General features: G+C 42.2%; 12 protein-coding genes and 1 non-coding gene across 16 annotated transcripts; 6 read left to right on the plus strand and 7 right to left on the minus strand.

Moving 5' to 3' along the window:
- Positions 1–67,218: 67,218 nt before the first annotated feature.
- On the plus strand, positions 67,219–117,321 carry LOC112567980 (nephrin-like). Its single transcript, XM_025244939.1, is given in 23 exon segments — positions 67,219–67,768; positions 88,701–88,948; positions 93,499–93,633; positions 95,694–95,873; positions 96,090–96,419; positions 97,259–97,549; positions 98,468–98,773; positions 99,465–99,590; positions 100,498–100,665; positions 101,381–101,683; positions 101,947–102,216; positions 102,729–103,007; positions 103,962–104,080; positions 104,395–104,578; positions 105,133–105,321; positions 105,542–105,640; positions 105,891–105,986; positions 105,989–106,051; positions 106,409–106,572; positions 107,050–107,200; positions 107,879–107,961; positions 108,107–108,278; positions 108,696–117,321. Coding segments are annotated over 22 exon segments (3,939 nt in total). The 5' UTR covers positions 67,219–67,768; positions 88,701–88,836; the 3' UTR covers positions 108,815–117,321.
- A 744-nt stretch (positions 117,322–118,065) lies between these two features.
- Positions 118,066–122,776, plus strand: LOC112567981. The gene is made up of 7 exons (XM_025244940.1): positions 118,066–118,218; positions 119,365–119,624; positions 120,028–120,197; positions 120,728–120,976; positions 121,409–121,523; positions 121,718–121,844; positions 122,301–122,776. Exons 2-7 carry the CDS (start codon positions 119,392–119,394, stop codon positions 122,433–122,435), a joined length of 1,029 nt encoding a protein of 342 aa, XP_025100725.1. The 5' UTR covers positions 118,066–118,218; positions 119,365–119,391; the 3' UTR covers positions 122,436–122,776.
- A 1,279-nt stretch (positions 122,777–124,055) lies between these two features.
- On the plus strand, positions 124,056–127,801 carry LOC112569469. Its single transcript, XM_025247260.1, has 7 exons — positions 124,056–124,246; positions 124,735–124,973; positions 125,258–125,428; positions 125,799–126,035; positions 126,389–126,503; positions 126,765–126,891; positions 127,578–127,801. Exons 2-7 carry the CDS (start codon positions 124,736–124,738, stop codon positions 127,671–127,673), a joined length of 984 nt encoding a protein of 327 aa, XP_025103045.1. The 5' UTR covers positions 124,056–124,246; position 124,735; the 3' UTR covers positions 127,674–127,801.
- Positions 127,802–129,840: 2,039 nt separating this feature from the next.
- LOC112567979 (DNA-directed RNA polymerases I, II, and III subunit RPABC3-like) lies at positions 129,841–180,113 on the plus strand. Its single transcript, XM_025244938.1, is given in 5 exon segments — positions 129,841–130,126; positions 147,392–147,409; positions 147,412–147,474; positions 147,788–147,962; positions 178,392–180,113. Coding segments are annotated over 5 exon segments (447 nt in total). The 5' UTR covers positions 129,841–130,053; the 3' UTR covers positions 178,510–180,113.
- A 151-nt stretch (positions 180,114–180,264) lies between these two features.
- Positions 180,265–190,370, minus strand: LOC112567557 (conserved oligomeric Golgi complex subunit 8-like). The gene is made up of 12 exons (XM_025244253.1): positions 190,285–190,370; positions 189,979–190,050; positions 189,561–189,588; positions 185,812–185,983; positions 185,141–185,302; positions 184,983–185,034; positions 184,638–184,801; positions 184,090–184,289; positions 183,810–183,885; positions 183,268–183,452; positions 182,626–182,794; positions 180,265–181,871 (listed from the first exon to the last, which is right to left on the minus strand). Exons 1-12 carry the CDS (start codon positions 190,346–190,348, stop codon positions 181,401–181,403), a joined length of 1,815 nt encoding a protein of 604 aa, XP_025100038.1. The 5' UTR covers positions 190,349–190,370; the 3' UTR covers positions 180,265–181,400.
- Positions 190,371–190,532: 162 nt separating this feature from the next.
- On the plus strand, positions 190,533–202,763 carry LOC112569047 (glutathione hydrolase 1 proenzyme-like). 2 transcript variants are annotated; one of them, XM_025246690.1, is made up of 12 exons: positions 190,533–190,700; positions 191,632–191,796; positions 192,701–192,823; positions 193,065–193,162; positions 195,543–195,735; positions 196,081–196,247; positions 196,627–196,776; positions 196,961–197,097; positions 197,456–197,643; positions 198,727–198,967; positions 200,771–200,884; positions 202,306–202,763. In XM_025246690.1, the coding sequence occupies exons 1-12, from the start codon at positions 190,600–190,602 to the stop codon at positions 202,450–202,452; spliced, it is 1,824 nt and encodes a 607-aa protein (XP_025102475.1). In that variant the 5' UTR covers positions 190,533–190,599; the 3' UTR covers positions 202,453–202,763. The 2 variants fall into 2 exon arrangements, with proteins under 2 accessions (XP_025102475.1, XP_025102476.1); XM_025246691.1 differs by lacking the exon at positions 190,533–190,700 and adding an exon at positions 191,135–191,267.
- Positions 202,764–206,283: 3,520 nt separating this feature from the next.
- On the minus strand, positions 206,284–206,356 carry Trnav-cac. Its single transcript has one exon. It is a non-coding gene; the product is annotated as a tRNA-Val (tRNA).
- A 2,146-nt stretch (positions 206,357–208,502) lies between these two features.
- Positions 208,503–217,031, minus strand: LOC112567689 (cell adhesion molecule-related/down-regulated by oncogenes-like). The gene is given in 10 exon segments (XM_025244435.1): positions 208,503–213,002; positions 213,289–213,533; positions 213,535–213,829; positions 214,151–214,265; positions 214,562–214,809; positions 215,014–215,223; positions 215,436–215,655; positions 215,869–216,059; positions 216,352–216,564; positions 216,900–217,031. Coding segments are annotated over 9 exon segments (1,791 nt in total). The 5' UTR covers positions 216,509–216,564; positions 216,900–217,031; the 3' UTR covers positions 208,503–212,892.
- On the minus strand, positions 216,989–423,053 carry LOC112567687 (cell adhesion molecule-related/down-regulated by oncogenes-like). 3 transcript variants are annotated; one of them, XM_025244431.1, is made up of 13 exons: positions 422,923–423,053; positions 396,852–396,932; positions 384,141–384,359; positions 361,992–362,070; positions 305,866–305,923; positions 257,122–257,319; positions 242,283–242,576; positions 239,688–239,837; positions 224,728–224,886; positions 218,612–218,779; positions 217,992–218,249; positions 217,576–217,722; positions 216,989–217,125 (listed from the first exon to the last, which is right to left on the minus strand). In XM_025244431.1, the coding sequence occupies exons 6-13, from the start codon at positions 257,243–257,245 to the stop codon at positions 217,052–217,054; spliced, it is 1,374 nt and encodes a 457-aa protein (XP_025100216.1). In that variant the 5' UTR covers positions 257,246–257,319; positions 305,866–305,923; positions 361,992–362,070; positions 384,141–384,359; positions 396,852–396,932; positions 422,923–423,053; the 3' UTR covers positions 216,989–217,051. The 3 variants fall into 3 exon arrangements, with proteins under 3 accessions (XP_025100216.1, XP_025100217.1, XP_025100215.1); XM_025244432.1 differs by lacking the exons at positions 305,866–305,923; positions 361,992–362,070; positions 384,141–384,359; positions 396,852–396,932; positions 422,923–423,053 and adding an exon at positions 304,997–305,472; XM_025244430.1 differs by lacking the exons at positions 305,866–305,923; positions 361,992–362,070; positions 384,141–384,359; positions 396,852–396,932; positions 422,923–423,053 and adding an exon at positions 268,156–269,752.
- Positions 338,353–340,511, minus strand: LOC112567688 (putative nuclease HARBI1). Its single transcript, XM_025244434.1, has 3 exons — positions 339,834–340,511; positions 338,906–339,434; positions 338,353–338,577 (listed from the first exon to the last, which is right to left on the minus strand). The coding sequence occupies exons 1-2, from the start codon at positions 340,359–340,361 to the stop codon at positions 338,907–338,909; spliced, it is 1,056 nt and encodes a 351-aa protein (XP_025100219.1). The 5' UTR covers positions 340,362–340,511; the 3' UTR covers positions 338,353–338,577; position 338,906.
- Positions 423,054–427,675: 4,622 nt separating the features above from the next.
- Positions 427,676–431,484, minus strand: LOC112568148 (cyclin-dependent kinases regulatory subunit 1-like). The gene is made up of 4 exons (XM_025245278.1): positions 431,357–431,484; positions 430,332–430,410; positions 429,529–429,656; positions 427,676–429,319 (listed from the first exon to the last, which is right to left on the minus strand). The coding sequence occupies exons 2-4, from the start codon at positions 430,388–430,390 to the stop codon at positions 429,213–429,215; spliced, it is 294 nt and encodes a 97-aa protein (XP_025101063.1). The 5' UTR covers positions 430,391–430,410; positions 431,357–431,484; the 3' UTR covers positions 427,676–429,212.
- Positions 431,485–431,591: 107 nt separating this feature from the next.
- LOC112568146 (succinate dehydrogenase cytochrome b560 subunit, mitochondrial-like) lies at positions 431,592–437,324 on the plus strand. Its single transcript, XM_025245275.1, has 6 exons — positions 431,592–431,673; positions 433,902–433,955; positions 434,390–434,488; positions 435,043–435,104; positions 435,988–436,151; positions 436,457–437,324. The coding sequence occupies exons 1-6, from the start codon at positions 431,657–431,659 to the stop codon at positions 436,562–436,564; spliced, it is 504 nt and encodes a 167-aa protein (XP_025101060.1). The 5' UTR covers positions 431,592–431,656; the 3' UTR covers positions 436,565–437,324.
- Positions 437,325–437,635: 311 nt separating this feature from the next.
- Positions 437,636–440,677, minus strand: LOC112568147 (UPF0686 protein C11orf1 homolog). Its single transcript, XM_025245276.1, is given in 3 exon segments — positions 437,636–439,665; positions 439,972–440,059; positions 440,306–440,677. Coding segments are annotated over 3 exon segments (468 nt in total). The 5' UTR covers positions 440,534–440,677; the 3' UTR covers positions 437,636–439,513.
- Between the last annotated feature and the right edge of the window lie 4,020 nt (positions 440,678–444,697).

Consider the following 444,697-nt stretch of genomic DNA (forward strand, 5'->3'; position numbering starts at 1 on the left):
CACATACTTTAAATATTGAGATTTTTCTCTATGTGGGGTTGGAGAAGGAAAGAAGTTTCACACTTTCTGTTTTCCCCACATATGATCTCGAGGCGTTTTCTTTTATCTCATACAGAAGCTTTGTCTTCAACCTGCGCTAGAATCCCTTGTGTCCGGAGAAACCATTGCCAGGTGTTCATATTCCCTGGTCTTCACGGGTCTTGTACTTTGACCTTTCTTTTCACTTGAACCTGGTGGTCATTACTGGCTCAATCTTCCAAAACATGCCTGGCAAAACAACACGGCCGAACAAAAATGGAAATATGGTCCGAAGAATTCGTTTTGTGGAGAATAAATTTATTTTTACAGGCAATTTTGACTGTTTTCCTGTTAATTTTTTTACCTGGAAGTTCCGTCCGGTAACCTCCCTTTTTCAGCGCAGATTATTCGTGCAAGGATATCACTTGTTAATTTATGCAAGATACTTTTTGTTTATGCTAATTTTTCTGTGTGGCAGAGTTTTGAATCATGAAATAATCTACAGAAATGTTAAAAAACGGGAAAAACGAGAGAAGGAAGAACAAGCATGATAAAAACTATGAAAGAAGGCGTAGTAAAAAAAGGAGAAAAGATCAAATGGGAAAGAAACAAAAAAGAAAATTGAAGAACTAAGAAATTGTATGAAGACAAAAGAAACGATTCAAAGAAACAAAAAATTCAGGAAGTGAAAAATTGTATGAAGACAAGAAAAAGCAAGTCAAAGAAGCAAAATGTTAAAGAAGAAATAAAGGATGAATAAAGATTGAGGAGCATCTGTCGTCTGCTGGATCGCATAACTCGACTATGAACAAAAAGTCAACGGAATGTAATCTTTAATTATTGACACTAAAAACATTGCCCGCCCAACTTCACCCTCAGGGACGCATATCGGCGAATGCATTGAGAATGCATGGAGCTCAGAATAATGGGGATGCATGAATGGGATTTGGTTTGAATCAGAATTTACGGTTCATGTCAGCTGCTGATTGACAACAAAAAGTGATGACAAACAAAAAAGAAGAAAAATATATCTTCCAGTAAAACCTTCCTTGAGATTCGCAGAATGTTTTATGTCTTCGGCAACTGTCTGTCTCATCATTTTGAATGAATGAAAGTAGAAAATCCTAAGGGGTTTTTTAAGGTTTAGAGAACTAGAATGAGAATCTCTAAATTAAAGAAACGAATAGGGAAAAGTATCTTTTTTGATAAAAGCACGAACACGTGATATATAATAGCTGTGAGCAATCTCTAGCTGTACGGAACCATCCTTGCTCCAACATAACATTGATAAAAGGATGTAAGCCCTCAGACCTATTTTTATGTCACTTTTGTTCCCTCATCTTCTACCTTTTTTTGTTTTGTTTTTGCTTTGTTCGTTTTTTGTGTTGTGTTTTGTTTTGTTTTGTTTTGTTTTGTTTTGTTTTGTTTGTTTTGTTTTGTCCATCGAAGCGTTCTCTGACGTACATCGGCATTCAATTCTTTTTTTCCTGACCGCCATGCGGATGATGAAAACTTGTTGCGAAATCATTGGCTGGAGCTATTTCTCCGTTTTGTTTGTTGTTGTTTTTTTTTTTCCTGTTTCGTGACGTCTTTTGAAGCTGCTTTGAAGCAATATGTAAAGCATTACATAAAAACACGAGATGAAACACTTAAAACATCTTCACATATTGCATGCTTGGCTAAAAGACGATGTGGCCACGCGCAGTCTCTATGGCTTTTGAAGTAAGAGAAGACAAGGTAAGGTGGTGGGTGGATGCGTGGGTGGATGCGTGGGTGGGGGGAGGGAACGGGACGTAATCTGGACGTGACTACTTTCCGCTTTTTTCATTCATATATTAAATAGATTAACTCTCTATACCTGTCCCGCCTACTCACACACATACTCACAAGAACACGCACTTACACAAACACATAAGAGCATGCGCAGCACACGCACATTGTGTGAATGGAATCATAAGTGAGAGAAAAGCGCTCAAAAAGTGAGGCCCACGTGTGATGCAGAGATCGGAATGACCTTTCCATCATACCCCGGGTGTACACCAGGGAGCGCATCAGGCATCTGGGTCTCCCACGTGCACCTGCACGTGTGTTCAGTTGCCTGCAAATTGGCTTTGAATGATACTAGGATCGTTTCTTGTAAGCGACCCTTTTATTTTTTGTCGTGCATCAAGGCTAAATAAACCTACTGTATTTTTTCTTATAAAAGGTTCTCGACTACATGTAAAAGCATCAATCACGCTGGGTCTTTAACCACTGGACTGTGTAAAAAAAAAAAAATTAATCTGAAATACAGCTGTGGATAGTTACTTTTTGTGGAATGAGTTGTCTGAAAGTATGACCTATACATAGAATATATGTGAATATAATAATTACCGGTGGGTGTGAAAAGATAAAGATATGGTAATGCTTCGAAATGATTTATTTGTGTTCATTATTCCGCATTGACATAATCGTAAATATAGGAAGTTGCACTGTGTGCAATAAATAAATACAAATACTCTACATGGGATGTAGAATAGGACTGAGAGAAGCAGGAGGCTGGGTGCATGGGTACTGACCAGGCTGAGCGATGCTGGAGCTACATCATAAACACCGCCCTCGGCATCGACATCCGACTCCATCCTATCAAACATGATGATTAATTGCACAGAACACTTGTTAATGTCACGAGGAGAAGAACAACCCTCTCGTCACACGACCTAGATGAGCAGTGATGATAAAGGATGATTGCTATGGAACCTGAAAAGGGAGAACTGCGGGAGGGCAGAGGGACGGGGTATTGTAAGGTATGGAGGAAGGAAGGGAGGTAATTGACCCATCTTATGAAAATGCGTGTGACCTGTGGTCATACTCACGTGATGTGCTGTCATCATCATCATGTGATGAAGAATATGAATGTGTGGGTGTGTGTGTGAGAGAGAGAGGAAAATACGTGTGTAAGAGCCAGTTTATATGTATGTGCATGTGTGTGTGGATGAGAGAGTGCTCGAGCCTCTATGTGAGAGAGAGAGAGGAAGAGAAAGAGATCGTTCATCGAGAAAGAAAACTCAGGGACAGCGCCTTTTTTCTTATCTTCATCCTGTAGTCTGCAACAATCTGTCATTTTCTGTCCGATACTCAAGTACAGCAAATCACTTTAAAACAAAATCCTTTTATCTTTTCTAGTCTCTATACGATCCCTGACAGTGACGTCCCTTTGTATTTTATATTTGATGTTGGTCTGCCGACTGTATAGGATAAACTTTGGGTCATTTGATAGGTTTGATTGGGTGTATACTAAATGAGTTTAATGAGATCGTATGTGTGTAGACATTTAAATATATATATCTGAAAGTGAGTGTGTTTGTTGGTGTGAACACTCGTGTATGTGTGTAAACATTTAAAGGTATATATTTATATGTGTGTGTGTTTGTAAGTAAATGTCACGATCTCTTCCAACATCTCTCGCTCATCATTGTTCGTGACCTTTTTTTATTTCTTTTTTATTATTGCTATATGATTTTTATTAAAGTTAGTTTATACAGTCTGTTGCTCGAGTTACCAGCCCTTGTCCTTTGATGCTAACGGTGAACACGGGAGGAGAGTGTAAGCGCCTTATCAATGTTCCAACGTGTCGTGTGACAGCACCAACGAAGACATCCTATGTTCTAAGATCAACATCCTAACGCTGGCTCGCACCTAAGACCGAACTTAATCCCGAATGACGCTGCTCGTGCGCACTGCCCCTCCCACCCGACTCTCCACGTGCCAGATAGAAACAGCGATGGGAAACGTTCAAAGAACTTTCTGATAGATCAAAGTTCAGTGGAGAGACATCAGGGAGTAACTGTTAACTCTGAACGACAAGGTGATATTTCCATCCTGGGAAATCCTGCAAAGAAACCCGGCCTGGAATTGTAAGAATTTTGCTGTAAAATCATTTTGGAAAAATTTTATGATCGACGATCTGCCATGAAAGCACGTAGCCTTGTGAACATTATTCTTTTGCTTGTTTGTATTCCTTATTTGTGTATCTTTGTGTTAAAGACAAGGGAATTACGTGTGTGTATGTGTGTGTGTGAAAGAGAGAGAAGAAGAACATTAGTATGAAAGTGCGTGCAGTTACATGACAAGGATACAAAGATGTAAAAGGTTTGGCAGTCCCTCTGTATGCATACAAATGCAGTAAATAAAAAAAATGCAAAAAGAATTGCTTCAAGTTAAAAAAAATAAATATCTAAAAGTTAAGTGCTGGGAGTTCTGTATCCTCCTTTTACAAAACAATACAAGATTGTTGTGAACCCACCCTCCAAAAAAAAAAAAAAAGCGCAACCGTAACAGGTGTAATTACAGGAGTCACACAATTCTCTGGTTTCAGTTTTAGTTTTAAAGGACTTTTAGGGTCGAAATTTTTTCAGATGATTTTGTAAAGATCAGTGCAAGATACTAAATATGGGTCAAAACCTTTCTTTAGTTCTCGAGATGCAAAATAAGGACAGAAAGAGTTCAACAACCAGGGTCACGATAGTGGGTGGCTAAATTCATGTTGTGAGGACTACAGCCAGTGCTCTGAGAACAGGGAACATATTTTAAACAAGGATCTCGTAAATTCCCGATTTTCTCCCATTTCTATGGACAGTGATGTTAGTGGGCTTGTAACTCGAGAACGAAAAATGGAAATTCACCCAAATTTGGGGAAATAATATCCTCTGTTGGGAGTTTAACCCGTCATTACAACGAAACTGTACACCCCAGTAGTTCTTTATTAGAAGGAAATTTTATACCCCAGTAGTCCTTTAAGATCCAAAGTCTTATTCGAGAAAGATACTGCCTGTCCGATGTTCCAGAAAAAAATCAGGGGGAAAAAAGAAACACTGAGAGTTTAGAGATGTCACGAGTCTTACCCGTGAAGATAATAAGCTACCCCCTCTTACTCTTCTCCAGCTTCTCCCATTTCCCTACTCACTCCTTATCCTCCCATACTTGTGTTACCACAGCAGTGATGCGAGCCCTCTGGAGCTGGCAGAAAGCAATTTACTCCTTGTAAAGAAAAAAAAGAAAAGGAAAAAAAAAATCTCCGAGCGGCCCATTCGGGAATCCTTTGTTGTGAAAACACCTACGACATTCCTTGCGTCTTGCTCTCTGGAGGCCAGGAGTTGGGGGAGTAGACTAAGGGAAGGGGATGCAGGGGAAAGGGATAGTGAACGCGCGTGCAGAGCGTGGCTAACCCCTCTACCCTTCCCCATGCTCATCCATCCTTCTACCCTTTACCTCCCTGGCGTTGGTCTTGTCGGAGGTAGGCCCTCGCCAATGTTAGGTATCTGTGTTGCTGCTGCCAGAAGCGTTGCTGCTGCATCCCGGGCAAGGGAGGATCCCTGAGAAGTCAAGGGAGGAGGTGGTGGCTGGGTGGGAAAGGGTTCGGAAAAGGGGGTTAGCTTGCTCATGTTGAGAACTGCGCCCTCGTACACTCCGGCATGACGGCTGACTGCCAGTCGGAATGGCACGCTGGGAACGATGACGTTTGTGGAAGGACATGCCGTCAAGGCAGGCACGTGGCTGCGTCACTAGAGACACGCACGAGACGCACGTCACTAGATTCCCACAGGATAGCACACACAGAGAGGAGGCAGAGATAGAGGCGGTTAAACGGGCTCTTGTTCAAAAGAAACTTTCTTATTATTTCTGCCCTCGTTTCCTTTGTCTGCCTTTTTTTTCTCTCCTTCTTCTTCTTACCTTTTCTTTCTCCTCCAAACGTGTTGGTTTTTTTTGAACTCTGATAAAAATAGCAGAGGTAAAAGTTATCTCAAAGTTGTCTATAAGCGTAGGTCTTCTACGTACATGTGTTTGTTAGTACGTAGAATAAGCATGACTCGATGCCCTTACTCTCGTATTTTCCGCGCCTGACAATGGAATTATTCTTGTTTCTACTAACTTATTCATTCTTTTTATCTTTTGGTTAGTTTTTGTCTTTTTTTTTTTTTTTTACTTTTTTCTCCTAGTCACATGGCAAAGTCTCTTTCTTTAATGCATTAACCATGTCTCTCTCTCTCTGCTCTTTGGAGAGCGTAAACACATACTTCATAAGGAATATTTACAGCTTCAAAAGTATCATATACAGCTGAAAAAAAAATCCATGTGATGGATGTGTTGTACTACCAAATATATCTTCTTTACCACTTTTCTGTTCTTTCCCCTTGCCCTCTGCAGCGTACCCTTCGTATTGTCGAGTCAGACAATGCGCAACTTAACTCCCCCTCGCCCCCCAACCGCCACTTCCGGTTCTTTTTGAGCCCCAACCAAAGTCAGCAGCACAGCTACCACCCTTCTCTCAACACATTCCCTGCGCATGACGCCCTCTAGGAAGGTTTCAGGGAAGATGAAAGGTTCCAACGTAGCCCAGAATTAGAATCAGGTGGCATGAAGGTGGCTTATGGGTTATGATTACCTTAGACACTCCCATTTCCCTAAAGCACGAGACTCGATGAAAGAGAAGGAATAGTCAGCAGGAGAAGACGGTGGGATGGAGCTGGGTTCTGTCACGGACTTTAAATTAAGGTGCCATGCTGGGCAGGTAAGAATAATATACTGTCATGTAGTCGAGCACTGCTGTAGTGATTTTCGTCTGACGGTCTTCTAATAGGGCCCTGTGCAAAGATGAGTAAGCATGGCTTGGTCACAGAAGGGACAAAAACAATGGCACCATCCCAATCGATGAGGAGAGCGTACTACAAGTCAATAATAGTCTTCCAGATCACTTGTTTCTCACCAGCGACTGATTTTAACGGGCTTTGGGTGCGTTGTTGGGATTCATTTCTTTGAGGTGATCAGCCACCAGGGACTCGAAGAGGTTTTCAAAGGCCATTTGGTACAAAGGGCTCGGATTTTTTTTTTTTTTTTTTTCTTTCTTTATTTTTGGACCTGATGTATTTAATAAGGTTTCAGCGATTCTTTAAAGGGATTCACCAATAAGGGTGCGGAGAGTGTAATCTTTGTCTAGATGATTCACTTCAAAGGATTTTGGCAGGGTTCTTGAAGGTGATTGTACAAGAATTTTTGTTTGTTTTAAAGTGATTTATCTTAACAGATTGTAAACGTTTCTCTAAGGTATTAATTACATAATGTAAAGCTGGTTTTTTGTTTTGTTTTGTTTTTTTGGAGAGGTCCACTCTGATGACTAATGCCTAATACTTGTGCTAAGTGCATTCCGAACTGTGTCCTCGAGCAAATAGGTCATGCTTGAAAGTTTATTATTTACAAATTGCACATTTACACATACAATGCATTAAAATTGCGCATCTTTTGTGGTTTGATATTGTAACAGCTATAAACTAAGCAGTAATTAAAGTGTGTGATACTGATACTATACACTCGGCGCTGCAAATATCACAAAGAATATTGTGTATTGTCTTGCTAATCAGCTCAATGTATCTTAAATTGAAGTGAATAACTACCCAAAGGTCTTTCTCAACATGCAATCCTACAGACATCCTTATGAACAGATAAGTAAAGCCTGCTAACTGATGCATATCATCGGATGTGCATATTAACTTACCGTCCTATCTCTCCCATTGGCTAAAAGCCTTGATATAAGTGCAGCCCTGTATGTTATTGATATCAGAGCTTTTAACCTTTTTTTTAATACATTGATCATGTTATTAGGTTGGTGTCTCAAGAACTAATGTAAGATTTTTACGCATGCTTTAAAATATTATAACTTATTAAGCTCACAAAAGTCACTCGAAAATCTTACTCTGTAGTAGGGCTTTAAACATCGCTCAAATTTAATTATTAATGTCATGTTAGACGACGGCTGTCATTGCAACACGCCGATTACACACGCATGCGCATCCACATGCATATTTACTCTCGCACCTGTGCACGCACACACGCACATAGATAGTGCCCTGCGATGCTCTTTCTGATTACCTAACATCTCCCGGGTATTGGTTAAAAATTTACCCTAGGAACATCCTGGATACCCGTCAGAGCCTGCGAGCCGAACCTTTGGTCTGATGCTTTGATGGTGGATTTTCTTTTCTTGGCTTCTGAGGATCAGAGCTCGTCTGAACCTGCACGAGCTGCTCACCGAGGGCGAAACAAAACGACCGCCAAGTGCTTGCATGGGCTCGACACGGAGACTGTAGGTTCCAGGCGTGGGAAAGGGCAATGCAACCTTGCCTCAGACAAGCCACAAGAGGGCGGGTCACGATCCCAGCGTGCCATCGGGTGGCTAGGAAAGGTAAGACTCGTTCATTCAGAGTACAACGACAGGTTAGAGAGTGTATGCCTTTATATCTATGCGTACCTGTGTTGGATTATTTTTTTTTTATTATTGTTGTGGGACTTATTTTGAATACGGAAAAAGCACGAACTTGTATTACTGGACTGCTGGCAGACGATTTTTTGCCACTTAACTACTAAAGCGAGGCTTCCGGTTTATTCACACCCTAAAGAACGAGCATGAACTTACAAAGTAAAAAAAAAGAAAATCTTGGACATATGCTAGTATAGGTCCAAATTCTTTGTCATTGTTTTAGAAAAGGCAACGTGAGTGACCTCAAACTTCGTGTTACGGAGAGAACTCATTGGTTTTGTGTCCTCTGTGTACGGAATAGCTTCCTCGGACACGTGTTCACGAATGCCTGGATTCTTCCTTCCGTTTCTGTAAGCAGGGTCTACATTTCACATCCGTGAAGCAGGATATTACGAGGGATGTTACAGATTGTACTTTATCGTAAACCTTATTGTCTGCGCCAGAATTTGTCCAACTTGTCCATCTCTGATGTTGCGATGCTGATGCGGATATATGTCTTGGATCTGATGTACTTGAAGAGCTTGGACCCCAAATACTTGAAGCTGCTTACCTTTTCAAGTCGTAGTATTTTCCTTAAATATCTGCTTTGCCAATAACTATGACTTTTCGTCTTGTTCGTGCTGGTCCCATTCCAAATACTTTTGAACTGTCAGTCTGTTGGTAAAGGTCTTGCATCTCTTTGTTAGCTTCCTCATATCAGATCGATGTCGTCTGCAAAGCGTATACTTCATTCCCACCGATGGGAATGGAAGTGTGGTGATCGTAAAGGGTTTCACGCATGATGTTATCCAAGAAGATGTTGAGCAGAAGCAGGACTAGGGGGCCCCTCGAGACGGACGCCTACTGTGGTGTGAAAGAAAACTCCCATTGGGTTAGCCAGCGGTACTGCGCTTGTTGAGCTCTTATACAACACTTGGATGATTTGGACGAGGCCCTCTTCGTTGTTAAGTTTTTATTTCATCGCATGCTCTAGAGTTAGAATCTGTCAAAAGCTTCTTCAGCGACTATGAAGTTGTGGTAGAGGACCTCGATAGCGATGAAGAGGTTTCTCTATCAGGGCACTTCTGTTCAACTATTGCAACGGATTTTATCGGCTTTTTTCCGTCCCCCGATGACAATATGACAATAATTAACACTACGCACAATATTAGGACAAAAACAAGATTGAGAAAACAGAACCTTTGTTCTTTGACCTCATGTTTCTTTTTTCCATTCTTGGATGTTTCAAAACTCGCTAAAATAATGACCCTAACTGATCTGTTTCTCGCAGGAGGCCGATGGATGTCATTGCTATGGAAACGTATCTTAAATGAGTTCAACATGGCAGCGGTCAGAGCTATTACCTCAGTGTCAGAGCAGCGTTCATAACCTTAATTATTCTAGATAATGCCACGATGAAAGCCTCTCTCTGGAAACCTGTGAACATTTTTGCCCCGCTTCAGGGTTGTGGGCACAAGGTCTTCTGGAGTTCATTATCAGAAAATTAACTTCGCTAATTACCAGTTTATCAGTGACTCCATCGGTCTAGGTCAGTCTCCTGGCAGGGACCATTGCCACGGAGCAGTCCTGCGAGAAGATGCATCGTCTCCCACTGGAGGGTGGCTTGGGGGGGCCGTGGAGAAAGTAGAGTACAGTTCCATCTAATGGACACAGCATTCTAGTACAGGCGTACTTGATATTAGATGTGTGATCGTTTAAGTCGGAGTCGAAATTTGGAAGTATGTTGCTGATGTTCTATTTTTTTTTTTTTTACTTCTTCATTCTCAGTGTGTATCTCTCGGTAATTGAAAATATATAAATATAATTCTATTATTATTATCAAATTATTTTAATGACTTCTGGGAATGAGGCATCATGCTAAGCGTGTGCTGTGCGCCAGGCCCCACGATGCTGCCGTCCTTCACCGGAAGGGAATCGCCGAGGAACGTCAGATAATTCACGCGCAGCTTGCACTGTGTGCGCATGTGCACGAGCCGTGCAAAGCGACTTCCGGAACGCCCACTGTGCACGACTCAGAGAACGAAGATCGCGCCAGAGGGAGGAGGCTTTGGGATCGGATTACTAGAATCGCTTGCCTCCCTTGGTGGCCTCCGCTGGTGCAGGAAGCTGGCTTGGAATCTGACATTGGATTGAAAGTGTAAAAAAAGGGGGGAAGGGGAAAAGAAAAGAACAAAGAAAAGGAAAGAAGGTCATTATTCCATGTCTCTCATTGTATTTTTGGGCTCCATTGAACCTTGGGACTTACGATTTTTATATTTTATTGAGCTTTGACCGCAATGTGGTCATCTGAAGTCAAAATACAAGATGCACCGTGGGTATGACAGCTTAGGTGATAAATCATTTACTCATTTCAGTAGAGGGATTCTTGGCTGGAGAGGGTAGGTCTTCCCAGCCGTAGGGAACCAACGATCTTCTTCCAGTGGAGCACCTTACTAGCCTCTTCATCCTAACAAAGGACTTATCAGAAAACTTAGCAGAACTTGACATTCCACTCTTTGACTTTAAATAGAGAGCAAACAAGCAGAAAACAAAATGAAACCTTAGTCGATCTGACAACAGTCGAAGAAGGTATCCGTCTCCTCGCACCAGTTCGTGAGGTAAAGGGATGCTAAAAAAAAGACCAATGGCTTTGAAGTTTGACGAGCTACCAGAAGAAAGACCCTCCCCTCATCACCGGCAGAGTAGGTCTGGATGGCATCAAGAAAGACCTCCACCATCTTGGTCACAACTCAGGTCTGACATCTCACAGCGTGGAACTCATTTCCTGATGATAATCCTTCGGTGACTTTCAAGCTACTGCTCGGCCATAGAGATGCCTGAGACAAGAAGATCGTCCAAGTCATCCGTTATCTCCACCCGTGGCTAGCCATCTGTGACGTGCGTGCCTGCTGGAGGACCGGCTTCCCCAAAAAAGAGACTAAATGCTCCATTCATCTCCAGGGTCGTGCTTGTAAACCTCGGAATTCAATCCGCCGCCGGTCTTTTTGATCTTTTATGCTGTACTCGACCCTTGCACACGAAAACTGGTCCTGGTGGTGAACCGCTGATATTTATATTCGGGTGCGAGATGTCGTCGATCCCACCTTCGGAACCAAGTCCAGGGAGTCATCAGAGTGCGTTTGGGGAGGATTCAAAATCGTTTATAAAGCTTACGAAACATCCATAGTTGTTTAATCCTTTTTACAATTTTCTTAAACTTTCTTTACATAATTAATTTTTTGAATATATTTCGTATTTAATGGATATTATTTATTTGATTAAGTGTTTTTGTTTATCTTTCTGTAAAGGTACAAGAAATCCAGCCATCTGTCTAGGTATTTACATTATCGATCTACTTATTAATATCTCTATCTACTACCTATCTGCTTTTGCTATCAATTTAGCTAATTAATAATCTAGTTATCCATCTATCTATCTAGCAGCCTGCCGTTTGATATAATCTAATTATTCATGTCCTGAAATGATTATTAGAAAAAAATGGTACGCGAGTGAAACATGTAATCCAGACTCCACGAAACATTTTTGTAAAAAAAAACTCACATCAAAACTAGAATATTTCAGAATATTGCAGGACCCTAATAGGTTTTTTAAAATGTATTTAACCCTTTAAATTCAGCCACACACCCTTCACTCTCGCCCTACAAGTTGCCCCTTCAGGAAAACATCCGCCTTGTACCTCTTAAAAATCTTCTCGAGCTCACACTTTTCAAGGGTATTATTCCTTTGAACTTTATTTTATCGCCCTTAATAAGCAGAGTCGTTGTAAGGAGCCAGGGTCTTTTTCAACCTGTTTTTTCTCTGTGCGATCTTTGCTCTGGGACCCACACGTGGCATCATGGACTGTCACGACCTTACAAGCCGATTGCATGATTAAAATTCCCTGGAAATCTGTTGCACGTTGAGTGAAGTCACGCTTGAATGTTTCCTTTTATTTTCATGCTCGAGAGGACGAGCTCCGAGTACGTGCAAAGCCTTCATCCTTGGAGCGTTGCGAGCTTTTTCACTTTCAAAACAGGTTTTAAGCCGCAGAGAACACTGGGAGCATTGGAGGTTCTTGGTGTGAGTGTCCCCGCGAGATCGCCGGTTCTTTCACGATGCCCATCCCTACATTTCAGTTACATCCACACTTGGCCCTGTCGTCTGCTTTCTCCGTTGCCCTCCACGGGATGAAGTCAGATACCCGAACTGCTCCTACGTGGGTATCCTCGCACTGAACCTGTTGACATAAGAAGTTTCCAGAACGCAAAATAGTTTCTCATGTCATGTTTACTTGATTGATTTCTTCGTACTTTTAACTTGAATTTTATTTTATAGTTTTGTTTACTGGTTTTTTATGTTTCTTTGTGGTTTTTTCGTTTGTTTGTGTGGGTTTTGTTTGTTTGTTTGTTTGTTTGTTGTTGTTTTGGATTGATTTCTTCGCCCTTTAAACGTGAATTTTATTTTAGAGCTTTGTTTACTGGTTTATTATGTTTCTTTGTGGTTTTTTTCGTTTGTTTGTTTGGGTTTTCTTTCTTTCTTTCTTTCTTTCTTTCTTTCTTTCTTTCTTTCTTTCTTTCTTTCTTTCTTTCTTTCTTTCTTTCTTTCTTTCTTTCTTTCTTTCTTTCTTTCTTTTGAAGGGGTGGGTACATGTCTCATACTTTTACATTCGAAGCAAAGTACTTCTTCTACTGAAAGAAAGTCGTGAAATATTTAACCTCGGCATCTACATCTGCAAGATGAAAATTATATAAAGAAAAAAATCGAATAAATAGCACAGTTAATAAATAGAAGAAGGCGAGATGAGTGAAATAGAGAATAAAAATGAAAATAAAAGAAAAGAGACGTCAATTTATTATGTGGTCACCTGCTGACGTCGTCGTTGTCATGGAGAACACGTCAGCCATGTTGGAATTCTTGAACTACAAAGCGACAAGAGGATGAAGAGGCAAGTCTGTGCTTCCATTGTCCTTTCACTCCACGTGATCTCATGTCTTCATGTTCAACTTTTATGTCGATCGTGTTGTACTCTTTTGTGAAGCGGATTAAAGCTCACTACCTAGTGGGAACTGTGCTAATAATTTAATAATCCAACATTAGGATGTGCAAGAGGTACAAATATAAAGCACAGTCATTATTAAACATGGATAAAAGCTGTCTTACTTACTGTCACAAATATCTTAAGACGTGTGCAATACGATGTCTGAAATTCTAAATCGAAATTGCACCAAGTGCATTTCTAGTGAATCTTTTATATTACAATGTAAAATTAGAATTACAGTATGAACATGTGTCTATAAAAGAAATCAAGATGAGGGGTAGGCTTTAGAGAGCTGAGGAAATGCCGGAGGAAATTCCCTAAAACACACAACATCAGGATTGCGGCCGGTGTCAGAGTCACGTGATAGACGAGGGGTGCAAGGGGTTGCAGCAGACGGTCTGAACGGTTCTGATGGGGGGACTAATGAAGTTTATGGCCCACGTAACGGGTGCCCCACGACTGGTGTTTGTTGCAGGTTATTGGTGGGTTTATCTTCGCCAGACTTAACAAAGCAGATCCTTGCCCACGAAGCTGGCATCCCTCTCTTAAGGAATCGTAAAGCATGAGTGTGGGACGAGCGAGGGCCTGTGCTTTGTGCAGAGTGAGTGTTCAGCTCTTTCTTTCTCTCACCTTCCCCAATTTTATCCTTTCAGCCGATCTGTTCGTCAGTGTGCGCGCTTGTACTCAATACCTCTCTAGTAGGTTTTGACTTCTCAGGCTTTCTCTCTTTATTTGCTTCTGTTTCTCTTTCTTACTCTCTTTTCTCGGTCTCTCTCATTTTCTCCTTTTTTTAATTGTATTTGTCTCTGTTTCTCAGTTATTTTTTCTATTTGTCGTTGCTCTTTCTGTCTCTCCTTTCTATGTGTCTTTCTTCTCTATCTCGGTTAACGTTTATAACCAGTGAAGATTTCCTGTCCTGGGATCAGATCTCATTTCGGGCAAGCTGTTTTTTCTTGGCATGTGGCATCTGTATAGAAGAGCGGCTGCTTTACTTTAGTTGCTGGTTCGGTGTAAAACACCTATTAGTCTCCAATTCTTTTCTTTTTCTTCTCTCAATCTCTATTTCTCTTCTGTCTACGCGTCTCTGTTTCTTATCTTCTCTCTTTTCTATCTCTGCGTCTGTTTCCCTCCTGTCTATCGATGTCTTTCTCTTCTCCTCTCTCCATCTCTCCTACCTCTTTGTCCTTTCTCTCAGTTTCGCTCTACCTCTCTCTCCTCTCTACCTGGCTCTCTACTATAAGTGCCAGCATTCTCCTCCTGCTATTAGACAATCTATTAACCTGTTAACCTACTATTACCACAGACAAAGGTTGATAAGACTGGAAGGAAAGGAATTCAACCTCGGCATTTGCCTCTGACCCAGTTTTATATATGTATATACTCTTGCCCTCATACAAGACCCTTGAGGTGGCGGGTATCTACAAGCTGTAGCACAGCCCTGCAGTTAATAATGTTTGTTCACTCTTTACAAATGAACGATTCTGAAACGAGGCCACCGGTACAGACTGCGCATGTCTGAAAGCGAGTGCTCCCCACCCCTTACCTTTCTCTTCCCCTCCTCCTGCTTCCCACCCTCCATCGCTCTGTCACCTTGGTTATGCCCCTTTTTTATTACAAGCTTTCGAGCTCACGCACGCACAAATAAACACATTATGTGCATATTCTACCAACACTTGCACACGTACACATCCTGTACACAATCTGCAAAACATACATCTCAAACATAATATACCAACATGTGTGCATGCCCACACACACACAAACTTTACCATCTACAGACACATACATATACACACCTTTCTGTATGCAATCTATAAACACAGACACACAATACACATAAACAACCTTTATACAATCTCTAAAACACATACACGTTTATACACACACTTGCATGCTTATGTATTTATATTTTATAAACATATATACATAATAAAACATCGACATTAAAGCACATATATATATATAGTATTATATTTCAATATATAATAAAGGTAGTAAAGGGTGATTAGAATTAAGGACGCTAGAATACTAGAAGATAGTGTCAAAGCCAATCCCTTCACGCATGACCTGCTTGAGGTCACGGTTCGTGATGTCAGCAGATGTCCACTTCTCCGATATGTGTGACAAACGTGTTTACAGCACTTTGTTTATTTAAATGAGGCAAAGAATTATTGCCCAAATTCAAGACAAACTACAACAAGTAATATCAGGATGCGAGTTACTTGTCATCGGCAACCAGTATTGCTGGCATCTGATTTTTTATTTATTTATTTATTTATTTATTTATTTATTGCTGCCTACAATATGTCGACGAACATACAAATAATAATAAGAACTGAAAATACTCTATCATTCTCTTGAGACCTCCTACCACACCTTCGAAAAAGTTGTCTACATTGTAAAATAAGAACCGTGCCCTGTCTATTCTTCTAATGCAGCCAGCCACAACTTAAATAGACATTTCTATAATAAACCTGTTGAGAGATAGAGCGACCAATCGCATATGGAGATGAAAGGAAGCCACCGTCTGAAACGTAAATGCAAAGGTAGTTTGTAGAGTGCTTTTTCACCTTAACAGAAGCCAGCTCACCTGTGAAATAATCCCCCGCTGGGAGGCGCGGACAGATTGGAGAATGGCTCCCCGCGCGATGAAAGAGCCGTTACTTGTGCCCGGGGTGGTGATGGCCCCTCGACACACAACCCTGCTTCCAAAACGCGATGCTGTCGGAAAATCACTGTGGTTATTACTGGGAGTGCTTGTCTGTGCATAACCCCTCGCTTTTTGTTTTTTTGTTTTTTTTTTATTTTCTTGTTTCAGTCATTGCTCTTCCATTTACTTCTTTTTTTTTAATCCATCTCACCCATTATTCTTATGTCGCTTCCTCAAGATGTTTCTAAAATCAACCACACAACCCTTCCCTACCTGAATAAAAAATTCTTAACTCAGAAGAATGCTCAGTTCTTTGAAAGTCATTTAAAAATAATGTTTATCATATTCGGTTCTATTTTGATTAAAAAACAAACTTGTTCAAAACTAACAGTTAAATTTTTCATTACAAATGTTTTCAATATGCAATGTCTTTTTTTAAAGCTTTTTGAAATAAGGCAAGATAAGTAATTTATTAGCACAAATGGACTCAGACAAACAAAACAAACAAACTGTTTATTCAGGAATTCTCTCAAACATTCAGGTAGTCAGGCAGCAGTCAAACATTCAGGCATGTATTCGGGAATACAGGTAGGCATTTAGGCAGACGCCCAGGGGACAGGAGGGTTTTCTTCCAGGATTTCAGAAATAAAAAAAATACAGTGTTTTCAGGAGAGCAAAGAGCAGAGTGCTCACCTCAGGGAATTAATCAGCCACGGTCCTAAAGGTAAACAGCAAACACAAAAAACGAAAAAAAAATGAGACATTTGTTGTCTCCACCCCCAGACTAGTGGCTGGCAAACAAATTCGCTTGGAAATACCTGGCTTCACCTGTGCCATCAGGAAGAAAAGCCATGGCGGGAGCTTGAAATCAAAGGATCTGTGAGATAACAGGGGAATGTGACGTCACTGCAGGGCGGACCGTTAATTTAATTTTCTTAGACAGGAGAGGCAGCCCGACTCTTACCTGACTAGTAGGATTCGGTAAAATGTTCGGATCAACACATTCCACTCTCCTCACACAGACACACAGACACACACTAACTCTGGACACACACACATACACACTAACCATCGCGAAAGAAGCGCACTCACCAACTCAAACTAAAATTACCCAGCCACCTTCATGCTGGTGGACTGATTCCAGCAGCGGATACACTTTGACAAAGAAATTACACTGAAGTCCGACCACAAAAAAGAGAGCTTCATTACTCTTCCAGCCTCTCCAGTTTCGCCCATTAATCATGGCGGACGTGCAAGAACCTCACCCTTCCCCTCCCCACCCATTTATTCCCTACGGTCTGACTCTCCTGGAAGTGGACAAGTGTGTCCGGTCCTGCATCCCCATCCCTCGCCCCCCACACGGAAAGAACACAAGTCCTTGCGTCTGGTACTCGACTACCTCGTGTCGCCAGGCGGCGCCCTTGTCAAAAGGAGTCCGGAAGAGAAGCTCGACGACAGGGGCGAGGTGGGGCGAGAGAAAGGAAGTCGGGGGCTGGGGACTGGGAGGCAGAAACAAGGTTTGAAAAGCGAGGGAGCCAGGTGGGTGTCTGCAAGGTAATGGACTCGATTTCCTATGTGTGTGTGTGTGCGAAGACCAGGAACTGATCAAAGGACACAAGCTATTATTACTTCAGCTCATTTAGTTGCGGGTGGGAGCTCGGGTGGCTGGTGGAACTCAGGGTCAACATGTTTTTGAAAGTCGCTATGGACAAGCTGCAAAGCGGAAACCTCACAACGAACATAAGAGATCAAGAGACGAAAATGTTTTGTCTCCACGGTGGTCGCAATGTTCGGACATTGAGTTCAAATGAAAGGAAGGAAAAAGAAATGAATCGTTTAAGCCAAAAGCTTTCCATACTTGTTTGTTTTCAAACCAATCGTCTAAATGTTTCGCAAAGTGTTGAAATATTCTTTTGATCTTCCACGATTCATCGTGTTTCAAAGTTATATATATTTATGCACGTGAATGTATGTAAATCTGTATCATGTCATCATTACGAGAATATCTTTCAACACTCGAGAACACCTGTAAAAGTTCCGTTTTTTATTTTTAAAAAAATTCAGAAATTAAGCACTTTATAGTGTAAGAAACCCAAAACAAAACAAAAATCCTCAGTTCACTGATATCTGTTTGTTGATTTGTTTGCATCCCCATGTGTGCGAAAGATATAAAGAAAAATCCCATATTCTTGCCTTCGAAAGGAAAAATAAAAGAGAAGAAAATCATCCAGAAAAAAATGTATTTGTTGTATTATGTTCTGGTGTTTTTGTTGCTGTCCGATGTACATCATGAGCAGATGGGTGTTTTATCTAAGCTGTCCGTCTGGCCCATCATCTCTGTCATGTTAAGAAGAGATTCTGTTCTGATGATGTATCTATGTTCGGAGGAAAACAGTTTTCACAGCGGGATGCTCAGCCTTGACAGACATCCAATAATACTTCGGTGTCTTTGTCACAGTGGTGTCCAGACAGTCACTTCGACTAAAATTCAGCATCAAAGACTTCAAAAAAAAAATAGAAACAGTGAAATGCATTAACACCTACTGTTACAAAAAGTATATTTTTCTTCAGATTCATGCAAGCATATGGCGTCCATCACCCAACTGTCAACATTTTCTGAGTAACAAAAAAAGAATATTTTCCCCTCGCCTTGGTACACCTGACAAAGATAATTAATTCTCAAATCCTGCTAGAAATTAATCTCGACACAAACGATTCACGTGGTAAAAATCTACTTCCACCGCACGAGCACTCGTTTGTCTGTCGGGTCACGTGGTGTTGGAGGCTTCGCGATAGCTCAGCTGAGGTTAGCGGTCAATACTTACTTAACCCTTTCTTTCTCGCCCGTCCTGTTTACTTATCCCCTCGGACGTCCAGGCCTAAAAAAGAGCTGAACGTGCCTTCTACTCGTCTATAAACCCATGTCGTCAATTTTTGTCCCCAGACCAGTCGATCAGGCTGTCTGATGGGGGTCGCATACCAGGGGTTCATAAAGTTAGTCTGTTAGGCGGATAGCGGCTCCAACCATCTCCCTCTCACGTGATCTCAGGTTGATATATCTGTCACTTTGTTTCTGTAATTAATACATCAGTGGCTGGTCGGAGCATGAGGCGATTTCATTGTTATTATTAGTGGTGGAGCGGTGCAATGGGTGTAAGAGAGATATTTGTGTTTATGCACACGTGTGTGTGTGTGTACGCGCGTCTGTATACATAAATATTTAAACGCCTGTGCGTGTATAACTATGCATGCGTGTGTAGATTTTTTTAAATCAGATGTAAGCCTAACAGCAAGATCGTTTCAAAAGCTTCATTACTTAAAGATTAAGAAAATCTCAAGATACTTCTAGAACCTTTCAAACCTCTAACGAGGGTTTAAAAAATCTTTTTCCTTCATATAAAAGCAATCAGAGCCGATTCAAAGCCAAGAAAGTTTTACCTGTTCATCCTAACCCCCATTTTTTTCATTTAAGGTCTAGTCCTTTTTTTTCTCTTCTCCCTTCACTCCTATTCCCTCTCTTCGTCCAGTTTTTCTTAAAGTAAGCACATTGATTGCCGCGCCAGCGACAGGCAGAAAAAGGCAAAGAAATTGCTTCCGACCTAAGAGGCGGAGATTTCCAGCTTATTAAGGACTCGGGTATTTCAGGGTAATCGTATTTTAGTCTGGCCTGTCAGATCCATTGCTGTGTAAAAAGCACGTGTGTTGCGCAGGCCCCGTGATGGAACTTAGCCGCTGGCGGCATGGCTACCCCGTTCTCCCCACCCCAATCACCTACCTCTGACGTCAAAGCCTCTCAACAGAATCTGGTGGTACACAGTGTCCCTCCACTGCCGCACAACTGCTGCTTTGTTTGAAACATAGACACTTTGTGTGATCGTGTTTCTAACAAAAGAAAGGAGGGATAGTTGCGTGAAATATATTGGCGAGCGGATGCTTCTTTTGTTTTTCAGTCGACTAATCTTTCTGGCGGAGATGTGGAGCTTTTAATGTCGTCAGCATTTCCAGAAACAGGACGGCGACATTCTGTTTGTGCCACTCTAAATAATGTTTTCTTGTTTTTGTTTTTTAAAACGCCATTTCAGGTGGTGTCGATGTTTATCCTGGCTGATAATCTTTCTTTTATTCATGTCAATCCGATCTTTCACCTTTACAGCAAGGGGTTCACCGTGACCAGGGCTTGGACTGATTTTTCACTTATTAAATCATGTGCAAATCACTGTTGGAAGAAACATGAAAGGTATTAAGTCACAGACCCTTGCGAGCATTTTGACGACCATTTTGGAATATGGAAAGCACAATTTTTCGGAAGTACGTCAAACCTTCTCTTCTTTTTTCAATCTTTCTCTTCTATTCTTCATCCTTCTCTTTATTCCTCTGTTTAGTCATTTTCCTCTTCCTCATCTAACTCATTTTTTCTTCTCTTCTAAAGCCTTCTCTTCTACATTCCTATCCTCTGTCTTCTGCTTCTTGTAATATCTCCTTTTCCTGTTTTCGCTGCTGCTTCAAAATAAACGGAGCATTGGCACGGTGGCTAAGCTTCTGTCGCCATTTAATGTGTGATTTCAGATCTTGTCTCAGACACTCTGTTCTGTTTATGCGATACCTGTTTACAGGCCATTTACCGGGCCTGTTGTTATGCTATGATTGCTGGTTCGATACAAAACATTAACTTCCCATCATACCTTCCGCCATCCACATCTTTAAACACTCGTTTTCAAATACATCTGCGGCAGAAGCCACCAGGGTACTTTGTGTATGTGTGTCCTTCTTGAACTTTCTAGTGTGTGAGTATGATGAGGATGATTGTTATTGTTACTCACGTCTCCCTTGAAATGGACTTACGTGTATTCATTTAAAATAAATTTTCTTTCTTTTTCTCTTTCTTAACATACGAGGTTCGTTTTAGTTTGATTAGTTTTAGTAGCGATTAGTTTGAACCCATTCTGGACAACCCTGAATGTGGATGTTTTGAAGATGTGACTGAGAGAGAACGGGACGCACGTGCCGATGACGTAGCACTGTGACCAGAAGATTGAGCATGACTGAGCACGACTCACGCCAGACCAACAACCTATCAAGGTCGGCTTTGTGTAACGCGCCATGAGCCCCTCCCCAGACTCATGTCTCCAGTCACTCTTGTCAGTCCCTAGCAGTCGCATCTGTGGGACAGTGGTCACGTGTTTTTGGTGGGGAGTGACGGTTGTAGGGAGGGGTGAAAGGGAAATCTTCCGGCTGAACCCTCGGGGCAGCCACGCGTGCTCCCCGCACATGCCCCTCGCATGCATGGGTTGACAACTACTGCTCTTCACTGACCATGATGGATACGCGAATGGGAGACCGGTGTGATTGGGGAGCGGAATATCTACTGAATGTCCTACCTCTACCAGTCCCAACCAGATAAAGTACTTAGCTAGCGGTACAAGATATATCAATTTGTGATGTGGGCATTCGTAATAGTAAATCTGCTTAAGTCGGTAGGATTGTAGAGTTAACAACTTATATATTTTTCAAAAGAAATGATATAGAGTGCTATTGTCGACCAAATGAGTATATTTAAATCTGACGTCAACGGACGATAAGAAGATAATGTGATAATAGTCTTGCGCATACAAAAGCGGAAGTGCGTGTTACCTCTCGTCCATAATGGAACATGTTGGTCTACAGTCGGCGATCCAGCAAGAACGTTTTCTGTGGTCTCGGTCTTGGAGAAGCTTAACTTACATTTAAAACAAAACACCTCCTCCCCCACACCTACCCTCTCACCAGTTTCATCTTGTGTCTTGTAATCGTTCTAATATCTCATCACGTGCAATTCTCTTCTTCGACTCTCGAGGTCTACCTCCATGGCAATCACCAACGACAGAGGTCAACATCACTGACATGATGATCGTACATAGATAACCTTGCATTGAAAAGAAATCAGCCAATGAATTGTTGAAACCGAATATTGATTAGGCGTATCAGTATACAAACATGACGTCACGAGTTTGACCTCTTCGTGGATGTAGTACCTCAACAACAGGGGTGAGGGTGGTGAATGCATTCACCCGAGTTTGAAAAAAGAATATATTGCACTGAGGTATATCCAAACATTAGAAACTGCAATCCAACAGCATCTCAAATTGGCAAACATCTTGGAAATGGATCCTGTCACAATTTACATCCACTGGGATAAGTGGAAGGTCTATCATGGCCACGACAACAAAAGCACTAACATTCTTGTGGAGGATCAGTTCTGGATGTTGCGGTCATCAAATCCTTGTTTATCTGTGCTGACTGCGCCTGTAATTACTTGGCACCGACAGAGCCTGGTGCCAGAGAACAGAAACACGATCCAGCCATTGCAGTGACCTTTATGTACCTGATCCTATTGTTACAAATGCTTTTATACGCACATTCCAGCCATTCAATATATATATATATGTGGTCATAATAGACCGAGTCCTTTTATGATGAGATTCAATCGTTTAATGTCTACATATATATATATATTTGACAAAGAGATATAAAGCAGCAATCATGATGCTCAGATGTGGATTTGTTGCGAGTTCGAGGCTGGCATGGTGTTATCAGGTTTTGCCATAAAAGACTAACAAGCGACACAGGCTCTTTATGTTCCCTCCGAGACCAGTAACATGACACGAATGATGCAGATTGGCCTAAAGAGAGGAGACACTAATTTACATCTGACCAAGAACATTAAAATGTAAGCTATTCTATCTCTTGTGCGTGTGTGTTTGTGTGTTCGAGCGTGCGTTCAACATCTATCATCCTTTTCTCATCAGATTTGACAAAGCGAGTAACTGTGTAATTTCTCCTTATTGCCGATATATAATAGTTCCTGAAGCTTCTTACCAATTAAATTCTTGTGTTTCATTATCCTTAATTTCATTACCTGTGGGCGGAGATCGTTGTAAACACTGAGAGACACAAAAAGAATCGTTGCTTGATTGCTTTCCTGTTGCTTCTTGGTACCGAGTCATCCTCATGGTCGTCGTCGGTCCATTACCTCTTTTGGACGTCAGGACACCCTAATGATCTTTAAACTTTTTCCAAGGATTTTGTATTGTCTGCATCTTTTCAAAGAAAAATATAGACTATTAGCTGTATTCATATACTCTCGCGATGTTCTACGTGCTTTCTGTCCATTTATAACTCGAACTTTCACCGTGTGGCAAGAAAGAAAGGATTCGATCCTGCGAAGGGAAGTGAGGGTACTTGTTGGACAGGATGGAAGTAGTTAGCAGGCAATGACCACCTGGGTAGCCGGCACCTCGTGTGGTCCTCGTCTCCCCCATCCTCGGGTCAAAATATTCTTTCCCGCCTTGTGGTGAAAGTTCGGTCTTCAAGAACATTGGTTACAAGTTTGCAGTTCTGGAACCGAAGGAAATCACTCGCCCAGATTTAGGGAATGACCGTCTAGTAACAGACCATTTATAGAGAAGAAAAATAAATAAACTCGGAGGTGTGTTTACGATCACTACAGGAGTCATGGCACGGTTTTCCAAGCCATAATGGTTTACGGCCGTCACAAGCCCTCGTAATGTGAAGCAAATGCCGGTCGGTCGGACCATATCTTCGCATGATTAGTTTTAATATTGACATTTCTGAGCCCCTCCAACATGCCAGAGAGGATTTTTTTTCTCACACTGCTGTGTGAAATCTGTCAACTTTTAGCTAGACGGATGGCGATTAATCCAGTAGAAGGAGATACGGTCATCGAACAGTTAAAAAAATAATCGGTGTGTACACATGTACTTGATTAGATTTATACTTATGTCTGCGTGTTTGTACGTACGTCTACGACTATACGTCTATGTATGTAGATGTGTGAGTATTTATGTGTAAAGAATGTGCATGTGTGTGTGAATGTGTATGAATGTTCGTATGGGTGTGTGTGTGGATGTTTGTCTGTACGCGCAAGTGTACGTAAATGCATGTATGCGTGTATATGTGTGTATAATGTGCTTATACGTGTATGTGCATGTGTATGTATATTTATGTCTGCATAATTATCTGTATGTATGCGTGTATGTCAGTATGTGTTATTTGCTAGTATGCATGCGCGTTTGTATGTTGGTGGATACAATGCCAGACTGTCTGTATGGATGAACACAACTTTTATTTTTAATTTTTATTTTTAATTGTTATTTTTAAACTATTATTCTTTACTTAACATAAAACTCTTTTCAAATAACCAAAACTTTGTGCACATCAAGCGGTTAAGTGGAAGCTGGTAAAAATCAAGCAATCATCCACAATAATCATTGAAATTTTAGTTTAGCTGACTGCTCCACTTCCTTCTCCTGTCGCCTAGCAGCATGCTTACCTCCGGTCACCTCCGTTCAAGTTCATCACCAGTGCTATTTCTGATGACTGCTGATGATCAATAGGTCGATGTTTATATGCATCCCCACCACGGAACGTGACAGTAATGGACGAGCAGCAAAGAAAGTGTTGCAGCTCGTGAACCCTAACCTCACCGTGTACTTGGCGGCCACTTCATTAACCTGTTTACTGTCGGGCGTGACAACAACCCTCGTCTCGCACTGCTTGACAGTCGTTCGTAAAACTTTGACAGTGCTGATGGTTCGACACTTGACTTGCGCTGTGCCACATCAATCAATCAATCAATCAATCAATCAATCAAAAAAATGTCCAGGACATATTCTCAGTTATTTTTTTTACTCATTGTGGTGAGACCTTTCATCACATCAATCATCTCTTTCCTCTTGATAACGCACTCTAACTTTTGGCAATATCATTTTATCCTAGTAACGACGATAATTTAAAAAAAAAAAAACAAGAAAGAAATGCTCACAGTTTGTTTTCGTAGCAGGGTCAAGCTGTTCTCTTCGTCCCTGTAGAGTCTGTAGAGTTGTATGTAGAATAAAAAAAAAAAATACGATGGTTAGTGATAACCTTTTTTGGCGAGGACCTCCTTCATAGCTGATTTTTGGCGGACACCAAGTCCCCACTGAGCACAAACAGCACCATCCTCTGTCAATCCCGTTTTCTGCACACGTGAAGGTGTAAACTGCATGACACTATACGAAAATGCTCCTCGACTTACGATCCGATTACGTCCCGATCGTAAGTCGAATGATCGTAACTCGAACCATCGTAAGTCGATGACCGTCTGTGTTTACTTCTGTTTTGTTAACCTCCACAAGCTGCAGGTTGTTTCTGCCTATCCGCCCACCCACTACCTATTTCATTTTCTTTTCAGGCTTATTATTTTAAACTTTAACGCCATTAATTTTTTTCTGTTACGATTTTGTAATTTCCTTGTGTTTCTTCACTTGGCAAACCTGACTGGTCTCATTCTGTGGGATCTGTTTATCTTTGCTCTCTGCTTTTTAATGAGGATGCTGTGTGTTTAAGCGTTCAGTGAGTTTTCGAAGTAATTATATTTTGGCTCCCACATTGCTTTCCTTTCATCTCTCTCCCTGTGTCTCTATTTTCACACACATGGACATATACGTAAATACGCATGTACAGGCGAACACTGATATACACACACACACACACGAAATGACTTACACATGAACACACACGTGCACACACATACGCACACACCCCACACACAGACCACACACGCATTTGAAGATAGCAGATGGCCTAATGCCCAAACTTAAAAGCGCAGGCTAGTCGGTTCGATACCTCGTCTAGCGCAACATAGTTCCCTCAAGCTGTGCCACCACTGGAATGACTAGTTGATTCCCTAGGGGGTAGGTAGGGTTATAAGGTGCTGGTCCTGACAGAGGGATCTCTGTCATTCTTCCGACGACTGTCAGGTCAAGGACTGACTTTATCCAGTTTTTTATAACTTTTCTCACATACAACACACACATACTCGCACGTACCCATATATTCAGGCACGTGCACATAATGTGCATACATGCATACATACTGTGCACACACACGTAGACATACAGAGGCACGCAAATACATATCCTCACATACACATAAATATACGTGCTCTTAAATATACTCACACACATATACACAAACACACTGGCATACATACACGCGTGCACACGTATAAAACACACGAACATCAGTGCGCATGTCCACACACAAACACACATCTTTAGCATGCAGCCACCCGTAACTTCATTAAAACCAAGCGCCCTCCACAGAGTTCAAGAAGATAAACACCGCGAATGCTCGTTAATACCCAGGGCATCATTAAATACCTGTAAATCGCGTGCACACTGCCTCGCTCTCATCTTCACCCGCTTCTCCAGGCCTCCCTCGTTCGTCTACCCGCTCCATCCCCGACTTTACTAAGCCTCGTTCCAACCTGACTCTTGTAAACATTTCGACTCGTGGCAGGCAAGCCACTGAGATGGTGGAAGGGAGGATGATGTGAGGATGGGGAGAGGGTAGATGGTGGTCCGATGAGACAGTGCCGGGGTGTGGAGGCGTCTGGTGTGTGTCTGGGTGGAACAGTTTGCGGATGCCGATGTAGGCTCAGGTAGCGGTGGGAATTCTTCCTCGCCCCTTCTCTCTCCTTTCTTTCTTTCTCTCTTGGCCTCTTTCCCCTGACCCCCTACCCAACCACTTAATGTGCACAAGGCATCTGTCGCGGGGTCTTTTCATCCTGTTGTGGACTGGTCTGTGTAAAATCAATTGCCGATAATGATGGTGATGATGATGGCGGGATCTGGCGGGCCTCACATCTAATTCTTCGGGGATTGCTTCGTGTAAAGGTCGAGATAGCAAGTGACTGAAGATATCGTCTGGTTCTTTCGAGACTCCCTCACACACTCTCCTTCTCTCCTTCGTGTGCCTGGTATCTGTATAGATGTTTTCGCTTTATTAAAGGACAAGAGGGGTACACATTTTGTTTCTAATATATAAGGCTTGAAAAAAAAAATCTCAATCGTGATATGCAAGAACGATAGCGGCCACTTTGAGAAAAGCAGGTTTTTTTTCCAGTAATTCCAAAAGTTTTTTTTTTTTATCCAATCTTTAGCAACAAATTTAACAGCCCACTAGTCCTTTAAGAAGGATGGATGCGACCATCCGTTATCTAACTGTATACAGTACACAGTTTCAGTACAGTCATGCATCACATAACAATATTTCAGTCAACAACTGAATATGATGGAACTGGACAATTCCTATCACGTGGGCGTTGTAACGGATTTTTCGTGAGTTTTTGATGTCCACAAACCTGCTGGACTGCCACGAAAGCATGGCAGATACAATTCTCGCACAGTTCCTAATATTTGAGAATGATAATAAACATCCTGTGATGTTCTCACGTGGACAAAATTGCTAAACGACGCATTTCTCAGAACGCTCCTGCAATCGTGAAGCAAGCTTTCCCTGTCTGATGGACTGCTGACTGAGGTCAACGTGATCCGCCACGCTCCTGTGCCAGCGCCAGATGCCAGCATCCCTGTCTTCCTTTGCGCATGCGCAGTAAGTCTGCATAACGTTGGAATCCGATTCACAGAGATTTGCAGGAATTGTATCTTTCCGCTGGGCTTCAACCTCTCATTATCTGTGTTCGTCTGGGTGTATCTTGAGAACTGAAGGGAGGTATTCGCTGATAGTATCTTGTACTTGAGCTTTAGCTTTAAAAGAAAAAAAAAAGTTGTACCCTACAAGATAAAAAACGAGGCTGTAAACAATCGTCCTCATTGTTGGTATTAACCCTGAGCTTTACTCGTCTTCGAAGTTTAATGCTTTAAAAAAAATTGTTTCCATGAGCGTTACTCACGATTTGACCCTAATTCTCGAGCTGTACCCGCTGTTGCACTCACGACCTCGTCGCCTTCTTCATTGTAACTCTACCCGTTCTGCACCTGTTTACCCTGTCACCCATGACCACCATTACCTGCCTCAACACTTCTCCAAACTTGTTCAATGTTTTCTGTCCTTCACAAGACCCCATTTCCGCTTGTTCGCATTGCTAGGGAGGGACTTCAACCTCCCCACCCACCTCCACCTCTTACACTTTGCAACGGGAGGAGGAGCCCCCGGAGGTGCACGTCACGCACCGTGACATTCCGTGGCTACCCGTGGCGGTGACGTTAATTAACGCTTAGACACCCGGTCGTTAATTGAGTACCTACCCACCTGTACTTGGTAGGCGGGCTCGCGTGCTCTTCGGGGTGGCAGTTCTTTTAGAGCTGCCATTGACAGGGGCGACTAGCGACAGGTGACTGCTGGGTGTGTCAGGGAGTGGTGTGCGATACTTGACCCTAAATTTTTATGTTCCTCTTAGAAATAATAATATTATTCTTAAATATATTATTTTCTTATTTATACCGGTCCACATCATGGAAGATCCCATTCTCTTGAAAAGCTCTGTAACAGCTAAAATCTTTATAAACTGCTTTTTTATTTCCTTCTGTGATGATCATTATGTGAAGGGCGAGAGGCGATATATGCCCTCATTATTTTTTCATTTATTTTACTTCTTTTCTTCATTGTTTCTTTTCTGTCCCTTCCTTCGTAGTAGGTGAATACGATGAATAAAACCATCAGCGACTGGAGGTATGGAAAGAAAATAATAAGCCAAACTTGAAAGCTTTAAAAGTGGTCACATACGAAGCAATGTGGCAATAATAAATAAGAATAATAACATGCAAAAAATCGTGATTTAACATTCTGAAAACTGTGACCGAGAGAAGGAACAGAAAAGAGGCTAATGTCACTCAGAAGCTGTAGAGCCACGCTAGCGGTGGACATCGACGTCTAGTAATGATGCCAGATAATAAATAAAAAAAATAAATAAACAGTTTATGTCACATATCAATGTGCACACAGCAGCAAGACTCATAAATCAGCAAGAAATGGGTTGTAGATGAAAGGGGCGGGCAAGCAGACCACCGTCCCTTGGAGCAAACCCCAAGATCCGATGAAGCAGACACAAAATATTTGATGACTCAGGATTTTTAATACACGAGGCGATAAGTCGTTTTTAGTTAAGTATGGCCTCTGCTAACGGCTTGTTAGAGAACGCCATTTTGAAAAATTATGACGACATCCGGGAAACCGTCAAAAAAGACTTTTATTATGGATCTTCGGAGGATGGCCGATAGGATAGGATCCACTTTCTGGACAGTTGTTACAGTTCCCCAGGCACACCGAATCAAAGTTTACTTTTCTCACCCCGCCGCCCATCAAAGCCGAAGCTTATGACAAGCAATCAATGTAAATTTTTCGCATTTCTTTTAACCCAGCTGCCACCAGTGAAATTATAGGAATAAGAATGGACGGGGCGAGAGAGAGACAGCCTCGGCAAATCTGGTGGCTTTTAGCAGACAGCTCCTGTCAGTTCTTGTAAAGGTTACTGGGTTCGTGTAGTCCTGGGTTCATGTAGTCCCTGGTCCTGTGGAACTTTCCACGCCACCGCCTGCGTGTAGAGGAGTGTCCCAGAAGACATTGCGCTCAAACGGTAAGACCAGCCGGGAGCTTTGATTAAGTGATCGTCGCCGACCTCAACCTGGTTCAAGCAGTCAAAAGTTCTTTCCTAATTAAAAGCCGATCAGCTGCAAATTGGTTTTCTGTTGACATGTCATCGAGGTTTGCCCCAAAATTGTAGCTGGACGCATCAAAGATGGTGGCATCTACAATGATGTACTCGACTGTGCATCTGCCTTAATGTTATAAATATATAGTATTTACTTTGCTCGATTTTCTTGTTGCTTAAATGGTAAAACAGTGAAAAGACAATGAAACGTGATATGGTGTTTGTTTCTTTCACTTCTTCTTCATTTCTATTGAATTATTATTATTATTATTATTATTATTATTATTATTATTATTATTATTATTATTATTATTATTCATTATTCATGCATGATATTTATATTAATTTGGATTTATACATTTCAAAATACGTATTTATTTTGTTACATACTAAATATCCACACTGTTACCCTTCCGCACTTACTCAATACGACTGTACTCTCAGGTGCCGCTCTTAATACTTAAAGAGAAAAATATTTCTAACAAGAGAAAAATATGGGAAAAAATTTAGAAAAGGAAAATTTATGTGTAACGTCTGAAATATGGCAGAAAAAGAAGCTCAGCAATAATAAATAAAGTTACATTCAACGATAATGCCTTCATCAAAAGGCATTCTTATATTCCTTCTGAAATCTCTTTCTTTTGTGTGGAGAAAAAAACTTTTTTGTCCTGAAGGCCATAGAATGTCGGTTGTAAACCCCTGCTTTACCTGGCTGCCAGTGTGTAATCTCGTAATAAACTTTCTTACAGATTTTGCGACGGTTGTCCGCAAAAGGAGAAAAAAGCTTTATTTAAAAGGCTGTAACCTTAGTCTCTGTCTCTGTTATGCCACTCTCCTCTTTCAACCCTGTTTGCAAGAAATGTTTGTCTGTCCATCCTGAAACAAAACTCATAAGCTGTTCCGGTGAAGGTTTATTTTCCTTTTCAAATAACAGAATAGTTTTTACAAATTTGCTTCGCTGTTATTTTCATAACGGTTTCAATCAATGCTTGACTGTCTTTCGGTCTGTCTTTTTTTCAACCTCCTTTACTTGAACAAGTAATTATTTGAAAATAGTATTGCATCTGTTAGTGTGATCGACTTCTGTACTACTTCAAATCATTTGTGGTCTCATGTAAAAAAATAATCTTCTGACGGATTTTTTTTATCACCACTTATCCACTTTCCAGCTCCTCTCAAAACCAGCCCTAGTCTCCTCCATTTTTTTCCGTTTTTTTTAAAAGAGAAGCAAATGAATTGTTTTTTAAAAGAAAAAAAAAACAGAAACGTATGGTTATTTCTCTCTCGGTTGAAATCCTGTGGCTTAAATTTAGTCGGAGTTTTTCTCCCTATTGTGCACTTTGCCTGACGAGTAAATCTCACGTTATTTCGCGAGATGTGATTCTGACGACGCGTGTTCCAAGCTCATCAGTAACTGAGGCCACTTCTCGCCAACTGGTGAGTGCCCTCGTCATCTCCAGCAGCTCATCTGGTGAGCACGAGCCTGGGTCTGGGATCACCAGCAAAGTGCAGTCGTAATTCTTAGCCTGTTAATGACAAACACGTTAGAGTTTGCTTCTGAAACTTCGGTCCTGAGGCGAGACATCTGATGTGTTCCTCTTTAATTTCAAACTACTTCGGTTCGTTTCTCATGAAAGAATTTTCTGCAGTTCTAAGTGCAATGTGGGTTTATGTTTCGTGAACATGGTTTACCCTTTTCAGTTTTTTTTTTCTCTCTGTCTCTCCCGTCCACCTTCCTACCCTCGTTTGCTCGCTCGTCAAAGTCTTCTGATGATCTCTCCCATCGGCTGAGGCCTTAACAATATATATATATCCATACACTATTCTGATATCAGTGTTGTTGACCTCCTTTCTGTGTAGAGAGGTGTTGGATGGCGTGCATCTCGAAAAACGGAAGTGGAGAGCATTCACCCGAACTGGAGGAAAACGATCTTGCACCAAACTTTACCCTGTCACTAGTCCCAGGTTGAACATATCGTAGAATCATGCTTCTTTATCTCTCCCGTTACTTTCCCGAGATCTTTCTTTATTCCTCCGTTCGTTTGTTTATTCCTTTCTCCGTTTGTTTTGCGTAAAAGCGTTCCTTCCACATTTTTTCTCCTCTTTCGTTGTCTTTCCTTTTCTTCACTCTCTTTCGCTGTCATTGCTTTTGCAGATCAAAGAAGTTTCTAAGTAAGTGTTTGAAAGCTAAAGAAACGTTTGCAAACCACGATTACCACCACACCACATCCCACACGACAACAACACTCACACCAGCAACCTATCACTGTCAGCTAACTTCAATGTTTAACAACTCGTCTTTGCAGTTGAAAAACAGACTCACCGCCAGACCAGGTAACAAGAAAGACAGCTGCCTTCATTTCACAGGGTTATTTTAACTTCTCTTTCATTCTGTCTTTGAGCAGTTACATTTTTTATAGTTCTTCCTTTCATCTTTCATTTTTCTAACACAACAACTTTCTACTTCTCATTGCATTACTTCAGATTATTCCCAAACGCGCATGTTCACCCTGTTTTCCTTTGTATTCCTGTCTTCTATTTTCACATTTCATTTATTTCTCATATTTTTGTCGCAAGCTTCGCTTTTCATCATCTTCTGACTATTATTATTTAATCTTTTTCTTTGTTTTCTTCGCCTTCTCCTCAACCTCCTCCGAAGACATTGAGAATTATGGGTTCGTCTGCGGAAAACGGTTTCACTCTGGATTCAATATGTTTACAAGGTTTAACTAGTTAAGGTAGCCTCGGTATAAAAGGGTTTCGCATCAGTCAAGGGAGGTAACTAAAACCTTTTTGTTTAAATGCCCTCGGCCAACGCTCGCAATTTTCTTGAGAGATCCAAATATGTTTTTGACGGGAGTAAAGGTCGCTCTCAGGTTACCCGCTACGGCGGTTATCTTAACAACCGGCACCACCGAGGTGTAGGAGAGGAGTGGGTCGAGCTGTTTTGTTTACACTTGACATTCACCCTGATTTCTTCCAGCGTGGTGGAGGGGACCTCACACAGAGGTCATTGAGCTCGTTTCACGAGACATCGACTATGGAGGAGGACAGGTCCCAACTTCCGGTCCTGGCGATCTAAGGAGAGTTGTCTGGCCGTGTCTGGGCCCTGAACGGGGGCCCAGCGTGGTCAATGGGCCGATAGGGTCCCCGGATGCACGCCCTTCCGTGCATTGACGTCACTTCCTGGACGTCTGACGATGTCGACCAGGAAGGAGGGGAGGCGGGAGCTAGCGGCGCAGTCTCCGGCGATCGGGTCACATCACACGCCCGAGAGACTCTGCCGCGGGGAGTGAGAGTGCGCGTGAGGTTACGCCGACTAAAGACTGTACAGGCGACGGATGCGTTTAATGGACACGTCTGTCCTGCTTGCACTTCCAGCCTTGTGTTTTTCTGCTGTGTTTCATCCTGTAATTGTCTGCCCTTTATCTTCTCATGACCATCATCTGTCATTATCTTTTATCTACTTTCTCGTATTCGTTCTCTAACGTGGCCTGTGATTATTGTTTTGACTTTTATGGGAGTCGTAGGTGTATCCCTTTCATACTTCTTTGCCTTGTCTTGCGATTGCTTGCATCACACACACATAACAACGCATGCATATAAACACATCACCACATCCACTAACACACCACCGCCATCACCACCACCAAAAGCCACGACTGCCCGCTGACATCAGCTCCTTGGCTCAGAGCTACTCAGTGCTTTGACCTAGTCGGGGGGATGGGAGGAGAAAAGGAGAAAGTTGAAGAGAAAGTTATTCCTGGAGACACTTTTTTCTCCTCCCGCACCCCTTGGTTCTGCGAGTCCTTCTGCGAAAAGCTGATGGTTCCTTTTCTCGTCTCCGACTGCCCATTTCCGCCCCATTTCGTCTTCTCATCCCAGCCTCACATCTTCCGTCTCGTCATGAAAGCCGACATCTCCATGCTTTTCCTGTCCATTTTAAAGCCACTTCCTCCGCTTTTCCTCGCCGTCCTAAGCGCGGGCCGTCAGCCGCCATTGTCTGCGGGCACGGTCGCTGCGTCCTGCTGCGCCTGGAGCTGTCCTTTCTTTTACTTCTGACGGCGCGTGCGCAGGACACCGACAGGCATGTCCTTGCATGAAGACTGCGTTTCGCTGAGTGCAGGACGGACTCCGGTGCCTCTCCAGCTACCTTCCCCCTTACCCTTTCCAGCATCTCTTCTCTCGTCTTTTCTTCTCTTTCCTCTCCATCTAGACCTCGTCTCTCTCTCTCTCTCAAGCCCGAGCACGTCGGGAAACCATTACAAGAGAATTAAATTTTCAGGCTTTGCAGGACTTGCCGTGAAGACGCGTTTCCGCCAAGAGTTCGTCCTCTTTTCAGGAATTTTTTTTTTCTCTTTCCATTGCCATTCCGACAATTTTTACCTCAGGTATGCAGCTTTTATTTCAACAGGCTGCGCCGCTGAGCAGTGCTCTGAAAGTTCTTTCCTGGCGGTATAGCCTTAACATCACAGCCGCCATCATACGCTTGGCTGGAGCCAAAGGAAAAACTTCGTCCAGCGAAGTAACTTTTTTTCAACGAAAAAAAAATGTCTTCCTGCGATGTCTGTCTGCTTTTCTCGGGCTGACAGATGCGTCAGAAGCCTGGCAGTAGACTGTAGTTGCACTAATGTGATGGCGAGGATTTTCTAAGAGAAAATAAGTGCTGTTAGTATTTTTTTTTTTTTTTTGCATTCTAGAAGTCAGAAACAATAGTGAACGCAGCCTTGCCGTTGTTGGTGTTCAAGATGAGATTAAAGAATGTCCTTCGAACATTGTCAGACTACTTTGGATCGACAATGCCTTCACGGGATGAATAATAGCATTTTTTCTGTCTTTGATTAAATGGATGGTTAACTGAGAAAGTGCTTCCACCTTACAGTTTCATACGCTGACATTTTTTCAACTTCAGGTGGTCCTCATACAATGGTATCTGTCTTCTCTTAAACAAGGTGGTCATTATACACCAATATATTTTTCTTTCCAGTAAGGTGGTGATCATTCTCTAGTGTTTTCTCAAACTGATAGAATGTTTGTTCCCGATACAGTGATTATGATCGAGTATGTTTTCCAACAATGGCCATACACTCTTCAGTTCATCTACATGTCCGATTTTTACATCCTGTCTCACCCAAAATCTCTTCATCACGTGGGCTCATCAACAACACAAGTAAAAACAAGGTTTGCCTTTCACAACAAGGTCGCAATCACATCACTTCTCCAACCATAATTATCTCCCCGCATCGAACAGCCAATGGGAAACTTTTTGCCATCTTGTTAATCGCTTTCCGCCATCTCAAGCACAGGTTGGGCGGGAAAGGATGTGGAGGTGGGCAATGGGAGGTGGGCAATGGGAGGTGGGCAATGGGAGGTGGTTTCCCTTCCCAAAATTTTCCGAAGAGAACATGATGAGATGAGTTCGACAGGCGGGAGTCGGTGTTGGTGATAATGGCGGGTTCTCGAACATTCTGCTGTGGAAGACGGATCATCCTCTGTCATCTGGCAACACGCAGTTCATCCGCTGATCGACTCCGCATTCGCTCGCGCACGTACTTAGTCGGCTGCGTGTGCAGGGCACGTGATGAGAAGGTCAGTGGAGCCAGAGTCGGAGGGACAGAGGGAGCAGGGAGGGGGATTTGAGAGGGTTGTAAAGGATTCCGATATAAACGCTCAGATTATATAGAGTTTAGAGGAATTTATTAGCCACAGCTGTTCAAGGTAGAGAAAGTAATCTGTTCCTGGGAATTTATTGACTCGGTGATACAATACCTGACGATAAATGTCCACATCCTCTTTCTCTTTCTTTCTATCACTCTCTTCTACTCTCTCTCTCCCTTTCTATCAGTCTCTCTCGTTGTCGCTTTTGTCTCTTTTGCTTCTAGCATTCTGTATCTCTCTTGCTGTCTTTCTGTCGCGCTCTCTTGCTCGCTAGTTCTTTCTGTCACTCTCTTGCTCGTTATCTTTTCTGTGTCGATGGGTGGCGTGGGTGCTCTCACAATTCTGTGCAAGCGGCCGTGGCAAGCAACAAGATTGAGATAATTCTAGATATAAACAGCAGCATATGTCCTCAGATTTTTCTCCCTTCTCTTCTTGCTTCTCTCTTTACATCCCCTTTCTCTCCCTTTCACCTTTCCTCTTATGACCATGACGACAGGCATTTTTTTTTTTTTTGTGGTAGTCTTTTTCGAGAGATAACTGATCAGAGTCTCGGTGCACTGTATGGAAGACAACAACACGATATTGTCTTGCTTCAGATAGCCTCGTCTTGGCGTGGGCTGATATTCGCAGACGACCTTTTAAAAAAATCTCATTGATTCACAAACTTTCGTTCTCAGGAATGAAGAAATGTCTCTTTGTCGACCGCCCACCAATTTCTCGAAACACGGATTGATTGCGAAAGAGTTTAGAGATGGAACTACAGTAGCTTCACTCAAAGACCGACATACAGTCAGACGAGTTCATGGGTTACCCGAGGACAGGTAGGTCACTCGACAGGTAGATGGACAGACAGCTGTAGACAAAGAAACATAATCTCCTTGTCTTGCACTTGAGCTGAACTGTCGTGGTCCTTGACCTACAGTCGCTGCCTGGAGTCCCACATCCCGTCACCCACAGCGCCATGCCGGTCGGCGTCATTTCCGGCGCGTGCGAGTGACACTGGGAGGAGGCTGCAGAGGCTGAACAGCTGGGCTCAGCAGGCACGGATGCTGGAACTGCAGTGGCTGATAAGCCTGCCGAGGCTATTCTGTAACCCGGAGGTCGTAAACCAATGTACGCCATTGGAAAAAGCGTAAGGATGACTTGGCGACAGGAGGGAGCAGCCATTACGCTTCTCATAAACCTTGGTAACGAGACTGGAGGCTTTGGGGACAAAAGATGGAGGAGGGTTGTAACGAGAGGCCGCTTGACGATCGTTTGTATCAGCGGATTGATTCTGTCCGAGGCTTTGTTTGTTTGTTTGTTTGTTTGTTTGTTTGTTTGTTTGTTTGTTTGTTTGTTTGTTTGTTTGTTACTTTCTGTGACTTTCCTTAGACTGTGTGTGACTGCACGTGTTTGTGTTTTTGTGTGAAAGAGACAGAAAGACGGATGGAAGCGATGTCCACTTCTTGAATCTCTCTGAAGAAAATATAACAAATAAGATGTAAATAATTTTAGATGGCCTGTTTCAAAGGGAGCAAGCAAGGTTGATGCGGTGCCAGAGGAGAACAAAAAAATTTATAGAGGACAATTCTACAGAAAAATAAAAATGGAGACAGATTAGCAAGTGAAGTTTTTTGACAATAGTCTTAGAAAAACAAGAAAGATATAGTCTGATAAGATAATACTTTATTCGTCCCAGAGAGAAAAACAGGAGCAGCTCGATTATTTAGGATAGAATAGGAAAGAAGGAGTGAGTATTTTTTCCCAAAAGAATAAAAACAAGTTGTTACAATTTAGTCTTACCCATCCCCCAGATCTCCCACTCCTCACCTCCTCCGCTCCCTCTTTCACGGTGTGAGATAGCGATTCGGATGATAATCGAACGAGCCGGTACACCCAGCACTACACATAATTTCAGCCTTTTACAAGTGTAAAAGACAGACATGCCAATGATGTAAACACCCAGCACTTGTCTGCAGACTCAGCCTGGCGTCCGCCCACAAAGCTGCAGACTGCAGCACGTGACAATAACACCGAATGCAAACCGTCATGCGCTTTACGTAAATCACGGAGGAGACGAGCTAAGCGAGGGGAACATGACGGCTTTGGGGGTGGATGGCGGAAGGATGAGGGGACATGTGGTGGGGAGGGATGAAGAAACATTTCATCCTCCAAACAGCAGACCGATGACCGCCCCTCCCTATCCCCCACCTTGTTTTGTTAACGGGTCCGCGGCTGTCGGGGCTGTCATCAACCCAACATGGGATGCCTGTAAGTCGGTAATAGTTGTGGCAGTAATGACCGCCAACAGCCGCCAGTGTCATCCAAGTCAGTAAACCAACATTAATCCGCCTTTTTCCCCTTCCAGAAAAAAAAAAAAATAATCAGAATTAATTCGATCGGAGACGAGCGTGAAGTGAAATGCAGGACCGCTTGCATCTGTCCCAAGTCCAGACTATGACAGGATTCATAGTCGTGTTCTTTAAAATAGTTTCTCGGCGCCGACATCCGTCGTAAAAGACAGAAAAGGGGATGGAGGCATGATGAGGGGATGAGGGAGAAGGGAGATCACTGATGATACTATTTCATGCTTCTCTCCCCCTTACTCCTTATTTCCCACCATCACCAGCTCCAGCCATTTGCCAATCTCCCTCCGCATTCATGTTAGGCTTAGCCTGGGGTTGTAGCCGGTTTGACAGCCTCGTAAAAACTGTGAGCGGCTGTTCACACTACATAACCTGCTTAATTCTTCTGCCGTCTGTGATGTTCATTACGTGGAGGGCTAACTGCAATACCAGCGAAGGGATTCTTTTTTTTCTCTCTCTCTCTTTCTCTCTCACAATCATTTACATTAATATATTTCCTGCAAACACACAGTCTGATAATATTTATACGCAAACATGGACTCACACACACACATTACGCAGTTGATTCACACGCACACTTAAAGAAATGAAATAACATTTAAACGCGAGATGCTGATCATGTCAGTTCCTGTATTTGTTCCTAAATGAGCTTCCTAGATTTGTGGCTGAGTTATTTTGTTGTTGTTGTTTCTGTTGTTCTTTATGTCTACAAATTTGGCTGGTGGTAGAGGAGGTACATTTGTACTCTTCCTTTCATCATCGACATTAACCTCCCTTTTGTGATTAATTGTTTAACACACGACCCACCTTCAAAGTGAATAGGTAGTTTAAGAGATGAAAGAGAATGGTGTAAATGAGTTTAGGAAAAAAAACTAACAATAACTTTAAAGAGACACTGGGTCATCTCATCATTCGGAGTGATCCGCAGCCATGCGAGACAGTGCTCCAGTTCCCATTACTGTTTTCTCTTTGCAAGGACTGATGTTCCAGCTTCCTTGATGAGATAATTGAAATTAGAACAGCAATAACTAGGTCTGCTAGCCCGACTGCACTAGAGCTGAGCTGTACTCGACCCCATTAATGTCTGTTCTTCTGCACAGTCGCCTTTTCTTCAATTTTTTTTTCGTATTTTATATCTCAATTTTTTACCTGGTGCAGCCAGAAACATTCGATGTGTAGCATGTTCGCATCCCATGTTTTCTGGAAGTTTGAAAGAAAGTGTTTATGGTCCTCCACTCTTTGCTGTAACCATACTTGACTGAAAACCATACATTCTAAGGCTGTGCCCACTTTTTGTTACCTGTCTTGCCTATATGTGTCAAGCTTGAATAATAACTGATCGACTATTTTTAGCTACACGATCTGTAGTTTTGTCAGTCTGAGCCAGAATTTGATAGTTCTTATATAGCAACCGACAAGGCGTGAGTATCGTTCAAGCTCCCAATACCGAAACCAAAGCCAAAGTCTTCCAACCACCGAGGACAATTCATCGCCATTATATATCGTTCAGGGAAATATAATAAACTTCCCTACACTCCCCCACACCTCCAACCACCTCTCTCTTGTCCTGCATGCGACCCACTCCCTCTCACCGTAGAGAAAGGCATGCGGCCCGTCCATATTTGTTCACAGAATGGCCTGTTCGCTGTGGGACCGGCACGCCATCACCAAAGAGAGAAGAAGATTCGGAGGGAGACAAGCTGCGCCTGCTGCCGTGTCATGGAATCAATATCGGCGGGGCATCAGCCAAGCTTGTAATTACATGTTACCGCGTCCACCGCTGCAAGCAAGGTCCCAAGTCAGTGTCTCTTGGCTCCAGGAAAAATACCACCTTGCTTCTTGGTGTGCGCTGGATGATGGGAGTCGGGGAGGTGAGAGTGGGGTTGGGGATCGGGGATCGGAAGGGAGGAGTTGTGACCGTGGTCGCTGTGTTCTCCACGATTGACGCTGAACGAATGGGTCAGGGCTGGAGGTCATCACACCCGACATCTGTTTGCTGAGGGGCCGCTTGCTCTGATGTAACAAAGGTCCAGCAACAAGACATCGGCTCTCGGATCGTCTTCCACTGCAAAATCACGATACCCTCAGTTATGGCTACCCGATTTTTTTTATTTTCTTTTTTTTTTTTTTGCATTTTTATACTCCTTTTTTATTATTCATCAGTACTCTTGTTTATTCTTCCGTCCTTCGTGTTTTGTCCATGTTTTGTTCCAGTTCCAAGCACTAAGACCACGCTCCTTACGAGTATGAATATGCGCTATATAAATCATGAGTTTTTTTATTATTACTATTACTTCAAATGCTACTGAAAATATTACAATTACCTACTGTTACTATTGTTACAAATTTTACTATTGCTGACATAACCTATTTATATTTCTTTATTCAATTATTCATCTTCCTATCACCTACTATTGCGATTACTGCTGCTAATACTGCTATTATTTAGTATTGTTCTATGACTACTACTATTACCTATCACTGCTCCTACTAGTACTTCTACTTCTGGTTTGGGCTGGAAAAACAATCGTCACCTAATCATGTGATGGTCATGATTCATATCGTACCTGAGCCGTATTTTTTTTAAATCTCTGATAGTCACGGTTCACATCTTACCTCTAGCGCGTTTTATCTCAGATGCTCATGGTTCACCTCTCACCTCAAAAAGTTCTTATCTCTGATGGTCACGGTTTATATCTCATCTTTTTATCACAGCTCTCCTTCTCTGCTTTCAGTAACTGGAATTTTTGTTAAGACATTTGATCTTTGACTACCCGTACATAGCTTTGGCATCTCTCCCCCTCAGAAGGGGCGGGATACATTGGTGCAGAGGTGATTGACTGGGAGGAGTGGAGAGAAGGAAGACGTGTATCGATGCATGAAGTTTGTAAGGTGAGCGATCGATCCCCTGTCGCAGGTAATTATAAGCGAAGCTCACGTTGATCAACGTTGAAACAGCGTCAGCATGAATTTTACACTCATCGATCTTCATTTCTTCCCACCTTCACCCCATCCCTTCCGCTTATGCGGCATGTTGCTGGTGGTGGCTGATGTTGCCGGTGGTGGCTGATGTCGGCGTTGGATGGGGTGAGGGCGGGAGTGTGGGGTAGGGCATAATTTGTTTTGAGATTATGTGTTGGATTTTTCTTGCTTTGTTTTATTTTCAGTCTCCTGTCGACGTTCAGGGGGTTGACGTTAGGCTGAACGGGAGACAGCTGCGTTTTTATGACGTTTGACCTGCGCAAACAGCTGCGTCACGTGACTGTGGCGGTTGTTTGGCTGTGTGTTGGCCGAGTGGTTGGCAGTCTGTCCCCACTGGTGTCGAATCCCGTGTTGCTCGAGGGCACAATAGTCCTCTGGCCACGGCGTCTCTCCCAGACCAGTTGTAACACAATAGCGGGTACGACGTGCCAACGGCTTGATAAAACAATTCACATTAACACAAGTATTTACTCTGTGCCCGGAGGGGACTACAAGTACACGATGCCGTGTGTAGGAGTGTTTGTGTATGTGCGTGCTCCAGCATCACAAGTGAAAAAAAAGTGTTCCTTGTCTAGAAATGGTCGTGATGTGTGTGTGGAGTCTACAATCTCAGCTCTCTCCTTCTCTCTCAACACACTCGGTCGAGCTCAGATGTTGGTGAGGGTGTAGACATATTGAGGGTATATGATCATAACTGAGTGGGCAACTTTGGGGAAAATCCGCTCTGCCAGAAAATGGAGTGAGAGGTTGGTTTGGCGAGACAATGAGATAACCAAAATAGAGAGATAGGAGATTGTAATTTGAACAGTTACTGAACGTGAGCGTGGAATTCCAGGTGAGCAATGTTCTTTTGAATCTGACCGTCTGTTTGTGTGTCTGCCTGCCTGCCTGCTTGTTGTCGTGTCTGTTTGATGCCTTCTTATTGCTTCTTTTTTACTTCTTGGAGTTTGGAAAGTGTGCATGTGTGAGAGAGACTATCGGAACGCAATGGAACCACGCCCTCGTCGTCTGTGATTGTCTACATTGTCATGGTTCGATCTTAGCCTGCAGTGGAGCCATCTTCATCAGATTTCGGTCCTTCCCGACAAGGGACACAATCTCGTTACAGCCGGGTCTGTGATGACAATGGAAGATAATCTTATCACCGGTCAACCCATTCCTAAACTGCTCATAATCCCTCTCTTGCTCCTCCACAAAAGTTCATTACACCCCCTTACCTCCGAGTCTTGTCGGAAGGAAAATCATTAAGTGCCAGTACCCTTGGGGTGGTGTTCCAGGCTGGAGGCAACAGAAGCTGGTATCAACAGGAGATGCCATGACTTGGACAGACGACAAGGGTACACATCTAGGACTTGGGTGGGTTCGGGTATGGGGGGTGGGGGAGGGATGCTGGTGAATGGAGGCGCCAAGCAGAAAAGGACCACGATTTTCCAGTGGCGCTGAAAGAATCTGTGCATGTGTGTGTGCGCACGCGCGTGGAGTAAAGATGATTTGAAGGAGGGAGCGTGGTGGAAAGGACTGGAGTCATCGGAGATTAGAAGACAAGATGTGGTGGGGGTGAGAGGACGAGGAAGGTACCGCTTGTTGAGATGATTCACCATGGGGGAGGGAGACAAGTGCACGTGCATCCCTCCTCCAACTTTCCTCCCCCTGCCCACAACCCCTCCAACATCCTTCTCTCCTCCATGACCTTGCGGGAGTGTTTGAAGGGAGCGGATGGTGGTGGTGGTGGTGGGGGGGGAGGGGAATCTGTCAGTTCTTCCTCTTCGACAAATGTTGCTGATGGCTGCGTTGACTGGAGCTAATACAAGCACGCACTCTCATCATACCCCCACCCTCATTCGTTCGTTTTCCCTCCACCCATCCCAGTCCTGCTGTCCTCTCGTAGACATCGTTGCCTGCTGACATTCATAGGCCATCGTCACACGCGCTGCAGCCAAGTGAAGCATAAGAGTGTTTAAAAAGAAAAATAAAATAGTTTGCGAGCAACAAAGATACCGAGAAAATAATCCCCATTCACTTCATTCCTTACATCTTCTTCCATGCTAAAAATATGTGCGTTTATACAGAAGGTCCTATCCAACTTCGTTCACATTTAAATCTTTCGCCTGACTTCAAAATGGCGGCAGTGTCGGACAGTGTGAGTGTAGCCTTAGCGTTGTGTTTCCGCCAGTAATGCACATATGCAAACTGTCTTTTCTCTTCCCCTCAGTCCATCGTGACTGCAGTAAACCTTTCCTCCTGATCAGCTAAAAGGAATTTAGTTAAAACGTTGCCAAATATAAATAAAGGAAAGAAAGAAAAGAAAAAAAAAACTACCGAAGAGCCATTGCCATCCATCTGCGATAAAAGTGAAATAACCCTTGGCCCTAATTCAAGGGCAGTTCACTCTGCGACGCTGTCACCACGTGCGCCTCTCCCCCGCGAGAGGTGAAATTATGTGAAGAGTTACGCACCCTGCGTTTGCTGCAGTTCTCTCCTCCTGTGTGTGGGTGATGCACTGGATGGTCCCGGTCTCCATCTTGCTTGAAGAACGACTTCGTCTCTACACTCAAAATTCACTTCGTTTAAAGGGACGCATAGCGAATTTCTGTGGAATTTTTTTTCACTTTGGTTTTCCGATTAGCTACTAAATGGTTTTCTGTAGACACATTTTTTTTCTCTGTCGAGATCGAAAAAAAAAACTCTTAGACGACTGACATTCTCCTTTTACACCATCTATTTCAGTTTTACTTTCTGTAAAAAAAAAAAAAATATTACTAAGAGATGCTTGAAGTCGCCTTTAATACTTCTGCGACTCACTTAACAGGAGACTTTTACGACTTTTGCTTTTCATGTACGACTTTTTTTTTATTTTTAAAAGGTTGTAACCTTTCGGTACTGAAAATCAAATTGAAGCTCTTTAATTGTCTACAACTCATTTTGCAGACAGCTCGACCACATTGCGTGCAGCGCTTTGAAGCTGGTTGAATCTTGTTTTGTTTTTTTTGGTTTTTTTTTTGTTGTTGGTTGTTTTTTTTTTTTTTGTTAGGGTTAGTCTGGGTTAGGGTTGTTCTTTCTGGAAATGTTTCGGTTTTAATTTGGTTTTGAGGCTCTTTAACTTCTTCCAAAAATATTATGATTGTTATTATTATTGAAAGTCTTTAATGTATTGGGGTGCTGTCGGCAAACAACACCTCGAGTCTGCAGGTTACTGTGAAATCTTCAAGTCATCGTCGTTGTAATCTTTATTTCATCATAATTAACATTGTCATCATCACAGGATTTTATATCGCCACTGTTCACATTGCTTTCCCATGCTGCGAGGCGTGTCTAATGTCTAAAGTTACATTTTTCATTCCTGACTCTTAATTGCCGATGGGTTTATTTTTCAAAGAGCTGACTTCCGTTGATTTGACAGCAGGTGGTGATTGACGCGCAAACAATGGACATGGCTACACCCTTCTCCCCTTTGATTCCCTTACAGCTCTTGCACTCTACCTGTCAGGTGCCAGACTGCGGAGTCTCAATTATCAGGTCAACGAAAACGTTGCAGCGGTCCTCGGCGCGTGGCTGCCCGACAGCAATCGCAAAAATAAACATCGTGACCCAGCCGGAAACGGAAATGGAGGAGGCGTGACCTCGAAGGTCAAACACACGACCAAAAAAAACATTTGCAGGCTGCAAGGGTGGAGCCGGTCCCGATCTGAAGGAACACAAGCGGCGTGACCTCTGATCACGTGTGCTAACAGGCAGACGAAGATAGCAGCTGATCCATGCCCCCGGCCAGAAACAGATCCTCGATGAAAGCTTGGAATCCATGTGGGGTGGCTTGCATGGGAGGTCTTAAGTCAGACTAGATGTTAAGCCCAATTTTGGAAGGGGGAGAGGCTTAATTTACAAAGATCGCCGTTAGCTGGTGAAATGCATGGGAGGTCTTGATCATGAGATAAGTCTCAAACTGCAAGTCGATTAATCAAATTAAGAAGCTAAGTCGACTTGTAGTTAATACCGTCGACTTCATCTACCTCGGGCTTAAAACTTTCTTCGGACATTATGTAGTGTGTGTTTGTGAATGATTTTGTGTGTGGCTTGTATTTATGTGTGTCTGTGTGTTTGTGTAAGTGCATACGTGATTACGTGTGTGTGTGTACAAATGTGTGCTTGAGTGAGAGAAACGGTCAGAGAATGTAAGAGCTTGCTGAAAGTAAGAAGAACAAAATGAAGTCTATTTTTAGTTTGTTCGTTTGTAATAAACACTGCATTCCTCCCCTTTGCCGGCTTGTTAATTTTACTGATTGGAGTGCCCCAACTTACTAATGTTCATCCCTGGTCCTGGTGCCCGGACGACCAGTCAAGGTGATTAAACTTGTTTCCTCCAACTGGATTTAATTCCTTTGTTTTTTCTTCCAGTTTTATGCTTTCTTTTTCATCTTTTGACCCATGCTTTCACTTTCAATTTTGGTTTCCCACTTTGTCATCCGTGTTTCATCACATTGTCGAGGGCGAGGTCGTGCTGGGTCGTAAATGTTCTGTTTTTGTACTTGAAAACCGAACTTTCACCGTCTAGCATGAAAGAATGGATTCAATCCGGGGGATGCTTGTCTGTCCAGATGGAAGCAATTAGTGAAAATGACCACCAGGGTACTCAACACTGTGTGTGCTCCTTACCTTCCTTCTTTGGGTCGCACAATTTTTCTCCGTCATAGCTAAATGGTCGGCCTCTGCGTATGTACTCGGCTAATATTGACATTATCCTTTCGTTTCCTTTAAAATTGTATTCTTTGACTTTTTCCTCCTTCATTAACCACTTGCTTCTAAAAAAATGTAGACTTCTTTAAAAAAAAAAAAGATATTCAGAGTGAGGTTCCGAACAGCTAACCCTAATCCAGACCCCGTTCATAGTAAAAATCTCAACAATACTAAAATATATTCCGAAAACAAATTCAGAAAATTATTTTAGACTTCAACATATCATAAAGTCCAGACTATCTTCAAATGGAGCACATGGAAAATGTAGGATTTTTGAAAGAAGTAAATAGCAAAGCCCAGACTGTCCTGGAATAAAATGTACGGTAAAGACCCGATCTTTGAAAGAAATGTGGTGGACTACATTGTCTACCAATAGGAAAAGTTCTGAGAACCCACATATGTCTTTGTCACGGACCTACATCACTGTAAACGAAGGTCTGTGGTCCTGATTAGTAAGTTAATTGTGCGGAAATTATATCCATGTAATCTTTCCTGCAGTCCTCTCAGCTATCCGTTCCTGGTCCCCCCTTTCTTTGAGTCTGGTGGTGGATTGTCAGGATGCCAACAGAGCTTTTCCTTTGCAGGCTAACCACTCACCGCCCTATCCCACCCTGTGGTATCATCAACCACTAGAGGGCAGTCGTGCACCGTGACACGGCCATCACCCCGAGAGGTCGTGACCTGCGCGGCAGTCACTCCGCTGGTGGCCTCGTCTTCGCGAGTGTCGTCAACGTCAGCAACAGCTCTTGGTCACGAATGGGAGCTAACCGTGCACGTGCAAGGAAGAAAAATGCTGCATGTTCTTAAGATCTGCTCGTCCTCGAAGACCTTTTCAACCTCCGGCCCGCTGCTTTGCATCCGGGGTTTGATGTCATCGCGGTCGGGGGTGGACGCTAGTGAAACAAAGAAGTCGATGGCAAGCGACGACGACGTTGGTTTTACGTTTGGGGCTCTAACAACCTCCCTATCCTACTCCCACACCCCATTCTCAATTCCCTACTGGTACTAGCGATCTGCATGCGTGAGATGAGTGGTGGTCAGAGGTTATGGCCGGTCACGAACCTGCCAAGGTGTAGAAGATATGTGTCAGAATCTATTGCCAAAGTGTAGCAAATGTGTAGAAGATATGTGTCAGAAATTATTTTAAAGTGTAGCAATGTTTGAAATTGTCAGAGCATCGCAGATGTTTGACAGAAAGTTTTCTAAAGTGTAGAATGTAGATGTCAGAATAATAGTTGTACAGTGTTCCTAGTTGGGTGTAGTTGTCGCCCGATGCTCCACTGGGATGATGATGGTGGTGATGGTAAACAACAGCACTAACAAGATTAATTGTTCCCAGTTGTATTTCGGTCATGTGGTACAGGTTCTTTGCTCTGTGTGCTGCACTGAAAGCTTGTCACTGAATACAGCTGCAAATCTGTAAGTTGTCCTTTATTGGGTAATAGGCTCCTGATGAGATTGTCTACCCTGTGTCTATAATGGTGATTGCATCTGTGGACATTCAAAATTCCTCCGACGAAAAAAACAATCAAATTTCTTTTGCCTTTGAAGTTTCATCAGCGAGTGTTTTCTACATCTGTATACTCTTCTGTTGTTGAAGTTTCATTACACAAACCATGGCATCGTTTCTTTTAAACTCCACTTCTCGAGCTGCTATTGCTAAGGGCAGACTACTCTTAACGAGTGCTCTGGACCGCCAGTGGCGTCCCCTATCAGCATGGCCTGTAATCTGTGGGATGCTCTGTCCACTGTCCTCCTGTCAGTTTGTCCAGGCCGTGGGTTCGTGCTTCGGTCACGGTGAATTGTTAGTTGGGGGGAATGAAAGATTGTTACATTGTTCCTAACGTCTGGTCAAGCGGACATCTTTGACCTTTACTCTTGAGAATTTCGCCTGCCGTTTGTTCTTCCACTCCTCTTACTTCCATCATCCTCGATTCTTGCCTTCTTTGTTTCTTTTGTTTGCCAACTCTCTCCTTATGAGTTCAAGTGAAGAAATTCTCTCTTTCCTATCTTATCTCTCCCCGTTTCTCTTTGTCTGTCGCTCTGTTTCTCTCTCACACTCATTATATCTCTTTGTCTATTTGTGTCCATCTCTTTGTATCTTTTTCTGTCTCTTTGTCTTCCCATCCTTGTCTCTCTTTTTCTGATTGTTTCTTCTCTTTGTCCGTTTCTTGTCTGGCTCTTTCCGTCTCTCTGTCTATCCTTGCCTGTTCGTTTGCCTTTTCTCTCTTTGTCTCCACTATATCTCTTTTCTGTCGATTTGTCTTTCTTTGTCTCTATTCTCTTAATTGTTGTCTCTCACTTTCTCTAGTTTTATTTCTCTTTGTCTATCCTTGTTTGTCCGTCTCTTTCTCTCATTTCTTCTGTCCCTGTTCTCCTTTTCTTTTGACAAATACATGTATATGTGCATCACACGTTTGTGTTAGTGGGTGTGTATGCGTGTTTGTTTACGTGAACTGTGACAGACAACTGCTCGTATATCAATCAGTTTTAACTTATTTCAGACAAACAGTCTGCGCCCACTGTCAAAACTCGCCCTGGTAATCTGACTTTCGACATCGCCGTCTGCTGGCGGAGACGAGAGGCTATCATGATACGCAGTAAACACACCCACATCCTTCTTCCCCACTCTTCTTTTCACAGAATGAGCTCTCTGTATAGCAAGTACAACAAGACTACTTCAGTATTATCTACAGAAACCAAGTCTCGACTCCATAATGTAACTCTTCGTAAACAGGTGGATCCTGTTACAATGACTTCATGGCGGCTGGTACCAAAGCTGAGATTGGTGAAACCAGAAAAGGTGTAGGTAGGCCAAAAGATGGATTACAAATGTGTTACCGAGTGTGTGGAATTTTTAAAGTAGGTATTGGTGATGAATACTAAGTATTGTTCCCTCTGGATTCGAAGTCAATAAGACCGCTAACACCAAATAGAATACAGCGGGTTGTCATCAATATTAGGTGGAAAACAAATATGTATGAAACACTCAGCCAATGTTAACTGGAAAGAATGGAATTTAGTTTCTGTTCCAGGAATAATAATGAGTAGAGAATTATACTAACTATAATATTACAACTTAAACACAAATAAAAAGATTGTCTTTCAGTTCTGAGTTAATTATAAATTTTAAAGAGATAATAGAATCATAGAATCTTGACTTTATGGTTAGTAAGCTCAGTTTTGTGAATCAGAGGTTCAATACTCGCCCCTGTCCAGTGCCTGCAACTCGACCTGGCAGTTTATCACCCTCCTGCTTCCCCAGATGTGTAAAGGGGAAAGTTCCCCTTTGTCATGACGTGCTCTAGCCACTGTGAACCACCTGCACTTTACCTGTTTATGTTAACCAGGACAGAAGACTTTTACCTTACCATTCTGGGCTATTTCTGAAAAGGTGGCACATACATTAGCCTCTTGTTTTGTCAGTCGAAAGGCGGGTGGATTGATCTGTTAGTTGGGTATTTAAAGCAGGGTCTGGTGGTGAGAAAGAAAATATGCGCGAAATGGTTGGTGGGGATGAGAGAAAGAGAAGAGGGTTGGTGGGTGGGGAAGAGATAGCACAACTGCAGACCAAGAAATTGTTCTATTTTTATGATGAGAAAAATCTCTTTTTCTTCTTATTCTTTCTTCCTCTCCTACTGACTGAATGGCTGACCTTTTTTTCAAACCTCAGTGATCAAGGAAATGGCGGTGGAGATCGAAGTCTGGAACACACAGAACAAGTCACGTCTCGCCTCGCTTGCCTTGAGATCAGTCGCCGTCCCCACCCCAAACCCTACCCACCCCTACCCCACCCCTGGCGTAACGATTGTTGCACGCTGGGCGTCGCCCTTCCGGGTGTGCGCAGGACCTTTGACTTTTCGGCGAGGTCACGTTCAAAGCTGCGCCTTCGACCAGATGGCTTGTCAGTGCTTCCAGACGAAAACGGGGTGGGTATCAGGGTCCGAAACGTGTGCATGCCAGTCTGATAGGATACACGAGAGATCAACAGAAGCTAACAGTAAGAAACATTTGCCAGAACCTTTTCTAAAGAACCCATCCTCCACCCGCGAGGCAGCCTGCTAAAGAACAGACAAACGGCGACGACATTAATACTACGGTTGATGTCTTAAAATAAGAGTGCAAACTGCTTAAGGATGGATATATCTTCGTTATATTGTATTGTAGGTATGTCGGTCAGTGCGGAAAGTACATGCTTCTCTCTCTTTAACTTCTTCTCCTTCTCTTCTCCCTCTTTCCATCCCTCCCCTCTTTTATTCATTACCTTCCTCTTCGTCTTCATCCTCCAGCTTACTCGTAAAAGATATTCTTAACCAAACCCAGAGTATCAAGGGAAAGTTTTCCGAACATAATCACACATTTGACAATATATGTCTGGTTAAATCCTTTTTTTTTTATTTGTCCCTTTACACATACAGACCACTTTTATCTTTGGTTTAAACCGTCTTCTCAAACCCCAGAATATCTCAATCTCGGTCAAGACAGAAGGCGCCGCTGGCAAAGTTCGGGATGCAGTGTATCTTGTTTGCTTGCGCCGCTAAAGATCTGCAGAAAAAAATAATAAAATAAATATTGCGGGTGTGCGAATGACGCAGTGCGCATGCTCAGAGCAGTCTGGCACTCGTCCCTGGCACATCGAGACTGTCGAGAGGAGAAACCCTATTACCATACATCATCTTACACCCCTGTTTCCTTCAGACGTACGCCATGTCGGTTGGCCTCGTGGGGAGATTGTAAGGAAGTTATTTATCGAGGGACCTACACCTTTCTACCTCCACTTCTCCCGTCCTCCTAATCCGATCCCTCCTGGTTCCTCTTTGTTGTGGTGGTGTAGCTCCTCCAAAGGTCGGTGTTGCCCTTGCGTGACAAGATAAATTGTGTTTCTACGGAAAAGAAACATTGTACATGACGACTGCTTGCCATAATGTATTATTAGATTATAAAGAATACAATTTATCGGTAAAGACTCTTAAAGGTGTAGTGGGGTACATGTTCTTGTAATACCTGGATAATGCTCAGTCCAAGATGCTGTTTCTGATTGTCAGGGTGAATGCCCTCCACCACTACCCCTCCCCCTTGTCCTTCTCGAGATAAACATCACCATGTGCAAAACGAGCTCAAAGTCATGATGTCACTTTTATCCCCAGACAGGTTTAATTAACATACGACCTCAGCCTCCCATTGGGTGAGGCTTTCCTGACATATCCATTTACGATCTTGATGCCTGTGTTATTGACCTCTGTTACATATATACGCGGATATAGATACTGCATGTTCTTCCTGTGTGTGTGTGATGGCTGCTTGGAAAAGTGGACGGTAAACTTGATATCCATAGCTACAGTTTTTGTTTTTCATTTGTTTGAGCATCCATTGTTTCGACTTCCTGAATAAAGTTCCTTGAAAGTTATTTTTAACCACAGGTGAAATTTCTTCAGAAAGAGGTCCTCCTCTGATTTCATCTCTGAATAGACACTGATTTACACATTACGATCTGAGCTTTCATTCTTGGACTGAGAAAATAATGGTATCAGGTAAACTGGGCAACAGACATTTTCTTGCCCGTGGAGATAGACTTCTACATCTCATATACATCTTGATGTTGTCCTGTCTTGTTATACCTTCTATACTTGTTTTTGTGTGTAAGCATGCATGGTATGGGGAGGGAGAGTTAAGACCTTTTGTCTGTTTTGTAAGCGCACAGAACCTTATTTAAAACAGAGATAAGTGGTCTTCATAACTCCTCTGTTATCATCAGGCTCACATCACGACACCAGAAATGGAGATTTTTGAGAAGACGATACTCTGAACTGAACTTTACCTAGTCATTGCAATATATCTTTGTAACCCAGTAGACCTTTAAAACCTAGGTTAGGCGCATGAATCTCCGTATATCATTTCCTTTATATAAAACTGTTCCTTGGTCCCGTTTACTTTAAAATCTTTTTAGTTTTTGTAAACATAAAACGAGCGTGCTCACCTGAGCCATCTTATTCCTGGTTAATGGCGTTTATCCGTAAAAAAAATGTTCGTCAGACGCTTTCGTCCCTTGACATTCAGAGGCAATATAACTTGTGGAAAATGTGATAGGAAAACTGAAGTTTACACTTAACCATGAATACATGAAGGAGAGGACCGACTGTCCACTAGAGGAATTCCTCAGGCGGGCCATCTACCGTCAGGGTTGGCGTGAGTTCACGAATAAGTCTCTCTCAGCTCTCCACTATGACTGGTACTTACAGCCAGCTCCACCTACAGGATAATTCCTCCCTTGCTTTCCCACCAACTACTGTTCATTCACAACATAGCATGTGTATGCTAATGATCTCTCTCTCTCTTTTTTTCATTGTAATTGGATTTTTCTGATACTCCTTGTGTTTTCCTGTGTTGACTCAACCTCTGCCACGTAAACAAGTCAACTTTGCTGTCTCGGAAACACTATTTCCTGTTCTTCTTGTATTCACGGAGACCTGTTTTACAGCATCTTATATTAATGAACACCCCAAGGTGCTTTCCCATAAAATGCTTTTACCAAAGATATTTACTTGACGTGGTTGTTTAATTATCTAAAGACTTCTTCATGAGGACTGCTATTACTCAGATTTTATTTATTTGTTTATTTATTTTTACTCCCTTGTCCCCGATAGAGAGATGTGTACTTATGACTACAGACTTGTGTGTTACAGGTGTTTTTAAAAATTATTTGGAAACTGTTTTGTCAGAATGTCTATTGTTTAACCTCTTTTTATTCGTTCTCGTTTAGATATGTGCTCTTCAACCTTTCTTCCTCGTGAAAATCATAGAAAATGGATACCTAGCTTACTAAGAGATCTGTGCTTCTCGAGGGTTTGACTCTTGAAGGACTTAATATTTATAAAATATTTATACTTGTTCATTTCTGTAAGCTGTGAGATCTGAGAGGTTTCCCGTAATTGCATTCCCTAAGACCCGGGGTGGGGGATGGCTATTTTATTACTGTTTTCTCTGAGAACAAGATCTTTGTGCGGTTTTTCTTACTGAACAGCAGTGTTCATATGAGCAGTAATTCTGTCTAGCCATGCAGACAGTGTCTCCAGTTGCACATAACCTGGAGAACAGAAACTCGTTACAGAAGGCTTTGGAGCAAGCATTTAGCGGAAATGATTGTGTATGGCCGCACGATGGATTGTCTGTCTTTGTGCCAACTGGTTTTATTCACCTTCCCCTCTACTTCCTTTCTTTATTTGTTTAGTTACTTGTTTCTTTGTTTCATTTACAAGTGTACTGTCATTGTGTCTGTCTGTGTTCATCCATTCCTCTATCTACTATTTTTCTTTTACTTTTAGGAGGAATTCTCTGTCCGCCTCGCTTTCGGTTTGTAAAGTCAGTTTCCGGTCGGTTCGTTGTTTGCCAAGAACTTTCTTTCTTCACATCGTTTATCACCAGTCCATTTTTTCTACTCGTTTTCTTACTATTTTGTCTTTGTCTACAGTATTATCTGTTGCTTCACTTTTCAACCCATTTTCCAAGCGCTTCACCTGTATACAGCCCCGGCTGCTTTTCCGAAAGGTAACACTCGCTGCTGGCTCATCTTAAAACACCATTTCCTTGCTTCCAGAACTTTCCCTCCACCATTTCTCACTTCTGACATCTGTCAGCCCACTAGTCACAAAGACAGGAATGCTGATGCCTTAAACTCTGTAAAGTAACTTTTTGCTTCTGAAACAGGATTTTGACCCGAACTCGATCGCTAATAACTTTAAACTTTCTTTTCAATAAAATTAAATAAATGAATTTCTCAGTGACTGAGGTGTTGTTAACGTTGTATGGATATTATTGTAGATATTTTCTACAAACCCCTGAAAAGTAATCCCTCTGTTGTGAAAAATCCCTCTTTGCTGGAATAATAATAAAAATACTTCGATTATGCTGTTGTTATCGTAAGGTGAGTTTTCAAAATGTTTGTTTTGGCATTGCCGTGGCAGAAACCGTTAGTCAACTAGTGTAGTATGTTTTACAGGCTAATACCAGTTTGGTAAAAACTCTCGGGTCGTGTAAGAAGCACGAGATAAATGTTTTCTTTGCGACGAGAGGAGGCTGTACACTCGACACTTTTTTCAACTAACCTCAGATGTAAAGCAAAACACAAAACATCTCTTTACTGCGCATGTGTGACCACCCTCTCTTTTAAAGTTCTATTCTGAGCTTAGTGAAAGTGCTTTTTTATCTGTGCTTTGTTTTTTCGGGTGTTTCTGGGTGGAGGAAGGAGGGATTGTAGGAAAAAGTACAAATAATCTTCTTAGAGGGGAGAAGAATGCAATCTTTTAAGGTAGGGCAGAAAAGATTTTAGAGGAAGGAAGAATCGGCGCAAATGGTTGAACTGGGCAAGAGTTCCACACTTCGGGTACTTGTCCAGCTGTTGTTCTTTGTGGAGGTAGCAACTTCCAACGACTCTGCGCATGCTCAAAATCACCTCTAAGTGGAAGAACATTCCAGCCAAACCAACCATCTAACTTTTCATTTCTTCCACTTTCCTTCCATCCCTCTTTTCCTCCTTTTCCCAGACTGAAACCAGACTAAGATGGAAAGAAAAAAATAGAAAAGCTTAACTCAAAGTTTGACAACTCTCAGTTTAGCTGTCGATGGATAGACAAACGACGGGTAGGAGAACATTCCAGTTGATGGCGACACAGCATTGACTACACGGAGACTTTATCAAAATCAAATCAAATCAAAAATCAAAACAGACTTTATTGTCTGCCCAGGAGACCCAGGGCAGAAATTTGTCTTTGCTCACATACCCATACAGACATTTAACACACAGTTAGAAGTAAAAGTGAGGAGTAAAATAGTGTTGATTGCACCAGTCCATCAAAGCAGTGTATGTTTATCCTAACAACAAACCTTGGGTGACCAAGGGCCTAAAAGCACTGCTTAACAAAAAGAAACATTTGTTCATCACGGGCAGAAGATTAGAACAGAGGACCATGATGCTATCCGTTGGGTGGGCAGAGGCTCTACGAGCATACTAGTTAGTCCGCTTTCAGTAGTTTGCCGGTGGACCAACGAGTGTCGACGAGATTGAAACAGAGGTCGAGTTAGCTCTCGCCATAAACCCGATGTGTCAGAATGCGGCTCGTGGTTACATCTTGAGCTCGCTGGAGGGACCTGCCAGACGTCGAGTTTTGATGCTTCCGCATGACGCAAGAGATACGCCGAGAAAGATCTTGGGTGTCCTAGTGGAGGCGTACGGCGAACGGAAAGATGTCGACATCAGTGCACAGCAACGTGATGAGGTGGTCGACGAATACGCCGCGAAGCTCCAGAATTTAAGCAGGCGAGGTAGAAGGCGGCGCAGAGCGTCGAAGTGGCGGCGATTGACACCATCTCGGAGGACTGCAGCCCGACCGGTCAGGGAAAGTGACTGCCCCCGTTTCCGTAACAGGATGACAGGGAAATAAAGTGTAGCTGGCCTGACTGGAAAGTGTCCGACGGCGGAGGTTGTCATTTATGGCAGTTGAGTGATGGCGTTGCTCGACACCGGCAGTGAGGTAACGACGGTCACTGACGAGTGGGCACGAGGCACATACAGGACTTACAGCTAAAACAAACTCAGGAGTGGCGGTGGTGGACATGTTTACGGCCAGCGTCTGAGAACGTTCCTATCCTGGTGGTCAAGGACTGGTCGATGTGGTCACAAGTGAGCGCAGGAGGCGCGTGTCGCTTCTACTAGGGAAGAACGTCCTTGATCGGATAATGACTCTACGCAGATGTGGCGCAGGCAGTACAGGCAGCCGTGCATGAAGCTCATCTTGAGAAGACATTGTCAACAAAAGGACTGGCTAGGGCCGCTGGCAACACGCCCGTTCCAGGATGCCAATGGGTCTGACGTCCACACCAGCCACTTTCCAGAGGTTAATGCAGACCACCATGCCGAACTTTTTAATTTCAGTCCTTCTTGTGTACCTAGACATCATTTGGTATACTCCAAGATAAAGGACATTCAACTGCGGAGGCGCCATACCTTCAGGATGACGACAGTGAAGAGGAAACGCCAGGGTGGTATGCTACTCTTCCAAACCATCACCACAGAACTCTTGTGACAATGCCTGTGGTGCCAGAAGTAACAGTGTCTGTGGTGTCAGATGACAGTACCAGAAATGACAGTCCCTATCGTGTCCGAACCGCGCAGATCGCAGTGACTTACCGCGAGACAGGCAACAAACTCGCACAAAGTGTAGGATGAAACAGTTCGTGCGACGCTATGCCATGGCAATATAAATACCATGGATATATTTTTTAGTTGCGGTGATCGGTGACACCGTAGATGACACGTACGCATTGATCAGTTGTTTATTTTGCTATTTGTTCATTTTTCTTCAACTTTACCGCGGCTGCGTCCAGAAAATGTCATTGACAAGAATGACACACGAGGTGATGGCTGACAATAGATGTCAGCACTCTCTCTTCTTCAGTCTCTGTTTGATTCCTCCTGAGTCCTTGAGCCTTTATTTAGGATGGTGATGGCTGCTGGCACGAAGGACCTCTGGTAGGCAGCTTTCCTTATGCGTGGTACCTTATAGCGCCTGCCTGAGGGCAACAGCTGGAAGCTGGTGTGGAGAGGGTGTTTCAGGTCAGAAATGATGTTATGTGCCATCCTTCTGACTGCATGAAGGTACAAGTCAGAAAGTGGCAGCTGTGCTTGACCAATAATTTTATTTGCCTGGTGGATGATTCTGGCCAGAATTGCCTTGTCTTTGACTAGTAGGTGACCATACCAGGCAGCGATGTTGAATGAGAGGATGCTCTCAACAAGAGACCTGTACACCGTCTCCAGCACCCCAGAGCTGACGTCGAAGCTGCGAAGTCTCCTCAGAAGGTACAGCCTCTGCTGGGCCTTTTTGTACACTTGGTTCACGTGAGCGCTAAAGGAGAGCCTCCCGTCGATCACTGTACCAAGGTACCTAAACACAGCAGCCCTCTGCACCTGCTGTCCCTTGATTTGGAGTGGTGGGGAGAGAGGGGTTGTGCCATCTCTTCCTTCGTAGGCTCTTCCAAAGGCCATCTCCTCCGTTTTTTTCAACGTTCAGATCCAGAAAGCTGCGGTCAAACCACTCCTCCAGCTCCCCCACACAGGCCAGGTACTGTGACAGGGACTGCTCGTCTTTCAGGCAGCCCACAAGGGCCATGTCATCTGCATATTTAACAAGTTTGAGAATAGCACTGTTAATAGTAATCCCATTTGTATATACAGAGAACAGGATGGGGGAAAGCACACATCCCTGAGGTACCCGTGTTGAGGATCTGCTCATCTGACAGAATCATTCCATCCACTGACAAATAAACTCCGTCAGACGAGCTGCTGGACCCTATAGTACCTGTCGGTGGAACTCTGAGACCCACCCTCTGTGGTCGGTCCTTCAGGAATGATCTGATCCATAGAACTAGGCCAGTGTTGACATCCAGGTCTAGTAGGCGCTGTACAAGAAGGTGTGGCTGGACCGTGTTGAAGGCGCTGGAAAAGTCCATGAACAGGACCCGAACATAGGTGCCAGAAGTGTCCAAGTGTTGTAGGATAGTATTTAAAAGCGTGAGAGTTGCATCAGACCCCTGCGTGGCTTGTAGGCAAACTGCAAAGGATCCAGGCGATCAGCCATGGTGGGGATTAACAATCTTCCCACAACTCTCTCCAAACATTTGGCCACAACAGACGTGAGAGCCACAGGTCGAAAGTCTTTCAAGTTGGTAGCATGAGGCTTCTTTGGCACTGGTATTATTGTGGATGTTCTCCACACGCATTACTCTCAAATGAATAAAGCTGTCGGTTGTGGAGGTATTTGGAATGGCTACATAACTGCACACAGGTGTGGATTTTTAGAGGACGACCAGAAACGGAAGCTGTGTCGTGATCCGAAGATCAGACATTTCGATTACTCTTTTTTTTTCTACGAGTAATTGAATAATTTCACAGGAAGACGCAACACAAGACCAGGGTGTGGCAAGAAGGGATAATGTTACAAGTCAGCAAAACTTTTGCAGCATGGGATGTTCTAGATTTTTTTTTCTTGTCACTCATGGAGAAGGTGAAGCAGATTTTTTTCTATCATTCGAAGGTTGGTTTGTTCGTTACTTTAATATGTGTGTCTTTCTTCTCAATCCAATCTTCCTTCCTTACGTATTGTTGTGTTTTTATCTCGACAGGATGGTATCATATTACACAGCTCATTAATTGTCGCTGCACAGTTCATGATAAGAGTGTTATTATCTACATTGCCTGACCCTCCCCCCTCAACAGCTAGTTCACTTTTTCTTTTCTTTTTTTTTTTTTTTTTGCTGTCCTCTTTTCAAGCAATCATAATATTCTTACTTGACTCATTACATCCTCTGTGTTTGCTTTCATAAAAGTTTAATGGAGCAATCATCGGCGGACAGTTCAGTTCCGAGTGTCAGATTTCCTAAATTCGATTGTTTTGTCGCCAGGGAGACCAGTACTCCATAAATTGTGTTGACCTCTGCGTCTGAATGTAGGTGTAGCTTGTTGACTTGAAATTTAATTTTATTTGGAAATGAAGTTCAAAGACCGACGAACCAGAGAACATCTTGAGTAAATTTGATAGCCCATCTCTTTCGTGTGTAAGTGTCTAAGTGTCTAAGTCTGTGTTTATGTAGACACCTTGACCTCTTATACAGTAGAAATGTGGTTCATTGTTGTATTATTATTATTATGTCTATTGTTTTTGTTTGTTTATGTGTGTGCGGAAGCTTGTGTGACAACGCCTCAGTGCAACCATTAGCTTTTCATTATGACCTCTAACCCTTCTAATTCCTAGTTTTTGTAAGTGGAAAAGAGTGTATATATTTATATTATCCTTATGTGACTAACCTCACTTCCCAAGACCACAGCGACTGGAACTCTTTGGAAGCACCCTTCCACCCGTGTTCGAGGCTGGTTTGCACCGGCGTTCGTTCGCACCCGCAGTGGAAGTAGCATTAATTATGGAAAAGCCCATCGCCGCTCCTGCGGTCACTAATTAACTGTGAGACAGATCGAGAGAAGAGGCTGGAGGTTTGAAACACGGATGTCATGCCCTTTGTCTCTCTCTGTGTCTCTTAGACACACAAAACAAAACACTTAACACAAAAACATTCGCACACACAAGTATACACAGAAATAGATTAACTCTTCACATACTCCTGATAACGAAGTAGCATAGAGCTCTTGTAAACCGCATCTTATCAAGATTAATGGAGATATTTAATGGAGGATAGTTTTGAAAGCAATGAGTAGCTTGTTGCTGTTTATTATTATTCTGTGCATTTTACATCCGTCACCACACGCGCAAGCGCACCTCCATCCTCTCCTCCCTCCTCCAGCACCATACACCTCACACACTCACACTACACACGCGCTAATTGCCAAAATTAATCGAAACAAAGCCAGGACCCGAGATGTGTGGCCCCACATCATGCCAGTGGGATGCGGGCCAAGGGAGGGCGCGGAGTTGTTCCCGCGGATAACATCTTCTAATGGCGCATCCCCTTCCCCATGTCGCTGTTTCAGCGATCCAGACATTCTCAATGGCGTTCCGCTTTGTCCTCCAATTTTTTGTCATCTTTTTTTTAAATTTATTTGTTCCACGGCGCTTTTCTTTCCCTTTAGCAACAACTGTCACAATAAATAAATGCCACAACTAGAACAGCAGTCAAGGGGTAGACTCGCCAATTGTCAGACTGGCTTGAAGCAAGCAGACTCGTTGGGTGTATTTGTATTCCTCCTAGGCTTTAAGTTTGTTTAAATTGTTATGGCTGTTTTTTAAACCTGTTGACGTTCGTGTTCGTATGCAGCAGTTCGAATCGTAAAAAAAGCTAATAGTTCCGACATGAGCAAGTGCCCTAAAGTTCAGATGGCCGGAGTTATTGGCGTCTGTCGCTAGTTCACCATGACCAGCTTGATCTTCCGCCTATAGTGGTGGTGAGATAAGTTGCTGGCAGGGTTTTAAAACTCAAATAACCAACCAACCTCTGTCTACAGTGAGGACTGGCTGTCCTACGGTTCAGATCTCGTCTCGCGCACGCTGCTCATTCTCTGCGTGTGGCATCTGTTCACAGGGCTTGATTCAATTCCTCTAAAGAACACACACACATGCAACTGATACAGATGACACTCTCATACTATTATTTGTACAGACCACACCTTCTCTCTCACTCTCACTCCCAGCAGACGACACTCTTGCAATCTATTATGCAGGCAGTCGCACAACGTCGTTCTCACGTTTGCGTCACGTAAGGCCGTTGCGTTGATTTGAGCGAATAATCTGTTCTACGCATGCGTGAATAGGAGAACGCGGATTGTCAGATTAGGAAATCTTGACCTGAATAATCTTGTCTCCTTCTTTGTATCCAAAATAAAATCCTACACCAAAACCCTAACTCAAACCCTAAACCCAACCTAAACCCGTGAAAATACAAAGCTGCCTTCTGAGATAAATAAAGTCTTATCTGATGTTACATACACACAGATATGCGCCAAATCACATGACCAGACACACAGAGACACCAGAACACAGAATTTAAGCACAGGATCACGTGATAGGAGGAAGATTCAGCAGTCAAGGCGAGGCGGAGAAGTGTTCGTCTTTTAAGAAGCGTGGCAGAAAACGAGGGTAGTACTTATCTGTTGCTTTTGATTTTTTTTTTATTATTATTTTTTTTTAGGCAATTCTGGGGACTAAAGATTAGAAATCTCAACACCCGACCTATTGGAGGAGAGAGAGAGGGGGTTGATGAATAAGGACGGATTCACAGCCGAGACACAAAATGTTCGTCCTTGCGTGTATACTTCTGTTGGTCGCGCTACCGCCATCGTCTTTTCATGATTTTTCTTGCTTCGCGGTTCGTATTCATCTCCACTGTGTGATTACAAGGCCAGCTAGCTCTTTGAACTAATTGTGAGTCTTTCTTGTCGTAATCGTGTCGCCTTTTGATCGCTGCCCAGTTCTTGTGTTGTGTCTCCATGCCAGCGGCTCTTTTGACTTGGCGTAATGATAACTGACTTTACCCCCGCACTCCTTCCTACCCGCGCATGTAGTCAAGCATAATATGGTTACGACGAGAGAGAGGGAGGGAGTGTATGTCCCATTATGGAAAACAAGCCCTTGCTACCATTCATTACTCTTCAGCTGGTAGTTAAGAACCAGGGAGCGTATTTACGAGGGTTAAATCATTGCCACATCCAGAAAAATATTCTGTAGTTACGACGCAGTTTCTAGACCCCTGTATGTTGTTTTATGCTATTTTACCCCAGGAAATTCTTGGTACAGCTCTGTAAATGTGGTCTCAGAGGTAATGTGAAATTCTTGCGGTCTGGATGACGCCTCACAAATATTTTCTCATTTTTCCGGAGGACAAGGACTTACCTTCAACTCGTGAATTGGTACGTCTGTACCTCCTACATCCATCGTTCATTACCTTTGTAAATACTTGTGGACGATACGCTTGTTTTGTTTGTTTGTTTGTTTGTTTGTTTGTTTGTTTGTTTTATGTTTTTGTCTGTTGGCTACTTCTCTACTCGTCTTCCTCTTCAGAATCACGATGTTCTCAGTTCTTGTTACCCAATTCCTCTTTGCGTTTTCTATATTTCTCTTTTATTAGTCATCGATTTATCCTTCTGTTCTTCGTGGCGTAAGAATGCTTTATATATATATATATCACTCGTTTATCATTATATCAGAGACTGTTTGAAGGAATACATTCATATCGTACTTCTAGGGCCTGTGAATCACGATATTCAATGAGTACTTGACGAGTTCATTGGACATTTCACCTGCATGGTCGCTATGTCCAAAACAAACTCTAAAATGATGCGATTTCTTCCTAAATAACTAAACATGTTAAGCGAAGATTAATCTGTTTATTTTTCCTTCAAGTCCTCCTGCTTTCCACCTCTCCCCTTCCCTCCACCCTCCAAAACGCATCAAGTAGATCGATAGTTGCCCGGATATTGCTCAACACTTTAATAAAATGGGATGTGGTTTGGCATTGATTGATTGACTGATTGAAGAAACACTCACATGGGCAATGCCGCTCGGTGTAACAACCTGACACTTGTCATTAAACACACCACAGGGACAAGCAGGTCATTTGGGTCAAAGGTCGTCGGTCTCTGAACGTTGAAACTGCTTTTTAAGCAAATATTCTTCTCAGCAGGAGTAACGTGCATAACACTGAAACACTAAACAGCGAGACGCCGAAGTTTTATTATTTTATTTTAATATTTTGAGAAATCCAACTCAATATTCTTTTGCGCATGCGCACAACCTTATTTCGCGAAAGAAACTCAATCAGCGCTTAAATCCGCTTTCGTCATCGATGAGAATTTTTTATTTGTTTTTTGTTTTTCTTTGTTTTTTTGTTTTTTTTTTTTTTTTTTTTTTTTTGTTTTTTTTTTGTTTGGTTTTTTTTTTTTGGTATGATGAAGACAACAACAGCAGCACACGCATCCGTAGACGCACGCATCAGTAACATCGATCCTCCTCTAACCTATCTTCAGACACTAAATGATGTTAAGCAGGCGGAGGATGGCGAGGACATATGGTGTCGAGGTAAGCTAATACGGTGTACACACCTCGCCTGTACGTTCGGGGGGAGCTAATGCTGCCAACATTTTGGGAAGTGGGGTAGGGATGAGAGGGCTGTCTCGTTTCTCGTCAACAATGTCATGTTTGATTTCAAAGCGGCGCCTTGCCACCCCTCCTCTCTCTCTCCTCACTTTCAATCATGCTGCAGAGCACCGGCTCTTTCCCTCTCTCCTTCTCTCATTCACACACACAAGGAACGCGTGCTGAAGAAGGGTCCTGCTGCAGGCGGCAGGCGTGCGTCTGGGTTTCTTGACGCGCGATGCTGCAGCGACAAGGCTCGCGTCTGTGTTTCACGAGGCGTGATGCAATTTCACCGCAGCTTCCTTTCCGGGCAGATAACTGGATTAGAACCTCTCCTCTGTTTCACTTCACACACGCCGTCTGCACCCTGGCAAAGGGCCGCAACCATGCTTGGTTCTGACCGGAAGTCGAGCTCGTCTCGGTTCCGTTTCTTGGCCGCGGGTCTGTCGAGTAACACTACTGTAAGTTTTTCTAGTGTTGAATCATAGGTTAGGTTAGGGTTAGGGTTAGGTAAAAATTGAGGACGGGAACAAGGAACACAGCAAGGTGCTCGATGGTGAAAAGCAGGACGGAAGCGTGACGTGGACTTCGAGATTCTGTTGAGAAATTAGAAACGACCAGCTTTAAAGGCTGAGGCTGACCTGGATTGTAGTAAACATATTTACTAATGAGTGTGCCTCCATCCATGTGCGTGCAAGAATGTGTGTGTGTGCACACATTTATAAGTATGTAGGCGTTTATTGAAAATCCAGACGTCCTTATTTGCAATGAACATCTGTGCCACCTGCTGGTTATAAAGGTCACATCATGTCTGCTCAATTGAACTCTTAGGAAAAAAATCTTACTAAATTTTTATGAAATCGACCTACTAACCAACATTTTCTGACCTGCCGATGCCAGCTGCGTGTGTCTTGGCAATATACATTTCTTTCTAACAGTCTTTTTTAAAAAAAAAAGTATCCAACAATCTAGCTTCTAACTGAACTTAGAATTTTGGATTTTTTTTCCATAAATTATACCAGTTATTTGAAATCTTAGAATAGAGTCATGCCTTGAATGTCTCCGAGTTGTATATGATTCTGTTATTCCATCGAAGTTACGCGTTTTTATTCTAGTATTGTTGCCAAAAGTTGTGTGGCTGTGCCTCAGGCGAACATTACTCTTCCGTGTCGTTATGGTTTTATCTGAATTGTTATCTTGCTGGAGAATTATTGCTGGCCGACATTTTTACTATTAGCGCGCGTGCAGGCTCATTCTTAAACCCTCCTCTGGGTATGTGAACGATTAACATTGACCTTCCTTCTGAACCTTTACTTTATTTTCTGTCGGGTGAGATGCACCCGTTTACTGTCGACATGTACAGTCGTTAGAACAAAAGGCGTCTTCAGCCACGTCAATGGCGAAAGATTTGCAGGCGTCTGGCCGCCAGAGCCTTGTTCTGACTAACAAAAACAAACAAACTCTAATTTGAGTCTGAAATTTGGTAAAGACTTCCCGCTTTCCTAAAAGCTCATGGGTGGTGCTGGCAATGAAGCTACGATGTGTGATTCTGCAAACGGTTTTGGAACAGTACGCCAAGTCATGTTGTTGGAATGCTCTGTCAGATCCTGATTCTGCTGTTATGTTATTTTATTTGTTTATTATTTGACCGCACCCGTACCCTGGGTGTTAGTGCGCTCGACTCTGGAGCGAAGCACTGTGGTTCGAGACTTCCTTGAGACAGTAGCAAAGGGAACGACTGCTTCTAATTAAATTTGTTTCTAAGCGCGAGAGCTTCCATTGCCCCTCCTTACATCTCTTTCCCCCGCACCTACAACACGTGCCCAACTTACGTTCACTTTTCCTGCAGCCACATGGCTATGGGGATCATACTTTTATTTATTTAAATAATTAATTAATAATCACTATCGATACTTTATTATGCATCATTAAAGCGAAGAGGATTTCCACGTGTACGAATCCTTGGACGAGAAGCTGAAGGAAAGGGAAGTGAAGGATGGAGGGTAAAGAAGGGGAGGACAGCGAGGTGCGGCATAAAGAGTCCCTCCATGAGCAGGTGGCGGAAGAGGATAGGAGGAGGGCCAGTGGAGGATGGCGTGATAAGATAATAATCAAAGCCGATCTTGAGGGCACCGCACACCTTGCTTGGCAGGTGTTATGATTGCCAGATGGGGCAAAAATTCTATTGAGAATGACTTTGAGAAAGTTTTGGACCACAAGGGAGGGGCATGGAAGGCGAGGAAGGTGATGGTTCAAAGATGTACGGTGTCCGAATCTTCCGGTACTCGTTTCATTAATTCCGAGATTTCGCGAGAACTGCGCTGCATCGGTCTTTTTAGCATCGCGAAAATAGATATATATATTGCTTTGGACTTTTTGCAAGGAAACGCGCAATAGCAAATATGGTTCGTCTTCTTGGGCGGTTGGCTGCTCAGTGACTAAAGCTCCTGTCATCACGACTGTGAGAATCAGATGTCGATGGTTCGTATCTCAGCTCAGACAAACTTCTCTTTGTTTACAGGACTGACTGTCGGTGGTTTTTCTCTACCCTCTGTGTGTGATGTGTGTGTGTGTGCAAAATGCCTCGAGTCTTGTTTCGGGGATAAAGCATTACTTTTTTCATTTCAGACAACTTTACGAAACAGTCCATAGCCTACCCAGTCATCCTTTGGTGTACAGATCGATTTATCTGTACTTCCATGGCCAAGTAATATTCAAAATTTTGCATAGACGGGCCAAAAAAAAAAAAAGGCTTGGATGAACTTATTCAATACTTTATCCTACTCTTCCCCTCCTCCCCAACCACACAATAAAGCGCCATTGCGATCCCTGCGGTACAGTCAGCGTACTGAGATACTGAGAGGCAGAGGAGAAGGATGAAGGCAGATAACTCCATGTTGTTCTACAACCTCCGGGCTCGTTCGGCGTTCCTGCTGTAATCGCTCAGCAATATCGTAATCGACTCCTTGATTAAAAGTATCAACTCTCTGACCTTCCTGTCAGTGCCGCGAGAGAATTTGCAAATGAATAGTTTTTCGGACATTTCGAACAGGCGTCGCGCCCAAGCACACAAAAGCAATCTTCCCTTGAATAACTCCACCCCTCCTCCCCCACTTTCAGCCCTTCCCCCTCCACCACTCTCCTCCCCTTCCTCTGCCCTCCCATCCCAGCTTTTCAGACCCACTCCTCCATCTCCGCCACCACCACCCCAACCCCAACCTTTTCCCAAGCTCGTTCCTTCGATCCCTGAAGAGTCCCGCTGCCATTACTGCACAATCTTACCATAAAGCATCTTGGTGGGGCAAAAAAAAAAAGAAAAAAAAGTTGCAAGTCGAGAGGACAGGACGGGTGAGCAACGGCCCAAAGTGTCAAGAGAAGTCGATTGTTAGTGAAGGCAAGAAAATTTTACGTGTTATATTTACATAGAAAATAAATAAAAATGAAGGTACAATACTTTTTTAAATCGGAAACAGAAAGAAGCCAGTGGTAGCAAAGACAAGTTCGAGAGATTGGCGTTCTGTGCAGGGTACTCGGGTGCTCGGAGAACCGAACTGCTTCTGCATAGCGCGGGGTTGGTTCAGTTTCGAGACTGGAGAGGAAGTGAGGTGGTGGGAGGGTCATGGGTGGGGAAGATGTCTGTAACCGCAGCACGCTTTCTGGCCTCTTGGAGATCTCTAAACATATCCGAGCACGAGCCCAAGGTGTGATTAATGTTTCCGAGTCTAAAGCGACCCCTGCGTGCGCGCACACTTTATAATTAATGAATCGTTAATTTTCTGCGACCCGGCCGATCCATCCTCCATAGGCCATTTCTGAAATGCCCGTATCTTCTGACACAGCAACGTCAGCCTCATAACTTCATTCATGAAAGTTTAAAAAATAAAAAGGAGAGGAAAAAAAACTTCTTCTTTCGAAGAGACTCAGAAGGTATTTATCTTCCTCCAAGTGACTTTTCTGTTTTCCGACTTTCCAGAATCTCTTCGAGTGTCCCCTCCCCTTTCGTTTAATATATAGAGCAGGGTTGGGTTGGGGTTTTTTTCTTCTTCTTCGGCTAATTCCAATCCCACTTCTTCTATGCCCATAGATCTTTCTCTCCTTTATGTGTTCTTTAATTATGACTGTGAATTCTGCCTGCGGTTGAGTAGCGTGGGGCTTGTAACTTGAAATTAATGTTCCATGCAACATTAAGTCCATCGTGCCAATGCATCGGTCCCCTTTCAGAAAACATTCTTTGCGTTTTGAGTTTGTAAATACCTATTTAGAAGTCCGAAAGACAACCAGAAACATTGCTAGGTAAATACGGGCAATCCTCCAGTGTTCTATTCACTCGTCGACTCAGTTCAGGCAGTTCAAATCATTTCTATGGTTTGTTATCAATCGGTGCCGCGTAAGCGTTCACATCTCCATATCCTTTCACATAAGTACCTGTTCATTATCTGAAATCTATGAACATTTCTATGTTTGGATAGGCAGTTCGAATGCTTATTTGCAACCTAACCCTAGTCACCAATGCGCGGCATATAATTATTATAGTTATAACTGTATTTCCCACCACTCACCCTCTCTCGCTCTTAAAAGGTAATAAAAGTAAAAAGAAAAAAATAGCAATTGCCAATCGACTTTTTCCCTCTTCTTCCTCCCCTTCACACACACGCACGGACGTACGCATACACACGCAGAGAGAAAGAGAGGCTGTTTGATTTGTGTTGCCCTCCTTTCTTCTCCACGCATCGTAATGGGGGCACACACACACAAAAGTCTTCGGATGCTTCTTTTCCTTCTCAGACTCTCCTGTTTTGAGTTTTCTTACCCCTCGAGCCTTCAGCTCTGCTCAAAATCTAGTCTCTTTAAGAATCAGTTTGCATAATTAAGCATACTGTTCCACTCACTCCTGAATTCTTCAACATTACTGGTGTTACCCGTTTGCTGGCCCTTTGTTGCTGTTGTATAGCTGACTGGCGTGTACAAGGCACTGAGTTCGCATCCACACGGGGAAAATACACTTTACGAATTCAGTTATTACTGTTCTATAATTTTACCTTCCCTTCCATGTACACCCACGATATATAATTACATGTATTACCTTTACACACACACATGAGACCGACACTCCTCTGTTCGCAGGGTATATAATTACTACCTTTACACACATACGATACTGACTCTCCTCACTTCTCTCACTCTATAACATCTTCTGTTCGCAGGGTATATAATTACTACCTTTACATACACATGAGACCGTCATTCTTCACTTCACTCACTCCATAACGTGTTCTATTCACACAGTATATAATTACTACCTTTACACACACACACGATGCTGACTCTCCTCATTTCTCTCACTCCATAACATCTTCTGTTCACACAGTATATAATTACTACCTTTACACACACACACGATGCTGACTGACTCTCCTCACTTCGCTCACTCCATCGCGCCTTCTGTTCACCGGTCTTTCCCTCTGCCAGGCATGTGACGGCACGCCAGGCTCCGCGCGCACAGGTCTGGCACGAGCGCGCAGCACGCTCCTCTTCTGATTGGCTGAAACGCGGCGGCTGAGACCTTGACGGGCCGTAGCGAGGCAGCGGGCGCATCCTGCGCGGACAGCCAGGCGCACTGAGTCTGCGCGAGGCAGCGGAGAAAATGGCGTGTCCGGGACGCTACTTGATGCTGCGAGCCACGACGGCCTGCGAGTTCCAGCCTGTGGATTATTTACTGTGATGCCAGCCCCTATTCTTGTATGGATTTACGAAAGGTCTGTGACTTTCAAGTGCCTTGAAAGGGCGTCGTTTCTGCTGTCGTGTGCTTGAGGAAAAGAGACAACGCGTTTGATTGGAAAGTTTGCAGACGACAGGGAAAAAAAGTTTCAGAAGTTTCCGCAGAACTCGAAAAGGAGCAAGAAGACTGTTGTGGGAAGGTTGTGCTGCCCCGACCCCCGGCAAAGGTAAGCGCATTCTTTTCCTCTGAGTGTTTTGAACGTCTGTGGCTAGACTCGATTGACTGGGAAACAAAGGAATGCGAATTTTACCAATTTTTAAATGGAAACGTGTGGATTCGTTACCGGTAACAATGCAACGTGATTTCCAGAGCCTGAAGCTCGCTTTTGAGAAAATGGAGCGTGGGCGTGTCTTCGAAGGTAAGGCTGTGCGAGTGAGTGAAGTCGCAGAGGAGTACAACTGTGTACGCTCATTACTGGCGTACTGCTGTGGTGCTTGCTGCACGGCTGTGGGGTACTGCACTGCTTCGTGGGGAAAGCGATCGTCTCAGCCGCCGCCGGCGGAACTTTCCTGCGATTAACATCACCTCTACAGTGTCCTAGATCTGACGAAGATGAAACTAAATCTTGAAATTTTTAACATTTCCATTTTGTCTTTGGTAAGCCACAAATTTAAAAGTTTCTGTTCCTTGGGGATAGAAAAACCGGAGAAACATTTTGCTTTAATGATTTCCATGGTTAGCTTGTCCCTCAGTCTAAATTTTCGGAAGCTGTGAACTTTCTTCACTACCGAAATGAATAATCATCCTTATCATACTGACACGACCCAAGTCTAATCATTAACACTGAATTTAATCAGAGACGCTTACTGAAAAAGAAAACAATTTGGTATCAATTTGAAGAGAGATTTTCATCAGAGTCAGTCTAAAGTTGTTACACTGTTCCCTTGAATAAAGAAGGATGAAGGCAGATAGCATCAGAAATAAGACCAGTAGAGGCCTGAGCAAGCGGCTTTTCCATCTAAAGAGTTAGGAAACAGATAACAAGTATTTAATGGAATACGTAGTCGCTGTGTTGAAACTCCACCACACGAAACAGATTTTGTGCTTGCGATGACGTTGGCTTCTGCGTCTTTCACTTTTCTCTCCAGTGAGTCATCAGTGTACCTAGGGAAGAAAGGGCTCTCTACCTGCACGATGAAGGCTTGCATAGACAGGGCTGTGTGCAGGCGTTGATGTACTTGCTTTGTTAAGGTATCGTTTGAATGGGTTGCGGGAGTTGCGAAAATATGACAGCAAACTGATGTTCGTGGTTTGAGTGAGAAAATGTAGGGTCGGATTTTAAAAACACACAAATATGACAGAACATGGGGAGGTTGCCGGCTAGCGCGATTCTGGCGACAAGACGATCCCACAGAAGTCTGATTACCTAGCACAACACAGTTATAACATAAACGCCAGTATGTCCGCACAACCCCGACCCTGTTCTCTACAGCATCTCTTTTATGCACTCACGTACAAATATACTTATCTCCCTTCTTGATCTCTTTCTCCCCTCTCCCACAAACACCACGTTCCCTCCCACTCTACCTCATGTAAGCGTATACCCTCTCCTCTTTCCACGAAATCTTTTCGTGTAAAGGGTGAGTAGGGGAGCAGAGTTGGGCGGGTGGGGGTGGTTCGTAAAAGGTTGGATGCATATATAGTACATTTATAGGTTTAGAGACTTGTCTTCTGGGGCTTTAACAAGTGACAGTCGTGAACGTTCATTAGGCTTGCGAAACACTTGCGAGGCATGTGTTCAGCTTCATTGTTCGCTTGATTTTTATGTGGGCGTTTTGCTAGGAGCAGATTTGACCCACACTGTTGTGGAAGCACCCGATGATCCGTGAAGAGAAACATTCTGCAAATTATACATTGATTGCGGATTGTTGTATTCAACTGTATTTCTACATCAGCGTGGGCACGCTGGCATCTTTATTTGTGTCAGTGTTTTGCCTGGATGAGATCAGTAGAAAGACCAGCATTGATAGTCTCATGCTAAAAGAAACACTACTCTCAGGTTATTTTGGTCACTTAAAGTCGTCTTAGAGCTGCAGCACCAGACATGCTATTAAATCGTTGGGGGTTTTTTTTAGCAGCTGGAAACAAAAGCACATCTCTGGCTCCCCTCCCCCTGTTTTCCCCACCCCCTTCTTCGCCGGCATCACTTTTTGTCTTTTTTTTTTTTTTTTTTTATCGTGCGCTTCAACGAAAATTTGCAGGAAATTCTGTCACAGAAGGAATTACCTGTAGCTCCGCCACAGCCTCTTGCGCGGCGAATGATTGTGACTTAGCGTTTGCTGTCACGCACCCAGTTCCAGGGGAGTAATCGTGCGATAAAGTGACAAGACGGCGCGAGTGAAAAGGGGCAAGTCACTCCGCAGAGCAGGAGCGGCTCACTGAGCCATACGACTCGCGCCAAGACTTGCTAGTCTGTGGGCCATTACTATGGAGGTTCAGCATACTACCTCCGCGATAGTCACCATATAATCTGACTTCAACCCTTGGGTCATTCCCATTGTCCCAGAAGTGAGGTTGGAGTCTGCCACTTCCGCCTACCTTTTTTTTCAAATTTTCATTTGGGCAAAGCATTTATCTGCATCTTCCATAAAATAGGAAAAAATATGGACCAAAAACCTGGTGGAAAGGGTTACACCAGTTTTGCCACAATAAATGGATAAATAAAATAAAAAATGTAGAAATCTAAAGGGATTGCGTGTAGATTAAAAAAACTTACTAAAACTACTTGAATGAATTAAAAGCTGTTGTTGTGGTTATTTTAAGAAGGCTATAATAAATATCGCTGTAACGGTTTGTTTCTACAAGTTCTTTGTTGCTTTTGTTATCCTAGTCCTTGTGTTGGATTATTTCTCTGCCTGTAGCCTATTTTCTCAAATCACATGTCTATTATTTCATTATTAGCTGTTTATCTTTTCTGACTGCCTCCATGACTGTCATGGGTGAGGAAAAGATGGAGAAAACAATGCTGCATTATTGCATATAAGCTGGCCTTAGTGTAAGATACTGTACCACCTTATACTATCCTGCAGGATTGTGACTGTTGTTAAAACAGATGAAAGAGGACTACATCACAGTGGTTTTTGGCAATGTCTTTATTAAAGTGTATATCTGTTTTTGGGACAGAAATTTATGCCATTAACAGGACCAGACAGCACAAGCATGTATTCACAGTTATGTATGTATACTTATGTTTTATGTTTTTATAAATATTGACGTATCTGTGTTTATGTGTGTTATCATTACCCTTATAACTCTCAAGTTTTCTTTCTTGTGGTTGCTTTGTGGGACACTTTGTTGTTGATTTTGTAAAAATGTTGACGGTTTTGTTTTGACTTTTTTTTTTTTCTTGGTAAGGCACAGTGAGCCTGGTTTGGCTCGAATACTGTGCTAAACAATCTCACTGATGATTAACATCATCATATCTGACACAGTCAATTGTGTGTAGCACTTTATATAATGTGTGTGTGTGCTTTAGACAGACAGGAGGGAGAGGGAAAGAGTCATCCTTTTTTACATTTATGTTTTACCATTTCTCCTCAAGCATATGAGATGTTGGTCTCATTTGCTAAGAGCCCACAAGCAACATTTAAAAAAGTATAAAGAAGTAAGAAAGGGGTGAATGTTTTCTTTTGCTGTTTACACTTTGGCAGTAATGATGTAATCTGGCAAAGTAGCCAAAAATGGAAATGGAGAAGGGGAAAAAATGGGAGCATCATGAAGCAGAAGCAGATTGGCTGTCACCTTCTTGTGGCAGTTGATGCAAGAAATTGGATTTGGTCTTCATATGACATTCTGGTGATGGATAGTTTCAGATTTCTGATTGAAGGGATTAAAAAAAAAAGTCACTGAAAACTTCGTTAGTAAATTTCTGTATCACAGGCCATCTCCAAGTAAAGTCACCAGCTTTCAGATCTCACCCCCTTTCCCCAAACTTAAAATGTGTAAGATTCATTTAGCCAACAAACTTCAGTGACTTTTAAAAGAAGAAATAAAACAGCTGGTCATGTCTTCTTGCTCTTCACTCTCTTTCATTTACTTTTACACCTTTCTGCCACAATCTTGCTATCATGCAAGTTTTTTTCTTCACTCGTGCACTTTTCCTCCATCCCCCTCTTTCTCTTGTGCAGTACTGACACTTGATTTGTGTGCACACAAGATTAGTGTCAATTTTTTTTTCCTTTGAAATGAGATGGGGGAATAAAAAGCATGATCGTCTGTAGAGTTCCATTGCCTTAGTTTGCTTCATCCATAGACATGACGCTGAGCATAATCAATGAAAGTAGCCACTAATGACTTCTCCAACACATGTTTTATTCAGAAGGAAGTTTTAGCAAGTATCTTTGCTGATGCCTAAATCCTGTTGCAATTTGCAACTTGAAAACTTTTTTAAAAATTGTAATGGGATTGTTGAAGATGTTTTATTCCCACTTTTGGGGTGATGGTGAAAGGGTTTAAAGAGAAAAGTCATTAGCAGTTTCTCCTTCTACCTTATAACTAAGGCTAATATTTGTTTTTGTGTGTTTGGTGAAGCGTTGTCAAATCCTTATAGTTTGTCCCATTTTCACCAAATTTGGCAGGAATATTTTTCAATTATGACTCAATCTTGGGCTATGTTTGATTGGTATAACTTGTACTAGCAAGTATTTATTTACCCTGATTTGTTACTGGTGGCAGAGAGAGGAAAATGAAAGGAGGGGAAAGCAAACAAGCAGAGAGAGAAAGAGATGAACCAGCTTTACTCAAAACATCATTAAACATTTTTTCATTATGAAATGGTGTTCTCATTGCTCGCAGTAATGTTCTGGGTTAGAAAAGTGCAGATAAATAGCTATAGTTAGAGTGGCGACAGCAGAAGCCCAAATAACTTTATCAGCAGGATTGCAAACAGAAGAAAAGTTTTAACCCTAGCACAAGCTTCGGTGAACATCATGTTTCCTCTTCCTACCGGTCGCAGTGAACCGTGCTCACGCTTAACACAAAGGGCAGCAGAGCCCAGTGCATGTACACGTAACGAATTCTAGAGCCGAAGCGACTGGTGATCAAAACAGCATGCAGCCGTTCTCCCTGAACTGTGCAACGAGCATAAATAACAACGACACGGCGCAAGTGATTTGTGATCCTGACAATCTGAGCTAAGTCCAGGAAGATTACGTAGGCCCGTCATTCCAATACACACGAAAAAAAAAAAAAATGAAATGTTCTGGTTGTAAGAGCTAATTGCGATTAAACGGGCTTCCCCCCCCCTTTTTTTTTTTTTTTTGCTGTTGTTCTGGGTTTTTTTGTTTTGTTTTTTTCTTTAATGTCGAGCTGTGGCTGGTCGTGACAACAGAGCCGCGACCCCAGCCATCCCTTCAAGTTCTCGCCGTTCAGTTGGAAAATCGTCAGGCGCAGTTTTGATGCAAATTGGCCAATCACTTTTGATTGCAGCGTAGACGAAGGAGTCCCCTCGCCGCCAATTAGATGCAGAAATCGTCTTGCGTGGGTGGATGGGATTGAAAAGTGGAGGGACCGGGTGGGGGGGGGGGATGGAGGCTAGAAGGCGCGATCACGAGAGCGGAAATGAGACTAGGAAAGAGACAGAAGGAAAGGGATTTATACCTTCTCTGCAAACCCTCACCCAGCCCCTTTTAATTTTCGACTTGACACTGAAAAAAATCTTTCACAAACACGCGCATTTATTTATTAGACCGTTAAACTCTCGTGGGCACCCGTGTTAAACTTCCATCTCAGCTGCCACTGAAGCTCAGGACTGCAGCTACTCCAGTTTTTATAAAATGAACCAATATTATATTTGAACAGTTTCATTTTCTTAGTGCTTCGCGGATGTTGCTATGTTATGCTTCTTATAATATTGTTTTTACCTCATAAAATCAAGGGCTAGATGAAAAATGCACATTGCTTGTTTGTTCTGTCACCCTCCTTAACAAAAAACTATCATTATCACTCAGATTGCAATGGGCAACAAGGAATGCCTTCATTCGGTGGTTTGTGTACGTGTGTCTGTGAGAGAGAGAGACCGATATACCAATGAGAGAACGCAAAAACCTTGCACCAGGCGGCTCAAGCGGCAGACGGTCGCCAAGTTCAGGTGCTTTTGCCTTGCCTTTCAGGAGGTTGCTAATGTCAAAACGAGTTGGCCATGGAAGGGATTTATTACGATTTGGTATGCGATTAATAATTCATGAGAATGAGACTTTGAGTTTAAAGAAAGAAGAGGAAAGAACGAAAGAAAAAGATTCGATTCCGGAGAAGTATCGAGAATTAATGGCCATTAAATGTTTCAGGGGAAAGCGAAATTCAACCGCTGAGCGACTGAGCAATATACGGTCAGCTTTGTAAGACGGATGACTTAGGTCAATGCTTATTATAAAAAAAACAGGAGAGATGGATCAAACTTCTTTTCTAATGAATGAAACTAGGTGAATAAAGTAGGTATGGACAAAGCCAATGCTTGAGGTTTAGTTGGAATTCTGGCCCTTGTCGTGAACTGCAAGAAATGGAGGACGGTAACTTTCGCTGAGCAGCTTCATCCCGAAAGATCGACGCAGAAGAGGTCCTAGTAACTTTTTTTTTTTTTTTTTGGAAGTACTGTTCGATTAATTTTTGTTGTCAGCTTGGGTCTGCCGGTGAGAGATTGCACTCGGAAATCGATGACTTGCGCAGCCAGGAATTATCGTTCGCCTCACTGACGCTTGCTTTGATTCTGCGTGAGATTGTTGTTGCGGCTACCTTGATGATCACACTGCCGCTCACTCATGACTGGCCGGGCCACAGCAGGTTGATGGTACAGACATGCGGAGATGATTCACCCATAACGCCCAGATTTTTTTTAACAGTTTGTTGGGTGGTGTTGGCGGTGGTATGTTCTGTGCGGTTTCATTCAAGTTTTTATAGTCTCTTGTTTCAGTCATTTAATCTTCATGTCGGCGCTTTGCTGTTTCCATTCTGGGTGCAGCACTATTTCCCATCTCTGCTGTGAGGCTTCTGAGGCTGGTGTCAAAGTGCGCTCAACTGTAAAGTAAGTTACTGGTTGAAGGGCTGTTTGGGCTTTTGTCTGGAAAATTTCTCTTTCCTACCCAGCATCTTTCCAGAAGAAATATGCACCTGAAAGGTAATAACAGCTGAAGGAAAGGATTCTGTGCCTTAGACCCCAGTTACAGGCTTAGGGACATTTACCTTTTACTTCGAGTCTCAGCAGAAGAGGATTTTGGCTGTAGTGTACTTTTGACAGTTGCAACATTGAACAGAAAGAGCAAACAACTGTGTGCAACTCTCGTGAGATACACTCACTGTAGCATTAACATTATTACTGCAATATGTAATACATACTCTCAAGTTGTATGATTTTTGCGTGTGGTAAAATATCACAGTCTGCACAGGTTAGTTACAAATAATGCAAACATATAAATAATCTTGAAAAGGGAAAGGCTTGTAAGAAAAGCTTGTATAAAAACTATTTAACATAATCGATTATAATGAGAGAAAAAAATCTATTAATAAAAGAACCATTGTAGGCAATCACTTGGGTGAAATTACTTAACTATCATTTGCTGAGTAGCTTCAGTTTTTATTTTTTATGATTAAAAATATCAGAGAAAACAAAATCCATTGGTTCTGCTGTTTAAATTTGTTCAAGGGCATGTATGTTCATTTATGTGTTTTGGGGACACTGGAAGGGTAGTCAGTGGCATAGGAAGATGCTTGACTTTGGGGGAGGGGAGGCAAGATCCATGCTGACAGTGAACGCCGTTCACATTCTTGTCCCCTCAGTTTTGTTTTTTGGGGTTTGTTTTTTTTTTTTTGGAGGGGAGGGGGTTGATGGGGCAGCTGCTCCCTTGACCCCGCAAACACACTGTCTGAGGGGCCAAAAGAGAAGCTTTAATTTCTCACCATGCTAACTTTCATTTCTTATTCTTGAAGAAAAGAAAAGAAGCAGTGCAAGAAAAGAGCACAAACTCCACACCAAGAAAGAAGAACCCTTTCTTTTGCCCTGTCTTTATTGCTTGGCTGACCTCCCTTTTCCCGCCAGACTACCAGGTCATAATGACTGGGCGGCAAATAATGAAATGTGTTTTCCAGTGTTGTGCTCTCCATTTAGGGTTTGTCTAGGAAATCTGTCACTTTTTATCCGATATTGATATCGCTTTGTCCATTGCTTGCCTTTCTAAAGATTGGCTCCCTTTTTTGTGTCCCATGAGGAGCAAAGCATTACAAATTGTTCAAAGGCTTTGCTGCTTAGATAAAACACTGAGGATGCAAAAACCAATTCATTTCACAGACAAATTCTGTATTCCCTTTAGACATCATCTTCAGCTCCTTCACGCCACTCCAACCCAAAATAACTTACAGAAGATTGCATGCTTAGTAAGTAATAACCAAATAAGTGAAGAAGGAAAAAAAAAACCTCCCAGAAAACTGATGGTGTAATGCAGCTAGAACCAAATGTTTCTTTAAAATTAAACTGGCTGCCATAAAATTAGTAATGGTACTACCAGCTTAGAGAATAATAATTTGATATATTGCTGCTTAATTTTGCATCTTAGAGCCAGAATTACCATTTTACCCATAATTTTTTATGCACACTAAAACCACAAATATATCACACCTGTCACAACTTACCTAAAAGATTGTTATAAATAAAGATAAATTTTATAATGGTCACCATTTCTCTCTCCCTTTTTTTCTGAAGCTTTCATTGGAAGGATGCACTTTTGGAGATTATAGTGTCACCATAGAAACAGCAACAAATTTATTTAATATTACATAGATCTTGACCTGATTATGAATGTTGTTAGTTTCTCACTGTCAGTTTTTGCTTTCTTTGAGATCCAGCTAAGACATTAAAAATACTTAAGTTGTTGCAGCAGTTGTTGCTATTGGTAGTCTAAAACAGGTACACTTTCATTGCTGCAGTGTCAACTGTCTTTGGCACTTGACAACCAGTCCAGTTGTGATTGTAGGAGACTGGTTTGGATTTCCTTTTGGAATACATATGTTTTTCTTTGGATTTGATCTGTTCAGATTGTTAGCGGTCTTTTCTCCCCATTTTTTGGGTTTCTGTCCATTATAGGTAAGTCCTGTGGGTCAATGGTTAGTGCCTGTCACCAATACAATGAGGGTTGACTCGCCTGGGTTCAGCTGTCATCTTGGGAACAATGTTCTTTCTCAGCATGTGGCATCTGTTTACAGGACTGTCTTGCCTTGCCATAGTGTAGCTCTAGTTTGCTGGCTCAAAGTGATACACCCATTCTCCCTATTCCTGTCCATTACCCCATTCCTAAATGGTTTAAAATAAATAATAATAAACATGTGATTTATATAGCGTGTGATCACGCTCATGAAGGAGCATGCTCTCAGCACTTGAGACAAGTATGAGAAATGAACAGTATACAAAGGATCGCAACAACTGTACAGACAAGTAATTAAAAGACAAACTTATAAGCGGAGGGGATTTTAGGCTTATGTCAGGCCTGGGCAGAGAAAGAATCGGTGGCCCCTTCACTCGCCAGTGTCAAGAAAACCAAGTGGCGGCCCATGATATTCTCAAAATGGCACAACGTTATAATACTACATACAGCTTACAGCTCCGACTCTAGCAACATTAGTAAATACAGCATACTATGTAACAAAGAAACAATGTTTTCTTGGCCACATTGCCGTAAGCTGCATCATTATTTTCTCTTTCTGTTTTATATTCAATATATATTGGCGTGGCAGCCCCTGGGATCTGGTGGCCCTGTGCAGGTGCACAGTTTGCTCATGCTTAACACCGCCCCTGATAGAAGACACTAAGAGGAATCACCGAACAAACAGTAAGGATTAGCTTCATGAACCTGCAAAGTAAAGGGAGCAGACAGACTAGTCAACAGACGAAAAAAAGTACAAGAAAGGATTAGAAGGTGGAATTGTAGCGTGTAGATATTTGGAATAATGCTTATGGATTAGATGTATTTTAGTGCACTTTTACAGGATTCGATGGTGGATAAGCGGAGGATAGGGAAGAGAGTTTGACTGTTTTGCAGCACAGTAACTAAATATATATATATGGTGACCATATGCGGTTCTGATGATAGGGATAGTTAGCATGTCGTCAGATGAAGAGCGGAGTTGTCTAGCTGGGATGTAGGGGAAAAGTTCAGAGAAGTAGTCAGGGAAGGAGTTTCAAAGAAATTAAAACTCAGCACAGACAGCTTGTACAGAATGCAAACGGATATAATTATAGCCAGTGCAGGAAAGAAGTGACATGGTCCTGTCTCCTACCTCTAAGCCCAAACATGCAGCAGAGTCCCATACTTTCAGGAGTTTATGAAGAAGGTATGCTGGGCAGCCTGCAAGAAAGGAGATACAGTAATCAAGCCTAGATAGAACAAACGTAAATCTGTCTCAGTGGAAGCCCTTATCTCTAAAAGCAATGGTGGACAGCTCAGAAACGTCCAGCAGCAGACACTGAATCACAAGAAACTATTGGAAAAAAGGGGTCGAAAAAAGTCAAAAGTGGAGGACTTCCCATTTCACTACTTCCCATTGGCTGCAGTGGACATCTTTAAACCAACTAACAACTAATAAAATTGGTATCAGTGGTTTTTATCAGTAGTGAGCAAAGTACCCTTTGTCGTTTTAAACCAGGATCGAGACTTGCCAAGCCCAACCCTCTTCATCCAACATACTTCACAGATATGGGTATTCATGTCTGCTGAGCAGCTGCTAGTTTTTTCAGGGATAGTTTTTGCCACAAGCATCAAACTGTCACCTGTGATAGTCGATGACAGTAGCAGGTTATGAGCCTCCCCTGTCAGTACATAAGTTATCTCCGTACTGTCACAATAGCTGGTAGTTTCACTTTCACACTGCTACTTTTTCTAATAATAAAATTTCATTCAAATTCAGCATCTGCCAGGATTCTGACTTGTAATACATTTCAAACAAGAACGTTACCGCCGTTTCTGTTTTAACTGTACTTTATTCACATCGTTGCGTTACATGAGCCTTTGCATCTCACATTTCCTAATTTAAAATGTCCTTTGAGCTTGTTTATCCTTTAATATTTTTAGACAGTTATATGTATGGAAAGGAGGTGCAAATGTTTATGCATATGGGCACTTTAATGAATGGAAAGGATGTGCAAATGCTTGTTAAATTTGGATTTGTGCGGTTGCGGGACATGTCCAGTGAAGTCTTCTGTAAAAAGGCGTAGTGGAGGTTATGTAGTCTATGTAACTCTTATTCCACCTCGCTTTTGAGGTAATTCTCCACTCTTACCTCTTTACGCTTCATTGCAATTTTAAATCTCCAAGCAGAACTAGTTTACATATTACGCACATTAAAGAAATTACTCCGAAGACTTTCACGGAAACATTCGTTCAGACTAACTTGACTTATCCATTTGTCAAAGCCATGACTGGCGCCCAAATAGCCAGTAACAACTGGTGAGGAGGAGAGAGCATGGGGTGGAGGGTCGTGTGTGTGTCGGGGAGGGATGGAGAGAGTGTCAGAGAGAAGATTGCAGATGTCGAACGCAAACTTTGAGAATTGCCAAGGGTTTAGAGAGCATCCGAAAGGTCGTTATTCACGACAGCTTGGCGAGGAAAGCAAACCATTCACAACGCCTCTCACAACAGTTACCATTCCTAAAAGGCAGCATCATTCATGGCCAGAGAACGATGTTGTTTTTTGTACCTCTGGGGTTCGTCATGCCAGCCATCACAATGAAGAGTTGTGTGCAGTTGGACAAACGTGAAACAAGGTTGGGGGTAGGAGGGAGGGGTGGGTGTCATAATTAGCTTTATCAACTAATTCGATTTGGTCCAATAGGAAATACAGTTCCGTGGTCAGACATGATTAATAGAACCCCCCCTCCTTTTTTATAAACCCTTTTTTGATGGGTCATCATCCGTGAACCCTTTCCATGCTACTGTTCTTTTGCCGCCTCACTGTTGCCCGTTAGAAAGAGACGGTTCTCCTTTCCTCCATTTTACATTTCCTTTTTTCTCCACTCCACCTTCTCCTTCTCCCCTCTATTTCCTCCCACAATTCCTCACCTCTTCGCACATGAGGATGGGTACACGCGCGCGCTATTCTAGTCTATCACAGGGAGAGTTGGGTTGGGATAAGGTGAACAGTCGGCCTAAAAGTGGCGAGGGCGTGGTCTAGAGTAGAGAGGAAGGAAAAGAGAAACGAAAGGGGAGAGATGGTAGGCATGCTCGATTCCCTTGAGTATTTCATCATTAATGTCCCTTTCTTTTTCATTTCTTGGAAGTTCTTCGCATCAGATATTTATTTGTTGTTTTTGCCTTCGTTTTAATCTTGCGAGCTTCTTTTGTTCGTATCTGCTAGCACGCGCTCCTTTGTGTGTAAGTAAATGCACTTATTTTACAAAGTGGGGGAGGTCTGGGGATGGGGTTGGAGTTGCTTTACGTTAGAGGCGGGTAGTATGGGGAGGTTGCATGAATGAAAAGGCTGGGTAGACCACAACTCCTATTTTACCTCCTTAGCATCAAGTTAAGTAAATCTTATCAAACACTTAAAAGATTTTGTTGGCTTGAGATAGCTGTCTCTGTGTAACCTGTATTTAACTTAAGTTTTTTAAACAAAAAAAAAATCATTTGACGGAAATACTGTTAGAGAGAGTTTAAATTATGTCTTTTGGCACTTGGACTGTCTGTTTCAGAGAAGAAAACATGTAATACTCTTTTTTACTTAGGGGGAAAGGATATTCAACTCGGACAGTAAAACCTGGAAACAATATTTTATTGAAAATACTGGTAGTTCGTTAAAAGCGCTTTATTTAGGTGGTGGTGTTTTGTTTGGTTTTTTTTTTCCTAAACCCGCTTTTAAAAAAAGGAAAGCCTTTACATTTGCGAAAGACGCACTGCTCAAAATTGGAAACTGCTGTTGACTGAGAGCTGCCGGGAAAACAGTCTAGCCTTTCTCCTTTGCGCATGTTCCAGGAAGAAAAAGCAGAAGCAACCATCAGGAGAGTAAGAAACAAAATTACTTTACCGACAAACACTGCACACCGTTGTAATTGTACCTGCTCTCTGCATTTAGATCGTTTTCACACTGAAAGCCTTTTAGAGACAATTAGCTGGCAAGAAGACAGGTGCCTCTGTAGAAGACAAGAAGACAGATGCTTCTGGAGTCCGTGGAAGGTGAACAGTCTTGGTATGTAGTGCTTTTCGCTTTGACAAGCGTCTAGGATTTAAGGGCGACAGTAATTATGTGAGGGCGAACCGGGTGTTATTGACTTTAATGCCATATTTCGGTGCTAGTAATATGCCATGAAGTGCATTACACCTTGGTCATTCGTGTGAGAAGATTTATTTCTAGATTGATTCGACTGTGTGGTCGTTAGAGTCATGATCATCTCCTTCATCATCATTGCCATCATTATTATCATCATCTTCGTGATCATCACCAGCAGCAGCCGTTAGCATGTCATCTTCACCATCTTCATCGCTAGCATCAACCGTCAGCATCAAAGCCACCGCACAATCTATTAGCGCTTCAAATCATCATCGTTTCTGGCAACATGCGATATGAGGCCGACGCAGAGGAATGACAAACAGGTTCACCCTCCCTCACCCCGCCACATCGCTAACCCCACCCCCACCTTTGGGCTCTGCACCTGTACTGGCACTCGTGCGTTCATGCACGCACGCGCTTTTGCATCACACTGCGCAGTATTTTCTTGTAAAGGACATGTGATGCGAGTTTCTGTGCTCAGAACTTGCAAACCTTTTTGGGGGGTTTGGTGGGGTAGGTGGGAATAGCGAATGTCATCGACGTCATTCACTTGCCTGCCTGGTCAGAAGAGTCCCGTGTTTTCAAGACCTGCTTGGAACCACAGCTGTGCGGAAACAGGGAAATGGAAAGTCGAGTGAACAGGCTGTCAGTGAGGCTTTCGGGGCTTAATGGCTTCCCATTTTCTCTTTTATTGGAAGGTCCGTCTTGCGCATTTTCTCTTTCACTATTGCCACCGCCCCCACCCCTTCCATTTCAAAGTGTCAGTTTCGTGCTTATTGGTCACAGGAATGTAACGCGAACATCTCAATATTTCCAACATTTCGAAAATATTTTATTTAAATGTAAAGTATAGCTTCATTTATTACAGGAGTAGAAAACTGTTTCAGCTTATCCCTTATCCAGATTTCCCTTTCTAGCTTGTAAAGTTAAGAGGGAGAGTTGCATACATCAATACGTTTTATTACAACGTTCACATAGTTCAGATACCTCTTTTGAGTTTCTGACCATTGTTCTTTAGGTCTTTGATGATTAAACCCATGGGTGTGACGATTACATATAGTATAGTCATGGAAGTGACTTCATGAAGCCTCTGTGAAGATCGAACAAGTCGAGTTTTATTTTGGCTTTGAAAGAGGATCTTGCTACATGTTCTCGTTATGCTGGCTGCCCCTGATATGGATGGTTACATGACACTTCCCAGCAGTGAGCCAAGTTCTTATAAAATATTATCATTTTTACTTACTGCTAGGCGTTGGCATCCAGCTAGAGCGACTATGCATCCGGTGGGCAGAACGCCAACCAGTTAAGATCGTTTATCATGTGAGCACACACAATGGCGATTCTGCCTCATGTAAAAATATCAGCGCTTACAAATTGTTTTCAGCATAACTATTAAAAAAACAGTTGAAGTTGAAAGAAAATGTTTGTAGCTAGAAATCGGGCAACCTTGGTAGAGTGGCTAGCATGTATACACCACAGAAATGAAGTGCTAGATTCCCCGCACTCATGCTGGAACCTGTTCTGAGCCATTAGCGCAGTAGATGTGTGGTAGCAGCTTTTTAGACACTGATTTTCGTTTTAATTGTGGTTTGAACGTTTTCCCGGTGAAATCTTAATGGTCGTTGCAGAGGACTTTATGATCTCTTGTCTTCAGCCATTTTTAACGCAGTTATGTTGTCGAGCGAAATGCTTGGGCGCGACCTTGGATGGTTTACTATAGTCTTATCAGACAGTAATACTATATAAGTAACAAAAATTGCTGTACAGGAGGCTTGGGGTACTCATGCATTCTTACAAAACAACTTCTTCAGCAAAAAAGCTTTATGAACAACCGCACAAGAAAGCCAGACCTCAGACGCTCAGGATTTGTATGGAGCACTGACAACAACTTATAGACTAGACGAAGATAATACGAGAAGACATCAGACAGCAATCCAATGCCAAATCACTGCATTGATTGGATGATGGATGGATCGTGAACGCAGCTCTGGCTTAGTCCTCTAAGACATTTGGCCTTCCACGTCTTCAGATATTCATTTCATTAATGCCATTGGCCAGGCGAAGTGAGAGAGAAGGTGTGGGGAGGGTGGGTCAAACTACATGAATACAAACATCAATCTCTCAAATAAAATAGGGGGTATTTCTATAATGTGAAAGAAGTGGCTTCGAGAAAAATCGAACTGTGTTTTCGCAGATTGGAGTGCGGAGGGCGTTGACACGTTTCTGGCGCTGGCTCGGTGCTGGGCCCCTTTCTCCCCGCGGGCCCAGTGTTTGTTCCGATGTCGTGCCACGAGAAATCTCCCGAGGCATTCTGCGGCCCCTCGTCGGCCCGCATGTCTGATGTGGTGAGGAGACAGTTTAGCCTTGGGATGCGCGGCCAGCGCAAGGAGTGGTTATTCTACGCTTTCTTGTAAGGGTTCAGAGTTGAATCCATTCTACAGTTCCGCCTTCTGGCGCCCACGGTACACAATGCCGTACCAGGCAGTACCCAGGGTTAGAGACACCCGCGCCAACAACTTCGATGCTGCGAGTCTTTCTCACGTTCAGTTATCGAATGTTTGCTCAAAACGGACTGAAGTTTCTAAGCGAAAGGAAATGGGATCGAAACCATTTAAGCAGGAGAATAAAACAACGTAAATAAAACAGGCTTCGTCACCAACGAAACAGACTCGTCGACTCTATAGCAGCCAGTTTCATTGTAATGTTAATGAAGTGGCTAAAAATACACACACTAAAGATACTATAAACTACTCACCGCGTTGGGTACAAGCTCTCATGCAAATGTACATTTAAAAACCAACCTGAATGGTTTGCGTTTTTGCAAGTATCGGTAGATATAGGCGATATAAACCTAACCTGTAAATTTCAGCTTCCAAAACGGATCCGTTTATTAATTATCCACTTGCAAAGTATACGATTCGCACCTGCAATCAACGAGCGCCAGCTTTGTTTTGGTTGTTTTTTTTTCTAAAATCCCAGTTGTCATCTCTATAAATCATTTTATATGCACCAAAGTTTTAACTATCTGCATTATTGAAAAAATCTTAGCATAGAAAAGAGGCTTGATATTGCTTGATATTATTTTGCTTTAATATGGAAGTAATTTTTTTTTACGAGAGTCGCCACAATCGAGGATTAAAGTTTACTGCGCGTAGATCAACTACACCTTTAGACACTGAAAGTTTTTTTCCCACTCTGAGAATCGTGATTATGGCATTTGGGAATGGTGAGTACCAGAAATGGGTGATGTTGGAACGGTGGAGGAAGAAGAGTGTGAAAGACCCATTAACTTAAGGACATTTTGCTGTACCAATCAGTCCAAGACGCCGAGCACTTCAGCGAACTAAAATGGATGGAATGAACTCGATACGCTAGCGGGACCTTCAGGCTGTGAAAGGACAGACCCGCGCACACACGTACACACACGCGTCGGGAAACTAGGGGTTAGGACAGCCGTTGAAGATCGAAATCGAAACAGAGGCGCAAAAAGCCCCGTCCCGTGTACGTCTCCTGGGTCGAATTAACGCCCAATACCCACCGGCCCGGTCGTCACTGGCTAGATGCAAGGAAGATTTCTTTTAATTCCAGTTTGATTGAATCTGCTCCTCTGTCAACTTCTGACATAAAAAGTGACTTAGAAGGCTTTACTTCAAGTCTTTACCCCAGACAGTTTCAACATTTTGTATCGGCACCTGTTTCGGTTTTGATTTTATTCTAATTTGAACAAACCCTCTCTCTTTCCACTAAAGACAAAAATAGCGACGTCATCTTCAAAGACTATGCACTACGGTGCATAACAGTCCACACTTCGAACTATGTGCTCATAAAATATGACGGTTTTAAGGTTTGGTGAGTTTAAATATTTGTACCTGTGCGCGTGTGTGTACAAACGTAATCTTTATATGTAAATGTACGTGCACAGGAACGCACACACAAAGAGAAAGCGAGGACAGCACGGCCTGTTTATGTAAGGTTTGTTCAGTCAGTCTTGATGTATATTCTTCTCTCCTCCTTCTATCCCACCTCCACCAAACTCCCGCTTCATATCTTTCTCTCCACACACCCACTCATTCTGTCTTGCTCGCTCACACGCGCACGCGCGCGCACACATATTGAGAGAGGGGGGGGACTACAGGGGGCAGGAATGAGGTCAGACGGCGAGACTGTACTGCTAGTGAGGCGTTGACTATCGAATGTATTTGATTTACTTGTCATACTAAGCAATGACAATCAGGGAAAGCGAAAACAGCATCGAGTAGGTAGGGTGGCGAGAAGGGAAGGATGGGAGGAAAATCTGAAGACGCTGGGGTAGGGGAGACTGGTTTCTAAGTTGCCTTTTTTTAAAATTCTTTTTTCCATACCAGTGATTCGAGACGCACGTATTAGGGTAAGTGTTAGAGCTCATAAGTAAGCGTAGTTTCCCAGCAGAATTTCGTGTAAAGTAGAAAGCTTTTTATTGAATCCTTCGCATGACCAGTCCTTTTTTTTTTTAACCTTCAGATTGTGAGTCTATCGATCTAGACGGTATGACTTATTGTAAGATTCGGCTAACCTAATGATTGAGATTTTCGATGGGAGAGCTGCCTGGTGCTACTAGACTGAAGATTGATTTCTGCCTGTGACAAATGATGGGAGCTGAAATGCCATGAGTCCTTGCTTTGCTCTTTGATGTATTCGTAACTGACATTTAATTGCTTCCTCTCTCAGTAACTTGGTATTAAATTGCTTTCTATCTCTTTCACACACACGCACCAAATGTGAGTCTTCTTCCTCCCAACCTTTTTTTCACTTAGCAGTTGATTACATGTGTACGTATGAGTGGTCCAGGTGAAATCGGACAACAAGGAGAATAATTGCATGAATTAATGACAGCTCTTTTTTTTCAAAATGTAGTGTTCTCTGTGGGAGCATGTTGTCCTGCAGATGGCTGTCTTGGGCATTGAGCAGAGTAGTCGTGTCTGCAATTCTTGAGGGCACTTCAGCGCTGCATGCTTGTCGATACCCATGAGCAAAGTTGGAAAAAATGGTGGCTGCTGCCAAGAAGAAGCTGTAAGGAGCAACTGAAGGAGTTCTTCTTTTTTCCGGGTGGGCGGCCCTGGAGATAGTGATTGTGGTTAGTGTAGACCTCACCGGGTAAAGTTCTCAGCCCTTTTGCTGCACCCTTCCGACGAAGTTCGATAAAACGCAAGACGGTCGACTAAACTGGTTATAAATTAAAAGCATCTGGGATAAGCTATTTAGTTGAGTGCTGGGTTTCAGCAATCCTTCTAGCAGCGTACTTTGTACTCGGCACCAGGCTACTCAGCCCTTTGTAGCCCTGTTTCTCATCATGCGCTTTGCATCTAGTGGTCACTTGAAAATAATGCTTTGTTTTGGAAATCAAATCTTTACTCAAGCTGACCACACGGCCGGTGCCATCGCTTTGACTACTGACTGACGCCAGTGCAAGAATTTGAAGACCAAGGGACCCAGGGTTTTCTTAACCCGACAAGTATCGACGAACATTTGACCATATTGGCCAAGTTCTGACATGACGGTGATGTAAAAGCTTTGCCAGAGAAGGGCCTTATTGCATTCAGTGCATCCTACTTTGCAGCATCTTACTCCGAGCAGAGAGCTTTCTGATCTTTACTGAGTGCGGCGCAGCCTTTCCGCTTGATCACCATTATTTTTATAGCGAAGAGTGAAGAAAAACAATCGAGCAATATTGCTGGCAAGGAACACATTTATTTGATTTAGTAATTATTGCCAACGATAGTGATACACTTCAGTTCGTATTCAGGCGGCAACAAAAAGAATTTTTTTTTGTGGGGGAGGGGGAGGGCAGTAGTTGGGGGATTCGCCTGAGCATCCGCTGACCGGCCACCCAATCTCTGAAGTAGCCGCGAGTTTCTGTACTTTGCAGCATCACGGTAACGGCGGAACGTGAGGGGCTGAAGTAGGCGTGTGCAGTGGGGGGATTTGGGTGAGCAGATGTTGCTGACGTTTTCTTCACGTTTTGGGAATGATTCGTCTCGTCCTGCTTATGCTGCGGGAGAAAGTGGGGGAGGAAGAGCGGAGAAATGGGGGACGGGGAGTGTTGGCAGGCCACGGAATTTGGAAGTACATCATATTGATGTCATTCGGGCCTGCGTGCCCCTTTGAACTTTGGGCTCTGCAGTCCTGCCTCCTGGCTGCAGCGGACCACTGAGCTGGGGTTTACACACTGTCAGCACTTGAGATCGACAGCGAAGTTTTCAACGACTGAAAAAGCCTGCCTGGCAGAAGAAACTCTCTTGCACATTCTCTCCCTCTCTCACGCTGAAAAAAAGATGGAGGTGGGGGTGTGAAATACCCAGTTTTAAATTGTCTAATTTCTAGCCAATCGCTCTGAATGCTGTAGATATATATTAGTGTATACTGGAACCTTACTTCTTATAGATTTAATTTGGGGCTTTTGTCACAGACAGCATTTTGTGAAAAATCAAGCTCTAACCAAGCCTGTAAATGCTGCTGAGATTGTTTTGCTGCACTGTGTATCCTAGGCAGCAAATCAGCCTCAGGTGGTTTGGCCTTCATTGTGCAGTCATTGCTTCAAAGGTGCTCTCAGAATTGTCCCGCAGCAAAGATGGTTTGACCTTCTTTGCGTAACCCATGCTGTCCTAATTGTCTTCAAACAATGATGAGCGCATGTTTTATTCATCGACGACCAGAGGATGTATTACCACCATTTCTCGAAAGACCAAGGTGTCATTGCCACTAGCTGAGGTTTTAGTACTAGGTGGCGCTGCATTATTGATGCAGGAACATTCTTTGTTGGATAGAACCGTGAATGCATTGCTCCATGGCATAGGAGGAAAAAGTGGTCTGTTTGAATCCACTTGCTCCCAAAGTGTATTCTGCTTGTTGGCCAGACAGTAAAAGTTGGCAAGCAAACTGAATCAGAACCCAAATCAGAATCAGCGAATCAATTACAAGTCCCAGTAGACTAAAGCTAGCACTTCTAGCTGAATGTGCTGTTTACTGTACTTGCCCTTTATTCCTACTGTGTTGAAATACTGATGATGAGATACACAAGATCAGCACAGAAATTACTGCTTTTGGTAAAACAAGCAAAGCAAAACTCATTTTTAGTCTGTTCCACTGCCCTCCCAGTATGGAAGCACACTGTCAGATGCTTTGACTCCATGACAAACAGCACCAGAGCCCCTGCAGAAGGTTTGCCCATGCATGAGTGAGTCTGTTGTCTGGGTTTGGCCTCACATTCTTGCTGCTTTTGTCTCACTGCTGGAGGAACACCAACACCTAGCGTTTGGAGGGCAGGGCATTCAAGAATCCAGAACCTGCTACCTGTGTGATGAATCTGCAACAGTTGCAAGAAAGACTCGGCTGTTTATCATCTAAATGTTCAACCCTCAGCTCCACCAGCATCACCCTTTCTTTCCATTTACCACCATGCCCCTTTCCACCCTTTGGCTGTCATTTTGGGTTTTTTTCTTTTATGTATAGTGAGCATTTTTGTGGATATGAATGTAAGACTACATGATTGTCTTCTGGAGCAAATTATAAGACTGCTAGATGTTAGCATGAAAACAGTATTTGATTAAACTGTTGAGTACCAGCTTAGTTGTGTTACTTTCTTCATTGAAATGATGGTGTACATACTTTGCAATGTCAGGTGTTTGATAGAGATATTAAAAGCAGATGGTAAAATATTTTAAACAGTAGACATGCCATGAAATATTTGTAGACAATTCAAAAAGATCTTCCGCAAGAAATCACTTCAGGCAACAATGAGCTTAACCACATTAAATGTGTGTCCATATTGCAACACCTCAGCACAGGTTAGAAAGTACATTCAGATTGTTCTTTTCCAGTGTTTCACACTTGACTGCTGCCAGAAATTGCCAAATGGGTGCAGCTGACATCATGATTCCAGGACATAAAATTTCAGGAGTGTGACTTGAAGTCTTGCGGGAAGACTTATGTGGGTTGTCATCTGCACAAAGGATAATGCAGAGAAAGACCAGTTTCAAGATGAGGCAGATAAGAGCTTCAATTTGCAGGCAACTGTTGCTGCAGGGATTCATTCTGTTCATTGCCAGCTTGCTTCTGGCTTCAGAAGGTGAGCATGTTTAATTTTATTTGCTGGCACTCTCTTTCAGTCCAAGTCAGTTCACTGTGAATGAACCATAGTGTGTGCTGATAGTGGCTTATCTTTTTGTATAGATCCTTGAGTAGTGTAGTGAGAGTTTTATTCCTTCTGATTTGGTAATACATAACCTTACAGTACTTTGCTTGTTATGTGACCTTGTATTCTAGTCTTTGTTGATGTATGTCATGGTTTTAGCATGTTTGTCAATATGATTATTGCTTTTGAATAAGTACTTGTGTATGTTTATTAAAGGTTCTGATAATGCTAAATTGCACACTAGTACACATTATCAATACAGGTTATCTTATCCATACAGTACAAAAAAAGGGAGGTTGGTATTAATTGGTTAGGGTTACTTGCTGGCTATGGCAGTTAAGTGATTTTAAGATATGTCTGTGGTGGTGGGGGACGGGTGTTCAAGTTATAATTTTTCAATGTTTAGTTATGGATTATGTTTGTGTAGTACCTCCTATACGTATACATTTTTTTTAAAAGAAGCCAGTTTCAATATGACATAAATTGGCTTACAGCTACAGAAAAAAAGTCTGTCATGTATTGTAATATGACCTTGATAAATTTTTTTAATGCCAGTGGCCTTGAGAATGTTTTCTTTTTTAAGATTTCCTTTTATATGTGTTTGAAATATATGATGATGGTGTACAAGTAGGAGTGTGTGTGTATGAGTGAATATATATGTACATCTAAGTGCTTTGTTGTGATATGTATGTATATTCATGTATAGAATTCTTTGTGCATGTGTTTATTGTAGTCAATTTTAAATTAAGGTTTATAATTGGATTATGTTCTAAGATGTGTAATTATAGTGACAGATGCTCACACCCTTGCTGTCATCCATACAGTGCAAGAGATTTTAGATTCCCACTAAAAATTATTGGTAGTTTTCAGACATACAGTTAAAATTAGTGGGGTTTTCTTATAGAAAGAAGAAAACACTTCGCTGCTATTGTAATCTTATCTCTGATGTTAATAAACAGCCTTAATAATTTAATTCATGTTTATGCATCACTGACATTGGAAAACAAATAATGATGAATCATTAGCTTTGATGTATGATTTATTGACAAATCTCTAATATGGGAAGACATCTCTTATTTTACAGTTTCAAACTCCAGGCACAGTACATTTACATTTGCAGATCCTCGAGGCAATAAGAAACACTAACAAAACACCATCTATTTCCTTTTCATTTTCGTCCCACCTGAACTCCTATAAAAGATTATTGTTTATAGCTGAGTGGCACTTGGAAATCTAATGCTGAACTCATCTTTGGCATGATTAGGTCTTGTGTATTTATTTTTCTTATTTATTGCATACCTGAGCATGCATGCATGCAGAGTGTTTGTGTGAGTGCCGACATGCACATCTATGTCCATTTGGATGCAGCTGTATTTGTGTACACTTCTTTGCACCTCAGCCTGTTTCTATGCACTTGGGATAGAGGGGATTTTTTTTGCTCCATGAGGTAATGCTTGTTTGATGTGGTGTCAATTCTGTGATTGGGTAGAAGTGCTTAACAGGCTTTCTTTTTGTTAGCAGAAAGGCCATTTGTCAGAAGAACCCCTAATGGGGGGATTGGTTGCACTGTTTCCAATATTGACTGCTTCTAGGCATGGCCTATTTCCAGCTGATAAATCAGCTGCAGGCAGAAAGAGCCTGACGGGTCAATGCTTCATCTAGATGTCTGGCCATCAGAGCTGGCTAACTCTTTTTCAGATCAGCGAGTTTCAAACCTGCCCAGCAGGTGCCAGGAGCTCTGTGGCATTCTAAGCGGGTGAACTGGAATGAAATTTAAGCGACTCATTGGGTGCGGGGAAGCTGCCAGAGCCAGACTGAGAAAGTACTGCACGATCTCCACAAGCTGGTTGCGATTGCCCAGTGTTCTTTGTTGCAAAGAACTGAAGGAGTACTAGAGGCCATATGACTACAACCCTCATTCTTTGGCTAAGGTTTCTCATGCCCTCATAAGAATTTAACTAGGCAGTGTGAAAGATTGTAGGATGACCTTAGTGATAGCTTCTCTTATAGTGGATCAACATTCTTTTCCATCAGAGTAGCAGAAAAGAAACTTGTGTGGGTGGGCAGGAGAAAGTTGTAGAGGTTTGTTTTCACTCTGAACACTTGCATATTTATGAATCATAATAGGAGCAGTCACAGCATTAGTTTTGCAAAAGATCTATAGAAAAATATTCTCATTAATAAAGTTTTAGTAAAGCCCAACCACATAATGGATTATCCAAAAATATGTCAGGATGATGAGCCATGACAAATTTTAATTACAGACTATTACCTGCTTCAGTCAACATGTGCAACACCTTTGTGTGTGCATGTGTGTAAAATTCATAGTAACTGACTCATGTCTCTTTCTTCACACACACACACAGACAGTAGGATAGGAAGATGCTCAGCTTTTGGAGGGCAGACTCCATGCTGTTCGCTTTTTTCAAAGTTAAGAATGTCATGCATTTCATTGTTTTATGTCATGTACATCCTGGAAAAGTATCAAAATATTTTCATGTTGATGACAGCAGAAAATCTTAAAAGTGAAATGTTAGGAGACAGAGAAATATGATTAAAGGATACCTCTCACTCAGTGCATATTGTATGGTTCACAAGGAAGTCTTGGTCCAGTTACTGTCATATCTTCTTTTTAGAGCTTCAGATGTGGATAGTGAAATGTAATATATCAAATACAGGCAAACAGCAGTTTGCATCATATCTACACAGCTACTAAAAGTACACCAACAGTTTCCTGAGCTGGGGTATTTGCCTGTACTCTGGAGAAGACATTCTGGTGTTATGTTCCTCCCCTTTCCTGGGCCTAGCATGGCGGCAGACGCCTCAACCCTCTCTCATGGAACTCAGCCCAAGTTGTCAGAATGCCATCTCCAGCCAAGTGATAAAGGGGTGCAACCAAGACAACATGCATTAAAGCCTGAGGCTAACTAAGGAGGGGAGGGAACTCACTCTGGAGCAAAGGTCATTCAGCCCAGACATACTGTTTTATTTTTGGCTGCTGGTTAGCAGCTCCATGTGGACTGCCTTATGTGTGTAAACGTGCTAACGAAGACTGGCTTTAGGCATGTACTTTCACACCTCCAGGTGGTATGTGTTTTGGCAAGGAATAGATGTCTGGAAGAGTGAAGGAGAGGAAGTGAGATACTAAAAATAAGTCTCATAGGGGATCCATGTTGCACATTTATGCTAAAGTAAATTATCTGGCAACAAGGTGTAATGAACATAGTTTTTGCATTGCATATAAATATATATCTGAATGTTGATAATTCATTTTGTCATTTTAATTTATCATTATTTTGAGAAAGCATGGTAACACAAGACAGCCAAACCACACAATAAACCATCTAGAATCCAGGCATGTATCAGAGAGGCAAAAAAACGTATATTGGGCAAAATAATACTTTTTCCACCAAATAAATTATTTTTGAAGCTTTGAAAAAAATATGCTAACTTAGAATACCAACCTAGACATACTGAGTACAAATCTCTTGGTTTGACACTTTTTAAATTCAAGACTTTGATCACATCTTGAAGCCATCCTAGAATTCCCAGGGCAGATGGCAGTGGGCTGGGCTTTGTCTTAGAAATGCTCATAAATCTACATTACCCAAGAAACTGAGTCAGCAGATGAGGTGTGGTTGATCAGCATTATATTGTTTCAGGTGTCAGACCCTCTGTAGTTGTGATCTAATAAATCTGATCATGAGCCATACAGACCTGGACTTCTGTTGACCAGCTGATAATATCTTGAAGTCCGTGGCCAAGAAGTGTGAAGAACTTTAGAAGAAATTAATTAGTTCTTGCATACAAAGGTGTACATTGCTGCAATCCTGAAACTGGCTTGCTTGCAACTTGTTTACTGTCTTTGATCTACTCCATTCCTAAACAAAAACAGCTTCATTCCTTTTTCTTTACGTTTTATTATTATTTTTTATTTTTTTTTGCCTTACCTGTTTTAACTTCAAAATCACATGGCTGGTCAGCTAGTATTCCTTTTACAATTTGTTTTAATTTTCTGTTTTAACACAAAACAGATCTAAAGGATGAGGGATTTGGAGGTGGGGGTTTTTGTTTTAGAAGGATGGAGGTTTGAAGGTGTCAGTTATGTTTGCTTGCACAGACTTCTGATTATTGAATATTCAGTGTTTATAGAAAACTAACTCTATATTTGCATGGTTAAAATTTTATGCCAGTTTAAGATTAGAGCAAATACCCAAAAATTCAGACAAAAGTCAGTAGCAACTGATAGGGCTAAAAGCGTTTGAAACTTTCACCCTGTTTTTCTGGATTCCAGTGTTTATCTGAGAGATAAATTTAAGAGAGAATAATCAGAACAATTCGTGCATATTGATGGGGAAACAAAGGCAGAGTATAGACCTGTTTTATCTCAAGAGAGTGCTACATCTGTGTGGCAGTTGAAAAAGGTTAAAAGCATGTGAAGTGTTGCTCACCATACATGACATAAATCTGGTTTTTTTTTTCAGTTGCCATGGGAGCACAGCATTTCCTGGAGAGGCCCCAGAACACCTCCGTTGTTCAGGGCAACCAGGTGTTGCTCAAGTGCATTGTACAGGACCGTGTAGGCCGCATTCAGTGGGTAAAGGATGGCTTTGCACTGGGTAGGTAATACTTCTTAAATGGCTACTGATTATAGGGCTGCCATCTATAGTGATTCTTCACACAGTTTGAAGTGCAAGCCTGTTTTATATATGTGTGTCTCTGTGTGTGTGTTTATAATCTGTTTTATACACATAGACACACAACAACTGCACACATGCAGTCTTGAAGAGCTCAGGAATTGCAGAACTCCATCTACTAGGTGTTGGCTGTTGATTTATTTCCTTCAGAAATCTGAAATAGCTAAAGGAGCTTTGGTACTTTAATCTGGCTTCTAATAAAAAAAACAGCCTCAAGCAAATAAAAACTAAAAAAAAAAAAATGGCAAATAATTTTTTCCAGATGCTGCAGTCTCATTGAAGCCTTTCACTCCCTAAATTCTACATAGACTGTATGTAAAATGGACTGCTGGTAGATGAATTTTTAAGAATAACTCCTTGAACGAGGTTTTTCCAAATTAACTTCGAATGTCATGATTAACCAGAAAAGGAAGAGCATATAATTTCAAGCTTTAAATTTTTTGGTTCTAAGCCATGAGATTGAAGGTTCCGAATATTTTACCAAAAAGAAATAATAAGCTAAACAACCAATTAAGCTTATGGTAAGTATGTATGCTGCTAACATCAAGAAATTTAATACAGTCATCGACTTGCTGTTTTTCTGGGTCTTAGCTTTCAAAGGGTTCATCAAGACCTAACAGCTTACTTCATTCTGAGAGGCTAAGCATCGATATTGTCAGACTGCCAGGAGTCCAGTTAATAATGGTCCCTGCTGTGATCATTTCTGAAAGTCTGCATCATTTACATATTCCTTGTTACACCACACTGAAAGGAGTGGGCTTTCCTGTGTTTGTTTTGTCCCAGCATCAACTTCTTACTAGTGATGCTTGTTAGATAAGAAAAAATAAGTTCTAGTCATGTGTTGGGAAAATGAGCATGTTGTTTATGATGAACAACATGGTGGACGTGATGAATTTGTTTCAGTTTTGTTTACTGGTGTAGCTTAATAGGTATTTTCATCTTCATTTAGGAATAATATCTTCAAATGGGGATTAGCTATTATTCGGCCATTGTTCATCTAAGAATATATCATTACCTTTCTTCTCCTTTTATTTCAAAATTTAGTCTGTGGCTGTTAGCATATCTTGCCATAGACAAACCAGGTGGCACTTACAATTATTGAGAATCAGTTTTTCTTCTGGTAACTGGGAAGAACATTGATGTCACATTAGATAGAACATCTCATTTAATATGGGTGTATTGAAGCAATTGAGCTATAGAGCTACAAAGATTTTCTTATTCGTGGGTGTGAACTGTAAGGGAAGAATTAAAAATACACAGAGAAAACCCCCAACAGTCAGCCCTGTGAACATGTGTTAATACTGTGGCACAGAGTGTCCTGAGATTAGACCTAAACCCGGGGCCTCTCACTGCAGTGTTGACAAGCAATGTGTTTTACCACTACACTACTGAGTACCCAAAAGATAGGGCATAAAGTGTTTATGAAATCCCTGACTCATGGGTAACATTGTTATTATAACTAGAAATAATGCATTTTTTAGACAATACTTTTTTCAATCCATTTTTTTACGCATCAGAGATTTTAAAAAACTATACAAACAGCAATAATAAAATTAAGCACAAAAATCCATTCAAGGGAGACAACACTATTCAATTAAACAATCTTTACCAAAAACTGATTCCCCTTCACCCATGGCAAACTCAACACATAACTCTGTTATGGTCATCATACCTGTTATAAAAATATTACTTTCCAGCCTCTTATGTAAGTCATAGTGAACAATTTCCAATATTCCTAGTTGTATGATTAGTACACCACATCTCATCAACACGTACTTCAGTCTACTCTAAACCAAACAACCTCCAATCTAGCATTATGCTAACCTTACTGCTAACCCAACCTCAAACTCAATACCAGAACTCCTAGCCCAAAACTCTAAACGGATCGTTGGTCAAGTGTGTCCTTAATTTTTCAGTATAGTGAGTGTGTATACACACAAAATTTACTACTATTAATCACCTCGGATATAATTTTATTTCAGGTTATGATCGTGATATTCCTGGTTATCCAACATACTCCATCATTGGCAATAACCCCCAGGAATACAATCTTATGATTGTTAATACTCAGCTGTCTGATGACTCAGAATTTCAGTGTCAGGTAACTCCTGGAGGCCCTACTGATCCCCGACTTACAGCATCAGCATACCTGACAGTTCTGGGTGAGACATGGCTTTCATTTTTTTCTTGATATGTGGTCATTTGTTTGCTTACAGGTAAAATAGCTCTGTTTTATATTATACATACTATATATATATACATTGCACATGCATGGATTGTTTTGTGTATCAAGAAGGATTATTGTTTCAGTCTTATAATTGTGATAATCATTATACCATCAATTTTTTTTTTACCTTCATGGTAATGATTGTTGACAGTGCCCTGTGATCCCCCCATTATACAAGGATATGCAAATGGGTCAGTAGTCGAGGTGCCCCATACGCATCGGTCACTGCAGCTTGTGTGCGAAGCCCGTAATGGACGTCCAGCCGCAGAAATCGAGTGGTATCGCAACAATCAAAAAGTGGTCCAGAATGTGGATTACCAAACTGAGCCAATCTTTGGTGACAAGCGAGTCAACGCCAGAAGTATCTTGACCCTCACACTGTATGGAAACAACGAAAATGATGCTGTATATCGATGTCAAGCAAGAAATGATGCAATGCGGGGAATGTCACTATCCACTGTAGTACAGATCAGCATTTTGTGTAAGTGTACTTCAGCTGCAGTATTTTTTTTTTTTTTTGGAAATAGGGGCGGGTGTCTTTTGTGTTTATTTTTACTGCTTATTGCTGCACTTGAACTAAGTTAGACTCTATTTCATATTTTCATCCTGGATAAGATAGAAAAAATAAAATGCACATGTGTCTTTTCTGGATCATATACTATTTTGAGAACTATAGGACCTATAGTCTTCTGACTACATGTGCACAGAACTGTAAGTGGTTCACTGCTTCTAGTAGATGGCATCAGGAAGGAATAACTCGGCAGAGTGGCATAGGAAGATGTTCAGCTTTTGGAGGACAAACTCCATGCTGACATTTCATGATGTTCACATTCTTGTCTCCTCAGAATATTTTTTGAAGAGCAACTGTCTCCCCTAGTTCCCACGCCACTGCATCACTCTTTTTTTTTTTTTAGCCACCTTTTATCTCCCCTTGATAAGTATGATATCTTTGCTACTGTGGGCAGAGGGGGTTTACCAGTCACTAGGCCAAGTTAACCTTAAAATGCTTTGAGCTAAACCAGTGAGCCTTATTCTAGGACTAAAATTAAGGCCTAATTATTTTTTTTCTTAAGTTTTTTTTATGCTATTTTAAACACATTTGCTGAAAATCAATCAGTTCAATACAATTATGCACATCTTATTTCAGATTTATTAGATTTTTTATTATTTTGATTTGATAAATTTAAAATATGGTAAAGAATGCTGATTTGTGTATGTATATCTCATGAACTTACTACAACCTGTACTCATGTTTTAGGATATAACACTCATTGAAATTATTTGGAGTTTGCCTTAACCTAAAAATGATGTATATTCCAGACCCACCTGGACCTCCATCCATTACTGGCTACACCAGTGGGCAGGTAGTTCGAACTAATGACACCCTTCATCTCACGTGTACATCTAGAGGGGGTAATCCTCTTGGTACAGTTGTCTGGTACCGGGACAATGAAAGAGTTGACTCCTCTTTTACAAGTGGAGGGAACCAAGCCGTCAACGAATACATTTTTACTGCCATGTCTGTGGACAACAGCATGGAGTACAGGTGTGAGGTCAATAACCTGGTGACAAGTGCCCCCCTGACTGCAAGTGTTACCTTGACAGTTCACTGTAAGTGTTTATCTAACATTGAGTTTTCTGATATCACATGACTTATAATAGGACTCACCTATGCCACTTATTCACTTTTATTAGGCAAACTCCCACCAGTGTGTCCCTGGTGCTGAAAAATGTTTGCTGTTGTACATGTTTTAATTACTTATCCTGGTCTCCTTGTTAGGTCCATCCCATTGGCATCTATTTTTTCATTTTTAAAGTGGGTAGGGCTTTATCCTCAGATTTAGTACTTTTGTGTTTGTTACATTTTTTTTACATTTTTGTGTTAATGGTGGCCCTTTAGACCACAATACCTCTTTTTCTTATTACTTACCATTTTATATTATCCTTTTCCTTTATATTGGCTTTTATTGATAAGAACTTTGTTACTCAATCACTGAGGGGTTTTGTTTTTTAACCTTTGAATGTATCACTACCCTTTTCTTGCTGTGATATAGCCTTAGTTGCTGGCACAGCGTAAAACACTAACAAATTCTGGTATCACATGCTTTGTTAGGTTCCTTTAACCCCTGTTATATATCATGTAAGACACCATTGTGCATTTCAGATCTACTTTGTATTGTGCTCTTTCAACTTCCTGGTCTCTAATTAATTAATCCCAATCCAATCCTTAATGAGACATGATGCTTCGTTTTTGGTTAAATCAAGTTCTCTCAAGTGATGCTCAGGGTTAACTGTTTAAAATAAAATTCTAAGCCCAAGTAATGATTGGTGGTAATACCAAGGAGGTTAATAGCTTTATTTTTACTGGTTTGTTGATATTATCAGGTGAGAGCAAGATACAAAAGAGTGTTTGTGTGACAAAGTTTAAGGGAGTGGCAGGTCAGCATCCTCATAAAATTGAACAGTATATCATGTTATTTCCTCAACACATCATTATTATTACTATTATTTTATCTTCCATACAAACAGTTCCCCCTCAGAGAGTCACTATCTCTGGAGGCGATGGACCACTTCGCGCTGGGGAGACAGTCACACTGACCTGTGTGTCTTCAAACAGCAATCCACGTTCAACTATCACATGGTTTGCACGTGGTCGTCAGATCCCTACTGGAGAAGTGTCACAAAGCTATGAGGTGTCTTCACTGGGAGGTTATGTGACTCGGTCAACTGTCAGTGTGACATTGTCACATCAGGAACACAATGTCATCTACACATGTCAGGCAACAAATGATGTTGGACAAACAGTAGCAGACACAGTAACATTAAGTGTCCTCTGTAAGTAATCATATTTTTAGAATTTAAGATTTTAACATCTTAACTGGCAGTTTTTCTTTTTCATGTTTTCATTGTTCCCGATGGCTGTTTATGTTGGGTGCAAGACCTGTGCAAATTAACAAAGGTTTTGATATAGATGATGTAGAGGTCCTGTTTTAAACTCGTAATAGACTGGATTCCATTTTTCTGGAGGTGTGAAGGAAGGCTGTTCCATAGAACTCTACCAAAATGTTTCAGGCTTGTCTTGAATAAGTCAACTCTTGGTATGGGAGTATTACGTTTAAGGGACCCTGTTATTATTTTGGTACCAAAACAGTGTAGAAAGTGTAGAGGACATTGTACCTGCTAATGTTTTATAGATGAGCATGCTTTTATCATATTTTAGTCTGCTTATTAGTGGCAGGACCCCTTGAAATGAGAAATCAGGAGGATTTTATTTTGGTTCGAGTTGTACATTTTTAATAGCTTTCCTCTGAAAGCAGAGTCCTACAAAGTGGAAGTGTTGTATGAGCCTGCAAACATGGAGGTACTTACATATCAAGCCTTAGGTTGCAGTCATTAGCAAAGCCCATAAAACTGTGTACTAGGAAAATGTGTTTCAGCACTTTTGTATTTCTCTATTGTTTTTAATACTAGTTTTGGGAACAAAGCTGTTAAAAGTTATCAACATATTTGTTGTTCTAATTTGCAGATCCTCCTAATCCACCAACGATATCTGGTTACACTGAAGGGGCATCCATTAGAGCTAATGAACTGGAACGACTGACATGCATTGCAGTAGGAGGAAACCCTGAGGCCACCCTCAAGTGGTACAAAAGTAAGGACTGTAGATTAATTCTGTTCATGAAACAAAATACTGATCATTGCTTCTGCCTATTTTACGGGCTAACAGTCATGTAGTCAGATGGGTTTGGTTTTTTTTACACTAAATGTTGACAGATCACTTTACACCAGTATGACAACAGTTTCCTCATTCTCATACACCATGCCTAAAGGAAGGGAACAAACTGCTGTCAGACCCTTTGATGACAGTAGTCTATATTTTCTCCCTTTAAATGCAATTTGTGGATGACTACAGTAAACAGGGAAAAGGAAGCAAAATAAATACAATTTAGATTTAAGACAAATATTTTTATGTGTATAGATTTTTCATAGTTTTTTTTCATTTTGATTTTAAAGCCTAGTGATTCTTTTTTTGTCCACATGCCTCTGACCTTTTTTAACTTTATTAATTGGGCATCCCTCTTATAGATTTACTACCAAGTGAACTCTTGAAATGTTTTATATTTTCATTCTTTAAAATCACTCTTTCTAAATTATTGAGAATCATACCTGTGGTCAAATTTAGAGAAGGTTCTTTTTATCAGTTATGTATGCTTGCACAAGTGGTATTGCATGTGTCAGTGATATGAAGATAAAAGACATAAAATATATTTATTTAATCTAGACCACCACTGGCATTGCTATCATTGCCTTGTTACCTGATAATTGTTTAATCCCTGTTATTTTCATTGTCATGATCAGTGGACTGAGGCAACATCATTTTGATAAGCATTAAGGTCTGGAAGAGAAAATACTATCTAGTCTGAAAAAAGTCTCCTTTGGGCACAATTATTAAAGGCACTTCTATTTGATAGCATATTCAGAAATTTTGTTTTTGTGTTGCTTCCTTCACGCAGAAAATTCAAAAGAAATTGCATTTTCTGTATTGATTTCTTTTCTAGATGATCAGCTGATCACAAACTCTGTATACAAAGTTATTGGAAACATTGCCCAGTCAGAAGTTGGCATTGTGGCTCATCCAGATGACAATGGGGCTGTATACAAATGCACAGCCACTAATGCTGCTACAACAACACCACTGCAAGACAGTGTCACATTGACTGTGCTTTGTAAGTATCTGTCACAAACCTAGGAGAAGAGGATCGTTTCATGTCACATTTTACTAGTTTCATTTGCAGCTTTTAGCTTTTCTTACCATCACCTATGTGTAGACAGTACACTTCTACTAAATTACTGATAACAAAACTTTTCACTTAGCATACAGTTCATGTTCCGATTTACACAATGTGCTTATACATGGCTGCCTGTAATCAGCCCAGGAAGCCTCTGCTGTTCAACGGCATTCTTGTGTGAACCAAGATTCTATCCATCAGAAAAATGTTACACTAGTACAAGAATTGCTCTCTACTCAGTTCTAATAATAGTTCATTTTGTTGTTAAAATCCAGATCCTTATGACTTCAGTTTGTGTGGGACTTTTATGGTTTTTTTAGTTGTTTATAAAGAGACAAGGTGGTTTTTGGAGATGAGTTCAAGTTTTTCGTTTATTTGATGTTTTCTTTAAGTTTTTATTTTATTGATCTGTTCTCGTACTTTCTGTCAGCTGCTCCATTACATAACTTTTTTCAAAATGTTCTACCTTATATTATTCTTAACCTCTAAAATCAAATTAGTATTTTCCAAAAGATTTGAACTATTCATCATAACTTAACATCAAACAATAATAATTTAAGATTTAAAAACACCATTATGAAGTGACAGATTTAGCTCATGACTTTCAAAAGTGACTTATTTTGTTTGTTTTGGGGTTGCTCTTTGCTTTCAGTTCCACCAACCTCTGTTGTGATCACGGCATCTACCAATGAGCCTCGAGCTGGATATGGCATGAATCTTACATGTGTGAGTTCCTCTAGCAATCCTGCGGCAGAGATTCTGTGGGTCAAGGCTGGTAAACGGATCCAGGGGGTCAACCGCGGAGTTGTTGATGCTGAGTATGGGGGAAAAAACACAACAAATGTGCTTCATTTCATTCCAACTTCTGCTGACCACAATGCTGTTTATGGCTGCCGAGCTACCAACACTCTGCTGGGATTGTCTGTAAATGATGCCATCACACTCAGTGTCTTGTGTAAGATAGCTTACTGTTCCTTTATTTGTATTTTTTCAGGCTTTTATTGTTTATCAACCAGTATATCTGACATTAATGAAGATGATGTATTCTTATTTACTATAAAGAACAAAACATTCTTGCAGACATTTTCTAGTGATTGTACCTGCATCTTGGATTTTTTTAATGCTTTTAACATAAAAGCTTGCCATTGTCAGTCAGCTTATATATAGCCATACTAAGTATCCTTAAAAAGTTCTTGAATTTTTGCTCCTACTGTGCAGTTTCACCAGAGTTTGTAAATGACATACCAACCCACATAGATATGACTGCTGGAGAAAGTCGTACTCTAAACCTCACAACCTATGCGAACCCCACAACCGTTACATATACTCTGCTGCGTGAGGGGGTTCCTAGCAGAATCTCCCGCTTTTCCATCAACAATGGAATACTGCAGATCAATAACATCAACAAGGCTGACCGCGGCAACTTTACCATGAAGGCTGAAAATTCACAAGGGTCTAACACGTTCAACTTCACTATTGATGTCCGTTGTAAGTATTAGAGAATGAATGCAAGGGCTGTTCAGCTTCTGTATCTTTTATTAGTACTGTTTGCATTTGACTCTCTTGCAGTTTATGAACAGCTGATTTTAAAAGTTTATCTATCACTTGCCTTTGAGTGCTGTGAAAAATTTTTGTATGTGTAATAAGTATTAAGAAAACCTTTAGTGGGATGTTTCTTGAACATTTCTTTACAAGATGAGATTGTTTTCACTGCCTGTTGTGGGAGGAGGGGGTAAGAAAAGCCATTGTTCAGAGGAGTTAAGTTCAGAGGAATGAGTTAAGGGGTGAACGAGTCCCTTTTTTTATATTTGAAGGATAGAAGTAGTTCATTATGACCAGTAAGGCCATGGATGGTTGAATCATTGTGTTTTCTTGCATTCATTGTGTCTATTATTCTAGATTCACTGATGGAAAAATTAAACATTACCTCTGGAAGCAAACATTAATAATAGCAAATCAGATTGATAACCATGATGACTTTTTTCCCTTCACACACAAAGATCCAGCCACCATTGTTGACATAACTAACAAAGTCATGGAGGATGAAGGAGGGACGGCATTTTTTGAGTGTGTTGTGGATGCGAAACCTGTTGTTCCGGACATGATCACCTGGACTCGACAAGATTTTGACATGAGCAAAACTAAACAACGCACAGAGGGCTCCAAATCCTATCTCACAGTGTATGAGCTTACAAGGCAAGACACTGGAAACTTTAAATGCGTTGCTGACAATGGCATTGGGCGACCAGATAGCAAGAATGCAAGGCTTATTGTTAAATGTGAGTAATGATTATTCTAAACAGGTCTTTTGCTAGATTTTTTATGCATTAAACATCTGGAAACCAGAAGTGTCTGGCCAGAGATTTATTTGCATGATTCAGTTTTACTTCTTGATTTTTATAGTTGTTGTTTTTAAGAAGGAAAAGTGCTTCTACTTAAGCAATTTTGCACTATGGAAGATGGAGATCTAGAAGGGAATATGGGGAGTGAAGGTTAGGGTGGAGCGAGGATGGGAGGGTCTTAGGAAGGTATGGGAGGAGGGTCACTGCTCCATGACGCTGCAGGTGTTGTTTACTGTTGCTGGTGCCCTCATTTTTCTTGTTGTTGTCACTTGCTCTTGGTGTCTAGGAGGCCTGCCAAATCCGCAGTGTGGTGTACTTGACTGGTTGCCAGATCCCTTATGTTGCCCTGTTCTAGACCTATTTAATTTTAGGTAGTATGTTAGTTTGTACTTTTTAAGAACCTTCAGTTTGTTTTAGTTTTCTTCAGTATAGTCTTTGTCTTTTTAAACCTGGTATTATGATTTTTTTACTTTCTTTACCTTTATGTAGGTGGGGTTTTTTTTTTCTATTTAGGTGTTAGACTTTTACTTTGTTTATTAAGTGACCCTACCTTTGGGTTCATTATAGTTCTGGTTGTGGGTGAGTGAAGGAACCCTGTATTTTCTATGGTTTCAAAGATATTTCAATTTTGTTGTATGATTATGCTACGTTAGTAGTCTTGTTAATTCACTGACCAAGTGGACATGAAGCTCACTGAACTGCATTGATCGTCAGGTCTGCAGGTTGACAAGGATTTATAGCCACCAAAACGAAGAGACACCACATTCCACATGCACAATGGCACAACAGAGCTCTGCCCCCTCCAGCCAGTTAGGCGAGAGGACCTCATTTTGACCATATATCCCAATTAAAAAATGTTTTCCTTAATGTTGTGTACTGTTTAATCTGTAGATGCCCCTATAATTGACAAGTCGCCAGAGAATGCCAAAGCTGCAGCAGAGACAGGTCGCATTGCCACCCTCGTGTGCAAGGCAGAAGGAGCTCCAGACATTACCTTTTCATGGCACAAGGTGAGCAAACAATGTTGTAACCTTATCTAAAGGAACATCATGTGCAATCAAAGGGAAGTGAGCAAAGTTGAAAAAAGTGGGAAAAACAAAAAGGCATTGAAGACAAGCTAAAAATAGAGTTAGTATGGTGAGTGGGAATCATGTTTATACTTGTGCATGTTAAACACAGATATGTGTACACAATTTTCTCAGGTCTGCAATGCACAGTTTTCTTCTCTTTTAAAGCAAAGTTAGCATTCTGCAAAGGGTGAGATGGATGATGAGTTTTAACAGAAGGCCCAAATACATTTGGAGAATTTTTGTGTTCTGTGTAGAATGGAGCTGCTCTTGATGCCTCCAACAGTAAATATGAATTGGCACTTGACAAGCTTCAAACGGTGTTCTTCACTAGCACCCTAAAAGTAAAAAACATTGCAAGAGATGATTATGGCAGCTACAACTGCACTGCAACCAACACCAAAGGCTCAGACAGCTTTGAAATTTCTTTGCATGGCACAAGTAAGTGGGTTTATGATGTTTCGATAGTAATGGCAATGTAAAATCTTGGCCTTGTTTTTAGAAGTTTTAGAAGTTCCTTGCAATGGTGAAAGAAGATATTTTACTTTGTTGGACAGCTGCTGCCGTAACATACATAAACATCTATTTATATAAATGTTTATTGAAAACATTCTTATGTAAATGCTATATAAAATGACTTATGTAGACTTTAGAATAAAAATGTTTTTACAAAAAGTTATTATATTATACAGGCATAATTGTTACTACTGGTCTTTTTAGCTATTTTTGAAGGGGAGAAAGTATGCCTTTTTTTGGAAAGGAGTTTATAGAAGCTTTCTGGGTCTTTTATTTTATCAAACACAGGAACACATTGCTGGTCCACTGTGTTTCTGTCTTTCAAACCACACTCACAAAGTCACAGTAATCCATTAATTCATACAGGTAGCATCACTCTCATTCAGAAATTATTAGGCACTCCTTTCCAGTCTTTCAGAGGAGTGGCAGTTGCAGAAATATTACAGATACAGATTTCATTTACTCTTTTTGTCTTTTAGGTAAACCAGACCCACCATATGATCTGCAGTTTGTGAATGCTACTCACAATAGCCTCACTATTCGTTGGAAACCAGGCTTCAATGGAGGTCTGGATCAGTCATTTCGTGTTCGGTTCAAACCAACAGAGGCCAGAGGTTATGTCTACGTAGATGTTAGTCCTCCATCAACAACACTTTTTACTGTTACAGGTAAAGATGAGTACAGTTCAGACTCCATTTCTTAAAATGCCATGGATTTTTACCATGTAATTTGTTATCAACATTTTTTTTAAATGGAGTGAGAGAGTGTGTGGGTTGGTGTGAGTATGTTCTTGTATAAACATGCATGTTTGCATAAAAGATTCATACTTATATCTGTTATTCCTATTACTATACAGTGTTGCATGCTTTTTTCATATTCTGTGTACAGGGTTGAAACTGGGAACAGAATATGAGATGACAGTGCTGGCATTTAATAACCTGGGAGAGAGTGCTTTCCAGGCACAGGGCATTGTTGCCAAGACTTCCAGTGAGACATTACTGTCTTGACAAAGCTACCTATTTATTTCAAAACACATACAAAGCACTATATTAAATTGTGTTCTGTAATTTCGGTCATGAATATAAGCAATTAGAGAGATGAATAAGAATCATCATATAGGAAATCATTCATTTCATTTAAAAGAGATTGAAACTTTATTTGTATGGCATTGTATTTATTATGTTGAGCTATTTGCAAGCAAAAGTGTTCAACCTTTTTCTTGCCTGACTGACTACAGGTGTGGTACCACCAGCAGATATTTCCACCTCTGAACTTCAAGGCTCAGATGAAGTTCCTGTCATCATCATCCTTGTTGTTTGCATTGTCGGGGTCTTCCTCTCACACTGAATGTTGGACTGATCCTTTTCTTTGTCAGGCGAAGAAGAAAGCGGCTGGAAAGTAAGATATAATTGCAGAAGTTGTTTGTCAAACTTTTCAGACTGTGGCTTTATGGTAATGGCATAATTAGTAGTTTAAAACAGACCAGATCATTAGCAATTATCAATACAAATCAGGTGGTAATATTACCTTTAATTGTATTTTGTAATGAATGCATTCAAACAGGTTGAGATCATTGTTAGAGGCTCTCTTCTCTTATCTATCGAATTTTTTAAACTAATGTTAGTTCTTCTTTTCTGTTTAAAATTAGTGTTTTGCTAGTCTTATCTAATTCCTAGAGACAGCTAGTGGTATGGTTTCCTTCCATGTTCTCACTTTTTTTCCCTTTTATTTTTTTTCTTTGTTTTAATGCTGCAGATGGCAGTGATACGACAAGCCATACCAACACATTTGAGCTTTATGGACCAACTAAAGCTGATGCAGCCCTTTATCCTGTAGCAGCTTCAGATGACAATCGCAGTTATGGAACTTATGATAAAAGCATGGATGATTTTTCTGATGACTACAACAGAGAATATGAGGTGGGCATGTGGTTCTGTTTTTGTTGTGTTTTGTAAAACGTCCTGGATTTCAGAGATTTTCTCATATGTAAAATGCTGTTGATTCTTTATACGATGGATAGTAGTGGAATATGATAGATTCTTATGTGGAAAATCAGAGGGTTTTAAAGTTTGCTTGCCTGTTGCTCTTTAAAAAGAAAAAGGAAACGAAACGAAACATTGCTTTCGAGGGTCAAACAGCACTCCTGCAAATATGCATGTCACTTTGCTTTTAATGAGTTTTCATTAAAAATCATTTCATTAAAAAAAAAAAAAGTAGACATTGTAGGTGACTTAAACTGCAACAGTTCCATTTAGTAACCGCAGTATTTTATACTTGCAGTTGTCTACACTTTTCCTGGCATTTGTTCATGTTCCTAGCAAGCACCCATTGCATATATACACATGCACATTCACACACTTAGTCTAAGGTTGTATCCTGCTATGCTTGCCCCCCAGATTGAAGATGATGTCAAGGTGGTATTTTTGCCTCAGCAGTCGGAGTATGTCAATCGACCATTTACACCAACCAAGATGGATTCTCCTCGGATTAACAGTCACAAAACCTACTTAGTGGATGATCATGGACACCAGCCTCCATGGCACGAAGGTAGGGATATTTTAATAAATATATATTGTCAAATATATCAAGTACTTTGGTGATGTTGTTGTAGATTTTACCCACTACCCCATCCAAAAAAATCCATTAAAAAAATGTAGAAAACCACAAAGCAAATATCCTGACCCTTACCTGACATTTCTGGTACATTTTCCAGCTAGTATAAATAAGGAATGATTACACTTAAAAATTAAAATTTTTAAAAATCCAAGCACATTTATTTTTCTCATGTATAATTTTCAAGCTTTAAACCTGAACTTACAATTCTATGCAATACTTTTCCTCTTACAATGGAAGTCATTAAGCAAACATTGTCTTAGCTAAACCATGAGTTTCCAAGTTACACATTTTCAAATTAACTACTTTTTAATACTTTGTATTTTTTATTTCCATTATGCAAACATTTGGCAAAAGTTGTTACAAGCAAGTTTCTAGATTTCAGTCAGAATTTCTATAAGAATTATGCACTACTCATAGGACCAGAAAAAATCTTAAGGAAGTATGCAAAAGACTTGACATATACATTGCTCGCTAAGGTTGTTGAGAATTCATTTGCATATATCATTTTCTGTTTCTTAGCTTCGAACAAGTTTGTGAAATTTCTTGAAGCAGACCTACCTATCTACTGTATCTGTTTTGTTGAAAAGAGTTATGTTTGCTTTGTTTCAGATCCTTATAGAGTGGCATCACCTAACAAAAAAGGAACATTTGATAATGGGGATTTGTTATATGACAACCACGCAAGGCCTAAGGTATTGATTATGTCACATGTTTGAGTCTGTGCACACAATATTTATATGCTTCTCTTTTGTGTAATATGTTTATTGGGTAGATGCTTTGTATGTGTACAAGCTTTTGTCAGTACTCTTTATAAGGACAGCCATTTATTTCATACAGAGCATCACTGAACTGTCGGAAAGACCACCCAGCCGGCCTGCTAGTCGAGCTGGTAAAACTCCACCCCCACCACCAGTTCGTACTACGTCAAGTCGTGGTGATGTGATGCCTCCACTGCCTGCCAGAAATTATGGGCCTCAGGAAGTGCAGCCTCGATATGCACCGCCTCCAGGTAAAATTCATCACAAAAGTAGCATGAAAGGATGATGTAGTGGAGCCAGATAACTGACATAAATACAGTCTCAAATTTAGACTTTTCTTTCTTTCAAAGAACATGTTAAGAGAGAGAATGTGAGGGAGCATACATATTATGCAGCTTCAGCACAAGACCATGACAGTAAAAATCGGGTATTGTGGGTTCATATCTTTGCTTTGACATACCTCTTTCCATATAGTGTTACAAGGCTGACCGTCAGTGGTTGGGTGTTGTATGCACGAGTGTTTGTGAAGATGCATTTCATACTTACCTTAAAAAGCTGTATGCTTGTGCATTTTTATGTATGTATAGTGCTTTGAGCCCAGTCATTGCTAAGTAAATGAGCTGTATTATTATTATTATTTAATGCTTTTAAATTGTGTGTGCGTTCAGGATCCTTGTCACCAAACATTGTGCCAAATCCCACGTACAACGGACCCACTTCACGTGTCAGCCCATCACCTCACAAGCAGTTGGCTCCAGGATCAGAGATGCGAGGGCATCTTGTGTAAAAATATCATCCAACTGTTTACTGTTGGAAGGAAGATAACTTATTCTTCACTCAGATTAGTGTGAGTTGCCTAGCATGCGGGATATCATTGAATGCACAACAGGCACTTAATGATGAAAACAAGTGCTAGTCTGCAGCCTCCAAGTGACTGTTGACCTGGGGTTGATTGGCAACCAGATACTGTGGCATTGCATTACACTATGAGGTTTAACTTGGACAGGCCAGGAGTGGTAATTCAATGGATGCAGAAGATGGTGGTAAGACACAAAACATGCAGAGATGGTCCTTCGATGTTGTCCCTCGTGAAATGACATTGAAGAAGGAGATTTCAAACAAGAACAGGATCAGTTTTTGTAGCTGTTGAATATATGAAAGGCTGTGGAATGATGCAGATTTCAGTGAGGCAAGGAATCTTTATGTATGATTTGGAAGCTTGCATCAGATTGTGTTTCCTGTGGAAAATTGGGTAAAGGCAGCAAGTGTGTCATTAAAAATTGGATGTCATCAGCTTTCTACGAGAAAACATGACTGCCTTGAGACCCATGTTCCTACCTAAATCAGATTATTAAAGAGAAGAGAGTGGGATGCGCTAATTAGGGATGTACTAATTAGGGCATGGGGGAGGCAAAGATACATGTACACCAAAGATGTCACCAAGTCCTTACTCTACCACTCCCTTTCCCAGAGATACACAAAATACTCATGCTCAAGGACAGTCATACACATACAGTAACACAAACACATATCTAGACATGTTGATCCCAGTATTGCAAGGATGTAAAGGAAGTGATGGGCCTCAGATCAGCTAACCCTCATTTCCTAGCACTATCTCCAATCCTGTTGAACTCTTCATTGGTGCTATTACAATTCAATCCAATGAGTGGATTTTAAAAAGAAACTGTTGATCAATATGAATGAGATGAAAAAAATTGTGCGTGAGCGTGTGTTATTTATTGTCGCATTCTTATTCGTGATAGTGTATCATACAATGAATAATTCAACGAATGGGGCATTTTGGAACAGAACTTGGACAATTGTGCAGTTGAAAGAAGAGACACACTTATTGCATAGCAGAAAACTGACTTTGCCAAAGCTTATAACTGCTTGATCTTGTGTACAAGAGGACTGTTAACAAGAGTTATAATGGGAGTGCTTTGGGAAAAAGTCATCAAAAATTTTCCTTGCTGCATCATGAATAAATACAAATTGCTTTGCTTGGTATCTTACAGTATTGAACTGACTAGGAAGAAGCTAGTGCCAGAAAGTTGGGAGAAGAAGCAAAAGACAATAGGAAATACTCACAATTTGAAGGAGATAAGAGTAAAATTAAGGCTTGGCAACTTTCACATTTTGTGAAATAAACTAGTGAAAGAGACATCGATAAAGACCTATCTCTGTTTCTCTGAGATGTATGCACCTTACTTTAAAGGTGGTGCTTAAAAATGGATGACACCAGCACCAGGATTCTTTCACTGGTCATCTGCAACACCCCAAGCATTGTACTTTCATGTTCATAACACCCTCCGCCCCATATGATTCAGGGTGATCATAGGTCAGTAGACAGTGCCTATGCTTTTCATGTCAGCATCAATTAAAGCCGTGAAGGAAGATGACAGTCATATTAGTGAAGGAAATCACATTCTGAATGAGTGAGTGCAAGTTGTGTGCTGCTGACTAGACTGCTTGTTGAGCTGAAATGCAAGGCGACTGAGGTATTATGCTGTTAAGAGTAATGGACTTTGATAGTTAACTGTGTCTTCTTGCAGCCTAAAATTATGATGTGCTATTAAGGCCAGCTCAATGTCCTTGCATAGAATACTGTGCATTGTAAACAGTGGTTGACCTTCATCCCTACAGTGGAACCTGCTCAAAAGACTTTGTCTGTGGGTCAGAAAACCTTTAATGGTTTTGTATTTATTATTGCTTCTTTAATTTGATTGACTTTTTTGAATTAATAGCTATTTTTTTTTTAATTTATTGAAACAAATGTTTTACTTTTCCCATGCTTAGATATGTCCACAAACGTTTTTCATTCATTGAATCTAGTAGGTACCTAAGTTTTACAATGTGTTTTGGAATTGTGTTTAAATTATTTCTTTTCTCAGTTTTACACTTGGTGAAAAAAGTGGTTGAAAGTATTTCTTTTAATGAGTGCTAACACAAAGATATGATGATGCGTACTTGCAAATGAAGAGGATGGAAACATGCATACATTTCTTTTCCAAAAACAATTCTTGCATCATAGGCATGAAAATTATGAGAATTATGAGTCTAAACTGTAATTAATGTGCAAAACAATGGTTACAAATAATTTTCATTATTGTATTGCATAATTTTATTCTCTTTGGTAGTAATTGAAGTGTCTGGAGTTAATGACATTAACGCTGCTTTCTAGGCAAAGGATTTTGCACATGTTTTATAATGTCCTTTAAGTTGAAATCTTTACATTAGTGATGCTATGGTGACTAACTGACACAAGATTAATTTATCATTTGAAAGCTGGACCACTTCACTTACTTTCCTTCTATACACAGTCTTTTGCTGCATGTTCCACTGATGTCAAAGTGCCTGCCATCAAAATTAATGAGAACTTTGAGCTCTACAAGTGGAACAGTTATTGTAATATACAATTCATATCATGCCTGACATATATGTTCCCCCCCCCCCCCTATCCTATACACACACCTTACTGTGCTCTCCACCTCATATCAGTTGTTCACAAACACCTCATTTTGCATGAAATAGGATTCATATGCCAGAATATTACCTGAACTCTCATGTCAGAATATTCCCATAACTTTCACATCAGAATAGTCTCATAATTCTTATGGCATAGTATTCGAATAACTCTCATGTCAGCCTCCCAGCCCTTCTTGTTCCATTCACAGATATTTATATAAATTGTCTCCTGTCTAATGCTGGTTTCTGTATATTTAGTCTAAGCTGAGTTTGATATTTTCCACTTCAAACAGTTTTATTGTTGAGTGAGTAGAAGAGTCAAAAGCAAATAAAGTACATTAAGACTCGAAGGAAGCATGTAAACAAAGGTGCATAAACAGATGTAGTTAGGGAAAGGCAACATGAAGGAAGTGAGAGTGGAATGGCAGAAAGGCAGAACAGAAGCTGGAGAAAGTGTTGGTTATGTCAGAGTGAAGCTGGAACTGTCCTTAATTAGTATTGCACTTTTAAAAGGAACTCGAGAATTTACACTTTTTGGTTCTTACTAAGGTCTTTTGCCCTTAAAAATAATACTGCTCATAAACAGGAGTAACAGAAATATGTATTTTGTGAGCACATGAAGCATACTAACAATATATACAGAAATACATTCATGCTGTTTTGTACTTGGATGCACAGAATGCATCCACACTTCAATGATTTTTCACTCTAAATAGTCATGAACTTTGTTACTGGATAACTGCATAATGAATCAATGAGTCAAGATCTTAATTTTTTTATCTTGTTCCCACAAAATAATGTAAACAAATTCATGATAAATAACTTAGGAGGAAACTTTATCTCTGCAGTTATAAAGAGTAATCAAGCTAAGACATTACCTCAGTCCTGACATAGTTGAATGCTCGAGCATTTGAAGCTAAACAACAATTGGAATAAACTCTCCTAGTCTTGAAGTTACCTTTTAAACTTATTTCCTATGTGAGGTCACAGTTGAGTTAATAATCAGATTAGTAATGGTCATGCTGCTTTGTTTTTTGTTTTGCTGACAGCATCTGCAATAAGAAAACAGTTTGAATTATTAAAGGGGTTGTTTCCTGTAGAAAGAAGAAACTGAAGTCTCAGACAAAGAGCTGCATTCTTAACTATTGTATGTGTCCTTTAGTTTTGCAGTAAGTTCTTTGCTTTCACAACAATTTTGTTCTGAAGACAATGCTGGAATAATGTCTTTAGACAGCTGACCTCAGGTCATGTGACCTTACTCAAGTAGTATATTGTATGACCTCACTTGCCTCTAAAGTAGCAGATGATACTATATCTTCAGAAAAGCAGAACTTTGGTTTTGGGGTTTGTTTTTTGTTTGTTTTTTTTTTGTTTTGTTTTGTTTTTTGTTCTTGTTTTGTGGATTGAAAGTAAGAACCCATTAATTTTTAGTATATTTACAGTCTTTACACTTATGTGCCCAGACTGCTTCTAAACATAGCCACCATGGAGAGTGTTTGGGTCATTGAAAACCTTGTTTCTAATCTATAATCCTGTAAAGCCAGTGAAAGATGGAGAAAGATATATTTTTGACCCTGTGCATTGGAAATGTTGATATCTGAACTCCCACCATTTGTGTAACTTGAATTATGTCCATTCAGTTTGTACCTTTTCTTACTGAAGGTCTCCCCCACCTCCACCTCAAAAAAAAAGTTAATAAAGGGTATAAATTTTAAGTTACATTAATTGACTTATTATTAAGCTTGTATATGTGACATATTTGTGTCGCAGCTGTTGCTGCTTTGATAATGCATTTTGTTACTTAGCAATAACATGTTAATATATTTCTCCTGACAGTGACAGCACTTTATTGGTTATCTGCACTCACAGTTGACTGAACGCACAGAGTTGGTTCTTTTAACCAGCACACATTTGTGTTTTCGTGAAGGTTAGAATGTTGAAAATTGAATTCCTTTGAGCACCATGCTTAGATGCTTGTGCAAAGAAGGTGATTTCAGAAGATACGTGCTTTCATTGCAGAACCTTACTCAAGGAACTGCATATTGATACCAGCTTTAACCATCTTTCTATATCACAAACAGGCTATACATCCTGAAATTGCATGACTTTTAAACAGTACCAGTTCTTTCAATAAAAACGTGTCACCCTTGACCCTGCACCCAAAATTTCATTGCTGTAGTTATGCTCTTCCCCTCCAACTCACCTATACTTTTGTTGCATTCATTAAATTATTCCTCCATTTTTGTTTTTAATTTATTCTCGTTTTGTTAAGGGAGCATAGAGATAACATCCTGTCTGAGTTTTCCCGTAAGTCGAATTCATTTGAATGCTTATATATGTAAGTGTTGACCATTGTAGAAACAACGCAAAAATATCCTTCTCTAGAATTGTAAATAAAACTGCCTCTGTAGCTTGATTGATAAATGTGTTGTTTACAGACAAAGACTAGGAAGCAGGGTACAGCATGAAATTCTCCCTATACAGAACTGCCACTGTTTTTATTTCCCATCAAAAATCAGTAAAATTGCTTTTTGTTTGCCATATGTTCCTGTTTACCCTTACTAGATGCTAAATCTCTTAACCCCATTCCACTTTTTCATAATTTTGCTGCATGTTTTATTGGCCATTATCCCAATCTAATAAGCACACTAGCGTTCTCCGGGACTTCCAGTATGTACACATGTTTACATTTCCGGTGGTAAGCAAGAAGCATAATTTAGCTAACTTTTGATATCAGTGTTTAATATCAGGGACATGTGTCTCTCTCTCGCTCTACACAATGACTGAGGAGAATGTTGTGAATAGGGAAAAACAAATATAAGTTGTGTACAAAATGTCCGTCCAACACACCCTAAACTTCCCCACACAGTACTTCATTTCGTACTCCATCTACGTTTGTGCTGGTGATGCTGGTATGTTTACATTTTTCATGCCCTTTTGAAGAAATCAGTAGAGGGGTTTTAACCCTTTTAACTCAACACATATCTTTTAGTGCACTAAAAATGTATAATCAACATGAAACTGCAAATGAAGTCATGATCAAAATTTTGATTTCTACATCTATTAAGCTTGTTGAAGCAAATATTGTATTTCATATATAAATTATATATATTATATACTTGCCATGTGAGAATAAAATGTACTACAGTTATGTGTTTGAAATTTAGATCAATAGATGGTCAAACACTTTAAATGTTAACATAATTTCTTTGGTTGTTTGCACCTTTTTTTATGTGTCTTCTGTATTGAAAAAGAAAAATGACTGCATGACAGAATGGAAGATAATGTCTGAAAAGTTGGTTTGTTTCAAGTCAGTTTCCATTGGCCACCCACATTCCCCTCTCCCAATTCTCCTATTGTTTCTGTGTTTTTGTTTTTTAACGTTGTACATCATTAAACTTGTTAAGTACCTCCGTTTGTACAGAAAGCCCACCTGGAAAGTAAGATCTTAGCCATGGGCTGTACTTTCACATCTTCAGAAAACATTTGATGAATTAAAAAGCAGTTATTATTTCTCAGGGTAAAAAAGTAGGTAGGGAAACATAATGATGGTTGTTGAAAGCAGTTGCCATCACATATGCTAAGCTGAGTAGAACTATAACATTTTTCTTTCTCATCCTGTGGAAAGCATTACAAAATAATAAGTAACATTTTTATTAGCAGTAACAATGTTCAGTAATGGGGAAATGACCAGCAGAGTGGTTAGAGCACTAGCGTTTGAACTAGAAGTGCAATACCTGTATGGTGCAGAAAATTTTGCCCAGTTGATCCAGCTGGTGGGAATGAGTACCTGACTCCAGAAGGTAAGGCAGCGAAGGAAAGATGGGCATGCCCTCGAAAGATGTAAAGCTGACCCTTGGAAAGCAAGGTTGCCAATTCCTCACACCATGGCAACCTTAAAAAGGTTAAGGAATGACCCTGGCTTTAATAAGATTCAGATTTTCACATACCCAATCTCTGTACCTTATTCAATAATAGAAATGAGCATGCGGAGTACACACAAAAAAGTGTGTTGTCTTAAAACAGTTTTACAAGATGCACAGATTTGTGCAAAAGGAATAACCAAATAAAGGAACCCCTATTGGCAACTCTCAACCTTAACCTTATGATTATAAATCATAACATTACAGAACAGAAGCAGTGACAAAAATTAAACTGTTTTTCTACCATAAGAAATTTTGTATGATGTGTGATCAAAAATCTATTTAAAAACTCATATATTCTGTTATTATTCTTGCAGAAAAGTAATACAAGCCGATATTGAATATTTTCTTCATATTGAGATGAAAACGGTTTCATGCCTTTTCACAGGAAAATAGTATTAAATTCATTGTAGATATGTTACATGTTGTTTGCACTTTCATTTTTTTTGAGATAGTAAATTCATACTGTGTTAATACCTCTATCTGTTTCTCATGTTCTTGAAAGTTATGTTTAAAGAACCATGTTTATGGCCAGGGATGTAATCCTGTTGTGTTTCAATTCATAATTTTTGAGAGTCACAACTGAGAAACATTACATTATATTTCTTTAGTGTGTACATTAGCACTTGGCACTGATTGAGTTCTTCTGTCTCAAATGTGCCACAGCAGCTGTTTTCCACATCACTGATAATTACTATTTCAAGACATCTTCACTGCTTTGATTGTGTTGCTTTTTGCATTATTTTCTGATCAAATTTGCCAAAACCTGAAACCATCTGTATTACAAAATAACTCAACTGCAGGAAAATGAAGGATATCCTTTGCTGAGACTGACCTGGCATTAAAATTCACTTGTTTCACTTTGTGTGATTAATGTGTGTGATTAATGACTACATGAAACAGAGTGACCGAGCTGTAATCAACAGCCAAAGTGAAGTGTAGATGTACATTTGTTTTTGGACTTATTGGCAGAAAAGCTGTCTAGCATTGCTTTTTGATGTTGGATGAAAATCACTGCTAAAAATAGCAACCACCAACACTTTCACAAACAGTCATAGATGATAACATTTGTACAGGGCTTTTATTCCACTGCTTTGCAGACAGCTGTTAATATTTACCCCTCTCCTCTAGTTAACCATTTTGTCGACATTTGCAGTATCAGCACTTCAGGGCTTGCCAAGAATATTTAGAGAGTGCTTCCACCTTTAAATACCTTTATGCTATTGCAGAATGGGGGAGAGTCTGGAACAGTTTATTTTGGGTATTTTAACAATCCTCTATCTATTTAAAAATTACTTAAGCTTCAATATTCATCATATCATTAAAACTAGAATGCTGCAACTGAGAGAAACGTCAATGACATGTCAGTTAATCTTACAATAGCTGTTACGTAAAACTTCAGGCATTCTCAAGGCTTATCAAGGGGAAAAGGAAAGAGACGTGGGGAAAGAAAGTGCATTCCTTCATCCAAAGAATAACATTTTTTTGTGTACTGATGCAGTCATTTGAAATACCATGCACAATCTTCACATCAATACATTTTTTTGTAGTACAAGCTGATTGATAAAATTCATCAAAGTCAAACACCAAGTAGAATTAACACTTTACAGATAAATCACAAGCGATGCCCATTGCTGTAGAGGAAAAACTGGTGTACATCATATAGAATAATATGGAAAAAACGGCAATCAGTTAAAAGGCATGGACTTTATGTGTTTTGGGTGTGTATGGAAAATTGCAAGAGAAGTCTTTTGAGTGGACTTTTTAGTTGGTTTTGTGTGAACATGCATCTGTTGATATGTACCCAGTAATTTGGAGGTAAATTCATTTTGGTTTTGTGTGAAATGCATATGTTGATGTATCCATTCATTTGGGCGTAATGATAATAAATGCACTATGCAATATATTTGTGTGATATGATTAAGGATTGTATGACTAACTTGCTTCATGATAGCTTAACTGTCGTGCTAAATGCCAACACAGATGTGGACTGATCATGTACCTTTAAGAAATTTTATGTCATGGACCATTTCCCACCTACCTCAAAATTAAAAATAGACACCTTTGCCTGTGTGTGTGAATAAAAACCCAAATATCCTGCAGTACAGACAGAGACCAAACAGTGCCTTCAACCTTGAAGAACACCTCACTAATCATTATTTTAAGGCCTAGTGCAGTCCAAAATATTTTGTTAAAAATAAATTGAATCGATTTTAAAATAGCTCAAGGAACTTTTTCTCGAAATGTGATGGAATAGCTCCTCTCTGGTCTTGAGGTACAATTCTACATCACACATAGGTCACACACAGGTTTGTCTACAGATGAACCTAATTAAGACATGAAGGGTAGATATAGTATGAATAATTAATACTGTACCTACATATCGCTCCACTGCGTCATTAACGGACACTAGAAATAGTTTTAAGACTTTCATGATGAATCATAACATATTGTGACCTTTCAGACTGACCTGCAAAGCTTTTAAGTAGAACAAACAAAATATTCTCACACTATGATGATGTCTTACTGCGACACTTGGGTATATGTTTTGTGTGAGTATAGTTCTGTGTGTTGAAGTCTTTCATCGGTGACTCAGTGCGAGCACCATTACCACCCTTACAGCTATACCGCTGTTAGTTTATCTGTAACCCACTTGATAAAAATAAGCATTGCGATCGTCATCAAGGGTTCAAAAAAAGATAAATCTCTGATGCAGCGCACACCTAACGGCCCAGCGCGTGACAAAAACGCACGACGCTTGCAACCAATGGGACATCTCTCACCACGACCATCTCTCTGACAGGTAAAGTCTTTCATCCTCTAAAAACATACAGGAAAGCCAGTTCGTTTCAATGTTAAGCAGTTTTTTTTTACTGCCAATGCTCATCTCACAGACTAAAAGATCGATACTCCATCGATCGAGCCTTAAGTTAGTAACTCGTTCAAAGTTGTGTTTTGGTGTCTACAAAATACCGTTCATCTGTTAGCAAATGCATTTTGATGTGTTATCTTACGGTTCTTACCTCACACACACATATATATAATATTGACCTACAAGCAAATGTGTGCACAGTCAGTGCGATATCATTCGTTTTTCTTAGATATGGCTGATTATCCAATTTAAATATTATATTAGTTTGAGCGTGGTTTTGATCATGTAGTTTTTTGTTTTTTTGGGGTTTTTTTTTTTTCATAGATGTGTGGGACTGAGTAAGTGTGTGGTAGTAGGGGAATGCTGAAGTATGTGTAGTATTTTATGCCCCTGATGTTGACAAATGTATTTCCGCTGTGGATTAATAATAAACTTGTCTTGTCTTGTCTAAACTATCAGCAATTACTACATGTACTATATTCCTTATTGTATGGGAAGATTTTCTGAGAACGCGTGTTAAAAGCCATCGAATGGTGTGTATAGTCTTCTGTTCCACTTCTTTGTTCACCTTTCATCGTTGTCTTCAACTCGTTCTTTCTCAATGCTAACTCTTGCAATGTTCATCAGAACAAGTCACAACTTTCTCATTTAATTTTACCATCAGTCTGGTAACCACGTGCAGAAGTTCGCGCATGCGCACAACAAATCAGTGAAAAAAAACCTGTCTGCGAAAAAGTAGTCGCGCCCCGGAGTGTTCCGACTCTAACCCTTGCATATATATATATTTTTACAAAATTAATTTTTTTTTAATATTATTTTATTCCTTGTCTGGAAATTAATACATACTGCATTGTGAGCAAAGTAACTGGTAAAAATTTCAGACCTCTACGACAATCGGAAGTTGTTAAATACCCGATTCCAAACATTCCACCAAACACACGAAAAGCGCTCACCGTGAAAGGGAATCCATCTATCTACTCTGACTAAGTCTTTAAACTGTGATGTGTAACAATCGCTTTAAATATCTTTCACCATGGCCATGGATGCCTGAGTTTGGTGGCTAATGATTATTTTCAGTGTGGTGTGTGGCCTGACAGTCATAGAATGCATCCTGCCACGCTCTTCGTCGTCTGCTTGACCGCGCTGACCTGTGTGACATCAACCCAAGGGCAGTGTGTTCCCGGGGACAACTGCAACCCACCCGATTGCAGGTGCTGGAATGACTTTTCAGTGCCCGGCGGGTTCGATCCCCTGGATGTCCCTCAGGTGGTGCTCATCACCTTTCAGTACGCTATCAGCACCGTCAACGAAGCCACCTACCTGAGGCTGTTTGAAGGTACCGACAGGTGAAAAAGAGTATGAACAACTCGTTTTCTGAAGTCCCCCATAAGTAGAAGATAAAATAGATGATTAGTGATGAAAACGACATCTACAAAAAAATTACTGCTGCCTTTTCTTTTCCTTCTATGTTTTCTACTGCTCTCTTTCTCTCTACTTCTGCTAGTTATTGTCTAGTCCACATTCTGCTACTTTTTAAAATCTTTTCTTTAAACCTTTTCTTCTTTTTTCTTATATTTTTTCTACTGCTTTCTCTACTACTTCTTATATATATACTTTTTCTACTTATAGTTTTAATTTTTTTTCTACTGCTTTTTTTTACATTTACTAATTCTAGTACACCTACTACACATTTTTCCTTCTACTTCTTCCTCTACGATTTTCTGGTTGGTCCTGACAGGTTTTCACAAACCCTAACAACTGCCCAGCCGTTGGCACGTTCTACGTCCAGTCCACCAACACGGACTTCACTATCGTCAAGGAACTGTCCGACCTCGGCTTCGAGATTGGGATCACCACAGCAGACGGCACCGTACCACAGAGTGAAGCGGACTGGAGGACTAGCCTGACTGGTATGACCATTCCTGTAACTCAACCCTAGCAGTACCAAATGCAATCCTTTTTCCTTCCCCCCCAAAAAATTCTTAATAATCATATTTGTTGTAAACCTTCTCCAACTTCTCCGTCCAGTGGTTGGTGAATATATATATTGCTCCTTGCAAAATAAATGTGCACGGACCACCGTCATCACCATTTAAAAAAAAATAGTGTTATTCTGGGGATTTGTTTTCAATTACTGTGCATTGCTTTTTGACTGGTCGTGTAAATTCATAAATCCTAGGAAAGAGATATTGTAGATAGGTCTGACAGAATTAGTATGCAGTTGACTTATCTGACACAAACTTGATGCACCATAGACTTGTCTGACACAAGTAAGTGATACCCTGTTGACTTGTCGGAGTTCATGTCTCGTCGACTTGACAGAACTAATAGATAACTCACACCGAAGGTTGTCTCACATAACGGGTGATTCACTTTGTGACACAACTAACCGAATTCCAACATGTTAAAATATCACGTGACTGACGTACTCTTTGTGCAGAGGTTCGCGACGCCGTGGTAGCGAGCGGGGTACCGGCGGAGCAGATAACCGGCTTCCGTGCCCCCAGCCTCCAGAGTGGCGGCGACCCGGAGTTCAGTGCCCTTGCCGTCAGCCAGCTCCAGTACGACGCCAGCTGCTCGACAACGACCTACGACCAGGAGGCTAACCTTCTGTGGCCCTACACCTACGACTTTCCGGCCGACGCACCACTGTGCAACGGCGGGTCCCCTCCCATCACAGAGTACCCAGGTAGAGGATGAGGTCTAAACACAGCTGTTGCTACTACTATCTGGTCACGTGATGTGCACGTGTATGCGTTTAGTTGCGCGTGTGGATATGTGTGTGAGAGAGATTGTTAGTGTGTGTTTAGCCTGCACGTCGCGTCCTCGTCTCGCACTAATTAGTGATACAGGATTATGAACGTGGGTTAATAACTTTCTCCACCCCTCCCCCACTCTTTATTTCTTTGTATATATTCTAAATTTTTAATGTTTTCGCTTTGTGTTTCATGTTTTTTTCCCCCTTAGATTATCGGGAGTTAATGTGAAAAAAAAAATAAAAGCATTAATTTTTTCTTATTCTGTTATCCTCGTAAATAAGATGTGTCCTTTGTCTACCGCTCTCTCACAAACTTACCTCCCTTTGAGTGCTATTACGTATTGCCTCCTTTGTGTCCCACAGGTATCTGGCAGTTCACGGTGCCCGACCTGCAGTTCAACGGGGTGAAGTGCGCCACACCTCCAGCCTGCACAGGTGTGTTGACTCAGCGGGATGTCTTTAATCTTTTTTATGACAGGTGAGTCGCTGACATCGATTCGTTTACTCTGAATTACAGAAGAGACTCTGTGAGACTGCTGCTGTGACGAAGAACGCAGATATTGGGGGAAGGGGAAGTTTAAGATTGGGGTGAGGGGGTCATTGTCCTCCCATCTTACTCATCATCGTCGCTGTGAACTGATTCTGTCTGTTGTGTGTCGTATCTGTGAACAGCTTCGTCAACCATTACCAAGGTCGCAGAACACCCTTTGTAATCATCATTACACCCGACTGGCTTCTGGAACAGTACAGGATGGACGGTACCCGACAGTTTCTCCAGTTCATAAGGGCAGCTTTCGAGGTGGGCATCATTTGTGCGAGTGAACGAATGAGTTAGTGCGTGCGTGTGTGTGTGTGTGTGAAAATGCGAGTGTTAATATGAACAACTGGGTAAGCAAAGATGTTTTTTTTTTCTGTCTTTAGACATCTACTTGTATCAGTGTCACTTTGTTCTGTTTGTCCCTACACAAAGATTCACAGAAAACTAAACATACAATCAACAACAAAAATCATACAAAATAATTGTCAATAGCAGCAAACAATTTTTATCCGTGCTTTGAGAAGAAAGTGAGCCTGCGGACACATGTTGGTCAAATAAAAGACTCAGGATCTTTCGTTTTTCTTTGAAGATGCTAAACCTGGAGAAGACTGAATATCTCCTTCTTACATTCACAGTTAGAGTCAATAAACTTGCTCTAACTTGATAAGTATGAAGACAGATCAGTCCTTTACTTGTTTGTTTGTTTGTTCTTTGCAGGACACGTGGATCCTGACAACCTCGCAATCTCTTGAGTGGATAAAAAATCCAGTCTCGAACGCTAACACCACAGATTATGCCCCTGGTCATGTTCTGGACCAGGTTTGGCGTAACGGCTTATTTACGTGTCGATGAGAATTATTTCCCTTCTCTTCTGTCTTGCCCTAAGTTCAGAAGGACTGGTTGAGTGAGAAAGTTTATTGATGAGGTTGAAAGTATTCTTCTACATCAAGTTCCTGGACCTTGTACTTTGCTATGTTTGGATCCACACAACTTTTAGGTAGGGAGTTGGGGAAACTTTGATACCAACTTTCTAAACGAAGAGCTGATACATCTAGGGATTCAACAGAAAGAAAATCTGTAATACTTTCAAAAGAAAAGTTACCGTTTACGACTGTGAATTTTGTGGAATACAATATATTTACTCCCTATGTATTAAGAAATGTGACAAAATAAATATAAAATTCAGAAAACTATTTTTATTCTTCTGAATTCATTTGCTTTTGTTTGGATTTTCGTGAGAGTGTTTTGTGCTTTGTTATTATTTTATTATTTTAAAAAATCTCCATTCATTTAATTATCTTTATTCAATCATCTCTTTCTCTCATGGCGTATAGAAATAAACACACAACAGCAGAACAAGAATAACTTCAATTTAACCATCGATCAAACAGAAAAAAAAAAAAAAACAAGACGCAACTTGCAATGAAAGTCTGCCGATGCTAGTTCATATGAATTATATTGAAGTTATCTCAGCCACACTGTGAATTTCCGATAGGAGATACAGAGAGACATGGAGACTGAGAAACATCTAGAATGTAAAAGCTTTAGTTTATGATGTAAAGAAGAACGCGTGATCACACCGACTGCTTATCACCAGGACTCGTGCGCTTATTACTTCAGCTGATAAAAGTGATGATTATCTCATCGGTCATGTTATCTGTTGCCCTTTAATCCCCTGACATGTATATGTTGATGACTGGCTCAAGGTGCATGAAAACAGAGACATCACAAGAGCCTAGTTGTATCAATTTATATAACGATTCCCATGACAGGTAATGGTATGCCTAAATGCGTGAAACTCATTTTTATATCTGTCAGTTCTTTTTCTTTCCCTTCCTCTCTCTCTCACACACACAGATTTAAAAAAAAAGAGAGGAGAAAAATTAAAAGAGATACGGAAGAAAGAAAAAATGAATAACTCAGAATAAGTTTCTTTTTCGGAAGTTTGTAGACATGATATATTTTAGTATATAATATGTGTAGGTAAAATATGTATTGTACCAAAGTAAACGCAGAGATTTTTTATTCAAAAGCAACTCTTCCAATCCATTTTTTGTAATCTGTGTGTATGTGGAAAATATACACAATGTACGTATACATACAACACACAGTACATATAATGTACCAAAACACACATGTGTACAACACACATAGAACACACCCACACAAAATATACATACAACACACAACACAACGAATAAAGAATGCACACAACAGACACATCCATGCATACACTTTATATATTCAGAGTACAAACACCCGACACACGTGCACACACAAAATATGTAAAATTCAACATGTGTTCCTTGTGCCTAACAATGTCCAAGTACGAGGTCAACTGTCAAGTGATTACCGTGAGAAGAAACTCATCTTTTATCTACAAGTCCCCGTAAACAGTTCAACCTTGCGATAATCAACAGAAACAGCTTGTCTGTAATTGTCATTTCTTTATCACAAGCACTTGATGATGTCATGTCCCTGAAGTTTCGGGTGTCTGCCTTGTCTGACAACACCTACCCGACCTGTCCAGCTATCTGTCTCGTTTAACGCCGATGTGATGTGAAAGAGAAAGAGAGAAAGAGCGGTAGAGTTCATGTTGTATTGAGGTGTCCCGCTCTTGACACGTTGCAAATCACCCGCAACCGTTTGCGACAGTACGACAGGTAAGTGAATTAACAATGTCGAGTTTATTTAATTTGTTATATTTCACTGTAATTGCTTTGCACCTCGCGAATCTCAAAATTTAAAGTATCACAGCTATGGTGTACACTTAAATAAATACTCAAATGTTATAAACACTCTTCTACGAAAATTAATTTTTAATTAGATACTGCTTTTGAAAAAAAAAGGAGGAAACAGATTTACAACTGTTTATTGGGTCCCGAATAGATTTTTTTTATCAAACGGAATATAGATGCGCCAAACTTTAAATATAAAAAAGAATATCAGTATCTGCTTTTATGATGTTTACCTGTCAGCATCATTTGGCTTCAGGTCATGGGGTTTCAAAATATTAGTGATTTTTTGATGTTTTTAACATCACCTGACCTCCTTGATCAATTTTTATTTTACACCACCTTACTTTATCAGTGAGCACAAAATGGTGCTCGATTGTTGACACTCCACAAGCCCATCTCGCTTTGTTTCCCAGAATGCTGTTCGCGAGGCTATCACTTCCGGTCATCGTCCTAGCAACCGTCGTTAGTCTGACGTCAGCGCAGGAGCAGTGCACTCCCGGGGGTAACTGTCAGCTGCCCAACTGTCGGTGTTGGTCCGACTTCAGTTCGCCTGGAGGCTTCGACATCGACGACGTTCCTCAGGCCATTCTGCTGACCTTTGAGTACGCCATCAATGATGCCAACTTCAACTACTACCTGAAGCTCTTTGAAGGTGAGAACGGCCTTAAAGAAAGTTGCTAGTGTTTGAAATATGAAGAAGGTAACATAAAGATCCTCGACGATAGGTTGGTCTTCATCGCCTGCTTCAAACCGACCCACACCGATCAGTACCTTCACTTCGAAAGCCAGCAACCCTGACGACAACAACGACCCCAATGACAAACACAATAACGCCAACGACGGCAGCAAAGACGAACACATCAAAGACGACAACAAGGCCAACAAACTCACAGAAGAACGAAAGCAGTAACGATCAATCCTGTGTGCTCTCCACAGGTTTCACCAACCCCAACAACTGTCCCGCCGCAGGTACGTTCTTCCCGCAGGTCAACTTCACGGACTTTGGCGATGTCAAGCAGCTCTACGACCTGGGTCACGAGATCGGGGTCACTTCCGTCGACGGCACGGTCCCGGCCACTCGCGAGGACTGGATCATTGGACTCGCAGGTATGATACCAAAGTATTCTAGCTGAGTCTTTATCCTTCACCAGTTATTCTCCGTCTTCTTGCGGTTCTTGTTCTTATTTCTGCTAATTGTTTCTTTTGCTTTTATTTTATATTTTTAATATTTTTGCTCTTTACATTTTCGGGTAATAAATAATAATAACTGAATTTATGAAATTTATAAATTTATGCCATATAGTGGCAAAGACTGCTCTGGTTCCTGCAAGAAGAAAAGTGTGGAAGCGATAAGTCACATACGACTTACCTAGCTCCGCGTGGGAAATGTAAAATATTTATTCCATGTTCTCCACTTTTATGAGATAGATAAATAGATTTATTACTATTTAATATATAACTGTTTGATGTGGAACAGCGGTTCGCGACCAAATTGAGATCAGCGGCGTCTCGAGGTGGGACGTTGTAGGAGTTCGCGCCCCTAACCTCAGGCCAGGGGGGACTGACGAGTTCACTGCCCTTGCGACCGATGGCTTTGAGTACGACGCCAGCTGCACGTCATCAGCCTACGGTCTGATGTGGCCTTACACTTACGACTTCCCAACGGGTACACCGCGCTGTGACAACGGGGCTACGCCAGACCAGGCGTTTCCAGGTGGAAATCCTATTCTTGTTGCTGCTGTGGCTGTTGTTGAGGTGGTGATGTTAGCAAGCACGTGTGCATGGCTATGTATTTATATATCAGTATGTATGTATTATATTGTATCTGTGAATATATGTTTCTGCATCTGTATCTTTTTATATACGAAGAAGGGGGAAGCTGGGCGGTTAGGGGGATAGCGTTTGAATTCGGAGGTGGCCCGGTTTGATACCAGTGTGGCGCAGAGAACTTCCGCTATGACAGTTCTTTGTTTTTGTCTTATCTGATAGGTCTTATATTATATATATACAGTACAAGATACCTTGTATCTGACATATATTATATAGCATCTGTGTTTTGTTGCACAGCCAAGTGGCAGTACATTGTATCAGACTTGGAGTTCAGAGGCAGCAAGTGCGCCACTCCGTCTGGTTGTCCAGGGGTGGCAACGCAGGAGGATGTCCTAGAACTCTTCAGTGGAAGGTTAGGCATAGACATGTGTCGGTGGGGGTCCATCTGTAGATGAGCGTGAATCAGTGCTTCTAAGAACAGTGAAGCATCTAAGGTCTATCTGCTTGTATTATACAAGTATATTGATCAAAAATCTTCATTGTATAAATATACCGAGTTTGATACTTTATTGTATATATTCATATTCAGTTATAAAATTTATGCATGTATGAATAAATATATGTAGTATGTTATGAAGTATTACAACTCTGTAAGTTTGGTGTTTCCGTGTAGTTTCCTGCAGCATTACGAGGATAGAAAGACGCCATTCATGGTTGTGATCAGCCCGGACTGGTTGGCTGTGCCTTATAGACTCGATGGCACAAGAGAGTTTCTTCAGTTTGTGAGGGACAACTTTGAGGTGAGAACCCCAGTGACAAAAGATACTTACATTAGGTCACAATGACTGGTGTCACAAAGGACACAATTCTGTCACATTTCAGTCCTGAACATCTCCTAGTCTCTACACTTTTATCCATTTTTGTCGTTATGTGACTTTAAAGAAATGTGTAAAAAAATTGTTTCTATTGGTTTTCTTATCAGCACTTTGCAGTTTCTTATTCAAGTATTCTCGAAAGCAGCAGCTTATATATTGTTGTTCAGCCATTAACTCTACTTGTAATAATTTCGTTTCATTTACAAAATATTTATTTATTCTTCTAGCAATGCTTTCACATTTTTCCTCCTTCCACGAAAGAGTATTTTTATGATTTTTGTTGTTATGTTATACCTGGATCTTTAATTTTCAAGATATCTTAGGTAAATCTGAGTTAATGTCGTCTGTTCTTTACAAATAATTCGTTTCTAAATGTACAATTTTTTCTGAATGTTAGTTCAATCTGAGACTAATTCAGATGGATTCTAAACCGGATAAAAGTCTACTGCCAAAAGTACGAGGTCAATTCCACCCCACCCCAACCACCCACCACCTAGTGACGAAATATATTAAAACAGACAAACTGACCCTGACATATATGGTCGATGTTCCTTAACCCTGACAACATTTATTATTCACGAGATTGCGTGCCCGTTGTTTCTCGTTTCCAGGACACATGGATCCTATCTGTCTCTCAGTCCCTGGAATGGGTGAAATATCCAGTGCCAAACAGCGAGACAGACAGCTTTGAACCATGGTCATGCTAAAGCCTCCGACTCTCTTCCACGACTTCTACCAAACGGTTCTTGTCCACTGGAAGCGATTCGTTTGAGACTGTGGAAAAAACTTGGCATACTTTCGAATCTTTTTCGCTAATAAAAACAGTTTTCGTTTATTTTGTGTGTGTGTGTTCAAGGGAATCAATTCAAGATCCATGCAGTGAGCCAAGCAGTTCCTATTTATGGTGTGTGAATGGGAGGGTGTGTGGGGTGCCACTGTTGCTCCAGCGCTGGGAATGGCGATGGATACCGTGGCGCTCAGTAACACAAGCTGATTGCCAATGTCGGGCATCCTGCTAAGTTTCCACCAATAATGTCACAAACGTGAGTTACTGATTTTTACATCCATCAGGACACGTGCGCCCTCTTTCAACGACTACAACAAAAAGATTGCCAGTTTGACTGTCTGAATCGTGATAAAATAGTTTTCTGGACGATGGACGGGGCACGAAACACATCCTTCTGACATTATTCTACTTCCGCCTATGTTCAAAAACACATTTGAAACACACCAAAAGTTATAGTCAACACCCAGTATATGTGTGTGTGTCATTCTGAAGAAAGCGTTAAGCCACGTGTCCCTCACACACCACAAAACGTAACTGCGCCAAACTTTTCTCGCCATCATCAATCATCCCTTGACAGATGCCGACTGACGACCAGTTATGTTAGCCTGTCAGTGCCAGTCGTAGGGTAGACCTGGATAAAGACAGCGACTGACCAATACACTCTTTTTGTTAGCCACCCAGTTCTTACTCTCCAACTCGGCGTCGACACTCTCCAAGGTGGCGTCGTCACAATGCTACTCACCACTTTGCAAAGGTCTTCCTCACTTTCTCCCTGCCTTACCTTCCCCGACCCTCTAAGGAATCAGTTTCAACAGAAAGATCAAATGGGGGGAAAACGTTCACGTCATTACACAAGTGTCTAACCTGATCACCTTAGAGGCGCCACTTTCCCCAACACAAACTTTAGAAGCGCTATTATTGGTAAACCTGTAGCAGTTTTTTGTGAACTGTTTACGTGTTACAAGTGAAAAACAAAGATCTAAACTCCTTGCATTGCTATGATAGATAGTTTAATATTTTCAAAGGAAATGTGCTCCTGCTATCTAGCTACACGATACAGACGTTACAACAGACTCGTAACTGTTGCACTACATTGACGAAGTTGACAGTTTCCATGGGCAGGGGTGAGGTACACGAATCGCGTGGGTCGAGGAATATGACAAAGTTAAACGATCATGGAATGCAAATATTCATACATGGCTTGCAGAACCATAATCATTATCAACAACAGTTATTATTATTTATTGTGTGGTCATACACCAGTAAAGACGAATGTATTCAAGGGAAGCAACGCGAGACCCATGATGTAAACCACATTGCAGTTCCCTCCCTTGGAACACACGCTTTACTGCATTAGTTTGCTGTGTTTTTTACTGGATACACGCCAGCTCACCCGTTAACTAGTTATCGAAGGCCAGATACTCGACTGTGATCAACTGGTAACTGCCAAACAGTTACAAGGTGGATTTTCTAGTGTGTTCGCGCGCACGCCACCCTGCAAAGACATCTTAGTTAAAATGAACGTCTTGAGGCTAGACGGTGCAAACAAAAAGAATGGAGAATAAAAAAAGTACTGCGTAAAAGTGCTTGAAAGTGCGTGGTTTCTCTTTTTTAATCTTTCCTTCTCTACTTTCTTGTTAAAATACTTTCTTATCTATCTTTGTCTTCGATATCTACAGCCCGTTCTCAACAGTAGAAACATATAGTCAGAGTGAAAGGAGCCAAGAGATACTTAATAATAACCTCTTCTGATACACACAAAGGTTGTAATAAAATAAAATTAAATTAAAAGTTTCTCCATATCATAATTAATGACGGGTTCTAATCAATAATATGAACCGCGTGTCATGTATGTATATCGTGTCGCGCTGGGATTGTTGGGTTTACCGCCCTTCCGGGTATCGTCATGTCAATCTCTGAAAACAAAAATCCAATAATTCCATTGTGTTAAAATTGTTTCTTTAGTTCATTCAAAGCTTGTGATAAACATTACAAAAATGATAATACTTATTCTTGAAACAAAACGCTGCACGTCTGTCGACACTTCGACCTACTTTCTCGCCCATCGGAGCGAGTGTTGGAGTAGCCTCCCATGTGCTGTCTTCTGTACTGAAGGTAAACTCGGTATTCAACATGTGCTAAATTAGCGAAGATATACAACGAAGTAAATAAAGTTTTACATCGTGTTCTGTATTCCTTATCGTGCAAGAAGCTTCAGATTAAAGAGTAAGGACATCAGCAGAATTATCTACATCGTATTCTCCTTATAAAAGAAAGACGTTAACGCACATCAAAGCAAAATGTCAGGCGTATTGTTTGAGGATATCTTTGACGTGAAAGATATCGACCCAGACGGAAAGAAATTTGACAGAGGTAAGGCTTTAAAATTTTATATAAATACTTTACGTTTATATCTACTGTTCCTAAGTGCTTACAGTAACAGATATGACTAAACGTGCCTTTCAACAGCGCGAAAATGCGATTGTACATGTAGTCTTCGTTCAGCCTACAACCTTGGCTTAGCTTTGGTCTTTTCGATGCGCAGTACACTTGTTTTTGGACCGTCGCCAGTGGTAGACGAAATAAGAAAACTTTTGTTTGGATTTTTGAAAAGATTACACCAAATTGTGCTGCGTGTTGCGTTGGAAGAAATGCCAGCCAACCCAGCACAGAGCGCACATTCGCCCTATGTTTCGTTTCGTGGAGGTCGCACTCGCAGTCCTAGCTAGTCATCTCAACCGGTTCTAGCGCTAGCAAGCTGCAGCATGTCCACAGTGGAGCAGACGATTGGGCCTCAGCCTGGAAAGGTCGTTAAAAAGGTGGTGTATCACGAACTAACCTTCATTCTCTGAGCCAGCGCTGTCTTGAATCCTTTCGTTCACTCTTACGCGACCCATTCGAACCTCGCGAGCGGGCAGAAATCCATTAAACACGACAGTTGCAACATCTACCCCGGTGACGGCAAATCAGTCAGAATGGAAACAAGAAAGGAGGTGCCTAGCGACACGACGACAACCAGTCCGTTCCACATCACTGAGATACGATTTGGTCTCTCGGGGCAACCAGTGCACAAACTGTCACCCATGATTAATGTAAGCGTTTGACTATTCTCTTTCTCTTCATCCCTAGCGCCGGTGTGATATTTCTTTTACTTAATGTCATTGTCGGTGCACATCTGGCACACATTTGTGAATGTCACCTTTATGAGAAAAAATATAGTAAAAGCAAGTCACCTAAAAGTAATAGGCTTATATGACTTACAGAACAAAGATTCTGACATACGTTTTATTTAACTACAGTTTGAAATGATCTGTGTAAAAGTACCTTTAACATGCAATTGAGATCAAGGCTAATTGTCGTTTGTGTAGAATAATTGTAAGCAGTAACTATAATGACCTATATGAACAAGGTTTTGATTTTGTGCCAAGATGGACATGTCCGGACATGTTGTGTGCCTCTCCAGTCATAGCTTGATATCACTCTGTCCTTTGCTGTGTGCAAAGAATTCACACAGCAAATACTGGAAACTCACTGCACCTACCTTTTCTGTTATCATGAAAGGAAGGGGGTCACTGTCACACTGGGTTTCTCCCATTCTGTGCAGTGTGTGTAAAACATACAGTACTGCCGACCTGGAATAACTTTGCTACATATCCCTTTCTTGTTTGATACTACAGCCATTATTTGAGACATTGACTGCTGACTAGTCCCTAGTCATACAGAAAAGTAGTGAAATATCACATGTTAATGTTTTTATTGATCCCCTTATTGTTCTTTTCTACTCCCCTAAATTTTTTAGATATGCCGTGAATTCCAAGATTTCATTTGTATTTTTTCAATTTTTGAAACAAATTGTAGTGAGTAGTTCATAACAATATCCTATTGTAATTCTGCTGAAAGATGTAGAAATTATGTGTGAATATATTTCAGATGATATGTAGAAGGAGAAAAAATTCTGTTGAATATTAAGTCTGCAGTTTAAGCATTATTTTTCACATTATTTCTTCATTTTTTTGTGAGAAGGTCTCTCATCCTTATTGGTGTCACTCTTCCTTCAGAATTCTTTCCGTTGCTAAACATCATTGTTTTATTTGCTGGGTTGTGCTAGATATGCTGTATGTACACTGCATGGTGCTAGAACACCTTTCTGCAACAATGGCTAAAGAATTCTATAGGATAATTATCCTGCTATCTAACCATTGATTTGTGGGTGGGTGTGGGTAGGTGTGTTTGAAGAGGAAACCTGGTTTGTCTACACAGTGCTGTATATGTATAGCATGCTCAGTCTTCGCCCGCTGCAAATTAGTCCAAGGTGTGTTAGTAGAGCGTGAAGACATTGACTTTCCTGGGACATCTGTTGCATCATAACCCCTGCACTTTTCCCAGATTATTTTTAAATTCAGCAATTGATTTTTTTCTCCTTAAGACTTAGTATGTGGTCTGGAATAGTCCTAATAACTCTAAAACAAACATCTAAAGAAAGCAGTGGAGCCTGCAGCCCAGTGGGGATTATTGGTTCATGGGAAGATCGAAAATGATATTTAATTTGTTGCGTTAGTACTGTGCTAGAAGGATATAATTGGCAGAGGAGATTTCACTAAAGCCAGTAAAATGTAATAGCCTTTCTTTTTTTTCTTTTTTTTTTTTAAGAAAAGTTGCGTTTCTTAAGAATGTTACTTGTATCTTTGCACCAGCCTTAAGCTTTTTGCTGACCACTTAAGTGCACATAAAATGTTTGCAGTTGATATCATCAGGTTGTGCAACAGCTCAGAAAATTGTGCAGACGTTGAGGTGTTATTTAATTAGAGGTAGTTCATTGAGTGCACCACATTGGCCATTAACTCCCTGCGTTGCTGTATCTAAAATGTAGCCTGTCATTCCGCGATGGCCAAAAAAAAAAAAAATGTACCGAGCGTACTGCCAGAGCAGAAGACAGTTCCAGGTACCAGCAATCATAGCTGTGTCTGCCTGTGAGCGTTGTGCTTGATCAGGTTGGTCACATGCCTCACAATGTCGATCTCTTGGGTGCTGACCTGCGATAGGCACAAAGGTCAGGGGTCAAACCCGGGCCCCTTGTATCAGAGAGCGCGTGGCAAGTCGAGTCTTGCGCAGGCGTGACCGAGACTCTCGGCGAGTGAGGGCGCGCGCGTGCGTGCATGTTCAGGCAGGGGTTGCTAAGAGAGGATAAACATAACCCGGGTGTTTGATGGCGGGTGACGGGGCGACAAAGGGGGCGGGTGTATGACGACAGACAGTGCTGTCAGTAGGCCACCAGGGTTGTTTGACGACCCTAGCTTTGAGAAACAGCAGTTCGGGAAATCGCTTTCAGATTTGCGGTAGTGATTCTGAGGTCTCGACCGTGAAATTTTATTGGACATTGATTAAGCCGATTGGGGAATAAAAATAAGAGTGCTTCCTCTCTTGTATTCTCCTTAGCGAGGAATATGAGATCATTTTAGCTTAGAGGGGGAAGGAATTGGTACTATCTATATTGATCATACCAGAGAAAAAGAGAGGTGAATTGGTACTGTCTGTATTGATCAGCCTAGTAAAATATTAATTTAAATAAAGAGGCACCCAATGTGCTTTTAGGTCAGAGTCAATGAGAACATTACATTTCAATCTTGATCCCCAGGTGGGATGGTACTTACAAAAAAAACTCTTTTAAGAAACTTAGTTTTTGAAATCTTGTTCATTCAGTTTTATTTGCACCTACATTTAAGAGACAGTTTCCTACATTTTCTTTCTCTCTAGATAAATAAATGTGTGAGCAAGCAACAATGTCAGTGTTAAATCTGCAACATGGAGTAAAAAGTTAGGGAATGGAATCCCATGATGCAAGTAATGAACCTCTGTATGGTCGCTCACTTTCCATATCAATTTATGTAGTATATACATCTAGGGTTAGATGAACACACAATGAAAATGTGTAGGTTACTAGAGCTGATGCTTATGCAAGTAAAATATTAGTGTAGTCACAGATGAGAGGTGAATATGATTGTGTAGTACAAGGTGATGTTAACAGCACAAAATAGGTGCTGGTGCTCCCTCTTGTATTAAGTGTGTTATTCTTTAATAATGCTGAAGACAACACAAAAGTAATACTAAAGATCACATCTATAAATAGCCTGTGTAACTGATCATGTGGCGACATGTCTGTGTTAACAGATTTCTTTTTCAGAAGTTGCCTTAATGATTTTATGTCAAGGGCTGCAATAGCAAAACATTTTCTAGACATAAACTTGTGACCTCAGGTTTTACAGGTTATGGAATGTAACCCGAGAGTGCTTTAAGTTGCACTTTGGCTGTTTATTTATCTAGGTATAGGTCCTGATGAAACCAAAGTTTTTTATGGTAAGAATATGAACTTAGGTAAACATGTAACATATTTTCCGTCATAAAGTTATTTTAAGACAATATATTAAATGTTAGCTTACTTCTCTTACCAATTGTTTACCAAGGTTTCAGATAAGAAGGGAATAAATCTAGAACTGTAGAAGCCCTATCCTGTTTACTTGTAAAGCATATATTTCAAAACCAAACATTGAGTAAAGAATTTTCAGAGCAGAAACTGTAGGCAGAATGACAGATTGACAACTGTTTACATACTGTCATATTTTTATTCAGTGTGTGCGAGAGAGTGTGCACTCACTCTTGTGCACATGTGTGTCAGGTAAGATAGGTATCTGCATATGCTTTAAACAAAGTGGTTAGGGTGGGCTTCAGTGCAAGTCTTGTCACCAGTTGTACCTGCATACCATATGTACACAGCACATATGTCTAAAAACACAAATGTTGAACATGCTGGCAGTGAGACGTTAATAAATCAAAGGCACTTCAATATTCATGTCAGGTTGATAAATTGTGTGTGTGTGTGTCTCATATGTAGGCACCAAAAGTTTGTCAGTAAGGGTGCCAAAAGCCATATTTGAAATCACATGCAGAATCACAAGTCACTAATAAAAAAAATAATAAAAGAATGAGCAAAAACAATAGCTATAGTGTCTCTAACTTTGTTAAAGGCTTGGACATTTTGGTTTCATCACGTTTCATGCCTTGTGTCTGTGCAATGCAAATTATCTTTGAGATTTTTGCTTAGCTATTCTTTGTGCCTGCTTTTCTGCAGTATTCCTGACATTTCACTGTGGTATGGGCTGTCTGATGAGCTATGGCAAGGATTATATGTCTTTGGTTTAGAGATTTTTATGTCTAGATGTGGCACTTGTGTACAGGGAAAATTAGTTCCTCATTAAATGACTCTGCTAATTTAGCAAAAAGCACCAGCAACCAAATTTTGGTGTACCTAATGGTTCAAAAGTTGACAACATTTCTGGCAGTCAAAATGACAAAAAAGTGACACAATTAATAGGTAGTGATATAGCACTTGTTGCTGACTAACCAGCCTTTATAGGGTGCAAACATAAATTTAACCTGCGCAGTGCTATGGAGTACCATAGTTGTATACAAACTGTATAATGATGTAGTTGTAGCCTTATCTGCTTGGCAGGGATTAGTGATGTTACAGCATGGTTGCATGGTTTTCTTATTATTGACTTCATATTTATTGATTCTGCAACAAATAATTTTTATTAGGCAGGCAGCTGTTGGTCCTTTTTTGTATCAGGGATGCAAATTGTGTGGGAGTGTTTAAAAGCAGATAATTAATAACGTAACCACTGGAGCCTAGATATAAGCTGATTTCTGTAAACATTCTTTAACAAAGGGATGGAGAGGTGGTGGCCGTAAAGTAGTGATGTATAACCAGCGCAAGTATGTTTTAAAAAAAATGAGTCAGCAGGTTTTCAAGGGAGTAGTGGATCGCCCTTACCAGTAGAGGTCATTGCTACATAAAGGAGTGTTATAGTACAATGTGACAAAACCCATCAAGGATTGTCAAAGGTTACTGTACTTTTGATACTATCATCTCAAGATACTGTTGGCAGGCATGGCTGTGCATTGGATGGGCACATCTCACTCCTATGTAAGTGGACAGAGCAGTGACCACGAGATTCAGTGGGCTAGTGGAGTAGGAGGGTGAATTAACTTTTTCAGTCTGGCATCTTAAAAACAAAAATTTTAAGGCTATTGTTGAAGAAAATATATCTCCTGGCTTTTGTCAGTTAATCTATTAGTTCTGTTTTAAGTGATAGAAGAGAGGTACGTGTATGTGCTTTTTTTTTTGTTAATTTGGCTGCTGCAAAGGAACTTGTTCTCCTCTCTACTTCATTCTTTGTCTTTGTATATCAAAGCTAATTGCTGTTTCCGAGAAAACTCTTTGTAGAAGCATAGTTATCAGTAGAAAGTGTTTGTTTCCCTGAAACTGGCTTCTGCAAAGAGGTCACTAAAGTGTCACATGTGACTTTGATAAAGCTGGAGATGTTATCTGGCCCCTCTGTTCTCAGATGTGACAGGTAACATTAGATGAATAGGTAACATGCATTACCATGGAGGTGACCTAGCATGAGCAAGGAAGGGTTAACTGGCAGTCATTGAAAGGTCTTGTATGTGGGGTAGAACATTTTCTATTGAGTGGGTGGAGATGGTACATAAGTAAGGCACCCGGTGTACCTCACTAAGCAGAATGTTGAATATTTTATGTTACCTTTTTTTTTCTTAGCTGTTCAGCTGTTTTTAAAGGAACCTTTTTGCAGTTAGTGGTTTGGTAAGCAAAAGGGAAGAGAGTGTTCTGGCATGAAGGCTTGTTACAACCCCATGTTGGAACTCCTGTTGCTTATTTTTTATTATAATTGTTATTGAAAGGAGAACATTTAGTTCTTTACTTTTCAAATATGCATAGTAAAAAACTGAATGTACTCAGCAGATGACCAGAAAACAACAGAAACTGTAAAAAAGTTACCACTTCTTGCCAGGTGCACATTATTATAGTTTTACCATTGAAATTTAAGAGAGGTTGGTGCAAAAAGATAGACTCTTCAATCCATCCATAACTTTAGGATACCTAGAAAAGTGCATTAATTTCCTCCCTCCCACCTTTTCTATCATCAGCTTTGGGCAGTGTGACTACATAATTTATGAGGCAGTGAGGGTGGATCTCCTGGGTGAGGTTGTAACTGTATACCTTATTCCACTTCCATAGTCCCTGTTGCTTTTAAAATGTTTCAGATACCAGCCTTTCGAAGGATGTGTTGCTTTTATTGTGCTGATTGGTTAAATGGTTGAGATATTGCATATGGAGGTTTGAGTTAATATATATGTGTTGGTATTCCACAACTGATTCTACCAGGATAGTTTTATTCATACAGAAAAAAATGGAGGGGATAAGGAAATTTTGGTTGTGGTGTAACAGAGTTTTGATTGTAGGGGAGGTGGTCATTGCAAGGAGGGGAAAAGATGTTAGGTAGATGTGTAATTTAATTTAGATATGTCACGTCATCTGCCTTCGGATGTTTCAAAGATATCTGATAAAACAATCTCTCTATCTCACACATCCGTGATCTCATTGCATTTGAATCCAAGCCTATAGGTATGATGGCCAATGATCTTTATGATAGAGAAGGATGGCGACTTGTTAACTGCTTCATTCTGAATGAAATGCAGACCAGGGTGAAAAAAAAACCAAACACTGCAGTTCTTCTATAGCAATGGCTTTTATGTGAAATTTGTTCCGAAGGGCAGTGTAGCGCATACTACCCTATACTGCTCCTCCCCTACACGCACCTCGTCCCCCCGCCAGCCGTTTGAGTTGTGGAACTGGTTCGGTCAGCGCAAGACGGTCGTCCAGTGAAAGCCAGAGAAAAACTAATGAAGCTCATCGCAGAGTGGCTCAGACTGGTTGTGAGGTAAGTAAAATCCAACCGGAGATTTCTCAGGTATTCATACTGTTTCTTTTCTCGGCCTCCCGCTCATTTCCAAACAAGTTCGCTTTCCGTTTGTCGTGACGGCTTGGCCCACGACAAGATTACGTCACTGGTCACGTGGTCAAACAGGTAGGGTAGAACCGGAAAGATCGTGGTCATAAGTTTTACCCAGACGTTTGGGAAGTGGAGATGGTATAGAAACTTTCATTAATAGTACTAATTAGGGTGCGATGGCGGGAGGAGGAAGCCGAGGAGCTTACATTTTTTTTTCCTCCTGTTTTTAATTATTAGCTTCACCTTCTGTCACGTGCCTGGCTCCGAGGAATCCCGGGTGGAGAGCGGGAGGGAAGAGATAGAGATGAATCCATATTTCTGTATATTGATCTTGCACAGCCCTTGACTGCTAGCAGTTGCCAGTCGAGTCTTGCATTCTCTGCGCATGTCTGAACAAGTGAGCGACGACTCATCGCGGTGTATTTTGAGAGCTAGAAACAAGACTTCCACAAATTAGCTGCATGCCAAGCGTATTACCGAGAAAAGTAGTCGATGAAAGAACGAAGAAAAGTAAGTGTGTGTGTGTGTGACGGTGGGAATTACAGAGAAGAAGCTGTGTTCACTTCCTGTGATGCTGCTGGCTCCTTCACCCATTTCTTCTCTCTCTCACACGCACGCACGAGCGAGAGAAAGTTTTAGTATACGACTAAGCAGTTTGTCTACTGAATAATTGCCAGGTGAGTCCAAAGGAGTATTTAACGATTCTGTTCCATCCCCCTCCCTGGCAACAAAAAGTAACCACGTTCTTTCAGTCGGCAAGTCCACCATGACAACGGCACAACAACCAGTAGGGAAGCCACTAATAAGAAAGTCCAATATACAAAGGACTTGTTGTGTCTAGTCATTGCAGGTGTTGTTCAGACAGAAGGTTTTACCTTCAGTTCTTGTTTCCGCTGACTGCTCTGAGATGTGTGCATTGTCCGTTGATCTGCAACTGCTGCTACTTTTTAGTGGGAACGGTCAACCATTCGAACAGTATGAAGTGGTTAGGCTAGGTTAGGTTGCCCGGAAGCGAGAGCAAATGTGTAGATGGGTTCGGGACATATATAAAACATGCTAACACCTCAGTTTTGTTTGTTTGTTTGTTGTTGTTGTTGTTTTTTTTTTCTTTAAAGAGGAGAAAGCTGGGTCGAAAGTCGTAGCTCAAGGCCTTTCTTAATCGGAACACTGGACCAAAGTTAGTAAAAAGTTAGTAAAGTTGCTTGTGAAGGAAACTAGTGGTTGGTTTGATGTGACCGGAATATTGGAACTTGGTTAACACGATAAGCAAATTTCTGACCAACACATTTCCAGTGGTACTATTCCCGATTTAGAATAGCCTTTTAAATATAGTTGTAAACGCATTGTCACACTGTAGACAAAATACATCTGTGTGTGTGTGTGAGAGAGAGAGGGGGGGGTTGGTGATGGAGGTCGCCATTGCGGTGTTAAATGGAAGTGACCTTTTGTGATCCGTTTCCAGCTCACCGACACTTTCTCTCCATTCGCTCGCTAGTTGGCAAACCGGTGTAACCTGGCTAATGGCTGGATGTTGGCTGGTCGACTACCGCACTGAAGTGCAATGTCGGAGGGTTAGCAGGAGCGAAGAGCCTAGAGCTACATGGCGCCGTCGTGAGGAAAAGATATGTTCAGATAATGTGGAAACCACGATGAACCTCTGTTCCAAGGCGAGGAAGCTGCGTTCTCGGAGGTGTGTGAGTTTGTGAGAAAGCGCGCGCGTGTGTGTGTGTGGTTTTTTTTTTTTTTTTGAAGTAGGGGGATTCTGGTCTACAGATGACCTTTTGCGGTTCGACGTTCATTAACACAGTCCAGAGCTCTCCCCCTCCTTTTTTTCTTATTTTTTTATTTTCCAAGCCGACATAGTGCGGACTCTTGATGATACTTCCTTACCCGATACTGTGATATCAGGCTTCCCGGGTGGGAGTTGGGGACGGGGAAGGAATAGTATTATCAGACGTACGCAGAGATGGTGCAGTGGCGATTTTTGCCTTCCACCTCCACCTGTCCCTTCGTCCCCAGCTCCTCCAACATTGTTTCGATGCTGCAAGAGAAGCGCAATTAAGAGTTGACGCAGGACGAGATCGTCAGACGGAACAGCCGTGGAGAGTTGGTCGATGGCCCTTCTGCGTCACGCCCCCTGCTTGGTAAATGTTGAGACGCTCCATGTTCTTGCGGTGCTTGATCATAAATTGCGGCTTTTAAACTCGAGAGCTACCACAGAAACTCTTATATTTGCTGCTATGTTTGATCCCCAATCTGTTTGCCAACACCTTTGAGCTAGAGTTTCATGAGTCTGGATTACGATATAAAGCTGGATATAACTAGTACAACTAGCTACCTCATCATTAATACACTTATTGGTTATAATAAAATTCTGAAACCTTTACTCACCTGTACTAGTAAAGGAACTCTCATAACCAGGCATTCATTGGCGAACGTAAGACTCTCCTTTCCACTTTTTTAATGACAGATTTTTTAAAAAAAAAGACAATGGACGAGGTTGTAATCACCTACTTACTGCTGGACAATATATTCCGGCTAAGAAGATCCATTGTTGAGTTTGATGTGCTAAAACAGGTTTGCTTTTGTAAGCAAGAGTTTGTACTAGAATGCTACCTTTGTTGTTGTTGTTGTTACTGTTGTTGATAAGGTAGTCTTTTTAGTTTGCGTTTTGCAGTATCCGTTTGAAACGTTCGAAGCAACGGCATAAAAATCACATGGACTCTGACAAGCTGGTGCATGTGGCAGCTAGCTCAAAACGTGTGTTTTATGCTCACCTGTTCGTCTTACCTGTAAATTCTTGCGTGACTATTGTTGAAAAAAAAAAACACTTATCTGAGCGGTCTTGCTTTTCGCGTCGACGTTCAATATCAAAGGTTTTTTTTTTTTTTTAGAAGTAAGGGTCAGGTCGGGGTGTTACTAACCGGGTGGGGACACTAATGCGTATACCGTCTTTGTTCCGTCGTTACCTATTGTAACTGGATTTTAGTCGAAAGCCTTACACAAACCCCAGTGCAGTAACCTTAGAAGACATAACTGTGATGAGAATCGAACCTTCGAATTCAGCATTATAGAAACAGCTTTGCGCTTGTCTATGCGCTACAGTTTAGGAGAGTTTACAATCTTCTTATTAGAGCTTTAGTATTCAACCCGAGGTCACGTGCACTAGCCGACTCGAAACGCGTGTGATGCGTGATGCACACACACACACATAGTATCGTGCATAAAAGATGCTCACCACCCTCGGAAATAATTGCCGCTAGATAACAGAGGGTTTGAACACTTCACTCCTCATAACCATAAGATAACGGACCTGTTTTTTTTTTCCCCCTAAGTTGTTTCATAACACCAAGGCAACAATTAAGCTAGATAATTGTGTAATTATCAATATGTCGCCCAAGAGCTGGAAAAAAGTAAAATCAGGCCGGAGTCGTTAAAGACCCACACGATCGCAAATGTCTGGAGTCGATTCGTTTAAGGGACCTACTCTCAAAATCTAAGCTTACAACCATTTACCTTTGCTTTTGTCCAGACTTCCACATTCGAGATGTCAGTTTGAAACACGGATGACCTGAAGTGGGGAAAGCTGCACCCAGCACAAGAGCTCGGTCCATTTGTGAATCGGGTGTATTTAAGGCCAACTGGGTGTCACTGGGATAACCTTTCTATTCTGTGCATTGCTGTTTTCGATGTTTGAATGATTTTACTCTACAGACATGCTGCATGCTCGGATTTTCGGGGAAAATTTAGTAGCTTGTAATAAACTTTTTTGTTTTGTTTTTTTTAAAAAAAAAAAGCATTTTGGTGGATCTGTCGGGCCACTCACTTGTGGCGCCAGCTAATGTTCTTGTCTGAGCTTGGTCGTGTCTTTGATGATGCAACTGCCTTATCGATACGTAGGTCAGGGTTAAGCTAGTTTCCTTGGTGTGCCTTTTATTGAAAAATCTAGTGTCTGTGGCATGAATATCGTTATACGGCGAAGATGCAATGGGAGAAACGTGTAAAAGTAAACAAACAAAATAGGACTTAAAACACGTCTCAAAGATATGAAGTGACAACAATTTAAAAGGTAAAATTATAAAACATAGATGATTAAGAAACAATTAAATTTGAGAGTGCCATAAAAGGTTAGCATAAGGTTTAAAAAAAAATGTTTCTCTTATCATTTTCGTTCCTCGGTAGCTTCATCAATTACTAGGAGTACCAAGGAGCTACTAAGGACACAAACAGTTCAAACGACGATAGCTCAGCAACGACCAGTGAATAAAGTGTCTTCCTGACCACCTGGAACCATTTCTCATGCATGCTTGTGCACGCCCTGTATGGCGCCTTATCGCGGGGTTCGTTTTAGCTACTACCTCGACTACTTTTTTTTTCCCCAGTCTTCGCCAAAACCACTTGTTCGAACGCCATTAAAGGCGCACCCCGAATGTCGTCGGACACGAGTGACTGATTCCATTCCCCTGAAGAGCGGTCACGATTCTGCATGCAGGGAACGGCTCGGGTCACGTGGTTGAGGTGGAGGACGTGAGGGTTGTCGTGTGAGTAGGGGGCTGGTTGATGCAGTCCTTTCTCCTTGCCGAGACTATTAACAAACAAAGCTAGTTAGAAACAATTAGCGTAATTGACTGTAGCAAGGTGCAAAGGTTCAGAGAACTGGTGGAGCAGGGCGGGTTTGAGCGGGGAGACATTTTCGGACATGTGTATGCACATGTGAACATGTCGCTGGGCAAGCACCTATGACTGTTAGTCAGGGAGGCGTTACCTAGTGACCCGTACTTGGGTCTGTGGTGTGTCACGTGAGGCGGGTTAGGTGTTCTGCTTGAGCGGCTCGGTTTTGTGGACAATGGTCACGATCCCTGACCCTTACTTCTTATCACGAGTCAACCTTACGTAAGTCCCCAGTCATTTTGACGACCTTAGACCCTCGGCTACCACCACGACCCGACATTTCTAACGGACTGCTGACTCAAGTCACGTGACTCAGCAGCTCGCGACCCTTGACGCTATGGCTTATATGCCCAGCGTTGATCGTACTACAGCTATTAATTGACACAAGGGCTTTCAACGACATATGTTTTATTTATTTATTTTGGTAAAATTTCTACTGGAAAGCTTGAATGCTCGTTATCTGGGACCATTGAGGTATCTTAGATTCGTTGTCGGGTATTGTCGCACCACAAACGGATGTGACACGCGCACTCGCCCCCCGAGAGGTCATCGGTGTGGACAACTGGTCCTCTTATGGACAATTGTTTCTACATTTGATTGTGGTTGTAGCCAGTCGCGAAACTATGGTGAATCATGTGACATTTTCAGCAACGAGTGAGTTCTTAAGTCTGGCGACGAGGATAACCAAACTATCTGTCGTGTCGTATAATTTTATTTTCAGTGCAGAGAATGTGTATGCACGCGCGCCCCTTCTGCAAGCCGTACTTCAGTTCTTGTACCGTCGTGTTCGAGTCTCAAGCTAAAACAGGTTTCCACCCACCCCTTTTTTTCTCACCCTTCGCCCGTTCTACCCCAGTGGAACCCGCGCTTTCCATGTCGCAGGGGCAGAACACATGCAGCATTATTGTGTTGCAGCAAGTCTTTGAACAGAGGATTAGACGGGGAAATGTCGATACATTTTTTTTTTCCTACCCGACTTTGTACTAAGGCGGAATGCCAGACCAAGAAGGGTGGGTGGAATGGGGTAGGCGAGCAAGGAGGGAGGCGTCATGGTTACAATAAACAGCGGGACCTGCCAGTGCCGGTCCAGTCATGTCTGCTGGCAGGAAGACAGCTGACGCCCGCACCGAGTACGTACCCGGCTGGCCCACCCGCTTCTGACGTGCACGCGCACAACGGGGCTTCGATTTTGTCGGGTGGCGGGTGGCCGAGCGCATTTGCACTCGACTCGCACTCGTTAGAGCGGTAGAAGCTACCTGACGACGGGGGGAGTTCAAAGGCCGTGTAGGCAAGAGAGCGAGTGCCGGGGACTTACAAGAGACAGACCTACCTTGCAGCAGATGAGTCTGCGGGAAGCAGCGGTGCGCAAACTTCGAGCTAACGATGCGGAGGAGATTGAAGAGGAGGACACAGGATGATAGCAGAGCGGATAGACAGTATCACGTGATCAGCGAATACTCTGCACGCAGACAGGAGACTTAGGTGCCACGTGGGATACTGCAAAGCAGCGGTGTAATGACTGGTAAACTTTTTTTAAACTTAAGAATATGTTATAATAGCAGTACATTTTGGATAAACTATGAAACAGGGTTACTTAAGAAAAATTTTACTGTAGAATGTGTTATAATAATAGATTATAACAAATAAATATTAAGTATTGCCATTTTGAAATTTTGCTGTCTCATATTGGAATATACTTTCTAACTTGACATTATTGTCCCTGAATGAGTGCTACCGGTGAAAAAAAAACAGAGCAATATTTATTTGCTTATGTTATATCCCTTGTTTCGTAATTCGTCTTTGTCTCTTATTTTTTTTGTCTCTGTCTTCTCGCATCGTCTCTTTCTCTCTAGACCGTTAAAAAAAAATCATTTCAGTAATGACGTAGGTGCACGATCGTAGGAAAGACGAGATAAGTCACCAGTAGGGCGAGACCTTTGTCACCCAGCAACTTTCAGGGTGGATTAAACCGTCTCTCCTGCCCTCGGGTCGCTGCACCGTGTAGGTAGGGTAGGTCCTTGGTGATGTCGTCTGCTGTGTTGCGCATCGACCTGTGCCGAGATGACGCGTGGGCGTTGTGGTTGCTGTCTCATTTCTTGTCATGATCGTCTTTCGTCGCGTTGAGACTGAAAATAGTAATGAACGGGTATGGGGTGGGGTGGAAACTTTGGTTACCGCTTGGCGCGTGGCGCGGTGTGAAGGACTGTTACGTAATTAATAGGTCCCCGGGTGTCTAATTACAATTAATGGACGGAACACGATACGCTTGGTTTCACCAGCGCGAAACATTGCGCGTTTGGTTTCGCTTTGTCTTGTCTCGCTCGTGACATCTCGGCGTGCTGCTGCACGTGCTCACGTGACTGCGGTCTGTTAACTGATAGCTCCGTTATCTTTCGACACTTTGTCGGCAAACCAGCCGCCGAGACGACTGGCGTTCCGAGTCCCAGCGGCTTTCCGTTCAATCGTTTTATTGAATCCAAAACTCTCTCTCTCTCCATTCTACGCCCCACCCGACAAACCCCACCCCACCCCACACCCAAAAAGAAAAAAAATCTTTGCCAGGCTCCATTCAGGTCTCCAGATGTCATTCGGTCGCCAGGTTCACGCGAACCTGAAAGTCAGCGACGTGAAGTCGCGTGAGATGGCGAGACGTTAGTTGATGGGGATGAGGTGGCTGCGCGTGCGTGTGTGTGTGCGTGCGCGTGTGTTTGTGATCGGCAGCACGTGTGTGCGTGTGTTTGTGATCGATCAGCCGGGTTGTCAGCATGTACTGCCGTGTCGCGCGTGGTCTGATTAAGGTTGACCTGTCGGTGCCGCGGGAGGTCGCATGCCGGGGCCCCGGGAGCTGCGTGTGTGTGTGTGGCAACACGCACGAGTCGTGTCCCTGCAGGCTCGCTTGGCCGACGCCGAGGGGGGCGTGTGTGTGTGTACGTGTGCGCGTGCGCGAGCGCGCCGGGAGGTGCTCGACACGTGATGACGTCGCGGAAAGCTGCCTGTGCGCCTTCGATCTCTTGGTGTGCACAGTGGGACAGTGCACGATGGTAACAGTTCGATGCCGTGTGATGAGTACACCGTGTGTGTGTGTACACTTGTGGTAGATAACAACACTTTGATGTCCCAGGTAGACTTTGGGCAGCTCAGGTCGTTTGTAATCAGCAGTAACTACCATGATTGGCAGATACACCTTTAATAGGTTAACCAAAAAAAGTTTTTAGTGTTTGTCAAACACCTCTTCCACAGCAGTTAAAAGTTGTTCCATGGTCACGATGTTTCTGAACATATATTTATGGGTGCATGTGTGTGTTACCTGTATGTATGCATGTCGTGAGAGAGTATTCAACTTCTAGTTTTGTTAAAAAAAAAAAAAAAAAAAAATATGTGTTACCTTAGTTTGGCATTGTAAAACATGGAGAGCCTGGCCCACATGTTTGCACTTCAGAGAAGTTCTATATCCATATACTTTCTATAATCATATGTTGTGAGAGAGATTGAGTCAGAGAATGAATACCTACACAATAGAAGAAGGAATGATCATATGGATATCAAAGCAGCTTTGCTGCTGCATCTCACCTACACAAGGGATCAGAGTTCTAGCTTTTCAGAAAAAGGTGGGTTTGACAAACAAATGATCCGAAAGGATATGAATGATTTTAATAATCAAGTAGATTTTTTCTTTTTCTAGTCAAGGTATACTGCAGTGAGAACCACTCAACATTTTTAAAATGTTCTCAGTAAGGACCATATAATAATAATTGAATCTATAGAGTGCATTTCCCTGTGTGAATTTCATCTCAAGTACATGAAAGAACACTGGCAGTTTAATGAAGAAACACAAGCAGTAACAAATGGATGACACCATAACATCTAAAGCTAATATCTTGTTTGCTCTCTCTTCTTTCTATCTTTTCAGTTCTCATTTTCAGCATAATAAGACATCCTGCAGTTAGTCAATACTGTTGAACTGCAGAAGACCAAATACCTTTTCGTGCAACAGTTGGTGTCTTTTTCAGCAAACACTTTTGCATTTTTGGTGCCGGTGGAGAGCAAGAAGGAAAAACGAAAAGCATTGTGAATGTGGAAGTGATGACTAGGGTGTGGCAGCAACTGTTGTCAATACTTTGATGTTCCGTCATTGACAAGGGTCAAATTTTTTTTTAATTTGGTGTTGCAACCTTTAGTTCTGCAGCATTAGCAGAAAGGGAGGGGGAATCACATTTTGAGCAGCTGGGGAGTTAAAAACGATTGCTTTCAGAGAGGGATTTCTATTGACCGTTTTGTTTCAAATTTATGCCAGATGCATTCCATGTAGTCATTATTTTGGGAAATGCAGTATAGTCTTGTGCACTCAACTTTGAAGCAGAAGGAGACTGGGCTGAGGCCTGCTTGTGCCTGTAACAGGAAATCTCCTACTCCCTCAGTAGAAATGAGTACTTGGTTTGCCTGGAAATGTAAAAGGTGAAAAGGAGAAGATTAGGTTTCTACTTCGACTTGCTGTTCTTTACACTGTGAACCACTTACTCTGACCCTGGGGAAATGAGATTATGGAAACTTTATCTTGACAATTTATTATTTGCTTGTGGACTTATTTTGGCTGAAAGATCAACCCTAGTACTATGTGGGGTGGGGTGGAATTGCTGTTTTCCACCCAACCCATCAGCTAAGGCTGTATTACTGCAAAGCAGCCATCCCTGTAAACAGATACCACTTGCAAAGAAAGAAAATAATACTTGTGCGAAAACCCAGAAATGTAAAATTAAGAATGCAATGCTTACATTTTTTGTTATAAGTGAAATCTACATTTATTATGTCTTTAAAAGCAAATATCTCAACTCAAAGAATCTTATTTTATTTGTCAATAAATATTTTGATTTAATGCGTTTCAGGAAATTTTGTGTAATGGCTAAAGTGCAGGAAACATTACCAATGGCTAACATTTAAATGAACTGTTGCCTCAAGAAAAACAGAAACAGCAATGTAATAGATTATTTTTTGTTGTTACAAATTAACTTGTAACTGATATGAGAAAGTGGAAGTGAGTTTATTTGTCTTGAGCAACATTTGTGTATACCGTATCCCATTTCTCTGTGTGTTGCAGTGTCCCGGCTGTTTTGTGAAGTGAATCCTTCAAGATGGATCTAATCTTGGATGTTAACACTATGTTGTATCCAGTGGATCTGGGTAAGAAGGACCATGAACCACCCCTCTTCTTTATCTTTTGAATGCTTTTCATGGCAGGAATGGTTGAGAGGCCCAGTGATGTGTATTGATGTGGGTTAAAGCAGTATTGTGCAGCCATTACTTGTTTTAATTCCTTAAACAGCAGTGTTACAAATGCTGTTACATGTTATGCCATGTGTATGTTTTTCTTTAAAACTTTGCTTAGGTAGGACTAGAGAAAATAATGTCGCTTAATCTGCATGGTAAACATTCTGGGGGAATGGGAAAAGTTTTATTACACTGTTTATTAATATGGTTCAATACCTGTATGCAGGTGACAAATTTCGCCTTGTGATTGCCCTTACCTTGAGAGAAGATGGTGTCCCAGATGATGGAGAATACAACCCACTTGGTTCAGGGCCAAGCAGGGCAGACCAGTTTGAGTATGTCATGTACGGAAAAGTCTACCGCATCGAAGGTGATGACGGAGGACAAGACTCCTCTCGACTGTAAGTTTGCATTTTTAAAAATTCCTGCGATACAACAGTTTTTTGAGTAAAATTTACGCCTAGTTTGTGAACATCTTTAAACAAAAAAAAATTGTAAAATTTACTCCTTTTGTTTTCTCTTTCAAGATAAAAAGTTTGTGCAGCATTTATTTTTAAATTGCACGAGAACTTATTATTTCTGAAAATTAGAATCAATGGAACAGAAATTTCAAATAATTTCTGCTTTGTATTATTTACTGAACAAGACTTTGCTGTTGATGAAGTTATCACCCCTACATGAAAGGGAAACTGACTTGGAGCATTTACAGACTTAAGCTGCTGACTACTTGTTGGTAAAGCTAGCAATAACTCTTTTTTACTTGCACTACACCACTGTACACACCATTCTTTACTATCTCATGCATGATGCATTAGGAACTACACAAAACTTCAGAAAGTCAAGGAACACAAGCTCTTACCTCAAGAAGTCTTAACACTTGTCAAATGGCTTGTTCTCTATTCCTTGGACCTTGTAGTGGATTTTAAGGGAAGACTGAAGGGGAGTTGGGTCTCAGGTCTGTTGCCAAGTATGCATGCATACAAGAGCAGCATGTGAAATATTGTCGTCTTGTGTGGTGTTCAAGCTGAGGCCGCTAAGCTGTTTTACTCAAATGTAACACAGGTGCTGGTTTTTCTGTTCCCGTCTTTCCTCTGTTCTGTCTTAATTGTGATGGTTGCATAGTTAAGTTTCTCTTTATTTTTAAAACCTTTACTTCTGTTTCAAAATTTTAGGTAGATTCTTTTTTATTGCCATTGCAGATTTTAAGAAAACTATGTTTTGCAAATAATAACTCACAGAAAGATGCGCTAAGGAGTCCATGAGGGTTATTTGTGCTCTGTGGCTAATGCTCGGCTTGCTTGAAACAAGTATTTTGTGATATATAAAACAATTTTTTCTTAAATACATGTACATTCTTTTTCTGCTTCTTAAATTTGAAATCAGCTTTAGAGCTTACATGTAATTTTGGTTTCCTGATCCTTTCTTTTTCTCTGGTTTTTTTTGGTTGTTTTTTTTTTTTTTAACGTTCCTGATCCTCTTGTGGCTAAGCTGCACCGAATGTTCTGGGGCACACACTTTTATAGTCTAAGTCAGGTGAGAAGTGAAGGCTGGCTCAAGGTACATCTTTAGCACCTGAGGCTCACACAACAGCTTAGGTGAGGAGTTGCTTCACATTGGGGGATAAGCCATCAGCTTCATCATTCCGCTCGTTCCTAGAGGGTGAGTCGTACAAGGGCCGCGTGTGGTTGATGCGTGACCATACTGCGTCCGCAAGGGAAGACGACCGAGGTGACGTGTTTGCAGAGTGTGGTCGGGGATGGTAGCGGGATGCGGACAAGCTCTTGCCCCCCAACAGGCGCACTCTGCAAGTCAACACTGGGAGCACGCATGGTGGTCGGCTAAGGGGAGGTAATGCAAACAGAGGCACGAGTGACCCTCGCCGCGCTGTCTGTCGACGATCATTTTTAGGCAGGGCTGCCCAGCAGTTGTAGGATACTTCAGCTTCAGCTGCCGTACCCTTTGGTTTGTGCTGCTGCATCAGCGGCTCTTTGCGAGGAGAGAATGATATCTTTGAGGCATTACTCTGTTCCGAGGTCACAGTTGCCATGGAGCTCTTGGTCACCATAGGCTGTTCATCATTGGAGGAAGTTGTTTAACTCTCCTATGGAAAGAAAAGGCAAAACCTTCAGCTTGACAGGTGTGGGTGAGAGTTGTAGGGTTGTGGTATTGTTCAGTTTAGTCTTAATAGCTGTTCCAGTTCTGTGTAGTCTGATTTAGGATGGAAAATGTGGATCTTTCTGGAACTGTGAGCAAATGATACACATTCTATTACTGGTTGTTGTGGTTTCACTAAATCTTCTATGACTGGACAAGTAACATAAGGTTTTAGAGGATTAAGGTGATGTATTAATAGTGTGTAGCATTTTGTACCATTATGAGGCCGCTTGTGTTGGTAGTCTGTATAAAAATGTATGATTAAAGAGTATAAGATGTTCCTTTAAAAACACATAAAGCAGATATACCACAAGGCTTCAGAAATTAACTTTGAAGTGCTTAGTACACTTAGCAGGAGATAATAGACAGGCCCTTTTTACATCTCAATGGTTGATCATAGCACTAGTGCCATGTAGCTTTTAAAAACGGTGAAGAGAACCAGATTATACCACATAAAACCAGCAGCTCTGTTCTGTCTGTAAAGTTAGTGTAAGCGGTTCATGACAACGCAGGTTGTCTTGAGAGGTAATATGTTTTTAGGTGTTATTTTTCTTGATTTATTAATAGGTAAGCAAATGTACCATTTGTTTTCAGTAAATCTGAGCTGCCAGAAACAATTCTGTGTTCAGATAGAGATTATTTTAACAAGGCATGTTGTGTAATTACAAAGACTGTTTTTATATTGTAAGGCTATGAAATATTCTGTGTTTATATCTGATATTAATTCCCTGTATTTCAGTTTGAAGACTGGTGGTTTGTAGAATCTGGAAATGAGGACATAACTGAACATGAGTAAATGTGGATAGATTGATGGTGTACAGTAACATGTGGATTGGTTGAGGATGCACAGTAACACATGGCTTGGTTGAGGGTGTTCAATAACATGCAAGGCAGCACTGACATTGTTTCTGACCTTTTCCTTCACTCCTTTTTTCCTGTCCTTGCACGTTTGTGCTGGTGACACAGATTTAGAGGTGTTTTGCTATCTTTGTTTTTATTTCCCCTTGTTTAATTTTTGTCCTCTTTCGCATGCTGCTCCTCAGACTCTTGACAATGACTTAAGCACACCATGGAACCCAAGTGCAAGGAGAAACCCCTCTATTGATGGAGCACAAGACGTGGACATATTTATTTTTCCGGTGTCGGTGTTTACACAGGCAGCTCGTGTAGACCTTTGGGGCCCCTTGAAATAATTACGGGACAATTTTCTCACTTTGAACTGCAAGCTCACTTGAGGCATTTGACTTTTACCTGGCAGGAGACATTTCTGAAACAGAGGTTTGGAAAATCATTATTTTGAAGACTATAAGTAAGCAAGCATCTTGTAGTAGCACTAGAGGTCTTCTGTATTTCTATTTATGGTTTAGGGCAACAATCTGGATATTTACCTTCCTTCAAGGGCAAAACACACCTCCCAAGTGAGAGTAGGTATTACAGTTTTGTCCTGTGGTAACTCCTTACACATGTTGTGTATAATGTCCAGAGTTATACAGTGTGCTATTGGTCTTTGTGTGAACTTGCTGAGAACTTCAACTCTTGTTTTAGTTCTCGGTGACAGAGAAGCGAAAAGACTGAAAGAATGACATTATGAAATTGACCAAAGCCAATTTTCTTATCTTCTGCCTGAAGCTTGGTGGTTTGCTGATTTTGTGTTTTTAAAATTTTGCTTGAAAACTTCATTTTAAGAAATGTTCACAGAACAAACAAACCCATGAACGAGAAGCGAAATATGTGCACTGTGGGAAGGATACCATTGCTTGTTCACAGTGAATTGGACATGTGAACACAGCTGGTGGTATCTTTTTTAATGTGAACATGACATCTGAAGAACATCAACATTGTACTTTTTAAAAAAGAAAAAGTAACAAAAGAGAGATAGAGAAAAAAAAAGAATGTACCTGTGAAAATTTATCCATGTTTGTTGAGATCTCATTGCAGAGCAACAGAGAGTTTTCGATGGGTTGAGTCTGGGTTTGCGTGTTTTGGCATGCTGGGTTTGCAGTTCCACTTAGCCTTGTCTTGGGGACACGATGCTCAAAATTTGTGAGTACAGTCGTGCCCTAGTTTTTCTTAATATTTTTTTTTTTCCTGTGTATGCTAGCTATAGACATACTTTCATATCTCGTGACCTATTTTCTGTGTGCCTGTATTGTGTAATGGTGTAACCTTTCTGACATCGTGCCCAGTTGTGCATGTGGGCAACAATGGCAGAACTTTTTCTTATGCTTACTTGTTCATTGACATTATTTGTTAGCTAAAAAGTAACAAATTTGAAACTTACATCTGTTGGTCACATAATATCCGTGCGGTGATCCTCAATGTGAATACTAATAATTGCTAGACTGTTAAAAAAAAAAATATGGGTGTTTAGTGTACTTGCGACTTTAGAAACATGTTGACACTGTTGTGTTGCATATATGCCAGGTTTTAACTTTTAAAACATTTCTTTCAAAGCAGTTTAATTACTAGATTCAGCATATTTCAATATGTGCATTTATGATGGTATTTACTCATTTTGTTGTTACAGTAAGGATTTCTCTTCAGACAAGTCTGAAATATGACTGATCGTGTAATTAGTAATAGTCATCAAACTTCTCGATCACAATGCAGTAGAGTCGACACTTGTCTTCTAAAAATCAGTGTAAAGGAGTTATCATAGTTTGGTGTATTCTACACGAACTACAATATTTGTTATCCCTCTGGCAATTCATTTTTTTGTCATCTTTGATGACCGCAGTTTTATAGGTAGCACGCTTTTCTATATCAAAATATTTAAAATGTGGTAGTATTCGTATTATTGACACAAATATTAAAATAATACAAGTTGACCATCAGTGTAGACTTATTCACTCATGAGCTCACACATGCACATTTAGTAAGAGTCACAGATGCTAACCCACTTGCATTCTGAATGAACATTATCTCTCTTACTGAAACACACCGTGCATGAAAAACTAGAGGAGGGGTAGCAGATTTTTGCGGACATTCTTAGTGACTTTCAGTACAGTCATACACTACAGACTTTCTTAAGTTCTTTCTTTTGTGCAAGAGAGAGAGGCTTCTCATTTCACCTTGAAGCGCAATAGACGAAGTCTAGTTAGTCCTTTGCTTACAAATGTTCGAGTTACTAACTTCAATGCATACAAAGAAAGTTATCCTCAAGTTTAACATTAGTTTGCATGTAATTATAAACTATTATAAACTTTAATTTATGCTGAAGTTTGTTCAGGCACAAACAACCAAAAATTGTTGTTTTAAATCAGTATGTCCGTAAGTAGAGCTGGTCGTACTTGTAAGTTGAGGATATACTGTACTGGCCTCTCCTTTTAGTAAGATTGCAAAAGCTGTTGTAAACTTTGCACCTGGAGTACAGGTAGGAAGACATTCATTTCTGTAATCTGTGAATGTAGAACATAGATATAAAATAAACTACATTCATTTCATGCAAAAGATAGTCTCCTATCGCTGTGTGTCACTATGGTGATTACTCCCGGGGTATACCAGTCCTCCCATAGGTCAGAGATAGGTATGAAAGATCATAGTTGTGAATGACACTGGATTGCAGCCTATATAAATTTTCATACAAGGAGTAGTCTGGGCGACAGAGATAACATTATTAGGCGCATAAGTATCACCTGTAACACGTTTGTGATATCGCGAGGACAGCGAACCTGTCTGTACTTGCCCGAGGAATGTGGCTCTTGGTGTTTAGCAGGGAGAGAATTCCGGGTATTGTGGTTATCGCTCTCAGGGTGGAGACGTAAAATCGTAAGAGTTGCTTCCCTTGCGCAAACCCTGGCTTGTAAACTAAATTATTAATTCAATGGGTGTTTTCTAGGAAGATCTGACAACTTTAAAAATTCGTTAAAATACCTGGAGTTAGGGGGAAGGTAGCGTGGTTAATCAAACTCGATTCCCTTAATCCAAGTTCCCAACTTTTCATTCGTATTCACAGTCTGTTACAGGCTATTCTTATTCAGAAACTACTTGGCAAGTAGTAGTTGTTGTTCATACATCTTCGCATATCTTAAGTGTTACGATACTCTTACACGGGAAAAAAAATCCTGGCTCTGCTACTGCCAAAGTTTCCAACGATTAGAACTGTTTCTAGGTTAGGGTAATGTTTTGTGCAGGAATGCGGTATTCTGGTCTCTATACTCGTGTAAATCATTACAGATTGTATTTTTTTCTCTCTCATCGTTACACTATTTTGTAAGTTTTTTTTTTTTAAAAAAACCCTCTAAATTACATATTGTGATTGTTTACATTATTGCACAGAGTTTGACAGGAGAAGGATTTGGACCCGTTTCACTTTTCTACTATCTCCCCTCCCTCCCTCTCTTGTCCCCAACCGTCTGTTTTGTCCGACTTTTGGCTTCGTGATGTACAAGGAGTGCAGTCACTGTCTTCACTGCATCGCCTCCCGCCAGCCCCCGATCATGTCGTCCCTGGCTGTGTCAGTCCCGGCTCTGATGTCTTCCTCCACCGCTCCCCCGCCCCCCACTAACCACCTTAGTTGACGCCCACCCCCACCCCACCCCTGTCCATCAACCACTTTCCCTCTGGCTGCCCCCACCCCCGCTCTCATTGTGCAGGTCATGTGAGGAAACATCCCCACATTCTTACTAGCGAGGCTTAGCCCAGTCTCGTGACTGCTATTAATAGCAATGACATCATTTGGCCAACTTTTTGATGCGCTTTTTTGAAAAAAAAACCCCAACAAACCTCGATGGAGTTTGTCTCTCATGACAGCAAAGGTTCGGATCTCCGATTCGATGATGTGGAAGGAGAGAGTGAAGGGAGGAAAAGGTGGAAGGGGAGGGTGAGCACATGAAACTTATGACAGTTCCCCCCGTGTGTTGGGAGGGCCTGTTGGAGGAATTTTGACACTACGGCGCAGGGAGACCAGTCAGGTCAATCTCTCCGGCCTGTACGCAATAGTGGGTGGCTTTCCAAGGAGCATGCGAGTGCTCGTCATGTGATTTCGGTTCATTGTACTGCGCAGCTCTCCCGGACAGCTCCCGATAAGCAGGTAATATACCACAGTGTGTGTGTATGTGTATATATACACAGACTGCGACCCCACCCGTCCGACGGATGATAAGTACAATCAGGGTTGTGAAACATCGCCTACCAGGTACGTCGCAACATCTCACTCTTCCCTCCCCTTATTCCTCCTTTATTTTCTCTCTGCTTCCTTCGATCACTTGCTTGCCTGATGGCTCATGTTCGCGTTACTCCCACTTCTACGTAGCACGGTGATATGCGTGTGTGTTTGAGTGTATGTGTGTGTGATTGAAGTGTGTTGTCTTCACACACCCACTCGTCTACTAATCTCGAGTCGCAATCGTGCAAACTGACGCCGAATCGAATTTACCTGATAGGTAAACTTACCTGTCAGATCGTGAGCGTGGACGAATCAAATAAAACCCTTAACAAGCGATGCTGTTATACAAACGCAGGTGGTGGTGGTGTTGATCATGGCGGCGGCCTTCTTTGTTCTTTTTGTTTGTTAGTTTTGCGATGTTTTGTGTCCCAAGTGTCCAGGTATCGATTCATTCGAGCGTATCAGGGTTATGTGAGTCCGTTTGCTTGCGCACCTGAACATTTTACTCAAGCCATCATCTAATGTTCCCTTTTTGAGAACCCCTGTGATTGGACACACCTACTTCGGGGGGTTTCCCCGCGATACCCTGTTCCAAAATTTGCTTCCGCCGTACCTTCACCCTAACAGAATATCCACCTTTATCCCACTTCGTAAGAAATATTTAGTGCTTTTGATTGGGTTTTGCTAGCATCTTGTACTCTAATTATTCTCAAAAAAAAACAACAACAACAACAACAACAAAGAAACAAAAAAAAACAGCAGTTGCTCAGCGTTTGATTGATGCTGTTCTTTTTGACAATTTCCAGGCAAAGCTAATTAACTTTTCTCAGACAGAATGAAAAGAGTTCGAGCACATTTCTGACAGGGACGAGGGCTTGAATGCTGAGACTGTCGAATTATTCAGTCTATTAAATGGCGAGGCAACTTTTCCTCATATTTTCTTCCTGTTAATGATTCACATCTCAAATTCTTCCGTCTTCTTGGAAAAAAAAATGTGACCTGGCTAGTGGAGGTGACGAAGGGTCTTGCTTGCCGGGGGACTCAGTTTAGCCCCGCCCTCCGCGTGATGACGCAAAAGAACGGGTACATGCTTACCTCAGCTATTCCGAGGCTGCTGCTGCTGCTGCTATTCTGGGGTATGCGCGTGCCTGAAGTATTGAATGCAGGAAAGTCTATATCATGGCTGCATTTTAATGATCTGACAGTGACTTGGCCGGGTAGCAAGTTCCCCACCACCACCACCACACCCCGGTACCGGCTTATTATTGCCAGTTTGTCATATTCACATCGCGTATGTTGTCATTAGAAATATGTAGCTCTGCGGGGTTAAAAGTAAAAAAATCGTTTGCTCAAGAGAAAGAGATTTATCAAAAAATTTCATATTTTTGCAAGTTAGTGGACTATTCAGCTTTGGGTTGACCATGTTCGAACACTAGCAGAGTGAATTTTCTAGGCCATCTGTACTCGGATCAAGCTGCTCTCAAAATAACCTGATATAGAGAATAAAACGTTAATAAAACGCATTTTAAGCACATTCACTGTCAGTGTAGATGTGGAGGTGGTGGCCGTCCTTGTCTACGGTGTCAGTCGCGCGTGCTTATGAATGGGGAAGGGAAAGATGCATAGAGGAAAGGACTGGTTAGCGTCGACTTCCTCCCGTAGTTTTTTTTTTTAAATACCGGAAGTGCATCGCAGCGCACCCTGGCGGAGAACTCTTGCCAGCAACACGCGCACCAAGGACAGTAAACAGCGGGCGCGCGCCGGTGTTGGTGCAGCAGTTGCGGCGTCTGCGGCCTCCGTCGTGCTGCAGCGCAGTGTTTGTGCCAACCGCCAAGTCTGTGACGCGTCCTGCTGCAGGCGCCGAGTCGCAAACGGTGTCTGGAAACGGGGGAGGTAATCTGCGTCCTTAGTGTAGGTGCCGATGCACTTACTTCCCTTGCAGGAAGACGTGGAAAGCATCACCTGAAGCATCCGGGCTCTGCTTTCGTGTCTCATGCTCGAGCCCGAAGCTTAATCTCATCGATGAATTATGTGTATTGATGTTTGTATCCATTGTTTAGTCTTATCGACTTTATTGCATGCACCCTGATTGGGAATGGCCTGAACGATCTTTCGAAGGGTGCGGTTGAGAGAAGAATGGTCCTCGTGTTTTGTACGGGTGGGAGGGATGTGTGGGAGGGCGTTGGCCGATTGAGTGATCAATGTGGTGTGTATATGTATGTATGTGTGCTGTTCCCTTCACGAAATCAATCTCGTTACCCGCCAGCTGCACGTGTGACCTGTGGTGAAGACCTCAGTCAGCAATCACCCTCGGGCTTGATCTTCGGGATCGATCGTCACTTCGCCGAGCGGCGACACGTTTGAGGAAAGAACTTTGTGCTTCTGTCTCTCCTTTCCCCCTTATTCCCCAATCCCCAAACTACCCACCCTCTCGTGACAACTACAGGTAAATTTTACCGCTGCTGCTGGTGGTGGTGAATGTCGATGTCGCTGGTTCGCCATTAAAGACGGTAGAAGTTGAAGGATGAGGGGTGGTGGTGGAAGTATGGGGGAGAGGGGAGAGAAGAGTACGGATGTGGGGAGGGTTTCGCTTGGTGCAAACGATCAGGAAGCTGTTGTCAAGTTGTTGACACGGATGTGCTCGAGACCCTGGAAATGCATCGCCAGCACGTGCGGTGCCGAGGACTGTTGTCGCGCACAGTGACCTCCCTTGACTTAACGATGACGTCGCTGGAGTCGTCGCCTGTCGGTCTGGTGTAGTCAGTCGCTGTGTCGTCGTATGTTCTGTGTTTGCCAAAGCAGCAGGTTTTTCATTCGGGTCGTCGTCCGTCCCGCCAGACACGTAAAGGGGGGAGGGAATTGCAAAACTTTTTATTTCTGGCCATGACAGTTTGCTTTGCCGTATTCCCACTCCACCAGGTTTGACCAATCCGTGGATAGGTGACACGAATAGACGCCATTATCCTGAGGAAAAAACTTGCCATATTCAGGTTCGTTTTTTTTTTCTTCCTTTTTTTATTTTTTATTATTGTTTACTTGTGTTGGTGGTGGAGGGAGAAGATGTCTGTAACCAAAACGGAAAGGAAGAAATGTCTGGCTTAGGTAGTTTTTCTCCAAAGCTGTGAATTTGTTTCTATTTTTAAGAAAGAGGTGTAGACTGTTGATAGACTACTTATAGTAGTAATAAACTTGAATGAATTAAAAATGAAATATAAATATAGTTTGTATAGATGGCTAACTTTGTTGTAAGCTTTCTTTCACACACACACACTCTCTCTCTGTGGTAGAAACTGTGTGGCACACTCGTGAATTCAATCATCCTTTATATTTTTAACTTGCACGGTTGAGTGAGGATATAAATTGTAACCAGGAATTCCCGATTCCCCGTTCTCGCGGTCCATTTGCCAACGATGTCGAGAACAATTGTCTAAGGTCGCAGGTCACACTGCTCGACGACCTCTCAAACAGCATCTGAAGATTTGACATCGCTCGTGAAGTTGGCGACTGAGAAGGCCCTTCAAATATGACCAACCTTTGACCAACTTCTACGAAGTTTGCATACATAATATATATACCCTAGTCATGCCAAGCGGTCTGAAAACTAGTCGCCACTTGTCCCACCCATCATAAAGATGACTCGAGCCAACCTTCTCTAAAGCTGTGCACTATCGTTCAACTAACATGCGAAATGGCAAGGTGGGCGCTTACTACCCAAGTGTGTATTTACACAGGCATTCTTGTCGTACATGTAGATAAGACCTGACAAAAGACGGATAAATATATCGGGGTTTGTAGATGAAGTAGGGGGTGAGTTGGAAGTGGAATGAAGGTTGGAGTGGCGAAGTGTGGGACGGGAGGAACAAAGACGAAAAGAACTTAACCTGCTTGAAGACTTTGTTCGGAAAGTCTGCCCTGCTTTTCTTGCCCAAAGGGGGGGATGACTCAGAGAAAACGAATTGAGCGCAGAAAGTGTACACACATCGGTACAAACTCCTCGTTTGTCGCTCGTGGTCACAACGACCTTCCTTTCAGATTTATTTAAATTGACGATACCACCTTTCTTCTTTCTTTGAAGCCCTTAGCTGCGCTTTTCGGTTGGTTCTGTTATTGGCATGATCGTGTTGATTTTGTGTTGACTGCGAAATCGAACTGTTAAAAAAAGAACTTAAAACTGAGTGTGAGAGGTTCGACTAGACGACGGACAGGAGGTCACCCCAGGTTCATAGGTTACGCTACTCGCAGATGGATAATTTTGCTTGAAATATGCGAGGGAGGGATTAGTAGGGGGGAGGAGTATCTTTGTGTGCACCTGTCTGGCCAGGTGAAAGTGTCCATATCTGTCGTACCCCACCTCTGTCAATGACGACCACAGGTGAGGTTTGAGTTGTCTGTCAGTCGAGCGCCATTTCACTCAACACCCACCCACATAAACTTTCAACATAATCCTTTCATTTTTGTAGTGCGTCACAGAATCGGTTGGAGGCAGGCGATTGAAACATTTGGTATGAAAGATAATCCTAAGGTCGATTTTTTTTTTCAAATGTCATTAATTTAGTCGAAGATGAAAGGACTCTTCTGTCAACACGCTCACTTTTCCAAAGGTTTCGAGGTTAAAAAGGAGAGGATGTGGGCAGATCTTTCAATCTTTGTTGCAGACGATCAACTTACTTTGTAGCCGCCGCTTTTTTTTTCCTTTATTCTCTCTTTCTTTTGTCCTTTCTTTCTTTTGTGTCCGTAGTCGTACCATTTGAGAATGGTTTTAGTGGCGCACATCATGATGGATACTTTTACTCCAATGACCTCCCATTCTCCAGTCTCTCGATTAGAAAAATTTCTGTTTTTCGGTTACGGATGAACTTTGTCAGTGTAGGTGTCAAGTGTCAGGAGGGGAAGTGCTGCTGCAACAGCCGTGTGGATGGCCGCAAGCTTCATGGTGGTTCGAATCCCGTCGTGGAGATTCGGGCACGACTAAGAGATATGATTTTTTTTTTTTTTTTTTTTTTTTTCGGGCAAAGAAAGTGTCCTTCTGCATTTTTAGTTTTTAAATTTTTTTTCTGTAATCTTACTTTTCGTGTTTCTTATTGTTATACACTTTTTATTGCCAAATTTCTGAACTATTTTGTAATGAGACTTTAAATAGACTCGGTTCTAAGTTTTCTCCGATTTTTTTTTTTTTTAATTCCTCTTTCGCACGAGGGATGATATGTAATGTCTTAACCGTGCGACTTGGACACGAGTAATGGAGACATTGGAGTTGTTGTTGTTGCTGCTGCTGCTGAGCCCGATGTTGCAAAGCTCCCTTCATTACTCGACAGCAGTCGTGCTCCCCTGGCGTCTGACCCCGACACACCGAACGTGCTGATGATCTATGACCCCTGGCTGCACGTAATCGGCATTCTCGCGAGACTGAGCAGACGACGATCGGTGTTGGCAGGGTGCGAGTGTTCTGGGCCGGGTCACGTGATACGATCAGATTACGTCCCCGGGAGTGGGTGGGACAACAGGTGAACAGGCTCAGCTGTGTCGGGTAGATAGATCATAGCGACGCGATCGCATACCTCAAGAAGGAAGGACAGGTGAAATGGGGAATGGGAGAAAAAAAAATGATGAGGACACGAAAAAAAAAAATGAAATTTAAAAAAAAAACAAAGAAACACAGTGACAGAGATAATCGTGTGATAGCTGGACAAATGAGTAATGCCTTCCTGGTGGCTTCATTGTCCGTCGGCGAACTTTGACCTAACAGGTAAATACTGAAAACTGTTTCATTTAAACTTAATCATTATTTTTATTTTAAAAAGCTGAATATAGATGCCATGAATTCGTTGCTGTGAAAGTAATCCTTTGGTCCGACAAATCTTGTACCGACTTTTATGTCCGGTGCTGTTTTTTTTTTGTTCTTTTTGGTAAAAAGTTAGTTCTTTTGTAATCCGCTCGCCATGGTTCGGTGGCCACAAAGACCCTATAATGATGTAGGGTCTATATAATATGGGATCTTTGGTTGTTAGCGGTTTCCTAGTCCTGCGCTGCTGACTCACTTGTGGTCAGTCGGTCAGTCAGTTCCCACTCTTCCAACTCTCTTGTGTTTTTTTTCTTCTTTTTTCCACTGGGTCGGTGTCTTTTGTGTCCATCTGTAGAGACACACGTTTTGTGTATGTGTTAATGAAATAGAGTTCAGGCATTTTTCACCTCTTTCCCGGTCGGTATCTTTCATGACCATGTGTAGGGCAGCACGTTCACACACGTACGTATGAATGAGTGAGAGAGTTTCATGTGTTTTTCGCCTCTTTTCCTTTTTTGCCAGCAGATGTCCAAATGGGATTGTTTCTCTCGGTGTGTGTGTGTTATTTTGTGTTATTGGGTGGTAGATAGTAGTAGAAAGCAGTAGGTTCTTGTATAACTATGTCAGCGGAGACAATGCTTGCTGTGGTGGGGGATTCGAACCGTTATTGGATAAAGTAAGAGGTGGGACTGGGGTGCGGGAAGCCCACTCCCCGTTTTCGTACCGCCGGAATAATAACCAGGAAAAAGGAAGAAACCATATATTCTGGTTTAAGGTCTCCCACTATACTCACACACATCTTGATTTTTTTTTTTTTTTTTTTTTTTTGGTAAAAAATAAAGTCCTTCGCAAGTTTGTACATGCTGGAAACAAAAATAACTGTAATTGAATACCCGACACCACTGCCTGTCTCCTTCCTCTAACAGCATCTTGCACATCCGATTCCTTTCTTCCACCTGTTCCGACTATCTCAATCTTCCTCGCATGGCCAGCGCTGTATCCTCAATCTTTATTATCGTTCACTTGCAGAATCCTGTCGCAGAAAGACCGAGTGGTGGTGGGGGACTCGTGGGCAGTTAGTGGTATGGGGTTGTGGTGGTTAAAAGGGAAAAAAAAGAGAGAAAGAGAGACAAGCCCCGACAAGCCATGGCTGCGAGGGGAAGTTGGTCTCGTTACCAGTGGCGACGGAAATCACACTTTGCATTCTTTCTGTGTCTGGCATGGCTGGAACAACCGGCTTTCATTGAATGTTGGCGGTGGTCAGACTTGAGAGGGAAGGTGGGTGGGTCGTTGCGCAAGCTTTGACGTGGGTACCTGACCGTCGGTTCAGTTTTTACATTCCCCTCGGCATCGACATGTTCCTCAGTGTGATTTGTTGTGTGGATTGGTGCGTTCTCACAACTCTTTCTTTCTTTTCTGCACGTGTGTGTTCACCTCACCACCCGATCCCACACCACACAACCCGATCCTACACGCACACTTGTCATGTAGTTCTGTGAACCATCATACACACTTTCCACAGTTTACGACTTTGAGGTTTCCAACTGAACTTGAAACAGAAGGCAACACGATCTTCTTATTCAACTTCTTAGCCGAGATTTGAACCCAAGGGCAGCAGACCTCAGTCATGTCGTGTAGCTGAAAATGTCCTCTTGGTCGTTCAGTCTCGACAGTGAGATATTCTTTAACGTTCAATCCCACCCTCTTCCCCTCAAATCGTTTATTACGAGCCTGGGTACAGCGGGTAGTGCATACCTTGGACTCTTTCTTTGCGCTGGTATTCTCGTCGTTCGTGAGTTTTTCGAGTTGCTTGGCATTGAATACTCTGTCAGGGGCACTGTGCTCGGATTTATAAATAATTTATGTGTATATTATATTCATATGTATACATTTGTGTCAAAGGGAACTGGGCGCGGGTGGGAAAGCTGTAAACGGGTGGTGGTTGGGTCACGAGCAGACGTAAAGAAATGGTGAATGTCTGGTTGGTTAGGAAAACAAGGTCTGTATAGCCAGACCCTTCATTTCTTGCTTGCCTTTCGCTGCTAAAGGCGGGGTGGGAGAGGGTGAGGTTAGCCGGGTGTAATGTAGGTTTGTAACATGTCTGAACGACGATCAGGACGGGTGGAGGTGGGTGGGTGGAGGAGGAAGGAAGGAAAGTAACAGTTGGGGCAGTGGGTGCATGTAGGTGCTCGTCATCATGCCGTGTGGTTCCCGCGGTCGTTCTAGTCGTGCGTGTCAGCATGGCGACCTGTCCTCCTCCCTGTACCCGGGCTTTGCGCGTGCTTGTGGACGTGGGTGCGCGCGCATGCGTGTTCATGCATGTTTGGGAGGCGGTGGACGAGAGGAAATTGAGGGCGGGGAGAAGTGTGTGGGTGCGCTAGACACTGAAGAGAGATAAGCGCAATATGTTTTTTGGACGGGTGGACGTGTTCTGGGTAGGTATGGGTAGAAAAAAAAAAAAAGATAGTAGCGTGCCTGCTCTCTCCTGCACTGGGGTGTATATAAGAGGACCGGCTTAGTCACGAGTGTTAAATGAGTACTCCACCCCTGTGTTGTGTCGTGCAGTTCCGTATTCTTCGATCCAACCCTAGCGGTGTCATCAGCACACCTTTGCGACAGGAAAAGACAGGTACCCGAGCGATCGCTGAAGCATGACCATGGATAGACAGAAGCTGGTGCCAGGAGAGCGGTCGGTGAGTCTGCTCAAAGGTGGGTTCGAAGATGAATTGCAAGACCCGGTCGGGTAAGCGCATCGGCGAACTTCAGGTGCGTCGGAAGTGCAGAATCTGGAAACGAGGTGGGGTGGGCAGGTAAGGGAGTGCCGGCAGTGTCACATCGAACTGGTGGATGCAACGACGGAAGGACGACGTGTGCTGCGACAGCTTGTGAGCAACCGAGGGTGTTTAGATTGGTCTGAAGCAACAGACCTGGATGTTCGAGCACGCTGGGGGACTTTGTTTGATGGGTGGTCCGGCAAGAGTTTGGAAGTGGGGGAGGGGCGTTCTTTCGTTCTACGCCGGCTGTTGTTGCTGCCGTTGCTGGTGGTAAGTGGGGGCGTAGAGATACAAGAGACAAATGTTGATATGTAACGTGTAAGTTCTATGTCCGGGTGTCTAGCCACACACTTCTCCCCGGTCCAGGTTCGGGTGGGTATTGTGACAGTGGCATTAATTCGTTCACACTGTTGGTGGGTATGCAGACATTGTCGCGATGCACAGAAGACGTGGACCATGTTACGGAGTGACGGACGGACGGACGGACGGTCGCATCACAGAGTTCGCTGCCTTTGGCATCCACCACACCGGAAGATGCTGCGCGTGCTTCTCGTGCCAGGCATGCTCGAGAGGCCCTCGTGGAGACGCGGAAGCTGCGGCGGATGTCATTGGAGCATTGTGCATCGATGCTGCTAGTGTCGGCGGCGATGATGTACCATGATGTACCATGACGAAGGCACAGTCGCCACCCACTGCCCTGAGTGGACAGACTATGTGGAGACAGTGAAGCAATCCTGCACCATGGTGTGCCAGCTGTGTGACAGTAGGCAGCTGCATGACACTGACAGTCTGTGTAACGGGTGGTTCTTTGGTGTACAGGTCAGTCATTTCTGGAACACAAGGACTGGACCTTTCCGCATAGACAGTAGGTTATTTCCGCAACGCCGGGTAGCTACATGGAGGTAGTGACATATTTCAGCAATGCTGAGCATCTGTGTAGATATAGGTAGTTAAATAACTTCACTGGGCGGGGTGTTGTACAACGGTGGAGTTATTAAGCAGAACGGGGTAGAGAGTGCTGAAATGAGGGCGACATGAGTGTCGTGTCGTCTCGTCCCAGAGCTAGGTGGGGGTAGGAGGAGGAGGAGGAGGAGGAAGGTAAGTATGATCCGAGAGGTTTTCGTGTTGTATCACTGCGGCGGGCGAAGTGGAAGCGGGTCGAGAGGGTGCTCTTCAAAGAACGCTTGGTGGCTGTGTCGGATGGTGCAGGAAAAGTACGTTTCGAGTGTCATGTCCCCCCGACTAGAGTCTGGTAGTAGGTCTGCGGACTGCTTCACCAGGACCACTTCGATTTGTCTGTGTGTTGAAGGTGGGTAGGTGTGTTAAGTGTGTTTAAACTCGGGTTCGTTGTCATGTATCCATAGGCTACTTGGTCTTGTTGCTTTGCAGAGGCGTGTTTGTGGAGACTGTCATTTTAGGATCCAACTTTGGAGCAATTTTGAGCGATTCAGTAAACTACTTTGTTCATACCTTTCTCTCTTTCTTTCATTTTTTTTTCTTTGCGGTTTGGTGTCAACAGATAAAGATTTATCAAGCATATGCCTGTTCCTTACCACTCCCTTCTACCTGAAAAAAAAAGCAGTGGTAATAATGGTGAGAGTGGGGTGGAATAACTATCGGGTATGCCGAAAGTCGTCACCCGTTATTTAATAATCACTCGCGCCGGGGACCTCTTGCCGCTGACGGCGCCATAAATTTGCAGGCGGCGCTGGTGTAGATATGTCTGGACTTGATCCCTAGGGATTCGAGTGCTGGTCTACAGGCACACGCACGCACAATCTCTCTCCGAGAGGGTACAAAAGACCGAAAGGAGTATGAGTTCTTTCTCCCTCTTCACATTGTCCACCCGTACCACCACCACCCTGCATGAACTGAGCCCCAGCAGGATATGGCGAACCCACCGAACGGCAAATCGCAGGTTGTACACAGGACAGTCGCTGGAACTCGCGTTACGAATGTTTGATAGTCTGGGAATATTTGATTGCAAAAAACAAACAAACAAGTACTTCCTTCCCTTGCCTCACCGTTTCTCTCCCCTCCCCCGCCATTCATTCTCTCCCCTTTTGTTTTCGCTTTTTCCAGCACGTGCTAGTGAGCGTGTGGTGTCCGACGAGAGAAGAAAAGAGTTGAATGTAAATAATGAAAGTTGATTGGGTTGCAAGTTTGGAATGGTGTGGGGGAAGGGGCGACATGGGTAGGGATATCCGGGAGAAGGAGAGTGTCCGACCATCAAGCGCTTGAGTGGGGTTTGCATCCGAGTGAGGCATAGTTCCTGGACAGTTTATTTATTTTTTATTTGTTTGTAAAAGTACTTCCCCTTTAGGTCTCAGTGTTGCGACCGAGGGGAAGTGTTGGGAAGGGCAGGGGTGAGGATGTCAGACTGTTGTGTCATCGCGTTCTTTTTCACCTCCACATCCTGACCCGCTCATACTTCCTCTTCCTCCTCACTGCGGGTGTCGTTCGTTCCCCGTCATTTTCATCTTCATCTTCTGCAACGGTCCGGTGTTTCTTGTTCCTAAGGAACTTCTCCGGATTAACCACCCCTACCCTCAAATCGTACCGGTATTATTTATGACTGGTACCCGATACTAAATATACATATATTTTTGCCGGTTCCCGTTTTTCGGTGTCCCTCGCTCGTATTGTGGTTTGTCCTTGTGCCAGCCAATGGCTAAAATAAAGTGATTTAAAGTATGTGTGAACTTTCGGTCTGATGCATGCGTGCTTGCTCGGCCGATGGGTAGAGGGAGAGGGATCAGTTGGGTGGAACAAAGGTTAACTCGTGGGTCAGTTCCTGTCCTCTCCCTCTGTTGCTTCCTGTCGTCAGTAGGGAAGGCGAAGGGGGAGTTTAGTGTAGACGAAAGAAATACTTCTATCATGTGTTTAGGGAGGTTGGGGTAGGTCTTGCAAGCTTCCTCCATGCACTGTCCTGTCCTGTTCTCCCCCGTCACCAACATCCCCACCCTCTCTGTGTCGATGCTCATTTGTCCGCTGGGAGCGTGTGTTGGTAAATTTAGTTCATGTTCATCAGACGAAATATATTTGTTTTGAACAACGGTTGGCTAAAGTTTTAAGAACAAAATCAAAAAATAAATAAATTGTCATTCGTGTGGTCACAGTGCCGAATATTTCATTTCAGGGTCGCGAGTGAACGTTGTCTTTGATGCATTACGGTTCGGGACACGGGCGGATCTCGTTTTTTTTTTTTTTGTTGTTTTTTTTTAAAGAGAAGTGAGAGTTGAACGAGAGAAAGTGCTTGGTGTTGTTATTCCGTATGATGTATGCGATTTGGATTTAGAAGTTACGTGAGTTTGTTTTTGTTTTGTTTTTGTATTTTTTTTTTATTTTTTTTTGCGTTGCGTGACACCCGTTGTTCGGGTGATCTTGAGAAAAAAGCCTGCTACCTTGACAACAGCATCGGCGAGAGGATTAGTCACACGGGGAGAAGGAACAGGAGGAGTGCGACTCGAACACACGCATCACACCCCACAACCTCTCACAAATGTTCTGTTGCCTTAACTCCGTACCAGACCTGCATTCTACAGATCTCGTTGTGTTGTTGTAAATGCATGATCTGGTATCTGAGGGAAGGTAGCATGTCGTCAGCGCCATCTACGGCAAGCAAGGCCGACCACCCTTCTTCTGTCTTCTCTCCCTTCGTCACTGCAAGTGTGGTTCTGCCCCCTTTCGATTAACATCTGTCAATGAATGTAGAAAATGTGTAGAATACTATTTGAGAGCTGTATTCTATTACAGGTTTTACTAAAAGGATTTTTTTCCTCAAGATTTCTGATATTGAAATTGAGTAACAGTAGATAAATGAGGAATCTGTGGTTTATCTTAGTGAGTTTGATAAAATGTTTAAAATCAGCTGCAAATTTAAAATATTTTTTACATGAGCTGAAAAAAAATGGAGAAGAATATGTGATAGTACCTTCCTTGTTTTTCTTTAACAAGCAGAGGTCTAAAATTAAGCTGTGAAATCGCAGCCTCGGCTTACCCTGTAGAGGTGATTAACACGAGGTAGAAAAGATAGACATGTGAAACATCCCCATTTTTTGTTAAAGGGAAAGGACAGGTCACTCAGTAATGCAGAAAGAGTAAGCTTGTCTTTCCATTCAAAATAAGCAAGAAATCCAAAATTTAGAAAACCTGTATTTAGACTACATCTTCAAATCAACTTAGTTTGTTATTGCATGATTGTTTCCTTAACATGTGCATGCTGTACATCCTCGACTGATTCAGAAGTCTTGAAAGTCTATTGGCATGTGACTTACCTGTACTAATAGCTTGCACCAAGTCTTGTACACCAGTGCATGAAGCGTAGAGCATGAATTTAATTATTTAGATAACAACGTGCTTCTTATCATCTGTACACTAGTAACTGATCTGCTTTGTGTGTGTATGTGATGATCTGTGTGAGTGTGTGGGGCGCTTGTGTTGTTTGCCAGATGACAGTTGATCTCACTCTGACGAGAGAATGATTTAATGAGATAACAGTTTTTGTTGGTTATTTTTAATGACTGCTTGTGATGTGTGGTGTGCGTGTGGTGTGCGTGTGTGTTGTACTGTGCTTTCTGCATTACCACCATTATATTGATGGCAAAGATATTTAATACAGTAATAAAACAAAACTAACCTTGGCAATGTGTTGTGTTTGACCTGACCTCTTTCCTGCATGCATTGAGATTGTGTTGATTGTCATCATTATGTGTGTGTGGAGGGTGGAGGCATGGTATTGTGAGTCGTTAAAGCGTTGTGATTTGATTCCGCTTCCTATATGTGTCACTACTTAACTGACTTTCCTCCGCTCCCCCCAAACACAACCTTCTACCCAACTATGGCACCAAACTGCACCCTTTCCTCCCTCTCTCTTGTAGCTTTCCCACGCATCGTGTTTGTAACCACACAGGATACTTTTCCACCTTTTATTTCTCCTGTCTTGTCCTTTATTCCTCCCTCCCCTTCTCCTACCCAGTGAGGTCCTTGGTGTGCTTTTTCTCTCTCTCACTCTATGCACACACCTTTTACCACATAACACACGCTTGCTCTCTCCCCCAATCTCCCTTTTCTCACATACATGCACACACAAGGAACACACCCAACCGAGAATAATATTTTCCGTAAGGACATGACCTCACATGCCGCTGCTACTTGCAAGTAAATGGTACCCGGGTTTGTCTAACCTCACCAGTCAACAAACACCCTGTCGGTTAACAAAGTTTCGCAAGTGGAAGGCACGAGGGTAGGCGGTACACATGTTTGCGGATAAAGTGTTACTTTGTAGAGGGCGTGTGTCTGTGATCAAAGTGTTACAGGCGGATAAGGTGTTACAAGTTACCTGTCGGTACATACGTCACTCGTAGTCACACCTGACATGTCGCTGGTCAGACGGAACAGATGGTTCTGATGACAGTCGGGGGTCTATTTTTTTTTGAGTCGCTTACAAGGGCGAACAGGGCGTGTTCAGTTTAGACAAATACATCCTATGCGATTACTGACCCCTGAATCAAGTAGAGTGGGTTAGAGATGAGTAAATTCCTGTTAAGTCGTGTTCGGCGGTTTTTATATGTATGTGTGAAATTCGGGCTATGCGGTATGACCAAAATAAAAAAAAAACTTTTAACAAAGAGACACGTGTACACAAGATCCTTTAGAAAAAGCGAAATAAATGTCTTTCTTTCTCCTTTTTGATAATCTTTTTTTTTTAGTCACATGACTAACGTGTTCATGTTGATGATATGGATATGTCTTATCATCAGATGCCCAATTTGTGACGTGGCCCTGGTAACCTTTGCACCCAGGGTCAGAGTTCACACTTGAGCATGCGTAACCGTGTATAGGTGTACATTGGTGTACGTGTCTGTTCGGAGATGCAGGCGTTGAAGGTAGTGCGTTGTGCATAGTCACTGGGCTCACCACCAGCTTCACATTGTAAATGTTTCAGACAGTACCCACTTTATTTTTTTTTTAAGGAGACAGGTGACAAGGGTGCCTGGCATCCGGTTTCCATTGAGCAAGTATCACCCTGCCTGATGTAGACAGAGAGAAGTTGAAAAGGGCGGGTAGTACTTATCGGGTGTCAGCCTCCCACACGAAGGTCAGAAGACTGTAGATCAGAAAGGAGAAAGACGAGTCGACTGTCGCGTGGTTTGGCAAGGTGGGCGAGGGCAGGTTAGGGTGAGGCAAAGTATCCGGAACTTTGTTGTAACTGAAGGATGTTTGGGGGGTCGGGGTGTGTGTAGAAGGAGGGCAAATTTTGTCATACCTAGTGCTGGTTACAGTATAACTTATCATCAGTAAACTCAAGTCACCGTGTAGGGGTAGGAAAGGAGCCGGAACCTAGTTGGAGACTAGCTTGACCGGAAGTCTTCTTCCCCACATTCCTTGAGAGATGCTCTTCCTTTGGACAGAGAAACTGTTTTAAAAATCAGAACGATGTGACGATGACAACAGTGTAAGGCCCGCTGTCTTTTCTTGCTTTCACTCAGCGACTGGAGTCACGCGTGAGCTACTACAAAGTTCAAAAACAGTTGTTGAATCAGTGTTAAATTCCTAAAAAGATTATGGCGAGCGAGCAGGTACGTTCCTTCAACGGAATACAAGCTTCAGAACTCGCATTTCTTACCTGGGGTTTTGGGAAAAGGTCATTCTCCTGTGACCTCAGGATAAGCTCGATGATAGGGTCAACACCTCATTAGTATAGGATCTGGGGCCTTGGTGGACGATGTTGTAATTTAGCTCAGTCTTGGCGGGCTTTTCTGTTAAAAATTAAATTTACATTTTATACAAATTAGTGACAGTAACACCGAGCTTAATTTCGCTGTTTGACTTGGCTAAGCCTCTAACGGTAGAAATCACAGGCCATTGTCATAGAAGCAATTGCTTTACCTCCGGGATTCTTTACCTCTCCTTATATCTATAGTTTCAGCAAACACTCTGTAACCACAGCTGTGGATCGTACACATAATGAAAACATTCAGACTTCCATCTAGCCTTTTAGAATTACCGGAATGTTTGAAGCTTTGGGGGCCACTTGCACAGCACATTTCTTAAAGACTTTTAAGCTTTGAAACTATTTTAATAACTGTATAAAGACACATAGCAGAACACTATTTTAAAACTAAAAATGTTTTAAATTAGATAAAAGTGGCCAGACTTGTCGCTCATTCTCTCTCTCTCTCGTGTTTGGTGTTGACTGGTGTACTAGCGTGACGTAGCACACTGTTAGCGACGCTCATTGATCGCAGGTGCGAATCGCGTACTTTGCTAGCGGAAAAGTAATTAATTTCTTGTGTTTGTATTCTTATATATTTATTGTATGTTTGTGTTCTTATATATTTATTGTGTTGAAACATAAGATTACACATGTTTGTCCTACGAGACACATCCTGCGTTTGGTTCTTCTGGTGCGTGCATTGCGTGTCTGTGCGTTTTCGCGCGCGTGTGCTTGTGTGTTTCATCGACGAAGAAGAAGAATATATTATACACTTCAATCTATCACTTCCGTGGACTAGAGAAAATTTATTTATGAGTGCCAACCTCCCACAGTCTAATTTAGTTCTTTATAGTTTAAAAAAAAAAAAGGGGGGTGTAAAATAACGACACCAACGGTTTTATTATCTTATAAATAAGCAGAGTGTGACGATATCTGTGTAGTCGTGTGTGTGTGTGTGTTTTATACTGTATATTGTGCTGATAATGTCTTCCCGCATGACAACTTAATTGAAATACTAAGAGACTGTGATCTTGGCCGCCACAAGGCCGGTATTTGTACGACTGGCTGAAGACGGGGAAACTGATTATTGTGAAGACTTAGCCTCTTTACAAACTGCTTACCACTCACCCACTCTATATACTGCTTACCATGTGGACATTCGTTACGGGAACTCGGGAATGTGCTGTCTACCCATAAATAACAGTTTTAGGGTGATTTCCTGGCATACTGTCAAAAGATTGAACCTTCCTGTTTCTATAATCCTTGTGAAAGGCAGTTTATCTGGGTTTTTTGATTATTGTATTTTTGCAGAAGGAAGTTCCAGAAAACTCTGTCAGTTCTATTGGTCAGCAGACAGCCAATAGCTCTTGCCTGCGTCCTCCACTCACACTCTCACTCTCTCCTCCCCTCGACCACCGCCGTCACTTCTTGTTTCGACATTTCGGGTAGTAAACAAAACTTACTGCTAGTAAATAGACTTACTGACTCGCAAGCTACAGGTGGGTCTCTCACTCCACACATACACTCTCCTTCCTCACACGCCTTTAGCCATATACATCGGCCCTAAGAATTGCGATCTTCCTAGAAACGACCCCGTCTCACCCTAGCCCCTTGGAATCTCGGGGCACCATCCATCTGCACCTCCTCCACAAACTCCCCATATTTTTTTCTTTCACCTGGACACAATTATACAGTGGCCACCCGTGAGATTTCATGTACAGTCGTGTCGTACAAAAGCGCGGCGCAGGTAAGTTGTTCAGGTGATGGGGTGACAGTGGGGGGGGTGGGGTGAGTAATGACGATAGGCTATTTTTAGCGCTTATACTGCTGTATGGTAGATAACGGGGTTCCCGGTGCGTAGACGAGATCGGAAGGTAGGAGGTGGGTCGTCTGTGCCAGGTGACGGCGAGCACACCTGTGAGCACCTGAGGCAAGTGCCAGTGGACTAGTTTACAAGAGGTGAACGGACCGACGTGCGTGTGCTGCTGGGGAGGAGTGTGGGCGGTCTGTGACACAGTGTGGTAGATATATCAAGTTTTGTTTGTTCATATCATGAATTGCTGTACTTTCTTGTTGTTTCTAGTGGAGGAGTTGTTGAGAAATGGTTGTCAAGGAAGTGTGTGGACCGAAAGACTTTTGTTATTTTATTTTAAACTCTTGGTAACTCTGGTAAACATGGTTTTTACACTTACCAGCTCTCGCATTCTCTCTCTCTCTCACCGCTTTTGCTTTCGTTACCGAACACACACCCATACAGAGTTTCTCTATTTTCCACACTGAATTGAATTTTAAGGGCAATGGCCCTTACATAAACGATTGAATTCTATCTTCCACACTAGCAAACGGTAACACATTTCTCTTAAGTATTTATTTACACGTTTACTTACTGAAAATGTTAATCGTTTAATGTGTTCATTTTAAAGTTCTTTATTCTAATATATTATCGTTCGTACATTTTCTTAGTTTAAATTGGCTTCTCTTGCTTTTCAGTTGCAGATTATTATATAAACTTACCTGAAGGCGCATCTTTCGTGCGGGTGCAACTGTTAAATGTTCTTTCTGTTTTGAAAAAGTCTTAACCGGACACGAATGAGACTAACTTCGGCAAATATTTATATGATTGTATAGTGGCCAAAAAAAAAAACAACAACAACAAAAAAAAAAAAAAAGAGTCAAAGACAATCGTTTCATTTCGTTTCCGTGCTAGCGCCTTCGCTCGAACAAATTCTCTTATTTCTGCGACATATTTTTACAGACCAGGTTTGTTTGCGGAACCTTGTCAAAAGATGTGTTCCTCAACCATGTTCTGCGAATGAAATTCTGTTAATAAGAGTTTTCTTACCTAAGTGACGTGTGCATATATATAGACAATACTCATGAAGTAATGAACAACGGATTTCGAAAAGAATGGAGTTTCGAATATCAGTAAAATAAAATAAGTGAACCATTAAAAGGGATTACTAAACAAAAGATAATTGATAATCTATAGCTTTCAGTATAAAGACAGTTGGAATGTAGTATAGTAATTTATATTTATATTATATTTAATAACAATAAATATTGTAATGTATATTTTATATGTGAACAAAATAAATTTGTTAGGAAAGATGATAACGTAAAATGCCACTCAAGCGTGAAGACTAATTGTCAGGAATAGCTTTTTTTAATCGATAGTAGGGCTTTAAATGGAAAACAAATGATAGGGGTGATTAGAGCACTTAAAGGAGAAGGAAAGGGAAGGGCGAAAGTAAAGCCAAACGATATCATTGCCATCCATTTATCCATCCATCCGTCCATCATGCGCCACTGCTCACGCCTGCACGTTAAGTCGTGTCCCCAGCCTCCATGGCCGCCACTAACGAGCGAGCGTGATCCCGTGGCAGTGTGGTTAGCTGGTTGTGGTCCGGCCGGTTGTGACAACCACTATCTGCAGTGCCGCGTGATTGGCCCAGCATTTCGGCCAGCATTCAAATGATTTCCACAAATCATCCAATCACAAAGCAACGTTTCATGAAGTTTTTTCTTTGTGGTTTTTTTTTTTTTTTTTTTTCATTTTTTTTTTTTTTTGATCAGGAGAAAAGGGATAAGTTCCCCTGTTTATATCCCCAGTTTTGTGTTTTGGCCTTTCTCGTTTGACCGTACCCCTTTTCTCAATGGAAATTTCATTCAGTTGGCTGTGGCCTTTATTGTACCCCGGACCCAATTGGTTGTAAAGGGAAAAACATCCAAAATGGATGTATGGATGAGTGTATGGTATATTTATATAAATTTAGAATGAAAACTAGATGTAAAATAGGAACTATGGGAGGAAAGGGATATGATAAATAAATAACTTATCTATAATATCGATGAAAACTTGAGATTTTTAGTTGTCCTTCCTCTGGCTAAAAGAAGGTTGGCAGAAATTTTCTTCTGATCAGAACAGAGTTCATGCTTAGAAAACAGACGTGAAATTTTTTTTTAAAATTGAGTAAATATGTATTCATAATACTAACTAAACGTTTGAAGGAAAAAATGGATCATGGGGAGAAAAGTCCAGGACAATAAATAAGTGTTGAGTAGTCTGTCGCCTTCAGGACCCCGGCACTTGTCCGCTGGCAGACACCACCACAGCGTCCTTGTTTCCATGGCGACCTGTCTTCGTAACCTGAGTCACGAGGGTCGAATGATGACGTCACAGACGCCGATCAAAGGTCACTTGTTGCAGACATCCATCATTACGACTCCGAGCAGTCACCCCCAGCTACTCCCGCTTCATCATCTCACTGTTATTGCTCACCTCGCAGTCGTCAAGGTCTTGTGCAGTTCATTCACAGGTCAAGGTCCCCACAGTTGTGATTCCATGGGCTCATGTTGTCATCTCAGACTCATGCTCATCGACAAAAATAATGAGATTAAGAATAATATTAATAATAATTACAGAGATATAAAATATTGCTTTAAAACTTATTGTCTTAAGTTTCTTTTCGGATGCAAGGAAAGGATTAACTGTAGGCTGACTACATCGAAATATTTTGTAGCGTTTATAAACTATTTGCACAGATTAATGTTTGGAATATTGTTTTAAAATGTAGGTGAAAGTAGGATATAATGAGAAGTATAAACTTAGTCTATCATGGGAATTTTTAGTTCTCGGTCCTGTTAAAGGTTGAGTAGGTAAAGTGGAACTACGACCACTGAGCACCTGTGAGGTACTCGTTTGACTCGAGTGTCATTCGCAAAGAGCATGAGCAACACATCTTTTGGAAGGTCAACAGGGGGGGGGCGCAAATGTGGATTGGAGAAAAAGAATGAAACTTTCATTCTTGTATATATGACTAAGCTTGGGCGCATTTTAAATATGACAGGTATACAAAAGATCCGCCAAAGCATACTGAATGTTCAACAGAGTGTATCCCGTTAACATGATCTGCTCCCCCACTTATCCACTACCGCAATTTCTCGCTCACCTGCTTTCACACATTATCCTCAGACGAATGCCCTTTATGATAGTCGAGTCGTTAGGTCACATGATGGGTCATCGGTTTTTTTTTTTTTATCACCCTTTCATTAGCATCCGTTACTTTCAATTTTGAGTTGAAGATCTATAGATAGGCTCGGTGCCGAGCTTTGCTGAGTTCAGAGAGAGAGAGGATCTACGTAATTTCTTCCTGGTTATTGAAAAGATTGGAACTGTAACACTCAAACCAGTGTTTGCGCGCGCGTGTTCGTGCGTGCTGACAGTAGCGACATGCACCATGCACATCAGATGTTTCTCAGTATCCTCAATATGGTAGATGTGGGGGATGTGGGTGATAGTTGATTGCAAGTTGATTTCCTGTTGAGGAAAAAAGAAAGCTCTTGAAGGCTTGTCCTTTTTTTTTTTTTTTTTAAAAAAAATGACATCGGGTAAATTGTGCCATCGTGCATGGCAAGTAGTTGGTTGAAAAGGTTATGTAATTCTAGCCTGGGTACCCTGCTTCGCTCGGGTGGATTTCTAAATCTTGACCTGCGACTTTCTTGTCAACTTTTGATCTATCGCCTTGTCGAGCTTATTCATGTCTGGCAGTGTAGCCAACACTTAGAGTTGATGTTTCTGCCCAACGCTGATCGGTACCCGGGTTGTTAGGCAACGAGCGGGTGGGGAGAGTACAGGGGTAAGAGAAGGAGGAGATAAAAACTTATTGTGGTGCCACCCACCACTAACCTCCATCACTCGCTCGCACTTTTCTTTCCTCATCCTCTTTTTCCCTCCCCTCTCTCTGTGTCACACATTAGTGTCGTTACGAGTTCGCCCTCGTTTGTTCTGATAGTAAAGGTACATCGCAGTTTTATCAGAGTAGTATCCCCCACCTCTGTTTGGAGCCACTAGTAATGGAGAAAAAAAGAATTTCCATCACCAGACATAACCTTCCGAGGAACGTACACCTACCAAACAGCCAACGGCGGAAAGGAAAATTTCTGTCAGACTTGGTGGGGTTTGGATAACCCGGGTAGATTTGCCAAGGTTTGAAATGCCACTCGCTACACACCCACGTTTGCACATGCATTTTTTTTCTTTCTCTTTCTATCTCTCACACACATAGCTTTATTTGTAAGATTACATATTAGCATTTAGCGGACTGCTTAGACGTTGGCTATACAGTAGCATATTGAATATTTGGCCCTTGGCGACCACCTTCTGTTGTCAGGCTGTGAGAGAGTGGGGAGGGGAAGGTAATATCGCAGCAATCAGCACCGTGGGTGACATAATCTCGATACCTTCGACCTCCGACCTTTGCTGCTGAGGCGTGCAGCCGCGTGGCATGACTCAAAACTTAGAAGACTTTGGTTTGTTTGTTTGGAGTATCGCAGATGAAGCATCAGGTTGCCAGTGTTGGGTTTCAATATTTCATCCACTTCGATCTCTCAATCACCCAGACTTTGTAGTCCACTCTTATTGCACACCTGCGCGACCTTTGGCTTTTTAAATTAGCATACAGAAACGCTTGTCATTCTCAGGGTACGAACATCTCTGTAATAAGATATAGATGATGGGACTGCTGAGTTGACAGCGGTATTGTGTCCACCTTGAGTGTTACGTATCTATCTACTTACTATCACGCGTCTCTATGGTGCGGCGTCCTGACGACACTGATGTGGGGGTGGCCGGGAAGTGGTTTGGTGGTTCTAATGGATCTACAGTTCTGACACGATCAGGAAGGCACGCACTTTGCATTCTGCTGCATGTGAGCAGCTACTGGCAGACATTGTCTTTGTGTCTGGACGAAAAAAAAAAAAAAAAAGAAAGGCATTCGTTTCTTTGAAAGCATGTCATAGCATCATTGTTGTCAACTTTCCTACTTTATACTAATGTCCTTTGTAGAGATTGTTTCCTCCGACCCTCAAAGAGCGCACATTTTTTAAAAGTTGTGTTAATTATGTAGAAGAAAATTCATTGATTGCAACCAAGAATTTATGATTCATCATCCAAGAAGATGGTATATATAAAATGTGTGTGGGTCTGTGAGGAGAATGGGAAAAGATGATCTGGAAAAGCTTGTGAGATGGAGGCTGTGCATAGCAAAAGGAACCTTGCTCCAAAGGGCAGATGTGGAATATTACTAACTGCATAACAGTTTTTGAAGCAGTGTTTCAATAAATACTTCCTTGCATAAAATGTGGAGTCATCTGCCTTCATCTCCATTCCACAATATTATTGATCAATTTTTGTGGCTGTTGAGAAAAAGTAAATAGGCTATGTGTGTAGGCACTTGACCATGTTTCAAAAAGTTTATTGTCTGATATTTTAAGTCACATCTTGGACAGGTGGGTGTTTTAGAACTGTCTAATGTATTATGTTTATTAAAAGGAATGTATTGAAGTTTAAAACCTGATTGTACAATCAAAATTACTCATTAACTATCTTTCTAAACTTATTGGAGTTTAAAAGTTTATGGGGAGTCATGATAAGGACTCCTGTTCATTACATTCACTTTCCACACAGACCCCCCCCCAAAAAAAACAAAAAAAAATAGTCACCTGTCAGGGGAAAGCATATTGGAGGAATGGGTATAGAACTGTATGAATAATAAATATTATTTGATACATGCCTATCTCTTACAACAATGGGTTTGCAGATATTTGCAAATGAAAGGGGGAAAAAACACATGGTACACAAATTAAATATTCTGGACACACAAATTTAGACAGTTCAGAGGTATTAATAGAAAAACGAATCTTTACACTTAATTTTTTTAACAAGCAGCAACCTTTTTCATACCTCAGTATAGGATTTAAGTTGTTCTTTTGTCCTCTGATAAACTCATCTTACCAGTCTGAAAAATGTACCTTTCAGGTACACCAGTGTATAAATAGGACAAAGTAGTGCTTGTGGAATGTTTAGTTACTACATCAGCTCAGCAGCTGTATCAGTTCTGATGTGACATGTCACCTCCATCATGCACAGAGGTCTCGCCTGATTTTAGCTGCTGGTTAGGGTTGTAAAAGTTGTTTGTTAACAGAATTTTAGACAATGCAAGAGATGGAGAAATCGGTTAACTCATAGCCTTTCTGTCAGCTGTCATCTGACAGGTTTGGTACTTTTAGTAAACAGCTGACAGTGAGGTTATTCACTTACACTTCATGGACCGCTACAGTGCAGGAAGTACTTCATTACAAATATGAATACGCTATGAGTGCATAACGCAGTACACTGAAGCATTATCACTGATGTGTAAATGAAATTCTTTCTGCTGAAGTTATAGATAGAAACTAAACCCCTTTGATCCTCAGTGAATGTTTTAACTGTAGTATGCATCATCTGTTTGATTTCAGAGCGGCGTATGTCTCGTTTGGTGGGCTGCTGATGCGCCTTAAAGGCGATCCTAACAACTTGCATGGCTTTGAAGTGGATTCTCACGTCTACCTCATGATGAAAAAGCTTGCATTCTGAAAGACTCATCAATCTGCCAAAGAGTCTTGTACAAAGCATATTATGTTCGGGATGTTTTGAGCACCAGAAAATTTGATATTTCAGTGTATGATTGAATTGTTTTGAGAAAAATGAAATAGTGTGCATGTGTGTGAGTGGGAAGGGTGGAGTGAGGAAGAAAAGAGAAAATAAAAGATGGGTTGGTTAGCAGATCACAGAAAAGAAAAAAAAGGATTTTTTATTGGTGCTTAATAAACTTGTAAGTTCTCATTTTTACCATCATCAAAGTAAATTTAAAGCCAGCAATAAACCAGATTAAATTCCTTTTATGACATCAATTAGAATGTAAAGAAATGCGTAGAGATAAAACAATACATATTTTCAACCCAGTTATGGTATAAACTCGATTAAGAATAGCATGTGCAACACGTCCTGAGTAACCTTCATGGTTTGGGGGACAAAATGTGTAGAATGGTAAACACTGTGGCAAGGAAAGAAGCCAAGTTTTGAGGACAGTACATAAATGTAGCACCAGCTGTACTAACACAGCTTGGCATGTTACTTCTTGTCTTTGCATAGTTGCATGACCTCATCTTAACCTACCTACTTGCTATGAAATAAAATGGTTTGTACTTCTTGTCCTTGATTTTCTGACCTATTTCCGACTTGCCCGTTCTCCAAAGAGACCTGAAGAAGAAGGGACTGTATGTTCAAAATTATAATGACTTCTTGGTGAGTGGTTAGTGAGCACTTAATCCCAGCTAGAGATTGATAAGCAAATGCTGCAAGGGGCATTTATAAGGGGTGGGGGTGGGGAAGATTGCTTGCTCCTGTACTAAAAAAGTGCATGGTGTATAAGTACAAGCCTTTTGAAGTCCTTTGTACAGGAGTGTTTGGCCTGGAGAGGGTCTGCGTGCTCACATATCTGTGTAGATCTTAGCTGTATTAACGTTGCAGGTAGAAAGACAGAAAACATGTCGTAGCAAGTTCACAGTAAAAAAAACTATTAATTTAATGGTGTACTCTTGACATTTGGCTATCTACAGTTTATAAAATGCTACAAAGTGTTGTTGATACCAACATAATTTGTAATGCAAATGTAATATATTGTATCCTACCCACCTACAGGAGTGGGGAAGGGGTTGGCTGGTAATACACTCTCCTTATTCTGCCCAGGTTTTATTCAGCTTTTCAACCAAGCTGCTAACAATCACCCACCTTGTCTATGAAAAGCTTTTGAAACGAAACAGAGCTTCTGCATTTGCTGTGTGCAGGTAAAAAAGTAGGATACATGCATAGGTAATTGGTACACAAGAATTCTCACTAGAGTACTCATTTCTTATCTTATGAGCGTCCAGCCTTAGTTTCAGAATTTTGGTGTGTCTGAGGAAAGTTGAAAGAAAAAAGAGAAGGGGAAAAAAAGAAAACCCATAGAAAATTGACGAAGTATTGATTCCATTATAAGTTGCATGAGTGACTGCGATTAAAAGTGCGCTTGCTTCGGGAGGAGGAGAATGCACTATGTTGATTGAAACTGTCCTGAGACGTGTATGTTATGTTGATATTTTTTGCATCTTTTACATATTAAAAACATTGTATTTTCTGAAATAAAATAAAACAGTTCATCATTGTTTGGGTTTGGTGTGATTTTATTAATGACAGTGAAAGACATATTGTGGCAGATCCACCTTATGACTGTTGCTTGTCAAGACCCGACATAATTAAGGCCATAAGGTGAATAACCTGGTTTCAGGCCAGGGGTTTTATTCATACAATGTCTGCATGATGTCATGACAACTCTGTCTAAATGTATCCAAAAAGCCAAACCAATTGCATACGCCTCCATAAGGTTCATCAAAATTCTTGCTGGGCACTTGTACAAGCCAGTACAGAGGTGTTTCTACAGGGTTGCCTACATATTGGTGATGTTGGCTATCCTGAACTGACGGAACCATGAGCAATGAATTTTTCTCAAAATGATCATCAAACCTGATGATAAATAATGCTTGAATTTGTCGAGTGCACTTCCACATGTAGTTGAGAGTATAGGAGGCTGTGTGCAATAAAAACAAAACAAACTGACAACCATGCTGGAAAGACCTTGGGCAACAACAAACAGATAATAATAACCATTGCAATCGTAAAAAAGTGCATGGACAAAGATGAGAAATTGATGAGTAAGCAAAAGATGAAATCAGGATTATTGAAGGTGGGTTTTGAAGCTGGACTTCAATGTTTCATAGGCAGACACAGTTTTATGGTTTGTTAGTGTTTTACACCATGCCAGAAACTAAGGCTATGTCAGTTTTAAGAGAAAGGCCAGATGGGACTATTGTGTTGATGTTTAAACTGAGGCTTTTACATGGCCATGCAACACAATTACTCTTTCAATGCAGAGACAAAACTGGGATAAACCTTTTTTGCCCATTTATCAATCATCATCTACATCTATATGAGTGTGGTCTTAATGAAAAACACTTTCTCCTTCAACTCCTGCTCTTTCCCCTCCCCCCCAAAAAAACCAATGCATTTGTGCAAACCAAGGAAAACAACTTTCTCCTGTGTCAATCTTCATGTTTCACACGTAACTGATGTTTAGCATTGCACAATAAAAGCAATTCTTAGTTGGAAAACAAAATGTCTGACACCTATATTGTATGCTTAACAGACAGGCAAGCATAAAATGCATGTTTCCCAAAAACTTCAAATTACATTGGATGCTGAATAAATCTAGCCGCTCGTCAGAAGTCATGCCTAGGCTTCAGTTTCATTACCACCATTTTCCCCATCAAGTCCTTGGTCCAACAGATCATTCTCCCCAGCATCTAACCAAGCATCAGGAATACTATCTAGATCTATTGTGTCAAACTGCAGGATACTGCTTCCTGGCACAGCTGCAGGGGTAGTGGAGGCTACAGTTTCTTGAATTTTTCTGGAAATTTCAGGGCTTGCAGTTTCATCTTGTAGGTCGGGAGTGGATGGGGTAAAACTTGCACCAATTTCAGATACAGTGTGGGCCTCTGTCTCCTGAAGACAAGCTTGTGGGGCTTCAGTTTCTGTGGAAGCTGATTCCAAAAGAGGGTCCTGTGCTGTTTGCTCTGATGAAGGGAAGTTTGGTGGTTGAGACAATGTGGCAGGCAGTTCAGGTGATTCATCTTGAGAGAGTGTGGCAGGCAGTTCAGGTGATTCATCTTGAGAGATTGTGGCTGGCAGTACAGGTGATTCTGGCTGAGAGAGTGTGGCTGGCAGTACAGGTGATTCAGGTTGAGATAGTGTGGTGGGCTGTGCAGATGATTCAGAAGAAGTGTCTCTTCTTCCACTTTGAGGATGAGGTGGTCTACTTGTGAAAGGATAAGTGGTAAATCCACCAGCCCAATGTTACCCTGCATGGTAAATAATAGCAATTCTTGAGAAATTATAATATTCAATACAAAATACAGACCAGACTTAAGCTGGTGAGAATTTTGCACTATAGTAGCTTAAGAAAAGTGAGGGGGAGAACCTCCTACCTTTGGGCCAGTGCCCAATAAATCCTTAATATAATTGTTTTAATGTAACAAAAGTTAAAGACAAGAAACACTTTTGTGTGAGTGGGGTGTTGGTGGTGGGAAATAACAGCCTGCAATAAAGTTATGAAGGGTTATCTCCTGTCGACCTACAGGCCCTCCAACCCTAGCACAGTTGCTTTCTAGGAAATCATCACTTGTTGACTCATAATAAACTAGAATAGACATGTAATTTGTATTAAATATGTAACAAATTATGTAAGGAAGCACTTTATAAATGTTATCCAGAAAAATTATAGGAAAGACTTAAGTTCACCAGCAACACATCTTGTAAGTTTTGAGACTGGGTTAGGCATGCACCTATAATCAGCAGCTTTGGTCACTCCATATTAATGCAACACATCATATTTATGCAGTAAATCGCCAGTGTCCAGTAAGTTAAGTAACAATATTTAACTAATGTGCTTTGCTTCCCACACTTTTTGTTTTAATATTTATTTTTTCATTTCTTAAAAGTTCTGCATAGTTTCTTCAGAAAATTTTGAATAAAATTTACAAGTTATGAAAATAACAACTACTCCTTGGAAAAAATTGTGATAAAGGAACTGCAGATAAACAGCAAATACTTTACCATTCTGCCAATTTCTGATGTTGATACTCCTAACATCAGGGACAGCTGTGATGTTGGAAACAAAGCCTGGAGACAGCGGTTCAGATAGGGAAGAAGATCAGCAGCATATGTAGCACAGAACTGTTCAAACTGCGCTTGCTCCTTCTGGTTGAAAGTTGTTTCTTCAGCTCTGTAAGTGTAGCATATAACAAGAGAACTTTTTTTTTAACACAAGAACAAAAGTTGTTAAAATCAAGTGATTTAACTGCCAAGTTTTAAGATACGTCTTACATCATCCTTTACAAAAAAATGACCCAACTACTGCCATCTTTATTTTTTTTAAAAACCCACAAGGCAACATCTCATCTTCTCACACTACTGAAACTTTAAAATTAAAAAAAAAAGTTTAATTACATGATCCTTATATACATATATAATCAAGCAGCCAGAAATTTTACAAGTACAAAAAAACCAAAATAAGAATCAACCATATACCCAATTATTTTGACTTTTAGCCCTCAATGGCTCCACTGTTTGTAACGGATTTTTGTGTGTAATTTAAACGTGAACATTCTGCTCTAATAAACCTGCTTCGTTTGGAGTTTCACCTCCTGTGTTTACAAAGTGGTGAAGGGCTCCATCAGACTCTTCTTCAAAACACACCTGTGGAAAGCAAGAATGATACGGTTGACCTCCTGTAGAGACCTGGTCAATGCCTCTGCCACCTGACATGCCAGATTGATAGGGGCACACAACCTGAGGTCATTGAAAGCTGTCAGAACATGGTTGCAGTATGCAGCCAATGGGTAAAAATCCAAGAGCACCGTTGGAGGGTACAGCTGGCCAGCCTGTCAGAAACATCCAGAGACCGGGTTAGGAATGCATTGTCCTAAATGAATGAGGATATTTTTTTCAAGTTTGGGTTAAAACAAAAACAAAAAACCCCTAAAGCAACACCAAACCACTAAGCTACTTCTTCCAGCTCTCATCTATTCCTCTGGTCCTAACAGGGAAGGGAGATAATGCATCACAACCATGAATGAGAAAATGTTAGAAGACCCAGGTAAAAAATTAAGCTTAATGATAATTTTTATAACTGCTGACAGTAAGGCCAAGAATTAACAAACTGAATAAATATTGCGACAATATTAAAAAAATTCATGACTTTACAAAAGCATATGTAGAATTTAAAGTATAAACTCTACCTGTGAGGCTCCATAGTTCAAACCACCAGATGTCGTAAGACCCAAAAGGTTGTATGACTGCATGTTCTCTTCAAACCTAAGGCAGGTTTCTTAATTCATTTCAAAATCATTTCTTAAAAATTTTTGTAGACAAAATTTCTTTTAAATTAAAGAAAGAAAAATCCACCAATCAAAGAAGACTATTTAAAAAAGTGGTTTAGTATTCTTGTTCACAATCATAAGTTCCTGATAGATAAATTTTCTCCTTTCTCTGTTCCTTCGATATTTACATGGAACTCACTTTTTGTTAGCCTCCTTCAATGCTTCTTCAAAATATCGTAGTGCAGCCCGCTGGAAGATGGGTGCCACTAGTCCACGGAAGTCTGCCCCAACTCGACTGAAGGACAAGCCAAAGTACATGCACTGGCCCAACAAGGAATCGAGCCGACCTCCAATGCCTCTTTCAAGATCCTGCTCCAGCGTGGTTAGAAACTGTGACACCTTTATAAGCAACAGATTAGAAAAAAAATCCACTCAACTGTTTATCACAGACAATAACAAAGGACAGAATAATGATGAAATTTCAGACTCTAAAAGTTCCAGCAGACTTGGAAAAGAACAACAGAAAGTGAGGCAAAGGACACTGGAACCACACGAGCCCAAATGAAGGGGGCTGCCCAAAACCGGGTCCACTGGCGAAGTGTTGTTACTCAAGGGAGCAGCAAGGACTAAACTAAACTAAAAGTTCCAGAGTCCGAAGCAAGCTATGAAAGAAATTGAGCCTATTTTTTCCCTTCCGTTCTTCTTTACGTGAAAACTGGGAGATGAGACAACAACAGGGTTTCTTACCTTTTGTACAACCCAGCTGTGAAAAAGTGATGACTCTGGCATGATATCTTCATGCATGGAAGATAAAATAGGATCTTCATCAGAAAAGATTGCACGGAACTGGGTCATGATGTCAAAAAGGTGCACACGGCTTGCTTCAATGGTTTTAGTGATGTGTGTGTAGGCTGCAAAATATCGTGCAAAGAGGTTACCAGCTCCTTAAGAAAAACTATTTTTTTTTAAATAGTAGATGAAATGACAGATTATATTATAAATGCTCAAAACGTCATTCACCTAAATGTGCAACAATGATTTCATTGCCCTAAAAGTTCAAGACCGGGACACAGAAAAAAATCCAGCACTTACGGTCATCTCTTGGGATTGCATCCAGGATGCTCTGGAACCATGAATCTCTAGCCTGAAAAGTAGAAAAAATAAAATAATTGGAGTTTTTATTACTTATTTCAGTGTTCCGTTTCCCCAGCTACACAGTTTAATGATGGAACGCTTTCGGGATAACTAACCTGTAGAAATTTGATCCGCAGTTCTGGCTCAGTGAAAACTTCCATGCGTCGAAGGTAACCAATGACACGCAAGCAAGCTGGCAGCTGGAGGTTTGTTCGGAGCTGCTGGATCAGCTGACTGAGCATGAGTTGTGTGGATGATTTAACTTCCTCAACAATGCTCTGTTTAAACAAGTGAAACAATACCTTAGCCAGTTGTTCTTTTGCAGCTGCTTTTGGGATGTGAAATGAAACCTTATGTATCTCACAGTTCAAATAAAACGAAAAAGCTAGCGTTTGGAAAAAGTTCTCAAACAGAATCCAAACATCAATATCAACACTTGATTTCTATAATCAAAGGAATATGTGTGTCCTTTATATAATGAAATATTAAAACATATGGTTAGTTTATTCCTTTTTCCTCACTTGAGGAACATAGGGCCACAACAACACCTCACCAGTGGACCCAGTTTTGGGCAGACCCCCTTAGTTGGGCCCATGCCTCCCTTTTTACTGTTCTTTTCCAAGTCTTAAAAACATATACTTAGTCTCTAATTGATTCTAGGTGGTTAGAGCTGTTTCTTGGGGGAAAAAATGTGGTAGGGGAGGCAAGGTAATGGAAATTTCTCAGTTCCGTCAACCACTAACAACCTAATATCATAAATAAGTCAAAGCAGATAAGAATAACTAACCATAAGGACAGGAATGGTGGAATGCTTTTTCTCCAGTCTGCGAACATGGGCAGCTAACTCTAGTGCCTCCTCATAGTATCCATTTCTCACACACGTGTCCATGAGCTGGGGCATTTCTAGCACTTCTAACAGCTGCGTATGTCTTTGTAATGTCAGCGTGTTCATACGCCGGCTGCAAAAAAAAAAACACCCTTAAATTACTTTTCTTTCTTCTTTTTTTTAGTAAAAAAAATAAATAGTTCACTATCAAATGCCATTGCAAATATCATGTGGTAACTTTAAGTGTGACATGAAAATCCCCCATTAAGGTTAGACACCGGTCGAAAAAAATTTTTTTTTGTTTCACGGGATAGCGCGGATTTTTTTGTATCAGCTATTTAGCCCTTGAATGAAGTTTCAAAAAAATGGTTTTACTGCACTCGTCGCGCTATCGGTTGCCATGGAAACAATCCAAAATGGCGCCAAAACAAACAATTTTAAAAGCTAAAAACTTCTTCAATTTTGTGAGTAGACTCAAAATTCTTTTTGAAATAGTTACCTAAAAGACAGATCTACATTTCTATGATAAAGAATTTGCGAATTCCTCTTAGTTTTTTTTTATAATTTTTTTGTAAAAAAGTGTGTTAAATTTTAAGAAATTTGATGTAAAACGGTATAACTACCAAACTACTAAGTAATTTTTAAAAATCTATCATAGAAATGTTTTAAATTTGTATGAAGAAAAGCTCAACCAAATTGCAGATCTATATCTCTTGTCAAAAAGAAGGAGTTAGCTTTTGAAGTAAACAGTCTCTAACCAAAACAAGAAACTGAGAAATCGCGGAAAGAAAAACTGAAAGCTTAGTAACTTCTAAACTACTCAATATTTTTTAAAAGCTCTCATAGAAATGTTTAAATATGAATAAAGAAAACTTCAACCCAATTTTAGGCCTGTATCACATGCCAATATAAAGTTATAAGCTTTTGAACTAAACAAGCTTACTAAAACAAGAAACTGAAAAGGCGAAGGAAAACAAAGTGAAAGCTTAGTAACTACTAAACCACTAAATATTTTTTAAAAAGCTCTCACTGAAATGTTTACATATGTATGAAGAAAACTTCATTCAAGTTTTAGGCCTGTATCACATGTCAATATAAAGTTATAGGGATTTTAAGTAAACAAACTGTAACAAAAACAATGAACGGAAAAAGCGCGAGCAGAAATATCAAGCATAGTAACTTTGTTTTATCTAAACCTTTCATGTAATTTACCTGCTGAATGAAAAATATAACCATCTTTCAATGTGTTACTACATATAACTTTAACATTACTAATAAAATTAATTATTTTATTCACTTTTAGAAAAGTCAACATGGTTGTGTTGTATACCCAACTGCTGACCAGGCTTCAGAGAAGTACACAGTAATAAAAACAATGGTGTGTGCAAACATTGAGCAACACAGTTATAGGTTTAGTTAGTTATATAAAAGTTCAGTGTCCACTAGCTTCATGGTTTTTGCCATCTTTGGTCTTTTGCTCTCTAACATTTAGTGATGATGTCGCATATGCTTCCAATTTTTGCGAGCATCTACTGAAGTAGCAGCATTAGTAGGAAACACTCTCATCTTTCTTAGCCTTCAGTTGCAGGGTGATGGGATGAACATCAATTAAAGAAATTATTTCAAAAGCTTATAGGGAGTATAACCAATTCTTGCAGCCCTATGCTCCACTGGGGCAAATAGGAATAAGAATAACCTATTCATGAAATCTAGAGATACATCACTGGTGCACCAGAATTTAAGCAGCTGCTCATGTTCTGTTCCTCTGTATGCTAGGATTATTTTATGAATTACCTCTGTAGTCACATGGATTAAAGATGGTTGATTTTGTGGCTAGGGGGGTATCTTATTTTCTGTCAAAGATTTCTGGGAAAAGCACTATAGCTGTCTGGCCTTTTAGGGGCTGACAATGATTGCTCTCTAGACACTGAATGGCTACAAACTTGACTAGATAGCAGTTTTCATTGTTTGTTGGAATGCTTTACATAATTGTCTTCACATTCTGTTTGTTACATTTGGTTGGAGTAAGACCATCAACCCCACCCAACCTTTGTTTTCTGTGCAAATGATGTAAGCTCTGTTTCCCTACATTCCTGACAAAGTACATAAATAACTAGCATTGCAAGTTGACTCAAATGTGTAAATGTTCGCATCTAGTCCTGATTACTACCGAGATTTGCAGCAGAAATGAAAACTTCGCTTTATTTTCAGCTCGCTTACCACATGACTGATGGGTGATTTCGACAGCCGCCGAATTCGGTTCACTAAGTTACTATTTTTAGCTGCTACGACGGTCTAAGAATGTCCACGTGGTTTTTATTTTTTGCACGTGTATTGTGAGAAGAAATGAGCGTCTGACAGTCACATAAACATTAATATCAACGTTAATGTCTTAGAAAAGAAAATATCCCAGAACTAGCTTTGACTTGCTGTCTCCATTTGTTTATATATCCGGAGACCATGACAGTTGCCTTGTGGGATACCCGAGCACAGCCGAAGCGGTTCGTGTGCCTATGACCCCGTCTAGGTCGGCATTAGTGAATTCTGATTGGCTATATGCAAAGTATGGTTACGCATGCGTCCATATAAGGAAGTTTCCGACCCTTTGTGTCGTCTAGAAAAGAGCTTGTATCATAGCTTGGGGCCTTCTAAGGGTTTTTGACTCAGCCTTTGTTTGAAAATTCTGTCATGACCTTTCGACCGATATACGATGTGACACAGTTGCCCACGTGCGAGGTGTGTTGCTATGTCTCAAACATTCTCTATCTCGCTAATTCTGCGCTAGGGAAAGTAAATAGGATAGAAGTAGATGTTTTATTGACTAAATAGACATATTTTAGATATTCTATGAAAAAACACTTGGCAGGAGTGGAATACAAAAAATATGACTTGACAGAAGAGAAGTTAATCTGAAATGGCCAAAATGAAAAATTTTTGACAATTTTTCGAGACGCGGTGTGGCCTTAAAACATAACAACAGCTACAAACAGCGAACGTTGCATATTTTCTCCAATTAGCTGCAGCACTAATTCCCTGGGCCATTCTGTAATCCTTACTAGTACTGGCTCTTCTGTAGAAGCTTGGCAGCTTTCTCAGCAGGTTGCCCACATGCTGTTCAATGATCTGAAACTGTGTATTTAGCAAGATCACAACTTTGTGCTTTGTAGCAGGTAAACATGAAACCCTGACACAAAGAAAAACATTTCTCTCCTCCCTATCAAATATTCCCTTTTTTAATAAACAAAACTTTTTTCTATTTTTCATCTTTTATACAATCTTCTATAAATCTTTGTCTTACGTTTCGTTTCAGTTAAACAGATTCTTAACTATTATAATTTTTTTTAAGTTTTGGGTAGGCACATATTATCACAGATAAATTTTGTTTTATTTGAGTCTATTTTTTCAGCTTTACAAGGTTGTGCTTCTTTTTCTGTTTGCTATTGCATGTAAAAATCCTTGTGCAGAGCCTAACTTGTTGATTAAACTCTCTCCTGAGAAAAAAAAAATCTGAGACAAGGAATAGAACATAATGACAATTGGAGTTGTAATAATATTCACATCCATACCCACCAAGAAGGCTTCTGATTTGAAGCTTTAGAACTTACATCTTGGAAGATCTCCTTGGAGCAGTTTGCAGTCTGAATTAATGAAGTGGTGTGTAATGTAGTGAAATGAGATCCTGTTTTCCTCCAAAATTTGATGCTTCTCTCTACATCCAGCCGTAATCTGGTTCCTGAGCTGGACAAATGATAAACCCAACCTTTTAAACATATAAATGAGCTCTCCAAGAAATGAAATTGAAACAAAGCTGCAAATAAGAAGGAAGAAATTGGTGTTTTACACCGAGCCAGCAACCCTTCCTGACCCCCTCTAAACTGTGTGGAGGAGGGAGAGGAGAAAAGATGGGGAAAGAAGTGGTGTGTAGGGAGTCGGAATATTGAGCAAGATGGGACAAACAAGTAAGATAATTCGACGCATGGCTTCTGCTACCCTTGTACATTCCTATATTTGTATGCATTTCTATCAACACATTTTCGAAAATGGCTTAAAAGTACTGTAACTACCACAGGAGTGAGGACATAAAGTAGCTTCCATTATAGTGTGATGACACGTCAATAAAATACTTACCCAGTTTCTGGACCCCATAAGAACTCAGTTCTACCAAATACCTCACAAAATCTGGATTGTCTATCCAACTCTCTGCACAGAAAGAAAACATCACTGTAATAATGTTTGCACCAAAATAATATACGTCCCTGCTTCGATACAAGACCGTGATCTAAGCAATCATTCATAGAATCAAAAATGGGATGTTTACATTGAAAAAGTATCAAAAAGTTATCTTAAATCCGATATATGTATTCCTCATTAAAGGATGATAATCATCTAAATGAAAGAGTTAATTAAACTGTCGATAAATGAACATTATTTAACCAGGAAACGCGTCTTTGAAAATAGACGTCAGAATGTTTTCATCTTCCACGTCTATGTCCGCCATGTTTGTTGTTTGGGAACAAAATCCTCTCGGAAATGTCACGAATAAATTTGGAATTGTTTGCAGAATCTTAAGTAATAATTTATTCTGTAATTTTGTCAAATTATTGTCTTCCTGAATCAATTATGATCTTCTTCAAAAAATTTTATTGTTCAATTCATCTTTTATATTCACCCTATCGCGCTGCAGCAGACGACAGCTTCAGTCTGCACTTCGTACATTTTAGGAGCGACTATGAATGTATACATCGAGCCATGGCAACAAGAAGAAATGATGAAGAAAGTCAACCCTTTCTTTGGGAGGAAAAGGGACAGGGTGATTACAGTCAAACTGAAAGAAATGAATATCGACGAAGGTAAAAGGTTTTGATAATAGGGTACTATAATTTTAACTAAGAGGCAGAATGACTATGAATATGATTTTGCTGTTTTTCTAACTTTTATGAAGACGTAGGCATGTTCACATGTTATTTGCATTTACTAAAATGACTAATATTCAATAAATAACAACTGTAACGGGAGGGGGGAACTTTTTTAAAAAATTGAGGCACGTATATGTGGCTGTGTGTGTATTTTTATTTCACGATTCAGTTCTATACATTGCTCCAATCCGTCGCGAGTTTTAAAATTGTTTTCTAAATTAACAAAAACTGTCGATAGTTGCAACATGGTCTGCAGACCCACATCAAACTACAACTGACACTGTTATGCATAAGCCTTGTGCAGGAAATGCTATGTCATGCTCTAAGATGAGTTACCTTAAATGTAGGTCGATTTATACAGCCTTGTGGAAACTTAATATTATCACCTGTGGCTGTGTATAGTACGGACTCAGAAATGTGGAAAAGGAGACTGAAATATGTAGCAATCAGTCTTTACAAAATATACAGATTTAATTTGGCATTGTGGAGATAAACGCTGAGGTCTACGTGTTCATACCTTTTCATTCTAAACTCTAAAGAAATATATAGTGGTTAAATTGTTGGTCCTGGCAATAATCCTTAACTTTTTATTTTTCATGTTTTCACTGTAAATTATATTTTTAAATACCTTGTGTCGCTTGTGCATCGTTAACAAGGATACGATTTTCACAGAAAGTTTGATAAATAAATCCAGTTTAGGTTGACGCAGTATATATATATATTGATCTACTGTAGTGAAATGAGCTAGAAACGAAGGTGAAACAAAAGTTATGCTGAATATTGCATGATTTTATTGTGATACATAAACCAAGCTACACTAAAGAAAATCAACTTTTTTGTTGTTGTTGTTTCATGTCTATAACAGGTATCGTTTGGCTCTACTGGTTGTGATCGTGGTTGTGTTTTTTGCTGCTCTCATTGTGGCATTTTATGTGTGGGGCGCTTCTACCAACAAGAGAACTTCTGATCCTTACGCATATAAACATGCAGCTGTAGCTTCTGATGTAGCACAATGTTCTACAGTGGGAAAGTAAGCACACTATGGATTTCATTTTAAATGTGTGAACATGGTCCCCTTTTAAGCCACGATATAAGAATTATAGATTGTTTGTATTTGTTTACTTAATAATGATAGAATTTGATGCTTATTATTTTATTCACAAACCAGAAAATATAGTGTTAAAGACACAGGCAGCATCAAAAAGTGTGGGGCGGGAGGGTGAGGTGTGTGTGAGAAAGAGATATTGGCTACAGATGTTGTACGCCACGTCAAACTCTAAAAGCAGTAATACTGCAGATACTTGCGAGGATGCTGTAACACCTGTGATGTGATTTGTAAGGCACACTCCTGGTTCCTGATTTTTTAGATTGATTTTTCTGTTGTCTGCTGCATTTGTTATCTTTTGTTTATATTCAACAGCTTTATAGACACTGTCTGCAAATGGAAAATCTCCATTCTAAAATTCATTTGTTCTAATGTGTTATTATAATCATTATTGTTTTTTCTTCCATTTGCATGCATATAGAAATGTCATTGGTTGAGATGAGATTTGCATCTTGCATTAATATGTTACACATGATATAGACTGTTTTGGTGATATCAGTGCACCAACAGAACACCCCAAGAGAAACCTAGAGAGTTTTAGAGTATGTTCATTGCGAAAGCATGACCGAAGACACCTACAATAAGAGAGTTTAATTACATAGTATAAGGAGTACAATTAAGCAACACTCTCTAAAGCTGTTGACATGTATCAACATGCTTTCTTCAGCAACTAAAAGTGACTGGTGCGTTCATTGCACAACACCCTGAGACTAAATCAGAGTTATGTGTTCTCTGTTTATAATTGCATATGCTTAAATGAATAACAATAATTATGTGATATTGCAGACACCCATAATACTTATTCTTTTGGAAATAATTTTTTTTCCAGAGATATATTACTTTTAGGAGGTAATGCTGTAGATTCGGCCATTGCAACCCTCCTGTGCATGGGTATTGCAGATGCCCAATCCATGGGTGTTGGGGGTGGATTCTTTATGACCATCTATAACAGGTATGCTGCTATCTAAAGTATGTTGATTTCCTGAGAATTGAGGATAGTTCTAGAAAAACTTGGAGTATGAGATGTAACATTGAAAACAGAAGCTCATCCCTTCATTTGAACATGCACCCACCCAGCCGTGCCAGCAAGCACATGTGCATGCGCACACACAAATTTGAAGACCAATTTTGTCACAAGGGATGATGTGATTCTTCTGAAAGACGTAGAATTCTTAGAGTCTCTCTGTCCGCAGGACAACCCAGAAGGCAATTGTTGTGGATGCTCGAGAAACTGCTCCAGGACTAGCTAATGAATCGATGTTCGAGGGAAATCCTGCTAGTTCCAGCATAGGTACTGAAGATAAGACAATGACCAGCACGTTATGTACAATAAGCTTCAAAAGCTACTAAATGTATATACAGTATATGCTTAGGAGCTACTACTGCTCTTTAACCAAACAAATTACTGCTTCTGGTCAGTGGGGATATCGGCTCTTGCCACCAGAGGCCCCACTGAACCCAGATGCGTATGCTTTAGGCCACTATAAGATCAGCAAAAGAGAGTTCAACACCCAGTGTTCAGTTTTCTCTGGATACTTCAGTTTATTCTTCCTCTCTCTCCTCATAGTGCAAATTCACCTATAGGTGGAAGCATATTCCAGCCAAAGTTACCAACCAACCACTTCAGCAGTCGACACAGGAAGCACTCGGTAGTGTGTGGATAAGAGACTCGATCGCTTGTCATTACGTACTGTATTGAAAAAGTCATGGGTTCAGATCTTGTCTCAGGATACCGTATGTGACATGTTTATTTCCTCGCCAGCTCCATCATTCTTCTTCCCCATAGTGCAAAGGTGGAATTAGCTCTTTCCTACAAAACCAACCAAACAAGTTCAGCAGCTGTCGCCACACTCTTTAGACTGCTTGCTTGCCAGCTGTTCTTATGGGCCACTCGATTTTATAAGACGAAAGAAAACGTATGACGACAACCACGTTAAAGAAGGATGGTTTTTGCTAGAGCCTTCGCCAAGCAAACCCTCAGCTAATTCTCACCCGCACTGCATGTTGTGCTGCTCCGATTGGTCGCTCATGGGTTCACGCTTGAGGGGACGCAATTAAGTGGGGTCCCAGCAAACACGCAAGATTCGGGCAAGCTTGGGCCATTTTGCTTATCCTGCGCGTTCCGGTCCTCCGTTGTGGTATCGCAGCCCCGCTTGTTTTTAAAAGACCTTCTAAGGACAGCTAGATATCTCTAATTCGTCATCCCTCTCTCATCAACTGTGTCCGAAGGAGTAATCCACCCCCCGCCTTTTCTGGGTAGGTAGTGGGGCACCTTCTTTACCTGGGCCCGTATATAGTTATGAAGCGAGAGAAAGTCGTTTCCCAAAGGCAAAATGAGGAACTCAAGGAAATGTCTTGTGTCCGAAATTATAAAGCTGCGTCGGGACTCAGTGGACTCTACTTTCTGTATCTTTACCCTAGGACAAGGGTGGGGAACGTTAGACCAACGTCAGGTGAAATTCCAGCTTCGTGTTAGTGCTTGCATACGAACCCATACGTCACGCTGTGGTCGATCCTTGTGTTCTTAACGTGGTCTAGGATGACTTTTCCTAAGTTTTACCAGCGGGCCGTCTTGCATCTAGGTGCTCTTATGAAAGATGACTCCCTTTTGCGCCAGCTGGGCATTCGCCTTGAAGCAGAAGGACAGTCCACATGGTCACCAGGCTTTTATTTCCACGTCTTGCTGGTAGGAAAGATATCAAAGCCTGCGGATAATGGCGACTGATTCTCGACTTTGACATGGATCCCCCAATATGACATAGTTCCACCAATTTTTTATGGAAACAGTATGGTTGGTCAAACGTTCGGGATAATGGCTTATGCCTATCCTCTGATGGCGTTTATACTACAAGCTCAAGAAAACTCAAGACCTTCTTCGCCAAGGTCCTCCTTGTGACTCCAGTTCGATGGGACAGGTCTTGGACGACCAACCTGTTGGTGTAGACATGCTGAGGAAGCTTCCTGTATCTCCGCACCTCTTGGAGCAGTTTCCCTTCCACCCAGCTCCAGAGAAACTAAATCTTCATGCTTCAGGCCCAATAATTTGTTTGGTTAAAGAGCATTTACCATCCCTAATAGCCAGGTCATCTGGTAAGTATTAAAGGAAGAAAATTTACTAGGGAAGCTTCATTTTCTCCTTTCCTTGCATTTACATACCCATAAATTGGGGAGTGTGAACCAACTTTATTAGAACTTTATTCTTGACAACCCTATGAGCTTATTGCCTTTTTTGTGTCTTATTTTTTATCCAATTTTTTCCTCTTAACACAGTGACAACATTAGCCTTATCCACATTAGCAACACAGAGCATCACACATTTTTAGATGCAAGTCCATCGACTAAGAAATTCACACAAAATATTTTCTTCACTTGTTTAGTATGGTCAGTATAGAGTAAGGTGACCAGACGTTTCGGGAGCGAAAGCGGGACACGTGCCGAAGATGGTGTCGTCAACGACAAAAAACGCCGTATCAGCGTACGGTATTCTGATTTTTAAAGACAACCGGGACATTTGATGGACTTCCAGAAAGCCAGAAAGCGGGACATTGGGCGTCCCGCCCGATATTCAGGCGGGACACGAGGTCAAAAGCGGGACTGTCCCGCCTAATGCGGGACGTCTGGTCACCTTAGTATAGAGTCAATCATTACATCATGTGCATTGTTTATCATAGGGCCTCTCAGTATTGCTGTTCCTGGAGAGATTCGGGGTTACTGGCTGGCACATCAGAATTTTGGTAGTATGCCATGGAAAGAGCTCTTTTCTCCAGCTATCAACATGGCCAGGAACGGTTTTCAAGTACCTGAGTCTCTAGCAAGTGCCCTCCAGACTGCATCAAGTTATATCATGAATGAAACATCTCTCAGGTGATGATGATTAAGCACTCTTCCATATTTGCCACAGAGTTGTTTGTGTTTCTGTTGGTTTTTTTTTTTTTTTCTCCACCTGAAATGCAGCCATTATCTTTATAGTACTGTTTGTTTTTATTTGCCATCTGCTGTGAAAATGCAAGGCTATGCACAGAGGAAGAAAAAAATGTCTGATACTTTTTAACTGTCAAGGTGTTTAGTTAATGTTTGCTAGTGTTAATAGATTCCACACCACATGGGTAGAGATATCACAACACCTAGACTGCTTTGTTTTAGTTTGTTTTCAAATTGACTAGCATCTCATGTGTTGGCGGTCTATAGATAAAGCAGCTTTTATTCCAGGGAAGTATTTGTGAATCCAAATACTCAGCAACTTTACAAGCAAGGGGAATCAATGCGACGCCCACAACTGGCAGACACCCTGGAAAAAATTTCAAATGGTGGTGCTGCAGCATTGTATGATGATGGCCAGTTGTTAGATGACCTTATTGCAGACTTACAAGACATAGGTAAGTGAAAATCATGTAAATGTGATGCAAAGTATAATTTTGGAAAGGGGTCGGGGAAGAAAATTTCTTTAATCCTTATGTTTATTAACAACATTGACATTCACTCAAAGATTTATACATATTTTTCAGCAATTTATATTATGGATATCCATAGCCTTGTGTTTAGCACACTTTCGCTTGCTAATTTAAAGTTTGATTGGACTGGTGGCTAGGAAACAACTTCTGCACACCCACCAGTGATCACTACCTGATTTATCAGGGAAGATAAAAGACACCTGTAACTTAAACATAGTGAAACACCATCTAACTGATATTTAATTAGCTGAAAATCATGCTTCTTCAAACTTCTCAGTTCATCTATCTGCTCTTACTTCTGCAGGTTCCATCATCACAAAAGAGGACCTAAAAAACTATACAGCTCTGCTGAAAATTCCAATCAATGCAACTCTGACTGATGGAGTGACAATGTTCTCCCCTCCACCTCCATCAAGTGGAGTTGTGCTGTCATTTATGCTTAATGTTTTAAAAGGTATCTCAGCCTTATTAGCTTTTAAAAATACACTTTGTTGCTAATCAGCATCTTTTTAAATAATTATTTTAATGTGTTAATATTTTATGAAAAATCTTTAGCATAGTTTTCATTGATTGTTTGCTCACACCATTATGTATCACTAACACCTTGTCTTAACAAAATTTGCTTTTTCGGGGGCCAGGTTACAAGTTCACACCAAAAAGTATTGAAGATGTCAGCAGCTCAGTTCTTACAATGCATCGGATCATTGAGACTTTTAAGTTTGCCTATGCCAAGCGTACTGATCTTGGTGATCCAGATTATGTTAATGTTACTGATGTAAGTACCATCATCTAGTATGCCTTTCACTAAGGCTAAATGTATTATTAATAGCAGTTCTTATTTTAGAATTCATTGATTTTTCTAAGGCATCTTAGATGCTGGCATTGGGTAATTTTAGAAATCATTTTCTCCACCCATTAAATAATTTATTGCTTGAGAAAATACCACCTTCTGATGATTGCAGAGTTTTCTTGCTTTTGGGTAGATTTGTGTGTGGTTTTTGTTTTGTTTTGCTTTTTTTTTTTAAAGTGCTGCTTAACCTTGTGCATGCTGGTTTGATGGCTGAAGTCAGATATTTGGTGAGTGATGTGATAACAAAGAAACTGCAATAGGAATCTTATTCTTGTTTCAACAGCTGATCGCAAACTTGACATCAAATGAATATGCAGATGCCATCAGACAGCTCATCACTGACAACACAACGCACAATATCTCTTACTATGGACCAACATTTTACGATCGTTTAACTACAGGTACTGCTCACCTGTCGGTGGTTGATGCCGAGGGAAATGCTGTGGCAGTGACAAGCACAGTTAATGCCAGGCAAGATTTTTAATCATTTTGTCAGCTTTATTGTATGTATTGTGGGGGTTAGGAAAAGTCTTGGTGCCTCCGTATCACCAAGCAAGCTAGCTAATAGGCTCTTCTTCTATTGTACTTGTAGCACAATAGTGCCACATTCACTCACTTTAAAACTGTGAATATGGGAGGGTCCATAAATTGGTGGTGAAATTGGCACTTGACCAAGGAGCAGGTCACCTGTTCTAGATCTGCTCGGGCCTTTAGAAAACTTTCTCTTTCTCTGCCCATTCAGCAACTTCTCCAGCAGAAATGAGCACCTAATTTGCCAGGGAAGGTAAAAGCACATGAGCTTTGCCACACACATCTTGCCGTAGAAACAATGACCCATTTATGTACACTACTTATGTGGCAATAAGGCTATGGAAATCTTTACCTTTTTGTACAAGGGTAAAGAAAGCACTTGTCAATAAGAATAATTTGTGCACTTGTATTGCGCAGCATCGTGACCAAGATAGGTTTCACTCTCTGCTCTGAACAGTAATAATATTATGGAAACATTTCAACATTAGGTAACAGACAGTTGAAGGTGAGATACTTATAAGCACACTAAAAAAAACATAAAGATGAAGCACAAGAGTAAAATTAATGCAATGTAGAAAGGAATATAGTGACTGTCAACTGTAGAAATAGAGTAGTTACATAATGGGCATATGCCAGACAGCATTGCAATAGGAATTCAGAATAGTAATAATTAGTAAGTGACGATCATGGTTTGTTCAGATCTATCCATCGACACAAGTAGTTTCTTTCTGAATTAAAAGGCTGAACTACATTGGTGGGATAAGGCCAAACACCAATAGCCAACCATCATCCCTTTTAACTGCCTTAACTAAATATTGTTTGGCAATAATGCTTATTTGTATTATCTTGGCACTTTACCTTTTATCATTTTGATTAAATGTATCATTGTTTAGCTGAAGTTAAGTTCCACTGACATTTTTACACCACTCTGAGGGTTGACTGTAAAGTTTTAATCATTACTTTCAGTCCATTGTTTCATGGTAAAGAGTGGCTAATGGAATCAATGCAACTGTTTGTTTGTAGGTTTGGATCCAAAAGAAGAGGATCTCGCACAGGAATCATATTTAATGATGAAATGGATGACTTTTCATCACCAAACATTACAAATATTTTTGGACTCCCACCCTCACCTGCAAATTTTATATTCAAAGGTAAACGACCATTATCCTCTATGTGTCCCTCCATCTTCACCAACCCAAATGGCAGCGTCAGACTTGTGGTAGGGGCAGCAGGTGGCACATACATCACTACTTCAACTGCTTATGTAAGTATTGATGATGATGATGATGTAGTTTTATAGCGCGCCAGTATCCGCATCACAAAGATGCGCTCAATGCGCGGTGATCCCAGCAAATATATACACAAGCGTGAAAAACAGCTGGGGGAATTCTCTCGGGAGGTAAAATGGGCGAAGCGAAATTGTGAGAAGTTCAAGGTCACAAGTACACATCTTTTCACGAAGAATAACCGTTGTACAGTACCTGTTGTTGACATAGAAACACACTCCGCCGCCACGCGCCTTGCCAGTAACTGCAGCAGATCTATCAGATCTAAACGGGCCAGAGAAGCCGGCGATGTCTAGATCAGCGTCACCGTCGTGTAGCCATGTTTCCGTAAACGCCAACAAACAAGTATCCCTGTGCAATCAAAAGTTGTGTATCCACACCTCAAGCTCATCAATCTTGCCACGAATCGACTGGACATTGGAGAGCAGGATAGAAGGAAGAGGTGGAGATCTGCGTCGATCGTCCAGACAAAACTTCTTGAGTCTCCGCTTCACACCGCCTCTGCGTCCTCTCCTTCTTGATCTGCGAAGTGGAGGGAGCCGTGCGATGTCGACTTGCAGCGCCCGAAAACTCCGGGTAACAGAGGGAGATGAACGAAGACGGAGCAAGAGCTCGCGGAGTAGAGAAGCCGTGGACCAGCATGAAATAAGCTGACCGCCATCTTAATAATGTCGGCTAGTGGTAACGGCCACAGCCATCCAAAATGATAAACGCATGCCTAACACAATGAACGTAAAAATCATCATCACTAGACACAGACGCAACACCCTAAGTCTATAACTTGACAACTAACCTACACAGGGTGAGACGAAAGCGATGAAAAATTGAAATAAATTTGAATCAGAAGTGAGAGCTGCAGACGTCGCACAGCTAGGAGCGGCCATCTTAGTTCATCACTATTGTATTGTGATTGTTATTCTCAACCTCCTCACTTACATCATAGTATCATCCTCATTCTCAACTTCCTCACTTTTATCATCATCAATCATCATCATCAAGGCTATTACCAACTGTCCAAATTAGACCAGGTGTAATTGTAATTATTGAAATAGCATGGTTTTAATTCCTTAGCTGGGGCGTTTGGTGTAATAGTGGCTGAAGTGCCTGTCAGGTGTCATGAGTTCATATCTCGGCTCCAACATACCTCTCTCTCTGGATGTGATATGTGTTTAAAAAGTAGTATAGAATATGCCAGGCATACACACACACAGGACAGATACAGGCTTGGCGGTTGGGGGGTAATTACTGGCCAGGTGACAGCACCGTGACGGAAGGAGAGCAGGAGATGATTGACTGGTGACAGATGGAGGTGTGGGGATGTTTTGGAGGCAAGTCAGGCTTAAAGGTTTTTTAAAGAGGGCAGGACGACAGAACGTGAGGGGACAGTGCAGAGGTGAGAGATACAACTCATCGAGAGAGGGAGTGTGTGATGTGGAGGTTTTGCTTTAGCCAGAACCATCGACTGGTGTTAAAGTAAAAAGACTTGGAACCCATGAGGGTGTTGTGTTTGTTCTTGTGGTGAGATCGGGAAAGCAACCCCATCTCCACTGTTACATTTAGATGGATGATTGTTGGTGGTTTTCTCCAAGTACTGAATGATGGCAAACGAATTTACCACTGACACATTTGATTCCATAAGTGTGTGCTTATGCAACCTCATTTTATGCAAGCACCATAAGTCCATCCTTTTTGGTGAGATCATAAAGATTTATTATTATTATTGCGGCCCTATGCTCCACTGGAGGTGATTATGAACAAAAAGATTATTATAATGCTTTCAGGTAGCAGTGCGACAGCTGTGGCTAGGAAATTCAATGGAGCAGGCTGTGGAAGCAAGACGCCTTCATCATCAGCTGCTGCCAGATTATATCACATACGAAGAGGACTTTGATATGGTATGAAGTTCAGCATGAACAAGTGTACAAGCTCACATACACACAAATTAATCATGTACATACACCCATCACCCTCACACACACATATTTCCATACCCTCCATATCACATCATCAGTCATCCCACAGCATACACATACTCTAATGGCCTTTTCCTCACCACATACCACATACCCTTCCTCTGCCAATTCATGCTGGCAGTCAAGTGTAAAGTCAGCTATCACCAGTTAGCTTTCCCTAGACAAGAGACATGGTACAGTGACTGCTACATCATAACTTGCCAAATAGTGTGTAGTCCACTCATAAAATTGAGTAACTATTACCCTACCCTTCTCCAGACAGCGGAACTCAATCTTTGGCGAGAAACTGCTTGTCATAACACTAGACACTGTTCTGTTCTTTAAACAGTAGACTCAGTCCTAGTGGTGATGAAAGGGGACACATGCTGGTATTAAGAGGTTATTTGTCTGTTGTCCTGATTCCCTACAGTACATGTGTTTGGTCATTGATAATGAAGAAGATTATCAGTCAGTGCACCACTAACTCTTCTACAGAGTATCAAGAGGATCCTACATGCAGCAAAGGTCCATTCTGTCCAATGCAGCAAAGGAAAATTCTGTTTTGTGCAATAAAGGACAATTCTATGTAAAACCTAAGTGGCGTATGAAAACATCAAGTCTAGCATAGAATGTGTTAAGATTGGGTAGTGTTGACTCACATGTTATTTGGATAAGTGGTAGGATATAAACTGGATACCTTATACAATAAGGCACACACATATACACACACACACACCCTTTCTTTAATTCTTCGTGTACATTATTTATGTCTAAATATATAAATTCTCGACTATATTAATAATTAGCCCTTCAATATACTAAACTGCTTAGTGTTGTTATTTGCGGGAAGTACACAGGGAACTCGAGTTAACTAGTATATTCTCTTTCAGTCAACAGTCTAGTGTAAGCTCATTGCATACTCTTTATCGTGGATGGCGAAATAGTCGAGAGTGCATTTAGCAATAAATGGTATGCTGTAACTATGACCCTCCGCATGCCTCTTCATCTAGGCTTATGACACCATCTTGTATACATGGTTGTGAATATATCTCAGTAGATTTATTTGCTGATATGTTTTCATAAGTGTCTGAATGTCTGCTATGTGCATTTGATTTCTTTATCTTTTGTGTATTTGTTTTGTTTTTGTAAAGGACATATAGGGCCTATAAAGTGAGAAGCCTATTATTATTTGGTCATGGTAATCAAATGATGCATTTTCTGAAAACCCTTTGTGCACTAAAAATAACTTCATGACAACACATTTTGTTCATGATTTTTTAACCATCCATAATATGGCTTCGTTCAGCTTTTGACAGCCCTGAAAATAGGAATATTCATAGCTCATGTGTACCACCCTTTTGCAGGCTATTGTGAAGGGCCTTCAAGCTCTTGGCCATGAAGTACAAAGTATAGCACTGGGAAAGTCCATCATACAGGCCATCTCGGGTGAGGGTGGCATGCTACATGCAGTCAGCGATTTCAGGAAGGGCGGACACCCAGATGGATATTAACAACTTGTTGCAAGGATACTAGTTGGAAGAAGACAAATAATGTATAATTCATTACTTTGAATTTTTTTTTAGCTGAAACCGGTTTCTTCTGAAGAAACATTTGCTCGCGAGTTAGTAACATTGCCTGCTATGACAAATGACCAACTTCATTAATCCTGCTGGTTAATTATATTCAAGAAGTGTGCTCAGTCAAGAAAGTTACAGAAATACAGACAGAACAAGTGCTATTTACAAAATAGCGATATTTTGTTTCCCTTAAGAACATTATAGCCTATTATGAAGATGAATAGCCAGAACATTAATTTGTGATCCGAAAAAAAAAGGTTCTTTGATGGTTTTTAAATTTCTATATAATATTCTGAATGTCCGGCTGCATCGTAGAGACACCAAGTCGGAGCACTGACTTGAAATGTTTGTCCATCGAAAAAAAGATTGAGAGACGCCTCTACGTGGGGATAAATACTTCTTCTTCCTGTTTTTCGTTTTTTTAAGGTCTTCTTTTATTACTAACATGCCGATTTCCTGCACTGTGGGCAGAAGTTTCGCGGGCCGGATGGCACCGCGTCGCGGGCCGTATATGGCCCGCGGGCCGTAGGTTGTGCATCCCTGCCCTAGAAAATAGAAAATATGTTATTGACACAATCATGATATTCTTCAATCCTATTACAATAGGGTGTACAGTATGTGATTGCTGGCTGGCTGGCTCACTGGCTGTTTGAAATTTGATAAAAAAAAGTGGAGATAAAAACCAAGCCTTTTTTTAAAATTTCTCATCAAATATGAGATTTAAACCCTTCTGAAGATTATATTTTAATGATTAAAATAGCAATAATTATATAATAAGATATTTCATAATAATGATTATATTTCATCTAAAAACAACCGTCTACCAGAAAGTGATTTTTTGCTGAGATGGGAAGTAAAGCATTCTTAGATGAAGTATGGTTCACAACATTTTTTACATTGGATATAGGAAAAAAATACAACATGCATTTAAGATCAGAACCATTTATAATGAAATTATGATTTAAAAGAGTTTTTATGATATTGCTTTTATAGTCATATTTGAACAAAAAATTGTAGTATCATTATTTAGGGGACAGTTTTGTCATCAGGTATGAAGTCGTGAGTTTGCAGAGTTTCTCAATATTCTATGAAGTTTGTGAGGGACAAATATACATAAGTGACTAAAGTGGAAGATTTTGTGATTTAATGGTCACTGTATGTGTGTATGTGTGTATGTGAGAGAGAGAATACATGTGCAAATATAGACGTACAGATTTTACTGTACAATGAGTACAAATTTTGTTATGTATGTTTTTGAACTATGTACGTATAATTTTTTGCCTGATCACTTCTATGTGTTAGTGTTGGTTTTTTTTCTCTAAAGCAAATTCAAGATCCATTTTTCACAAAGCTTCTAATGTTTAGTTGGTCGAAGTGGTTTTTCACTTCAGACCAAATGAAAATAAACATACCCGCACATTATAATTGGACATCATTGATGTGGAATGCTTGGAGATGTAGGGTACCATTTTTTTCCATGCTGTTACATATAAAGTGACTTGATGCTGCTTATGTACCATGTATACTTTATTTTCATAGACCTTGTGTGATGTATTTATTTATAACTACATATCATATTGCACCCGTACAAATGAGAAATGATCAACTTTATTAATATCAGTGGTTAATTCTTACTCGGGAAGTGTGTTCAGTTACAAAAAACCAATAGTGCTATAGTTACAAGACAAGGATAAAGCTATTGATGAACAATCACACATGATTTCTCTAATTTTGTGCTTTTTATAAACATATGCAGAATTCTGTGTAAAAAATATTTAAGTAATGCATATCAAACATTTTGACCAAATCTTGTATATTTTAACGAACAATGATTAGTAATCTTCCCTCCAAAACTAGTTTGTGTTTAGTCTAAAATATATACTTGCTGTATGAATTTAATCCCCGATCAAAGTCAAAACCCCAGTGCAAAATTATTTTCAAATGACTAGATTTATTTCACTATGAGATACAACCCATTTGACTGAATAGCAAAGCTCTGTCTCACCTAAAGGGGTTAAGACTGTCAATGTACTGTCACTCAAGTAGGTTCACTGCTGTGACAACACCTCATTAGCACATTTTGCTCAACCTTCTTCAATTGTGTACACTATTCAGTACTTCTAGAATAATGACTAAATTTTTAATGACTAAATTATGACATTGCTTAATTCTTTCAACTTGCTATTAACTTTGAAGTTTATATTTGACATTTTTTTTGCAAATGCAAATGTCTTCATAGCTATAACTCAATTGTGTTGGCATTGGGGTGTACCCTATCATATGAGGGGTAGTGGATAGCTGAGGGGTTAGAGTGCTGGCGTCTGAACTGAGAAGTGTGCCGATTTGATACCCATGTAGCACGGCTCACTTTCTCCAGTCCACCTAGCTGGCAGAAGTAGGTATCTGACTCCAAAGATGGTTGAGGAATGTAAGGCAGACAGTGAGAGGAGATGGACACCCCAGTTCCATAAAGCTGACCCCCAGAAAAGTGAGGTCTCTAACACCTCATTCCCTTACGACTTCGTCATGGGACGACCTTTACCTTATCATATTAGCGATAATTAGCCAATGGATTGATTCAGATTTCTGTATTGATTCACAGAATACCTGTATTTATTTTCAGGTAACTTTAGCTTTCTTTAACTTGCTCAAGGAAGCTGTCATCAACATTACACAGAGAGTATTTTCATATGTTGTTTAAATATCTTTGCCTGCCATTTAGTGGTAATAAGTTAACAGTGGAGGTTTGCTGTGATCATACCTTTGATATTTTAATTTTGGTCATCAAGCTTCATTGAACCAAAATACCCTTATTTTGAAGTTGTTTGAAGTTTAGTAACCAGACCTGTTCTGCCTTTATACTTCATGTTATTTTATTTACACTTTATTAAACATTGTATACAGTCACATCATTGTAAAATATTCTTCAGAAATAAACACATTTGGAGCTTTTTATGTGGGTATTTTCAACTGAGGAATGTATGTTTGTAATTCCATTTGCCTTTTGCTGTTATGTTGAACTGCACAGCCTTCAACACTTCATTAGGTTAAAGTTGTGAAAGACTTTCATCAGCTGCTGCGGTTTGAAGCCTGATCTTTCCTAACTTTTTTATTTATTTTTGTCTTTTAGGAATATTTCTTAAAATGAAAAATCCAAGAAAACTTCTGTTACGGTTTGTGATCGAAGGACCAGTTTTTTAGAACATCTTGAACACATTCTCCAACTAAAGTGTCAAAAAAGTAACTATATAGGCATATTCTCAATCTTTTTGTCGGGAAAATGTCTGCTTGGAAAAAAATAATAAATAACGGAGAGATTTGTTCATTTACAATGTCAAGGTGCTCTAGACTCCAAATAATGGGAGGCTATTTGAATTTGCGAAAAAACTTTTCCCCCCAAAAAAGTAAAGTTGTTTCCCTTAGATCGTATCACCAAAGCCAGACTCGCCATCGGTCTTGCTGAAGGTAAGGAATGATTCTCAAGTCGTACAAGTTACCTTTAAACAGTAGAAAATCTCGATATAATGAAAAGTGATCTTCAAGAAGACGCTGATTTAACAAAATACTATGCGTAACCACTATTGTGCCTACACGTTCTGGTAGATGTTACTAATGTGACCGAAAACGTAAGCAATTTTTTTTAAATAACTTGTCAAAAAGACCAGATAGAAGAAACAATTAAAAGGAGAAGAAGTAATTGTTTTAAATAAGTTGTCAAAAAAAAAAAAGATCAGAGATACAATCAAACGGAGAAAAAAATATAGTTGGTTCGGCTGGGGGTCGAACCCAGGACCTCTCGCGTGTGAGGCGAGCGTGATAACCACTACACTACCGAACCCATCTGATGAATGTGTGAATTTTATTTTATTTATAGCTATAATGCCAGTTTTTTTAGTCCTTTCAACGTTATTTTGCCAGTAGTTTGTGTTTATCATCGTGTATTTTGTGTATTATTTTGTTGCTGTAGTGTTCACATCCTAATATTTATAGTTGGCTGGCAAACACTTTGTTCCTTTGGTTTGTATGTGAACATCGCAACTCGATCTCTACTCGTTAAAAATTCTAAGTGAATATTTTGTGCTTTTAAGAGGTTGTTTAATTTATGGTTTTAGTTTTAGTTTAGTCATTGTTACAAGTTGAGAAAAGTGTGTGTATAGGGGAGGCCGGGGTGGGTGAGGAGGATGAATGGTTCACGCCGATCGAGCCATAATAGATGGTGTGAGCGTCAGCATGATATAGGACCAATAATGTGACCATGGTCTGGCTGCACGTGCATCAACGGAGGTAAAAGAGCGGGTGTCAAGTTTAAAAAATGTTCTAGAAGGGGTAGTGGGGGAATTATGAAATTATAACACCCAAAAGTTTTTCACTTCCTGTTGAGATACTGCACTCTCCTAGCCGAGTGGTGAGTGTACCTCCGTCTTCCCAGCAAACACCAGCCTTTTGTATACTGTATGTAGAATTTTCGTGAACTATCTTTAAAGAAAGAATTGTAATCTGTTCGAGAACGGGTCTTCGCGTAGAAAAAAAAAAAAAAACCCCATACTTGTTTATAGGTACAGTTTGTGTTAAAGCGAAACAAACAAAATTGAGCAACAGACTTCATGAGCTTATTTGAGGCAAGAGTCGACATTGCAGTGTCTAGACACCCAGAAGTAGCGCCAACATCTTTGTGATCTCGAAGGAGCAGCGTCGACACCTAGCGGCAGCGATATACTTGCATCGGTATTTGTGTAAGTTCACGAGATGAAGAGAACCTCGTCAGGACTTCGATGTAAGCGAACTTGTATTACTGGACTTGCTGACAAACGATTTTTTTTTCTTCAGATAACTACTAAAATGAGGCAGGAGTGTACAAAGCTTCCGGTTGTCACATTATTTATTTAGGCTCGCCAAGACTAGCAAGAGAGAACTAAGCCTTGGTCTTGGCAGAAAGCAATCCACCTATACACTTCCGTGCTATGTGGTGACATTTGTCTCGGGGAAGTTACATGATGTCTCTTGCCTTATCTCATTTCGTCTGGATGGTTTAGTTTTTTGTTTTGGTTTGGTTTTTTTTAGCGGGAGTTTGTCGTTTCATCCAGAAGGATTTATTTCGATGAAAATCTGTATGATAAAACAGTCGATAGTGGAACCTAACTAGCATGCAATACGTCAGAAACTATGTTTACAAATTAAACCACATCAAAATTTGGCAAGGCGGCAAGGGATATGATCGTCCATGAATGTCCACGAGTTCGATGCAAATTACAGACTTAAAGTAGATGGCCTCTGTCATGATAAAGCTTTGTCCTCCGTTTTGTCTGAAATCTTGATAGCGATTTGTATTAGTGATAGTGGACATTGCAGTGATAGTGGACTGCATGAACGGCATTCCAGACATTGTGGACAGAGGAGAAAACGAGCGGGCCCATATCTCGTCTGTTGCCAGAGGTCAGCAGGAGCAACTGTCACGTGTGACTGACTGTGACTTCCACGCAGATTCTGTTCTATGGTATTTAAGTGGAAATTTTTTTGTATGCCATCAGTATGTCATGTAGTTGTTGAGGAATCTGAATCTACACCTGGTGCAAGATGATACCACGGTCTCACTTTATATGTGAATGTGATTAAAACCTTTTCCTACCTCGATCCTCACCCGAGAACTAGCAGTGACAGCAGACATATGAAGGTGCGTATTATGTTTTCAGAATAATCAGTCTGTTTCATCCACTGTTGCTATCAACAACATACTTAGAAGTTCTTGCAGACAGAAATAGTTCCCAATAATTGAATGTTTCATTGAATGTTCTGTCAAGCATGAACTTCTGTCATGAAAATTTAGTGCAACGTTTCTACACAATAATTCAGTAAAAAAAAAAACGTGGCCGACTCTAAAACTCACAGGTGTAATTTGTTAGGTAGCTACAGTAGAAAAAATAACACAGCTCAACTCTCTCTCTCCCACACACCCGCAGATGCATGCTAGCTATTCACACAGAATGTGACTGTTCATTATGTTTATTCATTTATAATACATCATTGCAGTATTTACATATTATGGGGCAATATTCAAACATTTTTTTGAGTAAACCAACTCAAAAAGTCACAAGCAACCCTGGGTAGACAGACAAAAACATCACAAGAAAAAAATGCATAAAATTTCTTCAGAACAAAAGAAACCAATAACTTAAAACCTTTTACCCTCATTCCAAAGATACATTATGTTTGGTCTGAAAAGACGAATGTGGTTCAGACATGATCGGCTTGGATAACTTTTTAGTTTTATTCCCCAGACCTACCAATTGTGCATTACAAGTAACGTTTTTTTTTTAAATTTTAATAAGTAATAAATCATACGATATTTACAAACACATTCGTAACTGTGTTTGAGGGAATGGGGACTTAGGAAATATGAACATAGGTCAGATACTCAAAAATGCAAAACTGATTTTTAATGTACGTTTAAAAAAAAAATCAAAAATTATATTCTTCACAATATTCACTAAACGTTTTAACATGGTTGTCTTTTGTTAAGTCTGATAGTTCTCATAAAATCTGCACTTCACAAAATCCAACCCTTAATATTGTCAATGTGTAATGACAAATACTCATCTCAGAGTTTCATATTATCTTAATTTTACTTCATGTCCATTTCCTGATCTTAAACTAGCCTTAAGCCACTGCAATGTCCTTGCTTTGTTCTCCAAAAAGCATTTTTCACTTGGGTATGTCTTGTCAATGATTTAAGAGAGAAAAGAATGTGGATATATTGCACTTGCTACACCTATTTTAAACCCAGCAGTAAAACAATCTCCAATAACAGTACCGTGGATGTGATATTTTGAGTTGCTTCAAAACAACAGTTGAATGATTTCATAAGAAAACATTTAATAAACAATTTTGAAACAATAGTTCAATAAAACAGACACTGAGACATGAACAGAAAAACAATCTCTTCCCACTGTAACAGAAATACACTGTGCTTGATGACACTGCTGCAAGTAACTATGACTATGTAAGAAACAAATTTAATGCACATTTTCTTCTTTACAATTATATGAGAGCATCTTTGTGTCACCCACCTTAAATATGAAAAACTTGTTTCATAAATGATGTACCATGTCTATGCCATGATAGTTGTAACAAACTGTTGTAGACATTTGAAAGAAGTAACAAAAGATGCTCATTTCCATTAAAGATTTAAATCCTTTAAAATGAAACCATTGCTGGTGGTCCTGCTTCTCCAGCTTTATATCAGTTATCAAACAGCTTGGTCTTCCCTCTTTAAAATGCAATGTCTTTAGTGACAACTTAGAATATTGTTCCTGCATACCTAGAATATTCCTGAGTACAGCAAGTGCAAATGTAAAAGGGGAAGGAAATAATTATACAAATAGCAAAACAGGTCAACTGCATTCTATATCCAAAGAAACTCAAACAGGTGTTTGTATAAATATATGATTTCTCTTTATGTATATCTTTTAACAATGTAACAACATGAACCTAAGATAGGGCAAGAGTTTTACATTAAGGAGGTATGGGGTGGAGTGTGTATCTTGTACAGGTAAAACTACAGCCCGAAATCCATGTACCATCCTGATATCCCAATTAACAGAACTGGAGTAACAAAACTAGGCAGATGTAAAGTTAACCCATGAGTAGAATGTGTTAACAATAATGACGACAACTGAGAGTCCAGTGGATGCCACTTACCAAAGATTCTTCAACATTTAAAAAAAAAATGGACAAGGGTTACACAGACGATAAGGAGAGCATGTTATGGCCATGTTTATATGAACACCTGGACATGAATTATACATGGCAAATGATTTTGCCAGCACTGTGAGTATTTCCCTTTATTTTTTTAAAAAAAAGAAGTTAATACCAAACATGGAATCACATATAAAAGGTAAGAGCAGATTTGCACAGGTTTGCGCTATCAATTGCTAATAGGCATTTCACAGACAACGGAGCATGCATTTTTTTAAATTAACCCTTTATGGCATCTGATTTGTTCCAGGCTGCAAGAATGTCATGAGCAGGCATGCTTACAAGGAACATGCACACATACAGCATTTGGAAATAAATTTCCAAGACCCTCATGCTTAATAAACTTCCAGCAAACAAGCGTCTTTGTCTGCCTTGCCCTAAAACGTGCTGTACTTAAGAATAACTTTGCTGCTTGTTATACCTTTCATATGATCACAATTTTGATCGATAAATGTCTTAGGATACAACAGTGTACTGAAGACTAAGCATACTGCATAACAGAGAGAGAAGAATTAAAAAAAAAACTTGCACCTGTTTCATCAACAACACATATTACACATAATACTGTTCTGAGCAAATCTTATATACATACAAAACCAATGTCATAAGTTAATGCACAAAGTGTAGGCAAATTCTCGTTTTACAAGTTCTTTTCTTCCCTTTCCTGCCCCTCCCCTTCTTCCAAAAAGACCCCAGGGAGGACGTCACAAAAAAACAACAACAAACATTGAAGGTGTCTTTAATCTTTAAGCAACCAATGATGCAATAGAAGATATCTCAGATCCATACTTTCGGATGCAGCCATCATTTATACTGGTCTCTCAAATAATCATCAAAACAAGAACTTTTACACAACAGAAAATAAAATCATGCATTCTAGTTTAACTCACTGCTAGCATTTTCACATCTCCCATTACTCTCATCAGCAACTATTTCATCTACTCTGGCAGAAAGGATCGATTAGTATTTTTATTAACTCTGCTATTACTTTATATTGTACATTCCTATCAACATTTGCAACAATGCTATATCTGTTTTCTGATAATAGGGAGATATAATAAACAAAATTTTATCCAAAATCTCTAAACTGTTTTTCATCCAATATAGCTGCCAATTGAAGAAACTGCATTTTAAGTCCCAATAGTACAGTTTCTATCTTGGATTCACGAACTCAACACTGGTCCAAAAAAGAATTACCAAGAAATATTATAAAATGTTTTTTCAGTGTCAACTTGTTTAGTGTTAAGCTCAGCAGAATTGTATTGTGTGGCTGTGGCAATGAAGATCTTTCACCAAAATGATTAAATGCATAATCTAACTAGACTAACTTCAATCTTAATAGTAGTTATGACATTTTTCGAAGTTAGCTATCTGAAAACAAGTTTTTAGTGGTATTCAAGCAAAAGTTGAAAATAATCCAAGAAGAAATTTTTTATTTTTATTCGTAATACTGCATCTGACTTCCCCTCCTTATTTCCCACCCACAACCCCTCCCCTCACGTACAGAGCCACTCACCCTATATAGTACCTGCAAGCTCATTCACATGTACATTCAACTCTTTTTTTAAAAAACAAAAATGCTATTATCCAAGCAGAATGAGAAAACTCCCACGAAAAAAACAATGAAACATCCTACTCTCATACACTCCATACCATTAAAGATTTCCACCAAAGTGCTGGGGCAGGGTTAAAGGGGCCATCATCGAGATCACACCACAAACTTTCATATCTTGTAAACATCTTGGATATCACTAGAGGCATCTTTTATCACCCAAAAAGTCTTTCACTTGTCAGGAAACAGCACTGCTGGTCCGGCAATCCTTCTGCTTACAGTGATGCTCCTTGAGCACAATCCTTTACACGACAAATGTTCCCTTCAGAACACAAGAGGGCATGCCTTTATTTCTGCCTTCAACATGAACACAATAACATACCCACGACTAATTAAGCCTTTACGCTGAAGAGGTAGATGAAAAACGCACCTGAGAATGTGCTGTGACCCAGCATGCATAAGAACTCGTCCCACACTCCCCGTTTCCTGAGAAGTTCACCGTTTGACATTCCACAGTCCTGGGAAGGCAAGAGTTAATCCCTGATTGGTGCAATCTCCATGTCAAGTACTGAATCCTAGCAGAACACAGCGAGGAGAGGGAAAAATGAGTCTGGATCACCTGCCTTTTCCCCTTTTTATCATACTGTTCCTCAAAGCAGGTTTAAAAAAAAAAAAAATCTGCCAGAGATGATGGCATTTATGTACCGAAAATAGTATCTTGTCAGATACAGAAGAATGGCACCAGCTTTTCAGTCTTTACTCCTTTGTGTGGACTCCAACAATCGTATCACAAAGTGAGGTATAAAAGAGTTTGCAGTAGGGGCAGAGGGAGTGAGCTTGACTCACTTCATCACATTTTACCACAGTATTCTTGTGGCACTGAAGTGTCCAGATGCACATCAAAGGTTTTGCCATGGGGGATAAACACACCAGAAAAGCAAATGTTAAAAAAAAAAAGAAGAAAAATCTCGTTATCAGGGCTTTGAAGTTCCAAACATTTAATCAACAACTTTTTCTTAATTGTATGTATCACAATGGCACAGCAGTTTGAAGAGAAGTCGTAGGCAAAGTCACGATGCCCAGACATTGAGATCATGGGAAGACATAGGTTTGTCATCTGAAGAATTGGACACAGAGCTTGAAGGTGACTTGTTGAACATGGTGAACTCTATGGTGCCTTCTGTGAAGCAAAACAGGAAAAAAAAAACACCTTGTGAATTCTCAATTATTTAGAGTTTCAACAATATTTACAAATAAATTCTAGCAGTAAACTGGCACAATGATGACTATTTAGTGATCTGAAATACACACTAAAAGATGTTTAAAAGTGATGAAAATTTGCTATTGCCAATAGTGATTAATACTTTTGTTACTTGTTGATAAATTGCATTGTACTAACAGAACAGGAAAGAAAAATTAGGGGGGGGGAAAACCATCTGGCAGGGGAAAAAAATATGGCATCTTACCATTGCTACTAAGGTCTGTATTGGTGGCCTGGTCTTTTGTGCTGTGTTCTCGTCCACTTTGCGGTCGCCTCCTTCGCCTCTTGTGTTTGCTGCTGTGTGACGAAGAAGGTGAGGAAGATATCTGAGGCTCCCAGTGACGGAAGCCAGATCCTTCTATTGGGAACTCGGACACTATTTCACACTGAGCTGGCCCAAAACCCTCAAACCCAACACATGTCGTCCGTTCACAGGAAGGACAGCCCTTCCAGACTGTCTTTGCCATTCTCAGAATATCCCTGTCCCTGGCAGTGGCCAGTCACTTGTGATGACAAGTAGGTTTCAATGTCATCTGCTTTCATCTGGTCCTCCTCGTCCAACGAGTATTCAGTGTCTGAAGGCGAGCACGATCCAGATCCGGCACGTGGTCGTGGATAGGAGTTGGAACCGAAGGCAGAAACAGGTTTTGATTGATAGCTTATTGGGTGTCTCCTTGTGGTATGCCTGCCTGGAGTGTTGCCATTCCTAGGCAAACTTCGGACACCAACACCATTTGGTACCAATCCTAAATTTTGTTGATTAAATAAAAAAACAAACTCATTAAATTATGTCTAGAAATCAATCATTATTTCAATAAATTATGACACTGACATCTAAGTGTTAAAAATTTTAAAACTATATAGATTGGTCAGGGATTTTATTTGGGGGTGGGGTTATACTGATAATGGAGAAAAGTCTTTTTTGCCATCTTCATCCCATTTCTATACCCTTCTCTATTCCCTATGAAAAACAACCATTGGGTACACTTTCCCAAAACCTTTTTGCAGATATAAGCAGACAGAAAACTCAACACAAAGTGTCTGACTTCCAAAAGACTATACAATACCTGAGTAGCCATGCACATTGTCCACGCTCACGGTCTGTCGGATGTTGTTGAAATTGTTGTCGCTGCTATGACTGTGGCCAAAACCTGGGATTGTGCCATTGGGAATGCCATTTCCCTGTGTTCAATCATTTAAAAATTTATCACATTTGTATGTCTTTGCATTTCTTTTTTGAATCCTAAAAATGTTAATTAGATAAATACCAACTGTTTTTTTCTGTGGTTTAAGAGCTTGAATTTTGTGGAAGGTTATAACCCTTTAGTTTTTCACTCCCACTCCGGTTATTTTTGCATTCCCACCTCCCCCCACCAGCAGAAAAAAAATCCACTAAACCACATCTTTTCTCACACTAGTATATATATATGCTCAGCAATATAACAAATAAAAATTATATGCACAGTCTTGATTTTTACCTGATGGTAGGCTTTGCTGGAGTGTACACTGTGTGGGATAGACATGTGTGAAGGATGTGAATCCATCTCTGACAGTGGGTTGATGTCGATGTTCATTTTGTGATGACTGTGAGGGCCATGGCCATTGGCCAGCACCAACCCATTGAGGCCATTAAGAGGATACTGACCATTAGGATACTTCTTACGAAGACTGTCCGTGTAGATTCTCTGAGCCTGGTCTTGAAACTTGCTGCACTCACTGGTTAAATCTGTGTCAATGATTACAAAAGCATTGTTTAAGTGACCACTTATTTAAGCTAAGCGAGTAAAATATTACACAGTTAATCAAACTTAATCGTGAAGAGATGTGCCCGACAAATACATCATCACAATCATCCAATTTTAAAGGGGAAAAAGTGCATGGTGGGGTTGTCAGATTATTTGGACAAGTCCATCTTCAGGCAAGAACTCACTGCGTCGCTTTTGTTGCCGCTGTTTCCAGAGGCACATGACAATGAAGACCACCAGCAGCAGAAGCATGAAGCCCAGCACGCTGCCCAGAATGACAGGGTGGTCCATGTTGACTGTCTCACGGCGACTTGTTGTTTCTGGTCCCTCGTCTGCTGGCTTCTCTGGTGGAATCGGTGGTGGTGGTAAATTATCTGGAGGCTGGCCTTCTGTGGCTGCAAGCCAGCAAAGAAAAACTCAAAAATCTGAAAATCCGTGAAAAGATTGTACGCCAATCAGACACTGTATGGATATTACCTTATTTATGTCTACTATTGCATCTTAGCTTAGTTCAATAGTCACACAATTTACTACTTTACAAAATCATAAAAGTGTCCAGATGATGAAGAGGATTACTTTTCGTACGCACTCATAACTCAATGCTTACGCAGAGTTCGCTTGACCACAGTATTGCTGAAATCGGAGACACCAGCAGTGTTGAAGCACTGCATTTTAATGGTGTATTCAGTGTCAGGTTTAAGATCTGTCAGCAAGTGGTTGCGGATTCCTGCTCCGATCAGTGTGATGTTTTCAAAGTCTTCAGCCGAGTCAAAAGGCTTATAAAAAATGTGAAACCCTTCAATAGGTGATGGATCCACAGGCAGATACTGCAACACACAAGAAGTCTTTTCTTGGGTGTGCAATTACACAAAAAACCATAAATCTGGAATGGAAACAATTCATGTAAAACATATTTTAAAATTTTGCTCCCGAGACCACATTACAAACACTGCACACAACAAAAATGTCACATGTCACACTGAAATTGTGAAGGAACTAATGTCTAAAATACAAGTGGTGATGATATTTAAGATGATTACCTGCCACTTGATCCCAATGGCATATATGTTCTGGTATGTAATGGGCTTGGCCTCCACAACCTTGGGTTTGACTTTCGGAGGATGAAGCTCAGGGTTTGTCAAAAGAGCAAGATGAAAGTGTTTAGAGTTTGGGCCAATCTTGTTGTCATTGTTAGAGTAAACGGCTGCAATACGGAATTTGTAGGTGCCGCCTGCAACAGAAGTTAAAAGTTCATAGCAAAGTGATTTCCCAACTTGAGAACTATATCGAATACAATGAAATGCCAATTTTTCGAGCATAGCGATTTGCTCCTAAACAGGTAGACCTGCAGTTATTGTTAACCTTTTATTCAAGAGCGGTTTTAATGGAAAGAACTGCTGCATTCAAAAACAGAGAAAATCCCTTACATACTCATGAAATTTCTTATACGATGTCACGGTTGAATTCCTTCATAGCTCTCTTTTAAAAATCAAGAAAAATTCTGCATAAAGTAAGAGAATTACCTGCTCTCAACCTGGAAACTTCGTAACGTCGTGCTTTGGCATCAATATCACGGTCAAGAGTTTGCCAAGGTCCCTTGTTTGGTTTCACCTCTTTGTACTGGACCCTGAAGAAGGTGATTGGCAGTCCATCATTTTCTGGCACTGACCAGTTGACCATGACTGAGGTATCTGACAGTCTTGATACAGATGGTGGAGACGGTGGGACCAAAATAACTGGAGGAAAAAAACAACATTCAGTACTTTCAAATTGGTTTTGACTCCTATGATAGATAATACTGCTACTTGAAATTTCCAGAAGATTAAGAACTTTCTGAAAATTTATGATGATTAACAATTCATTCGACCACATTTTTCTAGCTGTAAAAATCCAGTGCAGACATTCATCAATGTAAAATATTGGTGGGTGGGGGAAATCCACAAGAAAATACTGCTTTACCTGCAAAGGTGATTAATAAAATACATAAACTCTCTATCTTCTAATAGCAAACCCCCCCCAAAAAAAAAAAAAAAAAGAGAGGTGAAGAGACGTTTAATAGCTTAAAAATTACCTTTTTCTGCGTTTCCTCGATTCTTCTTGTATTTTCTACGCTTATTTTTCCTCTTTCGTGTCCTCCTATCATTTTGTCTTTTTGTTGCAGGTCTTCTGCTTGTGCTGTCTTCATGTGGCACATCAGCCTTTGTTTCTTCCCCACTGACAAGGTCATCCAGAATATCCTAGCACTTCTCCTGCAGGAGAATCAGTTGATCTTCCATCAGCTGTTGTGAGACCATTGTCTGCAAGTGAAATACACATATCTATGATCTATTACATTCGTGCAAAAATGCTTGTATATAGGGTTAATCGTGTTAGATCAATACCATGCAGTCTAAGTTAAAATTTGGCGAGGCAAAGTTCTGGCTTCACTGGAATGATGTAAATGTTCTTTAGGAATCTGACAAAATAATTGAAAGTAACAGTAGATAATGTGAAATTATCCAATTAAACCCTTATTGTGATACATTAATCCTTTTGAATAAGTTAGTCAATATGAATGTGATTGTAATTTATTTCTTGCTGCTGGAGAGGAAATATATAAATATCTTTGATCTTTTATCAATACTGTGAACAACTTTTTTAAATTTCCTCTTTCCATTTCAGTTTCACTACAGTCTGCTCTATTTTTTGCTCTTTGCTCTCACAAAGAAATTCAATAAAATTTATCTGATGAAAATTTGATGCTTCACCTGAACCAGCAGACAAATAATCTTTGGTTTCTGCCACAATGAGATGCACTTGTGCTGACACGTGACCCAGGACATTGGCCAGATCACAGGTGTAAATACCTGAGTTTTCTACTTGCACATTTTCTAGTATCAAGATATGGTCACTACCTGCAATTTGACCAAACAGACATGTTCTTGTACTACATGTATATGACACAGATCTTAGTGCTTTTAATTTTTCAGAAACATCGTGATGAACTATAAATGCAATATAAAAATTTACGAAAGGCCTTTGAAAGATCAAATCATAAAATATTTAAATGGACAAGGAATAAAACTAAAGGAGGAAACCCTATTGTTTACACTTCTAGCCCCAAATTTTGTCTTCATAGCAGGACAAAGCAAGCGAACAGTAAGGGGACTATATCAATGCACACCTCGACTGTGAACCTTGCGACGCCCAATCACAGCTCCATTATGGAACCACATGACAGTCGGAGAAGGAAAGCCAGCACCAGTGCAGGTAATCTTGACTGTTTCTCCTGTTTCTACCCTCAGGCCACTGTCGTCTGGCATTGCCACAATAACTGGTGGTGTGTTTACCTCCAGAGACAGTTTTCGAGTTTTGCCATTTACTGTTTCACAGATGTAAGTGCCTTTGTCCAACACATTAACTGCATGTATTCTAAGGTTGCCTGCAAATAATAAATACATAATATCAGTACTTGTTCAGTCCAATAAATTTGCCAAACATTGCTTAAATTTACAGAGAAAGAGAAACGTAAAATTACTGAGGCTTTATAAGTCTGCTTTGTTTACTTTTGAATTTTTGGTTCCAAATAAAGTAAAACACAAGACTTCATAAATACAAAGTATATGGAAATTTTGCCATTACTATTATCACAATCAACTGAAAAATTATCCAATCATTTTTTTTCTTTTTTACACAATCCCTGGCAGATTCCCTGCATAGGGATGGTCAAATAACAAATGATTCCAGGCATGAAATCTGATGAGGAAAGAAAAACAAATAAATAGGCAAGGAATGTGAACGCACCAAATTCCACCTCTGTTCGTTTGCTGGGCAAGTCTCCTCCATACTTTGTCCAAGTGACATTTGGCTTGCCTTCACCTGCTGTTGGACACTCCAGTAAAACCGAATCTCCACTAGACACATGAAGAGTTGGAAAACTCTGATCGACTATCACAGTTGTCTGCTCAAGATCTGCAACAGTGAGATAAAATACATTTGTTTGAATGATAAAATGCATCCTTTTAATCTGCCCAGAGTGTTAACCATGCTGCTAATACAGTAAAACTGCAATTGTAATATTGTACCATCTATGCCACTGACTTTTACTTTTCATGCATTGATTTCTTTACAATGCATAAAGATGCTTTGGAAAGGCTTAAATATTGAAGTCATCACATCCAAGTAACAGATCACAATACCTTCAACTGTGGCTGTTACACAGTTCACCTTTTTTTTAAGTAAACCATGTCTTTAGCCATCCATCCCAGTTCCCAAGTGTGTGGGGGTGCATTGACCTATTTACCTCTCTAGCTAACCTGGCACGCATGCGCCTCGAGGTTCCCACCCTCCTCACCACACACACATACACCCTCCCCTCCCTCTCCGACGTTGTAAACTTGACGACACACTTCACACCTTGTTGAGGAACAGGAAGCTACAAAACTTCAACCGCAGCCTCCGTGTCCCACGCTGGTGGTTGGGTGGGTAGATGGGGATGGGAGCCAAGGCAGAACAAGTCTAGTGTTGAATTTCACGACTGTGAAGCCACCATTAAAGTCCTACTGCTTTTGTGTTTCCTACAGTTACCGGTGGAAATGGGTCAAACGTTCTGCGCACCCCTTCTCCCTTCAAACTTACTGGTGTGCAAAACGCGGATGAAAACTAACTCCTGTGCTGTACAAAACTCAGGAGGAAACCACAGACAGAATAAGTCAGAGTTAAAGTTACAATGGAGCTCCCCTACTGTCTGAGCAACAATGGAAGTCGACCAGAGGACTTTACGGATCTTGTACCCCGTCCTCCGAAACCACCGAGGTGGAGGATTTGACAAGCAACGGTCAACTGTACAATTCCTTAAGTGTGTTTGAACTCTATAAAAGTGATTCATTATAGTTATTTAAAATGGATTTGTTGAAAACTTTGCCAGATTACACCTTATGCAAATAGAGCATTTTGTTCGCATCATCAATCCTGGACCGGCAGCTGTCGTTGGGGGTGGGGATCACAAGGATAGACGCGGCAGATGACAGGGTCTCACTCTTGCCTATTGTGGACGATAGTCAGCAGGTCGACCAGTCCAGTCTTTGACCTTCGTAAGCCAGTTCTTTCTCTGGCCACCCAGGTACTTCTAAGGACAGTCTTCAACTGGGTGTCGTGGGGTTTTCTTTTCATATCGCACGCAACAGCTTCAACATGGCGCGGGATGCGCAAGCAGACCCAGGTTTCATAAAGAGTGTGTACTGAAGCGCTGTCACCTAGCATGTCCATTTTAAAGACTGAAGGAAGAACGAACCAGTGCCAAACCTCTGTATATGTCCATTAACCCTCGTCCGTCGGCTCCCAATGGGGTCGTGTACACGTCATGTCACAAACTCGGGTCAACTGCGTACCCGGGGGTCAAGCTTTTTAACAAGCCGTGCAAACCGCATGTGACCCAACTCTCAGACTGCTTAACTTTGATTTGCTTGACAAGGAGATAACAACGCGGCTGGAGATATACCTGGACGACCTTCCGATAATGACTGGCTGTCAAAGAGCATGCGCTGTACGAAATCCCCGCAAAGTAGAAGCACTCGGTGCACACTCGGCACGCCCATGTTATTAGGGGCTTGGAGACTGGCGTCCTCTAGTGTCAATCCAACGCTTGCTTGGCATCACTGTAGTGGGGGATGGTGAATTCCCAGATTCGGATCTTGTCTTGGGACTCTGTAGGATGTGAAACCTCGTCACAGGCCTGAATGTCCTTTGGATGGCATCTCCACAGTGGGGACGGGAGCACCTCCTTACCGAACTTGCGTTCTCCCTTCCTGATGTTGGGACAACACCTTTCCTGGATGACTACAGAAACCGGGCGGAAGAATGGGTGTGGGGAAGGGAAAGAGAGACAACAGGTGTTTGTGGTGACGGAAAGGTCATCAACTTTCAGATGAACCAGGGGCCAGGTCAGTGCAAGCTACAGTCTATCGTTACAACCACCTGCCAGTCTACACATCTTTACACTGGACCACTTCTATGAACCAAACACCAGCTTTAATTAGCGACACAAAACGCTGTCCATTCAAGCTGTACCAATTGGGTGTACCCTTTAATTAAAAGGCTGTAATTTTAACAAAGAGAAACGCACCGGACGACTAATAGTTGAAAACTTAAACAAGGGGCGTAATTAGAACACTGTGACGCTTCAGTATTCTTTCTTCACTGTGCTGATGGACAAAGAAGTTCTCGGAAAGTCCCCCTAACTGAACGAGAAGAACGTGAGCATGATGGGAAATTGGCGGGAAAGGGGGGTAAGGGCGGTAAGCAGACGCGAAGGTCCAAGGGAAATAACTCCTGACCTTGTGATGCGACACGGCGGGTGGCGGGGGAAGGTGACAGCGCCGCCGCCATTACTTGCGGTCAATCGCTGAAGCGAAATAATGGGGACAGCCGGGCCCGCCAACTTGGGGTTTACTCAGCAGGAGTAAGGGCATTAGCCTACGACCGTGAGGGACTGAGGAGAACTGAGTGTGTGGGGAGGTTGAGGTGACAGGATGGTGGGGTGAGGGCTGGACCCGAACCCCTCGTTTGGCGTCACCGACTGCCAGAAGCACCCGCACATCTTCAGAGGGAAAAGGAAGGCGGAAGAGACTTCGAACCCACCCCACACCCACTAACTGCATGGTGCCAATTCTTTAGAACCGGCGGACCGGCAAGGTTCAACTTTTCTTGGCCGAGTCATGATAGAAACGATGTGCCTGACATAGCAGCTGTCTTATCACAACGGCCATGATGTTGTCCTCCTCCCCCGGTGGAAATACTTTCTCTTCAAACTACAGATTTATCTCCCGTTATTTTTTCTACTCTAGAGATAATACATATATTATTAAATAATATTGTTTAACAGGTGTGTGTGCGCGCGCGCAACGAGAGATATACGATATACTGTTCTGGCGCACGTGCACACGTGAGGGGGAAATGAGCGTCGTTCAGCTGTCTATTAAGTGTGCGAGCCCCTGTCTCCAAATCACAACCCCTAAATCCCTTTAATGTCCTCCCACCTGCCGATCGGGGCCCGAGATCTAAGCCCACAGCCATGCCCTCCCCCGGCCCACCTTTTCATCGCTAAGCTTCCGCCTTCCCCACCTCGCACTCCGCCTCTTCGGCGATCAGATTCACTCTCTCCCCGCTGGACGACCTTCAAAGGAAACTTGTTCTGTGGGACATCCGCCTCCACGTTAAGGGAGCCATCAGATGCCTCAGCTGCCGCCATGGGGAGTTGGAAATGGTGGTGTGGGGCTACTTGAGTCGCCATCTCGGTAACGAGGTCTCTGACAAGGCTGGCACCAGACAGGTGGGCGTGGGGTGGGGAGAGAATAGACAGCCTGGGTTGCTACCCCTGTTGTGCACTTTTCACTGGTCATCTGCACCCCACACACCTATCCCCATATACTCCCCAACATATTTTTAAATTCTTAAACTGGTTTTTAGGTTTTCTCAACGCCGACACATAAAATTGTTTTCGCTGTTACTGACAATCAACTTTTTTACAACAATGATGAAACACAGAAAAAAATAATGTTCAGACGAGAAGTTCAAAGAAAAATGATTTAGTGTTTGTAATTTGTCTATTTTACTACCAGGAAACTGCTGAACAAGTCACAACCGATTACAGCTTGACAAACAAACGCGATTTTCGCCATGATGCTTGTTGGAGGAAAAACAGCGTACTGCGCATGCTCATCACACATTTCCACTTCCGCCATCTTCTCCCGCAAGAAGCAACTCTGATTTTCATGAGCGATGGAGGGGATGGGTGGGATGAGGCAGGGGGGTAGAAAAGAAGGTTAATGCGTTTTTAGTGCCCTCTGGTGGTGTGAACTGGCAGCAGAGGGGAGGTAATGAAACCGTAGCTGTGTCTGTTAGCAACGCGATACCCAGTTACTGCCAACTTGGCTACAGGGGCCCCGCCATCCCACCCCCCACACATCCCACGTGGTCGGCCTCTTGTTGCGTGCTAAAAGAAGGACGTGAAAGTTTTAAACACTTTTAAAATCCCCGCGCACGGCGCCTGCGCCTTCTGCACCTTGAGCCCCCCTAAACCCCCCGTCGCTACCCCACCTGCTCAATCGCTCTTCCATCTTTCCTGTGGGACAAAGTAGCATCGTTGATTTTTGTGGCATGCACACGTCAGCACAACAGCTGACAACAACTACACATGCTTTCGCTTTCTTTTTCTCTCTCTCTCTCACACATACCATTGCCTACAAACACTTCACTTGTTAGTGTTCTGACAGTTTAACGAGGGCATTTGCAAAGTCTGTGATCGAATGAAAGAAAGGGGGAAAGTGAGAGTTGGCTGCCACGGGTTCAGATCTCGTCTCGGGCACCCTGTTCTTTCTCTAAAGTAGCCTCTGTTTACAAGGCTGTCTTGCCGAGATATAGCATTAGTTGCTGGCTAGCTCTCCCCCAAAAAGTTTAAAAGTGGGTGGGAGTAAAACATGATGAAATGTTAAAATTTCCCTGCCTCAGCTAGGCAGTTTTGCACCCCCCCCCCCCGTTTACCAGAAAGCGTGGTAGAAAAACATTAAATGCAGGGAATTGGGCTTGACTAAAAGCAGTAGTGGTAGTGTTGTGTCGTTTAACACAGAACAAATAATAAAAAGACATTAAAGCTCTGCGATGGCAGAGCTAACTATTAAAAATATATTTAGTCTCCCTTTGAACTCAGATGGTGGAGGCAGGGGACAGGTGCGAACATTTATTCACTAAGACCAAATGTGATTTCTTTAACTGCCATTTGAAATCAGTTTTTAAAATTCTTTTTTAATGTTCCGCGTTCGACTATTTCATCTTGATCATCTGGCTGCGAGGAACCTACAGGCAAAACCTTTTGTTAAAATTCAATACAGAAAGAGATCAAATCTTATTTTTGTCACCTACCTCAGCGAACTAAACGAAAGCAAGTGCTGCACAAACAATGAACAACAACCCCGACTCCAACGCCTGAGAACATGTTTGCAAAGCAAAAGTCGAATATTAAATCCTGTTTAACTAGTTTTTCATCTTTAACACACACAAATTTTTAATGCATGTTCTTATCACTGAAGCGCAACAATTGAAATCCGGACAGCGGAAATACATCTTCCACGTCTCAGTTATTTCCCCTTGCAATGTATCCGCCAACTGCATGTTGTGAGCATGGACTGATGTTACATAAACTGTACATTTTCATTATTTATTCATCCGGCGTGCAGTTGCCAGCATTCACGAGTAAGCGTGTGTCTGTGTGTGTAAAAAGAGAGAGAGGTGGGGTGATGTCTTTGTGGAGAACTAGAAACTAATTTCTCTTCCATGAATGCGGAGGTGGCGCTGCCGTCGAGCAGAGATGGTGGAAAGACGTTCAGGAAACATGCGACCAAAATAGACAAACCGTTATGCGAAATCTAGCTAGCAAGACTATCCACACACACACAAACACACGAAAGAGAAAGAGAGAGAAACCTTCCTCCTTCAGCGCCAAACGGCTGACGGCAGCCAGTTCTCCATAAAACGGCGATAACATGGGCCGACAACTCACGGCAAACATTACGGTCGCTGCCTCAATGAGACAGCCATTGGCTGTGAATGAGCGCCGTTCACTGCCGACGGCAGCACGTGCAACGAGAGAGCAAGGGAATGAATGAGGTAGAGAGCGAAGGAGAGAAAGAGAGAGAGAGAAAAAAATAAAGCTGGCAGTATGTTCATTTTCTCTTGACGGCCCATTGCTGCGTGCGCCAGGCCATTTGTGACGTCACGGAGATGGTTCTGATTGGACAGCTGATTTGATTTACGGAAAGACGCTTCGACAGTTGGCAAGCTCATTCTCGCTTCAAGAGACCAAAGCGGAAGCAGGGGGAGGAAGTTAATGGCGGAGAGAAGAGTCACAGAGGTGCGGCCCTTACCTCCGGGTGGCGACGTGACTCGCAGGGTGATGTTGTGGCTGGCCGTGCGGTTAGCACCGGATACCTGGTTGACGGCCACACACCTGTACACGCCGCTGTCTTGTACTTTCAGGTTGCGCAGTATCACACTTCCGGATGGCAGGCGCTCAACGCCTTCTCCTGAAAGAGTTTGAAAAAATCCACAGGTTATACTCGTGTTTTTTTCTCCTTGCAATCTTCTGACAAGGAAACTTACTATATTATGTAAGACACATTGTATGGTCATTGTATCAAATGTTATCTAACTTACCAAGCCTCATAAGCAGTTTACACATAGTTTGTGAGATTAAAAGACTGCAAATAATTGAGGAGGGACGTTTTTTTCTGCACACTAGAAGCAAGAAAAATAACCCCCTCGATAAAATAAACCGTCGTCCGGGAATCTTTGTCCCACAATCACGGACACCGCCAGAAAATACAACCAAAATAAAATCACAAAAAGAATAAGTGCCTGGAAGTCAGGTTGGTTGGTTTATTTAATAGGAAAGTACTTTCACCTCGAGGTAATTCCTCACTGAGTGGGGGGATGGAAGAAACCGGAGTACCCGGGGAAAAACCCCCGAACCCCAACCTTGCGGACAGGTGTCACATGTAGTGTCCCAAGACAAGATCTGAACCCGAGTTTCTCAAATTAGAGGTGACAAGTGAGTGTCTTAACCACTATACTACCACTGTGTCTAGCTGGTCAAAGTTTAAATGGCAGGGCGTCGTCAGTCGCTAAAACAACAAAAAGAATAACTACAACGACGTCCCACCGACAGCCATCAGCGACGGTGGAGTTGTCCCCACCCCACAACACACACCTCCCTCTCTCCCCCGCCAGTGCCAGACAGTGCAGCAACTGCAGCCGGCGCAGTCCGCTGCCAGCCTCATCCGCGCTGATAAATCCGCGGCCTGACGATTCACCGTGAGAACGGAAACGCTAAAGAGTCGGGCGCCACGTCTAGCGGCGGCGCTAGTGTTGCCGGAAGTCCACAGCCCCGCAGCATCACAACAATCTGTACGCGCACGTTACGCATGCGTCGACATCTAAAAATAGCTGTTTACTCCCCCCCCCACCACCACAACATCCCCTACCCATCCGCATCCCGTGCGAGATGTGATGTCGAAAGGTGGTGTAAGTTGTCAAAGCATTGCAACCGAAACTATTACGGAGCGAAGTACGAAAGACGAAACAAAGACGGGAAGATTAAAAAAGGAAAAACAAGGAGACAAGCTGTAAAATAGTGCAGCCAGGCGTGAAGAAATTCGACAGTTTGTTGTGATGTTCACTACCTTAAAATAGAATTTTGTGTATGTTTGTCTGAGCGCGAGTCACATTCTGGTCTAAAAATAAAGCCTGACGGAATAACATGTATCTTCTTCTGACTGTCCGGGTAGCAGAAAAGAAATGTCGAAGCCCCTTTCCCTCAACGAGGCTGATGAAGTTTGGGATGGCAGATTGACAAGATCAACGGTTAAGATTCCCATCTCAATCGTAAGCCAACAGAGGTTATTAAGGACAACTGGTGTGACTGACAGGAGCAGGTCGCTCTACAGGTGAGTGAGTACGAAGTGATCTAAGATGAGATCAGAGACATTCAGAATTCTCCGACATTTTTCCTCTCATTCCAAGAAAACAGCACAAAAATAATAATATTTCTTTAACTTGTTCTAAAAATACACCGATGAACCCTCGTCCTCGCACTATTTATAGTAACTGAACGCAAAACTCGTTCCGCTGCCTGAAATATCACCGGAAATTTAGCTAATTTTATGCCAGACCGAAATATTAATTCTGCTAAAAAAAAAAAAATTCTCGTCATCTTTCCAAATATTACAAAATAAGAGAAATACTTAAATTTGGTGATTTTAAGGTGGGGTTTTCCCCCGAGTATCTAGGACAGCCTCGTCTTCTGTATCCAGCGACGCCACACTCTGACCTCAATATTCTCACTTCGTTTCTTTCTTGCTCCCAAGTTTGCAAAGTTTCTGCCTTCCTGCAGTTCTTTCTCAAACCAAGAGGGCGCTACGAGTTCGCATACTGAGTCTTTTGACCTAATTTCACATTGCTTCCCCATCCTCATCCCCCCGACAGCCTCCTACCCCGGGGTCTTCCCTCGGCTAAAAAGTCAAAACCATGCTGCTCATCTTTTCCGCTAACTTTTCTTCCCCCCTCTCACACTCTCCCCTTCCCTCCTTCTCCCGTCAATCTCGTGCACTAGGTCCGTTCTTCCGTGCTCTCCATCTCCCCATCTACCCTCAAGCTTCATCCCTCCCTTCTACCCCACCCACCCCACCCTACCAACCTTTTCAACCTGCGTAACCTCAGCCCTCAAAATTCGCCTCTCTTCTTTCGCTTCAGCGCGTTAGGGGAGAGAAACGCTGACACAAAAGCAGCAATGATGAAGCGGAGTTATTTATCAGTTGTCAGCTCCGGCCCCGAAGGGAGCGCGCGCTCCCCCTCCGAGCCCATTGCTCCCGGACTCCCCCTTTGCCTACACTCTCCTCCCTCACCCTCCCACTAAGCCAGACGCTTTCTCTTTCCGCGTGGTTGTTCAGCCAGAAAAAAAGGTTCTTCCTGTTCCCCCTCCAGCACCATCATCAAGACTCTATGCAGCCTCGTCTCACCTGGCGTAAGGCCCTTTGCTGGTCTTTGCCAGGTGAGAATGCCGAGGGCTATATACTTTGCTGGTGAAAAGTCTCCGAGTGCAGCTAAACGCTACGCGGTCCTTTCCCGTGTTTCACCGCCGATCCTAAAAGTCTCACGAGACTCGCCGAGGTTGTAAAAATGAACCTAAGACTACAGGCAGAAAGTAAAGAGACTGGTTGCAGACAGTCGCTCCTCCATTTAATTGACTAATCTTGTTGCTTCTTTGTCGTCTGCCACATCTATTCCCCTCCCCACCACCTCGTCCCCATAGTTTTCTTTTGATGGCTTCACAGAAACGGTCCACAGTGTCTGGACTCGCCATCTTCATTTCTAGTGAAATGCAGAGAGGTATGTTACAGACCGGGTTTTCTCTCCTGTTGTTATTGTTGTTGTTTCAACCCCAGTCTCATCCTTTTCAGCCCCTGAGACTCCAGAAATCCACTTGCTGTCTCCGCAGTGTGTGACCCAACGGCGACCTTTACCAGACGACGACGATATCTGGCCAAGCCCTCGTCTTGCCTCCCCTTCATTTTCTCCCTTCCCCTTTCTTTAGCTAAACCACAGTCGCCGGCCCGTTCTAGGTTCAAGACACAATAAGAAGAGGCCTTCCACAGCCCCCGGTCCCCGTGTCTTTAATTACAATGATTTACGCACTCCCCACCGACCGACCCGCAGCCTCTTCTTCCTGTGCCCTAGATCCTGCTGCGACTCACCCGGTTCCCCCTCACCCCATCCAAAACTCTTCTCCACCCCGAATCCATCCGTGAAAGCGCGCTATCGGTCAGCAGCGACACCTTGCGGGCCTTTTACCTACGACTTCAAAATCAAACGAAGTAAACAACAGTTGTTATTGTGTGTGAATTTTAATAAAATTTTTCATTAATTATTTTCGAACAAATGTTAGAAGAGGAGGAGAGCACGGAGCCATAAACTATCGTGACACCCTGTCGAGCAAAATAGCCTGATAATACCCGGACCGGCCATCCTAGTCCACCCGGGGAGAAAAAGAAAAGCTGGGGAGAGGCAGGAGGGTGCGTTCCGTGGGGGTTGGAGAAAGACCAGGGTTTGAAGGAGCAGACATTTTTTGATAAGCATCAAACTCCATAATTCTTTGATCTTTCCTCCGGCAGCTGAAACAGCTAGAATAAGGAAAGAAAAAAAAAAAGGAGAGAGGAGGGAGGAATTTGGTGTTAGGGGTGGTAGAAGTTGGGTAGCGGGGTAACAAACGACCCGGCAAGCACCATTTCACAGCATGGGGCGCCCACAATATTCGTTATCAGAACGACGGGTGGACTCTCTCGCACCCACACTGACACACGCGCCCCCGTCCGGCCCCTGCGACTTTCCCCGGGTAACAACACCCCATTAAACAGCAGGTGGACCACTAGGCCCCGTTGGTCGATTACCAAACTTTTGTTTCTTCTCAGGGTTGGTGGGCTTTTCCCTCCCCGACACCCGTGGTAATTCGACAAAAATTGACAACAAAACGCGAAGTTTTCACCTCGATGAGGTTCTTCAGCATCGCACGTGCGAGGGACATGGTTGTGTCGACCAACTCAAGAATGAATATGATGCTATTTCCAGAAGATTCCAGCGAAAGCTAAGCCGTTTGTAAGAGAATTTCCAAAAACCCAGCAGCACCCTTTAATTTGTCACGTCGCTGTGCGGAACGAGACACGATTTACTCCCATCAATCCCACTCAAGTTTTTCGTGCTCCATCCTCCCAAGTACCCCCCTTTCGTTCCTCAATCCCCCCCCCCCACTACCATGTACACGGCCGTCCATTATCCATTATCCCCGTCGCCATCGCGAGAACACGTCGACTGAACAACGCCATCGGAGCTGTCCTGTCGTCAGACCTTGTTTTGTCTGAACCGGAAATAAACGCCGCCCCCCCCACCACCACCACCCTAATCCTCTCCAGCATCTCTTCTTCTCTCCTCCGACTGCCTCCCCCAGCCTCCTCGTCTCACACCCGAAACATCAGCCGCACATGCACGTGTACTGCATACTCCATGATGACGCCCAGCGACCTTACGACCCTCGTGTGAAGCCTCGTCATGGCGCGTGAACCTGTCTTGACCGCGGTAATCAAAAGCATTAGCATCTGTACGTGTTCTCTCTCATTCGTCCCAGAACTAAACCAATCCCTTAAAAATCACCATCTGCTGCCCCATCAGGAAAGACAGTGCCACACCAGTATTGAGTCTCCAAAACCCGATTTGCGGTTCTCTGAACTGAACAAGAAAATTCTAACCATCACCTGCACGAATCGTTTCTTCAAATTTTCGCCGTCCAGTGTCAGTTTTTAGTGCAAAATTTTCATTTCCAGACAGGTTGAGATTTTACAGACAGGTGTCACGGTATCGTCGACAACAGCAACGGCAAACAGCACCTGTGCCGCTCGTCATCGGCGCCTGAGGGCGCGGCCAGGTGCGAGCATCACCTCTTATCATCAGGGGTCGAACCCCGAGCCTCCTCCTCCTCCACCACCACACCTCGCCAACAGGTGACTCCTCACGAGCACTAGCGGCAAGACAAAAGAGACTGGATCGCTGAAACAAAGCCCGGGATCCCTCCCCACCACCACCACAACCCAAGTAATGGTGGGTTAAGGGTCTGTGTGGGAAAGATTGGGGCGTACCGAGATTCCCGCAAAGCTATCAAGATTAACATGATACCAAAAAAAAAAAAAGCTTTCAGAATGGTAAAGCGGGTTCGTTGGCATGCTTGAGGTCTTCTCTTGCCTGGCATCTTGGGAATATGCGAAAAACAATGCTATCAGGTGCTCCAATTATTTCTGTCCTTCGTGTCGGTGGCGAAAATCCGTCCTGAGCATCTTGGGATGGGAGTGAAGGATAAAAGAGTAGAGGAAAAGACAGAAGTTTTATTCTCGTTGCCACACATTGTGTGAGAGAAGATTTCCCAGGAATATATTCCAGGAACAACTCCTAATACAAGGAAACACCTTCTTTCAGACTATAACCACAGAAGTCACAAGATGGAAGGCGGGAGGTTAAGGAAGAGAACCTGATGCCGATGCCAGTATAACTGACTGTGTCACTTCTGGTCTCAGTCTCTGCAGCAAGGGCCTGCCAGTGAGCGGGTGGAATGTTCCCTTTTGGCTCCCCTTCCCCTCAATCCCCTGATCCGACATTCAGTGGTCCCTGTCGGACATGTCGGTTCGTGTTGGGTGTGTTGCACAGCGCCAGCTCTCGCAGTCCTGTCACCTGGCAATATTAATCAAGGTGAAGTTCACACTGCACGCGCAGCAGACTACTTGACCTGGAACGACCTTCACACAGCCGCCAGCCCGACATCAGCACCACTTACTGTGACTACCTGCCATTGCTGCTTCTACCTGCAAACAACTACACCTGTTTCTTGATACTTTCCCCTCAGTCCTCCTTTGCTTGCTTTTCCAGATCGGTTTCTTTAAAATGTTTATTTAAACCCAACCCTGACCAAAGTAAACAATTTCAAAACTTTTATTCCTATTTTTCAGTTTGTCATTCGTTTTCCTTTCAAAACTACCGTTCAGTTTCATTGAAGAGAAATTTAATCCTCCCGTGGAGCAAACCACACCATGCCAGTGAATCCAGTTCTGGGCGTCCTACAGTTGGGGTCCATGTCTCTCTGGGTCTCCCAACCCTGCACTTCCCTCCAATCCAATTCAATAATGAAAACAGTAGTTAACTTTATTTGTAGAACTGGGTAGGACATACCAGCATGCTCCGTGTGTGTGTGTGTGTGCGCGTGCGCAAACTCTTAGGTATAAGTGCCACCCGATTTTTTTTCCCTTGTACCGTATGGCTTCCCTCTTCTTCCTGCTGCCTTGTCAATTCTTCTGACAGGGAGTCACAGATTTATCTCCGTAATTCTCATTTCCATGGCAACCCTTTTGTAATTTATGGGTAGATGCCACCTCTCAACGGCTAGCCTACCCCTTTCCCGGTCTTCTCCTTGTCACTTCCCTTGCGGATGATGACGTATGAGAAACAGATGGGGGCTCGGGGCTGGTGCTGCCTCCGGAAGCGGGGGAGGAAGAAGTGGACGTAAGGTGAGAACAAATGAGGGGAAGGGGACTGAAACACCGTCTGTTGCTATTTATAGTATCATCATTTCTCAAGCCAGGCGTGTGAGTGTACGTGTATGTGTGCGTGCGTACCCACCTTAAGCATCGCTATAGTTTCAAATCTTTCACTACTAGAATGCAGTATCAGAAACATTAGTTACGAAACTGTTATTATTTTTCCAACCATCTGTCATATTATGAAAATAAGACCATAGCTTCAGAATGCGATCTTGTGTTTCACAGTCACATGATGTGAGGGGGACAAGGGGTGGGTGTGTATATATGTCACCAACAGATCTGGCTGTGCTTCTGGACAGGTTCTTGAACATTCAGCCAAAAAGCAAGAACCAGAGGACTCATGGGAGGACAGGATAGGCTAGCGACTGAGGTTATTTTAAGGAATGTTAGTAAAGTGAGGAAAAAAACTGGAATTTTGTAATCCTCGGGATGGGTCAGATAAAAAAAATTTGGAGGGTTATTATTGCCTTTGCGAAATATTGGGATGATGGTGAATAGGTAGGGACGAGTTAAAAACAAGATATTTGCGTCAATCTAAAGCATGAGCGCGATGCATGCTGGGTCTTATCGAATTTTACCAGTAAGCGACGAGTTCTCGTGATCTGCAGCCTGACGAGTTTGCTTCCCCCTCCTTTTATTTATTTTTTTTTTCTCCCCTCCAACTCTCCCCAACGATTTGATCTTGAGAACGCTTTCACACCGAAGGCTTTAGCCATCTACGGCATTTCTCTATTCTGCCAATCACATCCACTTTTTTTTTTTTTTGCTAACCCTAAATCTCTCCCTTAGTACAGGTTTTCTCTCTCAGAATCCCCCGCGAAACAAGTTTCCAAGTCACACCTGGCTCCCCCCACCTCCAAACCACAAAAAGGTCATCCCATTTCGACAGGTGCAGCTGCGACACAACGGTTGCCAACGTTTGCAGCCGGCGGCAGCAGCAAAGCCATCTCTTTGATTTCGGTCTAATTTTCTGCACCAGGGGAGACTAATTTACTCTCTCGCGTGAAGGGGCCGCTACCCATAGGCCCTTAAGAGAATTGCTCGGTAGCTCCCCCTGGCGGCAAGAGTAAGAAGGAGGAGGGGGCGCTGCGTACAAACCGAATGTTTTGATGCAAGAACGATGTGAGAGAAAAACAAAAGGTAGATGAAGAGTTGGTGGTGGTTGTGGGTGAGTAGAGTGGGTGGTGGTGTAAAGACGCCACGAAGTCATCACAGGCTGTGACGATGAATATTTGTTGAAAAAAAAATTGTATTCTATAATAAGATAATGAAATAAAGTGACTGCTAAGTTTATCAAATCCTCAACCAACGAGCTGCTGACCACGTCAACGGAAATTTCTAGGTAGATGCGTCGTGACTAGACGAGGTCAGATGATAAATAATGGTAAGATAAGCCCCGTGCCAATCCTCGAAAAATCTACGGAGAGGATGGAATGGTGTAAAACTCAAACATCGAGGGTCGAACTCAGAGTTTCAAACTCATTCTCTTTTCTTCTTCGATCAGGTTTACGAAATGCAGACAAGTGCAAGATGGAGAGTGTAAGAAGGTGGGGTGGGATGGGGTGTAGAGAACGGGGCCATGGGCGTGTTACAGACAGCGCTGGTATCGTACCTGACGAGAGGGTAGATGTTGGAGGAGGAGGAGGACTGGGGAAGGTGAGGCAGCCTCCGGAGCCGGGGGTCCTGGCATGCTAAGGCGCACGACCCTGGAAAGATTAACCAGGTGTGGCAGACGCTGCGTGCATCTCTCTCTCTCACACACACACAGTCAAGTGCCGTGTGCACCTTCTTTTTCTCCCTCTTCCTTCTCTCTCACCCCCAACCGAGCCGGCAGTGGAGGACGAGGGCAAGGAAAGCCGCGTGAGATGAGGTGCAATGAAAATTAAGATTAATGTGAGGAGAACCAGCAGGCGTAAATAAAAAGACAAAACTAGAGAGGGAGAGGTGTGTGGGGTGAGTGGGTAGTAGGGATAAGGATGTAGGTGCAGTGACCTAAGGCGGGTAAGTTTGTGAAGAGGAAGTTAAGTTGCCAGCCACCGAGTTTAATTTGGGTGTTTTACTCGGAGTAAGCGGCAGATCGTGTTGATGAAGCGATTGCAAGTGCGTTACGGAGAGAGAGAGAGAAAGCGAGTGCAAAGAGAAAGGACAAGCAATTACCGAGTGATAACCCAAAGTGTTAAGTAAACAACCGTAAATAAGCAGCTCGTGTAATGCATATCCATGATCAACAACAACACATCACGTACGCGCAGCTTGTTTAAACATTTTTCGAATCACACACACACACAGAACATCATTCCCCCCAAAAAATACTTCGGTTTATTTTCCACAAAATATTTTCCACCTTCTCTATCCTCGACCTGTAACCGGGAGGTAACTGTAGCGCGTTGCACGTGCTAGCTGCGTCATGCGAAACCGCGAGATCGGCGAGAACTTAACGCCTCCCCGTGTCCCCCTCCCGATTCCAACCTCAACCACCCACCCGACCCACTCTCCAGCCTTCAATGGAAGCTGCGCCATGCCGTTAGCGCGCATCCTCCTCTTAGCGGATTAGCCCCATTACACTTGAAAGACCCCGACACAGGATCTGCCGCCAGGGGTTCCCCCCAAACACTTTCTTCGCCTCTCGGTTTCCCGTGAAGCGAAAACTTTTCTAAACAAGTGTTTCTGGACAGGTAAAACTTTTTTTTTTCTCCTTCTCTTTCGGAGGGGTAGAGAGGAGGAAAGTCAATCCAGAAATTTGAAGGAGAGAAGGATGAATGTGGAGGGAAAAAAAAACCCAGAAAAGCTTGTGTAAAGAAAGGTCGTGCGGTGTATGTAAATATGGACGAAGAAATTTCGAAAGTGTTCGCCATCGATAGAATATTTAAAATATGGCTCATGCTGTCAATTTTGCTTCTCCCCCATCATCACCACCACCATTCCACCCTCATCTTTCTCGCATGCCTCCTTCAGTCTGCTAGTTCCAGCTCTCCATCAAAGCTCGCTAGGGGCCATGGTGCCTGGGCCCCGAAAGGCCGCTGCACTCCTTGCACCGTCTTCACGGGGCTGCAGGAAAGCCTTTAAACATCGTGCACTCATAGTCTCCACATGTTTCCTGACGAGCGGCGTTACTGCAACGCGCCCCATCGACTTGGCGCCACGTGACCCTGATCACCCAATCACCGCTGCCGGGTAGGCGCGCGGTGCTGCTTCTGCCAGCGACGTTCTCATGTCGTGCTCACGACCTGGAGGTAAGGTTACCATGGAGGTAGGGGTACTGGCCGATGCTTTGACTACCACAAGTGTCTGAGCTTCAACATACTTCTATTTTATGTTTTCTCTAAGTTGTTGAGTCTTTTAAAATTTGAGTTTTCGATAACAAGAATTGCTTCTTTTTTTTTAAAATAAATATAAACAACGCCTCTAATATCAATTCCCTTTCAACCACTCACTTGAAGCGTCCCAAACCACAAATGTACATGTGAGAGAGAGACAGAAAAAAAGGGATGAAAGAGGAGGAGAAACGTAGGATTTAATGTTTGCAGGCGTTATTTTTTTTTCTCTCCTTAAGTCTTCCCATTTCAGAGATGCTCTCCCTTGCACTAATTAGGCGCTCGCGTCGGTGCTGTATGCCGCGCATACTTGCCCATGACCCTTGCGTGTTTTACTTTATGATACCTGGCAGGCCAGAAGAAGGGACCAGCATGCCAGGCTGGCAAACTTGTGGCACTCGGTGCGTGTGCTCTTGTACAGAAGCAAAGTGAGAAAGAGGAGAGAGTGAGTTTGCTTCCCATCTGAAAGTTTTCCCTCCTTCTTCTCGCTCTTTCTTTCAACAGTATGGAAGAAAATAAACTATGAATATGCTCTCCCAAAAACAAAGGAAAGCAATCACGAAAAAGATGAGGTAAAGGATAGAAGAAATGAAGAGTTAAGAAGAGGGTTGTTCTTATGATGGGAATTTTCTTCATTCCCCCTTTCTTTTTCTCTCTCTTGAATGCGCGTTCAATTCCAAAAATTATACACGTGCCCTTCAAGCAAACGAAAACGTTCAAAGAAATGAAGGACGAAAACAGTGTTCTTGTGAGAAAATCTCAGAGCTCTTGCACGATAATGGCGGTCAAAAGGACATTCGCATCTGAATGCTCTCGGCAAACGCTCGGTCTAAACCAAAAATGCTTGACACTTAATCGGATCGCTTCCCAGGTACACTGCAGTTGCTCGTCTGAAAGAAGGAAAAGTAGTCTTCCCTATCCATTTCCACTTTTTACTTTCGCCTTACCGTTTGGAATTCGCGAAGGTAAAAAGGTCTAATTTTAGAACCAGTGACCTACCTGCGAGCAATGAACACATGGCAACAGGGAATTAAATGAAGAGTGCTTTTGCATCATCAATATTTATCATGCAAAAGCATTATCTATAATAATAATAAAGTTTGTAGTGCGCTTTTCCCAACAACATATTCGAGAGTTTGCTATAAGATGAAAAAGGAAAACACTGACAAACACGAATTAAAGTGAAGATAGAAACTGAGAGGTAAGTAAAAGAATTTCATGGCTTATGAAAAGATATTTCCGAAAGAGGCGAAGTTTTGAAGATAGAATTAAACAATTTAAATGCAGTCACGTTTCGAAGGGACAGAAGCAAAGAATTCCAAACGGTAAGGCGGGGCCTGAAATTCTCTCGTCTGACACGTGGCACTAAAAGCAGACCAGTGTTAGCAGAACGAAGAGACAGTCTCAGGGGCAGGTAATACTTTAGCGGCTCGGACAGGTGTGCTGAGGGCAAAGCCATGAAGACGTTGGGTGACCCACGATGGCTAATACCTTCCTCCACAATTTCTGCTGAATCTCCACGAGTTAAATGCACTTAGTCCCACACTAAGCGAGTAACTACACGTTGAATGCAGAACAGTTTGCCATTCAAAATTCTTTTTACTTATAAGAAACTCCAATTAGCTTTTAAAAATGTGGATGATGAGCGCTCACGCAAAGCACACACACGCGCATGCGCAGCCCTAAGGCAAGCGAGGCACAGCATTCAACTTGGCTTCCTTAATGAGGCCTCGTCTCCACCCAGTTGTGGTCCCATAAATATGGCGGCTGTCATGCTCCACATCTCGGCAGCTGTTGGGTTCCGCACAGGGGGGCCATACTTTTTCATTATCCTCCACTTCTGCGGCGGCCCAGACTCGGCCTGGGAAGGGGCTTGGAGCACAGAAACCCACAGCCTCTCGTGTACATCACGGTGACGGCGACTTCCACTAGAGTCACTTCCCTTGATGGTTCCAATCTGCACCGCAGGGACGACTCCCTACCCTCCACCCCAAACCAACTCACATACACACCCCTCCCGTCACCTTTCACCTGGCGTACGAGGGAATAGCTAGTGCCGATCAGAACACAGTGTTACACGAAAATCGCGCGGGATGAACCCACCGAGGTTCCTTCCATCTGGATGGCAAGTAAAATCGAAAGACGGTGGAAACGGTTTCTCCAAAATTAAACTCTACCTCGGGAGGGAAGCTTTACACAAGGATAAGGACTCAGAAATAACACGTCGGTCAAAACTCTTTTAATAGTTACAGTTATCATCACCAATATCAACACATTCTATTAACCTGTGACCTTTCAAACCAAGGTATCAGTGGTTGTAAATACAAAGGTGCTACACCAAGTAAAAAAAAAAAAAATTAATAAAATAAAGTCGTCTGTCGGAGCCTGCAAGCGAGCCAAGGGGAATGATGGTCTGATCCAGCGAAGACGGTTCAAATCAAACGACAGGACCAACCAATCGTGGAAAAATTGTAATTTGTGAAGCTCTTATTCAAATGGGATCTCTGATTCAAGTTTCGCTTTTAAACAACCCCTAAAGCTTGCGACAAAAAAAAAACAACAACCAAACTTAGAGACCACCTTACCTACTTCTATCCCCTACATCTAACCACATACCCACACGCAACGAATGACTGTTGAGATTAATGCTTTACCTGCTCCCTTCCTGAGTTTCCAGTCCCCCTACCCTCCAACTAAAAAAAACCTACCTCACGACGAGGGCCAACGATAAATTTAAGTCCACCTACTCCCCTCGCTGAGACGGGATGTGAGTAAATCAGGGTGTAAGGACGGCTCTTGTCTCGCGGTGTCTCCTCCGGTTGGCAACCCGAGCCCCTAGGGTCCCTCGACGCACAGCTGTACTTCCTCTCGTCAACTGGAGGGGCCCCTAACTCTAGCTCGGCCCAGACCTGACAGAATGGCGTAAGGGCCTGGTGCAACGTTTTAATTAACTGTCTTATCTACGGCAGTCCTACGATGGTGCGATGGGCTAAGCTGCCAGCGATAAACGGTAACTAACTAGAATTTTGTGTGTGTGTTAAAAAAAATGTTCCTCCTCTCACCATCCTCCATGATGCTCCCCGGTCACCCTCGTCGTTGTGTAATCGGAGGATGCGTGAAAATGTGTGTGAACGCGCGCGCAGCTTGGTCCAGTCACGTGGCGACTCGCGAGATCTCAAGCCTCTAAAGAGATAAGTCAGATGTCACACTCGTCTTTTGTCCAAACGTTTCCTCTAGTCAACCACTATTTGCTATTCCTGGATAAACCGATGCGTACTGACTTGCAGCGCCTCCTGTCGGTCGTCTAGAAAAAGGGAGCTAAGCTGCTTCACCCGCCTTGCTTACAGGATAAGTTCCTACTCCTTGGATGCCAGTTCTTTCAACGGTTCACTAGCTTTGCTACAATGTAGCAGGAAAAAAAATAAAAGAACGAATGATTGAAAGAAGGAATGAAAGACGCATTTATCTTGTATTCCTCGCGCAGTTCGGTAAGAGGTTATCAAGGAGTGATCAGAATTGTTTCCTAAACCTTCCTTCTCACTGCACAGCAGTGTGTTTTCGGGAATCAGCAGCCGGTCGCTGGTAATCAGGGTAAAAACTCACCACCACCCGTCTTGGAGCGTCAGACGATGATATGAGAACAGAGTGGCAAAGGAGAAAGAAAAAAAAAGGGGGGTCAGAAAAGTAACACTGGATAGAAGGATGAGGAAAACCAAGAAAGCCATGAGGAAAGAAGACTAAGAGGACGGTGGGCAAACCAAGAAAGCATGGAAGAATCAGAAGACTCAGAGGACGGTGGGGAAAAAAAAAAAAATCCAGGAATAATGGACAAAAGAAGAAAGTCACACACGTGAACTGTGAATATGAACACAAACGTCACTAACCGTGAGAAGACTCGAGGCAAAAGAACATCAAGCACGTGAGTAGTAAGTGAAATGGAAACAAAAATGTCATGGAAAGTTAGAAGATGAGTGAAACGTGTGGCAGGACACGTGATGAGAACGGCGAAACAAAACAAAAACCTCACAAATCGTCAGGAGACGAAAAGATAATGAGGAGAATAAAAACGACTCAGGGTGTCAGATGAGTTCAAGACGGTGCTACAACAGCAACAGACGTAAGCTGACCTCAACCACAACGACCACGAAGGGACTGCACTCCGATGGAGTCACGTGACTTGGTTCAGCAGGCGTCACCCGAGTACATGGAAAATACAAAAATCCACAACAAAGCATTAACAAAACGGATGCACGCTTCCAGACTACCGTTATGTGCACCTTTCTCCACCCCAATATCCGCCAATTTGCGTCTGCAAAAACAAGAAGCCCGTACCCAGTGCCCTCCCTTGCCTCCTTTTATAAGGCTTTGACTCGCAGCAGCCCAGTTCATTACGGTCTACTTGTTCCATCCTCCGCGGCGGCGGGGCGACTCTTCTTTGATCCACACCTGCCAACGTGGAGTGTGCGGTAAACGTACCCATCCATGGCAGAAGGCAAACGTGCACCCGACTCTCCCCAGAAAAAAACTCCCCCGACATTTCTACTCTTACCATTGGCCTGATCCAACATCATCGACAGTAGTTTTCAGAGAAGGGGTGGGTGGCTAGTTTTAAAATACCGACATATCTCCAATCAACAGTGAATGTCAATGACGAGCTCTTGGAGCAGAGGAACAGGTAAACAAGAAACAGGTAAACAACGAACGAATTTTTGCTTAAAGCCTTAACAATAAAAAAAAAATAATAAAAAAAAGGTCGAAGGCGTTTTCATCGTCGGTCCTCTTCATCCACTGTTTCGACAGATCATCACAACAGAACAATTAAAAATAAAATAATAAAAGATGTTGGGTACAAATAACGACACGATATATACGACTGCTTACCTCGGGTGTGTCCCAGCAGAGACCCTGACTCTGTCAGGATGTCGATCTGCGCTGGTGGGTGGCTCTCGGGTGCAATGCAGGGTATGGTAGCGAAGCCTCCTTCAGGCGCAGATATTTCCAGGTTGTCACTCGTGGGGAACTTCCGCAAAACTGTCAGCACAGACCAGAATCTCCTTAAGACATGGAGGTGGGAAAGCGGCACCAGTGGGTAAAAATTCTAACTAGTATTGGTAAAACTTGCGCGTGCACTATTCGTGTTCTGTGCAATACTTACGGGTGGGGCCGTGAGACCCTTTAATCTAGATTTCTACTCTTCTGCAACAACCCAAAGACTACACGTTTGTGTACGCGATCTTATGGAAATAAAATAAATATTAAAAATAGTTAAAGCTTAGACAATGCTGAAGCTATATATATAATTACACGTACGTTCTCTTGCGAATCGGGTGTGTGAAAGGGATGGATGTAGGGGTATATATCATTGACATATTACATATGCACACATTACAGTCTTTGACAACTATAACTCTTTTTAAAACTCGAGCAGAAAAGTCCTTTCCACTTTTTTCTTCTGTTTTTAACAGCTTTCTCTCGCAAACCTAGAATATCCGTAAGCGCAGTCGCATGTCACGTGAGCAGCCCTGTCACGTGACCCGGCGGGTCTCTCTCGCTCGCCCGCATGTTCAACACGGTAACATTGTTTTCGCGGCGTGTTCGGCATGGCGCGAGCCCCTGTTCGCGGGCAGGCTGATACATCTATTGTTTTCTTTCCCCTCTACCCTCCCCCTCCCCTTCCCAGCCTTTCTAATCCTTCTCTTCCAGCTGCACCCTTCCTGCCTGCCTCCCCTCCACCTGTCCCTTTTTCTTTTCTCCTCACGAACCCACCCTTCCTTTTTTCTCTGTCCCTCTGACCTTTTCCCCCTTCGCAAAAAAATACAGCGCTCCCTCAACGATACCCGATGGCGATTCTAGCAGCGAAGCAAAAGCCCCTGCTTGAGACCCGAGACACGAGGGAGTCTTGTTCCTGGGTGCACGTGCGAAATGTTTCCGATTAAAGCGGCCTCGATGCTTTTAGTATTGGCGGTGACCTATGTGAAGCATCCCTGATCTAGGCAAACAACTTCCTTGAGCAAACAACTTGGCCGCGCTTGCCGCAGTCGAGGGCGCTTGCAAGCGACTCGGGGCATCGTACCGTACGGAGCGCGTGTGTGCTCGCTGATCGTCTCCAGCAGCCGCCAGACTGAGAAATGGGAGGGAGGACCTCGCGTACTGCACGCGCTACAAAGCACGATCTCCCTCCCCACCCACACCCGTTCGTGATGTCACGAGCTATGACGTCAGAACGAAAAGAGTCTAGCGACTATACCCCGCTGTCAAGACTGTTCCGTCCACGTATTTGGAACGTAAATGTAACGTAAAGTAACTTCTCAAACCACTTTCAGGGGACTATTTAGCTAGCTTAGAATTAACCCTTCCAGAGGTTGTCAACCAGCATCTCTCATTTAGAAAACAAAAAAGAACTATCACTACTAAACAATACAAACAAAAACAACCCCAACCCAACCCCAAAACATTGCCCTCTCATCTAGCTTCAAATCGTCCTCTGGGTTCCCACAAGCTCATTAAGATTAGCGTACTAATTATCTGGCCTAGTCAACAATGAACTAGGTGACATGTCAGATTCATAAGCTAAAAAAAAAGCGTGCCAGTAATTTTTTCACAAAATAAGTTTTATTGTGCATTTTTCTTACAAACAATTTCTTAAAAAAATCGGTGTTCGTGGATTGCTCGAGCGCTTAGCACCCTCGAAGTCAGAAGTTTCGCTTCTAGTTTCCTCCCAGTCCCACCTTCACCCCACCGCACCGCGCACACCAACGCGCAGCCCCTTTCTTCCGCCATGTTGTCGCCGCATTGTTCTTCAGCAGCTCGCCCCCCGACTACAGGTGTTACCAACGCCGCCTCCCCGCACCAAGACACGGCAGACCGTTAAATAAATACCTTATCCCTCGGACTAGACTCGCCCAATCACTTCCACATTGCCAGACATGTCAGAGTGATTCCCCTTTCCCACCTCCTCCCCTTTCGAGTCCGCCTGTGTCCGCCAGGTGGCTCTTGTTGCAGCGTTCTCTGTTACTCCCCCACACACACACACCCGAACTCAGCTCACCCCACTTCTACCATCCGCTCTCTCCTAAAGGCGCCTTGCCGCCAGGTTCATCGCCGAAGCTGAGGTGAAGTTCATCGTCCGGCGATAACACGGTACCAGAAAGAAAGGAACAGCAAGATCATTTTGCAATTCCACGGGTAGGTGCATGTGGGACAAGAAATGAAAGGTGGCTGGTTGTTGGGGTGGGAGAGAGAGGAGGTAAAAAATGTCGTTACGTGACTTTGTGGTCGGAATGAATGAGGTGTATAAAGCTTTTCTTTTGTGAGATGAGGGTGTTCATCTCCTCTGCTTTACCTCTCACCTTCCCCACTCCCATTACCCTTCACGGAGTCATGCTACCCCACTCCACCAGGGTCAGCTAAGGTGAAGTACACTGCATAACACGGGTATCGAACCGTCTAGTGTGGGAGCCTTCGTGCTCCACTCACCTGGTCTAGACAAGATGGCCGGCCGGCTGACCACGGTGACGTTCTGTGACGTGGCGAGGCAGCGATACTCGCCCTCGATGCCGACATCCAGCCCGCCATGGGCGGACAGCGGGAAGTGGAGGTCGTGGTTGTCCTGCAGCTGAATGTCTCGATGCTCCCGGAAGTCGAGCGGCTTCCGGTTTAACAACCACTGAACATGCGCAGTCGCGGGCTCCACCCGACATCGGAGAGTCACGGGTTGATGATGCCAGATGATAGCTGAGTCTGGTTCCTCTACAAATCTCGGGGTCACACCTGTCAACATAACACCACGTACATTAAAACACGCCGTTTAACCGTTTTCCAGACAAGTATAAGCAACGAGTATAATCCATGCGTTTCATATCCGCTTTTTTCTTATTTGGAGGATGGAGAAAAAAAAAAGTTTGAGAAATAGTTTTAAAGAGTGTGTGTCTGTCCGGAAGGTTGTGTCACGGAAAATTTTAAACTTTTCCCAAAGCTCTAGGGTGAAAATTAAAAAAAAAAGAAGACAATAACTCCGTTAATATTCAGTGGTTTTCTCATCCCCATAATAAAAACACTTCTTTTCCAGAAAGGTTAGCGATAAATAGCTTTCCTGGAACACCCAACATTAATCTTCCTATTTGGAAATAAAGTCTGACACGCACCTAAACACAAGTCTCAGCCAAACAGGAACAAGCACAGAAAGGAAATTGTCGCGAGAGCGGAAGTCATGCTAACCCTCCGGTACAGTTCAACTCTTGATAGAAGCACAGAATGTGTGGCTTTCAGGCGTTCCAGTTTCCATGTCAACGGCTACGCAGAACGGAGGGGAAGGGGAATCCTCCTCAACCCACGTTCTTCTCGCGTATCGATAACCTAACGCCCTCGCCAAGGGTTCGCTTCTCAAGCTGGAGTTCCGGTGGCGCTGCTTTTCAAGTTAACGAGCCCCTCGGCCAGACTGTCCCTAACAGCTGAATGTTTGTCATCATTTGGGGGGATGCTATCGCCATGCCATGGACCTGGAAATGTTTATCACTGGACCCGCCATGGAATTATCCATACATCAGTTACACGTTTTATGTCCTTCTCACCACGACCACCTATATTTTTTCAACCGGATACAAACCGTCAAATATCGACAATGTTTAGCAAGTTTGTCCAAGAAGGTCATGTCAAAATTTTTTTAAATGCGTATATATTTCGCAAAATTATCTGATTAATGCTATCAAGATTTCATACACCTAATCCTTACATAAACATGGTCGACAAACAACACTTCCATTATTTCTCATTTATTTTTAAGGATAGACTAGAGGTGTGAGCGATGGTGTTCAAACCCCAAAAGCAAGAAAAGTAACCATCAATTGTAAATGTTAATTTTTAATGTGAAGGAGAAAGAAAACTCCCGCAATGTCTTAGAGTTACAACAAGTTTGTTGATGGTTCCGAGGGCTTTATGTAAGATGTTGTCTTTCTGGCACCCAAAGCTCTTCCCATCTCACAGACAGCTTATTTTTCACACAGATCGAGAAGATGAAAACTGCGAGCAGACGTTTGTTTATCAATATGCGTCTGTAAGCTTGATGTTGAGGAGCCTGCGATAGCTTTGTGTTTCCCATCACCCCCCTGTCTTCCCAGCAAGCTCTGAGGCCCGAGTATAAGCAGCTCGCAGCTCGCTCCGCCATTATCCTCTCCCCCTCCTTCCCTTTCTCGCACTAAGAGGCGTTTAATTTACTGGGGAGATGGAGACTGCGGGTGTTGAATTCCCTCCATCGTGTCTTTGTTTAATGTTCGTCCTCTCTCAATCCTTTAAAACACAAACACGCACGAAATGTTTAGCACAACACTAAAGGCCCTTCTTAGCCAGAAAAACGAGGGCGAATGTCTGATCAAGTGAGGCTGAGTTTTTATAGAACACTCGTGTAAAAAGTTCTAAACTCGTTTAAACGTTCGTGTATTCGTGGGGTTATTATGACACTTCTCTCTTCCCTCCATGCGATCCAAGAAAAAAAAAAGGTATACTCTATCTTAATATTTGCCAGAAGAAATGCAGTTAACATCATCAATGCAATTCATGTTTTAACTGTAATTATTTCTATAAATTAAATTAACTATTATAGGGACATATGTATATCACCGCAAGCAAACCAGTCCTGTAAACAGATGCCACATGCAGAGAAAGAACAGAGTGCCTGGGACGAGAGCTGAACCCAGGACAGCCAACCTTCAAGAAAGGAGGAAGGGAAAGAAAGAAGAGAGGAGGATATGAAAGGAAGGTGATGTGGAGTGATGATGAGGATAAAGCGATGCACTTAACGAAAATCACGGAAACCGCAGACCAAAGAAAAAACAAAACAAAATAGAGGGGCAATGGGGAGGGGGAGCCTCCAAGCCATACACGAGGCCTTGTGTGCGTGAAGACGACGTGCATGGAGGGACGGAAGGTGGGTGCACGTGCTGGCAGGAAGGGTGGGGTGGCTGGCTGGAGGTAGGAGGCGGCCTGGCAAAAACCTGAATGCGGTCTTTATTTACATCTAAGCTGCTCTGTTTGTTGAAAATTGTGTTTATAGATCGAGTGACAGGCCCGGCGCTTTAAATCTTCTCAACATATCAGACCCCGTCCCTCGCCAGCCCTCGGCAGAAACTGATCTTCCCCCCACTCCCATAAGGGGGTGCTGCTTCCAGTTTTCTCTTCATTCTCTCAGTGTTTTTTTTTTTTTTCCTTTTCGTCTCCTACATCCATTCCTAGAGGGTGCTCTCTCTTTCTCCTTCACTCGCTCGCTGATAGGGGGCGCCCGTAGCGTCAGCGGAAGAGGAAATGACGATGTGTATTCGCCTTCATAAAACAGTCACTGCTCTCGCCTCAACTCTGGCCGCCAAGCGGGGGACCTACGAGCTTATCGCCCGGCGTCCCCTTCTCCCTCTGCTCGAAAAGATTAGCTTACAGCTAATTAACCATCTGGCTCCGTAACAACCGGAAGATGCCTGGCCAAAGGCTACCAACACTACATCATTACCATCTATTAGAAGTATCTTCTGTGGCCTCTTTAAACTCCTCCGCTCCCTTGAACCACCTCCCATCAAATCCCCCTACACAACTCAGATTCTGAGGTATGTATCTCTCTGGTGGGATGTCCTGAGATGTTAATTAAGACCGAGACAAACTCATCTCTGTAAAACCTTCAAACGTTTCTACAATCCACTTCCTCGTCACGAAAAAACGAGGGAGACTAGTTTGTAAAGTTATTTTTCTGAGCTCGACATGAAAGAAGCGAACGCGAAGACATCCTCCTGCGAGAGGCAAAGAGTTCTCTCCCCGCGTTGTAACCTTAACACGTATTTTATATCACAAATTCCTTCCCTTGACTTTGCCGTAGTCACTTCCTCCCCAGTTCCCACTTGCAGGCCGCTTATCATATTTCTTATCCTTCTTTCAGTCAACGCTGGTCTCAGAAATTATTTTTGTTCTCTCCCGCATCATCTGTTTCTTATCCTTGCTGCCATTTTCTGTCTAGTCTGATCATTTATTAAATAACGAGTCAATCTGAACACTTTAATCTCGTGGTTTCAAAATAATGCCATTGCTTGAAACTAAAATGAAGATTACCTGGAAGTTCGCATAATGCACAAGTGTGTGTGTGCTTCTTGGGTTGAGAGTAAAGGGTTGAGGGAAGAAAAGGGATGAGGGAGCCAGGTTTGGTAAACTGAGGCGAAGTCAAAGGTCAATAATAATGTCCAACAATATGTCCAAGCCCTGAACCCCTTAATCCACCAAATCCGTTTACCTACCCGGTAAGAGAAAGGGTAGGATAGTGCAAAGGGTGTTAGGGGTTACAGGCCAACAAAAACGTAAGCGCAATAGGTGTCCATCCATCTATCCAATGTCCCATCCCGAGCTGGGAGGAATCTCTAAAAGTCAGGTCGCGTGTGACAAAACGCTGAAATTTGCCAGAAGTCACACGCATGCTAAAGAATGGTTGTCATCTGAGGCAAAGATTTACGACATCCTCCACCTAGCTCACCTTGCTGTGTGTAAGGCGAGTGGTTTACAAAGAGGAAGAAAAAAAAAAAAGCCAGCCAGAAATCATCAGTCATATGACGTGTACATAATGGTTTTCACCAGGTAAGCGGGGCTCACCTTTTCTCACCTGGGCAACACCTTCCACCTCTCCCACCCCCAACCCCATCGACGCATCGTCTGTCAAGTTGTCCTGACGGTGCGGAGGTGTCACGTAGTTAGGTGAAGATCAGGCGACACTAGACAGTGGATTCCCCAACTCCGCCGTTCCTACGCCAACCCAGCATCCCCATTCTCTCACACACATTCTGCCTCTTCCCCCATCAAAGCAGCTGTCAGCTAAAACCCGAAATCCTCCAACATCAAACGCCTTTTCAAGCTCGGTGTGTTGGTGGCAAGAAATACCATTTCAATTCTTTCTTTATCACAGCGTGTCTTTAACTTAATCACATCCATTTCTCGGCAGAAATTACCATGACGACGACGACGATGATAACGAATGTCGTGGATTTTTGTTTAAAAAAATACAAGTAAAATTTACTAAAACAAGGCAACTAGTATAGCCTATATTTATTTTTTTTACTATTAAAACTATGTTAAACTAAAATATACACTAAGCTATGTAAATCATATTTACGAAACTATAAAAGCTATACATACTTATCAATATAGAAACTATTTGAGAATTGAACTATTTACACTCACTAAACAAAATGTGTTTCGTATGGTTTTTCTTTATCCTTACTGTGTAGTACTACTGAAACAGTCGAAGAGGATCCAGAATGCCTACAAGCTATTTTTTAAAGTTGATATGTAATTCCTTCTTGACATAATAACTTCACCGAGGTTTCAATATTGACTGTATAAAATACAACTCTTGTTCCTCCAACTGAAGGTAGGAATGCGTGGGTCACACACTCAGGACCGTGTTATTATCATCAAGCTTCTTGTGCAACGATGATGATTTTTGCAACTGAAACGTGTATCCACCCATCGCACAGATAATATTTCCTCTCATGCACATTTATGTACAAACCAGATTTCCTCTTATGCACACACTTCTGTAATAGAATTTCCTTTTATGTTTCCTTTTGTAAAGTTTCCTCTCGTGTACACTTCTGTGACATAAGCGTTCCTATTGTTCACACTCCAGTAGTGAACACAAAAGTCCTCTTACCCATACAGTGAGAAACATCAAGGTTCGTCTAATGCACACTTATGTAACATAAAATTGCTCTTACACACACTTCGTTATGGAGGAGCATAAAGTTTCCTGTGCACACTTTTGCATGCAGCTCGTGTGCTTTCGTCGTCAACATCGCTCTCTTAAAAAAAAAAAAAAAATATTCTTGCAAAAGAGGGTGCAGACAGAGAAAGAGAAAAAAAAAAACTCTCAAACTTTGAAAGGAAAGTTCCAGAAAATTCTTTAAACTTCTTTCACAACGTGTCGGTTGAAGAAAAGAAAAAGGTTTAGCATCTTCTGTGGAGCTCGGTGTGAACAAGCTGCTCGCGGCCTGCCGTCTGGTCTAGCTCTAAAAATATGAAATGATGACTACTTGACGATGCGGAGGATGGCAAAGTGAGGCAGATGAAAATCGCATCATACCATCGCCTGGATGAGGATTACTGCCCCTCCTGGATACCCACCCGCACCCTCTTCCTCACCCCACGGGAGAGGTGGGGGCTGAGATAATGAGCTTCGCATACTGCAAGGTTCCCTCCCTTGTCAGTTAGCAATCTTTTCCTCCCATGTCAGTTTACATTCTCTCTCCCCCCAACTCTAATTCAATCGACTTGGTACTGCTTTGCTTTGAGCAACATAGCAACACATTATCAATCTCCAGTCACCTGCCCTGCGACTGGTCATGTGGTTGTGATGACCTCTGACCTATTGTTGTTTGGAGGGAAAAACTTTCTCTGATGGCCGATTTCGCTCTGACCAACGAGACACCAAGAGGTAGTAGTAAAAAAGACTGTTGTTGGACCGTAGCTCTACACCGGAGAGACAATTTGGGGACCTTCAGACCTCCAGCGGTTGAGGACAGAAAATGAGAGATAAAGGACCTTGCGGGTATCTGTTGTAATTTGGGGTACCACACTGTGTGCCCCACCTACCCTCCATTGAAGTAGAGAAAAAAGACAAAAATGCGCTATGTTCGGATCAGATCCTTTTTTTATTTTTGCCAGGACCTTAGAGGTCTCAGCCAGGGTGGCTTCCATTGGAACTTTCTTGCATGCCGAAGGGGTTTGGCAAAGACCATGCTGTCACTACCGCCAGATGTAAAATCTCATCCTGTCCACATACTAAACGCGATGCGCTCGTCAACGAGTTTGGGGGAAAAAAATTCTCCCGTTTCTATCAGAGCAAAAAACCTGTATCTTCTTCCTGTTAAAAAAAAGTATTAAAAGAAATAACGTACATCCCGCCCCATCTCCTTGCAGCCTCCGACGAGTGGCTGACCCCTGACCCTTTTGGCGGGACCCCCGATGACCCGAGGCGTTGGCATCAAAGGCAGACGACTTAACTCGCGAAAGGTTATCCGAACGAAAATTTGAAGAGGGGCAGCCACCCCAGATTTTGGGATGGAGGAAGAAGTATGCAACATGGATGTGAACAAGTGAGTCATGTGTGTGTGTTCGCTACAAAAATATAGTTCGTGCATACCCGTATCTACACTGCTTTCAGCAGTTTAAAAGTCGTGTATACCTGTAACCGTACTTCATTTTAACAACCATCTTACAGTGGGAACACCACCATCTCACCTGTACGCACTCTACGAAAGCTAAACAAACGAGCTCTGCGTTCAGTAGGGTCTCGTTCCTTGTGTCACCGGCTCGGGTGATGGAGAACTCCTTTCAAAAGCGGTTAAACTTTTTTTTTTCATCGCTTCGATTGAAACATCGGGCGCCAATCCTATGAGACAGTTGTAAGGGAGCGAGAGTTGTTCTCACTTGTGCCAACTGGATTCTGCAACTCCCAGAAACCAGAGAACCTTTGTTCACAATTGAGCGCCCTTCTAGTCTCCGACGGTGCACTGCGGCTTTAGAAGGAAGAGGGGGAAGTTGCCTCCCCTTTTGTCGACGATGAAATGAAAATTTGCTCAACATGAATGCAGATTAAACATTCGAAAATTTCACAGCCAACAAGACCACGCAGACCTCGCCGGGGGGATCATACAAAGACGTTTTACCAGCTCGCGAGTCTTCGAAAAGTAGTTTGAGGTCAGGTCACCTGACCCCTTCGCTCCCCACCCACCCTACCGAGCCTTCTCACCTGCTCTATCGCAGGAACACACCCTTCCACGCGCCCCCTCAGACGCGTTTCCTCTTTCCGAAACGCAAACATTCCAACCACCAGTCGTTCTAAGAGAGAGAGAAGACATACACAGCCTCGTGGTGCAGGAGATGAGACTGAGGATTAGTACCTGAGGACATTGCACCTAACCGTGCACAGAAATCTCAAATTTGTGTCTGCTTACATGTTTCGCTGACTCGGTTTCGAACTCGCGACTGGAAGACACTTGCTAAGCTCTCGGTCGAATTTTTCAGTTTCTTGAACATAAGGCTCTCCTGTGGCGCAACAGTTAGCACCAATTCAGTTAAGACTCGAAGTCCTGGGTTCAGATCTTACCTCAGACACTTTTTTGGTCCATTTAAATACATTAATTTGCTATCCATTGATATTCTGGAAGGAAAGATACCGACAACTTCGAAAATTTTAAGAAAGAGATCTCATCAACTGTTGAAAAATGAAGCGACAGAATAACTAGATAGCAGATTTCACAATTCCGTCGTTTTCAAGTTAAAAAATTCTCCGATGGTTAAGAAATAAAACTTCAAAACGGTGAATTCTATATTCGTGACCACAGAAGGTTTTTTAAACTCTGTAAACGGGTGCGACAGGCGGGGAGAAAAAATATCTGGTATGCGGGAGGCGAGGTTTGAACCCAGGACATCACAAGCGAGCGTGCTGGAGCGATAGCACCCCAAGGGGAAACCACAACCACTCTACCCCGCTAGAATTAAAACGTAATCATTCCGACTTCCTCACTTTCCTCGCAAAGCCACTTGGCCCTGTCGGAGCGTGCAAAGCGAGTGACACCCGAGACTGCGACCTGTCTGCTGTGACCAGCTTTACGGGTGGAGGCGTGCAGCTCTTGCTGGCTGGACGAGTCGACGCGTCGCCCGAAACCCGACTCCTCCGCGGGTCACGAGTTAAAAAACAAAAAACAACTACCTGCCGAGAGACACCTACGCGATTAACTCTCCTGTTTGATGACGCGTTTACCGTTTTTTGTTTGTTGTTTTTTGTTGTGCCAGCAAAGTCCCGCATTCAATATTTAGAGGATTTGATTGGAGATGTCTGTTCCTTTATACTGTGCGTACCTCAATATGAAGTTATTATTGTTGTTTGTTGTGCAAGTTTCCTACCTGGCCCAAAAGCACTCATCCTTAACTTTCATTGGACAGGGGTAATCACCAGCTTTACGTGTCCTAGCCCCCTGCTGTCGGCTCCCCACCCCCTGTCGCCTGTCGTCCTAACACCCTGGCCTGGGCCGATCAATCCTTGCAGAGGCGGGGTGCGACAGCATTACACAAAGCCCTCGGGTAACCCGACCGCACTTCACACAGACCTTCTTGCTTGCGGAAATAAGCCATGGCTAAAGGCCTAATAAAACATGTGTGCAGGAGTTGGGTGGTGGTTGTGGTAGTAGAGGTAGTTGGGGGACACGAGGTGGGGTGTGGCGCTAGGGGAGGTGTCGGGGGTGAAAATTAATTTCTGTACATTCATACAGTGATGCCAAAAGTCAACATCGAAGACCGAGGCGCTCGACGAGTGCAGTGTACTTCCGAATAACCAAATAACACCTTGCTAAGCAGCTTCAGGTACTTGGGAGCAACCGTCTCCAAGGACGGCATCTACCATCCCGTGTCCGCATCAAGATGGTAACAGCAACAGCGGCAATGGCTAGACTAGATAGGATCTGGCATAGCCATCAGATAAGGTTCATTAAAAGCATAATCTGTACAAATCCATGGTAGTGCCAATTCTGATGTACAGATGTGACACCTGGACAATGCTCGCCGTAACGGAAAGAGAATCCAGTATTCAAGAACATGAGCCTGAGGAGACTGCTTTGGATCTCATGCAGAAACATAGAACCAACGACTTTGTACAGTTTGAGAAGAAGTCCTCTTTGAAAAGAAGCCCACAATCTACCCGCTTTGGCACAAAGCTCGTCGCAAGAATGAGAATAAATGTCTGACAACGTTTCTGAGTTTTCCCATCCTTTCCAGTCTGTCAGAAATTCATGAAAAACGAAATTATTTTCCGTCCACTGTTAATTAATTAAACGAAATCCTGCTGAAAGAATTAACAAGTCTTTCAATTTCCTCACCCATCCACCTCACGGCTCAGTGGGTTGCGAGTGCGAAGTTTCTTTTCAATATGCCTACAGGTGTGTTTATACTTTAATAAAATAGAAGATGCGAACGATTCATGAAATCGATTCCAAATTTTTCTTCTCTCGACTTTAAGCTGGTTGTAGTCCACGTGGACTAATGTTACTGAAACGATTCACAAACTATAGTAGAGGAGGGTGGAGTGAACTAAACGGACACAGGAAGGGGGCATTTAGGGGAGAGGAGGAACAAATAATGAGCGTTGGGGAGGAGATTTTGCAAAAAGATGGTAGATAAGGGTGTAAGCTTATAAGTAGAGGTATGGCGACACCAATACCCGACAGAAAAGCTTCCTGCGATGGGTAGCATGATGAATGATAAATAAAACATACTTATGTATGTTACCGAGTTTCACACAGCCAAAGCCATGTGTGTGTGTGCGTTTGTTTGTGTGTGTGGTGGTGGTGTAGTGGTGATGCATGCAGGAGGCGGGATTGTCTGGGGGACACCTGAAGACGTTTGCTAGTTCCCCGGATGAAGACAATAGCGGTTTGCTATCACGTGACGTAGCACGGACGGCTGGCCGCCTTGTCACTTTTGCCCGCTGACAATCTGCGCGTCAGCTTCCTATGACAAATGGCATGTCACCGAGCTGACGTCCCCGTAGGACACACTACACTCAAGCCAGGCTGTTCTCGTGAATGTGGCACTGAAGTATATTCCCAGTAAATGATGGTAATCTAGCAACAACAACAACAACAACAACAATTATGTCCCTAAAAACAATATACTAATAACATTGATACTATTTTTCAACATTCTAGCAAATTTACTTGGATTCCTTCGAGGGTTTACTTTTTATTTTATTATTTTTATTTATTTTTATTTTTTTTGGCAAATAAGAGCTTGTTTACGACATAGAATTATTCTTCAGTCTGCTGGCCTCCAAACACACTTAACTGAATATCTTCTTGAAATGAATACGGAAATAAAAATATTCTGCAGCTGACAATGATGTGCTAAGATTATGACACCATTAAACAGAACCATGTCATTTCATAACAAAATGTTGTATTGTGTGACAGGACTCTCAATGGATGGTTGGTCAACCACAGAACTGTTTAACATGCTTCATCCTTAAAAATTGCAATAAACGGTGCATTGTTATATTATTTCAAACGTGTTTGTTAATTCTCAATTCGATATTCCTGGTAGGTCGCCCGAGACCACAAACATTAAATGTTTCATTTTACTGCACCCGTCAACCTGCCTTTCAAAAGGCGCTGGTCTCGGAATAAGTGGCTGGGAGGACAGGAGGAACAGTGCAAATATTCCTGATGTCAAGTATCGCAAATATTATGTGCAACATTTTATGCTATCTCTCGTGTTTATGGTCCATAACCCGTCCACAGGCTGAGGCGAGAATCTTTTTCTGACTTTTTCCGGTTGAATATTGCAAAGAAGCAAGAATGGTTTGGGAAGTGTGTACACGGTGACAGTTATGTAGTCTGGATGACAACGACAGCACCTAACGTTACCAACACTACATCGTCGACGACACCATTATATCATCATCAGCATCATTTGTTTTGAAATGATAATTGTGACTTGTCAAGCTTCTTCCAGGTGTGAAAAGTTACGTTTGCTTGTCTCGAACTGCTGCCATCCCACCAGATTATTTTAAGAACAATGCTATCAACCCCTTATATCTTTCCCACCACTAGTGTTTTTTCCCCCTCTCTCAAAATAGAAAAATATTTTCATACTATGACACGCACCCTCCCCTTGACGTGTCTAAAAATATATTCGGTCATCCTGCAGGAACTTGTCAGACAAAATAACTGTTGCGTCTACACACTGCCCTCGACAAGTAATCAAAATTATTATGCCAATGGCTGAATGAGATATTTTCGGACTCCAAATACCAAAAGGAAACAAAATATTATGTAAGGTCGTCTCTAGAACTATTTTTACTTTCGTTTTAAACAGTGATATCACTTGACCAGCTGGCATTAATGTGAATACAGTTAACTTGCTTGATGGGTTAACACTTTGTGCTATGTAGTCTTTAAAGGAATAAAATTTAGACTATTCCATTATTTATAGTGCGATGCTGTGTTTATTTAAGCTTTTAATAACTGATTATTCCCGCCTTTTGCTTCACAAAAATTGTTTTAATCAACACAAGTGAGAATATCTACAATTCTTTCAACGTAGGTCTCTTTTTAGTTCAAAGGAAACTTTTTGATTTCGTATTACACAACATTTAAACAGTCCGTTTATCTATATTTGAAGTTCAGTGTAGACAAACGGAAAGAAACAGACAAAGAGCAAGTTTTATTGCACGAATGGTGGAAGGCAAGATAAACTTCACAGCACGATAAAGATGTGAATGGAGGCTTTGGGACCAAGAAAGAAGTTCGACTTCATGGTTTAAGATGTGATTCAGCCTTCTGAGTATCCACATACACTTAACAATTATATACATCAAGACTTGCTACCCCTGTTGGCAATTGCGGGAGGCCGCACGTGTCCTTGTCTATCCTTAAGGTAACGTCACCTCTACTTCATGCACACGGCCCCAAAGATTTCCGTTGGCCCCCAGTCTGCATCCAACGACAGCAACACAGGCCGGCGATTATGCACCGCGCGGACGGCGGAGAAAATAAAACCAACATAAGATAGGAAAAAGAGGAACTGACTGGCTGGCTTGTTTTCTCATGTCTGCAGGGCGAAAATTAACAGCCACACCATCGCCTCCGTTCTCATTGTCATCTCCACTCGTAACTTTCTCCTTTTTTATTTTTTTTTACGACCACACCTGACAGAAAGGGCAGACAATTTTCATAGCTGTATCTTTTAAAACGTTGGCGCTTTCGCCCGTCCATATTCAACAGTCCCACGGGTGCAAATGCGCCTCCGCATTGAGGCGTGATCGGGGTGGTGGGGTGATGCCGGGGGACAACCCCGCGACAGTCCCATTACCCCCCTTTCCCTTATTTTTCAAAACAGCTTTATTTCTTTTTCTGTCCTTCCGTCTTCTTTCATTCTCTGTCGTCTCTTTATACTTTTTTTTTTTCAAAGGCCAATCTTGATGAAAGCCGGGTAGCACAATTCAGGACTGGCAGGACAGCCTAAGGGACCCGCCACACAAAGCCAGTAACAGGCAAGAAGTGAGTCTCCCGCCCGGCAGAGGCACCCGACTACAAGTCGGAGCTACTCCTCGTGCACAAAAAAGCAAAAGAACCCTTTGGGGTCTAGTCAGGTTCTCGCTCCTAGGAGAAGCCAAATCCCTGCCTACTTAGCCCCCTTTCTTCCTTTCTTGGGGTACAAAAGTCCTGAACATCATTTAGTAACATCAACAGCGTAGTTTTTTACTTTACCTACACCGTGGAGACATACCGGGTGGGAAAAATGGCGCGAACAAAGGCTGCGGCTTTACAACGCCTACAACGGTTCTGTAAGAAAAGGATTTAAGGAGAAAAAAAAACCAACAGAAAACACGTATTTTGTTTAGGAAATTCGTTTAAATTTTTTCAGGGTATTTGGTTAAGGTAAAAAAAAAAATTTACAACTACTACTTAAAACGTTTGAAACTAGCAGATTTCCATTGTTCCATTTTATTATTTCGGTTTGTGTAAAATAATAAAATATGTGTAAAATGTTTGTAATAAAACGATTGGTTTACCGGTATGAATGTTCATGTGAACTAATCTCGGTTTGACATGTTCTTAAAGATAGCAAGAAACTGTCAACAGCTTTGGTAAGTGAATATGAAAACCGGAATAACAGGGTGGCCATTGGCTGCATGACTGTTGAAAATTGAGTTTGAGCGAAGATTTGACTTCATTCTTTCTCACACTCTTCTACCCAACCTACACACAGGAAAAAAACGTTCCTTTCCCCCAAAAAAATACCCACCCCTCCTCACAACCTCCCATCCTTACAACCTCCGAGGTTCCTGCTTATCCTCCCCTGTACCAGTGCCGTGAATCACGTCATGCCAATTGTTCTGAGCTTCTGTTTTCATTTCTGTGGGACGGGCCTGTCACGACCGCTGACACCATTCGGGAATCACGGCTTATTTCCCGGGTTATTTCCCCTTCCTACGAGTTACCTCCCATCGAAGGCGCTTGGCAGGTGACATGGCTTTCCTGTTTTGAGGTTTCAAGGGGATAAATGAACTGCAGGTGGGGGAGCATGAGGTCTCCATTGTTTTAGGCGGCCGGGCATAATTTAAAATGTCTGTATCAACTGGCAGCTTTAGTTTCTCTCTCCCTTTCCCTCTCGCACACGCACACACACATATACACACACAATGTAGACTGTAAACGCATTAAATCATTGATTCAGCCTAGGATTAATAACCATTATTTCAGTTGGTAATGATGCCTGAAATGCGAGCCTTCATTTAGCCTAACTGAAACCACTTTCCCCATCAAACAATTCCCTTCAACATTCATCCTTTCCCTAGAAGTAGGGAACTCGCTCACGTGCAGGTTGATACACAAGGGCCGCCTTCGAGAACTTTTCAAACAATTGCTATATAGTTCCTGCCCTGTTGTCCTTGGCCCATCATGGTGACAAGCAGGGGAAAACAACATTGCTTTATTTAAAAATATTTTGACAGCCTCTAGAGAGTGTTGTGCCAGGAGGCACCATGAAGGGAAGAGAAAAGCTTCATGCCAGCTGATCCACCGTTTCCCTAGGTGATAAACAAGGAAGATGAGGGGAAGGTGTATCGACTTTATCAGTCACATGCCACACCCATGAATAAAGTCAACAAAATAAGCAAAACAGGCATGACAGAGGAACTACCACAAGGGTTACTACCTTCAAGTACTAAAAGTATAACTTGTTTAGTGTTGAATATACATATATCTGCTCAGTAGTTACAGAGATGTGAAACTCTGGAGTAAATTAGTGTTAGCATGTTAAATGTTCCTTTAGTATTAATATGTTAAATGTTTCTTAGCTGACAAGCTAAACTACCTTTATAGTAAGATAATGCTAACATTCAGGACTTTTCACCCACAACATTTAGCGTAGAAAGAGTCTGCAATTGTTTATTTAAAGATGTTAACATCCAGGATATGTTCTTAGTTAACCCAACATCAACCTCTCTCTCACATGCACACACATCAGAACCTTCTTTTTAAAAAAAAAAACCCTCTGAAATTCTTTTCATAACAGGAAAATCAATGATCAAATACTTCTGTTTATATCTCACATTGTCAACAGTTTTTTTTCTTTCGTTTATGCTTAATGAAACCTTGCTTTATGTACACATGCACAATACTAGACATCTGCTTGCCAACATACTACAGGACAAGGAGGACTTCCATGTTGAAATGGTAAGAAAATTAAATTTGAGCAATATATGGTATGTGTGGATGTTCATTTGGACTTGACTTACCTGCATGGGCGTGATGAGGCCCTGTCAAAGTGCAAAGAGTCAGCAGTAAGAGAACTGTGTCAGCGAGAGACTGGCCGCCTGCAGGTCTGGAACCCTGCATGGTCTTCACTCGGGAAATACTCATTGATCCAGAGTCCCTCGGGCGCGCATAGTAGCATCCACCGCTGTCCCTTCATTCAGTCTGTCGTTCTGCCTGATCTGAAGCACGCAAACACACACACACAAACACACACAGATGTTAGAATGCAATGTCAACGGGAGAAATAAAATACATTAATATCAAATGCCCACTAAAGAAATATCACAACTTCATAAAATGCCGACATAAAGCAAACTGCTACGCCATCTGGTGGCAGAAACCCCTAAAAATGGCGCATGCCTTTCATGATTCATATGTACCTTATTGTTTAAGCACTAAAACCAGACAGCAAGTTATTTCCATAAATAAAGTGGGGTTTTTTTTCTTCTCCCTCCTTTCTTTTCATGTGCTTAACTTAGAGCAGGCACGCATCGTGGTCTTCTTTCTCAGTAGTACTGGAAAAGTATGCAGGCGGGACTCGCATATTTCACACAGTAACTTATGATGAAAACAGCTGACTGTGACATAATGATTTAGTTAATACACATGCCAGTCCTGGGAGCAAGCAGAACACAAAAGGCTTTTGTATGGTAATATATCAATATTTGTGTTAAAACAAAAAAAAGGTCTAGCAACAGTGGCTGGCCTAATTTAATTGTAAAAAGTAAACATATAGAGTAACAAACATCAAGTGTTGATACTGGTCATTATATAGGTCTTTCAATGCTGAATACAAAACAGTGCTAAGTGGACCTTGTTGTCTACACTTTGAATTGCAACAGGAATCCCTGTCCATTATACTTTTTCTTTTATGCTAAAGTGTGCTAAACACCAAGGTCCATCACATGCACAGCCACAGAAATCAGAATACAGGACAGTACTATTGAGCGATGACAGGACAGAGTTCCAAGAGAGAGTTCCAAGTTCCAGGACAGACCAAGCTACTGAGAACAAAGTTGATGATCAAAAGATTTCACAATAAATTCCTACACTTCCTTTTAAACAGCTGTTGAAAGTATATTAAACTGTAATTACTCTGTTAATGGGGCCAATATGATGCAACAATGGCTACTCAACTCCTATTCGAAACTTTTAACTTTGACCAAATCATTTGGAAGCCAAGCAAACCTCAACATTTGTATCGTCCACCAAACCCTTATTTCTTTACAAAAAAAGCAAACAAACCATCTTATTCAAATTATGCTCGATGTGCTATGCAGAATGGAGAGATTGCTCGGCTGCAAAGCCAGTGTTGTCTAACCCTGTTCCGGGCTACAACACGAAACTTCCTGACAATGCTCTGGCAGAATATAACAGCACTTCATAGGTCAGCTAAAAGAACACAAACACGAGCCTTGTAATAGACCTGTCTCTACCTCATTCTCCTGCGCGCCGTCAGTGTAGTTTTTTTTTCTCCCTTCCTCCTTTCACCGTACCCGTAACGACGCCGCGGCTGCCCCTGAATGTGTACAGGGTGTCGGATTGTGATTCCAGCAACAGAATAATGGCGCAAAGCAAACAAACATGCGTGGAGCACTCCTTCCTTTCAAAAAAAAATCTGTTGTTCTATCTCACTTTTAAGTTATACACCGAACAGTTACTAAGTGGGAGGTGAGACGAGGGTAAGTAAATAAACAAACCGTCATAGCATTTTATTTTCCCCAACCTACAAACAAGGCCCGAAAAAAAACCAACCAAAAAAAAAAAAAACGATTGGCTCATAAGCTAAAGATGAATGGTCCTTCTACTTTTTGTTACTTTGTGTGCGCGCTCGTGCAATGCTGATAATAGGTCCGAGCTGAAGACTGAGTGTTTAACGAGATGCTAAATTCTTTCTACAAGAAGGAAACGCAGGTGTTCTGCTCCTTGTTTTACAGCTTCGTAGATCGAAATCGACGGTTTAACGGCATCTCCTGGGCATTCAACAACAATAAAACAATATATATTTTAAAAGGGCAATCAATATCTTTCTGCTGTCTTTTACAACATCCATTTTAACATCCACGCCATCTACGACACACAAAAGAACAAATTACACACACCCTAATCAAAGCAAACAAAAACTGTTACAACTTTCACGAGTCTGAGTTAATTGTCAGACCAGAATAGTCCAACCATTCCAGCATCTTCTCTTCCTCTGTAAGAGCACCGACCAACGACTTTTTTTTATGGCAAGCACCAAAGGACCGTAACTGCCATGTGACTGTAACGAGCGCATTATCTGCCCCTAGATAACTTTCCTTGGCTCCGTTAGACGCCAGAGCCGGCGAATGCCATATCATCGTAGGGTTTGGAAAACACAAGCAACAAATACTAGCATTTACTGGCTTGTATTTTCCCGTTTATTTGTACTTTAACAAACAAAAGCCTGACTTTCTCCACATCACCTATCTAGCCTTCCTTCATCGGTCCCTCTAAGCTAGATCGGTTCACTGACAATTTTTCTTTAATGAAGAAGCTGCTTTCAATGACTGATAATCGAAATGCTCGGCATTCAGATGAAAACGTTCGTATCCCATAGCTTCCCTCCTAAGATAGGGCTCTAAATTTATTTATTTTTTGCCAGCATCCATCCAGAGGGGAGGAGGATGATCTAAGGAAGGAGATGGGTGGGGAATCCGTTCTGAGGCGAATGATGGGATTGGTGAGAGATGAGCAGCCCGGACAGTATATTTAATAGACAAACTGAAATAAACTATTTTTTAAATTCATTCAACAAATATATTTCACCATTCCTTGGAAAGTACATTTAACTAAAAAAAAAAAAAGCAAGTCGGGATTTTTTTGTTGCTCCCATAAAAAAGGGTTTACGTACGTGTGGGACTGAAGCAGTGTGAGAGGGAGGGAAAGAGGAAAAAAAAAGAGGGTGGGCAAAAGCAGCTGGCGGTGTAAAAGATGTGTTCTCTCTCATCTCAGTTTAGCAAACTCGGGGAGAAATTACACATCGCCTCCCGGCTAAACACACTAACACGTGCATCTCGCGCGCTCGCAAGACGCGCCTCTTATGACGCACGCCAGCCTTGCCGCAGCAATATTCCAACCCTCGACCAGCGTGGGTTTACCTTCTAGAAGCTTGATGACGGCAACAGAGGCGATGACAAGGCTACGCCATCTGTCTGGTGTGCCCCGCCTCGCGAGGGTCGTTTTCGGCGCGTAAACTCGGCAGTTTACCAAATTTCACCTTCCGATGCACGCGAGAGAGAGAGAAAGGAGGAGGGGAGCGCGCGAGGGTAACTTCGTTCGTCTTGCGACTTTCCTCCCACCCCAACCGTGTTGCACGACACATACTCTCGATTCTACCCCATTAAAAAAATTGTGATCAACATCTAACCCCAACATGTACCTCGCTAACACAAAGCTTAACACACTTGATATTAAGCAGCGACCTCTTGTAACAAGCAGAAAAACACACATTCTCACTCTCTCAAAGAAAATAAACACACACGATCTCTCTTTCTCACAAAACATAACATTAAAAAAAATCTCTCTCGCACAAACACACAAACACATCCTAAACAAACAAAAAATAAAACTAAACAGACGCCTATTTATGTATAACGGAAACGAGTATGATAAAGAAAAAAGATAATCCAAAGGAAAAAATAAGAATAATCATTGTTTAAGCCCTTTCTCAGCAATAAACAACATCAACAAACATTCGCAAAGGCAAGGAAACCGCTGCGGCCGTTTGTTCGGCTATCCCGAGCATTTTCCCTTCTTCCACCCGTGTTCTTCAGGTGCGTGCGATGAGTTGCGGGCCTTGGCCGCTGATTGATGAAAGGAGCGAGGTTGGGGAAGAAGATCTGATGCTTTGTTCTCCTCTTTCGGGTCTCGTATGCAAAGTGTAAACATACCTACTTCCTACATAAAAATACCAGTCAGCCCCGTTAGTCTTATAAGATTATAACTTATTAAATCCTTATGTATGGAAAGAAAATATGAAAGATTTCTGACATAATAGGGAGTTATTTCTCTTTACGAATTTTTTTTAAGACAGAGTTGACAAAACTTAAGAGAAATCTGACATAGGACTTGCCTCTCTCTTTGTACACATGATGTGTATGTGAGTGAAAGTGAAAGAGAAAACAATGAGAAAGACAAACATTGCTTTATGGTATTGTTCTTATTATTCTGACATCACTACACCGTAATCAGCTTTTTCAAACTTCCAATAAGAAAAGAACTGTTGACAATGGAATGAAAAATAGGACAAAAAAGTGTATGGAGCACGAGCTAAATGTTGAATAATACAATTTAAATCTTAACACAGGGAAGCTGAGACATTTCATGCAAAACATATGATCTGATGTTGCACAATAGTTTCAACACAAGACATTGAATGAGTGAGAGTACAGTCTTCCCACAGCTGGAAAATAGTGCCGATACATTTATAACAAAAACAATTAAAGTGAATGTGATTGAGAATTTTCTGTGCTTTTTCCCTTCACTGTAACTTTCACACACACACATACATTTTCCTTTCCTTCTCGTGCCTAAGAAAATGGTGAAAACATTGAGTCTAGCCAACTTAATCCAAGTCAAAACATTTTTTAATCTTTATTTTTCCTACATATTTTTACTCCAGCACCACTGGGAATTTTGAGCATAGCAAAATCTTTCTATAGATTTCTACTGTCATGGTGTAAAGTGCTTTTTGATACACACATCATGTTTATCCACACAATGTTAAATGTCAAAGGCGGCCCTCTCAGTGCTTTCACATAAACGGGTTGCAGGCATTACAGGGTGTGTCCGAGCTCTCACCTCATGAAGGCTTACCCGAAAACTTATTCAAGTAATAAAATGTATCCCATTCCTGCAGCTGTTATTGTACAAGACATTAAGAAACCATTACCAGTGTTTTTGACCTGATCTTTAAAGTACGCTTCTGCCAGGCCTTGCAGGCTGAGCAGGCATCATATATCACTCAGTGCTCAGGGTTAGTGAAAATGACAAGAACATACAAGATACAAAAAAACCCACTTCATATCTTCTACATGAGCTTGGCGGTGCTTTCCTCCTAAAAAAAAAAAAAAAGAGGGGGGGAAAGCAGAAAGGAGTACAAGACTTTTAGCTGTTAAAACGCTGATGGAAATTTAACTGCACCAGATCCTTTCTTCAGAAAATGCAAAACATGTACAAAGTAATCTTCAAAGATTTGTAGTTAAACAACAACAAAAAAAAATAGTGAAGGAAAAAGGTACTCAAAACTGTTTCAAAATTCAAAACAGTCATGAACAGACTAAGTGAAGAAGTGAGATTGTTAAGTATGCCAAAAAAAGTCTGGTAGAAAGATGATAAGTAAGATATGAGTTGCAAGGAGAACTAGAGTTAAATTGAGGTTCTAAGACATGATGGTTTGCATAAGGATTCTATGTCGGTGCAAATGTGGTGTTCAATGAAATCACTGCTGCTGAAATCCTACCTTGAAATCCTTATTGTGAAAAATGTGTGAAAAAGTGCATGAAAGAGAGAAATTAACACTGTCCTCTGACCAATGGACACTGAAACTAATAGACTATGAAAGGAGTGGTAATGAACACACACACTACACTAATACAGACAATTCCCTTCCTTACCAGTACAGTTCCTTATTCCAGCATAGAAGAAAATCGCTTCCACAAGACTATCTCATGCACACACCAAGCATGTACACACATGCACACATTCTCACAGAATCCCTCACCTGTGCTGGTAAATATAAACTAGGGGAGTATAAGGGCTGAAGCTTTTAGCAAGGTATGGCCAGGACACAACAGGCACTGACCCTAATGCATGGGTGTCATTTGCCTAAGCTGAAGGGAAACATGTGGTGATGGTGTGTCAAGCTGGACCATTTTTTTCTCAGATATATGGGCGCGCGCTTACACACACAAAGAGCAAAAGATTGATGTAAGAGAAAGCAGTACCACACAAATAAACGACTTGGCAACATTTCGCTAATTCTTTCTCAGGTATTTTTGTTTTGTCAATTTTCTAATGCACGTTTTCACACCATACTAAAAAAAAGGAACTCCCTGTTACCTTCCAGAATGTCTTCATCTAAATCTGCCTGTAAGACAATAAAGATGCTGCCTTGTACCTGCGTGTCTAAGTAGACGTGGATATTTTCTATTGTGTTGCAAAAATCTGTCTTAAAGAGAAGCAAAGAAAGAATAAAAAGATGGTGTTAAAGGAAAGAAAAGGTTGCTCCTCCCAATGAACATTAGACGAGGTCAGACACACAGCTAGTGTTGATGGCACGAGATCGCACGTGAGCAGCGTTCGGCGAGAATTGACGCTATCGCTACTGCGCCACTGATGCTATCGCGGAACGCACTGACAGTGACACCAAAGCCAACACAATCTGCCTGTGCTATCTGGAAAAAAAAAGGAGAGGATAGGAGAAGAGAATAAAAGCATCAGACCAGTGTTCAGTGTTGGGCCTGTTTTATCATATGCATTGCTGGCATGAGGCTTCTTCCGTGTTTTGTTCGGGTGCAAAGGGAGGTCACCCACTGTCGGTGGCATAGTAAAAGAATGAAAGGAGCTGCCTGCTGCAGACAATGGCAGGGATTACCTTATTGCCAACCTGACACTGGCTAAGCACGCACTCTTAACATAAAAAAGCTGAATAAATGGTTCTCTTCTTTTCCCCTTTGGGAAAGAAGTAATTTAACTCCCCTTCACAAATACTGCAAATATGAAAAAGTCACTGAGAAGTAAACAGATACTGTTACAAGGGGATGCTCGAGATTTCTTTCCCTCCTTCGCTTTCGAGGAATTTATGAAATAGCCAGTAACTAATTGAATGGCACCACAGCAAAACCTATGAGAGGGGATCATTTCCTGATCATTCAAAGACTGTTTATTTATTTTGAGTGTCCATCCTTGAAGTTGTTTGCTTTTTGTTTTTGTTTTTGTTTTGTGGGGGGAGGCACAAAGTCAGTGGTCTCCTGTAGTCTCTATGGCCAGCAGCTGTTTACAAACATACCTCTTTAACTCCATCAGCCTCACTGACCTTTGATTAATTTTATTTATTTTTTTTCCAACCCCTACACGTTTGCCGAAGATATCTAGCAATGATGTAGTACCTGCAGGAGATGAAAGACATTCTACACAACAGACGTGCAAGGGAATCGAGACTCGGGCTGTGCTGTTAAAATGTAGGATAACATGATTTTTGAGTAAGATATATATGAAGGGTCATGACACAGCAGAGGCCAACATCCGGGGTACTCTCTTCCTTGTCTTTCTTATCAGTAACTTTAGACGCTTCATGAAACTAAATTTAGAACTTCTTCGTCTGCGCTGGCTGAAATTTAATTCAAAGGTACTAGTTTAGTAATACATAAATACACAAAAATAGACAGGGAATAGATTTTAAATGATTTAATACGCGAATATTTTAAATCATCTTTCGCCTTTGGTAATCCATCTTTTTCAGATATGCTTTGTGTCGTGGCAAGAGGTAATGAGACATAATACTCTTCCGGCCTGCTTATATCGTCGTCCTCTGTGTCACGTGGTACAAGATTTCTTCTTTAGATGGCGTGAAGTAATCGAGAAAACCGTTCACACGTTTCTCTCTACATCAGATAGAATTTACTCCATTTTCTAATTTGTGTGCCGACTTATAAGCTAGTCCCTTGGGGATGAGGCTTACTAATGTTGAAGGACCTCATCAGTCCAGACCAGTAATATCCCACCTTAATGAAAAGAAGAGGAATGAAAGAATCAAAATGCATGTTACTTAAACTCGTTTAACCCTCAAACCACGCTGAAGAATTTTGTTTCTCCTCCCATCTCCTGCAAAAGATCCTGATGGAATCTTCTGCGAGGGCATGGATGGATATCTGGTTTCTCCATCGAGTGTTTTTTTTTTTCTTCGCGAAGATGTGCGCCTTTTATCAGGTAAACTCAACACCTAATTACAGGAGAAAGTCACTCCGGTGCTGGAGAGCCCGAAGCAGGCGAGAAGGGCGTGTGACGTCACCGAAAGCACCGTTCACTTGATTGTTTGCCCTCGCCAATCGCGTTCAGGGCTCGTGCGCGCGTTATCAAGGGGTAGGATGGAGGGCCGCCGAAACCATCACAGTCACCCGAAGCTTACGGGCCAACTTCATCAAGGCATCCTCGCCGCTTCATTAGGAGCCCAGGTTTGTTGTAAAACTGCACGCTTCGCCATGGCAACGGTGTTCCCCTGACAACCCTGCCTGTACTCCTTCAACACTGGGTCAAAAAGCCAAACGAGTGATGACGTTGCAGGAACAAGGGGATGCAACTGGCTCCTACGGCATTTTGCAAGCAACCGAATAAAACTATTTCCAAAAGCATTTAGGAAATGACAATAAAACACAACTAGTTTTTAATGTATTTTGTTAATAACGGAATACTCGCAGGTCGTCTAGTCCATGAGATCGTTTCTTTGAAACATTACTCAAAGGGTGTATGAATGGCATTCTAGACTTGTATACAGCTTCATGAGCGACTATCAACATTTACTGCAACGAGTGTCACGTGCCGATGTTTATTACACCGTGCAGCCACGTCACAGGAAGCTGTACAGCTGTCGGACATCGGTGCCATCAAGAACTCATGTTTACATTGTGTGTGGCTCATGTCACAAAACATTGTACAGCTGTCAGACATGAACTGTCAACATCTGCTGCCGCAAGACATCGTGTGCTTATGTAGTAGATGCATTTCAGACTGGTTTAGTCAACCACCAACTCGATGACCACCTCGATCGTTGGTGCGCACGCCAAAGGGTTCCCCCATTTCTCGAGTTCTGAACCTTCTTCTGTTATCGCCTCAAGCTACCTGTGCCGGTTCATCGGTGCCAGTTCACCAGTCAGGCGTTAAAAAAAAAACAAAACTGGCTGGCAGGTAATTTTATCAAAGACACCACTAGGGCAGGGAGGGTGGGGGACACACACCTTTCCCAGGGACTGTCATAGGGTTTCGCGTACAATTGTTTATTGCTGGAAAGTATGGAGGGAATCCATCCACGATTGGGTGGGTACCTATAGGAATATATCCGGTCCAGCATTTTCTTGCAGCCTGTGTGACCCTTTAAGATTATTTCCTCTCAACGGCTATTGTGCAGTCGACACCGTGTTACTCCATTCAGCTCATACCCCTCCAATCATCTCCGCTCTATTTCCAAAAGAGGACGTAGGCAATTCTGAGGTGAGGGGAAACGAGTGCATGGATATTCCTCCCTGACCTACCACCTCAAACCCACTTTGCCCCGATATCAGGAACACCTTCCAACTTAGGATAGGGAAAGGAGAAGTATTATTTTCTGTGGCTTTTATCTAAAATATTGTCTCCAACATCGACGACCCAGGAAAAAAAATCAAAGAAAGAAACTGCAAGAAGACTCAAAACATTTTTTTAGCCCCTATACCTGAATATCCCTGTTTACTGGCTTTCAAGCACGTGGTATGCGCATCTCGATTGATAGTTTTCAAGTATTTGCTTTTATAATCGCCTATCTCCAATTTCTGAACACTGAACACCAATTTCTCTTTCCGTTTCAAGCAGCCTGTGACCTGAGTTGTGTTCGTTCTGTGTTCTGTGCCGACACCTGTACAAGCGACCTGTGATGAGACCGGGTGGGTGGGTGCGGTAGGGAGATCAGGTATACATTCTGTACTGTTAAATTTCACTTCGACAACAGGCAGGCGGGTTTCAAACTTTGGCAGTTTTACACCGTGCAGCTAGGATTTCCCTTTGTTGAGATTTTCAGTGCTCCGGAAGCTCTCTAAACAGGAGTGAGAACAGAGCGAGCGAGTCCCACCCGCTCCAGACGAACGAACCCTCGTAGAAGCACTGCAATCGTCGGCGTGCTCAGTCCGGAGAGCATGCAAACATGTAAGCAAATGAAAAAGATGGAAAACACCGATGTGTGTGTAAAATGGCCCGGAGGGTGTGGAGGTTGATGGAAGAGGGGGTGGGTGGGAAACGCGAACTGTTCGCCTCGTGCAACAAAACCTCCGGCGCCTCTCGGCAAAATGATTCTCGTAACACTAGATAAGACAAACGAGAGAGAGAGAGGGAGGTTGAATGGTGCTCCACCCGCTGCCAGTGTCTGTCCCCCCCATTGTATGTTGAATGTTTTCCTGGCGTGCTTTGGACAACGGCGGAAATGCTACTCCCCTTCCCTCCTCCCGCCGCTCTGCTCCCCCATCCCGCCAAAAAAAAAAAAAACTTCAAACAGGACGGCTCATCGTTCTTTCTCGGTCCCCTTCATCCCGGTTCCCTCCCGTAGCGTGCACCTCGTAGCCTAATTTTAACAGCCGCGTTGGGACTACTCCCCCCTACCACCTAGTCCCCTTAACGTCTACTTTTAGCAGACGGCGCTGCGCTTCCCCCCAAGCACATCCCACTAGTCGAACAGGTCAACACACTCAGGTGAGACAAATTAGTTTTGCAGCTAAAACCGTGCGAGCGAAGGAAAGAGAGAAGGGGAAGAACAGGCTAACAGCGACACTCTCTCTCTCCTCCGCGAACGTTTCGCGAAAAGTTCCTTTGTACGGATATTCCCGGGGAGACGGGGTGTGTGTGTATGTGAAAAGACCCGCCACCCCAGTTCGACCTGCTTCACCCCTCCTCCTCTCCCCCAGACAAAGGTCCGTGCACTCACCGACGCCTCATCCTCCAGCGATTACCGCCCCTTCACTGGATTACACGTCTGGCCACTGGTCACCGTGACCTACCTGTGACCCCTTGTAACTGATACCCATGGATGCCGTCTGAGATTACGAGATTTATTTTATTAACTTTACTAAAATATTCCACATTTTCCATTCTTTTGTGTTCCTTCAAAGTAATGCGATCACGAGGCTTATTTGGAAAACAGATTCAAGCTCTAGTCAACAAATATTTCCTAACAAAACATTTACGCGCCAACATAAAAATCAAACAAGCACAAACAATTATTATTTACAGAAAAAAATTTAGTTGTGTACCTGATTGGTCATCTGTAGATCAGTGGAAGGTATGCGTGAACAGGTAAACTCCATACAGCAACGAGCAAGCTTTATTCACCCAACACTCGAGAGGACTCGGTTACAAAGAAGAAAATAAAAAACATCCGAAGGTTTTCGATGTGCGAGTTTCACCGTAGCCACTCCTTTTCCCTACAGTTGGATGCTGCGGTCAGACAGACAGACACCAGTACACACCACAAAGCATGAACAGCTTCCACGCTGCATCCACGCCACCACGACGGTTGTAGTTAGCGGCTTGTCACTATGGAAACAACAGCCTGACTGCGAGCGAGAGCGTACCGTCGTCCTCTTGTGACAATTCAAGCAAACACTCAAAATCTCGCCGATTTGGTCACATGGTCAGCATGACAGCACCAACAAGCGATCCAAACTGCCGGTTGCCTGCAAACATTATCTTCTTCGCACTCCTCAACGGCGATAACGCAGTCGACGAACGATGAATCCACCACTAAAAAAAAAAAGGTGATGTTTACCTCAAGCTTATAAACCAACCGGCCGACGAGGTGTAAACAAAAAAAGGTTTGGGCATGAGGGAGTAGCGATGTCGCCACCCTGGGTGTGAAACCATAAAGTTCGCGAGGCAGCACCTCGGGTACTCGGGTAGTCAATGAAGTTGTCACTCATGCGACTCTCACAACCCTGTCGGTGCAGTGGAGGAGGTTGGGGGGAATCCAGATGACGGCGACACGCTTTGTAGGCCACGAACAGGAAACAACTCAGGTAGGTTAGCTTCTCTCTTCTCTCTCCCCTACGAAGCTTGTTAGCGGTAAGGTAGTAGTCCCACAAACTGCCTGTTTCGCTCCGTTGACTGGGTTCTCGGGTCCTTTCCCTCGATCCAAGAAAGGGACGGAGTTGAGAGGAGAACAAGGTGCAAAACAGCCGAGTGAGGTCGAGGAGGCAAAACGAGAATGGAGTCTGACCTGAAGAAGAGGAAGAGGACCACAGTACACGCTAAACCACATCAGCACAAAGACGAGAGTCGTCCGTCGAGTCCAGCAGTAACCAGGGTCGCTAACCCTTAGACACCATCTTCCCCTCGTCAGCGTGTGTGTATGGGCGCGCGCGCGCCCCTTTCACAAAGTCCTGGCGTATCCGGTGAAGAAGGTCCCGAGGCTCGCAGCAAACAAGGGGCCTTGCGAAGAGAGCCCACGCCTTGGTGTTTGCCGGTGTGTGTGTGTGAATGTAAGTCAGGCAAGGCAGCCTCCAAGTTGAAGATCTCAGGTTCCGTGGGCGCAACACGGTGTGTCTAGTACTCGGCAGCGCGAACACAGATATCCTCGCCCCTGTGTTGCTGTCACTACACTTTTCTCATCCTCCCGGGGCCGATGGGCGTCTGATAATCCTGCCCTCGCCGCTTGCCTTCCTCATACGAAGGAGGGATGAAGGCACGCGGTGCCCACCAATGGCAGCCCACCTAAGCCCATTCATCACGGGCTGGGCGCGCGCTGGAAGGAGGGGTCTAGCCGCCAACAGCTACTCCTCTTACTCCTTTTTTCTCCTTTTCCAAGACGGCGCGTTAGAGAGAGAGAAAGGGCTGTTCGAAAGCCCTCCCTCTGCACGCCGAAGTCAATCTATGAAGATGGACACGAAGAATGTTTAGTGGCAAAAAAAAAAAAATCATCGACAACCACCCCATCCTCCCTCAGACATACAAACACTGCGACCCCCTTCCCAACCCAGCGCTTCCTCTCCAATGGTCGCGCATCGTTGAAGGAGAAGGAAGGGGATTGAGAAGGTGGGGTGAAGAAGCGCGTTTGGTGAAGTTTGGCGCAGATATCTTCTGACAGTAAAGGTTTCCTAAGCAGACGCCGCAATTCCTCGAGTTGCTGTAGCGCTGTTATATGTACCCGTCGTCTCGCTGACGCCTCTCGTAACCAAGGCACCCCCCACCCCAACCTTCCCACCCGCAGCCGTCTACACCTTCAATTTCTCGAGTGTTCAGTTGTGCGAGTCTGAAGTAGAAAAAGGCGCCGCGGCTTGAACAGCGTCGTCAACATCGCCGCTACTACCACAACAACAACAGCGATAACAACCAAGTTCTGAGGGCGGGAAAGCGGCGAAGACGATAGTATGGTCTTGTCGTATCTCTACATCCACTTCAACCAGCCGCCACGGATGACAATGACAACAACAAACCGATTGTGGCGTTTTAGTCTAACTGCTTGAAACATAGCAAACCTACCTCTAACGGTCTAACCCCTTTCATCGGTTCTTTACTTCAGTGTCGAACGTTCGCGAGCATCGACTAACCCCTCGCACACACAGGCACGCGCCTTCGTTTCTCGTTTTTCAGATTGTAAAACTTGTGATACCGTGAGAGTGTGATGTCACGCGCAGGAAGTCGACCTGTCGCGCTGGTCGACCAAGAGGTTTCTTAACCGGACAGTGTCAAGCATTTAGCTGATTAATGATTGGGGAGCTAATAAAGATGGGGGGGGGGGAAGAAAAAATGTCGCAATGATAACTACTACTTTCAACAAAACTTCTACGGAAGCAGTTTCTTAAGTGGCGCAGACTCACAAGGAAAAAAAGGGGATCGGAGGCAAGTGGGGATTGGCAATATCGAAGGAAAAAAGCAATAAAGGCATTACTATGGCACAGCAAATGCTTCTGTAAAAAAAAAAAAAAAAAGGTTTTACATTAACAGAAAGTACAAAGATTCGAACACAGGACGCCAGATCACGTGGCTCGGTTGGTGAAAAGAACCGCTGTGCCGCGCTGAGAGGTGGAGGAGGGAATGGAAGAGGAAAAGAAGAAGAGAAAGTATGCGAAACATAATGTGATGTTTCCATTTTAGTGACAAGTCATTCTTAAACAAGAAAGACTATACTACAAGGACTTATTAATAACAACACCAGAGCCAAATATCACGGTCACGGTGCAAGACAACAACAACAGTAATAGGTAACAATGTTATGAAAAGGTTACAGTATGCGATATGAAGATAAAAAAAATGTAATGAGAAAAGTAACTGTGCAACATGAAGGTGTTCAACAGGGTGGACCAATGCTCATGGTTATGAATTGTCATCCCCAGCTAAAAACTGCAAGCACTATGATGGCAGACAATGTTGTTACATTTATAAATATTCTTTTCGCGGTCCTGTTTAAGCAGGCTACACCATGTTGAATACAATTATTTTAAAAAGATGACAGACATTAAAATTTTTTTCCCGAAATAAGATTTATTCGAAATATGCGTCAGGGTCCAGACCCTCTGTCATGTGTGTTCATGTCCAATCATTGAATTCACCGACCTGTCCAACCATTTATACACAAAACACTTCATAGCGAAAGAAGACATAACCAATATCTATTGTAACCGGTAACCCGTTCTCGTTACAATCGCCACAATCCTCGTCATGGCCGGCCATCAATAAACAACAGTCTCGTCAACCATCCTCCTGTTACTGAGACAGAAAATTTCGGGATGCATCTTGATCACTCCCTTCTACTAACCACACCGACAATTACACTCCGTCCTCCCACCACCAACCAACCCTGACAAACAAGGCAGACACCTACACCAAAACCTACGACTTCACATACCCGTAATGCACCCGAGTGGAGGTGGCGACCAGTTAAACATCGCATGTGTCAGCTGGTGAGGGAGAGGTGGGCCAAAATAAAAAAAAAAAAACTTCTCTCGTCGTCTCAAGAACATTCCTGCAAAATATCCCTCGGGAGATGAAGTACCTTCATCCTCTGCGATCATCATTAACTCCCATAACTACTTACTAAATCAGCAGTCCCAGCAGCCGCAGAACTCCAGACCGACAAGCACAAACTGCCTCATTTTCTCCCTCCCTTCCTCCATCTCTCTCTCTTCCCTCCCTTTTTTTCCACCGCTGATGTCGCTCGCTCACTCCGCTTCTGCTAAATTTCAAAAGTTCCAAAACCAAGGAACTATCAGTCAGCAGTTTGGCTCCAGAGTTTAGAGCGCTATCAAGAAATCCTTCTTCCAGTTCACATCTTCTAACACGCATGAAAGCTCGTTTCGCGAGTGGCGGGGGTTGCTGGGGTGGGGTGAGGGTCGGGGAGCGGGTGGAGAACGCGCAGGCCATAAATTCCCAATGAATAACAAATACACGAAAAAGGAACAACAATCCAGACTTTTATTTACTGCCCTTTATCGCCACAGCCAATATTTTACCAACATATTTATCTTCAAAAGCCCACTGACGAGGACCGTAACCGAGGGTTCTTGGCTGTATCTTTCAACGCCGTAACAACTGCTCCGGATGATGTTTCAAAAGGGTTTTATTTGCTAATCTTGAGGTTATGAAAGTTTCATAAAATGTTTCGTTAACAGGCTGCGGGTCCTGTGTTGCCTCACAACTCCTTGCAGCTGCATTGCAACAGAAGGGAGGGATTCTTCTCCAGACGAAGACCTTGTACCGAGGGTTTCTTGCTAAATCAATCACGTGATCCAGGTCCAGCATTGGCATAAAAAGTCCGGTTTCCTTGGAGCATGCACTGTACTACTATTGATGAAAGTCTAGGCACAGATTAATTTTTTTCGACTCTGCTTGTTTTTTTATGCATTTCTTTAGAAACTGATTTACTCTGAGGGTAAGAAAAGCAGCGAAAAAAAGTGAAAGCTCAAACTTTTTTGCAAGAACTGGACAAAAGGAGCGTAAAAAATGTTGTTGCAGCAACAGACATTGATTCCCCCCAAACAATGGACACAGAGCCTTAAAAGTGTAAACATTATTCCTTAAGAAAGATATACGATAATAAATACTCCAAAGCTGTCACACAATAAGTACTTTTTTTCTATGAATTAATTCTTGTAAATACACCAAAATGTTCAGTAATGTTTTGCCAACGGCCTTCGGTTAAACAACACCGTGATGTGATATATAAACAACAAATAAATAATAGCCTTAGCATTTGACAACAAATGATTGTTGTTTAAAACCAGTTATTTATGAAAAGCCCTTATAATCATAATTAATGTATGCTGAGCTAATAAGCAATTCAAAATGTCAGCAGAAATATCTCCCCTGAACATGGATAAAATACAGCTGGCATCCCAGACATGTCAGTAACTTTTTTATTTTAAATTTCAGTGTTTTTAAGCGTCAAACTGACAACAGGTGACCGGTCATCTGCAATATCCCAATCAAGTATGCTTTTCTTTCTATGAACAAGTATAATATAGGTAGGTAAACAAACAAACAAACACACACTTCTTTGTCGCTTCCAGTTGTGCTGATTACTATTGAATGGCATGGAAGGGAAGAATACGTGTCTTTACTTTTACTAAACCGTAGTCTGGGTCAGACTAGTATAACTTTTTATTTGAATTAGTCTAGTGTAAGTCTCCGACTATGTTATAACCTTTACTTTGGGTAAATAAAGTAAAGCATAGTTTGAGTTAATCTAGTGTAAACCTTTGTACTGATTCGAATAAGTAGTAGTATCTTGGAGAACTCTAATTTAAACCAGAGTTTTGGGTTAAACTTTGGTTTGAGTAAGTCTAGAATAAACTGTCACTTTAGAGTGTAGTATTCAATTTATTTTTTAATCAGTCTGATTCCAAATTTTGCTAAGAAGAAATCAAAATAAATGGAATGAAAGAAAATATAACGACAAAGGAATAACTGATAAAAGAAGAAAACAACAAACCAATAGAACAGCAGAACAGAAATTTAAAAAAAAAAAGAAGTAAAAAAAGGGCACGACGAACGATAGAATGAAAGAAAAAGGACAGTGAACAAATTACAGAACAAAAGGACAAAGAAGGGGGGGAAAAAAAAAAGGAAAATTTCCACAAACAGCAGGACAGAAACATTCCCTCCTCCTGGTCGGAACATGGTCTGCATCTTCTTTCTCCTCCCGACGCCGGTGAACTCGGCATCTCACAGCATCGCACAGCAGACTGGATCTTTCCCCCTGCCTTGTCAAAATAAAACTACCAAACCCGCTCACTGTTGAAAAACATATGGAGGGATGAGCCCTTACTGGCGGCGGCAGCTGCCGGCACTGGCAAGAAACACATCCTGTTGGGCTCAACACACGGCGCATGCGCCGACCTCGCTTCCGTCGCCTCCTCTTCCATCTTCTTCCGCCATCTTCCTTTTTTTTATTTTTCCCTTCTCTGCACATTCCTTCTATCCAAACGACTAATTAATGACTTAATTAGTTAATTAAAATTCTTTGCCATTCATTTTTTTTCCGCCCGTTTTTTCCTAAGAACGATAATTTTCCTCTTCCAAACATTATGGGTGTAGTCACTTACATGATGCAAATACCTAAAATCTGAGTAATTAAACACCACCTTAACTGTCGGAGCAATTAGCAGAGATAGCACAGTTAGAGGTTAAGCCCTAGGTGTCCTACTAAAACATAAATAGAAAACAGCAAGATTGAAAGGGTGCATGGGTTGATGTTAGTTATAACCGAAAATGACATCACAGATATGTTGCTTTTTTTTTAAAAAACCGTGCACAGATGGCAGGAACGATTTTTGAAAGATAGCATCTCGAAAAAACAAAAAAGCTGAAGACATCAGATTAAGGATTTGTTATCTTGTAACACGGGAAGTGGATATCAGAGTGGTTAGAGACCGTGTTGATACCCGTGTAGCGCAGCTCACTTCCCTACACCCCTACTTCCACCCCACTCTACCCAGCTGTCCGGAATGGGTACCTGACTCCAATGGGTACCTGACTCCAAAGAATGGGGAATGTGAGGCAGCGAGGGACAGGAGATGGCACAGCCCTCACGTAAAGCTGTCCCCGGGTGGATCTCTAACACTTCATTCCCTAACGACATGACAAAGTTCATGGGACGACCTTCGCCTTTACCTATCTTGCAATAAACGAAACTCTGGAAAAGTTCGAGCATACTTCCAGATATCATCATCATTATTATTATTTCCAATAACTAAAATGCTAGAGAACAGACTTATACGAATATTTCAACAGAACGAAAGAATAGGTAGTAAGAGAGACCTCAAGGGGAAAAAAAAGTAAAGCTCCAACGGGGAAAAAAATGACAGGAATTGAAATTCACAATCTATCCATAATATCATCTAACCTATTCTACGATGCTTTACGATTGCTTCAGTTCACCCATGAATGAGCTTCTCCCATAAAAAAGTAAAAATAACAAGCCATCACTTGACTGAAGCATGAGGCTTCCTTCTTCCCGCGAAAATATGCAAATATTCAGACATGTTTTATCGGCCAAACAAAATGGTGGCCTTACATCGGGTCATAGAAATCAAAAGTAATATAAGTATTTTTTTTCAGCTTCTAAGCGATGTGGCATCATGGAATCAAACAGGATGGGAGGCGAAAGGATGAACTGTCAAGGCTGTCTGTAAGGAAAGATGGAGGTAATTCTAAACAGCATCGTGGAATTTTATATCAAGTGCTTGATTTCCCATTTATTTGAATAAACAACTATTTGTTTTTTTTTTTGTTTTTTGTTTTTTTTTTGTTTTGTGTTTGTTTGTTTTTTTTACCTCGCAGCTTCCCATGATAATAGTTAATACAGGAAAGCAAGAAGCACCAACTATTATCCACAGTACGATTGGCTGGAATAAAAAAAAAATCACAGGTAACAGTCATGTCGACCTTTCAAACTCCTCCATTAGCACCCAGAAAATAACAATACAAAAATTAAACAACTACCAAACTAGACACCCACCAGCCAGAAAGCATCTGTACATCAGTCAGACCAAAGAGGTCCTGTCATGAGCACACAACAAAGACCAGACATAAACAAGGAGGAACAGAGATTTGTGCATCCGCCTGGCTTTCATCTCCTGATGTCAGGTATGACAAACGTGTGAGGAAGATGAAGCAGAGAAGAAGAACAGAGAGTGTGTGAGAGAGAAAGAGAGTAAGCGAAAGAGAAAAGAAGGAGAGTTGGGATGAAAACTATAATTATACAACGAAGAAATGGATGAAAATAAAAATGTTGGGAAGTTCCTAAGCCGTTAAAGTCGCACATTGTCAATTATAATTATTTGTATGGTATCTTGTAAAAGCTTAACATATATATCTCCGATAAATAAATATTTCTTGTTCATAAGGTTATTTACGACAGTTGTGGAAAAAGAACGTTTGTGTCCATCAAGTTAAGAAAAGGATTCCTTATTTTTCAGGGAAAGTTAACTATCTAGACCCTGGGTGCAATTTCGGTCTTCATGCGACCTTTTATCACTCCATGTTAATTAATTCCTCAGAATTAAGCAGTAAATCATCAGTGCCCAGTGAATAAAGGGATACAAATTTTACTTGTTCTTTATTTTGATGTCATAAGGGTTTCCTTTCTACAAGGATGTTGTATACACCCAAATCTCTTCGGAAATGGTCATATGAGTCATTGTTATGTTTGATGCTGTTGGTGACTGGTACTTTTACATGGGACATGTTTACAGTTTTATACTTCTGAAATTTACGATTTTACACTATAAAGATTTACAATTTGACAAGAAAGGACTTAGGGTTTTTGGACATCTTCTCAAACAGCTTTGGACGACTAAAAAAAACAATTTCACACTTATGATATTGTCATTGAGTGTAACACCTTCTCCAACTTCTCCTATCCTCCCCACACTCCCCCTACCCCATCCCTCCTACCCCAGCTCGCCTGACGAGCAAGTTCAGTCAATTTTGCGCGCCCCTGTGAGTGAAGGCCCCTTGAAGAGAGCTCTTTAGTGTCATGTTTCAGTGAGGACGCGCGAGGCAGCAGGCAACAAATGGACCTACGCTTGTACCAGTGCCAGCCTCGAAAGGGCTGCTGGATGTTCCTCGTCTCTGCGAGACAGATAAAACACAATTTATGAGCACCGTTTTTCCACACTCCGCTCCTCCTGCCCTCAACACTGCCTCGCACTTCCCTCCCCTGCCTTCTGCAACCAACCACCCCCACCCCAACCTGCCTCCTACCTACCCTGGCTCTCTCTCTCCCCACTCACCCCTCACTCCCAGTTTCCTCCTTCCGTTTTGAACTTCTTCCTCCTCATCATCAACAGCGTCCAACTGGTGCTCGCCAAACATGTCGCTTCCTTTTCCAACACTCTAAGTCTTACATTAACCCACAAACCTGTACGAAATCCCCGCTACACTTCCATCTTGCATCTCCGTCCCCATCTTCTTCCCCCTCCACCCTTATTTATCCCTCCCCCACACCCCAACCACATCCCCCATCTACTCTCCAGGCACCTTTCATGTCAAGCATGTGTCGTGTTTACGACTTCTCAATATGGATGTGGTTGAGAACTCATGTAACCTCCCTAAAACCTCCTCAGGTGACCTCAACTAATCCTTCGCCAACCTGCGGTCCCAGTGAAACTTTTATTTCAGAGTTTCAACAACCATCTTAATTCCCAGATGCCTAATGATGTTGACCAATCAAAAAATCTGGAAAAAGTGTGGGCCATAAACCTGACAAAATGTCGCCCAACCCACCACATACCCTCCACCCCGACAAAAAAATCACCATATTCATTAATTATCATTACAGTCATCACATTCGTCGTAAATGCGCTCATTAATTGTCGGCAGCAAGGAACGCAGACATCCTCGTCTGTCGTCAGCTGACGCACTTGTCTTGATGAAGCTTGGTGAAGCCTCCAATCAGAAAGTAAAATTAGCAAAAGTATGTATCTGTTCACCCGTAGAAATACAGGAATATGTCAGGAGAGAAAGAAAGAAATCCCACTGTTAATCGCATCTCGCGTTTCCAAAGTTCACAAAGGGCCGCCGTTAGGGATGTTAAGAGGAATCCCAAAAGGTATTTAACCACACAAACAAACCAGCCTCTGTAAAGCTAGATACACATGTACGGGAAACAGAGAACGAAAACAGCTTTTCAAACCTCCGCGGTTTTTGCTGGCAGTATCAGAGGCTAGCACCGCCTCCCCGTTCACCTTACACCACACTTCCCCTCTACCCCCCATCGCTCTATATCCTCCGACCCATCCTCCTCCCACCTCCGACACTCTCCCGTTCTTAACTCTTCCTCCCCACCCCTCTCCTTCCACCCCAGCAACGTGTTTTCTCCCAACGGTTTCCTCCGTTCGCAGTTTTTCTCGTCGGGTACATCGTCCCACTGGCTGGCTGGTCTCGGAAGCACACTGTCTGTGATGGAGTCGAAGACCACAAGTTACCATTAATCAAGAACGAGCGCTATTTCCTGCTGCCGCTGAAGAGCAGGGAGGGTGTGGGGAGGGGGAGTGTAAAGGAACGGTTGGAGGAGGGAGGACGGTTCTTCGGTCCATGCGAAGATGTCAGGACGAAAGGAGGGGGAGGGTAACGGGAACGGGAGGAAAGATGGCGCTGGTAGCACGTGCAACGCGGGACATGGCGTGGCTTCTCGTCAGCTGACTCGCTGAGATATTGCTGCCATGTTTCGGAATGTCGTGATATGTAAAATCTCTTTAAAAGGATTGATAGTTTAGCAGGGTTCCTTCCTTCACTTATTTTTTTTTCCTCCGATTCGTCCTTACTACATCATCCTTATCGCCGTCGTCATCTACTTCTTCTCTCAACGATTATCATATTCTTCTTTATTTCACTTTTCTCTCAAAACTGCAGACTAATGAACTACTAATACAAATGTCAATTGAAGATGGGGAAAGGACACAATAGGGCATTTCTCACATTTATTTGCAACACTCTCGTCAATTTTACTGAGGTAGATGACGCCGGATTCGATTGAAATATATAACGACATCTTCACATATATACCCTGACAACCAGAGGACTGATAACTCTTCAAACAACAGTAGTCATCTTTAGTCAGGAACCCTATCCTTCCTATTTCCCCTTCATAAGTATATTTTTAAATAATCGTGACAATTTATGATGACATATCAGATGTTTCACGGCAAATATTCACCGCAGAAACAAAGACCCTCTTTTGCTCCCAATGCGATGAAAAACTGTATCCCTTCCAAACTGAAAAATCCAGAGCACAAACAGCATATGTCTGGAGTGAAAATAATGAACATGATGTGGATAACCCACGGCAATCCCTCAGATAAAACACCACTTGTAGGAAGGTTCTCGAATGACATGGTATGGTGAAAAGCATCAAATAAATCAGCCATTCAGGGGCTTTAACTCACCGAGAAGAACAGGCGAGGAAGGAAGAAAAAAAGAACAAAAACGCTTAGTGTGCTTTTTATTTATAACGGTGCAACTCTGTTGCAGATGGAGAACTAAAGGTTTCTTTCATCTTCTTGCAAGGTCCTCCTTAACCAGAGAGTTATTGTCGAATATGTGACGATAGTTGTCAAGATGTCCAGGTCAAGTACCAACTTATACAACTTTGTCATAATCACAAATTCTTTCGAATATTTTCTTCCCAGGTTTTTGTCTCTTTCGTAAGTTTAAGGAAAGTTGAGTTTCAAAGGTTTGTACTTCGCGAACGGTACAAAAGCTTTATTTCGCTCATATCTCGGGAATCGTACAGATCATCAAATTAATTTACTCGTTACTAAACAATTTACCAGGGTTTAAGCGATTAACTTCAGTAGCATCGAGTTAATCTAAAGAAAATTTGACCAGACCGACCGTTGATTTTTCAGCCCCCAGAGTTACTTGCCCATGTCCTGACGTCACAGGGGTTCAAGGTGGACATGAAAACATATTTTTAACATGAATTCCATTTATTCTATTCATCCTATTTATAACACTTTTCTTATCCATTTCTTGCCCTTCTATGATTTAAGATGTGAGTTTGTTTCATTTATATCATGAGGATTTAATTTTGTTGGTTAACTTGATACCTCCAGGGTTCCATTCTCATTATTAGTATATATTTTTTTTAAAAATCTGGATTCTGTTAGGTTTAGTTATATTCATTTCCTTCTGTGTGTGTGTGTGTGTGCACTTATACATGCACGAATGTTTACAGCGTCCGGTTTAACTGCAACGGACATTTAGTCTAGCCATGCTACCTAATGGGACAGACATTATTTTTGATCATTACCTTTTACTGCCGCGGAGTGAAATCTGGAACTGATCAAAGTTTCACGTCTCGGGCAGGCAGAGAAATTCGTCCGCCAGTTTTCTTTTCCCTACTTGCGCAATATCTCATCGCGCGGAGCCTGCGGTGACAGACGAGAAGGGAAGCGAGTGCAGAAAATCTTCTTAATTAACAGGAAAGAAGTTCATAAAAAAGCCACTCTCGTCCGCCGTCTTGGGTTGCAAGCAGAACTTTATCAACCTTATCCTCTTTATCGAGACTAAGTTTTCGTGACAGATTTGAAAAACATATACGGGGTAAGAAGTTCTCCCTGGCGTACTCCTCTCACCCTCCTCCCTCATCATCCAGGGGAAATTTTAAAAAAGGTGAAGAGGGGGAGGAGATGAGGGAAGAGTGAAAGGGAAAGGTGGAGGGAGGAAAGAGGTTGGGGTTGGGCGAACCAGGCCGACGATCAAAGATAGTTAAAAGGTTCTTTTGATAACACTCCGAGCTCAACATCAGGTTATGCAATATGATCAAAACACACTCCAGTGATGTCTGACCTATCTCCTTTCGCCGTTGATGTGAAAACAAGCTGCTTTGGGGAAGTGGTAAGCAGGCAAGGAACCCTTGCCGCGCGTGAGTTAGGTACCCTGGAGGTATTTCATCCACACACCACCATCCCCACCCACCCATCCTCACAAACTCGCTTACGTGCGAGAGGGATGTAACTTGAGAAGCAGATTGAGTTCTGGGTCTGCTCGCGACCGGTTTCCAGCCGTCGGTGAGTCTGGAAGGCGTCGGCACATCCAGCACGCTTTTCTTATAACTTGAGACCCACGGTTTGTTTGCTGTCGCCAATGTACCTATATATCCACCCTGGGTAAGTATTGAACGTGCAATAGCCGATGACTTAGAAGGTACAGAAATAAGAGACTGGGCAAATGACAGAAAATCACGTGATCACCACTGGGTAGAGGGTGGCGCAGTGGCTAAGGCATCTGTCATCCGACAATGAAGACTTCAGATGTTGTGCAATGTGTAAGCCTGCTTGTGTATTATATCTTATGTCTAAATATATTTATTTTCACACATGTATAATTTAAATATACAAATTAATACGAAATTAATGCAGGCGTAGTGTAAGTACTGATTCCTATATGTATGTGTGTGTGAGCGCGCGCGCATCTGGTCTCGAATGCAAATTTAACTTCAACAAACGAGAGCTTTCGCGGCAGTTATCTCAAGAATATTAAAGGGAAGAAATGCAAAACAAAACAAAGCTAGCACACAGCCACACTCCATCTTTTTTTCTATAACCCTCCTTCGCCGACCTTCATTTTTAAATTATTATTTATTTTCTAGTTTTTTGTTGTTGCTGTTTTCCGCGTATCGTCAAAACCATCTTTTTGCCAAAATCCAGACTCGCTGTGAGCGTTGTTATGGTAACAAATGTCAGACATCTTGCAGCTACTCTCTTTTTTTCAAACAGCTTTTCTTCCATCTTCGGTGCCGGCAAACTGCAATGTAAACAAAGCGATTCCCCAGCAATCAAAGCTGACCCCTGTGCACTCAGGAGGTGTTTTACAGCTCTCCGCCATCCTCTCAGGCGCGAGACAGCAGGGAACTGGAGTATTTGCGGGGAAATACTACATTCTGGTCAATGCTTAAAAAGCTACCGAATTCGTTTTAAATTTGATGTACGTGAGAAGGGGAGGTAGCTGGTAGTTCACCAGCATTTTTTTCTGTTCTGGGTGGAGAGAAAGAAACCTCGTCCACGCAGGCTGGAAGCTTTGTTGACATAATATTCTAATATCAGGTTTCAGAAATGCAGCTGCAACAAATGGTAATGTGCAGGAAATTAAGGCGGAGCATTCATGGGGCGTGAAATCTCAGGGCATTCAGAGGACAATGAAGTTGGAAAGTGCAGCCTACTTAGCAATTGTTTACAAAGACCGAGTTATTGTCCAAAGAACAGTAATGCTACTCATCAACATATTACAAAGCTTGCGTGAATGTCCAATGACAATGACATTATTGTCCAACACATTATAAAGATTGAATTGTTGTCCAACACATTACAAAAATTGCTTATTGTCCAACACATTTCAAAGACTTGGTTCTGTCCAGTCCTTAGCAAGACTGGGTTCTCCAACACATCCGCCACATTCAGTTACTTCCCAACACACTGACAATACTGTGTTCCTGTCCAACACATCAGACAGCTGGTGTTGTGCAAGACATTAGAACGATTGCATTACTGAACAATACATTACAGCCTCAGATTCCCTGCAGTAAATGTTTCGACTGTCGGCCACTTGTCTGGTGTTAAGCAAACAAGCAGCAAAAAGGAAACCTTCGTTTTTCCCCTGATGTGTATTCCTCTAGTACTTACACAGCTTGTATTTAAAAAAAAAAATCCTATCTTTTCCCCACCTGGGCTCTTTATACTAGCTTATCAAGCTTAGTTCTCACTTCAAACGCGGGGATATGAGTCCCCATATGAGAAAACACTGCATTCTAGTGAACAGGATTCGTTCACACATGCCAAAAAAACAATGAATGAAAGAAAAATAAAATAACAAACGAAACGAAGTGGTTTCAATATCTAATTACTTTCAAGGAAGAGGGAGCAAAATCGGTCGTATGTTTTTTTCACATACGGTCCTTATGGAAGCTGCTAGGTAAGGAAATATGATATACAATGCTCATGCATCCGAATCCACAATCGTCATTGTTACATTCTGTCTTTTTTTTTCTTCTTCTTCTTCCTCCTTCCTCGATCTCCATCTTTTCCAAACCCTCTGCTAATAGGATTCCCATGGCTCATTCTTCTATGAACTCTCTTCACGACATGCAATAGACAGTTGTGAAGGTTCATCTTTCGGCGATAGTGTTTCATGTTCTTTGAGTCTTCATCCAGCGGACAGCCATCCTCTTGAACTCACTCTGAGCTTGGGTCTCCACTCTCCTTGGTTCAGCTGCTGCTTGCACGCCTGATGCGGTTCCGCCTGCCCGCGGCCAACCCCTCCGATGGCTTTCTCATTTCCACTTTTCTGGCGCTCCGGTGAAGTGAATTTGGAGGCTCCGAGCCCCTTTCATGAAAAACTCATTTACTCCATTACTTATGCGAGCTTGAACATGTTTCATAACCATTCGCACCTTCCAGGCTGCACAGCACCGAAGTGACAAAGAAAGCCTTCTGGCAAGGCCTGAATAAGAAGCTGAATGTGCTTTGGTTAGAAGGATGCCTGCAAGGCAGCAATGGAAGGTGTTTCCACCTGCACCCCCCTCCCGTTACTTGCTGCGACGCACGTGCGATGTGGTGTCGTGTAACACCTCACCCAGCCTTATCCGTCGAGCACATTTTAAGAAAGAGCGTGCATGCGAAAGATGGACTATCCTGTCCTCGTCTGCTTCGCATCCTCGAGTTTTGACAGAAGTCTTTTTCACAGAGCTATAAGCCTTGTCTGGCATCATCACCTTCACCTTTACACCCTACCACCTCTCTCTGTTCCTCTCCTTCTGTAAGTGAAACACTGCAAACAGTCGTCTTTCCTTCCTTTCACAACAAAACAGCAAAGAAAGCAAATTGACCTGCTGTATAACTTTTTCTGAAATATTGGTCTTGAAATACCATCTATTATCTTGCACATTGGTTTTTTTTAATTATTATTTTCGTGTACACTATTTTCAAAGTTAAAAAAAATTATGGAAGAAAGGCTATGAGGATGTTAGTTGTCTAGACTAGCCTCCATTACCTCAAAATACAAAATTAATAATAATTTATATAACTCCTCAAATTTAACTTCTTCGAGCAACGGGATTTCATGACGAGGACAAACGGAATCTGCGATTACGCAAACCTTGTAACATTTTTCATCTAAAATAACATCAACGAAACACAGTTATATGTCATTACTAACAATAACAGACGAAAGGTCATGACATCACGGCAAAAGTATCGCGCGCATCGTTGACGACTCCTCGAGCCATTCTAGTGGCTTCTTTCCATTCGGAAGTCGGGGTCCGGGTAAATTTTCAATGCGCTAAAAGACACTCATTGACTTCAAATGGAGCCGAGCTTTCGCCGCTCGGGTATTTTTTTTTCCTCTTCTCCTTCATCTTCTTCTTTCCCTTCTCTGCCTCCTCCCGACGGCGTAACCAGTGCGTTGCGGCAGCTCAAGAAAAAGGGGGAAAAAAACCCAGCAGATGCGCATTTGCTTATCTCCCTTTTCATCAAGGAAACACTTGTAAAAGGGAGGCAAATCTGACAGACTCACTTTCCGTTTGGAATGAGGAGACGCCGATAGACCTGTATCACAATAGCCGCAGCCTGCCGGTAAAAAACCGCTGCGGGAGGATCAAGGAAACGGGAGACCGACAAGGTAGACACGTACGGTGCCGGATGCTAAAAAGGTGCTAAAAAAAAAAAAATCATTTAAAAAGACGATAAAAGAGTTTACACGGTAAAGTGGTGGTAGACAATCTCTCAGGTGAGCGCCGAGCTGAATAAACGTTGGGCAAAAGACTTGTTAATGGTTTTAATGAGGCTTGATTTTGTTCTTTAGAAGGGAATCTCTACTTTATCTATCGTAAAATAATGAAAAAGGGTCAAGATAAAGGTCCACCGTGAGGTGTTAAAACCCTCGCTCATCAAGGGACCATCTTCTCTCTTTCGCGTTCTTCCTTCCTTTCTCTAACCCTGTAATCAGGAACTAGATACCCACTTCACAGTCGGGTCACCTGTGTTGCATCACTCAGGGCATCAAACCGTATAATGAGCCGGCTTTCTTCCCTGAAGGGGAGATAATGCAGTGGTGCCGACTTTCACGCGTACCCCCTTCCCTAGCTCCCCCCTCTCTGTCCCTCTTTTAGGATACCACCTGAAATAACATTGTAGACACAACTAGCACTGCCTTATAGACTAATTTTGTTTTAAAGTTCGAGCCATCGGTAATAGTAATATATGAACCAAACGATAAAAGGGGGAGAAGTGAGGGTGTGGGTAGGTAGAGGGTAAGAACTCAATAATTGCAGCAGGCTGCAAAGGGAGTAAACAGACCATCATCTTCCCACAATTCAAAAGCATTAATAGGCAACCCATAGCACCAACGAAGATATATAGAACCATAAAACAGGAGAAACGACGAATATTAAAATATTCCAGGAAGCTGCGAAGAAGATAATTAAAACCCCTGCACGAGCGAAGAGACTGGACGACACATAAAATTAAAAACAAGAAGATATACAGAGCGAGCAATGACAAAGTCGGGGAAGGAGGAGACCCAGAATAACCGAAGCACTGAAGAAAGAACAAAATGTGCGATAATTGTACACCTTTCCATCGCCAAGGTACACACACACACGCACGCACACACCACTTCCCGAAGATACACCAATCGTCGCAGGTGTTGCCAACAAGAACCAACAGAAAAGAACACGCACGTGGACCCGTTGCAGACAGGAACTCCTAATTTGTTTATTCGTCTGACTCATCGGGCCGAGCAAACATCTAATAATCCCTGCAGGCATGTGTTTTTCCTCCATATTTTCCAGCGCCGATAAAACACTCCGATTGCTGCTGCAGTCAGTCGTTCGCCATCTCTCCCGCCGGCGCCAGGCTCTCTGTGCAGATGACATGCAAAATAATGGAGGAAGGGGATGAGTTTGAGATATATATATATCCCCACCGATGCTCAAGCATTTCAGGTACATTTTGGCACACTCATGTACGTTGTTAGTATTTCACAATCCTTTTTTCCTTTCCCCCAAGTTTCTTTCCGGTCGCCTGCAACATTCTGATTTACAAAATATCTTCTACAAAACTCTTCTCGTTCACTGGGTATACTTTCAGCCCATCCTTCAGGACGAACAGCTGCAGTGAACACAACAGAGTGGGCGACTTGTATGTGTGAACGGGTGTAAAAGAACTAGTTACAGAGGTCAAAGTTTAAAACCTGCATTTGTATTGCTCCAACACCATGCAACCATGGTAAAATATTAAAGAAACATTAAATTCTTTTTATCTGTCAAAATGCTATTTTATTTGCAGTGTCTAACAGAAAAAAGCTAGACAAATACGAAAGAAAAACAAACTACTAGACAAACAAATGAACATGAAAAAGTATTTAAAATGTGTTTACCGACTGTTGAGCGGTATACCAGACCAAACCAAACCCTTGTATGTTCTAAGCCTGAGGGTGAGAATTTCTGAGATGTTATACGTGTATAAAAACCTGTTAATCTGCTCTTTTCTACAGTTAAATGATAAATTCTAAGAGGAAAAAAGAGAGAGGAAAGTTATGAAAAGAAAACATCCAGTGTAAAGGTCGCCGAATGAATGAATGAATCTATCAAAAACTCAAAGAACTCACAGGGCCTACCTATCCAGAAAACGCCATCCAGAGTTTGATTAAGTGTTGAGGAAAACATTAGCGGCGCTCATGTCTCAAAGCTGGGAAAGAAGTGTAGAGGGCGGATAAGATTGGGGCACTGGGCATTAAGGACTGCAGATGGGAATTCAAGTCGGTCTTTGAGCGATAACTGGTTCTGGAAAGTGGTCGTCATGACCAACAGACTTGTTTCTTAAACGGTATCTTGGGAAATGAGTACGTGAGTGTGTGCGTGGGTGCTACACGTGTCGACTTGTTCCTGATTGTCTCAGAAATGACTGAATGTATGCATCATCGCATATCTAGCTCAGTTCAAACATTGTACAGGCACTAATAAAGACTGAAGAATGTTTACTCTTGGGTTTGCTTACCTGTTCTCCCCATATCATGTGCCTACCCGGAACAAAGCTAATACCATTTTGTCGCCGTCTCCTGAGTCAACAGCCTGTACGGGTGCTCATGCCCCAAGCCGCCTCTCCAGAATTAAAGAAAGCGAAAGCTACAGCGGCGGTAAAATCCACCAATCAGAGCTTTCGTCACACCGGCACATCCCGCCGACCAGCCAATGAAACCTCGCGAGACGAGAGGCACGCAGCGACGTGCCAGTGGATCAGCGAGCCTGTCCAAATCTCTTTGGCACACAGGCCAGACAAAACGCTGCTCGTGCTGCCCTGTTTGACCTGGGCAAATTCACAAATAATTGCAATCCCCAAAACGCCTCGCGCGGTCCTCCGTGGAAATTGTCTCTTGTCGACAACCTGTGCAACATCTTCAAATAGACTGCGCCAGTTTCTTCAACACCCCTCCACCACCAACCACCACCACCACCACCAGCATCACCAACCCCATTAATCCCCCTTTCTCTGCTTTCACCCACTTTCTCTATCTTCACTCGATCAACCCTCGACTTTGTCTGTCCTCTTCCCCACTCCCTCTTTCCACCATTTTTTTTTCCAGTTCGTGTCTTGAAGTGGTAGAGAAAAAAAAAAAAAAAAGCCGTGCCAGCTGCTGTAATTCATTCTGCTAGAAAATCTTCCCAGAGCCAAGTTTTACTAGATAGACTACAACCTCTTATCAACTGCCCGTCGTCCAACAAATGAGGGCCGTCAGGTTTCATGAACGTTATGCCGTTTTAGTATGTCTACGCTAGTCCCTCCACAACTTGTATAAACGGAATTAAATAATTCTTCAAATTTTTTTTAAAAAAGGTGCTTTAAACCCGGTCTTGAACTTCTTTAATGAAATGTGTAAATTTTAGATCGTAACTGTCGGAAAATCGCGAACTAGTTTTCGTTTACAAAACAAGACACGACTTAATAATAATAATCTCATAGCACATTACTTTAAAGAAGGCGCTAGACAGTTACACAAACATAAAACAAAAAAATACACACAGGCAAATATTAACTCAAGTTGAGCATAGCATAATTTTACTTTTACAGACCATGAAATATCAAAACATATATCACGAGCTGAAAGTGTAGGAGCAAGACCTCGCAGTCGAGGGGAAATAAAGGAGGGTTGGTTTAACTAAAGTTTTTTAAATGTATTTCAGATATTTTGTGATTCACAACTTTATTGACATATCGAAGCTTCCATGTAATGGCAAGGCTGCATTCACAGCAAATGTTCAATGTGCCAATTCGTATCTAACCCTCCATCGTCTTCCTCTACATTACTGGTCAGTGCAGAGAGTGCACCCTACGATACTAAGTATTACACGTGGGCAAATTTAATTAAATTAAAAATCAACAACTTGACAATGACTCTTTTCTTTCAAAAACACAAAAACAGTCTCATTGACAAGTCGTTGTCTGAACATCTCAGACCAACCCATTATTCCTTGAACTCCGACCTCTGATCTCAATGCCTAATGAAGCAAGTCGATGTAGCAACACGTTTTCATTCAAATGCCAGGCGCCGTAACTCTTGTTTTGTGACAGGACAAACACTAAAGTCACCTTCATGTGCACTGTGGTCGTCGGCAAGTGAAGGAGGAAGAAACAGATGAACAGGAGGAATAAAAAAAAGAGAGAGAGACGACCAAATATCATCTGCATACATTTATTTCAGTTTAGGTGTTTAGGTGTTTAAGATGAAAAAAATCTCTGACATTTACACAAAGATATTTCAAAAGTTGAATGAACGCAAAGATCTCTTGATTAGGCCATTTCTACAAAACTCTTTGAATTGATTCATTTACACGTTTTAATAATTGCAAAATGTGTTTGTTGTGGCTTGTTTCTATTGTGAAAACAGTATATAATGTTACAATTCTCGCTTTTAAGGTATATAAACTATCAAACTTTTTTTTTCTTTTAAGAATACCACGATGTCTACAAATGCGTATGATCCCAGCTCTGCCACTGACTACTGCCTTGTAGACGAAAGCGCATCCATCTGCAATGCTGATGTCAGTGTTTTTAGAACTTCTTTCAGTCCATGTTTCTGGGACTTTTATCCGAAAAATGTTCGGAAACTAGATGGTATTCATGTACATTTTGAGACCTACTTTCTACGGGCCTCATACCGTTTCTTTGAAGCTTGGGTGGAGTTCTGCGACTAAACCTGCATATTACCTGTGACATCCACCTCCACACATACACCCATCCAAAAGAAAAAAAAAGAAAAAAGAAATGGTATGGAGAACACCCTGAACTCCACTTAGCTTATCGCTCTGCATTCGGGGTACATGTCTGAAAGAAAGCGTGCTCGCGAAAAAAGATCTATCAAAATCTGGTTCCCCTCCTGTAAACCTCCCCCCACAGACACACAAGTAGAATGGGGGATATGGCTAACTCTACAAAATCTGATTTGTTCTTCAGTGCACGCACTTGCCCGCCGATGACCCAGGAGCAAGTGGATGAACGCGCCGAGCAGCGGAGGGAGGATCCCGACAGACGACCACTGCGGCTGTTTGCGCTGGTGTCGTGGTAATGGTTGGGCAAAGCGACGGCGTTTACCTTGCGTTTGCTTTCCCTTGTTGACTTTGTCTTCCGGACACCTTGCGGAAAGCGAAACACACACATGCGCGAGAATAACGAAAGAGACGAGAAAAGACGAGAGGAGAAAAAAAAACCGCGATCATACATACAAGGGGACACGAGACTCGACAAACCTGATGCAGAAAGAGAGAGGGGTAGGAAAGGAAGAAGAGTGAAAGACAGTAAATAACAGGGGCCATTATCCTGTCAGGCGGAGGTCATCATCTGATGAGGCGATCTGAATGTCTTCCTCCAGTCTTGACGACATGGCGCCGACCTCTGCAAACGTTGCTATTCAACGGCGATAATGCCCCACAAGGGTATCGCATGTACCCGCTTGCACGTTCACGCGGGCTTTCTACATTGGATCATGCAAATATGACAATTTTCAGTCAAACGGGGGAAACGGGTTAACTGTCCGAAAGGTAAGACTATCTAGGCTTAAACATCAAAGGAATAAGAAGAAAAAGAGAGAAGAAGTAAAAAAGGGGGGGGTAGGATGGGGAGGAGGGACAGGGCGTAACGCACTCTAGTTCCTGAAGTTCAACTCTTTTTTTTAAGTCGAAACCTCAAACGATTGACATTAAAAGGATGATAATTTGTTTGAGTCATACATCTAAGAACTGTAAACATAAAAGGAATTATGAAGAGTCTCTCCCATCTCCAAAAAATTCTCTTTATTCCTTCTTTACCATTCGAATATATGTATGAAGTGAGAGTGTCATGCCAGAATAACGAGTAAATATTTGTGCACGACTAGTCATGCTTAAGTGGGAATGTACTGTCAGAATAATGAGTAATTATTTATACACAATCAGTCACGCTAAAGTGGGAGTGTATGAAATGCCAGAATAATGAGTAATTATTTACACACAGTCACGCTAAACTGAGTGTCATGCCAGAATAACGAGTAAATATTTGTGCACAACTAGTCATGCTTAAGTGGGGAGTATCATGCCTGAATAATGAGTAAATATTTGTGCATAATGAGGCCCGTGAAAGCGGAGTAGCATCGCAGCATGACGAGACTGACGAGGTTGCCGACCTCCCCCAGCAGCCGCCTCTGTCTTGTCTCACCCTCCTCACAGCCCCAGCTGGCTGAACACCCGTCACGGTCAGGGACCCCGAGCACAAGGAGGATAGCAGATTTACGGCTCACATACGGCTCGTTCACATACGGAAACAATTTATCGTTGAAAGTGAAATCTCGACAGTGTGTCAGAGCAGCGCCCTGTGTGCTTGTCTCCCCACCTACCCCGACACAACTCTACCTTCTTTCTCACACACCCCCGCTTCCATTTCTTCTTCTTACTTCACTTAATTTTTCACTTCATCCTCAGTAATTTCTCTCCTACATATCTTTCACCACTTTTGTTTATTTAGTTGTTTGTTTAGTGAGCGTGATAAACAGAATCCAGAAATAGAAACGTTCAGACAAACAAACAGATCACGGGAAAAAGAATCAGTCAACGCAGGACATAAGACTAACCCCATAATGCAATTTTTTAATGTTAAAAGTTTTATGCTACTATCAAATAACATGTTTTCTATTAATAATCTTTCCTATGTATACAGGCTAGGTCAAAATTATGTTAAAATAAATAAAATAAACAATCTATTCAAAAGACATTCATCATCTGTGCAAGATGTTTTACAAAGCCTCAATCTGTTTCGAGATCATGTTCAACACAAAAACTGACCAACAGACACACATATCAAGGGGAACAGATGATACCGCAGGGTTAATGTTAACATAATTTGACTAACCTTGTCTGTGTGCACGTGCGAGAATGCGCGTGAACATGCACGTGCGTAACTCAGACAAACTTGCTCACAAGATCAATCTCTGTAAACGCCTTCTGCACTAAATAGAAGAAAGGGGAAGCAAGAAGACAGCGCACCATTTCTGCAGTTGTCTCCCCCTACCCCTGCCATCACCTCCTCCTCCCTCCCCTCGCACCCTGCTTCTCCCTCCAGGTTTTGCCCAGATGGCGGCTAGAGGGAGCCACCTCATTACTCGACACTATGTGCGGCATCCCGGCGCCCAACAGAACTGCCATCCCCGAGAACGGCGCCCTCCCCTTGCCAGCCCTTTCCACTCAGAAAAAGCACAAATTGTTGACAAACAAACATTCGCCGGCCGTAAAACAGAGCGAAGAATGCGGCGCTGCGACGAGGATTGGAGGCGCTGGGGCCGCGGTGCATTGTGGGTGCTGCGTCTTCACAGACACGACGCCTGCTTGTAAATATGTTCCCTGCTTGTGCCAGCGAGGCTTTGGCATCGAAAGTTGTATTTTGTCTGCAATAAATGTCTCCGATGAGCAGAATCCCCCCTTCTTCGGGAGTTAATTTCCCCTCCGATCATCTAAACTAACCGTCAAGCGATACAAACCACTCATCTTGTCCCTTGCGTCCTTCTGGTCGTTCATGTACTGGGACTGTCAAACTACGAGAGAGAGAAGAAAAAAAAGATAAAAACCTCGCCGATACCTGTTCGCTTAATTACAAAAACGCTTGAAAAGCTGTCGACACTCGTTCAAGCTATTCAGCTCAACCGTCGTCGTGGCCTGCAGGCAACCTAGCCCCGTCTTGTACCTCGCTCTTCAAAGTTTGCCCCCATCAAAAGATGCAGTGAATCAAAATAGCAGATACACCTGCACACATTTTTTTAACTTGCTTCAAAACAGAAGGCCGGAAGTCGAGCCTCGAACCTAACTCGTCACCCTTCTCTCCCCCAACCCACCCCAAAACTCAATTAATCCTCTCTGTTGCGCGACGGTTCTGAGACCGCGAGCAAAAGTTCTTTACGCTCTGCGAGCAATAGTGGGGTGGGGATGGTGAAGATGGGTGGGAGTGCGAGATAAAAGAAAAACAAAATGCAGAGTGATGTAGGAGGAACGGACGAAGCGAAATTACAAAAAAAGGGATGCACTAAGTGACCTTTGTAACTAAATAGATATTTCAAAAACATTGTTATAGTTTGAGAATTTTTTTGAAATTTGTGTATTTGGTTCCTAAGGGACACAACCCTTAGGAATTCCAAATCCACCTCTCCATGGAATAATGAGCGAGAAGATGGAAATGTCAGGTCAGACAGGCCAGTGTGGAGCTCAATAATAATAATATTTGACTTTACTCACGTTCAAAGAGATTTTCAGAAGGACAATCGGACCGAAATACACAAATAAATAACCGCAGGAAACTGCAGAATTTCAGAATAGAACGAATAGTTTAGAATGAATAGTTCTGCCCAGGGTGGATGAGGGTGGATGAGGGTGGGGACATCTAAAGAACTGCACTGAGAACATGCAATGTCGGTCCATGCCCTGTGCACATCCTCCCCACCACCACCCAGTGTATTTACTCCCGAAAAACATCATTTCCATTCAGCTCCATAGCAGGTAGGAAAAAGGTTGTAGGGTAAAGGTTAAAAAAGGGGTGGTGGGAGTGGTGGGGTTATTGTGGAAGGGGGTGGACGGAAAGGAAGGAAAGGCGAATGGTATCGAAATTTCAATGGGGGAAAAAAAGTCGGTACAGAAGAAATTGTAAGGACAGATTGAGTGGGTTTCTAACTTCTTTCTCAATGAAAGCCGCTGGCTTTATAATAGTGGACCCCTCTCCTTTACACAAGAGAAAGGTAATACTAGATTTGTGGAGGGTGGGTGATTAGGGTAAGGAGGGAAAATGTCCTCCCTCCCAGCTCCCATTGAGCGATAAGAAGAAAAATACTGGGAAAATGTCTTTGGGGGAAAGAGTTAGGACCCGTACTTCTTCCACCAAGCACACCCAGGGCAAAAAAGAGGAATTAGGGAAGGGGAAAAAAGTATATATCATTCAGTATCAAAAGAGAAAATCGGCAGCTTGCTTTTCCCGTTCGCCCATAGATAGGACAGAGGGCGCTGGGTGAGTGGCTTGTTTGACTATTGTGTCACACTGCTGTCTCCTTTGTTCGCCTCGGCAGGGGGTTCATCCTTTTCTTCATCTGAAAGCGTTCCTTGTACCATGTGTCCTTTGCCCCTCCCCACCCAAACTTGTCCTGCCTTACCGACATCTCACCCACCCAAACATCGTCGTCACCCTCGTCCTCTCGCTTATCCGTCATCTAAGTTCTTTCTCTAAGTTCTTTCTAAACTTATCCTCAATCCCAGTTACCATCGGTTGACGCAGAAGAAGTAGGGGAGGGAGCTGGATAGGTTGAAGGTGGACTGGCGAGAGAGAACAGAGAAAAAATGTATTAGCTTGTGCGAGTGCAATCAACACAATCAGGATTGCAAGGTCCATCGTCTCATGATCAAGTGCGCTTCTCTGTCGATTAGACTTTTGGGTAAAGAGTCTTTAACCACATTTTCATCACGGGTACTCTTATTTCCTCTTCATCGCCCACCATTAGTTCCCTCAGTCCAAAATCCTCAGCAGACGTGAGCTCTTTCCTCTCAAAGCCACCAGATAGTCAAGCCATCCAGCCCTCGACTTCCTTTATTAGTCTTCCTCGACCACAGTGCGAATTCACACTGTGGTAGAAGCACTTTCCCTGTAAAGATAAATACTCACCAACATCTCGGCCCAGACTAGTTCTCGCGATATGTTATCTGAACAGTAGCCATTTTCCCTGAACTGAACAAGTAGTTGATGTCAGCGTTCCTTTCTCATTTTGGCGACCGGACCTCTGTCCCCCTCTGTGAACATAGTTCGAATCCACCACAAGGCCTGCCATCATCCAAAGAAACAACACTGCACTCAACAACACTAACTGCAGGTCTGGGGCTATTTTCCTTCCACCATGTTGACTCTGTCAGGTGACTCTAGGTCATCGTGATCTCAGGAGGGCAGGTTATAGCATCTGCTGCACACCATCATATAGTTGACGATCTATGTAAAGATTCCCCCTCCCTCGGCAAAAGCCACACTTTGTGTGTGTGGAGGTGAGAGAGAGAGAGGGGGGTGTGGGGTAAACGAAAGCAGTTTTTTTTCCAACGGTAGGCTCCATGGTTATAGTATCCCATAACAACATTCCTTCAGACAAGGAAACATGATACGCAATTTGAGCAAGGGCAAAATCTTCCACAGCCCAGTCCCATAGCATCTGAATACATTAACCACGATGGCTCCTGCTTGTAAAATCCACCCGGTGCCTTTGTTTCCTGACTCCTACCCCAAAACCTCCCCGTGAGTGTGAGGGGTGACCCGAACAAGGGTACGATCCACAATTTGCATGTGACCTACTGAGGAGAGCAGTCCTAATTAGACCCATACTCCATCCATTCAAAGTTCTTTCTCTTTCCTTCACACCCCTCACCCCGACTCCCTGTATCGTCTTTCATTTTTCACGCCAGCGACGACAAGAGTGACGACAATTAACGACAGTAACACCATAATTATTATCGGCTGCAGCGGAAGCGACTGAAAGTGTGCAAGTGCTGTCGAGTGCAAAACCCAAGATTTTCTTTCCCAAAAATAAGAAGGAAAAAAAAATCTCAGAAAATTTCAGCTTCGACCGAGACGAAGCTTTTACGAGTGGAAAGGTAATTCATCAACGAGTCGAGCGCCTCCTAGCGCCCAACTCCGCGCATGCGCACTCGCTCGCGTTCTCCACAGCCACGAGCGCCAACATATTTATAAGTCACAGCTTGCAGAAAGAGTTCGAAGCAAAGCTTGGGGCAAGACCCTGCATCTGTAGGACTTTCGTCTCCATTTTCCGCATGACTAGGTTGGAAAAAGTCACAATTAAAAAAATATTTATTCACATTTGACAAAAAAAACTTACACTTTTGTTAGGCATATAAAATCTTTTGCTCCTCGTCAATCTGTTTTCTATCATGTAAGGGACTGTCCTCCTTTGACATATCCAAACATTTTTCTACCACGACCCTAATACGATCAGTATCTTCAGAGAAGATCTGGCATGAAAGCAACTCGTCCGTCCGTCCTTCCTTCCCATCCCCCTTTCTCCCACACCACCAAACATTAGATCAAACGTTCACGAGATGAAGCGACAGCTACGTTTTTTTTCCCTCCTTTCCAAAAGGACAGAACGAGCAGTTCAGTGGGAAAAGCAAAGTCCCAACGCCCAAGGAGGTTTTAACTACAAGAAAAAAAAAGCGACACAGACGAAGGTTTGTCAACCAAGACCTGCACGGAGGCAGTGAATGCAAGCAAAGACGTGTGGGATTTGGAAGGCACGATGAAAGAGTGAGAGAGGGAGAAGGAGAGAGGGAGAGAGAGAAAGATCAAAATGCCGAGCCGAGCCTAGCCGAGCTAGGAGGCAGTGAGGCGTGTCGAGGGGGCCGCACTAAATCCCACCCGAGCCGACTGCGGGCCGAGCGCGGCAGGACGCTTGCCCATGGCACACGCTTCATTAGCGTCGTTAGGGTAGCCGACCTCGCACCCGCTGGCGCCTGACTGCGGCTGCCGCGGGAACGCCGGCAGCTTTCTTTGGCATCAATCACGGGTAGCCTTGGGTAGACAAGGTAGACAAGGAGGACGTGACAAATTTGTGTGTGTACGTGCGCGCGCTTGCCTGTGTGTGTTTGGGTGTGTGATGGGGTGGGTGGGGTGTAACTCTGTGTTGGACTGTGACTGTGCTCATGTTTCTGACATGAAACGGCATTGTGTCACTCTGTACTGTCTACAACCACCCCTAACTTAGATTACACCCAAAATCAACTACTCTCCCAGCTTATATCTATAAGGCACTCGACAGTCATCGTTTCCGAAATGTGATTCTAATTTTGGTTAAGTAACCCTTCAGTGCTTGACTTAAAGGTGAATGATTGTCAGAAGTAGTTGAAAGTTTATTCTCTCTCTCACACACACACACAGAGTGAGAGCCGACGAAAAATAGAACGAGAGAAAGAAAAAATGCGACAGAGAATGAAGGAAGATGGTAAAACCTTCTCGTCAGGTGATTCCGTCACGCTCGGGTACATTACCGCTACGATTCGCCGCCTGTATTTATTATCTCTTCAACGAAAATGCCAAACAGCAGATAAACGACAACCCTATAATCTAGCCTTATAATCTGTGAACGCCACGGGAACGCCCAGGCTTTTCGAAACACAGGATCAAAACTACGGGAGGAGGAAATGGCCAAAAACATTTTCTATAGTGTGACAGGTGGAAAGTGCAGACTAGCAGACGTACTGATGAAACGCTGGATGAAAGTGGCTCAAGCCTTCCCCACCCTCCCCCAGCTACCCAACCTCATCAGCCTCAGATTTGATGAAGACGGTGGTTTACTCCGCTAGAAGTTTTCACTAGAAACTTCGACGAGCGGCGTGCATCGATTTGATAGTTGATTTTTCCCGAAATAAAACTGTACTCAATGTCATCCTTACTTTCTCGTACTCATCAAGAGTCGCCATAGATAACCCTCGCTATATCTTTCCAAGGGTGAGCAGACTCTTGGGGGTACGACAGGTACTTGCCGTAACACTTTAGTTGTTATTGTGGTGTTTAGAGATGACACTTTTCTCACGACACATATTACTTATTAAAATATAGCCCCAGATTCTTCCCTCGTCCAAGTTCTTCAGATACAAACGTATCCATGTACAACCCTGTCGTCTGCTTTTGTTGACCTCTTTCTGCGCTCGGTGATGTTTGGATGCGTGTATCTCAAAAACCTAAGAGGATGTTATTCACTCGACAGTTTGGGAAATAGTATCTCAGCACTGGAGCTTTACCCACTCATTAGAAAAAAAAGTATACCTCCCTAGACTTTTTACAAGGGGGATGAGGCAGGTGAGGTCGATGAAGACGTCCATTCTGAAGCACGGCGGTCACGCTCCAGCGACGCCCTCTACCTTCTGCTGCATGAGCTGAAAAACACAAGCCAGCCGAGACACAAGAGCATGAATTGGCGAGGGCCGTAATAATAGCTTTGCTGCTGCCACCTCTTCATTCCTCCACGCCTCTTCCTTCAATTGCGTCTCCAGTCAGGCGTCGCGCATGAGTCTGGTCGGGTGCGGTGGGTGTATTACGGGTGGGGACGCCTCCCCTCGCGCCGTTACGACGCTCAGAATGTGGAGGTTCAGGCAGATAATTCTTCAGTTGTGCCGCCTTTCAAAGTCGATACTGCATACCTCCCAAACTACGCCCATTTCTTTCTTTCATTTTTTTTTTTTTTTTTTTTTTTTGGAAATTGCTAGTTTGGCGAGAGACCAGGTGCCTGAATCACTTTGTGGCCTTAGTAGTTAAGGAGAGAAGAAGGAAAAATAAAAGACAACATAAAAAGCTCGGAGAAGGATGTACCTCTGCAACAGGTAAGAGTTGGAGTGGCGGATATATTTCTATTTACAATGGACAAGAAAGACTGTGTGACATGCGTGGACAAGAATAAAGACAGTTTGTGAGGACGGGGTGAGATCAATGCATCGAATGTTTACAAAAAAAAAAGTTGGGGGGAATAAACTCTCGAGAGATTCAGAAGTAATGACAAAAAGACCACCAGTCGCTTTGCAGCATCTTCCACAACATTGATACTGAACGCCATTTGAGAATGGGTGCCGTCTGAGAATGGCTCGTTCTTTGTAAACTTCGTGACGGTCCAGGAAGAGTTGTTCACGCCAGGTTAACTGTTCATCTGCAAATGGCTGCATAAATATTACATGCATACCTGTGTGTGGTTTTTCTTTCTTCGGCACATCATGAAATACCTGCTACACTAGAGGACACACCGGTAGCACACCGATAAGTTCGGACAAAAAGACACACGAACACACAGGAAGGGCGAAGGAGGAAAACTATGGATGTGGGGGAAGTGGCAGACCGAACAGACAGAAGGAAGATGAGGTGAAAAGGGTGAAAAGTCGAATGAGGGGGCGCTGTCAGACGGCACTCCATTGTCGCCGGCCAACAATAGGTCATCACTGCTGACCACTGGCCCCACAAACGAGGCCAACTGACTTCCGCTGTCAAGCTTTCACGGTTGGCTTCAGGTCTGACCGCCCTCTTTCAAACAGACACAGCGGCTGCCGTCCCTAGCCACAGGCTCATGCATCCTTTGTTGCCCAGCTAGCCGCATTTCAGGTGGATTTTGGGATATTTCCCGAAGATACTGGGGAGAGATAAAGGTCTCGCGACCATGTCATAAATCAGCGCAACTACATTGCGAAACAAACTCAAAACACGCGCGAAGCATGGCTGCTGACAACCTAACTAGACATGTGAGGAGTTGTATTTGGTGTCAATTCATCTGCCACGTGATATTTTTCCAAACATGATTTTCGAAAATAAACACAAAACATGTTTTTGAGATGCAGGAGACACGGACAGGGAGTGTGAGAGGGATCCTCCCTTCCCGCCACGGTCGGAGGATCATCTAGTGAAACACAGAAGCATCTTCAACTACTGACCACCGATGGAGGCACACTGTGACCCCCGCACGTACCACTGTCACTGTCTGGGGCTTGGGTGAGGCTAACATGGTGTTAGGGTCAGAAGTCAAGGGTCGTCGTAGCTCGACTTTGGCAGAAGACAATAAATAACGCGACGAAAGCGAGGCTGGCAGGCCACGACAAGTGTCAAGAGATTGTCTCTCAGTGGAAAGATGCATTATCTTGACAAGGAAACAAGATGCTTTCTCGGCCGACGAGGTCCGAAAGTCACAGAAACAAAAGCGAAAACATTCTCTCTCACACACTGTTAATTGAAGTAAGTAATTATAGAATTATTTTTCCTTCTAATCCGTCTCTCATTAGTTCTACGTCAGTGCCTCTCCATGACCATGTTTTCAATAAACAATGGCGTACACGTGCATGTAAAATGCTGGTATATACGGGAAGATGCTGATTAAGCCTCGCTTTCGCGCCCAGACTATCTCCCTTGCATTAAGAATATTGTTGTGAGTAAGATTATTGCATTCAACATGTCTCTGACATTTCAAGTGCTAAATTAACCATTCTAAATTTCCTTCTTTCAAGAAAAAAAAATTCTAACGTCCTCTCGATTTCCATGGACCTGTACCCCGGGTTGTCCACTTACAATGGACAAAAAGGGAGACAATTTCGTTCCTCTGAAAAGTGGGTGGTGGGGAAGGAGAAAGCCAAACACGAAATCTCAAGTCGACTTACTTACCTTGGGATCGTTTCCGGGTCTGGCTGGTTTCGCTTTCCCGCTAATCTTGTGGAGTCGTGCCGAGGCCTTCAAACCGAGGGTCAGAGGACGGGTGGCCGTGGGTTTGTTTAAGGCTTGAAGCCCATCACACGAGGACCTCGCCGCCCTGGGCGCGGTTGTCGGAGTCGACTGGCACTACATTCATCCTCTCTGTTGACTCGGATGCACGGTACACACACGGCGGCCCGAATATTAAATTAGAACCGCGTTACCTGATCGTTCGTCGCCGCTAGCCCACTGTCCGCACCCTCCCACCCATTGCTCTCTCCGCTTCTTAACACGGAATCTTATTTGTTTAGTAAATTGATTATTTTGTACTACACTCCTCCTTCAAACTTGTCTCTCTTTCTTCTTCTCGAACTGCCAGAGGGCTGCCTGTCCTCGATTTTTATAACTCCACTCACTTTTCATTCAATCTCTAACACCAAGTATCTTTTTTTTTTCTAAGCAGACGACTTTTTACAAATGTGGCTACATTGGAACATTTTAATTTTTCTAATATATAAACGTCTGTACCCGTCACAGCACGAGTGTTTCAGTGCATTTCGTCACCACAGACCACGGTTTTCGGATGTAATAGGATGTCTAAAATCATATATATATGTGTCAATCGTTAAATTCAAACAATGAACTTGACCCTAGGTAGGCTATAAATAGATCATGCCTCAATTCAATATATCATTTAACCATCTAACGTGCGTTAAGAAAATTTATTTATCAAGTTTCTGTGTGTGCTTTCCTAGCACACTGAGGTTCCGTTTAGAGATTACTGATTTCATCTTCGAGTTTCACCTTTGACCCCCACGTCCTCCCCTCCCCTTGTCGTTGGAAATCACCTTGGAACGTTAGTTGGTGTTCGAAGGTTTTTGTCTCGCACAACACAAGCCGTGGGACAATGCGCGAACCCTAACCCATCGAGAAAAAAAAACAACAACGAAGCAACAAGATTTATGTACCCGAAAGAACGGGGTCAAATGTCCCCTTGAATAGGTAGGGTGGCACAGTCGCACAGGTGACATCCGTTCTCGCTTTTCCACCTCGAGGAGCGGGCGCGCGCGTTAGACGAGTCACGGTACCCGTCACTAAGTGTTTGTCTGTTTGTCTCCTCCACACCTTCGGGTGAGAGAGGTAGACAGTGGGGAGTGAGGTAGAACGGGCAACGCACTTCGATGACGTCACAAGCTCGTGTGGCGAGGGTTATCTGGGAGACGAGCGAGAGTCGGGGAGACTGTTTAGATGACGTTGACGTTGGATAGCGAGCAGCTCTACCCTTGCACTCTGCTTGCGACTACTGGATGCAGAGTCTACAATCTATCAGCCAACAAGTTCACATCATCGACATCATCATCATCATCATCATCATCATCATCATTCTCATCATCATCATCGATATTTAGGAAGTTTCGCGCAGTACCTCCCCAACGCGCTTTTGAAACCTTACACGAAAAAGGAGATACATGTACATCATATCTTTTATAATCTAGATGTCTTAAAATATGACATGAAATCGCGAATAAAGGGACTGAGATCGAGTCTTTATTGTTTCAACGGCAATGCTCCAGTAAGGGTGTGAGCATCTACACAACATTAAAAGTGCTGTAAACATAATCCAGGACATAACAGGACAAAAGGGGAAGTAAATAAAACAGCAGAGAAAAGGTATTTTGTTTTTCTTACATCGTGATGATGAATACAATAATTTTCAAACATCGACTAGAAAGGTGCTTCACATAAGTTAGTATACACAATGCAGAGCGCGTGGATATAGCAAAATGTTTTAAAATGTCCTAATGGTTGAATTTCACAGTTTTGCTGTCAATAAATATCAACTAAATATGTTCACGAGACCGAGGCTACGCCATGTTGTTGCGACTGGTCCGGTAGAAAACATTTTGTGACGTCTTGCTTATTCTGTGTACCGGTCGTCTTCAACCGCGCCTCCTCCAAAAAGTAAAAAAAAAAAAGTACCAGGCACAGAGTGTTATTACTTAAATATCACAATACACTTCACAAGCTACTGCAAAACATTCTCGTTGGGGGCCCCGATTCAAAAACACCCAACTTGAATAACATAACTCCGCCATTAAAGCGTCCCCCCGCGGTTCCGGCCGACCTGCGAAATAATGACTTTGGGGGTCTGCGCAGGGTGCAGCACTGTCACCGTATTTGTTTACTTTACAGCCTATTGGCAAAACTCAATTTACTCGTGCTATCTTAAACTAATTTCCAAATTTCCAGTCTGCTATCAAAGGAACTGCTTGAGTGTTGAGAATGAGCAGCGTGAACTTCAGTGGAATGTTTGCAGTTGATTTCAAACAAAAACAAACAAAAGTTCCATTTGAAAGAAAAAAAAAAGTAGGGTGAGAGGAATGGGAACCTTCCAAGTTAAAATTATCCGACAACACTGACTACATGAAGACGAAATAAGTTTTCAATCGACATGGCAAATAAATGTTGTAAGTGCACCTCGACTACACCTCCCCCAATCCCTTTCACTCCATTACTTCCTTGGTTCCTTTCTATATCATTAAGTCAACTGTTAATGACAGGCACGTGTTTTCTCCAAATTACATAATTTGCACGTGCCTGATGCGAGTCTACAATGCTCTTTGAGTCCTGACTTCTGCCGAGCATCACTAGCCTTTGATTTCCGCTTGCTTTGAGAATGCTAAGTAAACACTTTGCCACATTCAAAAAAACAAACATCTATTCATGAAAATAAACGTTATATACTTTAACTGAAAACACTACAAAGAAACGGAAGAGGCAGAATTCTCCTTTTCAAACTGGAACGATCCATTTCGTGAGAATAAATGAAGATATGTGTGTGTGAACGGAGTAATAACGAATGTAAGTGTGTGCGTGCGCGTGTTTACTTTATTCTCAATACCAAGAAAGTTCAAACATCACAAAAACGATCCCAAACAAGGCCTCATCATCCAACACCCCTACACCCCCGGCCGCTGCCCGCTGTTCTCTCCCCTGCCAAGTTGGATGCTGTCCCCTTTGAGCGCCAACAGGAAGGCGAGAGGGGGCGCCATTGTGAGGAAGCCTCGATGCGTGGTTGGAAGAAACGAGAGACACTCCAGGCGCTACCCGTAATCCGTGACTTTACACCTACCCGGCATAAACCTTTTATCCCGCTCCTCTAACCCGGGTACTTGGCACCTGCGCTCGCTACCCTGCCGTCTGCTTGCACCACGGGTCTGTGGCTGCTGCAAGGAGCAGCATGTTAGCACCGCATGCTTTTATAATGGGGCAGGCAGCACAATGGGCTGTGTCCTCAGATTATCTTCTTTTACATTTGCACGTGCACAAAGTTATTTTTAGTTGTTTTTTTTAAAGTTTTTTTTTTTTTTTTGAGAAACAAGGACAAGATAAAGCTGCGACCGACACACACACGCACGGTGTCATTATAAAAAATGCATTATGCATTTTAAAAAACTTAAATACCCTAGCAGAAAAATAGACATAAAGAAATCAAAGCAAAACAAAAACCCAAAGACGAAATCAAACACAACAAAACAACAAAAGCGTTAAAGGGTGTATGCATAAAAGTAGTTGGAGCTATTCTCACTTAGTTCCGTAAAGAACTTTCAGTTGTACAGTAATAAACCCTTTCTGGTGCAGGAAAAAAAAAAAGAAAGAAAATCATAAATATAACAACAGCATGATTGTCCCAGAGGTCACATGCATCAGAAAACAACAGAAGATGCGAGCTGATGTTTCTGGAATTAAACCTTCTTGAAACAACATTGGGCGTGTTGTCATTAGGTGTAGCATCCACACCTTCCAGATGTTATCCACCCCGACTTTGATAGCTGTATATTTATATGTGAGGGAGGGGTATAAAGGTAAGGCACGAACGCTCCAGAAGGAGGGATAAAGGCTCAACGGGTCCAAACGTTCATGCAGCCTCGAAGTGGATCATGCCCGCCGGGTCTGGATCATGTTAAGACAACGCACGACAGAAGCTAGTTCATAACCGAATACATTGATAACGATACAAAGTGATGTATATCCTCTTTTTTTAAATTAAAACGCAGAAAAATCTGCTGCAGCAACAACAGTTGCTGAAGATGGCCCGCAAGCTTGACAAGGACAGTAAGTCAGGAGCGGAGGAAGTAGACGGAAAGGGTGGCGGCCCCTTGCCGATGACAGGCGTGACAGAGGACGCAGGCGGGAGCATGGCGCCTTGTCACCAGGTGGCGCTGGCACGCTTGTTGTTCACACCTTGAACAAACGCTCGACTCCCCCCGTGACCAAGAGAAATCCTGTGGGTTTGCCACTCGCGTCATCCTTTCCTCGCCCTTGCAATCCTCGTCTAAAGCTCGGCTCGCTTGTCCGTGTGCTGAATCTCTAACACGCCTTCGACGCTCACTACAAACCCTTGAGGGAAGGTTGGGGTTAAGGAGCGGATAGCCTCGTGCTTAGAACAACGAGCTCCGAAACCGAAGGCGCCCACACCTGCCGGTTCCATTCCCATGAAATGCAGCTACTATTGAGTGTTAGGTGAATACTGACAGTGGAATCGCACAGAAAATGGAGACGGCACCGCCCTAAAGCTGGCCACGAGATACGAGGGAATCTCCAACACTTCACTCCTCAATACGAAGGAGCAAATTCCCTGTAAACGAACCGTCAGCGACATTTCACCTTTTAGAACCAAGTGATCTGTGCTAATGAGGTTGCATAGCACTTAACACTCAAAGACTTGCACTAAGGACTAGGTCATGTCGGGTACACAAGATAAATGCTACCCAACTCCATCCTGTAAACTTTTACTTCGGGTATTTTGTCCTCGATGGTGTGAAGCTGCTTCGCCGGACAGTAAGGAACCGTCGGCGTAAATTTCTGCCACAAAGGTTTACAAGTGTAACAGGAGAAAAGCCACTATAAAAAAATAAATAAATAAAAAGTAGGACTGAAAAATAAAAAAATCCAGGAAAAATCCAAAAACTAATGTTGAAACAATTAAGCTGTAAATATTGACAATTTGTTTTACCCTGAAATAGTTTGGAATAACTTTAATTTTTTACCGGAAAAACAAAATGCATATTTAAATTTAAATGTCGATGTAGATCTCTAACATCCAGGACACGGCAGAATATAGTTTTTTTTTTTTTTCGTTGGTCGATATTGTTTTTCACATCCTGTCTCTTCTCAAATGCCGACAGCAGGACAAATCGGTAAACACGATTAAGCGCCAGTGGTGATTACTCAGTTTATTTATTGTGACAGTGTTGTACACATTTCACTGTCGCCCATCTCTCCTGCTTACACCAAGGTAAAAAAGAACAAAAAAAAAAAAAAGAAACACGAGAGAAAGAGAGACATAAAGTAATGGTCGGAGCGTTTCAGTACAGGGTTTCTTTACCTCCACCAGCGATGCGCCCAGAACAATCTACTGTCGTCCGTACATCAGTCACTCCCAGCCGACTCCCCAAAAGTCTTGTCACTTGAAAAAGACGCCGGAGGACTTATCTTCCCCTTGCAACCAACCCTCACCACCCTCCACCAACAACGTGGTCGTAAGCCTCGTCCTATTATGTATAATTAAACGCTTTGGTCCTTAATTAAACTGTCGCAGAGGCTGTTTACGACCCGAGGGCAAAGAGAAGAAGGACTTGCTCTCCAGTCTGCATTGTTGATGACCTTTTGAGACGTGCCAAGGCATGCGGCTCCGATATTTTTCAGGCCGACTCCCAAGTCTTGTCACTTGAAAAGACCTTACGAGAGGATGTCTCTACCCATTATTTTACTATCCACCCCTTTGTTCACGAGACACACGAAACAACGACGAACGTTTAGCCGCATTTTTTTTTTTTTACAAAACAGTATACAACAGTGGTGTTGGATGTCATGATATAGTTGCTTACGACGGAATAAATACGTGGAATGATGGGAAAGACAAATAAACAATGAACAAAAATAGAATTGAAGAAAGCGAAGATAAAACTTTGACCACCTTTCTCCTCATTGAACATTAGCTGTGATTGTATTTCAGTCGTTATTAATGTAAACAAAGAAGTAAATATTCTTTCTTTTTTCTTCTTTACATTCATCCATGTATTGTTTGGTTCATTCTTTCCTTTATGGCTTCCTCCTTTCCATCTGTTCTACCCATCCTTCCTTCACTGTTTCATGTTCACCGGAACAACCGAATTGTAACATTGTAACGTGACTGGCAACGTAGTCACGTGACTGAGGCAGACTGACAGACACAAATAAACAACAGCCACTCACCTCACAAGGAATCAATATTTTTCTTGGAAGTATTGCTGGCTGCTAGATGTAACTCAACCTGCAACAAATTACAAGCAAACTGATGTCAAATATTCATTCAGTGAATCTTTTCGTCAAACCTCCCTCTTCCACTCTCTACCTCTTCTCTCCATTCTTTTCTTTTTCTCTTTCATTTGTTTTCTCATTCTTACTTCATTCCTTTTTTCCTTCAATTCTTTCGTTCTTGACGCATCTCATCACTTGGAGGCCATTAATAAAATGGAAGGGAAGCAAGTATTCATCTAGTATTCATCCAGATCCGGAGATCCTTGATGTATGTATGATATGTAAGTAATATAAGTAATATATAAGTATGCATTACCAACCACAGAAAAGGTTTTCACATGGCGTTCATATAACAACTTTTGTTACACTAAGTCAAGCCGTCCATTATACTCATTATGGAGCTATAATTTGGAAGGGTCTTAAGAATCCTGATATACAAATTGTTCTTAGTCTTTAGTAATAACTTGGGGTAGGATGGTATCGGGGGAAGGGAAGACATATGTACGCGAGAAGAAAGTAGGAAGAAGGGATAAATATATATATAAAACTATGTAGGTGTAGATGCCGCCATCATCTGCAGGTCTGACTGAAAATAAAGAACCGCATCATTACTGGAGCTATCTGCGCGAGGAGCTGTTTAATTGGCTTTTACGAAGTCGATAGCGATTGGCTGAGATAGCTGCTAATTAACTGCACAAAGGGCATGGCCCCTTCTTCTAATCAGCGCTGCCAGGGAGAATAACTATCAGACAAAAGCGGGGAAATGGAGGGTGAGTGGGTAGAAGGTTAGAAGTTAGGTAAGCGAGCGAGAGAAAAGAAGAAATAAGGGTTGTAATGGAGAGAAGGAGGAGAAGAGAGAGGAGTAGTAATGGGGGATGTGAAGGCGGGAGGAGAGAGGAGGAGGAACGTGTCAGATGAGAGGAGTACGGACGGCAGGAACAGGAGAAATTTCAGGAGGAGGGTGCCAGCACGGCCGAAGCCTGACAAACTCTGGGATGCTTTATGGGCGACGGGCCCTCCAGAGGGGGAAGAGGAAGAAGAGGCGAGACCTTCCCGCCCGGCTCCCAGGCTCCAGCATGCGATAATCTGGGAAGGTTCATTATGATTAGGAAATATGTCTGGCCCTTCCTCGTATTAAATCCTGCCAACAACCACCACCCCACCACCGCACGCCACCACCACTTCCCCATCTTTCAACCGGAAGTAACGTCACGTGTCCGGCCGGCGGACTGGCTATCTTGTTGCCCTTAGTTACCTTCCTTACAACCCTCATGGCGAGGTCAGCATGGCAAGGGAGAGACCATCGGTTTCTCTTTTGGCATCTTGCATCCGCCTGCTCCTTCACTTCCACACGCTTATCCTTTATTAATTAAAATTAATTGACCTGTGACCCTTTCACTCTGGCCGTATAAAGAACCATATGTTCTTCCTCATCAACAGCGGCAACCCCGTTAATGATCAAGCGAATTCCGCTATTATCACCTTCAAAAAACACAAAAAATCCTCTATTGTGCAGTGTATATTTTTATATATTTTGACTGTATAGTTATGGACCGGTTTTATTATTAGTATTACTATTAAGAAGATAGATCACACACTGTTGTAGCACCAAGCGAGGGTTTCCGAGATGGCGGAAGTGGCAGCGACCTCTCGCGGACAGCTAAGATGATGTACGGTTCCGGAGATGTAACTCGCCTCCAGTTAATTGCGGCTTTTCTGTGATTGGTGGGTGTGATGCGAAAGTTTGTCATCTATCACTTATGGCAAGACTGGGTGCATACGTACCCTGCTTAGTTCTTTCTCTCTCTCCTTACCTCCCCACCCACTCCCCACGCCAACCACCCCTCACACCCGTTCCTCCCATCCACTGCCGTGTGAAGGAGCGTGTTCGGCTTTAATCTTTTCCTCTTCGTCATCGTTCTCATCTTTTAGGGATGGGTGCACAGCACGGAGTTGATTTAGGTGCCGTGACACCTGCTTCCAATGACTAAGCCATCCGAAGTTCTCTGTCTTTACCCGGAGTTGTGCTTCAGTGAAAACCGACCTTCTGACAGACATAGATGACAATAAATAAATAATTAAAACTTAGTTTGTAAACATGTTGCTGTCCCGTCCTGTTCGACTTCGAACACAACAACAGCAATATGGAAACAGAAATGAAACTATGGCGCTCGACAAAAGATTCGGAAAAAAAACTTCTCTTGAATAATAATAAGTGTGGAGGAGTGCAACGGCAACAGAAAGAAGTTCCCTACACGGGAGTACCTGCTGGTGCCTGTGACATTTCGGCAATAGGTTAGATACCAAGTCCGACATGAAACCCGATGAAAAAATTGTAAAGAATGGAGGAAGAGGCGGCAGCAACCCCGCGTGTAGACACCGACTGGCACTGATACCGGCTCCTCCTTCAGAAGTTTGTCAGTGTAATGAATCCGCTTATCCACTACCTTGTACAGAAACGACAGCCGTTTTTATCGCAAGATACAAAAGCAATAAACAAAGACATTATCGCACGTGCAAACCTGACGCAAATGTTTTTTCCTGGCGTGTTAAATGGTCGAGCTGGAAACACACTCACACACAAACCTTGAGCATCTTCCCTTCCCCTCGAGAGCTTTGTGCTCGGCGAAGTCGGCTGCTTCCAGTTTCATGGCTTGATAAAAGGAATTGGCTGCAAGTATTTAAGGCGATTATCAAGACTTAAAGGGGCAATCTTTACGCTTAAATGGGGGTCTGTAAAACAAAGTGCTGAGCCCTTAAAGAACAGGAAGGGCACTACCGTGTCTTTCCCAACTAATAAAAAATAAATGCCCATAAAAAGGGAGGTAAGGCATGGTAAAGGAGACTCAATGAAACAAAGAGAGAGAGAGAAGAAAAGTAAAAATAAAATAAATGCAGAATTTTAAAAAAGGGATTTTGAGTGGAGTAAGTGACTTTGAACTGTGGAGCCTTTTCGAGGTCCAATTCCAACACCTCAAGAAGTAAACCGTCCACTGAAATTCCGTTGTTTTTCTAACTGAAGACACAATTTTTAATCCCCTCTAATTAAAAATGCAAAAAAAATCTTTAAAAACAAATTTTCCCGTTAAGGAGTTTGAGAAGTGAGCGCGTGAAGAAGTTTAACTACAGGCCGCGTGAAACGTTTCGGTCACTGTCAGCCGGGGTTCAAATCCATCCTTGTCCTTGTTAAGTCGACGTTTGCAATCTATCCTCCTGGGCAGGTGGCAGGAGGACTGAACTCAACAGCAGACGCTAACTTGTATTTCTGGGCTGCTTTGCTTCTTAATGAGGCGACGGTTTGTGACAGAATGCAAATAAACGGATCTGGTGTAACGGATCTGCATTCATTTCTCACAGAACGTAGTGACGCACTGAGCAATCATTATGTAGTCCTCTCACAGCGGCGTGACACAACGTGACTACTGTCTCAAAGGACGTAGTGACACTGTGAATACTACTCCTCACGTGACGTAGCGAAACATGGAGTAATGTTGTTACGTCCTCACAGAATGAAGTGTGTAGTGATACGGTGCTTCTTTCCCAGAAGGCGAAGTATAATATCTTCTCACATGCCTGATGATGATGATGATGATGATGATGATGATGATGATGATGATGATGACATAAGTGAGTGAATGAGCAAATAAAGAAACAAATCAGCAGAGAAACAAACACATCGGAAAATAACAAAAAGAATGGGCAAATAAACAAATCGATCAATAGCAAATAATTCTGCAAATTGAAAGATAAATTGGCAAAATAAATGAAGACCCCTAATTTTATACAAATAAATCGTCATATATTCAAATCATCAAATGAATCAATAAGGTTTCAATTTTCGAACACTCACACATAATAAATGCATGTTTGGGGACAAGGAAAACCCTGAGAACTAGATAGTAAAAAGTAAAGAATATAGCAATGAATTGTGATTAAGGTAACGGATGGAGAGAGGGGAGAAGAGAAAACGAAAGAAGTGAGAGTGGTGGAGGTGGTAAAAGGTGATTTGAGGTGCCTGGGTATTGCCACCCTGTCGGATATACGAGAAACTCAGGACAGTCAGCTTGCACCCAAACTCTTCGCCCTCTCCCTACCTCAGACTGTCAGGACGACCGGTGTAGTAATATGAATCGTTGAGCAATATGAATCGTTGAAGCGAGGCATGCGAAGAGAATGTACTGAACCTAACAGGAAATAAAATACTACAAAGTTAAATTTAACAGTTGATAAACAAATGAAACTTTTAGGTTCAAATTATTATAGCTTGCAAGTGATGTGGATAGTGGACTATTTTTGTTTGATATCCCTGCGCGAGTGGGTGTTTGATCGTCTGCTAAAGAGTAAATACACGTCAAATTTAAATAAAAATAACATGAAAAAGCTAAACACATACAACTCACGCTTTATTATTGGTTTGGATTTAGAAAAATACCACGAAAATGTCTGGTAATTCATTCAACAACACTAGAAGATCCATAGTTTCTACGCATGAGCATGCCTCGCTTCAACGATTCATATTGCTCAACGATTCATATTGCTACACCGGCAGGGAAAACGGAGAAGGGGCGTTGTAACCTGGCCCCCAAGGTCCCAGGTGAGAAAGACCACAGGTTTACAGAGACAGCAGCTCGGGTGAAACTGTACCCCGAACCGAGAAGCACACCGCATTGTCACCTGAACTGTTAACATCTACCGTAAGAAGGGAGGCAGTTGGGGGGAGAGGGGGTTAAACAGTCGCACAGGTGTCGCCCTGTTCGCGTTTTCTCAAAAGGCGTTGATCTTCTGTAAGCCATGCAACAGCGGACAAGATTCTAGTTTGGAAAGCGATCAGCTGCAATTAAAGGCGCACCCGAGCGCATTCTTTTGAACGACAGGGTGTTGTTAAAAGCGCACCTCACACAATTACTTTCTTTTTAATGATGAGATTTAGTTCATTACGAGACACTAACTTCCCCAACCAGAAGTCAGCTCCCTCACTTCGACACGCCTCCTTAGCACAAGATGGAAATTCTTCTGATCGTTGTTGATTGCTGCCGTTAATGACGTCAGACTTGTTCGTGTATCCCCTATGCTACTCCCCCCTCAACCCCCCCCCCAAAAAAAAAAAAATAAACAAAAGAAAACATATAAAAACATCAAAGATATTTTCTGTTCCCATGCTTTCATGTTTGACTCTTTTGTCGCTTTAAAGAACCAAGGCCTTGGATAAACACCTGCATGCTAAACTTTGTTTTCACAAGCTTTCTCCTTTGCAGTGGAGGGCTGAGAGGGGGATCCTCGCTAGTCAAAAATGTTCTGAAGCTTTTCTTATTTTGATGAGTATTATCTTTGTAATTATTTTCTTATGTCAATGAGTATTATGTTTTGAATCTTTTCTTCTTTCGATGAGTTATGTTTTGAATTTGTTCTGCTAGGATGCTTTCAATTCAGGAAGTTGTGTCAGTACTGCTTCTATCAAGTTACCCACTTCTTTATTTTACTTTGTCTTCATTGTGAAGTGTCCTTTTTACTCCATTAGCGCGATCATTAATCAGGTTTTTTAAAAATAGAAAGTCTTTGGTCTTCGCAATAGTCAAGTGTTTCTACCAAAGTATTCAAGTATCCAAACACTTTTTCCGACCTTTCTGTATCTTCAGCCCTATGCCGGTGTGGAGAAACGAACCAAACACCACAGAATTTTCTGCAAGCCTGTTCAAGAACGAAAAAAAAAATCTGACCCACGCTCCAAACATCCCTACTACCATATGTCAATGAGGATCAACCTTCGATCTTTACCGGACTTCGTGGCTCGAACGAGACTTCTAATGCGCAACCAGTCGAACGCGGGAAAAAAAAACGATTGAAAAATATATTACATATACAGCTTTTCAAAAGTGGTAATACGAGAAAGAATAGTCTTATTTCTTATCGAATTTCGTAAATAAAAACGAAACAAAAAGGACTGTCTACATACATTTCACTGCGACCCCAGCACACATCGGCGTCCTATTGAAATATCCATCAAAAGACGAGCCTCGGAGTCTAAGAGGCAGCTAAATATGACTTTACCTCACAGCAAAAATCATGACACGTTGGAACATGTGTTTAAATGTCTATTATGGTTAATAAAACGGAGTCAGGACACAAGGAGAAGAGTGGCAAAGAAGGACTCCTCTGCAGGATGCCAGCAAAACCAGTCCCTTGACTGACAGACTCACAAAAGCCAGCCTCTCAAAAATCACGACCCTTTTTGGGTTCGGAACCATGGGTGGTCCGGAGCCCGACTCTTTCCCCCAGAGTAACTTGAGCTTCGACTGCCCTCGACAAACACTGGGAAGCCTGCCTGATGACGCGCTTTTCGTGGGCTGTTATCTCACCTCTCACCTGGTAGCTACAGTGCCGTGTGCACCAGCCTCGGTTGGTACCTGTGCAACAGGTATCTGCGTCACCGAGAGTCATGGCAGCGACCTCGCAGGTGATGGAGACTGGAAACAAAGTCTGGTTTCACTGTTTGAATGTCGGGCAGACTTCACGCAACACAGAAACTTCCACAGCTTTGTAGTTTTGTTTTTGTTTTGTTACAAGAAAACAGGAAAACATGAAGTTTCTTCTTACAAAGGTAAGGTAAAGGTCGTTTCCTGACCTTTTGTTTTTCTTAGGTCACTGGGGAGTAATGGAGTCTCGGAGCCAGTTTTATCTGAGGGTGGTGCCCATCTCCTCTCCCTGCTTCTTTATCTTCCCAAACCCTCTATGGCAAGGTTGGGGAGCTTTTTTTTCCTCCAAGGGCCATTTGGATATTTATAACATCATTCGCTGGTCATACAAAATTATCAACTGAAAAATTAACTTCTTATATTTGATCCTGCTGTAGTTTCACTAATGTTTGTTAACACTTTTGCAACAAATGCACTCCAAGCATCGAGGCACTGTCTGTCCTCTGAGTCATCACAATACAGACCTCGGGCAGCCGATGAGAAGCATACCTGTCTGTCCTGTCATGTCCTCATATGTGTTCTATCACCCGTAATGGACATTCGTTGTTGGTCCCACAGAATTTATGTTATTATTAGTTTCTAGTCCCACCTGTGGCTGTCTAGGCTGGGCCAGACCAAACAGTATGGCGAGAGACCCGCGGATTGGACGTTGATCACCTGTCCTCCATGAAGTCAGGTACCACTGAAGAAACTTTAAACAATTTTTAAACAAAGCCCCATCTACATATTTCTTAGTGGTTACAAAAATACTGAGACAAAAATAAATTAATTAAAAGTAGCAGATAATATGTCGAAAGTGTCAGGTTTCTAATCACTAAATTAAAAAGAAGAAAACAAGTTATTCATAACACACAGTGTACGAAAGAATGTTTTGAGAATTTTCTTGAATAGAGTATGTGCTTAGTAAAATTGCAGACAAGTTCTAAAGAAATGATATCAAGTTTTTTTTCACATTAGGTCGAAAAGTAGCAACGAGGATTTTGCAAGCCCCACAGCAAAATGGACATTCAGAAAATATTTATTAGTAATCATCTTCATCAACGATTCATAACGGGTACTGCATACGTACAGTACTGTTTATTGACTATCACTGTCAACAAGTAAGACCACCATCCACTTCCCACCTGCCCCCACAGGATTTGGTCGCTGTGTTAACAATACCCTCACCCCCATCCGTACATACACTCGAGATCGCTTACTAGAAACACTACGGTAACCACTCGCCGCCATTTCTCGGGTGGGTTGTCACCCACTCTGCCACCCTTACACCTCCTTCTTTCTCTCCACTAGTCCTAACAGACAAGCGCTAGCGACAAGCCCTCTTACAAGCTCGCGACCTTGTCGGACACTCGTCAAATCGTCTGCTAACGACGCCATCTGGGGTATCGATGACGGGTAGAGAACCAGGGCTACCCGAGCCGGCCGCCTGCCTCCAGTGTTCTTACACCGTGCGACCTCGCGTGACCCTATCTGCACTCTAAGCTTGCGTCCTACCAGCCGACAGGGAAGGATGTTTGGATAGGATGGGGGAGCAGGAGGGTGGAGAAACAGTGTTCAGTTGCAGTTTGCTGACGCTTTCAGTAAAATGATCACTCCACCTTTTTTATATAAATAGAAGCAAGAAAAAAAAATTTTTTTTTTGCAATAAGATTTTAAAAAGCAAACTGCACAACCTATCCTGCATGACATAGTTGAGGATAGCAGGACAGTGTTAAAAGATAAAAGCCCATTAATATGACTTTGTTGTTCCTGGGTGCAGTCTATGTATTGTATGTAAGAAAGTATGTATGAAGGCATGGGACTGCTCATCGTAGATGTCATCATACTTTCAAGACTTTTATCGCGATTATCGATATGACAATACTCTGTGTCTACAAGTTTACTAGACAAAATTTATTTCAAATAAGAGATGCTATTATCTTGGTGTTTTCCAAAGACAATTACAAAGTGTTGTAAATAACTGTGGCGAGTGAAAAATTATTTTAAAAGGTTTGTTTTAATTTCAAAGATGGCGTCTGTGCTGTGGTCGTGGATTTCCGGGAACTAGATGGAGTAATGGTGCCTGCACACAGACACACCGAAAAACTCCACAGTGTCATGTAGTCTCAATGCCTACTTCTACCTCCTCTTTGAATATGAACAGTGAACCCAACAGGATTTGTCACACCCCTTGCGAACAAGAAGTTAAAGGTCTAGTGTAGGATGCTATTTTTTTAAATAACAAATTAAGATTTCAGGATTGTATGTGGACACCTCCATGCTGTCAAGTGGAGAGCTGAGAGGTATATGTTAAATATACAAATAAACAAACATGAGGTCAGGAGTTCGATCTCTTTCTGAGCATTATCTCGAGAAAGGGATGGACAGATTTGGGGAAACGAAAAAAAGTTTATGACACCCATATTTTGGAAGATAGTACACTTCACTAAAAATCTACCCAGTCATCAGGAAACCTTTAAATCACGTGCCTGCGAGTCTAGCAAGGCAGTGAAATCACTTAGACATCGCGACCCCATCCACACCGACACCAATTAGCGAAGTCAGTCTGTCAGGGTTTCTGAGTCAGCTCATCATGTCGTACGACAAGCCTTGACATCGCTGACCCCGCCTTGCCGGCAGACCTTTGACCCCGAACGGAAATAGCTGCGATGAGACAAGCCCACCTATACGCAAATGAAGTGCACAAAGAGCACTAAGGCCAAGCCACACATAATTGCTAGTCAAGGTGGGATGGAGGGAAGAGGACAAGATGCAGTGTGGCAAACATGTATCATCAACCTCGGTTTCTCTGACTCTACATTAGACAACCACATATTAATGATTAAAAAGGTGAGTTGAGGAAAGGGGAGGTAGCTCTATACTTTCATTTCACAAGGAACGATGGGAAGAGCTGATAATTATAGTCATCTGGTATATGAGAATGGATCCTTCAAAAACTTAGGTATACTTTATGTCAAAATTTCAATGAAGTTTTCTAAATAAGTATGGTGGGTGGATATGTGTGTGTATTGGGGGGATGCATGAAGAAAAGAAAAAAAAGCTGACTGAATAAAATTAAAAAATAGCAAAAGAAACTAATAAACAATCCCCAATTAAACCTCCTCTCCGTCCCTCACCCATCTCTCCATTCCAACTCCTCTGCTCATCCATTGAGTGCGCCAGTTAAAATATTAGTAGTACCCTCCTCCCAACTCCCATCCTTCCCTCGACCTCGTCCAATAAATGCCCCCCCATACCCCCACAACCCCAGTTATTTTTTTTTTTACCAGACCCTTAGTGGGGCGACTGGCGAAGTCCAAAGCCGCCAGGTTTACGACATGCCTTAAAGCGTAATTTGGCCTTTGACCCGCGCAGGAATTCGTGGGTGCATAATAACCCACAGATGCTGCATTAAAAAAAAATGTAAGGAAACTAGGCGCCGAGCTGCCAGTGAGACATGAGAGCAAACAGGACTTGACGGTAGTTGCGAAACTGAGAAAACATTGCAACAAGAAAAGCAACATCATCCATTTTATTCTGTCTTTATTCGCTCTGCGGAAACCATGATGGAACGACACTGCTTCTCGGAAGTTTCATGCTTGGAACATTTTCCTCTTTATCTTCTTTAGTTTGTAATTTGTGGTGTGGAAACGTTACTAGTGATGAAAACGACGATGATGCTGCAATCTACTGTTGTATTTATACTGAGAAGAGAAGACAAGAGAGAGAAAGATAAAGAAGCTGTAGAAAAAAAGAGATAAACTTTTCAGTGACGATTGATATGGTGATATGAGCACAGCGCTGGATGATGGAAAGAACTACTGGTTATTTTTATTTGAAGAGTGATGAATGGAGAAAGGTAAAAAAAAACCGAAAGCAAGAGAAACTTTATTATTGTGATAAAAGATACGACACTGATGTGTAGATGATCAGTGGTTGATAATGATAATGAGCCAACTGTTGGTAAGGAATTTAAAAAAATAGGACTTGGGATACAGGGGTTGTACACCGAGACGGCAACTAAAGTATATCTCGAGCTAGTCCTTTAAACAGATGCTCAATGTAGTGAAAAAAAAAACAGCGTGCCTGAGACGAGATATGAAACCCTGGCATACAATCCTCATAAGGTAAGATCGTCTCCTAACCTTTTCAGGTCGCTGGTGAGCGAGGTATTTAGGGACCTCACCTTTCTAAGGGCCAGCTTTACACGAGGGCAGTGCCCATGTCCTCTCCCTCGCTACCTTACTTTCCCAGTCCTCCATGGAGTCAGGTACCCATTGTCGCCACCTGGATCAACTGGGGAAAGTTTGCTGCGCTAATCGGGAATCGAACCACCGCGCTATCTGTTCGGACGCCAGCGCTCTAACCACTGATACCCGCTTTCCTCTTTTGTGCTCAGTTTCTGTTACACGACTTTGCTGTAAAAATGAGGTTTGAATGAACACTTTATTGGTATGAGACAATAAAATATATCCTAATGATAGCAACAGTTTCATTTATTAGAAATTTAATTATATAATTAATACACTTTTCTTTCAACAAAAAAAAAAAAAGTTTACGCTTGAGCTTTGAGGAGAGGATCCTCTCACTTCTTACTCACTTCTCACTGAATGCCAGATACGAGGCATGCCAGGAATGCCATTCTGTTAACTAGATTGCATGTCGCGCCGAAACCTTGAATGCAAAGGTCTTGGGAACACGAGTCTTGATGTCCTTGACATGAGATATGTCTTCTCCCAAATGATCTTCCTCTCACCCAAACGAGGCTGTAGCTGCACGTGCTCAGGCCAAACGAACCTCGAATATTTTCTTTCTCCATGTCAACTCCGCCCACTGGCGAGGTCCGCACTTCTAGTAATTTCTATCACTTTGCGCACGACGACACAGCATCCAACTACACGAAATAAATACCAGCGAAGGGGAGAAATTTAGATGAACAGCGGAAAAACGAAATTAAAACTAAGACGACACTATGTCTTAAACAGAAAAAATGTTGGGCCAACCTCCTTGTGCGTTTCTAGTCCCCGGGGTAGAGGGAGAGGAGGGGAATGGTGGAGGGAACCTTACTAGACCTTTGAACCATCATTTGCATTCGTTTACTTCTCACTACCCACTAAGATAACAAGATGAACCAGTTAACAGACGCTCACGTAGACAAATGTATGCACATGCGCACACCATCAAACCTCGTCTTCCTCTCCAGTCACGACTTCTACTGGCGAACCACTGCGACGATGGACTCCTGCACGTGCAAGCTGCAGACTGCACGTGCACCGACATCCACACGTGCAAACGGAGAACAAAAGCATCGTGCTCAACAGTCCTTCTCTTTCCTCCGTCTTGATTGTAACGGCGGTACCCCTCTCCCCCCATCATCACCACCACTTCCATCATGGCCGCTGCGGAAGGTACAGCATGTCGGCCTCGTTCCCAATCAACGTGTCCCCCATTATCCGATGTCTGTTTTGAATTTCACGGCCATCCCACCATTTTGCGTGGCCCCCCCTTCACTTGCGTGCGCCGCTTTGTGACGTGTTTCCTGTTTCTCATCCAACTAACTGTCGGGTCACCACCCGCCAGCACCGAAGGTTTATTGGAGGAGGGGAGGTGAGTGTAGCAAGGAGGAGGTTTGGGAGAGGAGGAGGTTTGGCAGACCGGATTGCGTAACACAATCCAGCCAATTCGACAGTCACTGCGATCTTCTTGCGGTGTCACTGTGAGGCCATGTTTTACAGATTTTACCGTCACACACACACACGGGGGATAACTCTAATCAACAGTGGTAAAACGAGTCATCTTGGCTGTGTGTGTGAAACTAGAGTATTTTCATTAATCTTCATTAAACTACACCGATACCCGAGAACAGCTCTGGTATGCTAGTAAACAGTAAACCCACTCTTTGCACGTGGCTCTTTTTAAATTCCTCTCTCTCTTGTATATTCTTCGTTCATTGATCAATCTAGTTGACACGCAGTCTGTGGGCTCGTATGAAAAAACTGTTTTCTCAACCTTGTAAATTCAATGCGGAGACATACAGCGAACCAAAAGACTCATACCAAATGGAAGAAAACAAAAACCAACAACAAACAAACAAAACCACACTCAACACTGAAAAAGACGAATACGGTGGCACCCTGGCACTAAACTAAGATCGAAGATTTTGGAACTCGACCAACCTTCCAGAACGAATGAAGTCGAGTGCTGAGGTATCACTGAATGGAGCGATAGAGACGCGAGGTCACACCTTGAGGTCACACTTTGACCCAGTGAGGACAAGGCTGGAGAGCAGACTACAGTGTTCACTGCGAGATGATCAAGAATGCTAAGCAGAAACAAGACAGAATTCTGAGTGAAATGTGTCAAGAAGACTGGCTGAAACGACCTGAAGGTGAGTAGAAATAAAACAAACAAAAGCATGTATGTGATGAGCCAGGGTACGTGTCCAATGAAAGAAAGTGGACAGGGTTAGGCAGAAAAAAAGCAGAGGGACTGGAGGGTCTTTCGCGTCGAACTAACATTAAATTCATCGGCATTCATGAGGAAATGAATACAAAGACTGTGTACAAAGGCTGTGAGAAATGTTTTGGGAACCTACATTCCTGGAATCCACGATGTATTGGCTGGGAGGAGACTAGGGTTTATGGGGGACTTTCTCGTTATTATTTTTATTTTACTACCACAGTCGGCTACAATCTGAATGCGTTGCTGCTGCTGCTGCTGCTGATGATGATGATGATGATGATGATGTGCACATGCTTGGTTTGGTCGGGTAGAAGAGTTGACTACTGGGAGCCTTGAGAGGAAAAATAAGACTGACGTGCGCACAGAGAGAGAGAAAGAAAAAGGTAGGGAGATGTTGGAAGGTAGATGCGGATGGGGAAGGAAAAAAAAAAAAAAGAAGATAGCGGTCCGTCTATTTACAACAGCTTAGACGCCTGAAACGAAGAGACGGCAGACAAAGCCCTCTGTCGTACGAAGGCACGACCCCGAGAGACTGCGGCGGACTGTGTCCACAGGCCCTAGCACGGGCCCTTGCAGGTGCTCGCCGTGTTTGCCGCGAGGATGAAGGTGTCTTGACGAGGACGTCTGAACCAGCCGACACCTGTTGCGTGCAGTCCGCGCGCGTCGCTGCGGTGCTGTGCCGGACATTGTTCCCTCTTCCACCCTCCTCCTCCCGTGCTCCTCGTGCGGAACTTCACCACCGAGGACAGATTCCGCCTGGACTTGCAGCGTGGAATGACTATGAGCCAAGAGGCTGAACCTGCATCGAGTGGGCAGTGACATGAAAGGACCGACAAGGATCGGGCAGGAAAGACTACAAGGATATTTGTCGAAGAGATTTTCTAATTATCGAACTGATTGATTTTGAGACGTACTGATGAGGTCACCACCCTTGAACATACCACGTGACCTGTCCCCTAGACAACAAAATCCCTCTCAAATGGTTTCACGCAAAGTTTTGTCCCGAGGACTACAGTGAAAACGTTTACAAAGGAGAGAAGAAAACCCAAAGGGTATCGTTGCACCTTGTTTTTTGTCTGTTTGTTCAAGGTAAACCCTTCTCCCACCCTGCACCCCTTTCCTTCTTCCTACCCATCCACTGATACAAGAGGTGGTAAGAGAACTATGCTTGAAGCGTACGCAAACCTACCCGAGCAGTCCCGTGGTAATTTTTACTGTCAACACCCTCGGGAAAGTGAGTGCCGCGAGCGCCGATCTTCGTTAAATAAACCTCACAACCTTCGCACCCATAGTGCACCTCCCGTTCCTTCCTGTATCTCTGTTCCCGACACTTTCTCTCCCTCCCTAGCTCGACGCCGTGGAGTAAAGGTGCCTGGCTGACCTCGAGGCCATGACTACGACCCCTGAGGTGCATCTAACGGATGCAGATTTCGCCTGGACACTCGACATCAACGAACCTCTGGCGTCCCTCTTCTCGCTGGCGTCAGCGTGTGCGTAACGCGTGTCCTGTCTCCGAAGAAACATGGCGTCCGTCCCCGACGCCAACAGATCGGTATTTGCAAACCGACACCGACAGTCAACAAAGACTATTCACTGTGGAGCATACTACCCCTTGGCCCTCTAGTGACTGCACCTCCGATGTAAAAGTATCGCCCTTTCCGACCGACTGAACGAGCTTTGAACACAATGAAGACAAGCCAGCCAGGCGCCATGTCCGCGAGAATGCGCGTGAATGTACACAATGAAAAATAAAGTAAAATTCAAATGCATGGCTACTGAAAATGGTAATTTCATAAAGCTAGTGCTGTATTAATTGTAGCAATTCCATTCAAATTTCTGATATTAAGTATTGGTAGTGAGTTAACCAGTCTTTTATCTCATCTTTTCCAAGCAAAGACAAGTGGACTGGTATTATCTTACCAACCCTTCTCTACGCGCGCGCGCACACGCTTTTCCTGACTTGTATATGTCTGTGTTTTATGGGACCAAGAGTGAAGGTAGCTGACACCTATCTTTATTCAATCCAGGGTGATGAAAATACATTTATGCACTTCTCACGTGCCCATAATCAACAGTCAACAATCGCGCCGTTCCAACGGCGCAAGGACACCGCGCGACCTCACCTTGATGAGTCAGCCGATAAAACCGTCAATAAACGCTGTCGTCAACTGGCGGTTAGGGAGGGTGGTTTGTGCTTCAAAAGCAAGCTCATCCCCATCCCCAGAGGAATCACCACTTCCCCTTACACCCCTTGTCACGGACCTTCATTTTAATGTCGGTCCGTGCCCCTTGTCTAACGACTGTCGTGGTCGATCTGTCCTCGCCCTTAGAGTGCATGGAGAGAATAGGTCAAGGCGAATATAGTTGGAACATTAACCAAATACCTCCTTCCTTTGAGCTATTGTTGACAACAGACAAAAAAAAAAATGGTTTTAAGTGAAACAAAAAACAATAAAAGGCTTGGGGGAGGGGATAGGAAAGAGAAGAATAGGAGCAAAGGCATAAAAAGTAGTCCCTTTGATTTTCAATCGTTGGAAGGTGAGATGCACTTTTTTCCGGGGGAGATCTTTCTTGCGAGGACTGCGCCCGTTTCCTTCTGTGGTCAGTATGAGTGTGTGCGTGTTGTGTATCAGAAATGTGAAAAGACTGGGTGATTAATGGAGTGAGAGACGGGTGGATAGTTGGTGGGTAAAGTGTCCACCGAGAGAGACAGGGGAAACACGTGACACCATCATTTCAGTAAGCTGCAGAATAAGACACTCATTAATCGAGATCAGAGTAATGCGACAGTTAGCTTTGTACACGTGCACCATCAACTTCAGACAAAAATCATTAATTCTCAACTTAAAAGTTTTCATTATTTTATTTTTTTTTTCTTATTGTTTTAATTAACAACAACAACAACAAAATCTCGGGAAACCAAATGACTTGTTTGTCTGCTCACTCTAGAGCAGTCAATGACTTTAATTTTTTTTTTCCAATCATCTACAGTAGATTATACATTTTCCTTGTTTTTTTCTCTCGCCTTCTGAATGCATTAGGGTCGTAACTGAATTAAATGTGTACAATGTAGGTCAATTGAGACGGCAAGCATACTTGATATTCTAGTTTCCCCACAAACCTAAAAAAAAAAAAGTAGGGGGTTATGGAGGTGACAAGCTTGTCCGCCTGAGGCTGTCACATGTCGGGGACAGAGAAAACCGTTACTTTATCAGTGGAAGATTGTTCTTTGAAGTTGCCGACGATACAGTCAAAATAGATGAGGAAACGGCTGTCATCACCACCTCCCTAGTAAGACAGACTACAGCTCTCTCAGCTTTGGGTGTCAACCTCCCTGTTATTTCCATCCATTTTGTCCTTTTTCATGCTGGGACTTTAGTAACCACGGTAACTCCCTTGTTTTATAGAACTCTAAAATGTATACGACACCCCTCTGTTGTTGTTGTTGTTGTTATTGTTGTTATTACATGCTCGCGTGCGCGCGATGTGTGTGTGTGTGGCATATTTCCACCTAACGGTGATGGAAGGGATGATGATAGCCAAGGGCAAATAAACCAGAGACACCCGCTTCCGTTCAAGGAAAGCCAGCGGTACAAATCAAGTCAAAAGAAAAATTCACAAGCCCGTGAGACGAGATCCGAATCAGGACCTGCGCCACACACACTGGTGTCACGTGATTTACCACCTCAGTACCACACCGCCCCCGTCACAAAGCTCACCTCGCTGCGAACTGCTTAAAACAGAAATTAGTACTGCTAATCCAGCCCTCCTGCTGGCACTTCGCCCCAATATCACTACCCACCACCACCACCTTCCCACCACAGCCCCCTGCGAAAGGTAAGGGGAGACAAGAGTCTGAGGGTGGGAGAAGAGATAAGGGTGGTTGAGTGGAGTGTCCAAAAAAAAAGAGGTATGGCGGTGACAGACGCTGGGAGGGAGAAGGAAGGCGCAAGGTGCACCTTCTCGAGGGACAGAGAGGCTCACCTTTGACACTCTTTCGTCGACGTCTTTCGCAGTCAGGTGAGAAAGCGTGGCCGACTCCCACACCTCCACCCCACCAATTGGCAACTTCCGGTGTAGCGAAATGACTCTCGTACAAGCAGGGACCAGAGTGTGCCTGCCCTTAGACTGGCTTTTTTTTTTTGTTTGTTTTTATTTTTGTTTGGTTAGGGTGGGAATCTTCTAAGTCCTCTGCTCTGTAACTTTTTCTCTAAACACCCTCCCACTCATAAAGAAAGAAAAATAACTGGAGACACGATGTAAAAATAATATACAATCGTGACGTATGTGTTGTTGACCTCTTCCTATGTGCATGTTTGAAAATGCATACAACAAAAATTAATGCAGATTTTCACCTAAACTTGAGGAAATCGTATCAAATACTGTACCCCAGTAGGGCCCGCTATCATCGATACCTCTATATAATGATATATCTAATGATAAATAAAAATGCTCATCAAAACTTTATCAATCTACTTCATGCTGTGTGACGCATGGAAGGCTCCACTTAGTATGTTAGTAGATATGACACTTTTGTCACACCTCCCGGTTGGAGATTTCTCACCCCCACCTCCGCACCACTGGCTCAACTTTATGGGGAAATAACTCCCGTTTAACGGCGCTTTAATGTACTGTTTGTAGCCGCAGGCCCGAGACTAACAAGCAGTTCCGAGACGGGAGATAACCGTCAAGTGTCATTTCACACCAGTGTACGATAATCTGCTCCCCACCATCTACCCATACCCATACCCCTACCAGTGACACCTCGTGTTCGTGCCGCTAGTCACACTTCGCTGAAGGTGAGTTACGCTCCCTGGAAGGCAAGGTCGGCCACGTGACACGCTGTAGATCGTTTCGTGATCGCGTTCGGGCACGTGAGGTGCATCGCAAGTAGATGACCACGTGCGCGTTTCTCACGTCCCGTTTGTCCAATAAAAATCGTCGTATGGCAGAGGGCTTACCAAAGACGGTCTGTTACATTCTTTCGTATACTTTATATCCCAAACCTTTCTTGAAAGGCAGCTACGATGATGTAAGACACTTGCCGCGTTCAGCCATCACGAGGACGAGACCGTTACGGTTGACAACTTCTTGGACTTTACGTTTCATGGTCTGTCTCTTCATCAGGACCCTGTGCCCCTTTTCCCAGCATGGGAGGGTTTAGTGCTCTCTACCATTCCTAATCCGAGTCCCTCAAAGAGTTATCTTCCCCTCTTTAAAAAACGAAGTAAATAAACCCGCACCCCATAACATCTGCAAAACTAACTTGATTGTAAAAGTCAGCCATCCCTCGGTGTGCCAATTCTTCTCAAAAAGAGAATTTAACAAATTCATGTGTGCCTGCAAAAAATGCACCCGACACACGAGCGATGACCCGTGATCGGTCGGTCAATTCCAAAAATGTTGACGACCATCTGGACGTACTCTACAGCATCTACTGCATGATATGTGGCAAGTTCAACCCTCTCAGTGGGTAGTCAAGGTTCTCTTGTATCAAGTCAGGGAGGATGGGGTAAGGAGAATGTGAGGAAGGGGTTCCCTGCGCAACACGGGTGTCGAACCTCAGACCTTGGATCCTAGTGCTGTAATCACTCGTCACTCAACCACTTGTTTAACGAGAATATGAACGGGTGGAAAAGAAACTGATCGACTGACTGACTGACGTCGAGGACTATGAAAATATGAAGTAAGCCATCTAAAATAAAAAAATAAAAAATACCACACACATACACACTTTACCAGCAGAAAAATGGGAGCTGACAGTCCAGATCCCACCACAACTACATTTTAAGCCATTTTCACACTCGGCAAACAAGGCAATGCAAGTCCAATCTATTCCCATCGCTGCGGACCAAGCGCGCGCCTGTGTTGACGTCAAACAGTTTCCGTTGCGCTGTTGACGCGTCCCGTTGACGTGCGAACGTCACGGCCTGTCATGCGCATCGCGGGGTTTGCACCTGTCGTGATGACAGACGTCACCTTCCCTCATGTCAAACACAGCCTGGAGTGAGCGACGACTTGTTTTCGGCGACTTTTGCACTTACACCCCTCTACCCTAACCCCGTCCCTAACCTCCTCAAGCATCTCCTTGCCCCCGGGGAACATCCGGGCCTCTCGTTAGGCTCTAACACTGTAAACCTAGTCTCTCTTCTCAGTAAACGTATACACATCAACGGACTGGAACTAAAGTCTACCTTAAACAATTTTACTTTTAAAATAATTGAGTTTAAAATATTCCAATATTATTTTGCAGATATATTCTATAAACCTAATTATCTACATAAAAGTGTTTAAAACTAAAATTTAAAAAAAAATGTGTTCTGCAGTAAACGAGGCACTGGATGTAGATGTGTTAGGGTCGAAGAGGGGGAGGTCAAGTATGACGATGTCAAGAGGTCAACAAAACGGTCATTTCGTCGGCAACTCCGTACACACCGCATAAAAACGAGTGGAAGTGGGAGGAGGGGTTAGAAACTGCATTCCTCCTAAAACCCACTTGACAACCTCCCTGGAAAAACGCCGGGGAGGAGATGAGCATCAGGTAACCGTGACCATCAAGGACAATCTCCAGCTGCTTCTCATTCAGCATCGTGGCTACCTTCCTCCCGTCTTTCCCACTCAATCTTTTCTTCCTTAGAAGAGGGAGAAAAAGAGAGATGGGGGTGGTAGGAGTGCGTCGAGGGCATACATAAGCCACGGGCTGCCTCGTTCTCGATGTTCGATGACCCTTGAAAGGCAAGCAGGGTGTGACCCCGCTGTCCAGCTGCCTTGGCATCCTGTCAAGCCGACGTGGGTTGTCAGTCAGGAAGCCAGTGCGTCAGGGTTGCAGCTGGAAGCCCTGCTGTCCGGCTCCTGTAGGGGGCGCGCTTCTCATGCTCCAGCCAGGGAGTTATCGGTCCTGCAGGCAGCAGGTGTCGCTTTTCAGACTTACCCATCCTCTTATGTTTTTTCCCCCCATTGCTCTTGCTGCAGAGGGAGATGATGAGTACATGCGGTCTTTACTTAGTGGTTGTGAATGTACAAGCCTCTCCCTGTGGCCTTTCAATAGAGAGGCCGGGGTTGGGGTGAGGATCTCTCGTAATAAAAACAATTTTTGTTCGAAACATAGAAACCGGAAGTTGCTAGTCAATAGTTCAAGCTTCTATTAAGCCTGTCAGTGCTGCTCCACCTCGCAGTGTCCATCGTCCTTGCATCAGCTGAAACACTTGCCCGACAGCTCAAGATTGAAAATGTAGATTTTTGTCTGCGTCTGGCCACCATATCGACAGACGCCTGGCGGTCCTTCCACGCTCCGCGGCAGCGAGTCTCGCTCGGCTCGCCGTGCCCCCTGACCCTCGCTTGAAGTCATGTGGACAGTGGAACGTAGTGGCCGAGCTTGACACCAGGGGGACCGGTCAGGACGAAATCCTCCCGACATGCCGTGCCTGCCATTCCTGATCCCTAAGAGAACCCAGAAGCTGGAGTCGGGATGGAGGTGGTGGTGTGGAGGGTAGCTGAGATCCGTTGGCACCTCCTGTCACCGGGACCGAGCGGTTCAAAAGGTCATCTCCGTCCGCCCATATGCATCTCCATCATCGGTGATGTGCAAGAGAGAAGGAGGAGGGTGGGTAACCTCCATTCTGGCCTCTCGTCACTCCAAGATGTCAACGTCAGCCAAGGGTTTCCAGCCACTTCCGGTCTGAATGAGATTTTTTTTTCTATTCCAACCTCTTTAGTTCCAACACTTTGCAGGAAGCAGAGCTAATAAGGCTGCAGAGAGGGTTTTCAGGAGGGCTCTTCTGCCGCCAGGTGTTCAAAGCCGATGATGCCGGGTTTCACTCTTCTCTTTCTACCCACCCCCACCCGTGCAACGAGGGGTGGGGGAGTGATGGAGGGCGACAAGGTGTTTGTTGTCAACTGAGAGTCTGCCGTAGTCTGTCTGCTCACACCCTGCCACGCCCTTACACTTCCCCTCCTCCACCACCCCAACACAACCCCTACATATCCACTACTCTCCCTCCCTCTCCGTCTGCTGGGTGACACATCGGCAGCTAACAATGTGGTGCGCAACACGGGAGGTGGTTTGGTGTGATGTAACATATTTAAAACTTGATATACGCAGCATTGTTATGTTTATATTTACCCTCGATAACTATTTTAGGCATTTGATAGCCACTGCTGCTGCTATGATGAAGATGATGATGACGACGACGATGATGAGGCTGTTGTTCATGATGATGGGTTTTTAACAAACTGGATTAGATAACTATTTTCCGAGAAGGAAATAAATTTTTCCAGAGATGAGAATGATAATAATGTTCACAACGATAGCGCTAAAGGTAACTACAAGTATGTAGGCATACACGCGCATTTTAAAAAAGTTTCGGTAACGAACCCAGTGCTTGCAACCCATGTTTTTGCACGCCCATTCCCCCACCACCACCACCAACAACAACCTCTCCTACGACATACTTCACCCACCCCACGTGACTCACTTCTGCTTGTCCCATCTGCCCTCTGTCTACATTCAGCAACAACAACAGGGACTCTCACGACCCTCGACAACAAACACCTGATAAGGTGCGAACGGACGGAAAAGAGAGGTCTGCTGGCTCAAAAACAGTTTCAGCACCTCGAGTCCCCCCGACTACCCCTCCCCACTCCATCTCTATCATCACCACCGTCCTCCAGGGCTTTTCCTAAGAACGTCTGTCAAGCCTCCCGACCCGCCATGTCTGGCACGTGCACCCGATGCAGCTAGCTCAAGCAGTAGCCGGCGCACGCACACCTGTGTGTGAGGTGGGAGCGCGCACCAGACCAGGAAGTGTGCGGCGCAGCAGGCGGGTACCTCCCACCTCCCCATCTTCCCCCCGCTCATGCAATTTTCGCTGATCCTGGGGATGCTGTGTCCGGCGCGTTGCCCACCGGGAGCCATGTTTTGTGCATGTGGTGCGATAACCCGAACTAGCTCCCCGCCTACAGATGCATTTCCCTGCATCCGCATCCTCGGCCACGTAACTGATGGTGCTACGGGTGCAGTAGGGGTACTCCACCCGATGGGGCTGATCCGAGGCGTGGTTATTGTTGGTTGATGACTAATAGTTCGACATGATGTTTGTTATGTGGTCGAGCTATTTTCATGTCTTTTGCTGGTCATACATGTGCTAAACGTCACGTTTGTTCTACGCAATATGTTACTTTTACGACGTATATGAAACGTCACGTTTGTTCGACGCAATGTTTGTTTTACGACATATGGGAAACGTCACGTTTGTTTAGTCGTCATGTTGGAGTTGTACATCACGTCATGTTTGTAATACGTCATGTGCTTGCCATTTAGGCGTATTTCATGAGCTTGTAATATGACGTATGTCGTGAGGTTGTCCTATGACGTATGCCATGAGGTTGTCATATGACATATGTCATGGGCTTGTCATACAGCGTATGTCTATAAACTATACTATAAACTATACGGCGTATATTCGCTGCTGTCACGTGTTTCTTATACCACAATCGCCATATTTGTCTCGCTAGGTATGCGTTTTGCCTGTTTGATACAAATCAAATGTTTTTATGTGTTGTTCCCAGATAGCATGAAAACATTTTAAAAACCTTTTAAAAACGTTTACATGGTTGTAATAAGGTTTACGTGTTAGATGAAACATTTTAAAAACATTTGAAAAACGTTTACCAAAAAAACATTTTTCAGTAAAACATTTTAAAAACATTTTTAAAATGTTTTAAAATAAAACATTTAAAACAAAAATGTTAAATAAATGTTTTATAAACATTTACAATGTTAACCTTTATGGCTGCGCGTCATGACGTAATTTTTTATAAGACGTCACTATTTGATTTGCCGGCTTTCGCTTTTCCTACGGAATTTTAGAGCCAGTCCACGGTGTAGATACTGAAAATCCTTACAAAAAAGCATTTTTAAAGACTTTGTTATATTTGTCTTATGATTAGGTTTGATAGTTTAAAGTCATTGCAGTTTTTAAAACATCAATGCTACGTAACTAAATATTTGCTATTCTTCTTGTGGATGCACGTACTCCCATGATTCCACGCGGCGCGACATTTTCTCTGCTGATGTACTGTATGTTTGAAAACCAAGGTTGTAATCTTTTCTCTTTGTTTACCACACACGTACTGCGGGTTCTTAATTATAAAACGCTATATACCGTGTTCTAGTACAACACACAGTTAATGTCTGCTTATTGGGTGTGATGTGTCAAAGTTTACTTTCTGAATTGAGCGCTCGTACATAATCTAATATTCTAATACGTTAAGGCAGCTGATAGTTCACATCATGTCGTCCTACTGGACGAAGCGGAGAAAAGTTAATAAAACTTGTAGAAGCAGCGTTGGCAGAACTGAAAGAAGAAAGATGTATTCAATACACACTGATACAAACATTCACGATCCACTGTCGTAGAGAAGGTGCTCACAGTTTTAGATCTACAGAGTCAAATTAATAACAGTCCGAAGCAGCAGACACCAGAACTCTCAGCGATAACATCACGCCAGCAATATTTACCGACTAAATACAATTTGGATGAAAATAATGATGATGATGATGATGATGTTGTGAAATCTAATTTTAGTGAATTTGAAGATTATATTGATGATCAGTTTGATTCAGCGATATCTTCAGACAGCGACAGTGAAACAGATACAGATTTGGCCACACAGTTGGCATATTGGGTCGCAACATTTAACATTTCCAACAGTTCACTTTCAGTACTTCTTGCCTTGTTGCGACAAAAGCATCCTGTAATAACTGCTTGCTTGAATTCATTGCTAAACCGTTATCTATGGCTGAAATGGTACCACTGGTATTGTGTAATCATTTCTCATTATGGTGTAAATTTGTGTTACATGTTCTTAACATTTACATTAAGGATGATAGAGTTTTTAATAACATTAAATAACGTGACATTATAACATTGCATGCCACAGAAGCAAACTGCAGTCAGTACAATCATATCTCAGCTGAACAAGATTCATGCTATCCTCCCTGTATTTACCATAGTTCCTTGAGTATAACAGTGTATAAAAATATATGCAGTCATAATCTCTGACGGAAATATGACAGATGAAGTCAAACGTCCAACACTCCCATAAAGACACACAGTTAGCCTCCCTGGTAAGAGTTCATAGAGGATTGTTTATTTTTCAGCACGCTAAACGGTTAGCATACTGGCCACCAAGTGAGCTGACAAAACACCTTAAGGAGGGAGCTCTGCCAGATAGACATACCTGGACTCTTCAAGCTGTTTGCATTTTGGGTTCAAAGGGTACTTTTATACTTTTTTACTCATTGTCATATATATGTATATTATAGAGATTAGATGTTTGATGACTTCATCAGCCTGGTTAATATTTTTGTGGTCAGTCTCTTGATAAAGTTTAAAAGTATTGTTCATATTTATTTTGTAAAAGGTTTTAAGGTAGTGTTAGTGTCTTTAGTCCACGCAGACCTTGCTTAGGGTTTATTGTGGTTACAGACTGGAACATACAGCCACATGACCATTAACATCTCAGCGAACAGACAGTTAACTGATTTTGTCATGTGAAATTCATATTGTTCTCGATGTTTAGTATAACTTCACAAAATAATAACCCTTTCAGATGAGTATTTGGTTGCCAGACAAAAAGTGGATAACAGCCAGTATACATCAAACTTGGATACAACAGATGATGACAGCACTAAAGGTTGAAAAGATCGGAAGAGGAAGAGAAACAAGTAGTCACATTGTGTCTTGTTTGAGTTATAGAATGACAGGGATTAGGGAATCCTGTGGTTTGGAGAACAACTTACAAGATCAGTACAGATTTCAGTAGTTCATTTCAATTTTTCATGAGGGTAATATTGATATTATGATAGGTATAGCCTAGGAATTATTTATTATTTTATTTCTTAAATCTTTTACTCCAGAAATTCTTAAATTTTCATAATTGTCATTTCACTGCACACTTATTAATAGGTATGCTTGTTAATTAGGTTAGGGCTAGAGAGCCCAGACGAGGAGGAAGAAGACGACTTTAGATGGAAATCAGTGCAACTAGCAGTGCCAGCAGGACCATTGCCAGACTCATTGCAACCACAAGTGGAAACAAGCGTTTATGCCCACAGGTAAATGCACTAACCACCAGAATATTGCCCCCACGACGTGAGCACCCCAGTGACCAACGTAGTGACTCAGCAAGGAGTACAAGAGGGGACAGACCTCACAACTGCAGCAGTAAAAGGCGGTACCCAGAGAGTGTCTAATGAAGGTAATTCAGACAATTTTATATTATGGGTTACTTTTCTTGCTTTTTGTTTTGCCTATTTAATTCCATTCACAATCTGAAGTTGAACATAGTGTTGGTTATACAAGTTTCTTACTGCCTCCCAAATCACCGTTGATTGGCTTCATTCACCTATAAAATTTAATTGTCCACTTTTGCTCACAGTGCTATGTTCATACTGTTGCAGCATTTGCCTGGCTCATTCTGAAACAAGACAAAGAATTGAAAGTGATGCTACAGGAAGTAAAAGATATGGTGATTCATTCACTGATAAGCAAAGACCAGCCTGCTCCAGCAAAGGATGCCTGAATGTTGCCAGAAGATTTGATCCTTCCAATTAGAACACAGCAAGAGCTGTTGGAACTGGATGGACGCCTTGATGATGATTCCTTTCATGAATTACTCGTAAGTAAAGCAGATGTCATTGTTAAAGCCATGATTGAAATGATAATCTGTAATAATTTAGGGGAATTTTCAAGCATAGCTTGACATTTTTGAAAAACTTATGTTTTTATAGGGAATTCATTTGAGAATGATCAGTTCTTGTCAATCTATCATACATATATAGTGTGGAACACAATAAGTCAAATTTTAAATCCAGTTTCAAAGGGTTTCAGCCTCATAAACTTTATGGTTATTGGGGAAGGAAACATTAAATGTCAGCTTTTTGTGAAAGTTTTCAGTTTATAATTTTTGTATGGCCCTTGAATTGTAAATAATTAAAGCCATGTATATTTTCACTACACCCTTTCTTGTTTATGATGTGTGGCCTACTTTTGACAGATATGTTTCTTGTGTTCTAATGATTTGCAAATCAAAAGCCTCTCCTGCAACGAATGCAAAGGATTGTGCGAAAAGAATCTTGCGGCGACTCCTGACCGACATGGTTGCTCGGAACTATAACTGGAAAGGACAAAAGGGAGAGATGTGTGCTTTCAAGGGACTGAAGGTGCAGGCCATGATCTACAGTAAGTGATGATGTATACATGTTAGTGTATATTATTAGTAAAGGTATAGATATATGATATATTGTCTACACATACTTTGACAAAAAAGAGAAGTGCAGATCTAAGTGCTTATTTTTGTATAACATGAATTGACATTTTTCATTGCTAGCTCTACAGTTTAAAATTATTTGTAGCTCTTGTCAGTATTAATTGTGCTTCTATGGGTGAAACTAGCGTAAAAACGGAAAGACATGGGGAACAAGCATAAGCACCATAAAACTGAAACAATATGTATAGTGTGAGACTTCTTTAGTCCATCTTTAATCTATAAACCTGTAGCCCTTCTTTAATCTACAAATCCCATTTTTGCTATCTGCAGAAGCTGTACGGAAGAACCGTGGGTGTATGGAGGCTTCCGATAAAGTTAGTGCATCACAGAGTGGAGACCAATGCTTCAGCAGACAGTGCTGTTCCACCTGTCCGTCGTCCTTCCAACCCAGCTGCCATCCGCATCAGAGAGCGACGACTCCTCTCCCAGCGACAGAGAAGTCTAGAGATATACACGTAATGTCTACGATGACTGCAATGCCACCTACAGCCGCCGAATGCCAGTACTGGTCACATAGCCATTCGCTTCCAACGGCAACAGCAGGCAGTCCTGACAGTCCTTTGTCACTGGCTCTCCCCCACGCTCAAGAGCTGTCTCCCACATATAACACTTCTGTGCTTTTGCCTCCTTTTACTCCTCTACACTGGCATGTATGCCTAACTTTGCTGCATAAGGAACATCAGGCTTATCACCAAGCCACTCTTGACCCTAATTGGGACGCTTGCTGAAATTTAGCAACAATGTCTCATATTTGAGATATCTAATAATTACATATAAGAAGGTTTTAGTATGTTAAAATGAAGGCATGTGGATCTGATAGTGTTCTAAGTGCATTTTTCGTAAAGCCGCTTTACCAGACATACATGAACTTTTAATTGTTCAGCCTTATTTTACGGTATGGAAATTCTCATATTATTAATTAATTGGAATGATATGTCCCTTGTAGAAGGGTAGAGATGATAATGTGCATGTTGTTATCTACAACAGGGTAACTGTACTTTTTGGTGTATTTTGTACATCATCCAATTGTATTTACAATTCACTGTTTTTTTGTAAATCTAAAGGTCTCTAAGTTTAGTTTTAGTTCCTTGGCACTCTGCACGGAGCACAGTGCCGCACCACCTCACCTTTAAGTATTTGAAATTGAAATATTTAAAAGTATTAATTTAAGAAAAAATCCTATGCATTGATTTGTCGGTGTTTAATTAATTCATATTCTTTTTTCTCTTTTTTGGGTATCATTTATTCATTTTTATCACAAATGGTCACCATTTTGTACTTGCTATTGTATAATGTAAATGTCTCCTGGGTTTATTCCCAACAACACGAAATATGTTTTAATTAAAACAAATGAAAATCTTCTCTGTACATCCTTTTTGCCATGTTTAAAGTGAAACTGCAGAAAGTATGTGGGAAATGTGGAACATTTAAATTAGTTTAAAAACATTTTAAAAACGTTTTAAAAACGTGTCATGCGAAACATTTAAATTAGGTTTAAAAAACATTTTAAAAACGTTTTAAAAACGTTATAAAAATGTTTGCAGAAAACGTTTTAAAAACATTAGTTTGATGGGCATGATAAACGTTTTAAAAACGTTTTCTGCAAACATTTTTAAAACGTTTTATGTAAACATTTTAAAACGTTTTTAAAACGTTTTTAAAACGTTTGCATGCTATCTGGGTTATTTACGCCATGAGCTTGTCATAGGTCACAAAGGTGTCACGACACAGCTGGAGCTAATGTTTATTATATATCATGTGTTTCTCATGTGGCGTGCTTTTGTCGTGTTTGTCACACGGTGTGTGTTTGCTATACGTCACCTGTTTCATGAGCTTAAACATCACTTTTTGTCACAGAACATGCTTTATGTCACGTGTTCGACACACATCAGGCATGTGTTATATGTTGAGCTCTTGGTATACGTCACGTGATCATACGAATGTGCTTGTCATACCTCAGCTGGATTCAAGTATTTTTCCTTATATTTCGTCGAGATTCGAGCAAGCCATATACAAGAATGTCTGAAAATAATACGAGATTACAAAAAAACTAAAGGAGAGCTTTAAGAATTTTCTTCTTCATCATCATCATCATCATCATCATCATCATCATCATCATCATTATTTCCTCATCATAAAATGAATCTCCTCCAAATCGAACGCATTCTTCAGCGTCTAGGCTACCAGTCGACGAAAAAGCCATTAGCCAAAGTTTACCAAATATATCAGTGCACAACACACGCTCAAATAATTTCGAATAAATATTTCCCCGAAAGCTCTCGACTCTCCCATCTAACCCGCGCAACATGTGGGGAAGAAAGTGCACACACTTTCTCTCTGGCACTCATTGGACACGACCCAAAACACCCGCCTCACCCATCTCAACAGACCCCAAGACACGATCCTGGCAGCCTGTTCCAGACAATGCCCTCTGACCTCCATTCCCCACTTCCCTCCACCCGGCACAACCTCGGCCCGAAGCTCTCTAATAATGCCAATCATAAAACAGAAACCACAACGCTATTTAACAGACCCTCCCGCTTCTGGAAAATCTGAAGGCAGAATGGGGACCTGTTCTGAAAGGACCTACCTCAGAGTCCGCTCAGGGGCTCGGTTCCAGACGAAAAGAAACGAGTCACGAGCGAAGCAGAAGTGAATGGGGGAAGGATGGAAGTGCAGAAAGAGAGAAAGAGCGGGAGACCACCAACAAAGATACTAATGTCTCACAAAACAGTATGAACCAGTTAGCCTGTCAGAGAAGGCCGTACATAATCTTTGCCTGTGCGATGGGAGGCAGTGGCCAAGAGTTGGGGTGGGGAGGGGAGAGAATGGTGGAAGAAGGGGAGGTGACTGACTTTTTGTTGGCGAAGGGGTGTTGCCAGCTAATGCCGATTTGATGGCATTCTTCTCGCTAGCGAAATGTGTCAAAAATCTGAAGACGAAAATAGATTGGCTGAATTTTGGGTAGTAATAGGGGTGGGGTGGAAAGAATACCACCCCACCTAACCCCCGTCTGTTCGTCTCGGCTGTGCCAGAACACTCCCTCCTCGTTGCAGAAGTCAACCTCCATTTCCGTGCAGTCGACGGTGAGCCTAGGAATGCAGGTGGTAGGTGTTGTAGAAATGAAGGAGGAAATCCCGACTAGTCGTTGTCTCTAGTTGATGATGGTGCTGTTCCTATTCTTCTATTACACCCCACTTCTCCACACCACCACCACCACCGTTTCTTCTTCGTTAACACCATGCAAAGCAAGGAGCGAGACAATCTCAGCAAAAGTTACAAAACACTTTCGCAATAATAAAGAGGGAGATAACTCACTTAATGTTGTAGCTCCGTGTTATTTAAATTTCGTTGTGTTTTCTATGTTGCATTATGCTTTAATAAAAAAAAAAAATTGTAGTCGATGATAGCTAGCATCGCGATAGACTGGCTACAGTGGAAGGTGTGAAAGACTGTTGACCAACTTTAACGGACAAATCGCTGGGAAAAAAAGTTTACAGACTTATATTCTCCTTTCCTTTTTTTTTCATTATTTATTTATTTTTTATTCCCTCTCCTGTTCGACCGAAAGGCTGATGGAGGACTAATTAGCATATTGCCCCGGGTGTCCCATTTACTGTATAGTCTTGACAATAGTTTGTGAGCGTGTCTACTTAGTCGTTTGAAAAAAAAAAAGGGAGCAGGGGGAGAAAACCCGACAAAATATCTCTTCACTTTGTAAGACCTGTTAAGGGAATAGTTTTTCTTTCATGCATTTTAACGAGTAAAGTTATTTGAAAGGTGGGTAACAGGAAGGTTTTCTTCCCCCAAGTTATTCGTAGTTGAGTGATAAACTGATAGAGCATCGCAAAGCTGTTAAACCAACCCAAACAAACACACATACACACACTCTCTATCTCCTTCTTCTTTTTCTCCAGTTACGTCACGCTTCCCTACCCCGATAACCTGCCGTGGTTTGCATGCTTTTCAAAAAATTAAAAAAAAACAGCTTCAAACATCTTTGCTAACATCTGACAACAAATCTGACACCTTTCTTCAGCGACGTGTCGCATTTCTGTCCCCTTCTTTAACAGCTTGCTCCCAGCCACTCACGTTTCCGCGGTGTGACAAGGTTAATCTTCAAAGACAACAGTCCACCCGGGGTAGCAGACGGATCCTGGGCTTGTATTCATGGACGTCGGTTAAATCATCGACGTTAAAGTTAACGACCGTTGGTTAGGGAACCAACGGTTAAATCCTAACCGACGTTAGAACTAGCGGCACATTCATGGGCAAGAAAGCATGCTGGGTTACTAAACCGACGGTCTATTTTAGGCACTTGGGATATCCCCGTCACTGCGCATGCGTTTACAGATCCCCGAATCAGTTCAAACATGGCGTCCCAGAAGAAAATGCGTAAATCAAATTTTTCCCATCGCGAAGTGATGGTTATGCTGGAAAATATTTTAGAAAATAAGCGTACCATTATGTCAAGTATTTGCTCGATTTGTCAATAAGGACAAAATAAAGTGTGGCAGATGATTGCCGAAAAAGTTTCCTCTTTGGGAACCTCAACACGCACCAGCGACGAGGTGCGTGAAAAATTTTATAATTTAAAGAGAGAGCATAGAGCTCGAGCTTCTGCAAGAGAAAAAACAGGAAATGGAGGGGTCATTGCAAAACCCTATGATGACATCCTCGATGCCATTGTGGGGAAAGATACAGAACTGGTCAAGGGAGTGAGAGGTGAGTAAACTTGCAAATGTACACGTGTTGTTTCAAACATAGCACAGTATAGATTCACTGAGAGGGGGAAATAGTACGGCAGCTTGTATTTTTATGATGTGCATTTTTATCTTTTGCGAACCATTATTCCCAATGATCATATAGAAAGTGTCTTTACCAATGCCGAACAAAGGACAAACTTTCTCGTCAACACAGAAGTGATATAGGCTACAGGTGATGGGTTCTCCAATTCAATAAATTACTGATCAAGGAAACTTGTGAATTTATTTCTTTATGCATTTATTTCTTAAGTTTAAATTGTTTTTAAAAAAAATAGGCTTGACAGGCAGTGAAATTCTTTTGCATTTACAGTACTTTTTTCCGGTGTAAACAGGTGGTGGGCATGATATATACAAAGACAGACATACATTTGCATGCAGTGAATCATGTGAGTATCTTTTACTATTAAAAGAGTTAAATTACAGGACTTTGTGCTATCAACATTAGTTAAACGTTCGCTGAGCTGTTGCCTTTGTTGTTTCATTCATGAACCTGTAGACTGGTGATGATGATGACTATTCATAGTCTGCAATTTCTTGTGACAACTGTACAGATTGTACACACTGGGGTTATATGGGGAATATGGGAAAGAGTTCTCTACAAAATTCCTTTTGAGCCTGTGGGAGTTGTTTACAATGTAGGTGATGGTAAGGATTGTAGGTGTCAGTTTAAATTTTTGTTACTTGATGTTTCTCATGTGGTTACTTTAAATATAACTATATACCGCTTTAAGTACACATCAATGTGCATGTAAACATTTATACTTTGTACTTGTGCTGTGGTTGGACGAAAACCACTTAGCAATCACTTGGGACAACTTTTAAAAAAAGACAGTTTCCATTTATCCATCTATTTCATAAATGGCAAAAAGTAGTAAACAACAATAATTACAAATATTTGTTTCATGAAATCCCCTTTTTCACTTTAATCAACAATGCATCCAAGTGTTACAAACTGAAAAATTGTGGTCTTGCTAATGACATAACATGTACACATTTATTGCAGTCCTTAATGAGACCATACTGGAAAATCCAGGAAGCAACACTGTGACTCTGTTGGACCCTTTTCCAAGTGAGACCATAGGCATATATACAGTGCAGAACAGTAGAAGTCTGTGGCTATGAGACATGCAAACACTTTAAAAAAAAAAGACTTTAGCACAGATGTGATTAAATGGGAAGGCTACCATAGAAAGTAAATTCAAAAGTGATGGTTTTGATCTGATTGTACCTGCTAAACTCTCCACCCCAACTGTAAAAGTTTTAAAAGTGATTTTTTTTGCTAAGTTACTTTAAATTTTAAAAACATTGATTTGTGAATTTCACATAGAAATGTTTATTACCTGTCATTTAACTGAAATTATATAAGTTCTTTCACAAATCTATTTTGTAATAAAAACATGTTACATTAAGTTCATCATTATCACTATTGATACAGTATTAGGCTTTTTTAATTGTAACACAAGTAACAAATTTTGCACTTTTCTGCACAGCTTTCTTTTTTGTCCACAAACATTGTCTTTTGTTGCATTTTTAGAGTTTACAGAATTACATTTCCCATTGCAACTGTTTTCTTGCAGAGTCTCCAGAAGTATTGCAAGCAGTTGAGGTGCAACCACTGAATGATGTTGAGGCACAGATCCCATCATGCCAGGCACCTGTGGAACCGCCATCACAGGAGAATGCAAAAGACAAAGCAAAGCAGTATAGACCTAAAAAACAACAGCTGCTCCAGAAAGAGAAAAGACAACGAACAGGAACTGAAGAATCCCCTTTAATGTCGGAATATTTGGAGTCCTGTATAACACTAAACAGGTATAGCACTGAACTGGTAAAACTAAAAATATTGGACCTCAAGCAAAGGATGAAAATTGGTGACACCACAGGTGCAAGTACATCTGCAAGTTCTGAATAAAAATTACTGTACTGTCAATTATTTTTGTTTCATTTTATCAGTGTGGTGCAGTGGTGTATATATGTGAGTACCTTAAAAGTACGTGTTGATCACTCTCTGTCTTTCGGCTTTTCCTGCAGCTGTGCGTGCCCGTTCAGATGCATGTAGGTTGCCATTATCATCATCATCTTCGTCATCTGAAGAGTTATCATTATTGCTCTCATCATCATAAGGCTCAGGGAGATTGAGCCGCCGAGCACGGTTGTGCAACATAAAACATACAGTTATCACATCACAGGCCTTTGCAGGTGATAATCGAAGCTTTCTAAGGCAGCTCCATCTCCTCTTGCATACTCCAATGGCACGCTCCACAGTGGAACGTGTGGAGGTGTGACTATTATTGTACTGCTGCTCTGACCTAGTCAAGGGATTTAGGATTGGTGTTAGCAGCCACGTTCTAAGCATGTAGCCAGAATCACCAAGGAGGTATCCTCTGACAGGCTGATTTACTTGCTCCATGGCATTAAAGATCCCAGATTCCTTTAGGACCCTGGCATCATGCACACTGCCAGGCCACTTTGCAACAACATCAATAAATATCATGTCCCCATCACAGATTACCTGCAACATAACAAAAAATATTCTGTTACAAATCTTAACTCTAAAACCTAGCTGATTACTTACTTTTGTGATATGGGATCTAATTTACCCGATGTAAATAAAAAAATGTTACCATTAATTTTTTTCTTTTCTTTCATAATTTCTATTTATGCTTAAGTCTTATTATGCTGATGGTTGAACGGATATGTGTTGGAAACCAAGTAAAAAAATATGACTGGAATGTAAAATGCATTATATAAAAATCCTGACAAAGTGGTGACTAAAAATAAGACTACAGGAATATTCTTAAAGTTGTTATCTGTTCGCACAGCAAAAAAAAAAAAAACAACAACAAAAAATTATCCTGACAACAATGAAAAGCCAATGAAATTTTAAGGGAAAAAAATTAATTGTACTCACTTGCACATTAATGGAATGTACATTCTTCCTATTTACATACTCGTGCTCGTTTTCGGGTGGACTTTGGATTGGAATGTGAGTTCCATCCACACACCCAAAGACGCCAGGGAATCGTGCTATTCCATAAAATTTTGCTTTCTGAAGCTCTGCCTCGTCTTGATTCGGAAAACGAATCCCCTGTGGTACAAGACTGAGCAGAGCTTGTGTCACGGCACTGATAGTCCTTGATGCTGTAGGTTGGCTCACATTCAATAATTCTCCGCACACATCTTGAAAACTGCCTGTGGCATAAAACCTCAGTGCTAAGCACACTTGTAGCACTGGAGGAAGAGCACCCATGCGGTTCACATGTATAAGTTGGTTTTCAACGACATCTGTGAGGCCCAGAATGTGTTGTCTGCTAAATCTGAACTTGCACAACAGTTCCACATCATCATACTTATCGATAGGGTTAGTTCTATCGCGAAAAACTCTCTCTCTCCTCAAAACACGCCTCTGCCTTGCTCTGAACAAAATAATCGCCGCCATCTTTAATCGTCGGTTTCGCGATTTAACGGCGGGGGTCACCACCTTTAAGTTTAGCGTCGGTTATAGGTCATCGGTTAGCGAAATTCGGGTCCATGAATACGCCGTGTTCGCGCTAACCGACGATTAGTCACGTGACCGGTATCGGTTAAGGCTTAACCGACGTCCATGAATACAAGCCCTGGTCGCGAACACGTTTTATCGACATCGCTCGCGACAGCTGGCAATGCTCGCGTCAAACGCGACAACTGCTTTGGAGACAGTCTCACGGTTTGTTGGTCATGATGCAAAATAAATAAATAAAAAAATAAAAATAAAATGAGAGGGAGAGAAAAAAAATAATGAGCTGCGATAACCTTTCAAAGTGTACCTGAGAAAGTGTGCTTACCTTCAGGTATGCAACAAATTTTAAGTCATTAAGGTGCAGGGATGGAAAATTATGTGTAAGACTAGGTGAAGTGGGAGGAGACGTAAAGGGTTCGATTCCTTTCCTCCCATCCACCTTCCACAGTAAAAGGAAAAAAAAAATACCTTGCAGTCGCCCGACAATCCTGGTATCCTCCACGGATCCCCACGGATTATTAATATGAACTTGACTGAATATTATACTACAATATTTTAGTTCATAATTGATATTCTTACATGTGATAAAAAATAGAAAGTAAATACACGTATAATATTGAGCCATCCTTGACTTCAGACAATCTACACATTTGATCAAGCATGTTGCACTATCCAGGCTAATGGAAGCAGTGCAATTTTGTTTAATCATAAACAGTAAGCTAATTTTTTATAGCTTATTGACCTAAAAAAAAAAAAATAAAACTTTTCTGTTGCCCTATTTTTTTTAAACCACAATCAGCTGAAACGTTTCTTTTCATCATCACGCTACCTAAGAAATAAACTGTAGGTAAGTAATGCTGTAAATAACTTATTCTGTGTTTTAAAATCATGGTTCTCAACTTTTATCAGTAGATACTTTTAACGATTTTTCAAAAAAAATTGATGCAGTTGGTAAGCAGCAAACTCTACGGTTCAGGTCCTTCAAGTCGTCACGAATGAGTTAATTAAACCCTCGAGAAATTGCGCCCTTTTTCTTTTTTTTTTTTTTTTTTTTTTGAGTGGTATATTTTGGAAACGCCTTTTCAAACTTTCAAAAACCAGCATCGGTTAAATTTTCCTGACACGGAATGAAATGCGCCAGTCAGGAGTGGCGGGCGAACCGGCGCGACATTTAACCACACACCTCGATGTTTGTTTGATACAAAAATCATACAGAAGACGCCTCTCTCCTTTTTTTAAACCCCATGCCCTGTAACAAAATAAAACCTGAGTTGAACTGCGCCTATCAAGGCCGAAGCCGTTGGCCCCCTGTCGGCTGACACTGAGAAATGGCTGTTTGTCAACCACGCGGACAATCGTCTACCCAACTTTCCCCACCCCTATCCCCACCCGACCCCACACTCACCCTGGTCCCATCGCAGCTTGGCACGTCCCTTAGAGTGCTCTTCCCTCTTAGCTTACCGCTGCGTTTTTATTTTTTTAAATATGCAGGAACATTCCTGAGGGTCGAAAAGTTTGTCGTCGCCCTCTTTACCCGTACGATGATAATTATTATTCACAAATCAGACTAAGCGGCGACTCCCGCAAATAAATGGCGCCTGTAGGGTAGGGGTGGGGCGAGTGGATTTGCACATGCGTGATGGCTTGTAACAGCAGGGGTTGATCTCATTAACTGTGGACACAACTGAATGGCCCGTGACGGGAAATGCTGCCAGGTCACACCGTGCGTTTAGGTGGAGTATCCTTCCCTTTTCTTCTCCCTCCTTCTCACCCCACTCAACCATCAAAAGAGAGAAAAAAAATCTTCCTCCTTAGTGTGATTTGGTTCGCAAACAACGAAATTCATGTTTATGTATCACAGAGATTTGTCGCAGCTTTGTTGTCAGGTTATTCTAACTTTCATCTTCTGCATCAACAACAACACTCACTCCATCATAAACGGCGCTACAACTTCGCTCGACGCGACAGTTTTCAGTTGGTGTGTACTTGACAATAATGTTATTTCTTATACAGGTTTACAGCACCGCCACTTTTTATAGACTGTTGGGCAGGACTCGGTACAAGATACTATAAAATTATTCCCAACAGCTCCACTCCATTCGTTAGATACACACTCAACAAACACAGAACGACGCCAGCGACACCGACGACAGGTTTGCACATGGATAGGTTTACGTTGTCAAGACCTCGCCCAATGCTGAGACTATATCTTCCCTGAGTATATCTGTAACTGTGAAATCACCGAGCATATCTGTAACTATATGTTCACTGAGCATATCCATGACCGTCTTGAATCTGATTTCTTTCTGTGCGTGATATATTTGTAGACATATATGTCGAGATAGATATATCTCTCTAAATTGAAAAAACACTACCTTGTACTGTGATCAGTCCAGTTATCCAAACCAAAAAAGAAAAAGAAATAAAGTAATTTTGCGCAGTACTAGACCTTTAACAGGTAGGTATACATTACCTGTGGTTCGTGATGAATGGCCGGCGTCGTACACCCCGCGCCAGTACCAGGCAAACACGCGGCCCCTCAGTTATTACGCTCGGCGATTTGTCAGGTGGACTGTGTCAACAAACCTGAGAACTCACCTCAAACCGGGTAGAAGAGTTACATTTTGTCACAAAAGGGTGGCAAACTAAACTCTTCTTGTGAAGTAGAATAGGGTGGGATGGGGGAGCACAAAGGAAAGAATAAGAAATTTCAACCTTTTTGAAAAAAAGCAAATGGAAGTTTGTGCGTGCGCATATGTGCTTGTGTGTGTGTGTGGGCGCGTGTGGCGTATAAGTATGTGAATTCCGCAGTAACACATTTACTACATTACTTGACACTAGGCGGTGTATCTCAACACAATATTCCCCAGACGTTTTACATTTTCTTGGCACGTCACGAGACCCTAGAATAAAACTAAAATGAATTTATATTCTTTGAGAATACCCCTTGAAATGATTTCTTCTTCAACAGCTCGAGTCGTTCTGTCAAGATCAGGGAAGAGTGACACTAATGGGTCAACCTGCTGAGCAGACAGGTGTGGGTTCTCGACGAGACACGCTGAGTATAATGGCACAAGCAGCACGTAACGGACTGGGTTTAATAAACGCAGCCAATACGTCACGAACTGGATTTAAAAAACAGCAACCAATACGTCACGGACTGGGTACAAACCAAACCAACACGTCACCGGGCTGTGCAAAAGACGCGACCAACGTGTTACAGACTAACGGCACGTCACAGACACTGGGTACAACGAGTCTGGGTACAACGTGACAACCAACACGTCACTGCCACAGGGTACAACGTGACAACAACACGTCACAGACACAAGACAACCAACACGTCACAGACACCGGGTACAACGTGACAACCAACACGTCACAGACACCGGGTACAACGTGACAACCAACACGTCACAGACACCGGGTACAACGTGACAACCAACACGTAACAACCACTAGTACAACATGACAGCCAGCACGTCACAGCCTCTGGGTACAACGTGACAACCAACACGTCACAGCCACAGGGTACAACGTGACAGCCAGCACGTCACAGCCTCCAGACGTGTGACGGGCGTACTCAGGTCCCGGTTTTCTCTCGCCCAGTCATCCTCACACCAGACGCGTTTGTACAAAGACCCTTCACCTCCTCCGCCCCGGGCTGCTGACGACTTGTCAAAAACAAGACTAACGGCTGAACATTTCTACCACAAGCAACAGGTGTAGTGACAGTTGCTTGACCAGGGAAGCGACGCGACTTAAAATACCTGGGAGTCAGGGAGTGAAGGGGTGAAAAAAAGAAAATCTCTCACCGCCAGAACAAATCGCTTCAAAATAAAACTTCCCGAAGACTTGCACCTTGCAAGAAAAAAAAAAGCGTGGGGGTTTAAACCCCCCCATCGTCGACAAACATGGCGTCCACTTACACCACACCCCTCCTCACTCTCGCCGACTACTCCATCTCACATCGCAGCATCTTAAAATATGCATGGCGGCGTCCCAGGGGGAGCAACACTCACTTGACAACACCGTTTTCTTTGCAGGAGAGCGTGTTGCAGCCTGCAGTACATCAAGTGTTTTTCATCCTTGTGTGTCTCCGGACGTTGAAGAGCTCTCCTCACCGACTTCCTGTCCCACCCCTCAACCCCACCACAAGCACTCGTGCCTGCAAGGATCCACTTTCAGATAAATCCTGCCTCTACCACCCGTACCCCTATAATCCTTGAACACGCTCTCTCTCTCTTTCCTTTTTTTTTTTTTCTCTCTCTTTCAAAGACAGAAAGAGAGATAAATAAAACTGATAATTTTATTAGGAGCAAAATATATGCAGGACTAGTGATATGAAAGAGACAGGTTCATTTGAGTTTCTTTCTGATGACAGTTGGTAAAGCACCTGTCATCACGACAGTAAGAATCGGGTGTCGTGGGTTCGTATCTCAGCTCAGACATACTTTTTTCTCTAAGTATGTGACACCTGTTTACAGGGGTGACCGTCAGTGGTTTTCTACAGTTTCTTCCACCATGTGTGTGTGTGTCAAACTCAAGTATACGTCCGCCACACGTAGCAGCAGTAAGAACGATAACTCGCACAAGCTGCGACGTAACACGTGACTTGCTTGCGGCTGCGCACTGAGTGCTCTACAAGTGGACGCCGGACGTGGCACTGCCGCTGTTGCTGCACATCGCTGCCCCCGACAGCGCCGCTCACGTCACGACTGACTGGCGACGACGGCCTGCAGCGCGCGGCGGATGAAAACACGTCACGCACGGCTGCACACAAGCACCGCCGCTGCACGTGCACCGTGATGAAACGCACACATGCTACCCTTTGACACTAAATCCTGGCAAGGAACAGGTTTTCAGCCGCGAAGACATGCACTTGCCCTCCTCCCTCTCACTTTTTATAACTCCAGGTAACTCACTCACTGGTTCAAACCTGCGATCGGTGCTAGTAGACTGATGTTACACCAAAGTCTTTGACGAACAAGACCCTCAACAAATAAAAAAAAAAAAAATAAAAAAATCAGGGATGTCCAGGACATCGTTCAGTGCAGGGAAATGTCGAGAAGGGCGTTACAGAGACAGGTGCAAGACGAGCAGGTGTTCATAACCAAGGCAAGCCCAGGAAGATTCATACATGATCGAAAGAAAATAAAGCTTCTCCCTCCTCCCTCGTCTTATCCCCCTTTCTCATCTAGTTTTCTTCCCCCACCTACCATCCTCATTAATTCCACATAATTATTCAGGCAACTGTTGTACAAATAACTCACTTTTCTATAGATTCATAAAGAGAGGATAGAAGATTAAGAGGGAGATAATGCATACACACACATTCTATTTATCTAGATGATATCTATTACACATGCATAAACTTTATGTTTAGATTCTCTCTCTTTTTCTGGATATATATACATATGTATGTGTGTTTATGTATAATATGTATGTCTATGAGTATATGTGTGTACAGGTGAGTCAAGTGTATACATTTCTGACATTTCTGTGTGTGCGTGTGTGACATACACCTTCTCCTTTCTGTCTCTCAGACACAAAATGTGTAGGACAGCTTGTTCGATACCCGTGTGGCGCACCGTACTTTCTCGGACTTCATTTACCTTTCTTTTACCTTGTTCTCATCATTTGGTGCGACACCTCTATGGAAACAATCTTTTACAGCTTTTATTTTCATGTGTAAACCTTTCTTTCTCTTTTATTTATTTTTTGTTGTTTTTTTTTTTTTTGGAGGGGGAGAATGAAAGGGGAGGGTGGGGAGGGAATTTCAGCTTGTACAACAGGCGCCACCTACCGTGCACTTTAATGATCAACTTCATAGTTTCCTTGCGTCACAAAACCCTTCCTTCGTGCTCCCCTCCTCTCCTAATCCAAATTAATGGGTTTCATATCAAGGGAAGACAAACTGGGGGCCTGGCGTAATTAACTCCCCTTAGAGCTCTCCTCATTAGGAGTACTGACTGAAGTGCCGGCTATCTTTAGCCGGGGAAATGAAACCTCAGTTACAGGCAGAAAATCCATCCATGATGTTTAAGCGCTTGGAAAGGTTCCACCGCAGGGCACCTGGCTTTATGAAGAAAGCACTTATCAGACTGGGGACTGACGGCTGGTATGTGTGTGTGTGTGAGAGAGAGAAAGACACACACATATATACAAATGGTGATGCAAAACTTGCATACCCTCGCAAGAAGAATCGTCTGAGAATGTACCTCGGGTACTAACTAACAATGCCAGTTGTCATTTATATACCATGAACAAATTGTCAATCCCCTGTTTGTAGTAGAAACATTAGCACAGCGTCCCCAAACTACGGTGTTTCTTATATACTAGCAATGGTAACATTACATAAAAAATTACACATTTCCCTGCATTTCAGAATTTTTTAACCGAATTAAGAAATATAAACAGTATGCCACAATTCTTGTTAGAAAGTTGACAGCAATGTCCTCTGTCATGGATGAGCCCAGCCAGGCCAGAAGAACACAGGACAACTTCAGTAGGAAAAAGAACATTTCACATGTGTGAGATAGAAATTAAAATGCAGGTGTGATCGTCCTCTGGTTGTTCCTTGCAGGTACAGATTTTCGTGGCTTTGGTTCAAAGGATCCCGGGAGAAATGTGAGAACCAATCTCCCTTTCAGTTCCAAATCTCACGACTTCGTCTTCCACGACAAAGACATCGATGTTTACTCGACTTTCTCAGCTTCTGAAGAGCGGGAGTGCTTCACAAAATGTGGCTTGTGTGCGAGCTGGAGACATTAGATAAATGCTGGGGCCAGCCCCAAAGTGGGGAAAATAATGCCAACAGTTTGTCTCATAATAAGAAGAAAAGAAAGAAGAAACAAAGTGTGATTTATACATTCTCACAAAGGAGACACAGAATACAAATCAGGGAAGGAGAAACAACTATGCAGACAGATGATAAAAGAAAAACAAAAACAGAAGTCAAGGAACAAACAGTAAGGATGGAGAGCAGGCGGACTAGTCAACTGACAATACTCACAACTATTGACAGCTTTGTTGATTTGTGTAAAGATTAATGCTCGGCAAACAAATGTTTTTAGCGGATGTTTAACGGATTCAATGGTTGGTAGATGGCGGGTATGGGAGGGATGAGAGTTCCAGCGTTTCACAGCAAAGTAACTAAAAATTCTGTGACTATATGAGGTTGTCTTGGTGACAGGAATAGTGGGAATACTCAAGCTTTTTTTTAGGTGGTGGCTGCATTCTGGGAAAATAAATACATTTGTGGGAGGAACATTAGCCACCGGGGAGGATGCACTGCTTTTATAGCTTTTGGTCGTCCTTGTACCTGTCTAAACATCCGCTCTGCACTTACAACAGAAGACACAACAGGAGGAAAGAAAAATCCTGATTTTGAAACAGTGTGACAGGTGTATCGATGTGTCTTGTCTGACCATGTTTCCTCGCAGACTGCACGTGCAGCTGTCTGGACCTTGGGGCTGGGTCGTGTCTGACACTGCCTCTGGTGCCAGGTAAAAAAATGTGTGTATAGATACTTAAAAGTAATGAATGTATGCCGGTGACAGTTTGTGTCGGAAAGTGTTTTCAGTTGTTGTTTAAGTGTTTTTAAATGTTCTTAAATGACATTTAAACGTCGAGTGCACGGACTGTCTGCTTCTTCTTCTGAAAATCTCCTTCTTTCTTTAATTTTCCTCCGTTTTCTTGTGTGTTGCGTGCTTCTTTCTTAGTAGTCATCAATTAATTCTATTAAATATTTGCCCACAAAAAAGATCAGAACACTTCCCAAACAAAACAATTTTCTCAGCAAACAAGGGTATAAAGCAATTCCCAAAACCAGTAAACTGTCAACTAACATGATAGGAACATTTCCCCAAACCCTTAAATGTAACCTGATGTGTTCATAATATTTCCTGTAGCCCATAAATGTTCCTCAGCTAGCAAGACCAGAACACTGTCCATAACTTTGAAATGTATGTCAGCTGACAAGGTTAGAACATTTCCCATAACCCATAAGCGATCAGAATATATCCCATAATGCATGAATGTTACTCGACTAAAGATGTTGTGGACCTTTGTAACAAAAAAAACAACAACAAAAACAAAAAAAAAAAAACAAAGAAAACAAACAGAACAAACGAAACAAATGACATAATAAACAAATGAACGAAAGAAAGAATGAAAGAAAGAATGAATGAGAGAAAGAAAGTTTTCCACCTGCCTATAATTTATCTCTCCACTTATCTGTTTCAAACTCCCTTGTTCTCCAGCTCGTGTGCTCGTCTAGCCGCTGGGCGAGCGCCCCCTGGCGGCCCCTGCTGAGCTCGACTCACCCAGGCCAGCGGAGCCGGCGTTTGTGTGCTAACTAATCAAATCAAACCTCAAAGATTCTCTCTCATCAGCCCAGCACGTTATCGCTTTCTTCCTTCTCCTCCACCTTTTTTCTCTCTGCACCCAATCTGTCCTCTAACCTCTGACCCCACTCTCTCCCTCGAATAATACAGTCTTCCACTACTTCGTATTCACAAGTAAACCTGTCCAGCTTGAGCAGGGTCAGGTGAGCTGCTGTCCTATCTCACGACTTAAACATTTTAATAATTTATTTTTATTTTTACTTCTCTTGTGGAGAGTTCTGGAACATTCCAAACAGAACAATTTCTTTCGTTATGATCCTATGGATTCTTGATATCAGTTTAACTGTTTAAAGAAAAGAAAATGTTGTCCCGTGCCGTTTTGGTCGACAGGAAGTAACGAGTAAAAAATTTTAATCACGAGGATTTAAAAAAAGCAAACTGCTCGATTTCATTAAGTCTAAATAATGTGGATTTATGATAAAGACTGATTATAGGTTTGCAGACAAAGGTTAATTGACATGTTCTTACTTACTACTACTGTCATAACAGTCCCCATAGTACCAACAACAACAACAATTACCACACTTCCATTAAAAAATTTCAAAAAAAATAGCCCTTTTATATTATCAAAACAAGCAAAAGAAATTAAAGATATTGTTAGCTACTTAAGTATACCGAAGGCCACCAAATATTAGTGCGATTTAGCTACCTTGAATCAATTATCTGTGCATTTAGTGGTACTAATGCCAAGATCTTAAGTATTTCACCTGCAATTATGGGTTCTGATGCATTTCCTGCTCACATATCTGTTTGGACAATTTTTGACAATATGGTTTACAAGTCTTTATTGCAGATGGCCTGAATAATTTACTTATCACGAAAGACACCATGAAACTTTTATGTCAGTTTGAAAAGAATGGATGCGATCGTGAAAGCTTCTTGCTTTAAGTGGAGGTGGCACAGTGTGATTTTACAAACAAATGATTGAGAATATATTAAAGACATGTGACTACATGTATGACATTTTTACATGAATATGTTTGCATTAAAAGAAGAATACTGTTTTGGGGTTGGGAAGCAGCAAACAGAGTCACAATACCCTATACAGGTAATGGCATCACTGTATTGTAGTTGCCTTTGTAAGCCTACCTTGCAGGTAATGGTTAAATTTTACATTATATCAATATTTTCTTTTTTTTTCATAGCGTTTAAAACAATTTTTAAAAACTTTAAATAACTATTCATTAACTACTGGTTCACATTATTTGCTTGCTGTGCAATAAAAAATATAAATAAAAAAATAACAGCAACAGCCCGAGTTTTGAGTTCAAACGTTTTCTGTCGGTCAGAGTTCGCGAACATAAAAAAAAAAAAAAATAATGAGAGAAAGAAAGAAAAAGAACAAGCTTACAGCCTTTTCGACAAAACACTAAACGAATAAAGCTGTTTGGCTTCAAGAGGTTGAAGCATAATTTCTTCCTGCACATTTGTCTAATTTATGCCAACTCTCTAAGGGCCGAGTTTAATGTAAATGTTTGTTTGTACCCAGCATTCGCAATTACTTAATGGGAACTTACTAAGATAGGGGTGGAGAGGGGTGACCTGTGACTCACTGACTACTTGGCGGCCAGCACTGTCCTACACGTGCGCTCGTTCACACACACACCCCTCGACAAAATTCTTCCTGTTCGGGATTTTAGGCAGCTTCTATGAAAAATGGATATACGAGGGAAACACTTAGAAGCATGGGTACAACTTCAAAGCAAGTGTTTTGAGAAAAAAACGGGCAAAAAGTACATCTCTGATGGGAGAACAGTTCCAAAACTCGATGAATAGCTGAAGCCCATCAAAAAGCCATTACTCGGAGGGCTGGAGCTTATGTGCGCTGGGAGGACGCCGTTACAGCTCTCACATTAACCAAATTCGACGCCTAATCCTGGAATCTCTTTGCACCTACCCCTGCTGTAGTCGAGTCATAAAAAACACATCAACATTATCACGAACATTAATGTGACTATCCTTGTTATTATCGCTGTCATCATGATCACCGCATCCGCGGAAAAATCTTCTGGCAACGCCGAGTAAGTTGATGGTTTGACGGGGGTTGAGGATGGGGTGGTAGGGTGGTGGTGGAAACCAACCGAAGAAAGAAAACACATTTGGAGAAAACGAGCGAGAAAGAGAGCCAGGCTTCGTGTTGGAACGAGTTTTCTATTCATCAGGCACTTACGGGAGATAACTCTTAAAGCCTGCCAAGCAGGGACACATAGAGCGCGGCTGATAAGCAGGTGAGGGCGGGGAATGTGGCCCAAGGGCTGCGCATGCGCAGGAAGGGGGAGGGTGTTGTGCTTGCTCCAAAGTGGAACGCACTCAAACGCCAGGGTCTGGCAGCGCCCGGCTAATGGTCGCGAGCCTCCGCTGCGCGCATGCGCTGACGCAGAAAGGAAAAGCTGCTCTTGGAGGGTTGGGAGAGGGTTGGGGAGAGGAAGGAGAGAAGGTGTTGGGGAGACGGAGGACGACGGTGCGTGCCTTGTAACACGAGCATCGCGATTATGGACGGAAAGATGCCTGGTGTTATTATCCGCGACACTGGCAAGAGATGCGTTGGTGTTACTGCATTCAGCACTGGCGAGAGTATTGCACGTGGCACTGGTAAATGTGTCGCACACTAGCAATGGATGCTTCCTCTTTGCGCACGGCACTGGCAAGTGATGCACTGGAGTCGCCCATGACACTAGCAAGTGATGCTCTTCTCTCTTTGCACACGGTACTGGCAAGAAATGTCATCAGCTTTGCACACGGCACTGGCAAGGAATTTCCTCATCTTTGCACACGGCACTGACAAGGGTCACAATCTATTTCTCCCATTCAGATGTCACAGCTATCTGGCGGATAGTTTTGTGATCATTTAGATGATGTCTTTTCATATAGTCTTTCTCCAGCCTTTGTCAATATCCGGATGAACATCTGTCTCAACTTTAACCTCTTTTTCCCCCGGTCTGTCTTCCAGAACAGCCATACATACATACCGCGACCTCTTTCTCGCTCCTTTCTTTCGGTTCGTTTCCAGATTGACTGACGTCCCGCTGGTATCTTATTTACTGAATGATCTGATAAGCGATGCTCCTTGAATACAGTCTCGACGCCGGTAAACTTATCAACAGCTTGTCCATAGCCAAGATACAATTCTCAAAGGAGGCAAGGACGGAGATACACGGAGATACACGGTGGCACAAGTTTCTGATAAGTACTCACAGTATGAGATTAAATACTGTCAAAAAAAAAAAAAATACACGCGCAACCAAAAGATATTAAGCTGAATAACTGATTTTCTCTCGACTACCATTGCATTTCTGTTATGCCCAGAGTCCATGACACAGGACAGACACACACGAGGAGCTGGGGGATATAAAGAAGCGAATGAAGAAATATGCATTCATAATTTTCATGAAAGAAATGGGAAACTGATATGGAAGCTTGTTCACACAAGCATGTCGATGTTTGGAAAGGTGATGATGATGATGATGATGATAATAATGATAATAATGATGATGATGATGATGATGATGATGATGATGATGATGATGATGATGATGATGATGATGATGATGATAATCATAATAATAATGATTTGTATAGCGCTTTTTCCCACCATTAAAGATGGACTCAAAGCACGGTCAGTGATATCAGACAAAAACAATGAAAATATATCAGTCGCGAGTAAAGGGAGATGATCATCGCAGAGATAAACGGCAGAGACGAAAGTTGGAAAAATCTGCAGAAACTAAAAGTTATTAAGATACTGCAAAATTAACTCAATCCTGTTTTACTGAAAAAACAATTTCAGTAGCATTTGCTCTTTTTTTGCGAATTATAACACAAATCGTCAAATGCAAAGATGGACCATGGCGCTCATTCCCAGATGAAGAACATGTTCTTGAAGAATGACGAATAAAAAAATATTGAGAAAGCGGAGGGTTGAGGTTCTACAGTGCGATTTCATGCATGAATTTACAATATGTTTATTCTTTGTTTGTTCTTGATGTTCTTTTTTTTTTTTATTCGTTTTCCATGAGTGATTTGATAGTTATGTTAAGCACGCTTACATCCATTTCACCGTTATTAATTATTATGTGTTGCTTTGGCGATGATGGATTAAATATGTTGATACTTCCTGCGCAACATACTCATGATTCATCGCGCCTAACAGTCACATGAACTGGGTGAAGGAGATAGACGAAGGAAGGAGAAGTTTAACCTTAAAGCCTCCCTCCAATATTTTAGATTAATCTTTGTGAAAATCGTAAATAAATAATAAGTCATTTAAAATTATCACTGTGCACTGAGATAAAGGAAATATTTTACTATATTAAAAACAAATGGAAAATACGTACAACCGTTACACGCACCGCATATTGTCCCCCCTTGGACATGTCACTTATGCCCCTTGGGGACACTGCACTTCTCACGAACTGAACCCATGGACCAGGAGACTATTGAAAGTCGTCCACTACAAAATATTGCTTTAAAAAGTTGGAGACGATAATCTCTTTGTGTTTCTGAGCTGTAAGTCTACAAGACAAGCAATAACAATAAACTAATAAACGATCTTAACCGTGTAAAGAAAGAAATCCAAATCGAGTCACGAAAGTCGAGAGAGAAAATTGTCGGACATGGTCCCCACCTCTCTGGCTCGTTGTTGCTTTGACAACATAAATGAAAAAGATGGTATCTTTGAAACCGCAAGTCTACCTATTGCCTACCTTCACACACATCTACCTGCTCGTCAGGGAGCAAAGGCTGGGTTGGAGGAGAGGGGAAGGGTAGACGAGGCACCAGGTGGCGCGCGGTACGCCAAGTGGAGGAAGCGGGTTTGTGGAGTGGCTGACGTATCAAGTATAGATAGCCGCCGTCATTTCCTGCCGATCCAAATGGAGTCCAACATCCAACACCACGGCGCCAGGAGTGGGTTAGGGTGAGGGTGGGGTGTGTATGCCATGCGCTGAGAGAAGCCCCTGGCGTTAAACGGGTGCCCCCTGGGGAGAAATGGTTTTGTGAAAGATGTAAGGGAAAATGTAGCTTGTCTCCAATGCCATTGCCAGGAGTCTATTGTAGGAAAAAGACAGAACAGGGGAAGAGATCAAAAAAAGAAAAAAAATAAGGGGGGAGAAAACTTGACAAGACCCACTCAAAACAAAACTCGCAACTTCTTCCATGACTTCACTGAATGTGTATGTATATGCACATTATTGTTTTCTAGCAGCTTTTAATTTTTTTTTCCTTTTTTTTTTGCTAACCACCACCACCACCACAACCACTGGGGTCAAAGGAAGTGTCATTTCCCTCAGACCCTTTCCAAACTCGTGCGTCACTAGATTACTGTTTTGTCTGGCTAAAATAAATTTATTCTTTTCTTGTATATTTTTGTTCATTTTTACCAGTACGTTTCCTTACAGGAGAGCCATCACATGTTATGAGAGTTCGAGCTTTCACCGTAACAGTTACTTTTAGCTTCTTTATTTTTCAAATTGTTCCTCCTTCCCACATACTGTGTAATTAAGGCAACTTCTTAACGAATTCAACAAACATTTACTCAAAAGCCTGTTTCCTATTAAGAAAACGTGCAAGGATCCTGAAATTCAGTCATGCAGATCCTCAAAATTCATTCAGACGGAACAGAGAAAAATATTGCCGGTCACTCTCAGATCGTGGTCTGTCAAATTTAACAGTTATTTTCCCGACCATATCATCACCATCTTGTTTATGGATTGACAGTAAACACGGGTCTCTGCACAAACAAGGGGAACGACTCTCGACTTCGTCACTTCCGCCCAATGAGAAATCACTTCCTGTTGTCCGCCCCAAAGCAACGGCCCGTGAAGTGCTGGAAGGGTACCTTGATTTGCACCCAAGCAGGTGCAGTTGTCGGATGGTATGGTATCCTGCCCTCGACATTCCCTCGGGTTGATCATTCATACGTCCTGGAAATGAGCAATCGATGGAACAGCGGACATCAGTGACGTCAGTAGTAGAGATGTGGATCAGTATGGAGACTGTGTGTGATGTAACCCTGACAAGCCCCGGATGTGAAGACCAGGGTTAGAGTTCATTTGTAACTAGCGTCCGTGCATCGCTACAATATGAAACTCGGGGATGATGTGAGGTGTGTGGATGTGTTACACGAGGACTTAGCAGTCACTTAAAAGTAATACAATCAACCATTTTACATTATTTAGATCATTTCATATCCAACCAGTGATGATTTAGCAGGCCAAAAAATAACTTGTCAGCGATGTGTATTTGAACCAGCAACAAAGAAATGCTATTGAATGCATCACAGTCGCCAAGTCCGCCTCGAACCCAGCTCTCCTCCCACTTCCGTTTCACGTGACACGAGGTTATTTCCCTAGTGTTTTTCTTGGCTCATTTCTTGTCCATTATCTCCACCACTTTATACTCTCAAGACTTCCTTCTCACCAAAACGCAGCCATTTTAATAATTTTATGCAACAAGCTTCTGCCTGTAAGCAGACAAAAAAACAAAAGTATTCCCAACTCTCTATCTTCGCCATTATGCCTCGACAATATCCATCTGTTACCAGTAAGGCAACAACTCAACTTTTTTTCTCTCTCTCTCTCTACAAAAAAAAAAATAAATAAAATAAAAAATAATCGAAAACAAGACTTGCCACTTATCAAACTTTCAAAACTAGAGCACACATAATTGGTTTAGTAAAAACACAGAACTGCTTTCCCACGAGGGTCTAGTGTGTATCGAGAGAGCCGGTGTGGCAGGGCGGAAGAAATCGCAAGCAGCGATGTAAGAAAAAAATTCATCGGACGATGAATAAAAATGTCGACGATTAGAAAACATAATAAACCGAGCGAGATGTTTCCATGGCAGCCGCAGGACTCAACAGTGCGAGCAAAGCAGATGAGGTAAGTGAGGCATGTGTAGGTGTGAGTAGGAAGGTGAGAAATAATTAACTTGTAAATAATCTGATGCTTATTTTCAACTAAAAGAGTCACCAAAAATACTCAAAAATTCTTTTAGTGGCAAAGTATGCAAGAATGAAAGGTGAATGTCGCCCCATGGTCTTTGTGAGGTCGTTAGGGAAGTGAGGGTTCGAGACCCCACTTTTCTCAGGGAGGTGGTACTCACCTCCTCTCCCTCTCTTCCTTGAGAATGACTACCCGCTTATACACAAAATAGTTCCCTTGAGTCGAATGCATACCACCCACTGTTCTAACAGATAAATTTGGGTGTTGCATATTTATATTTATGAATGAGGGGACGCACTAAGCACCAACTCATCCCACCTGGTTGTCGTATAAGCCCAGACATTATAAAAAAAATAAATTATTTTTTTAAGAAATTGTTCTTCTTGTAATTTTCCTACTAACTCTCCCTCCCTGTCAATCACTCAAGTTGTAGCATGTAAGAATTGTTGAAGGTAAACAATCCTCAATCATATACAGTTTCAAAGGGAATTGTCAAGGTAAACGGGTCACCGGGCCTAGGACACCATATACAGGCATTGTGATGCGAAAACACTGTAAACATTAAATACTCGACCCTCTATAGGCATGGTCTTACGACCTACATACTTACTATACGATGTCCAATCTCTTTTCTCCCCTCCCCGCTCAGTCATCTCTTCATCTTTCTACACCCCCCTCGCCATATCTCTCCCTCCTCCACCCCGCTGTCTAGTGAATATTATTTACATGTTTTCACTGGTCTCCCGGATGTTAGAAGGGAAGACCACCTCTCTTGGCTGTCCCATAAAATGGTTGTAAAGTTCACGCCCTGGCCACTGGCGGTGGCGGCGAAACAAGATGGCCGGAAGATGTGAATCTTATTCAGACTTCTGAGGAGAGGCGCCCTGCGGCCGGCGCTGTTCTTGGTCCGTGGAGCGAGCGGCCACAGCCACGAGCCCCCGGGTTCTTCCCCCACGCTCGTGACACCCGTCAGGAGGGTCGGGGTGTGATAGGGGTGGGATGAAGGGGCGAGGGAAGGAGTGAATCCATTCAAATGACGGACCGGGGAACTGGAGGGGAATGTGAAGGACTGTCGGATAAGGTAGTACAGTCTGGATTTCAGTATTCTTGCAGGTGCTAATACTTCACTACCTTTCGGTTTATTTTGCGATGTAATATTTTCTATTTCACTCTGTACCAGAGCTACAACAAATTAGCATATCTGTATGTGTGTGTGTGTACAAATGCTAGGAAATGGACCAAAGTCCTTCCCAGTAAAGTTTGTTCGTTGACTTTGGTCCATTTCCCCATGGGGTGGGTGGTTTTACAAGCATTTTACACACACACACATACAGATATGCTAATTTGCCGGGACAACTATGAGATGTATGGGGAATAACTTAAACTTTATGAGCAGCTGATATCTAGATATAAACCCATGCAAGCAACTATACAAGACTCATTTTCTACAATCTGTCACACGTATCTGGGTGACTAAAAAAATAAATAGCAACAAATTAAATAAGATTTTAGCATTTATAGAGCTAAATAAAATGTTTAAACTAGGCGGACATCTAGGGAACTCAATGGACAGAATTTCAGGAGAAACAGGAGTACAGATAGTTGGTGTGGAGGGGGTAGCGCAGGCTAAAAAAAAAAAACAACCAAAGACAGAGAGAGAGGAAGTCTCGGGAAAAAGTTTCAAAGAAAGTTTTGAGAAGGCTTTGAAAAGCAAAACACACAAATAGTCTTAAGAAAGATGTTCGAAGTGTGGTTTTTTTTTTAAAATTTGAACGAGACGGAAATTTTAACACAAAAATTGTTTCAGAAAAGTGTTTGAAAGAGAGTTCTAAAAGACATAAAAGTGGGAGAGAGAGAGAGTGCACGCGTTCAGAAAGAGAGGGAAGATAAAAAAAGGAGTTTTGAAAAAGGAGAGCGACTGAACAAGCAACGAGGGTTTATTTTCAAGTCGATGTTAATGCCGCCGGCGGCATGGTTGGGAAGTTTTATCAGGTGCGCGAGCAGGCAGGCGTAGCGGCAACGTGTCGGCGGCGACACGTCGGCTTCCATCAAAGTGTCACGGAGGTGTCGCGCCGCCTGCCCGGGCACACGGTACGCTGGCCTGCCGCGTGGTCGGCCAAGCGTGTCCTGCCTGCAGGACATGGAGTGGAATGTTTTTAATTGTTAGTTTTGCTTTTATAATGGGCGCCGGTGATGGGCTGATTATGCAGGACTCTGAGGTCATAAAGCATGAGGTGCGTGTGTGTGAGTGTGTGTGTGCGTGCGCGCATTTGTGACTGAAGAAGAATCCAGGGACGAAAAATATACTTTCAGCTTCGGTTGTCAGGAAGTATCCAAAGATGGAGAAGCAAATAGCCGAGTGGTTGAAACATTGGTGTCCAAACCTACAAACAATCTGGTTATTAAATGATTGGAGGGGAAAGGGTGGTAGCAGACTTGGTGAAGCAACACGTGCAAGCCACGGACGAATGCAACGAACGAACTTCAAACCCACACACTGCGCATGTCCGGAATTCCATCTATGAGTCGACTGGCTGACCCCGCACGGGTCACCAACCAGTCTCGTAGTCTTGTTTTTGTTTGTGATCTCCACTGGGCGTGTTCAAAGAGTGTAGGGATCAACTCCGGCTTTGAGGGGAAGACTGAGACAACAATGGCGACATCGCAGCCATCATCTTCGTCCTAACCGTCAACATTTGACGGTTATCTGGAGACTTTGAGTATTATTGTTTATTGTTTACAAAGCGAACCAGGTCGCATAAATTTTACGAGGATTTACCAGTTTGGCTGATTTTTTTTTTTTTTTTTAAGAAAAAAGTTCTTTCCTCTCTCTGTCATTTTACTAACAGCAAAATGTTATCAACCTCAAGGAATTTGGCAGATGAAAACTTTTACCTGGAGTTCTTGACTTGAAACTGCTTTTCACAAACCTGAATAGATTTTACTTAGAACCACGGATGTGCAAAACCGAGAAAATATTATTGAGTGCTGGGGACTTTCGCTACTAATGCAAATATTTTTCATGAATGTAAATAGAGGAAACTGATATGTCGATCATGTTTAAACTGCTCGCAAACTGTATCTTCAAACAAAATCATTTTAAATCCTCTGCGGCTACGGGTGGCTAAATTGTAAAAAAAAAAAAAAATTAGGCACATTAGCTCCATAGAGCTTAGTTCACATAAAGAAGTCCATTGTTTTGTTATTATTGGTGTTGTTCGTTCGAACCAGTTTGCCTTTTTTTTAATGAAAAGCTCAAAACGCAGAATAATGGCGATAAACCTTATGACATGATACAAGAAGAGAACAGGGAACAGGTATTTTTTAATTTTAAAAAAAAAAGGAGTGGGAGAGAAGCAGGATATAAGATAGAAGGAAAGCCAGCATTTATGTATACAAAAGCAAATAAATTTACAGATGGCCTTTCATTTTCTTTCTTTCAAAACCAGATGTTTGTGTGGGTTTAGCATACTGACTATCTTGTATGAGAAGCTCGGGTAAATCCGCAGGAGTCAAGGGGGAAAAAAAAAAAAGAAAAGAAAAGAATGTCGGGGACCGCCACTGATAAATGATTCAGGTAGGGTCGCTTGACAACAAAGTAGGCATCTCCGGTTTCGAAAATCACCACTGCGGAGTCCGGACCCCTTGGTTACGGGGAACCCTGGGCCCCTTGCTTCCAGGCCCTGATTATCCTTAACCACCACCCCTAAGGCCTGACAGGAGAGGGCGGGCTCACAGCGTCCCAGGTAAGGGCGGGTATCGGATAGATAATCAGTCCTTCTCCCACCATCCTACCTCCCTCACACACACACCTGCCTGCAGGCTTTCCTCCATCCGAACCCCAGTTCGTTAGTTGGCCGAGAGAGAGAGAGGACGTGTGCATTTCTACCTCCAATACATTTACCCAACCTGACGTCGCGAAAGCGGAAATGACGCAGCTCGTCCCTCGGGTAGAAATTATACGACACGCAATACTGGGTGCCTAAAGGGAAATTACAGAGGACACGGCCTCGCTGCGAGACTACTACCTCCCCGTGGGATACAGTGGCATTCCGCTGAAAGGCAGGGGGTTGAGGGAGTGGGGTGGGCATCCGACAGTCCCCTTATGGCAGGTAAAGAAAGCCTTACACCTGTAAACCCAGTAAACCCTACAGGGAGCGCCAGGAACACGAGCACACCAATAAACAAGCTAGCAAACACCATGTATGCACGCGCACGCACGCGCAAACATATATACCGACAAACGCTCTAGCAGAAAAAGTAGATAAAATGGAATGAAGAAAGATTAAAAGGAGAAATGACAGGAAGAGGAGAACAGAAGAAAAGAAAGAAATCGTGGACGAGGAGAGAGAGATAGAGAAAAAAAAAAGAAGGAAAGCAAAAGAAAGAACAGACCAAAAAAAACAACAACAAACAAACAAAAAAAAAACCCAACAAAAAAACAACAAAAAAAAAAAAAAAGAGAAGAGTAGAGTAGAAAAAGAAGAAAAATGCGGACGTTGAAAAGGAACAAGATGTATAAAAAAAAAAAGGGAGAGGGGAGGAATATGGGTGGTGGAGAGATTCAATAGACAAAAATAAATAAAAAAGAAAAACGGTTGAACCTAATTCTGTGGAACAGCCCGTAAAGCCTGCCGGGAAATTGTCATCAGATTTGTTCCAGGGCTTGGATGACATAATCCTGCAGCGACAGCTGTGTACAGCCGGTCACATTAGCGCCATCTACACGTACATCAAAGACAGCGACCGCCTTCCACTTCCGGCCTGCAATTAGTTCCACCGCGGCTGGTCACAACGTATCAGTCTAACTGATCTCAAATGTCCGGCCTGTTTCCCATCCCATTTTTATTATATATATAAAAAAACTTTCTGAGGCCCCGCCTCTCTTCATAAACAGAGTCACACGCTTCATCCGCCAACAGCTGTGTGTGAGAGACAGAGAGAGAAAGAGTGCGTACATGTATAAGTTTGTGTGTATATATTTTCCATTTCACTTCTAGTTACAACATTGGAAAAGATACCGAGCAGCCTTTGAAGAATAATAATAACTAAAAAATAATAATAAATAAAAAATCTCCGAGAAGTTTCAAGTTTGAAATCCACTATTCTACTACAGCTACCCGATCTCATCTTCTGAACAAATGCAGACCAAATGCAGAATCAGTGATAGCAGATGACTGGTCACACCCGGGCTGCTAGAATAGCACCAGTGTGTGAGCTCTGTTCACAAAAATACTCTAAGTGTATCCTGAACAACTCGTTAGTCTACCTGAGGCAACACTAGCAGACCTACTAACAGACGACAGACACACTGCGTGCACTTGACTGTAGATAATCATCATTATTATAATTATTTTAACTACTAAAATTACAATTAGTCTGATTCCAAGGTATGTATGTAATTGTAACACTACCTTACGGAGAGGACTTAAAGAAGTTTAAAACGAGCGCTAGTGGAGGAGTTTGTCTACAAGGTACAACCTTCCCAGCATGCCACGTTGCACGAAAATAACCTTTCTCCAACCAACCCTCTTTTCTTTTTATTTCCTTTTTTCTCTCTTTCTTCCTTTTTTTTTTTTTTTTTTTTTTTTTGATGAGGGGCTGAAGGTGGAGGGAGAGCAAGCAGTCGCCATTTTCGCTTGAAAAGACTCCTCCGACAAGCTATTTAGCTAAGCGAACTTGACGGCATCTGCCATCTGGCTGGTTGTTAAGACACCCGCGACCTGCTTCAAAACCCGACGATGGACTCCCGCTGCGAGGGTGGTTACACTAGCGTACTAATGGTACCCGAGAAACACCGCAGATATACAGGGTAACGCAGAAATGTGAAGACTAATGTGATGACATTACTTCTAATCAAACTGTCATATGATGTCAGCCTCAAATGGCTACGGCGCCATGATAATGTCAGAAATTAACCCCCGTACCCGTCCACCCACCCCGCTCACACACATATAGACAAAAGAATAAAAAAAAAAATTAAGGACCGAAAATGAAACTAGAAAGATGAAAGCTGCAGCATGCTGATAGGTGTAGAACTGTGGAATGAAAAACAGCTAACGGCGACTACAAACATTTTCAGAGAGCAAACAGAAATAAACATGGAGGAGGAAAAAAAGTTCTTTTAAAGCCTCGTCATGGCAAATCCACAAACACCAAAACATGCAAAAGAAGGTTGCCAGGGAAAGATAATTCCGCGAACAAAAATGAGTTCGACTTACCCAGCATGTCATACAGTCAACGAAAATGACCGATTGGACAGATTCTCAGTCAATGATCTTCTGATGTGTGTTGTGGTCTCTGGGAAAAAAAAAAGAATTCGACTTCAGTTTCGGTAACAGTTTAAAGTCGTTTATAAATCGTTCACTCATTCACATGCATGTGCCCATCATCACCAACGGAAGTAAGAAACCAGAATTCAGCTTCTTTCCACGAAATACCAACGTGGCAGGATGCGGTGGGCAACATCCCAAAGTCATTCGAAAATACCCCGTTTGTCTGAGCTAGTCCGCAAATTAAGGTAAAACAACAACAACAACAACAACAACAACAACAACAACAACAAAACAAAGATATTTGGGTGGACAATTTCACCGGGTTGTGATCATCATTCGAACCTCGAGAAGCCAATAGTTTACGAAAAGATTTATTTGCCGCCGTCAAAGCATCCACAACAATGGCACTTTGCAACTTTTTCCAAGAAACCCACACAAACAAACAAACAAACAAACAAACAAACAAACAAACAAACAAACCAACCAAACCAACCAACCAACCAACCAACCAACCAACCAACCAACAAAGAAACAAAGAAACAAACCAAGAAACAAACCAAGAAATAAACAAACAAAGAAACAAAGAAACAAAGAAACAAACAAACAAACAAACAAACAAAACCGACCGAAGATATCAGTTTAATGATCTGTCAAGCGGGGTACGAACACACTACAGTAAGCACCCAGATTATGGCTCCTTCTTATTCCACCACATTCCCCCTGCCGGCAGGTACCCCGGGTGTCGATAATAGCCGCGAGTATTTACAAACCTGGAGCGACTCATGTCTTTCCCCACTTCAGTCTGGAGTTAGTTTATATTTCAGCTGCGCATGTGCGAGCCGAAGGAGGGCGTCAGACAGTTCGTCTGGGCTGAGATACCCGGTGGGGTGGAGGTGATGGGGTGGATGGGAGAAGTAGGGGGAAGAGTCAGACTTTTCGGTAAAGTTTCAGAAATGTTTGCAGTGTCAATAAAGAGACTAGCTGTGCAGCTCTAGGAAGACATTCATTACATTTCTTGTATGTAGCTAATTATTATCAATAGTTACGAATTGGTGTATGGTCAAAGAAAGAAACCAAACAAATAATGGAAAGAAAGACCAAATAAATGACTTTAGGGAAAGGAATTAAATGATTACTTTAGATGTGAATAATTACGAATTATAATGTAGTCAAAGAAAGAAACAAACAAATAATATGAAAATAAAAGACAGAACAAACAAATAAAAAGAAAACTGATGGAAATTAAGAGAGTGACTATAAAAATGAAATGTAAATGAAATGAAACAGGAGAAAAAGAAAAATGAATAAGCGAATTTAAAAAAGTTAATGTTAAAGTTTAGATATGGACTAGTGTGTGATCAAACAAAGAAACCAAGCAATGAAAAAGAAGATAAAATAAACGAAAGACAGACAGAAAGAACGAAAGAACAAAAAGAAGTAAAACCAAACAACAAACAAACAAACAGCAAGAGAGTTACCGTGATAGTGAAAATGTGAGATGGGACAGAAGAATGTTTTGCTGGTTTGGACACAGATATTTTTCTACCTTTAACTTACCAACAAACGGTGACAAAGATCAACAGACATATTTTTATACCTTCGTAGCTGACACAACTCTGCTAAAATGTTTTTATTCTCGCCATGATTCAGTTTGTATTATTCATGTATACAACACCTTTCCCCATCACAAAAAGCAGGTACATACTAGGATTTCCCATCACGTACAAACGTGCGCCGATCTCGTAAAGAAAATCTTGTCAAGGGGCTCCGAAAACGTCAAAGGTCGGAGGTCACAAACTTAGGCAAAAGTCAAACATTTTGTAATAAACTGGATTTGAAAGCTGCTATTTTGCCCTGGTATTTTGGCATTACTGGTAGTGACACAGATTTACCTGTAAAAACATGACACTAACAAACCAGTTTCTTGACATCAGGAATCTAGACAATATTATCACAAGTAAGCTGGTAAGTACTTCCTTCTGCTACTGGTGGATAAAACCAATAATTCACAGGATAGAGGGGATAAGATATCTCAAATATATCCAACACTCACAACTGATGTCAACAATCTTAATTACGGAGACGGAGTCTTAGGGTATAAGATTCCTTTTTATAGATGGTAAACATTCCTGTGGTGTAGACATCAAATATACACATTTTCACAAACATTCACACCTGTATATATATATACACATATACAAATAGGAACAAATAGGAACTATGAGGAAAAGGCTGATTAATTGTTTGTTCGTCTGTTATTATTAATATTTTATGTTTGCGTGTTTATATTTTTTCGTCAAGCTCTTTGAGCTAACCTCTGACGGTAGGATACAGCATTCTGTAAATTAACACTTATTATTAAATGTTGTTATTATTATTGAATTATTGAAAGCTTGTGTTTCTGTGATTATATTAAAAATATTTTGGAAAACACAGCTGCCACAAGAAATATTCCACAGTGTCAGCGCCACTTACACACTTTCTCTAAAAATTGCTTCTAAATAAAAACAAACAAAATAAATGTTCAAATGCTGAAAAAAATTGTTCTATTGAAAACCTTAGAATCCGTCTGCCTGTCTGTTTTTGTTATACGTGCATGTTTGCTAGGGTCTGTCTGTTTGTTTGTCTGTCTGTCTCTGTCTACACGGTGAAAAATTACGACGACCTCTTACACTCACCGAGTAAACAGATATATAAATATATTAATGCAATCAGACTAAGGAGAAGAATTTTTTTTTTTGAAAAAAGGGCGAAACGGCTTTTTGCATCCCCAAAGAACGCGGAGCACGAACCCGTAAGGATAAACGATCATTTCCGACGTTCAAGGAAAGATTTAGAATGAGGAAGATGACAGGACAGAGAACAGAGAAAGGGATTAAATGGACTTTTTTTTCCTCTTTCTGGCTGCGGTAGATAACAGAGGCTGTCGTCGCACAATACATCACTGCATCGTTGATGTTCCTTTACAAATAAGCGAAACCCTTTGGCAACAGAACACTCACGAGTTCACCAGAAAGCCGAGGAAACATGGCGGCCCTCAAAAAGACAGATATATTGCACCGGCACATCTCGCTTCGCTTCTTCTTCCTTTCTTTCTTTCAACGCTGCAACGACATTCCTCACTCTCTCTCTCTTCTGTTTCTCGACTCCTGTTCTCTGGTTATCTCCAACTGCTGGATTCCGTTGCACCGAAACGACTTGGAGAAAGCTCGTCATCCCTGACGAGCTTTCAGACAATTCGGGGCTTCAGTGAGGCATGCGCAGTAGGGGAAGGGGAGGAGAGGGGATGAAGAGGTAGAGGAGAGAAGGTAAGAGGTGGGGTGGGGAGGAGTGAGGTGTGGGGTTTGAAATGTGGAAGGTTGTTATGCAAGGTCGTTAAAATTGTTGATGTCAGTCATTCTCTAAAACTCATCTGTAATGCAGTCAGCCCCGAATGACGCAAAAACACGTGGCATCTCTAAGTGCAACGGCTGCTGCTATTGCTGGAAGAGGGGAGGGAGGGGATGTAGGGATTAGCAATGGGGAGCTGGGGGGGGGGAGCAAGTGAAGAGAGGGTGGGTTTTACCTGAGGTTATCATTTTTGGCAGGACGGTATTCTGATGCGCTAGAAATGAACCTTCCGCTGGCACGACTCTGCGCCTCCTGCCTCAAGTTCATAATGAACAATGAACTTTTGTGTGCATCTCTCCATGGACGTGTAGAGGTGGACTGCTGTCTGTCTGCCAAGACCAACGCTTAGTCTCTTGCGAAGTGATCCGCTGTTAGTCTCGGCGAGCCGAAACAAAGAATGTGACTAAACCGGAAGCTTTGTAGTAGTATGCCTCGTTTTAGTAGTTAATCGGAAATGTGAACAAACCGGAAGCTTTGTCCTCTCATGCCTCGTTTTAGCAGTTAACTGAACAAAATCATCTGCCAGCAGTCCAGCAATGCAAGTTCGTGGTCTCTCAGAGCTCGTCCAACCACCAAACCCATAATACACGTGCGTACATGAGCACATAGAGATGAACACACGTATATATATATACAGAAACACATATACGTAAAACACACACATATATATACACACAATTTCCCCCTTCCTCTCATACATATTATTAAAGACACAAACAGACAAACGAGAATCAGAAAAGTCACGTGACAGAGAAAAATACTCAAATTCTCCTGTTATCTATTTTTGTATTTGCTGCAAGAGCTCAAATGACGGAACATGGAATATTAAGTTAATATTTTATATATATATGTCGTAAATTCTGTCCTCTTTTGTATATTTTCCTTGCCACCACACTTTCGGAATAACCTTTTTTGATTTTCTTTTCTCCTCTGGCCTACTCACTCCTCTTTCATTTTCCCACTGACACACACCCTCTCTCACAGGTTATTTCAATATTTTCCTTTTTGCAGCGGCGGCGGGAGGGGGTCTGTGTGGTTGCCGGTGTCTGTTTCATTTAGCGGAGAGCAAGTGGCGCAGTGCATCATCAAATTATTAACAGAAAAGTCCCGCACTTCCCGGCCACTAACGGCACCAGCTTCCTCACGGAGCCAAGAAAGAAACCCTTTGAAGTGCCTCCGCCGGCCCGAGGCAGGCTCTGCGCCATATTTCATTTCTAGTGATGGCCTATTACATCCTTTTCCTAAACAGCCCGACGGCCTGTTTGCATCCACCCCTACCCTCCATCCTACATACCCCGTCCACCCTTCCTAAAAAGAAAAAAAAAACTAACCACTCTCAAGGGCACCTTTTTGAACGGTCTCTCGTTTCCGAAGTACCGAGGGAACCTGTGAAGAAAGACTAGCTGGCCTTCTGGATGCTGGGTAAAGGCGGGAGGGATCAACTGCAGGTCTGGGGAATTTTCATGCTCAGCACACTTTCCTCTGCCTGGTTGCCACTGCCAACGGCGATGCTGGTTTTGGGGAATGGGGAATACGGACGAGTCATATATACGTATAGACAATGGTTACGGTAAGTCGCCGTCAGTGTCATGAGGTCATGGTTGGTTGGTTTCATTGGTAGGAGATCCTCCAACTACAGGTGATTTGGCACTGCGAGGAAATATGGGAAGGAAGGTTGGACTAAAGGGTGGAAGGATGGAGGAATACCCTCGCAGAAACCTCACGCAGGCCAAACGAGTGAACTGGAGCTGCATCTAGAGCAGGGGTGGGCAATTAATTTTCCCAAAGGGCCGGATGAGAAACTGGGATGGACTAGAGGGCCGGACTAATTAGTTAACTCAGTTTTACCCAATACTGTATATATAGAATATATACAGGCGGGCGGGCCAGCGGGCGGGCCGGTCAGAGACAGGAGGCGGGCCGGATCCGGCCCGCGGGCCGGCGTTTGCCCAGGTCTGATCTAGAGAAAAGTGATGTCTCGACACGAGATCCGAATCCACAACGTTTGGACTGGCCAAACAGAGATGGCGACAAAGAGTTAGGGTGGTAATGAGAAGAGAAAGAAGAATGGATGTGCTACAATTTGATCCGAATGTTCCTGCTTAAAGCAACCTTTTCTCAAGAGGATGGCTACCTCTCCACCTACCCACTCAAAATTCTATTATAAGAAATTTTCCTTGTTCGTTTTAAAACTGTTTTTTTTTTTTTACTATCTCTGATAGCTGAGAAAATAGTGATCGGAAAGAAGAAAGGACCGTTTTAACGTTCGTTCTGTCTTTCTATCCACAGTTGACAAGCAGTACCGTTCTGAAGCAAGGGATATCACTCTCCGAAATTCGCGCCCCCTCTCTCTCTTTCTGCAATATCCTCTCAAAATATGCGTGAGCGAGGGTTGTGGGAGGGGAGGGGTTCGAGAACCATTGCTAACATTTCTTTACGACCCATGAAACGCATATCGTAAAATTCCGAGCTTCCACTGAAACTGACGTTTATTTGTATTTAAAAAGCATGGCTTACTACCTTCACACCCCACCTTCCCAAACCCTACTTCCCCACCCCAACCCATTTCTCTGCTCTCCTATCTCTGCACTTTGTAATCACACATTCATCCATTTTAGTCCGCGCAAGTAGTCCCCTGTCTCTCGGTAAATCCCGAGGATAAGTCGTTGCCAAGGTGGTACAAATGGGAAAATCAAGGTAAATTCATGATGCACAGTCCACACGATCTGATTCCAGCAGAAGTTTCTCCTGGTCGCATCTTCTGCCAATACAAAAACAAATTTCCGTGCCCATAAATGCTGGCCTGCAAACAGGTCCTAAGCAACATTGAAGACACGAACACTTAATTACAGGTTTGAATCTGAGGTTAGTTAGCAAACTTAATTGATGAAGGAGCGGAAATGGTTTTAAAGGTTCCGTCTACCCAAAGACAAAGGACCGCAAAGGCAGATGATAGACTTTTACTGCAATAGTGACCGTGGAAGCTTTTATAAATATTAATTTTATTATTTCGGGGAATAGAACTGCGTGGTTACAAAACCTGGGCTTCATCAAAGGCAGGAATAGGAGACACCACATTGGTCATCCCTTAGAGAGAGACAGGCTATATACACTGAACGTGGGCCAAAGCCTTTTATCCAAACAGGACCCCCACTGCATTCCTACAGGGTCCATCCATCAACTTGTATTTCTGTAGGCTTGAAAAAACTAATAATGAAAACGCCAGTTATCTCACCCGCCAACCCAGCTCAAGGCGTGACCTAAGGGAAGTTGCTCACTGATCAGAAGAATTCTTTCACCATACGGAAACCTTTTAATCGCAAAAAGTGGCTGCGACAAAAGAAAACAAATAACAGCTAACTATGGACGTGGGTAAAGTCAGCGACAACCCAACAAAGAACCATCACCCGCCTCCTCCTCCATCACCAATACACACCATCCCCTCCCTCCGCCCATTCCACGTGCACAGGATGCACCTGCAGGTTATGATCAGGACCACCCACCTACAGGTGCAGGAGTGGCGGTCATTACTAGACTGATAACAGGTCTTTGCCAACCTGTCCGTCAGAGGCTTCCCTATGGTGTCATCCGGCCCTCCTCCCAAACCTTGAAGTTCAGCTGCGGGAGTCTGGTCACCTGTTGCTGGTTGGCATCAGCCTTCTAGAATATTCCGCGGTACTCCATCCCTCGACACCTTCCTTCATCGCCGTCTCCCTCTGTTCTGAGGTCCTTAGCTAGATAATCTTTCTTCTTCCCGTACGTGCATGTGTCTGTTCTTTACACTACACATGCATGCTGAAGACTTTTTTTTTTTTTAATTGCGAGGTCACAGTCTATTTTGCATAAAGCTATTACAATTAGAAACATAACCATAACATATAAGAAATAAATGGAGAAAACTGTTACTCTTGAGAGGGAAAGAGAAAAAATTACGGAAATTTTCTTTCTTTTTTTTTTTTTCCTTGAGCGATGCACAGCGATCTTTCTTTCCCTCTCTCCACTCCTCCACTTCTAAATATTCAGCGAAGGGTCGTTTCGGATTTTATGCAATCACTCAAAAAAGTGCAACGAGAGCCCTTTGCAGCTCGACTTCTTCAACAGCCATCGCGAAAAGTTAACACAACAAAAACATCCAACACGAAAGAGTAGGGAGGGACCTAAGAAAATTGTGTTGCTCCACCGGGTTGTTTGTAAAACTACACTGTGATAATATAGATGAGTCGGGGATTGACACCATTTTATTCTTCCTTGCAAAAATATGGTTCCTTGAGGATGGACAAACACCAATCCGTCAACACCTTTACATTTTTGTTGATGAGAACAGGCGGAATTGTCGCAGACTCTTCACCTGATTAGGTGTAATAATTCCTTGTGATAAAAATGTGCACGAGATGTTTTTTAGTTTGTTATTTATAGGATGTTTCTGTTCTTCTAAACACTGTGCCATGCTAATGTCCTGCGACAGCAACCTCGACATAAAAATGACAACAGGAGTACAGAACCTTCCCGCTGCCATCCACTATTACACGAATGGATATGAAATCAGGCATATACAGTGACAAAAAAAATCAAACAAACAACCAATTCTAGCGAGAGACAGAGACAAAAGACAGATAAGAGTGTCCATAACTCAAGTATAAAACAAACAAAAAAAAAGAGAGAGTAACGGAAAGATAGACTGCTAGAAAAGTATGATGAAAGAAAGAACAGAGAGAGGGCACAAAAAGAAAGGAAAAAAATTTATAATACAAAGTGTCAGGTGACAAATTCTTTCCCCTTAATATTCCCCTGAGGTGGCGTGGTTAGGTATCGTTTGTCACCATTAATCCTTTTCGGGGAAAGTTGAGGAAAGGGGAGAGAAGCGTCGGTGTGTGGCATAGACCGATCGCTTTGTTTGAGAGTTGTCTGCGCTTTCCCATGATGGAAAGATCGCAGAAACGGAACACTCGGCAAGCCCACGTGACAAATGCGCACACAACGACTCTATTTTTAAATCACGGACTAGTTTAGTATAAAAAGATATTCCTGATGGGAGTTTTTTGTAAAAAGACAAGCTCACCCCTCGTTATCTTGGACATCTTAGATAACAGTCTCGTATCCTGCCATGAGAAATGGTATGCTTCGCTGCCAAACACTTCCTACATCAATATCAGGTCTTATCCAGTCAGTAGGTCCATAAAATAGAAATAAAAAGACAAGTTGAGAGTTATGATGACACCAACCATCGAAATAAAAAGTTAGTAGAAAAATAAGGCAGCACTGACGAGAGAAAGAAAAAAAGAATAGTCAAAGAAAGACTGAATAAACAAATAAGACATGCTGAGACAAAAGAGTTTTGTCGTTTAGAGAAACAGACAGAGATCTTGAATAAATAAATGAATGAATCACACATGCAGAGACGGAAAGGTAAATCACGGGGACTGACAGACATGAAGAATGAATAAATGAGTGAATGAAGACTGTAGAGACAGGTGTGTGGTCTGGGTAAAGAGATAAAGAGAATGAACTAATAAATGAGATATTCTGAGACAGAGCGTGTATCAGAGAAACAGACATATTGAATAAATAAATAACTGAATGAAACGTGAAGAGATGAAAGGTCCGGGGGCTGGATATACAGACAAGAGAATGAATGAGATACACGGAGACGAGGAGGTTTGAAAAAATGAATGAATAGAAGGACGAAGGAAACAAACAGTGACATACAGGTCTATGGTCTGTAATGACATTTTTAAACATCCTATCATATTTATATCGATATCTACATGAGGTATTTGTGGCATGGACGACCGCCATACTAAAAGATCAGAAATAATGGCGAGGGCGCATTTCAACGGTCGGAAAAAAAACCCTCCTTAGTCTGACAACCGCTGCTTTAACCGAACTAAAAGGCCTCCCAGCCATGCCTATGCATATTCATGAGGCCCTCGGAGGCGGCAGGAGGTTCACTCCGGCTCCATGAACCGACCCTAGTTCATAAAACTCGCATTCACAGCGCGGGGACTGACAACAGTTAATTTGTTTTCAGTCTACACCCATCTCCGGCCTGACATGGCGCCGTGCTTTATGGAACCTCAGGACGGGAGGGAGAAGGAGAGTGCACTCTCATCATGATGAGACCCCAGAGAGCAGAGAATTGGCGCGAGCGAGAAGTCTCGTAGAACAGGAAACAGCGAAGAGAGAGAGAAAGAAGGAGGAAAAAATGAAAAAGGAGAAAATGATGGAAAAGTTACGAAGGAAGTTGAAGGGAAAGTTTAATTAGTAAAACAGAGTTGGTTATACATTAAAGACAAGCGCACTGGATCGGACACATCACCCGACCAAACCCCTACCCCTCCACTCCATCCTCAACCCACCCGACTCTCTTCCCTACATCATCCACCCGAACTCGTTTGATAACCGAACATCGTCGCCATCACTGTGATTCGCAAAGAGAAGCAAGTGGGAATGCATGGCTACTAAGCAGCAGAGCGGGGGAAGTTGAAAAATTGTCAGAAAAATATATTTGAATAACACACTGGTTGTTTTGGGAACTTTTTTCTCTCTCCCTCATCCCATCTCTCTCTTTCTCTTCTTGACTGTTCGCACTCTCGTCGGCCTGCAAGTAATAAGCTGCGAGCAGACGACACAAAGTTTCTATCCACAGACACGACTCGGAGATTACAATTTGTTTATAGTTTATTATGGTGTGAGTACAGACTTGACTGAGGTTTGTTTACAGAGTTGACTGTGAAATAATTTAAAGTGTTGACTGTTTATAGTCACTACCCATCCTTCAGTTTCGCTTTAGGAGAGACAACCCTCGACAATACAGTGATACAATACTTCATTGAGATGTCAGGGGTAAAGGTCAATGACAGACATTTTTCTCACAATCTCTATCCTCTCTCTCGCCTCCTCTCTTCGTTTAGTCTTAATTTTTTTCTTCTATCTCTTCTCCTGTGTCTCTCACGCACTTTTTTCTCTCAAACATTCTCTCTTCTTTCTCTCCTCAGTCTCTCACTCTCACATTTTTTTCCCCCATTGTATATGCGTGCACGTGTTTATATGTGGGTGTGTGTGTGAGAGAGAGATGATTTTATTACACGCTTCCTACATAATCATCATCATCATCATCATCAACATTGTGAAATAATTTAAAGTGAGTCTGGAGGTCTCTGTTCGCGACTCGCCAACTGGTTATATCGGGAGACCTTGTTATACCCTGTTATACTACTTTCGTCCCTCTCTACCACACATCCGTGGGGGGTTCCTTTCAAATCTCCATCCCCATCACACAAATGTCACTCACATCACCCTCCTCTCCTGACGAGTATGAAAGGAAGAAATGTGCACAAACAGCCATTGAAACCCTGCTCCCAATAAACCGCTGATGGACTGCTTCTCGTGGCCAACAACAGCCGGCGAAGAACCACAGCCCCGCGCAACACGTGTAAGAAATTAGGTTCAGAGCATAAAACAGGTTCACAGGTACAAATTGCCAACATCAAATCCACAAAGATCTTCAATTTCAGCCAGAAGCTGACCGTTCTGCTAAAAAGGACTGTGGTCTTTGAGAAGTTGGGAAATGAGAATCCTAGTCGAAATTAGTTTTTGAAAAATTATTTTTTTTCTTGTCATTTCGTGAAATTGTTTGTCTTCACCTTACCATGGTGTAGCATAGATACAGGCAGCACTGAAAACAGATGTCACACACAGAGAAAGAACAGCGTGCCCGAGACGAGAACTGAACCCAGGACACCCAACCCCTCACTGTGACAGACGCTGACAGTTGCACCTCGCTGACAGCCAACAGTCCACAACCGGACATTGACACAATGTGTAAACACTTCTATGTAATGTTAAATTTTTATTGTTGAATAGTTATTATGTTTTATATTACTTATTTATATTTATTTCAGCATCCATTTATATATTGTGAATTTTAAAAAAGAAAAATGCGGAGAAGAAAAATTAGACTCGTCTGCATTTGTTTGTTTTTTTCTGGTTGTTCAAGCTGTAATTATCTGCATTTTAATACAGGGAGGGGGTGTCGGAGTTGGGGGTAGGAGGCTATGGAACAATCGACAGGATGACAGCATATGGAAATGAACCAGTTTTAATTTTTTTTCTGAACCGGACGTGCGCAGCAGGCAATCTGCGCGCCCAGCCATGAAAACGGCAAAAACGAGAATTTTTTTAAATTATAGAATTTAAACGATTTCTTGCCTCAGCAGGCGAACACTGTATCGTGAATCATATTCATGTTTGTCGACGATGTTGATATGCAAGTCAATGAGCTCAGACGTATGTATATCAGTATACACATCGACTGAAACGACTCTTAAACGACAGTTATGTTAACAAAGCTCTCTTCTTCTCTTCCCCTTTCCTCCCTCACTCCCACCCCTGCCTCTCGGCTTCATATGTCGCTAGGGAAACGCTCCTGATTCTTTTTCTCGGTCGGTCGACCACGAATGGGTGACCGCATGAATATTCCATCCATCAACGGCTTGTTCACGGGGATCCCGCGCGAAGGACTGTGGATGCTTGAGCCGGGGCCAAAGGTCAGGTGATCAGAGCACCCCCGTGCAACCTAAAGCCAGTGTTCCAGTGTAGTGACGCCGTTAAGATAGATTAACGAGGCTTCCGTACCCGCCACCCCACCTCTGGCAGACACGCTTCACCCGCCACCTCGAGTCCACCTGTTAGCTACCCTCACTCCACACAAGTCTTTCCGAGGTGTCGACGAGTGACAGATGACTAGGCACTGAGTAACCGCAGTGAAGTGGCCAGCTTGCAGCGGCTATCCTGTGGTGCAATGACACTGGGCACTATGATCGCGAACTTGTATTACTGGACTGCTGGCAGACGATTTTTTTCTCCAGTTAACTACTAAAACGAGGCATGAGACTACAAAACTTCCGGTTTAGTCACATTCTTTGTTTAGGCTCACCGAGACTAACAGCGGATAACTTTGCAACTGGAAAAGTGTTGGTCTCGGCAGACAGACAGCAGTCCACCTATACATGTCCTTGCTATGACCGTTTGCAAATTTTTCTAGGGTTGAATGGTGGTTTGTACTTATTTTTATTTATGTTAGAAATGTGTGTATGACTTTGGTTGTCTTGTCTCTCTTCTGTCCCTCCCACTCCTACCTTCTATTTCTCTGCATACGTTTAGCCAAAAAGTTGCTTTACAAGTATTCAAAAATCATTATATATTTTTATATTTTTTAATGACATAATCATCCAACTTTAGCAGATGTTTAACTTCCCTCACTAATTACCTGTCTGTTTGAAGTAGTCAATAGATCGATCAAGACCCAAAATTATTTCAGTCCGGCGTACAAGCAGCCAGCCGGCTCTTCCTTATACCTCTGTCTGCCATTTGTCTACATTTCCCCTCCCATCCATCCCACCCTCCTTTCTTCCTGCTCGTGTGTTCTTGTTAATTCTTCCTGGAACAATACCTGACATTTACGAGACTTTGGGGGGTGAGAGGAGGGCAGTGCTCCCAGCATGTCGCCTTCCTCCCTCCCACCACCCACCCACCCCTTGCTTGCAGCAGACGACAATTTGTCACACATCCTGTATCTTTCACTTGTTTACGATCGTCTGCAACCGAAGACAAGTCTGTTTGCATCGTTAACCGCACCAGCCGCCCATAAAATGTCGCCGCCTGAGTGGCAAAAGATGACATAGTGCTGGCTTGCTGGTCTCCTCCACCCCTTCTCTGCTCCGCTCTTCCACGTCGTCACGTGATGTGGGGTAGGTAACTCCATTCTTCTTCCGCAACCACTCCTACCAGAAAATTCCCGCCTTATCACCTTTTTATAACATCATTGGGCAGGTGGGGGCGGGGGAAAGGAGAAGGAACTATTTTCTCATCTCGCTCTCTTTTTTTCGTGTGAAAAGTCACAGTCTGAATTCCTACTCAGGAGTTCTCGGGTCTTGACTCGCTAAGGGCTAACAATATCTCCTCGGTTCATCCAAACCTCCACCTCTGGGTGTGAGAAAGGGACGATCCACAGCAAGCGAGACACCGAGGTGGAGGGTGAGGCAGAATTTACGGAGTGGACTGGCAGGCTGAACACGAACTTCGCCATCCGGCGGTAACAGTATCCACCCACCCGGAATGCCGTGCTATCCCATAACGAGTGGCAGCCTTGAAAAATTCGAAATAAACGACTCGTAACTGTAGGGGCTAGGTTTGGCTAAATAGCAGCCCGGACAGGTGATAGATACTTTTGTAATGACCGTATTTATCACGGTGACGTGGCAGGGACAAGTCTCGCAGGTCAGGTTTTCTACCCCCTGCGCCCACTGGACCTTGCGAGGATACGACTGCAAGCAGGTGAGACCAGCCAAGGTGTGTCTCCTACCACCTGATTCCTGCCTTCTCAACAGGGGAGATAAAGTGGGACCACAGTATTGGTTACGCCCCTTGATGAGAATGTCGTAATTTGTTCGCTTTCTTTACGGCAGACGGGCGATGTATTCACGGGATTGATTTAGTGACCACCGAACACAGTTCTTGTTCTTGAGGTTTCTTTGTCCAAAAATTTTTTTTTCAGAGGGTCTAAACCGCTACGTATAATATAATATGTATGGGCACCGCCCTCACGTGAAGCTGACCCCGAGAAAAAGTGAGGTCTCTGACATCTGAGTTCAGAGACCGGAACGATGAAATATAGCCTGGGGCGAACGTCACGCCACCTGTCCTCGTCAAACGAAGAAGCGGTTATGCTTGCATCTACTCCATGCCCTCCGTTTTTTGCCCCCTCGTCATCCACGTAACCCCTCCTCTCCTTCTCCTCCATCTCCTCCGTGCCCCATTCCTCCATTTGCAGATCTCAGCGACCGAGGGCGCCAGTCTTCGTGACGTAATCGTGACTATCTTGGCTAGCCCTATCGAGAAGCGAATCTCTTCCACAAAATTTGCACTCCACAAACTCAACCCCCCCCCCCAAAAAAAACAAAAACAAAAAAAACAACAACAACAAAACAGCAACAACAAAAACAAAGACAGTTTAGAGTATGTGTGTCTGCGTGCGTGTGTGTCCCTGTAGCATGCTGAAGAAAATTACCTAAGTAAAGAGAAAACAAGAAGGTAAATAGGATAGGTTATTTATTTTTATCTATGTTCCAGGCATTTACATTGTAAGCAAACATACAACGATTTGTCCGGTGTGAGACCTCGGGACAGACTTACAACCGATGCTGGTGTAGTTTCTAAGTCACCAAAGCTTACAGCTTCCTCGAAAAGGGGGAGACAATCCTATAATGATGCAGTTTCGAATGGACTTTGTACCACAACCATGAATAGGGATGTCAGACAAGAAAGGGGGGATTAATGCGGGAAGAGAGTGAGAGAAAGAAAGAGAGAAAAAAAAAGAGTAAAAAATCCTTCGATACAGGAAACATTAATTAAACATCGCACGCTCCGCTGCTGTAAACGAACCTAGGATTGATTCCCATTCTCCTCCTTTCCCGATCCAAATTCTTTCCCCTCCGTCAGCATTATCTCCCCTTCAACCTCCCCATGACACCGCTATGGAGGAAAAGTCCAGCGGCGTTGGCTACTTTCTCAACGTTTTGATGAAATATTTCGACAGGGGCTTCAAAGGAGCGAGGAGGAAAACCGAAGTTTTCAACAATTTAAATTAATTTTGTAAACCTTTCAATCGTCTTGGTGGAGCTAGTGTTATGGTGGAAGCGTGACAGACCGCAAGTATCCAAACCATTTATTTTTTTATAGATATATATATACATATAAATTGGTCACACAGCCAGGATGCGGGGACTTCAAAGAGGTTTTTCACCAAGAACCGGGATTTCCGCAACGACATTTTCAGGGGTGTCGAAAGGTTCATAAACATTAAAGTTCATAAATATTTCTATCGATGGATTCGGCATGATCCTCCGTCAACCATGATCCGGGATAGGAAGGGGGTGGGTGTAAAGGGGATAGAGAGAAAACCGGAGACCATGGTTCGTCACGCGACATTAACTTTTACAACTGTTTGAATTTCGGGCCCGATGCAAACATTAACAGCCGCTGGAATCCTACAGGCATTAAGACGGCATAAGCAACAGTCTGAAATGAAAAAAAAAAAAAAAGACGGAAAGAAAAGAAACAATAAAAAGCTTCGTTGGTTTCAGTTTATTTTTCTATTTTTTTTAAGGGGAGGCGGCAGAGGGCTGAACAAGACTAAGCATCTTCCTCCAATACAGAGCGCGTTTAAACACAATTATTTACTGCGGTAAATATATACATTTATTTACATATTTCTTACAAGGTTTGCTGAAATAAGTTACGATTTAAATGCAGCTCGATGAGAACCCACTGCCATTTTTAAAAACTAAAAACTAACTGTGGATGCCAATAATTTGTATCTATAAAAACTGTCTTCACAGAAAACATCCTGACACGACAAACAAGAACTAGAAACGACAGACATTAATTTCCGACCCAGTGAAATGCATCTGTAATTTAAAAACCTACTCTTCCACTCCCGTCCCTGCTCCAACTGATATTTGTGCACCTGTCGGTCATTATGCGAAGAATCTTCATCAGACTCGAATCATGCCAGGCGACACCTGACAGCAAGTCCTCTTGCGTGCCACCTTCGACTTCCAAGATTAAGATGATATATTGGTGAGATATTGGCCTACCTACAGGAAGAATGATGAACCTTACTACTGCCTCTTTACTACTAAAAAAGCTGAGACCAATATTTGTCCATCTTTTCTGAAGAATGCCCATCCGTTCGTCAGAAAAAAAATCCCCATCTAATGTCTGAGCAAAGAGAAACTTGTCGGATCTCACTCCAATCCCGATTTTTTTTTCAATCACCTTTCAAGATTTTATATTATTCATGATTCAAAAAAATTCTCTTATCATTTGCACTTAATGCTTTCTGCATAGTAAACAAGGTTATTTTGTTTGTAATTTCTGTATCCGTGTGTGTGTTTGTGCAATCAGACCGAGGCTGAAGGAGACAAGAAAACGAGGGACATACTGGAGGGAGGAGCAAAGGGAATTTCGGAGGGTAGGAGGGAGAAATTGTCCCGTAAAGGCTCGGTCTTTCCCAAAACCACCTCTCATTTGGAGAGCGGGTTCAACAGGCCTGAAAACCCGAGTTAGGACGGCAGCACAAAAGGATGAAAGCCGGCCCAGAGCAGCGAGGTGGACGAAAAAAGTCATTAGCAGCAAAGGGAGGAGACGCAATTGATGGATTCGCAATTTGGCTGTTCGCTTGGCTGCATCCCGTTACCCCCTGATGAAATAGGCGTACCACTCGGTCAGGACATTGAAGAGGAATTGTGGGAAGATGTGGCGGTTGAGAAGTTTAACCAGGACAAAACGGGAGTGGAGGAAGGAGAAGGGATGAAAAACTAAAGATTTCTCCAACCCTCCGTTTCCTCAATGACCTCCCCCTTACACAAACACCTCTCCACGACACCTGGTGATGATCGTAGAAGGATGGGGTGGGGAAATGTACCCTCTCTGTAGTGGAAAGTTCCAGCTTTTTTGGCAGCGATTACCTGTGGTCTTTGTGAATTCCCAAGTTCACGATTTCATTCAGGTATGTAAAACTTGTAGCAATACCCGTTTCTGCCCTGACATCAAACGATACCCATTGCTGCCCACCCAGTGGATACTGTCTCCGTAAGTAAGAAAAACCACCTTTTATGTCCTCAATAAAATTAGTTTGTTTTCAATAAAAAAGGTTGCGAGGTGCAAAGTTATCTGTAACTTGTTAGCTGTTTACCTGCCTACAGGTCTCGAGCCACCTGTCCTCAGTTGCAGAAAACGAAGCGGAAATTATTGGATACATGTCTGGGATCTTACATTAACAAAAACCAAATGTTCTTTCGTAAAAGGAAGGGGTGGAGGCAGTTTTGGGATGAATGCTTGTGACTTGTCTGTTTTTTTTTATGCCCGGAGGGACTTTTCGGGTAAAAAGTGTAAAGCTGCACAAACAGAAGTGTCATGTATATTTTATTTTATTTTTTTTTTTTTTTTTCTTGTGAGGAAGGATATAAAGTAGTTCACCTTTCAAACACAAACACGGTGCGCACACAAACACAACAGACTGAACGAACAAAGAACGGACGAGCCCGGGGGAGAGAACGAGGAGAGAACGAATAAGCTCATTGTGACTTTTGAACTTCGTACAATGTGACAATTCAAAAAGAACCGGCTTCACCTCTGACAGGAGTCAACTGTAGTCCTCCACCATGTTTGTCTCCGACAGCGCGCACATCATGAGGACGCTTTTTTGGTGAGAGGAAGGGGGACATGACCTATGACCCATGACCGGATGTTCATCACACGTCAGTACGCAAAGTGCTGACTGAGTCTGTGACCCGGAAAAACCTCTCGTCAGGCTCTCGTTACAAGTTCACGCGGCTTCTGCTGCTCCGCTGAACCTGCCGAGCCTCCCGGGTCACGTGACTTCACACCAACATGCGGTCGACGAGTGACGATGACTGATCGGTTTATGACTGGCAAGGGAGAAAACTCTTGTTGTAGATTATCTTTCCCCAGACAATAAAGATTTTCAGTCAATGAAGAATGAAGCGTACGCCTGAACGAAAAGTATGTTGCGAAACTTATCTACGACTTATAAATAATAATAATAAATGTTTAGCTATCCCACCAACAAATGGTCAACCCTGTAAATAGATATCATATTCAGAAAAAAGCTGTGTGTCGGAGCCGAGATATGAATAGACTGGGATAGACATACATAGGCAGATCTCTGACTTTACAGAGTTAGGTAACCAGTCAATAGTTCTCTTCACCACGTGGGTATGGAACCGCTGGCCTCCAGTTTCGGATGCCACTTCTCTAACCAGTCGGCTGTCCGCTTCCACGGCGGATTGTGAGATTTTCTGTTCTCCCCATTCCTCTTGAGACATGAGAGGGGGAATTGATTCCGGGTACGTGAGAGAGAATTGATGACAAGGGTTTTCCAGCTTTGCACTTCAGTCTGCTCAGTTTCAAACCCGAACGTCTTCCTCGAGCACTGACCCTGTCTGCCGCTGCCATAATCCGCTGGGTGAAAGGGCAGTGCGGTCTGTCCTCCATCTCAAGCACACCCCACAAAGACACCACGGTCTCGGTTTCAACATCCCTTGCTCTCCACTTTCAAGCTAGTTGTTTCGCCTACCACACCCCCAAATCCTCCCTCCCAACACTGTGTGTCTGCTAACAATCAGAAGTGAAATTTTGTCTTCACCAAACTCCCCCACCCCACCCGATCCCAACACACACCCGGCTTTACTCCATACCTCACCCGACCCTCATAAACCCACCCTGTCTACGTCGGGATATTTCTGCCAGACTGAGGGGTAATCCACGGAATGCTGAGTAACATAGTTCCCCAAGGTTCTTCTTCTTCTTATCAGGGTTCAAACCGTTGACCAAATTACCCATAATTATGCGCCATGATCACAGGAAACCAATGATATATTACAGCGACGGTTAGGAATATACTGAGCTCAGTCCAAACTTTTTTGCCAGTACAATTGGACCTTGGGACACTCGGAGGATTTCATGCTCAGACCATGACTGAGGAGTGTGTAAAAAGCTCAATCTAAGGGATGCAACTCCTTTTCTGTTCAGTTTACGTCCCTTTACTCGCCTTTCAGCGACTCTTATCAACGATGTCTTTACAATGGGTTAGTTAAGTTTCTATGACATGTCGTGATACCTTACATCGATGTGTGTGACTTTTATATCAATTAGTCACCTACAGTGACGGTCTTACTGAAAAAGAAGTTTGTATAGAACAAAATGGTTTTTCTGTCTTCTCTTAGATGATAAAAGGTGCACAGATCATAATGATGTCACGTATCCCATCCCAATCTGGGTCGATTGGTTGCGGCACACGGGTATCGAACCTGCGGCCACCAGGTTTAGATACCAGCGTTCTTACTACTCGGTAATCCGGGTATGTGGAGCGAACAACCAACAAAGACCTGAAGGTGCAAAGCTTGCTGTTTCAATGACTCCACAAATGATGATGTGATGCAGGGTAGAAGAAAGGTGTGAGGGTACAGCCGGGGTGGAAAGGTGTTGCACGTGGGTTAGATTGAAGGGAGGACGGGTAAGGGGTCATGGAGGGAAAAATGGTGGGACTAAGGCGTCATCCTGGAGGGGAACTATGCCTCATTAAGAGTGAATAACCGATCGTCCCCCCAGTGAGAGTTAAAAGGCGCTGGAGCTTCAGCTCCTGTAATTGTAGCCATGTTCGCCATCTCGCAGGTAAACCCTCGCTTTGCCGAGGCCGTATGCTCAACACAATCACCACCAGGAATTCGTGCGGGGGTAGGATAAAGAAGAAAGGGAGAAGGGGAGGGGGAGACTTGATACTATCATCCGTCAGGTGCAGGTAGTTGTGTACAACCTGGGGGAAGGGTTGGGGAGGTTGGTTGTTTTTGTTGTTTTTTGTTGGGGTGGAGGGGGAGATAGTGTCATTAGACAGAAAGGATACGGGTGTGGTTCCTGAATGTCTTGGTTCATCGTTGTCCCTCGAACAAGCCCAGGGAGTGCTGAGAACTACTGTCATCTGTCGTGGACTGCAGGACTCTTACATGCATTTCTTTCATGTCATGTCTGTCTTTTGCTTGTTTTTCGTGTTTCTCTTGCTTTCTATCTCTTTCGTGTCTTTGTTCCGTCTCCGTCGCTCGTGTTCCTCTATTTCTTTCTTATGTCCTGTCTGCCTCTCGCTCACTCTCATCCTGTCTATCGTGTCCGTAATGTACACCTGTCTCTTTTGTGTGTGTGTGCGAGCTCAGGAGGTCCATTCCTACATTTATTTGTCCGTACGCACTGATCGTACAGAACGACGGACGAACAGATATACAGATGGACTGCCATTCCCATCCACAGTGCCGAAGATTCAAGTCTCCTCCCTTACAACACGAGCATGTCCCCCCATCCACCCAACTGTACTCTCCACCCACGCCGTCGACCACTAGTCCTCGCCGTCTTTTTCTCACCGTCATCACCTCCACCGTCTGCGTGAATTACGCCCCTTATCTGCGCCTACAGCTGGTTGCCAACGCCAAGCAGGGGCGCTAACCCGATTTACACGCTCGCAGTCGCTGCTCTCAGAACTTTAAATCAAGGACAGATAGCTGGAAATAGTTCTGGAGGGCGGCTAAGGGTCTCAGGAGATTCTGGTCTTAATGTGGATTTAAACCACCACTGAAAGGCTGATACAATCACAACTTCAGCTAATTCAAGCTGTTGTTTTTATTTAAAATATCAACAGGAAGTTGTCTTTCACACTCCACCTCCGACAACAACATCCGGATTATCAACCGTTGTAAAACATGTTTATATAAATATTGTCAATTATTATTTATTATCAACCTTCATCTCCCATCCTATAATTTTGCCTTGAACTTCAACATTCGCTGGCGGAGTTAAGAAGTTTTTATCATCAGGTGAGTCTGGCTTTTTGCATCGTTCTACCCCAACCCGACTTCTACCCCGAATGAGAGTATACGGGTATCTTTCGGCCATTGTGCTCCGTTTCCTTGCTCAGCTCACAAGTCGCATCCGTGTATTGCCTCTTACCTCCCCTTCCTCCAAAGTTTCGCCACGCTTGTCTGTCCTTTGATGACTCGTTTGGCGGTGTCCAATCAAAACGCAGTATTTCAAACAGCTTATTAACTAGTGACCGCTATAAAACTGGACACAACAAAAGCTTCTCAGCAGGTTCAATTTTTTCTTCTTCTTTTTTTTTTTTTTTTTTTTTGTATATATACGTGGTTTTTTAATTATTATTTTGTTGTTTTGCAGAGAGTGTGTGATTCTTTCATTCCGGGTACAATTGTTGACCAGTGTGAAGTTCGAGGTTATTTAGCTGTTCGCGCATGCGTAGAACAGGTCAGTGGCAAATATGAGCTGGGGAAAAAATATATATATACTGTGAGCAGCTAGGTATCTGCCGCAGTCTTGACCCCAGTCCCGGTAGATAGCGGAACAGCCGGCGCTGTCATAGCTTATCGCAAGCTGCGATGACGTAGAGTCACAGTGGCACCAAACTCGGCCATATTTTCCACCCCGGCGTCCGGACTGGCGAGCCATAAACCGTCTCCCAGTGACTGGCCGGCCTCTCAACGGCGCTGGCTCCTCCGCCGCCTATCAGCGCAAGGAGTTCATTAAAGGCGCATTAAGATTGGCGCAGGAAAAAGTAGTGCGGCGTCAGGCGGAGTTGTCGGGACTAAATCACGGACAGCGATGGTGTGAGGCGGTAAATTAACCCGCGTATATGCTACGTGTGACCGCATCTTCTAACTTTTCCTTTTCACTGAAGATTGGCGCATTAAAAAAATTTGTTTTCCATGTTTGTGTCAGAGTTTGGGGCGTGGGTAAAGGTTCTCGGATCAACTTCATGCAGAACTAACAAACGACAGTTTAATTTATGCGCGCACGCTCAAGAGTTCTCTCGATTACAAAGTTCACTCAACTCAAAAACGTTTCCCACAGCCTAGTAGGGTCAGTAAGTGGTTCACTGTGTCTAAGTCACGGTGTATGGAAGGTAGAACTTAAGGCAATTCCTCTTCACAACTCCACTGCGCAGTCCGACAAATAAAGTACCCAGTACTGTTTGATAGGCAAGTAGTTGTTGTTGTTGCTGTTTTTGTTGTTTATAATTATTTTATTAACAATGAAAATAAAAAATACTCAGCATCAACTCACCTGCAGAAAATGCGGGGAGGAGAGGGTGTGTGGTCTGCTTGCTGCCTGTAAGACTCTAGTGACGGTGCCAGACCGCCCAAAGAAGCGTTCCCCTGGTCCTGCTAGCTCCACCCGGGGTGACGGTGGGGCTGCTGAGGTAGATGAGGTTGAGCCTGTGGTCCCTTGAATCTCTCACCTACACTCCTCTCATCGTGTCGGCTCCTCACGTAAAAAGGACACCTGCGGAAACGAACCTGGAGCTGTCAGAACACAAGGCAGTACTGTCCAGTAGCTGTGGTGTATAAATATCTATGTTGTATGTCTTTGATTTGTATATGGCGTTACCTGTATGCCTGTCCTTACGTTTATGTTTGTGTATGTCTTATTTCATAACTGTCTACCATTAGTGTACTAACATAATCAGAAATCCTCTCTCCCGAGCCACGAGCAAACTCTTCACGTACCATCCCTCCATCCCGCTATCTGTCACCTACCCACCCGCCCCGGCACAAATCCCTCCATCCGCTGTCAGAGTCCGTCATTTTTATTTCCTCCCCAACTGCGAATCCCCTTGCTTACCCCCCCCCCCCCCCCCAAGCCCTCGCGGCTGATTAGATTATGTAAGTTTAAAGGAACCGAATCTGCATGTTACACAAACTTCAAAGGCGCCGACTTTGGTCCAGTTAATAAAACGAGCACCGAGAGGAATGTATGGAGTTTCCTCGATCTTTGGTATGCGCTTCGAGAACCTTCCAGGCTAACCGCTTGTTCGTCAAAGGTGGGGAAGGTGTATTGGGTCACGTATCACCACGTGACCAAAGAAGATGACACGTGACTTGAACCCGCTGCTGCCAGGACATGCGGTTCCAAAGTGTCTTCGAAGGTCTGGCAATCACGTGAGACGTGCCCACTTGAGGCCATTAAGAGGAGGCAAACTGTGAGTGGTTCATCGTGTCTAGAGGCGAGGCGTGTGGAAGAGACCAACCCTTACAGTTCCTGACAGATCATATGCCACGTTGCACTGAATGGACAAGAAAGAGCTACGGAGGAGAGAGAGAGTAGGGGAAGAGTTTTGTCAATCACACCTAACCAGGGTTTCGAACCAGCAACCAATTATGCTCCAAAGTCGTGGGCTCAGACGTGAGGATGTCAAATAGTTTGGTATATCCCACAGTGTCTATTTTTGTTTACCATCAAGCTTGAAGGCATATGGTCAGGGTATGATTATGTATCTGTGAGGATGTATGTACGTGGGGTGGTAAGTATGCGAGGCTATTATAAACATGAAACATACGCATTTTATGGTATTAAGCGGGTATTTCATAAATTTCACTTGTAAGTCAAAATTAACGTTTCTTTTCGTTTGGCCCGCGTGTGTATATTTGTTGTTCTTATAAGCACGGGTATATATGTTAGCACCCTCGACAGATCTTCACGTCTCGCGTTTCGAAACATTTCAGTGAAAGTCAAGAGAAACGAAATACGGGTGCGCACACGGACATCCGGGCAACACCTGCCCGCGGAGAGGCCCCCAGGGGTCTGTCTTCCTGTCAGGCGGATGTGCAGCTGCAATCTTATCTTTGATCTGACATTTTCAAACACCTCCTTTGCCTCGGCTTTGACCCTCGGGGATTGGATGCTCCGAGTGCATGCGTCGCCATTTTGCAACCCACACCGATGGCGCGTGCGCGCGTGGCTGAAGCCCGATGCACCCTGCAAGTCCACGTGGATCTCCGTCTGATATTTGTAATCACGGCGCAGAATTAATCTCGCCAACAGATGGCGTCCCGAGAGCAGACTCTTAAAGGGCGCTCATAAATCTTTCACTCACGCCATTACACACAGAGTGCATTCCCCCTGAAATCTATAAATACAAACACGGTTTGAATATTTATCTACCTACATGCTTTGGTGTTGAGATTTTCTGTTTTATAGCGATGACGACCGACAACTTATGTCACCGATGATCTCGTTTGCACTGATAACGACTTGCTGCACTGGAGAGGCGAACAGAAAATAAAAAAAAAAGAGAAGAAAAATACAGCTGGTGTAAGAGAGATTTGAACATCTGGGATTTAATTGGAACTGCAATTGTTTCTGAGTTTGTACTAAGGTAATAATTGACCCTCTCTTTTTTAATCCTCTCGTATATTAAAAATGACAAAGCGCTCGACTAATATTATTTATGGAGGGAATTAGAACGGTCAGTTAAAGATACCTTCAGATAGGTAAAAATGCGCGCGCGCGAACACAATTGCTTGGTCAAAACACATTCTCTTGTCGCTTTAAAACTACTGAAAAAGGCTGTGAGGTGGAAGGAGATGCCACAAGCCGCACAACTATGACTGGTATGTATATTGTATCAGTCCTGCGAAAGGTCACCACACCAGCACACAGCTGCCAGCGGTAGAGAAACACAAGGGAGAGGGGGAATCGCAGTGAGGAGTAGGGGGTGGCGAGAGACTGGTGTAAGGGGAGGGCGTGGAGGCAGAATCGGAAAGGTGTTGGTAGAGGTATAAATGTCATGTGACCGCATACGACACCTATCGGGCCTTAACTACTTCCGCACGCAAGCCCATTATTTTCCCCCACCGTCCTTTGCTGTTTGTTTACCCCTAAACCCCTCCTCCCAAACACACTGTTGGCTTTTGTAACTCTTGTACTTATTTCCTCACAACACCTTCTCTAACTAGCTCTTGTCAACAAGCAGCACGAACACTCCGACATAATTTTTTTTTTTGTTTTGTAGCGAGTCCAAAATTCTGTTTTCTGTCATCGACCCTTTTAATATTTCACCAACTAACCTACTGTTGCTTTTCGGATTATTTTTATATTTTTTTTTTTTAACGTGCATAGTTATGTCTGAAGTCTCCACCCTGAAGGACTCGGTGCCTTCAAAACCTCCAAGAACTCGCGACGACAACAACGACTTCGCAAGACCCATCGTCCCCGACGACCTGCCTAGCGAGGGCTGGTAAAGGCGGTTCGTGAGTGGTCCATCGGACAAAGGTCAGTCAGTGCTCGCAAGGTGTTGAGAAATAAAATGGAAGTCTGGAGCCAGAGGGCTGGCGCGGAGGTAGCAGTGAACATGGCATCGTTCAGTCCTCGACATAATTGCCGCGGCATGGGCTGTAGGAGAAATGCCCACAGGGCTGGTACAGCCACCCCGGTTATTGACACAAGCAGAGTTGAGTTGGTGTAACAATGCTGATGACATCAAGAACAGCTTCTCCAGAGACCTAACCTCTCGAAACAAGCAAAAGCAGTGGACTGGACCACGAAGCATGCATCGCTGATGTTCTCGTCACTCAGACCACCTGATTCACGCTGCCAGTCGCAGCGAAAGAAAATGTCTTTTTTTAGGCATGTTCTCTGGAAGATATTCCCAATGTTGATGGCATTTAAATCTGTAATTATCGGGCCTAACATGAGACCCAATGGACACGAGAGCGCAGAAGGCATTACAAAGGGGAAAAAGGGAGGTAAACAAAATACAGCTCAACTTCTGGGCAACAACTGGTTAGCTCCCGTAATACAACTGCGGACAAATGGGAAATAATCGGTAGCGGGGAAAAAATGTACAGGGTGGTCGTTAAGAAGCATGTCTTACTTTTAACATTCAGGGAATTTGAATGACACAACAAGTGTTTTTTTTAAAAAAAAAGGAGCGGAGTGAAATGATCCGACGATGGTTAGGTGTTGATATTGGGTAGATTTTCTTTCTACCACTCAGTAGCTCCTCGAGCTACCCTCCATCATCTCATTTTTTAGTCTTCCTTTTTTTCTCCCCTCGTTCTCTCTCCCTCTTCACTGATTTCTGTGGTTGGTTCGACTTTTTACCGCCTTTGTGGATTCTGTAAACCAAGATGATGATCGAATGTTTCCCACCCACCCTTCAACATACTGTGCTCGTGAAGCCAAACAAGAAATGTCCTACCATGTCACAATAAGTGCTAATATTTTTTGGTGCGTTAAGGGATATGTGTGAATTATGTTATTTTGTCTAAATAAAAAAAGAAATTCTTTATCGGTCTATATAAACCATTGTTATCAAGAAGGATAAAAAAAAACAACAAAGAGAGTGAGAGAAAGCTAGAGTGAACGGTTTTACCGGGTGGCTTGGCACATTATGGTCAGATCAGCCAGTGAATAACAGTGTATTATATTCCTAATTTCACACACAAGCTTGCAGTTATCTACAAGACACTTACGATTAGCATCAACGTCTTCAAAATATTAAAAAAACCAAAGAGTTGAAAAAAAAAGAGATTTGTGTGTGGGAGCGCGCCCACGTGACATTCCTCTACTTTCCTTACTATCAACTATTTCTGATCACATTCCAAACATTAGCAATAAATAACGTCTACTCAATGACAGTTACTAATGCGTGCATGCGATGTTGAAATAAAAAAAAAAAATACTTCGAAACTCCGAAGAACTCAAATGAAAACCTTAGAAGAACTCAAAAACTCAAAAGATTTAAAAAAAAAAAAAAAAGTTAGAATCGATCAAAATACCATTTTATTTTTTCTCAGGGAAGAAATATTTCTGGAATTTTCTGTGATAAGATCACTTTCGGCATCTCCCCTGGCACCTCATCGATCTGCGTGATGCATGATGGGAAAAACCCAGACACGAGCCATTGGCCCGAAAACAAGCCTCAAGTGGGAGCAGTTTGGACAGTAAGCTCCATTACCTGTCAAATTCCGAATTATTTCACGGTCCAAACGATATGAAAGCCGCTGCTGTCAACAACTGACATGTGGCTTTAATAATTTCTCCATTTGTAGCGAAAAAACCCATCTTACTCACTGTCTAGGATTCGAACCTAATTAGGAATTTGATTGGACGGGAAAACCTGTGTGGTCAGAAGTGCTGTTGGCGGGAGAGGGAGGGAAGGAAGGAAGAGATGGAATAAGGTAATTTTTTTGTTTATTAGTTCTGGCAGACATTTCACATACAGGATGGGTCTGCGAAAACCTCCCAGACTCATCCCAGTTCAGGTTTCTGAGGACACAAAAAATCCCGATGATTTCGTAATCTTTTTGTCGTTAAGAAGTGAGAGACCCCACTTTTCCAGGGTCCAGCTTTTACTTCTTCTTCTTCTTTTCTTTTCTTCTTTTTTTTGTTTTTTTGTTTTTGTAGGTGTGTTTTATTGGGGTTATTTTTTTTCTCTTGTTTTTTGTTTGTTAGTTGTTATTGTTTTGTTGGGGTTTTTTGGTTTGTTTTTTGTTTTTTGTTTTTTGTTTTTGTTTTTTTTGAAAGGAGGGTCCCTTGCCTCGTTGTCATACATTCTCCAGCCTAGCAAGTAATCGTGTATCTCTTCAACAGTTTGGGCAACAGGTGCATGCTGTTCCACACGGGTGGGCCATCTTCGGCCTGACTACCCCCTTCGCAACACTGGGTTCCTCGCGCAAATATTCCGAAAAGTAAGGTATTCTTGCGCCCGACAACACGGTTTTATTTTTTGTTTACGCATGCTCTCCCGTCATGTCCTGGGACAGTAAACAGTGTTTATCAGTCCTGGCACTGACAACGAAAACTCAAGAGAGATTTAGAGTGACTTTCGACTGTCAACAGCCTGTGCCATATCTGACTGCAGCCATTATATCTCCCCCCTGCCCTCCACATCCCCCAGACCTATCTCGAATAGCATTAGAGAAAAGCTGATTGTCTTGGCTTCTGACACTAACATAGAATGTTCTCGACAGCCCAGCTCGCAAGACGGATGTTCTGATAGAAACTGTCAGGACCTGCACACGAATGGGAACCCAGACAATGTTGTGGACTATGGTAACCGCAGCTGGTCAAAAATGTGGGAATGAAACGAGCGATGGAGAAAGTTTTCGCGTGAAAACCGCCAAATAATTGTGGAGAGGGGAGGGAAGCCGGGGTCGGGGTGGAAGGGATGAGTAGGATATCAGGGTGCATGAGTGTCCTTGTGAGGATCATTTATACCTCCATCCGCTCATTAATATCGGTCAGGTGAAGAAGGCGGGTAGAGATGAACAAAAAGGATCAGGTGAAGAAGAACAAATAAAAGGAGGAGAAAACACGATGATACCCTGTCGACAGACCACGTCTTAACCTCTCATAACCACAACGAGGCAGCGCCAGAGTTCAGCATCCTCCTGAAGCCGATGGAGGATAACGGCGAGCTTTTGATGCCAGACCAGCAGCAGGAGAAGAGGAGGAGGGCCCGAGGACTGGATCATCTAAGATGCCAGTCATACCCACCCCGCCTTATGCAAGCTCGCCGTGTAATGAAGGTGACAGACGAGGTGTCCCGTGAACGTGACTCACTCACTGGCAGACTTCTGCAAGCCCTCTCCCCTTTCCTCCCACACCCATCTCCCCATCCCCACCATGCGACTCGTCGGAAGACAATAGAAACGAGATGCTTGGGGTCTGCCCTCGCAACGTAAGAAATGAGGGTCGTGGGAGTGCGAAAGTTCAAGAGAGGGGTTTGTTATGCGATGGTAGGGTGGGGAGGGGGAGGGTCTATTAATAGATCACTTGATGGCACTGGTTGTCGTCGAGTGAACAGAACAATCACCTCTAACGAGTTTTACCGTGATGGATGTGATGGGTTCAATTCGCGAATGTTTGTCATAATTTTTTTCTTAATTTGGAAAAAAAAAAGTATCCTCCTGATTTTTTTTCTTGTTTCTTCGGTTTTTTGTTTGTTTTGTTTTTGTTTGTTTTGTTGTGTTTTTTTGGGGTTTTTTTTGTTTTTGTTTGTTTTTTTTTTTTTTTTGCTTTCTTAAAGAAATTCAAAAGATCTTGTATTAGAAATAAATATTTAACAGGAAGGAAAATAGTACAGAGAGAGAAAGACAGAAAAAATTGACATCAGTACGAACATGAATGAAGATAAAGCAATGACAGCCTGCGTACAGCTCACGACGACATGGAAAAGTCGGAAAGTCCGCAAAGAAAGAGTAGCAGAGAGAGAGAAAAAGAGGGAGAGAGAAAAAAACCCAAGGAACAACAAATTTGGCTCCGCCGTAAATAAATCTACCATAGCTCGCTGCCAGAGTGTTTATTTCCAAACACAACAGCCACTCATGTTCCTCGCCTCTGCCGCTCCTCGCGCTCTCCGCGCTCCGCATCTTACCGCGAGCGGCAGCAGCCCATCCACCGGCACGCGCCTTGGCGGCAGGGAAGGGAAGAGGACGATGGAGGAAGCTGGGCGAGTCCCGAGGGCATGGGCTTCCTCTGTGGTGACTTCTTGCGGATGGCGAAGTTTTCCGGCAAATCCGCGCCGAAGAAGGGACTAGGGGCAGGTTTTCTGGCTTGTTACTCGCCATTTTGTTTATATTTTGTGGTTCTACAATCATCTTACTCCTTCGTCCTTCCTTCCTTTTCATCCCTGCGTGGTCAAAAGTGCTCATTGTGTGTGTGTGTGAAGTCTGCGCGTGTTATGTGTGTTTTCTTCGGGTGACGAAAATCATCGTCTTTAAGCAAACTCATCCTAGAAGTTTCACCATTTATCAGTTGGATACTTGAGTGCCAAATGTTTCCAACTTTTTCTACGAAAACTGGACTGCATAAAAAAATCAGCAAACAAAAAAAGTCCTTTGAAATATTTCCCACACATTTCTGTATGCTTTATTTTTGTTTTGAGTAAAAACTTTTACACTTTCACGTGTAAGCAGACAGACACAAAAAAGGAGGGACAAACTGCGCGTAAGTAGTTTTCAATGATAAAACTCTTATGATTAAAATTTTCTTTCATCAACAAACTGATTCCTTAATAAATAAAAGTCATCTATCAACCATCTGACATGCCACATCGCCTTCATTAATTCTTCCGATGTCGAAGCTGCAGCAAACGATCGTAAAGCATCACTCGACAGAACAAAGGAGGAGAGTGTGAGCATCGCGCCGACATGAAGACGACGTGCAGCTGCAGCTACAACTTGGAGACCTGACCGAGTGCAAACAGCAGATTATCACCAGGCTCGCCACGGTTCAACACCCTTTCCCCCTTCTCCTCATCCTCCTCCAGAAGGGTACAGGTACATGTTGCATCTGCAGTCCGCGACCCACCCGTCTTCAATCTTCTGTCGTCTGCTGCAAACTGTGGTGAAGTCTGCTGGTGAGCATGCGGTGGTGCCTGCTGCCTACCCAGCCGTGCACGCGCATAAATGCCTCGCGATCTTGTTAAGGGGAATAGAGAGCGTTTTTGCTGGCACTCGGGCGACAGGAACGAAGGAATGAAGGATTGTGGGCATAACAAGATGCACGTGCGTGCCTGCAAAGGCGTAACAACGGCCACAAAAAAAGCCAACAAATCTAGCCAATACGCAAACATGCAATTAAGTAGTTATTTATGTACGCGAGAGCAGATGCAAGCGCGAAACATTAAAAAACGGGCGAGAGCGCGTGCAGATGTGTTCACACGTTACAGGCATGCGCGTCACCTGAACGTGCGTCACCGATATGTGTGCGTTAAACGCTGTCACTAGAGTGTACGTCATTGCAGCGTCACCATCATGTTCGGAAGACGAAAGATTCCCAGCATGCATCTCACCGGTGTGTGTCTGAGTGTGCGCGTGCGTCACCGACCCGTACGTCACTAGCACTAATGGCACTACAAAGCTGTGTGTTACTAACAGGTATGCCAATTGGTGTCTGTCTCATCACTAGCCCGGATGTAGACCTTTTTTTTTTCTTTTGGCTGGTCAAGGTATCAAACGTCTTTGTGTTAACCTCGGCTCAGTACCGTTTCTTTCTCTCGTTCGTTCCTTCGCTCTTTTTTCGTTTTTTTTCCCCTTTTGTGAAAGAAAAACCAATTTTAGGAAAATCATCATCATCGTCGTCGTCGTCATCATTATCAATTAATTTATGCATCTTTTCACTTGATTGTTCTGTGTCCTTTAAAGTGCGAATTTGGTGAGAGTTCTACATACATTTCTGGTGCGAGTGATTCTGGTACAAAGGATATTAAGAAAAAAAAAAACAAAGCGGACGACAAAACAAACAAAACAAAGACACACCCAACACACACACACAAACGAACACACACACACAGATATACACTAACACACACGAGAGAGAGAAACTCATCCAAAGAAAGTCGTTTCACCTTTTCATTAACCCCTGTCCTCCTTTCTTTCTTTCATTTACAGCGCACGTGCGCGAAGAATCCACTGACATGCATCACTGTTTCTTTCTGCACTAACTCGCTTCTCCGACTACGTCCACCTTCTGTTTCACATCGCAGTCTTTCTATTGTGTGCCGCTAGTCCCGTTCTTGATCCTCCCTACGGCCACGCCAACCCAGTGCAAGCAACTCTGTCTACCCGCCTAAGCCTCCACGATCCCGATAAGCGAGCCCAGCGTGATCAACAGAATGTTTCCTGACAAACATCTCATTAGCCACAAATGACATCGCATGCCCTCCCCGTCCCACACCCACCTCCCCACAAAGAAAACAAGACCCACCCCCCTCACTGCACAGCTCTCTGGAAACTATTCTCTTACAGGTGTTCTGCAGTCTGTTTCTTCTTAACAACAGAAACCTTCGTCAAAAAAGTAATAACAATAACAGAGAAAGAGGTATGAAAACCTTCCTCCGTCTTAGAAATCGAGTTCAGGGGCTTAAGACCCTTCTTAACCGGACACATCGTCACATACATCGGGTGTTCCAGCTACAATCATGTTGCCAAATATAGCCACTTAGTCGATGACATGTAAGAAGGGTATTTCGGGGTAGATATATTCCTGGGATATGAGTGAACAGAAATTTATTACTAAAAAACAACAACTTTTTGCGTCGTGAAATCAATAGCAGTGTGAAGAAGCAGACATTACTGGGATAACAGGGAACGCGAGGGAACGCATTCTTGGGGCGGATAAAACCGTTGGAAATAGGTTGCAGGAGGGGAAAGCTGACATTTCGTGATAGAAGCCGTATTTGCTTTAGCAATAATGAAAACATATTTAGTAGCGGCGAGGGGGCGCAGGGTGGCGGGCTAGGGGCGAAAAAACTAGCGACGTTGATTGAAACCCTATGCAGGGAATTTCTCCCCCATACACGACCCGCAACTCCGACCATCTGCTGATGACGTCCCTTGCTGCCAGTGAAGTAACAGAGGGAGATTTTTAAACGCACGGCGCTTTGTTTCTCCGTTTGCTCTCCTCTTCCCTCCCTCTTCCCAGCCCCTCCAGCGGGGACCGCGCAGTTTTCCTCCCCGGTTCTGCAATGCAAGAAATTTGCCTGCTTTCTTTTCTTTGTCTTTAGGGCAGACAACCATGCACTTGCTTCCCTCTTCTCTTTTGCGCGGAGCTCTTTCGTAGCAAAATTTCGCCAAGAAAGAAAGAGAGAAAAGAGAAGAAACTGCATGGGTGAGGATCTCCTGAGAGCCCGTGCATGTTCGCCCGCGCGCGCACGCCCCCACCTCTTCAATCTCCGCGCTTGAGTTTCAAAACACTCGATCTTTTTCCACAAACCGCCAAGTGCTGCAGCCAAGCGTCCAAGTGACTCACGCATGCGCAGTGATGGATATTGCGGGCGGAAAGGTAAGGGGTGGGAGCCTTAGTGATGGAGGTTTATACATCAAGCTCCCCATGCCCGGACACTTGATCAATATCCACCGCCTCCACATCTGCATGAGTTTCAACCTTTTTTCTCATTAATATACATATATATTTAAATTTGGTGCGGATGGGGAAAGACAGGAAAAAAGAAATATTTGATAAGCCCAGTAACAATGCACTATTTTCCTTCCTCCAAATTTCAAACGCAAACTAGCCCTTATGGCTACTGTTTGAGCACCCCACCAAGATGTTGTAAAAACATGTACACTGTTCGCTTCATCTTGTAGCTGTGCCCCTACCAACCCCTCCCAATGAATGTTTGACGTTTAAAATCGTTTAAAGAATATGTCTTAAACAACAAAAACTGTTTCTTTTTTGACGGCTTACAGGAAGCATGCCTCATTAAGTCCCATACCAGGTGCTGTCCTATATTCTTTTTTCTTTCGCTCTCTCTATCCCCACCCCCCCCGCCCTCGTGTTATTTTTTTTTTTTTAATATGCTTGAATCAAATATATGCAAGCTGTAAACGGAGTGCGGGAGAAGGTAGGGACGATGCAAACTAACATTCAGTAGGGCAAGAGCTTACCCAACCCCCAACCCCACGTGATCCCCACCCCAGGCACCCCGTCACCGCACTCCACAACGGTGATGTTGCTTGGGTTCAACAGCGTGCGTCTAGGCAAAGCAAATGACTTCTTTACGGTCCGACTAGTTGGTGAAGGTCTGGCACACCTGTAGCTCAGTCGTCAGTGAACGAGTTCCCACCTGCATCCTACCGCTGTCGCCTCCTTAACTCAGTTTTCAGGGTAATGAACCGGGTACATCTCACAGCGATGGAGGATGAAAGAAAGACGGTACATGGGATTTGCCGGGCGTTCGCGCGCACGTAACCTCTTACCTAGCTCCTTTTTTTTAAATTAAGAGAAGGAAAGAAAATGTCTGCTATCATTTTCATAACACTACTTACAGCACTTGTATGTAAAACAAAACTGATAGTGTGTTTTAAAAGAGAGAAATTTGCCCCAGAACTGGCAAGTAGAGGATATGTAATAAGCTTCAGACAATGATGATGATGATATTTTAGAGCCTGTTTCCCTCGTGTAGAGGCGGGCTTAATGGGTTGTGCATGAAAGACCACAAACGAACCGACATCTTAAGCCAAGCAAAGAAAAATTACAAGCAACAGCAAAGCGATGGCACAATGGCAAGTGAATGAAGTGCATCGAGGAAGAAATTCCCTAGATTAATTCAGTAGAAAGCGAGGCAAAGGACATGGAAGCCACATAGGCCCAATGTTCGTTGTAAACATAATTATTAGAAAGATACAAAAGGCCTCAAGGTGTGCTTTAACCTGCCAGAAATATCAATTAACATAAGACACCTCACAGAAAGTAGAAATTCTGAGAGAACAACGAAAACGCATCAAAACATACTGTGTCTCCCGCCACCCCAATGACTAGCATTCACACACAAACAGATATTTATTAATCTCTTTCCCTTCCAGGATGTCTCAAGATTTAGTCACGTTAGTTTAAAAGGTTTTTAAAGCGGTGTCCCTGGGAAAATGAAATCGCGGTAATCGTCAAGAGAAGTGAAGGGGAAGAGCCAGTTCTTGTTTTCAGGTCTAAGGGAAAGAACTCTTCAACTCCTCTCGCCACAAAACCGACACGAGTTATCGCAGCTAGCAATAAGGCTCCGCTAAAGGATGCTTTGAGCCGAAGTCGAGATTTATTTTTTAAATCCCTTTGAGATTTATGTCATGTACTTGTAAAAGTAGTTTTAGATGTTGTTTATTCCTTGTTACTCTTTGAGGAGCATAAGGCCGCTGTACTTGTAAAAGGTTTATCAATCTATTTTCTTTGATTTTTTTTTCTTTCGTATTTATAACATCAATTTTTAAGTCAACAGAAACAAAAATTACAACAATTCATTATCTGACAGTATCAGCAATAAAATACAGTGACAAGGATATCACCCAAATATGTCTTTATGAGGTTTTAAATGCCTGTTTGATGATAATGATGATGATGAGGAGGATGTAATGATTATCTTTGTCACTAAAGGAAAAAAAAGAAACGAATCATAAAAATTCAATATCTAAAACTATGTACAAATAAAGGCATTAGAATACAGCTAAATGATAAATGACAAACACACAGTTAAAGGTCAAATCATTCAGTACTTACAGAGCCTGAAGTGACTACATGGCTGAGGCTTGTGGCTCTTATCCAACCGGTAAATCCATCATAACATCAGGGGAAAAAAAACTGAAAAAAGGCAAGAAAACAAATAGATATGACGCTATACTGGTAATGAGAAATAAAACATACATCTAAAAAAGATAACAACACTCGGAGTCACTAAACAGAAATGATAAATCACTCGCTCTCCTTTTGTTCAATTTTCCACTCCTGTTATTCAGTATCTTCTCTTTCTGGCGAAGATGTTAATGTTCGGTTATCCCCCTTTTGTCAGGTGTTAAAGAATCAGAATTAAATTTATGTTCTATGGTCAAAGTTACCCCTAATCGAAAAGGAGTATATTCCTTAAAAAAAATGTCCAATATCCAAACCCTACCTGTTGATCCTTGTTATTAGTTAATACTAGTAAAGTAATTTGTCAATGTACTTCATATTATGTAAGATACATCTGTCAATGTAGCTAATGTAAGACTATCTATGTCAATGAAGCTAATGTAAAAGTATGTATGTAAACATAGCGAAACTCATCTATAAGCTTTCAAATTTCGAAATTTAAATTTATAGCAGAGAGTAGCTGTACATACGTAAGGTGATGTATACTTTATTCTAATGTATTGCTTTTGCTGCCTTGAAATAGACCATAGGCCTGCTCATAAAATATACAATAAAATCATATTTATATTCTCTCTCTCACACTCACACACACACATACGTGATAATAGTTTCTCTCCTAATATTCTGCACACTTCTATCGAATTGTCTCACTGTAGTTCATGTGTGTGTGTATGTGTGCGTGCATGCCTGTGTGTGGGCAGTGGGGTAAGGGTGTCTAAGTTAAGGGAAGCGTTTCCTTTCATCCCTGAAGCATCACTCGCAGCGCACAGCCAAAAGTCAATAAAAGCTGCAGGTTTGCAAAGATGCTGCTGCCAACAACAAACGACTGCCAGGAAAGGGGGCAGGGTAGGTAGGTAAGGCCCCCTAATATGATCTGACGCTAACTGTCACAGGAAAGTTCATTAGCGGCGATTAACTACTTGGGAGCACGCACACGAGGAGTGCCGTGGAGGTATAATGCGCAAGTGACACCGTGTGAACAGGTGTGTCACACACCTATCAGGTAAGGTGATACACTCGGGTAGCACGGAGGTAGCACCCAGGTATGCGTGCCGCTAACCACGTTCGGTGGGGTTAGGGAGGTCAAACGCTACGCGATGACACTGAGAAGGTAGACTCCTTCGTGTCAAACTCCCTCCGTGGTATGAAGGACTGCTGTGAAGCTATATTTACACACGAGCGAACACTGTGTGAGTGTGTACACGTGCTTTCACAGACGGTAGTTATACAGATAGTCAAGCACGGAAGAACGACAGAATGCAATAAAGTGTAAAAAAAGGAATAAAAGAAATGAAATGACTGATTAATTCGCTGAATGAAGTAGTATACGATTGAAAAATAAATCAATGAAATATAGAAGGAATAAATTAAAGACAGAAGAATAAACGAATTAATGAATGTACGACAGAAGCAAAAGAAAAAGAAAGCAAAACGGAGGAGACCAAAGTGAGCAATTTAATCATAACTACATATATACATACTTTTTTCCCTGAGACCAGATGGGGGACCTGAGATTTCTAGCTGATTCTACATATATACATACATTTTTTTTTTCTCTCATGAAAGCAAGAAGGGGGGTCCCAAGATTTCTACCTCATTCTGGAAAAGATCTCACCATGTTTCGTGGAGGTTTGCGGAAGCACAGAATGAGATAGCCAGCTCTAACATTTCGTTGAAGAGAGAGAGAGATTGCCCCCAGTGAACCTGAGGGGTGGATGGGGAGGAGGTTGCAGCAAGCGGTTTAAGGGTCGGTTATAATCTAAACTTTCAGGCGATGAAAAGCAGGTACGTGGCACATCAGATCAACAACAGCCTCACCAGAAAAACCGCAGATGAGAAAGCACTGAGTCACCTACCTGCTAGCCATGGTCACTAGCACCATGACTACTGGCTGTTAGTCTGTCTGTATGCTTGCATGTCTATCTGTCAGTCTGCTTGTTTGTGTTACGAATACCAATGAAATTACTGATATGTTTGTGGTTGGTTTGGGGGTGGTCTACTACCCTGCTCCATATCTGATGTAATCTGATTTTTTATGCGTGGCGGGGGTGGTTTGGTGTGTATGTGTGTGTGTACTTAAATATGTACATGAATGTGCATGTGTCTGTCTCCGTGTAAGTCTTCATGTGAGTATCGGGGTGGACCGACCACCCAACCTCTCTTTCCGGCAAGAAAGACAGCATTAAAATAGCCGGGTGCACGTGGACATCGGCCAACGTGATTCCATGACGTAATCTCTCGCGTGACGCCACTACCATGCCGCGGGTACGCGTTAAGCTCCACGTCACTCGTACGTCATCCGTTAACATGACGTCACCAGTACGTCGCTTACTAAGGTCAAAGGGCTGCATTTCGCAAATGGCGTTTCTCTTCCTGGTGCCTACAAAACGATTACCTACCAATGCGTACGACTGTGAACAATAAGGTCGAAGGTTCGAAACTTGCTCGGGCATGTGGCTGTAATAAAAAAAAACTCCTCCACCTCCAGCCACCACCTTCTCTCCAAACCTCTCAGCAGAGAAACGTATACCTTATTTTATTTCAGGGAAGGTAAATACGGCAGGAGAAGAGTAGTTCTGCCCTTAACGGGCATTAGACTATGGGACACTGCGACTGTGACACAAAACTTACGAGACCCGCCAATCTTCTACCCGCCTATCCTATTCACCTGTCCTAGTCTCACATCTCCTACTCCCTCATCCCTCCTTGCGAAAAAATAAAATCTCAGACTCTTCTCACTCACTCCACCCCGACCAACTAGCCAAGTATACAGTGGTTCACCTGGCGATAGACCCGAGTCCCACTGTGACGCATGCATGCGGTAAGTTTATAAACACACCCGCTGGTGTCCCCGGGTGACAGGTAGCACAATGGCACACTGATCCCTGGCAGGTCGTTAGGAAAGAAAAAAACTACCCCTTTCTTTCTCCTTTCCCGCTTCCCCCCAAACCCACTGTCCCCCAGACCCCTCTCCATGGAATTCCGAACGGCTGGGTCTGTGTGGGGTGTGAATGTTGTGCCGTTGCCTACCCCGTGTCGCTAAAAGAACGAACAAGCCTGTTCACTGCAAAGGTCTGACACCTACATTTCAAAATAATTGTGTTTATCCTTTTCTCCCGTTAGTCTAGTATCTCGTTTGAAGAAAATCAAATTACACCTGCTGGCAGGCAAATAATAACATTTGTGGGTAGATAGACAGGCAGGTATATTACTCCGTCCCTCAGACAGGTACAGTGAGAGATCGATCCCCAGATGATGTGTACACTGGATGAGCCAAAGATAACAAAAACCCAGCATCTGAATCATTGGTTTTAGGGCTGCTTGCTTCGAACAAAGACACCGAATGGTCAGGACACCAAAGCCAAGCAACACTTGGCCGGTTCTATACCCGGGTGGTGCAGCGCACGTGCTCTGGTTTTGCTTCAATACCCAACTTTATTTATCTTTAGAACAAAGAAAGTAGTGTATCTTTTCAGTATGTATTTCCCTCCTCCAGTTGACAGCTGTCAAACGGGTACTAACAGGGTTAGGACAGTAAAGAAGTATGAAAAGATGGGTATCACCCTCGTTAATAATAATATAAAAAACACCCGAAATAAGTTGGTGACTATTTTTAGGGACTACCGATGGACTCATCTAAAATCTTTGCACACAGGTAAATATTTTCTCGAGCTGAGGTACGATCAATGGTAATTTTTCTTAGTATGGATTGAAGTTCGGTCTTGTGCACGAAGCTGAGGTAAGAATCCTGGCACGGACCGAGGCTCGCGACACCTTCCACTGCAGCACATCTGGCCAGCGACAAGACCTTATCTCTCGGTCCTGCAGTGCATCCCACAGACGGGCAGGGGAGTGAAGAACAGGAGCAGATAAGCGAGAAGAGCAAGCAGAGAAATGTAAACGGCAGCTGAACAAAAAATAAAATCAAGTCAAGCACAAGACGAACTGGTTGGGGAAAATTAAATCTGAGCCTACAGGCCGTTGGGCTGCTGACAACACCACAAAAGTGTGCGCGCGCACTGCACGTGCAGGATGCCTGATGCGCAGTCGAGCGCGGGGGTTAGGGAGTGAGGGACAAGTCGGAATAATTAGCGCCCTAAGGGCTGCACTGTTTTGTAGAATGGAGAGAGTGGAAGGAATAGTTCAGCTCAGAAAATGTGAGTTCACCAACATCAGCACACAATTTAACCAGCCCACGGTATAGCCGTCAAAGTGTTAAAAAAACTAAATCCCACTTTACAGCTACATAAATGTTGCACGTGCTTACGAGGCTAATTCAACTATGGAGAGAGAGAGGTTGGAAGCGGGCAGTGGAAGCAGAAAGAGATTTACAGACTGGCAAGCCTGACGGAGTTATGGAATTACTAACTTCTTCAGTCTTTGGATGGAATGATAACAGAGAGATGTAACTACACCGGAAGTGCCCGTTCCTCGCAACACTTACCCAAATATTTGACTGTCTGTGAGGTTGTTCGGCTCTCAGCTGAATTTTCTGTAACCCAGGCCGGTCAAGCCGATAACCTCTGACCCGACGCATGTGTCCGCCATGTTTGTGTAAGTCCTGGGTCCGTATTCACGAAGCAAGGGAAAGTCGTTACCGGTGGTTAGAATGGGGAAAGCAAGGAAAAGCCTTTGATTGGATAGTGCAGAGACGTTAAACGGGCTTTAACGTCTCTGGATAGTGCGGCCCCTTAAAATGGCGGGTTTTCTAGAAAATTCTGCGGAAACTTTTCTGAAAAGAAAAGAACCCAGTGGCGTCCCGTGTACGAAGCAACACCGCTTCATAAGTCTCCCTCGTCGCTGCCATCCTCGTCGTCGACAATGAAAGAACTTCTCAGGTGAGTAGAATGTGGGTAGGTGAGGGGATGTCCTGCCAGCTTTCGTCGAAGGCACGATGAAGGAAGGAAGAAAAAAACCCAGGTAAGGACGCGAGAGGAAGTGGAGTAATGGCAGGGTTGAAAGCAGACAACGAGGAGGCGGAGGATTTAAGAACGACGTGCGTTCGAGAGGGCGGGGTGCAGGTGGAGATGGGGTGGGTTGTGGGGTGGGTGGGTGGGTAGGATGGGAAGAAGAGTTGAAACAGGAGGTGGGGCGGGGTACAAGAAAGAGTAGAGAGCGGATGTCCTCGCCCCTGGCACGGAGCAGGATATAAATGGCGCGTTTTGCCTAATAAATTAGCGAGATACACATGCAGAGGTCGAAACTGATACCGCGTTGCCTTGGCGACCGAGCGATATTCATTAATTCTCGCCAGATTCCTGGCGGCTTCTTTCACTTCCCACCACCCTCTACCCACCCACCCCTCCTGGTTCTGAATCTACCTTCCTACCTCTTCTCTGTGTATGTTGGGTGGGTGTGTCTGTATGTGTGTGCGCGCGTACATGTCTGAGAGTGTATTTGTGTATATGTATATACGTTAATGTTTGTATGTGTGCGTGCATGTCTATACCCATGTTTATCTCACCTTCGCTCTTTCTTCTTGCACCATCTTGAACCTGATGCGCGGGAAGCCATTAATATTTAAATTCGGCACGATTACTCAAGGCTCTGTTTTTGTTTGGTTGGTTTTTTTTAATCTGCCATCCTTTTCAAAACCCGGGCACGAGAGTAGATATTTTATCCCATACATAAACATAACACTGTCCATAAATCTAATATGATGAACTGGCATTTTAATGTACAGATTTGTAACAATATTTTGCACATGTACTCGAAAAGATTTAAAAGAAAACACAGGAAAAAGAAAGAATGAATCTTTAAATAGTCGTCTACACACAATTCTCTCCACTTTCCCCTTTAGTAGTACAGTAAAACCTGTTCATTAAGACCTTCCTAATTACGACCCATCTTAGTTACGATCCTAAAAATGTGTCTCTGACATATTTCATTATATAAACATCATCTCTATTACGATACCTCCCCAACCCGACTTGCAACGAAGATTGTGGTCGTAACCTTTTGCAGAAGTTGTGTATTGAAAAAAATTAATTATATTTTAAATTAGGCTCTGTGTGGCCGACTCATTGTCCCATCCTACGATTTTCTCTGAAATCATTGGCTTTAAAAAAAAAAAAAAAAAAAAAAAAAAGCTTTATCATCAATTTTTTTTTTTTTTTTTTTTTTTAGTTTGTACGTTATATGCAGACTTTCGGTTAAAATTTCAGAATGAAACATTACTACAATTCTTTTTTAAATCATTTTTTAAAATCATTTATTTTCGAGTATTTTATTAACTGTGTTTATAGACCTTGGTATAACATAAGACAGGTGTCATTACTTGGTCATTCATTTAGCCTGGACAGACTTTCTGTGTCGGGACGATGTGTCTTTCGTGATGACATGGTCATGGCGGGAACCATTCGACTCAGGCAAGAGGTCGATTTGTAGTCGAAATGATCAGCCTCCCGTTCATTGTTGTCTTCGAAGACATTTATAATTCTATATTATCGTTCTATAATATGAAGTCTGTGGCTGCCTCTTTACCAACAGACATCAGAACTTTTTTTTTCGGGAAGTCACGTGCTTCACACCCTCGTGTGAAACCAGAACCTCTTCTTCTGCGTAAACGCCTGTTGAACACGTGTTTATCATGTATAAATACGCGGTTGAGATCAGGGAAAGTTTACTGCATGGTCCTACGATCACTCCTGTGATTCAAAACTATAGTCACCAAATCGATACCTCCCTGCTTCCATTTTCAGAAATGCTGCCTCTTCAAAGATCTACAAAGCAGGATGGACGACAACCATCATCAACACACTGCTCTACTCTTTTGAAAGAAGGGGTAGCGCAGTGGTAAAGCAATTTTCCTCCTGAAAAGTGATCAAGAACCGTAAGCTCATTTCCCTCCGAATGCATCATTTCGGGCGTAAAATAACAACAAACACCAAATTTCAGTACATGGGTACTGAAAACATTAAAAAAGACACAGGTATGGGACGATAGTTAACTGTAACACCCGCTCACCTCTCCGAACACCCACAAAATTCCTTCCACAAACATTTTAAACACACTCTATATCACGAAAAAAATACATTTTTTTTTAATGAGAGATTCCGCAAGCATCTGTTTGCTGTGGGTGCTCTTCGTGGTTTGACAGACCTTTCGTATCCCGATTATGTCCCCTAACTTGGAGGCTAAAGCAGATGGCGCCTGCAGCTCAGTTCAAGGGAGAGCAGTGCAGTGGCGCCCCTTGGACGGAGCTCAACTAGCGGGTCTGGGGAAGCGTTTTCTAAGATAATCTCCAATCTATTACACATACATTCTCCAGGAACATCAAAGCCAGCACCCATACACACCTGCACGCTCGATTAGGAACAAACGATAAAGAGAGAGAATTTGGAAAATGAAGTGTAATGGTGGAGGTGTGTGGGAAGGGAAGTGTGGGGGCGAGGGGTAGAAAGGAAGAAGGTATAGAGCAAATGAGCGAGTGAACAAAGGGACGGTGCAGGAATTTAAGAGGATGGTGCAAAAAAGTGGAAGTCCCGGCAGAATTCTCCACAACATAATAGACATGCTTGTTTGCTATCAATTGCCCTGCCCTTCTTCATTTACACAGGAGCTGCGCTTGTGAAAACATTTCTTTTCGATTTTATTGCCATAGGGAATAAAAACACTCCAGCAAGTTGAAAGCGGCTTTCACGAAACCAAAGGCAAGCGAATATTAGTCTTCGATATGATAACCAGTTCAATACTTGTAATACAAGAAGTTGATGGAAATTGATTAAAAACAGAAAAGATTAACACATTTTTGAAATTAAAAACGTTTGTGTAAAACAGAGATACCCAAGACTATCATACATTTGATGAAGTGTGTTGCACAAATGTAGTAACAAAACAAACTCTTGTTTAACTTTATTGGTATTTCATTGCATTTGTCTATTTTGAGTATTTAAAATACATTAAAAAACCTTTGTCATAGAAGAGAGAGACAAGATGGAGAGGTAGGGTATTTACAGAGTTAATTTAGTTTTAGCATTCATTTTGTTTTTATTTCAATATTTAATTAAGACATTCTTCGTCGATCCAAGCACAAAAATAAAAGATAATAGATACTGTGATGATTGTTAACAGTTCTGCCGCTGCTTTCTCTTCCCTTCAGCAGCAGGCGATGGAACCGTCCTTTTTTTTGTATACCTTCATCCTTTTCAGCCTTGAGCGACAATCACCATTTATATCATCGATCACCGCAAGACTCATTTTTTCATGTCTAGATTATTGTGCAGTTGTGATTGGCTGTTTCCACCTTCGACCCTTCAACCGTATTGACAGCTCCAGCTCTTTTCATCAGCTTCATTTGCAAATCAGCTTGAAAGTAATGTTGAACCCAAAACCTCTTGCAGTGGGGTTGAGAGACAAACTATCGAAACTTTTACGGTTGAGCAGAAAACGACACATATATCTTTCCGTATCCATCATTAACTGCATCGGCCTACCTGTATGATTTATCTCCTTTGTATACTCTTCCACCATCCGCCTGGCCCTTCACTGTGGGTTTTCTGGCTTCCGGTTTTCGATCGCACGCAAGTCTTTGGGAAATTCTGTATCTAAAAATAGAAACCCCTTGAACTCTTTGAGCAGACATCGGGCAACAGTTTCTTTAATCAAAATTAAATTGAAGACCTGTATCCTGCCCACCTGCATTATCCTAGTTACACCCAGTTTCCTATTCCTATCCCCGACCTATTAAATATATGCAGGTCAATGGGATCTGTGGTATCATTAGAAAGCTGAGAGAATTCTTGACTTAAAGTAGTTTTCTTAGTATTTTCATATTTTGACTTATTTCAAACCGGTCATACACACAGACCGGACTCGTCCCCGCCTCGTCTCCTCCCCCCCCTAGCCACCGACTCCAAGTCATCAAAAGACTCTCGGAAACGATTCTTTAACACTAAGAACCATTCTTCCAACCTGCCCCCACAACCCAACTACCACCATCCTCCGTTCTGCGAGGCGCCAGTTCGGACAGAAACCAGCTGCCATCAGAGGTCGGTTGGTGGGGGGAGAGAGGGTCCTCCCGGCTGACTAGGGCAGCAGTCACGTGGTGCGGCGTTTGTTCTTAGCCTCAACCATCGCGTAATTGTAACCCACGCAGCCTCCCTCCCTAACCCACCTTTCACCTTCTATCGGTTACAACATTTCCCAGCCTCGCTCCCACATCCCTCTCCCTCGAAACACCAACCACTTCCAGCTTGGCAACCGTTCCACCTGCCCAGGTCACGGGGGGACAGGTTCCATAAAAATGTTGGCCGAGCGAGGGAAACTTAACAGTTCCAAGTTGCAAGCCAAACGAGGCTCGTAAGGAGGATCCTTTGTAAGGAGTTTTCCCCTCCTGAGATACAACCCACGCAACCATACAGACGACGGATGGGGATTTTTTTTCTTTTCTTTTTTCTCTCACTCTCTCTTTCTTACAGTGTGCAACCAGAAAAAGTAACTGTAGCTGAATGAACAAAGTGTTACTATCTGGCACAGCATTCATCATTCACAGCTACAAAGACAGGTCGTATCTTCCTCACCCCCCTCCCTTCCAGGAGGAGGAGAAGGAGGTGGGAGTAAGATGAAAGACACGTATACTACACCGTGAGTGAGTGAGAGATAATAAAAGACAGCCAGAGAGTGAGAGTGTGGCAGAGAAAAAAAAAGAGCGGTGACAGAATGTTCGAGTGAGAGAGGAAGATGGAGAGTAAGAGAATGAGAGTTGAAAAAGAGAGTGAACGAAAGTGAAAGTGAGAGATTGACATAGGGAGAGTGAGAGAGAAACGAAAGAGCATGTTAAAGAGTGAGAGACAGTAAGAAAGAGAGTCAACCACTGTTTTATTTGTGTACCGTTTTCACATATCGCTTTCTGACCACTCTGAATACGTGTGTTTGTTTGTTTTTTCTTCTTTATTTTTTTTTTGGGGGGGGGATGTATAAGATGCCTGTGAGGATGAGTGTCTGTGTGGGATGTGAAGTATGTGTGAGAAAGAGAGTGGGAAGAGTCTCTATGAGGATGTGTACATGTAAGATGGCCAGCACGTGTGTGTTTGAGAGAGAGAGGGCGCTGTAAAACAATGTCCAGTATCTAACACCCTTGGTGATAAGATTTCAATAACAAAACAAAAAACAAAAACAATTACAGCTTCACAGCAATCCTAATAAGCAGAAACAAGAAAGTGACAGAAGAAACAACGCACACAAATATTTGAGAAACAGTATGCAGCAGACCTCTGTCCCTCTTTCTCTCTCACACACCGCACACACACACACACACACGTGCACACACACACACATACACGTGCACACACACCACACACGTGCACACACACACACCCGAGTCCGCCGGATGTGAACAGGGCAGGGCGTCGGAAAGCTTTACATGTTCTGCGTTTGTTCTCTCCCTTTACCGTACCCAGGGCGCCCCTCCCTACGCCGGACGTACCCGTGTTAACACGCACCCACCACAACAGCAACAGCAGCGGCAGCAGCCGGCAACAGTCACAGGCTGCGCACAGTAACTGCGATACGAACCGACTCCAGATGTCTTCCATCTCGGTGGCAGGAGGGACGGTGTGTCGGGAGAGGGATGTGGGTTAGGGGTGGGGGTACCTGAAGGTGAAAAAGGAGCGAAGAACGCTAAGCTAAGGGAGGCATGGGACAGGTTGTTGTTACAGTAGTAAGGTCAAAGGGCAAGGCGGGGGGGGGGGGTGTTCGAGAGAGAGGAAGACAAAGAGAGAAGTCAGCCTGTCATCTTTCAGATATTTGTGAATAAGGATAAAGCTGCATGGAGGTATTGTTGCTACAGCACTATGGTCGTTTGTTGCTTGCCAATACTTTGTGTGTGAGTGTGAGTGTGACATACAGGAATATACGAAAAGTTGCATGCCCTGTCCCACTATGAGTTGTTTGTGTACACTCTGCTCATCACCCTGTAGCCAAAAGGGTCACAACCTCTACATAACCAGAAAAGCATGAAAACTATCAGGCAGCTGTGAATATCTGGCATTGAGTAACCTGCAGTTAACAGATACAACACAGCATGTAAACCGCAACTATTAAACGGCATATAAACTGCGAATTCCAGACAGCAGTAAATACCAGGCATCTGTGAATCACAGACAGTGAGTAAACTGAAGACAGAACGAAAAACGTAAACTTAAAATACCAGACAGTGTGAACTTTAAAATATCAGCTTGTAAACCATAAACATATGAAAGCATGTAAGCTGTAAATAGCAAACAGATTGTAAATATATATATTATAAATTGTAAAATATAAGACAGCATGTGAACTGCAAATAATAATCAGTGTGCAATATACAAATGTCAGACGGCTTATAAAATATTAATAATAAACAACACATAAAATGTAATTTCATACAGTGTGTAAATTGTAAATATGAAACAATAAACTGTAAACACATTTAAGCATGTTAACTGTAACTCACATACAATCAAAACAGTAAATACCACATGTTATCAACTGTCAACTGTCAAGCAGTCTAAACTGTAAGTAGTAAACTGAATCCTAGATAGTATGACTAAACTGTAAATACAGAGCATCACAGCAACGTATCTCAAGAGGAGCATAAAAACTGTAAACTTTTCTCTAAAAATCTATGTTTCTGTAAACTTGGACAATTTGAAACAATAAAAACAAGTATTCTGTACATAATAACAACTAAAAATGATGAAGATTGCCAGATAACCCAAGAACTACCTTGGACCAAATGGTTTGTGGACCTTTGCAATCACAGGCAGTCACAGAGGGAGAATTACTGGATATAGATTGTAGAGTCAGTGGTTGTCACCCCACAATTCATGCAGGCAATGTCTAGTTACAGACTGAAATTCTTTACTTACATTTATAGAATGAATTATACAGCTACAGAAGCATTCAATGATTGTGAAATGAATTGTACAGCTATATAACACATTGTATAGGTATATAAAGAATTGTATAGCTATAGAATGCATTTATGCTTACAAAATGAATTGCATAGCTATAGAATGCATATTCTAATTATCAAATGAATTGTGTGGCTACAGAATGAATTCTATCACTATAAAATTGCACAGCCAGAAAGAGAAAAATTAGAAAAGTCCCCTCTGGGCGCCCCAGAGACAAGGTTGGCTCCTGGCTTAAAAGGGACACAACTCTGGGGCCAAAGCAATGAAAAGGGTGTCGGGTGCTGGTTATCTCCTCGTTAACTCTATCTTCCCCATGTCAGGCCAATGGCTTGGCGTTTATAGCCGGCCCCTCGCGGTATTCTAGCTTGCGCAACACGAGTCCTCCCCTTCTATCCTGCCTGACCAACAAGCAGACGCCCTGCAAACTTTTTTTTAACGGGCGAATTTGGTGCCGAGGGGTCTGTTCGAAAACTATCCACATCCTTTCCGCCCTCTCTCTCTCTCCATTCCCCTTGAAGCTAATCCTGATACTCAGCAGCATAATACGAAAGGTAGTAACATCCCATTATTCAATTCCCACATCTTAGACCTAAGCATCGATGTTTTCGTTTGAAAAAAATAGATAAACAGATTTTTCTAGCTATGATTGGATGTAAAAAATGTTTGCTTTATGCCTTGTTTGGATAACCCATATAAATATTTGTAAATTGGGATGATGCCCTACGCAATAAAACCGTTGGTTCGAGTTTGTTAGGAAGACGACGGTCCTGATGATGATTATGACGATAATGTATGTAATAAATGTGGTGATGGTATCAATGATGGAAGTGGTGAAGAAAGGAAGGAAGAAGTTCTTCCGACTAAACAACAAAAATAAGCTCACCTTTTCTAAAAGAAAGTCATAAACCCAAATCCTTTAAAAGCAGACGGACCACCACCCAAGAGTCGTTGCGGGGTGGTGTGTGAACAACGGACAAAAGAAAGCGGGTAGACACTAACTGACGCTATTTGCTGAACAGCCGTGAAGTACATTTTCTTCTTCTTTCGCCCTCTTGTACCCGATGTCAAAATCACTCGGGAATTCAGCCCTGGTGGAATGCACAAAGAAAAGCACCAACTGAAAGGCAGAGATCGACACCTGAACAACAATAAGCTTCGCGAGGTGACACGCTACCCGTAAGTCCCAAGTCACTGTTGAAAATCGGTTTCCGAACAAAAAGTGGATGAAAAGGTAAAGACAGCCACAGTTTGTGTCACCTGAAGTTTTTTCTAGGGTCCGACATTCTATTCAACGCCTTCAAGGGGTAGTTGCTACACCACCTGTCCAAGTAACCTCCAAGATAGTTTTACCTGCGGTCCGTTAAAAAGTTAGTCTCATAACTTTTGGGTGGGTAAGGTGTTGGATGGAATAGAAGACAGGATGGCGGTGGATTAGATGACAAAAACAGATGATGATGATGATGGACTGGATGACACGAAAGAGGATTAAAAAAAGATAACACAGACCTTGGCTTACAAGACATGAAGCTGGAATACTAGAAGACAAAACATGGCGGGGTGGAAGACACAGGTCTACGTTTCTAAGACAGGAAGCCTGGAGACTTCCAGACAGGAAGAAGAAGAGACATCCAGAAGTGGGGTGGGAGCGGACGAAGGTGATGACAACATACAGGTGAAACCAACGCCGACACAGAATGCAATAGATAATGACAGCAAAGATACGGAAACACAAAAAATTCCATTCCAACGCCCGCTAATTAAAAAAAAAAAAGTTGGAGAAAGCAGGGTGCTGGACAGTGTAACGACGGGAAGCAACTGCCCTGGAAGGAGGATGAAGTGGAGATGGGGGCAGGGGTGAACCACAAGCTGTCTGCGATAGAAAGTTAATGCAAGGGAGTGTCTTATCTTGGATGTGAACCTTATGCTGTAGGTGACATCGTCATGAAAAAAAAAAAAACAATTAAAGGAGGTTGGTATGGGTAGGGAGAGGCAGCAGCGACAGAACGGAAAGTTCTAGATGAAGTCCCAAACCTTCTCAGTGAATATACGGGAGGATGGGGAAGGATGAGGGAATAGTTTGAGGGAGGGAGTGGGCGAGAAAAGTCAACAAATGAGCGCAGAAAACTGGACAGATGACAGATGGCGCAAGAGAGAGACATGGATTCAAAAAAAAAAAAACACGGACTGGCAAACAGATGGCACATGAAGAGTGTAAACTTAAATCCTGGAGCTACCCACCAAGAAGACAATGAAAGTGAAAGATTGACTTATACACACGGTGTTGTTATCTCGCCAACCACGCCTCTCACCACACTTCGGGGCAAAACGGAAATTCCTCTTACTGTTACCCCTAGCTACGGATCCTACACCCTTTTTGTATCACCAACCTCGCCCAACACTTGGGTTAGAAAGATAAACGACTCGAGGCTATATTTAAAGTAAAGATTCCAAAACAAAATGATGAGATTACAAAAAGAAACAAAATCTGAACAAAAATAAATATCAATGCACCTAGGGAGGTTTCGAACCATGACGATTAATCTTCTCGACTGCGGAGGAGAAGATCCGCCTACCTCTGCCCGGCAAAAAAACAAACAAACAGGTATCTAATCGATCAGGGCAGGTAAACACGGCAGAATGGGAGGGTTGAACTCCGCCTTCCACGATGAACCACTTGGAAGATCTCACAAAAAAATTTTTACTGAAGGGTTGTATGCTCTTGGTGAGGAGAATAAAAATGGAGTTTGTGGGTCTGAGGGTGGATTCATGCCGCAAACCCTCCACCTCCCATCTCTCTCTCTCACACACTTGGTGGGAAAGTTTTTTTTTTTTCCAAACTCAGTGATTGTGCACCGATAATAAATGTATCGTCTATAAAGAAATACGTAGTCTAAGCCGGAATCTGAACCCAGCACCCTACAGTCATAGCTGTAGTGAGGGGGACAAGGAAGTTTTAACCACTTTACAACACCAGACTGTCCCCACACCCTTGCCCCAGACGCACGCGCAAATATCTGCATTCTCACACGCACACAGCCATGCGACGGCAAGCTCCGAACTGCACCTGTCGCATTCTAGAGCAAGGTGGAGCAAGGTGTTCCGGCCTGCTTTTTTTTTTCTTCCTTTTCTCTCTCTCGCTTTTTTTCTCTCTCACTCACACTCACACACACAAAATACACAAACGCTTTCAATTCACTCGTACGCATACACACACGCTGACGTTTTCCCCATCTCCCACCCGCTTGTATTCCCCGACAAGCACAATGCGAGCAAACCTACCCGACTGCTGTTGCCGCGGGGTGCGGGTTTAACCATTGTCGCAGCATGTTGCGGGCTTTGCACAGCGCGCGCCGCCAACAAAAGGAACTGCCCTCGGCGGCCCGACAAGGACCCTTCGGGGTCGAGTCTAACCACCTCCCGTTGTGTGAATAGTCTTTCGGTGAAAGGGACCGAGTGTCGTCTCCCTGTAATTCACGCCAGTCGCCAGCTACCGTGTAGCTCGGAGTGCCCTCGTGTATATATATATGGGGGAGAGGTGGGTGAGGGATGTGAGCCCACTAAATAAAGTGGTAGGAGGTAAAAGATGGACCAGAGATGGTCTGGCTGGTCCAATTCTGCGGCTCTTGGCTGGTGATGGCGTTGGTGGAGGTGTAGGAATTATCAGTGGGCAAGCATTCTTCCACTCTATATTTTTCTTTTTATTTGGGCTACTATCCTCACCAAGGAATTTACAGAACCGATATGTACAAACTGTGGACAGGCAGACAGAAGAGCGAGGCTGATTCCGGATTTGAGGTCTCTATCTCAGACAAATACTCAATGAACTTTTCCGATCCAGTTGCAACCCATATTATTTCCCTACCCCAAAGTTCTGGACTTTTTCTTTCCTTCATTTTCCCATCATTCTTTTTTCTCCGCCATCGAGAACCGCAGAGCTGACATATTCAAATCGACAAATGTCATCTCGCATAGTATCACGAGGTCTTACGGGAGAAGGGTGGTGTCTTTCATGCATTTCTTATGTAACCTACAGCATTTAGAACCCAGGCATCACCCTGTCATGTTCGTATCAACGGCTGCAATCAGGAAAATTACCCCAGACTTAGCTATGCAAACATTTTGAGGTTTGATAGTAGACACAGGCTCGGACCTTGGCTGATAAGCAACTGCCTACTGTCCACGGCCATGAATACATAGAACTTGTTAGAGCTCGAGGTACTGAGCGGAAGTCAGTTGAACCATCCCAGGGTTAAGGATGTGCCTCTACTTCACGACTATGATCCCAGAGGAAATGAGCTGAGACACCTTAACGATGTCCTATCTCCTCGGTCATCGACATCGTGTATCTATCTTCCTACATGCATTGTACGATGACAAGTGGACCTCGAGGCTGAAAGCCCGAACCATGCAGATGCCCCACACGGCAAGAAATCATATTCCTCCCTCCTGCCTTCACGTGCGAAGGGTCTGAGCAGGAAGTTCTAATAATAGCAGCGCTTAATCTTGTGTGTATCAGAGAAACCGTCGCATAAATCACATCCATATTTCTAAACAGGGTCTGCGTTTTCTTCTTCACCACAAGGACTGGTAAACGGCTCCACCTCAACCCCACCGTGATCTTCCACACACTCATGCTCGTTGGAAAGAAACAAGCGGTCTCGCGCATGCGCACAGAGATAGAATAAGGAAGAAGGGATAGACTGGTGGAGGGAGAGAGAGATGCAAAGTGTACACAATGCATGTGTGTTTGTGTTTTCGAACTTGTGAGTGTGTGCGTGGATGTAGGTTTGTGGTCTCTGCATGTGCAATATCAAAACTGTCCAATAAACAATAAATTTTACAATAAAATACATATCTGTCAGCAGAAATGTATAGATATCAATGTCAGCTGAAAGAAAATCTGTATTAATATCTAGAATTCCATCAGTATCGGGGCAGACCAGGAATAAACGCAGGCGTAAAAGAATACGGAAGTCGTTGGTCTCTTGCGCCAGCGCTGCTGGGACTTGTTGAATCACGTGACCCGAGTCAGCGGTCCTCTGGAAATGTGTGCTCGCGTCCCACTTCTGGTGTTATACGGCTGTCCAGTCTCAATGTTCCACAGCTCCTTACAGCTGTCCAATTTCAATACTCCACCGCTCCTGTCCTACAGCTGTCTACTCTCAATGCTCCACAGCTCCTTACAGCTGTCTACTCTCAATGTTTCACAGACTGTTCCCTACAGCTGTCCAATCTCGATGTTTCATCACTAAACTGTGCCAAAGGGAGCGCAAACCCCAAGGCATCAGGGTCAGTACGATGGACCAAAGTCAGTAAAGTGCCAGTCTGTGGTGTGATGGCCGGCCACAATAAGAGGAGGCAAAAAAAAACCCAAACCAAAACAAAACAAAACAAAAACGTCCTGCCAGCCTGCCAGCCAGCCAACTGCAACCCCTGCACGTGACTGTGAAGTCGAGATACATGCAAAGAGTCTATCCCCCACCCACTACCCACCACCCAGCTCCTGTGTTTTAGCGGCGATCGTAAAAATTCGCTCCGTCGGTCGACGAGCGCAGAATTTTTGTGGCAGACCGACCAGGTGTGTAAACTGCTTTAAGAGACTTGAAGCCCAACAAATTCTCTCCCGCTACACCCACCTCGATGATGAACACACTTTGTGTTTGTGTGCACCGCCTTTCTTCAATGAGTGATCTGAGGCTGAAATATTTATCTGAAAATTATATAAACACTTGCCACGAGGTACTTCAGAATCTTTTGATCGATTAATTATTCTTTGCAAAACGTTGCTAGGTTCATATACTACAGACTAAAACGACAAAGGGAAATAGTTGATGTGATATAATTACATAAGTGTGTACTTTATGCTTACAGTGTTTAATTCTACTTACACTACAATATTATTCACAATAGAATGGAGTGGCTGTCATGGTGCAGGAAGCTCAGGAATCCAATTAGAGTCAATGGCCTAACAATAAAAATATGAATCGTCTCTCTCTCTCTCACAATATATATAGCTTATCTCTAAAACTTTCTATCTTCTTTTTCTACTATTCTTGGTGATGGAGGCGAGGTATTTAGCATGCCTGAGTTCCCAGCAAAAGAGAGGGTGGTTCGAGTCTTGCTTGGACCTGTAATAACTCCTCTCAGCCCATCCAGCATTTAGGTATCTTATTTCACAGGGAAGGTCAAAGGTTATGGAAGAAGAGCCGTGCTCTAGATAAAAATGGTCATGCTTTATTATCCTTCACGCGGATGTGCAGCAAACAATTGAAGTTTAGTCGGTGCTATAATATTTTGAACAGAAATCAGCTATTCTCTCCTGCCACATCATTTAAAATCACATATCATGGAAGGTGACTATGTCGAACTGAGAAAACTTGGTTAACATGAAAGAATGAAATGGTCACACCTCCACCTTCCCGACGACCACCATTGCTAGTCATCGGCTGGTACCACTCAAGAGATAAAATAATGGTGGATTCCATGTGATTTCCTGACCAAACATTCATTCTCCCAAAGTTCTGTTTTCTTACATCTCCTGAAACAGTCGATCCCTTTCCCTCAATCTTCTCTCAGAAACATCTACTTTTCCACCATCAGTTCATTTGGTCACAAATGCAGCGAGGATGAAAGTCTTTACCAACTGAAACTCCAGAGAAACAAGCAGAAAAAACTGACCGACAAAATAAACAGCTCACGAGGATGTTCATCTGTGCTTCATTTCCCCGTAAAGCCCCGGAGACTTTTTTCCCCTGCCATCCGTGTAAGCTGGTAATCTGATTTGAAAAATTTATGTCTCACCAGCCGTTTCGTGCTTGTGATAGCCATAACCAAATGGCAGACGTATATCGGAACAGGCTACCAGGAGGTGTTGAATGACAACAAGAGTGACAAGGGCGAAATAAATCTTCTAGGGATTTTTTTCCCCCCTGCGGGTTCAAAACATGGAGGCTTTTATTCTCTCTCTTACACACCTAGGCAGGACTGCTGCTGGTTCAGAAGTTCACACCGGAAACTGGCAGTAGATGATATGAAAGTGCGTGTGTGTGATTGGTGTTTGCGGTGAGCCAGAGACTAAAGCAAATGCAGCCAGCAGACGCCACATGCAGAGAAAGAAAAGAGTGCGCGAGAGAAGAACTGAACCCAGGACAGCAGACCCTGGTGACTGGCGCTGACCACTGCGCCACCGGACTGCCCTGGCTCTAGTGTGGGGATGGTTTCAGGATCGAACAAAAGGGTCCGTGTGGAATCTTGTTGCATCCACCCCCGTGGATTCTGTCTTGCCAACCATCAACATCATTTCCCCAGCAGCAATCCAGAGACAAACTCCCTCCAGTCACTTTCACCCCCTACCTCCAATTACTCTTGGGTAGCCTGAGATCAGTCAGTGGTGTGCACACAAAAACAACTGGTTGTTGAGAGAGGTTTGGCATCCCCCAACCCACCACCCCAGGCGAAACTACTCTCAACAACTTCTTCACAAAAGGACTCAGCCCCCGTCCGCCTGGAAGGCAAAACATGTCTGCTGCAATGACATGATACAGCCAAAGCTTCGCAGCTTCCAACTCAATTTCCTCCCTCTCCCCTACACACACACACCCGCTCACCCCCTTCAGTGGAGACAGATGTTTACCAAAACAATTTCCTTTATTCCGCAGTAATATTTCATCGGGCAGCTGGGATTCCCAGACAGCCACAGCAGACTGTGTGTTTTAAAAAGCAAGATGTTCAACAGCCAGGCGTTTTTCGTTAAGTGGAAGGAAGGAAGAGGTGCAGGGGTTGGAGGTAAAACCAGCAGCCAGACATCCCAGCGACCAGCCCATACAGTGAATATTTTTCATATATATAAAACACCATGTCCTTTCTTTCCTAATATCTACTAATTGCCTTGCTTTTGATCACTAAAAAATAACATCCAGGCTAATAAAGTTACTTAAATGCCATACCCCTTTAACTGGCATAAAATACCTTTGCCTATCATACAAAAGAATGACTAAAACAGCACCATTATTCATGAAAAAAAGCATGGGATTGTATGAAATTAATACACCAAAATAATGCCACAACTACCTTCTTGCTCATACCAACAAAGTAATGGTGGCCTGTGGTCACACACACTTGAGAAACAAAGCTTGAAAGACATGTCAGTTTGCTTTATTTCTGTCTTAATGGGTAGTTTTTGAAGCCCTTCTAATGTTGTACCAACAGGTATCTTCAGAACAAAGTATGAAATGATCCACAAAATATTCACTAATAACATACACTTCATACCGTGCTCACATATAATAACAACTGTGTGTTTCTGGCCAGCCTTGCTCAACTGATGCTACAAAAATAAGCTTCGCACACAAAAGTTATACACACACTTACTTCTACCATGTCCTCTAACTGCAGGTGTATCTATTACTCAAGTTATTTTCTAAACCACCCTGACTGGAAGTAGAGGGGTATATACATTACTCCAGGGATTTTTTTTAAAGCAGAAGAAGGGGTGGAAGAAGCCTCTGATCACAGTGGCCCACTACAGGTAAATCTCTCAAGTCCCATGATGGGCAAAACATGATAGCCACACTTCTAAAGGCATCATTTACACACATAATCCACTGCCTCACATAAACATTGTTAGCTGGAGGACACAGCACACTTGACAGCATGCTTTCATGATGACTGTGGCCTTTGTGGAATCCCAGGGAAGTCCACACATGAGTGTTTGTGGGAGGGAGGACATTTTTAGTGTGGTGTCTGTAAATACATGGAGTGTATTTGTTGTCACACAATATAATAAACCAATAAAGACTTGCAACTTCTAGGTAATGAATGTGGTGTGAGAAATTCATGTGACAAACGAAACTTAAGTGTGGTCTTTTTTTTACCGACAAAATATACCAAGCCAAGTTACTTTCAGACCAAAGTATGCTGTCTCCACACCATCCACCTAATATACACCTCATAAGACATGAAATTACTATGTTCACATACAACAAGGGGAAAAACTCAGAGAAAATGAGAAAGATTGCTACTGAATGCCAAGTGGCAACCGTGTGAAAAAGATGCCATGGTTTCCTTTTTCATGACCAAGACATGATGTACCAGTGCTTAGCATTTTTAATGCTTTTCTTTCAGATACATCAGCTACAAATATTCTGGTTGTCTATATTGATATACATACGTTAACATACACAAAACACCGTATACATGTCAGCACTCTCTAAACACTTTATAAACACTTTCTCTTGCTCACACACACACACATGTATGCTCTCTATAGTTCATGTACAACACACCCTCATTTGTGCTTCAGTGGTTCTTGTCAAGAGCAGAAGTTTGTTTATAAATAGCTCACTAATGCAGTGAACAGGACAGGAACTGAGAGGCCTTCCCAAATGGAAAGTTCTACCCTGAACCAGAATCTCCTGGAGCAGGCAAAAAGGATGCGCTTGCAGCTTGGCTTGAACATGAGACAAAAATAAACACTTCCACTGAAACGCGTCCATATCTGAGATTAAACATGTGCAGGTATGTCTGTGCACTTCATAAAACGCAGAAGCCTTTTGGAAAGATAACAAAGATCAAATATAGCTGAACAGCTAGTCTTCCTCCTGGTCATGGACTAGGAAAGGTGTGGAAGGCCTGCTGTTTGAAGTCTGTTTCCTCAAGTTATTTGGACATTCACTCTGTATGGAACACATGCAAGAAAGTCAAGCATTTTGCTAGCTTTCTGGAGGAATTTTGTTGCACTTTGTCAGTTTTACTCTCTTTTTAAAAAAAAAATTTAGGTTCTTGTCAGAGATGTTTGAATGGAAAGCCAAAAAAAAAGTTATAAGGGTTGAATCAGAAAACACAATGAAGCTGTACAAGCTGTTGAGCTGCCAAGCTGGAACCCTTCTCCAGCTGAACCAAACAGTGAGGTAAAGATGTGAATGATCGGGATCAGTTTAAAGGGGTGAACAAAAATGGAATGTACAGTCTACATCATAGACAAAAATTTATATATGTATGTTCCAACTACTAAACATGCATACTTGATGAAAGTGAATGTGCATCTTCATATGTACTCACTCGTACACAGATACTCAAGATTTTCTGTTTACACCGCTCAGGGAAGTTAGCATAAACAGCATTAATAAGTTTATGGTGCCTTATAATCACAAACATTGAGATTGAGAAAAAAAACAGAATGTGCATGCTTAAACATCTGTAAGATCCTAAAAGTACTTATGTCAACCTCCACAAACTTTTATCACATTAACTCAAGTTGGTGCTATGAAGGAAAAACAACGGTTGTTTTAGCAGCAGTCTCTTGTATTTGGAATACGCACGTCCAATAAATACAGCCATTTATAAGATCATTAGTATACTCAGATAGCAAATGTTTCATTGGTTTATGCATTATGTAGACTTTCTATGCAAGAATACCTGCAGAAAACTAAGTGGTCCCATGTTCTCACCTGGCATTATTCACACCATTAAAACTATTTTCTTGTCTTTGGGATGAAGGAGCCAGAAACAGCAGCAGCAGCATGAATTTGGCAGCTTTTGGTTAATGCATTAACCTCCGTTGGGCAAATTAACAAGAGGAGAAAAAAGCAAGACCCTAGAGTGAGGCAGCTTCATCTTTAAAAAAAACAAGAGGTGTAGGATGGGGAAATAAGGCTGAAACAGAACTGCAAATGCAGCAAAGCATGTAACAAGGTGAAGTGGCAGTTACTTAAGTATTGCTGAACACACAAGCTTTCAAGACTTCGTGAACAGATATTATTAGTTCTTGAGAATGCCCTGGTTCATGTTCAGGCTAGAATGCTTAAGAGAGACAGCTGTAATGCTGTGGTGAGAAACAATGGTTGCCTTACACATTCTTCGTGGTCCATCTTGCTATGGAAGCAAAATACTGATAGGAGTTGTTGAACAAGCAGCACAACAATATACTGCACTATCCACACAACAAGTCACAAGAACTGTGTTTGGTTACAAAACACACTCTCCATTTAACAAATAAACAGATGACTTCACTGCTTAGGCCATCAATCAGTCCAAGGAAGGAATTTATTCATTGTATACAGGATTACAATACCACAGAATCTTACCTATTCTGTCATTGACATGACACTGATATGCAACTGTAAAGCCCTGAAAATAGCACTAAGTGAATAGATGGTTAATATTTATACTGCTAAATAACATCGGTAACTTCAAGGTGTAACTAGTAAATTTTATGTCTATATATATTTCTCATATCGATCAACATATTTCAGCAAGATGATAAAATTCACAAAGATCGGGAGTTTGATTCCATTGTTTTATCGGTAAAGGTGCATATAAATACTTGTGCTTAAAAAAAATTAAGGGGTGCCTAAGTTACACCTCTTGCTCCTTGCATCACAAACATAAAAAGAAGAATGTAAGAACAAACTTTTCTTAAAAAATGTATGTACCTCAGACCAAAAAAAAGGCTGTCCACTCCCTGTTAAGTCAGATAGGACCATAAACTTTAAAGCAACTGACAAGCACCCTATACAAAAAAGATCTGGTCTGGTTGAAACATTGTTGGTTGGATTAGGTGTAAGTGCACCTTTTTTACTGGAGTGGTGGGATTGAGCGATTTAACAAATGTAACTAATAGAAAATTTTATGATCTTTCTGTGTGATAGGTGTAGAAACTCTTAAGACAAAAATAAATTACATTAATATGAAAGTATTAAATGCTTGCAGAGAGTTTGTACAATAGAAACTTTAACATAGCCTTGGTTATCACTACAACACATAAGGTGTGTAGGTGTGTGTGTCCATGTGCATGCAAATCTGATTATAAAGGTGAATTAAAGTGCCTAAGATAAATTACGTGTCATTCTGTGTGAATGTTTATCAGAACAGTTGCAAAGGAGATATAATCAGAGAGACTTAGAAAAAAAGGCCAGAAAATACTAATGTTTCATCAGATTTATGTGAATGACTAACATACAGCACTCATGCATGCTTAAACATTCACATGTGCATTTACACCATATATATATATCATATATACAACTACATGCAGTTGTGTTGACCATATATACACATACACCATATAAGCAGTCACATACCATGTACACCTACAAATTTACCAGACACATCTCACACATATGCACTTTCATCTTAACTAGCATACAAAATATCACATAAGCATACAAACTTTATGTTTATACATATATATACTCTTTTACACACTCTTATACAAATTTACTCACTCTTTGCATACTCACACAATTACACACTCACTCATATATACATATCTATATGTAAGTGAATGTATGTGTGTTGTACATTTCACACCTGTCCTAAAATGGTGTACGTTGCTTGTTTGCATATGAATGTGTAAAGCACTTGAGCTTACCTGGTCCTTAGGTAGAAGCATTGTATAAATATATTCTATCAGTATTATTATTATTAATAACATATACACTCGCACTCGACCACTCTTTCATCTACATTCACACACTCAGATACATAAACACATGCATGCACATGTACACACACACATTCTTTCTCTCTCATATATATATATAAACATTCTCTCTCACACATACACACATGCTCACATACACACACAGAGCTCTAGATTGAATATTATTTGAGATTTATATAATCATATTTATAGATTTATATAGCTACACTGACCAGTCATATCAACAGCATCAAACAGAGTTTATTTAAATTAAAGAACAGTTCAGAAAACAGTTAACTTGCACAGTGCACAATGATCCTATGAAACAGTTCAAGACACTGGAAGTTAATGTAAGCTATTTGAAAAAGTGTGTCTTAAGCATGTGAGACTGGTAAAGTGTCTGTGCATGTGCATATTTTATGCGTCTGTGAGTAACTGTGTGAATGCGAGTGAGAGTGTGAGTGTGCCTTGGTGAACAGTGTATATCTAAGTAAATAGTCCAGGTGTGTGTATACATATATGTTTATGTGTGCATGCCTATATGTCTGAGTCATAAGCAAATACAGAATGCATACTTTAGTATATATATAACATATGCATGAGCTGTGCCTGTGTTTAAATGTCTACACATGTTCAAGTGAGTACAGTAATATATGTATTTTATGTGTATGTGTATTGTAATTATGACTGTGTCCTCTATCTCTTTCTCCTCCCCTGATCATTTCTCTTCTTTCTCATAAGGCCTCAGCAATACAGTTATGCCGGCCAGTCGTTCTTCCTGCTGTTGCTCGAGCAGAAAGGTTTTGTAGTCACGAAGCATCAATCACCCCCAAATTGTTTACGATCTAGAAAAGGGAGATAAGCGCGAGAACGAAACGCAGACGATACATCTTGGCCCTGGGTCCCAAACCTACAGCAACCCCGACATTACAACGATATTTCTACATTGTACCGCCACAAAAGTCCTCCCTTACAGAAAAATTCCTCTAAAGAATTTCTTTCATACAAATCTTCCGACTTCCGACCAGGTTTTGTAGTCGCCAAAGTCGAGGAACACCTGACACGGGATACCCCGAGTACAACACAAAGCCTTCTTATCTGCCCCTTGCATCGACAGTACCCGGTAAAGGAGTTTTGTTTTCCCTCAAATGTAATAAAAGTAAGTGCACACCCACTTGTACAGGTTCTCGCCTGACTACATCGGGTGGCTTCCCTAAATTCTGCCTGGAACACAGCAAGGTACCACCTTCACACGAAAGGAAGTGGCAGATGTTTAACTTCAAAACTTTTCCAAGCGGCATAGGTGATCTGCGAACGAGGCTTTGGGAAGGGGGAGGGGGTCACAGAAAAATGTTTTCAGGTAGCTAAGACAAAAGTTTGTGAAGTGCTTAGTATGGGCTAAACGGTCGCCACAAACAACCCAGGAACGGAAGAGCAGAGGAAGACAATGCCTCTTCTTACTCGAGAGCGAAGGGGGTGCACGCTCGGCCGCCATGTTTGTTTCTTATTTATATAGGGGGTACCATTGAGTCCCCCTCGCCCTCACCAGGCTTAGCGAAAGCCGAGGAAACAAAACCTACAGCATCCACACCATTCGAGCAGCAAACGCCAAAGAATTGCAACTCACCTGGACAGGTAAAGTTCTTCCACCTGCTCGAACACCTTCAAATATCCATCAATGAATCCGAAGAATGGAAAACACAGACGAGGCGAACCGCGTTTCTTTACATGTTTCAAAGGTGCACGCTGATGCTGAGGTCACGGATCATGAATATTCAACAGGAGACTCTGACCTTTGGCCTCCGTGTATGTAGGTCGCGGTTCGGCGATTTGATACGGCCTTTCTGTTGTAGGAGTTTGGGCGGAGTGTGTGTGAAGGCTCAAAGGTAAAAGAAAACAATGAGCGTTAAAGGAATGAAGAAAAAAATATGCTGTGAGTTTCAGGTTAGACTAGAATCTTCCGAAATTAACCGCTCACGTTGCGTTACCTATCGCGAGGTTAAGGGTTAGTTTGGGGGCTCGTGAAGGATGGGGAAACCCTATTCAACCTCCAGCGCCGAACACTTTTAACTGCTGTGGCCGTCTGCAAGAAAAAAAAAAGTCTTAATGGAGATTTCTTCATTTAATTACTAAAGAGAAGGTGACTTTACTGAAAAAGATTTTGTTTGATATTTTTTTCCCTCGAGTTAATAAAGTGTTGAGTAAATGCAATGTGGGAGGAGCTTTCCGGTGAGACAGGGTAGCCACCCGGCGATCGTTTGTTTTGGTTCTTGTAACGCATTTCTTAATCGAACAAATCTGAACAAACGTTTGAGCAAGTCAGGAACCAGGGGGGGGGGGCGCTAGGGGGAAGCCTCCCCCTCAATAAAAGATACGACGGTGGTGGTGGTGGTGGTGGCGATGGCGGTGGGTTTTTTTTCGTTTTGGGAGAATGAAGTTATGTTTCACCGGTCATAATCAGCTAAAATACTTGTAGAAATGATTTCGTTCTGCAGAAATGAGGACTTCAAAGGACTGATCAGTTAACAGCTGAGAAATTAAAAACTGAAAATCGAAAATATCAAACGTGAGGCTAATGAAATATTAAACCATCTCAGTCTGTCGTAAGAAGTGTTCTAAAGCAGTTCAATGTCTCTACGACAGATTTACTTTCCTCACCTTTCTTCCTGCGAATGGATCAATGGCATTATCACTGATGTTGGTTTCTTCCGCTATTTCTGTTTATAAGTCCGACATCACCGATGTGTCTGCCCCATACTTGACTGTAAATATGAAAGAATTATCTTTAGTTTTCTAAGCGACATTCAGGAACTGCTACCGAAAAAAGAAACGGTCGGCACAGACAACAAACAGCTTGCCTGTTCCTGCTTCATTGACAAAGAAAATAGGGGAAAATATATAACAGCCGATAACTGCCTTTCTTTGATGTTCATTTTACCGTCTTTTTTGTTATTTATAATAATACATGCTTATATCGTATACCATCACAACCAAAGCAGATCGCACTCTGTCGACGATATCAAAGACATGATATTAAAAATACTGAATAATATATATATATTGACACCAAGCACATTTAGCTGCTGAGCGACAGGTGAAAGAATATACAGGTAGTAAAAGTTTGAGTGAGACATTAAGTGTGAAAACGTAGGTAACAAATAAACTACAATTTTGAACTGAATTGTGATCATACATAATGACAGTACTATAACTACATAAGAACAAGCTTTTTTTGACAGATTTTTTTAAATGAGTGTTTGAATACTGAATTTGAATCAGAGTAACGAGTGTGGTAACGAAGAGAGTTCCACTGTCTAGAAATACAGCAGGAGAACATTTTTGTTCATATTATATCATATAAGACTGTCTTTGTAGGATAGAATGCGAGTCAGATGAGAAAAAGGTTTCGAGCAGGAAGGTGGGCAGAGAGAGGATGAATAGTAAAGAATGAATAGCAGAGGGAGTGGTTAGCGACTAAGGCCATATCTCGGCAAAGCAGCAGCCCTGTAAACAGATGCTACATTCAGAGGCATAATAGACGAGATCTGAACCCAGGGCAGCCAATCCTAACTGTATTGGTGACAGGCGATACTACTACAAAGAAAAAGAATAAGAACATCTGTATCATAAACGTTTGCAAGATCAGTACATTTCATTTACAATAAGAGATTTCTATGGAGCCTCTCCCCATCATCAAAGCGGGCTGAAAGCGCATCAGAAAAACATCGACACTTTTATCTAATAATAACAATAATGTGCCAGGGGCATATGGCTATCAGTTCGAGGAAGAAGTCGTGATCGCAAAACCGAGGAAGTTTCCGTGATCACAAAAGCAGTCAAGAAAATGCCAGAACAAAGAGACAGGATGAACACACTTCTCATATGGAATGCACAAACCCGAAATCTCAAAGCGGAAAGTGTAGTGACGAATCGCAAGGGGAGTAAATGAGAAAATGGGAAGACCATAAACAAAAACCTAATTTAATTACAGAGAGATGCAGACAAGCAATTCCACCAACCGACAAACACTTCAGACAAGATGGCCAACAATAAGTTCCAGAGACCGTTAGTGGAAGACCTGGTCTACAGCCTGTACAATTGGAAACGACTTGGCGCAGGCATAGAATGATTCAAAACAGACATATCTGGCCCTACAAAAAGCAAAAAAGGTAACAGATTTTTGTCATTTCTTTGCCAGAAAGTTTTTTTTTCTCTGTGGATCTCAGGATCTCGGTCGATCAGACCTAAAAGACAGTCGCAGGCAGCGTGGAAGGCCAGGTCGACAAATTTCTCCGAAGATGTAAAACGGAAAGCTAGGGATGTTGTGGGTCAAGATGGTGGGCATTATGACCAGGGATAATATTTCCTTTGCACCTGCGCATACACACCTACCTATTACTTTGCTTGTTAACAACCTATCTCATATTCTACTCGATATTCATGTCTATGTCATATCCCCTGACGACAGGAGTGTTCTTCACACATGACAATTGGACGCATGGGCAGTTTTGTACCCCAAAAATCTGCTTGCCTTAATTATTTATTTATATTTATAATTGTTTTTGACACTTTATTCCAACGAGCCGTTGCTAAGAATCAAAGACTCAAACTATTTATTGCTATAGGTCATTGACCCATACAACTGCGTTCGTGAGCTTCCCACACCATGGTAACCATCCATTACATCACGAACTTATATCTGGAGAACATCTCCGCGAAACTCTCCACGATCATCACGATTCCATTGTTGTCATCGGTGAAATGTGGAAGACCGATTTGCAACCTACACTTTGCAGACGACATCGATTGGATATCAGAAACAAACGGAGAACTATAAGACCTTCCCAACAGACTGAGAGACAGTTCGAATGCATATGGAGCGGAGATCAGACATGACAAGTGTAAACTCTTGGTCATTTGGCAACAGCAAAGCAGATATCTACATGAACATAGTACCGCTCGAAGAACTAAGCAGCTTTGAGCCACCCTTTCCAAAGACCGCAGCTCCACAACAGATATCCGCATCAGGATCATGACATAGCAACGGTTAGTCTGGACAGGGCTTAGCGCATCCATAAGATCAGATTTACTGCGTGCAATCTGTACAAGTCCCTCTTAGTGTTGATCCTGCTTTATGGATGTGAAACGTGGTTTCTACTTCCTCAGAGGAGAATTCAAGAATCCGAGAACGTGTCTTAGGAGACTGCTTCGGGTCTTGTACAGAGAAATAAAACCGATGACTTTGTACAAAGCAGAATGGCCTCACTCGTGGGACACTAAGAACCCCTAATCACAACAGTCAAACGGCATAAGAAGGTCTGATGTAAGACTGTCCTTTAAGGTACCCTGGAGGATGGTCAACTCTGTGGGGTGACTTGAGAAACAAAATGACTCACGAATGTGAAGGAGCGAACTCGTCGCCCTGTGAAGGACCTGCTCACCATCGCCCAAGACAGGCGCGTGGGTGGCGGACTAGTCAGCTGCCATGTCCCTCTCCAAAGACCGTTACCAGTGAAGGAACGAAATGTCAAGCCACGAAAGCTCCAACATGAAGATCACAATGAAGACGGTTGAGAGGGGGAAGCCATAGCTCTCTCTCTCTCCCACACACACGACTAATTCAAGACCAGTAGCAGGATTAAAATCGTTGTTATTATTATCTGTTCAGAACTTCGCAATATTGGTGTGCGTGGGAGTAAAGGTGCTGAAAGAATTACAATGTTTATGTAAGTCATGTTCTGTTATGGTACGCAGTTTACTGCCTTGACATATAATAACAACCGCAATTATAATACAAGATGTAAAATAAAAAAATAAAAAAAACAGACGGAAGAGAGATTATTGCAGCTGATGATTCTCCCTCCATAAAAACTACTACTACTAACAACAAAACTGTCAAAGGCATGTTGAGTCGGGACCTGTCATCACAAAATACTAAGGTATGTAACTGCATCAAACAAAACATGACTTTGCAAAACTGTTTACCTCCCTTTATCATGTGTTTACGTCCTGAGCACACACGGCTCTCGGCTCAGCACTAAAGTCAGTGTTTTTTAAAGCAAAACTTTATTCACTTACCGAAGATTTCATGCAATATCAAGGATACAGACATCATAGGTACTGATGGCTTTATTTAACATGAGTAGCCACATTACGCAATAATCTTTTTTTAGACCAACGTTCATTATTAATGTCTATGGGGTTATTTTGTAAAGCGTTTTGAGCTGCATTTGATGGTGGTGTAAAGTGCTATATAAGTTAACTTTATTATTATTAATGCTAAGATGCAAGTGCTCTTTATGACCAACTTAAATGCAACCAGTTCTTAAAAAATTTTGGAAATCAAACAGAATCATCACAAAAACAACAATAAAAAGACATAAAATTTCCATTTTTTTAATTTCTAGGTCTGGGTCTAGTAACACTAGGCATTCAGATTTTAACTGACATGGCATACATCCAACGAAAGCAAAGAAATTCAAAGCAGACTGTGAACTCGATAGATTATCCAGCAAGTTTTGACTACAGAGATTATCAAAAATTCAAAGCACATAAAAAACAAATATAGTGACAACACTTAACTCAAAACTCCTCAGAGTACATTTAAAAACTTGTATGAACTGGCTGAACAATTAAATGCAACTTTTCCAAAATTTATCAGCATCACAGCTTAGCAAAAGGACACGAAAAGCAGCAAGGAATCCTTTTCCAAACACAAAGTCTCTTCAAATAATGAAGGTAGCATGTTGCCATGCCTATTACACAAATATACACCAAACAGCTGTGAAAAACAAGTTAACAACCAAAATGATTCTTAAAAACGTTGCAGCACACAACAAGTAACAATAATTACTTGGCAAAAGTGTTTACTCAATGATGAGGGATAAGGAAGAGCTGGTATGAAATTGGATGTCACCTGGTGAGCAATGAAGAAATGAGTATAAGCTGTACAGGGTTGACTTTGAGAAAACAACTTTAGAATTATGCGTCAGTAAATCAAGATAGCAGTAGAGAATTTTATTCATCCCTCTCTCGAGATAACAGAGGAAGGACAATTCATTTGTATCTTGTGCATAAAACCAGCAGGTTTCACTTGAGGTCTTGAGATAGCATTACTTTAAATCACTGCATGGCTTTGTTTTAACTGCATTAAATTTAATGAATTAACTACACTAAAATTTGCTTTAAGTCCTACTCATTTATGCTGTGCTTGATCGAATTCACATATTATACCTCTTCTGTACATTTTATGGATGCAATTTTGATGATTGATAGAAATGGGTACTAAAATTTCCAAGGCAGACAGATCAAATTAAGCTGCCGGCAGAACCAAAACTTCAAGAAACAAAATTACTCTCCACAAAACAGTTGGTATGACAGATTAATGAACTCTTTTTCACACATTTCCACAACCCTTTTAAATGAACCCCTTTTAGGAATTAAAAATGATATGTTTCATATGATTAGACTCCAAGACCAAAGTATTGATTTGCAAAACTCCTGGTCCACTTTTGCTAGTCTTTTAGAAGTCTTTGAAGAAAAGTGTAATCAGTATTAAGCAAGCAGAGCAAAAAAACAAAAACAAAAACTGAGTAAATACAGTTAACAACAAATCTATAATAAGTTAGTGCTTTTCATTAATGTTTTAAAAATAACATTATCAGGGAATACTGACAAATGCAGGGTAAAAACCTGCAATGCTGTTCCACATATTGGATGAATTTCCAGTGAGGTACAACTAAAACAGGGTAGGGTCTGACAGGCTGAATAGATTTTAACAACCACAGTGTTGTTCGGCGGCACAAACATCACCCTAAAAAAAAAAAATAAAAGCCACAAAAAGCCAACAATCCAACAATTCCTTTTTTTTTTTAAATAGCTAATAACTGGAATAGGTGAAAAGTTCAAAGGGCTCTTTTATCCATGGCTTGCCAAAAGCTGGTTGCTGGATTGCTGGTTAGAAGCTGGTTGTGGTGCTACCTGTGGAGTTGGCAGTGGTCGTCTGAAGAGGAGGACATGGGGTTCTGTAGATAGAACAGGTAAGAGGATAGATATTCAAGGGTTTGTAAAGTGCAACTACATTGCTCAGTTGTACAGAACAGAGATTTTCCTCTAAATTATAATCGCTTATTTGTTCTGGTTAAAGGTGAAAAAAGAAACTGAACAGGAGATAAACTTTACTGGCAATGCTAAGACAAACTATTCTGATTACATTTGTCAGTCTTATGCTTACCTGGTGCATGCACCATATAGTGGATCCACCCAGGAGATTGCTGCACACCCAGGTTCCTCCATTCTGTTTCCGTCATTAAGTGATTTTTGGGCACTAACTTTGCAATATCTTGTGGCAGAATAACATGCCTGTAACACACCAACTTTTCAATATATATATCTGCGGCAGAATAACATGCCTCTAACATGCCAGTATAGCATAAGTGTCAAAACTTCTAAACAGGAAGCCAGCATGTTGAAAACATGTGATGTGAAACAGATGTGAAAGCACCACCAATAACAGTAGTGTAGGAACCACAGAGTCAGGCATCCCCTCAAAAACATTTTGATGGGGCAAGAATATCTTTCACCCCCACACCAATACTTGTAATGTGATTCTTCACAAAGTATAAAAAAGATAAAGGAACCACGTGAGAAAGGGTGAGAGAAAAAATCTTTACCAGGGCAACAGAATAAGCAAAAGTTATGCTTTTTTTGTATCTAACCCTTGAAAGGAAATAAGCACTACTTTACTACAAAATGAAGGCATCAATCAAAGACAGATTGCAGCATATTTTGTGGTACTATCCTTGTAAACACTCACGTGTGTGCATGGCTACACTCATTCACCTTCCCCTTTTTTCTTCTTTTTCTTTGTGAAAGTGCGAACATCGTTCACTGTGGGCATTAAGTTTGTGTCCCCAAAACTAGGCATCTTCCTATGCCATCAAAGAAGATTACCTTTTTTTTTTTTCAACAGAAACTGTAAGCACAAAACTCCATTATTAATAGTACCCTCTTGTTCTTATCCACTTATATAATTACCTGTACTCATACTTGTCATCATAATACTTTTCAGAATAGGATATCTGGTCAGCTGGCATTTTTCAACCTTGATTGAAATCTGAAAGGCACAATCAGAGATAATGACATGAAAAAAAGAATGCCAGTTGGTATCACTACAATTAGTTTACAAAATTGTAATTTGTTAAATAATTATCAGAACCAAAACAGTTGCTACATTTTAGAAAAACTTTGCTTGTATTTCATGAGCTAAAGAATAAAAGTACTTTTCTTAAGGAATCGTAACACCCATGCATAAAAATGTTAAGAAGCATTATTAGCTGAAGGCTGGGAGGAGTTGTCAATTGTGTTGGTTCAAAACAAATCCCAAATGATGAGGCATTAAAATTAATTATAGCAAAAAATATAATGCATTAACTAAAAACATCATGATAAAAAATGAGGTACTTATAAGGTGCAATTTGTGGGCCTATGACGCAGGAAAAAGAGGGGGAAAAAAGAGAGGGGATGGGGTATGGAAATTATAGGTGCTGGAACTGAGTTTTCAGGTACAAAAACATTGGCATGGAGTTATTTGCTGTTAATGAACTGCTGTTAATAAACCAGATAAGGCTAAGGGCTTTGCGTGCCTTGAATAATACATCTGCTTTAAAAGTAACTCTGAAGAATAAAGCATAAGGAATTAGTGGCGATTTTATCATAAGATTATATACATATGTTTAAACCATCGATTTCAATTTTCCACTAAAAATTATAACGTCTCTGTAATAGTATTACTTAAAAAAGATAATTATATAAACAATACATGAAAATGCAACTACAAATTGTTTGAATGACGTTATAATGGCACTATATATTATGAACTGATTAATTGTGAAACATTTTTACTCGTTTGGCAACCTTCAGATCGCAAGAATCGCAACGGCGGTAAGTCACATATTTTGGCGCTTACGTTTTGTTCATGATACGTACGCCTGTTTAATTTGTTTTAACAACTATTAAATGGCTATTAACATCTGGTGCAAAGCGGGCATTCACACACTTACAAAATTGATCAAGAGCTCTGAAGGCGGAGACAGCAACAACACGGACTCAAATCTAGCGCCTCTTCTTTTGATTTGTTTAGGAAGCGCAAAAGTTCCCGGAGCAGTTGGAACTGACGGAAGCCACCAAAAACATTAACAAAGCATTTTGTAAAAATTGTTTTAAAAAATAAAATAGCTAAAATACTAATCATAATGATTGTTTAAAATTTTGTACATTTTGTAAGAATAAAAGTTATGCCAACTGAATGAAAGGTTCGGTGCGTATTCCGAGAAACATTTTTGCTTTGAACTTGGGGAAAGATGGCGACCTTAGTGAGGTCAGTGTTATAATTACAAGTTCCTTGGCACCTTTATCTCTTACCTTTGTTTTATACCTTATTATTTACTGTGTACAGCGTGTCTGCTTTCTCTAATGTCCTGCATGCATGCGCTTTTTTATTTTATTTTGTGCACAAGACCGAAGAACGTCTCTCTGAAATTTCACATTTACGGTGAAAACATATCGACGACGTTGATTTTTTTTCTTTAGGGTTTATTTACGACAGTGTTAGTATCGATTTTTTTTCTTGCTGCCTATGTTTCCATCATTTCTTACTGATAGAAACTTATCTGAAAACTGTGGGCCGGAGACTACTATTTATTTGTAAGGGGAAAAAAAGCTGAATAGCCTAAAATGACCTTGTTGACATTTGCGATCCAGCTCAGCCTTGACCTTTTTTGTGTTTATCTTATAAAACGATGCGCAAAGAGACTTTCGCTGGAAATATTAATTGAAGCAAAGGGATAAATGCATATGGGAAGGTGTAGTGGTAATTGTTTTGTGTTTAACCAAGAAGGGAAACACTAAAGTTTGGATTAGAATGAAGTTTACTGCATGAAAAATAAAGAATAATTGTTTTGAATACACCCCGTGAAGGTTACGCTGAAGGCCAGTTCACCTTTTCAATTTCTTTCTTTACCAATAGTAATAGCATATCTATTTTAAACTGTGAAGTGTAAACTAATAGGTTAATTATTTTACCATAACCACACCAGACTGCTGGCAATTTTGTTTTGAAAAAGGAAAATGAATTTTCAGTTACAAATGTAGATCAGCTCCTTACTTGAGTTCTGACCAATATGATTATATGATTTATTTTACGATTATAAAATGCATATGTGTTTATGTAAGATGCATATGATTATAAAACCTGGGACTTAAAAATATGTCTTCACCTACTTTTTTAATAAGCCCATGAAATAATTAAAAGTTTATAATCTTTTCCTTCAGTAGCTATTGACATTTTATTTTAGTTTTGTAATTTTAAACTGAGTTTATCTTTAGACAAATGTCACAAACTTTAGATTTTGCACCATAAAAAAAGCTGTGACAAGTCCTTTGCTGCTTGATACATCTTCTATTGAAAAACAATAATTTGACCTATCTGTATAAAATTCCTTTTTTTTGTTTGTTTTTGCTGGTTAATAGCTTAAATTACAAATGTTTGACTTTAGTAATACTGTTTTTTATTTTCCAATAATACAACATATATGACATTTATACATTGATTACTGCATTCATTCAGTATAGAAGGGGGGAAAAGAATAGAAGGGGGGAAAAGAATAAAGAGGAAAGACGAGGAGAAGAGATGAAAAAGAACATCCTAGCTTCCACTAACTGTGCTTATATTACTAATTTTTGATATGGTTTCCAAATAGCTTCAAATAGGTCCAATTTACTACTTAAAATACTATGGTATCTTTCTGTATTATATCTGTATTTTACAATCAGTAAAAAGGCATGTATAGAGGGTATATCGTTTTTCCATTTGCATACATAAATGTAATATTTTGCTGGTTAATAGCTTAAATTACAAATGTTTGACTTTAGTAATACTAATGGGCTATTATAACTTGGAGTGTGTGCTCCGTTCCAAAAGTTCCAGAAGTACTAGTTATAAAATAAGGATAATATTTACTTGAAATGATATTTCAGATTTTAAATAGCATAATTGCTTATGGTAATTGGTAACTGGTGTTTCACTTCAAGATTATTAATTCAAGCCTTTTAATGTAAATTAAATATTTGGAAACCAGTTGTGAGGGATATAAGTTTACTCACATGTGATTTTTTATTTTTGGGGGGGGGGGGTTGGGCAAGTAATTCCATCATGTCTGTTGGGGGTAAAATTTGCTCTGTAATGTACTTTACACTAACAGATGTAGTCTGAGCTTATATAAATGTTGCAATACAGTCATCAGGTTCTGAACCAACTTGCCCATTCCCCCCCCCCCCCCACACACACACATTAAAAAAATTACAGGTTTAAACAAGTTATAGCATTAAGGCATCTTAAATTAAAATGCTTGTTTCCTGAAATATTGATCAGGAAGATTTAGTAAAATAGTTGCTGGATCCTGTCCTCAGTTCAGATATCTTTGACACATGACTAGAAAGTGTTAACATGTTGGTCACCAGGATTATGAAAGGAAATGAAGTTAAATACATAAAGAACTGCTTTGTCCTTGGTCTTAGACTTTCTTCTCTTTTCTTTGCTGTGTACAGAACTCTCGGAAGACAATGTCTTCTTCAACGGCAGTCCATCTTTGGAGGGAAAAGGTTGAGTATTGTTAGCTAGTCTTTACTGACTTATTAAACCACTGGCTTGCTTGATTATATAAGCATCCTTAGAAGCAGTGTTAGATATTAGTTGTTATGCTGGTTGTTGATATGTCACTTGTAAAATATTAGGGGATGGGAAGGTATGCTTTTCATGGCAGTGATGTTGGGCAATGATTTGCTAATTTTCTTTAATTGTTGGTTAGGGACTCATTGCCAAGGACAGAACCTGTTGATTATATACTTCACTTCCTGATATTACCAAATCTTGTAGTAGAAATACATATTATAGATGTGTGTGTATGTGTCATATATAGTTTAAAAACATTTTTATGGTGAATGTATAGTTGTCTTATGTGCCTGTAATTTTTCTTCTTTCTTTTTTCTCATGGATTCTTCACTTGATTTTATAAGTTCATTAAATATTGCTACAGGGTGGCCATGGCCTCCTCAGCATACGAGGAGATGCGCAGTTTTTGGGAGAAGAACAGGCAGCTAAATCGACCTCTTTCACCTTTCTTGACTGTTTATAAGTAAGGAGGCTAAAATAGGCTACAAAGTAGTCTGGAAGCAAAAATTGTGTGAAAAGTTATTTTCACTTGGGAAAGTGTAGCGGTAACATCAAAGTTTGGGTTTAAATTTGAACTTATGACATCAGATAGCAACATGAAATGATAACAAATGTTATCTCTATTTGTGTATGGTTATACTAGATAGTAGTAATGCTTCATTTATAAAGCCCCCTTTTAACTTATGGCGTCCTATAAGAATCAAATTTCAAGGTATGTAGCTCTGTAGAGAATTTATTTTACTTTTGAATGCAGCTGTTCCTATCTTAGATCAGTAGGAAGCTCCAGAGCAAAAGATTATCAAAATATTTGGAAGTTCAGCTACTGGTTAGCAGCAAACACTCAGGCATTACTAAAACTGGCATTTAAAATGTACATCAGGATTGCGTTATATTTATCATTTTACAGTAAGGTAAACTCGAAAATGAGTTTCTTAAAAAAAAAAATGCTAGACAATAGTAAAAGGCATAGTGCTGTAGCTGCCTGTTTGAGGAGGCTGTTTCTTGTATGACTTGCAGGCCGCATCTTGCTATGATGACTTCGCTAACACATCGAGTGACGGGAGTTGTTATGCAGTGTTGTAAGTAGTTTAATGAATGTTTTTGGTATTTTAGCAAAAAATTGGAAAACAATGACTGAAAAACCACCGAGACGTGAAAATAACTCTGCAAAATTAGACTCCTGAAAAGCTTATATACCCTTGCAAAAATTCAAAGGAACCAAAAAAAAAGGTTGATAATGATAGTCCCATAAAAAAAAAACCACCAATGGTCAGCTGTGTGAAGAGTATGTTAAGAAAAGTATGTAGGGGCCAAGATACAAACCCACTACACCCAATTTTTATTATTTAGGTTACTGATGCTTTATCCACAATAGCACCAACCACCCCAACAGCAATGATCGCTGGGTTGTCCATACCCGTAAGAAGTGGATTCTAATGGTCACAATATACAAATTAATACAGAAAAAAGAAAATAGCTTCGCAAATCAACTTTAGTGTATGAAATAGGCTCCAGAATGATGAAAAATATCACTAGCCATACCATAATATTTGAAAAGGCAAATCTGGAAAAATTCAAATTTTCAAATCAATGTCTTCCTGTTTCTGATTTAAGGGGTCTAACTCCATTGTAAACTGGCTAAATGGTTAAATGGTTGAGTTTTGTTTCTTTTTGCTAATGCTTGTGCAGAAATTAGGATATATTTGAACACAGCATACAGTTCAGCCAAATAAGCAATATGCTCCACTGTTAAATGAATTAATGCTGGAGTTATGTTTTCTGTCAGTAATTTAGAAAGGAGTACAGGAAAAATGTGTGCTTTATTGTGCCAGCTGTAAATCAGAACAGTGTCTTCAGTAAAATGCAGGATATTCAGCGGTTACAACCATTATTGTACACTGTCTTTTCAGCTGAAGTAGCTGCCATGACTTGATGGTAAGCTGTGTTTTGTGATACTTTCAGCTGTGGCTGCGATTTCGATTACACTTCTTTTGCTACCTGGAGACTTCACCACGTACCTGGAGATGATTAGAAATCTTAACCTGTCACCTATTATCATCTATGGTGCAAAGATTGTTCTGGCATTCCCAGTTACGTACCACTTCCTCAACGGTATTCGACACTTGGTAAGTCTTCATTGGTTTATTAGTCATCCCATTCATCTTTACACAAAAAAACAAAAAACACCTGCTTACAAGGTGACATAATATACTAGTCACATGTGAGTCATTGGAAGAATTCTGCTCTCAGGAAGTTACCTGTTGATTTGGATACTTGGAAGTCATCAGTAAGCATATAAAAGTTCTTGGGTCATGTCTTTGATGTAAATTTGGTTCTTGGCAAGACAGGGGCAGTTTGGGCTTTGGTAAGTCAGTATTGGTGATCGGCACAAGTCATGTTCTCCTAAAAATTTGTCCCTCTTGTCTTTCAGGCCTGGGATGCTGGTATGGGATTTGAGCTGAAGACATTGTACAAGACTGGCTACTTCGTCATGGGGCTTACTGCGCTCGTTGTGTCTTACTTTGTCTTTGGTCTGTAAATCAGCAGATAATTTTGCTGATCTATGCACATTTTGAACATTAGTACTGAAAAACTGTTAATGGCTTTTGTTTGCCTCAGCAGTAGTTTGAAAGCAGCAGAACTGGTAGATGCTACAGGAAAGCTTGATTGTGTGTCATGTGCGGGGGTCAGAAAAATAAGATGTTGCTTGATGTCACAAGCATAATTTTAGTATAAGGAAAATTTCAAGAAAAATTCATGTTCCTGAAAAGTTTATAATTACATGAGCGTTTTTTTATGATTCTTTAAGTTGCATCTTGCATTGTATAGATCTGATCCTGATGCGTCTCTTGTCTCTTACCCTCCTCCAATTGTAGGAGCATAATTATAAGTGATAATAATAAGAGGCATATTGTTTCTGTCATAATGATGTTGCAAGAGTTTTTCTACAAGGGAAGCTTAAGAGCAATTCGCACGGACTACAGATGCTGTTTTCTGTGCAGTTAGGGCAGTTATTCCCAGTCTATCCAAGACCTTTGACTCCACTAGAAAGAATGCAGAGAGATTAAATTGCTGATATTCTGTTTTCAGTGTCACTCTTTTGTTTAGGGCACAGCTGTTTCTTAGCACTTGTTTGGAAAACAATTTTGTAAATATTTCTGGCAATAGCTATAGATATATAGTAAGTACGTTGAACCAAGAAAAGAAGCTCAATGTATGTAATTATGACCCTCTGTAACGTTTATGCTTTTTGCATTTACAGAGGACTACAGATGGAAATAAAGTCTTCACAACATTTATTCCTTTGCATCTTTTCTTTCATCTTTCACTGCAATTTTCAGTGGTTCTTTTTATTTGTGTACAGTCTTAACTCATCATGCATATCATGGGCATGGGTGAGAATATTGACAAAGGGAGATAATCCCTAACTGTGGGCAAAATGAAAAAGTTACCACATTGTATAGTATATATTGCATGCTGTGATGTACAGTAGTGCATGTATGCTCTTAATTTAAAACGGAGAATATCAGAATATTTTAGTAAGATGCCTGTGACAGATTGCACATGATTGGCACTTGCAGTAAAATGATTATGGTAAAGTCGCCATTGGTACACTTTCACAATCAATGTTTATTATCTGTACCAGGCATAATCCAGGACAGACCGTTTTCTTTTGCTCACAAAAGAATTTATACATGTGAGTATAACATAATGTATATATATAAACATACCCATATAATGACATTTCAGATGCACGCACACCTATGTCCTCTCATACATACACATGAACTTCAATGCATCAACGAAATATTCGTAGGCCATTAGGGAACAGCACGTTATAAGTAATTTTTTTTTTTATTATTTAAAGTAATGGTTTGCTGCACTGGAAAACACTACCTGGACCTTTCACTTTGACAGCCTGTAAAATTATCCTATGAAATCTGATGATACTTTTCCTTGTGGAATGCCACCAGAGACTTGCCTCCCTTGCAACAGTCAACAGTTGGCGATTAGCATCAGTTAAGTGGAAAGACCTCAAATTCAGGGGGTTTTTTTTACTACTAATTTTATTGTTTTTCTATTTTATTTTTTTTCTTTATGTAAACCATCCAGCCAAAGTTTGGCAGTTTTTATAGTGATTAGCATATCTTACCCTTTCCCACCTATCCCATATCCTTCCTACTCTTTCATCTGACTTAGTATTTGGCAGCAAGGAGTGACCTAATCCCAAAAATAAAAAGCGGTAAGAATGTGGAATTTTCATGGATAATTGATAATTGTTGGGAAGTTGAAGGCACAATATCATTTAGTTTGCTCAGACAAGAATTACCATTTTACCTTATAAATATTTGTGGTATCTATTATAGTTTAAAGTAATTGCTAATTTAATATCAGCATTCTTTTACGGCAGGTTTAACAGCATTAAGATGATACCAAAAAAAGTAACTTTTTCTCTAAGACCTAAAGTATGATTTGCACTTGTGACAAAAGAATATGGATCTTGAACACAGTAGGAAAGCTCTTGTAGCCATCAAAAGAAAAAAAAGATTTCAAAAAATTTTGTTCTGGCAGTTTTCAAATTTTTTTTGGGCTTCACTAAGTCTTACAGTAAAACTAGAGGATCGTTGTGAAATCTGAAAACATTCTAGTAAAAAGGAAATTGGCAAAGACAGTGAAACAAATAAAGACTATAAACCCAAGTCTTGTGCTACAAAGTTACAATTATTACCAAACTATTACACTACAATCACAGTTCAGAATCAGTTTGTAAAGTTTTTAATACTTAGTCTTCTGTATTCTAGCACCTTCATAAGATACAATTAAACAATAACAACAGTAATAAAATTGCAAGAGAGGTGAAGGCACATTATGCCAGTAATATTGTTCAAATTCTGAGCAAGATAAACTGACCACAGGCACAAGTCATACATGCAAATGCAATGCAGATCCCAGTGGTCAAGAGGGTATTGGCATATATACTGTAAGTACTTGTAAATAAACAAAAGTAGTTAACATTTATGTTGAAAAGATTACTTTTTTGGCATTTAAACAATAAAGGCACATGCTTGAGCCACATGATACTACGATAATGTTTGCAAGGGCAAGATTTACAGATCAACGACCACACTGAGTATGGTGCTTAGAATCTTAAGAAAGTGAAAGTGAGCAAAGACATACTTTTCTACCAACCTTTGTAAATAGGGTTGAATGTTAAGCAAAATTTGCTTTTTTCACAAGAGTACAAAATGGATTTAATCCCACAAGGCGAATTAGACAATACTAAAATTCTTCAGCAAGGAAATTAATTTTGGAAAGACTCATCAGTGGCAAATTATTAAGATCATTGGTTTCTACAGCATTAAAAAGCAGCAGTATTACTTATAAAGGAAAGAGACAAGGGAAAAACATTTTCCAGAAATGGATTGAGAAATGAGTGGAGTTAGCTGTATGATGTGTCTTGAATCAATCTTTCAAAAGTTTGTTAAAATTATTCCTTGCCAACTGGAATGATGGGATTTTTGCGTCCTCTTGGGTCCATGTATGAAGCCCTCATAGTTGTCTCCCAGCTGTTGTAGATTTCTTTCAGTTTGGGAGTGTCCAGTTCTGGCTGATGATGTGGAAAAGCATGTGGGTGTCTATCTGTTGGTAGAATAATTTTCACTGTTACTATTACTTTAATTTTTGGAAATATAGGCTTGCAGACACTAAAGAGAATCTGAGGCAAAATGCATGATGCTCTTTTCAAATGTTACTCAGCAGAGCACTATTAGACAAGCCTTCACTATCCCATTCCCTCAAAAATACCCTCAGAGAAAAATTATATGAGAAATGAGTTATTATGAAGGTAATAGATTTGGATTAATAAAATAACCCCACCCACAAAAAGAAAGATGATGCGATGTTGACAAAATCTATGAGACAAAAAAAAAAAAAAAAGTGTCTTACGCTTTAGATGTTTCAATTCTTCAGGCACTCGCCTTTTTGGATCAGCGTTGTAGGTTGAGTTGTATGTCGAGTTAAAATAGTGTGCATGCTGTCAGAATAATAAAACAACGTTATTCTAACACATTTCAATCTCCATTATAAACTGTATTTCAACTATTGATACATCTATGACGACATGTAGAATTTTTTCAGGTTTGGGTATTTACATTATCTTTAGTTTGAAGTTGAGCTTGTTGTTGTCATTGTCATTAGAATAAAATCTAATGAAAATATTTGTGCCGAACTGTATAGAATTCGAGAAAAATAACTTAATTGCTTCCAAGTTTTAATTTACCTGCGATGGTAACGGTTCTGGGACCATTCATTGAACCAACTCACGCTTCTCTTCGCTCCAATTTCCAATCAGTGTGTCAAGCTCGTAGTTACTCTCATTATTTGTGCACCGCCAACCGAACTGTTTCAATTTATCTTGTCCATTGTTTGACCAAACCTCTGCAAACCCGTCTGCTCTTATCATGCTCCGAAATGGCGGTGGCATCGGATAAACGATTTTCTCAGCCATTCTGAATGCTAAGAAAATGCCAGATTGTCTGTTTTCAATGTGTGATAACTTTATGCGACGCACTAATGAACAGAAGACATCGATTAGCCCAGCTAGTAGGCCACGGCGTCGCGGGCGCCATGGTGACACTGTCACATGACACGTCACGTGATCTAAGGTTTCTTAATTTAGCCTCATGCTGCCAACATAAGGATATCTTCCTTCCCCTTCTTCTCTTTCTTATACCTATGTACATATTCACCTTCCACTCTCTTTTGATATCATACCTTATGCTCATTACTACTTATCCTTTTAATACTTAGCTAATTAGCTTATTCTTCCCCCGTAAAGGGCGAGAGCTAAATGGTTTAAAAAAATCTTGCTCACTTAATTAACCTCTCGTTAATAATGAATGATCGTTTTCATAGTGTAAATTGCTGTAAGAATTAACTTGGCTATCGGCAGATAGCAGAGATTCCTCAGTATTTAAGAATTTAGGGTAAGCCTACACAAATCGGTTTTAAAAGATATATGTCAGGCTAATGTTGTTGTTTTGTTTTGTTTTGTTTTTTTGTTTCTTGCGATGGCCATTAATGACATCATAAACACCTTTCTCTCTCTACTGGAATCATCACGAACTGCACTGCACCGAGAATCCCGACTACATCCTTCAAATGTCCAGACCTCTTTCTCTCCAAGCTCGGCGACATGATCAGTCAAGGGACGTTATCCCTGTGCACCCATCCAGCCATCCGAACAGGAAATTACGTGCTACTGTCAGATCACGGCAGATGTGACGTCATCAGACTTGATAGATGGGAGGTGACGTAATTCTGAATCAGGTGTTGTGATGCTTTCGTCCGTTGGTCACATTCACACCGCTTTTGTTGTTGTTGTTGTTGTTGTTGTTGTTGTTGTTGTTGTGTTGTTGTTGTTGTTGTTGGAAAACTAACAAACCGAGCTGCTGTGAAGAGGTGTGTGGATACACATCAAAGCGCCAGTGAGTACTGCTTCTTTTGTCGAGTGTAAAGGTTAAGTTTCCTTTTCTACCTAAAAATAATCAATTAGTCTCTTGAGATTCTTTCTTTCTGGTTTATTCTTCGTGTCTCTGAAAGTAGGCGCATGCACAGTAGGTAGCCTTCTACCTGGTATAATATTTTAATATCTCCAGAAATGTTAGGCATCTTAAAAAAAAAACAAAAACGAACAATAAGATTAGAATCTTCGACTCAACGTTTGACATGGAAGGCTTCATTGGTGCGCCGAGTTTTTCTCCTTTGCACGAATAGAAATGTTGACGCAAGCATTGCTGGTGACCTGTTGTAATACAGATTATGGTAATGATGAAATCGGTGATTTATATGTACATAGAAAATTTCTGTTTTGCGATGTGTCACAAAAAGTGACAAGTATTACCGTGGTGATGGCGGTGGCGATGGGTTTTTAGCTAGGGGACAGTTAAAACTGATCGACATGCACGTCCGCCATTTGTCAGCTTGATGTCATCTGCCTCAACACTGAGTCTTCTTTGACAACGCAAAGCTGCGATGGAACTGCTCCCACGCATGTGTACAGAAGGTAGCGCAAAGCCACGTGCAGGTGCACTGTGCTGTTCTCAGGAGATGTCGCACGCGCTTAGTCATGAAATCTCTCCCTCTGTCTTTCTCTCATTCTCTCTCTCTCTCACATACACATATATAAACACAATGTTCACTAATACGAACACAAACACACTACTGTACAGAGAAGGTAAAACCAATGACTGTTCGAAGCACTTGTACACACACACACACACACATATATATAGACACACATACATTCACTTTCATGAACATTAACGAATAACGTATGATCACACACACACACACACATGTACAAACATGCGTGAGCACACACATCCGTCCCCCACACGCATACGAATGCGTAAGAGTTCCGCCCTCATCGTACCGCAGACGCTGGTGTTGCATTTTTTTTTTTTAAACGAGGAAAACACGAGCACCCATTGACGCATGCGCCCCCGTGACGTCACTTCGAGACAGTGACGCCACGAGCCCCGGCAACTGTCGATATTTCCACTCCAGGTAATCGCTCTGGTTAGCTACATAATTGATGACGGCACTCATCTACCTGCTGCGGCGGTTGGGAAGAGAAGAGTACGTCGGGTAGGAGGAGGGAGGAGGTAGTATGGATGAGGAAGGGAAGCTACGGCCGATAAAAGCAGTTGTCCTTTCCGCTTTTGTAACAGCAACAAAACTTTTACTTCACCCACCGCGCTGACATTTCAAATGACGCCCAGAGGAATGGAGGAGGGGGAGGGAAGAGGGGTGATGGGAAGGTACCTTTGGCCCCGAACGTGCGAAAGGTTATTGATTAGGATGAGACCTTGACACAGTTTTCCAGCCCACCCCCAAACCGCCCACCACACGCTTCCCCGAAATGTTTCTCGAGAAACAGAACGTGGGGGACAGGGCTATTGAGGGCGATGTCCATCAAAATTGACATGTCTTTCAGAACTTGAAGCGGTTTTCTTTGTCTCTCTGTCTATCTGTCTCTCTCTTTCTTTGTCTTAGACATTTGCAGGAGAAGAAAGAAAGGGAAGATCTTATTTCAATTCGTCGTTTATCAGACAGTCACCTCAGTCACCACTTTTTTTTTTACACCGGAGCATCTTAGAAAACCTAACCTGTGGTTTTGAGGATTGTTTATTGTGTGGATTGATTATGCCGACTGTGTGTTTAGTTTGAATTTGCTTGTATACCTTGTGTGCTTGCATGTACACGAAGAAAGCGAAAAAAAAAGTGAAGAATGAGCGAGATAGATGAAGAAGCGAATGAGAAGGAAAGAAGAGGGAAAAGAATCCTTGTCAATCGTCAATCCTCTTTCGATTCTTTTCATATTCCACTTTCATATTCATATTTCATATTCGTGACCGACGAGTGCACCATGTTATCTTGTGCTCTACTGTGTTCCTCCCTCGTCCTCTCTTCCTGTCCTCGTTTCCCCAGGACTCATTGTCTCAAGGCGACAATCAAGCACACACTAATGTTGTCAGGCTGTAAAGGTCAGCATCTCTCTCAAGGTAGAGAAGTTCTTGCAACGTCCTGCTGATGACCGGTAGGTCAAGGTAAAGGTCCTCCCATGATCTTTTTCCCGTCCTTAGGGAGCGAGGCGGGGGCGTTTCTAGGCTCTTGGAGGCTCTGGGCAAATAAAGAATCGCTGGCCCCTTCATCCGCCAATGCCAATAAAACCAGGTGGCGGCCCATGATATTCTCATTACAGTAGAAAGTTATAATTTTACATATAGCAGACTGCTCCGATTCTAGCAACATTAGTAAATACAGCGGACTAATTAACAAGAAACTAATTAACAAGAAACACACTGGTTCTGTTTTTGTTTTTGTTTTGTTTTGTTTTTTTGCCACCTTGACGTCATCTGTGTCGTTTTTTTCCCTCTTTCTATTTTATATTCAATATATATCGGCGTGGCAGCCCCTGGGATCTGACAGCCCGTACAGGTGCACAGTTTGCACATCCTAACGACGCCCCTTAGAGATCCCCCTTTTTCGGGGGCAAGCCTTAATCCCCTCGCTGCCATACCCTCCCCAACCCTCTTTGAAATAGTCAGGTACCTATTCCGCCAGGTGGGTCGACTGGGGGAGCTGCGCTACGGGAATCGAACCTCGCGCCTCTTAACCATTCGGCTATCCACTACCGGTACCCAACACTAAATAGATCCCTGGTAAGTATCTCCTCCAGCAAGGAATGTACGCATGCCTGAAGATGACGTGTGCATCAAAAACGAAACTGGAGGACCAGAGCTTATTTTCACAGCAGTTTCTGAACAGTTCAGATTTTGTTTATGTTCTAAAGTTTATCGTTGGCTGCCGCGTTCAGTGGGCGTTAAAAATATCAGCAATTAGGCAAATCCGCCTGTGTTTATTTTTCCTAAAATAAGAGCAACAACTAAAAGTATAAGTGTGTGTGTGATTAAGGAGGGGAATCACTTGACAAAAAATTCTACCGTTTCATGCTACAACCGAAACAGAAACTCATTTAAAAAAAAATATCAGTGCTGTACATTTTCAGTCCCCACTAAAGACCGACACTAAAAATATTTGTACCTGACTGCTCCTCCCTATCACACTTCTAATTCTCAACACCACATTAAAGAGCAGGAAGCGAATA

The sequence above is a fragment of the Pomacea canaliculata genome, linkage group LG7, assembly GCF_003073045.1.
Source record: "Pomacea canaliculata isolate SZHN2017 linkage group LG7, ASM307304v1, whole genome shotgun sequence".
In the NCBI taxonomy this organism is placed as follows: domain Eukaryota; kingdom Metazoa; phylum Mollusca; class Gastropoda; order Architaenioglossa; family Ampullariidae; genus Pomacea; species Pomacea canaliculata.

Coding starts and splice junctions, on each gene's coding strand:
- LOC112567981 (XM_025244940.1), top strand. CDS start 119,392: ATGCATCCTGCCACGCTCTTCGTCGTCTGCTTGACCGCGCTGACCTGT. Junction 120,198..120,727: donor CTGGAGGACTAGCCTGACTG/GTATGACCATTC, acceptor CTCTTTGTGCAG/AGGTTCGCGACGCCGTGGTA. Junction 121,524..121,717: donor TTTAATCTTTTTTATGACAG/GTGAGTCGCTGA, acceptor ATCTGTGAACAG/CTTCGTCAACCATTACCAAG.
- LOC112568148 (XM_025245278.1), bottom strand. CDS start 430,390: ATGCCAGCTGACCAGATATCCTATTCTGAAAAGTATTATGATGACAAG. Junction 429,657..430,331: donor GATGACAAGTATGAGTACAG/GTAATTATATAA, acceptor GGTGTGTTACAG/GCATGTTATTCTGCCACAAG. Junction 429,320..429,528: donor CTATATGGTGCATGCACCAG/GTAAGCATAAGA, acceptor TTCTATCTACAG/AACCCCATGTCCTCCTCTTC.
- LOC112568146 (XM_025245275.1), top strand. Junction 435,105..435,987: donor GGGAGTTGTTATGCAGTGTT/GTAAGTAGTTTA, acceptor TGATACTTTCAG/CTGTGGCTGCGATTTCGATT. Junction 436,152..436,456: donor TCAACGGTATTCGACACTTG/GTAAGTCTTCAT, acceptor CTTGTCTTTCAG/GCCTGGGATGCTGGTATGGG.
- LOC112567687 (XM_025244431.1), bottom strand. CDS start 257,245: ATGAGTATTTCCCGAGTGAAGACCATGCAGGGTTCCAGACCTGCAGGC. Junction 242,577..257,121: donor GCCTCATCACGCCCATGCAG/GTAAGTCAAGTC, acceptor TTATGTTGACAG/GTGTGACCCCGAGATTTGTA. Junction 217,126..217,575: donor TTATTTGTCTGCTGGTTCAG/GTGAAGCATCAA, acceptor TTTCACTTGCAG/ACAATGGTCTCACAACAGCT.
- LOC112569047 (XM_025246690.1), top strand. CDS start 190,600: ATGGCAACAAGAAGAAATGATGAAGAAAGTCAACCCTTTCTTTGGGAG. Junction 193,163..195,542: donor TCCTGCTAGTTCCAGCATAG/GTACTGAAGATA, acceptor TGTTTATCATAG/GGCCTCTCAGTATTGCTGTT. Junction 197,644..198,726: donor ACAAGCACAGTTAATGCCAG/GCAAGATTTTTA, acceptor GTTTGTTTGTAG/GTTTGGATCCAAAAGAAGAG.
- LOC112569469 (XM_025247260.1), top strand. CDS start 124,736: ATGCTGTTCGCGAGGCTATCACTTCCGGTCATCGTCCTAGCAACCGTC. Junction 126,036..126,388: donor GCCAGACCAGGCGTTTCCAG/GTGGAAATCCTA, acceptor TTTGTTGCACAG/CCAAGTGGCAGTACATTGTA. Junction 126,892..127,577: donor TTGTGAGGGACAACTTTGAG/GTGAGAACCCCA, acceptor TCTCGTTTCCAG/GACACATGGATCCTATCTGT.
- LOC112567557 (XM_025244253.1), bottom strand. CDS start 190,348: ATGGCGGACATAGACGTGGAAGATGAAAACATTCTGACGTCTATTTTC. Junction 185,035..185,140: donor TGCGGATCAAATTTCTACAG/GTTAGTTATCCC, acceptor TCTACTTTTCAG/GCTAGAGATTCATGGTTCCA. Junction 181,872..182,625: donor CATCAGAAATTGGCAGAATG/GTAAAGTATTTG, acceptor TTTACCATGCAG/GGTAACATTGGGCTGGTGGA.
- LOC112567688 (XM_025244434.1), bottom strand. CDS start 340,361: ATGGCGGCGATTATTTTGTTCAGAGCAAGGCAGAGGCGTGTTTTGAGG. Junction 339,435..339,833: donor TACATTCCATTAATGTGCAA/GTGAGTACAATT, acceptor GTTATGTTGCAG/GTAATCTGTGATGGGGACAT.